Below are 576,716 nucleotides of genomic sequence, written 5' to 3'. Positions count from 1 at the left end.
TTAATTTCAAACTACAATGCTTAGTAACTAGTTACATGCAGTACTGTCAAGTCCGTTTCAGATCAGATTGAATGAATTAAGTGCTGAATTGAAATTTAAAGTTGGATTCAAAGTGATCGTGTTCTGTTTTTGCAGGGATGCTCACCATTACAGACTTTATCAACATTCTCCATCGTTACTACAGATCTCCCCTGGTAATCCTGAAAAATGCATCATGGTTTTCAAAATGTATCACGGTTTTTGCAACACAACTGTTTTATTACATTGAAATATTTCTTGAGCAGCAAATATTAGAATGATTTCTGAAGGATCATGTGACAGTGAAGACTAGAGAAAATTCAGCTTTGCCATCACAGGAATAAATGAAAATAGTTCAGAATAGAATACAGTGATTTTAAATTGTAATAGATTTTCACAATATTGCTGTTATACAGTGTATTTGATTAAATAATTCAGCCTTGGTGAGCATAAGAGACTTCTTTCAAAAGCATTTTAAAAAACCTTACCGTTTGAATGATAGTGTTTTCAGAATTATATGTCCGATATAAACAAAGATTATGTATATTCTCTGTTTTAGGTTCAGATCTATGAGCTGGAGGAACACAAGATCGAAACATGGAGAGGTGATTGTGCATAGTTTTGAGGATAAATATGTAATTCCACACACATGGTAATGTTTTAAAGTAGTAGCTGTATTTGTTCCCTCTTTCAGAGGTCTATCTACAGTATTCTCTCAACTCCCTGATCAGCATCGCACCTGATTCCAGGTAAAGCAGGACCTCTACAGCACTTTGTTTGTCCTTTCTTTTTCTTTTATCTTTCCAGTGACAGAGAGTTGTGTTTCCTGTTGGCAGCCTCTTCGAAGCCATTTATTCCTTGCTGAAGAACAAGATTCACCGGCTGCCCGTCATAGATCCAGAATCAGGGAACGTCCTCCACATACTCACCCATAAACGCATCCTCAAGTTCTTACACATCTTTGTAAGAGCTTTTATGTTGTACTTTTAATATTACTATTCATTGACTGTGCACGCAGTCATAGTAAATCATTAAAAAGTTAAACTACTGTCAGTGCTTATAACTTCTTAGGCAGAGAAGTAACATATAGCGCAGTTGCGTTACAGGTGTCCCAAGTTCGAATCCAAACTCGTGGACCTTTCTCGATCCCCCAACACCACCCACCCTCCACCCCACCCACTCACTTCCTGTCAGATCTCCACTTTCCTGTCAGATCTCCACTGTCCTATCCGGAAAAGTGCAAAAAAAAAAAAAAGGGTTAAAATACTGTTTAAAAGTATGAAAACTTCAGTGAGAACACAAAAAGCTGTCTTAAAATATAGTCACATTTACTATAATTCTGCAAGCTTTTATTGGCGAAAGTCCAGTCATTTTAATAGGAATCCACTTGCCTGGTAATTTTGCATGAGGGTGAATGATTTCTGATTGGTTTGACTTCGGAATCATTACTATTGACAATAGACCTTTTTCGCCATAAGATTTTGGTAATGTACAGTGTCTTCGCCTTTATTCTATATTGAGGGGGTTGCCTCATTTGAGCTGATATACACTGCTCAAAAAAATGTAAGGAACATTTTTAATCAGAGTGTAGCATCAAGTCAGTTAAACTTATTGATTGATATGGTAAGTTAAGTAACAGAGTTGGTTGTTAATAATCAGTTTCAGCTGCTTTAGTGTTAATGTGTTCACTGATGCCCTGGTCCAGATCTGAGAGGAAATAACCCAGGACACCATCCGTCGTCTCATTAGGAGCATGCTCCAACATTATCAGGCATGCATACAAGGTTAAAGGGGACATATGATGCGATTTCAAGTTCTACTTTCACTTTTGGAGTGTAACAAGATGATTGGTTATAGATAAGATCTCTGAAGTTGCAAAGACTAAAGTCTCAAATCCAAAGAGATATTCCTTATCAAAGTTAAGACTCTGCCATGCACCCCCCCCCCCCCCCCCAACGGCTAATTTAAACACTCCCCCACATATCTAGGTCACAATGTGGAAATATTTGCATGATGCCGCCTAGAAAAAAAGCAGTTGTGGTTTCAGTAACAGTAGTTAGTGTTGTAGCAGCCATGTCAGGCAGATGCTGTGTGTTTCTAGGTGAAAGCAAAATGCATTTAGGAATCTTTAAGGTTACTTACAACAGAACAGCAACGCATTTTATGGACGACTGTTTCGTGAACCTAGGAGAGGAGGTCATTCTGACCTTGCTGTGACAATCTGGCGCTTCTGAATCAGCTACTGTAAATATGTTGTGTTATTAGTTTAAGTATTTGCTATTGACTTTTCTAATTCAGAGTTTTGCGCATCGAGTGTGCGCATGTGTGTGAGAGAGAGAGAGTCAGAGAGACGGGATCACATCGCAGTGGAGTCAGCTGTTTTAACCGCCCACATACAAGCTTCATCACTGTGTCTGTCAGGCCACTCTGTTCCCCTTTCGGGTTTAAACTGATGGTAAAACTAAGGACATTATTATTGTCTTTACATTTATTTTGAAAGATGAAGCTTGCGATTATGGAAAGGGGCGTTACATTTCCCACGAGTGCTTGCGGTGTTCATCCAATCACAATGCACTGGGTCAGTTGGCCAATCAGAGCAGACTGTGCTTGTTGGAATGAGGGACTTTGTAGAAAACAATGAGTTTGAGAGAGTCGGGCATAGAGGACCTACAATAATGTAATTTTTTTTTATAATTATGTGTTTTTAAATATTAAAGCATGTCATCATATTCTGATACACCAAATACACAAAATATTGATCTTTAAAATAGCATCAGATGACCCCTTTAAGTTAATGGCTGTCTTCAATTTATGCAATGCTGCATATTCACCAATAGGTGCCAGTATACTTCTAAAACAAGTGTCATATTGGCTAGCAAATCATAACAACTGAGTGTACATTCAACTCCATCTAGTGAAAAACGAAGCTATTTCATAAAGTAGCGAGCCACGTCATTCGTACCACATTATTCATATGGAAAATGATTTTTGGAAAAAAAAAGCATGAGGATCAACCTGAACTAATTCTCAAACCAAAACACCAGTGGGGCCTAAACAGATAAATAATTAGACCTCTATTTGCCAAACACGTATGATTTGTCATGAGATTGTCACGAAATGCTTTTGTTGCCTGTCCCCATATTTCTTTAATGAATGATGAGAATTTGCTTTATGAATCTCAGGGCTCGATGGTCCCCAAGCCACGATTCTTACAGAAGCGGATTGAGGAAGTGAACATCGGAACATTCAAGAGCATTGCAACTATCAGGGAGACGGAAACTGTTTATGATGCTTTATCAGTATTTGTGGAGCGACGGGTCTCAGCCCTGCCCGTCGTCAACGAGCAAGGTACTGTGTACGGCTGTTTGCTTTTCTTTTTCTTCTTTCCTAACAAACATCTACAGCTTCTGAAGGACTTCCATGTGGTTTCTGACATTTTTCTTTCTCTTTAGGGAAAGTGGTAGCACTTTACTCCAGATTTGACGTCATTGTATGTAGACTCACATCCTCACCTCTTTATCGCATGATTGTTACAGCAAATTATTTCATCTGTACCAAGCAAAGTCTAAAGTTGGTATCATCTGCATTTACATGAACAGAATTTGGCTGCACAGAAAAGCTACAACAACCTGAACATGACGATGCAGGAGGTCATTCAGAGCCGCATGTGCTGCATTGAGGGGGTGCTGAAGTGTTACCCTCACGAGACCCTCGAAACAATCATTGATCGGATCGCTGAGGCTGAGGTAGTAAAACAAATAGTTAATTTCTATATTATAGCCTTCAAGAATTGAACCACTCTGACTATAGATCCTTCTGCTGTTTTTGCCAGGTTCACCGTCTCGTGCTGGTGGACACAGAGGATGTGGTGATGGGAATCGTCTCGCTCTCTGATTTGCTCCAGGCTCTGGTCTTGACTCCTGCAGGCGTTGAGGCACTTTTCTCTTAACACCAGTGGAGGGCTCCCTCTCCACAATCATCCACATTTCATATCACACCAGGTAGGCAGACTGCTGTTTTTCTCTTTCTTATCTCTCAAATAAACCATCCCTTCATTTCTGCAAACATCTCATGAAAAAATAAAGGTACAACCTTTTTTGTACCTTTTAAGGGTGCATATAAAATATTAGTACTTAGATATTAGTACCTTTTGAAGTGGCACCGCCCCAGAGACAGTTTTTTGTTTTTTTTCTGAGAGTCTTATCTGTAGTGTCATCAAACAGAAAGTACATTATAATATTTGCTCTGGAGTACATGGTCTAAAAGTCTTTGGAGTTGTCTTCCATACAAATATTTGTTTCTGAACAGAAAGATTGTTCATATAATTGTGACCAAAAATATAGATGGACATAAGTGCAGATCAAGTGTTACTGCACGTCCAGGAACATTTGTAAAGAATATTAAAAGAATTATGCTTTTTTTTTCTCACATAATCTTGTTTTCCAGAATTTTGTCCTAAAGCAAACCATGAGCCAACCATGAAGATGAATGTTTGAAGACAGAACGTGTACATATTTTTGGATGTTGCTGACACTTTTGGATTTTATGCATCACTTTAAACATGTCTAATCGTATTTTGCAAATTAACTTGTACATTTGTATGATTTAATAAATAATTAGCACATAATAATTTGAGTTGTTATAGTTCTATGTCAGATCATACTACAGATTTTTTTTCACATAGTATGTAATAATGCTAACCCTCCAGGCAAAAATCTAATTTTTTTTAAGAACATTTTTGTCCTCATCCTTTCATTGTAAATAATAAACCGATAATCATGTTATTTATTTAGTCATATAATTCAATGAAGTGTTCCTACAGATTTTTCATACTCGGTGTAGATTTAAAATATTATATTGCACAAATGTTCTTTTTTTCCTACTATACCACATGCAACATGTTTTATTCAATGATTGTACTGTTACTATTTTGGTAAAGACAAAGTCTGGGTGAAAAACTGCTTTACAGAATAAAATTTACAAAATTATGGTTCGGAGTCTTCTATAAATGTAACAACCATAATATATATATATATATATATATATATATATATATATATATATATATATATATATATATATATATATATATAATTTGTAAAATTAAATTTTTACAATGTTTCAATACAAGAAAATAAATAATTCGGCCCGGCGATGGCAAATACCGAGTCCAGTGTTTGAGTTGTTGGTGCATATATTTACCAGAGGTGTATCCTTGTACATCCTGCTTTTCACTGTTAACAAACACTGTCATGCTAAGTACTTCTGACTTTCTAAGTAGGAGTTTAACTGCCTAATTTGCATCATTTGCACTTCAGACCAGTTTGAACACTTAGATTAATTTCAGTATGTAGCTAGCACCTTTGACATTAAATATCTCAAACACTGACTAATGTCTGAAGCACTTAATCCACAAAACTACTGTAGATCAGTGACTAATGTCTTAAGACACTGCGAACAAGTTAATGCTGTTCAAATAAAACCAAACTAAACACTATAATAAGCCTGCACAAGTTAACATGAACTAACAGCAATTATTGGCAGTGTTGGGGAGTAACATGGTTACATGCAACAGAGTTACGTAATTTAATTAAAAAAAAATTGCACGGTTACTGAGGAAAAAACAAATTGTGTCATTAAATTACAGTTACTTTTGAAAATGTTATTGATTATAAAGGTGGATTACATCGAAATATTTTCAAAAACATACAGATTTGATTGATTTCTTTCCTAAATTGCACTGACTGCTTTAAAATATGTTTCAGGAGTTAAGGACACTGAATAGGACACATGCTTATTTGATAACCATTTTATTCCTTCTTGGGGGTTATGTATATGCTTTATTATTTAAGATTGACAGTTTTTTCCATGGCACTGTTAGATGCAAGTGTCTCCCATCATAGTTATGCAAAGATTTGATTTCAAATGTAAAATGAAACCATTTCTTGCTATGAATTTAAGTAAAACGTGGTGCTGAAGTCTGATTTTGTGGTGGCTGTGCTTTAAAATAAAATGATTATAATCTTAATTCAAGTGCTTTTGAAAGTCTTACCATAATCAGTGTTGAGTTCTACTGTAAAGTTAACCCTGCCTGCTTTAAATGTGTGAAAATGCTTGACAGTTATAAACGTCAGACATTTACAAAAGTACTCAAATGTAATTAGTTACATTACATTAATAGGGTAACTTGTAATCTGAAACTGCAGACAACTAATAAAACACTTTCACATTCATCTTTGTTCATTTGTAAGAATGTTTTACATTAATATATACAAAATACTATGTTTGTACATTAACCGGTCCGAGATGAATAAATGCTGCAAAGTTGTTTAAGTTTAGCTCATGATACACATTAATTCATGTGTAGAAGCTTTTGTAAGGTGGCACCACCAAAGTCCAGATGGAGAAGCTCGGATGCCATGTGTCAAATGTCATTTTATGGCCTCAGTCATACTTTTATTCTGATAAGGGAGAATGTTTGAGTGCACACTTAAAAACGACAGACTCCATTCTATCCAACTTAAAATGTATTATTTACGGCAGGACTATAAAGTTACAATATTAAAACGATACAACACAAGATTCCTATCTGTGTTTTTGGCAGTGGAGCGTTTGTTTTTATTGATAATCCCTTAATTTTGCAATGTTAAATGTTGTATACGGCCTCTATTGAGTTTCCCAGAAACGCACACATGCCACAGTCTTCCACCCTTGTTTGTAATGCAATCGTTCGGCAACAGAAAGTCAAACAGACGTCTGGGGAGGAAGTACAGTCACTGTCTCGCTTGATGGAGTGAGTTACAGTCACAGGATATTTTCTCTTGATTGAATTCCTCCTGCAAGAATGGACCGAGATAAAGACAGCACTGCGTCACATGGGTAAGCTCTCCTGGGAACAGTTTTTCTTCAGAAAGCCGTTTTACTTGTTTATTGGCTCTCTGTATAGCACAGCCTGCATAAATGGTTGATTAAATTACATTTATGCATTTAGCAGACACATTTATCCAAAGCGACTTACAGTGCATTCAGGCTATCAATTTTTACATATCATGTGTTTCCGGGGAATTGAACCCACAACCTTGCACTTAATAACGTGCTCTACTGATTGAGCTACAGGAACAGTGGTTGATATCTTATAAATAGTCAATAGTCATTTTATCTAAATAGAAAAGCCCAATGCTCAATATTAACATTGCTAACACTGGGTTTTGGGAGTTTCATACAGTACATAAACTTCTCTAGTCCTGATTTTTATATACTAGGGCTCCTCAATACAAGATAATTATGTGAAAAAGACAAAAACTAGGGGGGATGTAATGTAAATATACTGAGAGGAGTTTTTATTTATAATGGTCTGATATTCCAATGTGTTTCTGCAGCAAAAAGTTTGGACTAAAAGTGAAGAAGAAACACAGGAAAGGACACAAGGGTGTTGTAATCGCAAACAAAAATGCTCTAGGTAAGACCATGACTGCAAACACTAGGCCTGTGTTACATAAGATGTAAAGAATTTAATGAGGATTAACTGCATGGTTTTGTTGACGCCATAAATCCAGACATATGGCAGCTGATCCTTACAAAGGTTTAAAATGCCTGTAAATCAATTTTGACTGAGCTGGATTAATCTTTACGTTTTAGAGGCGGAGCCTGAAGCGAATCCTGATAATGCAGATGTGGTGGACGTACCCCAGCCTGGACCCTCTGACGCGTCCACCTCTGCATCCCTTTCCTTCAGACAGCCTGCTAATACTAAGAGGCACTTCTTTTTGTTTTTCTCTCCAGACTTTACACAGTGTAATGTATTAATTCTTTTAGATCATGTTCATGTTTTGACTTTTTCTGACTTGAAAGGTGTAAACCTGTGGCCAAGATCTTGGAAGGTGAAAGCAAACCACAACATTTTCAGGTAGGGTTCAATCAGTTTGGAGTGAAAATGGCAGTTGTTTCTTGTTTAGAGACGATAAAGCTGATATTCTTAATACTGAAAGTCAAAACCTTTTCCTCCTAAGATCTCCATCAATATAACCGAGGCTAGGCAGCTGATCGGGGACAATATAGACCCTAGTGTCGTGATTGAAATTGGAGATGAGAAAAAGCAGACGTCTGTGAAAGAAGGAACCAACGCTCCCTTTTACAATGAGGTGATCGTGCTGTCCTGGATGGACACTTTCTGATAATGGCTTTAATGGCAAAAATGTAATAACGGTGTTCTTCTCATCCCGACAGTATTTTGTGTTCGACTTCTTTTGCAATCAAGACATCTTTTTTGACAAAGTCATCAAACTATCCGTAAGTAGGCTAAACAAAATGCTTTTCTTGCTGTAACCTGCAATGCTTACTTTTGTGCACTTCTCTCCAAGGTCATGCACTCGAAGATCATGAAGAGCTACTGTGTGGGAACCTTCAAGATTGATGTTGGGACAGTTTACTCCCAGCCTGGTAAACACTTGCTTTGCAGTTGGTCACATCTTTTCTTTAACTAGAGAGATAAAAGTTCAGAATCTGCTCTGAGATTTGGATTATTGGTTTTTCTGCTCGTAAAACAACACTTAATCTTGTCTTGCTGTGCCAGGCCATCAGTTCATCAATAAGTGGGCCACGCTCACAGACCCCGCTGACATCCGCACAGGGGTGAAAGGTCACCTGAAGTGTGATATCAGCGTGTCAGGAAAGGGTGATGTTGCAGCACCGTCCCAGAAGTTCAGTGATGCCGAAGAACAGATAGAAAAGTAAGATCTCCGTATGTTTTATGGCATATAAAAGATCTTTTCTGATCTCTTACTATTTTTAGATTGTTATTCTGGACAGCTATGGTATCTGAGAAATCATTTATAGTTTAGTATACGCTTTGTTGCTTTAGTATTCAGACAATTAAGGTTAATACACTGATTTTCCTTTCTGGTAAACTGCCACTACTTCTCCTTTGTGTCTCGTGAGAATGATACTGAAAACCTTTGTCCTCCTCCAGACACCTCCTGCTTCCCGAGGGCTTAAACCCTGAACGGCCGTGGGCCCGGTTTTACGTGATAGTGTACCGCGCAGAAGGACTTCCCAGAATAAACTCCAGTATCATGGCCAACGTGACCAAAGCTTTTGTTGGAGACACGACAGCGCTCATAGATCCTTATGTAGAGGTGTCCTTCTTCGGTCAAGTCGTAAGCTCACAATTCAGTGCTTATTACAAAACAAACACACTTCAAGGGATAGTTAACCATAAAATGGAAACATCCTGTCATTGTTACTTAGCCTCAATGAATGTTATTTTAGTATTAGTTATATACTAATATAGTATTTACATTTGTATTTTCATTTTAATTAATACCTACATGCTGCTTTTTGGCAGTTTGTTTGTTTGTAGCATGTTATTTTAGTGTCTGGTCAGTATTAGGGTATACTGGTTAGTTACTGTGGTTGTATAGCAATGTATTCAGATCATCAAACTAATTTTAATATTACACTAAGATAACCCGATTAGATACAAAATGCAGTTTTTAAAATAATGATTTCATTTATTAAGGGAAAAGCTGTCCAAACCTGCCTGACACTACGTGAAAAATAATAGCCCCCTAAAATCTAATAACTGGTTGTGCCACTCTTTGCTGCTACAACTGCAATCAAGCATTTGTGATAACTGGCATTGAGTCTTTCACATCGCTTTGGTGGAATTTTAGCCCACTCTTGCAGAATTGTGTAATTCTGCCACATTGGAGGGTTTTCGAGCATGAATGGACTGTTTAAGGTCATGAAATCATGATCTCAATCAGATTGAAGTCTGGACTTTGACTTGGCCACTCCAAAACCTTAATTTAGTTTTTCTTGAGCCATTCAGAGGTGGACTTGCTTGTGTGTTTGGGATCATTGTCCTGCTGCATAACCCAAGTGCGCTTGAGCTTGAGGTCACAAACTGACGGCCAGATATTCTCCTTCAGGATTTTCTGCTAAAGTGCAGTATTCATGGTTCATCAATAATGGCAAGTCGTCCAGGTCCTGAAGCTGCAAAGCATCCCCAGACCATCACATTACCACCACCATGTCTGACTGTTGGCATGATGTTCTTTATGGAATTCTGTGTTGGTTTTATGCCAGATACACTCCTTCCAAAAAGCTCAACTTTTATCTCATCAGTGCACAGAATATTTGCCCAAAGGTCTTGGAGATAATCAAGATATTTTTTGGCAAATGTGAAATGGGCCTTTGTGTCTTTTTTGGTCAGCAGTGGCTTTGCCTTGGAACTCTTCCATGGATGCCGTTTTGCCCATTCTCTTTCTTATGGATGAATCATGAACACTGACCTTAGTTGAGGCAAGTGAGGCCTGCAGTTCTTTGGAAGTTGTTCTGGGTTCTTTTATGACTTCCTGGATGAGTTGTCGCTGCGCTCTAGGTGTAATTTTTTTGGTAGGCCAGCCACTCCCAACAAATCCTTCCTATTTTGTATTTAATTGCATTATAAAAATTTTATTAAATTAATGCATTTAGCAGACGCTTTTATCCAAAGCGACTTACAGTGCATTCAGGATATCAATTTTTACCTATCATGTGTTCCCAGGGAATCGAACCCACAACCTTGCACTTGATAACACAATGCTCTACCACTTGAGCTACAGGAACACTATAATATGTATTATTATTATTTATTTAATTTTTTTGTGATCAACCTTTTATTTTAATATTATATTAACATTTTTTTTTTTTACGATTTGAATATTTTAGGTGTGACATATGCAAAACAAAAAAAATCAAAAACAGAAATGGGGCAAAAACGATGTCACAGCACTGTATATGTGTATTTTTTCTGCTTGAAAGGGCAGGACGTCTACTCAGAAGAGCACAGCAGACCCAGTGTGGAACGAGCAGGTGGTGTTTAAGGAGATGTTTCCTCCACTGTGTCAAAGACTGAAGATTCGGGTTTTGGATGAGGGAAGCATGAATGATGTGGCCATTGGGACTCATTACGTTGATCTACACACCATCTCAAATGACACCGATGGAGACAATGGTTTACCATTTCATTACATTGTTCAAAAAAGATGATGTTTTGAATTATAGTGGCCACAAAAAGTATTTGGACACCATAGAAATGTCTGAAAATGATTCTAATACAAACAAATATCAAACCAAGTACCATCTTCAAAAAAATACTGGTAGTTATTTAGCATGCTATAATTTAACATTTCATTGCTCTTCTCAAGGTTTCCTGCCCACGTTCGGACCGGCATGGATCAACCTCTATGGTTCACTTCGTAATTCCACGTTGGTGGACGACAGCCAGGAGCTGAACGAGGGCGTTGGTGAAGGGGTGTCCTACAGAGGCAGGGTTTACATAGAGCTGAGTGTGGAGATCCTGTCTGGAGGTGCTCCTGACTCCAAATCCCTGCTCTCAAAAATCAGTCTGAAAGATGCCAAGGGAGGAAAAGCAGGGGCGAAAGATCCCAAACCTGGGACTGGAGAGGAAGACAAGTCCAAGACCATAGGGCCTGAGGTGATGCCAGTGGAGCCTCCACAGAAGGTAAAGGTTCTGCACCAGTCTTTCTTCTTTTTACACCCCCCCCCTTTTTTTTTGTTCTTTCCATTACACTAATATTTCCATTATATTGTAAAGCCTCCCAAGTCACTGTTTAACTTGAATTTAGATAAACGATGAAGACATGGAAACGTTCCTGCTCTTTGGCTGTGTGTTTGAGGCCTCCATGATTGACAGAAGAATCGGTGATAGGCCTGTCAGCCTCGAGTTCACCATCGGTAAACATTACAGTTTTTACATTTACCACACTTACCACACATAGGAATAAAACAGGATCTGAGGCCCTTTTCTAGTCATGGTGGAGTTCATGCACATAGTCAGCCTGTGAGAGGATACAATATATTTCATTTTGAGCCTATTTTTGTGAAGTTTGACATTTTTTCAAGTGTTGTACATGTCTAATATTCAGCATTTATTCTAGATGTTAACTTAATATGAAAAATATAGAATGGATCAAAAAAGCGAGGCATATTTATCCAGCTTTAGTTTGAGACCAAGTAAAGGTTTAATCACTCATAAATAAAAGAAAATCGTTTTTTTTAATTGTTCATGGCCATTTTTTTCCATAAAATATATTTAGTAACAGGGCTGAACAGTTTTTTGAGTTAAATGAATACATTCAGCACTCTTTTTGATTGTCACAATTGTTAGAAATATTCAGTTCTTTGTAATAGAAAAATACTGTGGTAACGATTTGTGGGGCACAGATATTTTTTGTAGTTAAAATGACTTAAAAGACTTGTCTTTGAACAGATAATGTCAATATTATAAAAATGACAAGAGTAAGATTATACAACTAATATGACCCCTTTAAATGTGTGCTTGTACTGTATATTTAGGTAACTTTGGGAACTTAATTGATGGTACTGCACCACCTCCTTCAAAGAAAAAGTTTGAAGATGTGTCAGTGACCACTCCTCTGTTGGACACGGCAGCAACAATGCCGTGCAAATCTACTACAACACCAGAAAGACCTCTTTTTGGAGATGCACAGAGGTGCTTACAACACAAACAACACAAGTTTATACCTTCATTCAATAATGGAAAACACCTTAGTCATGACTGGACCCATAATCTTGTTTGTGCAGGCATTACATGCACTTGCCCATTGGGACGCAGAAGCCCTGTGTGTATATTTATAGCAGCTGGGAGGATCGAGCGTACCGACTCCATCACGCCAACATGCTGGACACAATCGCCCTGATGTTTGTATGTGATGTGAACACTCAACCCATAGTGTTTTATTACATTACCATTACCATGAAGCTAGCAGTTCAAGTGATTCTTTCATTTAATGTTTATCAGGAGGAGGGAGTCACTAAGGTGGCAGAATTGGATAAAATGTTGTCTCCAGAAGCCGGGACTGTCATGCATCATGTTCTTCAGGAATTTAGAAGAGATGCCAGGTAAGTCTAATGATCATAGAGTGTTAACGGAGATATTCAGTGATACCAGAACAAATGCTCTTTACTGTTAATACCGTCATAACATCCATTTCTTTTAAATGTTAGGAAAGTTCATGTAGCTTACAATGTGACAGGATGAAACACATTTCTGAGCACCCAGTAGGTGTCACTGTTGTGTCAGTTTTCACCTTTGTGTCACATTTCTGCATTCTAAAAGATAGTGTTTTTATAAGTAACGCCCAAAATGTCACGAGATTAAAGAACATTTAGTATTCATGAACTGTATACAAGGCCTGTTTGCCCCAAAACTAAAATTCTGTCATAATTTACTCCCCTTTGTTGTTTCAACTTTCTTTTATCCGTGGACCTTTTATTTTTTTAGTGCATACAATGAAAGCCTTTAGGATCCAGTGTTGTTTCGGACCCCATTGACTTTCATTGTATGGCATTTTAATTTGTGGGTGACCCATCCCTTTAATGTGCCATGTTTAATGAAATATCTAAAACTGTGTCCTAATTATGTTTCTGCTGGATGTTATGGTATGTTTACCGCAGCGAGTTTATTGCTTTTGCTGAAAAGAAGGTGAAGGGAAGCAACTTGACCTTACTGGACAAGAAGAGGCTCACTCTGTGCAAACAGGAGCTGGTGGGTCTCTTCTACGCAAAACTTCAGACTAGCCCTCTGTCCTTTACTGTTCTTGTATGAATGTGAATTATTGCTCATTGCTGCTTTTCCTCCACTTTCTAGTCCAACTCATTCTTTTCACAACTGAAATATAAGATTAGTTAAGAAATGATTTTGTAGGTTCAATTTAAAGGATCATGAGATGATAAATTCTGTGAAATTTAACTTTTTTAAACTTGTGGTGTTTGTGTATCAGTCTTTGGTTTTCTTTGCTGCTCTTCAGGAGAGTATGACAGAAGTCGCAGGAGGACTCCTTGAGCCCAAGAGGAGATCTTTGACTGTAAAAGAGATGCTCCTGGAAGTCCAGAAAATTAAAAAGAAATTGAGATTCCTCGTGGAAGAGGTTGTTATTTAGTGTCATTGTTACATGCACATCCTTGAACTCTTACACATACAATGTAAGTCTCCATCATTACTAATATTTCTCTTCATCTCATGCCTTTCTCAGCCTCAGCACACTTTACCGGATGTGTTTGTGTGTCTGGTCAGTCATAACAAGCGCCAGGCGTATGCCAGGATCCCTGCTCGTCATCTGCTCTTCTCACAAAGCCCGGAGCAGAGAGGCCGAGACTGTGGGAAGATCAAGACGCTGTTCCTCAAGGTCTGAACTCTGCCATCAAATAGAAAACTGACAAATGCTGGCACTTCTCCTGTAACTTTGAAAAGGAAATGTGTCTTTCAGCCTCCAGGGAAGCGTGGACCAGGGTGGACAGTCCAGGCTAAACTTGATGTGTATTTATGGCTGGGAACTAGCAGAGATTCAGCACACATGTTGGACAATCTCCCATCAGGCTTCGAACTGGAAGGCATCTCATCTGAGCACAGGAGTGGCCCTCCTCCTGATTATTTACTTTACACAGGCAAGACTGCTCAGTGCTGTTGTTATTTTTCATCCGTATCCATTCTTTTAATCTGTAAGACACTGATTTGCATGTGTGACCCTGTTTGTTGTTGCCCTGCAGAGCAGCACTTGTTCCAGCTGAGGGCTCATATGTACCAGGCTCGTGGTCTCATTGCAGCAGACAACACTGGCCTCTCAGACCCCTTTGCCTGGGTGTCTTTTCTGTCCAGTAGCCAAAGCACTGGTGTAAGCATGAGTTTCTGTGATGATATTCTGGACAAAAATACCATAGATGATGCTGCACTAGTGTATCCTTTATTAGAATATTCTTGACTAGTTAAGTTTAAATTAGACTTAACTTTAAACAAGTACAGATCTAGAAGTGCAAATACTTCAGTATTATGTCTAAATATATACTGTATGTGTAATATAATAGTAGTTGAAATTAAAAAGTGCTAGGTTTTGATGTATAGGAAGTTTAATTGGTGAATCATTTGTCAAAATATATTTTAGAAAATGTATAGAGAAGACAGACATACTTGGGTTTGGATAATTAGCCACAAAGGTTATGATTACCACAAAGCAAATTATCTTATTATGTGAAAAGGTAATTGATATTTGTTCATACTGTAATTATTTTATTTTTTTTAGATCATAAAGCAAACACTGACTCCCACATGGAACCAGCTGATCCTGATAAATAATGTGTGTCTGTGTGGAGGGCTTTATGAAATAGTCCAGGAGCCACCGCTTGTTGTGATTGAAGTGTATGATGATGATGCAGTGGTGAGGAAAATACATTCACTTATACAGTGTACAGACGAGTGTGGATTGTCCTGTAATTTAATGAACCATTATATGCAGCTGAAAAACTCAAGTTTTATTGTTTCTCTTCATCTTTGCCATCTTTGCCTTTGTCTTACATTTTTTGAGCTGAAGTGATGGTTTGCTTTTTCCAGGGTACAGAGTACCTGGGGTCGACCGTGGCTGTTCCTGTAGTCAGACTGTCAGAGGAGCGATACTCCCCTCCCCAGCTGCAGTACAGCCCTCTGTTCTGTGGCGGTCTGTCAGGAGGAGACATACTGGGAGCGTTTGAACTCATTCAGGTCCAGTCTTACAACAGCACATGACATTCAATCACTTTGAATCAGCTATTTATTAACATTACTTTTACATCTACTACTACTGCTATAAATGATAATGAGTTATTTGTATGTTCTAATAACATTTATACTATAATTCAGAAAGTAATATCCTGTCTGTTGTTTGTCTTGTCCCATGTTCCTGTAGATCTCAAAGTCAGGAGAACACACACTTCCTGAATTAGATGAGCCGGATGGAGGGGTTATCCCAGTACCCTCATACATTCGACCTGTGCTCTGCAAGTACAGAATTGAGGTGAACAATCTGTGATTTATGGTCTATATGTTAAATACAAAAAATGGGTAACTGTTTCTTTACCATTCTGCAAACAAGGTGCATTGCATTGCTCTCTAGTTTCACTGACCGTTGTAAAAATCAAACGTAGCGTAAGTTCTGGCAGGTGACGTTAGTCAAGCTCATATCAGATGATCCACGTCTATTTAAAGGGATGCGACACTTTTCACAGCACTCATATATAAGGTCCTTCAGTATTATCACCAGCTTTCACATGGCTCAATAGCTTATTATCCTCCTCTCGTCAGTCACGATTCAGCCTACTGATTCTCCTTTGAATCACACTAATTTCTAAAATGCTACATTAAATTATTGAACCCAACATGCACAAAGTTATTATTTATTGATTTATTAATTTAAAAAAAATGTATAAGGATTAAAAAAAAACATACATACTGTACAGTGCCATTCAAAAGTTTGGGATTGGTAAGATTTTTTATGCTTTTTAAAGAAGTTTCTCATGCTTATCAAGGCTGCATTTCTTTGATCAAGAATACAGAAAAAAATCTATATTTTTTAGGGCCAATGCACTGCAGAATTTAGCTCTTTAGATTTTCTAATGATCCTGAAGACATTGATTAGCATGTTCAGGTGTGTTTGATTAGGGTTACAGCCAAGCTCTGCAGGAAAGTGGAACTCGTGGGCCAGATTTGAGGATCCCTGGTTTAAACCCTGATAATAATTCAGCATATTAGACTGATTTCTGAAGGATCAAGTGACACTGAAGACTGGAGTAATGACTGATGAATTACAGAAATACATTTTATTTAAATGTATATAAAAATAGAAAAGCAATATTACAAATTGCAGTAATGTTTTACAATATTAATGTTTTTTCTGTATTTTTAAATACAGCCTTAATGTGCATGAGAGACTCTTAAAATTGAAATCCTCAACCCATCTCTTAAAGTCATCTCAGGAACCACACTTCAATGGTTTGAGTCTTACCTATCAGATACTGTATGTGCTTTAAAGTATCTTGGAGAGGTGAGGTATCCAAGTCACAACATCTAACTACTGGGGTGCCTCAGGGCTCAGTTCTTGGACCACTTCTCTTCTCTATCTACATGGCATCATTAGGTTCTGTCATTCAGAAACATGGCTTTTCATACCACTGCTATGCTGATGACACTCAACTCTACCTCTCATTCCATCCTGATGATCCGACTGTAGCTATTCGCATCTCAGCTTGTCTAACAGACATTTCTTCCTGGATGATGGACCATCACCTTCAACTCAACCTTGCCAAGACAGATCTACTTGTGATTCCAGAAAACCCATCGTTTCATCACAATTTCACCATCAAGTTAGGCACATCAACCATAACTCCTTCAAAAACAGCTAGAAACCTTGGAGTTATGATTGATGATCAGCTGACTTTCCCAGACCACATTGCTAAAACTGTCGGATCCTGCAGATTTGCTTTATTCAACATCAAGAAGATCAAGCCCTTTCTTTCAGAACATGCTGTACAACTCCTTGTTCAAGCTCTTGTTCTGTCCAGGCTAGACTATTGCAATGCCCTCTTGGCAGGTCTTCCAGCCAATTCCAACAAACCTTTACAATTAATTCAGATGTTTGCCTACAAAACTACCACTGGTTCTGCACCCATTTATCTAAATTTGTTACTTCAGATTTATGTGCCCTCTAGAAGCTTGCGTTCTGCAAGTGAACTTCGCTTGATTGTGCCATCCCAAAGAAGCACAAAGTCACTTTTAGGGACTTTTAAATTAAATGTTCCCTCCTGGTGGAATGACCTGCCCAACTCAATCGGAGCAGCTGAGTCCTTCTTCAAGAATCAGCTTAAAACACATCTCTTCCATCTTTATTTGACTCTCTAACTTTAACACTCACTATTCTAATTATATACTTAAAAAAAATCTAACTACCTATCTAATCTTTTTGTATTATATTTTCTTTTCATTTATTATGCAATTGTGTGTGTGTGTGTGTGGGTGTGTAAAGACCTCTAACACTAGCTTGCTCTATTCTTTTTTTTAATCTGTTTTCTTTTTATTTATTATATTATTTCACACCATGCTACGGATACTGTTAAACTAACTGAGACTTGTTATAGCACTTACATATCATTGCTCTTTTTGGTTGCTTCCTCTGTCCTCATTTGTAAGTTGCTTTGGATAAAAGTGTCTGCTAAATGAATAAATGTAAATGAAAATGTAAAATCTTACTGATCTCAAACTTTTGAACAGCTATGTACATACATACAATACAGATTTAAATAATTCAGGTTCAGTTACATCATTGCATTCTAGAAACCCATTCAGGGCAATTCCTATAAATGGAACACACTTTTGAATATTGGCATTTTGATTTTGCTTTCCGCTAGATGTATTTACATCTTTCATGTGTCAACATGTGACATCTTGTTCTGAAACCTGTTACTCAGAGCTTTTTCGTTTAAACAATCAAAGATCTTTTCCCTAAAGTGTTTTGAATTCCCTCTCAAATGCCATTCATTATCTGATCAGTGTTACACATATAGACAAAGGATAATAGTAGTAGGAAATAGTTTTGTGTAAACCAGCTTTAATCACTATAATCATGTGTTATTACATTTGTGCTCAAAAATGTGTAACGTGTAATGAAGTGTTAGTTATGTCTATTAAAGAATTGTAATATGGATCTACCATTATGACTCTTCGACTCTTTTTAATTATCTTTTTTCACAGTGTACACTGTTAGTGTTCTGTCTATACTATGAATACAAGTATTGTTGAGTTTGTGTTTCTGTGCACTGCAGGTTTTGTTCTGGGGCCTCAGAGAACTGAAGAAGGTTCAGCTTTTATCTGTCGATCGGCCACAAGTTTTTATTAAGTGTGCAGGAGGCGGTGTCAACTCTTCGGTGATACAGAGTTACAAGAAAAACCCGAACTTCATGATACTTGTGGATGCCTTTGATGTGGTATGTCAACTGCTGCAATAACAGAGTATACGGTGTCATGTATAGACGCTCTGTTCTTGTGATTCGCTGCATGTTCAGCTGATATCAGCATGTCTGTGGCCGCTGTTATCTCTCTATAGGAGCTGCCTGAAGACGAACACCTCCTCCCTCCTCTCACTATCACTGTGGTGGACTGGAGGGCCTTTGGGCGGAGCACACTTGTGGGTAGTCATATGATCAACAACCTTGCCTTATTCAAACACATCCCCTTGCCCATCCAACAGCCCCAACCAGAACCCAGAAATATAGCAGGTAACGCATGTCGCAGTTACAATCCCAGTAACAAAATCTACTACACTGTCACACATTTTCAATGAAAACTCTATCTAAGCTATCTAAGCTATTCTTTTACCATAAGCATTGCTGGGGAGTTACTAGTTACATGTAACTAAATTATGTAATTTAATTACAAAATAAATGTCATTGTAATCAGTTACAGTTTCTGAGAAAAAATGTATTAAATTTAATTTAATTACATATGATTTTTTTTTCACACACACCCACATACATTTTTTTTAACTCCAGATGACAGGGATGCTTAATCTTGCATCAATCTAAAACTGAGTTCAAACCCTGCTCAAACACATCTGTCTGTTTTTTTAATAAATCCCTAAACCTACTGAGCAATTAATAAAAATGATTGCCAGAATCTAATTAAAAGTATGGTTTGTTTTTGGCCTGTAGTGGCTCAGTTGTCTCTGCAGCAGAGTGTTGTGCCACCGCCCAAAGAAGAGATCGCCATTGAAATAGAGCAGGAGGAAATAATCACCCCTGCCCCTAAAACTGAGCCAGACTTCCAGGACAAGGTCTGTTTTTTAATTTTTTTATTTTGGATATTAAGTAAAAAAATTGAGAAAACATCATATTAACACCAGTATTACCAACTATGTATCTATACTGAACATTACATCAATGGAAAGCTATTTTAGTTATAGTTATAGTTATTTATTCAGCTTTCAGATTATGTATAAATCTCAATTTCGAAAAATGTACCCTTTTTGATTGGTTTTGTGGTCCAAGGTCACATATTGTACACATAAGTAGTACCAATCGACTATGACTATTATACTCTTCATCAATGCCAGGTGTCAAAGAAGAGCAAACGAAGGTCTACCAAAAGGAAGAAACGCACCACAGCCGATGAGTCTGCTGATAATGTGATTGATTGGTGGTCGAAATACTATGCATCAATGGTGAAGATCCAAGTGGTAAGCTTCCAAACTAGTTTGTTAGCAGGAGTTTGTCTCATTTGTCTTGTGTTTTTGCCTAACTAGTTGTTTCGTACCACATCTTCTTTCTTAGGCAAAGCAAAAAGAAAACAATCCATTTCCACTGCTCTTTGAAAACAGTAAGTGATATCAAGTGATAACGTTTATTCCAGAATCAGTCTTGACCTCTAGATCATGTAGACAAACCATGCTCCAGCTTTAGTCAAACATGATCACATTATGATGTATTTCAGTAACTCCTCTGGAGAACATTATTTCCGAAGGATTGATCAGTCTGGGTAAGAATGACTGGGAGATTGTCCATTTTCTTTGCTGCGGTCAACAGGATTGCAGAATGTTTCGTTCACTTTGCAAACCCTGTGCATCTGAATGGAATTAAATTGCCTATATATTCATTTAAAATCTTTTATTATTTTTTATTTAAGTAAATGGCGCTTACACAAGAGATCATATGACATTTTGCAATCCCAGTGAACCCAGATCTGTTTTGTGCACATACACTACTTTTCAAAAGTTTAGGGTCTGTAAGATTTTTTGAAAGACGTTTCTTATGCTCACCAAAGCTGCATTCATTTGATCACCAACACAGTTAAACTGTGATAATGTCAAATATTAATATAATTTACATCAAAATGGTTACTTTTAATATAATTTAAAATGAGTTTCATAAAAAAGTTTCAGCAGTTTCCATTACTTCTTTGAAGTCACATAATCCTTTGAAATAATTTTAGTATGCATTTCAAAGTATGTTTATCAAAAGCATAGAGAAAAATATATTTATCAAATAAATTAAGCATTTGTTTCCTGATTGTAATTAAATTGTGACATTGAATAAAGAATATATTCCCAGGGTTTATTGATTAATCCTCATTATTATTTGCATGTCATGTGCTGGCTCTATAGAAAAGAGAGAGAAGAGCATTTAACATTATAAAAGTCTCTACTGTCAATATAATGTGTCTTTTCTAAATATAAGTGATAATTTCTTTCAAAAACAAATCTTACTGACCACAGATAATTGAGCATTTAGCAAATAACAGTTTACTCATTTACAGTGTATGAATGCATTAACTGTGTTGTGTCTGGTGAGGGTTAGCATGTCAAAAAAACTCAAATGTGGTTTCTTGTTAAGGGCAGTGTGTTGGGAAGTTGTCTGCTGGTTATTTTGTGTTGGCTGTGTAAGACACTGAAAACTGCTGGTGGAAGTGATGAAAGAATATTTATGTGATTCTTTAATCAAATGAATCTCTAATAATCAGTTTACCTTTAAAGTCATTTAGACTTTGTGCGAGTTATTTTGATATGCTGGCTTTTTGTTTTGTGGAATCTTTAGCTTCAAGCGTTAAGGACAAGAAAAAGGAAGTGAATTACAAGAGTGTGATAGAACAGCCCAGGATTTCAACACTACAGGTAAAATGTGTCATTACAATGGCTTGGTTTACCTGCAAATGTTTTCTGTACATTAATTGAGGATTTATCCATGAAATGGATGTGCAGTCTCACTTGTCAATCACTCTTAGGTGTATGACAAAGAGCTGGAGGCGGAGTTTGGGCCTTTTGACGACTGGGTTAAAACCTTTGAACTCTATCGAGGAAAGGCTAATGAGGAAGAAGGTTCTGCTGATGACAGATTTGTTGGAAAGTTTAAGGTAAAGTGGTTTCGCATGAAGCACCATTACGTACATGGAGACTTTTTGAGACCCAGGTAACAGAGTTCATATATTACTGATGGTGCCTTCAGGGCAGGTTCTGTCTGTACAAGCTGCCTGAAACGGATGAGGAGGAGGAGGATGGATATTTGGATTCAGGGCAGTTTAAAATAAACCAGGGCATACCTCCAAACACTGCAGTGAGCGTCCTTATCCGTGTGTACATAGTTGCAGTAAGTGCCTTTCGTATTTTTGATTCTGGAATATTGAAGCTAATTAAAGTACTTTATTGATTCATTTTTGAGCTGGTAAATTGATCAAAGGTGACAGATAAGATTCTTACAGGTTTATAATTTCAAACAAATGCTATTCTTTCCCGTGCTCAACTGGGATCACCACCACACGAAACAGTCAAGTCACTCTCTTGTGCTTTTTAGGCCTTCAACCTGCACCCTGCGGACCCAGATGGCAAGGCAGACCCTTACATAGTCCTGAAACTTGGGAAAACCGAGATCAAAGACAGAGAGAATTACATCCCGAAGCAGCTCAACCCAGTGTTTGGAAGGTGAACGAGCTCAATGATTGAGAAAATCACAACTCCATGTTTTTATTTTTTTGAGGTTCATTCTTTCTTCATCTTCCTCTGCTGTTCAGATCCTTTGAATTTCAAGCCACTTTTCCCAAGGAATCCCTGCTAACTATTCTCATCTATGACTATGACATGGTTGGCGGGGATGATTTGATTGGAGAAACGCAGATTGATTTGGAGAACCGTTTTTACAGCAGGCATCGAGCTACCTGCGGCCTGCCTACTGAATATGCCATGTGAGTATTTACTGTATATCAGAACATTTTCATCTTCTCAATTAATTTTATGCCCAACTTTAATGCCTCAATCACTGATGATGTTATGTGACTTAGTGAGGGTTATAATGCATGGAGGGATTGCGTCAAGCCAACAGAACTGTTGATTAAGCTTTGCAAAGAAAACCGACTGGACAACCCTCACTTTTCTCCAGGACGTATTACCATTGGCAACAAAGTTTTTACAGGGAAAACTGTATTTGCTGATGAAGGTAGGTCATTTTTTGGGTGTATATCGTGACATTGTTGATTAAGAATTAAAGAAGCAATGTACCACAAGTGTTTGCTGCTGTTTCACAGATCAGATGGTGGAGTCATATGAGCACCTGGCACTAAAGGTGCTGCACAGGTGGCCTGAGATGCCCAATGGGAGTTGTAAACTTGTGCCAGAGCATATTGAAACTCGCGCTCTCTACCTTAAGGACAAACCGGGAATAGACCAGGTACTGTGTGTTGTTTAGAGGTTAACATAACCTAAATGCGCTATATATATATATATATATATATATATATATATATATATATATATATATATATATATATACATATATAGACACATACAGTACAGTATGGATGAGGTTGTGAATGTAATTTTAATAAATGCACATTTGCATGTTTCTTAGGGTCATCTGCAGATGTGGGTGGACATTTTTCCAATGGATATGCCTCATCCTGGTCCTCCTGTGGACATTTCCCCTCGCAAACCCAAAGGGTAATGTGAAGATTCACAAAACCATCTTACTGGGTTGTTCTGGAAATGTAACACTTGTTTGCACCATCTTATGTTATGTTTTTTATAAAGATATGAGCTGAGGATCATTATCTGGAACACTGAAGATGTAATACTGGAGGACACCAACTTCATAACAGGACAGCAGTCAAGTGACATTTACATCAAAGGGTAAGTGGATCACAGTAAACACAGACAATCTTTAATCATTTTAATTATGCAGTCATTTTAATTATGTAAATATTTAGGGAAAAGTCTCCCAATATGTATTACTGTTCAAAAGTTTGGGTTAGTAAGATTTTTTTGTATTTTTATTTGCAAGAAATTAATACTTTTATTCAGCAAGAATGCATTGAATTGATCAAAGAATCCTGAAAAAATATTAAAGGGATGGTTCACCCCAAAATGTAAAATCTGTCATTAATTACCCTCGTGTCTTTCATCTTTGGAACACAAATTAAGATATTTTTGATGTAATTCGAGAGCCTCCTGTGTTCCAAAGATGAAAAAAACATAAAACAGTTTTTTAAAATTGTAATAATGGTTCACAGTATTACTGTTTAGTCTATTTTTGACCAAATAAATGCAGTCTTGGTGAACATAAGAGATTCTATTAAAACATTTTAAAAAATCTTACTGACCCCAAACTTTTGAATTGTGGAACAGACATTGCAAAAGGAGAAGTTTTCTAAAAAGAAAAAAAAGAATGCTGTTTAATATTCTTTACAGAGAACATCAAACTTAACAGTAAATTCTGTTAAATCACAAGGGGTTTTTTTTCAGGTGGTTAAAGGGGCTTGAAGAAGACAGCCAGGAAACTGATGTCCATTACAATTCTCTGACTGGAGAGGGTAACTTCAACTGGCGCTTTGTGTTCCCCTTTAACTACATGCCGGCTGAGAAAGTGGTGGTGGTACAAAAGCGAGAAAGCATTCTCTCTCTGGACAAAACTGAACAGAAGATCCCTGCAGTGCTTGTTATGCAGGTGTGGGACTTTGAGAGGCTTTCTTCTGATGACTTCCTGGGTAAGAATCTCTTTTGCTTAACATGCTCACATTTACAGCTGTTTAATAAACATCACATCCTCCCTAGATCTGCTCTGTTGTCACTCCTGATGGGATTTGTGCTATATATACTAAATATAGAGCCCACAGTCCCTCAGTAGCAGAATAATGAATTTATTCCTAAGAAACTTGGCTCAAAATATTTGATGTTAATACTTCATGAAGGTCATGTTTATGTGTCCATATAGGCTCAGTGGAGCTGGACCTGCATGGTTTTCCACGTGGAGCTAAATCAGCTAAAGTTTGTAAGATGGAAATGCTGACAGAATCCACAGAGAACATCTCGATCTTCCAGCAGAAACGCTCCAAAGGCTGGTGGCCCTTCATTAAAGCTGGAGAGCTCACAGTGAGTGAATCTAATCATTTCACAGAAAGAAAAAAATGTGAATTAATCACTCAATTGCACCATGTTTGCAAACATGGACAATCAAAAGCTAACCTTTTTCTCGTTTATTCAAAATGAAATGGTTATCCATTTCCATTTGATCTATAGAAACCAATAGTAGGTGTGGTATTCTTCAAGATTGCATTTACATAAACCTGACCTATTAAAAGTAGTATTTAAACTGTTTTCTTTTCATAGGGGAAGGTAGAAGCAGAGTTTCATCTGGTAACAGCTGAAGAGGCAGAGAAAAATCCAGTGGGACGTGCACGCAAGGAGCCAGAGCCTCTAGAGAAACCAAAGTAACGAGACTAATACATCCAATGTTTTTATTCATATTATTACTAGAGCTGTTTATCAAATTAAAACATAGGCCAGTATCATTTGAAAAAACGTAAGGCTGAATTGAATTGCAGTACATGATATGTGTTTAGGAGCTATGTTTTAGGTAGTTCTACTGTATGTGAATTATTTCTAATATCAAACTTATACTTTCCTGTAGTCGTCCAGACACTTCCTTCTCCTGGTTTATGAATCCTTTCAAGTGCTTCTTTCACCTGATCTGGGGGAACTACAAGAAATACATCATTGCCGGACTGGTGCTGCTGATTTTGACCTTGTTCCTGGTTCTTCTCTTCTATACCCTACCAGGGGCGATCAGTAGTAAGATAGTCAATGGGTAATCAAACACCCTGATTAAGTAACCGGACACAAATGAGGAGCACATATTTAACTTGTTATTGTTGTTGCTTTAATGATCTTTAATTTAATGTGCACCAACAAATGTAATACTCACACACAACATTACATGTTTATTCATCTTTAAACAGCATGAAACACTGAACATAAAACTGTAGAAAACACGTTTAGCAATCTCATCCCACCTGTTCTACTGTAGAGCTTTGAAACTAGATATACGATTATGATTGACTTTCAAAATGACAGCAAAAACTCAAAAATGAACATTTGTGTAAATATAGTGACATAAAAGAAGCAACCACAACCCCAATGTGGACCTGTAATGTAAATTTGTTGCAAAGGGTTAAGATAACATTTATTCATTCTTTGTGAAACTTATTGTGTATTGCCTTATATTGATACCAGAAATGATCTAAAAATTATAAAGTGATTTATTCTCAGCTGATTGAAATTTCAATGCATTTCTCAGAATACTGATTTAACTCATTTTAACTGTAGCGCTGGTAGTACTTCATAAAGTAACAAATGTAGCTTTATGAAGTTCTGATTGAAAGACAATAAGAAGTCTAAAATGTTAATGTAGTGTTTCAGTTATTGAGTGTGTCTTTTGAAGTTCCGGCTCCTGAATTATTGAAGAAACAGTCACAATACCATATGTGCTCTTTTTTTCCCTAAGTCACTGTGGTTTAAAAAAAAAAAAAAAAAAAAGGAAGAAGAAACTAATATCGGCTCTTGGTTTACAGTTTTTCCCATTGCTGAGACTGTAACTCTACTCATGAGCATTTTATCAGAAAATATTCCATACCCTTTCATACCAAAACATGCATCAGCCACCAAAACAGACTAATTTCCAGCAAATATAAAACAGCATTCACTGCTTTTTCTGTTAAACCACGTCACAATCAAACACACACATCAGCTTACACAGCAGTTTTGCAATGTGTGTTCTCATTCAGAAAGCACTGGCATACAATTTATTTTGGTCGACGAAAGTCAGCATGGTAATTGTCAACAATGACGTTTCCTGGAAAAATTTAGGCTACAATATATTTAAATGAATGAAGTATTTCAAACCACTGCAGATGGAAAAACCTTTCAAGCACGTCAGCTAACATAACCAGGGCAGTCATGCTAACACTGTCTTCTAGGACAGATATCAGTTTCCGCTGTGTGCAGAGCACAGCGTCTTCACCGATGAATACATTATCGCTGAAAATAATTTTTGTACCTTTTAGTTAGTTATTCAGCTCAGTTGACTTTAGAATACATTATAGTGCAATTTCAATTGTTTAATGTTACTAAATAACCAAACAGTTTAATTTTACTCAATTTGCATTCAGTTTGCAATGGTAAAAGTAGGGCTGGGCGATACACACACGCACACAAAATAAAATTAAATTTTTTCAGAACGTTTAGCCAATTTTTCGATTCAAGTAACCTTTTCTGTATTAAGGTATTAAACTTCTAGTTAAAGAAAATTCTATTCAAAGTGCACCACGCATGAAGCTTTCATCGCTTTTTAAATATCTTTACAGAAAGATAAATGATGCAAACATAAAAAATACCAGACATACAGTTGTAGTTCTTAACAGGTTTTTAAATTGATTGCGCTGCTTTTTCATTGTTTTTCATATTTTCTTTTTCTATTGTATCGGGTTTCTTTTCATTTATCATATTATTTAAAAGCCCTTGCTACGTGTACTGTGTTAACCTAACTGAGACTTGTTATAGCACTTATATATAATTGCTATTTTTGCTGTTTTTGATTGTTTCCACTGTCCTCATTTGTAAGTCGCTTTGGATAAAAGCATCTGCTAAATGAATAGATGTAAATGTTTTTCTAAGAAAACATGGACGCAGATGACTTGTGATCTTGACTGTTTTGGTGCGTTCAAGTCCTCCTGGAAAGTTCGTACGCACGAGGAGGGAAGTCGTGCTCACGACGGCATGTGCGTTCAAGTCACTTTGGTCGGAGCAAGATGGTGGAGTGCTTTCTCTTAATTAAAAACACAAAAATACAGCTATTTTCTTAAACTCTTGTTCTAGAAAATGAAAAACAAAGAAATGTGCATTAGGTATACTTCGTTTTTTAATGTTTTAAATTAATTTAAGAAGCCACTGCCAACTTTATTGTTACAAGTTGCATTGTTATATTATAATGCCATCATGTTATGCGTCGTCGATAATTTACTTACTGCGCTGTAAATAGAAAAGCCTGACAATCACAGCTAAATACCTTTAAGTATTGTATATTCTGCCATGTTAATCACTGACACGCCCCCAACTTAAAAGAAAATCCCGAGCTCCCCACTGGTATCTACGATATTGTGGTGGCGTTCATGTGCATTCAACTCATAAATACGATCTATACGAGATGACTTGAACGCACCATTTGACTCGAGATCGCGATTTATAAAAAAAAAAAAAAAAAAAAAAGAAAACAATCATGACAAACCATTAAATTCAAATTTATCAATAAATTTGAATAAATCGCCCAGCCCTATGTCAAAATAAACATTAATGAATAGTCCAATTTATGTTGTATATGAGGTTGGCACAGATCAGTCTAAGTTTATAGTAAAAGTGCCTCACTTCTGAAAATATAACTTGGTTAACCATTAGCATGACAACAACCTAGCGCGCTAATACGTAATAAACACTGCATCATTGATAAGTTGATCTCGATGCAGTGGTTCTGTGCTGTGATAGCGCTGAGGGTCCAGACGGCATCAGACCCTCATTCATGCCACGTATCGAAGCTGATTGTGTAGGACTGGGCCCCAGCTGCAGAAGCACGTTATAAGTGCCAGTCTCTGACAGTCCCCTTCTCAATCCAAGCCCACCGCGCTGTGCCATCGCTCCGCCTCGCCTGCGGGTGGAGATCAGGCCTCCACGCTGGGCAGGTGAACTCTGCACAGGAGCGCCACTGAACTGCGCAGCCTGCGACGCCATTAGACAGGCTTGTAGTTTGCGTTTGGCACGCCAGCGGGCCACTCGTAGACGAGTCTTTTCCCTTCGTTCCCTTACCAAGTCTGCAAGTAGAGCCTGCGGTAGAGTCTGATCCAGCTCACGCCGTCGGTTTGTACTACGGCCTCGGTTCGTGTTGCGGCCTCTCAGAGTCCGGCTGAGTTTGTATTCTTCATACAGATTCAGGTCCTTACGTCTCGGACGCATCTGCTTTTGGACCCCTGCCACTGACAGCTGAGAGTCGTCATCTAAACGTGGCCAGGGAAGAGAGAGATTACATAGATTAATAAATGTATTGAGCCATTTCACAGAAGTAGAAAGTAAATGGTTCATCTAAAACTATTACTAAGACCATAAAAAAAAAAATTAAACCATGAAATATTACAGAAGCCTTCATTCATTTGAACACATTAATAAACACGAAATGTTTACTCTGTCACAGGGTGGCACAAAAGATCACTATAAAGTAACTTTAAAGTCTTTTGCATGAAACTCACGAACTGGCAGATCGGTTGCGATTCCGTGCATGACACAGCTTCGACGTGCGGTGAAACATGGTTTCTAATGTTACACATGTCAGCTTTTTTCCTCTCTTCAAAACGGTTTTGGCTGCTCACTGCAAAATCACATCCTGTCAGTTTCCTGATAATCTTGAGTATCTTCTTATCAATGTTTGCTGAGCAAGTTTCATGTACATTGTAGCCAAGATATCTTGATTTTTAGAAAGCTTTTGGTTTTACACTTTAGCCTGACATGTAATTTATTTGCTAACTTTTTTTCATATTTTCTTACTTTTTATTCAAGGATTACATGTAATATTTGTGTTTTTTACACTGTAGAGGCAAAAGGGCACTTAAAAAAAAACTTAAAATCCTGATTCTGAATCCAAAAATGGAACTGGGGTTGCACTGAGAAACCAAAAAGTTGTCACTGTACAGTTTAGGTACTTATATTTACACTTTATTTATTTATGTGTACTTTTAAGGTACTATTAAGCACAAAAACAATAAAATCTAAAACTCTCAGGAATAGATGCCCTGTGTGCCTGAGCATTTAATGTGAAAAAAAAAAATGTTGTTGCATATACATTGGGAATTTTGTTGTTTATTAACATTTTTATTTTCCAGAGTACCAACAATGTTTTTACAGTTCAACAACACATGATTCTGTATTCTATAGAAATATTCAATAATGCCAAGAGGAAAAAAACTACTGGAATTTACTTGATTTATTCAGATACAAACCGTTTAACAACAGTTAAAGCAAAATAAATAATACACATTTTCAAGATTTTTGGTTGTTGTTTTTGAAACCAACATCTTTAAAATATTTGTTTTCTTAAAATCCTTATTTTGATAAAAAAATTATAATAATTGAAAAGTTAATAATTGAAAAGTTAATAAATCCCAGCTACTCAAATCATGTTGTTCTGAACAACAGGTCAAGTTATTATTAAATTATTTATTTAACAGTGTGGAATACAGTCATTCTTTGTACAAGCATAATATGTGTAAAACAAAAAGGACATTTTTACAACAGGTTAGGAGGATGTCCTCCCTGGAGACAAACACAGGTAATCTTTGATACACTTTTCTGCCTCTGCTTCTGTGGGACTCAGAAGGACACTGTTCCTCATCGCTGCAGCTGTGTGATTAAAAGATAAAATGACTAGGTTACCAAGAGAAAAAAACAACCTTTGACTTTCATTTATTACTGAACATAGCACTACTGAACTAGAACAGAAAGGACTGAATCTGCATGTGTGTGCAATTATAACATCGTAACATTGCAGCTGGACATACTGTACCTATTATTAGTGCTCAGATACTTGCTTTTCTTATGCCTTGCTTGTTTCCTCGTCCACACCAGTTGAAGCTCTTTTGCCACATTGGAAGAAAAAACTTTGGTGCAAATTCTCCATATGGTCTTTTTCATAGTTTGACCTCCACTAACAGACAATCATTTCACCTAAAATAGAAATTATATATAGATTATGCATAAAAGTTTCAGTCATTTTGTTCACTACTTTAGTTGCATGATTACAACGAATCTTATACATTTTTCCATTGTCCCTCTATCCATAAGTCTTTGCTCCAAGCAGGCAAGATCCTCCATAGACACAACCCTCTTCCTCATCCTCCATCTGCAGTAGAGACATAAAGTGACACTGAACGAGTGCAGTCAGGTGATTGATCTCCCAGTCCATTCCTCCCTGTGACTCAAGAATTGTCCTCACTACAGCTGCAACACAACAGGTGATTTAGTTGGAAACTGCCATTTGTAAAATGGTAATTATTAAAAATATTATGAATTTAATTGTCTATGATAAAATGATTAAACTTACCTGTGCAATGATTATTTTCAAAACTCCCTGGACTTGCATCCGACATAGCTGTAAAAAAAAGATGTATAAACATTAAAACTTCACGTTTGTTAACAGTAATATATTTTTAAAAAAGCATAAAACAAACATGTGGAAATATCACTTTCTGTACATTTGTAAAGATTGTACATTTGTACTATAGATTTCTGGCAAAAAGCTATTTCCAACTTAAACCAAATAAATAAATACTTTAACAAAGAACGCTTTCCCTATGCATTAATAAAGGCGTTTTTTGTAAACAAAGAAAACTAAAACTTTCAATGTGCTTTTTTCCTCCCAGCTTAGAAATTACACGCATTAATTTTAATCAAATATAGAGAAGTACAAGCTAGAAACATGCCCTTTTGCTTATAGTTATTTTCCCAGATATTTCAACCCTGTTGCTATCATAACTCTATTTTATTTAAATGTGCTTAGAATCATATAATTATGTCTATATTGCAACATTTCCCTGTTCATGAGTCAACTCTGCAAGGACATGTTTTTCTAGTGTTTCTCAGAAGGGACAATTTTTTTCAACCCTGTTAACATTTTGTACAGTAAACAACTGATGATTGAAAACTAAATATTTGTTTAATGTAAAGCTCAACATTTAATTCTTCTAATAAGGCTCTAGTGTTGTGATCATTAACTGTCTAACTAAACTGTTTAACTGTCAACCCTGTTACAGTTAATGTCAGTTTTCCCAAACCTATATCATTATACCTTGAAACAGTATATTAATGTGAAATTAAAACACTGTTCTCTCTAAAATAATGTTTTTGGAAATGAAACAATGCAAAGAAAGGAATCGTTTTAAAACCACGACTGTGAGCACAGTAATCAGAAGTCTTCAAATGTCAGAGTGGCCTTTAAAGTTTAAGTAAAGCAGCCAGACTCACCTGTTTTTGTTAATGCATTTCTTCTGTGATCCCCATCATGGAATGGCTTGCGATGTGTAAAAATCATGAACGGCCATGTAGGGGGGAAATTTATCACTTTCTTCAAATACGATCATTATTTTTTAATGTGAATTTTATGAAAATCAATCATGAACATTCATTAGAAAGCATCACAAAGTTCACTGTGTTCAAAAAGGTTTTCAGTTTCAATTTAATAATGCAACTTATTTTTTATGATTGTTTGAATGATTTCTAAAAATATTTTGCTGATCTAAGGACAATTTTCCCACCTCAGGCTAAAGTTACATTTGTTTTATGTTATATATTTTATTATTCTTTTTTAAAATGTTTCAGTTCAACTCGTGAATCAGTATCCTAAAGAAATATTCAGTACAGCCAGGCATAACATATAGCAAATTACTGATTACCTCAGATACAGTAAACTAAATACACAGAATATTACAAAAACACTGTGATGGGGTCAAGGGAGTAACAGGGTTGAATATGATAAGGGATGAAGGAGCAACAGTATATTGGTGAAATATACATTAATTGAATCATTCATCCATTAATTTATTTAAATATTAATGACTCATTTACATAGTTACTAAAGGTACAATACAAAAAATATAGAATAACATATTAAGAATGACCCATACATTTCTGTGTCAGCCAGCCCTCTCTATTTCAGTTACTACTGAAATATTGTTCAGCTCACTGACTTCACTGAAGTTACCAGGTGGAGCCTCAAGTTTGATGTATAAGTGTCTCTCACTTTTAAGGCTTATTCTGGCCTTGATAAAGGTCCTGATGAGTTTCCATCCACCTGGGATGTCCAGACCCTGACTTAACAGTGTGTTTAACAGTCTCTTCAGGGTTGCAGCAACACCATCAGACTGGGTTCGGGATTGTCCGGAGGGGTAGCAATTAATTTGAAAAAACTCCTCTTCTGTCGTTCTTTGGCATCTCTCCACTGCTTGCGCCTCCATCTCTGAGCCTTCTCACCCAGGTCACCAATTCTCTTCTTTTTCCCTGTCTCAACATCTCTTCTCCACCTCTCTCGCTCACTCCTGAGGTACTTTTCCCTGCGTGCCGGATCAGCGTCCCTTCTCGCCCTGTACTCTCTCTGTTTTTCAGCAGCTGTTTTAGCCATTACTGTGTCTGAAAAAGGAATCCAATATGAAGACTTGCTCAGCTTCTCCATATTCCAAAAGAACAGATGCTTTCAAAACTCAGCATCACTTGAACACATGTATGAATTCATCATATGTGCAAGTTAAGTTACATTTATTGGTCTTTCCATATGATTCTTTTGTAAGTAAAAACCCACCCTCTACATTGCGAGTATATGTGACTACATTTTACTCTGGGCGACTAAATTGTCTACTGTTAGCCATTGGCTAATAAACTCGATTTTACTCGCCAGTGTGTGTTCGAGGCTATTAGATCTATACAGGGTTTTGCTCTCCATCAAGTGATCTGTACTTTTTCAATTCATCTCAATTGACGCACAACGCACCTGTATTTGACGCTCTGTGAACTCTGTGTGAAGGAGCACGACTCGCTGTCGCTTTACTGGTGCGGTTTCTCACACATACACAGAGAGAGAGAGAGTGAATTACTGCACTACATGTAAACTATATTTGTTGTTGTATTTTCCTGTCAAAATAATGGAGTTCATTTAGAATTATTCAGCTTTTTAGAACAAGCAGAAGATATGCCGGTTTCTCTGCTAGTGGGCGGAGCTAATGCTCAAATGGCAATGTCATTGGCTGGCGCTGATCTATTAACATCCCTGTTTTGATTTCAGCAAATCAGTTCGACCGAACGCAGACAATGTGAAATTAATATTCATGAACCCAGCAGCTCATCAATCTGTAGTGCATTGTATATTGTTGGTAGATTTTGTATTATCTTTTAATAATAGTTAATATTATCTATTATTATCTATTACAATTTATTTTTTTATTTTTTTTACAGAAACCCTGAAGGACTAACAATATCTTAAGAGTCACTATCAGTTAAAATTACAAATATGCATTCATACATGGTTACCAAGTATTAGTTCTAATCATTAAAGTTGTATACCGTAATTAAATTTTACTTAATTTTCATAATACCACTATATAATGCTTGATTGACTAAGAAGCTAAGATTTCGGAAGCTGTGCCATTTTACAAAGATAAGCTGATTGTAATGTGTGTGTATGTGAAATAATATATCATTCTGGCGAGTAAACTAAAAAATGTACTAGCCAATGGTGATTATATTGCCACGGTGTCCGTTAAGGGTTGAGAAATGACAGTACTATTTTACAAAAATGTAATCCGGTGTTTTTCAACCCTGTAATGTCCATAATTCTGAATGAGATTTAGAAATGTTTCAGGATCAGTTGTAACAGGGTGGAAGTTCAGTGTAAAAACGACTTACTACAGCATCAGTGTCACTGCAATACTTTCGGACTCTAAACTGAGTAGTGACCTTTGAAATGAAGATCAAAAAAAAGATCATGAATTTCTTATTGATGCTTGTCTCTGTAGAAACTGCATATGTTTTTTTAACATGTCCATGTGTACCAGTGAAGATAACCGTGCTTTCCATTTCTGGTGCCATCAGTTCTATCTACAGTGGTTAAGAGCTGCTGTTAGTGGTCACGAATCTCAGTTCAGTCTCAAATACTATGTGAAAAGAGGTCTGTGTCAAAACAGAAATCTGCTTCTAACCACACTCTCAGTTTACCTCAATCTTACCTCTTGAATAAACAGAAGTGCCAAACACATCTTTCTCAGAAAACATCGTTGAACAGATCTCTGATATTATTTCAGATATTAGTGTCTCAAAGAAACATTCATACAGGTTTTCAACAACATGAGGGGAGTATTTTTTTTAATTAACTGCTTTTTGAGAACTGCAAGGCAAAAACTTTAAAATCTTATTTTTGAAAACATTAATACAAACAAAATATAAAACTAAATGAATTAATTTTGTCTAACCCTTCCTTTTCTGAGGTGGAAATCTTTTTTTCTAGGTGCTTTTGGTTTTCAATAGTGACCTAATTCCTGTAAGTTAGGTTTGCTTCATGTGCAGTGTACATTTTGATGCTTTGAACGTTTACACAAATTTATATATAGAAACAAACTGCTTTATTGCACAGTTACACCAGTTTTTAACTAAATTATAAAAGCTTTGTTTGCTTTTAAGTAAAGCACTCAATCATTTTTAGTCTTTTTTTTTTGTGCACGTCAACTTTTTTCTTTTTACTTATTTTCCTTTAATCTAAGGATTTTGAAAAGAAAGCTGTTTAACAAAGCAGCTGCTAAAACCGAATCATCTTGCTTTAACACAAGTTAAAATCACTTTTATAATACCTTCATATTGTTATTATTATTATCTTGTCCAAGTATTAAAATAAAGTATTTTAAATAAAAATACCTTTGTATTCTTTTTGAAGTGTGACGTTTTTATGCTTAAAAAAAAGTTTGTACACCATACAGCCATTGCACAACGTTTTGAGATTGACACAAATATACATTTTCACAAAGTTTGTTGCTTTAGTGTTTTTAGATATTTTTGTCAAATGTCATTATAGTATACTGAAGAAAAATTACTAGAATTTCATAAGTGTCAAAGACTTTTATTGAGAATTACAATAAGTTTATACAATTTGTAGGTTTTTGCTTGTCCACCGACTGATGATTGAAAAGTTCTCAATGGGAGTTTCCTGGCCATGGACCCAAAATTTTGATGTTTTGTTCCCCAAGCCACTTAAAGGGTTAGTTCGCCCAAAAATGAAAATTATGTCATTAATAACTCACCCTTATGCTGTTCCAAACATGAACAGACCTCCTTTTATCTTCGGAACACAATTTAAGATATTTTAGATTTAGTCCGAGAGCTTTCAGTCCTTCCATTGAAGCTGTGTGTACGGTATACTGTCCATGTCCAGAAAGGTAAGAAAAACATCATCAAAGTAGTCCATGTGACATCAGAGGGTCCGTTGGAATTTTTTGAAGCATCGAAAATACATTTTGGTCCAAAAATAGCAAAAACGACGACTTTATTCAGCATTGTCTTCTCTTCCGTGTCTGTGTGAGAGAGAGTTCAAATCAAAGCAGCTGGATTTCAGGTTCGCGAACGAATCATTCAGTTCACCAAATCGAACTGAATCGTTTTAAACGGTTCGCATCTCTAATACGCATTAATCCACAAGCTGTTAACTTTTTTAATGTGGCTGACACTCCCTCTGAGTTCAAAGAAACCAATATCCCGGAGTAATTCATTTACTCAAACAGTACATTGACTGAACTGCTGTGATGAACACCGAGCCGAGCCAGATAACGAACAATAGACTGACTCGTTCACGAGTGAAGAACCGTTTCTGTCAGACGTGTCCGATTCGTGAACCGAGGAGCTGATGATACATGTGTGATTCAGTGTGAAGCAGACCGACACACAGAGCGTCTGAACTGAACTGATTCTTTTGGTGATTGATTCTGAACTGATTCTGTGCTAGTGTTATGGGTGCGGGTAAACCGAAGGCTTGAATCAAGGGCAATCATCGCCAATGACGCCATTACGTCGAGCGCAAAAGAACTTGTAAACCGTTTTCTTCAACCGGTTTATTGAATCGAACTGTCCGAAAGAACTACTGGTGATCCGAACACCGATGCAACCGGTTCTTCACTCGTGAACGAGTCAGTCTATTGTTCGTTATCTGGCTCGGCTCGGTGTTCATCACAGCAGTTCAGTCAATGTACTGTTTGAGTACATGAATTACTCCGGGATATTGGTTTTTTTGAACTCAGAGGGAGTGTCAGCCACATTAAAAAAGTTAACAGCTTAAGTCATTTGTGGATTAATGCATATTAGAGATGCGAACCGTTTAAAAGGATTCAGTTTTAAGACCCTCTGATGTCACATGGACTACTTTGATGATGTTTTTCTTACCTTTCTGGACATGGACAGTAGACCGTACACACAGCTTCAATGGAGGGACTGAGAGCTCTCGGACTAAATCTAAAATAACTTAAACTGTGTTCCGAAGATAAAAGGAGGCCTTACGTGTTTGGAACAGCATAAGGGTGAGTTATTAATGACATAATTTTTGGGCGAACTAACCCTTTAACTATCACTTTTGCCTTATGGCAAGGTGCTCCATCATGCTGGAAAAGACACTGTTCCTTACCAAACTGTTCTTGGATGGTTGGGAGAAGTTGCTCTAGGAGGATATTTCTGTACCATTCTTTATTCATGGCTGTGTTCTTAGGTAAAATTGTGAGTGAGCCCACTCCCTTGGCTGAGAAGCAACCCCACACATGAATGATCTCAGGATGATTTACTGTTGGCATGACACGGGACTGATGGTGGCACTCTTGTTCTCCAGAAAAGCTTTATTCTGGATGCTCCAAACAATCAGAAAGGGCATTTATCTTAGAAAATGACTTCCCCAGTCCTCAGCAAACCAATCCCTGTACCTTTAGGAGAATTTCAGTCCGTCCCTGATGTTTTTACCAGGAGAGAAGTGGGTTCTTTGCTGCCCTTCTTTACACCAGGCCATCCTGCAAAAGTCTTGTCCTCACTGTGCGTACAGATGCACTCACACCTGCCTGCTGCCGTTCCGGAGCAAGCTCTGCAATGCTGGAGACACGATCCCGCAGCTGAATTAACTTTAGGAGATGGTCCTGGCGCTTGCTGGACTTTTTTTGGGCGCCCCGAAGCCTTCTTCACACCAATTGAACCTCTCCCCTGGAAGTTCTTGATGATCCGATAAATGATTGATTTAGGTGCAATCTTACCTGCAGCATCATCCTTGTCTGTACATCCCTTTTTGTGCAAAGCAATGATAACTGCACATGTTTCCTTGCAGGTAACCATAGTTAACAGAGGAAGAACAATGATTTCAAGCACCACCCCCCTTTAAAGCTTCAAGTCTGTTATTCTAACTTAATCAGCATGTAACATTCTGGAGTATATGCAAATTGTCATCATAAAAACTGAAGCAGCAAACTTTTTGAAAATTAATAATTGTGTCATTCTCAAAACTTCTGGCCATGGCTGAAGGTATGCTTTGGTGACATAATCGTAATATCAGGGATTTAATAGCCTGAGAAAAAAGACATTACTATCTACAGTACGTTCATAATATTTAAAAAATGAAGCCGTGCAGAAATGTTCAGTTATATACTTACAGGTAGTCGGGTCCACACCAATGAATGCTGGGATTGCAAGGTCTGCTGAAGTGCCTGGACTCTGAAGAGCTTGAAATGATGCGGGGAGATCTAGTGAGACCCCTAGCTCTGGTTCTCCCGCTGGCTGGTGAAGTTCAGCGGTGGAATATTCAAATCTAGGGATGCTGCCAGCTTCTGCGGGTTCATCTTTCACACAGACTATTTCAACCTCCGCCTCCTCCTGTTTGATTTTAAGTGATGGTGCTCCAAAGGTCAATGTGCTTGTTGTTTGGGATGACATGCATTCATCCGCCATCATGGGTGCAGAGAGGACGCTGCTGTCAGGCATGTCTGTGTGTCCGGTCTCTGCAGAGGCCAGAGGGTTCTGACCCCAGATGGGATCAATGGTCTCTGACAGAAGCGCCTGACTGTCCATCAGATGAGAGCTTGAGTTCACAACTACAGAAACAACAAAAGTCACTTTCTGTTGAGTTGAGGGAAAACATTAGGAAAGTGGCATTATTTTTGGTGCAGTACAAAGTTAAATAAGTATTAATTTATGCATGTAGCAGACGCTTTTATCCAAAGCGACTTACAGTTCATTCAGGCTAACATCTTTTACCTAACATGTATTTCCTGGGAATCGAACCCACAACCTTTAGCACTGCTTACACAATGCTCTACCACTGAGCCACAGGAACACTATTATTAAGTATTATTTAGTATTAGCAGAAAATCGGGGTAACACTTTATTTTAAGCTGTCCTTGTTACAATGTAATTATACATTTAAGTACTGAGTTATATAAATTAACTGCATTTGCTTACTAACTATATGGTTAGGGTTTGGCTTAGGGTTACTTGCATGTAATTATGCTTAATTTATGCATTATAGAAACAGGTTTTGAAGGAACAGTTTGTTTGTCTCCCTTAAAAACTAGCTACTATCCTTGAAAACATAAGACAACTCTGCGTTAGATATCATATTGGCCTATCACTAGTTCTAAGAATATCCTTAAAAATATTCTTAAAAATGTCTGTGATATATGTTTTTGGTATTTGTTTGTATAATTACTGACAATGGACTTGTTTGGTCAGTCCTGTTATTCAGCTCTTAAAACCTAGTATGCGTGTTATACTCCACAGTTTAGAAAAGTATAATATGATTATTTACACAACAGCAAGAAAATTAACAGGATGAAAAAAAAAAAAACCTAATAGCAACTAATACATTAAATCATAACTAAAGACATCTAATCAAATGTTAAGGCTAACACCTAGCTAGAGATGTTGGTACTGTTGTCTCCAACAAAAATGGTCACATCCTACTGAATGATAACGGGGTGGAAATGAAAACTGAGGAGAAAATTGGCTACTAAATAAAACTATATAAATACCATAACAAAATAAATATCAGGAATCTTTCTTAAGTAATATGTTTTTATCCTAGTGGCAAAAAGGACAACCTCAAAACAAATGAATGAAATGCTTTAAAAAGTCTTATGTTCACTTGGTTGAAAGGAAAGCCGCCTAATGTCATATTGATGATGGGACAATTTATGTCTATGAAGGAGGCGTTTCATACCTTTATGAATTGTTGACGCATGGGTCTCTTCAGTGTCTTGCTCAGGAATGTGACTGTCACTTCTTAATGTTTCTTTGGAAATGTGCATCTGTTGTCTCAGCCACGAGGGTCCAGCTACAGGGGTTGGCTCAGAGACTCTAGGTCTGGGACAGGGGTTTGGCCCTCTTCTGCAGTGCATCCCTGTGGATGTTGTAGCCATGTCTCCATCTCCCTGATACAGTCTATGTCTGGGCTCTTCGGCAGACAGGACGCTGATGTACTTGCGCATGGTTTTCATCTGACAGCGGGACGTCTCCAACATCCTCCTGATGTTCTCGTTCTCCTTCTCTTTAGCGGTCATCTCCCGTTTGATCTCCTCGAATTTGAGCCCGACCACCCGGATCATCTCTCCTAACACGGTCTCCACCGCGATGTTCACGGCTTTCTCAATAACAGCGCCCATCTGGCCCCGCATCAGAGAGATGGTCAGATTCACATCCATGCTGACGGGCCGAAACACACGTGCGATCTAAATGCTTTAAATGGCCGGGCGATATTCAAGTATATTTGTGCCAAGCCTACGTTTTTCAGATAAACGCTCAAGCACCGTCCGCCATTGACCGTGCAATGACAACAGTGCAACTGTGAAGGAATCACGTCCGGTTCAGCGGGAGCGTTAACCCACTGTAGGAAGCATACGTTTACATTTAGTAGTCATTTAGCAGACGCTTTTATCCAAAGCGACTTACAAACGAGGACAACGGAAGAAATCCAAAACAACAAATGAGCAAGGATATATAAGTGCTATAACAAGTCTCAGTTAGCTAAAAACATGTATGAATACAGTATGTTTGAATAAAAACATTACAGTGTGTTGCTGATTTTAGCATGGCGAGTTTGTGTGCATGTACATTTCTCCAGGGGAAGTTCTGCACATTTTGATACAGAAGAATAAGGAGAACACAAGTTTTCGATTATTTTTTTTGGTCAAAAAATTAATAATACAACCTAATGTCTCAAAAAACAAATCAAAAGATCACTATCGGATGAAAAACATACGTGTTTACATGAATGGAGTGGATGTGGTTTGATGCTAAATGATTGTAAAGCTTTGACAACGAACCTGCTTTGGTTTATGTCAGCTTCTGCATGATGTGGAAAAGATGCACATGTGAGAGATGCGAAAGCGTAGGCTTATGCTGTTGTCTTTGGGTTGAGTTTGTTCCACAGAGAGTGAAACCTTTCAAATTCAGTTGTACGTCATCAAAAGATTCTTAATTTTGAATAGCCTATGTCTAAGTCTTTTTCTAACTAAGTTGGTATAAAAGACTGTTAGTTTGTAAGTGTGATGTGACATTTGTTGACATTATACATTGAACAAATTTCAAAGGGATGTACATATCTCTCAAGATCAAGAATTATGACCAGACATGCTCAGATTATAAACATGTGGGTAGTTTTGGAAAGAGATATTTCTGTATATCTCTTTCTGTCTTTGTTTGAAACAAACTGTAGTAAAAGCCAATGATTTACAGTATGTGACCGTGTTTATGATAATGTGTGATTTATGATTATGATAGTGTTTATGATCATGTTACGACACTGGTGGTCAGACTGGTCACTGGTTGTTACTAATTTCCGTACTAAATCAATAATATAAGAGATTCACATACATATCACATATTGATATCTTACTGTGTTTTTCTTTATTTCACCATATAATCAGCAAATTTAAATAATCATTCAATATAGTCTCTGTTTTATCTATTTATTGTAAAAAAAATATTAATAATATTTGGGGGGAGGGCAGCACTGAACAAAACTCATATTATCATTGATTACTGGTCCATGGGAACAAAATGATTAATTTAAAATTAAAAAATGCCCAAGCAAGACCCTTATATACATTTAGCTTGGCATAGCTACAACTAAGCATTAGGTTATACAAGCCACCAGATGAAGCCATATGACACAGAGAACATCAAGACTGCATACTGCATGAGGTGCAGACACAATATGCAGATTCAGGCATTTAGGAAAGGCTGTTTTTTTGGTAGAGAGATAACAGTTTTATCCCGTGATCACTTATGCCACTAGAAATGAGCTCAGGCATTAGCAAAATGAGAGTTGTGGTTCATATCTCTGTGGGATCCTCCCCGTTTCTGCACTTCACGCATGTCCACATATTCGGTGTTGTCTAGATCACGCCGGTTTACCTTCCTCTGAAACAGTAAAATTGTTTGAATTTGAAGTACTGTTGTACCAGACAGACATATTGCATTACTGGCACAAATCATTTTTGGCACAACAGAGGAAAGAACGTACCTGCATTGGGACGTAGGTCAGTGTGTCAGAGGACTCAGGCTTTGTGGCCTGGAGAGGAAGATAAAAACAGCACAATATATAAATGCATATCAGCTATACTGCAGGATATCAATGTAATTGTATTACACTGTAAAAAATGACTCTGTTTTTTTTGTATGTTACATATAATGTTGTTAAACTAATGTTTACTGCATATTCCAGTTTAATGAGTCTCACCATGATGGTGTGTAGTGCTTGTGTGAATGAATCTGTGCACCTTCTGTATCTTATTATTTAACTTAGAATATCTTAATAAGTCATTGTAATAGAATGACTTAGAATAATCCAACATATCTGGTGCCTATATTACATTGTGATTCCATTCAGCTTTATCTACACTTAAAGAATAGAACCCTCAGGCCAGCTAAGTTGTAGATTAATTTGTTTTTTCACCAGAACAGATTTGGAGAAATTGTGCATTACATTGTTTGTTCGCCATTTGATCCTCTGCAGTGGATGGGTGCTGTCAGAATGAGAGTCCAAATAGATGATAGAAATGTCACAATAACACACAAGTAATCCACACGACTCCAGTCCATCAATTCATGTTTTATGAAGCTGTGTGTTTGTAAGAAACAAATCCATCATTGAGGTGTTTAACTTTAAACTCTTTCTACTGGCCAAAATAATCCATAATAACTTTGCAGTGTTTGATCTTTGCATATTTCTCTCCTGATTGAGAGAATTAGGGCAAGCAATACTATAGATAGAGGACAACTTTAGCTTAAAGGAACTGTTTGAAGTTAAAAATCATGGATTTTTTTTTTTTTTTTTTTTTTTTAACGGACCTTCTCACTTCATAAGACGTTTATAGAGAGACTAGAGTCTTGTTAATTACTTGTGATGTTTTTTAACCAGTTGTTTGGATTTTCTTTCTGACGGCACCCATTCACTGCAGAGGATCCATAAGTGAGCATGTAATATTATGCTAAATTTCACCAAATCTGATGAAGAAACAAACTCATTCACATCTTGAACAACCTGAGGGAAAATTTTTCACTTTTAGGTTAATTATTCCTTTAAAAAAATGATTTCAAAGATACTAACTAAAGCTGATAAAGATGCTAATGTTAAGAAGTAGTGCTTGCACATAAAAGACAGGAAAAAAACATCAGGGAAAGCGCAAAGTGGTGATTGTTTTTAAAAGCAGTAAGGTCCTTGAGGCAGTGCTGTAATGTGAATATAGTCAATCTGATGTGAAATAAAACAGCACTGTGACTGCAGTATACTCACAATATAGCACAGCCTCTCCATCTTGATTAAATAAACCAATGCAACAAGATACACAGACACAATACTGACAAAATACTAGATTGGTAAAAGAACACAAACATAAAATGATAAGTTAGTAAATAAGTTTTACCCTCAATCTGATGAAGACTGCTGTAAGAATAATGCTGTAGAGACACAGCATTACCACCACTATTATCAGACCACAGATTAATAGGGTATACATTTCTTCCGGTGTCTGACTTTCTACAAGTCTGTGATCCTGGTCATTTGTTTGATTAGCGATTGGACAGCTGTTCATCGGTGGAGCCGAATACTTATTACAACCTTAAAAAAAATGTATAAAGGTTATTGATTTTATTTTATTTTATTTTTTAAATGCAAGATTTAAACTAAATCTGAGATATTCCACATTCTTTGCATACATTTCTGGGCATATAAAACTGATGCACTGTGTGGTTTACGCTGGATGAACTTGCCTCGGAAAAGCTTAATTTTGGGTCCTTCTTCACGTAATATTGGAATTGGTTTTACTTTGGAAATCTCACAGGAAAATGTATTTTTGTGTAAGTCCTTAGGATTCATTAAGGTGAAGGTGAATTTCTTGTCCTTATACTGCCATGTACAGTCTTTATACTTGGCCGATTCTTCGTTTTTGTTGTAAATCTCACAAATATATTTATCATTCATTTTCAATTTAGCTTCCATATGAAAGTTTTCCTCTCCAATAAGCATGCATGTGACACTGACAGAGTCGTCGTCATTGAATGTGTGGTTGAGAGGTTCACTGACGTTCCAACAACAAACTGAGATGACAAAGAAGAAAATCAGTTTAGTTCATTTATAGATCAAATGTTTCAGATTTCAATTTTACAGTTTGACGTTGACGACGTTCATATGCACACAACTGTTTAAGTCTTTATTTTGAAAATACCATTAACATGCTCACCAGTTATATGAATCTTACTGAATATATATATGTTCCTGAAATGTATAATCAGCTTAATATTCTATGTTAATCTTAAACATAAGACATTATTTTCCTAATGTTCTGTTCTTTCTTAAAGTTTATTATGATGCATTTAGTACTTTTGAACAGTAACTGAATCAGCTTATTCTCATTCACGTCATTAAAACTGTACACAACAATGTAAATAAATGAGTATTCCGTTATATGCACAATACTTTACAGGACTCCAAGTGAATATAGGCATATGACAACTGTCTACGGAAACCAGAATATTTGTTTAATCTGGTTTTGGCAACTAGGACATTTGTATAGTTCTGATTAATGCTGTGTTTTATTTTAATACACTGATTTTTACTGCTGATTTAAACAAACATGTCGAGCTAAATTCACCATAAAAATGGCCAGATAAAAACAACTTGTTGCTGGTTACCAGTGTAATGTTCTGCACCAGTAAGAAATCATTATTGCTGAAGCGAAGACCAAACTGTAAGTGTAATCTGTTTTAATAAGCATTTTTGGTGTGAATGTACACAGACCAGTAACTGACAACAGTATTAAAAAGGTTAGCCTCTTACCATTGTGAAGTATGAAACAAAAGCTGAAAGTAAGCAGAGTGAACCTGTCAGGCATGTTAACATATCCTCGTCAGTTTGAGAGTGTGATGCTTGGCCGAAGCTCTACGGTTTGTTTTTGCTGGAGTGAGAAAACACAGGAAGTACTGTATGTGGGTTGGATGATTAATATCACCCACATACATCATATTTGTTGCTCTGTATGCTGTGAGCAATTGATTAAGAGAAGACAGCAACATTTAACACACTTAATAAACCATTCATTATTGTGAAGTGAATCATAATTTGTGATACATCTTGAGTTTTAGGCTCTTTTCTTTAGGTGTCCCAGCTGAGACAGGCGTCTGACGGTGAGGAATGAGTGGGCAGTTTCTTGTAACATGAAGTTGTTGAAAGGAAAATGTTTGATATGCTGCCATGTTAGGAAAAACCCATATCCTACTTAATGAGCAATAAAGTAATTCTGATCCACTTACTTTCATATGCAGTTTAGTTTCGTAAGAATAAAAAAGTCATATGCAGTATTCTAACTTTCTTCACAATAGTTGTGTCCAAATGTTCAGCTACTGTATGTAAAATTGTGGGTAATGGTGCTTTTACATTAGCCAGTATATATTCACATGATTTATCATCTAAGTTTTTATTGTCTTCACTGCCAATTAGGCAAATAAATGAAGGAGCGCTGATTAAAGTTGAAGTTAACCTAGTTGTGGCAACTGTTGTTTGTGATTCAGACGTATACTATGTAAACCAGGCTCTTTTCGGTTCCACATCCTGTTGAAGCATCACATCAAATATGAAAACACAGCAGGTTATCAGTATCATGTCCTGTTTTTGTGATGGATAGCCAAGGTTCACACAACAAAAACTTTTGTGATGACCTTGTCACTTTTTTTCTTCGTCATGTCTTGGTGATAGGAAAGATTGATACTGATGGATGACACAAGTTCGACTTGTTTTTACTGATAAAAAGCCATTATGATCTGTTGCATTATTTGACTCCATCATATGACTCACTTTGGTACGTGCGCAAGGTGGGTCATAGCGGGTTTTTGTGATGTAAAAAATAACCCAGTGTAAATAATCTCAGATCTTTTTATCCAATACAAATAGAAAAGTGGGGGCCCTAACAAGTCTAACCTAGTTGCATGATCATTCCCATTAACTAAAATTTGGTCGAAGCATCTTTTGCTTTTAAAACTGTATTTTTCTATAAGGGTCATATCATGTCGTAAAGTGACTTGAGGATTATACCTCAATTACCACGAAAAAAAAAAGAAAACATTATTTGTAGATAATTCTGGCAATGGTAACTCAAAAACTAAGATCAAGCCTGCGATCAGTCAGATCCAATAAGAAAACCTCCAAGAAAACCTGCGCTAATTGTATGAAAACATGTTAACAAAAAGACTGAATCCAGTATTTGGTGATAATAAGCATAATAGGAAATTTACAAGCAATTTTAAGGTATCACAATTATTTAGACATGATAATAGTTGCTTAGTGTGTTAATAACTGCTTTATTAACACATATTCCTGTAGTAATTCATGTTAAAGTCAGGTTTTTATAAAACATTTTGTAGTTGCCAACCATCTATTTTTGTGATAGGTTAGGTAGATAAAGTTCCAAATGTATGTTTGGAACATTCAATCCTGTCAATCATTCTTATGAATCCATATGAGCAGAAGTTTCTGCGTTTCCTTCTCTATGTAGTACCACAATCAGGACTGGATGGGCAGGCAAACACATGGCAGGATAGTCAGTAAAGCACAAGGGTTAAATGTAAATATGTTTATTTCATTTTAATAAAATATAAAGAAAATGGAATAACAAAGACAGTGGTCAAATGTTGTGTAAATACATGTGAATACATGCAAATGAGAATTCATGTGAGTACATGTAGTTGAAAATTACAGTGAGTGAGTACATGCCAATACATGCAGGTTAAAATTACATGAAAATACATGCAGGAGAAAATGACATGTGAGTACATGCAGGTTAGAATACATGTTAGTACATGTGAACGGAGATATTACCCCCTTAGAATTTCATATAGCTCTCTTTTTGTGAAAGCATAGGTGCCGTGGCTGTAGAGGCCCTCCATTTGCAAGCGATCATCTGTGTTACAGAGATAAATGACATGTGAGTGACATTTGATCACATTATTGTCAAATTCTAAACTTGAGTAAATCTATTCAGAAATTCAGTTCAGCTTGTCGACACAAATCTTTTCAGCAGGGTAGTCTGTTAAGGAAAATCATTAGAATAGACTTGTTTCTCACCTGTAGAATTAAACTGCAGAATGTGATGATTAGGATGGCATATAGCAGAGGAAGTGGGCCTACATCATATTTGACAGCTTCCCGCTCTGAAGTCTGGCTCTGGCTCTGAATCTGGCTCTGGGTGGATGCAGTGGGGCAGTTTGGAGTTTCTATGGAAGAAGATAGAAGATTTAGTTTTAAATGACCTCTGGATGGCAACCTAAGCCCATTTCAGTATTACTTTCACTGAAAACTTGAGCCATTCCTGCTGAAAAAAATCAGCATATGCTGGTTTGGTACGTTTAGATGGTGGGATGCTGGTTTATGCTGGTCCTTTGCCAGCATATGACCAGCATAAACCAGCAAAGGACCAGTTTAAACCAGCAAAGGACCATCTTAAACCAGAAAAGGACCAGTTTAAACCAGCAAAGGACCAGCATAAACCAGCAAAATGACCGGTTTAAACCAGCAAAGGACCAGCTTTAACCAGCAAAAGGACCAGTTTAAACCAGCAAAGGACCAGCATAAACCAGCAAAGGACCAGCTTTAACCAGCAAAAGGACCAGTTTAAACCAGCAAAGGACCAGCATTAACCAGCAAAGAACCAGTTTAAACCAGCAAAGGACCAGCATAAAACAGCAAAGGACCAGCATAAACCAGCAAAGGACCAGTTTAAACCAGCAAAGGACCAGCATAAACCAGCAAAGGACCAGTTTAAACCAGAAAAGGACCAGCATTAACCAGCAAAGGACCAGTTTAAACCAGCAAAGGACCAGCATAAAACAGCAAAGTACCAGCATAAACCAGCAAAGGACCAGTTTAAACCAGCAAAAGGACCAGTTTAAAACAGCAACGGACCATCTTAAACCAGCAAAAGACCAGCTTAATCCAGCCAGCAAAGGACCATCTTAAACCAGCAAAGGACCAGATTAAACCAGCAAATAACCATCTTAAACCAGTTTAAACCAGCAAAGTACCAGCTTAAACCAGCAATGGACCAGCATAAACCAGCAAAGGACCAGCATAAACCAGCAAAGGACCAGCTTAAACCAGCAAAGGACCAGCTTAAACCAGCAAAGGACCAGTTTAAACCAGCAAAGGACCAGTTTAAACCAGCAAAGGACCATTCTAAACCAGTTAAGGACTAGCATAAACCAGCAAAGGACCAGTTTAAACCAGCAAAGGACCATCTTAAACCAGCCTCCCAGCATCAAAACATACCAAACCAGCATATACTGTTTTTTTTTTTCAACAGAGATGTAGGCCAATGTGAATCATTTTGTCATTGAAATTTTTCACAGTGTTCCAAATTTAGTGGATGAGGCTTCCACCTGTTTGACAACAGGAAGCTGGCGGTATTTAACGGCTAACCTTCTCATCTCTGAATATTGTTTTTTCACAGTTCTTTTGTCTTTTCAGTTCTTTTGTCTTTTTAAGCGCTTACGTTAGCACACTTGCGTCATAAATCTACATTTTCAAAGAAAAACATCATTCTCGTGTAAAGTCAAAGTTTCCACCGGTAATATCAAAATGTAGAGCAGTAAGTGCTGCAGAGTTGAATGTGCCGGGGAGGCCCCATTTCCACCCACTTGACCTCAGGTGACAACAACATTTCCTTGTTCACTCTTTTATAATCTGGCTCCCTCTAGCGCTTCAACTATGAACCACGGCCAAGTGTAGTGAACGCTATATTTGAATTTGCTATTAAAATAATATTACCGGGATAAGATTTTTAAAAAAGTATGATGACATAGAGTATTTAATTTAAGTGATTACGTTATGGCTATCTTCCAAAATGCATTGTTTGTTTGTTATTTCAATAATAGTTATTAGTAATAGCAATTAATACAAAAACACACTATTGTTATAGATCATCTATACATTGACAACTGTACAAAAAAGGTGAAACTGTGGGGAAACCACATGCAAGAGACTGAAAACAAGACTAGGTTATCGCTTACCTTGAATGTAAACAATAGTGCCGTTCCCAAGCGTTCTGAGATACGGAGGAGGGAAGAGGATCTCGATCTCACAGCGATAGATGTCTGTGTCGTTCCCTCGCAGTCCAGCGATCATCATGTCCACTCTTCCAGAGCTAATACTCCCTCTGCAATTAACTGTGCCATCTGATGTGAAGTAGGGCTCGGAGAGGTTGACATAAGAGCTGCAGATCCTCTCACGGCCGTGCAAACCTTTGTAAAGAGACACCTGCATTTCCTCAGGCTTTAACTTTGAACTGAAGGAGCAGCGGAGAGGGACTTCTCCCTCTTTCCCCACCACACGATATGGCTGAGACACATGTAGAGCTGGAAACAAAACAAAAAAGGTCTTCAGACTTAACCTACAGACTCACTTCCTTCTATTTTAGTTTTTTTCGTTCTGTTTGGGTGATTGTTTAACTGCACCACAAATGTCAAGTACAGAAAGGTTTTTAAGTTTTAATCTGAATGAACAGTTATGACAAAATTACTATTCACATTAAACTAATATAATATGCATATATAGAATCATATTCCAAGAATTCTGTCTGAAAATAAGCATCTGGATCATGTTGGAAGTTTTACATTTAGGTCAAAGTTTGACCTACTTTACTTTTTTGCTGCATATTAAAATAATCAGTCATAGAACAAGATATAGGCTACTTAGATAAATGCTTCATAAAAAAAAGATTAGGCTAATAAACTATACTTTAGTATTCAAGAAGTCTTGGCACACAGGGTTAAAGCAGATACCATCTAGACTATCTGTGCCTGAAAAGCAACAACATTTGAGGCTCAGCTGGTACTTACCCAATCCTAGCGGGATATATATAAAGATTCTAATAAGTGTGATAATCATTGTGTCATGTAATAACTGTGGAGGTATCCCCCCTGGCTCTTTATACTTGACTGAGTTCTGGAAACATCTTTGTGACATCAGTAACGTAGCAGGAAACCTCAAGCTGACTGCAAATGCCCGTAAAACTAAAGTTAAGTAATGAAGCCAATTTGCACAATATGTGTAATCAAGGGGAAAAAATCAAACGAGCAGAATGAGACTCGAGCAAAAACAGTACAATAGCAGTGGAACTGGAAAATTTGGTTAAGGGTGTGGTTTGACTCTCAGCCTATCATAAAGCCCAGTGGTCAAGAGATTATTTGACTCTCAATTTGGGGAAAATACTGAAATCAGATACACTTGAAATCAGATTCAGCACTTTCGGAATTAGTTCGATAAATTATTTTTATTTTTTGTTCAGTTGGTCAACATATCTACTGATCCCTTGTTCATTATTGCATCATATCAGATTATATTGGAAACTGAAAATGTCTCTTGGGAGTAATGTTCATTAAAGACTATTCCATTCTATATTGTGATACTTTATATTATGTGCCTTTTCCTACTATTTACTTGTATTGCAATTCAAGCTTTTGAAAGCTATATGCTAATGCATTTATTGTGTACGTTTTTCTGTGAAACTAAAATTTGCATTCCTGCATGACATTTTGGAGAACAGTGGTTACCGTCTTGCCACCCACCACCCTCCTCTTTTTTCCTGTAATTTCCTGTCTCACTGTTGCTAACGAATTATACTGCTATAATAGCATATGTTATAGTTTACTGTGGGGTTCAGATTTGCATTTTGCAATGTATTGCATAATTAACGGCAATACTGTAATTACAGATGCAGTAGTTACAGACGCTAAAACTGAGGTGAGATAATGTTGATGTAGCCTACAACAGATCACGCATTCAACAAAAGATCTTGATTAGCTTGACTTTTTAATTAAATAAATTCCATTTGTCTCTAAATCATGATTTCAAATCCTACACAAGTTACACTGAAGAAATGCCAGAATGAAACACGTTTGCAACAAATGAAACACAGCGGGTTTCCTTTAAAGTCAGAGCGTCATAGTGTTTCAATGAAAATACACACCCACTGGGGGTCAAAACCTTTCTAATGTGGCAATTTGCTGCTCAAGCAACATTTCTTATTATAAATGTGAAAAAAAGGTGATGTATCCAGCAGTTAAAACTCCCTGCCAAAAAACAGCAATTTTGAACATGAACATGAGAAACATTAATTAAACATCTAACATGAAATCTTTTTACTGTTACTTTTGAGCAATTCACAATTTACATTTTTAAAATATATTCAAATGAAAAACAGTTATTTTGTAATATGTCACAATATCGCTGGTTCACATGACTTGTTGAGCATAAGAGACTTCATACAAAACATAAAAAATCCTATATATTCCACCCTTTGACCCCCAGAGTAAATACACTATACAATATCTATAATATATACTGAACAGCAGTGTTGGGGGTAACACATTACAAGTAACATGAGTTATGTAATCAGATTACTTTTTTTCAAGTAACCAGTAAGGTAACATATTAGTTTTTCATTTACAAGAGAATATCTGAGTCTTTTTTTACTTTTTCAAATAAGTTATACTAATTACTTTGTTTCCAATTCAACACATTTAGTATTCTTCAAAATGAATACAAAATAATGCAAACTTAGAATATGACGCAAACTTGCAATAATTAAACGTTAAACAACACAAATGCCTTTGCTTCTGACCTTTGATGATCCAGTTCAACCATACTAAGCAAAAATTACTTTAGACAAACATTTGTGTCTTTTTTTATTACTAAATTGTGTTGAAATTTCTTCTGCATTTTACTGTACGGACGTAAATTTACTTTCCTTTCAGCCTGAGGCGTAGTCATTTCACGTTTGGTGTGAAAAAACTTTTAAATTTGCCAAAAATAGAACTATAATTTAAAAAAAAAACAAACAAACAAACAAGCAAGCCCTGTCCAGATGTAAAAAGTAACACAAAAGTAACTAAACGCATTACTTTCCATAAAAAGTAACTAAGTAACCTAATTAGTTACTTTTTTATGGAGTAACGCAATATTGTAATGCATTACTTTAAAAAGTAACTTTCCCCAACACTGGTGAACAGCAATAGATACAAGAACAATTAGTTGATCATTTAATACACTCTCTGGGCATTACTGCTCAGCTGATAGGAGGTACAAATGTTGCTACGCTGCTGATATTTGCTGGATATTTGCTGCTGAGCTCATCGGCGTCGCTGGAATCCTCTCGGTCTTGTGTTTATGTAGGGATTCTCCGGTGGCTCTGTGTTGTTGAGTTTATACTGAAATATAAGCACCATATCAGCAATTTAGCACATGAAACAACATATAAACCTTGATTTTAAAACACTTTGAATTGGCAATGAATTTATTTAGGACATTTGGTGTGAGGTTGCAGATGTGGATACTCACTGTGAGGTAACAGACGAAGACAGTGATGAACAGATCAAATGCAGCGATGACCCCACAGCTAACAACAAACGCAAGTGGAAGTGTCTGATCAATGGGACAAGTGACAGTTGGGCTGTCTATGGGCTGCAGAGCATCTGAAATAATGTAAAAAAATACTAAATCAAAAATTCTACTATAAAAGTGTTTTTTTAATATAATATTTTAATATGTTTTTTATTCTGTATTGGTTCAACTCGTCAAGTGAAGAGGTTGCAAGGGTAAAGTGACCCTGTTGGTCTTTTTTGGTTGGTGTATGCTATTTAAACAAGGGATCAGACCAATACCTATTCACTAATCAAATTATAAACTGGGATTAAACACATTCAAATGTGAATTAAAATGAATTACTTGTTTTGTTTTGTTTTTTACCTTTAATGAGCAAGATAGTCTGGGAGGCACATGTCTTGATTTGTGTGTCGATTTTGCAACTGTAGAGTCCTGTGTCTCTGGCTTCAGCTCTTAGAATCATATATGAGACGGAGGAGTTTTGTACATACACCTGAAAGCCTTGCCGTGACTGATTTCTGTACACATCACTCAGGTTTGTTGAGTGCAGTTTGGTATCTCCCTTGTATAGAGAGATAGATGGTTTTTCATTCTTTGCAAGTGCTGGACAGGACACAAATGCTGTTGCATTTTCATCCACTCTTTTTATTTCGGCTGAAAGATAAAAGCACATATGCAGATTTAGTCTGGAAAGAGAAAGTTAGAGATTGAGGATGTGGTGCACTGCACATGGAGTTGGCTGTTTCCTTCGCTGCTTTTTCCCCCCATTTTTGTTGTTGTTGTTGTGTGTAGACTTGTTTCTTTAATGCAAAGTCTAATTTTGTAATATTAATTTCAGTTATACAACATCTCTCTTTGATCAGTATTCTGGAGACACTCAGTTATAAATATCCACAAGGATTCATGTGCTGCACACAACATACATCAACTGCGCTGCAACCGAATTAAGAAGCAACAGAAAATCTCAAACCTTTGAGGAGACAGCAGCTTGAGGAGGATTCAGTAAGTTCAGCACAGAAGAGGGTAAGGAGAACAGCCATTGCTATGATCATCTGCTCAAGCATTTCTGCACTGCTGCTCCGAGCACGTGAATACAGGGGAATATGACTTCAGAGCTTTTACAGACAGAGGCACGGGTGATACGGGGTGAGGGGGTGGGGGCTGTTTCCGACCAGCGTCACAGTTTAACACTATGGAGGACTGAGGAAAGCAGCCAAACATTTGACAGGGGACTCAAATGGTTGACCCTTGTATGCATTTTTCTCTGGAGAAAAATGAAGTGTTGCCTTAAGGTTATCTTCTCTTATACTTAACCTAATAAAAACAATGAGTAAAAGAAGACAACTGGTAAAACTACTATTATTCCAACACAATCAAACTTTGTATAAAAAGTAAGAAAATAAACACAGACTACATATTTTCCTCTGGTTTTTAAAAGCTGAAAGGTTATTTGGGGCATGAGTGATTTTCCCTTTTGCAGATTTTTACATAATGAGATAACATTTATTCATTTTTTTCTTCACTTCGTGCATTGAAACTTCTCGGCACTGGCACACACAAATACAGTGTCTTGCAGTGTAGCACTGCAGTGATAAGAGGAAATGAACGGAAACAAAAGGAAAGAAGAGGTGTTGCTGGCAGTGTTGTGGTTACATTTTACATTCAGAGTAACAAGTGGATTTTACCATCAGCATTCTGTAACATTCTGCAGCTGCTGACTGTTTTTACAAGCAAACAAAGGCTTCTCTACCTCTAAATGCAGTCTTGCATTCTCTACTAGTCTGTAAGTCATTAAAAAATAATGTACAACCTGTTCTAAAAAAAAAATAGAAATAAAAATTTAATAGAAAATGATGTCCAAGTGGGAAATTCTAACTAATTATTACAAATTCTTCTTTATAATATTGCTTTGATTATCAAGAATGCAGTTTTAATGTGTTTGCATAGTATTTTATTTATACTCTCTACAAAATGTCAAAATCACTGATTGGTGCTTTAACTGCTTAATACATTCATTACATATTTATATCGACTATACTTAAAATTGCATTAAACTAGTTTTGAAAATCACATGCAGTAACAGATATAACCACTAAATGGCAGAATAAACATGAAATCTCTCGCACCTGTTGTTTGGTTTAATGCTATAACACACAAGGCTGTGAAATTCACTTTGTATTGCATGTACATGTACACACACACACACACACACACACACACACATATATATATATATATATAGTTTGTTTAAATCTACTATTTTCTTATATGATTTCATACTTTTTTCCTCTTTTTTTGATTAATTAGTGACCCAGGAACACAAAAACTAATTTTGAGAGAGATATATATATATATATATATATATATATATATATATATATATATATATATATATAGATTGAATAAATAAGCTTTCCATTGATTTTTTTATTTTATTTATCCTTTATTTAACCAGGAGAAGCCCATTGAGATTAAAAATCTCTTTTGCTAGGGAGACCTGGCCAAGATAGGCAGCTGAATTACATTACATCATTACATACGTACAAAGACACACACTCAAAAAACCATGAAAATAAAATATTAATTAATAGAAACAGTTTGAAAGCCAATTATGCACTTACAATGAAATCTCAATTAAAAACATTGACATGTGAGGGAGTCCAACTCAAAACATCTCATTCTTAACTTAAAACACTCAAAGGAATCAATTTACTAAGTTTTAAGTTGTTCTGCAGCAAATTCCATGTAAAGGGAGCAGAATAAACAAAGGCCTTTTTACCCAGCTCAGTACTGATATGTGGGACAGAAAACAAGACAACAGCCTGAGAACGCAGAGAGTAATGACCAGCACTTTTTTTCATAAGAAGTGAACATAAATAGGATGGAAGCACACCAAGAATAGCCTTATATATAAATATGTACCAATGACAAAGCCTCCGTGTGGCCAGAGCAGACCACCCTACACGAGAGTACAGCTCACAGTGGTGGGTGCGAGCTTTACAATTAGTAATAAATCTCAGCGATGCATGATAGGCTGCGTCAATCATTTGAAAGCTTTGAGCAGATGAATGCATATATATCACCATAGTCCAGCACAGATAAAAAAGTGGATGCCACTAACCGTTTTTTAACATTAAAAGAAAAACACAGCTTATTTCGAAAGTAAAAACCCAATTTTAGCTTCAACTTTCTCACTAGACAGTGAACATGAGGCTTAAATGACAGGCAATCATCAATAACAATTCCAAGATACTTATAAGTTGTAACAGTCTGTATTTCATGTCCGTCAAGAGTAATCACTGAAGGAACATTCAGTGGTCTATTCCGAGTGCCCGTGAAGAGCATACATTTGGTTTGATTGATGCATGGTTTGTTAGGATATGAAAATATTTGGCTGAGATACAACTATTTGAATATTTGGAATCTGAGGGTGCAAACAAATCAAAAAATGTAGAAAATCCTAATTAAGTTCTTAGCCATGCTTATTACTAATAAAAAAATACGTTTTGATATAGCCTATCAACAATAGGACATTTACAAAATATCTTCATGGAACATTATCTTTACTTAATGTCCTAATGATTTTAGCATAAAAGAAAAATCAATAATTATGACCCATACAATGTATCTTCGGCGATTGCTACAAATATACCCCAGTGACTTAAGACTGGTTTTGTGCTCCAAGGTCACATATAGTTTCATCACTTAGAATAGAGACCACAGAAATATGGTCATGATGAGATTGCAGTGGTCTCAGTTTCATGAACCCCTAAACTACTAACATTGTCTGCACCTGTGGAATCACACAGAAACTTGTGTGTAGAAGCATTAAGCTAATTAAACTGATTGAAAAGGTGTTCCATAAATGAAGTCGATACAAGAGATGACATGTTCAACAAAAATAAGCCACTATTCAAACATTTATGGGTCAATAACATTATCTCCCTTGTAATAGTAAGAAATATTTTCGTAATTTACTGGTTCTCTTTTAATATATATATATATTCATGATTATAAACTTTTCAGCATAATCATGAACATTCAAAAATGATTCTGCTATGCTGTTCTGCTCAATAACATTTCTTATTATTTGCTAATAAATTTTCAACTGTTGTGCTACTTTACATTAATGTGGGGACCGTGATATATTATTTAGGAATATTTGATAAAGAGAGAAATCAAATTAATAGCATTTGAAATCGATTTTTTGGTAACATTATAAATAAATTAATTCAACATTTTAATAATAAAAGCACCTTAGCCTACTGCACCAATCTTGATTGGCCCAACTTTTGAACGCACACGTTCTGTTTTTCAAATGTACGTTCCATTTTTACACAGAACTTGTAGTAATTTCACGATAGAAGATTGAAAAAACTAATAGTTTTAAATATTTACCTCTGAACTACAGATTTAAATATACCAAATATGTAAAAAAAAAAAAAAAAAAAAAAAAAAACATTGTTTAGAGGACGCAAAGGCGAGATAAATATCAACACATTGCGCCCCGGGAAATGTCCCATATAGCTTATATAGTAAGTGCGGCCTAATGCATTTCAACGCATGGGCTACTTGGTACATATGCAGAAATTTTCACTGGTTGAGTGTCAAAACGAAGTGAGTCGTATTTCCATGCCTTGTGTGACGTCACCACGGGTAGGGCGCAATCACATGGATTTCGGGGCTGGACAGGAAACGGAGACGCAAGGAACGCGCATCGGTCCACAGCTCAGAACGGGAATGGAAACGGGAAAGGAACGGGAGGCTCGCTTGTCTCGTCATCATCATCATCATCAAATATAAGCAATCTGCACGGGAAGCGAAAACCAGATTAAGGTGGGAGAGGAGCGGGCATTCTGTCGCTGGATTTGCGCAACACATCAGTGGCTTTCCCCCCATTGTTACCGTTTCCTTCGGACAAGACAGAAGCCGCAGAAACCGTCGGCTGGTTTGCGACAGTAAGCGCTTACTCTTCATTTACACTCGCTGCTGCATGCGACCTCTTTCTGAAATGAAGATATTAATGAGCGGATCAGAAGCATGGCTTGTGTATTTAAAGCTGGCGGTGTATTATTAGCTCATTATCTAGAGATACACAGAGGAAAATCCAGGGAACAGCCCTGAAATACAGACAGCTGTGCAGTGCCTTCAATGACTGAATATGATGTGGGCTGCTCCCTTGAAAAATGTTATATTCGATAATAAAATACTGAAACGGTTAATGGAGGCATGTATAAGGAATCTGGAATAATGAGGTGCGATTAATCAGTCTGTCAAAGAGAGAGGAGGATATGCATCTCCATCTGAATGCATCTGCTGTTGTTCCAGCTCTTGAGGCTGGTTGAGATGTTTAACCTCTGATGTTTCAATTGGGTTTCCAGCATTTCTGTATCTAATGCAAGCCTCATTTTTGCTGTTATTGGTGTTTTTCCTCTTTGTACCTGGTGGAGTGTGTTCTGCAGTACCTCATACTGCAAACAGATGAGCTGTTGCCACATTGGACCTCCCCTCCCCTACACACACACACACACACACACACATTGATATGTTCAGGCTCCACCCTTTGCCATGACAGTTGTGGGTTAAGTGCCAGTCTTGGTGCCTGTAGAGTGGAGGCCTGTTTTCACACATTTTTTCCCAGCTTGTCTGAGTATGTGTAATATTTTACTTCAGTGAATATTTATTTTTCAGGCTTTGTTTCAGTAAGTCAGTCTTTGTACAGACGCACAGTATTGTCACATCACATTTGGTATATTGCCACAATGAAACCTGCCATTAAATATTTAGAGTTTTTCCAGCATGCAAACACTAAAACAGTTCAACAGAAAACATTTCAAATGATAAAAAAACATTTAGTCAATTATTAAACTCTAAAAATTAATAAATTTCCAACTAAAGTAACTAGTTTTTTTTTAAGCAATAATGCATTTCTTCAGCAAGAATGCATCAAATTCATAAAAAAGTGACCAAAAAGACTTTTACTAAGGACTTTTTCTATTCATCTAAGAATCCTGAAAAAAAAAATGTATTATGCCTTGAAGAATTGGACAAAACTATACATTAAGATTATTAATCAGCACAACTGCAGCATTGATTCTAATAATTAAATTATTGAGCACCAAATCAACATATTAGAAGGACTTCTGGAGAATCATTGTGACACTGAAGACTAAAGTAATGACTATCCATCCCATCATAAGAAAAATAACATTTTAAATTGCAATGATATTTCAGTATGTGTTTGTTTACTGTATTTTTTATTTAAATAAATTTTGGTGAGCAAAATAATCTTACTGACTCCTGAACATTTTTGGAGAATTCAATTTACAGAAGTCATTATACATTTTAAGCATGCACATAATGATTTTTTTCTTCTTCCTTTAAGTAGACTGTTCTAAAAGCCACTTTTTAAACCAGTTGTTTCAGCCAACCCCAAACAATGCTAGTGTATTGGTCAAAACAATCCAAAATCATGTCTTTATTGCTCCTATGCCATTTTAACAGTAGATTGCAGAAGGCTATCATATAAAATTATTCTTAAATGAGTCATCTTGCATATGCATTAATATACATCTTTGGTAAGGCCAGATGCAGATTGGAAAAGTGGATCTTAAATGTGTATCATTGGTATACAGGAAATATATTCCAGTGAGCTCTTTGCCTTAGATCTTGGCTGCTGGTAATGCATTAAACTTGAGATTTATTTTTCTGCTCTGAGTGCTGTTGCTTCAGTCTAATCCAGTGGGAGCAGCAGAATATGTGCTGAGAGGGATGTAAAACCATTATTTTTATATAGATATATATTTTTACAAATAAGAATTACAAAGGGATGTTTATTCTTTAGTGTCGCTATCTTTATAAGACCTTTCCCCTAAAATGCATTGTTAGTGTTATTTGCAGAATTCGCTTTCATTACCTCTCTCACCATATGTGCAGCAGTAAGCCAGTGTCCATCCCCACCGGATTCCTCTTTTTAGAGCTGGCCTCCTATACCAGAATGACGTCAGGTGATTGTGAAACTAGGGTGGGTGTTTTTCTGTGAGGACCCTGGAGTCCAGATGCAGCCTGGATCTTTTTCTGCTCGACAGATTCTTTGTTCTAAGTGATCATAAATGAGTCCTGATAAAGATCCAGTAGGTTCTCTGTGGTGTTGACCTTTGCAGCATGAGCAGCTATCTGACGGCTCACATTGTGCCCACTCTCCCTCGACTCAAGACTAAAACCAGAGGCGACGGCAAGGCTCTTCAGGATGGAGAAAAAGAGCAGACGAAGAGGAAACGGGCAGCTAGGATGAAAGGGAGTGAAATGATTTAAATTAATAACGTCCCATGAGTCTCGGACGAAAGGACGTCCTTTGTTGGGGCAGGTCAACCGTGTGCATCAATCTTCGAAGCAGCACGAGTGGAATATTGCTAATGTTTCGTGAGGGAGGCAGGACTTCGTGCCAACTTTAATCAGCTCATTTCGGTGACATCTGCTGTATAGCAGCTCAGATGTATTGTCAGGTGTGTGTGATCTGTCGTCAGCTTATAGTTTGGCTCATGAATGGCACTCAATGCAGATGTTTGCTCCCTTGGATAACAGACCTTAGACCAAAGCCTTATTTGTCATCAGAATGATTTGTCATAAACCCTTCTGTCTGCATCACACTACAAACATAAAGGTTGAACAGGGTGACTCATGACGAGTGTTTGAACACATGGTTTGTTGAGCTTTGCATTGTGATCTAATGTTTTATTTAGGCGTGTATGGTTTTGTAATAATGTTCATATCAATGTGAACTGTGTTACTACAATGGCAGATTTTGGCCCCTTGCATTGGCTTCCCTTCTGACAGTACTGCTTACAATGTAACCTGCCTATGTTGGTAAAAGATTAAAAGTGTTTACAGCCTCTCATCCAGTGTTGTTTTAGGAACATTGGCAGCTGCCACCAGGCAAGTGGCATGTTTTTTTTTTCTGTGTTTGTGAAAGGCAGACTGTTGGAGAGGAAGATTTTTTGAATTCATACACCAATCTGCTGTCACAATGCATGTTTTAGATTGACCCGAAACATTAAGATGCAATGAAACAGCAACAGTGAGAGATCTTTTCTTCTTTATTGTGATGTACATCCAGGTGAAATGGATTAATGGGGGAAAATGGGTGTGGGCTTGGTTCTGTCTGGTTGTTGATTGGATGGAAGTATATTGTATATGAATGCAAGTTTGCAGTCAATTAGCTAGGTGCTTAAGCAGATCAAATTAATGGAGAAGTCCAGCATATATCACCAAAGAGTAGTCTGTTTTGTCACTGTAAATCAAGTTAAAGGGATAGTTCACCTAAAAATGAAAATTCCCCTATGATTTACTCATCCTCAAGCAATCCTAGGTACTGTATTTATGACTTTCTTCTTTCAGACGAACACAAGTGAAGTGGAGTTATATTAAAGGGGACATGACATAAAAAAATGAAGTCTTGAGAGGTCTTTGTATGCTTAATACATAATGCAAGTTTTATAACTTTAAATGTCCTCATCTAATCAGTAAAAAAAAAAAACATTTAAGTAATTATCCTCAGAAAACAGCTTGTTTTGGATCCAAGGTGCTGTTTCTTGACAACATAATCAAAATAAAATGGTTATTTCCTGAAAAAACATTATGAAATCATTTTCAGTTCCAGTGCAAGACATCAATGAATAGCCATCATGATCTCACCATAGGCCCCGCCCACTGGCATTCAGCTGCTTAATGCCTTGACACTTGTTTACACTTAATCATTATCATTATTAATCATTAATAATGTGAGTGTTGCATTGCATTAAAAGTGAATAGACATTACGATCACTGCTGCTATCTTGTCTACACTGGATACCGTATACAGATTAGGGCTGGGCGATATATCAAAGTCACTCCAGTTTATCTTGCTCCAAATTAAAGGTCACTAATGCACAAAAAAACAACAACAACACCAACAACAAAAAACAATAGAAGGAGTCTGGCTTTGATGAAAATTACAGAGTCATTTTATGATTTATATAATTATTGTTATTCATAATATTTTTATTATTATATATCTTTTACACACAAGCAATTTTAGTTTAACAGTTATTATAAATCGTTTATTTTAAATAGATATTTGTATTACATGATCTGTATACATTAATAAGTTGTAGTATCAAAAGATTGCACTTTTTTTTCATGTTCGAGTCTCTATCACTAAATATTTTTAAATGTATAAACTAAGTTAACAAGTTTCACTTGTCACTGCAAGAGCAAGATTATTTATTTTATTTGTCATTTTTCAAATAATGTTTAGATTTGTCACAATCTTCAATCTCTTAACCTTTAGCGAAACTTTAACCTATAGTTTTGAATCTCGCTGGGTCTCTCACGATAAGTAAATCAAACTTGCTTTGTGTTGCATTGCTCGTGATTGGCTGTTCACCAGTGATGTCACACACTCAACTCAACTCTTTGTCAACTCAAAACTAATCCTGTAACTGTGAATTTGTTCAGCTGCAATCATGGTACAGTCCCCAGGTGATGAAGATTTAGCAGTAATCACAAACAAATGCAAGACAAATGGAGTGTCAAGGCAGAACCTGACACAAGGAACATAATTTATAAAAAATTATATATATATACATATATACTTATATGGAAGTATTGCGTCTCTATGGATTTTTTAAAATATTAATCCGTCACACTTTATATTAGGGGGCCTTAACTATGATGTACTTACATAGAAAAAATCTTTACAAATTTAATTGCTTAATTTTTTTAGCATGCGCCTGCCCGCTCTTCTCTTATGAACATAATTTTTTATACCTGGCTGATTGAACATGATCAATACCTCAGAGCTTTACTTGAGAGATGCACAGCACACTGACATTTCATTCAAAATTTGAATTTTGCGTTCACTTTTTTTCCCTCGCAGATTTCACAATGGGCTGGTAACACAAATCTGGTGTGTTAAACAACAGACAGCTGTTTGTTTTGAACGTGACATCTGTGTGAGCTGTGCTTCTTAACATTGCTTTACTATTGACACAAGACCCTTTTTGCCTGGGAATTTTTACCACAACTAAAACGATATCTCACCCAAAGTATGAAAATTCTTTCATATACTCACCCTCATGTTGTTGCAAACCCATAGGATTTGGCAAGAGAGCTGTACAAGTTTGGACAACATGAGGGTGAGTAAACGATGACAGATTTTTATTTTAAATCTGTTAAGACCACAGATAAGCAGAGTAGTTCTTTTGACAGGCTACAGCCTTCATTTGAGCTCCTTTAGCCACTGACTGTCAATGAGATTAAGTGTCACATTATACTGCTGCCAAGATTTTATGGACACAGTTGACCTTGGCAGCCTTCTTCCCCGCGTCCCTCTGAGAAAACTGACTGTTTCCCATAGGACTCGGGCTAATGCGAGAGAAGGAATGAATAACCAGAACTCTATCAGATCTGCTCAAGGACTACCACCAGACGAGTGTGAAGTGACACTCTCAACATGTGCTGTTTGTCCTCCTTCAGTGCATATCTGACAGGAGTTTCTCTGCTCTTGCATTCCTCAGGAGTGTTTCAGAAATGCAGTACATGTGATTCTTATTATGAGGCACCGTTTTAAGGGATAATGTACAGTCAGCAGCTCATTACAAAATAATCCAGATGGAGTAATCAGGACCACAATGCGAAGTATAGGTGTCTTGTAACACCCTGAAATGGGTTTATTTTGTGGTTTGACCTGCTGACTATATTATCCTGCTTATTGCATAGCCACTTACCAAATAAATACTTAATGTTGATTAGGTTATATTGTTTTATCTATCATATGAGAAAACGGGTGGTACAAGAGCTTCATAAGTGAAAGATGAAATATGACTTTGTGTCTGTATCATGTACAGAATCATACAGTGGCCATTGTGTTTATATAAATACTTGAAAGCGGAATAATTGACCAATCAGAACCATGTATTAAATGTAATCAGTCTTGTTTACGTTTGTTCCACAATATTGATTTTTACTGCTGATAGAGAGCACTTTTAACGTATTTGTGGTGGAGCAGGTTTGCCTGCGGCGCTTTGATATTGCTGTGAGTGCTGAGAGGGTTGGTTGTTGTGGATTGGTTGTTGTCTGTAGAAATGCTGTAGATCAAGCTTTCATCAGTTGCAATTTGGTGATGAAAGGTGGTATAATTTTTTAGATTTGTTAGTATCTAAGTAGTTTGTATATGTGGATATTTTGCTGATTCATCCTGTTGCTGCGTGAGCTGCTTTTGTTTTTGGTGGATAGGTGGAACAATGCCTCACCCTATGTAAATATACTACACGATTCTGCCAATCAGCTCTCCTTCTCCTCAGGCAGTGCGCAGATTTGGTTTCAGTAAAAGGTGAAGTTAGGTTTAGGAAGATGAAGTGTGTAATCTCTATGCCAGTGGCATCACATGGTGTAAACTGTTCATTTGAGAGGCCTAACATTGCAGCAGTGACGTGAGATTGGAATGGGACTACCTGTTTATCTGAACCAAGAAGGCTTATAAATACCAGGGGGAAAAGCTATCAATGCCAGTTGCTTGTTTGGTGCAGGAGCCCCCAGAAGTGTATGATTTAAAAAATGTGTTATCTTTGCTTACTGGCATTGGCACCCAGTTTTCTTGAGCTAGTCACCTGAGCTGTGTTATTGACTCTGAAGCTTCACATACACAGAATTACATTATCTTAATTTCACCAAGGCTGCATTTATTTGATCAAAACTAACTGTCCTTTATTTATACATTATATCAAATATTTTTTGATGGTAAAGCACAATTTTTAGCATCATTCCTCCCAGTCAAGACGATCCTTCAGAAATATGCTGATTTGCTACTCAAGAAACATTTCTTATTATTGTCAATGCAGTGTTAGCTTTTTTAAAGGATTATTTGGTGAATGGAAAGTTCATTAGAAAATAATTGATTTGAAATAGATGTTGTTGTTTTTTTGTCAAATGTTTTTATTGTAACTTTGGATCACTTCAATGTGTCCTTGTCAAATAAAATTATTAATTTATTTAAAAAAACAAACAAACTTTTGAATGGTAGAGTATAACCAACTGTAATCACCTATAACCTTTCCTAATAACTACTCTGAGCTTTATTTAAATTGTTCTTGGAAAATTGTAATAATAATAATAGTAATAATCACTAAATTAAATTCCTTATTAATTTGTGTAACAATGAAATTAACAAAAATATACATTCATAAATTAATTATCAAATAGTCTCATTCAGGGATAAATATAATTGAAATCCCTTTTCTTTCAAGCCTAGATTTGTTAATTAAATGTGGAAAAGGAGAAACCAAGGAGAGTGAGAAAAAGAAGGTCAGTAACATGAGAATGTGTTGGATTCTAGTGAGTTCTCCAACACAGTTAAAAGAGAGTGTGTCATTTTTAGGATGTTTTAGGTATTAGCAAGCGTTACTGTGATATTCTTTTGAGCATGACCAAAGAAGTGGCCTTCTAGAGACCTGCTGTTAAAGCCTCCATATCAGTCCTGACCTACTCTCGTAAGGCAGCCAAGTGTGTTCAGGGATGTGTGCATTAGATAGTGAAAATTCAGGTAGATTTCGCATGAAAGAGCATCAGCTATCACGGCCTGTGCTGTCTCTCTGTCAGCTCAAATAGTGGCAGACGTGTCTCTGACTGCACGTTTGCGCCGCCATAGTTATCTGTGTTCCCAAAGCTCGATCAAATCTCTGCGTGGCCTTGTCAGTGCAATCTGAGCGTCACAAGTTGTTCTGTCTTGCCCTGTATGTGGTTTATCAATCTTTGAGGTCTTACCTTAGATGTAGCCATGCAACCCAGTTCATTATTGGTTTTATAGATGATTCATAAAAGGTGGTAATCTCTCAGCAATAAAACCATACACTTACCAGAAACCCAGATCGTAAAATGAAAAGAGTATGAATAGAAAGAGTATGACTTTCTGGGGAGTTAATATAATGTCGAAATCCGTGCTTGGAAAATCTAACCTCATTTGCTTTTGGTTCACTCGTCCAATGTTGTTGCTTCCCTGCGTGCCAAGCGTTCTGCTCTGTTCCCTCTGCGGTGGACTGGGGGAGGAATGAGAGGATGGAGATCAGGATGCAGGTTTATGGTCTTCCTCCCAGCTCTCTGTTTATTGATTAATTACACGGTTTATTTTACTAGCTCAATATCTGGTTAAAATCAAGGTGACTGAGAATGTTGAGAGAGAATGAAGAGAGAAAAGTGTTTGGTGTGATCCATTTTAGTGAATTGGTTCGGACCGTCTGTGTGAATAAACATGCTCGATAAATTTTCGTTTTTAGTTGCTGCCGTTTGTTTAAAAGGATGTTTTCTAGTTTTATCAGATGTGTTTCATAAATGCAGCTGTTATAAAGTTTAATTTGATAGTTGACATTCTTATTGTTTTGCCTCTTTAAACTGATGCGATCTATTTAGCTATTTTCATTATTTTTAAAAAGAGTTGCTTGACTATAGTTTGAAACTTTATCTTCTTGAGCTGCAATCTTCTCTCATGATTGAAAAGTAAGTCTCACAGCACTGGGTGTAACATCATCCTCTATATATCCAGCTCTAAGAGTGAACTCCTTACTGTTCAGAAAGCACAGAAAATCATTTGATCGTGTTATGACATGCCTGGAACAGCTGTCATAATGCAAGGAGAGACATAATTGCATCTCAGCTGTTTTCCCTCTGGTAAACAAGAGGCAAATCTTTCTGGATCTCTATAAGATATATTTTGACGTTTGTATAGATTGACACCTTCATATAACTTGGGTTCATTGACATTTGCTTTTGTTTTTTCGGTCAGATGGGTCATTCTGTGGAAGCTCAGTTCAGAAGAAATTTCCAAACTGTCTGACTGCTGTAATGGAGAAATTTCATGTTGGGGCAGAGAAAGTCTTAATGTGTTTAGTAATGGAAGGTGTATCAGGCCCTAGAGGTGTGCAGTGTCACATTATAGTTGGATCAAGCATGCTTTGCCAGGTTTGCTATAATTTTAAACATAATAATGTGTAATACATTTTTTTCATGAAATAATGATAGTTAATATTGAATTTTGAAATGTGTTGTTTATATTTAAATACAGCATTTGTTAGAGTGGTTGACCATCTCTTAAACCCCATGTCTGTGTTTGCATGTGTTATGAGGATCCACCTCTCCAAGTGTCATCATGGCCTAGATCCTCCTAACACTGTCCCAGAGCCAGATTCACAGTGGGTGGCTAAAGAGGGGTGTTACAGAGTTTAAATGTCTAGATCTCTTCTTCAGGAGACAGCTATCTTATGGAAATGCACAAGGTTTCCAAATTTAATCAGACCACCATCGAGACAGTGTGCTACAATGTAACTTTCCTTTCACATTTTTCTTAGATACTTATTCCTTGTTGATTTTTAAAAACATTAAAGCCTTTTCTTTTTCTTCCTTTCTTTCCTTTTTTAAAAAAAAAAATCAGAGTCTGTATGTACAGAGTGGATATGCACTATTACATTTTTAGTTATTCTTTTGCTGCTCAAATCTATTAAGCATTTTTCTTTTAAAAAAAATATCTTGGGGGTCGACACCAAGTCATGTTACAACATTTGTGGCATTGGTTATTCCGTTGTAGGATGTATTACATGTAATAATGAGAGTTCAATGGATCAGCAAACCTAGTTAATTTACTGTATAGTCAAAACTTAACTGGAGTTTGAATGTTTCACAATGAAAAAGTTCTTCTTTTATGCTGAGCTTGTGTATGCAGCACTTTAGGGCTTCATAAGTGCGCATGTAGGGTAAATTGAGTGCATTTTACTTGTTTGTTATTGTGATGTTTTATCATCTGTTTCGACTCTCATTCTGACGCCACCCATTCACTGAAGAGGATCAGTTGTTGAAATAGTGAAGTAAAGTTTTCAAAACCTGTTCCAATGAAAGAACAGACTCATCTACATCCTGAAATGACTGAGTGTGATTAAACTTTCAGGAAATACATTTTTTGGGTGAACTATCCCTTTATTGTGCACACAATGTACTTATTCTCTTAAAGAGATCTTGACAAAAGTGGCATTGCTCCATCCTTTTCTGTTGTCATATTTGGCTCAGAGATGTCATTGTAACATTTCTACCATTGCGTGCTTCTTAATGCTCCTCATGTGTGTGTTCTGAAACAGATCGCTCTCACTCCAATGGCTCCTAATACTGTGCACAGAAACTAAACAGCTCCTCTGCGATTAAACCCAGACATGCACATACACACCATTGTGTGTCTAAATGAGATAAAGACAGCTACTGCGGTTTGAAAGTGGAGATGGCTAATGGATTTGTGCTCCCTCCTCCTGGATATGGGATAGAATTTCAAAGCGGGTCTGTTGGAGTTCATATGATGGCTCTTCATCAGATTCACGCCTAAGGCTTTCCTTAGTATGTATTAGCTTGTCATTGTGTTTTGCTTTCATTTTCATTGCTAAATCATTATGATGTTTGTGTGTGATGCTGTACAATAAAATGTACAATTTGTACAATAAACTGGTATTTATTTATATGTGACCCTGGGCCACTATGGGGTATATTTGTAGTAATAGCCAAAAATACATTGTATGGGTCAAAATTATTGATTTTTCTTTGATGCTAAAAATCTTTAGGACATTAAGTAAAGATCATGTTCCATGAAGATATTTTGTACCTTTATTACTGTAAATATACCAAAACTTAATTTTTGATTAGTAATTTACATTGCTAAGGCGAAAAAAAAGCTCATTCTGAATCTGATTTTCTCAATATTTAGATATTTTTGCACCCTGAGATTCCAGATTTTGAAATAGTTGTATCTCGGCCAAGTATTGTTCTATCCTAACAAACCACACCTCAATGGAAAGCCTATTTATTTAGCTTTCGTGTTATATATACACATCTCAATAAAAAAAATGTGACCCTTATGACTGGTTTTATGGTTCAGGGTCACATAATAAATATATATACAGTGGGAACAGAAAGTATTCAGACCCCCTTAAAATTTTCGCTATTTGTTATATTGCAGCCATTTGATAAAATCATTTAAGTTCTTAAATGAGTATTCAGACCCTTCGTGAGTATTCAGACCCTTTGCTCAGTATTTAGTAGAAGCACCCTTTTGATCTAATACAGTCATGAGTCTTTTTGGGAAAGATGCAACAAGTTTTTCACACCTACATTTGGAGATCCTCTGCCATTCCTCCTTGCAGATCCTCTCCAGTTCTGTCAGGTTGGATGGTAAACGTTGGTGGACAGTCATTTTCAGGTCTCTCCAGAGATGCTCAATTGGGTTTAAGTCAGGGCTCTGGCTGGGCCATTCAAGAACAGTCACGGAGTTGTTGTGAAGCCACTCCTTCATTATTTTAGCTGTGTGCTTAGGGTCATTGTCTTGTTGGAAGGTGAACCTTCGGCCCAGTCTGAGGTCCTGAGCACTCATCCAGGATATCCCTGTACTTGGCCGCATTCATCTTTCACTCGATTGCAACCAGTCGTCCTGTCCCTGCAGCTGAAAAACACCTCCACAGCATGATGCTTCACTGTTGGGACTGTATTGGACAGCAGTGCCTGGTTTTCTCCACACAATCCGCTTAGAATTAAGGCCAAAAAGATCTATCTTGGTCTCTTCAGACCAGAGAATCCTTCAGGTGTTTTTTTTAGCAAACTCCATGGTGGCTTTCATGTGTCTTGCACTGAGGAGAGGCTTCGGTCGATCCACTCTGCCATAAAGCCTCGACTGGTGGAGGGCTGCAGTGATGGTTGACTTTCTACAACTTTCTCCCACCTCCCGACTGCATCTCTGGAGCTCAGCCACCGTGATCTTTGGGTTCTTCTTTACCTCTCTCACCAAGGCTCTTCTCCCCCGATAGCTCAGTTTGGTCAGACGGCCAGCTGTAGGAAGGGTTCTGGTCATCCCAAACGTCTTCCATTTAAGGATTATGGAGGCCACTGTGCTCTTAGGAACCTTAAGTGCAGCAGAAACTTTTTTGTAACCTTGGCCAGATCTGTGCCTTACCACAATTCTATCTCTGAGCTCTTCAGGCAGTTTCTTTGACCTCATGATTCTCATTTGCTCTGACATGCACTGTGAGCTGTAAGGTATTAGATAGACAGGTGTCTATATAGATTTCCTAATCAAGTCCAGTCATTATAATCGAACACAGCTGGAGTCAGGTGTGGAGTCGAGGTGTAGAACCATCTCAAGGATGATCAGAAGAAATGGACAGCATCTGAGTTAAATATATGAGTGTCATAGCAAAGGGTCTGAACACTTAGGACCATGTGATATTTCAGTTTTTCTTTTTTAATAAATCTGCAAAATGTCAACAATTCTGTGTTTTTCTGTCAATATGGGGTGCTGTGTGTACATTGAGAAAAACATTAACTTAAATGATTTTAGCAAATGGCTGCAATATAAGAAAGAGTGAAAAATTTAAGGGGGTCTGAATACTTTCCGTACCTACTGTGTGTGTATATCCGCAATTGATAGAACTTGTGAATGACAGGCGTTCGTTATGTTTGAAACTGCAGATCTCTGTGTGTAGTTTCAATGGTTGCATATTTGTAGGTTACTTACTATTGTAACAGGATAAATCTGAGAGATGATGCGTAATAATGCCTCATATCGCCATTCAATGTCTACCAGTGTAGAGAGCTGGAGCATTTCTGGGAAAGGCCAACAGCCTGGATCGATATGGATGAGGTGTCTTCTCATGCTTACTCTCCCACCCAGAGGGAAAAACCAGGACCTGAGATTCCTGCTGGTTATAGTGTCTTTACATTTCTGCCATTTGCATTTGAATGGTTTCTCTAAAAACTGAAATGTTCTGCTGTTGTCCATTAGCAGTTCTTCCCGTCTGCACATGCAGCCTAGTTTCTTTAAAACATTACTTCAGCCTCCAGATACGGTTCTATTTTTGAATTGGAGGAAATGGCTGCAACCAATATTGTTCCTGCTTTGTCTTGTTTCTCCACCAGCTCCATTTTAACACCATTCTTTCTTTTTGCTTTGTTTTCCTGCAATGATCTAATGTAGAAGCGATTGTCTCTTGTATATCCTTTTGACCGATGCTATTTTCATCAGTGGCCACGCTAACACAAAGCACCACCAGGGTTTGTTAAAGCTCAGGGAAGGTGGGGCGACCGTCTTGCTGTCCATGTGGCCCAGTTTAGGATACTCTGTGTAGAAAAGACATGTGGTCATGGGAGTTGAGCCATTCAGAACATAACTCTCTCATAAAAGACAAGCACACAGAGAGGCTTTTGTGTGAGATTTGTTGGAGGTCGTAGTTGGTGGTGGTTAAGTCATATTTTTGAGTGTGTATGTTCATCTTTGTCACTGGCCGGTGCAATTTTGGAGTCTAAATGGACCCGGTTGTTAATTCATGTGGGTGTCATATGTGACTATTTCACACTTTTTACAAGAGTCACATATTGTGCTTTGTTGGTGAAAAGCAAGCAGGAAACCAGGAGTAGCCACATCTAAGGTGCGGTCACCATTTACTGTTGTTCTGCTATTTTTTTTGCCAAATACGCACGCTTATGTAAAAGTGTTGTTTTTAGTGTGTTGATGTAGTTTCTTGTGTGTTTGAGTGGTTACTTATATGCCCAAGTTAAAACCATCCACCCTGGATTCTCAAAGATATTCTGGTCTATATGGTACCTCCTTGTGTGAGTTTATGGGATATTTGTGCATGTTTTACCACCCACCAGACTAAAGCTATAAGTTTGATTGTTTGTGAAAAATATATAAAAGTACCATTCAGATATCTGTGGTCTGGAAGATTGAGTTTGTTTTGTCTTTGAAAAAATAATGTTATGGACAGACACCAAGGCGGTATTTATTTGATCATAAGATGGACAGTAATATTACAATTTAAAATCACTGTTTTCTATTTTAAAATATTTCAAATTCGAATTTATTTCTGTGATGAAATGTCTTATCAGTGTTGGAAACATTTGAAGCATCTAGTTCAGCAGTTTTTTTAAGCAATTATACATTTTCAGGACTATTTGATGAATAGATGGTTCAAACTAAATTTATTTGAAAATCTTTTTTAACATTATATACTATCATTTTTGCATCCGCGGTATAAAAAATATCCCTTTTTCAAAAATAAAAAACCTTTTTGAATAGTAGTTTAAGTCAGACATTGTGATTAATATATGTAGGGTTGGGAGTTTTCAAAGATAATTTCAAAGCAATTGTGATAGTTGCCTTAGAAAATGCTGCTAATGAGTTATTCTCCTCTCTGGTTTGTCTTGCAGTGTCTGATCTAAGAACATGCTTAGCTTTTTAGACCGAATTCCTCAAAGGTGCACCGCCTGAAGTTTTAAAGCACAGTTTATATTTAGTCTTATGTAAACTGTTTTGGGGATTCTGGCACTTGCTTCCTAAAATGTCATTGATTGCTACAGCAGTCTCACAGCAGATTGCCTCAAAATCTCTTTATTCGTTCTTTTAAGCCTACTGAGTCACACCAGACTTTGCAGAGAGGTGGTAGAAGTAGTCTCCCTCCAACCATTTGCATGACCCAGTTGTTGCAGTACTCTATTTTCTCTCTTTTGAGCTGCTTGAGTTCTAATTACTACCACTAGCTATGATGCTCGAGCGTTCTCATGAATGGGTGATGGTAATTCTTCTCTAGGGCTTCAGAGAGAGTGTGCAGTGGCTTTCACTGTTAAACACCCATCACATATCAAAGCCATAGTATGGCCTCTGGTCCATTCCTTCTGCGAGTCCTACTGACCTAATAATGACTCTCAGCCTCCGCTGTGTCTGTCCACACCACCAGCAGCTCACTAGCTCTGCCAGGTTAATTATTTCAAATCCAAATGCAGTCCTGGAGGGCGAAGAGACAGGTGAAACACTAAAGCCCTCGGCGGTGCAGTCATAGGCTGTCAGCAGCTCCCTCCTTTCCTCATTAAATCTGTGTCTGTCTGGAGGGCGAGCGGACCTCCTCCTTTACAGCTCTGACTTTGAAATGAGAGCTGTAGGGTAGAGACGTGCACACAGATGCACTTACATTAATAAACATATACACATAGCTGTCTGCTTCATCTTCAAAACAAATGGAAATATCTGGGAAATGTCCGAAACCCAACTGTCGGTGGGGCATAAGCAGCGAATGAGAATGTATGAATTTGTAAATTTGGGGGAAAACTAAATTGCTGTGAAAGTGTGTTGGGTATTACCCTTTAGTAAATAGATACTACGATTGAAAAAGATGCGTAATTACTTGAGATGAAGACCACAGTCATATCAATAGCCGACTGAAAATCATTGCGAAAAAGTGATCCTGCACCCACACTTCTAGTAGATGACGCATTTCAGTATTTAAGTAGTTAAATTACAGTCAAGTTATTATTACATTGCAGCTTTTTCAAGTCAATAGTCAATAGGTGTGGTCATGTCTACCAATGTTCAGCAAATTTTCAGTGTCAAAATTCATTTCAGAAATATCAGAACGTCATTTCAGTATATATATATATATAAAAAAAAGTGGGAGTTTTTGAATTAAGACTCATACAGAGACAATGGATTTGAACAGATAATGGATTTTTGAATCTAAATATGGAAAGAAAAACTGGTTAGAAGTCAAACAATGAACAGCAGATTTTAACAAAATATGCTGTCACCACTTTCAGTTCTAACATGAAACATCATTTTAGCATGATAGTGGGTATGACAAGGTTAATGCATTTGGTCTTTGCGGAACTGATCTGCTTCGTTTGCTGAATTGTTGCAGCTCTTGGTTATTGCTGCTGCTGCTGCAAAACAAGCACAGGAACTTACTACTGCCAATACATGCGCTGATACGATCTGCTGCACATATAGCATATAAAATAACCATAGCAGATCTATACAGGTGGAGCTGGGGAGGGTGGAGGGTTTCAAAGGAACTCTAAAGCATGCTGTGAAATGCGAACCAATCAGTAGATTAAATTAGATTAAAGCTGTGAATATCATTACTAGGGCTGTCACTTTTGTGAAAAAGTCATTTTCGATTTTTAAGACATAAGTGTTCATTGAGTCGGTAAAATTTATTTTCCATGTCAAAAAAAAAAAAAGACGTTTTCTTTTTATTACTGCCAATTTTCACCACAAAAGCCGGTTGCTGTCAGCTTGCAATGGTCCTTTTCATAACTCAGAATCTCCAGTAACTAGATGCGAGAATGAGGCGAATTTGTGTCTACCGTGCCGCGAGACCTCCAGACGTGCATAATTTACATTGTCTTTACACTGACATTGACTTTACATTGACTTAACATTGAAATCAACGCAGAGAGGTCGCTTTCGACGTCACTGGGTCTTAAAGGCGCGTAAAATTGCTGGTATTTTCTGTCTAGCTTTCGCAGGGCACACTGCACTTTCGGAATTTTTTTTTTCTTTTTCTGCTTGTTTGTGAGTTTTGTTACATCTATATTTTTTAATTGTCGAATTATTTTAAAATGAATAGTGTACATATTTGGTTAAAATCGATTCCCTATTTTCATTTTTGTAACTTTTTTTGGTTGGTCCAATCGATTGTGCAATCGATTTTCGAACTAAAAGTGACAGCCCTAGTGTTAACGACCCATCAGCATATGCCATCAGTTTCATAACAGAACTTGGCATTTGTTTAATCCTTTTTGTCACATCAAAAGCATTATGTGCAATACAACATTAAAGATTTGAGGTAGCGATTTAAAAAGTAGCTTGTTCTCTGAAAAACATGATTTTATCATTCTCTTTTTCTGAATGAAACTGGCCTAAATGGCACAAGCTCCTTGTGTTTTTTTCTAAACGGAGCTGCAGTATTAGGTCAGTGTGTGGTCACTGCTTGCTTTGATGCTGTGTGACAGCTCGGTTTCTCCTCTCTGACGTCATGCGCCGAAACACTGCAACTGTGTTCTTCAAATCTGCATTACATGCATGCTGCTCTGCCCTATACTCTCTCTCGCTCACATGTTCATCAAAGGGAAGTGTATCAGTTTTCGTCTATATGGACAGAGGGATGTGGAGGAAGTCACAGTGATAATCGTTCTTTTGTTTCTCCTTCCATCAGTATGAACGAGATGTAACTAGCTCATAACATTAGGCCTTATGTGGCTTCCTGCCGCAGAGAGCTGATCCTTGAATTTGAATTGCAAACGTTTGTGATTTTCCTCACTGGGTGTCTGTGTGGAAAGTGTGTTTGGTGCTCTTGCCCTGCTCATTAGTGAGGGTTCAGATTTCCTAAGCCTAAGATTTGGTTTGCTCATTTTGTTTTTTGGAAGACCAACCTTGAGGAGCTACAAAGAGGCAGCTAGTCTTTGTAAATACAACCTAGTGAACAGCTGTGTGTGAGAGTGGGGTGTGTGAGAGTGTATCAAAGCATTTTAACCCCACTCTCTGTATAAATAGCATAACCCACTGACCCACACACACACCACTACAGTGGACTGTTTATTTATAGTTCACTGGTGTTGATTTGACTCAACTTCATTTCTGGAGTATGTGAGGCACTAAAGCGTATCTAATGGTAACAATTCTATTTTAGGAAGATTCTTGCAGCATTTAATATGTTATTAGTATTTGATAATATTTAGTCTTGAATATAACACATCAGGATACCTTATAGGGGAATACGCAGGATTTGTTTTCAACAAAGCCTATTTGAGGAGTTGTATACAGTCTGCTTTAGCTCTTCAGCTCTTCCTACAGTAATTGTGTCACTGGCATGAAATGACAACCAGTGACAGCAGTGTCCTGTAGTGTGACATGCTATACTTCCTATACAACCTTTATTCCCCTCTATTAGAAGTGTCCAATAACAACGTCACTTTTTTAGGCCAAAAATCTAAGCATAAGTATACAACAATAAAACATTTATTTTGCTAATTTAATAATGCACGGCTATGTCAAGCTTAAAATGCTAGATGTTTCTCATTTGAGAATGAATATCTGTGTTACATAAATGCATTTTGCACATGAAACAACACATTAAATAAGTGTTAAACTTTAAATACTGTTGTTGACTTTTAAACACATGGTGAAATAGATTACAGTTGTTGTGTGCTACTCTTTAAAGATCGGATATTAAACAGCCAAAATAGAAAAATTAATTATTATACAAAAAGATCAAGCTTATTATAATCGGTGTCTATCTAAAATAGATAGACAGATAGTTTTAAAAATCATTTGACTAATTAGTTATAGTTAATTAGACTACAGTAAATATAATAAAATGCATTCTTTCGATGTTCAATGTTTTCGATGTTTCTAAATATAATCTTTCTCTATATAGCGGTATGCATATGTAATTTAATGTCCTGGTTGTGAAAAGAGTTAATGATATATTAGGCTTTCTCTGCTTTAAATCCGAAACCAGCCCCATGTCAACATCTGCTTCTTGTGATCTCATAAGATTTGTCATTAGACTTGATCAATCAGTTGCTTTCAGTTTAATTGAAATGTTATTCCATCAAAGCTTTCACATTGTTTAAAGAACTAATGTGCTTGCATTATGTGCATGCATTAAGCATTAATTGAATCTTGGGTTATAATGCTGAAACATTTGAACAGCTCAGGTTCAGTCATGACCACTAGAGCCGTGTTCTATTAAACAACCCTTTTCATGTTTTTATTGGTCATATCAACTTGTTTATGAATGGTGGCCACATTAATCATAGTTTTAAAGACAGTTTTAAATCAACGGCACAGCATTTTGACATCATGGAGCAACAGCTGCATAATCTCCTTTTGCTCTTTTCTGTTCCACAGATTGATTGAGGACCTTTTCCATTCAGAAATCAGCTTGGCACTGCCACAGAACCAAAGGTAAGCTTTCTTTAGCACTAAAACAGCTGACTGCTGTATTTATATATAAATATATATATATTTATTATTTATTTATTTTATTTTTTTATTTATTTATTTAGTTTTAGTGTCATACCACATGTTGAGTTCCCTGAAAAAAAACACCTCTGAATGCGTGATTGACTTTTTTCTCTAAACATTCCATAATATATTTTAATAACACTCTAAATATTTCCATAGACATGCGATGCGTGTTTTGAAAGGAACATAATGTCTGTGAACATACCCAGGCCATAAAGCCTCTGAGTAAGTTAGCGAAATCTCAAATAACGTTGCTTTAAGCCTCGGATCCTCCCGTTCGCTTGCCACAGAGTCTGTGTGCATTGCTAATTCCATTTGAAAAGTGAAAGCATGTGGGGACATATGGAAACAGTAGACCCAGTCTCTCCTCCAGGACTCTGATGTTCCTGAATTACATCCCTGTGTGTCGTGTGCCTTGTTATCAAGTCTGAAACCTGCCGCCTGCCGTACATTCCAGCGCATGTGTGCAAACAGACACACTATCATTACCCCCTCGAAACCTCAGTGCTGCTTCCCTCCATCCACCCTCTCACTTAGTGCCTCTTCATGTCTCGTCTCAGAAGGAATCGCAGAAGTGTGGTCCTTTCTTCAGAGAGCCTGCTTTAGCTCTGTGCTAATGAGAGGGGACAGTGGGAGAGGACGTCAGGCCCCACCACTGCGAGAGCAAAGACTTCACACTTCACAGTCTCAAGTTACCTTGAACAATAATTATACAAAGTGTCATTTTCCTCATCAGTGAGGTGCAGGACAAGAGTGTTGGTGTTTTCTCTCTGCATTAGGTGTCTAGACCAGTTGTCTGAGGAGCAAGATGTCATGTACCTACTGGAAATTTTGTAAAATTGTCAGACATGGTTAAACTTTCCATACTGTAAAGAGATACTTTAATATTGATGTTTATATATTTTTTGTAGTCACATGATTCACTGGTAAAGGGCGTCAGGGGAGAATGAAAACAATGTCAGTAGCCTTGAAGAAAAGCTGTTTTTAGTTCCCTAGATGCCAAAGAAGCAGCTTTCCACACAGCCTGTGCAAAGGTGCTGCGTTTCTAATTGTTTTGGTTTAGATGGAAATAGAATCTGAAAGTATGTGCTGCTCCCGGGCAGCCGCTCTGTCCCACTGTGAGCTGTTTTTGGAGTATCTAGTAACTCTCGACTTCAGCTGCTACCTAAAGCTAGCATTGATCACACTGCTTTTATTTGGTATTTTCCATAATACGGGATAGAGATTGCTTTTGTTTTTTAAAGCAGTAAATTCATGAATTCTTTAGGAATGCCAACCTAGATATTTCAGATAAAAATTTTAATATTGAAATCACATCTAATTGAAAATTGGTGTTGAAATTGGATGAATTGACGTTAAATTATTATTTTTTTCATTATTGCATAATTCAACTCTTTTGCCCAAGTTACTGTAAAAAAACAAAAACAATTGTTTTTCTTTATTTATAAAAAAATTAAGTATTATACATGCTCCAATAATATACCAAGATTTGTTTTCAAACTTAATTGTCTCTATTTAAGTAAATTTTGAATACGAAACTGTTTCTGTTTAATATTTGCTATAAATTTACAGAACTGTTCAAAATCATTGTTTCATGCCTTAGATTTGGTAACAGGGTTGCATACATCATATAAAATAAAAAGAGATAGACATTTTCTAAAATGTAATTACCTATCTCACAAACCAGCTGTTAAAAAATGTATTTCCATTTTGTATCCTTGTCGTGGATAGTGACATTTATGTGTCAGTAAAGCCTAACACAATAGAGGATCACTGGGCCAGATTGTGGTCAGACTATCCAAATGTCTAATTTTCAAGGGCCGGCTTATGTGTCTGCCTCATATGCAACCCTCTAGAAAGGGTGTGATAGTTTTGATTCTATTCATAACATATACAAACCAGGATCTTTGTTTTTGTTTGGAAGAATGGCCTTTGGCTGACTCATGAGCTCTTTCAAATGTAGATCCTGAAGTGGTGTTGACCTTAGCAGACTTACTTTACTGAATTCTGTTCCGACTTGACCTTTCAGCACCATGCAAACTGACTGCTCTGATTGCACTGGTTTCATGAAGATAAGAAAAGAGCAAGTGGGTACAGGAAGTGATGGAATGATGTCAGAGCACCCACAGGAAAGCAGATAATGGAGGAGTGCAATGTGCTTTTATCTACCCATTCTAATGTGTTACCGCATAACTTTATTTTATTTTATGACATTGTTATTGTTCAAAAGGTTGGTTGAAAGAAGTCTCTTATGCTCACTAAGGCTGCATTCATTTGATCAAAAAACTGTAGCCAGTAAAAATAATAATATTGTGAGATACTGTGAAATATAAGTAAAAAAATATTGGATATATTTAAAAAAGTATATATTTTTTTTTTCTGTGAAAAAAGAAGAATTTTCAGCAGCTATTTCTCCAGTCTTCACTGTCACGTTATCATTCAGAAATCATTCTAATATGGTGATTTGCTGCTCAAACACATTTCTTATTATAATCAATGTTGAAAACAGTTTTTTTTTTTTGCAGGATTCTTTAATAAAAAAGTTTAAAAGAACAGCGTTTTTGCACATTTGCATATAAATTATTTGTACCTACAAAACCATTGGAATATACCTGCACTTACAATTGTAAATTGGTATTGTTCCTTATTTACTTGCTTTATATGTTTTTTTCTGTGTTTTTGTTCTGTCACTGTCATGAAAACTAATTCCTCCTATGTGTAGACATTGCTTGCAATAAAGCTCATTCTGATTCAGATTTTTTTATTTATATAATATTTTATAAATGTCTTTACTGCTAAACAGATATAATGCATATTTTCCAAATAAAAGTATTAATTTCTTTTTTTTTTCAATTTTTGAGTGGTATGTTGTATTACAATACACTTTTTTTATCCTCTTAAATCTGTAGATTTACATCGTAGGCTCATTGATAATTGATTCTGGATGCTTTGTTGCTGCAACTCACAGCCCTCAACTTCCCTCAACATTACTTAATGGGTTTAGTGTAGCATGGCAAGTGATCTACATTTGAAAACAGTTCCAACCAGCTCTAGGCCATGTTTGCATGAACTCAGATTAGACTCATCTTTGAAATTGATGAACTGCAGGTCATTGGGATGTGTACACTGGCACTTCTGCCAGCCTGGCCCATGTTCAAAGCTTGTAGGTTTGTTTGAAAAGAGAATGGGCGACAGTATTGATTCATATATCTCTGTGGATGAACACAAACCCCCCTGCTGTGTGTAAATGTGGGGGCCTCAGCTGGACTGTCCTGTAGCAGAATAGTCAATTCTATTCACTGTCTAATGTAGACACCCCTCTTTCTCCTTACTCATTAAATTTAATGGTAGCATCAGCAAGGCTGCCTCTGATATGTCTTTGTACTGTTACTGAATAAGTGCCCCTAATTTCCCTAAGAGCCCCGAGGCAGACAGTGTTGCCCCCTTTTATCCCAGCTAGAGTTTATGCCTTGGCTATATATTTAAACTTTGAGATACGATTGTGACATTAGAGAGGCTTGGCTGATATGGCTTTGGTACACTCTTATATGGTACACTTAAAATATGTTTTTTATTGGCATCTATGAAGAACCTTTACATTAATGGAACCTTTCAAATACACATAAGGTTATTTAGTGGAAAAAGATTTGTTAGGTTATTTAAATGTTCTTCACGCTCCAAAGAAAAAACCTTTGTTTTTATTTTTAATATTTGGGACTTCTTAACTAGTAGACCTAGTGGACGACATGATATTTTGAAGCACTTGCTGTAAAACTGGAGCATCTGTACAACGTGTGGTGAATTGCCAATACGTGTCATTGGCAGACACCAGACCCTTCTGGGTTGGAGATGTGTAAAGGGGCATCTAGACCTGAGCCTAGGACTTTTATGTCTTGCATAATGCTCAAGAATTGAATTTACATTTAATATTTAAATGTGCATCCTTGCAAATATTGCTTTGAGCTTTTGTATATGATTTTTAGCAAGTAATGATCCATCAGGTGAGTTTTACTGAATTAAGCTCACTTGTGCATCTATTGGGGTTACAGAATGGCTAATTTGCTAATTTGGAGTTTGTTTTGGATCCTCTGCTCTGCATCTAATTGGCAGAGCCGCGTGTGAAGACTCTCACCCATTGTGTGTGTTGCCAAGCCCACGCAGGGAGTCTTCATGCACGTCTCTCGTTTACAGCACTCAGTTGTGCGTGAACGATGACATTAGTGATGCTTTGTCACTCTGTTGCAGGATGTTAGGACCTTCGAATACTACTTTTCTTTTCCCTCCTGCCCTAAACCCTCTGCTTTCTCGCTAATGTGAATTGACCACGTGATTGACGAGACAAATGGCTGGAATACTTGGCCTAGCTTTGGTTCCAGTGTTTAATTTGGTCATGGACAGGCAGCTGTTCTAGAGCCAGACACCATCAACTATCCCCAGTCCAGTGGGCTCCCATATTTAGTATCTTCACCATTTGTTTTCCATTATTTTTGGAAAAGCAGGATGGTTACCTTTTCTCTTAATAGGGTGGATGTAGCTGTGAGTTTTTGGCTATGGGTTTGTTGGTCCAAAGGTGAAAACAGGTCTCACATGGATAAGATCTTCATGCATAAAAAAGTGAACATAGGGTTGTGTATAAATATTAATTGAATGCAAATTAATCTATCTATCTAGATTACAATACACAATTATGTTTTTTTTTCCTTGTTACAAAAATCACTGCACAGTTGTTATTTAATTGATTATCTGGTGAGGTAAAATTGCTCTTGGTAAAGGCAAAACTAGGATATTCAGACAACCTACAAATCAACACTATTGCCCTCCTATATACACACATATATAAACAGCAGTGGTGAATGACATCCTGCTTATGGAGACATGGGAAACAATTCATTTTCATCTCTGTAGCTTCTGTTTGAGATGATCATTCTCCTTTTGTATTCATTTTCATCTTTCCTGGCAAGTGAACCAATTGTATTAGCTCCCTCCCACCCAAACAAACCAACTTGATGGACATTTATCATCTGTAAAATATTATGCATCTATTGTCTTTGAAACCAAATTTTAGCCTAATGTCAAATATAAGCCTAGTTTCTGTTGGTTGCGTGTAGAGATGTTGTTAAGTAATTTTCGTGTGTGTTTTTATGACTTCGTTAGGTTGGTCCGTCATCTCCCATGAGCCTCAGAGAGGCGTTTGACCATGGAGAGTGTTGGATGGCGCATTGTTTATCCTGGTCAGGGATGTGGAAATGACAGAAGCATGGCAGATCTGACTGAATAAAGACATCTCTTCTGTTAACTCACAAGGTTATTTTAGTACAGACTGGAAATCTGCAGTGTCATCAAGTTGGGAAACATTGACGATAGTTTTGCAATAATGAGAGCAATGAAAGGGAACTGCACGGAGGATTTAGTGTTCTTCACTTCAGCAAAGGAACACTGAAATTCTTGCTTTTATGTGTAGCAAATAGTGCCATCTATGCAAGTCTGTAGCAAATTTAAACCTGCAACTTGTTAAGAGTCCTGGACCAAATTAATTGACACATGGTTTTCTTTATGCTTTCCTCGTGAAAGCGGGGACATTCCAGATTTTTGCTTTGTACCGCAACTTTTGCACTTAGCGTGAAGACATTTTCACATGCATTGTGTGACAAATTGACTGATTGATTTGTGCATATTCTTCCACTATCTGTAGTGTCACTACACGGTTGTGTGTTGAGCTCTAGATGTGGCCTTGTGATTTCTGCAGGTTATAAACATGGAGACTGTGGTGCCACTGAGATATTCTTTGACTTTAATTTTATAAACAATTAATCCACTGCATTCCTTGGGGGGGGGGGGGGGGACTCTCCACATCATCAAAGAGGATATGTTTCTATACTTAATCCTGATTAACATACTGAGTGAATGTGTGATCAAAGAGTTTGGTTGATTTGCCACTTAAGTTTGATCACAAATATTGAGTTTATGTACACATTCATGAGAACCCAAGAAAGTGGCTTGTTAAGCGTTTTTTCTTCCTGTTCTGATGAATTTCCATTTGAAACAGGCTGTTTGGAAAGGGCATGTTGAATGCCCTTTCTTTATTTTTTTTATTTATTTAAGAAATTGATTAATAGCTTTGTCCGAAACAACTGATGTTAGTGGGAGGCATTTGATCTAAAAAAAATTTGGTTATGCATGTTAGTATGTCATAATTTTTTTCTGAAATATACAATGTTGCCACATTTTAGGTGAGTGTATACAAAGAGCTTATTTGATCAAATTTAATGTACAAACTAGCATATAGATGACCTCAAAGCAAGCACATGTAGACTTAAATCCACAAAACTTTGATTTCATGGGGTCTGTTAAAACATGCTCATATATAGTAGCCATGAAAAATCACACAACCCTTAGAACTGTTTTCTAGAATTTGCTTGAGAGTCCTCAGTGTACTTCTGCCAATTTTAATGAAATATTTAATGGAAAAGTGTGGTCCAGTGATGGATGTGTGATGGGTGTAGCTCAGGCGGGTGTGAGACAGTCTTCTTGTTCTGACTTTAGCTCTGAAAGGTCATGTAGACAGGCTGCTGTTTTTACACAGGGCTGGTACATTATACAGCAATTGAACAGGTCTGGTAGTACACAGCAATTAGACCGCATGGTTACGTAACAGCATGAGTGTGCCTTCGGTGCCGCCCAGAGCAGTGGCCAGTTTTATGTACCTCATCTGTCTTTGCACAGTGTTTTTACAGTGACATTTTTACTCTGGCTGTTATTTTAGTATTTTGATGAACAAATCATTTCCATTCCTCAATTCCTGTTAACTGCATACACTTCTGACTAATGGTTGGGAAACTTATAGAACTATTAATAGCACACAACAAAATCTTGAAATGGGCAAATAAGCAAACTGCAAATGGCATTAATGGAAGCCAGAGAGAGTGAGGATGAATGCAAAGAGGGGAAAATAACAGGCGGAGCAAGATCACTGAAATATAGGAAGAAATTCCAAATACTGAACTGGGGCTGAAGGGTTTATATAATGCATCTCTGACGGGAACTGTCCGTCTTCAGAAAAGTTAAGATGTTATTTTCTTTTCATCTTAACTCTGTATAATGCATATTAATGTATTATTTAAAAGCACACTGCTGGTTTGTTTACAGCAGTAACCAAGGAACCGCTGTATCGCTGCTGTTCCATAAGCACCACCTGCTGGCAGAGAGTGAATTTGCATCTAATTTACAGCAAACACTGCTCATGGTAGCATGTTTGTTTGGATTGTGATTAAAATAAAGTGGTTCTGTAACTAACTGTTTCACGCATTCTGATTAATATAAAGGCACAGTCAGAGAAAGACTGTAGTGAATGGTCAAACTGCCAGAATCCTAAAAAAAAAAACATAATGCAGATATTTGGTCAAACCGCCTAGCACTAGTCTTTGGTCATGAAATATAAATAGCCACAACTGAAGCCAGTAAAAATGTTTGTATGCTTGGTCCATGTCCAGATTTGAGCTTTATGCCCTTGATGAGAGCAATTAAAAACACTCTGCTGGACTAGCTTTCTCATTTGTTTCCTGAACCTCCATTTCCTTTCAAGACTCTTGATAACCACTCAGGAGTTAAGGGTTGATTGTCTTTTAGTGGGAACTTTCATTGGAATCTATTTTCCGTCCATAATAATCCATTTCAGAATGAAAAAAGAATATTAAATGTGAAAAAACTGAAGGACAGAGATTGTTTTATTCATCAGGAATTTATTGGATCATGAAAAGTGGATGTTCCAGATCTGAATGACAACTCCAAAAGTCTTCGAAGAGGCTTTTTCAGCAGGCCATGGAGACTGAAAGTCAAGTCTTTTAAATGTAAGTAATTAGATTTGGATGACAATTTGAAACCGTATTAGTTTGTTTTTTTTTTTGTATATAAAGATCTATGGGACTCTGTGGAAGAACATCATATGTTACTAAAGACTCGCTGCAGTTAGGTATCTAGCATGTCATTGGGACTTGGAGTTGATCTCATGGACGGGAATGTAGGGCTCACAAGAACGGGGCATAAAATGTAAACTTTTGCTTAAAGCGAAAAAAAGAAATTGTAGTGGAAATAACCATCCAGGCCCTGTGCAGTAAATGGAAAGGCAATCATGACTTTGTTTTTCAGACCTGTTCAGTAGGACATATTCCATCAGTCTTTGGCGAAATGCTCCCACTGGAGAAGTCTTAAACATTTCCAGCACACATCCTCAGCTGAATTCTTGCTATTTTTTTCTTTTCAGTCTCTTCTTTCATATTCTCAGTCTGTTTTTCCCAGAGCACGACGTGGCACTCAGTCACATGCATACTTTTGTGTTTTTCAGTCTCTCTTGGAGATAAATGGCTGCTTTTTAATAACGCTTAAGGATCTCAGTGCCATAGCAGTGCTGTGGGATCGGTGGGAATACGGCCTATGATCGTTCCCATATGTAGGGATCGTGCCAGAAACAGTGGCATTGGCTGAGCACCAGCATCCCTGCACCTGAGTCTGCCTGTTGTATGTGGTCTCTAACAGCCTGTGCTGACTCGAATGAGATGAATTATGTTAGACAGTACCATCTGTTGAGCAGGAGATTTACACACTGCCAGGACACCATGTGTCATGCACTTTATGCAACTTATCATTTGAGAGCTGTTATGTTTCATTTGTTATGTGATGTTTTTATTCACATAAATCCATTACTTATCAAAAAATTCTGTAAAAATCCAGTTCATACGTGCAGTAAGTTGAAAGTAAGTCTTCTGTGATGAGCATGTTTTAAGTGAATTGCATTCTGATATTTTCGGGGACATAAAGTAAAATATGTCAGGTTGATATAACTGGTAGAATAAAGGAGGAAATGCTTATTAGAAGAAAGGAAAACTTTTCATAGTAGTTTGGCATATACTTGAATTCTATTTTAGGGGAAAATGATTTTTCAAGTAAGCTGCGCCACTACTTATTAATAATTAAATAACCTTTATCCACTAAATCAAAGTCATGTGGTGCCACCAATGAAAGAAATTAAAACAGAAGCTTACTATATAGCAGACCCTCATGACTTTATATATTTCTAACTTTAATAATAACAATAATAAAAATAATTGTAATAATTATTCCAGCTTTGTTTTTTTAGTTTTTTTTTTTATAACTGCAGCACTTCAACTTTAAATGTATTTGTGTCAGATACCAAGTATTTTTTCATTTGTTTTATGTAATAGGTTTCATGATTTCATTTAATTCCAATTTTCGAAAGATCATTAATAGTTTCAGTTTCAGTCAACAATACAACACTGTTCAAGGTCAGTACGTTTCTGACAATGTCCTATAACTTTATATCAGAGACACGCATACACACACACTTTGAAAAATGTGTTTAAATGTATATATTTTTGGAAAATACACATTTTGTCCACTGTGATGTATACGAAACATTTTTTAGACATTGAATTTTTGAAGATTTTTCAGGACCATATGTGACTGAGAGTTTGACACGTGACTAATATCCTTTTCTTTGTTATGGACACTTCTATTTGTCATTGACCCTAGCTACAAATGTTCTTTTGGGAATTTGGGAATGTTATACAGTGTTTATATAGTCAACTTATCTTTGATCTCTGGCTATGACCTTTATAGTGCTGTCAGTTGGTTTTATTTATCCGTGAGAACCACAAACCTCTCTGAAGATCTGTTTTGATATTTTGGTCCCTGTCTAGATAGAGATGCGGGTGTGTGTGTGTGTGTGTGTGTGTGTGGTGTCCACACACAGTGGCTCGCCAAGGGACCGACCTCCCTTTGATACTGAAATGAGATAAAAGTCCCTTCTTTTCCGCTTATTATCTCTCCTCCTGCTTTTTCTTTCTCTATTTTGTTTTGAACATTTATAAAGAGCCTACTCGCAGACAGTTTAATCGCAAAGGCACTGTGTGCTGAACCTCAGTCTAAACATCGCCCTGGTACTGTTTATGTTGACTGTGTGGAAGGCTGTCTCCAGCTTTCTGTCTACGACACTCCTGTCTTTCTCTGGGGAGTAATCTCAATCAAATTGCGAAGAAGAACGGAGACAAACAGGGAGGAAAAGAGAGGTATGCAGGGAGGAAAATGTTAATAAAGCTTAATATTTTCAAACTTTGTGTACCCAATAATCTCACTCCTCGACCGTTTTGCCCCCCGTTTGGATGGTTTTCCGTCTATTTTGGCATGTGATTTCATACGCAAGCGAGAGAATGTGTTATGTTTGTGTGTTTCCATGCTCCCTCGCTCACATCTGGAATACTAAGCTGAGAGTTGGACTCTCTTGTTGATTCATTTTTCATTTTTTCCTACGATGACTGAGGCCAGCTCGTCCTCACCACGAGTACATTTGTTCTTCTCCTCGAGATGAAGGCAGAGGGAATGAAGGAAAATCTGGATCTTATTTGAAGCCATTTCTTTCTGCCCGGACGTTCTGCTTGTATCCTCACCACAGCTCAGCTGGAATCTGCCTCATGCGAGGAGCTTACTGCGGTCGTGTCCCGAGTCACCCATCCCTGAGGATGACAGCTGTACCGTAGTCGTGGGAAATGGCCACTCAGTGCTCCTCCGTGTTTTACTAAAAAAAGTGACTGGACTTGAGTTGGTGGTGTGGTTGGAGGAACATTTCCACTCATACTGTACAAAGAACGTGAATGCTGCTTTGTAATTATACCCAGTCTGCATAGGGTTATTGTATTTAAGCCCAACAACAAACCAAACCCCCCTCTGTATCTTTATTACTCCTGAAGTTGGGGTGAATAAATCTAAGATCTGCAAACTGAAGCAGCCCCCAAGGACACTTTTGGAATAAACCATGTCTGCATCAGATGAATGCTGGACTTGCGAATGGAAACTAATGTTTTTTCTACTTCCATAACGTGTCTGACAGGGTTTAAGAACAGAAAAGTGAGGGGATATTTGAGATAAGCCATCAGTTTGGCTCATTAATATTGATTAGGTGATGTAAAGTTAGCCCGCAAGTCCTAAACGATCTGCTGAAAGCCAGCCATTGTAGCATTTACTGCTTATTTCTGTTCACTCCAGAATCTTTTTCTATGTGTTTAATTCCATCAGTTCCAGTGTTTTATAAACTTAATATATATTAAATAAAGTTAATTTTTCAAAACATTTCTGAAGGACTATGCAATCAGATTTATACACACTTGATGGTTACTGTATATTTTTGCATGACCCTGCTCAGTCCATGGTATAGATTTGTTATTTTCAAAAGTCTTATTAGCTTTTGGCAGTTCCTGCACCTGTCCTTTAGTTGCCTCCCTCCAATGTTTTCTTTCTTTTTTCCATTGGCTCCTCATGTAAATCTCATCTGTACTTGCTTATTGTTTCAGTAGTTGGGGTTGGATAAGGTTTTGCATGGATGCAAGAGTCCAAGAACTGCTTAGATTGAGCCACGTGTCTACAGTTCCTTCCAAGACTGAGTTTTCATACATCAGATCATATTTCAGCTTCCAAATCGAGATTTCAGGAAATTTGCTTGGATGCGGGTGTATAATTGGATGCATCAATGCGCACTTGCTGTTTTGAAGCAGTGTGTTGCCACAAGATGTCACACAAGGTCATGTGATGATTTCAGAGGAATGCTCTTAGTTAAATAAGATTATGGGTAAATTCCACTTAAAAGTGAGTATTACTATTCCCCACTCTTTGAGAAAGACAGAACACTCTGAAGGGTGCAGGGTAGTAGACTAATTGCAGTAATGTAGTAAACTTATTTTAACATGGCAACAAATTTATGCTTCTGGCTCTTTTTTTTAAAAATAAATTAATGCTGATAATTTTATTTTGATTCAAATATTGATTCAAATAGTTTCATGTTTAGTACAAACAAGTTCCTTTTTTTGCTCTTTTATTGATCCATCATTGTGGGTACTGGTTGAAACAGGTCTGTATACACAGAAGTATGGGTTCAGGAAGATTTGTTTAAATTAAAACATTTTTGGGAGAATCTCTTATGTCCACCAAGGCTCCATTTATTTGATGACAAATACAGTAAATAGAGTAATATTTTAAAATATTATTACGATAACACTTTTATACAATAAATATATATCAATTTCTTATTTTTTAGTGTGATGGCAAAGCTGAATTTTCAGCAGTGATTACTTCAGTGTTACATGATCCATTAGAAATGATTTTATACACTGATTTTGACATTTATTTGGAACCCCAAATGTTTTAAATAGTGTAATTTACATGTTGAATCATGCCCATTTAATATAACCTGTTTTGTTGACTCATGTTGGAAATATGTAGAGTCACTTGATGCACTCACAGGTGATGATTGTGGTGATGCATCGCTTCTGTAAGGCCAGCTTGGGCCTGTTGTTTGCATTAGTCTCTCTGTGTTTTCCAGGCTTTACTATGCCCTCATTAATTACAAACACACTTTCATTATATGCAACCCTCCATGTGTTGTGTGAAGACTCTACAGGGGCCACGACCCCACTTCAAAGCCTCCTTGCATCCATTTTTAACCTTCTGCATGAGAGTAGACTAACTCTTAGACTAACTCTTAAAACGTAATGCCTCTGATAGGCCCACACAGCCCATCAATGCCCTTTAAATCACATTAATGATGCTGTGAATATTGGGCTTGGTAATGGCATAAATTAATTAATCTTTTATCATTCTCTTTTTAAGAGTTTTGCCAGATATTGGGCTTTCATTCGCAAATTTGTTCCACTTGTTCCATTACACTCTACTGACCTCTGGCCCGGAGTTGAAAGGTTATAAGGTCAGGCAGTGGGAAGCAGTTGTTGTCCATTTGCAAGCAGCATATGAAGTTGGGATCATGGGAAAGATCATGGGCACTGAGTCTAATGAGGAGAACATTCAGATGTAATTTTCAATAAATAAATAAATAAATAAATATGACTAGAATTAAATAACAAAATATATATATATATATATATATATATATTTAAAAAAATATATACTATATTAAATATTGTGTAGAACAGTGGGTGGCCTTTTGTGAACATCCGTGATGGTCCCATTGGTCTGTTGAGTGGTCATACGATTTCCTGCTCTCCACTGGTATCAGACTGCATCACTGAGTAAATACACTGCTATTTCTTGCACGTTGAATCACATCTTTTGGATCGGCCCAACAGTTATCACCATTAAATTCATTCTTTAGGTTTAGCTGCTCATTAACCAGGGTTCTTAGTAAATCCACTTCTCAGATAAATGTTGAATTCCTCTGACACTCCCCTGGTATGGTGGTTGATTATGAAATGGCATCTTTGGGTGGAGATGTGCCTTTTCTTGATTACGATGCTCTTTCTGACTTTGGGTCATTTAAGGATTTGATGGGCCTTTTGTTATATAATCTCAAATGTCACTGACGCAATGAGTCACATCTTCTGATGAACTGCTTTTGGGTGTGTGTGTTTGTTGTGACATGGTAGAGGTTTGGTATGGCCCTCATCTTTAGGGATGACTTACACAACAAGCCGCGAGGGGGATGAGGAATCCATTACATCCTGCACACTTCCTGTTCACATTAGACTGTCCTCCTACACACATACACAGCTACATGCCCTCAGATTTAATATTTCCATTGCTGCTTATGATTTCTTATCAGTAAAGATTTAAATGAGGTGTAACTTCAAAACTTCCATTCATTATAATTGCATATTTTCATTTTTGTTTCACTTACAGAAACATTCTAGATGAGCTAAATATGTCTGCAAGTTTTACAAATTTAGAAATGAATTCACATCAAGAATGCAAAACTTGCACAATATGCACGCACTTTTGGCTTTATGTGCCAAATATATTTTAAGTTTATTTATAAAGCATATTCCCATATGACAGTAGTTTCAGTTTAGCTTGAAATAATTTATTGTAGACGTCATGTATTTTGTTTATAATGTTCATATAATTTTTTTTTATTCCTGTTTCATTCTTTTAATCTTGTGTTCTTGTGGCTCAGTGGTAGAGCATTGCGTTAGCAGCACTGTAAGTCGCTTTGGATAAAAGTGTCTGCTAAATGCATACATTTTATTTATTTTTTAATTCTCATTCTGAATGCTAGGATTTTTTTCAGAGTGACAGGAACTAAAATACAATCGATTGTTTATTATATGCAAGTACTCACTAGTAAAACAGTAATATATTTAAAATACATTTATTTCATACAGAGTACAGTTCAAATCTATTCTGACATTTCACTTGAGTGACATAAAAATTATAATTAGACTATATTTGGAGTACTACTTCTTACTATTTCTTAATGTTAGAACTAAAATGTTTTTCTGCCACTACTGAAGAGAATGGCATGGCCTTTGAATAATATCGGTCTTTAAATGCAAGATATTTAAAATGTACCCAAAGTATTCTTGCAATAACCCAGTCTGAGGTCCTGAGCACTCGGGTGAAGGGTTTCATCCAGGATATCCCTGTACTTGGCCGCATTCATCTTTCCTTCGATTGCAACCAGTTGTCCTGTCCCTGCAGCTGAAAAACCACCATGCTTCACTGTTGGGACTCTATTGGACAGGTGATGAGCAGTGCCTGGTTTTCTCCACACAAACCGCTTAGAATTAAGGCCAAAAAGCTCTATCTTGGTCTCATCAGACCAGAGTCCTTCAGGTGTTTTTTAGTAAACTCCATGGTGGCTTTCATGTGTCTTTGCACTGAGTAGAGGCTTCGGTCGATCCACTCTGCCATAAAGCCTCGACTGGTGGAGGGCTGCAGTGATGGTTGACTTTCTTTAACTTTCTCCCATCTCCCGACTGCATCTCTGGAGCTCAGCCACCGTGATCTTTGGGTTCTTCTTTACCTCTCTCACTAAGGCTCTTCTCCTCCGATATCTCAGTTTGGCCAGACGGCCAGCTGTAGGAAGGGTTCTGGTCGTCCCAAACGTCTTCCATTTCAGGATTATGGAGGCCACTGTGCTCTTAGGAACCTTAAGTGCAGCAGAAATTTGAGTGTCACAGCAATACTTAGGACAGAATACTTAGGACCATGTGATATTTCAGTTTTTCTTTTTTAATAAATGTGCAAAAATGTCAACAATTCTGGGTTTTTCTGTCAATATTGGGTGCTGTATGTACATTATTTATTTTTTTTTTTAACTTGATTTTAGCAAATGGCTGCAATATAACAGAGTGAAAAATGTAAGGGGGTCTGAATACTTTAGTATATCCTTAGTTGGATTTCAGCAGTACTTCTGCACAAATGCATTAAGTGCTAAATTAGTTGTTCCAATTTAGCAGACTTTAATTAAACCAGTTTAGGGTGCTAAAAGTACAACTACAGATTATTTTTATTAAGTACATGTATATGTAAATGTATTTATAGTGTACTTAATATTAAATAAATGTATTTGTTTTTTCAGGGCACCAATGCAAGTGTCAACTTACCATTTTTTATTTTCTTTTTATAACTTTTGACCCACTGCGACTTCTTTTCCAGAAACAATTACAGCACCCAGAAATCATTGTTTCCAAGCTGACACATGATGGTTGACATACAGTAGCATGTTATGTCAATAGGGATCTGAAGTAGGATTCCGAACACTCACAGAATGTGGACACAGCAAGAGTGTGGCAGTGTTGGTAGGACACATGATGCTGTATTAATTAAGTATAGGTAAAGTATTAACACTTGCATGTAGGAGGCAACAGGAGTGCCTGCTTTACTCCATCAGAGCGAAGAGCTTGCTGTGAGTGGAATGTGTAAGGCAGTGATGTGAAACAGATGCCTCCTCTGCAGGCTTGATGCTGCACGTGGCTGCTGTCTCCAGATGGATTCTGCAGAAAACAGAGAAGGTGCGAGCCAAGCAGTCCGGTCCAGCATTTATTAGACTAGACTACCGTGGCATGACTTCGCAGCACGTGTGAACGCAGGCTTTCTGGTGATGATGATGATGTTGTCACATGCACACACACACATACTCGCACGCTCTTCTACACGGGCCAGTGTGTGTCAGCAGCAGGGCTCTTTCCGAGCACAGTTTGAGCGTCTGTAGTGGCCCACGCCCCAGGCCTGCCGATCCCGGCCCAAATCACAGGGCTGCTAACCGCAGGGAGCTAATTGTAGCACAGCTCCTCGAAACGCTTCCCTTTAATTCTCTCCCTGTTTTCACTCACTCTCTCTCCTCCGATCAAACATAAACAATTGCTGATAAAGCTCGGAAGATCTGGGTCGAGAAATCAAGACCAGGAGAACGTGTGAGAAGTGGAATCTGAATCTGAAAACTTTCCAGAAACTTGAGTCTGACCTGTTTAGAATCTAGAATTAACCAATTACTCTATAGTTGAGGCATTTGGGGGCTTTTTAGCCTGTATTTATGAAAAAGTTAATGACAGACAGGAAAGTGAGAGGGTCGGGATTTAAACCAAGCCGGATTCGAACCCCAATCCCCATGAGTCGATGAATAAGGTAATAATTCAGTACCATAGTATATGGCAAATAAAAAATTTGGGGTCATTTAAGCTTTTTTTTTTAATTTATCAAGGATACAATTGACAGTAAAGACCTTTATAATGGATTATTATTTCAAATAAATGCTGCTCTTTTAAACTTTAATTGATTTCTGAAGGATCGTGTGACACTGAAGAGTGGAGTAATGCTGAAAATTCAGCTTTGCATCACAGAAATAAATTACGTTTTAAAATATATTCCAATAGAAAACAGTCATTTTAGATTTGAATAATATTTACAAATATTTCAGTTTATTACTTTATTTTTTATAAAATAGATACAGTCTTGGGGAGCATAAGGGTCATATTTAAAAAAAACATAAATTAAAAGCTTTCCAACCAAAAACTATTGAATAGTAGTGTATATCAAAATACCATGGTATTATAATTTGTGGTACAATCACTGTACAGTGAAAGCATCAGGAAACGGTGGATTGTGTAAAAGTGGTAATTGGACATGTACTGTGATGTTGATCATTCTTCAGCTGTGCTGGTGTGTTTAAGATATTTGCGGTGGTCTCTGGTCTCCATCTCTAATGATCCTGCCGGCTGTTCTGATCAAGATCTAAACTCTGCAACATCTGGCTAGCACTTCATCATTCCACTGCCCAGTTTCCTTCTGCATGTTTGAGAAGGACTGACCCACAATTACAGGGTTGCCAGATTTCAAATGAACCCCCCCTGCGTATCGTACATAACCTACGGAATGTTGGCTTCAGAATAACTGGCTTGGAAACCGTTCCAACAACTGCTGTAAATAACCCATGTCTAGTTTTTCCATAACATGGTTGGTTATGGTGAAGATTTGTGTGGCCCGGTACAGTCTGTCCATGAGGTTTCCTCACCAGTGACAGGAGATTTTCAGACCAAAGTACCTGAGAAGAATTTTAATAACGTAAGAGGATTATTCCCATTCTGTTATGCACAGTGCTTATTTTGTTCATTGGCTAGTACATAAACTTCAAACTCCTTATGAGAGAGTTTGAGAGGGTTGATGTGTGGTACAGAAACAGACGCTGGAGAGCGGTAATGGCTCTGTGTTTTAACAGCGATTGAAATGTGTTGCTGCTAAGCTTGCCAAAACCATTTACAACTGGATAGGATGATTTCCAAGCCATCTGATATAAACACTGACGATAAGACACTGATATATACAGATGTGTGCATCACACACCGGGTCGCCATCTGTCCTGCGTAGTGTTAGATTCTACAGGATGGGGTTCTTGTTCTCTATAAATCTTTTATGCTTTGAGCGCATTGTACCAAGAAAAAATGTCTATGATGTTACATAAGCACTTCATAATCTACAATAGTGACAACATCAGTTTGTGCTGCCTCGGTCGTGCATTATCATGACAGAGTGTCTTTGTGGCCACCAGAGGGCAGTGTGTGATTTGAAGTGTCAGGTTAGTGGCTGGTTCTGAAATCTGAGGTCTTAGTAATGCATGTGCATCAGAGCTCAAAGAAAGCATGAGTGTGAATTTATGAGTGTCAATTGACATTTGTATTGATTGACAGTGTTTTTAGTTCCTTTTCTTCTGAAACACTGAATTAAAATAGTCTTGATTTACACTACCTTTCAGATATTTAAATGTGTTTAGAAGTCTCTTATGCTCACTAAAGCTGCATTTATATAATCAAAAATACAGTAAAAGCTGTAATATTGTGAAATATCATTATAGACATTACTCCAGTCTTCAGTGCCACATGATCCTTCAGAAATCATTCTAATAGGCTGATTTGATGCTTAAAGGTGCTGTAGGGAACTTTTGTAAATATATATTTTTTTACATATTTGTTAAACCTGTCATTATGTCCTGACAGTAGAATATGAGACAGATAATCTGTGAAAAAAAATCAAGCTCCTCTGGCTCCTCCCAGTGGTCCTATTGCCATTTGCAGAAACTCCATCGCTCCCGGTAAAAAATAACCAGTCAGAGCTGCGGTCCGTAACTTTGTTTGTGTTCAAAATGTAGAAAAATGTATATAATAAGCGAGTACACCATGAATCCATTTTCCAAACCGTGTTTTTGGCTTGTCCTGAATCACTAGGGTGCACCTATAATAAGTGTTTATATTCGGACTATTTTAGATTGCTTCGGGGATACCGCGGCGGAGTAACCCAGTACCTTTGTGATTCTTCATAGACATAAACAGAGAGAAGTAGTTCCGGCTACGATGTTCTTCCGCAAGATGCAAGCAGTTCTGTTTATTAACCGCTAGAGCGTCAAAAGTTCCCTACTGCAGCTTTAAGACATGTTTCCTATTATATACTATTATTGTCTTCGCTGAATATTTCACTTTTGAATGGTAGTGTAGTAGTTTTGCAGGAAACAAATGTAACTTATATTTGAGGTTAGGTTACTTAAACGTAAATGACAATAAAAAAAAAAAAAATAAGAAATTTTTATTTGTATTTTTTAAAACGTTTTTAAAGGTTGTTCCATTTAAAAAATGTAAAATCTGTAAAAACTCTAAAGTCCTTGACTTTTCATGTTTCAGATGGAGCAGTTTTCAGATGACGAGCTGGATCACGCTGCAGAGGAGGACAGCGATAAAGAGGACCAGGACCTGGACAAAATGTTTGGAGCATGGCTTGGAGAGCTGGACAAACTGACAAAGGTGATAACCAGTTAATTTGTGTAATAATCTCATGGTTGTCAGTGTAGATTAGGTTTGTGATGTCAATACCCATGAGACTTTAAGCAGCGTGATGAGTCTGTCAGTCATTCAATTAGTCATTCAATTCAGTTTTGTGCAGTGTCCTCATAGATGCATTTCAATTTCCTATTAAAGCTTATTTTATTAGTTCTTAATGTTATGCAACAAAAGGTTTTAAGTATGAATGCCTGATAATCTGTATTTTTCAAATTAATCCGATAGTCCTGAAATCCCTCTGCAGTGTTACTCTCAGTACTGACACAGCTGTATCTGCATTATACTGTATGTGTAGTCTCACCACTCTTTGTGTATCTGTTTTACTGTCTTTAGAGTCTACATGTAGATGATGGGAGACCGGAGAATGTGCAGAAAGCACCTCTCAGACAAGAGACAAACATGGCCAACATGGCCTACCGCTTCTCTGTTTATAACATCAACGGTGAGGCCACATTATACACTCTGCATTACAATATATTCGATTATTATCCACAATATTATATTATCATATTATAATATCATTATAACCTCAGATGGGCGCTGTAGATTGCAAAATGATTCATGCAATGAGAACTGTGCAGTCGAAAAACATTCATTATGATTACATAAGGATAATTACATATTGTTTTCAATAAAAGTGATTATGACTTCATGGAACACAAGGCTCTTGATATGTTCAGTAAATATTTGACATGCTTAAAGCTGATTTGTTTACATGTGCACATATGTTTCCTCACAGAGGCTCTGAACCAGGGTGACGCAGTGGATCTGGATGCTCTGATGGCGGACCTCTGCTCCATCGAGCAGGAGCTCAGCACCATCGGTAAGCCTAGCTCCGCTTCCTCCCGCCTTGGCCTGACAGGGGACGCTAAAGTCCGTCAGAAGCCCCCGGCCGGACGCAGTCAAAGCACCAAGCACACAGGCAGCAGCAGTGGAGGGGCGAGCAGCAGCGGCGGCAGCACTAGCAGTAGCACCCGCGCCTCTCCCGCCTCTACTGTCAGGGTGGGCAGCTCCAGCAGCAGACCCCCGCTGGCATCCAACTTCTCTCTGGATGATATCACAGCCCAGCTGGAAAAAGCCTCCCAAAGCATGGACGAAGCAGCCAGGCAGAGCTCCACATCCTTCGGCTCTACAGTCTCAGCACCATACTCTTCCTCCACCATGCGGCGGCCGACCTCCCATCATCATCATCGCAGGACGGGGTCGGTGGGTACGGTCACTGAGCATGAGGTGCGGTCCTTTGTCCAATCCTCTCGCTCTAGCATCAACTCGGCCTCTGCATCCAGCATGGACTCGCTAGACATTGAAAATACCAAGTCTGATCGGGACGGACAGGACCAGCCGAGTTCAGAGGTAAATGGTGCATTGTATTGTAGTTATATTATGTTGGAAGGATTTTATTGACTAACCTTGAAGTAATGCATTATCTTTGAAGGGCGCATGCAATGTGCATTAAAGTTTGTCTAAAAAAAGAGATTTTATAAGGGTCATGGATCTCAGCCTGCGATAGGGGCATTGAGCAGACTTCCAAGATGGCCTTTAGGTTAGCTAAAATAATTTGAAATAAGACAAAACAAGCATCAAAGGGTTAGTTCAACCCAAAATGAAAATTCTGCCATTAACTGCTCACCCTCATGTCGTTTCAAACCCATAAGACTTCCATTCATCTTTGGAAAACAAATTAAGATATTTTTGATTTAATCTGAGAGCTCTCTAACCCTTCTAAGACAGCAATGCAACTGAAATGTTCCCAGACCCAGAAATGTAGTAAGGACATTGGTAAAACACTCCATGTGACATCAGTGGCTCATCTTCAGTTTTGCAAAGCTAAAAGAATACTTTTTGTGAGCAAAGAAAACAAAAATAACAACTTTATTCAACAATCCTTCTCCCCCAAGGTACCATCTTTTGCCATTTTGGAGAGTAACACGATGCATGTGCGCGTTTTCTCCTGAACATAAACAACACTTTACATTGGTATGGTTCCGGAGAAAGTGCGCACATGTGTTTTCAGTTGTGTTGCTGTCTGTGCAGTTGTCGGATTTCATCAAACATATCTTAATTTGTGTTCTGAAAATGAGCGGAGGTTTGGAACGACGTAAGGATGACTAATTAATGACAGAAACTAACCCTTAAAAACAAAACCAAACAACTAAAAATCTAGATATTTCTTATTTTAATTCACCTTTTTAAAATAATAATAATAATAAAAATATATATAAATAAATAAATAAAATATATATATATATATATATATCACATAAAACTATTCACCAAATATTCACCAAACCTGGGGTTTGGAAAACTGTATATGTACTAATGTACCTTTTATGTGATTTATAGATCAGAAAAATATAAATATATTTTATTAGATTAAGATCCCACTTTAGATTAAGTGGCCTTGTGCTTACATCAAAAAATAAGTACAGTGTATTGTGTTCACACTGTATTGCAAAACACTATCCTGTTATTGAGGTGGGATACGGGTAAGGTTAGGGACAGGTTGGGTGGTATGGGTAGGTGTAATTATAAATCTAATTACAGAAATTAATTACATGTAATAGCCGGTATTTGTTTCAAAATATAAGCGCAATGTAAAAACATGTACGCAGTTTGTGCATTGTATCAACTTATTAATAGTGAAGGCCCCTTAATATAAAGTGGGACCGAAAGGGTGAGAGAAAAAGTTTTAAATAAATCCTTACAATTAATCCAGTAAATGATGAATATCTTGTCATGGGTCCTTTGAATATCGTTGTGTTCAGTGTTGTTGGAACAGCCTTCAGGTCTAAAGCACTTAAAATGCTGCTCATGTAGGCAGCTCCCTCAGTTTTGGAACAGATCCTATTCAGTTCATCAGACCTCAAGCAGAGCAGATTAAGCATTAAACTGAGCATTGCTTCAGTCCCTGACTGACAGGCCAAATAAAAGCAGCTTTTACCCTTACTTCAGACTTAATTACACAGACAAGAGATTTTGCTATAGTTTGGATTATATTTAGTTGTTGTATTGAGTTGGATCTAGGGCTGCACAATTAATACAATTTCTAATCATGATTACAATTATGGATGCCACAATTACTTAAACGTTCAAAGCTGCAATTAATAGTTCTAAGTCCACTTATCTTATGTGTTTTTTTTTCTTTCTACATGTTATCTTAAGGGTTTTTCCCATTAATTGAATTTAAGTATAACATTATAATACCATTCATATTTTTACTTTTTTATTATTTAAAGAAGAAACCAATACGATGTAAATTTGAGATTTAAGGTTTAATGCTATAGAAAAGCCCTAAAACTTTTTCAGTTAGTGTTTTCAGCTTGTTTATTTTCATATAAAAATACGGCATGCAGTTGCATCAAGCAATGGTATAAACATAATTCAGTGTAAATGGTAATAATCATAATTAATAATTGCAATTACAGTTTCAAGGGAATAGTCGACAATTATGATTTTTTTGTCATGATTGTGCAGCCCTAGCTGGATCTAACCCAAAGATTTAATGGTTAGACTTTCAACCCATTGTGGGCACAGTTAAACAAATGCAGATTTCTTAAATGCATTAGTTATTAGTTAAATTTTCTTTTTCAAATAAATTGAAGGCCATCATGAATCATGTGCGTGACAGTCACTGACTTTTACTCAAAGGTATACTCCCATTTTCATTTTGGGGTGGAGTTACCCTTTGCCCCCAACCTGGGTTGGGTTTTGTTATATTAGTATGTTAACCATGTTGGTTAATGTGAACCAGCCTGCTAAAGGAACGAGTTTGTGGTCACAGATGAAATGATTTAAGAAGGCACACAGAGCACCATTTCAGAGCTGTCTGCGTGCTTCCTTCCATTGTTCAGAGGAATAGTCTTAAAGACTCAGATTGTTGTGGTGGGATCTCACTAATCTATCCTATCCCATGACAGTGACCACACATGTGTGATTAAAGACAAAACATTATCGTTACTGATTATCCTTGGAAATCACAATAGTAAGGTCTTTAAGAGCTGCTTTTAAAAATGATTTGAGCCATTTGAAATGTGATATTGAATAGTTTTGGATAGAATTGTTTTGGTTTCAGTGATTATTGCTCACAATTTTCCCCTGTGCTTTCACACTATGGAAAATCATTAATGTTTATTAATCAAAGCACTAATGACTCTTGTCTCTCCTCTCTCTCTGCACAAAGCACTCGTATCTGGACAGGGAGACTTCTCTCATTCTGAAAAGCATTGCAGGAAAGCCCTCTCACTTGCTGACCAAGGTGACGCCCTCTTTCCACCTCTGGATGTGTTAAGTTTCTCCTAGTGGCTTCCTAACCCCTCTGTGCATGCCAGCATAATCCATTTTCATCCATTTTTCTTTCATTATGTGCCTTGGTATTAAGACATAATGAAGCTCTTCTAAGGAAATATAGCTGTGCATAATTCCTCTAACCTTGTTCCTTATACCTCAGTATTTTTTTGTTTTTTTTTCACACTTCCCACCTCCCGCTTCATGCTGATTCCTCATCTGTAGCCAGTCATTGCAATATATCAAAGGACATCAGAAGTATCAGAATATATGGTTGACGCCGAGCGATGTGCATGAATACTTCACATCACTTACAATGTTTGTGTTGTTCCATAACAAAACAGGAATGTACAGGCCTCTATTAACTCAAACTCTCAATTTATGTGTTGTTGATGTAGTTACAGTGCACTACATTTTATGTCCTGTTTACACCGAGTCTGACAGGTAACCAACACAATTGCTAAAATAATCACGAACCTTCAAAACAGAGTTCAGAGTTGGTGTAAAGAGGTTCATGGAGATGCATTGTTTTCACTTTAAAATCCTGTCCTGCATGCCCTTGGCTTGACAACCTCATTTTTCATCATTTATTTTGGTATGTACTTTTGCGTACACTCAAAATAATTAGTGGGGGAAATTACATGAGATGGGAATAAAAATTGTATTTTAATGCTTTTGCATTAAAAGAATTCCTTGATGAGAGTATGTTATAGTTTTGTAAGCGAAACACAAATATTCATGGAGGAATGCAAAAGCATTGCAATAAAATGTTTCTTCTCATCTTATATTGTTTTCTTCGCCATGTTCCCTCAGGGGCTCTTCAGCATCTGAGTCGTCCACTTAAAAATCAATTGTTTTGCACTGTGACTATTGACTTCATTAAAATATTTCTGAAGAGCATGTTCATGCATGTTTGATTTTGATCTAGGCAGCTCTTCAGGGGCGCATGTCCAAATCAAATCATTAAATATGTTCTGTATGAAGATGTTTAAAGGATTTCGGAGAGCTCATTCCATTTAGAGGTTAAACATTTGGACATTTGAGTTCAACAGAACAATAATAAATTTTCATATTAGAACACTGGGCATGGCGTATTTGTAATTGCCATTAGATGAGTTTCATTGCTTGTTTTTATGTAAGGAAACTTAGATTCGTCACTGCTTATGTAACACAACATCTGTGATAAAGACTGTAAGTGATGACCGTGTGCTCCCTCAGGGTTTGAATCTACCTGTTCATTAGAGAGGTGCAGTCCCAGATCAGTTAACTGTGGACAGGTGGCAGACGGACCCGCAAGGTACAGAGTGACATAATGATCAGCCCAACAGATGGATTCTAGGAAGCGATCGGGTTTCACCAGAAACAGCAGGCTGCAGTCCCACACAAAAGAGATTTGCTTCCTCACAGACAATCGTCCGCCACATTCAACCAGTGTTTGTTTTCTCTCTCTTTTTTTTTTTTTTTGAGGACTTACTTCCACAACAAAAACAAAATCAAATTCAAAAACAAACCTCGGTTAAACTGTGTAGGATTAGTTTTGAGATTTCTTGGCACAGATCATCTCATCTTGTTAAACTGTACTGTGGCCTGTAGACTGACAGTAGCAGGACCATTGTGTTGTGGCGGCGTTGAGGTGATCTGATTGGTTGGAGGAGTTGAGTGAACGTGCCAGTAATCCGCTTTACACTCGGGAGGTTTCATCACCTTGATTTTCATTCCTTATTCTGGTCTGTTCATCACTGCCCTTGTGCACTACACTTTAGCATACTTTTGAAAAAGTTCTTAATAGGGATATAATATACTCCAAATGTATATACTTAAATGTGAACTGAATGTAATGTTTTGGACACTTAATTGCATGTTAACTACAATTAAATGGAAAAGTATTCGATTTTACATTTTTATAAAATGTCAAATTTTATTATATTATTCCTACTAAACTGATACTCATAAGTACATGTTGTATAATAAGTGTTAATTACATAATATCTCCTATAATCTTTTAAATGAATAATTTATTTATAGTGTATTATTATTATTATTAAATATGAAATTCATGGTAAACTAAATTGTACTTTATTGTCATTTTTATTGAAACTTAATGAAGTTGCCAGTTCTCATTCAGTACAATACATTGTTTCTTTTTTTTTTATAATCAGTTCTGGTGCAGTTAATGGAATATTTTAAATGATCCTTCAGTAAACAAACATCACAGTCTTGTGAAAATGTGTTCAGATTATTTGTGACTCGTGTTCATAATGTCTGTGAGGTGATGACACCTACAGCTCCTGGGTTCATGTCTCTCGTCATACTCCCGCTCTCCAGGTTTATTTGAGTCACTGATAACCGTAACTCTGCCCTGAGAGCACACACCTGCTCACAGAGATGTCTTTCTCACTCCTCTCCCTACACAAGCTGCACTGGCTCTCCTAATTTCCCCCAAACCTTGGATGCTGTACAAGCCCTGATTTCTCAGCGATATAGATAATTGTAGTTTTTGCAGCCAGGTGGTTTGTGATGTACAATTACGGGTCAGGAGAACAGCTGCTGGGCAGTTTCTGCTGCTGCTTATCGGCTTATTTTTGGTTTCTCTGTTGTTTTTAGCCAAGCTTAAAAAAATTCTCTTTTTTTCTTTTCTTTTGACAGTGGGTCATTTAGTTTTAACATTGAGGCCTTGAAATAGTATCTGATCTTCAGCTATTCTTATTGAAGACATGTCTCTTTTTTATTTTTCTGTGTCAGCTATGTCCCGTTTCCACGTGCTGTCTATGAGTCGTGAGCTTAAACCACTTTCTTAACCATCACGTCTGTCAAAATAGACTTTCTGGAATTTTTATTAGTTGTATTTTTTGCAAATATTGTAAATGTTCATCCAATTACTTACAGTATGAAATGTAAGTTCACCCAAAAAGTGAAAAATGATCCCTGTCTTGGACTCAGCACCCCTTCAGGGCGTCCCTCGCCTATGGCCCAAAACTGTTGGGATAGGCTCCAGCCCACCACGACCCTATAGAGAATAATGCAGATTGGGAAAATTATGCATTTACTCACCAAAAAAGTTGCTCCAAACCCATAAAACTTGTTGATCATCAAATCAGATTTGTAATGAAACCTGAGAGACTTCTTGTAACAATATACACATCTCCATATTCATCGGGAAGGAGGAGGCGGGAACCGGCGCACAATCAAAACATAATTTTAATATTCAAAAATAAACAAAACAGCGCGTCAGCCCCTCACGGCGACTGACGCGCACAAATAAAAGCCAAAACATAAAATAATGTCCCAGGCCTGGTCCTCTCTCGTCCTTCACTATAGTCGCTTCAGTTTTATATCCTTCCATCTCCTACGTGGGACTCGATACTGGCAGTGGGGCGCAGGTGTAGCTCATCTCCAATCACTACACCTGGCCTCACTCCTCGTTCCCACGCCTCTCGGCCCCGCCCCACTCGCCACATACCCCCATCGCCCCTCGCAGGCCGGGGGGTACCCTCGAGACTGCGCTCTACATCCCCCCCCCCTTCCCTCCGGGGGTAGGACAGACGAGGCGAGAGAAAAGGAGATGGAAGGAGGAGCGACAGGGACGAGAGAGGGGAGAGAGGAAAAAAAAAAAAAAATCCGGTTCCCAGACGCACTGCTGCTTGGCCCTCCACCAGCTGGGTGATCTCCTCCGCGGTGCCTGGCGGTGGCACTGGACGGCCCTCGGCGGACGGCACGACACCCCTCCGCCGCCCAATGGACGGCGACGGCTCCTCCGATTTTGGGCAGCGGCAGGAGTCCCCCGTTCCCTGCCCCTCCGGATTCCATCACGGAGGAGGCAGGCTCCGGCCCCCTGGCGAACGGCGCCGACTCCTCCGCTCCCTCACGGACGGCAGCCGCCCCTCCATATCGTGGGCGGCCGGCAGCGAGCTCGCCCGTCCCCCGGCAACTCGCTCCAGCCCACCGCCTCGAGCGTCCCTGGCGGCACATACCTCGCCTGCTCGAGGGCACTGCGGATTCACCACAGCAGCGAGGGATCTTCAGCAGCACGTCCCTCCTTCTCCCGGGTTTCGGCACCACTGTAACAATATACACATCTCCATATTCATCGGGAAGAAGGAGGCGGGAACCGGCGCACAATCAAAACATAATTTTAATATTCAAAAATAAACAAAACAGCGCGTCAGCCCCTCACGGCGACTGACGCGCACAAATAAAAGCCAAAACATAAAATAATGTCCCAGACCTGGTCCTCTCTCGTCCTTCACTATAGTCGCTCCAGTTTTATATCCTTCCATCTCCTACGTGGGACTCGATACTGGCGGTGGGGCGCAGGTGCGGCTCATCTTCAATCACTACACCTGGCCTCACTCCTCGTTCCCACGCCTCTCGGCCCCGCCCCACTCGCCACACTTCTGTTTCTCTATTGAAAGTCTCTTCCACCAAATCTCTGAGATTCAACAAGCTCATAAATAAATTGTAAAACAATGAGGTTTGTTCTTTCTCATTAAGTGCAATTGAACTGACAATTACAGTATTCAATGTACTTTATATAAGTGCATTTGCCAATGTTTATATGCAAGTAAAGGCTTAAATTAAATCATAAATGCAATCATGTCAGAAGACTGTGATTAAAACGCTCCGTTCATATGGATTACTTTTGCTATTCAAGGTTTCAGTGAAATAGACTTTCAGTGGAGGGATAGAAATCGTTAAATCTGATAAATATAATCAAGAATAAATGCATGGCTCTGAATATAAATATTATTCCATTTGCATGTTACTGTTGCAATAGCTGGTGTGCTGGGCATTAGTCAGGAGAGGATGTGTACTGTTAAGAGGCTTGAGCTGTAATTCCTTCATTTGCCATTTTTATTAGTTAAAATGAGAAGGCATGTGTGTCCAGATTTTAGGATGATTCTGTAGCTGCAGTCAGTTTTTCTGTGGCCGTTTTCTGGTGTATTTGTGTGTTATTCACTGCAGTGTGAGAGGATAATACACTGTGATTCGGCAATATTCCACACAGAAACAGGCATGGGGAGGGCTTGACGGAAGTCTATCTGACAGTAAAAGGGGAGGGATCATCTCTTTGTTTAGAGAAAGATAGAGAGAGATTAGCCAGTAGACGAGAGGTAGTAGAGTGTGTGACCACTTCTGCCCATCCTCCACCTTCTAGTAGATGCATTTTATGCTCTTGGGCAGAGGAGCTTCTCTCTGGGAATCTATTTATGCTGTTGGAGTGGTATTCCAGTCATTTGTTTTTCAGTAATCTCGCCGCTTCCTGACCATTACAGATTTGCATGGACATTAAATTGCTCTAAACATGGACCTGCACACCTCAGCGATGGCCAGAACATTCAGGAATAGACCTGGACCAGCTTCAGACTTGCTACAATGGGATATTTTTCTGTTCGACTGGACCTATAATTCTAAATGTGACTATTGAAAAGCAGCTTTCTGTAATCTGTTGTGGCGAATCTGTATTAGGGATTGCAAAAAGGGCTACCAGAATCAAATGGGGCGAATGCCAGGAGAGGAGCGTTCAGATTGTGTTTACTGACAGATGTTATAGTACTGCTTGTTTTTAAGCCTTTTCCTTCCTCTTTATTTTTTTGCACCAAAGCTTTAATTGTTCTTCAAGGTCAAAATAATCTTTTTTTTTTTTTACTATGGCATCTTGCTGGAAAAGCCAGGTAAATATGAGGTTTGTGCACTCTGGGTTTTACTGATCAAATGTCCAAATGTTTTACCATAGACAATCGGTTACTCCAAGCAATAATTAACATGACAATAATTCAGAATGTATTTCCATGTGGTGACTGTTTTTGTATGTGTACTGTAAATTTAGGAGGAACAAGCTGCCAAACAAAAAGCTGAGAACATCCGGGTAGCTTTGGAAAAGATAAAGGAAGCACAGGTTAAAAAGGTGAGATGATCAGCAGTTTTTTTTTTTTGTTTAGATGTAAACATAACTGAACATGTGACGCAAACCTGGTCACATATGTTTACTGCTTATACATCTACGCTGTACAGTAGTTTTCAGATGACACCTTCAGTATGTGCAATGTGGTGTAGAAGTGGGTCATGGCAGCAAACTTACATGGCTGAATCAGGCCCCCATGGGACATGTAGCACATTTTATATATATATATATATATATATATATATATATATATATATATATATATATATATATATATATTACTTAGGGTATATTTTCACAGTAATTAAGAGATATTTCACAGAGATTGACCGATATTCAGCTGACCAATAAGTTAGCTGTTATTAACACATTCTACTTTAGTTAATGGTTCTTTAATAATAATAATAAGAATAATAATAATAATAACAAGAATAATTGTTAGTATATTATCATTGTTAAAATATTAATTATTAATAATAAAATTGGTTGGTGTTTTCTAATAATTATCTGAAAAGGTGCTATTTTCTTATATATATAAGAATATGAAAGAAAAGAAAAGGTAAGTGCTAGTATTAGTTAGTTAAGTGCTGGTGAAAAAGATGAGTCTTTAGATGTTTTTTGAAAATGAGTAAAGACTCAGCTGTTCGAATTGAGTATAATTACTTGTTTATATATATATATATATATATATATATATATATATATATGTATATATATATATATATATATATATATATATATATATATATATATATATATATATAGTATTAGTATTATTATGTTTTGTTGTTTTCTAATAAAACAATAAGCCCTGTAAATCCATGGTTTACTGTGATTATTGTTTGTAAGGCATGATGCCGAGTGTTAAACGTTCTAAAATCACTGTAAACCACAATTCATAATATGATATATGATAGAGTTCATAATATGAATTCACAGCAACAACAAAATAATAATACTGATACCACTACTACTACTTATTTATTAATGATTAATAGCAGTGCTTGTCCCAAGCAGTGTAATTCAGACGTGTGTTTATAGGTTATTTTACAATGGCTTATAATAATTATTGGTAACACTTTAGGGATCAATTCTCACTATTAACTATTTGTTTATTAGCATGCATATTGCTAGCATATTGGCTGTTAATTAGTACTTAAACACATATTAATTGTGTTTTCTGCATGAACCCCCCCAAAACCAAACAACTCCCTTACTAACTATTAATAAGCAGCAAACTATGAGTTTTAGGCAGAAGTTGTAGTCAATAGTTAATAGTGAGAATGATTCCCCAATCTAAAGTGTGACCTATTTATTTAGTTACTGTCCATAAAATAAATACAAATTAATATTATTAATAATTTTGTCATGTCATACTATATTAAATAATATGTATTGATTTGGTCTTTAAAAATAATATTCTCTAGAATATAAATGTATACAAGTAGATATATGTACAGTTCTAGATTGATGTCCTATATCAGGACTTCCTGAGGTTTCTGTGTTGTTTTCTGAGGAGGGTGAAACAGGGCTGTGTTGATACAAACAGCCAAAGACCGGATGATCAAGACAGCTTAAACACATTTAGGGGATTAGCTGTGTGTGTGTGTGTGTGTGTGTGTGTGCGCGCGCACGTGTGCCCGCGTGCCCGCGTGCCCTTACTCTCCCCCAGCATCTGTTCTCTGAATAAGTGTGTGTGGGGCAGCAGCCCTGATGGAATGTTTTCTGGGTCAGGTCAGTGTCACAGTACACAAACTGAGCTTGCGTCTCTTTAAATGCTGCTCAAAAATCTCTCTTGCAGTCAAATCGCTGTTAATGTGCTCTTAAAATCCACAGTTAATCTTGAATGAGCGCTTGTAGACAGTGACAAGCTGCTGGGTTTATGGCAGTGCTTAGGGAGGAAGAGTTAGAAAGACAGAAAGACAGTTAGAAAGAACTGATTGTTAGAAAGAAATCAAATTTTGCTTCTAATCTAAGTATCTACATACATATGTGGTTTGAGGAGATTAGAGTAGATGGTAGATTAATGTGTAATAATTCTAGTATTTTCACTGGCCTTTGACCATTCGTATGATAAAATGTAGGTCAGTGTGTGATGTCTAAGAGAGGAAGGGGATTCCTATTGGTTTATATGTTCACAGGATTTTTGATGTTGCTGGGAGATTTTTCTTATTAAATGTTTTATTTTATATGTTAGTGGAAGGCTTGTTTCATTTAATCTTGTTTGTGAGCAGTTGATTTTATTGCTGTTTTACTCAGAGCTGAGATGAATTTTAGCCTGGAGTGCTTTCAGAAGGCCTAACCCTCAATAAAATGAAACAAAACACAGGTCACCATGTAACCCACTGATGAGAAGGAAATCTTTGCAAGCACCAAGTGATGTAAAAACATATGTAACTGTTTGTTGTGTCGTGTCTCTCCCCTCAGCTGGTAATCCGAGTGCACCTATCAGATGAAAGCTCAAAGACTGTGATGGTGGATGAGAGACAGACGGTGCGTCAAGTGCTGGACAGCCTGCTGGACAAATCCCACTGCGGTTATAGCCTGGACTGGTCTCTGGTGGAAATCATCTCTGAACTCCAGATGGGTAAGACTGTAGCTTGTTAAGGCCAAAAACTGCACAGTTATTGACAAAAGAATGATCAACCACAGGATGTTTCTAGGTAAATCTGGATTCGGACCAACAGTAATAGTCCAACATACAACAAACTGGTGCAAATAGTGTCAAAACAATCTCTGTTAATGGTTTTACAGGGACCACCAAAGTAATTAGCAGAAAAAAAATGTATAACTTTATATAAAGGTGTATTAAATTGGTCAAAAGTGACAGCAGAGGCATTCATAATGTTACAAAATATTTCTGTTCAAAGTAAATACTGTTCTTTTGAACTTTTATATTCATTAAAAAATGTTGGAAAAAATACGCAAAAATATTTAGCATAACTTATAATTACAAATGCTTCTTGGACATCAAATCAGCATATTAGAATGATTTATGATGGAACATGTGACACTGAAGAAGAAAACTCAACTTTACCTTTTCAAAGAATAACTTACATTTAAAAGAATTCTTTAAAAAAGAAACAATTATTTTAAACTGTAATGTTTCACCATATTAGTGTTTTTACTGTTGATTAAATAAATGAGGCTTAAGACACTTTTCACTTTACACATTTTTGAATGGTAGTGTGATTCAAAGTTTCCATTCAAAAACAATAATAACTGATTATTTAACCAACACAATTCTTCAGGCAAAGCAGGATACACAGTTGTGCATGTAGATATCATGATTGCTTCTAATTTGGTGCTAATTGCTAACAAAACTGGTCGCACTTCATTTTAAGGTCTAGTTCTCACAAACCATTAACTATGACTTGCCTCAATATACTCTGCTTATTAATAATTAGTAAGGTAGTTGTTAAGTTTAGGTATTGGGTTGGATTAGAGATGTAGAATATGGTCGTGCAGAATATGTGCTTTATAAGCACTAATAAAAAGCCAATATGTTAATAATATGCATGCTAATAAGCATGGTTCCTGTACTAAAGTGTTACCTTTATATCATCTCTTTAAAAAAAAAATGTTAATATTGTAAACATAATTGTTTCCCGTTAGACTTATAAAAACCTGTGCGTCATTGAAGACGTGGTCTGGCGGCAAGTGCACATGCAGCGGCATGTTGTGTGGTTCCACTTGAGTACTTATGATAATAAACTATTCCTTCATGGACTAGTCTAAAGTATTCAAACAGAGACTGAAGTATCCAACGAGAGATTGAATCAATAAAGAAAAATGAAAAAAGGGATTCAAATAACGGGGTCAGGCTTTCCCCAGATGGAGCACAGCGGCAGCACATTTTTTTCATTTTCCAATGGTCTTCAAACCATAACAGAAGTCCTATTTGATTTATTTGTTCACTGCAGATTAGCAACGAGAATAGATTAGCAAAGTCTATGTCTGAAATCCCAATAGGATTATCCCATACAATCATGTGCAGTCTGAGCGAGGATAGACTAGACCTGAGAAATATTACTATAACCGCTTACGCCAGTTCCATTATAGTAAGACAGTAAGTCTACTGAGAATATATTTTAAAATATAATTTGAAAATATGTTATTACTTTATTTTGAAATGTAATTCATTCCTGTGATGGCAAAACTGAATTTGTAGCTTCATTCCTCCAGTCTTCAGTGTCACATGATCCTTCAGAAATCATTATGATATGCTGATTTGCTGCTCAAGGAACAATTCTTATTATTATCTATGCAGTGCTGCTTAATATTTCGGTGAAAACAAAGATAATTTTCTTTTTCTTTAATGAATAGAAAGTTCAATGAGAAGCATTTGAAATGGCAAATAAATTTGTTGGAAAATATCTTCGTAGATTTTAAACAATTTAGTACATCTTTGCTGAATAAAAGTATAAATTTCTTTGACAACTTAGACTAACCCCAAACTTTTGAACAGTAGTCTAATTTTGCATGATAACAGAATCTATTAGACTGTACTTTTATTATGTATTTTCAGCCGCATAAACTTCTGTTTTAAGTGTATTACTATAAGTTTTTTTTTTTTATGGTTTGAAAGACAAATCAAATGTATTATCTGAGGTATATTTTTGATGGAGTTGTACTGAACTTACATGTAAAACATTTCTTCAGCTGAACCCTTGGCGTGTCTAATATTTGAGTGTGTGAGTCAGAGGCCTCATGTGCTGGGCTGCTCTGTATGTAGGTCCTGAGCGATCATGCGTGTGGCCATAGCCTACATCTCCAGGGCTGCAGCTTTTCCACTCTCTGCTCCCACAGTGGAGGGAGAATAAGGCTGAGATCTAGTGGTAGGGTACAGAATATCCGCCAGATGGACTGTGCTAAAATCCCTTTAATAAAAAGAGCAGCAGAGGTCTTTTTTTGGAGGTATTTTGTGCAAGTTAATGGATTGTTTCAGTTTATAATGAGGAATGATGTGGTTTTGCCCCTCTGGCTGAATGAGATCAGAAATAGACGTACACACGTGTATATTCATGCATGCATGCAAGAAAAAAAAGTGTGTTTTCATGCATAAAACATTTTTCATTTTCATGTTGTTTTGAACGATTCTAGTCAAACTCTCAGATTTTTCTTTTTAGGCAGGTTTGTTTGTTGGCTCATTGAGGGTTAAGCATGTTGAGGTTAAAGGTCGCTGACTTATTGTCAAGGTGCGACAAAAAATGGTTTAAGCAAATGTGTTTTTCTTTTTCTTTACAAATATATATATATACAATTTATCATTCGTTTTAAGTTTTATTTAAATAATAGTTCTGGAACTAGCAGCTATCCTGTAGAATTTGTAGTTGATGCATCAATTTGATTTACCTCAGTGGGTTTTAAGGCTTGACCTATTTTAAATTTGTCTAGTGCATGCAGTTTGTTACATACTTTCTCATCCTAAATGTCTTCAGGGTACTTTCCCTCTATTAAGTAGTCCAAGGGATCTTTATAGTCTGTAAAGAGAGTAGGACTGAAGGGTTTATATTTGGATAAATGTCAATGTCTTACAGATCATTTGATCTCTTGTAGGCCTGTTTACTTCATGATTTAGACGTGGACTACTAAACCTACAAATCTTAAGTACACAACCACTGTATTATATGTGTTTTCAAGGAGAAATGAAAGTGCTCTGCAACTGTAAATGGACAAAGTGTCCAAAGATGTTCTCCTCATTGATTTTTAAATGGCAAACAATCTTCATACTAGTTATACTTTGTTTTTCCAGAGAGAATCTTTGAGGACCATGAGAACCTGGTTGAGAACTTGTTGAACTGGACCAGGGACAGCACCAACAGACTGATGTTCATCGAACGCATTGAGAAATATGCACTTTTCAAGAACCCTCAGGTAATACTACATGTAAGACTAAAGGTAATGCTAGTGTATATACAGGTTATACTAGTAATATAACATCTGTCAGCTGTGCTCAGGTCCGTTATAGCAGCAAAAAATGGTTCCATGTAACTTCTGCACTACATTTCACATACAAGTCTTCTGTAGCCCACAATAGCATTGTTAAATATTGTGTACACTATAAAGTTTGGAGTTGATCATTTTTTTAAATGTTTTTGAAAAATTGTATCTTATGCTCACCAAGGCTGCATTTATTTCAGCAAAAAAACCTATATGAATGTAACATTTAAAGGCAGGATTTTCATTGAATAATGCTTTCGTTTTCAGTATTACAGCATTTACGTATTTGAGTGAACAGTCCCTTATTGCCCATGCAATTACTAGATGTGATGTGCAGTTTTGTGACCAAAGATATGCAGGAGAAAGGTGACTGAGTTTCAGAGTGACAGTAATATAGGTTTGTTCTGCTTGTGCAGTGCTCTATGGATCAGTAGTTTTATTAGTGTATGTGACTAATGTAGGCCAGTGTCATGTAAATGCTCAGCTATAATGAATAATTGATCTCCGCAGAGGCTGGTTGAAGTGTGTACACTGTCCAGACGGAGTCTCTGGCTGCTGCTTTGGCCGTTTTTAAACACTCCTGACAGAAAACCCTAAAAACGAAAAGTCATTCCATGTGTTTAACCACTTTGTTTTCTTACATTTTGTCGAAAGTCTGTTAAAATGGCACATTCAGATATCTTAAGATAGTAAATCTATATAGTCATAGATTAATATCTCCCTGCATCATTTGTTTCCTCAGAACTATTTGCTGGGGCGGAAGGAGACGTGTGAGATGGCAGACAGAAATAAAGAGGCTCTGTTGGAGGTGAGACAGACTGTGAACCTACTTACACACACATAATTACTTATTTAGGTCATATCAGGCATGTTGTATTCACTGGAGGGACTGATGAAGGTGTTTGTGCATGTGTTTTTGAGCAGGAGTGTTTCTGTGGAAGCTCTATCAGTGTGCCTGAGATGGAAGGGGTGCTCTGGCTCAAAGATGACGGCAAGAAATCCTGGAAGAAGCGCTACTTCCTGTTACGAGCCTCTGGGATATATTATGTGCCAAAGGGTAAAGCCAAGGTCAGTTGCGAGTCTCAATCTTCTGTTGCCTCATTTTGTTGTTCAAAATGTCAGAACATCAAAAGGCATCTGGCCAGATCACATTTGTAAAATCACATTTCTTCAGGCTCTGCCGAAACATGAGGCAATCGTATATTTTTTTTTGACATTTTCTGTTGTTGTTGCATGTAATCATCAAAACATATTCATACACTGACTAGTTTACAGTCAAACTGGGCAGCACTAATCATAAATCTGTGCTGGATAGTGTTAGATTACTATTAAGGATTCAGTCCCAGAACAAGATGCTCCATAATCTAATCCACCCTCGAACTGAATGATCTCTAAAAGCTTGAAAAGAGATTCTGGGATTATGTGCGCATATGACTGAGATGATGATGTGCACAATCACATATGCTCGTATTATGCATGTGCTTAAGTGTTCACACATATATATGTGCAGATACACTATGAAGCCTGAGCAATGATAATACACAAGAGCAATGTAAATCGGCATTCATGGAAAATGTTCCCTTTCCATTTTACGTTACGCGCAATGACCAATGACGTTTGGCATCATTGGTGTTAAACCTGGCATAAGCACATCTTGTGAATGTGCAAATGTGATTGAGGTTTGAGGGCTGAAGGACGAGCACACTTGTTTGTCAGTAACATAATAATTCCTGTGTTTTTCAAGAGATAAAGGGCCTGCTGGCTCTGTGCTTAACACATCCATGTCTAGAGATCAGTTAATGAGTTCAAGTTCAGAGTAGATATGGGCTAGTGACTGCTCATTATCCACAGACCACAGGGAGGCAGAGGGTGATCGAGAGAGAGAGATAAAAGAGCAGCTGCTGTACATCCTCAGGTCACCACTCTGGATTTGACAGCTGCTGCCCATCTGCATCACTAACATACTCACATCCTGTTTCATACTTAATACTGATGCTTAACACATGACCCGTCTGATTCAACGTGCAACAAGTACAGAATCTCAGTTCTTAAAAAAACAAAAAACATTCAGTACTCCCTTTTGTGCATTCATTCTATGCACTTTTTTAACAATATAGTGCTCCCCCTAGTGGATTGAACAGTGAAGTAGCATTTAGGTTTATTGCTGCTTATTTAAAAGCTCGTTTTAAAAACTAATTTTCATTATCACAATGTAAGCAAACAAATGGATTAAACAGCAGATCAGGTGTGTGGCATGATGTTTTAAACATAATTATAAAATGAATGATCATAAAATAGTAAGAGATAAGATGCAAGCATATGCATGTAGACAATCTATTTATAATTTGCATTAGCGTTATTACCAACATTCCCTACAGGTGCATTCAAAAACAAAGTTTTCCCTTTGTTATGTACTAACGATGCAGTCTTTTTCCTTCCATCCTGTGTCATCTGTAGGCCTCTAGAGACCTGGTTTGCTTCCTGCAGCTGGATCATGTTAATGTGTACCTGGGTCAGGACTACCGCAGCAAGTATAAAGCCCCAACTGACTACTGCATGGTCTTGAAGGTGAGGGATGACAATAATTTTTGTACATTGTATCAGACATTGCAGTTTTATGCAAAAATCGTCTAAAAATGTCAAAGTTTTCATTCCTTGTTATCAGATGTCAGTCAAACTGCTTTGTTCTTGAAGAGGAAGATGAGTTGAAGCCATGTGTTCTTAAAATGCATTTACTTAAATGATTAAAAAGTCATTTGTAAGTAGTGGAAGCAGTAAAACAAGAATTTGCCTGTCCATATCTCTAGAGTTTATAATAATTTTCCAGATGTCTATATGGTTAAAGCGGACGGCAGTAAGAAGCTTTTGCCAGAGAACATTTTAAGTGCTGGGTTCTGTAAAAGCCAGATCTCAGTCTGCATTATAAATTATGATTCTGGAATGAGCAACATATTTCTTCAGTTTGTGCAGACACCCTCAGAAGGAAATCAAAGCCACAGAAGTGAGACAAACATAAATATAGCCTGTTTTTGGTCAGTGTTTGGCTTTCCATTGTCATAACTTATCTGCTTTTGACCTTATCTGGCGTTGTCTTTGCCCAGACAAAGTTTTGAATACAGCATAAAGGATAGACCACATTGCAATTTATTATTGTGAAGAACTGCCTACTTAGAAAGAAAGAGACCATCTGAAAAGTGACCGAGCACAGTATGTGTTTTACGCTCCATTTAGAGATGAGTTCATCTGAAACAGTTTATACCACAAATTATACCAGATAAATCTAATTCAAATTATACAACGTCAGCCAGCAACTAACAGCATAGAAATCATCTGATCCCACTTCGGCAAAGAAGCGTTTATTGAATCAGACTGATACTGAATTGAACTTTGTTTTCAAGGATTGGTCAGAAAGGGCATAAAAGTCATTTAATCAGTTTTACCTTTTTGGTAGTGCTTGCGAGTTTTGTGTTTAATACGCATCAGACATTTAGTGATAAAACTGTGTAATCAGTCGTAGCTGAATTTAGTCAAACCATAGTCTAATACAGTGGAAAAAGTACACACTATAAAATGCATCAGTATAGGTAACATCTCTGATTTTGCCACACAGCACCCACAGATTCAAAAGAAATCCCAGTACATCAAATACCTGTGCTGTGATGATATCAGAACGCTGCATCAGTGGGTCAATGGAATACGCATTGCCAAGGTAACATCTCGTCATGATGACATGTGTATAATGTATTTACAGTAGCTAGGTTTTGTGGCTGAATCTGTGTGATTTTGTAATGCAGTATGGGAAGCAGCTGTATTTGAACTACCAGGAGGCCATGAGACGCACAGAGGCCGCTCATGACTGGTCCTCCCTCTCCAGCTCCAGTATCAAGTCTGGCTCCAGCTCCTCCAGTCTACCAGGTGAGTTCAGCAGTGAGGCAGCAGAAATATAGAAATCTCAAATGAGACAGTGCTTGATATTTAACAGGCTTGCTCAATGTTTTATGCGTCCACCCGTTGACTCGACTTTGTGATTCTTTCATGCAAACAGAATCTCAGTCCAACCACTCCAGCCAATCAGACAGCGGCGTGTCCGAGATCACATCCTCTGGTCATGTGCGCTCTCAGAGTGTCGTCAGCTCCATCTTCTCTGAGGCATGGAGGAGAGGCAGTCAGGCAGATGAACCCAAGGTGACCCTTGGGTTAACTTTACTAGTCTCTTTACTTGCTCCGATTTGTTTCAACTCTGTTTCTTCATCATGGTGTCATTATCATCTCTTCTGTGTCTCAATCCATTTTGAAAGATCTATTGTTTGCAATATTGTATATAAACAAAATAGGGTTCACAATATGTTCAATACACCAGTCAGCATTCATCTGTTTTATATTAGCTGAAATGAAAACCTGAAAGAAAATGTACGCATGTACCAAGCAGAAAACAATGAGGTTTGTATTGTTTTTGATGGTGTCAGGGATAGAATCGTACTTTCGATTTTGTCCAGTTTAATTAAAACTGGAATTAGCTAAAGCTGGATATGGCATAATGTCAGCTACATCTTAGTAGTGTTAAGTTTAATTACTAAGAGAACAAGGGCAATTTAAGTTACAATTAAGAGACTCTTTGGGTAATTGTGGGACATTACTTGTATCGCACTGTCCCCAGATATATTACTTGTTAATTGGTCCCCTCTGTTTGTCTACCCAGGATGAGAAGTCTGGAAAAGCTATACACTGGTGGGGATTGAGGTTAGGAGTGTGATAAAACCTCACACTCTAGCTGTTTATATTTGATATAATTCTCACATGTGAACCTCTAAAGCAACTAACCACTTTAATGATGTGTGTGGTGGGCAGTTCAACTTTTTTTTTGAATGCTGGGTAATTTGGGACTGGTGTGAGACACCTACTGTAATAGTTTGTGTTAACTCTTAACAGAGCACTGGTGTTGTATTTTGAATAACCTGTTACATGAGGTTTGGTGTGTTTTGGTTTGGTGTGTTATAAATGACGGATATTGTCAGAGAAGGTAAGCACGACAAAAATACAGGATAATCTTTTTATGCACACTGAATTGCTGTTGTCTTAATTGGTGATTTTTAGTCTGAGCTCTACATCTCAATGATTTTTATGTTGTGAGAACAGTGGATGAGCAGATCTCAATTAATACTAACATTTCATAGCTTCTCCCTTAAAGGGTTAGTTCATCGAAAAATCATAATTATGTTATTAATAACTCACCCTCATGTTGTTCCAAACCCGTGAGACCTCTTTGTTTAAGATATTTTAGATTTAGTCCGAGAGCTCTCAGTCCCTCCATTGAAACTGTGTGTATGGTATACTGTCCATGTCCAGAAAGGTAAGAAAAACATCATCAAAGTAGTCCATGTGACATCAGAGGGTCAGTTAGAATATTTTGAAGCATGGACTGACTAAATCTAAAATATTTTAAACTGTGTTCCAAAGATAAACGGAGGTCGGAACGACATGAGGGTGATACAATTATGATTTTTCGATGGACTAACCCTTTAATACTTTAAAACATTTCATGTTATTTCACACTTTTAATTGCACTGTCTGCATAATATCTTGTGGCACACCACTAATATATATAGTTCAAAACAATATAAATCATTGTGAACTAGATCTGTTCTAATTGAGCCATTTTGGTCATTTCCACAGGTGAGAATGGATGGCCCACCAGCACAGCCTGCTAGAGCCTCTTACCCTCTACAACTTCCCCAATTGCCCCAATCTCTCCAATCTCGTAGCAGCTTCAGTGGTGTGTCCCCAGTGTCCCCCTCCTCGCCCCCATCTCCACCACCACCTCCCCCTCTCCCCAACCCCACGCACCACTCCACCCCAGTTATGTTCACTAAATACAGCACCCTCGCTAGGTTGCAAAACATCTCCCAGGCTCCAAATCATCACAAGCAGACCCCCTTATTGGCAGCACAGCAGCAACCTATGTCCCCAACACCGCCCCCACAGTGTCTCAAACCTGTAATGGATAATATGGCAGATACTGCCAGCAGTCCTCCACCGCCCCCACCACCTCCTCCTCCAGAGATGCCACTGCCAGGGTCAGCCATGGCTGTGTTGAAGCATGCCCCCCTCAGCCCCCAATACGCTGCCCTCCCACCTCCAGAGGATGACCAGCTGCCACCCCCACCCCACCTACACAGCAATGGCTACTTGCCTCCACCACCACCCCCAGAACAGCTAAAATACCCACCTCCCCTCAGCACCAACGGGCTCCAGCAGTTCTTAGCTCAAAAGTTCCCTAATATGACTTATGACTTCTCACCTGCCCAACAAGATGAAGAGCCTCCGCCACCTCCTCCAGTGTGTTTCTCTCCAACCCCTCAGCAGTCAGGTCCACCTGCCCCACCTAAAACATTCACTGGTGGCTTTCCTCCCCAAACAGCTCCGAAACCCGCCCACGGCATTTCCCCCATTTCCCCTATGTCAACTTCTTTGTCTCCAACCCCTTCGGCCACCATGAAGAAACAGCAAAGCCTCTCCAGTGGTCACAGCCCCAATCAACCTCCACCTACCCTTCCCAAGCAATATAGCCTTTCTTCCAAAGCTGCATCTGTATCTGCCCCCATCTCTCCCACCCAGTCGCTTGTAAAGCAGATTGTAAACCAGTTCCCTGATGCCCCTAATGAATCAAAAGGTCCCATATCTCCTCCTGTGGTAAAATCCAAACCGAAATGGCAGCCAGGAGGGCAGGCTCAACCACTATCTCCTGAATTTCCTCCACCCCCACCAGAAAGTACCCTTGAATTCCCTCCACCTCCTGCTCCAAGTCCCCCTCCTGCCCCACAGCCTTCTGGCAAGATGGGATCACCAATGAAGAAGTCCCCATCGACGTCATCAAACTCTTCTACTGGTTCAGCAGGGAAGAAGCCTCCTCCAACCCCACAGCGCAACTCCAGCATGAAGTCCACCTCTTCCGTTGAGTACCAGGAGTCCAAGAAAGTGGAGGATTTGGTTAGCATGTTTGCCCAACCCAGTCCAGCCCCACCCAGCTCCTTCTCAACTCCATCCTCTACAACAGGATCACCTTCCAAGGACTCTTACACAGGTCCCCGTGCACCACTAAAACCGGGCAAGATCAATTTAGCTAATCTGCCTCTGGCTCTCCAGGGGAATCCAGGTCAGTATCAGCAATCCAGCTCAGACTTCCCCTCTCCTCCTTCCGAATGTGACTTTCCTCCTCCGCCGCCGGACTCAGAACTCCTGCCTCCTCCACCTCTCCCCTCAGAACTGCACACCGGGGCTCCCAGAGTGGCCGTGGTGAACCCTCAACCCCAACACTCCTCCATCTCCACATCCTCACGGAAGCAAAGCTCCTTGAAGAAAATGCCCCATCCGACTATGCACCGCCGCAGCAGTGGCCCACCCGAGCCACTTGCCCTTTCTCCAGCTCCTCAACAGATGCCTCTGTCCTCTTTTAACTCTCAGATACCACCAACTTCCCCCAAGGCCAGTCTGTCAGTCCAACCCAACTTCTTGGAAGACCTCAACAGAACTCTCAAAAGGAAGTCCATGACTCGACATGGCTCCCTCTCGTCCTCGAGAATCTCGGCCAAGCTGGAGCCAGTAACCACCATGGACGATATGGCCCTTCCGCCCCCTCCTCCAGAGCTGCTGGGCCAGCAAAAAAAGGGCGGATACATGAGCGCCAACATCTCAGGCTATGCAACATTACGGCGGGGTCCTCCGCCGGCTCCACCCAAACGGGACCAAAACACTAAACTGACAAGCGAGTGGTAGTTGGGACATATACTGAGCACGGATATGCCACTCTCCTTTTCCACTCTGTTTATTTTCAACAGCTGAAACATCTGCATTAAAATACTACTCATTTTAACCCCTGATTATAACCACAATATGAAAAAGCCAAACCATCTATACATAAGGTTCTCTGCGTATTTGTGCCGCTTTGCTATTAAGTGTAGCATATATACAAAAAAAAAAAAAAAATGGAGAAAAAAAAAGAGGCGTTGTTATTATAGGTACTGCATGGACACTGCTGTGAGGAAAGTGGATAATGTATGATAAAATATATATGTGGAACAGTGGGGTGGGATGGAACTTGTACTTTTTATATGAAATTATTTAATACCTGAAATATATTCTTATTTTAAAGTTTAGTTTTGAAACCCTTGACTTTAAACGTTAAACGTGAATAGAAAATCAGGGTTGTTGAACTGATGCTTGTGTGTGTGCGTGCGCGCATTTCGTCTGAGTGATTTGGTTGATCCACTCTCAGAAAAACAGCGAGGGCGCCCTTGCTTGTCGTTAGATGTGCAAATCCCAATGAAGGGATAGCACTTGTGTAGCATACATTCTAAATGAAGTATTCTACCAAACTTTCTACATTTAATTTAAAAGGTTTAGAAACTTCCACTTAAAATATCAAGAAAGAAAAAAACAACTACCATTGTTATTGATAAATCTGTTATGTTGTGTCGCTGTGGACCCTTACTTTTCATGAAGATGTCCAAATGTTAGACAAAGATGAAAATGAGCCTGTTGCCACTTGAGTACTGCTCGGCGTGTGGCTGGCCTGTGAATGGGGTGTGATGTCTGTTTATGTTGGTTACATTGCTATCTATCTGTACATACAGCTGCAGTTCCTGACTTTATCAATGTGCGTTAGCTCTGCATGGGCCAAACACACACTAGGAAGTAATGTCGTTCTCCTTATTTTGACCTCTGTCTATACATAGTGCTGTATTAAAGTGTGTCACATATCTGGAACATTTTTTTCTCATGTCACGGCAATGCCACAATGTACTGACGTTAATCCAGCATGCATGCTTCCATCGTATGGTTGCCTAAGATTGAGCACTTTGTACGGTTTTAAGACCATAGCCACAAAATAAAAGGTGTCATGTCAAGTTTACTTGACTTACAATGCAAAAAATTCACTGTGTGCCTACTATCATTGTCATCCCTCTAACAAACTCGAATGCGTAGGTTGAGAAAACATGTACCTGTTGGTTTTGCATCTCCAAAAGACTTTCAGTTTTGAAAGGCTGAGTAATGAAATGTAGGAACAGATAGTTCTCTTTACAGGGAGGAGGACAGAGCTAATGCTGCTTCTTAAAGTCAGGAACCTTTAGTTAAATAAATGGGGACGTAAATGTCTGTTACATTTAAACTGAACAATATAAATATGTAAATCACACAGAATGTTGTCCACGTTCTTATTTTGATGGTTCATTATCATCATACAATTAAACGCTGCTTATGCTGAATCCTCTGATTTGCAATGAATAACAATGTTAGTCCATTATGGACAATACACTCTACATAACACATGGATAATGTTTAAAAAATCTATATGTCTGATCAAACTATGATGGAACTGTAAAAAAATGTGCCTTGGGTTGAATGTTGCTCAAGCGATTAAATCTATACCGCAGCAATTAACTACACACACTTTTAATTTTAATCATTTCATTTTATAAGACACACTTCTTGTTTGTTTACCACATTAGGAGATAATTATTTGATTATTTTCTTGGTTGAAAATGTATCTTTTTAAAGCAAAACAATTTCATGTAAAGTTACTGTTTTAATTGAAACATCACTTGGAGGTCTGTCTGTCTGTTTTAATCAGACTTTATTAAATCAGTAGTAATCTGGAAGAGTTAAACTCTCCTTGACACAGAATGACTCCTGAAGACAGAGCTCAGAGGAAGCCATACTCTCCGCTGAATAATGACCTCTTCACTGCTGGACTCTGAGCTGGAGCCAAAAGCAGCTGTATCAGCCAGACAACTGATGCCCAGAGGAGCTGCAGAAATGCTGCCAACACGCACAAGACTGGAGCACAATTTCTTTGACTTGAGAAAGAGAAGAAACGGTGAGAAATAGCTTAGTGTGATGTTGGTATGTGTGACCCACAACAATCAGAAGGGAGACAGTAAAAACATTAAATCTCCACTTACCACAAGCTGGCCCTGTTTGAAATGGCAACTGCTCCAGAATGGTCTCCTAGTATTTTTCAGACAGACCATCTCCTTTATTCCGAAATCAAGCAGGATATCATATGTATTATCACGTCCCCGTGTGATCTTCAATGACAAAGATCAAACGAGTCTGTCAATTAATCTGTATTAAAATTCTATACTTTCAAAATAGTATTAATGTTTTAAAAAAACAAAAACAAGAGAAACCATCACAGAACTTGTAATGGATTCACTGGTTATATAATGGGAACTGTGCCTGTTGGTCTTGACTGGGAATTTGCGCACCTTCTATTGTTGGCCTATTAAAACCCCTAAATCTTAAAGGAATGTGTCCCAAAACACACTTCATGAAACCATTTTGTAGTGAATTTCTTTTTTTTTTTTTTTTTTTTAAGGTTTCTATTGTTTTTTTCAGCAGGGAGGTCAACTTCCTTGATTTCTGAGTTTATTTAGGCTATTTAGTCATAGCTGAATTTAGGAAATGCATGACAAGCAAAATAAAAAAACTAATTGAAATTGTTTGTCAGAAGTTTATGACTGTAGGCTAACCTTAAATGAACCTAAATTTATGGTGCTTTTACTTTGAATTTTGACAGACGTCAAGAATGCTGTTTAATAACTTAACTTTTGTGTTTAATAAAAACAGCATATGGATTTAAAGTAATAATAATTGTGAATTATTATTATTATTTTTTAGGGAGGGTTAAGTGTAACCCAGTTCCTGGTTGACTTGAGTTCATACAGCCACTAGAGGAAGCTAGTGCACTCTGAGAAACTGCTCGACTTCTGCTGGGAGTATTCATGAGGCTGCTAGTATTTGTTGTTGGCAGATCAAATCGAAATCTTCCCCTTTATCTTCTTCTTAAAAACAAAAGCACATATTATTACCTGTCGGACCACACTGCTTGTTGGCTTGTGCAGGTTGAAATTGCTGGACTGCCTGTTGACTTCATCGACAGAAACCTTCAGTGCCAGGTTAGCCAGATGACTGAAGTCATATCCAAGCTGCCCTGTTTAATTAGAGTTAAATGACAACAGTATCATAACTTGAATAAAGTATCAGACAGCTGTTAATGTTACTCTAATATTCAGATGTTTGAGGTGGATTATATAATTTTTTAAGTCCCTTGCACTTACCTGCTGAAAAAAAACAACAACTAAAAAACCTAAGCTGGTTGGTCTTAGCTGGAAGTAGCTGGTTTTAGCTGGTCTCCCTACTTCTCTAAAACCAGTCTAGATGATGATAGCTTTTTATTTTTATTTTAATTTTCAGCAGGCATTTATTTTATATTTATTTGAGATTTTTTTTTTTCCAGAAAACCCAGTATTATTGTGAAATATTATTCTTGTATATACTGACTTTTTTGTATTTTAAAATACTTTATACTTTAATTTAATTTGTAATTTGTTCTTGTGATGGCGAAACAATTTTCAGCAGACATTACCCCATTCTTCATCGTCACTTGATCCTTCAGAAATGATACATGCTAAACTGCTGCTTAAAAACATTTCGTATTATCAGTAGTGCGGAAACCAGTTGAGATGCTTAATATTTTCCTGGAAACTATAGCCTAATGTTTCCATGAAACTTTGTAATAATGTTGTTTTCCAAAATGTTTGGATGAATAGAAAGTCCAAAAGAATATAATTTATTTAAAGCAATATTAGTCGAAATATCCCCAAATATTTTCTAAAATTTATTGTAAATGCATTTACTGTCACTTTTGAACAATTGAATGTGTCCTTGAAGAATAAAGAGATTAATTTAATTTTTTACTTAAAATAAAAAGAGAAAGACAAAAAGAACAAGAGCTGTCACTGGAACAGTAACTTCTCATGTAAGAGCCAATACTTCATGTATTAATATGTAGGCCTAATTCTAATGTACTAATATGCATCTTTTAGGGGTAAAAAAAAGAAAAAAAGAAACGAGTACCACTGACACAAACAACTTTTGTACCTCTTTTCTGAATGGTGAAAGGTGTACATCACACATTTTTAAATATTTATACATGATATTTTCAAGACATGCCGTAAAGATGTTAACCACTATATGATTGTTGATGACTTGAAACAAGTGTTACTAAAGAAATGAAGTCATTATTATGTCCATATATTTACAGATTAAATTATTTAGATTAAATCATGAATGTTTTCTTACCTGAGACACAGCAGCACTGAAAGAAGAACAGCAGAATGTAGGCTGGTGTCATCTTTTTTCCTTATTTCTTTTGTAACTCACTTTTGCTGTTCTCACTATGTGAATGTATTTGTCTCCACTGCAGTGCTAAGGAAACAATTTTCCAGAGATGCAATGTTTCAAGCCCTGCCTTGGCTTTGACCACAAAGTAAATGCTTTGCAGTTTTAATTGAGCTTTCATAAAAGACTTGAAGACATTGTGGTTTAGAGTCTGAAAATGCTGGATGATATTTCACAATGGCTGCATACATGTGGCTCTTGAAATGTCAACAGGGCTTGTGATAAAAAAAAAAAAAAAAAGTACATTCAAAGAAATGTGTGATTGTGTCATGTATTTCCATCACACTTTGTCCTGAATTTGTACATGCTTAACTTTCATCAGTAGTAAATTGATAATATATCTAATTCAGAGATACATGACGTGTTTGAGCAACAAGTCTTGAGAATAAGTCTTACCAGAGGTGGATGGACTGCCGTTGTGTGGATTATTGTTATTTTTTTTTTTTTTAAATCAACTCCCATTCTGACGGCACCCATTCACTGCAGATGATTCAATGGTGAGCAAGTGATTTAATGCCACTTCTCTTCAAATCTATTATGTTGAAGAAAATAAACTAATTTTCTTTTTTGGGTTAATTATTCCATTAAGCATTTAAAATGTATCATTTAAAAAAGAAGAAAATGGTAACGAAAACACGAAAAGGTAACAAAACAATTTTGGCTAACAGATTTCATTAATTGTATGAAATTATAGAAAACATGGCAGCCTGCCACAACCTGTTATTTGTGATCAATCCTTTTGTCCTGTAAACTTAAACTTAACTCCAGTCTTTCATGGATATCATCTACAGGGGCTGGTCATATAATTAGAATATCATCAAAAAGTTGATTTATTTCACTAATTCAATTCAAAATGTGAAACTTGTTTATTATATGCATTCATTACACACAGACTGATATATTTCAAATGTTTATTTCTTTTAATTTAGATATTTATAACTGACAACTACGGAAAATCCCAAATTCAGTATCTCAGAAAATTTGAATATTGTGAAAAGGTTCAATATTGAAGACACCTGGTGCCACACTCTAATTAGCTAATGAACTCAAAACACCTGCAAAGGCCTTTAAATGGTCTCTCAGTCTAGTTCTGTAGGCTACACAATCATGGGGAAGACTGCTGACATGAGCATTGACACCTTGCACAAGGAGGGCAAGACACAAAAGGTGAAGGGAAGGAAAAGATGTGGTAGAAAAAAAAGAAGTTTACAAGCAATAGGGATAACCGCACCCTGGAGAGGATTGTGAAACAAAACCCATTCAAAAATGTGGGGGAGGTTCACAAAGAGTGGACTGCAGCTGGAGTCAGTGCTTCAAGAACCACTACGCATAGACGTATGCAAGACATGGGTTTCAGCTGTCGCATTCCTTGTGTCAAGCCACTCTTGAACAACAGACAGCATCAGAAGCATCTCGCCTGGGCAAAAGACAAAAAGGACTGGACTGCTGCTGAGTGGTCCAAAGTTATGTTCTCTGATGAAAGTAAATTTTGCATTTCCTTTGGAAATCAGGGTCCCAGAATCTGGAGGAAGAGAGGAGAGGCACACACTCCAAGTTGCTTGATGTCCAGTGTAAAGTTTCCACAGTCAGTAATGGTTTGCGATTCCATGTCATCTGCTGGTGTTGGTCCACTGTGTTTTCTGAGGTCAACGCAGCAGTATACCAGGAAGTTTTAGAGCACTTCATGCTTCCTGCTGCTGACCAACTTTATGGAGATGCAGATTTCATTTTCCAACAGGACTTGGCACCTGCACACTGTGCCAAAGCTACCAGTACCTGGTTTAAGGACCATGGTATCCCTGTTCTTAATTGGCAAGCAAACTTGCATGACCTTAACCCCATAGAAAATCTATGGGCTATTGTGAAGAGGAAGAGGCGATATGCCAGACCCAAGAATGCAGAAGAGCTGAAGGCCACTATCAGAGCAACCTGGGCTCTCATAACACCTGAGCAGTGCCACAGACTGATCGACTCCATGCCATGCCGCATTGCTGCAGTAATTCAGGCAAAAGGAGCCCCAACTAAGTATTGAGTGCTGCACATGCTCATACTTTTCATTTATATTTTTCAGTTGGCCAAGATTTAAAAAAAATCCTTTCTTTGCATTGGTCATGTTATATTCAAGTTTTCTGAGATACTGAATTTTGGATTTTCCTTAGTTGTCAGTTATAATCAAAATTAAAAGAAATAAACATTTGAAATACATCAGTCTGTGTTTGAATTAAAATATACAAGTTTCACTTTTTGAACGGAATTAGTGAAATATATCAACTTTTTGATATTCTAATTATATGACTAGCACCTGTATATAACGACAGGAAACCGGAATGAAAAATATTCTGCCGACTTCTAACAGAGAACTGCTCACTTGATATCGTGTTTCACACCATATTTTACAGAGCTGAGGTTTGATTTTCACACTTCAACACAAAACATTCCCTTCCTCTTGGTTGCAATTTTTGCTATGTGGATACTGCAGCTCTATTTATTAGCCTACTTTAAAAATAAAATCACACTATCTAAAGATATAAAAATGTTGAGAATCTCATAGCTTCATCAAAGCAGAATAAGTGCTCTTCTCGTTCTCCGCAGCTAACAGTCTGTGGGTGTCTGAGTGTGCAAACCTCCAGCAATCTTACGTACGTCTCAAGCCATCTGGACCCCTGATTGCTGCCAAGTTACGTAATTCTGAAAAAGAACATGGGCGTGTATTACAAAAAGAGCTCTGCACTATAACAACACCATCTGAGGAGAAGACATTTCACTATAAACTCAACACAACCAAAACAGCAAGTCGTTGATTTTTTTTTTTTTTTTTTTTACCATAAATGCTCAAAGGTGAAACATTTCTGTTAAGAAATCTCTGAGTCACATGGAAAGTTCCTTTAACGAAAAAAAAAAGGCGGTTCACATTTAATGTTAGAGAATTTGCACATTCGTTTCATCGACTCACACATGGAAATCCTGATGTCCATACCTTTATTCAGTTATATATACACACACATATATTTGCACATAAGAATATAGACTTGATGGGTTTAATTGCTTACAAAAAATTACTCTTCAATAAAATATCTGTCAACACTGGTGTTTAGAGTGATGAGCTTTCAGACAGGTAAATTATGCCTCTATACATCACATTTTGCCAGGTATTGCTGGGTAGAGAGATACGCTCACCTGGCTCTACCCTGCTTTAAACAACTCCATCTGTTCTTTACATAAGATTCCAATTAAAGTTCACTATGGAGATGCTTGCTTATTTTAGGACCTGCAAAATGGAAAACTCTTTTAGTAGCTGGAGAAAAAGAGATAAGTGATTGTCAAATAGTAGCTTATACACATTTCAATAATACTACAAAATGGCACAATATATTTAGCATAAACACAAAGAGCAGCCAAATTAATACTGTAATATTTGGACTGACCGTCCATGTGACATGAATGTCTTAAACTGGGTATATGAAGTCATCAAGAACAAACGTGTAGAACGAATTGAATATACTTTTTCCCAATGTCCGGTACTAACATGAATGAATAGACAAACTATATTAATGTGTAAACCTCTCAAAATATCCCACAACCAGAAGGATGTTTCATGCAGGTATAATTGCAGTTTTAGTTGATGAAATATTTCAAAACAGCTGTAGAAAATGTTGAGAAGATTGGAAATCACTAGTTTAACATTTCCAGATTTTTCAGGTTTTCCATGATTGTGGGAACACTATAAAATGTGAAAGGAAAAAAAAAAGAAAAGAAAAATTAAAATGTCAATATGTTTATTTTCATTAAGCATGCAGTCTATGAATCACTACATACACTTATCGAATATTAACCAAATGTTTAGCATCATGACACAATATTTAAATGTAAAACAAACAAACAAAAAAAGCAAAACAGTTTTAAATACATGAGGTTATTGGATATGTCTAGTACTGCATGTGTGTTGGAGCTGACCGATTCTCATGAGGGAATAAAAGTGAATAAACTTATTAAATATATTTAATGATCAAGTTAAAAAGTAAAACCAAGGTGAGACCTTTGTGCAAATATTTCCTATATCATCTATCTGGCTCAAACTAATTTTAATTAGTTAAGTTTAACAATTACTAAAAACACTTTACAGAGACAAATTAAAAAACCTTTAGCGGTCACAACATTTAATAAATAGAAAGCTACTTCTCTATATTCACTCTTTCTGTTCAGTTCCACACTTTCCTTGTACCTTAAAACACAACATGAATGTAATGACCTCCGTTTTTGAGCGTGAAAAGCATACCCTGAACCCACCTCAGGCCGTTCAAAAAACAAATCCATTTCAGAGACATCAGTCAGCCCCCGTGCTGCCTTCCAAAACACTGCAATGCTGTGGAATGAGCAAAGGTCATGAAAAATGGAAAAATAAAAACAATGAACCCACACTAAATCTAGCTTATGCATATCATGAACTTCAAACTCTGTATCCTTCATTCAACAGTAAACATATTATTGGCTTTTATTAAATACAATGTTATTTCTCTAATAGTGTTTCCTCAGTCCTTGGTGCAAAAGTCTGGTCTGCAACATCTGGATGTTCAGCTTCACATCGCTTCGTCTTTTCAGTTGCACCTCTCATCTCAGAAGTCTCTCTGTTATTAGCATGGTTTGTATGCACACATGCACTCTTCTGCAGTGTAAGGTTAGCACTGGTGGGCCTCAAGGGTTGGGGGAGAGACTGAGGACACCCTCACTCCGTGTAGTGCATGATGGACTCCACGTAGTTTCCAGGGAAGAGTCCCGTAGTGCCGCTCATCACACCTTCAAACCAGCCATCATCATTCTTTTTAATGACATAGATGATGGCCCCCTCCTGGAAAGACAATTCATCTTCCTTGTCCTGCATGTAGTCGTAGATCGCCACCACTGAAAGCAGGAACAACAAAGAGACAGTCAAGTTACAAGGTAAGTTTCAAAGGATGAGGCCCATGTAGATTTATTTTTGGCATTTTTGCATTTATTATGATATGACAGATCAGAACTGACAGGAAGTGAAGTGGGAGAGAGATAAGGAGCAGGATCAGAAGTCCTATTTGGAGAGTAATTGTGCAAATACACAAATTTGCATTGTACCTCAGTGATACATTTTGTGCATTTGGAGTGTGATTTCTTCATGGTGGAGGATTGAGTACTGTGATTCTACTAACCCAGGAACACATGGTCAGTTTCATGATTGTCAGATGTAAACAGCTGTCTATTATTTCTTAATAATACTAAATAAACATGAATTCTTGTTTATCTACAATTTATCATAACAACCATAGAGTATACGTAAAATTCTCTTAAAAAGGAGAGCTGCCTAAAACATTCTTAATTTTGATACCTTTAAATATATCAAAACATAATTTTTGATTAGTAAAATGCTTTGCTAAGGTCTTCATTTGGATAAAAAACTTTGATACCATAGTAATAGCCTATTTTAAATGATCACTATTATTTTCCTTCTTAAAAGCTCCCAATCACTGCAGTGGAGCGATGATTAAAGGTGCAGTAGGAGATTTTGGAAAATGCTAACTTCAGCCTGATATCAATGAAAGTGTATGTCCCACCCTCCCTGCAAATCACTGTTCAAAGCCACGCCCCCTGAACACTCGAACGCAAACAGAGAAAACATTACTACAATACATCATATGTCATTCACCGGTGTTTTTCTGCCATTCTCACTCTGTCTGCCCACAACACAAATGATGCATCCTATCTGCCTGAACCAGGTGCGCAGAGGTATATGCAAATGCATATGTTGACAGGCAGGTAGGAAAGTCAATTAAAATGCTCAGAACTAGCGTTTTGATTGGACGAACAGTTCTTTAGCCCACAGAATATATAAATGTATATGAATACATTTAAACCACTTAATGATTGCTATAAAGATGTGAAGAGACGCAATAAGCATAAGAAAAAAAAATTCTGAAGTTAATCACCTATTGCACCTTTAACAATATTCTTGAAAACTGTTTCCTGAAATGTATTATTAACATTTTCTTTTTGTTACATGTGTGCACAGTAGTGATATGCGGGTTCCGCACAGAAAATCACTGCACACGTGCACCGTACCGAAAGGCCTGCACCGAAACGGTCCGGTACGAATACACATACCGTTACGCCCCTAATAGGTACTGTGCACATACGCTTGTTTTCATATTTAGAATACAGAACACAACTCCACATTTAATCCCCCGATTTATTAATGTGAATATATTATATATGAATTGTCTGACCAAACAATTAAAATGTTAATTATGCAAGAAAACCTTGTGCTTTGTTCATCTGAACATATTATTTAGACTATTTATTTAATGCGATTATGCACACATTTTAATAAAGCCAAATGAGTTATTATCACAAGTGAATATGTTCATCGACTTAAGACATATAACACATTAGACACACTTTTTTGGCACCTGCTGTGGCATATTTGTGTAATATTAAGAAATGGGTCAGTGAACAAATCATTTTGGTGAACGAACTGAAAATAAATGAATCTCTTGAATGAATCTAAATTTCCACCACTAAACTGCACGCAACATAAATGGATTTTTTAAATTTTCTTTTTAGTGACCCGCCCTGCAAATAAAGAGCCAATTTCTTTACCCGCCCCAACCCGTGGGTTATGAGACGACCCGCGCATCACTAGTGCACAGTACTGTGAAGTGTAGTAGTTGTTCTACAGTACTTGCTAGTGGTCAAATAGGATTTACAAAACAACATTTCATCAAAATATTTTCAGTGTACCTTTCTCCAAGTATGTTTGTGGAGCCCAGGGTGGGTCTTCTTCAGCGTAAGGGTCACTGTATTCCACCACAGAAGACTCTTCCTCAAAGCCTTCTGGAGGTGGAACTGGGTTTTGTGTCTCCTCAAACACCGGCTCTTCTGAAGGGGGAGGTGGGGGAGGCGCATCTGAAACTGAGAAATGAGAAATGAACAGGACACTCACGGACCAGGACTCATTTAGACGAGAAGGCCTTGCAAGCTCATGAATCCATGCAGAAAGAACAAGAGGTGAATTAGGATATGGATGTTTAACTGTGAGAGAAACAGTGATGCAAGTTTGACGACTAATATTCTCAGAGCGCATACACGCACAAATGCACCTGTGTAAAAAAAATAAAAAAATAAAAAGACAATGCAATCAGCCTGTCTTTAATAAATCATACAAAGGACTGTTTTGTATTACCTATGAAAATAATACAGTATGTAATGCTTGGGTGTAAACACTATATTAAAACTACTGACTTTTAAAACTGCTAAATTACATTTGACACATTAATTTGCACTGATTACATACATTTAAAACGTTTTAAATATAGAATTTTATTTTATTGGTTTAATTTCTTAATACTAAATAAACATGAATACTCATATATCTACAATATATTGTTACACCCATAGGGCATCTGTAACATTCTCTTTAAAAGGAGGGCTGCCTAAGACATTCTTAATTTTGATCACTTTATCAAAACTTAATTTGTGATTGGTAATATGGATTGCTAAAGACTTCTTTTGGACAACTTTAAATGTGATTCTCAATATATAGATTTCTCGCACCCTCAGGTTTCAGATTTTCAAATAGTTGTATCTCAGCCAAATACTGTCCTATCATAAACCATATGTCAATTGAAAACGTATTTATTCAGCTTTCAGATGATGTATAAATCTCGCTTTCAAAAAATGGCTCTTATAATTGGTGTTGTTGTCCAGAGTCACATTTAACATTAATATAATTAATAATAAAGACTTTTTAATGTATAAAAACAAGTCGATTTTAAATAAATTGACAGCCCTGAAACAAGGATATATTTCCATGCTTTCAACAGCATGTCTTGCAATGAGAAGCCACATTGAGCTGAATGTGTGTAAGAGTGTCTCTGAACGCAGAAGGGTCTCATCAGAGAAGTTCAAAGCCACTTACTGGTTTCCTGTACGCGAGCCACAAAACCCGTCAGTGGAAGCTGGGGTGTGATCTGCAGTACGGAGGGTGGAGGGGGGGCCACTGAGGCTAGTCCACAAGACCACAAAAAGCACAGAGAAACAGAGGAAGGGGGGAGTGTGTGAACATGATAAAGAAAGTGAAGGTGAAAGGGAAAACCAGAAGACAGTCAGCAGTTAGTTTAGTGTGCAAACACTGTCTGACAAACAGGAAGTGGTCACGTTGGAGCAGAAAGAATAAAGGGTGAATCTACACCAGCTAGAGAACATTATACATCAAAGCACCAATCTATGTTAACTGCACATTATCATTAAGAACCTGGTGAGAGAGATGTTACTAGAGAACAAAGATATGATGGTGTGTCAAATACAAATGTTAAAAGAAAGTAGACTGCAGGTAGGGGGTCCATGATGTCCTCCATCTCAGAGAACAACTGAAACTGTCTTTGACGAATTACCAGAACAAATGTTTTGAAAGATGTCAGGTCTGAATAGTGAGAGCAGTACCTTGGTTCTGATTGTAATAGGGCCCTCCGTTCGGCTGGTTGGGGGGCATGGAAGTCTGACCCGAGATCGAGGGCGGCCGGCGATAGGGCAGCGAACCTCCCACTGTGGGCGCGATCTGTTTGGGGACGGGCCTGTTCATGCTGTAGAACTGAGGACCACCTGCATGAACAATACAGTCATAAGATGGAGAAAACACTGACTGCAGACGGAACACAAACATAACACCTATATTCCCCATTAACAGTAAAAAATAAAAAAAAATAAAAATAGGTCTACAGTCAGACCATTCAAAAACACGCATTTTGACAATGACCGTGATTGTCCTGAAGATGACCGACATATCAAACAACAAATCATAGTTCCTTTCATTCAGCGTCATGTTTCAAGGCGTGGAAATGCCGCCACAATAACAGTGGTGTGAAAAACTCTCGGATGCATTTTAAAGATTATATGGCGCAAACTTTAAATATTTCACATACTTTTGAAACTCCAGTGTTTAGTTGATGCTGATAAGTGCTCATTGTCACAGTTGTAAACACTCCCGCTTCTTTCTTTCGTGAGGGGGTTTGATGCCACAGCATTTTTGTTTCTAGGCGGATCGTTAAAGAACGTGACACACACGTCTCCCGGAAATCCTGTAGAATTCAACCAATCCGATGACGATTTCTACACTCCTGAAGTGTTTCCACTTTTGTGTCCCTTATGCATCAGACATTTAGCCAACAGTCCGTGGGCATGACGTCTGAGGCTGAGACTCTCTGGATTGTAGTGTGACGGCGCTGTAGGCCTTCATTTTAATATGCAACATGCAATTTTTTTATGCTTTTACATGCTCTCGCAAATGGTTCTAACTCAATTTTTTAAGATAAGCATAATGATAATGGCGTTGAAGTCATGTGATCATGGTGTACTTTATTTAATTTATACTCTACATTTAGCTTTTTAATTTTTGGCAATTGAATTAGGGCTTCATTAATTGAAGCAAAAAAAAAAAAAAGTGTTTACTCGTGAAGAATATCATGATGAATAATTAAATAATACATGTCTGCTGGCCAGAGTTTGTTTTCTGCAATAATCCAAACATCAATGGAAAAATCTTACTGGGTTTAGATCAGGGGAACCAGGTTGATGCTAAACCTACAAAATTAAGTAATCACTGCAGGATTCTAGAGAAATATAAAAAGCGATTAATCAGCTTGTATTTAAGTAACATGACACTCAAAATAATGCAGCACGTAATCTTGTTTAAAAAAACGTCTGTATTCAAGCAAATAAATTGCATCTTTTTATTTATTTTTTTTATTTTTTTTACGACAATGTGAGTTGGAAAAAACAATGAAACAATAGTAAAACCAGCCTGAGAGACTCATGAGGAAGCAAAATGAGTAGGACACAAAGACCAAAAATTCACCACAGAATAACGTGATGCATCAGCAGGTGGGTAATGAAACAAGGGCAGAAGGTGTGACTGATGGGCTGGAAATGGGCCGGACAGAGGAAGACTCACCTGTCCCAGGGTTGGTGCTGGATGTAGCACTAGCTTCAGATGAAGCGAGGAGTGGTTGAGAGGGAGGAGAGCCATTATCTGGAGTCAGAGAGCTCTCAGTGGAGTCGGGTTGAGTGGGGAGAGATTCAGGGATTGAGGTGGGGTTGGCTGAGGGTTGTGTGGGGGTTAAATTAGAGGACGTAACAAAAGACTGAGTGGAGTTAGTTGTAGCTGAGGGTGTGCTGGCACCAGCAGCTTGAGGGTAAAAATAAAAAAAGGAGAGAGGGAGGGAGGAAACCAAATGAGAAATGCTTTTGCATTTCACTTAAAGGGAACTAATGTCGGGGGCATGCCAGAAAGTAATTTGCTTTAAGCACAAACTATACTTTGTACACGTACTATAGCATTTGCATGGTTATAAAAACTACTATTCTGGAGACAAACCTTTTGTCACGTGCACTGTATGTATACCCTCACATATGCATAAAAACTGAAGCATACTGTGGCCTCAAGTATCAGAGATCATGAAGGAAAAAAGACTGGGCTTAAAATCTGGTCACAATTCAGCTTTTGTGAAGACCAAGTATATCAGTGGCTGCTAATCTTGCTCCTGTATGGCAAGTTTTCAGCATTTTAGATCAAGCCCTAATTTAACACACCTGAACTAGTTAATAAAGGTCTTCAGGATGACTAGTATCATCCAGGAAGATGTGTTAAAAACTAAGCTCTGCAGGACAATGCCCTTGAGGATTGGATGTGTATGCAAATCTCATTCAAAAATTCCTTGTTTCAGTTCAGCAAAAAAATAAATAAACAAAAATAATAATAATAATTATATATGCAAATGCAAAATCCATTCTGTAAAAATTAAAAATGTACAAAAGTATTGTTATTGTGTATTGTTCCTGTAGCTCCAACAACTGTTTAGCTGGTTGTGTGATCAATTCCCCAGAGAATAATTGGGAAACACATGGGGAAAAAAGTGACTTTTTTATATAGGAATATAGGTTGATATGATATAAGAATATAGGTTGATTGCATATATAAATGGTATTTATGTATATATAAATGTGAATGTTATTCTAACAACCATTTTCTGGACATTTTCTGAAGCTATACAATAGTTTTGTGAAGACTAATATTTATAGCAGTTGTTCACTGGAAATCTTGACTGAAAACTACAGACTTTACAATACATTTGAAAACATCTTTTCTAGTTGCAACAGCATAAAAGGACAAAAACTACATGCATTTGAATTAGTTCTTGCTTGCATCATCAAATGTTTTTCTGTGGAAATATAACTGACTAACTCATTTTGCGTTCCGTGAAAACAAAAAACAAATGACCGCAGCCAGACTGGAAGTGGTATGTGTTTGATAAGTGTTCTTTCTGTGATGAAGGTGTCACCTGGGAAGGCGCTGGGTGGAGAGGGTGTAGGAACGGCGATTGGAACACCCACACTGCCGCTGCCGCTGTTTTCACGACTGCTGCTGCGACTGCTGGGATGACTGCCGCCGCTGCTCCCGCTGCTGAACACACGCTACAGATTACACACCTCACACACGTGTGTCTCATGTTGTACACATACTAACATCCAGAGACTACAAAACAGACCAATCATAAGGGCGCTCAAACACACATTCTCCATACAAAGACACACACAGATGAACCAACAGCTCACACACGACAGGAATACAGACAGCAGCATGGGTTGGTTCAGTGTCTATGATATGGCAGCATTTGTGAGTCACAGAAAGGAGCACACTCATCGCCTGCGCTCATCTTGAACGCACAAATGCTGAGCACATGGGGCACAGACTGCATGAGCTCATGTGCTTGAGATGCAGAGAAAGAGCAAGAAGAAATCCACAAATCAACCAGTAGTGAGATGAAGGTCCTTGAGACACTTTTTTGAGATGAAAAGAAAGACACAGCAATGCCAGGCAAAAATAGAGCTAAAGCAGCTGACGATACACTCATTAAATGGCTGAAGAGAAAAATAAACTGTCAGCAACTTTAGAGTTAGCAGCGATTATTATGTTCGTAGTCCCCTGAACTAGATATTCACCTATTTTTTTTAATGCTTATTACTGATCTGACTGAGCAACTGAAAAAAAAAAAAATATTTTAATTCATTAAAGATTTTCTCTAATTCAAACCTGCTCTTTTCTTGAGGCCCCAAACTAGTTACAGTAAAACTTAGTGAAATATGTAACAGCAGTTTACGAGTTAGCTTGCATCCCATCATCGATGGTTCAAAGTTTAAAAAGCTTCTGAAACTTTTCTGAAAAGTTAACCCTGGCAAGCTGATTTGAACTCCCAAAACAAACTCCTTCATTTTGGCCTAATTTTGTTCAAGATGATGTCACAGCGGTTCAATCTTTGATTTGACTTGAAGTATATCAGGGACTGAACTACGGCCAAGTCTTTTCTTGGCAGTTTTTCTAAAATTATGAGGGTAAAGGAGATTTGGAAACAACACAAAATCCCCGTCCTTAAAGTGCTACAAACCCAATGTGTCAGGATCACATCTGTTACCACACAGGATCACGTGTGTTAGCACAGTAACAAAGCTCCAGCAACTTCAACTTTCTGTAGCCTTTAGATGCAAGATCAAGGATGAACTCTGTTCGATGATATTTAAGTGTTCTCAAATATGAATTTGACTATATTCAAATCATCAGTCCTTCTGAACTTCAGGAGGGAACAAATATTGTTATTTCTGTTCAAGATGTTCAATAACATTTCCAACTGGCAAACAGATGGGAGATGGCTGGGGGGAAACAGCACAAAATGATTTTTCGGATCCTGAAATGACAATAGGCAGTCTTTGTTTCAGGGTGAAAACATTAGAACTGATTAGGATTGTTTTCAGTCAAGTTGGAGAGTGTATTGAACAGTGTTCTTGCTCAACAAGTAAAACATAGGACGCTAAAAACAACAAGGTCAGAGTTAGATTCCCAGGAAACACACATTATAAAATCGCTTTAGCTAAAAGTGTCAGCCAAATGCATAAATGAAGACGTTACAGGCATCCCTGCAGATGGCACAGAGATCAAAAGAGAACAAGTGAGAGTGGTTACATAATTTCAGACACAGCTGAAAAGGTCTGAGCTTCAAAGGAAAGACCCAGAGAGAACTATCTGCAAGAGTCTATCTGTGCTTGTTCTGCAATGTAGTGGACATGATCTTTAAAATCCTCAGAAAAAAATTAAACAAGGAAGGAAAAGTTTAAGATGGGAGAAGAGAAGAATGTCAGAGAAGGAAGGGCTCTGCATTCATCTGAGAGCATCTTCAGACTTCAGTCTTTATCCTCCATGACTGATGATGTGTTTATGTGAGCAGTGCTAACGTCACTCGCAACTGGTTGCCAGGGTTTCAGATTATGCAATTGTGCAGACAATCAGCGATGCTTGTTTTAGAAGTGCTGAGGAAAAGCGATGTCTGTGTGAAAGGGCTCTGCAGCAAAACAGACTAATCAATGCTAGCTAATAAATACATGTGCATTCAGTCACTAAAGGTGCCAAAAGGTCCCAAACTGCTTTAAGTCAGTAAATCTAGACATGCATGCACATTGAGAGCAGTGCGAGAGATTTTCTCCGACAGAGAGGGGGTTGAGGGTAATGGTACCTGTAAGTGCGGTTCCTCTGATTAACAGATGCCGTGCGCACAGGACTTTGCTGCAGAATGGGCACCATATTGCGTGTGGGGCTGGGGACATAGTCATTTGGCACCGTTGGAGGCCGCACTGGCTCAAGCGTTCTGTAGGGGGAGTGTCTCCTGTCGGGAGAGACAGCTGGTCAATAACTTTGGGAAAATTTAATCAGACAATTATCAGGTTAGAAAACTGCAATACATATGTTTTGCCACTTTGTCGCCATCTCAGTTTGAAAACCTGAGGTGTGCTGAATTATGTTCCTTGCATGGGTTGTGCTCCGACACGGCTCCAGCACGGATGAATCTAATATTTTGAGAAGTATGGTGTGGATATTTACTGTACTTCACAATCACAGATCCTGGCCTACATCTTGGAATATATGACCCACATAAAAATTTTCACCGTATTGTATATTTTCATCTGAACAAGTAAAATGTCTGTGATGTATGTTCTGACCAACTGAGGAAAAAAAAGCATTAGCAACCAGAATAAACTATTAGCATACATTATTAATTAAAACAATTTATTGCTATTTTAATTAACTAATTTGTCTCTTCATCACAGGAAAAACGGCATCTTGATGTTATTAATTTGCTTTAAAAGATGTGCTATTTTTACCAAAATACAGTGCTTCTGGACTATGGCAAACATGTAACAATTAACTTTTTTTTTAATGAAAGAAATAGTGAATTAGTGGAATAGTTAATACATTTCTGCCAAAAAACGAACAAGTAAATAAATAAATTTAGCTTGGTCTAAATGAAATCATGCTATTTTGCAGTGACATTTTCAAGACAAAGGACATTTAAACCCCAGATTCTCATAACCATGTGTGTAGGCACAATCATATTACTGTAATAAAAAAAATAAAAAAAATCACATGTATTCAAATGTAATAAATTACAGCATTAAAAAAAATCTGCATAGAGACAGTACAACAAATACTACTTTTTTCGACAGTACAATAATGGGAATTCACCCAAAAATGCACTTTATTGTCATGGAAATGAATGTCACAAATGATATGGATTTTATGAGGGAACGAGCTTTTGCTGTGTTGTGTTGCTGACCTGTCCATTCAGCAGCACACAATCTGGCCTGCAATGACCAGCAATCTGGGTGCGACACAGGAAACAAAAAGAGCGCCAATGTGCACAGCTGGTGCTCAGAAAACAGGGCAGGACACACCCTCTCTCTCCGCAATGCTCAAACATCAAGCTCACCCTTAATAATGAACACACTTTAAATATTGAGCATATCTGATCTTTCATAATCACCGTTTCTGACGCTTTCACAATTTTAGATGCCAAAGCATATTTAGCATGCCTCTTTTCTGACCCAAATATAAAATCAGGCTCTTCACTGGCATAAAGGGCAACAAGGGATGTGAAGGATAATGTGATCTGTGGGGCTGAGGCTGAATTCTCCCCGAGGACTAAAAATACATGACCCACACATGTGCTCCTGGACTCAACTAGAGCTGTGTGACCTGCACTGAAAAACAGGCTTTTACTAGGAAATAAAAACCTTATTGTTGTTGTAGAAATGTTATGATAAAAAACATTGTTTTAAATGATCTGATAAGTTGAAAGCATCATAAACGACCAGTCAAATGTTTGAACACACTTGATGTTCTACATACTGGAAATTACTACTGTAACAACAACGAATTAGTAGCTGTGCCGACTCGAATCAAGTAGGATTTGTCATTCACTTAATTTATCATAAAAACTTTACAGAATATATGTAAATCAAAACATTTGTGCTGTTCAAGGACCTCAGACATGTGAGTATTATGAGCAAACCACTGCCACAATCTCAGTGTCTGATTCTCACATTTCTGACCGCTAGATCTACAAAGTGCACATACATACCCTATGGTGCCTTTGCCTGGCATTGGGGGGCTTGGTGGTTTCTGTGTGGGAGGTGTGGTGCGAAGAAGGCTGCCCACCTTCATGTTCTGGGTGTTGACCTATGACAGCAACAAATCAACAACATCAAAAACAGCCTTCAGTTGTAAACAAAAAACATCTCAGTTTCACAGAAGAGGACGAAAAACAGTTTCCAAGTTAACAATAGCCTAGAACAGCCGCAAAAAATGTAGAGCCACAGAAAGAGCGCGTTTTATCACAATTAGTTTTAAGAGAAAACAAAGGAAAGCCCAAACAAACAGAACAAGCTCACACAAACACACACCTACTACTGAGCAACATGCAACAATGATTAAAATGCAAATGTGATATGGAAATGATGAAAGAAGAAACAGGAATGATTGCCAAATGGTTGTTCAATTATTATTCACTCCATTAATGTATATATAAGACATTTCTGAGCACCCAAATATTGTTTTTGTATTAACTGACAAGCCTTTAAACCTACAACGAATCAATCAAATACAGAATTTTAGTATTCTCAGTCCATATTAGGTCATATGAACTCAGGAATCAAACCTTATTCCTTCTCCATTCATGTCACCTGATCATAAGACGGCTGTAAAGGCCCTTACCTTGAACCTAAGCAACCACTTAAACCAAGAGCGAAGCAGAAAACAGAGGTGAGAGGAAGCACAGAGAGGTTAGTCACATATCTCAGACACAAAGAAAACCCACGTCTGATTCTGCCATTTGTTAGTTCAAAACAACCATGTTAGTCAGAAAAATCGTTCCTCTCAAGCTGAGCCCATGTCCTACCTTCACACCGTGACCGATATCGTCCAGCGTGCTGTAATCGATAGGTTTGCGAATGTACCGCACTGGCCTCTCGGGATTGGCTGGAGCAATGATTTTATGCGTGCGGGAGGTGTTCTTATTGGTTGTGAGGATGCCGATCTCCCGCCTCGCCACTTTTTCTTTGTGGATGTCCACCGTCTGGAGGAAAAATTTAAAGTTTGAAAAGTTTAAAGAACTTTGAACTTCCTAAAGCCAAACTGGGTCATTCAGAACTATAACCATATTTGTATTCATGATAGATAATGATATAATAATATAGGACATTTGCATACAAAAGTTTTAAAGCTACAGTGGTACTGCATTGGAGCAAGAAACAACTAGAGGAAAAATGGCCTCTTTAAACTTTACATTTGTGGAATCAAGTTACAAAACACAAGAGTATGTGAGGCATGTAGTTGTGAGAGGTCTGAAATCTCTGTCAGCAGAGTTCTGTTTCATTTCACACGGAAATTTGGGAGAGAATTCTGTCAAAAGCACTTCACGAGAAGAGCTGCATTAGTTGTGCCACTGTGTTTAATCGCTTTAGATCCCATGCTGTTGACAGCTGTTAAATAAAAGATAAAATAGGAAACATGGGGGGTTGGGGAATAAGCCGCCGCTGCTTGCATCTCAAACACAGCTAAATGATTTTCAGCATTAAGTGACAGTGATATGGTAAACAGGGATCGAGTCCAGAGCAACAGCTGAGTCCACAGATGAGGGCAGTCGTGAGAAGACAGATCAGAGAAAAAAAAAAAAGTAAGAAAAGTGGAAGAGAGAAATCATCCAGGATGTAGAAACAGGCAGCTGCTGTTGACCTGGGTTGCATTTCCCAGAAACGTCGCTAGCAAACTATGGTCGCAAGTTCTGTCATTAGCAACATAGTTCAACAATCCAGCATTTCCCAAAAACACAGTGCCAACAAACATTTGCAAATAGCAATGTAAAGCTGTGTGGTTGAAACTGCAGCTCTTGGCCTGTGGTTAGAAGCATAGTTTCTTTTTAGTGTGACTTGTGGACATACAGATTATGCTCTTGTGTAAGATTAATAAGATAGTGTCTTTCATTCCATATCCATTCATAGAGTACAGAGAAAACCGTAATATTGTGAAAAATGCAGGTGGACATTAAGTATTTTTACTTCATTACTGTAGTAAAATATAGTTTAAGTATGCATAATTTATTGGAGGAATGTTTATTTTGGGAAACTTTCACTATATTCCAAATTATAATAATGTACTTTTTACTTCACTACATTTCATTAAAACTTATCATTTCTTGTTCCATTTTGAACTGGAGATTTTCATTTATTATTGTAAATGAAATCATATTTGGAACACGGGTGTCCAATGTCTGTGAACTAAAGCTTTGTGTTGCAATCTGAATGGTGTAGGTTTTACTTAACTAAACATAAAAATAACGCAAATTAATGTCCATGCATCTACCCGACTGCTGTAGCACTTTCAGATCATGTGAAACCAGAATGTTTGGGTAGAATTCTTCTTAAAGGAGTCCTATTATGCTTTTTCACTTTTTCAACAGTCTTCAGTTAGTCTTTAATGTTGCTGTTTGAGCATAAAAAAAGATCTGTTACAAATTACAAAGATTACAAAAGATAAGTTACAAATCTCAAAGTCCAGTTCCAAAGGAGATATTTTATTTAACAGAAATCACTTTTTAAAAACTACAACAAATGACTTGCTTGAAGTAAAACTCCCGTGAGTCGCAAATCACAAATACTGACGAATGGGATGAGACCTGGTTGAGCTGCACTAGAGAAGGCCACGAGTGTTATCACTATGTCAGAGACATGCTAGCTTTCCCAAGGCAGATGTACTTAGAGTGGTTACAATCCTCCAGGTTTAAATTGCGCTCAAATTTATTAGATTTTGATGCAATATTTACACTTAAGCTCACAGTAGGCAGCTTTGGTAAGAGGCATGACATTCACAGCACACGCTGGCCCAGCTAACCAGTAACAACACATTTCGTATTTCAGAAGGCGGGCCTTCATTTAATACTGTTGTAATAGGTGTTGTAATAATCTAAAATATGTGAAAAATAATATGTTTTTCAAACAACCTAGTATGAGATCCTGTTCTTTGTTAAAGAGCATAATAGGTCCCCTTTAAAATGCAAACACATTTTGCACAATATGACGTCTTGTATGTTTGGTAACACACATTTTGTTTTTCCTTATTTCATTACACTACTTAGTACATTTTGTTATTTTCACTTATTTACACACATGAATTATCAGTAATTGTTATTGCATGCATTGTATTTTTAGCAGGAGTAAATAAAATGATAAAATAAAAAATAAAAGGAGTACTTCGTACTTTTACTATATTTGATTTATGTACGGTCCACCTCTGGAAAAAAAAAAAAAAAACTTTTGTAATATTATAGATTTCTTATAACATCCATAATCCTTTTAATCCATATTTGAGTTGCAAGTGTGTGGTCTCTGGTTCAGTTTACTGTGGTGCTGTGAATAGTTACAGCTCAGAGCTTTGTGTAATGTAACAGTCCAGATGTGACGCCACAGTAAGGAATTTGACACAAGTGGAAGTGGAGAGACAGAGAGAAAGAGAGAGAAGTGGTGACGGAAGAAGAGAGAGAAGGCAGGGGCATGAACACATAAATGAGTATGTGTGACTAACATTTGCTTGTATCTTTGGCTGGCACAAAACATTACAGCGGTCGCACCAGACCCCTGCAGTTACACTGCATCTGATTTACAGCTCCTTACAGTCTGTGACTCTGTGGGAAGATGTTGCATTACAGAATCAATGAGACTCGGAAAGAGGCTAGACAAGGATCCTGTCTGATCAGCCAACCAAAGATTAGAACAATTAAAACAAAAAAAGCAAGACAATCTTTGGTAACTGTAATTTTAATGTGTGGCCATTTTTTGAAGGCATAATTTCTGATTAGAGTAAAGTTTAGTCTAAAGTTTTTTACACTCATTTTAGCATCAGAAACTTCAAATTCAGCCTCTTATAAACTACTTTTTACCTAACCATGTCATAGTTATTTACCTGTCTACTCCTGGCAGACTCTTTGAGCCATCAGTCGTTCTTCAGTAAATATAGCCCAGAGTGTGAGATTGTGTGGGGAGGTGTGGTGTGTTGCTTGGTTACCTGAGAGATGTGGTTGATGGAGGACTCCATTCGGCGCAGCTGGGAGGCCTGGATGTCCAGCATTTGGAGCACATTGTTGGCGAGTGTGTTGATCAGGTAGGCCACACTGGCCAGTGACTGAGTAGTGTAGTTCTTGGTTTCCTCTAGAGCGTCGTGCTTGTTTGGAGACTGATGGAGAAATTAAAGAGCAATAGTCAGTGTGCCATTAAAACTGTTCAGCCATTTCAAAGTGTGATATTTGAGTACGCAGAGTTATTTTTGATGGTTAAAAAATATATTTACTGCAGCTTGTCTTCATTCATGTTCATCAACTGAGCTTTTGTTGAAGCATTTTGTTAATATAGCAACGAACAAACAGCAGGAGCTGTTTAAGCATTAGTTGTTCTTAAATCTGTCATGCAAAATTGACACTGCTACTAACTAAAATCATCTTTGCTGAATCATTGCTCAACGAAACCAAAACAAAATCAAACTGGGGTCTTGCGAGTCAGAATCGAGCCAAATCAAATGGATAAAAAGAGTTGTTTACAAGCTGCTCTCTTCACTGACAAGCGGTTTGCAAGTTTCATTTCTTACGATGGATTTAGGTAAATATCTCCTTGATCCAACACTTTCAGCTTTCTGTCTTTAAAAGTTTCCTGTTATAGTGAAAGACTGCTGGGATTGAGTGTGTGAGTAGAGTAAAGTGTCTGGATGAATCAAACCGAATCACAAACAATTTCAGGCCTTAAATGTAACCATTTGATCAATTAAAAAAAACAATAATTCATTAAAAAAAATTGGAATCACTAGTTCTGATTCTAAAGTGCAGAAAACAAAGGAGATTATTGCTGAAATATCACTGAAATTAATTCTCAGGCTAGTATACAGTAATCACCACCATCAGAAAAAAGAAATTGTCAGTAATATTTTACTGGGGCTTGTGCGACGCCCCTGGTGTGGAATGTCAGGATCTAAGCAGTTCTTCTGTGACATCAAGCTGCACAGTCACATGACCCGGGCTTTGATCCCTAGGCTGACAGAGAGAAAGTATACGTGTGTGTGTCTGTGTACACAATTCCTGTCTTTGTCCCAGGACGGTACCAGGATGAAACAGTCACCTCTCACATACTTTTGACTATTATAGATTGCAAACCGCTGTAACACAGATTCAACAGACCACCACACAACAACAGACCACCCTGGATCTCAAACCACCTTAAACCAGTACAAAAAATTTAATATGAACCAATAACGACTTCTTAGTGACAAACAAGAGATCTACTGTACAGACAGTGTTGCTGATGTTATACATTGATAGATATGCAAAATTAACCAATTATCTCATAATGCAATGTAACTTAACATCATGACATATGTGACCCTGGACCACAAAACCAGTCTTAAGTCACTGGGGTACAAGAGAAATTAACTAAGAGAAATGAACCAGGAGAAAACATTACCGTCTACAGCCGCGAGAGGGCGCTCTATGCTGCTCAGTGCTCCAGTAGTCTACACTGAAAACATAGAGCGCCCTCTCGCTTCTGTAGACGGTAATGTTTTCTGTTGGTGCTTGGTTCTAAATAAATGTGACTTATAGTCCAGTGCGACTTATATATGTTTTTTCCCTCATCATGACGTATTTTTGGACTGATGCGACTTATACTCCGGTGCGACTTATAGTCCGAAAAATACGGTAGTTGTATCTTGGCCAAATATAGTCCTATCCTAACAAACCATACATCAATGGAAAGCTTATTTATTCATTTTTCAGATGATGTATACATCTCACTTTCTGAAAAATTTACACTTAAGACTGGTTTGGTGGTCCATGGTCATATAATATCTAATAGCCAGTAGGGCTGGGGAAAAAAAAGTAATAATTTGGTTTCTTGATTTTAAGAAAAAAAATATTGATTCTTAAATCACAAGTATTAATTAGTCTAGCCTGGTTTCTGTTAATCAAGGAAACACTGTAGCACACCTGACATCAAATAAAATCACAAAACGCTTTGTGCTTTGTTACCTCTGATATGAAACAGTCCATTTTATTACAGTATTCAATAGGGATGGGCATTTTGGGAAATTTCACATTTTGATCATCGATAGGTTTCAAAAACGATTAATCGATTAATTGGGGTTGGGGCTTGTGCGGGGGGCAGGGAATGGACATAATGGATATAATGAAACAATCTGAAGATTGTTATGAAAATGAATGTTAAAAATAAAAATCTGACATGAAAACCTGTCTATGAAAACATGAACACATGATTGGAACATGTTAGATTATGATGAAGCAATGTTATTAATAAAGAAGCATCTAGAAAGAAATATCTGCCTGAGGTAGGGCTGTGCCAAAAATCGAATGCGATTTTCATGTGCATCACATCAGTAAAGATGCTCCTGTGATTAGAAGTATATCTCCAGCACGTGCGTTCAGATCAGGGTTGGTAGGTTTTCACAACAAATCCTGCCCAGTAACTTCTTAATACTAGTCCAAAACTAGTCCAATCGCGTTTCCACGAGGTTCCCCTATAAAAATTGCTTCCCAGGGTTAAAATATACATTTTTTGGAAGGGTTGCCTTGGTAAAATTCGTATTTTAGGGGCGAAATATCACGTTGTTTGTATTGGGGTTGCTTCAAACCGCGGACATGAAAAACAACCGCAGACTTGGCAACTGAAATCTGTATCCTGTCTCATGCAATCTCTCAATCAGTGTTTTAACTACGCAAAGATATCAATATAATAGTTTGTAAACAATGTTATGTAATATCACATTTAACTTACCTCAGATAAAAAAAATAAAAAAAAAACATTCTGTGACCATAAACCTGTAAGTAGATTTTTTTCCCCTTGAGAAAATCTGGCATATACTGAACCTATTATATATTCAAAATAACCCATATCGAATCAAACTGGAAGTCTAATCTTGTGAATCAGAGAATCAAATTGAATCGTGAGATGCGTGTTAAACCCAGTCCATTTTTTTTTTATAATTTCTTCCACAGTTATCAGATGATTGCATCCTCCTAACTAATAAATCGATTTATCAGTAAATAACACTTCACCTACCCATCTAAACTTACATGAATATCTCACTGCATGAAACAGAGCAGTTAATAAGTGACCAAACACATGTGTAAAAAAAGAAATCATTCAGTCGCATGGATGAACTAATTCTCAATTTGCACCACTGAATGCATTTAATGCACTGAAATGCTGCAGACCCAGAAGAAGCTGTGGGCTTGCAGTGGGCAGGCATTTAGGCCAGGGAGGCCCCGTCCTCCCCCAGGACACACAACGACACACTGACACTAATATGCAGATGCAGTGCACTGACCCACGCTGATGACATCACAGCTGCATCTGAGCAGAGAGAGTGGAGGAGAGACCGTCCAACACAGAGCTGACCCTTTAAACTATGAGAAGCAGCGGCTAGAGATAAAACAGGTCCCTCACAGCCGCTGCAATGCACCGCTCATGTGTCCCCATTTTTGTTGTGTCTCTTTTGATCCATGGGGCGTAACAATGTCAATAACTAGAATAATTTTTCATGTGCGTGATAATTGCTCTAATTGGCTATTATGTTGTATGTGAATCTGGATCATTGGTAGTGTTAATTTCTTAACATTAACGAAAACTATGATGAAAAATGTTCGTTGACTAGCTTTTTTCCCATGACTAAAATGAGACGAAGACGAGACGACAATAAGGTCAATAAAAGATAACTATGGCTATATCAACATGCAATTTTGTTGACAAAATAAGACGAGACTAAAATGTATTTAAAAAAAATAAATCTTTACCGAAAAACCTTTTTTTTTTCATCAAAAAAAAAACAAAAAAACTGCAGACTGCTGTAAGTGGTTCAGTGAGTCAAATGTTTATGAGTCAGCCTATGCTGGTCACTCTGTATGCTTGTTTTTTCAGTTCAATAAAAAGCTTTCTTTCGTGTGAGTAGGGAGGGAATTATTCCGATGTTATTAAAATTTATTTGTGTATTTAAAGAATAAATAAAGTGTGTCTGTGACCCCTGAACTGATGTGGGTTTGCAGGGCAGGTTTGGAAGAGGTGAATGTCTGCTCATTATTTCAGCTGCTTTTGTCTGATTTTGAAAAGAGAGCAGGTACAGGAGTCACTGGCCAGCCCACTGAAGCACACAGTACATCTCTTTGTTTCAGTCACACACAAATGGAAGCAGGGTCTGTGACTAATTACACGGTAGTGTGCCCATTAATGACCATTCAGCTGTGTGCTCACAGCACTGACCACAGCAAAAGGACACATTGATTTTTCAGTGATGACTCAAATTATTACACTCTGAAAATGAACAGGTGGGTAGAACCAGAGATGCTGATGACACTTTTGTTCCTCGAGCTCACAGCTCTATTCATCAGACACTTTTACAGAGCCCGCTTTCAACAGTAAGAGCTTTTCAAACAGGGTGTTAGACTGCTGGGAACGCTACTGACATGACTACACTTTTCTGAAGCGTGACTGTGGCACAGCTCAACTGAAAGCAATGAACCTTACAGATGAGCTGAAGCAATAATCACTGTCAAAGGATGTCTCAAGTAGTGCAGTAGAATTCAATTGAGCAACTCTGCACATTCAGAGGGTTCTTTTCAATAAAGCTTTCAAAAAGAGAATGAAAGAGAGAGTTTCCTTTTCATTTCATCAAGATTTTTGTCTTAGAATGGCCATTTATCCCGCTTTCTATATATTGCCACCATGCATCAAAACCGTATATTGGTTGACAATAAGACGTGACTCAATTGTGTACCCAGAAGCACTTTAAACCTGTTTTAAAAGGCATAGATAGCCCAAAAATGAAAATGTTGTCATTATTTACTCATTCGCAGGTTGTTACAAACCTGAAAAAGTTTCTTTCTTTTGTTAAACACAAAATAAGATATTGTGAAGAATTTAGGTAAACGAACAGTTGATGGCAGCCATTGACTTGGTAAAAAAAAAAAAAAAAACAATACTACAGAAGTCAATGGCTACTGTCAACTGTTTGGTTACCCACATTTAGCGTTGCAAAGGGGTGGAAAAATTCTGGTGAGTTTCCATAATGTTTAATAAATGTACTGGAAATTCTCCACATTTTTGCAACCCCAACCACATTCTTCAAAATACCTGACTTTTGCAATCGACAGGAAAAAGAAACTAAGCATCACTGTCATTACTGATCATAACAGATTTCTCTAATCAATCCCATTTTGATCCACAAAATATTGATTGGATTTTTATTGTGATTTAATTCAATATGCAGGTACAGGAAATGTTGATTTTGAAACTTTGAATCTCTAAATTAATAGCATAAATTATACAGGGAGTCTATTTATTGCCTAAATTAAGTGAAAAATATTATGCATTCCAAAAACATTTTCAAAAAAAGGTTCTAATTTTTTATTTATATTTATTCTAGTTAATTATAGCTTGTTATTACATTTTATTAAAAGCCTTCATAAATAACCTCCAACTGGTCTAAAATCTCAGAAGTGTACATATCCATTCCAGAGAGAGCACAAGAAAAAATAATTTGCAATTAAATGCAACAGACCACTCCATCTTGAATCAATCTCTTTAAATAACTATAGGCTTTCCTTGCAGGATCACATCTGGCTGCAGTGTGTGTTTATATGGCTATTGAGAATTGGGGTGGACTCTTGACTTGAGCCAGTAAGCATCTAGCATTCACCCAGTGACCGTTTATCAACCTTTACCGTATGTTTCGGACTATAAGTCGCACCTGAGTATAAGTCGCATCAGTCCAAAAATACGTCATGAGGAAAAAAACATATACAAGTCGCACTGGACTATAAGTCGCATCTATTTAGAACCAAGAGAAAACATTACCGTCTACAGCCACGAGAGGGCATTCTATGCAGCTTAGTGTAGGCTACATGAGCACTGAACAGCATCTCTGGCAGCATAGACGCCATCTCGCGGCTGTAGACGGTAATGTTTTCTATTAGTTCATTTCTCTCGGTTCATGTCAAATTAATTTTGATAAATAAGTCGCCCCTGACAATAAGTCGCAGGACCAGCCAAACTATGAAAAAAAGTGTGATTTATAGTCTGGAAAATACGGTAATTGCCATAACAATGCCCTGACAACCAGCCACAAAATTAGAAACATAGGTTTCAATATATAGAATGCTGTAAATGGATAGCTTGACTACTTATATAAGTTTGCCTAAAGTTTGTCATGTGAACATGCAGTCGAGGATGTATTGCAGATGTGGAAGATTAAACCGAGAATCAAAGCAGCCCACACTGTCTCTCCTCCTACACACATGCTGGTGAAGATGAAAGAGAGAGGAGTCTATCAATGCAGAACTGGCCAAGACGAGAAATATCAGCATCTGTCTCCCAGTACGATGTTCTCTCTGTACTGCACGAGAATGATGGCTCATGTCACTGTAACTGCTGCCTGTCAGTACGTCAAACAACAGCCGGTCTGATGACAAAGATTCACACAGAAAGAGAAAAAAAGGCAGATACCAAATGTGGAAAACAGTGTGTGGGTTCAACAGCTAGAGTTTATAGGTGATCTGTGATATTTTGGAAACCAGAAAATACATGAATTGCACAGGGATTTAAATAAGTACAGGACAGGTGCTGGTGGCCGTCTGTCTGAGTACATTTACAGCATCTGTTGTCGGGAAAACAGGGATTTAATTAAACCATCATTAAAGGGTTAGTTCACCCAGATAGCAAATGTAATTAATAACTTACCCTCATGTTGTTTCAAACCCGTAAGACCTCCGTTTATCTTTGGGACACAGTTTAAGATATTTTAGATTTAGTCCGAGAGCTCTCAGTCCCTCCATTGAAGCTGTGTGTACGGTACAGTCCATGTCCAGACAATGAATGCATCCAATATAATAAACATACGATTTTTTTCTCAATTGTTTACTTTCACTTAAGACATAACTGACAGTTTTTTCAAACATACTATCCAAGACGGGTATTTTCACATATTTTTAATGTATTTGTCGGTACAAGAGCAAGTGTTTTGAGTGTCCGAGTTTAGTCCCGAACGTCTTTTTAGACTGGCCTCCAGACGGTTGAGATCAACCATTAAAGGTGGGATATTTTTTCCTATTGAAAGAACGATCATAGCTCACTATCAGCAGTTATTTTATCTATGTTCATAATATTTCTTACATATTATTGCTCGGTTTAAGAGATAAATAAAGATTAAAGGTAAAGTGATTGCGTGTGTGAACTAGTCATACCGTCTCTATATTATTGTGAAGCTGGGGGGTTGTAAATAGCCTAAAAGTAGAAAAAAAGTAAAAAGTAGAAAAATATGCTATAATAAGTTTTGAGATTCTAAGATACTTTAGTGATAAATCACAGGACAGCGCTGACAACTGCGTTCCTCTGAGCGCGCGATCTTCACAGCTATGAGTTTTTGTGCCGCAATGCAGCTGCGCGAACATGGTAGCTCAATATAATAATACACATCCGATCGTCTAATCGCTTGACCGTCCAAACCATAAAACATATACAACTGACAAAGTGAAGACTCAAGGCTCACCGCTCACGCGTCATCACTATGTGTTGAACTGGCATTCACATCCATGTTTTGCTTTTATGCCACTTACTGGTAGAATCATGTGGCTACACACGCTTTTAAGGGGGAAGTATTAACAGGAAAAAACCGACATGGGAATATCACGTCGGTTAGAGGTTCTAAATTTCAGTTTTGATTACTTTTCGATTAATCATCCAGCCCTACCATGTCACTCCACATGGTCACACACAGAAATATTTAAACAACTAGGTTTTATTGTTGTTATTGCGGGAAGGCTAGTTCTTATTGTGGAAAGAAGTTTTACTGGTATATTGCATACGATAAGATATCTTCCATCCCTATTACTGACTAATACATTTGAAGGGCAGAGTATATGCCCTGAGATATTGAACTATTGAAATACTGATTTGGCATTTCCAATTAATGTAGGCTGGATTAGTGCGACCTTGTACTTGCATCACTCACACTATAAGATCAGGTGGCGATTAGGCCTGTCACGATAGAAACTTTTTGTTTTGCGATATATATTAACACAGAAATAATTGCGATGAGTGATATTTTTGTCATTTTACAGACCATATCAGCATAATCAGCATAATAATGCAAGAAGACCTAAACACTTACAAATGACAACAAACTTTTAATTTTTAAGAATATTAAGATCATGGAAATTAAATGGAAATGGAAACCTTTAAAAACTTAAATAGTAAATAAACACTTTCTAACAAAAAGTGCAAACAAGTACAAAAAAAATAACTTGTATGGAGATTTGTCCATCTACAGATTTTTTTTTTCTTGACCTTATTTTCTCTGTAAATTAAGGGTGCTCATTATTTCTGAAAAACACAATCACTACTCAGCAGCAGTCAGATGTCCATATGCACAAAGGCACAGAATCCTGAACAAGCACCTCATGACTACACCACATTGTGTATGAGAACCAGCAAAAGACATACTATCAAACAGGTTGGAAAATATTGTGGCGTCTGTGACTGCTTGAGACGGATCCTGTTGCTGACCTGCTCATACTTATACTTCAGCAACCGCAAGGAGCACTGATTTGGTCATGATCCGGGCGTTTTGTTGCAGACCTTGAAAAAGCTGTCTGCAACAACAAAATCCAGCCAAAAGTCCTGTAGTGTGAGACAGCGCTGCTCCAGACAAATTTGTAAAATGTAAGACACAACAGCTCCTATGAATGCAGTCATTTCAACTGAGTCAATATCACAGACGTCAGTTACAACAAAAGAGCACATTCTATATAACAGACAACGAATCAAACAGCTGTGGACTCTTACAAATACTAACAAAAGACAGTTTCACTTTCATTCTCTCCTTCTTACAATCTCTGTCACTTTCTTTCTCTGTGTGTGTGTTTGTGTCTCTTACTCTCTCTCTAGCCTGTGTTTTGTCTGCCTGTCCCTGACACACTGTCTATTAATCTGACCTAGTTGGTCGTCTGGTTTCTCTGGCCTGAGGAGAGGGCAGCACTGCACCATGAAGCTGGAAGACAATTCACAAAAGAAATGCCTGCTTGCCTCTTTTACATCTCAAGAAGAAGAACAGAGTGAGGAGCAGGGAGAGACAGAAAGACTTAACTGCTGAGTCTGGACACAGCTCCTCCATCTTCTGTGCTGCAATCACTCTCAGATGGTGAATTACTGCACACTAAATTTTGAAATATGGGCCTCGCTGTCCTTTTCCCAAATGGCAACAAACATCTGATTCACACTCTAAAAGCCTCGCTGCCAATAATGAGGCAATCAAGATGACTAACAAATGAAAAACATCCCTGAGAAGCGGTTTAAAAAAAAAAAAAAAGTATATGATGAACAAATTACTCCAGAGAGTAATAATTACCTACATTACTATAGCAAATATACAGCATGAAGACAACAAAAGTGTGTTTAGAAGCGCAAAATCAAGAGAAAGTTGTGTTTAACCCTCTGAGGTGATTTTGGGGCCTTTGAGATGTTTTGACATGCCCTGGCATTTGTCCTTATTTCAGCTACTTATACTATTGGTCAACGTTACATATTTTTGTATTCAGCACAAATTATGCTACAATAATATGTGAGCAAGACTGATCTGCATGTTTGCATTTTTTAGAGGAAAAAAAAAGTTAGTGGTTAGTAAGTTTTGGGGAAAATAATATTAACATCAAAATTACGTGAAAATCATTGTGCTTAATCATTCACAGAAAACGATATATTGATTTAAATTTTGTAATACATGCTTTGTGATAGAATTGCTGTATGCTAGGGAGTGACAATGGCCATGAATATTTAGTAAAACACACCTGAGAGACAAAGGGCCGTCCCCTAATGGCCCATCAGTGTGACTCTTATAGTGAGGCAGGTAAGAATGAATGTCATGAGACTGAGGCCGCGTCCACATGGAGACGCGTTTCTGTGAATACGCACAAATTTTTTATTGGATAGGCGTTTCGTCCACACGGATCCGGTGTTTTCACAAGGTGAAACCGCTATTTTTTGAAACAGGGTCCCAGAGTGGATAAATTTGAAAACGCCGTCTTTGCGTTTTCGTCTGGACGGCTAATCCGTATATTTTCTGAAACGATGACGTCATCAGCCCACGTCTCCCCCCTAGTCAGACACCTCTACATCACGTAACAGCAACAAAAACATGAACAAACACTGAACGATTGTCTTTTTATTAACTAACATTAACAAAGATTAATAGATGTATTGTTCCATGTTCGTTTGTGTACCACGCACAATGTTTATGAGCATAGTCCAAGTCTTCTTCTCTGTTTTTAGTGTATCTCTGTGTCAGAATTACAGCGCCACATACTGGTCTGGCATGTATTCTACATCATTTTGCGGTTTCGTGTGGACGCGGATATTTCTTGAGACGAGGAAAAAAAAGATCGGATTGGGGTAAGCTCCGTCTCCGTGTGGACGGGGCCTTATTTTTATTTTTTTTTACGTAAACATTATTGTGCACACTGATCTAACCACAGACTTCTGTTTAACAAGTGGAACAAGTAAAGCATACCTGATATTTAAGTGATTGCCGCTTTTTTCCATGGATTCAAGAAAAACAATAAAACAAACCAGTAGTCAAGGATCTTGTTTTACCATATAATATCAGGGTGATATATCCTATTTGGAACGCACCGTATAAATGGGCCTTTGAATTACTGATTCGTTCAAAATTAAGACTCATTCAAAAACTAAACACAGCTGTGTTGCTTGGAGGCGTACAGCAAGGTAATGGCTTTATAGGTAATATTTTATTTGGCAAAACTGGGCAAAAACAGACACTACTGTGTTTAAAATTTAACACAATATTAAAGTCTGAAGTTGTGACATTTTGCCAAGTATGGTAGATGGGGTGCTCTGCATTTAACCCGTCCAAGTGCACACACACAGCAGTGAGAAGTGAACACACCGTGAACACACACCCGGAGCAGTGGGCAGCTATAGATCCAGCACCTGGGGAGCAACTGGGGGTTCAGTACCTTGCTCAAGGGCACTTCAGCCATGGGTATTGAGGGAGATAGAGAGCTGTTCATTCACTCCCTCCAACCTCCAACTCCTGCCAGCACCGCGACTTGAACCTGCGACCTTCTGGTAACTAGTCTGGCTCTCTAACCATTAGGCCTCGTTATATTCAGGACAGTCAGCACTCGTGAAATATTGCTCTCTCTGCTCGTGTGACATCGCTTATCATGTGATATAAACATGAGACAAAAATTCAAGCATTCAATATCTTGAATATTAGGGCATAACTTCAGACATCCCAACCTGCAAAAAGTCATTTCAGGGAGGTATCCCAAAGACCCCCAACCAATTTTATATCTATAAGCTATAGGCCTATGTAATTATTTGTTAATTACGTTTAAATATGTAGATTACTTTTACTATTTATATAATCTGCTTATACAATTTATGTAAACTGCTTTTATTCATTTTCCATTGCAACTTTAAAAAGGTCTAAAGAGTTTGTTGTTTTCATGTAGCCTTGGCAACTAGCCTGAATAATATGCAGATGAAATGAAACTTGTCAACTCACCTCAACATGCCTTTTGCAATCATTTAACCCGCCATGGGCAATGCTTGAGCAAGACTGTCATTATGTTTTACATCTATAAGACAGGGGTACACTTTTTTTTGTGGCACTCTCCCTCTGCCATGGTGCTCCTGTTTCTAGATAGACATAACTGATTAATTTTGTTCGGGAGAAGAGATAAAAGCCCGCCCACACTGAAAATTGATTGGTTGATTTGCAGAAACAGGCCAATCAGGATGATCTCTGTCTGACATGCGCTTCTCACACACACGCACATTAGCATACACACGCAAGGTCTCTCGCTCCCTCTCTGGCTACACGGTTTGAAACACAGTATCTGTTTCGCATGCGTGCTTTTGCTCACTCGGTCTAGATTCCGGGAGATTTTAACTAATTTGCGGGTCTCAGGGAGCCGCTTGCAATATGCGGGAGACTCCCGGAACTTCCGGGAGACTTGGGATGTCTGTAACTGCAGTTATGTAGTAGTTCCCCAGCATTATTTTTGTCAACTGTATGAAATGTAAGATGACGTACTGGTCTAGGGTCAGGGTTAAAAAATGTAATCGCATTATTTTTTCATTACTAATTAACGCATTAAACTGACAGCCCTAATATATATATATATATATATATATACACTAGGGGTGTAACGATACGCGTATTCGTATTGAACCGTTCGGTACGACGCTTTCGGTTCGGTACGCGGTACGCATTATGCATACCGAACGGTTCGTTGGACTAATTAATTATATTTGGAAAAAAAAAAGAGAAATATAATGATATGCGTTCAACAAGGTAGCCCAATAACCCAAACGACGTAACAGGCAACGCCCCTGACACTCCCGAAGAAGAAAAAAACACCAACTTATGTTTATGTTATGTTATGACTCAGTCAGGCGCTCGCTCACTCAGTACGCGCTGAAGGCTCGTTGCAAAATGGCCAATGCGTTTAACAGACTAGAAAAAGAAGATGACTCTCAAACATATTGTTTGAGATGCATGATTCCATCTATGAGCTGCTCGATCAGAGTGACATGAGAGCCCCTCCTTAGAACATTATTTGTAAATCCATGTTATGGTAAGTGTGCACGTGAAGTCTTTGCACACTTTCTGAAATCCACACTGTGGTAAGTTTGCACACTACACTAGTGCTCTGCATTCTTTCTAAAATCCTATATAGTGAGGGCTTCGCGCGGTTGCTTCATTGCTTAAAAAAAAAAAAAAAACACCAGCGTGAATACTTGAAACATGTCAACTCATTTACGCCGACATCACCTTATTGTGTCAGTATCTGGGAAAAGACGAAAAAAAGGAGAAACATGCACGCAACAAACTATGCCTGCAGCATTTAGACACCAGTATTATAGCTTACAGGGAATCCAAAGTGCACCCAAACACCAGACCTGTTGGTTATTTTAGGATCTTATATTTCTGGTCTGTTAAATGCATTAGACATTTTGCAATGAGCCTTCAGCGCGTGCTGAGTGAGCGAGCGCCTTAGGGTCCGTTCACATATCGCTCCTAAAAACGCGTGGAAAACGCTAAGCGCGTCTTTCTCCTCCTTTCCAAAGCGCTCGGGCAGAAGCGCTCATGAGGCGTCTGTCTTTGCTAAGCAACAATGACGTGCTCTCTCCATGAGACGCGGAAATTTCAGCAAAGGATAAATGGATTTGCAGCTCTAAAAATCGCTTGCAGTAGCTCTGCTACTAAATTTATTTCAAAATTGCAATCCATATATAACTATGATCAGCTGATCCTTCATCTTGGCTGAGCTCTCAACGTTGTTACGGGAAAGGATGAAGCTGATTGGTTAGTTCTTGTCACATGACCCGCGGTGCGCTTGCGGCATTCTGAAAAGTTGAGATGTTTTTACATTTTGCTGTATCTAAAACGTACCGAACCGAACCGAACCGAACCGTGACATCAGTGTATCGTATCGAACCGAACCGTGAATTTTGTGAACCGTTACACCCCTAATATACACACACACTTTTTTTTTCTAGTAAAAGAAAAGTGGACTTTTTCTAGAAAAGTGTACTAGTGCCATGAGATGAAAGAAACCAACCGCCATCCAGTCCATAAAAGGAGAGGCATTCTTCTCCAAGGTTCAGTCTGGCATCAACTTCCAGACATCCAGAGCTGTTCAACACAACCAATTATGTAAATAATTCAATCACACACATTCTGAGAAGATCATTTCGAGGGTTTATCAAATACAGTTTCAACTTGTCCATCCACACTAAATCAAGAATGGGCAGAAAACCACTTTTAGCACACTTCATTTTGACATTCATGTTCAACTGTCATGCGGCACAGACACCATTTCTGCAGCCATCATGTTTACGGTCTAATCACGGCTCCTTCTGGAAATACTATCCTGCTGCTAGCAAACTCGGCATGATACGCTGTACAAAACGCTCTGAGAAAAATAGTACTGACAATTATCGGCTATTACGGATACATCAATGGCCAGTTTATCATCTACTGAAAAGAGCAGAGTACTAAGGCCGATGGTTAGAACTGTCATCATTATTGAGACTAACAGGGTATCTGCAGAGTTTTTAATTTTAAATGTAAGACTTTTTAATGACCTACACAAATAAAATGAATAATGTATGTTCATACAAAATAAAACCACAGAATCTCAAAATAAATAGTGTATCTTAGATACTTTATTAAACAGGGCTGTGCATCACCAGCAAAGTCCCGATATGATACGCATCACTGTACAGAGGCCACAATGTGATAGGTATCATGATACGGGACTGCACTAGGGCTTTCAAACTAATTTGAATTTCAAATATTCGTCGAATTTAAAATAAAAATCTACATTCGGATGCAAAAACTTTGCATTCAAATTTTAGGTGTGCATTAAGGAAGATGCACGCTGAACAGAGCGAGAAATTACAGACGCGGATTTGATTGCAGCTGACAGAAAATCCTGCCGCACCTCAGAGGGCAATTCACATCGTTTTCAGTTAAGTTACATTATATTCGCCCAAATCATTGTTAATGTACATAATGAATTGTATATTGAGCATTTTCATTGAAACGTGTGATTTGATAAAAATACTCTATCTGATAATAGAATACTGAAGGGGAGATCACTAAATCGGTGTTTTCAGAAAGCATGCGCATTTATCCACAGTAAAGAGAGACCGTGTGCACATGGTTGCCAGGTTGACAAACACATAACACTAGACTTGCTTGATTATGACAAAAATCATAGTCACAGTTATTTTGGTCAATATTCACGCATAATGACTTGCCTGTCAGGTGCTTTTACAGATACGTGTGTGCGTCCAGACAAAAAAAAAAAAAAAAAAAAAAAAATATGTAGTTAACGGTCATATCCTTATCTGTAAATGTCACAAATTCATGCAAGCCTTTCCATTTTTGCATAAAGGCCTGCCCTGACAGTCTGCGTTAAGTTGAAATCTTTACTGAAGAGCGCTAGCATAGCAATTTTGTAAGGTTTGTGCCATTGCTGCTCTTAACTAATTGAATTGGTAAATACCAAAAACAAATTTGCTTTCTATATTGGTTAGACCTCCAATATATGTAAGCTTTTTAATAACAGTAGTAAGATTTTTTTAATGCTATAATATAATTATTGCTGTTACCTGTGAAAGACAGAAAAAAAATGTCAAGTGCTTTATAGTGTTTTTTTTTATTCAGATACCTAATTAGTCAAGAAGTACATAATGCCAGCAAGCATTTGAGCAAAGGCAAAGGAGGCCATTTATGGTATTATGTGAATAGACTTGCGATATATGCGATATATTGCGGTGATTAATATGCACGATAGTGTTATCGTGGGCACTTCTAAATACCGTGAATAAATATACATTACAAATTATTCCGAATTTGGAATGCATTTTAAGAATAGTATTCCCATCAGCTGCTTAAAATGCACAAAATTGCTGTATCCTGCTTGAAAGGGGCATGCGCATGTAAACAAGCGTTCATGAGAAGCACATGGAGGAATACGCGAGAAACGCGCTGAATGAAAGGACATTCACTCTCTGACAGCAGATGAAGCTAAAATGCAGCCCTTACACTTTAAACACTCTAAAAAAAGCAACTGTTACTTTCTAAAACCATATTTAAATAATCTTAAATAACCATTCAGATTTGTTTTTTTCCTATGGTGTTTAATACAGAGCCAACTACTGAAATATTTAGACTTAATAGGCTATTTATCTTCAAACATTCATTTTTTTTTATCTGGACTACAAATGCCTTAGATGTTGTTTGAAAGTGTTTTGATCTTTTATTGTTCATTCACAATTTACATTATGGTTTCATTAGTTAACATAAATTGCCAATTAAAAAATTATTCTTAACATTCAATCTTAAGTATTCCAATATTTAATAACACATTGTTAAAATTGCAACTGTGTTATTTAATGAGCTAACATGAACTAAGACTTGTATTTTTTAACAAAGATTAATAACTTCTATAGTAAATGTAGCTATTGCTCATTGTTTAGCTATGCATTTATTAAATGAGCACCATGCAACGTCCGAACTGATTGCACTATATTTTATGTATTGCACTGTATTTTATGTAAAATCATTTTCTATTTTTAAACGGTCTTAAATTCATTTTAAGTCCATTTTTAAATTATTTTCATTTTCAAGTTCTTAAAATTGCTTGTTTTATTTTTGTGATTATTTTTCTTCATTACTTTTTTTTTTTACTTTCTTTTTGAATTACCATTGTGTACAAAATGTGCTATATAAATAAACTGGCCTTGCCTTGAATGTTAATGCATTAAGGTTAACTAATGAGGTCCTATTGTAAAGTGACACCTATTGGTCTTTATAGTTCTTTTGCACTTCAATGTGTAAAACATTTAACTTTTATATATTTTTCTGTATTGCTTTATTGTTTTAAATGTTTAGTTATTTTTGTTAAAAGAAAAAAGTTATTTAACCTATTATACTATATTATGACCACTTTTTTTAAACAAAATTGCAATACCGTGATAATACCGTATACCGTGATAAAAGCATTATCAATCAACCGCAACAGGAAAATTTGATACCGGCATATCCCTATATGTGAATAAATACTATTTGACTGTTTTAGTTTGTTATTTGTCTAAAAATTACAATAACATTTTTAGATTTTTTTTTATACATATTCCCAAAATATTTGTTTTTTGTCTTACTACAGGTGGTCTAATAAATTGTTAATCACTTTATGTTTTCATAGCATTCACATTTTTTTGGAGGAAATTGGGCAGAATGTGAAAATGTGTTTTTGTCAGTAAAATTAAAAGAAAAAGAAAATAGGGGTTTTAATCGGATTAATAAAAAAAATAATCAGCCAACTAACTGATTATCAAAATAATCATTAGTTCATTAGTTGCAGACCTAAATGAAAAAAAACTGTGGTTTAAGGTTTTGTTTTACTCAAGCAGTTAACAGTCTACTAAAGAAATTAATAATTATTTGAAACCTTGCACTCAATTTTAAACGTTCTTGTATTCAAATTAAGCACAGTCCACTGCTGCACACGTCACAATATCAATACAGAGACAGCTGTATCGATACTCATATCGTCAAATCTGAGACAATACATTATCGTATCGATGTATGGAACACAGCACTATTATTAAACAAGTTGGGGAAGACTTTCAACAAGTAATAACTATGGATTAAAGGTAATAATGTTGTAAATATTGCTCTGTTCTTTTGCACAGACCAATCGCTTCGCTTCAATTTAACATCAGCACCTGCTGATATGTATTCTATGAATCAAGGCCTACAGTTACAATCTATACTGTTTTACTCAAAAAGTTATCTGCATCTTGGATGAACTGAGGGTATATAAATTTACAGCAAATTATGTATTCTTCTGTGAAATATCCCTTTAAAACCTCTTCACAAAGACAGTTAAGACTTTTGTTTTACCATTAAAGAGATTTTAGACTTTTTTTATGACCTTTAAGACACTTTCTAAGGACCCCCGGAAACCCTGAAGGTTGTTTTCTCAAGGTCTAAATTCAATATTGCTGCAATGCACCGAATAGTGATTTACTTGAAAATATGGGCGAGTAACCCAGTCTGCTTCAGAACATCTTACAAGTTTTGGAGACAACAACAATACTGTTGAGTCACTGTGCTCTTTAGCCTAATAAATCAAGATCTAACATTAATTTGGAGTTTCTCCAAATAAATAAATTCTGTCTTTTCCTAACCATCTCCTCAGGGAAAAAGAGTAAAACTCTACGTCTTCTAAACTTGGAATCGAAGCCAGAAGAAAAGTGTGCATCACATTATCTCCATGGCTGCCATTAAAACAAACATTCTGGAAGGGCGTCCCCACCTTCCAAGATTCCATTAGTATTCAGAGCGGACCAATCTCTCCACGATTCACATCATCCAAACACGGATCCAATTACAACTGATAGTCCTCAGCAACAGATAGTCAAGACAAGCTGGAATGGATACAATAGCCCACCAAAAACACACACCTTAAACACGTATAAAAACTGCCCATAGTTTTGTCATCTCCACCTTTCTCTCTAAAATCCAAGAACTCACACTTCACATGTAAAGTCAGTCGCTGATGTTCACAGACTCAAATCTGACATGTAGGCCCAGATAGCTTGCTTGAGGCAATGAAAGCAAGCATATGATTTAGCTGATAAACATAAATAACTGATGTGATGAATCCAAACAGTCTGACATCTCTTTAATTAACAGATTTTTATAATCTATACAAGCACATAACTCTGACTCTTCCTTCCTTCCTTCATATCCTTCCTTTCAAGCTCTGGTCCTAAACCAGTGAGCTACCTCAGAACAGCATTCTTAGGCATCATAGGGACATGCTGGGATGGATGCTGAAATCATAAAAGCCTGCCGCTTGCATGCTCCTCTAATAACAAAACACATTTGACAAATATGAATCTATATTTAATTTATACAGAGGACACCATGCAGTTTAATTTTACATTTAATTATTACATTTCTGTACCTGAATACTACCTGTTGTATTTATCTATGCTTGTAATTTATGTATTTGTCATTTTACTGGCTGTTCACTTGTCCCTTTAGTCATGTTTGAACTTTCTTAGGCTAGTAGTTTTTGATGTGGTATCAAAGAAGTACTGAGCTTTAATTAATGAATGGAAAGCAGGGTTACAACCAAATATTTTTTTATTTTCTTGCTGATCTGAAAAATAGTCCGTTCACTGGCTCAAAAACCATCATTTGATCTGAACTGTGATATTTGTGATCTGTTGAACCCCTAGGACAAACTGTTCCAAAATGTAACTTTTGAAGGGTTTCATCAGTGTTAAGAAACCTGCACATTACAGACAAATGTAATGCATTCCCTCAATCCCATTTCATTGTGCTCTTTATGTGCTGAACCCAACCCTGAAGCAGTTACATCCTACGATAGCCAAAAGCAGTTTTATGATTCTCAGCATTGATCAATGCATTCTCTCACTTGGCAGTTCATGGCAATGTTTTTTTTTTTTTAGCACCAAGGCAACATTTTAAATATTTAAATTACTTGCTTTTGGAACAGAGACGTGAATGAAATGAGACTGCCTACAGGGGTAACTGAATGGAGGGGTTTCCCAAGAGCATCAGTTGCCAACTGTGTTTTGTAAGTTTCATTGAACTATATTGTTTACGACAGAACGTGTGACCATTGCATTGCATTATAGGATCTTATAGGTGTCTTAAATTTGAATTAACAATTTTATTTCATTCTATTGGTTTAGCCTGCAGGCCTAATTCAAAATATTCCTGTTCCAAAACCTGATAGACCGCAAGTCAGCTGTAGTCATTAATCGAAAAATGAACCCAAAAGTTTGGTTCCCCATCGACTCCCATTGTTTGGTCAAAACTACAGCAGTTTGGATACCAACATTCATCAAAATTGTAAAGGTTCAATAATGAACATGTGCATTGCATGTGTTACACACAATTAATTACACACAATACACATTATGTAAACAAACTTTTATTATGGATGTCTTAAAAAGGTGTAATCGTATGCTATTTATATTTAAATTATGTGCTTTATATTAGCCATTAGTTACCCTGCTAAAATATTGGCATCATATTATACACACACACATATATATATATATATACACACACACATATATATATATATATATATAAAATGGTAGACCTCTCAAACTGACCCTAGTGTGCATCACTGGACTAAAACATTAATTTTAGTACATAAACATTACCATTTAATTCACCAATACAGATATCACTGGAGTGTGTCGATATTTTTGAAGAATTCCTGATCATGTTGAAGCAAAAGTGATTTACTCGGAGTTAAATCAAACCTGTAATGACACATGACATCAGTGTGTGGAGGACTTCCAATAAGCCTCTCGCAGACTGTCAGTTTTCTCCTGCACTTACTTGTTCGCTATGATCATTTTCTATACATTTGTAAAAACAAACGATGGGTTGACTTTGAGTGCAATATCAGATGTTTTACTCGCGTGGAGAAACAGAGCAAAGTTTCCAAGTGCGAGATTATCCTGTAACGTTAATCACTAATATCGACACGCTACAATCACTGCAAATCTGAGCTCATCTCGCGCAAAGTTTACTGCCTCACCTAAGAGTGCTATAAACTTTCATGGCTTCTCTCAACAAGGGAACGCCGCAGTTGCGTGCGTGCATGCATTTAGTAGTTGGTGCTCAGCTTCAACAGATGATCAACAGCCTCCACAGACACTCACAGCTCCTTGCCCACACATCAAGTCCAAAAACACCGCGTATGTGGATCGTTTCGCAACGCTTCGCCCGCTCACCTGTACATAGTTACTTTCGCAGTAATCGGCGACTCTTTCGAGGTTGGTGAAGCTGTCCAGTAACGCTCTGCGACCCGCTGGGATTTCCTCCTCCAGCAGCATCTGCAGCTCCGCCATCTTTACATCCCTCCACGCGCCCGCCTCTCAACCAGCGACAGGAAGTACAGCGGCTTCACCTCCCGCGGAGCTTCGGGAACAGTTTGCGGAGTTTAAAATTAATGAGGTTGCGTATAATATAATATAATATAATATAATATAATATAATATAATATAATATAATATAATATAATCCATATAACCATGTTCTACATTTAAATATGAAAAAATATACACTACTGGTTAAAAGGGTGTAATAATTTTTTTTCTTTCTTTCTTTTTTATTTATTTATTTATTTTTTAAGAATTGTCTTTTCCTTCCCAAAACTCTTTTAAAAAAAAATAGGTTCCAAATTGTTGTTTTTGTAACGATGCATTAAGAACCATTTTTGGTTACCCAAATAACCTTTCGGTGATCAGTTCTTAAAATAACTTTTTTTTTCTTAGTGTGAATTTAAATAGTATAAACTTTCTATCACTTATTATGAGTTATTATTAGTGCTCTGTTTTTAATAGCCTAGTTCGTATATTAAATGTTGAGATTGAAAAGTTTTTGATGCTTAATATTTTCGTAGAAACTGTGATGAAAGTCCAGAAGAACAGAATCTAACTGAAATAAAAATTGTATTGTCATTTTTAAGTAATAAAATAAATATATAAAACCTTACTTTTGAAACTTTTGAAATTATGACAAGATTGTCATAATCATATATAATACTTCATAGAATACTGAAATATAATTTATTTTCCTATTCATTTGTTATGCCTCCCAAAATGCGGTACAAACATGCTTTTAGTGCCTGTGTCCTCATATGAGGACATGTATGAATACAACGTCCTGTTTCGCAACAGAAAGTCATATTTTGATTCGAAACCTCATAACATTTTCCTGAGATGTTGATTTATGGCACACAATTTTAAAATCAGACTGATTTAATCTTATTAGATTAAATATTATCATATTTCCATAAGAGTGTCACTTAATTAATTTCAGACATTTTTGAAGACCAAGGAGAGGAAGTGGTCACAGTGAAACCTCCAAACATTTAGTATCTCTGCAAAGCCCTGAATGTGCTCTGTACAGGACATCCAGACTGAAACTGTGGCATGTATAGTCTCAGAGAATTTCACTAAAATATAATGCCCTCATTTGAGGCCGCCAGAACTCAAGAGGATAATGTATCTTTAATCAAAGCGAATGATCACACATGATATGCGTTGAAAGAATGCATTTCTCTTCATCTACTGAAAAGATGCACTTTTCTGTCTCACATTCCTTTGGAAATTGCGCCCCCTGTGTTGTCGTAACGTTACAGTTATCGTCAGGATTTATTTCACTCCTTTAATCTTTAGTTAGAAACAACAGTATTAAAATTCGTTTTGTGATATGACTTGTGTTTGTGTGTGCATGCTCTTTAATGATGCATTCAGTGGTGAAATACTGATCAAGTGACCCACAAGTTTTCATTTAGCACATGCTTTTAGTAGCTATACAATCTGTTGTATTTTTTTTTTTTTTTAAGAATTAAACACAACCCCAAGACTATTTAAATCACACTTCTAAAATACAGACTTAGAAGATCAACAAAAAAGGAAGACAGGAAATTTGACCAAAGAAACTTTATTTATATGTTTACAGAGTTATTATCTACAGTATATAACAAGCCCAACAACAAAGTGATATTTAAAATGTTTACTTCAAAACATTTAGAACAAAACAATGTTAATTTCTGATCATTGATAAATGTAAATCACGTATCAGTGTTTTAGGCTGCCAGCTCATTTTTCTCATCGTGACGTGGATACTCCTCCACCTCCATAGCCATTAAAAACTCTGACAGTAAAGACAGTACTTATGTTAGGATGTGGACTATAGAGGAATAAGATAAGTGACAATAGACACATGAAGAAGAAAAGACACACACACACACACACACACACACACACACACACACACACACACACACACACACACACTCACACACACACACACACACACACACACACATACTCACACACACACTCACACACACACATTCTGTGAAGGTCTGCTTACCTTCGGTGTAGTCCATGTCCGGTCGTGTAGCAACAAACACCCAGGCCAGACCAACCAGAAGAGCTACGACCAGGTTTACCACGATCCAGGGCTGTAGGATCTGATGTTCTGAACCCGGGGGCCTAAACAACAATCACTGCATGTGATTCAGTGAAGAATTCAACCTTGCGCTACAGATCAATTTCACTTACAGAATGATATGGTGATTGTTGCAATAATGTCTATTATGTTGGATTACAATATGCCTAGCTTGACAAACTCACCAAAGCGTTTCATTGGCTGTGGGGTAGAGATGTATACGATCACTGGTCATCTGCTGGCTCAGAGACAGGATGAGAGCAGCAAAGTATACTAGGACCAAAAAACACAGAAGGTTTATAACAAAAAATATCTTTGTGTTGTCAGAGGAAGAGTTATTGTATTCTTGAGTTTTTGTGGTTTTATTCATATTTTGAATTAGGGTTTACTTAAAAAAAAATGTTTACTCTTTTTTTTTACTCTTAAATTAAAAATTGTTAATTACTTAAGTAATTTTGTTGTGTGTGCTTTTGTCATTATTAATCATTTAAATGTCTATATAGTTAATTATAATAAGCCTGGTCAGAGGTAAGTGTTGTGCTGATAAAGTTGATTGATTTTCACTCACAGAAGGAAGCAAGAGCCGCTGGATCAAGAGTGAGAAATCCTCGAAGAGCAATGGACGCTTTGGCCAGGTTCACCCTGATGTAAAGAGGGCACAGATAATTTAACTTCAAAGATTTCTTCAGTTTGTCATTCAAATGACATGAGCCACATTTTCAAACACTCAAATCCAAAACAAGAGATAGTTCTGCAAAAGTATCTTATCAGTTGTCTTGTAAGTCAGGGATTCAATCTTTTCCAAAACTGGGTTTTGCAAACACACAGTGGTTCGTGAGATGAAGAGAAATAAATAAATTAAATAATGAAATTTAAAATGAAAACAAACGACTTTAAAATAAAGCTGATCAAAATAAAACACTTGCTAAAAAATTAAAAAAATAAATGATTTAACTGCATGTCATGTGACCATTAACAGACGTGCAAGAACCAGGTTAAGGCTAGAAGAGATATAGCTGCAGCTACTGGGCTTGTGCACAACAATATAGCTTAATTATTTTTCACACTGTACAATAATAACTACTATGCGTCCTCACACCTGTCGAAGGCAGACACAGTGCTGATGGCTAGCAGCAGGTAGAGCAGAGACTGTGCTGGGTAAGCCAGACTGTGGTACTGCTGGAGAAGGTTATGTAGAGTGGTCATCTGCTCTCCAGCTAACACATACACTACTATGATGTTCCACACTGCATATCCTGCCAGAAACCCATGAGAGAACAGTCCAATGATCCTACACAGAAAACAACAGCAATTGTAGCAGTTGAGTTCAACACATAACAAGTCAACAAGCTCTAAAAAGAAAACCACATGAAAAGTTCACAGTTAGGATAAGAACTAGACAAACTCATGAAGCCCGTTGATAAAAGCTGTAGACTGTCTCTCAACCAAACCCACCTGAAGCCACTGTGGACCCTCATGGCGACATCTCGTGTGTTCCACATGGGCCTGACTTCCATGTACTCCTCCATGTGGTCATGGGATAAATCCAGATGATCCGTCACCTGGAAGCGGCCTGGGTCAGAGGTCATAGTTTAACCTTTTTTAGTGGCTACATTTATATATTATAAACTTGTCATAATACTGGATGTATACACAAACACACACACACACACACACACACACACACATACTGTATAGATGTCTTTGACATAAATCAGATCTATAAATATGGGATCTGCAATAAAACAAAATATGAGATTTTTCTTTTTTAAACATTAAGGGTTTAATAACTAATACATTGGCAACAATTATAGGGACTGTTAAATAATTGCATGTTAACATGCCTTTTACTAACAAACTTAATAAAAAAAATAAAAAAAACCTAATATGCTTATTAGTACTTATAAAGAACTTATTCTGCATGACCATATTCTACATTACTAATCGTATCCAATACCTAAACTTAAGTGAGAACTGGACCGTAAAATAAAGTGTGACCAATGTATCATTGTTAGCATACAGTATATTTCTGTATAATGATAGTATCATTACATGTATGAATCTAAAACGAAACTCACGGTTCTTTTCTACAAACACTTTTCCGATGGGATGACTGTGACCCAGAGGCGCTGAGAACAGAGAGCGCTGGGATATGGGTGCGTGCACATCGGTGATGATGTCATCCTCCTCCACGCCGAGCTCATTATGAGACTGGTTTTCCATCATCTTACCCTTCCTTCAAAAAGAAGCGGACATGATTCTCAGTAGAACAAGTGATGCAATAACCACTTCTATGAAACTACTGTATTTAGAAGTATTCACTTTCTTTTCTTTTCAAAGTATTTGCTTCTCACCTTTTTCTCTTGCTTTTTCTGGTGACTTCTTCATCGTCTGTGTGAGGCTCTTGAACATCTCCATTTGGAAAGTCTTGTTGTTCACTCGCATCTTTTAAAACATTCAAGTCAATAACAATCAGTCTAAAAAAGAAAATAACATCCATCAATGAAATGTGAATATCATTAACATGAATTATTTACCGGTAGTATGTGCCTTCTTTTTCTTCTTCTTCTTCAGCGGTGGATTGTCCTGAGGCTCAGGGGTCAGCGTTTCTCTGTGGCTCTCCAGACCCTCCATTTCTATAGCTGGCTCGGGCCCTGCTGTTGTTCATTGGGGATCATACAAATATAAAGGAGACAAATGCTGCAAGATTCTACCATTTTTATACTTGAAAGAAAAGAAGCCACTACAAAATATGTGCAGTAAGCCACTTTTGTGTTGGCATTTGAGCTATTCCACTGGCTACCTGTAGAGGTAGCTGTTACACCCATGGACTACACAGGAATGTATTTGTCCAGCAGCAAACACATACAAATGTGCAAATACAATATCTCTCATGATAGTTGATCTAGATAAAAAAAAAAAAAAGTGATCTTGTTAGGATCAAATAAGCATGTATAAGTGTAATTACCTTGTGGTTCCTCAACTTCATTAATGTCCTTCTTGATTTTCTTTTTCTTGGGTTTGACACTTGGCATTTTTGTCTATGTCAAAGGTAGAAATAGCACAGTCAGCATTGTGTAAAGTTTACACTAGTCCTTTATAGTAATGAAGAAATCCAAGTGCGATAGGAACTATTACTGGCTCTGGGGTTACTAAGGCTAAGAAAAATGATTTTATTATAACTTCCTGTTCACGTGTTCAGATGTTCTACAAGGATAACTGACCGCTTGTGTCTTGAAGTCACACACCGGAAAATCAGGACTGAATGGAAACAAAACAAAGAAAATGAGACCCACTTCTTACAACTGACGTCAATATGTAGAGTGTTTGTGTGAGCATGTAGCTTTAAATTAGCCCCATGCTGGATATAGCACTTCACTGAGAGAAGATTATGACGCCACTTACTGTAGGTAAACAACACTGATTGAACTGCTTCCTTGTGCTTGACTTAAATGCTCACTTTCAAACACTAAGCAAATCAATGACAGTAGGCAATAACATCCAAATATTGTAAATAGAAATTCATAATTAAGATTAATTAATAATACATAAAATGATAGAAAAAAAGAACAGATCTACTTCTCAAATATCTATCTATCTGGTTAGATCTAGACAGATATTTGAATTGAGAGGTTTTTTTTTTTTTTTCATCAAAATGTTTTTAAGCACCTACAGTGTCCAGACCATGCAAGTTTAAGAGCTGATTTAAATCAGTTGTGATACATGTCTGGTTATACCAGATTATAAACTGGTCACATGGTCACTCAGTAATTTATGTAAACACATATGACACTACATACACAAGACAAGAGCCCAGCTAATAAAAAGACATTATGTTAAGGAGGTGAATAGTAAGTGTGACTCTACTAGTGTGAACTTCAGTGAACGTCTATCACATCACATGTACATGTCAACAGACCAGTCAACTAACTCTGACAGCTTATACTTCCATCCAGATCATATAGAAATATAGCTTACAACTAAATCCTATACAGCTCGCTCTAATACTTGAAACAAAAATACATGGATTTTACACATTATGGGCTAAGGCTCAGTACGCACACGAAATCCAGTGCTCTTTGTCTTTATCTTGACCAATTATCAGTCAAAGCGCACACTGCTTATCTTAAATGACTGATGCTAAGGATCTGCTGTAATACTTACCGTTTGTTTTCTTCTCATTCTTGTCTGGCTGGAGTCGTGGCGCAGGAGCTGCTGGAGTGAGATGGATGAGTCTTGGCTGTGTCGTCAGGCTGTCTATAATCCTGGATTTAATCCTCACAGTCTCACAGACGTGCATCTGCCAAGGAGGGAATTAGTGTGGCATAGATCGGTGAGTGACAGCCTGAGAGAACCGCACATACACACACCATGAAAAACCCCTTATCTACACACCATTAACTACAGCTGTTACATCAGACGCATTTATCCTGTACGTTTAATTCAATTTTTTTTCAATAAAAAGCACATACACAAACAAGGTGAAAAGAATAAGTACACTCAGTTCAAAACATGTTTAGATTTATTTTGAAAAGGGATTCATTTTCTATCTCTCTCTGGATAGACAGACACTGGTAGGATATGCCAACATAATATGTTAACTAATACGATGTGATGCAATGCTTAATGAATGATAGAAAGGGCAGATAAAAACTGTCTCTAAGATGTGTTGGGTGTTTTTTAATGCAATAATAATAATAATTTATTTATTTATTTGCCTCCATCCTATAGTTTTGAAGATTAAAAACAGATTTAAACTCAAGCCTTCCAAACAAGTTTAGAACCATTAGCACTTTGCCAAAATTATTCAACCCTGCAAGACATTCTGCTGCCTATTCTGCAAACAATATAAGAAAACAATTCAACCAAAGCAGCTGTAATTATAGAACATTTGCACATATGGCTCTAAAAATGTATGTACAATGTTATTCAACCCCCCAAAAGACAAATTTTGCAGAGAATCGTTTCTTCCTTATTACATGTTGCCTCTAGTGCTCACAAGCCTCTGAAACTCCAGAAGTTTTAGATGTATACTATTGGATAATTGCCCTGCAGTCCAATGATAGTCACTTTCAGTCACTGTATTGAAGCCATCACAATCTTTGCCAAAATAGCCTGATACTTCAAAGAATCCATCACCAAACCACCATGTTTGACTATTGAAATTGTCTTATGCTGCTCAGAAGCTTTGCCTTTTTTGCATCAGACATGGGTCCATGGGTCCATAAAGTTCAGTTTGGTCACATTACTCTATAAAACATTTTTTCCAGATCTCCACAAATTAATTTGAGCATATTCAAGTCAGCCTTTTATGTTACTTGTGAAGAGTGGCATTCGGTAAGTTGTCCTGACATGAAGGCCATGTTTGTATAGTGTTCTTCTCATACGCTCCATTGAAATGTTTCTTCATCATTTCATCAGGTCATCTGGCAAAACTTACATTTTTCCTAAACCCCAAACAAAGGCATTTGTTTTTTTCAAAATTCTGTTCTTTTACATTAAAGGGGTCATCTGATGCGATATGGAGAGTTACAAGCTGATTGGTTATAGGTAAGATCCCTGAAGTTGCAAGGACTAAAGTCTCAAATACAAAGAGATGTTCTTTAAAGTAAAGACTCCCAAGCCCCCCAAAACGGCTCATTCAAACACGCCCCATATCTATGAGTGGTTTCAGTAATGGTAATTAGTGTTGTAGCAGCCATGTCAGGCAGATGTGTTCCTAGGTGAAAGCAAAAGCACTTTATTTGGTCTTCAGAAAGTAGGTGCATTTTTGGAATCTTTAAGATTACTTACAACAGAACAGCAACGCATTTTATGGACAACCATTTCATGAACCTAGGAGAGGAGGTCATTCTGACCTTGCTATGACAATCTGGCGCTTCTGAATCAGCTACTTTAAGTATGTTGTGTTATGAGTATTTGCTATTGAAACTTCATCACTGGGCTTGAACTGAAGGTAAAACTAAGGACATTGTTAACTGTCTTTACATTTATTTTGTAAATGGATTATGGAAAGGGGCGTTACATCTCTGACGAGTGCTTGTGGTGTTCGGCCAATCACAATGCACTGGGTCAGTTGGCCAATCAGAGCAGATTGTGTTTTTTGGAAGGAGGGACTATGTAGAAAACAATGCGTTTGAGAGAGGCGGGGCATAGAGGACCTACAATAATGTACAGTATCTAAAAAAACATTAAAGCATGTCAACAAATTCAGTTACACCAAATAGACAAAATTATCTTTTAAAAAAGCATCACATGACCCCTTTAATTACAACCATTGAAAAATTCCCCTTGTTTGTTCATATGCATGTCTGCGCATCATGGATGATCAGGAGCAAACCAGCTGGCAGGAATCCACTGTGGTTCTTCTTGAGCATGTTGTATAGCCGTGAACAGATCCATGCATGAATCTTGCAGATCATCGTTCACAATCACACAGTCAAAGTACTGACGATACTTGGCCTCCATAGTCCTGCTTGCTTCCTCAATCTCCTCAAAGTCTTTGTCCTGAGAACACCAGTGGGACAGTATTACATGTCATAACCAGAATTCATGAACAAACTCTTTACTTACGTTCATAGCATCTAATCAACCTGTTATCAGAAACAAATGTATTACAAGAAACATCAAATGCATATCTTACATAAAAGTATCTCTTGATGTATCTATTGGAAAGAAAATGTGGGTCTTTTCTTGTTTGCTTCATGCGGGCAGGAGACGGAGGCCGTACATATATGATGTAGGGCTTCAGCTTCTTGGTTCTGACTGAATTAATGCACTGGAATAAACAGATATGTGCATGGGCATCACTGTTTGCAGCCAAACTAATGATAAAAACATAAGAAGTGTGCTTTTGATAATCATAAATTACACCTACATGAGGTTCAAGGTCAATAACACATATTTTCCCATTGTCCAAAACATCTTGGACCGAGTCTAAGCTGGTGCCGTACATGTGTCCATTATGCTCTCCATACTCGAGAAATCTGGACATTGTTAAAAACACACACACACAAAAAAAACACAGAGTAAGCTGAATCACAAGAACAGATTGTCAACTATATATATATTTTTTAACATATTTAAACATAAGCAATAAGATTACTTGTGATTAACCACCATGCACGCGAAGACTTCCTTTGTCACAAAGTGATATTCACGCCCATTCTTCTCACCCATTTTCTGGGACCGTGTTGTGTCTTGAGCAAAACAAGACAATTTATAACATCAGACTGTTTTGTTAAATAACGTAAGATGCTGTAAGATGCTGTTTTTTACTTCAAACAAACAGCTTTTTTAAATCCAGCCTTCCAGGATCTGAGGGTAGACAGGATATGTTTTCCTGATATTTAAAAAAAACTAGCTTACAGGACCTTTAAGTCAGAGGTTAAAGGGATCAAAATGGACCACATACGAGATACTGGTCCCTGGTACGTATTAGGGTTGATTTTGATTAGCTTCCTGCGCAGTTCATTTACACCAACTCCTGATGGACCTGTGAAAAACATGAAAAAGCATTTATTAGGACAAATTTAAAACAGCCAGTTGTCTTTTTATGTATGGATGAGATAACCCTGCACAAAGAGGACCATACCAATGAGCACAATGAGACGGGGGGGATCGTCTATGTGGCGCTGGTAGTGGACCACCTCTTCATAAAGGGTGGCTGAGGTGTTATGGCAGCTGCTGACTCCACAGGAATAACATGATGGCTTTCTCTTACTGTACGATTTCCTCCTCCATACACGCAGACTGTGTCGGAACCCGGCTGATTCAAACAATTCAACTACTTACTTTTCATTTAATTGTTCATATGAGCAAAAATGTACATGTGTAATAAAGATTTCATACCTATATATAATCCCTGCATATGTTCACCATTCTCACCCTCCTCTGATACTGGGGGCAAAACAAAGATTTGAAATAGATCAGCGAATCTACATAAAATATATACAATCTAAATGATTCTCTCATTCCATAAAATGCTTTTTCCTCAGAAAAGACTTACCTACCGAACTCAAAATCTTCTTCATCTGTGAGAACAAAAATAAATAAATTAAACAGTGTTCAATTTTTAGACAACCTCTACTATTACTATGGAAGCTTTCTTCCTTTCTTTCCTTTCTTGTTTTCTCTTGCAAATAAGAGTTTCATTATTAGAATCGAAATGTAAATACAAAGTACAAAAATTACATTTCTGAGAATAAAATTCAGAATTGTGAGATGTCGATTCAAAATTGCTAATTATAAACTCAGAGAAGTCAGAATTGTGCGATGAGAAGTTGCTATTTTTCATTCCATGCAGAAACAGGCTTTCATAATTGCCACAAAGAAGTGAAATGAATGAAATATGGAAATATGGTATGGATTCAGTGGGATAATCACCTGTTTCGATGCATTTGTTTTCATCTGTTATCTCCTCTTCTCCTTCAGAACAAAGAGAGTTACACTCAACACACTACACAACTAATACAAATGTTTTGTACATGTTCTAAATGAATGAAATTTACATGCAATCAAAATTGTCCCATTGTCCCACAAACCCATTTCTTACAATTCAATTCAAACCAATTCCTTATAAATAAGTTTCATATATTTTTTTCTTGTTGAAAATTCTGTTTAGCAGAAATAAATCACATGAAACACTAAACAGATCTCAATAGTGATGATTTTAAGAAAGCAATACCTGAGATGTGCCATATTTCAAAGAGTAGAACATTTATTAAATGTACAGTTTAAATAATAATAAAAACATGTTAGTCTTAAATTTAAACATAAGCTAATATAAAATATGGGGAAAGACAGAGCAGATACATACCAACATCTGTTGCACTCACTTTGCATACAAAAGCAAAGAAAACGACAAAGAATTAGACTAGCAATAAATAAAGATAGTATATATTAATATATATTAATGCAACTTTGTGGGTTATCAATTGAACGGACTGCAATTAGTAAATCATAAGCAGCATTCTTTGTACAACTTAATACATCTGTAAAGATGAATTTTTCAACATAAATAACTCTCTCTGACCTTGACATAATATACAGTAAATTAGCTGTTTCTGCTACTGTGATTTAAAAAAAAACTGTTTAAAACATTATTTGAGCTACAGGATTGTGGTTAAAAAAAGTATTATATAGTTTTAACTTCTCCATCCTTCAATAACCTCCTGAAATGAGCTTGAAATGTTCAGGGACCTTGCAAACTTCAGATGCTCCTAATTCCTCAGAAGGATATGCAGAGGAATCATCTGGTGTTTAGAAATAACAACTTTAACCTTAAAGGTTGAGCGCAAAGTGGATAGGACTGGTCAATCAGTCATGAAGGAAGGATCATGCCAAGAACAGCTCACTTTCAAGCTTCTTTAAAGTAATTAGATCAGGGTTGAGAGAGGACAGGGTTAAGAGGCTTATGATGCCAACAAACATCTTAAAGAGTGCACAGAAGTTCAAACATCTGTGTGTGTGTGTATGTGTCTGTGTGTGTTATTAACGTACAGGGTCTGATGCAGGTGTGAGCCTGATAAGGTTGGGACCACCACAACTCCCTTTGCTTACTGCAAAACATAAAAATAAATAACAATCTTGCTCACACATATATTATAGACATATTTTTTAAAGAACGTAGTTAAGCATAATTCAAAACTGACTATCTGAACTGGTTAGTGGAGGGGATGAGGCCACAACACAATGAGGCACTGTGGAGTTTCCTGGCCTGCCACCATCGGATGTCCCTCTGGTCGACGATCTTCAGCAAGTCTCCTTTACTGAACGCCATGCCTGCATCTGGGCAGGGGATCGCAGGGTCCTGCAGAGGACTGTAATCCACCATGGCTCTCACATACAGCTAATGGGAGACAAGAGACAAACAATTAAAGGGATAGTTCACCAAAAAATAAAAAATTCTGTGATTAATTTCTCATCTGCATGCCGTTCTAAACAGAATTAAAACATTTTTTTTTAATGAAATCTGAGAGCTTTCTGACCCTGCATTGATAGCAATGCAACTTAAAAATTCAAGGCCCAGAAAGGTAGTAATGACATTGTTAAAATAGTTTATGTAACATTGCGTCGAAGAACGACACGGAAGAGAAAAAATTGCATTGCTCTCTATGCAGGGTCAGAAAGCTCTCAGATTTCATCAAAAACATCTTAATTGGTGTTCAGAAGATGAATAAAGGTCTTACAGGTTTCAAACGGCATGCAGGTGAATAATTAATGACAGAAGTTTTCTTTTTGGAAGAGTTATCCCTTCAACAATAACTTTTTTAACCTTTTTAATCTAAGTCAGGGATCTTCAAATCTGGCCCACGAGATCCACTGTCCTATAGAGTTTAGCGCTTTCCCTAATCAAACACACTTGAGCATGCTAATCAGTGTATTCAGGATCAATAGAAAATCACAGGTTTGATCAAGGTTGGAGCTAAACTCTAGTCCCTCCAGGACAAGATTTGAATAACCCTGACCATTGAAGAACCCTAAGTCTTTATTTTAACACAGAAAGGGACTATATATAGTGAGAATTCATTAAATGTAATAATTTATTAAATATATTTGTAGAATATTCAAAATATATTTATTAAATATAATACTCGCATGCTGCAGGGTTCATATTTTATTAAGATATTTACAGTGCACTTACGGCTGGTTGGCTGTTGGTGGGTTGTGGTGTATTAGGGATCACTTTAAAAAGAATATTTCCTTGAGATTGTACCTATAAAATGAGGGACACTGCATGAATGGATACAGTCATTATCTGTAAAATAATCCCCCCCAAAATAAGCGACAGAGTAGGGAATGGCTTGAAAGTCTTAGATATTATGTAATGGGAAGGGAGTGGGGAAGGATATAAGAAACACAAAAGAGGTTTTTATCTTGACTTTACCAGCATCTGAATGACATGCTCGGGCTGCAGTCCCCGCACTTTCTGCCCATTCACTTCCACCAGCTTGTCACCAGGATAAAGAAGTCCTAGAAGACATGCACGCACACACACACACATACACACACATTAGAGACTTTTACTGTCAGTCCAGTCCAAATGAAAATGATCACTCTATTATTTGATGTTAATGGCTCAGAAATACACCTAACCTGCAAAATCTGCATTTTATTGATCTTATTTTGAATGAATCGTCCATGCATGTTTTATTTAAATAGTTTTTTATTTGACCTCATGGTTTTTAATCAGTATGTCATTAATTCTTTCAGTGTAAGGACAGAGGTCTCTCTGGTGACATATGTTTGACTTCCCCAATCATTTAGTCTGCTTAAACCCCATCTTTTCTTACAATCGACATCCACAACTGATGTTCCTATCTATGTTCTATGTTCAACTGTTCTATCACCAATCGATGGATCGAACCAGTTGCCCACTGCACATTTTTTCTTTTTTGATAACCTATTTCATGGGTGTACACATCACAATTCAGAAGAAACGATCGGGTGCTACTTCTGTTTCAGCTTGTAACCTTTTGCATCAGTTTATTTACATGATTGAACCAATCAGAATCTTTGATAAGTATGAGCACAAAGAACAAAAACAAGTTACTCACCACTGCGATCTGCCAGTCCTCCATGTATCACCCTCGCAATAAAGAAATTCCCTGTTTTTTCATTTTTCCTAATGGTTGCCCCCTAAACATATGAAAACAGACAAAAATGGTCAACTAGTTGGTTGTCCATTACAACAGGCATCACATGGTGAGTCCCACAGACAATCTTACTGCTGCACATGAGCAATGGAGATCACGTTATGATGAAATGTTAGGAGGACGGACACTGTGGTAATGCGATTGTGGAATCCAGTCAACATGCCTGACCTAAACTAAAAGTGTGACAAAGTTCAAAGAGGAACTTATGGGAAAGACACATACAGTAGGGTTGATGAAAGAGCTTCAGATGAAGAATGTAGAATGAAGTGTTTTTATTTAAAGGCAAGGAAACATTTTACTTCTGAACAATGTTAACAAGCACAAATCAAATGGAATGTTTCATGATTCTTGAGTGTGGATGGGATGAACAAGAGATACAATTAAGAAAAAGATCAAGTAATTGCCTGCTTGTAGGGTAGTTCCATTTTAGAGAACAATTTCATCGCAGCATTTGGTAAAATCAAAACCAGCTATTTCAGCAAAGAGTAAGGTGAAGAGAGAGAAGTGGGAACACAGTCACTCTTATTTCCTCATCTTTGACTTTCTCCTCTTGCTAGAAAGGCACATTATTGTATTACAGTCATCGTTAGGAGTGGAGGCCGTCAAACCATTTGATAGGGAAGTCTGTCCAGTTTTACTTCCTGGTGTTTCAGATCTGTTTCCTGTCTGGCATGATGTAGACTTGCAGGGGTTGCATTGTGGTGCTACATAAGGAACATCCATGTTACAGTTTAGAGAAGAGGAGGAAAACGACGATGTAGCTGAGGATGAAGATGATGAAACACAAGGAGCATTGGCTGGTGCAATTGACTGGCCAGGCAAGTTGGGCCCGCTTGCCGTTCTCGAGACCTGTTGGGGTCTGGAAGTCACTTCTGGAGACTTGCTGGCAATGATAAGACCCTGCAGTTTGTCCACCACTTCCACCAACAGACTCAATGCCTTGGCGTTTTCCTCCACACTGTCCGTCATTCTCTCTGTTACATCTACCATCTTCTGCCTGAGATCTTGAGCTTCGCTGATGCTCTGGTCCATACTGCTGGCAACGGTATGGACAGCTGACCTCAGCTCATCCAGGCTGTGTTGCTTCGTGAACACCAGAGATGGTTGAGAAGAGCAGGTGGCACCTATAGTGTGGTGCCGTTGAAGAAGAGGGCTGGAGGGGGCTGTCTGGAAATGGGGGCCACATCCAGGTGGGCAGTATGAGCCTGGGTAGGCTAGAGATGAAGTGCTGCAAGCCGTGCATTTAGGGTGTTGATCTTTGACTATGGTTTTTACACCATCTGCACAGTTATCTTTAAGTTATGAAGGACAAAACAGGATATATTAGTTTGGTTTCACAATTAAACATAGTAAGACAGTGTTTGGCCTTGTCAGGCCAACAGAAGATGTCTTTGGGACAGGATGAGCCTTACCCATAACCACAGAGTCATAAACATTTGAAGCTGAGACATTCAGACCTCCTCCTGAGAGATGGGCAGTTTGGCAGCACAGGTTGCAGCTCACAGTGGACTGATAGCTGGGCAGTGATTGCGGCTGTCCTGAGGACAGCAGACCAGTGGAAGATGACAGACCGCCTGCAGACCCCAGAAGACTCTGTTCCCCTGAGCCAAAACGTCTGGCTAAAGCCAGTTTCTCCACTGTGAGTCGCCTAAGGCTGTTCCAGTAACTGGGCTTCCCCTCTTTGACACACTTATAAGTAGAAAACAGGATGAGCATGCTAACCAACAAACATTAAACCAAGACAAATCTTGGGGATCTTACAATATGGCAAAATAATAGACAAGTAAAAGGGAGCACATTCTGTCGCAATGACAAAATGATCTGTCTTTACTGGGATGGAACTGGATATGGGCTAAAACAGGAAGTTCTCTCTCTGAAGCGGATTATTTTGTGACAACAACCTTCAGGATTTACATTATTCTGCTTATTATGTTTCTATCTGCCACAAAGGTAAACAACTGGACAAAAGTATTAATTTGAGTAAAAGCTTCAGTGAAGAAAAGACGAACAAATAAGATGTTACTCTTGATATGTTCTTCATTATGGTTAGATTTTTTTTTTTTTTTGCATATAATAATTTATACATCATGTAACGTATAATACGGAGACTGTAAAATAAAGTGTTAACCTTTTTCAATTCACTGTAACATCCATCTAGTAATAAACAGCATTGTAGATTATAATACAGCACCGTGATCATAAGAATGAACACTGAAGTTCAAAACCAGCGGTAGGATCAGTGGGATTTGTATTTATAAAATAAGACTCAAACATCTGATTTCAGTAGGTTTTAAAACCTGTTATTACGTAACCAGACAGATCCCACCATAGATGAGAAAAAATATTTGATGCCATATACGCCTTACGTGATATTGCACTGTAGTGCAACGAGAGACATTTAAGTGGGATTACAGCTAAGCTCTTCAGTAACATATCTGAAATTGCGGTGCTATTTATGATTTCATGCTTACCAGAGGCTGTTTATTCTTGACAAGGCAAACAATCCTCATGGCCTCCTCACTGTCAGGCAGTTTGTCAGGAAGAGGCGGCAGTACTGGACCGTAGTTCCTCTGAGCCACAGAATCATGAGCAGAGAGCAAAGCCTGCATGGGGAGGAATACATAATAAAAGGTCAAAATGACAGACCTAAATTTAATTTACATTAATGCACCATAATCAAATTGTTATAATAGCAATAAATGCAAACCAAATTAGACTCTAACCTGCATATGAGGGCATTTCAGCAGAATATAAAGTTCTTGTGCCTCAGAGGAGGGAGCAGCCAGTCCTCGCACACTGGCCATAATCTGTGGGACAGCAGAAGACCGATGATGAAAAGAAAACAGAGAATGACAGGATTACTTCACCTGGAAAATTAAAATATTTTAATCATGTACTCACCCTTACTCTATGTATGACTTTAGAAGACGTATAATATTCTATAGCACTCAAATCATAGTTTACTCACCCTCAGGTGTAGTTTTAGCAGACTTGGAATATATGGTTTCACAATTAATTATACACTGTAAAACCAGATGAGTTAAGGTAATTCAAACCATTTGAGAAAAAATGCAATTGCTTTTAAAGTTCATTATACTTGTAACAACAGTTTTAAACATTTTAAATGGTTTGTGAATGGTTTAATAACTGTTAACCTGTGGCTAGCCATAAACTAGAATAAACTAAAAAATTAAATAAACTTTCTTAAATGTGCAAAAACACAAAATAACACTTCATTTGAACATTTATTCTCCTTTAACAGTCTGAAGCAAGGCATGATGGGAAAATGGAATCTGCTGAAACTCAATCAGTCCTAGGTCTGCTTAATATAATCAGTGAGTTCACATAACTGTTCACTATTAAATACATTGAACTTCCTGGAGTCTTTGACTGTTTTGTGGCATTATATATAACATGAGAGTTTCATATGATTGATGATTGAAGAAAGAATCATAAAGTTTGACATCTTTGTAAATTGGCCCTTCAAAGCAAAGTCAGTAATCAAATGCACTGACTGACCTCCTGAGAAAGTCTGGAGGAATAAGGCAGGTATGGGCTTGGGGCATCCCGACTGTGCTGCACCAGACACTCATATACCTATAGGAAATATCAAATCAAAAGACATGTGCAAGACAGCTGCAAAGTCTTCACACACAGAATCCAATGACCTGCCCTGGGATAATGTCAAAACTGGATAGTCATATGTGTAAGTATTGAATGAGCATGTCATACCCTGAGAAGAGAATAAAGCCAAGGAGCACTGAGGAGACTGTACAGAAGATCAGCACCGTTAATGTCTCTGTCTATGGACAGTCTCACTTCCTCTACCACTTCTGTCAAGATCTGAGCCAAACCTACATCTGTGAAAGAGAACAAGACTCAGTTTTCTGTAGCATTTGATTTGCTGGTTTCCCTTTGTGCATGTCAAGGTACAACATCACTGCTCTGTGTATTTGCAAAGACGCACCATTCTCATCATGTTCAGGTTGCATCACTGGATCCTCTTCCATTGAATGGCGCAGGACAAATTTGTCTGTTCATCAGATCACTGCAGTCCTATAAAACAAATCAATGTTATGAGTACAAAGGGTGCAACCTACATTTCTGCTGTAGGATTAAAAATTATAAGGGCAAAACTGGCAGAACTATTGCACGTTTGGTTGACTGCAATGTAATAAAGAAACAAGAATGTTTGCTCAAAAAAAAAAAAAAAACTTATGAAAATAACCTAATGAAAAGGAAGGATTATTTAGAGAGAAAAAATACTAAATGGTTCACTTGCTATAAAACAAAGCAATGTCAAGAACATAATTTGCATTTCTACTGCAGAATCATAAATTATGAATTATGAGTGCAAAACTGGCAGGAATGTTACAGAGTTAGCAGATTACAGTGTTTTAAAGTACAAACTATAATAGCTTTTACTTGTCATTTTAATAAATGATTTCTCTAACATTAAAGCGTCTCAAACTGAAAAAAGTACCCATTATAAAGATATTGAAATAAATAAATTAGAATAAAAAAATTTCTAATGAAAATACACCTGCTCAAAAAGAAACCCAATTACTTTATAGCCTTTATTCTGGAGATATGTTGGATATAATATAATGGTCAGTCAGTTTCTTTTGTTAGAAAGATTGTCTACAATACAATTAAAACATCTTGAATGGAAGTCATCTGCAAACGTAGGTGCTTTTAAGAATGAAATTACACATCGATTGTGATCTCTGACCTCTGTTACGAAAGCAGGTCAAGAGTCTCTCATGTGAAATGATGCTACACTTACCTTTTTACACTCTTGCCACTGTTTTCCTCCAAGCCAAACCAAACCGAGGCTTCTTCATCCTACGTTAAGACCAGGTAGCTGTGGAGCATCTTGTTAGTTTAGCTGTATATTAAGGCGATCTACTGCTTCTGGCAGGACAACATACATGTTAGTTTACTATAAAATGTCTCTGGAAACTCAGATTGTAATCCTTTTCTATCCCATTTAATCCTGCGAGGGGCCGGCCTCTCTCTGTGAGCACTTCCATAGGACCGCCTGCCACTCAAAGCTTCTTACCTCCTCCTGCTTTTAGAGCTCCATACACACACTTGCACTTACACAACACGGCCCTGCCTACTTTTCAGATAGAATGGAAATTAAGAATCATAAAAAACATCACATAAATCCAAAAGACTCAGCTGGTGCCACAGACAGTCTCCTGAGATTATCGTTACACAATATACAAAAATAAAAACACAATGCCAGTCGACTTAACAACTGCAATCAAATGGTTAGACCCTAAATAGACAGAAAAACTTAACTTTAATGAGGCAATGAGCATTATTTTAAAGGACCAGTTCATCCAGAAATTCTAATTTGCAATCATCCAAAAGGATTTGAAGAAATGTAGCATTACATCACTTGCTCACCATTTGATTCTGTGAATGGGTGCCATCAGAATGAGAGCATAAACAGCCGATTAATCACAATACAAAGTGACAAAAGTCTAAACAAATCAATCATTAAGGTGTTAACTTCAAACTGTTGCTTCTGGCTAAAACATAAGTATAGTAACCATAGTATTGCTTTCTTCTGAAAACGTTTTCACATCTGAATTAGGAAGCAGCTTTTCACTGCACAAGATGTTAATTTTTAACTGTAATGTATTAGTTTTTGTCATTTGTTTGGACTCTCATTCTGACGGCACCCATTTACTGCAGATGATCCATTGGTGAGCAAGTGTTGTTATACTAATTTTCTCCAAATCTGTTCCGATGAAGAAGAAGAAAAAAATCATCATCTTAATTTTGGATGACCTGAAGATGGGTACATTTTCAGCAATTTTTATTTTTTTTACTGTAAAAAAAGTCAGAGCTAAAATCCAGGACATCACATTGCTGATAGTCACAGATGTTACTTTACCAGCACTTATGGTCTTAAATTGAACCTCATTAACTTAATCTATTATCTATATTATTATCTGAGCATAACAATCACAAGCAAGGTGACAAATGAAAATAACAACATAAGGGTTTTCTCCCCATTTTTATTAAAATAATGAAAGTAGTCTGCCAGAAAATTGTTTACAAAACAGTTCAATCATTGCTTTTTCATATGATTTCAATTACAAACTGTGTTGTCAAACTGTGTTCATTTGTCTGTCATTTTCAAGATGACAGTGCCTTTAGATCAACAATGACCGTAATTTATCAAAAAACAAAAACAAAAACAGTAACCTTCTGAAAAAATAACGAAATAAAATCAGCCTTTATATTTAACAGTAAAGGTGCAGTTAAAGAAGGTCTTTTTGATCTTCATAAGCAATCCTTAGACAATGACCTAACTAGTGACAAAATGAAACACTGGGACGATGATTAATCAGACAATAATATAATTAGACAATAATGGCACTAGAAAATAATTGGCTTGATTTTAAAAATGTATAAAATTATTCTGTGAAGTTAATGTTTAATTTCTTATTAGGAAGTAATATACTGTATATATACTCAGAGCCGTCCTCTACGTTTTGGTTTTACAATCAGTCATTAAAAATGCACATCCTCCAAACAGATCTTACAACAAGGCTGTGAGACATCAGCAAAACTCTTTCAGTGCATGTTAAAAAGTACAAAAGATGCATTTAGAGGGAAACACACACATACACAGACACAAAGAGATTCATGAATAAAGGCATTCGTGAAACAAGCGAAATGTGAAGGTCACTGCTACTTTTTCCAGTGCAAAGTACTAAATGCTGAGGTCTTTTAGGGGCTCTGCCATTTACATTTTATTCCCTTATTGCATAGTGTTAAATGCCACATTTTCAGTCAACGACAAATAGGCATAAAAAAAATAATAATATTACTTTAGTTCTAAAAAATATCTTAAATTCACTCTGGTACAGCTCGATAAGAATAGATAATATAATTACAACAATCAAATTTCATACAGTAAAAAGTTTTGTGTCAGCATGCGGTCATGCTGAAATAGAAACCACTTCTCAAAATATCCATGGTGTTTAGAAGTTACACGGATGGATTATACAGGTAATTTTTAAAATACAATCCACAATGTTTTTTGACTTTACATTTAGGGGCTTCAGTAACACTATTGAGTAAAAAAATCTCTACTTGCAGTTTATAATACCTACATCGCATTAGCAAGACTTCAAATTTATTTAAAGACACCGCAGACCTGTGTAAAGTGCAAAATGGCAACAAAATCAGTAACCCAATAATATATATATATATATATATATATATATATATATATATATATATATATATATATATATATATATATATATATATATATATATATATATATATATTTAAAAAATACACTTATTACTAGGGATGCAGCTTTAGGATTTTGTTTAGTATTGATTACAAGTTAAAAGTAGTGATACTATGAACTTGTTTAGATTTTTCAGCAAGGTGACAGTAACTATTTTCAAAAATGTTGCAGTAACAAGCTACCTTTTTTAAAAACTGATGCCAGTGCTTTACAACAGTGCAAATTATCAAAATAGAACATGCTGTCCTTGAATCTCTCTCTTAGAAATCATGGGTAAGCCGGACTGATTTTAGTGAATTTCCTAAAGCCAGAGATAATGAACCAAGTTCCTCAAGAAGGATCATTTTTGTACACTACTGCTCAAAAGTTTGGGATCAGTGAGACATTTTGAAAGAAATTAAACAATTTTTCAGCAATTATTCAATGCAAAAAAATTGATTAAAAGTGACTGAAATTTTCAACAGTATGCACAAAATATTAAACAGCATTACTGTTTTCAGCACTCATAATAATAAATATTTTGTAAGCAGCAAACCAGCATATTAGAATGATTTCTGAAGGATCATGTGACACTGAAGACTGGAGTAATAAAAATTCAGCTTTGTATAGCAGAAATGTTTTTTAAATGGAAATAATATTACTTTTTTGCTGTATGTTGATCAACATACATGGTGCACTGTTAAGCGTAAAATACTTTTTTCTTTTTGTCAAAAAACATCACAAAAAATAAAAAATACTTACGGATCCCAAATGTTTAAACAGTAGTATATGTATGGGTTTTCCATAGCAAAATATTTTTAATGTATTACTGTTGCTTATACAAATAAGGGTGGTTTTAGTTTATTACTTTATTTCTATAAAGGGTAAATGTAATTCGTATAGTCACTGTCAATCCGTGAGAATTCTGATATTTGAGTATCAGTACAAAAGCCTATAAAAATATATAGTAACAAGTGTCAGTTATTACTGAAATTGCATGTAATAACCTTTGCAGAGTGCTTGCTCTGCTATCATGTATAAAATAGAAAAAGTATCTTTTCTGCCCAGGTAGGTGTTGAAATGTACATGTTTCTACTAGGGGTAACTTTACTGTCAGTCAGATGGTCAATGTTAGTTTTAACAGTTACAACAATTGAAGTAATGTCTGTAGAACAGTGCTTAAGAGAGACAAGTGAGCTTATTTCTTATTTTTGAGACTTGAAATAAATAAGCATATATTGACTTGACCTGTAATCTGTCTATTTAAATGGCAACTACTCCGTAAAACTGCGCAAGTTGGCAAGCTGTGGCTGCACCGCTCACAAACCAAGCCCTCCTATGTCGTCTTCTCAAGCTGAATCTGGTTGTAGCAAGCCTAAGGGCAGAGATAAACAGCCAGAAAGAGATTAAAGTTAAACATGGAAGAGAATGAAAGAGGACCAGTGATTGATTCTGTGTAATGAGATTATCCTTAAAATTCATCAAATCCTTAAAGGGGTCACAGGATGCGACATGCTCTTTTACAAGTTGTTTGAACTGAAATGCATTTTGGCAGAGTTTATAAACAGCCACACTATAATGATAAAAATCTATTTTTTTTATAATCTCCTAAAATTATTTTCCCTTTATCAAATCAAGCCGATCTGAGACGCCTGTCAGTGTGACCACTCCCACAATAGTTTGATTGACAGTACTGTTTCAGCACAGACTGGACTGGTGTTTTACTTTAGACCTGCCGAGTGATCAGTAGACAGCAGATGTAGACAAAAATGACTCCTAAGCGATTGAGGTGTTGTTGTTGGATGTAATAATAAAATTAGTAGTCATAATTTATTCCGGACATCTGAGACACTTAAGAGACACAGTGGATTACGTTTCTTTTTGAATGGAATGCACCCCTGATCTACCTAAATGTATTTATGATCATGCAAATCATTCGTGTGTAAGGTTTTTTAATGAATCTTTGGAAAATCACCTTTCCTAATACTGTGCTAGTTGGCAAGTCTTTCAGAGAGCTTCTCGGAAGGAAGGGGCGGGGTCAGTAGAGCTCATTAACATTTAAAGCAACATGCATCAAAATGGCTTGCTCTGAAAAAAGCTGTTTTTGACAGGGTAAAAAAGATGTTGTTTTACACTACCATTGAGAAATTTAACCAAACTATGTTACAGACTTTTCATTAAGACCCTAAAGAATCCCTAAAGGACTAAGGACCTAAAGGACCCTAAAGATGTCATGTCATACATTTATCATTCAGATTCAAGCTCAGAAATTTACATTAAACTTTCAAACTAAGAATTTAACAAGCCCAATCTTAAATAATTAAAGTAAAAACTGATACTCTAATGACACAACCTTAGGATTTTAAAAGTAATAATTTTACTCGTCTCTTAAGTTGTGTGGACAAAAAAATATGTAATTTCATTCTCACTTTGAGAGTTGTCAACATGAATCCAAGCTGTCCCAGCTGAAGAGTGGGGTCTGTAAGGTCCTCTATCAGATTCACTTCAGAGCCCAGGTTTCTGATCCTATACATTCACAAGCGACAGGTTCTTTATGTGGGAAGACAAACTGCACATACAGTACAACTGATAACTTTAAAGGGGGGGTGAAATGCTATTTCATGCATACTGAGTTTTTTACACTGTTAAAGAGTTGGATTCCCATGCTAAACATGGACAAAGTTAAAAAAATTAATTTGTACGTTTGAAGGAGTATTTTTGTTCCAAAAATACTCCTTCCGGTTTGTCACAAGTTTCGGAAAGTTTTTTTCGAGTATGGCTCTGTGTGACGTTAGATGGAGTGGAATTTCCTTATATGGGTCCTGAGGCACTTCTGCCGGAAGAGCGCACGCCCCCCTATAGCAGAGCAGAGAGAGGCTGAGCACAGACAATCACTGATCAGAGCGAGAGTGTCGCGAAATGTCACAAAAGAAGTGTGTTTTTGGTTGCCAGGGCAAGACAACCCTGCACAGATTACCAAAAAAAAACAGCATTAAGGGACCAGTGGATGGAGTTTATTTTTACAGAGCATTAACGGAGTTGTGCAAGTGTTTGTGTTTGTTCCCTGCATTTCGAAGATGCTTGTTTTACAAACAAGGCCCAGTTTGACGACGGATTTGCACATCGTTTATTTCTTAAGGATAATGCAGTCCCAACGAAAAAGGGTCATGATCGTGTGTTGGAACCGCAGGTGGTGAGTAAAACTGCTTCAAATATCTCTGTGTTGTTAACTTAGCAATCGGCGCGTAAGCATATCAAGTAAACAAGATGCGATGTTGTCATCAAACTGCACTTTCCACATGTACAGCTTAAAAATAAAAATAAAAAAGAAAAGAAAAAAAGAAAAAAAAAAGACTACAAAGTGGAACTTTATGCAAAACCACTAAGCAAATATATACAGTTTCAATACATACCACATAGAGACGTTGTTGCTGAGGCTGCTCTTGTTAAATTTCAGCCTCTGGATCTGATTCTGGATCATAAATATACACTGAATCTGACTGTTAGCCATGGTTTGTTTGGATGTTTTTATCCTCACTGTTAATGTCACAGCTTCCACATGCTCTCAACGCAAAAGCCTACTGGGGCTCTTGATTCTTTAGCTCCGCCCACACGTCACCACTCCAGCCGCTCGTGTTTTTCCGGGAAAAATCGGTACAGACTATCTTTCTCTTATGAATATAATAAAAATAAAGACTTTTTGGAGTTATGAAGGATGCAGTACTACTCTATAGGTACTCAAGATTAACAGGATATTGAGTGAAAACGAGCATTTCACCCCCCCTTTAAGTCAATATGCAGTGAAATGTAAAAAAACAACAACAAAGTACCGTGCACGTAGCACCACATAGAGGAAGATTGGAAAGAGGTCATCCATGCACCACAGAAAATCTAGCCCAAGCAGAGCCTGCATGTCCTGTGTGATCTCCTCAAAGGTGAGCTGTATCACCTGCAACTTGTCTGAAGGAGTAAATGCTGTGCTGTAGAAGCAAAAATAAAAATAAAAAGGAGATTGCTAATGAAGTGTTCCTGTTGTTGTTTTCTGCCTTTGTTACACACGACTCTCTTTACCTGATCTGTTGTAGGGTTTCAACAGCAGTTGCAAAGCAGGCGTCTTTAGTACTAGGCAAGACCTGTCCATTGAAATTGATTGAACCAATAAAGTTATATTTTACCAACAGTGTCATTACGGAGTATTTTCTTAGGAATGATAAAGTTTTACCTGCTTTGTCTCTCCCAATACAGAGATAGAAACTGGGCAGAACTTTCTGGAAAACAAAATGACATTCAACTCAACATTGTAAAAACCACCGTCCTTCCTGGCCTGGGGCTTTGATTGGTCATTACTGTATATCCAGGGGCCACAAAAAGTATTTCCACACTTATGAAATTAAATATTGATCTGCTTAAAATTAGCAACAAAAAAACAACAACATTTTATTAGGTATGAAATATTAAACAGCAAATATATTGCTATTGCATGCATAATGCGGATAATGTACAATCTCATGAATAATCGTAACACAAGTTATAATACATTTTTAAGTGAATGATTACTTTTAACACATGGTTATAATGTATTGTGTGTCTCAAATCTTGACATTTTTCAAGTTTAATGTCTTATGACCACCTCATAGTATCTTATGACTGTTAAAGAATAGACAAACCCTTGGTTACTTTACTAAAATCAGACAATGAACACTTTGAAATGATTATGACATCATTATAAAGCCTTTTAGATTACAAGAAGACTTTGACAAGATAAGGGACTTATAATCCATTACAAATATGGGAGCTATACTCCACTATACTATTTTTCATGAGATCATACATGCATGTTTTTATTTTTTATTTTCATAAGGCACTATGCTTGCATTATAATGAAATAAGAATACTCTTATAAATGCCCGTATGAATGCACTGCGTTATAAATGCATTCTTTCATAAACGCTGTAGAAGAAGAATATTTCATATGGCACTGTTCCTATTGTCACCTACTGTTGTACTCCAAGGAAAGCTAGAAGAGCAAGATCAGGCTGCTTGTTGAGTCTTAACACACAGCTCCAGTACACCTCCTCCTCTCTCTCTTTCTCTAGTGTGTAGAGGGTGAAGAGAGGAGGGTAAAGCCTCGGCAGCAACACCGGCAGGAGAAGACTTGAGCTGCTCACTAACCAACTGCAGTAACACAACACAAGACTATCAGTCTTTCAGAAACTAACTATCACTTTGTATATATTAGGGATGCATGATAAATCTCGGCTGATATTTAATGTGCATCTTGTCGGTAAAACCGGTGTTGTAATATTTAATAATACCACTTTTACTTTTTTTCTGTTAGATCTATCTATATACATACAAGCAGATGATAGGTAAATAGATCAATCTGAGTACATTTTACTTAATGTAATGCAACTAAAAAGTGCATAAATCTGAAACAACACAACAGTAGCTGAGTTACCCCTGCTGTGGAGTCTCTGAATGTGGACTGCTGTTAAGAGACTCTGTGCCCTCTTCTGAGGAACTGGAAGAATCCAAAATAAAACCTCCATCCTCAGGGAGACTAGGGAACAGAAACCTGCAGCACATATTTGTAACACAAATATTTGAAAAACAACAAAATACTTCATATTCCTTGTAAGGTTATAAGGAATATCAAGTATGCAGTGGTCTCTGAGGCTGTAAAGAAATGAACAGTATACTTCATTATTACATTTAGCAGAGTTCATTAAGTAATGAAGTAGTAAAATTAAAAGGACAGAAACTTCACAGCAAGTCAAATGTTTCCTATGAGCTTTGCAAAATGCTCCGCTGGTTTTTAAAGCCCTAAAGGTTTCTGGTTACTCATATTGTATCATGAGAAGTGTTACCTGACTATTTGAAATATGCGTGTTAGGTACGACTGGATCTCCTCCACTGCCTGCTGAAGAAGGCGTCTATTTGAGCCCACACCAACATAGGTCATCCTGTACACAGTCACAAGGGTCTCCAGCAGCCAGCCCAGAGGGTGATGCCGGGTATCACAGGCCTAAAGGGATTTAGTACAGTAGAATAGTTGCATTATGTAAGAAATGATTCAACCAAATAGCATTTATTTGAAATAAAAATCATATACATCTTACAACATCAAAACCAAATTGAAGACTATTTTACAGAAACTTTGTGGCCACTGTGCTACATCTGTGATCTATATATATAGCACAAAAAAATCCCCTTCACACCAGTTGGTGTTATTGCAAACATGGCTTAGAAAAGTAAATTAGTTCTGAAAAAGCTCTAGCATAATCTGTTTGCAGATACCAACTGGATTGACATTTTGTATCTCATTCAATGCTCCAGATTGCAATGCTTTTTGATGCATCTGTACAGCTGTGCAGCCTTTAAACATCTCACCTTCAAGAGATACCGACGGATGTTGTTGTAGGAGTCAGCAGTAACAGGGTCCACATGTTGAGGAATCACCTCAAGACTCTCCAGCATCTTAGTTTGAGATCGGCTCAGCTCCTCTGGACTATAGACAAACATACATCATTTCTTCATGCTCTGTTCACTTACATTCATGTGCATGCAAACAAAGAAGTTTTGTCTTTTGTGCACCAAAGCTCCAGTTTGGTGAACTACTGAATTAGTATTTGTAATTTAATTTAAAAAAAGAAGCACTGGAGTGTAAGATTAAACCCTTACCTATATGTTGCAGAGTATAAAACTGTATGTTACAAGCCTAGTGTGATCACACCTTTACTTGCAAATTTTTCTGTGTGCATGTGTGTGTGTGTGTGTGTGTGTGTACATACCGATATCTCTGTTGTCTGCGTCTGGCAGTGAGGGCAACGGCGATGTTCTCCCAGGCTTTTTCAGGCACTCCTTCACCAGGAGCTTCACAGCCTAATCGACTCCAGCACTCATCAAACACTGCCTTCCACTTGTCTTCTGCAGGCACTGCGTGTTGACCAGCCACACTACACACACACAAACACAGATTAAAAAGAAATATATACAAAAAAAATATAAAGTAGGCCAAAAAGCATTATTCATGACACACTTACGGTATCTTTCTTTCTGTCCTCAAAGCTTCAAAAGGTTTTGTAAAAGTTCCTGCCACTCTTAGACCGTCTCCCCAGTGACCGTCAAAGACCCCATCCAAGGAGTCACCATTAGGCATGAACAGAACACCCTTCACATCCATAAAACCACAGCAGATTCAGGAACACAGAAGCATTCACATGCACAAATCACAAATAGTTTCTATAGATTTACTGTGACCTAAAACTGTCAAATTATTTCAGACACCTTTCCGCACAGAGTCCAGTCCTCTGAAAACTCGCCCTCAAAGACCGTGTCATCATCACAGAGAAGAGTCCCATTGCCCTACATCAGACAAAAGACATAGTAAGTTGCTCAAATAATAGTAGACAATGCATCTAGGTGCACAAACAGCTAAAAGAAGTGTATATTTAATATAAGCAAAATACAGGTACTTGAATTCAGGCATATGATAACATCTCAACTGACCATCATCTTGTTATTACAGAAGTATCCTTCATAATACAATCCAAACTGAGTTATAACGACTCCGACTCCATGACGCTGGTCATCCAGCCACATTCCCATGTATTTCTCACCTCTGGGAGATATAAAAACAACTTAATTTAATTGTTCAGGAGGATGTTTAAAATCTCAAACTTGGTAACTACAATGAACATACCTGCTGAAATCATCATACACCCCATAGCCTGTTCTCTTGCCTTGAACCCACTGGCCCACAAACACACTACTGGAGGAAGGAGAGGCTAACTTTCCACTACGTAACATGCCGTGACCATGACACACGTTGTCCCTGAATGAGCCCTCGTACACTTCACCTGAAGCATACCTGCAAAGACCACAATCAGACCATGAGCAGGATACTAGAGGGTAACTATATTAATTTAAGATGTTCAGGGTTCCCCATTAACTGATAAAGGTTTTAAAGACCTTTATAATATAGATATTTACATAATTACCAAAATGTGCCAAAGCCATGTATTTTCCCCTCCTTCCAGTGACCTTGGTAACGCTCAAACTTGTTTAAGGTTGTGTTGGGCGTCATAAAATCTCCAAATCTACAAAGAAAACAGAAATGGTTATTCTCACCAAGGCTGCATTTATTTTATCAAGAAACAGTGACCAGTCATTTAGTGAAATATTATTACAATTTAAAATAATCGTTTTGTTATTAGAATCTTTAAAAAAGTCATTTATTCCTGTGATATCAAGGCTGAATTTTCAGCTGTCCTTACTCCAGTCTTCAGTGTCATATGATCATTATAATGAGTTGATTTGGTGCTCAGGAGGCTTTTTTATTATTATTACAAGTGTTGAAAACAGTTGTGCTGCTTAATATTTTTGTGGAAACTGTCATGTGCTTTTATTATATCCGGATAATTGATGAACAGAAAGATCGAAAGAACACCATTTATTCATAACATAAGTCTCTGCAAACAATATAAATGTCTTTATCATTCATCTTTGCAAAACATATACATTTTTTTGAAAAAAAAAAAAAAAGTTCTAGTGTATAACAAAGAATCTGCAAACCCGGGTATGCACGTTATTCTTAAACTGTGCATACTGACCCATCTTCCAAGCCGTTCTTGAATGTGCCACAGTAAACCGTCCCATCTGGCCATTTCAGAGTCCCTCTATTAAAGAAAGAACAGAAGGTACAGGTACATGTGATCCAGAGTTAATTAAACAGGCTCCACAGTGGATTCAAAGAGAAAAGAAAAAAAAAAGAGAAGAGGAAAAAACGTTTTTTTTTTGCACATTAGGCAGGACTACCACCGGCGTTGCTCCCTGAGTGAAATAAAAATGCATACCAGCCCCACTTAAGTGATTGAGAGCAATTTTGAAAGAATGTTTTTTTTTATTGTATAGAGTGTGAATACAAACAGTCATTATGGGCATGCACTCACTTGCCGTAAGGTTTGCCTGACAGCCAGCGGCCTTCATACGTGGCATCTTTGAGTCTGCCCTCTTTGCTGAAGGTGTAGGTAGACGTGCGTGACACAGGTGGTTCACCATTCTGGCTGTCTCTAGACACACGTGTCCTTCCGTTCAGGCCTAAAGCAAGCACGTCCTCAATGGCCTGGTTAATGGCTCTCAGCCAATTCCCCTTCCAGAAAACAAGTGGATGGCAGAATTTACTCAAAACAGAACAGCTTCTCAACCAAATTTCTACCGCATCAAGGGCATTACCTTTTCCAAGGGAGATGCTGCCAGAACAACAAAGTTATCTTCAGGTGTGGTCAGCTTAAGGCCATGTCTGCAAATGACAGTCATAGTTTAAACTGGGGCAGAAATATTTTTCATTGGTAGATGGGCTGACCATTCCAGACAATATAATATTTAATGAAATTTCATGTGCTAAACTAAACTATGTTAAAATGAAATAAAACTGAAAATGAAAGATAAAAAAGTTAAGTTGGATAACTTACTGGCCCACACTTTCATCTGAGATAGGCTCCACCCAGAGTGTAGCAAGTGGATAGACATAAAGAGATGAGAACTGTAGAAACAGAAATAAAGAATGTAATCAGTTACAGTAGAAGTAAACCACTCCCTCATCTACTGTATATTAAGAAGGGAATAAAAACTAAAGCTTCTGCTCTGCTGCTGCAGATTCCTGAAAATATTACTTAAACAGGAAATACATCTAAAAACACCAAGGAGCTTTATCCACCCTTTTACACAAACACACACCCATGTAACTACATCAGATATATGAAATGCTCTCTTGCACAAGGGAAACCACACCCAACACCCAAAACACATTACTACAACTACAGGCAGAAATCAACAGTTAAGATCCATTTCATTTTAAGGAAATAATCAATATGATGTGCTATTGCATGATATGATAGTACAGTATATGGGTAAAGTGCCCCTCTGAAGTGTGTGGCCAGTTAGACATTGTGAAAACAGTTATTAAAAGCGTGTGCAGACAAGGGAGGAATTGAAACATTTAAATGCTATTGCCATTTTAAAACCACTGGCAAATTAGACCAAGAAAACACTGACCATCCAAGCATGCAGAGAAAACATCACAGCAAAACATACACAGTTCAAGTTTCAAAAACCACAAAGCAATACAAGGCAATATGCCAGCATACCTGACAAACAAATACACACACACACAATGGGTGTTTTGGTTTTATGATGACTGTACATAGACATTTATACTGTACAAACATTATATTCTATATACTAACCCTACCCCTAAACCTACCACTTACAAAAAAAAGGTCATTTTTCTAAATAATAATTAAAAAAAAAAATAATAAAAAAAAAACATTATTTAGTCGTTTTTTTAACAACTAATTCTGCATGTAAATCTACATTTGGTAACCACATCATCAAAAATTGCAAGTTTTACTGTCCTTGTGGGGACATGCTATACCTGGACCACACACACACGATAAAAAACAACAATTGATATATTAAGTTTAAATTCATGGAGCTTCATTGTTTGAAACTAGGACCAAAATTATTTCTTATAAACTGCCCTAACTATTATTTTTTAATGTAATTTCTGTTTTTCTGTCATTTGACAGTTGTAGTACTCCTATTTATATACTATTATATCATGTATTAATATTTTTAACTAGCATTTTTCTTAAAATTTCCATATTTTTATATTAGTTTTACCAATTTTATTTAAATGCTTTGCCAATGCAACATTTCATTTTTTTTTTCATCTAACATACATATTTTACTTAAATTAAAATTAAATTTATGCATTTAGCAGATGCTTTTATCCAAAGCGACTTACAGTGCATTCAGGCTATCAATTTTTACCTATCATGTGTTCCCGGGGAATCGAACCCCCAACCTTGCTCTTGATAACGCAATGCTCTACCAATTGAGCTACAGGAACACTAAAGCTTAATACTTAAGCTTTATTTAACAGCACAGTAGTTTTAGTTAGCAATGCAAAAAAAAGCAACAGCAATATTTTGCAAAATAAATAAATAAATAAATAAACAAAACAAGTTTAACCTTGAGCACCATATAGTTAGTACATAAAGATTCAATGTTAAAGCAAAGTTTGACATTCACATTTTAATCTCTGTTGGCCACTCTTTCCATTAATTTGATTACAATATAGCATGATTCTACAAGCATCTTTCATTGGCAGAATAATGCACTTCAATTAGAAGCAAAAAAAAGGGGGGAAAGATGCCACCTTATGATTCAGAAGGGAGAAACGAAGGAGCATTAGCATGGGAAACTTTCATCAAACAACAATTTCCACGTGGACATTTCAGGCTTTATGTTTTTTTTTAGGCTCAAGTCAAGCCCTAAAGTATACACTGTTTCTGCGTGGGCAAGAATTTAAACACACAATACTCACAAGCTTCTTTGATGGAATAGTTCCCTGAATGAATAAAGACAATAGAAAAAAGAAAAAAAAAAACATGAATAAAATGAACAATTTGTGTAATGAAAATTACAGGGTGGTAAATTTTGTGTTCAAATGAATTAACCTGTGCATGAACCAGCACATCACTGAAGAGGATGAACCAGCTGGCAGAGAATCTTCCAGCGTTCTGTAACGTCAGAGCTTTATTACTGCTCTCACAAACCAGACGACGAGACGGCTTACGCAGGGATTCCTGAGAAAGAGAAGGTCAGGTAAAGAGAACGGGACACATGCAGACACATGATGTGCATGAATCCAGCCGGCCACACACAAGTTTCCACTTAAACTAAGCAGAAACGTATCTGAAACTTATGTGGTCAAATTTGACACTATTTAGTCTTGCAGCACCCTGAGCAAGCAGGCAATTCAACTTCATTAAAGGAAATAGTAACTAGGGCAACTCAACCACATTATACAGTGGAAGTAATATACAGTACTGTAAAGTCACAAGAGCTGCGGCCAGGGAGGGAAATGAACACCACCTAAATACTGGTTCATTTTCACAGTGGCAGATTATACTGCATTATGTGTGAACCACTACAGGAGCAGGCCAACATTTCTTATTTCTAAAAGTTGTTTAATTTAAACAATTCTCAGATTGATCAAAAAATATGTTGCTTAGTAAAGCCAACATGTGTGGTAAGAATGAAAAATTCAGTTAATTTGCTACTTGCCTGGATCTTAGTAGATTGTTACTGCTCAAATGCATACTGCAAGAACTCATTTATGAGGGTTTCTAACTAACATTTTTTTTTATATATGTGAATGTTTAAATTGAAAATTTTCAGTGAATGCTGAAAGTATCTGCTACCAATGCTTCATATGCTTTTTGTTTTCATGCAACTTCAATTACAAATTAATTCTTTTTTTTACATTTGAATGGAAACATTTAAAATGTCTGTTGGGCAAACAAGTGAATTTTCCAATCTTAGTGCACAGAAAGATTTGTAATACATTAACATGTTAGACAGCACACCTAACTATTGTGAATTTAATTAAAGAGCAAGACATGCAACAAGACAGAATTAAACTGACGTTATTGTGACACAAAAATACAATTGAGTTGGAGGATATACTGTATAAAAGTTTGGTCTCAGTAAGTTTTTATAAAGGAATTAATACTTTTATTCAGCAGGGATGCATTAATCAAAACCGATGTTTCAAAGGATTTCGGTTTTAAATATTCTTTCGAAATTTCTATTCAACAAAGAATCCTGAAAACTGTAAAACAGTTTCCAAAAAATATTAAGCAGCACAACTGCTTTTCAAAATGGATAATTAATAAGAAATATTATGCATCAAATGATCATGTGACACTTAGGACTACAGTATTGGCTGCAAATTCAGCTTTGCCAATACAGGAATAAATTATATATATATATATATATATATATATATATATATATATATATATATATATATATATATATATATATATATATATATATATATATATATATATATATATATATATATATATATTAGGGGTGTAACGATACGCGTATTCGTATTGAACCGTTCGGTACGACGCTTTCGGTTCGGTACGCGGTACGCATTATGTATACCGAACGGTTCGTTGGAGTAATTAATTATATTTGAAAAAAAAAAAAAAAGAGAGAGAAAGAAATATAATGATATGCGTTCAACAAGGTAGCCCAATAACCCAAACAACGTAACAGGCAACGCCCCTGACACTCCCGAAGAAGAAAAAAAACACCATCTTATATGTTTATGTTAGGCTACTCAGCAGGCGCTCGCTCACTCAGTACGCGCTGAAGGCTCGTTGCAAAATAGCCAATGCGTTTAACAGACTAGAAATGAGAAGATCCTCCAATAACCAACAGGTCTGGTGTTTGGGTGCACTTTGGATTCCCTTTAAGCTATAATGGTGATGGCAAGAGAGTGGTGGATAAAAAAACAACGGTATGTCGCATCTGCAACATGACAGGGTACACCAGCGGGATTACAAAAAAAAAAAAAAAAACCAGCGGAAATATTTGGGATATATGCGTCAGTACTATCTGGGAAAAGACGAAAAAAAGGAGAAACATGCACGCAGCAAACTATCCCTGCAGCATTTAGACACTATAGCTTACAGGGAATCCAACCCAAACACCAGACCTGTTGGTTATTTTAGGATCTTATATTTCTGGTCTGTTAAATGCATTAGACATTTTGCAACGAGCCTTCAGCGCGTGCTGAGTGAGCGAGCGCCTTAGGGGCCGTTCACATATCGTGCCTAAAAACGCATGGAAAACGCTAAGCGCGTCTTTCTCCTCCTTTCCAAAGCGCTCGGGCAGAAGCGCTCATGAGGCGTCTGTCTTTGCTAAGCAACAATGACGTGCTCTCTCCATGAGACGCGGAAATTTCAGCGAAGGATAAATGGATTTGCAGCTCTAAAAATCGCTTGCAGTAGCTCTGCTACTGAATTTATTTCAAAATTGCAATCCATATACAACTATGATCAGCTGTTCCTTCATCTTGGCTGAGCTCTCAACGTTGTTACGGGAAAGGATGAAGCTGATTGTTTGGTTCTTGTCACATGACCCGCGGTGCGCTTGCGGCATTCTGAAAAGTTGAGATGTTTTTACATTTTGCTGTATCTAAAACGTATCGAACCGAACCGAACCGAACCGTGACATCAGTGTATCGTATCGAACCGAACCGTGAATTTTGTGAACCGTTACACCCCTAATATATATATATATATATATATATATATATATATATATATATATATATATATATATATATATATATATATATATAATATATATATATATAATATATAATAATATTTTACAATATTTCTATTTTAAATAGCAATAATATAACACAAATTTTCTGTTTTATTGTACTTTAATTGATACCAAAACATTAAAAAAATATATGTCCTATCAAACGAAAACAACAGCTATGGGAGCTGGACAGTGTCCTAACTATTCACATTCTGCACCATACCGAATTCTTCCCTTTGAAGTTCTTCCAGAAATTGAAAGTGGCCTCAGCATCTCTCCTCTGCTTGCTGACAAGGCGAGCTAAAGCTTCATATTTGGAGCAGCCATTTTGAATCCAATCATACTCCTCGGTGTTCTAAAAAAAGAAAAGATTATGGCATGTGTTTTTATGCCACTATCATTCCTTTAAAAGAGCATAATGAAAAACATTTTCTTACCACTTCAAAGCAGTGGGCTAGTTTTAGAAGCAATCTGTTATACCCATGCAGGTGCTGCAAGGGCATATAAAACAAGTTGACTAACAGATCATAGGGTGAGGCATTCTTCTCCTTGGACTCTAGCAGAGACTGTATCAATTCCAGTTTCTTCCCAAAGGATTCTCTGAAAAAATAAAAACAGATCATGCATGACCAAACACATTATTTGCATATGTTATAATGATGCACATAGATGACACATTATGGAGTATAACAACGCACTGTAAGGGCTTCAGCAATGACTGGAATCCTCCCATAACAAGAAAGTTTCCTACTGGGTCGCTGTACCTGAGGATAAACATCACCACTGACGTTATTATAGAGATTTGAAGATATGAAAGATGTTAACGTCTCTGGAGTTTGAATACTTACTCTTTATATGTGTCCATGAAAATGCCTGTGTTCTTGATCAAGACCAGTGTTTTGATCACTTTGCCTCGTTGCAGGAAGTTGGTGAGGGATACGGTGTGCTGTCCTGTCAGATGGCAAAGCTTGCTGAAACTACCAGCCATCTCTTGAAACAGCAACATGGAGGACTGACCCAGAGACAAGGCCAAACTTGCTACATTACAACAGAGTGGGAACAAACAATATAAAAAAATACAGTAACAATCCACAAATTCAAAACAAAATGTGCGATGAGTAAAACACTCTGTTACATACCACGGGCTAGAAGGGGGCTCAGGATTTCACTCTTCACCTTACTGAGGGTGCAGAAGAATTTCCTCTCTGCTGAAGCCAGTTCGTGGATTGTAGCTATGAAACCCATCGCGTTTTGATCGGCCAAAGCCAAACAATTCAGCCCTCCCCCAAACACTTTACTCACATAGCCAATCTAAACAAAGGACACACACAAATTAGAGTAAGTTACTGAATGTGATTACCTTCCAGTATATTACACATTAACAAATCACAGATACCTGCTGGAAAAATTATGTATTCAAGTGTATCTAAATCAGTTTAAATTCATTGTTTATATACTATAAATTATTATGTTTTCAATTTTATTTTAATTTGTAGTTGCAATTTTGCTATGCATTTTTGCATTTTGTTTTAAATTGCTTTAAAAAAAAATTACAAACACTTATTTTGTTTTTATTTCGGTGAACGCATTAGTTTATTTAGTGCTGTCAAATGATATTGCATCCAAAATAAAAGTTTTTGTTTACATAATATGTAATATATTTTATTAACAATATAATATAATATATTTTTGTGTGTACTGTGTACATTATGTATATATAAATACTAGTGCTGTCAATCGATTAAAAAAAATTAACTAATTAATCGCACAATTTTTTAAAATTAATCGCGATTAATCGCGATTAATCGCAATTAAAAGACTGAAACTTTTTGGATATGTAAATGTAAAATGTAAATAATTAATGTAAACTCAAGACAAAGAAACTATTTAAATTCAAAATATGATTGTTTATTGGAATTTTTGTTTAACTTGTAACACAGATTTTCTCATGTACCTACAACATACCTGCAATAAACCATCAATATCCTCCAAATTAACTGTTGGCTTGAAAGCCATATTTATTACAGAAATAAAAACACAGGCATGTAAGTATCATTTGAATTTCAAAACAATCAATGCCAATAAAAAACAAAAATGATTTCCATGTTGAATTCTAAGTGGACTGCAAAAAAATTCCCAAGTATAGTCATTGCCAGTGCTTTAAGTGGGCCTGTATGCACCAGTACTCAGTACCGCCACTTCCAAATATAGCTCTTGAGCGTACCGCCACCTCTCCGTGCGCCCAGAACGTGCTTGTAGCGTACCGGTACGCTCATTTGGACATCTGTTTTAATAGAGGTTTTAATCTTTTACCTGCACTGCCGATTTTCAGAGCGCCCTTCACAATGCAAGCTTCCTAATTCATCCCACCCAGAGCAGAAACTACATTACCCATTCACCCTTAAATTATACAAGTGAATAGCGCATGTGTCGCTTTTCCCACTGTTAAGTGTCAACAACTCAACGTGGCCGGAGAAGGTGTGTGAAACTCGTTGTGAGTTATACTAAAGCAAAATCTTGAGTATTTATTGTCTGATAAACATTACAAACTGTCTGCGGAGGTTGAGTCGTCCTGCAGCCCCCGCTGGCTGCTCATTGGCTGCAGCATCTTTTTTTCTAAGTTCTAAAAAAATACCGTAGACGGAAAGGCACAAATTTAGATATTCATTTATCTAATTAATCTATAGCCTATGCACAAAGATAATATGATCTTTTTGCCCCCTTTTTGTTTTAAAGCTTGATGAAGAGAGAGAGCGCAAGTTGCTGCAGCTGCGAGGAGGACAGTGATGCACGCGCACAGGAGTGATTGACAGTTCGCGGCACTGTGTACAAAAAATACTCCGCTACACAATTATTTTGTTATTTTCGCTTAAGCTTATTAACGTTAGCGTTACAGAAAGGTCTGATTCACGCACTGTTACAGTCATTGTTTTTTTGTTTTTTTTTTAAACAATGATATTTGAGTTCATGATTTTAATGTTGCTGTTTCTTGTGGCAGACTGAATGAAGAGTAATGTTTCTTGTGGCAGAAACTTTCCGTCTAAAAGTCCTTCCTTGGTCTTATCCATATTTCTTTGCACGTTGAACACACATAGGCCACAACTGGAAATAAAAAAAACTGCAACCGCGTTAATTGCGTTATTTTTTTTTTAACGCGTTAAATATTTCAAATTAATCGAATGCGTTAACGCGCTAATTTTGACAGCACTAATAAATACACACACACAGATGCATGTATATATTTATGAAAAATATTTTGTTTATATATTACATATATTTATATATAACAAATTGAACATAACTTTATAAATAGGAATATAAATGTTTTACATGTAAATACATGTGAATATTTTAAATATATATATATATATATATATATATATATATATATATATATATATATATATATATATGTATACTTAATAAATATACACAGTTCACATACATATATTAAGTAAACAAAAACTTTTAATTTGGATGTGATTAATCGCAATTACATTTAATTATAATTAGTAGTTTATTTAATTTCACTTGACACAGCAACATTTCCAATCTTTATTTAGTTTAATTTAATTTAGTTTTTCATCTAAGAATGCAATTTTCTTTGGGATTTATTAACAATAATAAAACAAATAGTAACTAAAAAGTATTTTTATTTTTAGATGTATTTTGGAAGGTCAGTTTTATATTGGCCATTTGTTATTTTAATGATTACAAAACTATTTAATGATTTATATAATTTTTTCCCCCTTTTCTTTGTGACTGATTTTGTGCTATGCATTGTAATGGTATGGCCTATGTACAAGAATCTACAGTGAAACAGGATGGCTTCAGATCATTTATAAGTTTAATTGTGTAACCCTAATAAATGTGGATATTATTTTGCTAACACCATACACACAGTAAAAATAAATAACTGTATAAACAGAATAAACTGCCATAAGGGTCTGTACGAACATTCATGCAGAAGGGCAGAAGGGTGGGCGTCTGGGTGCAGGTCCCGGAGAGGGGATGAGTGCTGTCAGAGTTCTCCAGCACCTGCTCTCCGCTGTAGTACAGTATGGGCTGATAACGCTCCCCATCAGCCAGCAGCAGAGTGTGCGTTTGCCCTGCTGCCACGTCCCACACACGGATACCCTCAGAAAACTATCGTCACACAAAAGCACATTCATTTTATACAGGGAATTGAATGCCTTAAAAGGAAAGGTCTGCAGAAAAAGTTATTGAATATCATCAAAAAATTACCATGGTGAGATTGGGAACTGTGCTAGGAGCATTTATACGACCAAGCTGTCCAAACTTGTCACTTCCCCAGGAATAAACCTGTGAGAGAGAAGAAATACACACTTGATATGAGGAAGAGGTGACAGAAGAGAATAGAAAAAACAGTTATACTATAACTATATACTAATACTTGCTAATCGTAATAAGGTTGAAATATAACTACTTAAAAAACTTAAATGGATATTAGACATGTTTCTTTGGTATGTTACAGAAATAACTATGTTTAAGTTGAAGCGCAACAATCTTTTTAATTAAACAGAAATATATTGAATGCTATAGTAAAATTTAAAAAATGACAACAAAAATCACTAACATAAACTAAAGTTGTAATTTTAAAAAAATTAAAAAATGTAAATTATAATTATATATATTTATATATGTTTGTGTATGTGTGTGTGTGTGTGTGTATAACTAAAAGAACAGACCTAACATCTGTGATTCAATCAACTGTGAAAAAAAGTGTTAAATCATATGAACCGTTTCAGTCTATAACCGAAAGGAGAAATATTCTGAAGCCCCTCTCTACCTGGCATTGAGCTGTCAGTGCCAATGAGTGATTTGCTCCAGCAGTGATCTTGATAACTTCCTTTTTACTTAAGCTCTTGATGCAGAGAGGCTGTAACCTGTAAGAGGAAAATCAAAATATGTTTTCACTGTGGTCAAGGACATGAACAGTTAAACGTAAAACACTTCTGTGGTTATTGTACCTGGGCAAATGGTCTCCATGACCTAGCTGACCTTCCTGGCCCCTCCCCCAGCTCCACACCTCAGTGTAGAGGGAAGGAAGGAGATTTCTGGACTCAGAGGTACCTACTACAGCTCTTAAATGGTTGGTTTGATGACTGCCAGAAGGCAACGCTGAAATTAAACAGTGTATTAAAAATAATCATCATGCAAATAACCAACTAAATAAACTGAATTTCTACAACCTTAAGCTTTTAAAGGGAGAGTTCACCCCAAAATAATAATTATGTAATCCTCTACTCACCCTCATGTCGTTTCCAAACCTAAATCCTAAACAGTTTGGATGACCTTTAACTACGCCTGCAGACACAAAAACACTTCTCAAAATATCTTAATTTATGTTCTAGAGAATAAATTAGGCAGTAACAATTTTTTTAAGTTGTCCTTGTTACACGTTACATGTACTTACTATTATAATAACAATAAATTAAACATAATTACATGCAATTAACACTAAACCAAACCCTAATCTTAACCCTACCTATATGGTAAGTACATGTACTTAATTAATATCACTCAGTAAATGCATATTTATACTGTAATAAGGGCATCTTAAAATAAGTGTAACCAAGTAAGCCATACAGGTTTGAAACAACATGAGGGTGAGTAAATGATGACACAACGCTCACTTTTGGGTGAACGATCAATTAAAAGTGCACTTGGTAACTTTGTGTCTCGCTGGCAAATATGACAGTGCTCTTGGAACTATGTTCGATGTGGATGCAGCATCATGCAAAAGTAAGGCTTTCAGTAACCGGTGCACTGTAAAAATACCCTGTGTGCAGTCTTCCATGATTCATTTCTTCTGCAAGTGAAAGTGTTTTGCATAAAAGGGGGGTTACCAAGATTTAAACTGTAGCAAGTACCAAGAAAAAGTACATAGTATTTGGCAGGTCATATGTGACCCTGGACCACAAAACAAGTCATATTAATAGCACAGATATAGTTGTGGAAATAGCCAACAATACACTGTATGTGTCAAAATTATATCTTTTTTCTTTTATGCCAAAAATCATTAAGATATTAGGTAAAGGTCATGTTACATGGGGATATTTTGTATATTTCCTATTGTAAATGTATAAAAACCTAAATTTTCATTAGTAATATGCATTGCTAAGTATTCATTTGGACAACTTTCAAGGTAATTTTCTCAATATTTAGATTTTTTTGCACCCTCATATTCCAGATTTTCAAATAGTTGTATCTTGGCCAAATATTGTCCAATCCTAACAAACCATACATCTATGATCTCTATCAATCTCGATAAAAAAAAAATGCACCTTTATGACTGGTTTTGTGCTCCAACGTCACATATGTTCTTACAATTGCTGAACGGCAAGCTGAAGCCAGTTGATGAAGAATTCACTAAAAAATGTACATGCGTTTATTTAGCAAATTTAATTTTTTCTTGCATTTCTGCATTGGTTTTTGCAAATTCTGCTCATTTCTCACCAGTATAATAATATCCAGTTGGCTAAATTTGCCCAACTAAAAACAAAAGTCATATTTTGTTACGACTAGCATGTGAAAATGCTGGATGGGTCACTAAAATCTAAACTTTAGAAGAAAACAACTTTTTGTTAAGCCCTGATTGGTTGATTAAGACAACACACTCATGTAGAAAGAATAAAATGTTGTAGCCCATGATTTATTTTATGAACACATTTTTCAAATAAACTTTGAGGTACACAATACCTGGAGAGAAGTTAGGTAAAGACCCTCCGCGATTACGTGCTTCAGTGTCCTCTAACGTGATGTCCATCAGACTGGTGCTTTTCTTGCCTTGAAGAGGATCTGCTGGACAGAAGTCCAATCCAGCGGCCTCTCCTCCCTCCTCACAGGCCTCAAATAAACATCCATTGCTAATCACTTGGTCACTGATGCAAACGTCTCCATCCACACCGGAGTGCTGTGAAGAATCATCAGAAGTAGAATCCAGTGTTGGTATTAAATGGAGAGAGTGCGTCTGGTCGGTGACAGTATCTGATGCACAGAGTTCTGTGTATCTGATATCAGCTCTACTCAGTGCTGGTGAAGAGGGAGGTAGTGGAAGCTCATCACTTTGGTCGGATCGGAAAGGACATGTAAGTGATGTCTGACGGCTCGGTGGATGGGAGCCTCCCAAAGAGGCGGCCTCGGCCTGCTCAGCGAGGGTCTGGTCTGAAATTCTTTTGAGGTACTCTGTCAGAGCTTGCTCATCCGGGTAGGGATTGCTTTTGGTTCGGCGTAGACATGGATGTCCGGTTTCAGATAAAACAGGGACTGGTGTAGACTCCTGGCTCGTTGTATTTTGCTGAGATCTGACTGAAAGACCTGGGTCTTCGCAGATGTTCTTCAAGGTCAACGGGGATACTTCGAAGTGGGGCGAGGAGGTTTTGCTTTGTGGTGTCTGGGCTGGAGAACTCTGCCCTGACCTTCGACCTTCTTTAGAATCAGTCAGTTCCACTCCAAGTGGGCAGTAATGATCATCAGATATGATAACATGGTCATCCTTGTCAGTCATAGTGTAAACGCTCTTCTTACACTGCCCACATCTATCCTGAGCCTGCTGACTGTCCTCTGGGGGAGAAAGAATCTGAACCAGAGCCAGGCTGTGAAACCCACCACAAGCGATCTGAACCACATATCTTCCCACAAGATGCTCCACCTTCTGGGGTTTCCATACCGGGAATACGCTGGTGACTAGTCCCAGCTGGCAGCCGCTACCCCAGGCCCACACCTCATGCTTCCTTGACAGGGCCAGAGTGTGCTGCGCTCCACAGGCTACATTCAGGATTCGGACCAGTTGCGGAGGATGGATCTCGCCATCCACCACACTAACGGCAGTGGGACTGGATACCTGGTCCATTCCAGAGACGCCACACTGGCCATGAGAGTTCTCCCCCCACATGTGGATGAGTCCATCCTCCGTTACAGCAGAACAGTGAAAGCTGCCCGCTGACACAGAGATCACACGCTGACCGCTCAGGACGCTTTCTATAACAGGGCCAGCAGGCTGAGAGTCGACTCCTTTCCAAGGCTGCTCGCCAAAATTATACACATGCCCATCTGAGAGAGAAACATGTATGACAATTATACAACACTGTCCAAGAGAGCAAGAGAGCAGTCTTCAGCCAGGAAGAAGGATTGCTACTATTACTAAATAAATATATTAAATTCAATTAAACAGAAAATTAATGAGAAAATACAATTTCCTAAAGATTAAGACAACATATTTAAGGGGTCAGAGAGAGGGTGAAACACAGCCATGAAAATGTAAAATTTTACTGATTTGTTGCAAAACAAAAACTCTACAAATATATTTTAGACTAAAATTAAATGACAAAATATTTAAAAGATCAATTTAATCCCATGAATTACATACACCTTGCATATTCTGTAAACTTTCTTATTCTGCTTAAAGCTCATATTTTTTATACCTTCTTATAGAAGCTAAATAAGATACTCACGTTTCCCAAAAGGCAAAAAAAAAAAAAAAAACATAATTATCTTGCCTCATGCTACTTTCTTGAGCATCAATGAATGTCCAAAACTTGATGATGAGTGCCTCAATTGTCCTCATGGTGAAAAGATGGATCTCAAAACCATACAGTACTAACAGAAACATGCACATTTTTTTTTTTTTTTTTTTGATTCCCAGATTTCTCAGATTCTGCTAGGTGCAAATAAACTACTGACTACAACAGTATGCAACTAAATTATGTACTCATGTCATCTTCATTTACGGCTTGCTTCTGACCTTCTGTCAGCAGAAGTCCATGTGAAGTGCCCAGTGCAGCATGTAGCACTGGCCTGGACAGCAGGAGTCTCTCCGGGGTCACCCTGCAGAAATAGCCCTGCCATCTGTAGAGCACACCTTTCTCCCTAGAGCCCTCCTCTTCTCCAGAGCTGGAACAAACACACTCATTTTTGAATGTGCACGAATAACTGATGCAAAGAGCTGGGTGAACATTCTTCAAAATTCATTTTGCGTTCAAATGGCCAGGAAAATAACAGCAGGCCGGTTTGTAAAAAGTCAAGAGGGAACATAAAGTACTTTAAAATAGTAACACAAACACATTATAACTGAAATGAGTACACACCAGCTCTGTTCCTCCATCAGCATGATTTAATCCATTTCAGACGCTGTGACAGCCACTCATCTAAATGACATAAAATAGCGATTTTAAAACTTCACAGACTTCACAAGCGAAAGTAACGCCCTTGCTCACACTTACAAGAACACACGAGATGTGTATCGGAATTTAGCTTCTGACACATTAAAACCGCCCAAGAGAGTAAACAGAAAGTAGTTAAGCTCGTTTAAGTTCAATATCAGTAACGGATTTACAAAACTCCGCTCAATGTTTTTAGTGAAACGTAACATCCTGCGGTAGCTTACGGGAGAAAGGCTGTCCGCTTTTGACATCGGTGAAAGCTCGAGTCGCGACTCAACTTGGAAGTTTGTTTTGGGAACGACGGAAAGCGCGGAGGGTCATAATAGTCTCATTGTACAGATTTAAGTAACGCGAATGTTGTCTGAAAACTATGTAAAACTTTATTATTTAGATTTCTATAATTTAGAAATGCGTGTATAATCAGGGAACTGTGAAAATAGTTGATTACATTTAAATAAAGGTCAAATGCAGCAGTACTGGAAATAAATTCCTGCAACGCTCATTTGAGCAGCACGCTGTTTAGATCACAGTTTTAATTGTATTTTTTTGTGTTTGTTTTTAATTTGTGTGTGTCGGTATTTTGGCAATAAAATGTATTATTTCAAGCAATCCAACCAATAAAATTGCTTTCAAATTGAAAGCCTACTGGTATAATTAAAAATGCCATTTAGATGTATGATAGTGTGTATTTTCATTAAATTAAAGAAAATGATTAAAACTGTATAAAAAAAATAAACAAATGCGATGAGTGCATGTAATCGTAAATGTCCTTCAGAAACTCACTTCACAACAAATCATTTGCGTTTGTTTGAGACATCTGAAACAAAAATATGGAACATACTTTAATATTCAACATTCTAACAGCATTGACCGTTTAATCATCCAGCATTTGCAACGTTTTTCATGTAAGCCTTTACGCCTGTAAAGACTGACATATTCCGAAAAAAAATATTTGTATTGTTTGTTAAACGTTAGGAAAAAAATATTAGATATTTGTTGTGCATCACATCAGGCTATTAATATAGTGTGAATATAAAAAAAAAATCTAGCAATATAAAATGTATTCTTACATTTACTTTAGAAACAAACAGTAAAGATTTCACAGCAAAAGGCTATGTACAATAACCTGAAAGGAGCACTGTCAATCAGATGACAAAGGGGATATAGCTGTTTGTGTGGAACAAGTTTAACAGCAAAGTTTTGATCCAGTTGATAATTTTGAGGCCTTAGAAATGTGCATAGCATATATGCTACAGTAGGCTTCCTGCATGCATAACATTCTCCGAATTCTAACCATTTCTGAGGCCCTATTGTCCATCAAAGAGACCCCATGCTTAAAAGCTATTAATTACGACTCAGCAACAGTGCAGACTCACATGTCACTCTGAATCATACAAATACTAAGAGGATCAAGAGCATGATATTAAGAAAATGAGAAAACTGTGAAACATCTTGTCATCATGGTGACTGTTCAGGTTTTTTTTTTTTTTTTCAGGAAAATGCAATGTGCTTCACCAGCAGGGGGCACAACACTACTAGTACATATTAGCTGGAATCTCTTTCACGTTGATGTTAACCATGAACTATCCTGTAATGGTTTCATGGCTAATAAAGTTAGTCCTCTGAGATTTGGCAAGTCAAAGGCATAGCACCTCACTTGAAATGGTGAGATGGTATTCCTCACATAACGCTAATGTCATAACTTCCAAATTACCTCAGTTTTTGCCTAACAAACCAAAACAACAGCAACAAAAACTGAAACGATCTGTCTGACAGAACAAGACTCAGACAACCGCACTCTAAAAAACCATAATGTCACATAAAAGTTGGCGTGGAGGAGGAAAAAAAGGTCAACAGCAAGCAACATAAAATAGAAAACAGTGAAACGACTTGGGTTTGGGGAGGAGAAACCACGAGCAGTAAAAAAAAAGCCAGCGAAGGATTGGCAGGTATAAGATATCTCTGCAGGACACACGCAGGAGCCCAGAGTCTCACACGCACACCCTCCACACCTCCTCCTCGAAGCTCTCGTTCGTGATCTCAGCTTGTTTTCGCTTTTAGTGTTTTCTATATAAAACACACAACTTTGCCCTGTGGAAGTTGGCCCTACATTTTAGTATGTGTGGTCATAAACACTAACACGGAATGGTGGGAGAGGAAAGGGGTGTGTGCGTGTGTGTGTGTGTGTGTGTGTGTGTGAGAGAGAGAGAGAGGGCATGCAGGTTGAACTTCACAACACATCTGTCCTTACTTCTGTAAGTGGACCCATCAGGCCGTGCAGACTCAAGCATGTTTAATGGTCACCTCGTCTGTTTAGACCAATTAGTTAAGTCCGTCTGTCACTCTCAGCATGTGTCAGGCCTCGCTCGACCTCTGCATCTGTTCTCTTTCACGCTGTGGAGATATGGGGGGAATTAGTTAATTCAGCACTGATTTAACTAGACAAGTATCGGATGGGAATTTTAGGAATGTTTCACACCCGTTGCCAAGTCTTTTATAAAAGCCCTTAACATATGATTAATTAGAACCTTCCTGCGTAAGTTCACCGTTGTGATGATGAAAACAATAATGATAAGGATAAACAACATAGTGTAAAAAAAGATTTGGATTCATGCTCTCCAAAAATTGAGAAACAAAACGAACTAAAACATATTTTTTAGAGAATATACTACCGGTGAAAGGTTTGGAATAATTTATATTTTTCAATGTTTTTGACAATTTTAATGTTCACCAAGGCATCATTTATTAGATAAAAATAAAGTAATATTATTGAAATTTAAAATAACTGTTAGAAGATATTAGAATGATTTCTGAAGGATCCTGTGACACTGAAGACTGGAGTAACGGCTGCTGAAAATACAGTTATACCATCACAGGAACAAACTACATTTTAAGTATATTCAAATAGAAAACCATTATTTTGACTTGTAACAATATTTCAGAATATTGCTGTTTATATAACTGATTTAGTACTGTTTGTATTTTTGAAGAAAGGCAGCCCTGATGAGCAGAAGAATCTTTTTCAAAAACATATAAAAAAGTAAATCATTCCAAGACTTTCACCTGATCTCTAAAAGTTTGTTTAATTGAGAATATAATTTTTAATTAGTGTATTTTGACAACCACAACATATTTGCTCTTCAATAAAGGATGTGTTTTCACATGTTGCTTTGTCTTATGAATTGGGGGATAGTAGCTCCCTCCTGTAATTTCCAGTGTTTGACTGTTGTTTCACGCTGTGGGTGTGGCGACTCTTCTGCCACCATTCATTGGTCATTATGTCACTTAGTGTCTGTGGTCATGCTCTCCCACAGCTCTCTGCTGTTCTTTATTCCATCAGCATGTGCTTCTAATACAGCCCCTGTATCAGGGCTTATCTGCAGCTGGTCTCCTGCGCTGTGTGTTCGTTCATCTGTGTGGGAACAGAATATGAGTTCAATGTGTTTCTGCATTAATGCAGTACTCATGCACTGACTGTGGTCCAACCTAACAAAGACCTGAGCCAATGATCTCGAAAGAGCCAAAATAAAGCAAGCTCACCAGTGCAGCAGCCCACCTGCGCTGTTTCTTGTGTATTTACTGATACTCTTTTGAACTGAAAAGAAACTTCAGTTTTGCTGCATTCCCAGTTTCAGACAGCTGGATGAAATGATCCACTGAGGAATCAAATGATCTGAGAGCAACAGTAGAGAAACGTCTCATTGTCTATAACAGGAAGCAGCTTTGCTTTACCAAGGAGGTTTTTAACAGCGGAGCCGCAAACATGAGAACAGTGACTAAGAGACTTGCTCTCTTGTAACCCGTCCTGCTGGAAAGACCATCTCAAATGATATGATTCTCCATGCTTGCTGTTGCTAGTGGTAAACAAAAACATAACAGAGCTGGTATTATCTGAAACAGCTGATTTTCTTGTTTAATTAGATGTGTTACGCTTGAAACTTTTTGAGCAGATGGGGTGAGCTGTATTAGCACTCTCATCATTTACTTCATTTACTGTAAAAATGTCATAAAATACATACTGCAAAAAGTGTTAACCTGTAACTGAATTAAAGAGCTATATCTGCCAGCTTTAACCAATATAAAGTAGCTTTGTGGTATAAATGAATATATTTGGGTTTATTAAGCAACATTTTTTACAGGGTTTTTTTATGTTACCATTTTTCAGTGCATGAAAACACACACACACACACACACACACAGTTTTTTTCTTCTTTTTTTCAATTTGTATTTTTTATATATTTGTTCAATAATTTCTCCAACTTCTTCAGTGTTACAGTATTACAGTATTACATTAAAGAGCTATTTAACCCATATAAAGTAGCTTTGGTGGTATAAATTACTGTAATATATTTGGGTTTATTCAGTGACATTTTGGACATTTAAATGTTACCATTTTTCACACACATTGTGTTTTTTCTTTTATATTTGTTCAATAATTAACTTATTTAGTGTTCTAGAAATATATAGATAATTTTATTTTTTACTTTTTAAAATTTAAAATGCATAAATCCTAGTGTGGTATTTTGTAACAACAGCACTTTATAACACTTCATAATAATGTATACAGCTTAGGTATACTTTTTTAAAATGTCAACTATATATATATATATATATATATATATATATTTTTTTTTTTTTTATTTTTTTTTTTTTTTGTCAAAAAAACACACACATCAGACTCATAAATTACACATACTGTGCATTTGGCCTTTACATGACTAGGTCACAGAGAAGCAATTTCACTTTACACAATGGACCAAAATAATTTGAAAAATGACTAAAACACAGTCTTATTTACAACAATCACTTTTCTTGATTCCAGCGCACATTCTCTAGTGTGCAGAGCATTTAGCGGCTGCATGATGCAATAACCACGGGATACATCATTTCAAAAAATGCTGCTCTAAGCAAATTGGTGAGTGATGCACTGAATGCTCTGATCCTGCTCGTTTCCATCATTCTGCAGGCAGAGGAAGCAGCTGGGCTCAGAAGAGTGCTGAGGTCTCTTTGGGGAACCAGGGGGAGAGATCCAGGCCTCTACACCCATCACAGTCCCATAGCGGCGGATCAGTGATCAAAGCCAGACATGTGGCGGGTGTGATGGGCAGAGGGAAATGAGGTGGGTTGCGCGGTGTGGATGGGGGCCTTGGATGGAGAGGGGGATAGAGGGGGTGTAGGAGAGCTGGCTGAGGAATGAGAGCATAGCAGTGGAGGGTGACACGGAGGCCTCAGTGCAACATCATAGAGACAAATGTGAGGAGACGGCTGTACTATTAATTACTTTAACATGTGTTAAGACAAAGGGCAGTGTGTGTTTGTGTGTGTGTGTGTTTAAGGATTTTATGTTATGAGCTATGCTTCGGACACCTCCAACTTAATAATTTCTAATACATTTTAAAAAAAAAATGTATTTAAAACTCAAATTGTTATCATTATTTAAAGGAATAGTTTACCCAAAAATGAAAATTTTGCCATCATTTACTCACCCTCATGTCGTTCCAAACCTGTATAAGTTTCTTTCTTATGTTGAACACAAAATATAATATTTTGAAGAATTTTGAAGAACCAAACAGTTGTTGGTCCCCATTGACTTCCAAAGTAGGGAAAGAAATTATGGAAGTCAATGGGGACCATAAACTGCTTGATTACCAGCATTCTTCTTCTTCTTCTACTTCAAAAATAAAATTAAAAAAATAAAAATAAAAATAATATATATATGTAGACACACAACATTTTCTACTGCATTTCCTGTGTTTATGTTATACTATTATTCATTGTTAATTGATTTTCATTCAGACATTAATTAACCACATTATTTAACAAGAACAATGGAAAATAATATTTTATAAACAATTTATTCATTTTAATTTCAATCTTTACTAATACTATACATTATTAAAATCAAAAGTTGTATCTGTTCATATTATTTGATGGACCTGAGATATCATGAACTATCAATGAACCATTAAAAAATACATTGTGCATTGTTAGTTAATCCATTAAGGTTAATTAATGGGACTTTATAGTAAAATGTTACTGTAAAACTTTATATTTATATAAAAAAAAAAAAACAATTATATTAACTTAGACATAGAAATGTTCTAAAAGTATTGTTCATTATTCATTATTATTATTGAATTGTCCATTATTATAATTATTACTATCATTATTTTTCTTAATAACAAAACGTTATTGGCATAAGTATGCATATTCTAATATGGGCGTTTTCAAAGTATTTCAATTGATAGTTTTACTAAAGTGGCCATATCAGAATATGCCTACTATAACAATATAGGGGATGGAGTATGTTCTCGTTTTATTTAATAATAATTATAATGTGTACTGCACACATAGAATGCAATTGATTAACGGGCAAGAAGTAAGTTCTTTATCAGGGATAAAATATTGTTATAATAAAACATTTCATATTTCACCTTTAAGCAGCCCTGCAGGCATTGAATGTAATTTGTTTTTTTGAGCAGTCAAAATAACATCGACTCAACTAGGGTGTGTGTGTGTGTCCAAATAATGGAAGACTGATTGTTTCAGAAGTGTTGTTAGAAGTGTTTTTTGGTGTTGTTAGTGGCGTGGAAACTGCACACTTTACCTTTAAGAGTATATGGGGCACGCTTTTGGAGGACGGCAGAGGAATGGTCTTCTGACGAATTCTGACAGCCGTGCTGGAGGACCAGGAAATGAGAAACAGGTGCACAGATGAAAGAAGAGTATCTACAGAGGGGCCCTGAAAAGTGAAGGCCTCAGCCCTACTTCTCCTCTGCTCTATCCCCCACATCACCTGTCATACACTATGTTTCTCTTGCTGAGATGACATGAAACCCAAGGACACTAAATGAAGCGCCATATATTGGTCTTTTTTTATTAGAAGTTACTGGACTCCTCACACAGGGGGAACTTCCTGTCTCCTGTTGCCATCTTCTCTAACTGCTTTTGGGTATCTGTCTTAAATCTCCGCTTCTTGTAAAGGCAGAATATCCTTACATTCAGTGGTTAGGAGTTCTGTCAGGCTTTAGTCTTACCTTATTGGCCAGATTCATAAATCGCTCTTGAGAGCTTTTTTAGTTCTGGTTGTGATGTTACATAAGTTGACTGTCAATATGTTTCTATTAACAGTGGGTGAACCTTACAAAACCAATTAAATAATATTTTACTTGAAAAGGTAATCATCATTATTAAATATATATATATATATATATATATATATATATATATATATATATATATATACACTGTTAGAAATGTCTGTAAATTTAACAGTATTTAACTGTAAAATGAACTGTATTTTACTGTAATACAGTTATACAGCATATTACTGTATTTTAAAGTTACATTTTGGGGAATACCCTCTTGGCGACACTAAAATACAGTATTTTTAATTTACTGTAAATCTAAATAGAGTAAAGAAAAAATGAGCGCGAAAGCTGACCAATCACAGATCAAGTTTTATTTCCCACTTGGAGAAAGAAGAAAACAAGACACACAGATGCGAAAAGAACCAGTTAGATGCAAAGGTGGGTACAAATATTACTTCTTTTACTTTAAATATATTATATCTTTGGTTTAACTAAAACAAAAAAAATAAAAAATAAAAACGCTGCCACTGATCGGCGCGCAGTCACCTCACATTTATGCTGTGAAGAGAGCTAGAGAGAGTTGTGGTGACACTGTTCAAACATTGATATTTCTTTCCTTTCTTTCCCTTTTCTGAACGTTTCACCGTCAAAATATGGACATTAACGGGTCTCTGCCTTGGGTTTGACCACTCCAGGAGCTGGTGAGTGTTCATGTGAACTGTTAGCCGAACAACAAAGCTTTCGTGGATTTAGCTTAAAGTCAGTCGGATTTTTTCCCGCTATTATCGCTTGCTGTTAACTGATTACCCCATATAAATGCACGTCATGCTTGTAGTGCTAGAGTAAAACCCGCAATGTTCGTGTCGTGTGCAAACACTGGTGTCTCTGTGGAGACATTATACGCCTTTATTTAATCATGCCAAAGGGCATAAAAACACGGCGAATTTAAGGTTTTCGTGTGCAGTTCCTGAATGCTCATACACTTTCCAAAGCCTCTCCGCCCCTCAGTCTCACATTTAACGTTACCGCAAACACATAAAGTTAAGGAAACTAAACAACCAAGAGAAAAATATGTCTACTTCAAATGTAACATTTGTTCTGTACATCAGCATCGGGAGAATAACATAATCTCGTTCGCGAAAATGCGGCGCAAATGGCACAGAACACAATGGAAATGTTTTCAGGGGACCCCAGTAAGTGACGAACCCGACTGTGTACATCCAATGCGCGATCAACGGCTGTCCGAATTCACTCACTCGTTTTCATTCACAGCTTCAAGTGAACCGTATTAGTGGACTAATGTAGAAATGAGTGAATGAGTGTTAAGGGGGCGATTTCGGATTTAGCCAACGTAATTTCCTCATTATTTTAACCTGGGATGTTCTCGTGACAAAGCAGCACGGTGTCTAGCAGTTTAATAGCTGTACTTAGGACATAAATGTCTTATTATTGCTGTTAACATAACTGTTGAAAATAAATACATTTTATACAAAAAAGTTTTCTTAATATGCTTTATTTATCTGTGTGTGTCTCAACTTTAAAATTAGCTGTTTCATCTTTGGACCCTACATTACCTTACATTTCTTACCTATGAAACTTATTTAAACATAACATTACAATTTTTACAATGTTACTAATGTATAGATTTATATCTTACCCTCATGTTCTTTTTACATTTTTTATATTGTATATAAAGTTGTATGTCATAAATATGTAATCTCTGTATTTTTTGCAAGAAAACAAAAGTAGACGTTGAGTACTAAACATGCTCCATCCGGGTTCGTCACATATTGGGTCCCCTGGAAATATTTCCGTTGTGTTCTGTGCCATTTGCAGTGCATTTCTGTATTTGGTTGTGTTGTGAGTATTTGGTTGTTTTGTTAGACATTTTTCACATCAAATGATCTAACTTTTTTTTCTGTTATGTAAAGGTTAAATGTTAACCCTGACAACAGCAAGTGCTCCTCAAAGTTCCACGTCATCAAAAGAAGTGGGAAGATGGTGCAAAGGAAGAACTCTGGTCTGAACCCTCATGTATCCTCCTTCATTAAAGGGATAGTTCACCCAAAAAATTAATTCACCCATTAATAACTCACCCTCATGTCGTTCCAAACCCGTGAGACCTCCATTTATCTCCTCTGTCCCTCCATTGAAGCTGTGTGTTCGGTCTGCTGTCCATGTCCAGAAAGGTAAGAAAAACATCATCAAAGTAGTCCATGTGACATCAGAGGGTCAGTTAGAATTTTTTGAAGCATCGAAAATACGTTTTGGTCCAAAAATAGCAAAAACTACGACTTTATTCAGCATTGTCTTCTCTTCCGTGTCTGTTGTGAGAGAGAGTTCAAAACAAAATAGTTTGTGATATCTGGTTCGCGAACGAATCACTCCATGTAATTGGATCCTTTTGAACCAGTTCACCAAATCGAACTGAATCATTTTAAACAGTTCGCATCTCCAATACGCATTAATCCACAAATTACTTAAACTGTTAACTTTTTTTAATGTGGCTGACACTTCTGAGTTCAAACAAACCAATATCCCGGAGTAATTCATTTACTCAAACAGTACACTGACTGAACTGCTGTGAGGAGAGAACTGAAGATGAACACCGAGCTGAGCCAGATAACGAACAAAAGACTGACTCGTTCTTGAGTCAGCCACATTAAAAAAGTTAACAGCTTAAGTAATTTGTGAATTAATGCGTATTGGAGACGCGGACAGTATAAAACGATTCAGTATGATTTGGTGAACTGGTTCAAAAAGATCCTGTTACATCGAATGATTCATGAACTGGATATCACAAACTGCTTTGTTTTGAACTGTCTAATAACAGACCCGGAAGAGAAGACAATGCTGAATAAAGTCGTAGTTTTTGCCAAAATGTATTTTCGATGCTTCAAAAAATTCTAACCGACCCTCTGATGTCACACGGACTACTTTGATGATGTTTTTCTTACCTTTCTGGACATGGACAGTATACCGTACACACAGCTTCAGTGGAGGGACTGAGAGCTCTCGGACTAAATCTAAAATATCTTAAACTGTGTTCTGAAGATAAACGGAAGTCTCACGGGTTTGGAACGACATGAGGGTAAGTTATTAATGACCTAATTCTGATTTTTGGCTGAACTATCCCTTTAAGGAGTTTCTGGATTTCAGCTGGCAAAACTATTAAGCTACTAAGAGCAAATACATTCTACACAGGAGTTTTCTGAATTTGTAAATTTTCAAGATTGTTCTTATGACTGAATCTGTTCATGTCTGTTGTTTTAAAATGCTCTCAATATGAAACTTTTATGTATAAATGAAATGTATTCAAGTTTTTGGAAAACTGAAAGTACAATCTGCAAGAATATTAAAATGTTATTTCAAGTATTACAATTTAACTATTAAACCAATAAAAGAAGTTAAACAGTCTTTTGTTTCTTTTTATAGTTTTTACTACTGAGACATGAGACCTGTTGAAATACAATAATTTGTAAAGTTTTACAATACATAATAAAAGTGAACCAATTACAGTAAATTTCACAGTGTAAAGTAATATTTTATTGTATTAAAATATATAAAAGGAGAAAAAAAACAATTGTGTTTTACAGTAAAAAATATATTACTGTAAATACATTTACAGCAAGTTAAATGGTATACTGTAAATATGAATACAGTATTTTTACTGTAAGTTTAATTTACAGTAAGTTACTGGCAAACTGCTGCCAGTAAGTTACTGTAATTTCTACAGGAAATTTTTTACAGTGTATATATATATATATACACCGGCGGCGCCAGGGGGGGTCTTGGGGGGTCTCAAGACCCTGCCAAAAAATGCCTTGACCCCCCATTTGACCCCCCAGCCTCTCTTCCTGATTAAAAAATATATATATATATTCGGGATAAAGATCCAAAAATGTTTCTCTTCAAACTACGCAGAACAATGATAAATAATAATTATTTCGACATTTATTCATACTCTGAACCGAGAACCGTTTCTGTCGGACGTGTCCGATTCGAGAACCGATGAGCTGATGATAACTGCGCATGCGTGATTCAGCGCGAAGCAGACTGACACAGAGCGCATCTGAATCGAACTGATTCTTTTGGTGATTGATTCTGAACTGATTCTTTGCTAATGTTATAAGCGCGGGTAAACCAAAGGCTTGAATGAAGGGCAATCATCGCCAATGACGGCATTACATCGAGCGCAAGAGAACCGGTGAACCATTTTTTTTCAGCTGGTTTATTTGATCGAATTGTCCGAAAGAACCGGTTCACTTGAGCACCTGCTCCTTTGCCCCTTAAGTGCCCTTTTGTCAAAGCAAAATTTCCTCAAATTTTTTTTGTAATAACATAAACTTTTGTGAATGCCTGCCCACGCCCAATCATAATATTAGTACAATTTATTAATAATAATTTAGCCGTAAATAAAATGACCAACATGATGACAGTTCACCTGACTACGACCTCATCCAACCGGGAAGATTCCTCATGCTGCACGCGCATTTTTTAATTGCTAGAGGATATTTTCAACATCGTGGCAGCTGGTAAGTGGTGTTTCATTCTCAGCGAAGTGATTTTGGTGTTTATTTACTTATTATTATTTTACAAGAACGATGTGATGTGAGAACATGCAGATACGTTGTTTATATTGCTGTGTGTAGCCTGTAGTGTAGAAGTAACACTAGCGTGCTGTTTGAGGGAGAAAAGTTTCACAGGCATCGAGGGGTCTGGTCTTTTTTATGTTATTTGAATAAACTTTTATTATATTACAGTACTTATTTATTTTTAACACGTAAAAATAATTATCACAACACTGTTAAGGCTTATTCAGATTTTCTCATTCTCTGAATTATCATTATAAAAATAAAAACAATTCAGAAATGAATTAAAATATAATTATATTTTAAATGTGATGCAAATATTTTTTCTACAAAAGCAACAGTGTTTACAACAGCAAGACCACTTTAACCTGTAAACTCAATAATATCTATCTGGAAATAAATGTAAAAATATCAATGTCAATAAAAATGCATAATATACCTGACATGAAAGTGCAGTGTGAAGGATATGAATAACAAATGTAGCCTGTCATTTGTTTACATTGCAAAGGTGTTTTTGTTGTTTAGTAGCAGAAATATGCAGTTATTAGCCATGTCCACTGTATTTTTTGTTGGTTTTCATGAGACCCCCCTTGAAAAGACCAGGACCCCCCCATTGCCCCCCCAATCAAAATTGTCTGGAGCCGCCACTGTATATATATATAAGATTATATATTTATGTGTGTGTGTGTGTGTGTGGGTGTGTAATTGTTATATTCTATAATTAATATAAATGGATAAATAAAAATAAATTATAATAATAATTACTATTATTATTAATGATTTAAATAAGCAAAATACTGTCAAATTGAAATACTGTATTACAGTTACAAGAATTTTATGTAAAATATACAAAAAAGTGAAATGTCTGGAGAAGTTTAAAAAACTTTTCATTTAGTATTTATAAAAAAAAATATTTTTTTGGTAAAAATGTGATTAGGACATTTTTTAGGACATAGTTTTTGTGAGATTCCACCCTCTGTGCTGTAAAAAATTGTTATGAGGAGATGTAAAGGATTTTGAGCAATGTAAGGTCGGCATGGTCTAAGTCCAAACTAGTAAAACATACCAAGGTTCCCTCTGAGAGGTTAAAAAATGTTTTTCAGTTCTGTCCACCTCATTATTTTCACATTTGGAATGCACATCTGTGGTTGATGTGACATTTAGACCTGATTAAAGCTGAGGTGGTATGAGCACTACTTCCCTTATGCTCCAGTGACCCGCAATGCTTGAGAATTCCATCCAAACTTGTAAACCTCCAGTCCAAACCCTCTTTTGCCTGAGTGCCGGGGCTTTACGAGGTTGTCAGGTGGTATGTGTGCTGTGTGAGCGCAGTAACGCGCCAGCAGGGATTGAACCCAGCCCAGTGAGGAACGGTCTTCCCAAGGGCAGGCGTTGAGTCACGCAGAGGGAAGCAAACTCAGCAAGGCTGACGGTGTCCTGTGAAGAAATATATTTACAGAAATGAATATCTCGAATCATATTATTGATCCTTAAATGCCAAGCATTCAGTCATTGGACAACTTTGTAGAATATATTGATATTTCAAAGCATAAAAACGGCATAAACACAATGATTCAAAGAATACTGTCACGGGAACAAAAACCAATCAGTTTATCAGTTTAACAAAGGCCTTTCCGTGTCTGAGGAGATGTGAACTGTAGGTAAAAGTAGCTCTTTTGTTTCAGACAGTCTTGCTGCTCAAATAAAAAGGCGGCTTTTGGCATGAGTACACTTGTACTCTTGCTTTCAAGTACATTGAAAACACATGTGTGGAAGCTGATAAAAGGCACACTTTTCCTCCATAAATTGGCAGAGACTGTACATTCGCACACATATATAAATTTATGGACTAAGCATTGCAGTAATGTCATCAAGCACATTACTCTTATTTGGATAGCTGTATCATGACCTCTCCAGCGACTACGTATTTATGAGCCCTTCAAAATCCCTGGCCGTTGCGAGAACAAATGATGAAGATAAGCAATGCATGGCCTGTGTTCAATTCATTCCTCCATCGCTCCTATGCTGTGTTTATGAGTGTCCAGCCTAATGACAGCTACGCTGTTAACCAAGTGCATCTCAGTTACACACCATAAATCATCAAGACTTTTGTTGCTCAGGAAAAATACAGTACCTCCAGTCAAATTCTAAAGGGCAAAGTATATTGCTTTCAAAACCTACATTAGGGACTGTATACTTTTCCTGTAGAATTTGCAGCAGAGCTGAACTTTGTTCCTGTCATTCATTTACATATTAGACTAAAAACAGCAGTACAGAATAAAGACGACCACTTTTTTACCCTAAAACTAAGTGCGGTTGTTAACTGGTTAGTGCCTGAAATGGCACCTTTAGGGTGTTCATGAAAGTTAAATGTTTGTTTAGAAACCTTTACAGTTGTATAGACCTGATATTACAATAGCATGGAAAAGTTCATTTATTTCAGTAATTCAACTCACACTGTGAAACTTGTGTATTGAATAAATTAAATGCCCACTGACTGAAATAGTTTAAGTCTTTGGTTCTTTTAATCATGATGATTTTGGCTCACATTTAACAAAAACCTAATTAGAATCAACCAATTAGAATATGGTGACATGCCAATCAGCTAATCAACTCAAGACACCTGAAAGGTTTCCTGAGCCTTCAAAATGGTCTCTCAGTTTGGTTCACTAGGCTACACAATCATGGGCAAGACTGCTAATATTTTTGTCAGCAAAAGGTATTATAATTATAAATTATAACAGAAACAAAAGACCAATAATATGCAAGTGCTATGACAAGTTTACACACACACAAAAGGAAAAAAAAATAGATAAACTAGAAAGAGAACTCAGAAAGCTAGTGTTAGATGCCTTTTTTTAAAGAAAACAAGGAGTTAGAAAATGAATAGAGTGCAGGGGTTAGAGGGTCAAGTCAACAAATAGATGTTAGAATAGAGAATTAGAATAGAGATTTACATTGTCAAATAAAGATGGGAGTGATGGGTTTTTAGTAATTTCTTGAAGATGACTAAGGACTTAGTGTCACAGCTATGGTGAGATAAACGCACAAAGATGAAGATTAATGTAAACAGCCTTTAAAGCCACACAAGAGTAAATCCAGGACAGAACAGGCAGGAGCACACATAGGGACATATTAGACCAGATGAAAAACACAACTAATATAGAAGGGTTGATGAGGGTAATTAATGACACATACCTGAAACCAATGACAATAATCAGACAGAGACAGAAACTACAGAGCACATGAGGGATGAAAACAACAAAAACAGTCCAGGGGTGTGACACTCAGCTGCTCGCATTTAATACTTTGTAGGAAATACTGTCTTTATTTCATCATAAAATCTGCCTCTTTGCACTCTATACAACCTTTGAATTGTGATATTAATTAATACTGCTACAGTGAAAACCTTCACAGACATCATGTGTAACTGTGCAGCTCAACAGCAGAGGGCAGAGTACATGTCCAGCTGCAGACATCTGTTTCAGAAGAGGGCTGTGATTGAGCCCCCTGCTGTGCGCTGGTGGAAACAGAGCCTCCACAGCACCAGCACACCATACTTTTGATGATACAGTGTAACACAACAGACAATTCCACATTACACCACAACTGGCCCAGCTGCTTTTGAAGGCGACGCTTCGGAGGTCTTTGGCAGTTTTTATTTATGAGCACTCAGCAGCAGCATGAGCAGCTGTATTTCCATGATGACAGAAGACATACACATCCCTAAGCTCTCTCCAGTTCTGCATTTATTTAGTTGTGATCATGCCCTCAGAGGCTGTTAACACAAAAACCACGGCCAAGCACAGTTACTTATGTGCGTCTGGATTGTTAGTCAGTTTTTTGCACGATGGGCAAAACAAAAACGAGATTAAATTACCGTTCAACACAAGCTCAGCAGTCAGCTCAGTACGCTAATGCAAATATCCATTTAACCAGTGTTTTCTTTACGGTTTTAAGTTCAGAAAACTGGTGTTATCCTGTTCTCTCTCCTTCTCTGTGCCTTTCTGTCGTTCTTCCTCCCTCTCACTAAGAATCAGTCATTTGAGTTGCTGTGTGAGAGCACAACACATTAATCATACAGTATGCACTTCTGCTGTTTATGATTCTAGGTGATGACAAGCAGAAACCTCAACAAAACAGAGACAGCTTAAAGGAGGATGTTTCTGTCCTATGCCTTCTCGCACTGTATACTTATATTTGTTTTAATGGTAGAGAAAAACCAAAGATTGATTTCATTGTATTCCCTCACCAGATCTCCGACACACATTCTGCTGTTTGCTGCAACCACAGTAGATTGGTGTAAGCTGACTATACGTCCATATATAATTAAACACCTACAGAAGTACAAAAAGAAAAAGAAGGGGGAAAAAACAGCGTGAGCACTGAGAAAATGCAGCTTTCTCTATAATTGATGACAAGAATCAAATGTTAAGTCATGAATACGACAGATCTTGCGTCATTCAAAATACACACCGTAGAAATTATGAAAACAAGCATATGCTTTTTTAGTAGACTGTGAGTGTGTGTTTGCAGGCAACGGGACAGAAGCAATACATTTGTCCAGTACAGACATGTTTAGCTTTCTGTATGTTTTTTATTCAGCATTTTTTTTTCTGAGTTTATATAATATAATAATTGCTATATTGGCATTCACACAAGTGTCAGACTGCTTCTATATAACATATATATTCTATATAGCTTCTATATCATATTACAATCTACCTGCACTCTTTCATTTAATCCTGGATAGATCTCAAAAACACCATAATCTTACAGTGAACCATCATCAATATAACCATTACAGTATATAAAGTATGATATTTTCTATCCCCCTAATCATAAACATAACTCACACAAACCTTTCTACATTATGATTTTTGGCCCCTTTACATTAAGTGGCCTTGACTACTACAGTATGTACTTACATTTAAATTAATCATTTTATACAAGGCACTTATTCTATACATGCATGTTTAAATTTTACTTATTAAAAAACATCTATAATTAATTTCTGTAAATGCATTCATAATTGCATAATAGCAGCAAAAGTGTTTTACAATACAATATAAACACAATAAGTGCATTGTTCTCATTTCTGATGTGAGCATATAGTAGTTAAGGCCACTTAATATAAAGTGGGACCTGATTTTCATTTAAAGCAGCGTGTTTCTCATTGTGTACACACTGTAGGTGATTTCAGGTTTTATTGTAAGTGTCAAGACATTTGGTCCTCTCTATAGGTAAAACCTGAACTAGACACACAAACACAGACCCAGACTAGCCTCTCTGTGCCCTCTGTCTTTAAGGGCGTCTGGTAGGGCTGTGGAAGAGCTTGGCATGGCCACAAGCATGTGTGTAATTTTATACAGGCGTTCCGTTCTCATTGCATGCCAGTTCACACATCCGCCATTTCAAACTGCTTGCCCTGTAAAAATGCATACGGACTCCGCATACCACAAAACATGAAGCGTTCACTTGGCACGCAATGCTCCGAGTGCGCGCGCACACACACACACACATATGCATGTCCGTATCTTGCCCCTGCGTTGTCTCACTTACTGTAGGTTTAATCCGGGCCACACATGCTTTCCATTTTATTCAGCATGACATCACAATTGCCAAATGAGCAGATGATGTTTGGGGAGGAGAAGTGAATGAAGAGCAACTGGATTTGACATATAATGATATCCTGTTGAAATGAAATTCATCAAATGGTAATTACACTCCTTCAAAAACAAACCAAATTTTGAACAGTTCAATGTTCGTCACTGGAAATTGGTGGACTGAAATTAAAACTGATCGAAAATACAGAAGCTTTGGAAAGAAAAACACTACACTTTCATTTAGTCATGCAGATCTGGCCACAAACTATATAGCTAGCAGCGTGCTGAAAGTTTGTCTGCTCTATTTAGTTCAATATCAAAACTACGTTCCCTCAAGAATCTTCAGTCTTCAGGGAGAAGATATCAGAGGAGGATTTTTATAGCTCAGGTATGAGTGAACAAATAGTGAAGCACAATGCACCTCTCATCCGTTCAGGTGCTCACTAAAGAGCTTTGACTTTCACAAATGTTATTTCTTAAATGCAAACTAACAGCATTTGTGTTTTGGGTTGTGAGGAGTGTGTCTGTAATCATACAGCGTTAACAGCAGGTCACAAAAATGTTGAAGTATGTGGCGAGGAGCCATGGACGACAGGAACTGCTCACCACACAAGACAGGAAGTTGTTTTAGACACAGCTGATCCTGGGAATGTGAAGAGCGTGGGATGAATACATGACATGCTGGACAGAAATAAATGTGAACCAACATGCAGTATACAAATACATTCATAGATTCAGTAATGTGGTGACACGTTACAAAAAGTCCTATTAGTTAATGTTTGTTAATGCATTAATATTAACGGTGAGCAATACATTTGTCACAATATTAATAACTTTGGTAATGTAAGATAAATACGACTTTTCATTATTAGTTCATGTCAGCTCAGATCCATTAAATAATATTAACAGATACAACTTTTGAATTTAATAATGTATACGTAAAGCTATAACTTGAACATTAACTATGAAATGCTTTAGATTTGTTTTAGATTGTTAATTAGTTCATGTTAACTAATGCACTTTAGCAAATGGAACTTCACTGTTAAGTGTTGCTTGTAATGCATTATGCTTCTAGACATATAATACATTTTATATCAACTTTGCCCCTTTTTTAATGTTTCCATTCTTGCACATGATTAATCATCTTATGTGCGATGTATTACTGCATTTGATCTTCCATTAAAATGTAAATAAAAATAATGAAGAGGAAAGTAAAGTAAATACTGTCTGTACCTCCAACATTATTTTTAGTTTCTGCTAATGTAATTAAGGCAGCTTGGACAGAGAATGAATAATATTAAAGCTGCACTACTTTTTTCTAAAGTAATTTCATTATTGAGTGGGAGACCAGTTTATATTTTGGGTGCTCGGTTCTTATTTGGCAGGAATTTTCAGGTTTACAGCACTCATTCTTATGTGTTTGCATTTGTAGTATGGCGCTAGATAAGGAACTTACTTGCTCAGACAACAGCATGATGGAAAACGTCCTTAAACCGTTTGATGAGCCACATCACTGGTAAAAAAGAAAAGTATTCATTAGTAACTTGCAGTTTTATGTTTTCAGCACAGATGGCGATAGAGACGGCAAAGCTCTTCAGAAGTTCTTCAAGGTTTAGTGCAGGTTTGAGGAATAACATCATAGCCTAACATGTTTCAGCCCTTCCCATTTGATTAAATCTTAAAATCACACCCAACATTATTTCTCACTGAATGTTTGGATTCATATTGTTACATTACAGATGTTGAAGTAATAGTTATATAATTTATTAATCATCACGCCATTCTGACTCTGTCTTATTAAGTTCTTCTGTGCATCACAAATATTTAACGTTATCAGAAAGTCCAAACTACACTTTTACATACTGTATAATGAAAGTGGCTGTTGATTTATACAGCAAAGCTCTAAAACTGATTTAAAAATACATGATATTTGTGACCCTGGACCACAAAACCATAAGGGTACATTTTTCGAAATAAGATTTATACATCATCTGAAAGCTGAATAAATAAGCTTTCCATTGATGAATGTTTATTAGGTCGGACAATATTTGGCCGAGATACAACTATTTGAAAATCTGGAATCCGAGGGTACAAAAAAAAAAAATAATCTAAATATTGAGAAAATCGCCTTTAAAGTTGTCCAAATTAAGTTCTTAGCAATGCATATAACTAATCAAAAATTACGTTTTAATATATTTACAGTAGGCAATTTACAAAATATCTTTATGGAACATGATCTTTACTTAATATCCTAATGCTTTTTGAAGAAAGATCTATAATTCTGACCCATGCAATGTATTTTTGGCTATTGCTACAAATACCCAAGTGACTTAAGACTGGTTTTGTGCTCCAGGGTCACATACTGTATATGGCTTATTTGTTATAACCGAAAAAGCAACTGCAAAAGATTTGTATAGTTTGGTCCTTTCTAATTCATCATCCATTTTCACTGTACCACAAACACAAGTTCAGGTTCGTTTTTTGGATGAACTTATCATCTGAATGTGTCACGAAAGCCAGTCCATGTTTTTTTTTTTAGCTACAGAGATTTTGACATGTGCGAAGTGTTGCCAAAGGATTTTTAGCAGAAAAATCAATGAATACAAAGGTCAAACATTCTCTGATGCTCAGGCACATGTACACAACACAATGCTCATGGCTTATGTCCAGAGGGTTAGTAATCAAACATTTGATGGGCGGCATTGGCTTAGTGGTTCATGTAGGTTGTCTACAAACCGGAAGGTTGGTGGTTCAATCCCCGGCTCCACCTGACCAAGTGTCGAGGTGTCCTTGAGCAAGACACCTAACCCCAGCTGCTCCCGATGAGCTGGATGGCGCCTTGAATGGCTGACACCGCAGTCGGTGTGTGAATGAGTGAGTGAATGGGTGAATGTGAGGCAAATTGTAAAGCGCTTTGGATGGCCATGTGGTCTGTTGAAAGCGCTATATAAATGCAGTCCATTTACCATTTAACAATAAAGATTCAGTAAATAACATCTGGTCTGTGTTTATCCTCAACATAAGATACCCGGCCTGTATGTGTTCTATACAGATTTGTGATGATAAAATGGAATGTGTGTGTGTGTGTGCGTGCGTGTGTGTGTGATGCGAGGGCGTTTGGGCCAAACAGCTGGAGACCTGGTGTAGACGCCTCAGAGTTCCTGTCCAGCTGAGCAGAGGGTGGAGAAGACTTTACACCTCTCTGACACACACAAACAAACCAGCTCTCTTACACTCTCAGACAAACAAACAGAGGGCTCAAAATATCATCCAAGAAGTGCAAGTGAAGAATGATCTGATGCTTTTCCAGGTTTAGGCTTGAGCCCTTTTTTCTTTCACTGTCTTTCATGTCTTTCACTGCCGGTCTCTGTATATATCACTCACTCCATCTGCCCACATGATTTGAATTTAGTTCGGACTGACTACCTCTCATCAAATAAGACCGACTGGCCGTTCGATGGAAAAGCTGACACACTGAGTGACTGTGTAAATAAAAGACTGTTTAAGCATTTAGATGTGTGTGTGTGTGTGTGTGTGTGTGTGTGTGTGTGTGTGTGTGTGTGTGTGTGTGTGTTTGTGAGTTTGGCTGGATGGAATGTGTGAACAAGTGTGTGAATATTAATAAGACAATATTTGGGTTTTGGAAACGGTGGAAAATGTGCAGGAAAAATGTTAGCACACTGAAAACGAGATGGTCGGCTAGAACATTCATCTAGACACCATTCAATTAAAACTGTTCTGATAAAAATTGAATTTTGATTAAAAGATTTGATGTGCTTGTTTGTTGGGCTAATGATAAATTCTTCTTATTAAATACAAATATTAAATAAAATAATTAATTTGTTTCTTTATAAGGTTTTATTTTGATATGCAGTATTCGCGTATACCACAGATAATAAAAACTTAATTTGAATATGGATATTTTTCTTACACCCAAACACACCACTTCCCTCAGAAGAGCCATGTGGAGTACTTTTATGATGGATGGATGTGTTTTTGGGGGGCCTCAAATTCTAGACCCCATTCACTGCCATTATAAAGCTTGGAAGAGCCAGGACATTTTTTTTTTTTTATTACTGTATATATATATGCTGTATATATAACTCTGACTGTATTCACCTGAAAGAACAAAGTCATATACAGCTAGGATTACTTGAGCTGAGGGGTAATTTTCATTTTTGGGGTAAACTATTCCTTTAGTACTCAAACTGTACACAGTTATTTTAGGTGCAGATTCATGCCTTAATCATTCTGGTATGTAATAGCCATTGTAATGAATCAACCCATTCCTGATTACAAAAGTTATTCCCACTCTTTGTCCCAGTTCATGCTGAAATACATTATATGATTTAAGTTAAACCATTCCTCCTCTGGGTCAACCAGTGGTTTCAAATCCTGATCCACAGTAACAGAAGGACTGTGTGAACTCTTCTTTGGTGTATATAGTGGTATATAAGTGACTCCCCAACACTGGCCTGTGTACACATTTCAAAGCGCTCAGCAGACAGACAAATACTGAGTAAGTTCAAGTGAAGGATAACCACAGAGACATTACAGAAAACCAACTTCTTGTCTCCCGCTGTCTCACTGATAGGGCAGCATAGCAAAGACATTACCCATCAAACAGAGGGTGTTTTTGCTCTCTTGTTCGGTGTCTGGTGGTTTACCACAGTTTGGTTGGATTAACTTGATTAATGGCACAAATATTCTCTGCACAGATCTGCAATGCAGTATTTCTCACCATTATCTTGACCTGATTATTTTGAAATGATTTAAATGCCTCCATTACTGCCAAACAAATATGAATCTGTCTTCTCAAAAATATTTTGGTTTTATTCAAGGGCTACATTATGTTTTATTCCAGAGCTATCTGCATGTATAGGAATAAAAAATGTAACCAACAAAAGGAGAACAATTTTTTTTAAGGAATAGTTTACGTTAAAAATTAACGTTTTGTCATCATTTACTTGCCGATGTTGTTCCAAACCTGCACGACTTCTTTAGCAAACTTGATGTTTTAAGAGTGTTGGTAACCAAACAATGAGACTTTTCTCAAAACATCTTATTTTATGTTTCACCTAAGAAACAAAGTAATACATGTTTGGAATGACATGAGTAAATTATGACAGATTTTTCATTTTTAAATCAACTGTCCCTTGAAGCAATTTGAGCGAAAACATCTAAAAGATTGATATGTATCTGAAACACAGTCATAAACTCCATTAGGCCTCCACTAAGTTATGAACCAGGAAACTCTGAGCGACAAAAATGTCCTTTAGGCATGCATACGATCTTGGTGTATGTGTGGATGTATAAGAACTTCCTCTCTCCCAAGTTCTCTTTGTCTTTGGGAATGCGCTGTTCTGCTGGAATCAGAGGGGATGGAGTGTGCTGTGGATCATGTAACAGAGCACATCTATCACTTAGCCTCCATTTGTGCAGGCCTCGCCTCTGAGCAAATGGAGAGGGAAGGGGAGAGCGAGGGAAGGTGGGAGAGAGGAAAAGAGGGGGGTTGGCATGAACAGGAGTGTCTTTGTAAAGCACCCGGGCATTCCGTGCTCCGAGTGCTGTGACATCCAACCCCTCACAATGGGGCTCCTTTAAGACTCCAGGAGCGGAGCTTGGGGAACACGGAGGGGAAATGAGTTAGTACAACTCTACAATCCCACATCAAATTCACTGTCATGGCCTCAGCAGGGAGCCACGCAGCCTGAGCTTGGGCCCGTACGTCACCTCAAATTCACCCAAATCCTCTATTTTAACATACCATTAAAGGCAGTGGCCTGTGACTCTACAAACTCATCTGATGTAAACCCACGTCCAGATCTCAGATGGTGGTAATGGAAACTTTATTACAAAGTTCACGACATGAAATTTCCGACCATTTACTTCATCTTGACCCTCCTGCGACTATGAATTACCACATGTATTTTTTGGCAGATGGAGATTTCAAAGTGTCTAAATTTGACCTTGTAGAATGACCTCGCATTCAGAGCTCATGTTAACCCTCTGAATGATCCAAGACTAATAAATGCAATACCCATCTCATAAAGAAACAATAGTTGAACTCTGTCCCGACCACCAGTTACGTGCTGATCGTGTTGGTCTGTGTCCTAACCTGAACCAAATCTTGTTATTCCTCGCTCATCTTTCTATGAAAATGACTTAAAGGGATTGAAGTGAATATGAATAGTTCTATATAATATAATACATTTGAAATGCACATGCTAATATTTTTGTGAAACATAAAATAAGAAAAAAAATAAGAAAAATAAAAAAAGGTAAATAACATCAGTCCTGTTTTTTTTCTATCATTAGTTAATGGTTAATAATGTTTGGTTTGGATAACTCAAGTTCAATGTTCAAGTCAACATGGAAGAACTGACTATAAAATGTCAAGCTTAAAGTTCACATAAAGTGGAAAATGCATCCATCTTTTGCCCCCTATTTTGATATAAAACCATGTGAAACAGTATCTTGATCATGAAAAAGGGGATAAACTTGATTCTGACTGAATCCTTGAATTGTTTTTGTTTTCTAGAAAGGTCTGCAGTAGTCATCTCTTGCCTTTTTGAACAATCCAGTGTGTTAATGATGTTGCTTATTAGTTATGACTATAAGCTGTTAGAACTATTAAAACACTATATTCTTTTTTTTACAGACATGATGTTACCATGCAAAGATATAGCTGACTAGAACATTTTCACAAAATCCAACCTAATACCTCAAACTATAAACTATAAATTATTACAAATGATGAATAATGGAGCTCATGTTAACCTCTGAATGATCCAAGACTAATAAATGCAATACCCATCTCATAAAGAAACATTAGTTGTACTCTGTCCCGAACACCAGTGACATGCTGATCGAGCTGGTCTCGGTGTCCTAACCTGAACCAAATCTTGTTATTCCTCGCTCATCTTTCTATGAAAATGACTTAAAGAGATTAAAATGAATATGAATATTTCTATATGATTATTTTGTCATATTTACTCACCTTCATATCATTTCAAACCTCATTGTTTTTGTACATACCATGAAAGTTAATGGGGGTTAATGTAATTTTCCACCCCAATGATTCCCACTGTATGTACAAAAACACTAGAAACATTTCATAAAATATCTTATTTTGTGGTCAGATATAATATAATATAATATAATATAATATAATATAATATAATATAATATAATATAATATAATACATTTAAAATGCACATGCTAATATTTTTGTGAAATATAAAATAATATTTTTTTAAAAATAGAAAGATAAGGTGAATGTCATCAGCCCTAGTGGAAAATGCATCCATCTTTTGCCCCCTATTTTGATATAAGACCATGTGAAACAGTATCTCAATCATGACAAAGGGGGGTAAACTTGATTGAATCCTTGAATTGTTTTTGTTTGCTAGAAAAAGAGAAAAAGTCTACAGTTGCCATCCCTTGCCTTTTTGAACAATCCAGTGTGTTAATGATGTTGCTTATTTGTTATGACTATGAGCTGTTAGAACTATTAAAACAATATGTACTCTTTTTTTGTACAGACATGATGTAACCATACAAAGATGGCTGACTAGAAATTTTTCACACAATCGAACCTAATACCTCAAACTACAAACTATCAATAATTACAAACTTACAATTTTTAAAACTGTTTTACCATTTTAGGGGCTTGCTTAAAAATGGATTTCTGTTCTGGATTTCTAGTGCACCCTCAAAAAAATACAACCTCAAACCCAGCAATTTCTCTTGGCTGGTTGAATGAGTTGAATGTCCAGAGGGCAGAGGCACTCTCAAACATGCAACTGGTGTTTCAAATGTTGTGTTAACATTCAAAACTCCATAGTGACTTTCCTTTAGGGCAGAGAAATTCAAATCACTTTGATTTTAGTTTCTCTCCAGTGGCAGCTGGAGCCCAGAGTCAAATCCGTACACTACCAGATGGCATGGTGTTAGACAGTACGTCGATGTGTGTTTGTATTTGTATGTGTGTGCAGCATAATGTGTGGCCTTCAAAGCTCTTCTGACTGCTCAGAGGCAGCGAGAGATGGAGGGCAAAAAGAAGAAATGAAGGAATAAATAGGATGGAGGACAAGAGGAGGGAGAGGGATAGTTTTGGATTTTGAACATAGGTCTGTTTGAGTTTGATTAATAGGACTCTTTCTTCCTGTTTTTGTATCCACAGTTTTAATTAAAGGGACCCCCTGGAGAGAGGAAACACTGCATACCCTGACAGATATGACTGCTGAGCAAAGAAAGGCAGTCAGTTACAGAAATGTAAATATAACTGAGCACACAAAGGAATTTGCAAAGACATTTAGCCTGCCCAATTAATGAGCTCTAACTATGATTTCAAGCTTCTTTGTTTGTTTCTATTTCTCTATCCTTGGGTTACTCCTGTGTCAACATTAACAGCAGGTTAACATATGTGTGTGAGTGTGAGTGTGTGTGTGTGTGTGTGTGCGTGTGTGTGTGTGTGTGTGTGTGCTCTTGTTTTTGTGACATATCAGGACACAACTCTGTATAATGACATGGGTATGACTAGGGAAATTACAAGGAGAGGGTGACTTATGAGGACACAACCCATGTCCCCATTTTTCAAAACGCTTCTAAATATACATAATATACAGTTTTTACAGTATAAAAAACATTACGCCTATGGGATGTCCCCACTTTTCACAAAAACAAACGTGTGTGTGTGTTTGTGTGTGTGTAACAACACCAATGTTACAAAATATGACATTGAAAAGTGTATAAATTAACAATATTTACCGAGCTTTGATGACTTGAGGTCCGAAAAATTCAGTTCAGTTCAGTCAATAGTTAAAAGTTAACTATTAAAAAAGATAGCTGATCATAAGTGTACAAATAAAATATATTGTTTAAATTGTAGCTGGCAGTACTGCAAGGCATGCATTGAGTTATTATTTTGGAATAAATGTAAAATGCTTAAAAACACTAACCACTAACACAATTTTTTATTTTTTATTTTTATTTTATTTTCTGACAGTGTAAGTAATGTTTATTTAACAAAGAAAATGTGACCGGGACATGAATTTACATTTATATATGTATTTCAGAACACTTCATCTGCATATATACAGATAAGAGCTTATCCAAATAATGATTAGGAGCAGCAATTAAGGATCAGTATACTGAAAAAAACAGGAGGTTTTTTTGGGAGGAACAAAAATGCATATTCAGTAATTAGCTTCTTGGCTCACAATTATGACCAAGTATGAACTTCTTTGTTTTATTACACTACTAGCAAGACCATTAGTGGAGAAGGATCAGTAGTTGGGGTTTTGGCCGTGTTAACATCAGAAGCGCCTTGCCTTGTACTCTCTGATACCAAGGCCCTCCTCACACCAATTAAAGCTCATTTAGATGCATCTTTGTCCTTTTTCCTTCTGGTTTTCTTTCCTGGATGCCTTATTTTTCTATTTAGCAGCTTATTATGATCTTTCTCCCGCTCTAACGAGATGAGAAAATACTTGCTCCGTACGTGCTCCTTTGGGAGAGCAGAGCAGAAAAGAAAGAGCAGAATAGAAGAAGGAGTGATGGATAAGTGTAGGTGAAATGAGATAAAAACAGCAGAGGTGAAAGCTCAGATTCACGGTGAATACAGAAGCTGTGAACTGTGCTCTATAAAATATATTTTTTATTCTGGAGACGAGATGTAAGAAAGTGAGAAACAGACTGCACTGCTCATACATCAGTCATATCTCACAGGACTGATTATTTGGTTAGTACACTGTCTGTGGCTTTATTCTTTGTGGAATATTTCTCAAGCAGCAAAATCATATTTCAAAAACTTGCAGAGATGTAAATTCCATCATAAGCGATTCACATGTCATAGGTTCTTTCCCTTTACGACCGCAACATTAATCATTGGTGGCCTGGCCGAGGGTCAAGACCACAAAATTGTAAGATCAAGCGAGCAGACGAGGAAATTCCGATTCAGATTTTCATAATCCATGTTTCTAAACTGTATGAGTTTACATACAAGCCTGTTTCCACCACAGAAATAAAAAAAAAGAAGCCACACTCCACTTAAGTCCACGAGACCGTAGTGTGTCTCATTTTAGTCTTCAAAAGGGTACTCGAGAGCGCCTCCTTTGTGGCCACTATGCATCCTCAATGCACATTTCCGCAGCAGACTTCTACCCAACAGTCAAAGAGGCATTACGTCACGAAAGTGCGGTCTCAGAGGAAGACCTTGAGGGGTTTAGAGTGCCATTTGGGATTGGGCATATGAGCGAAGTGATCAAGTATACATGTAGAAATCAGAATTATCGGTATTACTGCCAAGATCATTAGTGCTGTGGAGAAGGATCAGTAGCCTACCTGGAGTTATGGTCATTAGAAGCCCCTCCTCACACCAATTAAAGGACATTTAGATGCAACTTTGTCCTGTCTCATCTTGCTTTTCTTTCCTTGATGCCTTATTTTTCTATTTAGCTTCTTACTATTATCTTCCTCCTGCTCTAATGAGATGAGAAAACACTCATCATGAGTATCTGCTCCTATAGGAGAGCGGAGCAGAAAAGAAAGAGCAGAATGGAAGGAGTAATGGATAACCAGTCCATTTTAAGGAATATTCTGTTGAGTAAAATAGAATTGTGTTCTTATGCACCACTGACAACAACGATCTCATGTTTTTCTCTGAGCAGTCAGGTGGTGTCCGTGACCAGCTGATGAAGTTAACATTAACCCAATGATGACAGTGCAACTTGCTACAAACCTGGCACCCTGCTTTAAAGTGCATCTGTCTGACACACACTCACACACTTGCTACAGCTGGGTATACACGCTTACTCTACTTTGATGTTCAGGGCCTGTGCATCAGTGCTCCAAAAATAAATGCAAGAGCAGTTTGCCACTCCAGAGACACATATTCCAATGAGTCACCCTGTCAGTCCCTAAAGAACACGGCACACAAGAGAGACAAGGCAAAGAACGAGGAGAACCTAAGCGACAACTGACTGAGTCATGTATATATATATATATATATATATATATATATATATGCAAAATTCTTGCAGTATGTGTTTATGGCCATGGTTTGATCCCATAAATTTAATTTGCTGACTTAAAAGAACTTTCAAGGGTAAATGTAAGTATATAGAACTGACTTATAGAAACTAATTTAAATATGCAATCAAAAAATATACACTACTGTTCACAAGTCAGATTTTTTTTTTCATGTGTTTGAAAGAAGTTTTTATGTTCACCAAGGCTGCATTTATGTGATTAATTATATATTATAAAGTTCAGAATTTTCAGCAGCCATTACTTCAGTCTTCAGTGTCACATGATCCTTCAGAAATCATTCCAATATTCTGATCAATGCTGAAAACTGATCAATATTTTGTGATAGCTGACATATTTTATTATGAATTCTTTGATGAATAAAAAAGTTTAAAATAACCACATTTATTTCAAATAGAAATTCTTTGTAACAAATGTCTTTTTTTTCTCTTTTCCTTTACAAATTTTGCACAGACAGTACTATATACATACACATAAACATACATACAAACACCAACAGTTTTTCTCCCAACATTTCTGCTTTTAAATCATCCAGAAAAGATGTTCTATTATAAGTGAATTTCTGTTTTTCAAATGTAGAGCATACTGTCATTTGTTTTTAACCTGGAGCATCATGGGTGTTTACTGTTTCTTTATTATAACAGTGTTTCTGACCTTTAAAGAAGTGTAGTTGGACTGTGTTCTGGATCCAGAGAGGAAATTTCAATTTTTCAGAGTTTCTGCAAACACGGACATCGTTTCTCTGCAAAAACACAGTGAACTGAATTACAAAAACAGTACATGGCAAAAATGTATAATTGGCTGTTCCAACACATGCACTCCTCTGCAAGAAATAGGATAACATTGAGCACACCCTGTTCAAGCTCAGAATGAGAATAACTGCACTGAAAGTTAAGGATAATAGTGATGGTGAAATGGTTGGCTAGATGCCTTTCTTGAATATTAATCACTTATTATTTAAGTTTAATTTGAAACATCTGAATAGTCTGACTATAATTCCAACCCTGATAGCAAGCAGTTTCGGTCCAGATTCGGCCCAGATCTGGCCCGCATGGATTTCATGCGGGCCAGATGTGGGCCGGATCTGGGCCAACACTATGTTGCTGTCTGGGAAGTGATTTTACTTTTATTCACTGGAATTTTCAAATGGAACAGCAAATCAGAATCTTTACTGAATTGGGAATAAAACTAGTTCCACTGCAATCAGCACTGCTGTCATTTTGTCATCTGCTTTGCTCTCATGTGGTTTTTAGCAGCGTGCTGGTGTCCTTGTTGTTGCGCTATCCTCGTGATAACACTCCCAGCGGTATCAGTTGCCCCAAAATGTTCGAGTGTGCGTGGTTTGTGTGGACGTCCTCTAAACAGAGTCTCACACACACACACACTCAGATGTGGATAAATGACAGCAGCTTGTTTCATGCACCGGGCCTCATCAGACACTACAGACTCCCAGGAAAATGAACCATCATTAAACACTCACAGAGAGAGAGAGAGAGAGAGAGAAAATCATTGGTACTGGGATGCCGGTAGATGGGAGAAATAAGTACAAGCATAATTATGATAATGAGAGAAGGACAGCAGGGAGAAGGTAGATATTAATGACAGCTCATTATCACAGTCAGAGACATCAAGCACATCTCTCTCTCCCTCCTCATCTGTATGTCAGAATCAGACCGCTTTTTTTCTTTTTTTTTTTGCAGTGCATCCAAAAGCAGTCACATGCCTCTATTTCTGATTTTGTCATTCTCTTCATCTTTATTTTCTCTCCATCCTTTTCTCAAGCAGCCTTAAATTGACAGTTCATCTAAAAATGAAAATTCTTTCATCATTTATTCACCCTCATGTCATTCCAAACCTGTATTACTTACTTTCTTCTGCTGAACATGGTACATTGATGGTACCCACTGACTTTCATAGTATCTTTTTATACTCTCAAGGAAATGGCTACCATGAACTGTTTGGTTACTAACTTTAGGGAGAGTAAATAAGACAGAATTTTCATTTTTCAGTGAACTATCCCTTTATCACAGTTCTCTCTCTCTCTCTCTCTCTCTATATATATATATATATATATATATATATATATTTATTTATATATATATATAATTATTATTATTATTAGCGTAAATTTCAGTAAAACGTCAAATTGAAAATGTAAATGAATTGCGGAAATTCACTTGTTAAATTTTATGTATTTGTATATGTTATGTATATGTTTTTTTTTTTTTTTACCCTACAGCTTCAAATTAGATTTTGAATGTGGTCTCAGACATTAGGACCTCACTGTATATATTAAAGAAGTGTGATTGCAGCACAGAGGGGAAGGATGTGGAAGTGGATGCTTTTTTTCTCTCTCTCTTAACAAGCATTTCATTCATTAGAACATGGGAACAGGAGGGATGCAATTTATCCCATGTGCCTTTGTTCTGTGAAAATGAAACACTCTGTGAAACGTAACTGGTAACAGCCTCGGAGGAAAACACACACACAGCAGAAATATCAATTCAGGTTGGGGGGCAGAACTGGTCTAGTATTGCTTTTTTTTTCAGGTATACTGTGTGGTTATATCTGTGTAATGTCAGATCAGAGACCCAAAACATTTCTGAGGATGAGAGAGCGAGAGGAAGAGGAGATCCGGCTCATAAGCACCTCAGTAGTTCTGGAGAACATCCAGGGGCAGAGAGACTCAGAGGGTACATGGTCTCCTCACCGTCTTGGAATGCTCGAAACCCAAAAGGGGAGGAGGGTCACGCCTGTGTTAAATTCAGACCCAAGGCCTCATTTTGGAAATAAGCCATCCCACCATGTGTAATCATCCAAACTGCACGCGCCCCAGTGGTCTGCACGGGCTCTTACTTTTGCTAATTAGCAAGCCCCCTGCTTTTTATCATGCCTGCTTTTCCAGCACTCTCCCTATCCCATGACTTTTTCCAGCCTAAAGGGCTTTCAGGGAGGACACTAACAGACAGAACCTTGGCTAATGAGGAAAAGAGCAAGACCTTGATGATCATGGGGGGCCCATGAATTATATTATAACCAGTAAATCCTTTGTTTGAGCTCATTTCGTTTGGCTTTGTTACTATCCTGTGATATTCACTGGTGTTTTCCCTGAGCCTGGAATTTCGTAACTGAGCCTTTGTGGACATGATGAATCATAGTCTTAGGAAAAGGACCAAAGCAGATACTGTCTACACAATCACAGCAGGAGCTCACTGTAAAAAAAGTGCTCAGAACGGAATATTAACCTACTGTTAACTATTTAAGGTGCAGTATAATAGCATTTGGAAACAATTCACCTTATGTTACCATAAACATTTTAAATATTACTATGTTATTTGGTTTCGGATCTTGTTTACATTACTCATTTTACAGAGTGATTAAGTTATCAAATAAAAATAAAAAAAAATTACCAGTCAGAGCAAAAAAATAGCTAGGAACAAAATATTAAGACTGTGGCAGATGTTACTTTCAGTGCAATCGTTTGGAGGGAAAGTCAAGTCAAATGCATTACATTGTACTGGGATGTTTTCCCCCCTGTTAAATACATTTATAACCATTCAGTAAACACTAAGTAAATATTTCATTGAATTACCATTGCAGCTCATACATATTTCACAAGGTTGCTAATACGTACGAGTGAATTTTGCTTAATCGTACATATTTGACAAGTTCCCCAATCCGTATGAATTCATACAAATGACCTAACCCTAACCTCGCTTCCGGGTCACATTTCATACAAACTTGAACAAGTGAGGTCATACGAATTAGTCCCCTGGTAAAATACGAATTGGTCGTGAGATAGCATTGGAGTTACTTACATTTTGGACACAATGTTTCAGTTACTTTTGTTCCACCAGAGGAAACAGTTGGGCGTCTCCGAGCAATGCACAGTATACTACTAGTATTGTTTTGTTTGTGATTAAATCTGAAAAAAATAAATAATAATAATAATCTATTTGGTTGAGTAAGTGATTCAATGACTTTCTCAAAAAGACAGTCACTTGTTTTGTTAATCAATCAATCAATCACCTTTATTTATATAGTGCTTTAAACAAAATACATTGCGTCAAAGCACTGAACAACATTCATTTGGAAAACAGTGTGTAAAAAATGCAAAATGATAGTTAAAGGCAGTTCATCATTGAATTCAGTTATATCATCTCTGTTCAGTTTAAATAGTGTCTGTGCATTTATTTGCAATCAAGTCAATGATATCGCTGTAGATGAAGTGACCCCAACTAAGCAAGCCAGAGGCGACAGCGGCAAGGAACCAAAACTCCAACGGTGACAGAATGGAGAAAAAAACCTTGGGAGAAACCAGGCTCAGTTGGGGGGGCCAGTTCTCCTCTGACCAGACGAAACCAGTAGTTCAATTCCAGGCTGCAGCAAAGTCAGATTGTGCAGAAGAATCATCTGTTTCCTGTGGTCTCGCCCTGGTGGTCCTCTGGGACAAGGTATTTACAGGGGATCTGTATCTGGGGCTCTAGTTGTCCTGGTCTCTGCTGTCTTTCAGGGCAATAGAGGTCCTTTCTAGGTGCTGATCGACCATCATGTCTGGATACGTACTGGATCCGGGTGACTGCAGTGACCCTCTGGTCTGGATACAGACTGGATCTGGTGGCCCCGGTGACCTCGGAACAAGAGAGAAACAGACAAATATTAGCGTAGATGCCATTCTTCTAATGATGTAGAAGGTACATAGGGTGTTATGTGAAGTGTTTCCGGTTCCAGTTTACCTAATTAATGCAGCCTAAGAAACCTTTAACAGATTTGGATATAGAGGAGTATAATGTAAAAGGAGCTCATTCAAATACTGAGGTGCTAAACCATTCAGGGCTCTATAAGTTATAAGCAATATTTTAAAATCTATACGATGTTTGATAGAGAGCCAGTGCAGCGATGACAGGACCGGGCTAATATGGTCATACTTCCTGGTTCTAGTAAGAACTCTTCCTACTGCATTTTGGACTAGCTGTAGTTTGTTTACTAAGCGTGCAGAACAACCACCCAATAAAGCATTACAATAATCTAACACTGAAGTCATAAATGCATGGATTAACATTTTTGCATTTGACATTGAGAGCACAGGCTGTAATTTAGATATATTTTTGAGATGGAAAAATGCAGTTTTACAAATGCTAGAAACGTGGCTTTCTAAGGAAAGATTGCGATCAAATAGCACACCTAGGTTCCAAACTGATGACGAAGAATTGACAGAGCAACCATCAAGTCTTAGACAGTGTTCTAGGTTATTACAAGCAGAGTTTTTAGGTCCTACAATTAACACCTCTGTTTTTTAGCAGTAAGAAATTACTCGTCATCCAATTTTTTATATCGACTATGCATTCCATTAGTTTTTCAAATTGTTGTGTTTCACCGGGCCGCGAAGAAATATAGAGCTGAGTATCATCAGCATAACACTGAAAGCTAACACCATGTTTCCTGATGATATCTCCCAAGGGTAACATATAAAGCTTGAAGAGTAGCGGCCCTAGTACTGAGCCTTGAGGTACTCCATACTGCACTTGTGATCGATATGATACATCTTCATTCACTGCTACGAACTGATGGCGGTCATATAAGTACGATTTAAACCATGCTAATGCACTTCCACTGATGCCAACAAAGTGTTCAAGTCTATGCAAGAGAATGCTGTGGTCAATTGTGTCAAACGCAGCACTAAGATCCAATAAAACTAATAGAGAGATACACCCACGATCAGATGATAAGAGCAGATCATTTGTAACTCAGGAGAGCAGTCTCAGTACTATGATACGGTCTAAATCCTGACTGGAAATCCTCACATATACCATTTTTTCTCTAAGAAGGAATATAATTGTGAGGATACCACCTTTTCTAGTATCTTGGCCAGAAAAGGGAGATTCGAGATTGGTCTATAATTAACTAGTTCTTTGGGGTCAAGTTGTGGTTTTTTTATGAGAGGCTTAATAACAGCGAGTTTGAAAGTTCTGGGGACATATCCTAATGACAATGAGGAATTAATTATTTATTAACTCTCAATCCTAGAACATTCCTGCATCTCACTCAATCCTATTCCATTATCATTTATAGCACAATTGTTTATACACTTATTTATTTGCCAATTTGTAAATCTCTTTTTTTTTTTTTTTCTGTGTGTTGTTGTCTCTGTGTACTGGAAGCTTATGTCACTAAAACAAATTCCTTGTATGCGTAAGCATACTTGGCAATAAAGCTCTTTCTGATTTCTGATTCTGATTCTGATTAATAATAGTCAAAAGAGGACCTATGACTTCTGGAAGCAACTCTTTTAGGAGCTTAGATGGTATAGGGTCTAACATACATGTTGTTGGTTTAGATGATTTAACAAGTTTATACAATTCTTCCTCTCCTATAGTAGAGAATGAGTGGAACTGTTCCTCAGGGGGTCTATAGAGTCTGGGAACATGACGTCAGCAACGCAATGCATTCTGGGACTTTGGGACATGGACGCTGCTGTGTGGATTGATAATAGACTGTTTTGTTTGCTCTCTACAGCTAAAAAATAAGTTACAATGGTAAAAGCTTGTTGTGTAATTAACTGCCATACTCGTACTCATGACCGGCATGGAAAAATAATTTGAATGGAGTGCGATTTTTCAGCTTTCCCGCTGGAAAACCGCACCTTGATCTCAGGTCTCCGAGTTAACAAAGCTGAGTCACATGGCTTGGTTAGCAGCAGTAAGAAGGAAAAGAAGGATTGTCCCTTTGGTCTGATATATACACACGCATGTATGTGCATTTATATATATATATATATATATATATATATATATATATATATATATATATATATATATATATATATATATATATATATATATACAGAAATGTACGTTATATAAACAACTTTTTTTTTGGATTTGATTAATCGATTTGACAGACTTACATTAAATGTTACCTATGCATGAACCACATCTCCTGCATTATCAGTGTTATGCATATTGCATACCACCTGTTACAGTAATAAACGGCAAAATTGATCAATTCTGTATCTCTTTATTTGTGCATCATAACACACTGAGGTTATTTTGTACAGTTTACATATTAACACATATTAAAAAGTAAAGGGGCAGTGTAACACATAAAAGGTAATCAGGTAAACAAGTATCAAGACCACAGGTAGGGCAGTGAAAATTGAAAAAAAAAGGAAGATTATTTAATTTATACGTTCAGTGCACTTCAAGTATCCTAACATGTTCCCTAATGGTCTACTACTAAAGATGTTTCACCGATCAACGAGCACTTGACGTATAGTACAGTAACCTTCAAGTATCAAGAACATAGATAATGTAATAAGTGAAAAAGGTACATAGAAAGACAATTGTTAAAATTGATTAATTCAAGACCTTTGTGCAGACAACAGTTTTCCGCTCGTTGATCCGGAAAATTTGAAGGTTCTGCACCCATCCATTTGTAAATTGCAGGTGAGACTCGAGAGATTTATAATTTTTAAACTGATCAGAGGTGTACGCTCTGACACTACAAACAAGGTAAGAAAACACATTGGGGAAGGTTACGAGCGGCAGCTCTTTAAGATCATCCGACCACTCTTTGTGTTCGTGCAGACTGAGTTCGTTGATTGTCTTGATTTTTTCTAAATACCGCATCTTTGCTTCCTTGTTGAGTTTTTCTTTATATGTAATCTTACACTTGATCTGTATGTCATGTCACTTTCACTTTTACTGATAAGCGTGTCCCAAACATGGCCGCGACTACCCAGAATGCAATGCGCAGTGACGTAGTTTCCCAAGCTCTATAGTGCACTGTCTGATGTGATACTGTAGCTGACGGCTGAATGGTTGCAATTTTATCTCTAATAGTATCGATTTTAGAAGTAAAGTAGTTCATAAAGTCATTACTGCTGTGGTGTTGGGAAATGTCAATACTTGTTGAGGCTTTATTTTTCATTAATTTTGCCACTGTATTGAATAAATACCTGGGTTTATGTTTGTTTTCTTCTAAAAGAGAAGAAAAGTAATCAGATCTAGCAGTTTTTAATGCTTTTCTGTAGGATATGTTACTTTCCCGCCAAGCAATACGAAATACCTCTAGTTTTGTTTTCCTCCAGCTGCGCTCCATTTTTCGGGCTGCTCTCTTTAGGGTGCGAGTATGCTCATTATACCATGGTGTCAAACTGTTTTCCTTAACCTTCCTTAAGCGTAAAGGAGCAACTGTATTTAAAGTGCTAGAAAAGAATGACAGTATGTCTGGAAGAGACACACACAAATAAGTGGAGTAAAATCTGATTGGCCATCATTTATTTTCTTCTTTTTTAACATGACATTTAGGGAGAAGGTACATCTGAAATCAGTAAAACTTAGACGGCATAGACGGTAATGCAGCAAAATATTAGCTTAAGTAATGGCAAAGCCGTCCAACAGTTGTACAAATAATACCAATGAATGTATTGCAAAATGCGTATTGGCTCTTTAGTAAGAATTTCCTTCTGTATCAAAATAATAAACACTGATTATTTTAATAAGTTCCAATTATTTATTTGAAGCCAGCCAACCAGATTGGAGCTTGAAACTAGTTTGATCTTCATTCAAGTCTCACTTTAGATTACCATAAATTTATTCAGCTTAATTTGAGTTTACTCAACATCAAGATATCTTGGCAGCACTTCACAGAAACAGTTTATATCAAGCCATATCACTCTGTCATTCTTACATTCCCTTTCTCTCTCTTCACTGGTTGAGAATAGAAGGGTATCATACTGTAGCAAAGAGGAGAAGTACCATGTTAAAACCACAAGTGCTCCTTTGTTGTGGAAACTGTAGACAGAGCTACGAAAGTCAGCATCAGGGAGAAACATCTCACCTTCTGCACACTGATCTGAAGAGCCGTGCTGAAATACTTAAGCTGCATTCTCTATATTTTGACTGCAATGACAGATAAATACACATATCCACACATATATTCCTGCAAAAATAAGTTGACAGACTTACTGCAACACCATCCCTGGTGTCATAAGCTCCGTGCAATGAATTGCTTTTTTTCTACTGCATTTTTACCTTGTTTGTATGAAATAGTTGATGTCCCATGACTTCAAAGGATGTGGCATTTTTGGAAAATTGTGCTTTGAGGATAAGATCTTGCCAATCGACATCCGGCGCCTGCCTTCATTTGCCACCCGTGACTACAGGCTGGCCTGTATTTCCCTGCTTTCTGACTATTCTTCTTCATTAGATCAGTGTGTGGGTGGCCTGGTGGTCAAATAGCTAGTCTGCTCTGTTGTCTGAAAAATCGCAAGAGCAATTCCTTTCACACATACAATTTTTGGCCCAAGGGAACGCTGCTGGTTCTTTAAGACCAACTTTGCTATACAGACTCTCCCAGATGGTTCCCAGTACAGTGGTTTGATGTTCTGTTACTAAAAAAAAATCTTCATTTTGCTATATTCTGAATTCGGCTATAAGCATTGTGCAAAATACTAAGTACAAATAAAATAAAAATGGTTAATTACTTGCACAGGGTTTTTTTTGTCGTCACTGCTCTGGGCAACTAAATCATTCTGCATTCTCTCCTAAAGTCCCAGTGCTGACCTTATATAAGCTCAAAGGTCAGGGGATATGGACAAGGGTGTTTTATTCCAATAAAACCAGTGTCTTGGGACCTCTGTTTGCCCGGGAGTATAAAATCAGTAGACACACAAAATGTACAATTTATATAAAGAGAAAACATCATTGGAATGTGTGTAGAAATATTATTTGAACAGTGTCTTCTCAGCACAGTTTCATAAGAACATAATATTACTGCTTTAAAGTTTTATAGTAGTTTACGTAAATACCTTTTCTCCAAAAAGCCAGGTTACAGAAGTAAAAGTCCCATTCATTTTCTCAATATAGGGGAATTTTATGAAAATTTATGAACCTTTTAAAAACAGACCTACTGTGAGCTACAATGATGTGAATTTATGGTATATGCTTTCGTTGAGTCATATTTAACAGCAGAATTTAGTATTACACCTCCAACTCCCTTGAAGCTTAAACTACTTAAATATTTGTGTATTTGGTTTGTTTTTGGATCTATAGTCAACATATTTTAAACAATAGCTGTTAATTTTTTTTATCGTTTTCAATTGGATTGTATCATTAGCAATGTTTTTCATACTTTTTTATACACAAACATACAGTATAGCTTCAAATCAATGATCGTAATGTTGTGATTCACCTCATAGCTGGTTGGTTTGGTGCATGGCATTCAACAATAACTTTTTAACAATTTCTGATTTCTATGGGAAAAACATTTTGGAAAGAAAAATGCTTACGGAACCAATGCTGCTGAGCAAGAGGGTTGGTGCTGTTGTTGCTCAATTTGAGCATTATAGCTAGCATCTGTATGAAGCTGAAAACTTTTTGCTTTTTTTCCCCATAATTAATACATCATCCAATAGACACTGACATTAAACATAAATATTTCAACAAATGATAAACATAGACAGTAACAAATGTATGATGTAAATAAAGACCTTGAGTGCAGTGACAGGAAAATACCTCCAAAGATGGAGTTTAGCAGGACTGTAATCCATTCTTGCTTCGAAAAACTGTTTTTCATTCCCTCCTGACTATACAAAAATCACCTGCAGCATTAACAGTTTTGAGGATTTCTCATTTTCATTTTTACCAACAAAATTGGACAAATCTGGATGTAACCCAGCAACAGACTGAGCATCTGGAGCACTGGGAGAATTTCACCTGTGGAGGAGATAGAAATAAATACATTTATTAAACCCTGGACCAGGTTGTTTGAGTTTGCTGGCCAAATGATTCACAACATCTATAACATCTATAAATCTGACTGATGTGGGCCAGATAAATGATCCAACTTTGATCCAAGAATCCAGTCTCATCCATTCCTCATTTCAGCTCGTGCTGCTGCCTCACACCAAAGCCCCTTTCACACTGCACGTCAGACCCGCAATATTTCCGGAACATTGCCGGGTCGCCTTCTGTGTGAAAGCAACCACGTCCCGGGATTGATTACTGAATTGAACCCGGGTCGGGGACCTAGTAACATGTCTGGGGTTCGACCCGGGACGAGCGCTGTATGAACAAAAGCCAGATCTAATTCCGTGTCGAAGTGATGACGTGCGTTGTCGCGCGACTCTTTTACCGGCTGTTTTGAAGGAAGATCAACGTTCGTGACGAAAACATATGTGCAAACTGTAATGAAGCAGAGATCAGTTAGTTCCTCACTTTCCGTGCTGTCGCCGAGATCGTTTGCTTGCTTCAGTGAAAGTATAACGTGCCTAGCGTTTTCGACTCGTACATTACACGTCACGCCCTGATGTCACGTGTCGTTTCGGGATCTTCAAGGGTTGTGTGTGAAAGCACCCACATATACCGGGTCATCACTGGCAGTGTGAAAGTGTAAAATCTAGCGACCCTGGAACAATTTAGAGAAACACTTTACCCGCGTATTTGCCGGAATGTCAGTGTGAAAGGGGCTCAACTGTAACACCTACTTTCCATTGTCCAATGTTTGAAAATTAACCCCTGCAGTTGGTTGAACAAACGTTCTGTGACCACAATGAAGCAACCACTCTGGTGTTCTTCTGCTTATGAGCTTTGCCTGTTTTGCAGCAGACATACCACTGATCCATGGGTCCAAAAAGTTGCAGTTTGGTCACGTCAAGTTGTCTTTTGTTCTTCTTGATCAAGAGTGGTATTTATCAAGATGTCTCAACATAAGGGCAATACTTGTCTAGTGATCTTCTTACACACAGCTTTGAAATGGTTTTCCTCCATTCATCGGGTCATATTGCAAGTCTTTGGCTGTACATTGCAGGTTTTTCTCAGTTGCTCTGATTAAACATTTTATGATATTGTGCTTTTTCTTCCACAACCTGAAAGGTTTTCTGCTAAAACACACTTTAAGCTAAGGAATAAGGCTGAGAGCTGTGTCTCTAGGAACTTTCAATGTCTTGGAAATCTTCATATAGCCTTAGCCTTTCTAAAGTACTACGATATTTATTCTCTTTAGCTTTTGTGAGATCTCTGTTGACATTTTTGCTACTCAACTTCAACACATGCATGGGCTAACTGTATGTGTAACAGCTCAAGCTAATTCTGTTTTTAATAGAGTTTCTAAAATCTTAAAATTAGGGCCCGAGCACTGCAGTGCGAGGACCCTGTTGGAATTGCTCTGTTTATTATTGTGTTTTGAGACTGTTTTATTTCCCAACATGCAAATAAGTGATTTAAAAACAGCAATGTTGAATAGGGGTTGAATAATTACTCATATCACTTATTACTTATATTCCCAGTAGAGCTTCCATACATTGTCTTCTTAATCAAGACCTTATATGAAGACCTCACCATGCACCCCTGCAGAGGAGATTGAGGTCCCAGTCAAGAGTAAGTGTGTGTATGTGTGTGTTTGCCCGCTCCTCTAACAGGATTATTAGCCAAATTGGTTCCAGTTGAAAGAGATTAGGAACGCAATTATTTAGGAGCAGGGGACATGCCTGTCTCTCTCTATCTGGCTCTCTCTTTATCTCCTTCACCGTTATCTTCACCACAACCACTGGGAACCATATGGATGTTTGTGTATGTATCTAATACTTCAACCTTTCAGTGATGTCAGGGAGAAAATAATGAGATTTTAAGGCTGAGGCAAATCCAATCAGATTTCTCTGTGTATATTTTTCCTTCAGAGAACCGCCTGCCGCTTTTGATGTTGTAATTAGTGTATATATATCGACACTGACTTATGTGGGACTTATTACTTTTTCGTTTTTGATTAATGAACATTTGAACAGCGCTGGACAAATCAGAATGTCATCAGAATATCTCAAATTAAATAAGCCTTTAAAAATACACCGTTAACTTTGGTGTAGTGGCAAAAAAACAGCAACACTTTGACAATTTATGAAGAACGGTTGAGTCTCAGACTAGAGGTTCAAAAGAAAAACATTATGTACAAGCAGGGACAGGCAAACATGGACAAACACACACACACACACACACACACCATACCATGTGTTTCTCCGTCTCTGTTTACACAGTACCTTATGAGGACCAGTGTTGGGGAAGCTAATTTCAAACCACATGCTAATTGATAATCTAAGGTATAATCTAGTGTTCTTGTAGGGTTTTCAAAATGTATATTTCTTTAACAAAAAAAAAAAACTGTACTTGAAGACTGTAATACAAATGAAATAAAAAACTACTTCAGTGTACTTAAAGTGCACATTTTTATAATGCTTAATACACGTAAGTATACTTTAAAAAAATTTGCTTGTCAAATCAAGTTTTATTTTACATTACAATAAATCATTGTTTTAATAAACTTTTGTAAAGCTTTAAAGTTGTACACTTACTTGTTGACAGACCGCAAGAACATAAATGATTATACTTTTAACTGAAGTGATATTTTAAAATATCTAAAGTTAATATTATTAATTGTACTAAATGGCAACGTCAAATGTGGAACAATCCTATGTATATATGCAAATAAATGACACAAGTTTAAAAAGAAATTGTTTAAAAAAACATTCAGTTTTAATGCATTTAATACATTATTTCAGTAGCCTAATAAATTTTCTTTTTGAGTACTTTCCTGCAAGGGACCCCTTTTAGAAAAAATTAGGAACTCAATTGGAGTAACAGCATTAAAATAAACACATTTATTTCCACAACATACAATGAATAAAATTAGAAACAAACTCATTTACTTAAATTTAAATGATTTGGATACATATTGTGTACAAATCAATTAGCAAATAAATTTTGGTACAAAAAAGCATACAATTATATACCTCGGTTGAACCAGTAAATTTTTTCCTTTGAATGTATTCATTAACATTCAAGTCTTCAGAAATGATTCACTATAATAATGTGGACATCCCAAATATGATAGGGAAAACTTTCTAGAAAAGCTGATAACTTGGTTTGATAATTCGGCTGAACATCTGCTTGTGCAAAACAATGTGACTGAACACAGTTTTCTTAGTGTGGAAAAATGCTTATTAGTGCAAAAATTACACTATTAAGAAACGCAGCTGAGTTAGAAGCAACGCTACTTGCAGTAAGTTTTCTATTTTTTGCTTTTATTGGAATAGTAGAGAGTGCTGGGATTCAACCTCGGCTCACAGAGTGTCAGAGCGCTGCCCACAAGTCTACTGCCTCCGACCAGCAGTGCATTTCTGCTTAAAATGAAATCTGAAATGAATGATGGCTCACAGCAGACGGCGGTTGAGAAGGAGGCTGAGGAGAGATGTGAGCAAGTGTGAGAGAAAGAGGCAGAGATCCAGGGACCCAGACATTCATAAGTCAGTCATAACTCACAGTGTGTCCAGAGCCCTCTTAACATGTCTTCACCCCTTCACTCATTATCACGTGGAGCTGAGCTCAGTAATCCTGGATCTGTGCTGTGTTCCTGTCCAACTCTGGCACATTCATCACCTTTCATCACTTTAAGCTTTACATCCCTCTCTGGACCACATCTCCCAAGCATGTGTGTGTGTGTGTGTGTGTGTGTGCTCTGCTGGTGGATTTGGGGTGTTAAGAAATAAAGGCAGCTGCTCTGGCACAAGTAGGGCGAAGAGATTTGCCAAGAACAAAGATAGAAGCAGAAATAAAAATGCACTTTGATAAGATTGCCTTTTAATGGCTCAAGGAAATAGAGATATCCAACCTGTTAACTGTAGAGAACCAATCGATGAGTTATTTTTTCACTGTTTTGATTAATAAAATGTGAATTTAATGGGTTAGTTCACCCGAAAGTGAAAATAAGCCTGTTTCATTCAGCCTCGAGGCATCCTAGAGTTATATTAAAAATTGTCCTGGCTCTTCTGAGCTCTATCATTGCAGTCAGCAGGTGTTTCTGTTTAACAGTCCACAAGACGTCAAATAAAGTGTGCACATCCATAATAAAATGTGCCTCACATGGCTCCGGGGGGTGAATTTTCATAAGAAAAACATCCATATTTCAAACGTAATAAACACTCCTCTCCCACTTAATTTATCTGTCATACACGGAAGGCTTTCCAGCGGATGATGTAGGATGTTGGCGAAGTGATGTAGGATTAGTGACGAACACAGAGAGAGAACAAAACAAAGTGCCGGATTTGTAAAAAAAAACAAAAAATAAAAAAAAAACAGGATTTGTAAAGAAAAATGTTGAAAGATTTAGATATAATGGAGACTGTTTTTCCTTTGCTAAAGTAAGAAAACTTTGCTTCCTTTGCCCCTATAAACAAACTCACGAGACTATCTCAGAGGTGTGTGCAGCGCATACATCCTACATCGTCTGCCGGAACGGCTTCCACGTATGACAGATACCAGAAGTGAGAGAAAAATGTTTACAATGTTTAAAATATGAAAATCTTTCTTATGAAAATGCATGGATTCAATACAGGAGACCTTTATTCACCCCCAGCAACCCCATTTTGCACTTTATTTGACAACTTGTGGACAGTTGAACTGCAACTCCTACTTACTGCAATGACAGAGTTTTGAATAGCCTGGACAATTTTTTATATAACTCCAATATGATTCATCTGAAAGAAGAAATTCATATACACCTAGGATGCTTCAAAGGATAGTAAAACACAGGCTAACTTTCATTTTTCGGTGAATCAACCCTTTAAAGAAATATGTCAACGGAAAATTTGTCATTATTTTTTGAAAATATTCCTTTCCATGAACTACAGCTGATTAACAGCGTTTTATTTGAGAGGTCCAATGAAAAGGAACATTTTCAACAAGTAAATAATGGGAATAAACACCAATTTCGATAGATAACTGAACTGCCTTTTTTGTTCTCTTTACATATTGAACTGTGGATGCAATAACATTTTTCAGTCAATTCAAGTACTCAGATGAACACAATAAAAAAAAAGGAAAATGTAAACCTGGAATTCAATCTATAAGTGGCTTTAGATAAGTGTGTGCTAAATACAAAAATATACACTGGTTTGCCTTTTATGCTGTGATATGACTGTAACAGAGAGTAAAGAAAATATCGTATGGTAAAGAACATTGCCGCTCTATAACAGGATCTTCCACTGGTGACAACCGCAGCAAACACAGCACAACATTAAACACTTCACATTCCAGTGCTGACATCGACAATCATCAGACTAACACACACTAACATAATGAAATTCCTGCTACTATTCCTCTGTATTAGATGCATCCCTGCCATGAGCTAGTTTTTATTCGTAAACAGAAAAAAGATGGAAAAAGTGTAAGGGACAAAAATCGGTCATGGAAAAGAGAAATGAGGACGTACCATAAACAACGCCTACAACAATAATAATATCCAGATGTGCATTCTGTTCAAGGCTGTAAAATTTACCTTTTTATAATGTCTTGTCATAAAATAATGACTTACTTCACTTTTGTGCAATATACTATGCTGAACAATACATGTATGTGGGACATTTGGTTTTATGCATTGGGTGGATGATTTTATCCAAAGCACTAAAGGCATACTTTTTATCATTTGATAAATTACCTTGATGTTGCTAGTGCCACACTCAATCGATTCCTATAGTCTATCAAGATGAGGACATGGGTTTCATGGTTTGAAACCCGGATAATGTGTGAAATGTATGAACAAAAAACCTTCCATTGCTCCATTACTAAAACATCATTCATGCAAACAATGAAAAGTTATCAGATAATGCTGGGATATGCACTATTGTTCAAAAGTTGAGTTTAGCGATGTAGAGAAAGTGAGAAAAACAGAGTGACTAAATAATGGATAAAGGAAACAAGAGAGGCATGATGTCATTGATATTTTGCAAAGACTGGGATTTTTTTGGCCCTTAGGAGAATCAGATGCTGTTGTGGACTCAATAGTGCAATAACCAAATGCTCAGTTTTATTTCATTATATACTGTAATAATTAAATGGGTTTCAATCAGTTTTGTCTGTCTTTGGGAACATTTTGTTCCACAACTCAGACTGAATCTACTGAGGAGAAATCTTTTATTTTCTGATTTCCTGAGATTATGTTTGGGTCTGTTTGGCAGTCTGACAGAAAGAGAGGAAGATGAACTGGAAGTGTATGGGATATTCGTTCAGTCTGACATGTCTTTGAACTGGGTGTCGTGACTCAGGCAGGCCCTGTCACAGCTACATTACAGTCTGGCAAAAGTTCCAGCCTAATTAATTTTCAGAAAATCACTCATATACAATCATTCTCAAAGCACTCACATACATTCTAGTCGCTCACTGGTACGTGCTCACTTCCTCTCTGTGCACATATCTAATGCATGTACATCTTCCACATCTGCTTTCAACGTACAGTAGGCAAGATAAGCACTTTTTTTCAATTAAGACTGAAACATTAATTATTATTATTTTTTTTTTTTAGTTTGCCGGCACTTGAGGTGGAAGAAGAGCCTTCACATTTCACATTTGATTTATTTTATTACTATTTTACATGTCTCTAAAGCTATTAATATGTTTAGCACCTTTAGAGTGTATAAACTGTCCAAACAGCTTCTTCACGCTCTCTTAGTGATCAGAGAGTAGAGGTCGTTATGATTTCATTAACCTCTCAAGCACAGAGTTAACTTTCAACAAGCACATCAAGCCTAAAGAGCTTTCAAATAGCCATCAGAGATTGTGACAAGAGAAGAACAACACTTTTTCTCTCGTCTTGCATTTTCTTTTTTAACTTTACATTATCAAAAGTTCTCTATCTAAAACTCTGAAATCAAGAAAGAAATTGCATTTCACTAGAAATGATGATACAGATGATGTTGCGAGCAATGTTGTAAATTGTAGTAATGTCACAATATCAGACTACATGGACAAAAGAACATTGATAATATTAGTACAATGTATACATTTATTTAAAAAAAATGCTACCAGTCAAATTAAACTTCAACTTTATTTTGTGTTTTCTCTTTTTTGGGATAGTGAGTCACACTCAATAATAAAAAATGTAGGGAGGTGGAGAGAGAGTTTGTGTCCATAAAATAAAAAAAGTGTACAAAAATCATGTCCTGTCGAAAGGGGCGTCTGACACCCCAACTTTTTTCATATAATCCAAAAAACTCCTGACTGGCATGCAAACCTTTTTTTTTTTTTTTTTGGTGTGTAGAATGTAGAGTGTCTTGCCTTCCCCCTGTCATCTACTCCGACCTGATTTTGTTTGGCAGTATTATCTATATACCCAACACTATCTCACGACCAATTAGTACGTATTTTACGAGGTGGCTTATTCTGCGAAATTTGTACGACCTCACTCCTATGATTTTATACGATTTGTCTAAACCCCAGTGACGGTTAGGTTTAGGGGCGGGGTAAGGTGTAGGTCATTCGCACAAATTCATACGAATTGTGCAACTCGTAAAATACGTACGATTTGGCAATTATCGTATGAATTTTTTACGAGTGTGCTCGTACGAATTCGTACGAATAAGCCACCTTGTGAAAAATGTACGAATTGCCGTGAGATCGGGTTGATATACCACATCTTCTTATTTCTTCTTCATTGATTGGTGGCAACCATCTTTAATGTGCACCATAAACACCTACTACTTTTGATTCTGGGGTTCAAATTGCATGCCATAGTGCATAGTGCATTTTGCCATAGTGGTGACTAGGAAAAAAATCCTTAATTATTCTTTATTTTATTTTATTATTTTACAAAATGTCAATATAAACAACAGATAAAAGTGCAGTACGAATAATGCAGTCAACATCTAAAAAAAAAAACTAAAAAAAAACAACAACTGCTATGCTGTTTGTTAGCTGCTTAATAAATAAGATTTGTTTTACATAAATTAAATGTAACTATTTTGGGACAGTAGTGGGTGGCTCCAAAAGCTTCAATTAGATAAAACTCAAGTTTCTGGTTTCCCCATGGTGCTGAGATTCCCACTAATTTGGAGGCCCACACTGAATGCTAACATTCTCTATTAGCAATTACAAAGTCTGAAAACACATCAAACAACTGCGGAACAATGCAATTCAGTTGGCGATGTTCAATTAGTTTGAAGCTCCATTGTTTGCTTTTGGTAGTTACCATGCAGAAAAGCATGCTATCAGTCATAAAACATTGTATGGCTATTTATTTACAAATGACTTTTGAATGCAGCTTCAAGTAAATCTCAGTATCTTGACAGCTGATCTTCATTTGCTTAATTTAATTGAACAGCCTCATTTGCATACTAATTTGACGAGGAGCTTCACAGGTGCCCTCCCAGCAAAGCAGTTTGAGAGGGGGTGTGAAACGGCTTTGCTCGGCATGTTTTGCCTTCGCAATCACCACGGGTGTGACGGAACCAATCAAAAGCTGAATATGACAAGATGGTGTGAGGGTGGGAGTGCGTTTGTGTGTGTTGGGGGTTTATAATGGGCACCGCTGGGGATGAAAGTGGCCCACCAGTTGGTCACATGATAACTGCGCTTGATGATTCTCTCCCCAGGGGCTCCATCTATTCCTGGTTTCTAGTCCAGAGTAACTCCCTTGATGGGTAAATAACAATACATTTGCATTTTTCTACTTAATTTAGGCTAGCCGTAATTTTCATCTGTATGCAAATGCGAGTGTGAAAATAGCTTTACAGGTTTCAGATGGGTGTGTGTTTGGCGTATGTGTGCAAGTACGAGATAGCGAGAAGAAGAGGCAGAGAGAGCAAACGAGGAGATCTTCTCCCTCTATAAGTATTCCGTGCTGTGCTCAGATGCAGATTGCTGTGGGATTCTGGTTTGACAGGCTGGCTCACATCAAATGCTGCCAGATAATGTTGTTTAAAGAGAGAATCAGCCGACACTCATCGCCAGCAGCCCCAGAGGAGAGAAGCACCTCATTAAACTGAGCTGCACGTCTGCGTGTCCTCACACAGCTAGAGAAGAGCGTTACGTGAGAGCGCCGATCTCACTCTGTGATTAAAAGGAAGGGAGCAGAGATCTGTGCTTCCGCTTGGCAGGGCCATAGTACAGAACAAGTGCGAGCAATGTGGAAATGTGTTCACTAGACTGCAGCGTAACACATGATGAGTCCTATTGTTTTGCCTACACAATTACAAATCACTGTTTCATCTGTGTGCAAAAGAGTGATGATATACGTTTAACAGGGCATGTTTCCACTAGGCTTGTGTTCAGGCCTATAGCTACTGATCCTGCTTTAGCTTCATTTAGAAGAAGGGGTGGGGGTATTATCATTTAAAACATGATATTTTAAAATTAAATATGGAAATTCTGGTTGACACTCTAGTAGGTGGTGCTTATTAACATACACATTAACATCTGTCAATAAAACAGAAAAAAGGGGATGACGCTGGCTATACTACTGTCATACAAATCATATCAGACAACAGCAAGACACTGTACACACACCAGAAGTTTTTTGGATTTGGTTAAAAAAAAAAAAAGTGTGTCAAGTGCCCATCGATAGCAATTAAATAATAATAATAAAAAACATTATGTAATCTTTTGGTTATGGTTACAATCTCCACTTCCCTATACTTGTATTTTTGCACTAGATTCATTGGCCAAAAAGAGTAAAAAACTAAATAAACAATGTTAACAAAGAATTTGATGGACACCATTATTAATTAATTTATTCAAGATTTCTGTAGATATCCCTTAGTGAAATATAAATATACTACAGTGTATTTGAAATACATTTATTTCATGCCAAGTATACTACAAATACATTTAGGTACACATTTATGTATTTAATAAAAATACTCTGCAATTACTATACTAAATAGATATACTTGAAGTCTGCTAATTTAGTACTTAATGTACTTTAATTGAAGTGTGATGCACTTTTAATACAGAACTAGTGCTGAAGTCCAACTAGTTATGAGGAACTATTGCAAGTATACTTTAGATACACTCTAAATATCTTACATTTAAAGACCGATAATATTCAAATATCATACAGTCCTCATCAATACAGACATTAAAACACATTTTAATATTAAGAAAATGCATTGTACAGCAGTAGTACTCCAAATAAAGTTGAATTATTATTTTTATATCAGTAAGTCTTGAGCGATATGTAAGTAAATATATTAATAGATAAATGTCTTTAAATAATTTTAAGTAAATACATGTATTTTAAATATACTACTTTTTACTAGGTTGCCACAATGTCATTATTGTGTGTGTGTGTGTGTGTGTGTGTAATTATATAGTAAGAGTAACATGCTTTTACGCTATTCCAAAGCAGCCAATCACTTCCTGAATGAATCAGTGTTGTTAAGTGAACACTATTGTTAAGTGAATGATGACAAGCCCATAAAGATATTCACTTGTATTGTTCCTGTGTTGTTGTTGTTGATTTTAAAGAAACTGGTTGAATGAATCAATCAATGACTCACTCACTGTCACTTTTCATCACAGACGATCTACCTAACCTGCAGAAATAGTCTGTGAAAAATCCCCAACAGTAATAAAGAGACAGACGCTATGTTTAGAACAAAACTGACACGCGGAGTGATACAAACGGTGATGTTAGCCGCTCGACCGATCGAATTCGAGGACCGTGACTAACTACTGCATAAACTGTTTAAACATTAGATTAAAAACCCTAGGAAGAGGCACAAAACAAAGCAGATTATACAAAGTTGTTTTCTGTCTGGGCTGAAAGAAAACTGTCTGAAGTGAATTTACATCTCTGTCACATGGCTGCTCTTTGCAGACGTCTGCATGGTAAATTAATCAAAACTGTTTACCTCCAATTAAATCAGTTAGTTTATCATGTGTATTGTGAGTATAATTGGTGGGTCGCAGTACTCAGTGCTTCCTGCTTTCATCAGACCAAATTAAAAGACAAACACATATCAGTGTAGTGCTAACTCCATCTGTTGAACGGCGTAAATCTAACGGTCCTGGCCACCTGATCCATTTTCTCACCTCTTCTGTTGCCCATTTGGAGAGATACCCATGCAGGTGGCAACACACACACCTTTATCTGAGCCAAGTCCCATTCACATTTTGGGAGTTTGGTTTCACCAGAGGTCATGCATTACAAAACATGACTGCATTTCTCCTGCTGGCCTACAGAGGGCTCTCCGTTTCCTAAAACTGGCTCTCAATCTCTGTAAGTGACTGTGCCATTTTAGCTTTTAATTATTTACAGCTCAGGCCAGTAATGAGGTAACACTAATTAGGTTTGCATTCCTGTGCATTGTGTGGAGATCCACTGAATCTGTTTTGAGTGAGACACAAAGCCAGGAGATATCTAATCACGGGAATGATTATCTGCTGTCTCTTGCAAAGGGCTGTCATGAGAGATGTGTATTGAGCTCGCTTTGATGAGAGAGCAAAGTTTTAACAGCGGTGCAGGCCTGGGCCTCTCTAGAATTAATTTACGCGCCAAAGGTGCAAATAGCATTTGGGGGTGAAACGGGTGATCAGATTTCACCGATATAGAAAACAAAGAGAGATCCCATCCGAGGAGTCAGAGCATTGTTAGTGCATTTTGAAGAAGTTAAAACATTAACATCAAAATCTGCAGCTATGATTGAACGTTCCCTTGGGGAGGAAGATGCTTTTGGCATATCAAAACCACCGATCTCTCATTGTTATGAAATTGGGTAACTCTTGAAGCCAAGATATATTATGTTTTAGAAAAGGTATTTAGAATGGTTTATACTTCAGATCCAGCAATCTAAACAAATGTGAAACATGCAAAAACTATTTCTTATGTCTTTTTCAGATCTTGTGGCAGCATTTCCAAACCAAACAAAAACGTTTTATCAAAAGTTTACTCATTCAGCAAGATGCTTAGCAAGTCATAATTTTTAGTAATAATGTTTTCTATTTTCATCTATTTTAAAACATAATTCGGTAACACTTTAGAATAAGGTTCCATTAGTTAATGTTAGTTAACTACTTTCGTTAACATGAACTAAGCAAGAACAGTCTTAGTTCATGTTAATTTCAACATTTACTAATGCATTATTTAAATCAAAAGTTGTGCTTGTTAACATTAGTTAATGCACTGTGAATTACCATGAACTAATAATGAATAACTGTATTTTCATTAACTAACATTAACGAAGATGAATAAATACAGTAATAAATGTATTATTCATTGTTTGTTCATGTTAATTAATACATTAACTAACATTAACTAATGGAACCTTATTCTAAAGTGTTACCCATAATTCTATTATTGAACCCATACTTTTGAATGACGGTGTAAATTATAATGTGAAATATAGCTTTATAATGCATAATATACAAGAGCCTGTGAAACGGCAGCAGCTTTTTTTCGAGCTCGGGTTCATGCGTCATGTTTTAAGCCTGATCACTGGAGCCCCGTGTAGACTTGACCCACTGGAGCGGATCCCTGAGATGCTGGTTGAGTGTAACCGGATGATAAATCATAAAGGGATACTCTGATGGCCATATGGCCCCAGGCTGCTCTCTGCCCTCTCTCCCTGCAGGACCCACCACCACACAGCATGGACACACTGACCCTCTCACTAGAGGCCTGGTCCCTGCCTCGGCCTCCATTAACTCACACAGACAAATGGCCACATTCCCTCCCCCTGACACGCACAGTCCCTGTTTGTCTCTTGCTTTTTGTCAGCGCTCTGCCTCTTCTTATTCTCTCGTTGATACAATGTATTTTGCTCAAATGCGGCACAGCAAGCTCCATCAGTTGATGACAGGTTTTGAAGTTCCTCGGCTCATTTTGTATAGATGCTGTGTCGTTTTATTCTGTCATGCTGCGGAAAACGGTGTGACAAATAAAACTTCTCAGAGGTTAAAGGAAAAAGCATGTCTTATTTTTTTTTTCCTGGTCTTATTTTGTCAGTACATTCAGCTTTTAGAGTCAAAGCTGCTTAAAATGGAAAACAAATTTTTTTATAGCATTTTGTTTTTTAAATATTACACTTATAATGGAAAAAAAAAAGTTTGTACCAGTACATTTATGGCAGGCGCATTGTAAACATTATCTTGGGGGAAATTACTGAAGAAGTCACTCATTGTGATGCATTACTTTAAATAACTTTTTCCTGCAATTAGCATGTCAACTACAAGGCCTCCTTCAGATGAAGATAGCAAAGCCCAGTGAACTAAAGTGAGTAAAAAAAAAAACCCTTTGTTGTCAGAATGACTCAGATTGGAGTTGGTGGGGGAAGAAAGACCCCTAAAAGCACCTGTTTCCTCATCAGAAAACACACTCCAAACACACCAACACGGTTTTTCCCCTGTCAGCATTCGGTTGCAGGTGAGAAGAAAATACAGGAATGAGCAGCGAGGTGGAGAGAGAACAGAGGAAGCAGGTTTGAGTCGTGTTGTGTTTGGTGGTGTTTGTCTTTCACACTGAGTGCTGGCTCACAGCAGATGGGCTCCTCTGTGGGTGGAGCAGAGTCAAAGAGACTGAAGGATCCCCCCCTAGTGAGACCCTCCACCCTCCCTCGTGCATTACCATACTCATCCCGAGGAGGGGTCGAATTCAGTCCTGTGAGCCTTCAGGGCCTGAGTGGGTTCCCACCCCCCAAACACTAATCTGTGAGGAGAAAAAGATGCCAACCTCATCTGTTTACAGGACTGTAAGTAAACATAGCAAGATAAACAGGGATGCGGAGGAATAACGCTTGATTAGGGAAGACTCTAAAAGGACTGTAAAGTCATTTTTTCATTTTCAAAAGCCACTCAGTGCCACTGGTGCAGATGTTTTTGGGAATGTCCTTCACTCTTTTGTGCTTGGTTATTAAATCATGTGGTTAGTTTGACAATGCCTGCAGCTATAAATAAAAGTGAAATACTCTCAGCTCAGTTTAACGTCTTTTAGGATTTTTAATCCATTCCACAAAATTCAGTCATATTCCACCTGGACATACACATGAAGAAATCCAATGGACTGGATTGTTTACACATAATAAATTGAAGAGATAATCAAAAGCTAATGCCAAACAGAGCAATAGGTTAGATGACATCCATGCAGATCTTAAAGGGACAGTTCACTCAAAAATAATTTTCGTCATTATCCTCATAACAAACAAATGATTAAAAAAAAAAATTCCAAAACTTGTATAAATTTCTTCTGTGGGAAAACAAAGTGAGATATTCTGAAAAATCTCTGTTTTTTGGGAGGTCCGTATAATGAAAGTCTATTATCAATCAAAATTATCAATCATTGTGTCACAATATACAGATCTAAATAAAATTCAAACCCTATATATATATATATATATATATATATATATATATATAGGGTATATTTGCTGAAATTAAGATTAAAAAAGGTATACCACAGGAAGCAGTTTTTTTTTATACAGATAATTGTCTGTCATATTAAGTTTGGAGCCAATATGCAGCACAAACAACAAATTAGACAGATTGAGCTGTTGATTCGAGATAGGTGGCCCAAGTGAACAGAGAAAGAGTTTAGTGAACTGGTTTCGGCGGTTGAGGGAAGACTAGGAAGACAGTAATCAAGATTAGATTCCGATCTGCAGTGGAATCTCAAACTAGACACGTAGCAATTCATCCCTTAGTCATGGTTAAAAAATAAACACATTTAGAGCTGCAAAAAATAAACAGCAAAGATAGATGGGCTGAGTGTGTGTGTGCACTGCAGAGTCAGCAGCTTTACATGGAAGAACATTGTCCACACACACTGCTCATATAGACAAGCAGGGTAAGTATTTACGGCCAGGTCATAAAGCACTTTGTCACATTTCAGCAGGAGGCTTTCAGAGCAGGAAGGAGCTCTCATTCACCTGAGAGAGAACAATACAGCACATAAATATTTTTAGGAGTAAAATCACAAAAGTATAGTAGCACATGCATAATGTAATACATGTGTTTTATGAGGCAAAACCATCACACTCTCAAACCACATCAAAGAGAGGAAAGTACGCAGTATTTAATAACTCGATCTTCCAGTGAAACAACAGATTACTTCCCTTTGGTGATGTATACTGGAATTCTCCAATTATTTTATCATTTTAAACTCCGTCCCATTATTGAAAATAACTGCTGGCTCACATTTAGATGCGCTTCCATCCAATAAACAACAAATGTATTTTTTTTGTCATTCGATTTCACTCAGATATTGTCACAGGACACAAGAAACTATATGTTTCATGGAAACTTCAAGTATTTTTAAATGTACTGTAAAAGTAATTTACAGGCATCAAACAGAATTGAAGTAATTTAGTGGCATCAAACAGAATTGAAAATTGTCTTCAAACATGATTTTTTTTTTTTTACACCCCCCATCTTCCATTCAAACAAACAACTTCCCAAGTAGTTTTCCTGAAAATCACTTAAGGCCATGGAAAAAAGGTGGTTCTGTTATGGCAGACCTATGAGAATAGTCTGGATATACTTTGTGCATATAGGACTTTCTATCATCAAATGGCTTTTATACTTCTGTATCTTTTAGAAAACATAAAAGCAGATTGGGAAACACTGAAATAGAGAGTGAGTGCAATGGGAACAGGAAGATGGGTTGCAAGAAAGAAAAATATAAACGTAATCTGAAACTGGTTAACATATTGCCTCTTCTAAGTCCCTAAGCAGATTTTGCCAAGTAGGACATGTTCCTGGATCAACATCTTCTGATGATCCTGGACCAACATTATTGTCCAAAAATATAGACTTAACCCAATCCCAAATCATAAACTTAACCCTAACCATAATTTATTCCTAAAATCAGTGGGAAATGATATCTGATTAACAAGTTTGTAGAAGCACCTAACCCTGTTTCTAAGCCTAAAACAGATATTTACAGAAAAGTTATATCTCTATTCTGATTGGCTGATTGAAATGTTGTTCCAGGTTCAACAAAGATGTTGATCCAGGAACATGTTGTACTTGGTGAAATCACACTCACCGTCCCTAACCACAATCAATAAATCAATATCAAACCAACACAATTAGCAACCCATACTTCATTGATTACATAACCTCATTCACAGCCCATAATCTCCGCTGTGTGCTGGTATGAGCAGCTCTAACTGTTTGATTAAGATGGCTTTATCACACTCAGGCTGGGATCATCCACACATCTGACCTCTGACCTTTCATCCCACAGATCAGATTTGGCTTTCATGTCACTACTGAACTGTTCTGTGATCAATAATCAGATTATACAGGAGCAGAGGATAATCTGGAGGTTTTTTTTTTATAAATTATTTTCAGGAGGGATTAAACAACTTTGAAAGTAATGAAACTTGTAAAGTAACTTGATTTTTTTTATTTTATTGTTGGGTACAAGGGCATGTGTGCTATCAAAATCTGGCTAAATATTCAGTGCCATTGTTTGAGACGTACTACCACCTCCCTTTCACTATATGTTGACAGGATTGTTTTTTTTAATCTGAAAAATATGTAGTAGAAAGCAGAAGCTGTTGTGGTTGGAGAGATAACTTTTTTCTGTTATTTGATGTCAGGGTTTAAAAAGCAGCTCCTATTTTGTAATCAAAACAACAGAGACACTTCTCCTGGTTAGCCAAAAGCTAGCCACATGACTGGTCACATGTGTCATGTGGCTAGCTGGTTTTTGTTTATGAAGTGAAATCCAGGGTCAGGTACAGTGAGCTTGAGAGATTCTGGCCAAACAGGTTGAGATAAAGCAGGATTACTGGAACACAAGGCTCTGCCGCAGTGACTCTGGAGTGGCATTCCTCCAGCTTCACACACAATGCTCTGGCTTTACACAAACCTCCGAGGAATGTCTTTTAAGTGCCCTGCTCCGGTCCTGAGCTCAGTCTGTGAAGAGCTCTTCTACTCAGTCTCATAGCTCACCTTATGTAGACCTATGAGGTCTCATCAATCAAATGAGGTAGGGGCGTGCAATATCACAATTAAATATATATATATATATATATATATATATATATATATATATATATATATATACTATGGAACTCACTGGGGACCAGCAACTTTTTGGAATAACATGAGAGTGAGCAATTAATGACAGAATATTTTTTTTTTTATGAATCCCTATCCCTTTAATGTTAATAAAACAGTAAAACACAAAGAGATCATCACTCACTGCTCTTGACTAAAGAAATGTAAGTTTACAGTTGCATTAATAAGATGAGATAAAATAATGACAAATAATAACGTTTTTTTTTTTTATCTTTACCCACTTTGGCCTAAATGTCTGCCATTTTTTTCAATTAAAAATGTTGTTACCCTATAAGGGTTTGATTTTTAAAATAGAGCAATTAGTAAAAATGAAAGTGACGTGACATTCATATATATATTATTGCAATATTTCCCACCCCTAATATCAGGTCTAATATGAATAATAGATCTAATCTGGCTGCAGTGTGTGCAGTTACGTCTTTAGTTATTGTCATAAAGTACTGTTACCCAAATTGTAACCAAAAGCCATTTGGCAGTATCTTTTAAAACATTTAATTATCAAAAAATGTCCCACTTTACCTGTGGTCACCCTGTTTGTTTGTCAATTGCGGTGCACATCCTGTCAGTGATTTATCTATCCACCTGCATGTCAAGCATATAAATTGTTTGACCTATAAATAGTGCTGCTGTGAGATTTACGAAAGCAACACCACGCAATGATTTGAATTGAAGCCAGAAAAAAACTCTTAAAACCCTTATCACTGCATTAAGAACAAGCACCACAGAAAAACATAATAATTCTGTTTTGAAGTAAATCAGGTTTCATGATATTCTACATCCAGCAAACAGCAGGATTGGAATAATGAAAAGCATAAGGTAACGTTATAGCCGCTTTTATTGTGACGTGTGTGAAAATTGCCGTGCTCAGATAAAGGTCTTGTTTATTCTCATTCTCAGCTCATGTGAGGACAGATTTCAAGGGTGCTCTTCACACAAACAGGATTTAACACCATCCCCCTTGTTTCTTACACTTTTCTGATCCCTCTTTTTGCCTCTTTCACTCTCTCTCACTATTTACCTCCACTCTCTCATATGAATATCAGACTGGCAAAAAAAAAAAATGTTCCAATATGGGTTTTCTTGGTAAACTCTGCTAAAGGTTAAGAATCTGTGTGGGCTATATACAGTGTCTGGAGACAGGAAGGAAAAAATGCTGAATTGGGATGTGGTTATATGTATTTTAAGGGTGCGAAGATATATAAGATTATTATAAAGTGTATATACTTTATTAATAAGATATTTCACAGAAATGAAGCAAAAACTAGAAAGATTAAAAAAAAACATGGGACTGGATAGATTATTTAGATGGATTAAACTCAAACATATAAGAATTGTGGACTATCGGATGATTTGAAAAAAAAAAATACTATCCATAATTATACAGAAAACTAAAATTGCATGATTTTTGTTAAAAGAAATAGATTTTTAACATGCCACCAAACCCATACATTTCAAACACCAATTAGGCAGTCTACTTCTCATTAAAATACATTCATTCGCTAATACATTCATTCGTCTTATTATGAGTAATTTTTCACCACCGTTCAAAAGTTTGGGGTTTGAGATATATTAAGAATATTTTAATATTCTTAAAATAACTTTAATGTCCTTAATTTTTAATAATAACGTTTGGCATCCTAGATAAACTTCTGATGGTAAATTTCAAAGTCTTGTTTCTTTATGAGCAGGCAGATGCTCTGCATCTGGAAAGATCAGAGCACATATGGAAACATATGGAAAAACTCCCAGCATAATTACACGGCAACTTTATGTATTTGATTTTATTCACTCACATTATTTATGTCAGATAACAACAGAAAGGGTTAGACTATCATTCTTTCCATGCATTATGTTGCATTTCTTAATGAAGTTAGCAGACAAATAGCCAATAACTTCATTTTTATTTACTCAACAAAACATTTAGGACTATTTTGGATACTAACACCATATCAGCAGTAGTCAAAACATATTGAGGCTTCTCTCTTCTCCTCACAGCTAATGGAGTGTGAGGGATTTTTCATCAGAAAGCATGGGCCGGGGAGGGTGTGGGGCCAGCATTTCTTCAGAGGCCCGGCTCAGGGAGAGCAGGCTCTCTTTGAGATGCAGACGGGGTTAATTCAAAGCACAATGAATTGAGCTGGCAGGACTGGGGACTTGTTCCAAACAGCGGAGTCCGATGCCCACTGAGGCACTGAAGGGCCAGCGAGGTCGTGTTCAGCCTGTTGTGCCATTGAGCCAGGCTGAAGGGGGCTGCCAGGGGAGCGGGGAGGGGTTGGTGGAGGCCCACGCTGTGAGGCTATGGGGGGCATTTTAATCCCCTATTACTTGGACAAGAGATTAAAAGATTCCTGCTTTATTTCTCCACATGTCCTGCTGCTTCTAGCAGTGCCTGGATGACGGCAGTTTGAGCACAGGTTTTATTTTTAGCTTAAACACACAAAATGAAGCGAGAGCCTAAGGCACTCTTGATTTGGGCCACTTAGCTGAAAAATTGATGTCATTGTTCTGAAAGCTTTTTGAGGATTGTTCACAAATCAAGCTTAGGACTGAGGTGTTGATTTGACAAGCCACTAAAACTGGGAGAACAGGGACAAAAGGTGCACGGCGACAGCGAGATGACTCTACGTGTGACTGTGAAGAGAGCTGTGTGGTGTGAGGGAATCAGAGGAAACATACAAGCGAGAGAGGTGGGGGTGGGCGCTAAACGCTCATGAAAAAAAAAAAATGGGGGAAATTTGTGAGGAATTTGGCAATGATGAATGAACTCTGCTCAGTCCCCACAAAAATCACTCAACGGCAAACAAACATTCCCATAGTCGCTGCTGTGTCCCCTGGTGGCGGCCCACATAACCCGAATGTCTTGGTCCCATTTCGAGCCTTATTTCGAATAACAGCCTGTCAGATAGTATCTCCCCTTCGGCTCAACCTACACACAGCCATCCCGCTCTCAGCCACACAGGAGCCAGCGTGGGGTCAAGAGCTGCTAGTCAGGATCTTGTTTCTCTGTTGATCCAGGAGGGCACCTCGATGAGAGCTCTACAGCAATGCAAACAGTCTTGTGTTCCTTGTCTTGTAGATACCAACAGTCTGCGTCTATTGTCAAAGGGCTGAGCTTCAGAATTTACCTGCTGACCCTGAATCTGTCAGCGAGGTGAGTGATAAGGGGCACAGACTTGCTAAATTCAAACACTGCAGTCGACGCTGAGAGCCAAGTGGTGAGCTCGTTCAAGACTCTCATCATTGAATCTCATTTAAATTACAGGATGTAAGGATTAAAACATTTTATGTTAATCTATGTTGCTACATTAACCCTATAGAATGCATGATACAAAATCTTACATGAATGCATGGAAATACCATGGATTCAGTGGTTTTAGTCAAAAGCAAAACAAGACCAGACAATGCAAAATACATAAAAAAAACAACACACAAAAAAACTAAACATAAATAAAAAAAAGAACAAAATAAAGAGAAAAAAACAAAACAAAAACAATCACATACCAAAACGTAGCAGAACAAAAAAGCAAAACAATCACAAATCAAAACAGAACAGAACAAACAAAACACAAACAAAAACATTTGACATCACAACAAAAAGGCATATTTTATCTGAAGTTTCATTGTAATTAAATTATTTTAAAACACAGTGGTTGTTGTTGTTTATAATTTGTTTTTGTTTTTTAGAAATATGAAAACTGACTTTGGCACAAATTATGATTTGTAAAAAAATAAATAATAATCCATTAAGTGTTAAGAAATGAACTATTATTGACAAACCATGAAAAAAAAAAAAAACAGTAAAAACTGTGAGTGGCAATTTGACCCCTGGAGAAAAAAACACTTTAATAATTATGTTTGTAAACTTATAAACTGTATATCTGGTTGCTGTCTCTTACACAATACTAGTCTCATGCCTCTTATGAAGTAATTCAACAAATCAATAGTTCAATTAATATGTGGAATGTGGAATGTGTAGGATGAATGTCCACCAGCTACTCTATTGCAAAAATGAACCTCTTTTCAAGATCTGATCTATTGATTCCATCTATTTATTTTGTGATAACGGCCAGCTGACTGTACATGATCCCTAACATACGTTTTTGAGGTTACATTCAGGTCAGCCATTTGACATAGATGCTTTTAAAAGTTTTTTGTTTTGTACCCTTCGTTTTTAAGAGTGTTGGAACCTGTTTTATCTCCCCACATTCCAACAGCAGCAACTGCTTAAGAAACTGATGTCTGATCAGCTCTTAAAGGTTGCTCTTCACCTCATGCTGTCTGTCTGAACGATGGCTGATACAGCATAAGTGCACGGGGGGTTCCCTGGGTCTGTCTTACTCACATGATGTGGTCAGGCATCTCTGCATTCCTGCAATAACAATCATTCCCCTTCACCATGTGCTGCTGTCAGGGCCTGCAACTCCCCTCACACCAACCCCAGACCGCCACTCAAACCTGGATCAAAATAACCCCAGCGGGAGCAGATATCACTCATCTTAGTCAGCACAGAGTCATGATCCAAATGAAGACTTCACTGACCAGACAGCTTGAAATCCTATACAACCATGAAGATTTACTCAAAAACTAGTGACTTAGAGCAAGGCTAATAACCACCCTGATAGAGAGACTGTATGTTGAAGGGAAAATCTCATTGGTACACACTACTTCACTATCGACAATACACAACACACCTCTTTAACCCACAAAACTTCGCTAACGTGACCAGACCTTAAAGGGATATAATTTACCCCAAAATGAAAAATTCTTTCATTAATTACTCACCCTTGTGTCGTTCCAAACCCATAAGACCTTTGTTCATGTACAGAAGACAAATTAAGATAATTTGATGAAATCTGAGAGCTTTTAGACCCTGCATAAACAGCAATGCAACTACCACATTTAAGGCCCAGAAACTTACCAAGAACATCAACAAAATAGTCCATGTGAAAACAAAAATAACTTTATTTAACAATTCTTCACCACTGAGTGACCATCTACCACCATTATCGTTCGTACCATGACATATGCATTGTTTTTTTTTTTTTTTTTTTTTTTTTCACACAAACAGTGTTCTCACAGCTTCAGAAAATTACAATTAAACAACAGATGTCACATGAACTATTTTGTCAATGTTCTTGGTGCCTTTCTGGGCCTTAAACATGGTAGGACCCTTGGTTTCTATAGGGTCAGAAAGCTTTTGGATTTCATCAAACATATCTTAATTTGTGTTCTGATGATGAACAATGGTCTTACGGGTTGGGAATGACATGAGGGTGAGTAATTAACAACAGAATTTTCATTTTTGGGTGAACTATCCCTTTAAGTCACCATCCTGACCTTCCTGGATCCTTGATCAACCTGAAAAGTTGTACATGGAAAGCATGTACATTTGTTGCAACTTGCTGCTGCTTTCAGCAGCGTTTGATCAAAGTCAGTTCACTCAGCAGCCATGTTTGCAATGCCTCTTGGAGGGCAAGACCAAAATCTTCTTGTTTGGGGATATACTGATAAATACTCTGTATAACATAATTCAAATCAATGACAATCTCACATGAACTGCCTAATCCTCATATACAGTATATACAGTGGTTTGCGTTAGCAATAACAGAAAGCATACTGAACTCTTTTATCTTTTAGTATTGCTCTGATTTCTCAGTATTGCAGAGCATGGATTTATAATTATCATTAAAATGCTAATCTAGAGAAGTTGTCCACTAGGTTTCAAAACACAGCGATTGTCTGATACCATTTCTGTGAGTGGATGTTTCCCCCATTTAACAAATTCTTTGCCTCATCTGGAATTTAGTAAAGCTGCTTGTAAAAAGTAAGGAACAGGAAGCGTTTCCAAGGACGGTTTATTGTTCTTAGTATGTGAATGATAAAACACATTTGATCACTCATAGATTTGTTCTCTGTAAGAGCTTTAGGGATTTGTCCTGCCAGAATTAGATAATTTCCAAATCTGACATGCAAAATGTGTGCGTGTATGTATGGGTATGTGTTAGATCCAGCCAGAGAGAGAGAGAGAGAGAGAGGGAGGAAGAGGCAAGGAAAAAGACAGAGGAGTGGAGGAAGGGAAAGGAAGAGACAAACCTTGCCACGACCCCCAGCAGAGCGGAGAGGCTGACCAGGATTTAGTGTTGTTTATGCAGCTGCTGAAAGCAGATCACAGCAGTGGAACAGACGTATACACTCAAATTCCACACCTTCACAAGTCACAAAAACACATCTAAAAGAGCTCAATGATGAAACAACCTTCTGCATTTGGAAAGATTCCTTCACCTTGTTCGTTTCCCACCGTAGGACTGAGGAGGTGTATTCAGATCCTCATCATATCATCTTGAATATCAAAACCTCCACCGCTGCCACTCAAACTCACAGGCCGTTACCTTTCACTGACATCTGAATTTCTCAATCATTATCTTGGTCTGCCTGAATAGTGGTAGACAGAATTCAGATGCTTTGTATAGCACTTGACGTCTTTCTGCTACACATCGGCTCTAAAGAGTAACAGCAAGTCTGCAGTGGAGCAGAGGAAACCAAGGGTCTAAAGCAAACACCATTTGTCTAAGTATTATAAATCTTAGAAAATGTGTCCCACATACTGAGCAGCCTCCTTCCTCCCCGCTCACTTCAAAAACAACAGGTCACCGGTAATCAATAAGAATTTGGCGATAGTCATGTACTGTTTTTCTGAAGTATATCATCACAAAATGAAACAAAATAGTGACAGACAAAATTGCTTCTTCGATATTCAAACTTAAAACCACTTCTACTGTATGGTGACCAGACGTACCACTTCACGGAGACACATTCTGCCCAGGATTTCTAAATTGAATGATGATCAAACTCTGATCCAAGAATGATCGATCTGTGCATAGCAAACAGCCTAAACCGGGTTATTTTAGGCAATTTAGAAATCCTGTGCAGAGCATGTCCCCGGAAAGTAACTTCATTATATTTCTTATTTATAATCAGTTTTCTTTTTCCTTGTCAATTACACTCTATCTTATGTTATAGTGTATATTACACTGAAGTGTCTCTCAGCATTTTGGAAAGTGCTGGATGGACTGAGAGCCAATCCAGAAGTCAACAGCTTTAAATAGAGGATACTCATTGCAGCTTAACGAATGCTGAAAATGTTTGACATAGTGTCTGGCAAATGACGTCAGTGTGAAATGTTTAGCTAAGTTATCTGAGGCATTTATTTTTAGTCTACTGAATATAATGGCTATCAATCCTGTGCATTTATGACCTTCATAACAATAATAAAAGTTCTGAGCAAATAACAGAAATGTTCAAGTCAGGGGCATTTCTGACACTGTGCTGGGATTTGCAGCGGGTCTGATTTATTTGTGGGAAAATATAGTCATATTTCTGGTGCTGCAGGAGGGTTATGAGTGGGGGTGTGGAGATGAGACATCCCTGTTAGCTGAGCACTATTTTCAGGATCAGGCTGTCATGTGCCCAGGGGCTCAGAGTATCTCCATACAGTTTAGCTGTTTGAACAGTCTGAGAGAGAGAGGGAGGCATGTCAGACATGGGCCCTGTCAGTTAACCTCAAAAAGACTAAAATAATAATATTCCAAAAAAAAAAAAAAAGTCCCAGATGCCAAGACCACAAATATAGCTTTAAATTAGACAACATGCCCTTAGAGCGTACTCAAAACTACCTCTGCTGAAACAACAGCAGCAGGAAGCTTCAGCAAACCTGTGAACAACCTCAGAAACGAGACACATACCAAAAAAAAAAAAAAAACATACAGAATAAGTAGCATTAAAATTGGCATCCCAACCGGAATGTGAATTTGAATGGAAACAAAACAAAAAAAAAACAAAAAAAAACATACTTAATAAAAATAAAAAAAAAAAAAAAAAAAAAAAAAGAAATTGAGAGTTTGGGGTGTGAACAAAGGCGTTTGGAAAACCTGCTTGAAAACTAAAAACGTAAAAAAAAAAAATCATCAAAAAAAATTGAAATGACATATTTCGTCTTTCAATTCTCTACCCACCTAACAAAAACGACATGCAAAACAACAGATGAACTTCTCGTTCCTCTTACCAAGACATGTTCCTTCAGCTTCTTCCTTCAGGCCATCTGCTGCACTACAACTGCTGCACAAATGTAACACTGATATAACAATACAACACACATATCCACATTATATATACTTTGTACTGTATATGCCTACCGTAATTCAATTTCCTGGTAATGTATGTATATTATGTGTACCTATTGTACTGTCGATGCTAATGTCAGTATTGTCTGTGCATATATGTATACCTTTTTATCTGTTTATACTGTATATACAACAACACTGTGCATATTTGTACATGTGTAATGCCTGGAACACCCACCAAAGCTTTTCACACATCATTTATTTGTAAATGCTGTAGTGACAATAAAAGGGAGCGAGTTGACCTGAGTTAGATATACTAGAAGGACAGACAGGCAAACATGACAGACTTACCGAAAGAAGACAGGCTAGTGATTTACTGCACATACACCGCAGTAGTAATGCAAATACACTTTTTAACCCCATGCAGTAACAATGAAGAAAATTCTTAACACTTCGCTCGCCATTTTACAAACCACAAGGTTTATTCAGTGATGGCTAACAGATACAAACTGTTAGATGAAACCACAACTGAGCTAGTGTTTCCATAACAGGATGAACCCCATGAAACCTCAAGAACATGTCTGGTATATATTTCACCCTCAAGAAATGCTAAGTTATATTTTGCTTAAACAAAATTAATTTGTTATCTTTTTTCCCTTTCTTAGGGCTGGTACACACAGAAAAGAGAAAATTCAGTACAGTAGAATGGAAAAACAATCACCTTTGGACAAGTTTTTAAAACTTATTTAAAGTTGAGCATCATGTTTTTAGAACGGTGTGTCATGCGCGAGAGCATCGAACACATCAATCAAGCGCAGATTTGCATAGAAAACAATGGAACATTAGTGCAGTGAAATAAAATAAAAAACAAGTTCTGTATGAATGTTCTGTTTCAATAACTTTCATGAAAATACAACTTAAAGCCAAGCAAAAATACAAGTATCTATGCATAATTCTATTTGTGTTTTTGCTATAAAAATAATTGCCTTACAACATTACAGTAACAAGGAAATAGGGGTACCTATTTTTACTTACTTTTTTCTTTTAATTTACTGGATGAAATGTGATCTGGACATGTTTTTGTGAGATTCCTCAATGCTTAAAATGAGATTTTAGCCTGAAAATACCATTGTGTGTACTGTATATGCTTTCAAATGAAACACACCAATAAGTCATCTTCTTCTGAAATCGGATTCATTAGAGGGGAGACATTGTGTCCATAAAGGTTTCATGAAACCAAGAGTCTGTTGCGACATTGTGCAAGATGAGAGGACAGCGAGGAGCCGAGGGAGTAGAGCTGAAAAACATATAATGTTGAAAAGATGAAAAGTACTGAGGGAATGTGAGGAATGAGCTGGGTTTTGTCAGTCACTCACTCCAAGCTCAAGTGAGAGCGGTTCCCATTCCTCTTTTTCTCTCCGTCCAACAGTCCCTCGGCCATTGACTCTCTTCTTTCACTCCTTCCTCAGCTCCTCTTCTAAAGAGCTAAAGCTCTCTCTTTTCTGCTTTTGGGATCTTGCTCAGAAACACACACACATACTCACTGATTCATTTGACTTCAAAGCAGCACCACATCGACCTTTCTCTCCCCACAAATCACTTTTCTTTCTATCCGTACTCTCCACCCTTTTATTCTCTCTCCCCTCATTCTCTGGAGTCCCACAGCCCAGCAGCTGTAGAGTTACAAAGTGAGACGGTGAAGGAGGGAGCCATTTAAAGAGATTGCTGAAAGACAGCGCCGCTTCGAAATAAAAGACTTCACGGGTAAACAAATCTCCATACCGTCGACTGTTTTCAGCCTCTAAGCTTAATTAGTCTTTTCTCTCCATCTCATCACCCGTCTATCTTTCCGTCACCCTCACCTTCAGACATTCCTGCGCTGTTAGTCGCTCTCTTTCTCTCTAAGAGAGCAAAAAGCCCAACACAGCTCTGCTTTAGTGTCCTGCTGGGAAAGATCAGGTGGGGATGATGGGAAGACTTCCCCTGCATAGCGTCTCATGCACGGAGTGTTTAACCTCCTCATGCTGGCACAGTGGAGGATAAAACAGACGTTTGCACACCAGCAGAGAGCCGCCTGGTCGGCAGCACACCAGAGATAAGCACTAGATGAGAGATTGAAATGTTAGGTTGAGTTTCCCTTTGAGATTGGCCTTTTTTAAGTCAAATCTGGTCAAACACATAAACAAATAAATTCACTGATTCTAGCTCCAGGTAACGATGGCCTCACGTTTCTCTTGCTTGTGCTAAAGAAAAAAAAAAAAAAAAAAGAAAAAAAAAAGAAACTGGCAAAATGAATGGTCAGGAAAAAAAAAATATTGGCACAATATATTTATGTAAATATAATGTATAGTATTTATATATAATAAATATAATTAATATTCATGTAAATATACACTACTGTTCAAATTTTAGGGTCATTAAGATTTTTGTTTTTTAAATAAATTAATACTTTTATTCAGGTAAGATGGATTGAATTGATCAAAAGTGAGGGTAAAGACATTTATAGTGTAACAATTATTTTCTATTTTAAATAAAGGTTTTTCATTTAAACTCACTATGCATCATCACATTGCAAGAGTGATTTAAGCAGCACAACTGTTTTCAACACTAATAACAATAAGAAATGTTTCAGCATATTCAAATCATTTCATTGACAATGAAGACTGGAGTAATGGCTGTTGGAAATTAAACTTTGCCATCACAGGAATAAATCTAATTTAAAAAATATTAAAACAGAAAATAGTTATTTTAAATTGCAATAAATGCAGTCTTGGTGAGCACAAGAGCATAAAATATCTTTCCAGTCCTGTATTTATTTATTTTTTGTAGTGGTATATATTCAATCCCCTACAGATGACATGGAAATCTAATAAACACGTTCAAGAGGAAATCAACACTGAAGATCTCTTTACAGATGCACTTAAGTGAAGCCAAGTGAACAACAAGCCCCTTTTATGCCTTCTAATTCCTGTAGATAAAACTTGTAAGTACAGACATCACCATGAAACTGATTTCCAGGATATGCGCATAATGAAATAATGAGTAGTGCGAAAACCGTAAAAACAAAGTAAAAGTGTCTACTCAATGCATAAACCTAATATTACATTGCTGTTCCAGCTCCAAAGAAATACTGTCTCTGTTTCTAGCAGAGTTGAAAAACCTGTATTATCACCACAAAACTTTCAAAAGAGCCTGTCGGAAGAAACCTGTTTTCTACTTTGTAAGAAAAGATAAAACAACAGCATTGGTCTACCTATTAAACACCAACAATTACCTTTGTTAAAAGAGCAGGGTAATTAAGTATGATGATAGAAGCAGTCCTGAGTGGAGCCATGAGAAAAGCACAGCTATCATCAGGTATATAACTGACACCACTTTCCTTCCACTGATCCAGCAGGCTCCTCCATATCAGAGTTCACACACACAGTTTCTCAAGCTCAGAATGAATGAATGTGTCTACACCGGATGCATTAAAGCGTGCACAGCCACACTGAGTACAGCACTGGAATTTCTGTCTCCTAGACGGACGGTCACCACAGCAGGGTGGGCTTCAGATAAGAGCAGTATAGAGAAAACAGGTATCCACTGCCACGGGGGCCTCTGTGATAACCTGATGGGACCTTAGATGGAGCAGAGGTCCTGAAAGAAAAGAGTTTGGCTTTCAGCAATGGCTTAAGTTTCATCTTTGTCAATGGCTGATCTAACAATGGATAAAAAGTGGGCCAATACTACTGATAAGATGTGTATCTTAAAGAGACAGTACTACAAATAAACACAAGAAATACTGTTCACCTTTACTTAAGCCACATATTACAATATCTTTGCATTATATAATAAATTATCAGACCAACATTAATTTTTAATGAACTAAAAATGGCAAACATGCCATAAAAGTCAAATCATAAATTATGTTCAAACTGAAGAAAAATTTGGTTATTCTGCTTGTGAACTTGAATAAAACTGACTTCATGCATCCACTTTTATACTACTTTGTCATTAAATAAAATGGCTTAGAAAAGTGAAGGTAGATAAAAAAAACAACAACAACATGCCACAAGTTTTGATATTTTGTATCGTATGCAACGGCATTCCTATGTTTTCAAGGGTGACTTAAAGGGACAGTTCACCAAAAAAATTTAATTTGCCATATTTTCAACCAGTCATCATCATGTCATTCCAAATATTCCAAGACTTTAGAATATTTGTAAACTATTCATATATAAACCTGAGAAGTTTCTCAATTGAAAGTCCAAGTAACCAAAACTTAAAAGATCCAAAACGAAAAAAGTTTTGTGAAGAGTTATGATCACTATATATGATAAACAGATTTACTGTAGATTTACTGTAGGCTTCACTCAGGACCGTTTATGTCACAGTTACCTGGACTTTCAATGAATAAAAACAAACTGCTCCGATTTGCAAATTAAATAAATAAATAATCTTAATTTGTGTTTTGAGGATTAACCAAGATTAAGTTTGGAATTACATAAAATAGAGGAAATGAGGACAAATTATTACATTTTCGTTTTTGTGTAGACTACCCATTAAGTGTCCAAAAGCATCCAAATACTTTTAGCGCCAAGATTTACACTCAAGAGAAAAATGTAATTGATGGAGCAGCAGCATCTTAAAACTTTCCAAAGTAAGGTTTGCAAAAAGAGAGAGAAGGGAAGAGAGAAACTGTTCTCTTCAAAGAAACATTACACAATCGAGTCAAAGTCTTTGCACTGCAACCTGTGACCTTACAACCCCCCAGGGTCACGACACAGAGAGGAGACGGCAATCACTCACTAGCCAGTTCCCAGAGAGAGAGAGAGAGAGAGAGGGGAAGGGGAAAAATAGGGGTGAAAGAGGGGGGATGGCTGCCACTTACCAGTTTAGTAGCAGTCTCTGAGTTTAATAGAAAGGGGTGTTGACTGATTAATATTTATGAATTTGGGAACAGTTGTGTTTTTGTGTGGGACTCTGCTTTTCTCACGCAAGGTGGGACGGCCAGGGGGAGGAATGCATTACCGCTCTGAAGACCAGGAGAAGAAAGAGGAAGACAGAGCGCTGAAAGAGAGATGCTGGACAAAAGAGCGAGAGGGAGAGAGGGTCTCCTCTGCCTTTCCGTCAAATGAAATAAAGAAGGGGGCGACAAAAGAAAAGAAGTTGGTCCCTGAGAGGGGGTGATATCAGATTTCTCAGACGTTTGAGTGTTGAGAGGGCTGAACATGATCCAAACTCTCGCCCTACTGACATTAAAAGTCAGCACTGGCTGCAATCATTCAGACCATTAGTCACCTCCTTTAAGTGGTGACAGATATTAAACATAGGCAAACATGCCATACTGGATAGTCATCTTGATTTGCCGGCCATTAATTATAAGAAAACAAAGGCTAACAATCAGATGAGTATGGAAACTAATTTATTTGACAACTCACTCCTGTCCAGGTAAATGGCTTTTGTGAGGCATACACACACACACACACAAAGCATTTTTCCACATTTGAACAGTCAGTAGCAAATACTTAATCAAAACATACTTACAGTCGCTGATTCAGAAGTGCCAGATTGTCACAGTAAAGTCGGAATTGACCAAATTTTGTGCACAGCCAGCCTTGAACTATCTCCTAGGTCTTCTTTCGGAAGGCCAAATAAAGTGCTTTTACTTTTGCATAGAAACACACATCTGCTGCGGTTCCTGAAAACACGAAATCTTCCTTTGCATGAACTTTTGGGTGGCATCATGCAAATATTACCACATTGTGAAGTAGACACTGAAATAAAATATGAATGTTAGATTAATTATTTTTAAAATATGTTTATTAAAAATACAATTACTAAAAGTATTACAATTACTGAAAAAAACGTACAGTACATAAAAAAGCTTAAAATAAAAACTTAACTTATAAAAATACAATGAAAAATAAAAATGCTAATAAAATTATAAATTATTATTAATTGTATATAAATAATAAAATACTGACTACAACTTAACCAATATTTAACCATATTAATTATGATATTATCATCATTACATTATAGCCATAAGACTGCATAAATTATCTTATTAGAAGCTATAACTAACTTTAGTTTTAGTATTTAAAAGTTAGTTTTTGTAGGTTTCTGTGGATTAGAGCAGTCACACTTTATATTAATGTTCATTAATCATAAACATTATTAAATAATAAATAGCTAAACAGATCCTTACTGCATTAAACTTTTACTGAATATTAATATTTGAATAAACATGTATTTAATAATTATATATGTGATGCAAATTACTTATTAATACAAGCTTTAAAAAAAGTATTCTCATGATTGTGTGTGTGTGTGTGTGTGTGCGTGCGTGTGTGTGTGTGTGTGTGTGTGTGTGTGTGTGTGTGTGTGTGTGTGTGTGCGTGTGTGTGTGTGTGTGTGTGTGTGTGTGTGTGTGTGTGCTCTTGTTTTTGTGACATATCAGGACACAACTCTGTATAATGACATGGGTATGACACAGGTATTACAAGGAGAGGGTGACTTATAAGGACATAACCCATGTCCCCATTTCTCAAAAAGCTTATAAATCATACAGAATTAGTTTTTTGGAGAAAGTAAAGATGCACAAAGTTTCCTTTGAGGCTTAGGGTTAGGTGTAGGCTTGGTGTAGGGCCACAGAATATACAGTTTGTACAGTACAAAAAACATTACGTTTATGGGATGTCCCCACTTTTCAGAAAAACAAACGTGTGTGTGTGTGTGTGTGCGTGTGTGTATGTGTGTGTGTGTGTGTGTGTGTGTGTGTGTGTGTGTGTGTGTGAGTGAGGGGAACAGGGTCTCATCACAGCAGAGTGTACAGCCTGTCAGAAATCATAGCATGTCAGCTGTCTTAATCACAGCTTGTGTACTAAAAAAACATACAAGCCTCATCACTGTGTTTGTAACCCGACTCTGTTCCCCTTTTGGGCTTAAACTAATGGTAAAACTAACAACATTATTAACTGTCTTTATATTTACCATTACTGCAATTATGGAAAGCGATTACGCTTGCGGTGTTTGGCCAATCACAATGCAATGGGTCAGTTGGCCAATCAGAGCAGACTGCGCTTGTCAGAACGAGGGACTTTGTAGAAAACAACGTGTTTGAGAGAGGCGGGGCATAGAGGACCTACAACAATGTGTAGTACTTGAAAAATTATGTGTTTTTTTAACATTAAAGCATGTATTCATAATCTGTTACACCAACTACACCAAATAATGATCTTTAAAATAGCATCAGATGACCCCTTTAAACTTCACAGCCCTGTGCATCGTTTTGAAGAAAGCAGACAGGACATTCTTCAGTTAACCTTTTGTGTTCACCAGAAGCCAAAATGTCTTACGGTTTTGGAACATGAGTAAATTATGACAAAAATGTCACTCGTTGGTTATAAGTTAAAACAGAAACTCCTAATTTTTCTCTTCCTTTGTTCTTTCTCTCTCTCGGTGCAGCCTGGGGCCATGTGGCCTGGCTTGTCTTGTTAATGGCCCTGAATGACGCAGTAATGGGATGTAAATACCATTGTACTTTTTAACATACCACCAAAGCACACTCATTTAAAAGTAGCCTCTCCCTATCTATTCAGTATTTCTGTCCCCTCCCCATAGGCACTCAAGGAGGAGAGTGAAAGAGTGAAACTTTTCCATAGGAGATGGTGGCACAGCTGAAGAATGACTTGGAGGTCTGAGGAGGGTCACTGGTTTCTGTGACGTAAGAGGACTGAGATGAGGATCTCTTGTTTAGGAATGCTGGATTTGGAGCGGTAATGAGGGCTGAAGGGTTTTAGGCCATTCGGTGACACCACAGACAGCAGCTATTTCAGACGCAGTTATATACCCATAAAGCCATTACCCACAACTCCACTGTCATTAGGAGATTAGAGACTCTGCCATAACCCTGACAGGCATTTAACAGAAAATTACACACATTAGAAGGAAATAGAGAAAACGCTAAGAATACAGTGACACAATTAAGATGTAGCTAAATGGGTCATGTTTGGACCAAAATAAGCAGCCATACCAGTCTTGCATGTTCTCTGAGCATCTTTAGCACACTTGAGGACACCAGTCTGTATTCCAGCCAATTAGTGCAGTCTCTGCTCATCTAATCCTTTGGAAAGCCGCCCATTGACATGCTTTTCAAATCCTCTAAAATTCTAGAAAGTAACAGAGCCAAGACAGCATCAAAATAGAAATGCTTCAAGTAAAATACAGACGACACAGACGAGATGTTCAGTGGAAGCTATGCACAAATGTTTTGGGAAATTTTAAAGCAAAGAGATATAAAATAACCTTATGACAAGTTAAATGCAACTATAACACATACAGTCATACAGTCAAATGTTATTACAAATTTAAATAACAATTTTTTCTTTGAATATATTTAACATTTTCATTTATTCCTGTGACGGCAAAGCTGAACAAGTCTGCATTTATTTGGTCAAAAAATACAGTAAAATAGAATTATTTTATTATAATATACTTTAAATATTTAGCTGCTTAATATTTATGTAGAAATAATTTAGTCTTGTGCAAAATAAAAGAGAGACAAACCCAATGCTAAGACATTAATTTTTGCTACAATTTTTCAACTTTTCACTTTCACTGCTATGTTCAATAACTTTTTTTTATGAACAATAATATAACCATTTAGAAAAGATGACCTCCGCGGTGATTTGAAAAAATTTGACTTATCTTCATCTGACTTTCTGCACTATTTAGATGGGCATGATGAGCATAATTGCTACTCTTGGGGACAGGAAGTGTCTGGCCATGCACGTGAGGCGGATGCCACACCGACAGTTCTCAGGGAATGAAGGAAGGATGCCATCAACAAGGGGCAGAAGAAGAGAATTTGAGGATGGAGTGACATGACAGAGGAAGGACATCCAAGATGGAGTGATGGGGAGGAGTAATAGAGATATGGATGGATATGGGCAATGAAAGGAAGAAAGGAAGGGGGTCAGTCTCCTGCTGGGGGCATCCTAGCTGATGGTGTCCACCATGGTTTTATCTGTCCTTTCTTCCTTTGTTTCAGCCTCTTCCTCCCTTAATTCCCTTTATCTCTTCGTCTTTCTCTCTCTCTGATGACTCCTTCTCCCTCCCCCGTTCTCCTAAAGCAGAGAGCCCTGTTCTATCCAGGAGAGAAAGATAAACTCCTGGAGACTTCATCAGATGCTCTTTGAGGTGTTTGCTAAAGCATACACATGTGGCTTTAGCAACGTGAATAATTCTTCTGCATTGATTGAGATGTGATTATATCTTAAAAGGACAGAGAAGAAGAGCTCAGTTTCATACGGTTGCATCAGGCAGCTAGGTTGGCTAATGCACCTTCCTAGCGCTGTCACAAAGTCATGACAGTAAAACTGATGAACAAGAAGAGTGGTAAAAACACACACATACAAACTTAGACGTGGTGTACTGTTTCAAAACAGACACACAGTAGCTGTAACAGTTTTGATATACATTAGTTTGAGTGATTTAAGAGATGCAACACTTGAGAAGAGGGTAGATAAAGAAAAAACATCAATAAAGGCAGAAAAATTTTTTTATATTGCTATGCAGTTGCTAGAGTGTTCTAGCTGACTGCAAATCAACAGCACATCCACTATTCTCTGTTATTTTCAACCGATTTATCATTTAGTATTTTATCTCTACTGCTTCCAGATGCACCTACTCTGGTGGACACTGAGGACATCTTTCCAGTGAACTGGAGAGTGAAGACAATGTGAAGTGATGTGCTCATTCAGCCAGCTGCTTAAAACATACAGTCAGCTAATCCTGACAGATTCACCTGAACTAAGGAGCAGGCCAAGAACAAAGAGAGAGGGAAAAGAGAAAGGACTACAAATGATCTTCCTCACAAATAACACGGTTAAAGACTCCAAAAGTGCATTTAGCAACAAAGATTGGAACAGAAGGAAATTTGAAGTTGCGTCTGATCATCTGACTTAAACTTTTCTATACATGTCAGTGACTCTCTAAAGCAGTCTGCTGTTTCCCTTCCTCTCTCTCTGTCTTTAGCCCAAAATCTTCTCTCATGCAACAGATCATTCGGCCTCAGAGCCTGAGATGATAATATATTCCAGCCACAAAGCCATCTGAACAATGCTGCCTAAAGAAAAGTCTCTTGCTGCCTTCCTGAGCAGTGCCCAGCCTCAGCCCCGTGTTTTGAGTTTCCCCCCTTCTTTAAATGACAAAGTAAATCCTCCTGGCAACCCCCTCCGAGGGCCCCCACCCCCCGAGCTCCTAAGCAGACCAACAAAAGGGCCCATTTGCACGGTGTGAAGGTATAATGCAGTTATTAGTGTGGAGAACTCTAGAGGGTCAGAGGAGGGGAACCACCCTCCTGCCCCAGGACAATGCAGGATAGTGGACAGAGCCAGGGGGCTTGGGTGCTGGTCATCTCAACTTTCTTCTGACTTTCATGGAATCGCTGTCTGAATTACGGCTTTATAAGTGTATCAGCTCAAAATGAAAACTCGTTGGTTTTTGGAAAGTACATTTGCAAATAAAAACTGTAATAAAACTGACCGTCTCTGGAATTACGAGAATGTTGTCTAGTAAAAAAATACTTTGAAGCGAGATTAATAAAAAACAAACAAATAAAAAACATTATCTAAAGAGACAGATGTGTTCTAGATTATTCTGAATATTTGCAAAAATATTCCTAAGTAGGTCTACAATACATTCTGAATATTGACTTTCTTTAAAAGGAGGTTTGACCTGTCTTTTAGCTCATAGTGGCTCAAGACATGCACAGTATTCTGCCATTTTAAGAAATTATTACTTTTATTTTGCAGGAAACAAAATGAGTTGATTAAAAAACAGTCTCAGTAAAGAAATTTACAATGTTACAAAAGATTTCTATTTCAAATAATTACTGTTCTTCTGAACTTTCTATTCATCAAAGAATCCCAAAGAAATTGTCATAGCTTCCACAAACATATTATGCTGATGCTGAAAATTCAGCTTTGCATTACAGAAATAAATTACATTAAAATAAATATTACAATAGAAAAACAGTTATATAAATTATAATACTTTTTCACAATATTACACAATATTAAATGCAGTCTCGATGAACATAAGGGGTTTTACATATATTTTTTTTTTAAACTTACCAAGCCCAAATTATTAAATGGTTGCGTGGCCATGCATGCTAAAATATTGAAATGTTTATATTTATTTCACTATTTATATATGCTCAAGATACACTGCAAATGCAATGTTGTTATACTCATTTTTTGACCGTGTCTGTATGTGGTTCAAGTAATCTGATCTCAAATGTTCTGGACTCCTTTTAAACATGTATCAGTGTTGTACTCTTGTGATTAGTTCATCCAAGGGAGATGCTTATACCAGTTCTAAACAGGGTCAACATGACAGCAACTATCTCTTTTGGGTATAGTCAATTTCCCATGGCTCTGGTAAAATTGAAGATACTGTGCATGTCTTGAGACATCATCAGTCTTCATAACTATGGGCTAAAAGACAGGTCAAACCTCCATCCTCTGCCCTGAAGCCCATCCTGTCATTAACCCCCTCTTTATCCTTCTTTCTGAGGGCTGAGACATCACTTGTGCTTTGATCCAAGCCTCTGATCTATTTCTATTTCACATTCGGTTAAGGTTCTTGCGACCTGAGAGGAGGTGCCAGGCGATAAAGACTAAAGGCCGATCACGCAGCACCTCATCAGTCTGACGCAGGGTCAGGTAACATGAAATAAACCTCAAATGCACATGGAGAACTCATCACCTGCTGCTCTCTGCTCACAACATGGCAAACAAATGTACAACTCAAGATCCACCACCTTTTCAATACAACAGTAACTCTGAAAGGTGGTCTGGCACAAAGAAGTGTGGGGGACTTTTTGGCGGTAGTATCTAGAATATTGTGAATTCCAAAGAAAGATACAGCTTACGTCATCCATAAGGTATGCGAATAACAAAGTGAGCACCCGTAAAACATTTAGTGTGTGGAATAAATCCACTGCACTCATCAACTCAACTGAGTTATGCTTTTCAGCATTTACAGAAAAAAAAAAAACTGTGGTGGTATTGCCTCTCCAATATGGATTTACAGAAAAAGCAATTATAAAAGCAAGCATGTTCCAGTTTTCAAAGTTATTGAAGAAACAATCTCTTTTTTTTTTAACCTTGTGACAGAATATCAGAATATAAATTTAGTTTTTCTGACTGCTTTGCAATAGGAATCTCACTGCTAGGCTCAAACATGGTGATAGAAAGGCCTCGTGAGCCCTTGACGAGATTCACACATGCCAAATGGAGCATCTACAGGTCTGAGGCGTTCTACTAGGGCCAGGTCATATGAAGAGAGGCCTGGCCAGTGTCTGTTTACTGCAACAGAGCAGATGTACAATCTCCAGTCTCCTATCTATACTGGAATCCTTGGAATGCACTATGCCTCAGGCATAGCACTATCAGGACAGGGGTTAAAACTCTGTTTGTTGATAAAACAGACTCTCTTTCTATCTCTTTCCTCCTCCACCATTCTTTTCTCTTTCTGCTTTCATCTAAGATATACTCAAGAACGGGCTGGCCATTGGGACTTTTCCTAATGGGTCACATGAGCTGTGGGCTGACTCTCAATTTAAAGGGATAGTTGATCCCAAAACTGAAAACATTTACTCATGTTATTCCAAATCTGTATGGGTATGTAGTTTCTGTGGAACATAGAAGATATTTTGAGAAATGTTCAATCGCGAGACAACTGAGGTGATGGATTCATATGAATTTGTGCAAAGTGATTCTATGACTTCATGGAAAGAAATCTAAACATGAAGGTACAGCCATAAATGTAATGGATGTAAACAGATTGTACAAAATAGTGCATATGAGATTGTATACATTCATACGAATTCTGTAAAAATGGAAACCAACTATGTATTGCCTTTTTGTTGTTTTTGTTAAATTTAATTTAATAGTTATCAAAAACTTGTTGGATTATATATACTAGATGACAGCAATTCATATTTTGTACTGCATGCATGTGTATTACATAAGCCCCTTTCACACTGCACGTCGGACCCGCAATATTTCCGGAACATTGCCGGGTCGCCTTCTGTGTGAAAGCAACCACGTCCCGGGATTGATTACCGAATTGAACCCGGGTCGGGGACCTAGTAACATTGCGGGGTTCGACCCGGGATGAGCGCTGTGTGAAAAAAAGCCAGATCTAATTCCGTGTCGAAGTGATAAGCCGAGATCGTTCGCTTGCTTCAGTGAAAGTATAACGTGCCTGGCGATGTCGACTCATACATTACACGTCACGCGCTGATGTCACGTGTCGTTACGGGATCTTCACAGGTTGTGTGTGAAAGCACGCACATAAACCGGGTCATCACTGGCAGTGTGAAAGTGCAAAATCTTGCGACCAGGGAACAATTGCAGGAACACTTTACCCCTGTATTTGCCGGAATGGGGCTATACAGTGGAGGATAATCTGCTTTGGGTTGTGATGGGCTGGAATTGGTACTTGGCTGCTTTTTACTCATCCCTGAGGTACAGAAGCTGTCAGAAGTGTGGAGTAGAAACAGGGCAAGAGACTGAAGTGCTAAGAATAAGAATGAATTTTAAAACTTCTAGTCATGGCAGTCAAACTTTCTTTCCCAAAAAGGCCGAAAGTGAGGCAAACACCTCCTGGAGCAGCACTAAGAGCAGTAATCTTCTAATCTGGTTTGCAGAGTTCATCTTAATTTTAAGTGTCAAAAGAATACAAAAAGGATGACAAAAATGTAAAATAAGCCCTGATTGCTGTTGGTATTTAGGGGTAGATTAGTCGTCATGGATATTTAGTTTGCTGCTCTGTGCTTACAGTTTAATCTGGAAGAAGCAGCAAATGAGAGGGGTTAAAACTGGAGCATCAGCCAACTGAAAGAGACAGTGGCAGGCGAGAATCCTTCCATTAGAGAACAACAACAAATCTTCGATGGTCGTCATGGAAACTGGAGACCTGTCGTACGTGTTTTGGAGTTGAGAACATGGAAAAAAATTATAAGGAGACCACATGTGATCACACACACACATGTAGAAACACAGCAAAAAAACAAAAGTTGTACAAGCCACAGGAACCAATCAAAGCAGTGTCACACTTCTCGACTGGGTTATGCATGACTTCTTAAAATAAAGGTTCTTTGCAAAGAAAAAGAAAAGTTCAGTTAAAGGATTCTCTTGTTATTGGCTGTACAGGCTTTTCTGAGATGACTTCATGGATCTTTGAAGATGGAAAATTCAATTCAAGTTTATTTGTTTAGCACTTTTTACGATACAAATCATTGCAAAGCAACTTTACAGAAAATGATGTTTCTACATTGTTTAGTAGTAGCTTATCAGTGGTGACTTTTGGTTTATGTGCATATGACAAAAATAAACGGAAAAATCAATTAAAGACATAATCAAACAGATGAACACTATTAACAGCAATTATTATATGATGCAATCAAACTTATAGCAATATTTGTTAGTTCTGTATGTTGTTTCAGGGTTGGCATCATTTGAGGTCCTCTGAGGGGGTGACATCATCTCTTCTCAAGTGTTCTGGATCCAGACTGGAGCTTGTGTAAATCCTAGCCATAATTAGCGTAGCTGTTGTACCAACCAAGTAAAATTAATTTGTTTAACCCAAGCTCAAGAATAATAATGCGCATTTGATCAGATATAACTGCAGTCCAAAATTATGAGATGCTTTATTTGAATGCTTGACCAAAGAGATGTGTTTTTAATCCAGAGAGATTGTGTCTGAACCCCAAACATTATCAGGAAGGCCATTCCAGAGTTTGGGAGCCAAATGCAAAAACAGCTCTACCTCCTTTATTGAACTTTGCTATCCTAGGTCCTACCAAAAGTACAGCATTTTGTGACCTTAGGGAGCGTGATGAGTTGTAGCCTGGTAGAAGACTAGGTATTCGGGAGTAACTGATATGGACTTTAATAGGTAGCCAGTGCAGAGACTGTAAAGTTTGGATAATAAGATCATATTTTCTTGACCTAGTAAGGACTCTGGCCACTGCATTTTGGACTACCTGTAGCTTGTTTATTAAAGATTCAGGACAACCACCTAGCAGTGCATTACAATAGTCCAGTCTAGAGGTCATGAATGCATGAACTAGCTTTTCTGCATCAGAAACAGGTAACATGTTTCATAGATTGGCAACATTTCTAAGAGGGAAGAATGCTGTTTTTGTAACTTGGGGAATATGGTATGCAAAAGTTGCTGTCTAATTTAACACCCAGGTTTTTGATTGTAGAGAAGGAAAAATTACATCCATCTAGTGGCAAATTATAATCTACTAGATTCTGTGTACTGTTTTTGGTCCAATAAGTAATATCTCTGTCTTATCCTAATTTAATAGAAGAAAATTATTGGTCATCCAATCTTTTAAATTTGTAATATACTCTGTTAGCTTAAATAATTTAGCAGTTTCATCTGGTCTCGTTGATATATATAGTTGAGTATCATCAGCATAACAGTGGAAACTAACCCCTTATTTTTGAATAATATTACTACCAAAGGGCAACATGTATATTGAAAATAGCAGTGGACCTAGGACAGATCCTTGTGGCACTCCATATTTTACTGGTGATAAATAAGATGACTCCCCATTTAAATAAACAAAGTGGTAGCGATCAGACAGGTAGGATCTAAACCATCTTAAAGCCTGCCCCTGAATACCTGTATAGTTTTGTAATTGATCTATGAGTATGTTGTGAACTATGGCGATGGATAAAACTGAAGTATTAGATGCTGTAGAATCTTTAGTTTTGCAGAACACAACACTGGAGACAACGGCAGTAAATGTAGTTATCAATGTTTTCCATGTTCATGGAGTAAGTATTTTTACTTTTTAAAAATGCTTGGTAGCTGGTGTTTTGTATGTGTTTTGCCAATCAGCATCAACTTACGTCCACTGGTAGTTCCTAACTGTTTTAGACCCTACTCTGAAGAAGGAGCTAATTTAGTTCCCCCAAACAGAGTTCCTGTGGTGCAAACAAGCCAAAAAGTGGGTACTTCCACCAATAGTTCTAGGAACTATGAAAAGTGCTGCATACCTTTTAATAAAAATCACTAAAAAATGGCATCCTACTGTAAAACATTTTGGAACTAACTGGTAACTTTATTTTATTTGTACATAGGCATGAAATGAGCATTCTATTTTTTTTAATTCATGTAATCCTATTGTGAAATTATTTTTATTTAAGCATTTTTATTTAATTTTGACCTTTCAATCGTATGGTCCATGAACAACATTTTTGTGTACAATGCTCACTTCTCAAAATCCAGTCAAAAACATATAGCCAAGTCTCCATCCTGCATTTTCCCTTTTTTTTTTTAATAATCTGTTACACTAAGGCCTCGTCCACACGGAGACGGAGCTTACCCCAATCCGATCTTTTTTTTTCCTCGTCTCAAGAAATATCCGCGTCCACACGAAACCACAAAATGATGTAGTATACATGCCAGACCAGTATGTGGCGCTGTAATTCTGCCACAGAGATACAATAAAAACAAAGGAGAAGACTTGGACTATGCTCATTAACATTGCGCGTGGTACACAAACGAACATGGAACAATACATTTATTAATCAGTGTTAATGTTAGTTAATAAAAAGACAATCGTTCAGTGTTTGTCATGTTTTTGTTGCTGTTACGTGACGTAGAGGTGTCTGACTAGGGGGGAGACGTGGGCTGATGACGTCATCGTTTCAGAAAATATACGGATTAGCCGTCCAGACGAAAACGCAAAGACTGCGTTTTCAAATTTATCCACTTTGGGACCCAGTTTCAAAAAATAGCGGTTTCACCTTGCGAAAACGCCGGATCCGTGTGGACGAAACGCCTATCCAATAAAAAATTTGTGCGTATTCACAGAAACGCGTCTCCGTGTGGACGGGGCCTAAGATGTATGCCACAATACATAAGATATGTTGCTTTAGATTCATCACAACTTTAAACATTTTCTCTGGTACATTATAGTTATACAGTTCATCATATTTGCATGTAATGGACAGTAGCCTTACATCCACTTCCTATGGATGCTTAGAGCAATACAATCCCCCCATGATAGCCATAGAGAAAAGTGTGGAGTGCTCAGAGATGATGGTTTAGAACAGAAGAAAGAGTAAAACAGAGAAAATCAGAAAATAAATAAAACATGGACATGAACAGAGAGGGTACCTGTCCAGAATATAGATGTCTTCCCCTGCCTTTTACCTGTCAGAAGGACTAAAAAGCCTATTGAGGTTATAAGCCCCTTGTCCTCTGGGGTCTGGCCCTCCCTGATCCACTGTCCTGTGATACAAACCATTCGCTCATCCATCCACATCACTCAGCCTATCTTCTACCTTTCCTATGACAACCCTTCTTCTTCATTCATCTGAAAGGTCAGCTGTCTGACCAGCGTGCACCAGGACCAAGAGGCTTTTAAATTACAATCTAATTCCATGAATTGAAACTGAGCAGGAAGCACAACTGAACTACAATGTGAATTTGAATGTAGGAGGTCACATGAAAATGACAGACAGACAGACAGATAGATAGATAGATTTTAAAAGTTTGAAAGTGTGGTAGTATTTGACCCCATTTCTGTGCAGCTTGTTACTTGGATCTGTCACAATCAGCAAAGAGGACCCACACATACAGAGCAGAACACAGCCAGAGGGTCGTAGCAGCAATCTGGCTCTCCCGGGGTTAATTACTATAAGCATGACTTCAGCCTCAGGGGAATATTTAGCTCAAAGAATGCTCTATATAAACACACAAAATGATCTATCACTCTCACACACACATATTTGCATGCAGTATTCGAACTCTACAGTTCTTTAAAATCCACATAAACTCAGCAGCCATCACAACAGCATCGCCCAAGTTGCATAAGCTGTATGAAACCGCATCCATGTGAACGGTAATGAATGCAGCAGAGAATGAATCAACCCTCATGCTCACCAGCTCACCCCACAGGCCTCATCCCTTTATCCTGCTTGTAGCTGCTGTCTTTGGTCTGGAAGTGTTAATATCCCTGACTGTGTAGCGCTAACCTCAGTAGTCCAGCTGTGAGGGGATCAATACCGTACCCTAGTTCTGCTGTAGGTTATGTAAACGCCTCTTGACTTTACAGTAAAAACACCAGGCTCCATCCCTGAGCTCCACTAAATGTTTTTCTTTTTTCTTAAAAGCCAACTGTCTGACAAGGTGAGGCGGCATCCAAAAGTCTGGGTCGACTCTGGTGTGATCAGCTGGGAGCATTGATTTTATGTCAAGCTAAGAGCCAAACCTGCCAGGCACAGTTGGACTGGCTGCCTCCTTCAAGTTGAACTCTCCTAGCTGCCTGCTTGGCTGTTTGTTTAATGAAGCTGATTGATAGAGACACCGCTTAGCATCACCATAGCACAACCTTTGCCAGATAACCAGATAACTCTTTCACAACAGTTCCACATCTCCTCAGAGCGAGTTACAGGGGGATCTCATTAGTATTCACATACTGCAGATATATGTAATGTAATGTTTACACATACATTTGTGTACGTTTGGATAGAGAAACTTTCAAGATCAGATAACTTTAAAATTTTCTAAAATATATTGAAACAGCTTCAATTTCACCAACAAATCCTGTCTTGAAATATGACCAGGTGTTAAGAAGTCAAGTCCAATTGCACTTCACAACAGACATAGTTTCTAAGCAGGTCTACATAAAGTAGTAATGTTATGTCTATAACCGTTTTAACAAGATTTAGGGCTTGGCAATATGATTATATACAACAATGATATAAGTAATTATCTACCTAGATTGTATTAATAGTTTTCCAGCAGATAAAGCATTCACAGGATTTTTTTTTTTATGTATTTTCCTGGTGTTGAAATGAAGTACTTGTAAATATTATGAATACAATTCTTAGCCAAATGTCCGTTCTTAGGTGGTAAGGATCACACTGCCATTTTTATTTTACTTAAGTGTAAAATAGTGTAACTTTTAATGAGTTGGCCACAGTCCAACTGCAAAGCATACAAATATTGGAACTTGGTTATATTATATTAAAATATAATAATCAAATGAAACGCAGATGGGTTAGTAAAAAAGTAATTTACTCTTTTTATTTTTAGGTAAATGAATATTATATTTTATGAAATATATTTACATTTATTCTTTATGCGGCTGAATTTAGTCTTTATAATTATAAAAAAAATTAAAAAAAAGCTAAGTTAAGTGTAGTAAATGAATGTGATGGCGTTAAAATATTTTATTTTACATAATTATAGTAAATTATAGTTTAAAAGCATGCAATGGATTTAAAATGCCATACAGCTAAAATACTCCTAAATATTTAATTAATTTCAAGGTGGTTATTCAAATGATATATGCTTCAGATTTTGTGAAGATGTTAACTTTGTATGTTTCAGTTTCTGTGCAAAGGTTGTTATCTTAAAGCCACACAATAAAAAATTATTTAATTAAGTTTGAAACATTTGAAAATGTTTAATGTGAGATGATGACAACCTCACTATTATACAAAAATAAAATACAAGTTTGTTTAGAAGTTTACATTTGAATACTAAAGAGATTACATTTTCTATGCGCATAAAAGCATGGAGAAATACAGCAGCAGACACAAAGTGTTTTGAGATATAATTGAGATACGTTCTTCTCTACAACCCCCATCCACAGTTGAACATTTTTGGAGCAGCTGTTTCCTTCAGACCTTTGATTCAACTATTGGCTTCTGCAGCTGTCAGGGTTCAAGGGATGATATTTACCCTTATAGTAGCACAAGCACTTCATTGTTTCATCACATGTTCTTCTGCAATGAAAAAGACTCGCCAGAAACCCGATCGAGTGAAATGAATTTAAAAGTCCAGGTGCTTCAATAAGACAGCATCAAGCAGTAACACAGCACATTTAGGCCACACTTGTCTTCCCGAAGAAGTCACAAAAAGAGGAAAGTCCCCTCTTGCTAAAGTGCAGCACATATTGAGAGCCTGTGCTCCCAGCCGTCCAGTGGGTCGCTCTGTTTATTAATCCTGTGTTAGAATGCCACTTTCAAACAGCACAGAGCTCCCAGAGGTTGCTTTTTTTCTGACATGTGATAAACACAAGATGGCTGCCTCCACCCCAGTTGGTTTACATAAGACTGTTAAAACATCCCTCCGCCTATTGCCCTCTACACCCTTCCCAGCACAACTGCACCAGCCAGAAACAGCCTGCCCGCTCATTTGCCAGCAGACCATACGCATGGCGTATTTGTGCTGCATAAATCATCCTTTCATCGCTCAGTTTCTCCTGGCGGCCATGTTTTTTTCCAGGTTTGTGGAGGTAGCATACCTCTGCCCTGCACTGTAGCAGCTCTGTAAACCATTGACGGATCCAGTCCAGCTGGCTGGGTGAGCAGCCCTCTCTGACGGGCCCTACAGCCCTCCCCTACCACTTCCACTGACCAAAAACAACCTCTTTTTTTAATTCATCTCCTTGTTCACTCAGAGTCAGTGAAATTAAAACCTCTGTGGAAGAAGAAATCAGGACATGTAGCAAATGAAAGTAGCAACACGGCTTATGATGAAGACTACGCTTGTGAAAAAAGAAGTGTGCTTAAGTGTATTGAATATCGCTGGTAGTGTACTTTTTAATTGTTAGTAATATGTAAAAAGCATACAAAAAAATCCAAAAGCATATACAGTGTGTATATATAACATATTACATATATATATTACATATAATTTCTGTAACAAGTACTATTTAGGGTCAGTATTTTTAAATATAAAGCAGTTATTGAAAAAAATATTTCACTATATTACTACTTTTGCTGTATTTTGGATCAAATTAATGCAGGCTTGGTTTGAAGAATAGACTTCTTTAAAAAACATCAAAAATGTTTTTTTTTTTTTTTTTGGCATATCATTTTGACAAAACTTCCCCCAGAAAGCTTCTAATAAAAAAAAATCATTATAAGCATCTTTATTTTTTATTTATGAAAACAAAAAGTGAATAATAATAAAAATAATAATAATAATTAAATAGAAAATACAAAAAGCTTTCTTTAGGGGTAGGGTTTGGGTTAGTCTATAGTTTAAGTATCATTAGCTTCACATAATACTATGCATATAGCAATCTTATGGTATGTCCTCATTCAGATAGCTAAGCAACATTTATGTATGTTTTCAGCCTGCAAACCTCTCCATTCAGTCTAGCCTTTGATGAGCCTATGATTCTGTAAATTGTTTTCCCTAAAATGTATATTGCCAGACGACTGTGTTTAGATTAACGGTATAGCGTGTTTATACGCTGAGTACATCTTCCACTGTAGGAAAAAAGAGAAAATCTTGCTCTGAATCAAAGGATTATAGGACAGACGCCTGCACTCTGACAGCTGGCCACTTGAGTTTTACAAATGACAGACAGACTCCATCAGTGGAAGCTTGCTGAAGTATGTCGACCAGAACAGGAGGGGGGGAACTATGCATGGGGTCAGAAGGAACACACTCAGAAAAAGCAGAAGGAACGAGTGAAAGATAAGATGAAGCTAACTTGTCAACTCACAAAACATATATAAACATGTCAAAAAGGGGGTTTACGAGTAAATGGTGTTTATACCACTAAACTGTTTGGCAATAAAACATCTGAAGCATCACATTCTGGTACAGTTAGGATGTAGATATCTGTCATGAAGTCCTGTGGAGAAAGCCTGCAGCTCTGTTTCCGTAACACAGTGTGATGTTCAGTAAGCTGGATGATCAGAGGGCTAAACCAAAGCTTTCCTCCCTTCTCCCGTCCCCTGTGACAGCGGTACATGGAAAGCTGGAGAGGGACTGAGCTCTTGGCACAAAGAAATAAATGAGGGAGTTTTAACTGCTAATTAATTGCAGGTCCAGCTCACACACACACACACACACACACACACAAACACCCTAAAAATTCTCTCACATGCAACTACACAAGCTTTTTTCTCTCAAACACAAAAATCTCACACACAGAAATAGACAAGCTCTTAGCATATATGTGACACATTTTAAAAGGAATTACAAATATTATGAGCTGGTTTTCCTCATATTATGTCCCAGTTATGCCTTTACACATTATGTTTCTGACAACAGAGAGAATGGACATGGTGCTGTTTATTGATTCCTTTCGGCTTTTGATTGCATAAAGAGACCTTTTTCTTGTCCAATTCAGTTCTTGGCCAGTCCCAGGTTAAAAAAAGTATACTTTAATAATGTACTTAAAGTGCTTTATTTCCGCACACTAATTTTGTACTTAATTTACTAAATATGATTCTTACATCTTAAGATAAACTTAAGATCAACTAAGTGTACTTAACCAATATACTCAAGTGTACTACAAGTGGTGACTAAATAAATTTTTTAATTCAGAGATAGTATGCAATAAGCACATTTTGGTTCATATTAATGGTGTCCCAAAACAGCACAGTTCAGTACACTTAGTTGATTTTAAGAAGTACTAAATTTAATAAAATTAAGTACAAAATTAGTGTGTGAAAATATAGCACTTAAAGTACATGATCAGTGCATTTTTTTTTTTTTTACCTGGGATTATTTATGCTTTAATTTGCATAGTATGGTCTTCTAAAGTGATTTTGTCAAGTAAGGCATCTTTTGACGATCCTGGATCAACATTATTGTCCAAAAATATAGACTTAACACAATCCTTGCCCCTAAACCTAACCCTAGCCATAATTTGTTCCTAAAATCAGAGGGAAATGATAGCTGATTAGCAAGTGTGTAGAAGCACCTAACCCTGATTATAAGCCTAAAACAGATATTTACAGAAACATGATTTCTCATTTCTGATTGGTTTATTGAAATGTTGTTCCAGGATCAACAAGGATGTTGATCCAGGAACATGTTTTAACTGGTGAAATCACACTCACCTTGTAATGCTAAAGTGTGCTTCTTTTATTCACAAGGGTAATTCTACAGCAGGGATACAGTAAAAATATCTCCTATAAGACTCAACTTGTTCACTAAGAAATAACTGGATAAACTGGAAAAATAACTGGAGTACTTAATCTAGTAACAGATGCATTGTTTGAAATAAATTGGGGTCAATCTACATAAATATGTATGCACAGATATTTAACTGTAATTTGTAAAAAATGGTGCCCTGAAGTTGTGCCCATTTTGCACCATGGACCTCATGTTTCTCTGGAGAGGCCGCGTTAACCCCCTTCCACATTACACTGGGCCGCATTAGCTGAAATGAATAAGCCTCCTGTCATTTATGATTCAGCGCCTGCAGCCTATCCCCAGGCAATGCTCAAGAGTCCAGCGTAACCTGCATTTCCTGTGGCTCTCACTCTCTTTCTGCCCGTCTCTGCCTCACTCTCTCTCTCTTGTGACTGTCTTCATTCATTCCTTCGGCAGACACCATCCCTTCATCTGCTGCCTGCACCTCTCCCAGTGCATGAGAGCCACTGTCATAGGCAGACTTGCCTGGGGCTTTTTAAATATGTCTGTGAATCATGATACTCTCTCTTGCCATTAGCTATGGAAATATAACGCAAACAAAGGCCATTTATATGGAGCTGAATGCTGATGAATGCTGTGGCATCCTGCAGGTCCAGACCGACATAATCAGGGTATAAAACAGGGTTGTATTTTCTCTCTTACATGCACGCTATTAATTTAGACAAGAGCTAACATTTCTTCAAACATGAAAGTGTTGAGTAGTGGGTTAATATACAGGCACCACCCAGTGCAGATATATGACTATACTCCATCTGGGTATATGTCTCTCCACTGAAGACTTCCAGAGAGTCTTAGCTAAATGACCACAGTGATATACACTTGGCCCGGGACGATGCGGCTCAAAGCGCTCACTGACCATCCTTAAGCGTTTTATTTACCTTGCATGTGTATGCAGTGTTGAGTTATGTGCCACAGTACTCAGTAAGTTAACGTAGGTGCCAGACTACGGGAAACCGAGGGCTTGACCAAATCAAAACAGACTCACCCGCAAATTTACGGACCTGCTACTGGAAGAACTGAATGGCCGGGGAAGAATTTTCTGCTTGTGCCAGTCAATTTTGCTTTTTTCTTATTTCTCTTGGTTTTGCTGTAATAAATATTAATTGAGAAAAAAGGGAGGGATATGAATGACTAAAACTATGGCATAGGTGCAGAAAAGTGATATTGTTTAGTAGTAATATTTAGGAAAAAAAATGCATGAAGAAGGTGTATGATAAAAACATCTCTGGGACAGCAAATCCAGCATGGTGTAATGAGATTTCCTCATGCATGGAACGTCTTAAATCACGAGGCTTTGATGGGATGAGCATCAATAGATCCATGGAACAAACTCTAAAAGAAACTGCACATAATCTGGAAAACATGTTCTCCAAAATATAAGTGATTAAAACATAGCACCAATGGGAGGACATGTTCTTGGAAAATTAACAATACATTTCCAGAATTTCCTGGAAACATATAGTTCATTTTCAGCAGGGTCGTGTCAGAGACGTTTCACATTTAATCACGTAGTTTGTAGTTTTTGTCTCAAGGGTCTGGTGAATATTGGTGGGAGTGTCTGTCTGAGCGACTCCTTTGGGAAATCAGCTTCTCTGAAACCATCACTGATGATTAGTAAAACATATAATTCAGTTTGTTTCACTGACCTAGTTGAAAGAAACAACATAATACTTTTGTAAGATATTATGATTTCGCAAGATTTTTGCTTCAAATGTCAAGTCATCATTATTTTATAGTGCTTCATACAATAGCGATTGTTTCAAAGTAGTAAAAGTAGTACTAAACTGAAAAGTAACAGAACAAAAGATGCAAACTTCAAAACTGAGGCAAATCCAGATTCTGCTGTAAAGCAGCTGTCGCAAGATTATGAATAATCCTTATTCAGATCAAATCAGTTCAGTATTGGTTCAAATCAGTTCAAAAAAATGTGACGTTAATTATGAAACAAATTTGAGTTCAGTTTATCATATTATATTTATATGTGGAGATATAGGTATGTTTATAGAGCATTTGTGGTAATAAGGAGTATATACATTTTTATTTTTCTTAGAAAATGTCTTATCCTTTCGCTATTTAAGACACTTATTCCTCAACTGGGATTGTGTAGAGCCCTTTGAAGCTGCACAGAAACTGCTAGTTGGACCTTCAACCCACTGGCTTCCATTAAAGTCCACTATATTGAGAAGAATCCTGGAATGTTTTCCTCAAAAAAACTTAATTTCTTTTCAACTAAAGAAAGACATTAACATCTTGGATGACATGGGGGGAGGGGGGAGTAAATTATCAGGATTTTTTTTTTATTCTGGAAGTAAACTAATCCTTTTAACACACACACACAGAGAAGCTTTATTATAAACACTGTATTTTTATGCTCACCTCCGATGTCACTCAAAATGTAGAAACATGCAGAGCTCTGACTGGGCCTATAAAACACAGAAAGAACAATAAATATTGACACACTAAAAGCAGTGGATTGATTTTGTTTTTGTCAGGATTAAAGGTCAAATTCCATTAGCCCCCAAAATAAGTATGATCCACAGGTTAATAAAGACACTACTCAAAGCACAGCCAAATAGAATTGGAAAGTTTAGAGTTTCAGTGAAGTTCACATCATGTCAAAGAATTTTCCTAACAGACAGTAGTTTATTTCACTACATGGCACCCATTTTCCCTTCATTATCCCCCTTTACTTTCTTTCTTCAATAGCTGAAGTGTAAAATTAGGAGCTGAGCAGTGCGAGAGCTAATAAAGTCCAATGGGAAACCATAAACATTAATGAAGCCTACTAAAAACTCATATGAACTTCTTGAACTGGTCTAATCATTTCTACTAAATCATTTATTTTTGACACCTCTCAATCCGCCCATACCAACATATCATACCATCTATTAAAATATACATAGTCTACATTAATGTTGTTCCTAATTTTATTGGTCCTACTAAGGTACATTAAAAAAAACTAAAGTACTGTATGTAGATAATAAAACAGAGTAGCATTACATTTCCAAATATTCTGTTCTCAAATTCAAACAGGAACAAGAATCATGAATTATAAAGTCATGCTGTATTTTTATCACTTAAGCAACATCAGAACAACTTACTGGATGTATTTTTCAACCCTAGCAACTATAATCTAAGAAGCCAGAGAAGTATCCTCTTAAGAAAATGTCAGTCAAAGCTTTTTAAGTTGCATGTCTCTCGAAAGATATGTATATGCCCAACGATCAAACATGGGCTGCTGTAGAGCTACGGTGAGCACCAGAATAAGCGTGCCATAGTGCTCATTTCTGAGGCAGCAGCTTTGGGCTCTGTGTGATTGATGTTGAGGTCCATAGAGCAGATCATCTCCCTCAACCCTCACATTTACATACCGAGTAACCAGGCATGCAGCTATAAAGCTCAGATCTATTTTTAAAACACACTCCAGCAGAGAGAAGATTATTTTTTATTTATGATTAAGAAAAAGTTATTTAATAAGTCAATAGCTCTGGCTATCGCTGGTCTGTGGTCTCTGACAGTTAGTAATTAATTAGTTTATAATTGTAACAAGTTGTGAATATTCCCCATTTTTGGCACCACTGAAACAAAATCAATTATTTATTTTTATCTTTAAATCTGGACCGTAATAAATTTCACAGAATTTTCCAGACAGTTTGCATGTAGTTTCTCCATTAATCTCTTCCTTACATGGACACACTCTTCATGTGCGTTTAATTCTCTGCATTCTTCAATCTCAAGTAGCCCAAATTGTTTAGCTGATGCTCCGCACCTGCAATGCGTGAGAATAATTCAAATGAAAATGACCAAATATTTACCCACTTTCTAATAGGTTAACTATCCATACAGGGCTAAAAAGTAGCTGTAAGCCATTTTCAGTAGATTAACATTTAAATAGTAAATGTTACCTTTTCAAAACATCTTAAAAATAAAACTGCAACAAAAACATGCATATATTAAGAAAACAGATCTGGAAAATGTTATGTAGGCTACTCACAGGAATTATTATTATTTTTTTATTTATTTTTTTTGGTTTAGTTTAACTATTCACTTATTTAGTTATGTGATTGCCAAACTTTGAAATATAAATTAATATACATATATAAGAATTTTACATTGCGACAATATACATAATTTACCATTTGAAAGTTTTTATTTAGCAAAAGCTGTATTTGAATCGATAAACAGCAGTATTAGTCACGTGCATGCCCAGTGAATTACAGAAACCAGCCTATGGATTTTTTTTCTCCGCCCTAGAAGGAAAGTTTCTGATAGCAGAAACCCTCCGCAATTATATCCAATGACCAATCAAAATCAAGACCCAAAGGAAAACAAATCCTGTGATTGGTCTAAACCGCTACTGGTTTCAAGGCGCCCCGCATAGAGGGGCAGTGAATCTGAATGAGGGGTGTGTAGAAACCGACGGCACATTATTGTATTTGCGCCTCACTTGCGCTCAAACCTTCAGTCAGAGAGAAGCGCGTCTGCAGAGCGCACGCGAGACCAGCGAGGAAAGCGCACTCTGCTCAAAATATCCAACTCAAGTTTTCCAGCAGCGACACGACTCCTAAATGCAGCTCTAAAGTCACTGGATACACAGACTTGATTTGGAGAGCCAGGTGGAAAACTTTAAAGAACAGTTGAAACAAACCTTGAAGAAGATTAAAAAAACCGATGCGCTCACTGTGGATTTAGTTTGGATTTATTCTCGGACTTGGTTTTCTTACCAGATCCACTCATTTTCCTAACATGCTTGCTTTTAGACCACGAGTGTCGTGACAGGAGCTCAATCGAGGAGTTTTTGATCGTTTTAAACGCATACGATCTGGTCACACAGAAACTTTTTCTCGGAGCAGCCGCAGCATAATTTCTTTCGCACCGAATCACCCCAATAACAGCTCTCTTCAAAATGCAACACTGTTGCGGGATTACTCGATACTTTCTTCTATTCCTCACCATGGCCCTGCAGCCATCCAGCGGCCAGTACGGAGAAAAGGGCATCTCCGTTCCCGAGCACGGGTTCTGCCAGCCCATTTCGATACCTCTCTGCACGGACATCGCCTACAATCAGACCATCATGCCCAACCTTTTGGGTCACACCAATCAGGAGGACGCCGGGCTGGAGGTGCACCAGTTCTACCCCCTGGTGAAAGTGCAGTGCTCCATGGACCTGAAGTTCTTCCTCTGTTCCATGTACGCGCCGGTTTGCACGGTGCTGGAGCAAGCCATCCCGCCGTGTCGCTCCCTGTGCGAGCGCGCGAGACAGGGCTGCGAGGCCCTCATGAACAAGTTCGGCTTCCAGTGGCCCGAGCGACTGCGCTGCGAGAATTTCCCGGTGCACGGCGCGGGGGAGATCTGCGTGGGTCAGAACACCTCGGACGCGGGCAGCCCGACCTCAAACCCGACGCCCTACGTCCCAGAACTGATCACATTACAGCCGAGCGTGGTCAGACCCAGCCAGCAGTTCACATGTCCGCTGCAACTCAAAGTGCCCACTTATCTCAAGTACCACTTCATGGGCGAAAAAGACTGCGGGGCCCCGTGTGAGCCCACTAGACCCAACGGGCTGATGTATTTTAGAGAGGAAGAGGTCAAATTTGGCCGGCTCTGGGTTGGGATTTGGTCTATTTTGTGCTGTGTTAGTACACTGTTCACCGTTCTCACGTACTTAGTGGACATGAGGCGGTTTCGTTACCCGGAGAGGCCCATCATCTTCCTCTCCGGGTGTTACTTCATGGTGGCTGTTGCGTACGCAGCTGGCTTTTTCCTTGAAGACAAAGTCGTTTGCGTTGACAAATTCAACGATGATGGTTATAAGACCGTCGCGCAAGGCACGAAAAAAGAGGGCTGCACTATCCTCTTCATGATCCTCTATTTCTTCGGCATGGCAAGTTCAATCTGGTGGGTCATTCTGTCCCTCACATGGTTCCTCTCAGCGGGAATGAAGTGGGGTCATGAAGCCATTGAGGCCAACTCTCAGTATTTCCACCTGGCCGCGTGGGCTGTCCCAGCGGTCAAGACCATCACCATCCTCGCCATGGGCCAAGTGGATGGAGACATTCTCACAGGGGTGTGCTACGTTGGCATCTACAACGTGGACTCTCTGCGTGGCTTCGTCCTGGCGCCCCTCTTCGTCTACCTCTTCATCGGCACCTCGTTCCTCCTGGCCGGCTTCGTGTCGCTTTTCCGCATCAGAACCATCATGAAGCACGACGGCACCAAGACGGAGAAGCTGGAGAAGCTGATGGTGCGCATCGGCGTGTTCAGCGTGCTCTACACGGTCCCCGCTACCATCGTGATCGCGTGCTACTTCTACGAGCAGGCTTTCCGCGAGCAGTGGGAGAAGACCTGGCACATGCAAACGTGTAAGCGGTTCGCCGTCCCTTGCCCGGTCAATAACTTCGCCCCCATGTCTCCAGACTTCACCGTGTTCATGATAAAGTATCTGATGACCATGATCGTGGGAATCACCTCTGGGTTCTGGATATGGTCTGGGAAAACGTTGCAGTCTTGGCGCAGGTTTTATAAAAGGCTCAGCAATAGCAACCAAGGCGAGACGACGGTATGAAAAAAGAGCGAGTCGTCCTGATAGCTTTGGTCAAGTTTTGACCATGCAACTTTTCTCTGAGATAAACGTCTCAAGCGGAAAACTTTTACGCAACTTGTTGAGTGAGTTTTGAGGACACTACTAGACGTCTCCACGGTGGAGACGGACCTTCATGAACAGTGTTATCAGCACGAGACTGTTTGACCATCGGTTTTTATCATATATTTGTATGTGAAAGAGACTATGTTTCTGTGCAACACGATATAATTTGCCGATGTGATCTCTGTAGACAATAATGAATGATTTGCGACATATTCACGGTTCTGTACCTGAAAATATTGGACGTAATTTGCCTTATACACATGTACCATCCCTTGTTTTAACTGGGGACTTGTATGACTTTCGCAGCGCTCCGTCGACAATCGTGCATACATTGGCGCACATGGACCGTCAAGTACGCGTTAGGATTGGGATACTTATATGCATGTGTACAGCTGTGAATTTATGCAAGCTCCCTTTAAATGATGTAACGTGTAAATAATCACCCTTTTTTGAAAGAATATATGTATTTATGAAAATAATCTTGCAGTTTTTTACTTGATTTTTAAAATTTGGTAAGAGACATTTGTATCTGTACAGTTTCGCTGAATAAAATGATTAGATTTTTAACCGACTCATTTCACTTTAAAGATAGCCTTACACAGTTTAGTTTGCTATCAAATATTTTTAACATCATAAAAAAAGACATAAAGATGTGTAGGCCTACACCACAAGTGCTCATTGATTATTTAAAATGTTGCTCCAAATGCGGTAGCCTTATTACTCCAGACGAAAAACATGAGGCCAAATTATTTTTAATTAAAGTAATTGTAAAACAAGACAATGTCAGCCTCAGTAAATGAGACCAAATAAAATTGTGCGTCCAAGTGTGTGCTGTGGTGATATAAATTGTATTTATAGTAAACGACTAAAGAGTATTTGTGTTTATTAGAGACACTCCTGCAGCTTTACTGAGATGAAGGGTAAGAGCGGGACTCTGGCGCCACCCGCAGGTGACTGTTATGTTGAGGACACTAGAACTTTCATATATTTAAAAGCATTGCTTTTTAACAACCTTAAAAGAAGCCTACACTGTAAATGTGCGTGCTGCAAAGCAATCATCAAATTTTTATATTGCATTACATTATTATATCATATTGTAAAAATAATACATATTTTATTTAATGAATCATATTCTGTTACAATAATTATGTCACAAACTTGAATGTCTATGGAACAAGCTGTGAACATTTAGTAAATAAACACAAGGAAAAACATTAAGATGTATAATAAAAAAACAGCAGATGAGTACAGAAGTTGATATGAAATACATGGCATTTTGCATTATGCCAAAAGTGACTGAAATAAAGTGTAAAGAGGATACTCATTGCTGAGGTAGTATCCTTAAGTTATTTTAATTTGTACAGAAATTGTTGCTGCATTAATACTAATAATACTCATAATCATAATACATTTTGAGAGCAGAAAATTAACCATTTTCATTTAATATAATCATTATCTTTTAATTATTTCAATTTGGGCCAAAAATGACTTAAGGATCACATTGGATTGCTTTTTTTTTTTTTTTTTAATGACAATAGGAGGTTTAATCATCATTACAATATTCTACACAGGCAAGGTTGAGAAAAAGCAAGAGCTAAGCTCAGGTTGTGTAGGCAGGTTACCATTAAGTATCCTATCATTTTGTCCTATTAAGCCCTGCAGGTGGCCAGACTAGGGTTCTGTTCAACATCAAAAAGTATGATCTCACAGAGCAATAAAAAGATTCACCACATAACACAAGACACATGAAGATGTGGTTGAAGAGGCTAGTGTTGTGGTTTAGGCTGAATAAGTCTTCCCTCTACAGTAAACTGTGAAGCTTAGTTTAAAATTACAACCTCATGGATAATAGAGTATAGTAGAACACTGGAGCTGATCAAACGATAACGACCAATGTCCTGTTTTACTAAAATATATTCATTAGCCAGACATAGCACCTGCTCACTCCATGCATCTTTCTTTGTTTTTCTTGTGGCTAAACTGTCACGGTATCCTCTCACATTATTTAAGGAAATCCTGCAGGTCTTTAGCTTGAACATTTTCTCCTGTCTATTTGATTGATGGAGGGGTTTTATGTAAAGGAAGGAAAAGTCTGTTTCTTGTGGCACAGTCAATAACACTAATTGGGGATGTGCTATCCTGGGCATATGCGAAGAGGTCATGCAGGAGACCCAGTTCTGGTTATTCACAATGGCTGTGTGCTGTCATCTTCCTTTTGTTTGTATATTAGGATGGCTTTCATTTGTCAGAGTTGCTGGCCTGACCAGGGGTGGGTGATTGCTTGGTTGCAACCAAAGCAACAAGAAAACAGTAGTGAGCTGAAGTGCGGTGGAGAGCCTGGCATCTGCAAAGCTCAGTAAACACATTCAACATGATTCAGTAGTATGAAAAATCAGTGGGCGGGCATGCTGAACAAACACACAAATGCATTCTGAATGAAAAAGAAATGGTCGTTGAGGAGAGGAGAGCACAGCCACAAACTGAGGTACGAGAGCAAAAGCAAATAATAAATAGCTGACTCAATATGCTGAATAAGCTATTGTTTAAAAAAATATCATTTTTAATTCTTAAAATAAACTTTCTTTATAAAATCGAAGGTACTTTTTCAATTCTAAAGAACCTTTCAGTTCCTCCTAAGACCTACAGTATGAGGAAAGGGCCTCTTATTCGGTATTCAGTGGATCTCGCACTGGCATACGAGACTGGCCAGGTTAACAGGAAGAGAAAGGCTCCAAGCTGCCCAAAACAGGAAGTTGAGAAGCAGCTGCACACCCCGCGAGACCTGACTGGAACTATTTTGGCTTTTGGAAAAAAGATGGTAAATCTGAGAAGTAGAAGAATAAAGTAATAAAGTTCTCCTACTAATTCTACACGATTACCCTTGCAAATGGAAGTACATATAGCATATTTTTAATATTTATTATGGACAGAATACACTTTAAAACAATAACCTTAGGCCTAACTGAATTTAATGTTTTCATGTTAGCTTCAATTAAATGATAATGTATTATAGTCTGAAATTTATATTAAATGCAACTGGCTGAACTCTAAAGTGTTTTAGCGACCAACTTAAATAGGAATTGAAGTACATCTTTATGTTATAATTATACATTTCGGTTACAATTTATTTTAAGGTGTCCTTGTTGTGTAAGTAACATTAGGACTATTATTAATTAATTATATGTCCTTATTACATGTTTAGGGTTAGGATTAGGTTTATAGTTACTTGCATGTAATTATGCATAATACATTTTTATTATAATAGTAACTGGATGTAACATATGTAACAAGGACATCTTAAAATAAAGTTACCTACACGTCTTTGAAATATAAATAAGCAAACCTGTGTCATGTTTTTAAATATATTTGTAATTACACATTTGTAATTAAGCTGCAGTCCGGTACATTTAAAATAACTGAAATGTAATATTGTATTACATGCTAGAGTTTACATTATAATCAAGTAATTGACATTTACATATTTTAATCAGTGCAAATGAAGTGTATTTGTAAAAAAAAGTCATAAAATATAATGTTATTTAAATTTAAACTTATTAAAACTTAGAAATTAGCAATTTTCACTTTTTTTAAGTGTAGAAGTTACTTATATATATTTAAATGGCCTTTAATTTTATTTGAAAGTACAGTCGTTGTTGTTTTTTAAAATGTGTTTAGTGAGCATTCCACAAAACAATGTTGTTACTGTTGTTTTTTATGCCGAGATTGTGAAATTCTGGAGACATCACTCATGTTTTAATTATTTGACTTAATAGAAAAAAGAAAAAAAACACTGGATACTGAAAAGACCTCTGAACAGAACAGTCCTCTGATTAATGTATCAGTTAACGTACATGTACTTGACCGAGTACTGCATGAAACAGTTCCTTATCTGTCAAATTTCTTCAGTTAAGAGCCCCAGATCTACTACAAATGAACCATTGTACAGATCTGCCTGAAGTTTCCTCCTGATTGCCGCAGAGCAAGAGAGGTGGGATGTAAACCTGAGGGACAGGCCAGTCCACAATAAATCTTCCAGAATTTTACTGCCCAGAAAAGTTGAAACTCAGGTTCAGGTCAGGGTGACAGACTCGGCGGCGGTATTAGTTTACCGTCTCTGATTGCCGTACATCTGCTCTACTGGCCGGAGAGGTAACCCCATCCTAAAGGCAAGTAGGTGAAATGTGGTATGTTCATTTTACATTTCACTCCATAACCTTTCACTGAGCGCTTCAGCTGCACCTGGGCCAGGCAGATAACGCTGCCGTCAGTACACACACACACACACACATGCCGTCAGTCCTCAAGGTGTCTTCAATTTCCTCACATTCCAGGTCAATCAAACTGGTGATTTACCCATAATGTGCCGTTTGACCTCTGAGAGATGTGAGCTGCAAATCTTAATAAAGGTGTCCTGGGGGATTTTACATAACCACATGGTCCACAATCTATCCAATACCTGTCCACCACAATCTGCTAATGCTCCACAGCCCTTGACTGTTCCCTCATTATATGCATATTAATCCATCCTCTCTCCACGCCGCCGAAAATCATCAGTCGATGTGGAAAGAGATCAAAAAGATCACTGAATCAGGTGTGCGTCTTGAATGAGAAAAGTAAACTCTACGGTGGCTTCGTTTTCACAATGTCAAGCTTCTATCATTCGAACATAAACCCGCAGGAACCATCAAAAGAGATACTGCCCGAATACTCCGTGATTAGCATGTAAAGAGCAACTTCAATGACACCGAAAAAATTGCTGTGGTATTTGACCGAAATGGCACCCTCTCGGGGCAAAAGGGGAATGATCCAGGTGATGAGAGCTGAATGCAGTAATCAGTGTGTTTACCTCATAGACATGAGGGTTTGGACAGGGATTTGGAGGGGTTCCAGAGAGAAGGGCCTTCGGATGTGGGTGGCCTGTGTGAAGTCTCGATCCGTCACGTTCAACTATGGCAGAATATAAACAACACAGGTGTGCTCCCGGGACTCAAACATGCTGAATTCAGACAAATAATGCTCAGACATAATATCAGTATTATTGATAGGAAAAATAAACTAAAATAATTCCAAAATTAACTAAAATAAAATAAAACTGAACAAAAAAAATTATTTTAATTTTGCTTAAAAACTTTATAACCCACCTGCTTTCAACATTTTAAAAAAGCACCACTTCGGCAGCCTTAAAATACCCTTCAAAACCTAAAATAAAAACAAAATTGAAAAGTTAAACGGAAAACAAATAAATAAATAAAAATGTAATACTATAATAACCTTCCATAACACACATAAACAAAATAATACTTTCAATTATAATATTTAATCATTTAAACATTTAATAATTTAGAAACAAATACTGATCAAATAAAAGTTAATCGTTTTATGTGAATAAATAATAATGACAGAAAAGTTTCTTTCAACCATAAAACACAACACATAATTTAAAATGTAACACATAATTCAGATTCCTTCACATTAACAAAGTATACCGTGCTGCATTTTTATGGACAATTTTTTAATAGGAACTGATTTCAAAGCATTGATGTCTGGCACCTGGTTCTCTTTATTATTGTTAAATGCTCAACCCAGGAGATCAAAACATCTCGGTTCTCTTATATTCTTTTGAATCTATTGCAAGGTATTGCATCCAAAAGAATTCCATTGTGACTTCCAGCTCGGCATTCACTTTTTCATTTTCCACTGACGTTTAGTACAAAGAGGAGGCCGCGTGCAGAGAAATCCATCATGCTAATACAGACAAATGACCTTGAAGATAATTGAACATTGTGTTTGAGTGCTTTCAAAAGGGATAGTTAGAGATATTGGAACATGTTTGGAGAGGACTGGAAAATCAAACACATGTGCTCTTTATATATATATATATATATATATATATATATATATATATATATATATATATATATATATATACGATTCTTTGTTTCCTTTAGTCAACGGTTGGATCTCTTGCTGGTGTAACTAAACATGCTATTCAGAAGATCAACACTTATCACAGACCTGGAGAGAAGAACTATAATTTAAGCCGGGTTAATGGTGAGACTCTATAAACAAGTTAATGTTTTATATATATTATAGAATAAAGGGCAAAATGCTTTAAAATCATCTTTCATGTCTCATTGTTTTTCAGGAGAAAAGAACGAATCAGATCAGATATCAGCCACGTTTCCTCTGTTCCCCTCGGCTCAACAGGGCAGACCTGGGTCCTCTATCACCAATAACACATGGTTCAGTGCAAATCCAGGAGAAAACTCAAGCGGCTCCAGGTAGAGTTTATGAAACACAAATGACACTAACCATCAGATAAACGCTTACTATTCAAAAGCAGTTCTTGATTAGAGCAACAACATCCTGTGCGGCACAGCAATGTCTGCGAACACAATGAACAAAATCAAAATATGTTTAGTTCAAATCCATTCATAGGGTGAATGTTTACATCTTTAAGAAACGCATATCAGATACCTGCCTCTGAATGCACTCTATTCATGTCGGGACTGAAAGCATTAAGTTAGGAAAATCCCACTCTGCATTGCCAAGAGGAAGTAAAAACTGATTCCTAAAATGTAAACCATCACAACCACAAGCGGCTTCTTCAGCTTCTGCTCGTTGTAATATAACTGGACACAGAATAATGCTTGTTATTCTGTATACCTCTACAGTATGTTCATCTGGCTCTTTTCGTCTCTTTTCCAACACTGACCTGAAATTTCCTCTTCACTATTTAATTTACACTGTGCTTTTGGCATCATAAGACCAGACACTTGGAAAGGTCTGCTCATAAGTAAACATCTGACCTTTAACAGCATCTGATTTCATTTTCTTGGATAATCTCTGTCGCTGATGTAATATACTGCTGTTTATGTGAAGAATTTGGCTTTTCAAAATTTACAATGAAAAATGTGGACCAGAAATGCTAAGATGAAGTAGACTTTTGATATGAATAATAAGATCTGAATCTGTATAAAGTGTCCATTTAAAGTCTATAAATGACATTCAGATACATGATTTTCTACATTAACTTAATTCTGTGACGATAATGCATTGTCAAGTCGTGTCAAACATTGTCAAATATTACTGAAATATGTATTGTAAGAACACCTGGGGCTCTTATTCATGTGCAAACCTCAAAATGACTATTAAATATAAATAAATCTACAAAACTGAATTTTTGTTCTCTCTGTTCTCTACCTTTCTGCATTTTAACATCTGCTCAAGCTTCTGTACTACTCTGTACTAATCTTCCACAATGTGATTCTGTGGAAATGATAGATCAGTAAAGGATTAAATGTTCATATTGTCAAATACTGTATAAAAAAACTATTAGAAATCTTTATTATTTTTATATAATTTTATTCCTGACTTCAGTGTCACATGATCCTTCAGAAATCATTCTAATATGGTGATTTGATGCTCAAGAAACATCTTTTATTATCAATGTTGCAAACAGTTGTGCTGCTTGATACTTTTGTGAAAATTATGATACATTTTTCAGGATTCTTTGATTAATAGAAAGTTAAAAAGAGCAGCATTTATTTTAAGGAGAAACCTTTTGAAATCATAAATGTTACTTTTAATCAATTTAATGCATTTTTGCTGAATTAAGTTATCAATAGTTTTAAATAATTCATTATTTAAAAATGTAATCATACCCATTAAATATTATTAACTCTAAAAATATGAAAGATACAGTGTAAATGTTAAAACGACAAAAATAACATGTAATGCATGCAATTCTTTTGGGATTTGTCTTGAAGAATCAAAAAAGCAGCTGTGAAAATTGAAAATAAACAGGGAACTGCACATGAAAACCCCTCAGAGAGACGCATGCACAGCAAAGTGCTGCTGCTTTTCCTTGCACAAACAGAACAGACACCCATCAGCCAGATGGTATGCAACATCTCACTGCACAATATTATCAATAAACACAGCATAATGGGTTAGTTCATTATGTCGCATTTTACTAACCATTCATTCTTAACTGTGCCTCAGATGACCTCAGCAGGACACCTGTGAAGGAGATGGAGCCATGTGGTGATTTGGAGCATGCAGTGGGGCTAGACCGAAGAGAACAGGACCCTCATCTGACAGCAAGTGCAGGATTATAGAGATGGATCTTGGAAATGTCATGTGGTCTGATGATTTAGAAAAAGGAGGTAATGATAGATTTATTTATTGTTCAGGTTTAACACAGTACTTCTGCTGATTCACATGACTTACAACATGCTGGTGCTAGAATTCAATGCAAACTTTTTCAAAAGACAAAAACAGATCTAATATTGTCGAAATACATATTGTAAGAACACCTGGGGCTCTTATTCAAGTGCAGAACGCAAAATGACTCACCCTGAAAGTCAACGGCAGTGCGGTATTGAAAACTGGTGAAGTGATAAAAAAATACAAGAACACTGCCAAAACTCTGACTTGTACATGTAAACGCATTACTATTGAGTCTCGTATCAAGTGATCCCGCTAGAAATTTATAATAAAATTCAACAATACAACAGTTTAAAACAATACCGTTTAAATGAACTTCACTGTAAAGTAACTTCACTTTAAACTTTCAATTTAAAAACTAACATCAATATTGAGTTTTCTATTTTAATATATTTTTAAAAAATATTTTCAAAAAATATTTCCAAAAATTTCAAATATTTCAATATTTTCAAAAATATTTTCAAATATATGCTGATTTGGTTAAATGTCTTTTCCTTGAGTGACTGCTTAATTATTTTTGACCTTTCGTTGGTCATCGCACAATCCAACCAAATAATGTTTAAGTATAATTTATGATTTATAATTATTTATTTGGGTAACATTTAACAAAGAGGTTAAATTGATTGAAATAGATCATCCACTTAGTGTCATGAACCAACAACGAACAATATTTTTAAGCTAATTTAAAGGTTAAGTTTAATTTATACTAATTCTATAATACTATTATCCTAATTGTCTGTAAAATTATTGTGATACCTAATGCATTGACTAATATTAATATATTAAACCTAAACCTTGTCATGTTTTGTTTGTGTTTTTGATATTTTTCTTATTTCTTCTTTTTTAAAGTTTGTTTATCACCATGGTTACTGATTATGCTCTTCACCTGTGTCTTATTAAAGCACTAATGTGAAGCAGTGGTTTACAGTGAATTTATAACAGCTAAGGGGTGCTGTAATAAATTCACTGTAAACCATGGCTTCACAGGGCTTATCGCTTTAATAAAATGGTTATTCCATATACGTAGTAAGGTTTCACAGAATAAAACAGAGCAAATAAAGTGTAATGATATAAAATAAAAACAGTATTCTTCCACAGAACAATGTAGTTCCTCAAAAACAGTTGTGGTTCCAACAAAGTGGTTGCAGAGTAACACACAGAAATAAACAAATGTGTATGTTTATATAGTGTAATTTACAACAGCTTCAGATGAGACTCAACCAATCAGAATCAAGGACCGGAACTATCCATTTTATAATAAGTTGCTCATTATCTAATCCTTGTGTATTTATAACCTTTTGTTTCCTGATGATTTGCACTGTTCCTGTGTTTCTCCTTTGCTCCCATTTAATAGTGTGCTTTCTGATTGGCCTAATAAACATACCTCTTGCAAATAGATCCTTGGTTCAACTCTGTTTGCCTGAACCATACTGTGACAAATTTAAAGCCCTACCAATTTCTCATTTTCATTCTTTTTTTCCCCTTATTTTTAACCATATCATTTTTCATGCTGCTGAGCGCCTTTCCTCTTCTCATTAGTTCACACATACTGTACTATCCTCAAACGAGGCTTAAATAAGCTGTAGGCTCCAGGGCTGCAGAGGCTCGGTGAGGAGGTAGAGCGCAGCCCCCCTCTGAGGGCCGAGCACCTCTTCATGTGTGGCTCAGCTTGTGCTTGGCTGCAGCTAAATGGAGTCTTTAGACAGGCAGAGCAGTGGGGAGTGAGGACAGGGTGGCGGGAGATCTCAGGGGCCGATATGGTAAATAATAACACACAGGCTAAGGTTCGGTTGTCCATTAGCATTCAGGGACCCAGACAAAACAAGCCTCTCTGAGAAAGCTGCGACGCTGTAGAGCATTTCTGCATGTGAACTTGTTCAAATTAAGATTGTTTAACTATTGCAAGTGAAGAACTGAAGTGAAGAAGTGAATTCTTTACCCTTTATTCCCTCAGATCAACATCCCCCTCTTGGTGCATTGCCCCCGGGCCGGAGGGGTTCAGGTACACAGAGCTCCATGACTGTGTACAGAGAAAACCTTGACCCTGCAAACAGATCAGAAGCACAAACAGGAAACACTAGAGGTTGCATCCCTCTGGGGCTCAGAGGTAACAGCATGCTTCATAAACATCCACTTAAATGACATTTTACAGATATTTTCAATCTACACAACTATTGTGTAATGTTAAAGTCTAAATATGCAAAATTAGTAAAATTTCTGTAATTATTTATATAATTAAATAATGTTACAGTATATAATATTTTATGAATTACATTAATATTATATAAATATTTGTGTTGTTATATTTTACCATAATTTTACCATTTTATAGTCTATAGCTGTGCATATATGTAAACTATTTTTTGATGCTGCTGAATCTTCCATATGGTGTATTTCAGCATACATTTTAACATAAAAAATTTATGAATAAACATGCCTATTAATACTAGTGAGATCAGACTGACAGTTCATAATACTGACTATAAAAAAAATGTTTGACAACACATTTGAAAAGAGTGTGCCTGTGCCATCTATGCAATGACATTCATATGTTTTTACATGTGAATGACGTGTCTAATTATATCTTGGAGCAACTGAATGAAGAGCATTGTCTTCTTTTTCCTCTTTTAGGTTTGTTAAGTCTCACTGTTTGAATCTCTGTGTTTGTCAGAATGGCAGGGAGGCAAAGCAGTGGTCACCCTAATAATGGGTCCTGATGGTGAAATCATACGCTTGTCTCTCTGGGATCCCGCAGTTGACACTGAGGACCACCCAATAATGGGCGATGTCACACAAGATCACGGTAATCGAGGCTTTACTTGGTTTAATATTGTGCTAACCAAATAAACGCAGAACACAAAAATGTCTATACTAGCCTTTGCTCGCAGTGCTCTTAAGGAAAAGAGAGAAAAAAACATTGAAACGTTCACAAGACGTTATTCTCAACGACGTGTGTTATTAGAGTTATTATGTTGTAAACGTAACTTGTTGTCAGGGGAGACTGTATTAGTGTATTTCAAAGACAGATGAGGTGATGGGTGAGAGTTCAGGTCAAATAAAGGGAAACACAGCAGACAAAACAAAAATAGAGAGCACAGGAGGTCTGTAAAAGACAGAGATGATGTTAACATGAAGAATGTACATCGTTGTTTCCAGTTCTTCTGAGGGAGATTTGAAACAGCCTTGGATGATCCTCATACAGGACAATGATACAGATGAAGGTTAGCATCCTACCCAAAGTACAAGAACAATTTTATTTAGGAGTGTACAGATTTATCATTAAACATGGTTCGTACATATCTCACACACACACACACACACACACATACATTCAACCAAAATGAGCATTTTTATCAGGATCCTATGTTTGGTTTCAGGCCTTTTACTCTAATGGCAATATATGGCAAATTAAAGTGAAATAACTTAACAAGTATGTTATTAAGGTATTAAGGTTTTTCTTTATTTACCATTTAAGAGTTTTAGGGTTAGTAAGATTTTTGCTGGTGTATATAATAATAATAATTATTATTATTATCATTAAATATTGTTAATTATTACTATTGCTAGTATTAAAACATGGATAATATAATATAATATAAAGTGAGTTGGAGAATTCTATTATTTGGCTACTCTTTTATGAGATTCGATCCCCTGGGCTCACTGTCTGATGTATCCGTAGATGTTCCAGGCTTCATATGGGTTCACTTAAGAACCTTTCATCAAATTAGCATTTTTACATAACCAACCTTTTTTAGAAATTCATCCCATCCTCAAACTCATATCATATGGGCTCTAACGAGTAAAATACAAGTAAAAACCATACAGTACAATGAAACACAATCACACAAACATGCATATAAAGCACACGCCACCCCTCCCTCCCGCTCCTATGCTGGCTGCTCCACATCTGGTAGTGGTTTGCAGCAGTGAGGTATCCCGGACAGAGAAACCCGATCCCCCCCCAGGCTGAGGCCTAATCCCAGCCCAGGAGTCTGTGTGACTGACAGAGGCTGTGTTTTCTCAAGGCGACCTCTGGAGCTGCTCTGTTTCCTTTATCCTGTCACTGGTCAGAAACTCAACCCCCACCGACCCGCCTTAACCCACCGAACCCCCTCCTCCATCGGCTCGCTATGCAAGCGCTCTCTCCATTCGCCCCTTTCCTCCTACCCATGTCCCTTCTGAAACAGACCCTTTCTAAACAAAGACTCCTTGAGCAAATTGCTATCATCCTAGGGGCTAAATCTACATACCATGATATATATCAAAGCACCACAGCAAAACCTTCTGATACTATCACTGTACTGCGGTACCGTGAGAGTACTAGTTTTGTTTTTGTTTTTTTAATTCATATCAAGTTCCCCTATTAATTTATGTGAGTATTAGAAACAGCCAGATGTGTGTTACAGCCGATCATTCATCCATTAACAGACGTTAGTGCTGCAGACAGCAATTTAACCTAAAACCAAATGCCAATACGTGTGTCCTAGGGCTTATTCTGGGATATTTAATGCTTGTCTGTCTGGACACTGACAACTTGCTAACAAGTTGGTCGCTGAAAATAGCAAGGAGTGTTCAGAGGTGCCACATAGCATTCTGGGGTGTCTGGAATGCTGGAGACGGGTGGCGTTCATTACATACAGCCCCTCCACCAGCAGAAGAGAAGGGGGAAATGAAGAGGCAGGAATATTTCCCCTTCTTTGTGAAGCTCAAAATTAAGTGGATTTTTTTCATTCCTGTTTGTCGAAATATTGATTTATTTTGAATTGAGGTTGATCTCAAAGGAAAAACATGCAGTTCCTTCAAGAAAGAGCTTCTATAAAATCAGAATCGTGCAACATTTACTGCAATAACAGTCCGAAAATACCATTCATTAAATATGTACTACACTTTAAATGTACTATATATCACTGCCCTCTAATGGACATTCACACTGCAGGATTTTTAAAAACATCAGAATCACTAGCCTGACAACTTGGATCATAATATTATAACATAAATATTTTATAGTTTATTTACTATTACATTATGTATATACATTATGATTCGTTTTAAATTTGCACAGATAAATTATAGGATGTTAAGATATTTTTACTTAAAAATATATTCTTGTTTTTCAGTGTAAATAAAATTGTCTAATATCAGTGCAGCACTCTCTTATTCTATATATATATATGCATATTATATATATACAGTACAGACCAAAAGTTTGGACACACCTCATTCAAAGAGTTTTTTTTATTTTCATGACTATGAAAATTGTAGATTCACACTGAAGGCATCATTTGATTACTGCTTTGCACACTCTTGGCATTCTCTTGATGAGCTTCAAGAGGTAGTCACCTGAAATGGTCTTCCAACAGTCTTGAAGGAGTTCCCCAAGAGATGCTTAGCACTTGTTGGCCCTTTTGCCTTCTGTCTGCGGTCCAGCTCACCCCTAAACCATCTCGATTGGGTTCAGGTCCGGTGACTGTGGAGGCCAGGTCATCTGGCGCAGCACCCCATTCATTTTATATATATAGAATAAGAGAGTGTTGCACTGATATTAGACAATTTTATTTACACTGGAAAAACAAGAATATATTTTTAAGTAAAAATATCTTAACATCCTATAATTTATGTTTACTTAATTGCCAAAACTGTATACAATTGGATTGTTTAAAACATTTAAACATATTTTGCCAAATAAAATGGTTGAGAATAATTCTTGCCTAAAAACATTTTTCAGGAAAGCCTTTTATATAGGATTACATGATTTTTATCAATGCAATGTACAAGCATAAATGGCAATAACACTCCATATCTAATATTTTCTAGTACCTTGTGAAACAAGGTAGTTAAGAGATATATGCATATGTAAATGATATACAAATGGGTTTATTGATAGTAAAACGAGGCATTGTAAACCTTGTATGCGCCAAAGATTTCCAAATAGTGAACCTTCTGCAGGTTCTGGCATGCGTACAGATTTACACATCTGCCTTTTGCGCATCCATGCAATTTAAGGATGAAATATTATACACAAAGTTTGATACTTGTGAAGCCCCAGTTCTTTTGTGCTAAGAAATGAGAGATCAAAATAATGAGATGCATTAATCCAGACAATCTCTAAACTGTTATTTAACAAGGAAGAGGTGTGGTCAGTCTAACCACTATTAATAATAAGGTAACAAGATGTTTTATATTATATTTTATTTATGAATATAGGCACAAGTTCAGTTAATAACAATGTAGTGACTTACATTCCATTTTCACTGCCTGTTTAGACAGAAGTTCAGCAGGGGCTCAGATATAAACAGAGAAAGTCGGGAGACAGAGACAGAAATCAAGAAAAGACAGAAGGAGAAAGCAAGCGGAAGAGCAGTCCTGTTGCTTTTCGGCAGGATTTGTTGTCACGCAGAATGAATAACTGCAGTGGATGTGTGCGTGAGATCAGAGGGTGTGGAAGGTGAGCGGGGTGTAGAGAGACAGAGCAGAGGTCTCACTCACAGCACACAGCAAGAATGTGGAACAAAATGCAGCCCCTCTCTCTTGAGGATGAGGTCGTCGCTGCGTTCACACCGCTTTACAGACAAATGTGTGAGGCTCTTTCCATCCCCCCTCGGTTACACTTGCTCCCCCATACTGTCTATCTCCTCCACACACCCGTTTCTTTGCCTCATTGACATCAAAGCAGCGCTGGAACCCATTAAAGCAGACAGACTTGCTGAAAAATAAACCATCACTGGCTGGTGCAAAATAACTGGCCGCTCTGTGTCCAGACTATAGGCCGGGCGCGCAGGCTGTGAGAGGGACAAAGAAAAACACTGCCGATCCTACAGCAGGACACTAAACATGCTCGCTGTCTCATGGTTTAATGCAAAAGACAGAAATCTGGCATGCAAAAGTGTGTGCGAGAATATCTGTGTCAGTAAAATACACTGTACAAGTGGCAAACTGAGAAGCTGCGGTTGCTATTCTACAACCTAAATCAAACCGCACCGTAACTTCAGAACTATTTTCTCAGACAAAAACATATACTGGATTTGACTGAGAAATGACTAGACATATAAACATACTATTATGAATAAATTTAGCATGGCAAGCTGAACTGCTGTCATGTGCTGTTGAGGTTTTGTGAGCGATCATGCTTGGGACAGGCCTACGTTTCTTGTGCCCTCTGGTGGAATGCAGCACTTTTCCACGAGGTGCGTCCACCTGATTAGAGGCGACGCTTGAATACTACACTTCAGCCTTGCTTCCGACAACCCAGTGCTTTTATGTCATGTCAGAAAGAGTGTAATTAAAAGCTGAGCACCACCATGAAGTCGTAGTTAAAAGTGGAAGATTTACCAGCACTGACTTGGCAAATTGTGTGCTAAAATAAAGATTAATGGCAGAAGCAAATTGGTATTGATCATAATAAGCTGGGATTGTTAATGTTGATAGTACAACTTACTTTGTAAGCATTTTGTGTACACTTGATGAAAAATGGGATGTAACTGTTTTATTTGGACCAAACTAACACAGGACAAAATACAGATAAAGGGTCAATTAACCCCTTACAATTTGAATGGTATTGTATGAATGATGCAGTTTTCTGTAGACATTTAAGGTGAGATCCCATGCAAAGCAGACTAACACCAAGATGAAGGAGGACTGTTTCGGCTCTGAAGTGAAATAATTCAGGATGAACAGGTAATTCCTTCACTGGTATAACATGTAGCATGCCATTATGAGTTACCCATTAACACCTAGCTTAATTTTACTGAGTCTTATCCCGTCTCTCTCAAGGTCTATTTACCTGAGGAGAGATTAGAGGAAATGAGCAGCTCCACGGCTCACCAGCTCAACAAAACCGGTAACCTGAGTTACAGCTCTACACAGCAACATAAAGACTAATGCTGCTGATCTGGTATTTTTCATTTAACTCAAAGATGGTGTTGAATGTCCTCAATAACTGAAAATTCAGAGAAGATTCAAAAAGTTTTTAGGATCAAAAAGTTTCAAAAGTTTTACCTAAACTATAAATAGTCATGATTCACAGGAGAGGAGGCAACTAGGGTGCAAAGAAACCGAAAAGTAAAGACAACAACGTTGTGGCCGGAAGCTAAGGTGACACCGGGGTCAGGAAGTCCGAAGGTGCTACACCTGCCATCAGCCCTAAATCAACACATTTCACTCCCTGAACACATTCACCGGAGTCTTTGTCTCCTGAAGGACAGGCAGAAATCCAGACAGGATTACCAACGGAGGCTCAGTCACATGTAATACTGAGCTCTTGTGTTTGTGTTTATAAAATCAGTTCAGATGCACAGGGCTGTTAAGTATGATTGACACGCTTGTGTATTTGAATTCGAAAAGCCAAATGACAATAAATGTTCCCAGTGTGCATATGTAAGCCCTCTATCCAAATAAATGATGAATAAGGGATTGCGTTATGTTGCAAATGTTTATATTATTGTGTTAAATTGTGACCCGGTCAGAGTGAAGCTGGTAACAACATACTGCTAGAGTTAACTATCAGTTATAGTTTATAATTATAGTTTATCAGAAAGGGTTGGAGGGTTTTTAATAATAAATATGTCCCAGTGCTCTTTGTAATTTCTCCCTCTGGCTTTTGGCCACTTCATCCGTTCTTACCTCTTCAATCATCAGCCTGCTTGCGTTCCCGTTGTGTTTTGGTGTACACAAAGCAGGTTGTGACTTCAGGTTACAGGTCAGGCTGAGGTCAAACAGCTTGGCTCCAAGGTTTTTGGGACTCATTAATATCCCGTCTAATCACTGTTTGCATTCCTCTCTTGTCACTCCATCCGTCCCAGTCTCCGGCGCTCTTTGATTGTAGCTCAGATTTCAGCCCGAACCCTTCTCAGGCCCTGTGAGCGGTGAGAAAGCCGAGAGGAGATTAGGGTATCGCTTCACATCTGAGCTCTTATCAGTGAATCTCTCTCACTCCTTCTGGGCTATATCTTAACTTCTGAACTTCCAACACTCCTCTAAATGATTCCCATTAATATATATGATATCCCTTGTTGTTAGTTTTGACAGATAAGGTCATTCGGAAAATGCAGGTGGAAGAGAAGACACAGAAAACATGCTGGTGGAGAAAGTGAAGAAACATAAAAAGTCTAGTAAACAAACAGGCAAAACAAAAAGACATTGAGACCCTCAATACCAGTGTCCCTGAGGATCCCACTTCTATTTCAAAGAAAGTGAGTTACATACTAGTTAATGTGCTCTTATTGATTAAATATGCCTTATATTCGTCATAATAGGCCCTCAACCTGCAGAAGAAAGGAAAACTGGAAAACAGAAAACATAAAGGGCTCAAGAAGAAAAGTAAAAGCCTATAAAAGCTCAGAATTCAATAGTTAAGGTTGAAAAGAAAACGATTCAACCAGCATTTGTTGTAGGTAAGTTTATGTTAAGATTCAAAGGCATAGTGAATAGTTTACATTTCTATCATTAAACATTATTATGATTCAACACTTGAAAGTGTCAAAAGAATTGTTTAAAATAAATTAAAACCTTTTTAAAACTCATTTAAAAATTCTAAGTCACCTACTGTTCAAACAGTAGGGTGAGTTTGATGGTACACGAATAGGCTGTTCCCAGAGTGCTGTATCAAGGCACCTCAGTGGGAAGTCTGTGGGAAGGTAAAAGTGTGGCAAAAAACGCTGCACAACGAGAGGAGGTGTCCCGACCCTAAGTGGAGAAGGACCGATTCCAGACCTTGGGGGACCAGCAGAAGCAGTGGACTGAGTCTGGAGTAGAAACATCCAGAGCCACCGTGCACAGGCGTGTGCAGGAAATGGGCTACAGAGAAGCAGCACTGGACTGTTGCTCAGTGGTCCAAAGTACTTTTTTTCGATGAAAGCAAATTTTGCATGTCATTCGGAAATCAAGGTGCCAGAGTCTGGAGGAAGACTGGGGAGAAGGAAATGCCAAAATGCCTGAAGTCCAGTGTCAAGTACCCACAGTCAGTGATGGTCTGGGGTGCCATGTCAGCTGCTGGTGTTGGTCCACTGTGTTTTATCAAGGGCAGGGTCAACTATACTCTCATTCCGGCGTAATAATCAAGTAGCTTTGCTGTCGTACCACGGGAGCAGCAGGCGCAATGATATTACACAGCACCTTAAAATAGTCCCCAGCTGTGTTTGTGTTGTTGGAGCAATAGCAGAGTTGATTCAATGATCTATGCTAAGCTAAGCTAAAAGTGCTACCATCAGACCTGGAGATCAGCTGAATCGGATTCGAAAACCTTAAAACTCAACTGTTTAACTCTAGGGGAGTTGGAAAAGGAGTCTATTTTCAAAAAAAGTGGAACGTTCCTTTAAGTAATCATAAAGATTGGTAAAACAATCACCTGTCATGTTACTGTCATATTCATATGTTACCATACCAACAATGAGGTTCCAATCAACCAAACAGACAAAAACTGACCTAAAGGGCAGACCGCCCTCATCTGGAGGTGAAGAAGAGGGGAGAAAGAAGAAACAGCAAGAAAAAGAGACGAAAGAAGAGAGGATGAGGCTGGAACTGGAAGAAGAACAGAGGAGGAGAGCAGAGGAAGTGAGGTGCAACATGTCACTGCTCTTTGGAAACAAATACTGTAATGAAATACACGATATCCCGCAGACATTGGCAAGAAACTATCACTGCCAAATATGCAGGTTACGGAAGATTAGAGAAGAAGATGAGAGACAAAGAAGACAGCAGGAGGAGATGGAGAGAGAGGAGAAAGCGGAAAGAGAAAGACAGAGAAAGAAGAGGAGAAGAGAAGGCTGCTGGAATGGCTCCAGAGACAAAGACAGGAAGATGAGAAATGGCAGGCTGATAAAAACCTGTGCATGCCTGGTTTCTGATTGGTCGAGGTCCTTATGACATCACAGTGTTGATATCTCTTGGACTGAATTCAGCTTTGGTATGACTACTGTGAGAACATACTACAGGATCTGAAGCAAGATAATGACTCCAATGTTCCAAACCTTTGCAAACTGCCTACTCCCTACATAGACATCTGCCTTCGAAGATTTGAGTATGTGCCTGCCTCACTAGGTTTCAGAAACAGAGAAGATATCTTACTATCTTACATACTTGCACAAGTTAACCCATTTAAACCCATTTAATACAGAGCAACTGCTTTAAACTTTTTGTACTTTAATGTGGCGATGGCCAAGGCCTTTATTTTAGCCTTGATAATAGCCATACTGACCACAGTACAGTCCCAAATGGCACACTTTACAGACTTGTGTCCTTCACTTGCACTTGTCCATGAAATCAGTAAAACCAAAGACTGGTCATTTTATGATTTAAGAGGGTGCTCACAAGGGCTTTACAGACAGTGTGAGGCTTTGATGCCAAGCCTGCAGATTATTACCCAACAGTCTATGCAGCATTGCATCACCATCCAAAGAGGACCACACAAACAGTATACATCCTGCAACATTAACATGTAAATATCCTGCTTTATGAATAAGTGATCAAATGAATGAATGACTGTCCTCATTTTCAGCCCAACTGGAACATCAGCATTTGGAAGAGGAAGCTCGGAAGGAGGAGGAAGCTGTCAGAGATGGAGGAGACTGAGAGAATACAGTACTTGAACAGAAAGCAGGAGCAGGAGAGGAGGAAAGCTGCTGAGGAGAAGAGGAGGAGTGAAGAGGAAGCAGCAATGCACACTGAAGAAAAGGCCAGACTGTAGCACACATATCACCTCTCATTCATAGGGTTTCTACATGAGAGAACATTATATTTACACTAGGTAACTTTTGGCTATCTAGCGGCTGTAGCATAAAACCAAAGAGTTGAAAGTGAAAGTGAAAGTGAAGTGACATTCAGCCAAGTATGGTGACCCATACTCAGAATTTGTGCTCTGCATTTAACCCATCCGAAATGCACACACACAGAGCAGTGAACACACACACTGTGAGCACACACCCGGAGCAGTGGGCAGCCATTTATGCTGCGGCGCCCGGGGAGCAGTTGGGGGTTCGATGCCTTGCTCAAGGGCACCTAAGTCGTGGTATTGAAGGTGGAGAGAGAGCTGTACATGCACTATCCCCACCCACAATTCCGTCCGGCCCGAGACTAGAACTCACAACCCTTCGATTGGGAGGCCAACCCTCTAACCATTAGGCCACGACTTCCCCAGAAGTCGTTGTGGAAGTTGTGGAAGAATGATAAAAGTATGTAATGATGGAAGTAAGTAATCTAGGATTACCAAAGTGATTTAGGGTAAAGGTGATTTAGGCTAAGACAGAAACACAGTTTGGAAGAGGAATGTGCCTACAATTTTAAGACTGAAATTGGACAGGAATTTTTTACTGTGCATGTGCCCTTTTGTGTAGTCTAGTGGTTTTCTCTCTATGACAGGCTGAGGGCAGCACTGCAAGAGCCCCTAAAGGGGTCATCGGATGGAAATTTTCCACAAGTTGATATGATTTTTTAGGGCCTTAATGAAAAGTCTGTAACACAGTTTGGTTAAAAATCTCAATGTCAGTGTAAAAATCACATTTTTTTTACCCTGTGAAAAACAGCTCTTTTCAGAGCAATCCGTTTTGTAGCATTTTCCTTTAAATGTTAATGAGCTTTGCTTAGGGACTGTTTACTTTAGCCGCTTTCATTGTGAAATTTGCTAATTAGCACATTATGAGGAAAAGAGATTTGCAAAGATTCATTAAAAAAACCTTATACTCACTTTTCCTGTAGGTGAAGCTGGACCATGATTGATTCGCGCGAAGGGAAATCATTCCCATTCCCTTCGAAAACAAACAAAATCCACTGCATCGCTTAGGAGTCATTAATTAAGTCATTAAGTCATCTGCCAAGGTTGCTGCAGTTTTAAATAAACAAATGGAAAGGATATCTATATGGCTTCAGGAAAATCATCTTACTCTAAATGTTTAGAAAACTGTCTTTATGTGCTTTTCTAATGGAAAGCAAAAAGAAAAAGTAATAATTCGAGTAAATGATAAAGAAATAGAGGCAGTAGATGAGCTTATTTTTTTAGGTATACTGTTTTAGACTCACTACTTAAATTTGATAAACATATAAAAAAGCTATCAAAAATGGTAAGGAGAAATCTAAACTGTTTTAGACTTATTAGAAAACATATCTTAAATGAGGCAGCTCATCTTTATATGCATGCAATGATTTTGTCCCGCATCTCATACTGTATAACAGTTTGGACTCAAACAAGAGACTCCTTAATCAAAAAAATTGAAATGTTGTATAATCGTGCTCTAAAAATAATGGATAAAAAGCCAAATCGATGTCATCATTGCAACATCTTAAACAAATTTAATATGTTAAGTTTCACAAATTTTAAAAAGCTGTCATATATAAAATACATTTTTAAATGTTTACATATAAGGCACCATCTGTTCTATGTAAATTGATAAAGAGACAGGATGATACAAGTAGAATCACTAGGAGTTCGGCAGGTGGGAATTGTAGGAAACATTTTTGTAGAACTACACAAGGGCAAAGAGCCTTTTCTATTGAGGGCTCCAAACTCTGGAACCTGTTGCCAAATGAGTTTAAGACAATACTTGAAATAAAGTCCTTTACATTGAAGGTAAAGCGGTGGTTTAAAATAAACCAGAATTGCATGCATATTTAAATGTAAGAATTTTTTTATGTATAAGTGTAATGTAATGTAATGTAAAGGGCTTTTTTTCTTATATGTATAATTCAGGGATAAATAAAAAAACACTATGTGGATTTTTATCATTAAAGGGTCATGTTTATACACTCTGCCAACATAAATTTCAGTTCAAACAACTTGTTAAAGTGCATGTAGATCTGATGACCCCTTTAAAGTTTGACAGGGGTCTTTTTGTGGAGGCTGAAGGGACAGAATATCTCTCGGCCGTGGATTTTCTCCTGTTTCACCCTGTTGAAGCTGCTTGGTTTGGCTGAGTCTGTACAAGGACACACTCAAAGATGTGCTGTTATTCTTGTTCATGCAGTAATTCTCACAACTAGTGTTTTAGTTATGTGCCATTTTCCTCGGTTGGTGATCAATCTGTGTCACATGTGAATCAGTGTGAGTTACACTGCTGGACTGCTCCTATATTCTCAGATGTCTAACTTGAAGTCATCTGAACATATAATCACTTCTTCTGAATTCTAGACCTGAAAAGATTAATTAATAAAATATTAAAACATTGGGGGATTTTTTATTAAGAGTATATATGCCAAGCACTAAAATTAAATCATGTCGTGGACAATGATGGGGAGTGAAATGAGGGTCAAAGAGGTTGAGAACCATTGGCAGAGTGAGCAGCGCCCTCTACTGTAGCTTTCGTCACATAAACAAGACAAGGCAGGTTTATTCAGGTACAGTATGAGTTAATTGTGTAGTCTAATTAATAATCAATAGTAGAATATGAACGATCACAACATGCACAGCATCTAGATGGTAAAAAGACAAGCAGGTACCAGTGAATTCCTCTTTTTACTGAAGGGAATGATTATGTCTTCATGCAGATTCGGACTGCATTTTCGTTACATTTACACGAGTTTGACCAGCAGGTGTCGCCAGTGTATGTGTTCCGAGTTTATTACGACTAGGCCTCGATTCACCCATCAGTGCCTCGGTAAAGGAAAGCGTGAGGGGAAAAAAATCACAAATATTTAAAGGGAAAAAAATCATTTGTTTTGTGCTTTTGAGAGTGCTTGAATTTACCTTCCAGTTTCTTTTTTGCTGCAACATCTAATTTTCATCTTTTTATGCATGCAATGATTTTTTTAGCTGCATTTTCGACTTGGACCAAGGGGACACCTGTAGGTTATGTATGTTAGCAGCAATGAGCAACATAGTGCATTTAAATAATACTACATAAAAAATACTACATTCCATTAAAAATGATACATTAGGCTTCTATTAAAAAAGAGAAGAAATACCTGCAGGGGAAAAAAATGTGGAAAAAAGTGCCATAGTTTGTGTGAATAAACGTTTTCTGAAACAAAAAATATTTAATTTTGGTCTCATTTATTCAGTTAGACTTTTAATGAGAAATTGATTTTTATCTTGCTGTCACCATAATAAATAAAAATGTCAATAATGGGAAATGTAAAAAATAATACTACTACATTATCAATATTGCATAAAAGTCCATGTTCACATAATACTGTATAATATGATACAATGAATGAATCCTCCAGTGATCAAAGAGCTCAGAATGTTGTTTTCTTTTTCTACTGTTGTATTTCCAGCCTCCGACTCTGCCGACACATCCACCAACACATCCACCCTCCTATTTAACTGGAGTTTGGTCCGCTGAGGCAGTCAAAGCTAAAAAAAATAAGAAACAACAATATATTTACCTGTTGTTTTCCTGATTAGAATCAGATAAACATGGAATCCAATACAAATTAAAACAAGATCATTATGATTTCTATGCTCCCTTGAACTCACTTATGCTTGCAGGCTGCACAACCTGGACAGGAATGGCCTGTCCGTCCTCCAACAGGATCTGTGTGAAGTCACCTTCAGCGGCCGAGGCCACGCTCACCAGCTGACTCATGCCGTCACACACAGCTGTGCTTTCACCAGCACTGGGACTCGACTGCAGGAAGTGGGACGGACTCAGCAGGACAGGCTGTGGGGGCGCAGGGCTGGACAGCTCTTGGGCTTCTGCTGGTGCTGTTGTAGGTTGAACAGTTTCTTCCACGGGACACAAGGCAGGCTGGAGCTGGATTGCCTGTCAGACAAGAGAGAAGAGTCTAATGATCTGATAGTTTTGGGGAGTTTTACCACATGACATGTGACAATCTGAACTAGCCCTGCCCTTGTCATTACAATAAGACAAATTATCTGAGATTTTTGGAAACCTATTGACCTTGATGTACAGCCATGGGGGGTTCAGGCATCCTCTTTAAGAAATAATTTCCTGTTTTATGTTGTTTATTTGTATGTTGGTTTTTAATTTGGCAGACATACGTTTGTCAGATATTAATAAGTAGTGAGAGGTTTTGGTTTATAATATATATTTCAAGACACAAGAACAAAAACGTCTGCAGAAACACACTCATGCTTGATAGTAGAAAAAAGTGGCCATCATTGTTTATTTGAAATCTCATTCATCCAGTCCTACTCTAACTAATAAGCAATTGCCTTTTTCCCCTGGTTGTCACCATAATAAATTAAAATACAAAAATATATTTATATATATTTTTTTAAGTCAAAATTAATAAGCAGTGAAGCAGCTTTGGTTAAATATTTTTCAAAGAAATAGTAATAAAAAAGGGGCCAAATTGCATGTAAAAAAAAAAGTCTTAGGTATTAAATTATTTTAATGGATTTTTTCTTCATTTCGTTATCAGCTAAGTTAATCATCATGAAACATGAATTTCAGCTCCCCAAATGAATTTAACATTTTTAATTCAACACTAAAAATCATGCTCATCATTAAAGAGATATAAACACTGTATTAAATGTTTGAATAGCATTTTTGTATGTATTTTAAAAATAATATTAGTATAGATTAAAACGTGCAATTCTTATGTCAGTTCAGCATATGGTCACCTGGAGATGTGCAAAGATCTTGGGCTGCAGTGATGAGAGAGAGCTGAAGAGCTGCACAGCTTCTGGAGAAAGAGTGTCACTTCCTTCCAGGAGCCCTTCCTTCTGAGAGGATACTGTCAAGATAAGAGCAGTGCACTAGATAGTGTAGCAGGGTAAACAATGGTTATACTTTGACAGTTTGGTGCTTTCTTTTTTAAGCAAGACTTTCCTCCGCTCTCTCATACTGTATTGAATGAATCTAAAGTGTCTAAGGCTGGAATACAGTACACTAATGTACTCTAGGCATCACACTCTTGCTGACTTTGTTAATGGTTACTAGGCATCATACACTAAACGACAGTCCTCCAGACTGAAAATTGGGGCAAAATTCTGTAAATGTTCTGTAATGCATTCCAGCCATAACACATTAAGCATTTTTTGTTTTAATAAAATAGCTCAAATTTTAAACAACAGTATTTTACCGCCCACAGTAGCAGGAGTCAGGGCCAAGGTCAAAGTCTCCGGAAGCAAGTTATTAGCCTCTGCTTTCCACTGCAACAACACACACACACACACAGAAATGAAGGCTTAATACAGAAGATAGGATGCATATCTGTGCTTATCAAGCATTTTTTCCAATAAAAATCCTCACTTCTGTGTCTGAGGTAGCCAGTGGTCCCGTAGTCATCTGAAGAGCTTTCTGAGCCTCGTGGATGTGGTTCTTGATGTCAATGACAGTGGGAAAGAAACACAGATTGTGTCTCTCAGGCACTTCCTCCGATCTGAACATCTCACGTTCCACAAACCTCCTGTCAGGGTGTTCACGACGCAACAGTAAATAGTTGTTCAGCAAATGAAAGCCAGGAGATTTGAAAGCATACCTGAGCTGCTTGCGGACAGTGTAAACCTCGTTATGACCTTGTGCCACCAGCTCACAGATCTTCTCTGCTACGAGCGGGTGTAGTCGAGAGGGTAGGGGTGTCCCATCTTCCATCAGGACATCCAGCTCCTCTGTGTCTTCCTCTTCATTTTGTTCCTCTGTGAAGCAGATCTGCTCTGGAAGTGGAGGCAGGTCTGCAGTGTCCATGTCGTGGTACAGGTGGGCGTTCTCTGTGGGCAGCTGGATGTAATACCTGTCACCAGTGTAAACGGGTGAAGTGAATCCTGCAGTAAGGTCATGTCATGGATATTTTTTTTTTTTAACTGTGCTGGCAAGATGTTTATACCTTACAACGCCTCCAGCATCCCATAAAGTCTTCTTGAGGTTGAAGAAGGCTTTCTCCTGCTCTTGCCGCACTACCTTCTTGTCCACTTTGGGATCGGTTGGAACCTTGTACTCCAAGAATTTTCGTACTTTTTTTATATATATTCTGAAAACGGTCAAATATTATTGTCATAATGTACACAGAAAATAATCAGTTGTGCTTGGCTTGACTGAAGCTTGTGTACCTGGCAGGGCAGGTGGCTTTATAGAGGATGTTTTGATTTGTTTCTTGCTCCAACCCTTTTTTAGGCTGAACGCCCTTCCTCCGTGGACCAAACTGGCATTCCATCACAATTGCTCTGCTTCCTTAAAACCATGTTAAAAATCAAGATAAACTGACTTTGTAAACATAATGTAAAACTACAACATTATCTTTAACGACATTATTCAATCAAGGTTTAACAAAAATGTAATGTCTTAAAAAAGAAAAAAAAAAAGAATGCTAATTCTACTCTTTTGTGCAAGATATATAACTAATCTGATTAGTTTACCCTTAGTTTATATACACTACTTTTCAGATGTTTGTTAAAAACACAGTAAAAATAGTACGATTGTGTAATATTATTGTAATTTAAAGTAAATGTTTTTAATCATACATTTTAAAATATAATTTTTCCTGTGTTGCCAAAGCTGATTTGTCAGCAGACATTATTCCAGTCTTAAGTGTCTTTCAGAAGTAACGCTTCTTATTATTATCATCAATGTTTAAAAAAGCAGTTGTGCTGCTTAATTTTTCTGTGAAAATATGATGAGATATTTCTTTAGGATTTTTTGATAAATAGAAAGTTCAAAAGAACAGCATTTATTTGAAATATAAAATGTCTTTACTGTCCCTTTTGATCTATTTAATGCATCCTTGCTTATGTTTTTATTTTACCCCAAACAGTAGTGTATCTGCTAAGTTTGAATCTGCTACAATTGTCAACCAACACCACAAGCCTACAGATGATCCCAAAATTAACAAACATCAACTAAAAGCCCAAAATGTAGAATTTCTCAATTATGGCATCAAAAAAACATTTACACTATATTACTAAACACCTTTCAGACATAAAGTCATAACATAAACCCCACAAGCAAAAAGGGCCAGACTACCTGCATTAACAAAGGGAATGCCATCATATGGCACATACTGTGATTTCCACATGAGTCTGGTGGCAGGTTTAGCTGGTGAGGGAGACTGACGGGTGCCAAACACGGTGTGGGTCTGCTGCTTGTGTAGAAGCAGAATGGCTTCCAGCTCTGCCTCTGTGTTACAGTAACCACGGTACGAGTCACCGATCTTCTGTTCATCATGAAACAATCATAAAAAAAGCCATATTATTGTGTTTTGTTGCTGGAAATAAGTCTGTTTGACAGAGGGCAGTTATTGACTCTACACATTTCATCAATTTCCATGCATTTACACTTAACTTTTAAATGTTTACACTATCATAAGTTAATGTTTTGTCAAAGAATTTAATTTAGGCATCTTGTACAGGACAAACCTCACACCGGCGCAGTCTCAGAGCCCAGTTTGGTGCCCCTGGTGGAAGTGGCTTCACTGGAGGCTCAAATACATCAGGAGGACTGAAATACAGGAGTAGACAGTTTAAAGAACGATCAATAATTGCAGGTACGCTTGAACTCCACTGTCTGAAGCAGAGCAGTTTCCTTTTTGTACAACCAAGGATTAAATTGAGCCAGAACATGGTTTAAAATGTTGCAGAATCATGTGCGTACTGACCTTTTACTCTGAATTTTAATATCAGTGACATTCTGAGCTGCCACTGACGCTACACTATGAGTGCCATCACTGTCTTTTATTGATGTTATTATTGTCTGCTGTCTTTTCTCCACAAAGACACCTGTTTAACAAAACGGAAAGAAATGGCAGAACTGGCAAGAATCCTCTCACTCTATTATATATATATATATATATACAGTACATAATTAAAGAAGTAATATTCTGTATATTTAAATATAATCAAAATAATGACCTGATGACTTTGCGACATTCAACAGCTGACCATGAGGTAGTAACATCTGAGCGGCCCCCATAGACACAGATGGGACACCATATAATGGTCCATTCCCCCCTGTCACAATCACCTGGGGGGGGTAAAAATGTTTGGTGTGGGGAAAATGTTCATATATAGTTCAATATACAGCGCTAAATGACTTCATGGGTGAAACACAAGCTCAAAACCAAAGTTTTACATTTTGACATACTGTATCCATACATGTATGTATTGACATGACTGTTATCTAGTGTGAGTAATACAGGTTATGGTGATGGGTCACGGTGTAGTGTCCTTACCAACCGATCATACTGAATAGGTTGTCCATTTTGGTCAACTATAATTAAGTTGTCCATTTGCGTGGGGACAGTGGGAGGCTTCTGATTGGCTGCTACAGTTTCTGAGGCTGGAATGTCTGGTGCGAGCTCTTGTACAGTTGCATTTTCTTCAGCTTTTGAGTTTTTGTCACATTGCTAAAGCATCAGAGCGCAACAATAAATAGTCTGAACACAAAACATTGACACCTGATAATTCACAATCACCATTATTGAATATTTAACTATATATCTTGGTAAGTCATAAATCGGCTAAGAAATTATACTTTGTATGGAGTAATGCATGAGATTCTCATTCTCATTGAACGTAAAAAAAAAAAAAGTGTGATTAATGTGATTTTCATGAGAATTATCACTGGAGGAAAAAAATGGAAAATTAAAAATAAGTAAAAAGTTGGGGAGAAAAGTGCTTAATTGTCCTACAAAAATTGTGACAATTTTTGATTGTGTAAGTGTTCATTTAACAATATCTTTCAGTGATTATTGAGTGCTAGTCTACACATGTCCTTACCAGTCCATCCTCTCTCTCTTCTGACTGAAAAACACCCTCCACATCTCTCTCTTCCTCCTCCATTGGTTCTCAATCTGACAGACATACACAGCACTCCAAATCAAGTCTGCATGGATTTAGGTTATTAATATGGTGCAATATTTTTTAGAAGAAATGATTTTGACTCGTGTCAAACTGAACGTTTTAGATATCTACAAAGCTAGCCACATTTAATTCAAGTATATGTTAAGCTTTATTTCTTTTTAACAGTGGCCATCTCTGCAGATTTCAAGTTTAAGTGCAATGTTTTGATTACATGAATAGCAGCAACAAAGGAATCTGCCATTGATTATTTTGAAATCACTCATTGACCTTAATAATATTTCATTTTAGGCAGTAATTTGTAGAGTATTTATGCTTTGCGAGTAATATAATATATCGATACTGTAATTCTGCTTTATGGAATAAAGACCGTCAACGTTATACAAACGGGACAAATTAGCATCATTTTAATACAAACGCCATATTGGATCAGTGCTCGCGAGCGCAGCAGTTTCATGAAAACACAGCGTATAAAAGACAGAAAACAGACAGGGCTCTGGCGTTTGACTGAACAGAAATCATCTTCTCGAGTCACCGCGCTGTGACAGCGCTTCCCGATGAACGGGACATGGTCGAGCCCAGGCTTTATATACAGGAAGGACGCAAAATTGAAAACGAGTCTACTCAACCTCGTCTTCGTCCAGGATTCCTCGCGTCGAAAAACGCGTCAGCTGCGCATCAGATTGAATCCTCACGGCTTCCGTAGGACACACGCTTTCTTTCACTTTGAGCTCTAAAAGGTTCTTGGAAACAACAAACGATGCATTTATTCATAAAATTATATTGTTCATTTATATATGACAAGTACATGTTTATATATGCGGAAAATAACTCTTTAATCCTTTTGCTAATAAAATCGGACATTAAGTTATTTCTAATTGTACAAATAAATTGTATAATAATTAAATGTTTTTGTATGTTTTGTACATTTATAATGAAATCGTCAAATTGTATTTGATTGTAAGAATATTTTACTGCAACTAAAAAAAAAAACTAAGAATATTATTTACAAATATGGGAATAGTAAAAGTAAAATGTCTGAACACTCATAAAAATCTTATTTTGTGGATTAATGGGGGGGGGGGTCATTTATTGACTTCGACTTTGTAACAGGAAGTAATTTATTCTTTAAGAAAAAATGTATATTTGACCATGGACCACAAAACCAGACACATGTAGCACGGGTATATTTGTAGCAGTAGTAGCCTATGTATGGGTCAAAATGATCGATTTTTGTTTTATGATAAAAATCATTAGGATATTAGGAAAGGATCATGTTCCATGCTTTAAAAAAAAATCCTACAATAAATATATCAAAACTTTAAACATTTTTGATTAGTAATATGCATTGCTAAGAACATAATCTGGCCAACATTAAAAGCGATTTTCTCAATATTTCACTCAGAATTCAGATTTTCAAATATGGTCAGATTTCCTAATTTCATATTCTCCTATCCTTACAAACCATAGACTACATCTATTTATTCAACATTAAAAAAAAAGACCCTTATGACTGGTTTTGTGGTCCAGGGTCACATATATTTTATTTAAATATGACAGGTACAGGTTTATAAGTTCAGAAATGACTGTAATTTTAACACTAATGTTATATCACTGTATTATTTGTATTAAATATATATAAATTCCCTTATATAAATGTTTTCTGTATGTTTTTACATTAATAATGAACAACTACATTTTAAATAATAATAACACACAAAGCCCAGACTTATTAGAAATATTATTCTTCCATCCATGATGTCGTTCATGAGAACATATTGTTTGTTAAACATACTGTACGTGTCACCCGTAAGAGGTGCTACACCTTAATAAAATAAAATGAATTCCCCCTTCAAACACCCCTCAAAGTTCACTAATCTTGCATTTTATTGAACATGTGGAAAACTTAAATAACAGTTCTCAAATGTTACGCAGAGTCTCTGTGTATTCCTATGGAAAAACCAAACAGGAGCAGATCCATGGCTGTCACAGACCTGGAGGATTCTGTGTGACTGTTGAAGCAGCTGATCCTTTGTCAGGTTTAAACTAACAGGACGGTGTTTGAGCTGAGCCTGTAACAATGAGGAAACATGAGGAATCTGGGCCTGTGATCCCAGGCTGGGAGTGAGATTAGAGGCCGAGCGGCCCCGGGGCCTCAGAGGGGAGTCCCACCGGCTCTCTCTCACTCAGCCCCGCAGTCTCACACTGAGGTTTTGATGGAACATGTCAGCAGACTCATTTTGAGCTCAAGAAAAGAGAAACAGACTCACCGGGAGAACAATTTGCTGTTTGTTCAGAAAAGATCCGGCACGGAGATGCATTCACAAACTTATATACAATGCACACTGAAAATATGTCATATTTCTCTGTGCATTCAGTCAGAAACTCCCTGCGAGGCTGTAACACACACCACATCCAATAATGTGGCCTCCCCTCGGACAAGTTTCTTTCAGCCCTCTCTCCTATTTTAGTTTCAAATAAATAAAATGTAAAATGACAAAAGACTGCCAGACGTATGCCTATAAGACCATTAACAGCTTATGCATTAATAAAAACAGGTAATACGTAACGATAAAAGACCATATACTTACAAAAATTAACCATGTTTTTTTTTTTTTTTTGTAGTAGTAAAAGTGTAGTAACTGTTTGTTTTGGTATATTGATTACCATTTGTATAACCACAGTTTTACTACAAATACCATGATTTAACTTTAGCTACTTTAGCAAAACCATGGTTAAATTGTGGTTATCATGATTTAACTACAGTAACCATGTTTTGTTGTTTTTTGTTTTTGTTTGTAGTAAAACCATGTTTATTTTTCATAAGGGTTAAAAATTCTATTAAATTAATTGATTAGTAGTAAGTTTTCATTTAACTGAAAATTTCCTGTAGTTTTCCCTGTAGTTTTGAAAGTGAAAAATGTGGTATTTTATAGTACACAGTGGAAAATCTGTTAATTGATATTCCCGCATATCTTTGCTACTGCAGTTTTTATGGTAAAGTTCTGGCAACCACATCCTTTTGTATTTATTTATTTATTTTACAGTGTACTACGCAATTTCTCTTGGTTCATTATGTGTCTGTGGGGCAATGAGGTGCTGATGCATTGTGGGATTGATGTCTGTGTGTGACCTGAAATAGTGCTGTGTAATGGCCCTGTGTCCTGCGGGGGATGAGGTGGCCAGGGAGTCACTGGGGAAAAAGCCCCTGTTTGGACTGCCCTCCGTGTGAACATTTTTGCCCCTACATTCACAAAAGACTTTACATAAAAAGAGAGGGAGGGAGGGAGGGGGGTGTCAGTGGACGACGGCTGAAGAGTTTGCATGACTGAACCATTTCAAACACCTTTCAGCTACACTTACTGCACACACAAGAGGACGCCTGAACCACAGCACCCACAGCTCCATATCACTCTCACACTGATGCGTTCACTCACAAACTCCACAGATCTGTTCATCAGCCGCTTATCAGTGGGTGTTGTGACTCTAACTACTGATTACAATCCACACATGAAAGTGGCCCAGATTTTAATAAAAAATGTCTAGAGGGATTCTATTTGTGATTTAAATTAAAAAATGTGAACACTTTTGAGATTGTATGTAAATATACTTATATTTGTTCTTATAATATGGTCAATAATCATCTACTGGCTTCATCTTTTTTATTTTTTATCTTTCTCTAGCAGTTTGGTTGGAATAGTGCTGTGTTTACAGATTTAACACACCTATACTAAGTTGGAGTTAGTACAATCTATTATTATATTATATTATATTATATTATATTGAATATAATATTATTATAGTTTTAGATTTTTTTTATGTCTCTTTTGCTCACCAAGGCTATTTGATAAATTTAGATTTAATGTGTCCTTGCTGAAAAATATTCATTACTCTCTCCAAAAACTTACCTATTTCAAACTTTTAAAGAGTAGTGTAATCAGACGAAAAAAATGTGATAGAGTGAGTATGATTCATTATAATGCTTAATAACCTTCACATGAATTTCAGCGTTATATTATCAGTCATTTGATCAAATAAAACGCCAGCCTGAGGACTGAAAAAAAAATGTAGTTGTGTATGTAAAGTGCCACTCTTGATTTGTGTCCATGTGAGGACACACATGATTACCACTAGGTGGTGTGTGTGAGAGCATCCAAAAACACATGTCAGGACTCTAGTGCCAAAATACAAATATTTTGTTCTCAGCAAGTCATGAAACACATTTCCAATGACACTTGGAAGACTTTTTTTTTTGTTTAATATTCCTGGGTTCGCTTTGATTCCGGCACCAACTAATAATCGTACTTCACATCATCCAACAAAGACATCTTATTATTGAAAAACTGGTTAACCCCAAACTCAACTCACACATCAAATAACACCCTCAGACGTTTGGAGCGAGTGCAACTTTATTCTGTTGATTTCCATACACACTTAACAACACAAGAGATGGTGTACATGGATAAACATCCACCGAGACAGACAGCATCCCAACACAGTATCCCATCATACATCACTGTTCCCGCGTTAAGAAGCTGTACATTAATAATATCTGATATTCCGCTCTAATTACAAAGAGTAGACCACTACCCATATAAAAGTATAGCAATGTTGGCCCTACAGCGAGAGAGTTCTCTACTTCAATACATATCCTAAGGAGATATACAAAGCGCTTGATAAAACGTTATCAGTTTGTTTTTGAGCAAGAAATGTTTGGATTCTTGTGCCGTTGCCAGAAGCGCTTGCTGCTTTACATTCCCGAGTACTGATCTACGATAGCAATCACAGGCTGTGAGATTCTTTCAGTTCAAACACAGAGGTCCCGTACTGATTCACCAGTGCTGGTGTAAAAAGCACTAAAGTATTCCAGGTTCACGTTGTGTGTTGTTTAAAGCTCAAGACAATACCTTAATTACAAGAGTGAACAAGAAAAAACTAACTCTGCTAAAATGTCTCCCAACAAAACAACTGTGAGGAACCTCACCCTGCACACAAGCGGACCATCCGTGACAACCTTCCCCCAGCACTTCTGCTTTAAACTGAACATCCTAAATTACTCCTAGAAGTGAATGACGCATCGTTTCATTAATACTATTGTTGCCCATTAAAGGGATAGTTCAGTAAAAATGAACGTTCTGTCATCATCGTTACTAACCTGTGTGGCGTTCTTGTGTGGAACACAAAATAATATGTTTTGAAGAATGTTGGGAACTAAACAGTTTTGATGCCCATTTACTTTTTTTTTTTTTTTTTTTTACTTTTTTTTAAGACATTTCTCAAAACATCTTATATGTTTAACAGAAGATGGGAAAATCATACAATTTTGAGTGAACTGTTCCTCTAAGTCGCCTTATAATTCCATTTTTCTCCATCTACAATGACAGTCACTGAGTCACAGGAAGTGTTCTCTTTGGCCAAATCTACAGAAGCACTTGCGTGAGCTGCATATAATGACAATCTTTCTTCAGACTCTACTTGATTTCGTACAAAATAACAATAAAAACAACTACAGCATAGGAAATCAGCCTAGATGCTCAATAAGGAAGATTTGGAAAAGTCTGCTCCATGATGAAAATGAGATTTAGACACTTAAAACGGAGAGAAAATCTGTGCTGTTTTTAATAGCTTGAAACTAGTGATTTACACACACACGCACACACACACACACACAGACTGAAATTTCCCAGAATGCATGCATTAAATCAATCAAATGACAATATTGTGCTCTTTCATTGGATATCACAGGAAACATTCCGTGAATGTTTTGATAGACATCTGAATTGTGAACTGCCTGGACATTTATGCATTACATTTTCGCAGTTGATTTTGTATTTATGTCCTTCTTTCAAATATTCCTCGAGCTAAATCAGCTTGATCACTGCGAGAGTTGAGAAAACATCTCGTCTGTCATTCAGATCCTATCTTGCCCTCCTCTCGCTCTCTGACTTTGTTCCCTGCTGGGTTTGAAGTTCAGAGTTTGGACCCATATGCATTTGAAACGCATTTTACAACTATGCAAACAAAAGAATGGGGTTTACAGGCCACTCGTCCTGTAGCGTTCTCTCTCACACTCGCTAGTCTTATCTTTAGCACCTTTTGGTCTCCTCGCCACCAGACAGAAAGGAAAAGGAGAAAAAGCCAACCGTTCCCTCCGGTTCCCCTGCTGCTTCTGTCAGGACTGAACAGAGAAGAGAAGGCCTGCTGCTGTGAAAACAATTCAGTCCCGGAGACCTTCATCAACCCAGAATTCACTCTACCAGGTCTCTTGGTCTCATCTGAAATGGCATCATTTGTATTCAATAATGCGATCCACTGCAAACTATTATAAAATATACACTGTGTCTCACAAAAACAGATCCATGCAGCCACCTCAGTACTGAGAAAGATCATTTAGATTCATTTTCATAGCGATCTGAGACATGTTCTCAGGTTCACTCATTATCTATGAACAGTAGGGGAATAATAAAAAACTAAATAGGTTTATAACAAACCCAAACCCCCCAAAATTGGCTTTTGTTCTTTGAGAACAAGCACAAAGCTAAAAATGTGCATAGCAAAGGAAACCGCTTCATCTTTGCACCCAACGTAAGCTATTATTAATAACCGCTTTGTTCTTTAAGAGTCTCTTTTTATTTTTTGAATCATGTTCGATTATTTAAAATGTGCAGGGTATGCGGACGCAGTTTCTGGGACGCTGGTTGAGGGGCGTGTCTAACTCTCTGACAGACAGGAGGAGGGGGAGGAGCCTGAGGGCTGCTGGGAAAGCATGCAGGTTCTTCGCGAGACTCTCGGCTCGGGTTCGGGCGTGAGATGGGCGGCGCTCTGGTTCTTCAGGTTGTTGAGCTCCTGTGTGGGCATCAGCGGTTTGGGAATGCTGACCAGGCAGAACGCAGAGCCGCTCTTGGGGATGAAATTGACCTTGTTCCTGTCTGGGCACAGGAACTGTGGGATCTCCCGTGGAGGCCTGGCCCTGAGGAGATGAAAAAGGAGGAGGAGGAGAGCGATAAGGCGGTGAAAAGCCCTGACTCAGCTTTGAAGTCAGTGTAAATGTTATGCTATCATGGTTTCAAGGCTCAGGGTGCAACACAATAGTGAGTGTGGAGAGAGCAGATAAAGCAGCGGAGCAGGACACACTGCATCACTCACTGTGTTTCCTCTGTGAAGACCTTGACTCGCTCACAGCCCTCGGGCGGCTCGCGTTTGAACATGTAGCTGTTGTTCGGCTTCGGGGATGTGGCGTATTTGGGAAGGGGTGAGCTGGGGGCCAGATCTGTGAACATGGGACAAAAAATGAGAAGGATGTCAATACAGCTCAGACAGGGTTATTAGTGGAGATGATACGTGTCCAATATTTAACAAAGAGCTAAACAATTAGTTGACTGTGATTCTTAAGAAAGCCCTGTGTAATTACGGTCCACCAGATCACTGTTGTTATTGTTAACTAAAACGATTTTAAAATATCTTTCATTGAAATGAAATATAAATATTAGCCGCAGAAATAAAATTCGGAAAGTGGCATTGGTAACTATCAAAGTAAGTGGAATTTAAAGTACTTAAATTATTAAAACAAAAAGAGGAATAAAGCAATTAAATAAAGCTAAATAGGAAAAAAAACACATAACAAACCGAACAAAACTTAAAAAAATACTATAATAAAATCTTAATAATACTAAAACAATAGAATCATATCCTCAATTTCTAGGGATGAAAAAACAGCTAGATAAACTGCAGCGAATTGGCATTTTCAAAAGCTGTATTATTGTTAAATTGATGTAGCATCTTAAAAATGCAATGTTCATATTGTGACTAAGCAGCCATGTGTAATGCCAAGCCAGCAGAGGGAGCCCTCACCCGATTACTGACTGTGTTCCGCTCCCTCTACAGTCATTTCCTGTTTGGTTGCTTTATAGCCAGTGCAGCTGCTCATGCTCATTGTGAAGTATTGCCAGTTTACCTGCCTTACCAAGTGTTTCTCTCTGATATTCTGACTTCCTGTTCCATGTATGATTCTGCCCGTTCATCGATTACCTGGATTCTTCCCCTGTTTAGTTTGCCTGATCGCTCTGATACATGTGTTTGGACCTTTTCCCTGCCTGCTCACTTTAGCCATTTTTTTTATTGTAAGTGTTGACATATTGGGACTTTTATTCTGGTTTTGACCCTCTGCCTGCCTTCACGTTACTGTCTACTGAAACTGCCCTAAGTAAACTCCCACACATGGATTCAGTCCTCATGACGTCCATCTGCGCGTCAACACAGACCAAAATTAAGCAGTCTGCATAGCTCATTGTACAAAACTATCATAATCCTCACAAAAAGTGGAGATGCATGGATGACAGTCAATGTGCAAATTGCGAAAATATTATTATTACATCGAAACCAAGGTAAACCTACTTGGTTTGTGTATGATCAATCAGTTATTACAGCTACTAATGAAAGTACAGCACCGTCAGCCCAGCCCTTCATGTTTAAATCCGTCCAGCACATTTTCACACCATCAGTGCAGAAGATGCATGTGCAGTTTCTGTGTGGGCCGCAGGACATGTGAACAGCCCTGAGTGTGTATGTGGGTGTGAAAATACGTGAGCTGTACCTTTCTCATGGCCATCAGCCAGAGTCTCGTCCTCGTGGGGAGATGGACTATCGCTGCAGGGCTCACTTGGCATGTTCAGGAACGTGGGTGAGATGGACTGAGAGCGGCTGCTGCAGTTGCTGTGGTTACTGCCCGCTGCGGTGCCCAGGGGCGTCTGTGTGTCAATGCTGCGGGAGCTGGCACTGCGTTGGCAGAGAGGAGGAGGAGCCCGATGCCCATCCGGAGCTTCCTGAGGCTGCCAGAGGAAAAAGTGTAACGATCATACACAAAGAACACAGAAACTAAACTTCAATTATACACTCACTCAGTGGATTCTGTGAGGACCCATAATTATGTAGAGGAGTGTTTTTGCAGCATCATGTCAGGCACACTCACAATAAGCTGCTCCTCTCGGTCTCCTGTGTCTCGGATAATGATGCGCTCGATCTCCTGATTCAGCCCCTCCACGCTGTTCCGGAAGCGAGAGACGGAGGACTTGGAGATGGGAATAGAGATCAGGACATTCTTTGGGATAGGAGCCTGGAACAGGAGAGAGTGAAGAGTGTGATTATTTGCTATAATGTGATGTTTTAATGCAGATCATGTTGGAGACTTGATCCAGTGGTTTGTGCATCTGCTTAGACTCAATGGTGCTCATGTGGGAAATATGAGCTTGAACATTTTTGCTCCTACAGTAATTTCTGGTTATATTTACCTCATAATTTATGCAACTAATAAGGAATACATTATAGAATTTCATTTCTAATATACTTTTTATTTAATATTATATTAATATAACATATTTTTAAATAAAACCTATTATATTATTAAATACAGAGTAATGTTAATTTAAATAAATAAAAAAAACTAAAAGAGGAAGTCACTATTTGCTCCTACATTCATTTCTGGTTATATTAACCTAAGGTTATATATTTTTGTTACTAATAAAACCTTTTTTTTCTAGACTGAATTTTTTAATATAATTATATTATTCTATGTTTAATATAATGTATGTTATACAATTGTAACAATTTTATCTTTATCTTATGTAACTTATCAAAAAAATACATTACAGAAATTAATTTCTAACATATAATTTATTTAATATTATATTTATAATACATATTTTTTATATTATATTATATTATATTATATTACTTTTTGTTTCCCAATAAAGTTCTGATTATATTTACCTATGGTTATATATTTTGTTATTTAAAAAAAAAAAAAGCATTTTTTAATACTTAAAAATTATATATTATTTTATGTTTAATTATATATATTATTCAAAATAAAAACACATATAAGAGGAAGTAAGTTTTTGTTCTCCCAGTTTAGCACTAACAGGCACATGTGCGTTTTTCCCCCAAGTTTGTAACTGAGTGGTCAACTGAAAGCATCAGAACAGCAGTGAAGATAAAAGTGTGCATGTGGTTAGTGTGTGTGGGTGCATTGTGCGTAACAGAGACACGACTTCAAAATGAGAACAGATATGTCACTGAAAGGAAGCACTGCCTGTGTGAAAACGTACAGCAACAGCAGCGGAATATCCACACACTTCAGTTTCCATATGATGATAAACACTAACAGAGTTTCTTCTCATCACAGCGCAGCACACAGACACATTGCAAGGGAGCGTGTTGGTCTCCTCTGCAGATCAGTGAGTTATGTAACTCCGTCTGACTGGCCGACTTCTTATCCTCACTTGCATGTCTTCGACGCAACCTCACAACTAAACCAGGACACATAGCGAGATACAGTGACGCATGCAAACAACATGCTTACCGAGTTAAATCAGCATGCACATCTACAGTATGCTAACAGCTGCCGTTTATGACGTCTTCTGTGAGAGAGCGAACGAAAACTTCACCTTTCCTGAAAGTCCACTTCCTGTCATCCTGTCAGAGAGGGGGTCCGGTCTTCCTCCTGGTACACCGGTCTCTCTCCCTCTCTACTGTGCTCTCCGTCTTGGCTCATGCTCTGGATTTTAGTTCTCTCGGACCCCCTCCTTCCTGTCTCTTCATCATATCTGCCCCGTCTCTCTCTCTCTCTCTCTTGCTTTTCTTTTCTTGTTTTGTCTTTCTTCTCCAAGTATGTTTCTCCATCCCACCCCTTTCTAAAAACAGAGTGCTGTGCACACCATCTGCCCTCCCCCTCTTCTTTCTCAGGGTACGATGGAACAATGTGAGGGCATTAACAGGACGTTGCTGAGAGCTGTGTGGCCCTGCGGTGGCCCTCGCTTAAAGCACGCCAGATCTGCTTCATTAACATCTCAATAGAGCGAGGCAGGCTTTAAACTCACATGCGCCATCACTACTGCTCCAGCATGCATGTGTGCGTTTGATCGGACATCATATTGTTTCAACATAAAAGTTCTCCGGAGCCTTTTCTTCTGGGTGCTTTGGTTGTTTATCTGCTCCTCAGGATAGGAAACTGCTGAGAGACACCCTGACCCTCGAGGTGACCTCGAAACAATAAGTTAACAAAAAGGTTAAGTGAATTCTCTGATTTCCTAGCAACTTTCTAGAGAGCGGTTGCTAGGTGGCAAATATTTGTTTACATATCAGATTTCCAGTGGCGTGCTATAACATTAACAGAAATAATGTACAACCTGACCCGAATTGAAGGAGGACACATCACTCGTGGACCCTGGGTCATTCCCTCACTGTCAGCGTCACTGATCTGACTGGTGTCATCTTCAGACAGAAGAAACCTGCCTCAGCAGTTTAGTCAAGTCAAGTCACCTTTATTTATTCATATAGTGCGTTAAACAACAAAAAAACTGATTGTGTCAAAGCAACTGAACAACATTAAATCAGAAAAAAAGTGATGCCTATTGAGGCCGCACAGGACTGCTAATAAATCCATAATAATAATTATGGGTTTATTAGCAGTAATAAGCTAATAAACTTCTTGACCACAGATACAAGCCTCTTACATAAGATGTTTCAATTATGGTGCAGTAACCGCAGCAGTAGAAAAGAGTAGAAAATGACAGCCAGAGGTGTGAAGAGTGTGAAAAATGTTGCAGGGTAAAAAATAATAATGTTTAAAAAATATATATATAATATAAAAATATATAATAAAAAAAATTAATTCTTGAATGCTCCTGCTAAATACAACTATTGTACCTAAAATTAATGCAGATTGTTTTATTTGTATTATGTATAGTTGTAATCTGTATCTTTGTCATTCTTTTATCTCTGTTATAAAAAAAAATAAAAGTGTAAAAGTGAATTTTGCATCTGATATACCTTTTAGAAATCTATTTCAATATGGATAAAATTAATGGGATTTTACCTAGAGAACCTGATTGCTGCACTCTATTTAAGCACTGCAACATTAGCTTAGCAACATGTGCTTATGCTAAACTCTACTGGAATTAACCAGGAGTTGCACTGCTCATAAGATTCATGTGAGCAGCTACATAGCTTCAGTTTCTACGTAGCACGTTCTAAATTATTCATCTTATGAGGCTTCAATACAGTTGAGGGGTGAATGTGGACTGAAATAAAACAGAACATATAAACAACTTAAGTTTCTCTGTTGGTTTTAATTGCACCAAAATTACAAGGATTAAACAAACTCAGTGTCCATGGACATGCACTGAAGCCTCAGTAAAAGAGTTGTCTTCCCGACAGCATGTAAAGGGCCTTTCTTCACTGGTATGGAGGCCTGTATTGGTTACCACAGTCTGCCTTTAAAACAAGAGACAGAAGAATGCCTTTGAAAGGTCTCCAGGCCTCGATAGCTATACTGGGCCTGTCTTTGACCTCAGTGGTCTTTATAAAAACAAGAGATTCATGGGGTTGAAGTTGTTGACCAGTGCTAAACTAAAGGTTTGCGGAGAGACATAAAAGCACGACCCCCTCCAAAGCCCCACGCAAGTTCAAATGACTCACAAAGCATCTCTTCTGTCTCCCTGGATTCACAACACAAAAAAATTAAAGTTCAGAACCACTCAAAAAAACTCAGATCAAACAAAACCCGAGAGGCTTTTATTGTTGTGGTCACTGTGTGAATAGAAGGTTAGAAAAATACAAGTCACAAGTGATCAAAAAACATAATCCATCAGAAGTACTGCCAACTAATTCATCAACCCCATCAAAAACAATCCGTTTTTTGTTGTTGCTGAAAAAGTAGGTTTTATACAAAATGGTTAAAGAAAATCGACAGAGAACAAAAACGCATGCTTCAGATTCTGTTGATCGATTTGTATTTAAACTGAAATGTCGCTTTAATGGAGTCCAAATCTAAGACTTCGGAATGTGATCAAACTAAAGCTAAGCTGAGAAGCGTGCTTCATCATTTCCTCCAAATGCACCAGGGACAGCACACAGACTGCCTCTGCACTCCTCATTTCTGACACTAGCAGGCACTGCGGACTCCACACAGAGAATGGCAAGAATGCAGGAAAAGATGTGCTCAATCCTTCAGGCACAAAAACACCAGTCAAGCCCAGAAAGCAGCCAAAAACTGTTAATTATTGATCATCGAGCACAGCACATGACAGACAGATGAGCAGAGGAGATCGAGAACAAAGCTAGTAGGTGTGTGTTTGTGTTTGGATCCTGTATCGTTGGCCTTTACCCTGCAATCCATCACATATGGACACTCAAACTCTGAATGTCATGAAGATCTGGGTCTGCCAATATCCCTGACAGCACTAACAACCTGACCGCACACTGTTATGCATACAGTGCAGCTGCTATTGCTCACTTCAGGCCATGATAATGCAGAACTAACTTAACACATTTTACTGTTATTAATCAGAGTAGATATCTTTTTTTTGTTGATGTGAACCAAAACAACGGACAGAAGTAGAGGTTGTGTAATGTGTCATGCTACAGTATTTTAAACGGGTCATGAAATGCATTTTCAGATCTTTTTCTTGTGTTGTAAAAGGTTAGCTTATACAATTAATATGTTTTGCACAAAAAAGTTTGAATATTATATTATATTATATTAACTTTATATTAAATGTATTAAGAAAATGATGATACGATGATACACTCAGTCTCCTAACAGTGTTAAACATTGGCTTGAAATTTATTCCAAACACTCTTGAAGGTTATAAATAATTGTACTTACTGGAATCTGAGGACAAACTACTTGGGAATAACTTGGCTTTGAAGACATTAAAAAAAAAAAAATACAGCAGCATGTTGAAGACAAATTGTAGAGAAAAATTGTGACAATGACTGGGGCGATTTCAAATGTGTTTTGTAAAGGTGGAAAACTTTGAAATCTTTGAGCTATGAGACTTGCAGTTGCATATTTGTATTGTTGAGCAACCACTTATGTGTAAACATCAAGGATATTTTGACTGTCCATTTCATGACCCCTTTCCACATGCACCACTCATGCACTCCAGAGCTGTTTGTCCACTGGACATTTGTGTGAAAAGACACATTCTCACAGTCACTGACATATTGCTTATACACCTAGCATGGCTAAGGGGTACAAATCGAGAACGTAATTGTTCTGAAATTGAGTCAGAATGCCAAAATGAGGCTGTGAGGGAAGGAAGTAGAGTCTGCTTAACATTTCATAACTTCAGGTCCAAGGTCAGGCTTCATTTTCACAAACTTTGTTATTTATTGTCCACTGGAGATTTGTGGAAAGATTAAGTTCAATGTGACAATTTACACAAGAACGGATTTATGAACGATATACACAGCTATTCATTTAGCTGATGTTTCATGAATGAGGCCTATTAAACTGATGCTAGAACTAACACTAAAGCTAATACATCTAGGGAGTAACAGAGGACTTATATGATGGATGTATTGTTATTAAGTCACAGTGGACACCACATTTAATTTAACATGAATGAAATGACATTTTTTTATGCATTTATAGATGAACTGTTGACACACGGGTATACGACAGTATAACACCGACTGGACAGACACTACCAACTTGTATTAGTTTGTGACAAATATGGCATCTACTCTAAAGTTATTGATAAAGTTGGTTGATTCTGTTACACAGCATATCCCAAGCCTGTAGAAGATGTGTACATCTCCACAGCTGTTCGTCCCGTGTTTCTGTGTCTCCTCTGATGCTCTTCCTTTTTCTTTTCTTCTCATGGAGCTGCTGACCTTATGGCCGGATCTCTCAGAAAGGTCTTCAAATGCAACTTTCATTCCTACTCTTTTCTTATTCCCCCTCTTCAGGGCTTTTATTTCTGGAAAGAATGCCATTTTCATGACTGCCACTTCATCTTTAGCTGCTTTCCATGCACATAATGGGAAGAACACCCCCATGTATACCCGACGCAGCCCTTGAGACGACACACACCCACACACACATCCCTCCCCCTCGACACAGAGGTCACGCTGTGTGTGTTCTTTAGGAAAGTGCTTTTACATCAGAGTGCCAAGACAAAAAGGAAGAAGAAGACAGAAAAAAAATGGAGGTTTACAATAAAATTTGGGGGTTGAACTTGGTCAGACTAAAGTGCCTACGGTCATCAAGCAATTACAGACAGTTCATGTGATGGAAGTGAGAGAGTTTACAGTCTACATCACCCACTGGGCGGCACCCGACCCCAATGGCCCAGCTGAGAAACCTCACAGCCACTCAGCCTGAGGCCCAGAAACATGCCCTCTCACCCCACGTCCAAATAAATCCATGCTTGTTATAATTACCAGGCCTGGGCATCTCTCCGGCTCTAAACTCAACCTCAGCTGCTTCAAATTACGGCTAATACACAGCAGAGAAACTCTCTGAATAAATAAACCTTCAAAAGACAAATCCAGCTCCACTTCGGCTGCTATGAAGAGAACTACGGGAATCTGGAGGCAGAATGAAAAGGCATTGACTAATGATACACCGTTCAATCAACCCCGCGTACATCTGCTGGAGGGGACGGCGCTTACAGATGCGAGTGTGTGTTTGTGTATAGTTAAATGATCACATGGTAGTCTGGGTTCCTGGAATAGCAGATTAGCACTTCCATATGTTTTCTCACACTGAGGCAATGCTGTGAGAAAACAAGAAAGGTCGAGTGAGGGGAGAGAAAAGTTTTGGTCTTGAGGGGCCGAAACCATGAACCTCTCACAGATCGCCTCAAGCAAACCAAAAATCGTTCCTTCTTCAGCAAAACCACAAGTTGCAGAACAAGAGTATGGTTGTGCATAACAGTGAACTAATACACTACCTTAACTAGTTCTGTGGTATAGTTATGGGATGTGTGACTGGTCAAACGGTTAATAAACGTTAATAATAAATCTATCTATCTATCTATCTATCTATCTATCTATCTATCTATCTATCTATCTATAACTGATATCGATTGACACAAACTACCATTCAAATGTTTGGGGTCAGTAAGTTTTTTTTTTTTACTGTGTTTTTGAAATAAGTCTCTTATGTTCACCAAGAGTGCATTTATTTGATCATTACTCCAGTCTTCACTGTCACATGACCCTTCAGAAATCATTCTAATATGCTGATTTGGTGCTCAAGAAACATTTCTTATTATTATCAGTGTTGTCAAAGGGCTGCCATATACCATAATGCAATGCAAACAACCTTGTTCTGATTCCTTATTTGACCCAGAAAGCCAAATATTAAGGCCTTTTTTTCACCAAATTGAATAAAGTTAATAACTGGATGCCACTAATTATACATAGGATATAATGGGGTCATGTGACAATGATTCATTGTACTACAAAATATATAAGTTATTTTTTAAAGTAGGCAACACGATGTATACAGAATACTACACATTCAATGAATAGTAAGCTATTATTCCATTCTGAACATGGACTTTGAGTTGGGACTCTGTAAGGTGTTTGACTTGGGGATATGCCGGTCTCAAATTTTCATGTTGCGGTTAATTGCAAAGGTTTTTATCACATTATATGGTATTATCATGATATTGACATTTAGTTGCAAAAAAGTATTGTCATAATAAAGAATAACAGGTTTAATAAAAATAAAAAAATACATTAGTTAAATACACTGAACATTTAAGTGCAGTATAATTAATTTATAAAGACCAATGTCACTTTACAATAAGATCTCATTAGTTAACTGTAGTTAATCCATTATTGTTCACGAGCAATAGCTACATTTACTACAAGGTAGGGCTGAACGATATGGACAAAATTTCATACCTCGATCTTCATGCCAGATATCTCGATATCGATACGATATGACTACGTTTTCTTTTGCTAAGCACGACCTGCACAACACGTCACTCTGGTTTACATCGTCTTTTCTGAATCCAAATTTCTTCCAAACTATGGAAGATGATTTATGTTTTGGCACCAAGTCAGATTCTGCACTGCTACCGGCCGCATTATCTCACGCACTCATTTCTTTCTTTCTAATTTATCCGCTGTCTCTGTACAGTGTACATAGACGTTGGAACAGGGGGGGCTGGGGGGTGGCCAGAGACAGGCGCACTCAGAGCTAGTGCTGTCACTTTTGTGAAAAAATCATTTTCGATTTTTAAGACATAAGTGTTCATTGAATCGATTGTAAAATCGATTTTCCATGTCAAAAAAAAAAAATTTCCTTTTTCAACATCAAATAACGGACGAACATAAAGAGAGCGCTGGAAACACACAAGTCAGCAATATTTCTTATTTGTTGGCATGAAGTTTCGTGAAAAATAACAAACGGCAACAGCAGGAGTGCAACATTCTCGAAAAAATTTATATGAAGAAGGGACGGCTGCCATAACAATAGAAAAAACATCACTGCAGGCTTCAACCCGGCTGCATTTATGATTTAGGCAATTCAAAAATCTCTAAGATTATTTTTAATAATGATTCAATCCATTTTAAAAAACTGTTCAAAAAGGAAAACAAGTCGATCAACATTTTCGGGGTCCAGAGCAGAGCGTTTTTTATTCACTATATGTCCAGCTGTTGAGAAGACGCGCTCCGACCGCACTGATGTCCCAGGGACACTCAGGTACAGCTGCGCAAGGTGGGGCTTGCAATGGTCCTTTTCATAACTCATAACTCGTCTACTGCGCCGCGAGACCTCCAGACCTTACATATTCTATTCCCAGTTCACCAGCCACTTACTTTTAAGTATTTCGGGAGAAGTGGATGAATTCACGTGTTGTAAACATAGAGGTTGTAAATTTTGTAAATGTTGTATCGGATCGGGACTCGGTATCGGCAGATACCATATTTTTCAGACTATAAGTCGCACTGGACTATAAGTCGCATTTATTTAGAACCAAGAACCAAGAGATATAGCGTTCTCTCGTGGCTGGAGAAGGTAATGTTTTACTCTTGTTTCATTTCTCTCGGTTCATGTCAAATTAATTTTGATAAATAAGTCGCACCTAACTATAAGTCGCAGGACCAGTCAAACTATGAAAAAAAGTGCGACTTATAGTCGGAAAATACGGAACTCAAAATCAAATGATTCAGACTCGAGGGCAAAAAAAACCTGATCGGGACATCCATAAAGATAACAATATTGTACATATCACATTCCCGACTACCGGCACATTTCTAGTTCGACTGCACCGGTCAAATCAGTATTCTTGTCCAATTCAGGGTGAGCTGTGAATAGTCTGGTGTTTTGTGCAACATAGGGGTAGAGTCTGAGTACAGTTTAGAGGATTAAATACAAAAGATGAATACAGTGAGACGACAGATGGTGCTTGAGCCCGCCACATGCAGTTAAACAAAAAAAAGAGCCCCAGCCGCACAACGGGCCCCAAAAACACACATCCAGCAGGCCGGACAGAGTGTGGCCTTTAATTGACTGGCTGGCAGCTATAGTACAGTAAAGACCAGGCGTGCGGCACATTCACCACATGCTGGACTAATTCATGGACAAACACAAAACAGAGTGAGAGCGAGAAAAGGATGGAGGCAGGGAGGGAGGGAGACATGGCCAAGCAGCAGGCCGCAGTAATTTATTCACTGTTCCTGTCTTCGTGAAGAGAGGTCTTTCACTCTGAAACAGCCTTCAAGCTTGCACCTGGCTTTGCCAATTAAGACCAAAGTGCAAGCGCGCACACACACAGACACACACACTATGACACGCTTTTACACAGTGGTATGCACACTTACCCACTCACATGCTATGAGAATGAGTGAAAGAGAGAACGTGGCAAAACTATGCAGAAATTCAATGTCTTATAGTGTGGGGAATTATTATAAAAGGGAAAAAGGAGATGACTTCTTGTTACCAAATAATTTTGTCAAATTCAAAACTGCTGTGTTGATGATACACAACATTTGTGTTTGGTTTCTTCTTCTGCTTATATGGCGTTAAGTCCACTCACTGCACTGTGCTACACTTATGTCAATATATAGTCTTCGGCTCTCTCATGCATCATTAATACGGCAGACATGACTGGCGGAGGATTTTTAGTGAGCTACAGTATGATTTCAGAAGACTTGAAAAGAGCACATGAGTTGCATAGACGCTTTTAGAATGCGTAAGCAATCTAGGATAACTGGAAAGTTAAGTTGATTTTCAGATGAAAAGAAAAAAGGATCTGCTAAATTAATAAATGTAAATAATGTACTCAACTACACATACATCTGGGGTTAGTAAGGTTTTTTTAAATTATTATTATTAATAAATTTATCAGCAATGGCACATTAAATTGATTAAAAGTGAAAAAAACATGTTCAACGTTACACAATATTTCTAATGAATGCAGTTCCTTTCAGTTTTTTTAGTTATTAATAATAAGAAATGAATTTTGAGCAGCAAATCAGCATATTAAAATGATTTCTGAAGGCTCATATGACACTAAAGAATAATGATGCTGAAAATTCGGTTACAGGAATAAATTACTTTTAAAAATATGTAAATAAATATAAAACAATTTAATTTATAATAATATTTCACGGTATTTCAGTTTTACTGTAATTTTGATCCAATAAATAAAGTCTTAAGAGCATAAGACTTCAAAAACTTAAAATCTTACCATTTAAAAAGTATATACAATATACACTATTAAATTTGGCCAAACAAACAAAAAAACCTGATGGTTTGTGATTCACTGCTATAGAGGTTAAAAACTAAAGCAAGAAACTCAAAAACAACAGTGTTCCTGTTACCATCACTACACCACCCCAGGTAACCTTCTCCACTGGGTCTTCTGGGTTCAGAGCGAATGAGAAAGAGCTCACCTGTGATTGGCTGAAAACAGCAAGGTTGCCATTGAAGGGAGATTTGCGTTCCTTGTCACGATGGTGACGGCTGCTGTGTTTACTGCGCTGGAGCTGCTGTCTCAGCTTCACAATCTGGATCATGGAGAGAGAGAGAGAGAGAGAGAGAGAGAGACTGTCAGGACAGAATCATTTTAAAATCTCTTGATTAAATATAAGACAGGATATAATTAAACTACACTGAGGGTGATAACATCAGGGTTTATTGTTAATTGTACTGTATGTTGTGACTTATTGAACTGGTCAGATGGTATTGTTGATTGTCTCATGGCAATTGACTACATTCCTCACCACATTCAAGTAATTTGTTACATACATAAATAAACAACCAAACCCTCTCTCCACCCCAAACACATGCTTTCAAAATCACTTATGATAAATTACATAAGTACTCGTTCCTTTCTAAACATCCGTCTGTTAAACAAAAAACAGATACACCCTCCCGCTCACTCTCTCTTTACCCCAGCCTATGGAAAAGAAAGGCAATACATGTACAGATGGGATCAGAAGTCAAGTTTAAGTCCAGCCTCAAGTCAGTAAAACTGGCTCTACAATTTCTCAATTTCAGTTCCTCTCATTCAATTTCTCTCATCCATCCATCTATCCATATATATATATATATATATATATATATATATATATATATATATATATATATATATATATATATATATATATATATATATATATATATATATATATCTACATGTGTCCCTCTATCCATCCATCTACTTATCCATCCATTCTCCTACCTACCTGCAAACCCATCTATCCATCCATCTATCCATACTTCCATCCATCCATCTACTGATCCATCCACCTACCTATCCATCCATGCATCCATCCACCTACTCACCTACCTAAACTTCCATCTATATATTTACTGATCCATCAATCCACCCATCTGGCTATCCATCCTTCTATCCATTCATCCATATATCCATTCATCTATCCATCCATCCATCCACCCATCCATACTTCCATCCATCCACAAGCCTAGCTATACATTATTTCACACATCCACCCACCTACATATATATATATATATATATATATATATATATATATATATATATATATATATATATATATATATATATATATGTCCATCATTTACCTATCCAATCATCTATCCATTCCTCCATCCAATCCATCCACCCATCTAGCTATCTATCCATCTGTGCATCCACCCACCCATTTATTTATGCACGTACTTATCCATCCATCCATCCATCCCTGAATGGCTCCAAGTAGAGACTGTTAGTTGTCATTTTTTAAATCCTACAAGACATTTACATTTGCAGATCTATGTTCTTGGAATACCATTTAGTAATGAATAAACAAATAACATTTTCTTCACTCAGTCCTATATCTTACATGTTTTTTCCCTAATGCACAGCAAAGAATAGTGCAATGCAGTGCATTCTAGGGTAAGCTTCTGTCTACTGCCTTACAATTCAGATCAAACAAGATATGCCATTACAGATCTTCTATGATATATCTAAACGTTGTCAAGGTAAGGCAGCTCACTTGGTCTCCATCAGATTTGCCAACAGCGTTTGTGATTACACACATGACCTGCTGACTGTTTAAAGAATGATTAACTATGAAGTAGAACACTAGAACACTAGAATACACACACACACACACACACACACGTTAAGAGTCGACTGAGCGGGTGAGAGATGGCAGTTGAGATAACGAGTGGCAAAAGATAATGCATGTACAGACGTCTGTGAAAGCCTGGCACTCAAGGGGCACAGCAGAGACACATGAAGGGAGGAGACCCTTAAAGTGGTGGAGGAGAGGAAGAAGACAAGCTGAATAGAGAGAACAGTGTATGAAGCCACTGGAGGATGTGACAGGGGAAGGAAGGGTGCACACACAAACAGGAGGAAGGGAGGGTGTAATGAGAGGTGACACCAGGCTGTTTCTGGTTCACTAGAGCCTGCCAATAATATGATAATGACACAGCCTCCATCTTCCCCTCCACACCAACCTCGACAGCCTGTTGCTGAACCCTCTCCTCATCTACAGTCTCACACAAGGGAGATAAAAACAACGAGGGGGTCCAGCCCCAGCCCTGCCTCTGCTGAATGGAACAAAGCACGGGGGAGGACAGGAGATCAGACCCTAAATGCGTCCTGACCTCTTTTAGTTGGTCAGAGCTGCCGCAGGAGGCTGAGCGCTTGTGACAGCCCCTCTTCTTCTCTTCGCATTCATCGGCCCAGGCGCTGGGGGTCTGTGGGAGACACACATGAGACTGTCATGAAACAACAATACGTTTTGATCATGACAGCATTGCATTGTTTCTTGACTCGTGAGTATGCTGATACAGTCTTTTGACTCTTGTCCAAAATAAACACTCGCCAAAGCCAACTGAGAATACAAATTTGGGCTGCTTGCCATTTAGTTTATAACTTTGGGAATTACAATGTTAACAGGTTTAAATGAATTTGTGTGTCACGTAAATCAGTGGAAAAGTTATCAGAAGTTTATCAAGAACGTTGAACTCCAGAACTCCTTGTGATGATATATTTTTTTTTTTGCTCTTATTTTTTCTCATCAAGCCAAAAAACAAACAAAAAACAAGACAATGAAACCATGATGTTTCGACTACAAATATTATATACATACTGTATAGTACAAATAAAACTTTGCCAGTTAATTTTGGGCTCTGTACACCTTTATAAAGAGTGTTTTACTGTAAAAAAAAACAAACAGGAAAAAAAAAAAAAAAACATATCGCCATGCTCCATGACCATATCAATGGGCTGTCTGGCCTGCCCTTTAAATTCATTCATGCACAATGTCACAAAAAGACCCCTGAGAGGAGAGATCTCCCTCACCCACGCATGCACACCAGAGAAGGCATGAAGCCGGGGGATGGTGAATCTAATTTAGGACACCATCCTGTATACAAACTGCTTAATGCTCATCTTTACACAGAAAAAGGCTGGTGTAACTTCTTTGCAAACTTCCTTCCTAAATGTAAAAATACAGCTCGTGTTGCCAAAGACAAGTATGGAGAGGCAAACAAGGGCGTAGGGCGGCTGGCTCGAGCTTCCTTTGAGTGAAGTCTCTGCATCTCAAGTGTGATACAGCTCTTAAAAAGATAACCGCAAACACTGCAGCCATAGCAGGTATGGGTGATGTCTTCAGGGCTGTATACACACCCACAAACACTGTTTATATTTTCGAAAAGCATGCTTCAAGGAAAACAGGCATTAAGCCATTATATTGTCTGATTTATCAACCTCCCAATCTAACCAATGCTGAAGATAAGCTAATACTCATGTGGTCACAGATGCATCACAAATCTACTGCATTTTCAAAAAAAAAAAAAAAAAATTATGTGAACTGGACATATTATGCAACTATAAATGTTTCAAACGTTTTGATTGATTAATTCAACAAGTGGCATCCAGCTCTCATCTTGGAAAAACAATCAATATAAAAAAATTTGAATGCAAGTTTAAAGTAATCCTTAATCATTTAAATTAAAATAATTAACTTTTGGCAAATAATAAGCCAAGAAAGAGACATTTACAATCATGGTATATTTATTTTGGCGTTTTGTCACACTGGAATATAAGGTTAAGTTGTTCGCATTGCACTTTGAGATTCTATATTCTTTGCATATTTTACCAATTGCAGTAAATCATTCTAGTATTCCATGGGTAGGGTTAAGAAAATGTGTACTGTAAACTATGAAAATACATATCACATAATGAAGAAACAGTAAGTTTTTTGCATGTAGCATGGGTTTTAATTCCAACTTGCCCTCAGAGAACTGAAAAAAAATAAGTAATCAGAAACACTAATAAGAGCAGTTGCTAACTGGGAAACACACAACTGGCAAACACTTCAGTTTCCTACAGCTTTAATAATCAGAAGTCGACGTCAGCCTAGAGAGTCATGAGAATCACTCAGCTGTGAGTAGGCCTATGTGCACACCATGGCCTTACTTATGCACTCTGATCACTTATTGGTACATATTACCTCACTATGAGCACAAACACAAACACACACACTCAAAGATTTGTTTGGAAACTTCTCGTCTCTGTCCCTCCCCTCTGGGTAAGTGCAGCCAGGGATTCAGCCTGTGGATTTACACCATCAACAACTCTAGATCATTCTACAGCCAATGCACCCAACGTGTCTGTACTAGCAAGTTCACAAACTTCCACTCAGAACGCCGTATGGAAATTTATTACCGGACAGCTATGGCCTTATTTAGCTATCTGGCCGAGACGAGGCGTGATCTTATGTTGAGGAGGTATGGAAAAGTAATCTGGTTGCCTCAGCCTCTCTCAATCACTTAAAGGTGTGAGCCAAAACTGTAAAACACTACAGAAAAAAATAAAAACTATGGCACTGGAAACAGCCCAAGGCATTAGCTGTCAAAACTCAACCAAACAAATGCACTTTAACAAGCAAACATGCTCTTTTTCTCTGTGACGTGCATCATGACATTAAAACCGCAATCCTGTTTTGTTCCTTACTGGTGTCAAAATTCATCCATGTTTACCAGATTGTTTTCATGCAAGCATCCTCGCACACCATTAATTAGCAGGTCCATTTATCAGGGAGACACACACATTGACACACTTTCTTAGTCCTTGGCACAAATGGTGATAAACATGTGCAGGGAAACCAGTCTTCTCCGTACAGCCTGAGGCTCTGTCTCTCAACACTTAAAAGACATTCGTTCCAATTCACACTCCCTTCAAACAAACACTTAACGTCAGCGGACATCACACCACACACAAGTGTATATGATCAAAAGCTAAACCTCTGACATGGTTTAAAGAAAATATTACAGCAAAATTACTTTCTTAACTGTTCCTTAACTGTACATTCTTAATCCTGTCTTTCATTATATATTTACAGTTGAACATTCACTTTTCGCTTAGAAATGCATCTGAATTAAAACTAATAGGTATTTGTATTTTTTTTTTTTTTTTAAAGGAAAACACCACACTTTAGATGAAGTGTCTTATGAATTTCAGAGCAAAAGAAGGGAAAAAAGTAGGACAGGATTTCATTTTATACAAATAGAATGGATTGTGAAAAGTTGACATAACATACCAGGGTTTATAGGGAGATTAAGACGAACAAATCTTCCCCCAAAACTCTCCTGACACCTGTTGATTACAACATTAGTGGCCTTGATGAAGCCAGTCAAAAAGGAAAGGTGTTGCAGAGGTGGAGCAAGTTATAGCACAATAAAATCATGACTGAATATCAGTCAATTTGATTTCATGCTGACTTTATATATGAATAGGAAGCATTCACAGAAACATGTCAGACATGTAAAAATTCTGACAAGTTAAAAGGACATGAGAGAACAAAAACAAAGCTAAAGACACAACGAGAGAGAAAGCAAGATGTGGCTGAATGAGCCAGTGGGATACATTTTTTCTTCTTAATTAACTTCATGCCCTGTGTGTGAACCTCCACGAGTCGAGCCGGAGGAGCGGTGGCTCCTGTGCCCGGGTGTACCTCTCCTACCCCTCCCCAACATTTATTATTCCTCTAAATTCCTTTCTTTCTTTGTTTAATTAATCCGTGCATGTGCTTCTTTGTTCCATAGCTCTTTTCCGCTTCTCTCGCTGTTGTTCGGCTGGTTTCCTCACACTCATCTCGGTCTGATCCCTCTTTTCTTCATCTCTTTTTTTCTCCTCTTCATCGCTGCTTACTCCCTTTATACACTTCTGCTTTTTCTACCTCTTCCTCTGATTTCATACTCCCTGCAGGCTTCCTCTTTTCCCATGTGTGTGTTAAAGTAGATGGTGACCAAGCGCTTTGTAATGGTGTGGCATTCAGTTCTAGTTTACATCACATGGGCTTATTGGCAAACAAAAAAAAATTTATATGAAAAAGAAATTAAAATAAGTTCAATAAATCCATTAAAAAAATAAAAGAACTACATTAAATAATGAAAATATGATATGATCATACTACCCCAGTTCTACAGTCTCTGCACGGGCTACCTATTGAGTTCTGTATCAGTTACAAAATGTTATTACTCACATACAAAGCCCTTAATCGTTTAGCTCCTGCAAACACCTTACTAGTCTTCTGCCACGCTACAATCCATCACGCTCCCTAAGGTCAAAAAACCTTGTGTACTAAGATCGATGGAAAACTGTAACTTTTCATTTTCCATCGGTCTTAGTACACGATGTAACTACAGAAGAGTCAAGTTTTAAATAGGAAAAATATAGAAACTCTTTGTTCATTTTTGAGCGAGATGCTAAAGGTCTAATCAGAATCAATGATCTATGCTAAGCTAAGCTAAAAGTGCTACCTAGAGTGCAAGTGCAAGGCCTAGAGATCGTCTGAATTGATTCAAAAACGGACAAACTCAACTGTTTAACTCTAGGGGAGTTGGAAAATGAGCCTATTTTCAAATATAGTGGAGTGTTCATTTAACAGTGTTCATCGTCTGTTTGATTACATCATTAACTGTATTTTACCATACATTTCATCCATATGTAACATCAATTTGACAGTCACCACTGACAAGCTTCTACTAAATATTTATTTTCAAACTAAATTTTCTGTAAAGCTGCTTTGCAATGATTTGTATTGTGAAAGTAGTATTTAGTGCTGTCCAATTGTGATCGGACAAAACAATATTCCAATCTTGATTCATGCCCTCTCCACAGTCCCAGAATATTTTACGACTATGACTTTAGTCAGGCCTGTGTTAGCTCAATATGACTACTTAGTTGATTGCTTTAAGATAGACAACAAACAGCCCATCTCTTTCTGAATGCTGCTGCAAGTGTGTGTGTGTGTCGTCTTTCAGCTGTGCTGCTCTACAGCAGTTCAGCTCCATGACTGATTCTGTTGTGTTTGAGTGCAGGACTGGGCCGCCCAGCTCCTGACTCACTCTCAGAGCTGCAGCCAACTGCCAGGATCACTTCCTCCTTCCCAGCAGTTTAAGATTTCCAGCGGAGCAGGCTGGTTAGACACAAACACAGCTCTGTTCAGCAGCTGTGGGGTCGCTGCACAGAGGGATCCTCTGCCCAGGAGGAGGAGCATCTGTCTGCTCAGGCCTGCCAGGACATTCAAGGTCCGTGTGATACTCGCTTTCACACGTGTTTACAGATACACAAGCAGTTTGTCAGTCCAATTTAGAAGTTTGTGCCACGGATTTGGCATGCAAACACGATGTGGTTTGTCTCGTCTTTTCTACAAATCTCAACCAGATATTATTTATGCACCCAGATGGGCGACACATCAGTACAGCCCTTACTTGCTGCAAAAATGTACCATAGAAAGCACTTGCATTGAAATACTGGACAATACGCTAATAAATATTCATGTTATGGCCAATAACTGAAATTAAAATGTTATACTTTGTCTAAATTAAAACTCATTTCAATTTAAATGCTACATGTCTAGGCACCACAACTTTATATTGTACAGTATGGACTTTTAGATTCAATATAGCTCACATTTAACAGCGTAATTCAATTATTAGTGGTTAGTTTTTTTTTGTTTTTTTTTTATAATTAGAAGTTTGATTTGATCTCAACTGAAACTTATAAACAAAAAATAAAAAATCCAATACTGGTCAATAACCAATAAGGTACCAATTATTTTGGTCAAAAAGTCATAGTTAGTTACACATAGAATTTGTTTTATATGTATTACCATGGTTGTGGTATCATGGTGATGCAACCTTTAAAATAGGACGCACTGAAGTGTGGTATTTTGACAGAAAAAAAAAAAAGTTACATTTTTGTAAAGGAACCACGAGTGTGGTTTTCTAGGGTTGAAGTTACAGTAGGGCCCACGCTCAGAGTAGATTAACACAGAAACAAAGGGCTCTTTATAAACAGAGGGGTCCTGTGTTTGGACTCGCTTTGAAGCACAGGTCATGAGTGGAGGCCCTAGGTGTGTGATGTAACCCCAGTCAGCCAATGAAAACTCATGAGCAAAGTCACTGGAGTATAGTACAGAAAAATATGCTAAACGATGGTGGGAATCAAAAGGACAAAATGTCAAAAAAATACACACCACCTTTACAGCAGATCAACTCTCCTATGAACTCCTCACAAAAAAGAAAGAGAGAGAAAGAAGGGAAATTCCCAATTCACTATGTAAATCATAGTATTTGCATGTCCTGCCTGACACTTAGGTCTGAGGATCGTATTTACGTTGTCGTATATCACACACAGAAAGGTATTTGTATTCGAACAATTCTGACATACGGTACTTAAATAAGACAAGATAATTATCAACCATTTTGCATTAAAAAAGAAAGACATTAAAACATTAAGACTGGAGTAGTGACTGCTGAAAAATCAGCTTTGCATCACAGGAATGAATTAGATTTTAAAACATTGTACATTACAATAATATTCCACAATATTTAAATTTTTACTGTATCTTTGATCAAATAAATGCAGCCTTGGAGAACATAACATTTATTGTCAAAAACACCCACTTTTTGTTTAAAAAGTGTAAGTTTATGAATAAATGTTATTTGCATTCGACACAAGCCAAAATGGCTCTGAAAAGTGTTAGTTGTTATTGACACAAAAAAAAAAAGTCCCGATAACTTATGTTCTGAAAATTCGATAGCGAATGCTGTGACATTCAGACATTTTTAAGTGTAGCTTTAGCTTTAGTCTCCAAACAACATTTGGGGCCACTGTACATTAAAACCCTGATAGAAGGCAGTTTCAGGTCCTCACTGGAGAGCAGAGCACTGTCTGGATAATCTGCCAGCTAAGCTTTTCTGTAACCCTATGAGCTCCATAGAGTGGTGAATTCCCCTCGGACAGGCTCTTACTCAGTATTCACCTGTCTCTCTTTCTGCTGGACTTGAACACAAGGCCTGTTGCCGAGAGAGTGCCAAATTTACCACAGGCTTTCTGAACACTGAACACCAGTGTTGGAAAATACTTCAGATTTTTAGCCTGTCAGTGCAGAAGGGGATTATCATGACAAAAAGAACTTTCTTGTTAAAAAGTAACAAAGCTGGCAGGGCCACTGACGTTTGTGAGCCAAGTGTGAGCACGGCTACGAATAGACCGCAGTAACGTGGACACTTGTTAAAGGTTAATGCTTTTCTTCCACAGGTACATGGTGTTGTAAACCTTACAAATGGAAATCCCCCTGGCAACAGCACAGATGCATCGCGCACAGTATTTTCTGACCTAAAAACATTCCTCACATCAGAAAATCCATGTGGTTGTTAAATGTAGGTAGGAATCCACATGCACATATCTGTCTTCATAAATGGATAGCTCTCTGATAGTTCACACATTCCACATATATCAAAACCAAGTCTAAAAATGGGTGGTCTTTAGTACACATGAAAGGATGCTCATGTAGACATGGCATGGAAATGCAAGTGGCGTTTTCCTGTGCAAACATGACTCTACAATGTTCTTCGGGTGGGGGGTTGATAAGATATTGTTGGCATGTTGCTAGGGGTGTTTTGGGTGGTTGCTTAGTCAAAGGAGCCCACCCACAAGTCGCTATGGCATTCTGAACCCTGTAAATGAGTAAAAGTATTTTACTTGGCGGTAGCCCTTTGGTCACTCACTATATATGGAAGACATCCATGATTGCAGGATGTGTAAGTATTACAGTGATAGCTCTATACAAGCAAAACTTAAGGTAAAACTAAGAAAACTACAAAAACGTCCTTCTTTATCCTTATCTGTGTCCTCCTTGCCCGCCTGTGATTCCTCAGCATGTCAGCTTACTGTGTATGTGAATGTGTAAACACTGATTTCAGTGTCCGTTCCCCATGGCAAGGAGCTGCTCGGTGTCTTTGTTCTTGTACTTTTGCACATGTGGATCAGTTCGGGACCATAACCACGGCACACTCAAATCGGATATCGAACACATTTAAAAATTAAATAATAAAATAAAAAAGATCTGAACAATAAATCAGACTTCAGCACTAAAGCTTGCAGTGTGGACATTTGCAGAGAGGCCATTCACACAGAATGTGTTCTTGAGTTTAAAGATGTGAGGCACAGTGCAGCAGAATGGAAAAAACGCAAGGTTATGAGGCATGTTTTCAAAACTGAACTACTTTTAACTTGACGTGGCATCTTAAAATTGTGGAAAAAGCTGAAAAAAATGTAATTAGATCTAGGGCATTTTTACATAGGAAAAATACTTAAAAAGCAGCATAGGTGAGCAAGAAGTCACAGCCAAGTAGAAAAGGTACTAGTAATATGGACATTCATTTCCATAAATGGTCGGTTCCTTTTCACATTATTTCTTTGTTTACTATAGATATTTAACATAGTAAGGCTAAACAATGTATTGAATTTATACTTCCTTTGAAAAGACTTTAAAAAGTATTGAACTTATTAACTGATATTACCTCACCATATGGAATTGTTTTAATTGTCATTTATTTTTTTAAATAAAAAGTAAAGAAAAAAAAATCACTACTCTTAAAAGTTAGGAATCGGCACCAATATATTCTTCAGGTTTCCTATCCCTAAGTCACACTATTTGAGATATCAATCTTGTTAGCAGCTCAAAAAGTGACGTACCAGCGGGTTTGTCCAACTCTACCTATGAGCAACAGTAATAGTGATTCTGAAGCTTGCCATAACAAGCACTACTAAAAGTAGTATGACATTGTATTTCCTCACAATTCCCTCTTTAGAGTCACATTCCTCATTGTAAGCTTCAAAAATGAGTAGTAACCTATCACCATCGGACACCCGGAGGGCCAGTCCATAACCATGAGGAATGTTGCTACGTAGTAAAAAACCATTCCCAATAAAAGAGATTCAGAGATTTCATTCCAAGGATCCAGGCTCTTCCCCAAGGGTGTGAGCTGATGTAATATCAGAACTCATTTATCTTAAATGAGGAAGTTTTCAGATCTGGTTCTTGAGAATGCTCTTGAGAACAGCTTAGCGTGCGTGTCTGATCAGGTTTCTTTATTATTGTAATTATGATGCACCGTGGCAGAAGGCTCATGGAGAACTTGTCTCTTTTTCCCCTCCCATGACTTTCTCAGGGCGTCTGACAAAGCATGAAACATAACCTACAGCACTGAATCTAGCAGCTTCAACACATGTGTTGTGAAGTCCATAGAAGTACAAAACCTCTAAGTTACAGAACGCACACTCTGCTGATCCAGTGTTGGCTATAAATCTGTTACAGCTGGTGTATACAGATTCACACAGAGCGCATTCATGTGTGTGTGTGGCTGCATATTTCTCAGGGAGAGCAGCAAAGGCCTTCATTCTTTGTTGTTGTTTGGTCACTAGGTGTGAGCTCAGCTCCCTGGCAACTGACACCGTTGTACAGATCCAAGATCTGGTTATTTTGGCCTGATGGTCAAGGGAGATAGAGAGAGCTCTGCAAATGTCGGCCAAATTCCACACTCGCCTCCAACTCACCAAGTTCCCCTTTTTACTCATTGTAAGATAGGCACACTGCTGACAAAAAGAGCTGGGTGGAGGTCTGGGATCTCCAGAGGAAACACACACACACACACACACACATAAGCTCAGGCTTTGATGAGAGAGGGTTAGTGAAGATCTTAGAGAACCAGGGCGTATAATCTGTGATGCTGTTTTGTATGGGTTTGAGTGATCTTAATCAACACCATGCCTCTGACATCACTTCTTTTTTAATATATCCCTCTTCAATCATAAAATCAGAAACATCAATAACTCATTTGTCGAAATGACAGCAATAAATAATTAAGAAAATTATTTTTTTCTGTGGTTGATTGTTTTGTTAATGTTCAGATATGTACTGGCCATGTGATGCTTCTGGAAGAAAAAACAAGCTGGAAAAAACAGGCAGCTTCAGGAAAGAATGCAGCTTGATGGTGGACGCTCTGCCTTCACCAGAAATATGCCGCAGTTTCCTCTCATCTCTCAACAAACCAGGGACAGGCTTCCTCCTTTTCACTCTCTCTCTCCACTCTCGATTTTATTTCATGCATAATAACTTTCACATTATACTTCTCTTTATTTGTAGTTAAATTCAGCTCTTTTGTAAAATGCTAAATTAACGTCATTGTTTGGACCTGTGGAAAAACAACATTTAAAATCCCAGAGTAGATGTTAATAGCTAGTCAGAAATAAAGGCAAGAGCGTGCATGTGACAACACATCTGTGTGGCCTACGCACTCTAGACGTAGGCCACACTAGAGGTAAAAGATTGATGGTTTGTTTTGAGAGGTGTTTATTTTGCATTTATCCATTAATAAAGTTTGTATTTGATTTGGTGCAATTACAGCATTATTCTACTGGCAAACAATGACTCAAGCTTAATACAGACTGATTGACTGTAATATTTGTTTATTTGACCAAGACTAAATTCATCTTGCCTTAAAGGGATAGTTCACCCCAAACTGTTAATCATTTCCTCACCCTCATGTTGTTCCAAGCTAGAATGACTATTTATTCTATAGAGAATACAAAAAGATCATTTGAAGAACTGTTTTTGTCTATACAATCCAAAGAAAGTAGGACCCCTAATGATTTTCATTGTAGTGAACAAAAACACATCTTCTTTTGGTGTTTCAGAAACAAGAAAGTCACACAGGTTTAGAACGACATGAGGGTGAGTAAATATGACAGATCAGTTGAGCGTTCAGTTTAAGACTCAGTGTTGCACTACAGACCCACAATAGTCAAAGACTGCTGATGCATATTGCATAGTTTGACTTTGAAACATTTAGTGATGTACTTTTTTTATATATATTCTAACAATTTGAACTAACTGGTTTCTATTAGATTTTTTTTTTTAATGTAATTTATTCATGTGATGGTAAATCTGAATTTTCAGCATCATTACCCTAGTCTTCAGTGTCTTCAGAAATCATTCTAATATGATGATTTTCTGCTCAAGGAACATTTCTTATTATTATAAATGATAACAACATTTTTTTTTTTTTTTTTTTTTTGTGGAAACAGTGATGGATTTTTTTTTTTCAAGATTCCTTGATGAATAGAAAGGTCAGAAGAACAGCATTTATTTTAAACAGAAATATTTTAACATCACAAGTGTCTTTACTGTCACTTTTGATCATTTTAATGCATACTTGCTGAATAAAAGTAACATTAAATAAATAAATAAAAAATACTGACTAACTAAAAACTATTACTAACCCCAAACCTTTGAACCGTAATGCATGATTAAAGATGGTCAATCCAATTTAAGCCAACAGAAGCTGCAAAATGAATATGTTGACACTCAAAACGTCTGGCTAAATGAGACTCAAGTCGACTGTGCCTCACGGGTGCCGAGTGCACACAAAAGACATGTCTGTGGTGGTTTCATGGGTTTGTGTTTGCACAAAGCAACTGTTTCTCAGGTGAGTCACGCTCGTGGTTTGCAAAACACGCGTCTCTGCAAGTAGGTATTTGATGTCGGAGAGCATTGAGTGGAAAGTTTTCGGAGAAAAAACTAATGGCTGATTAACGGGAGGTGTAAGATGTTGGATAATGTACAACGTGTTTCTGAACTGGGTAATAACATCTTGTGTACAACTGGTGCAACTCACCTGGGTGGATTTGTCCCTCATGCAAGGGACACAAGGGGCGTGGTTGGCGTCCCGGGGCCAGTGTCCAGACAGGTAAGGGGCTGTGAGCGTGTCCAAAGAGGAGGTGCGACGAATGCAACCGTTATTGCTGGTGGTACACCAAGACCCTGCCACAGGAAGTCTATGCTTGTCTGCAAGACAGCCAGAAAGCACAGAAGAGATAAAGAGAGGAAGGAAGGATGGGGAGGAGAGACAGGGGTCGAATGAAAGTATATGAATGAGACGTGTGGGGTAGAATAAAACAGATGGGAGGGAAACAGAAGAACAACATACGTTAGAGGCATGTTATGAACACAATGCGTCATCACAGTAAATGCTCAAGTGTGTGGCTGTGTGTGTGTGAGATTACACCAGTTTGAGTGTAAATGTCCGCTGGACTGGTGGTGATGAATACTAAAACCCAGCAGATTGAGACAGAATTAGTCTGGTGTCCAGTAGCTCTTTTAATAAAGCTAAAGCTGATTAACTGCTCGATTGGCGTGGAGGAAGAGGCCCGCGTGTCTTGACCTACATTTAGTGCGTCTCCACAAGTAATTGCCCCCTTCACTATTCTCTCGGCTCTCTTTTTCTCTCATTTGTTCTTTCTAGCACACAATCGATGGCTTTCTCTCCCTCTCTTGTCATTCTGAGTCTTTGAAAGACTACTCTTTTATGTAAATTCACACTATTGAATACACAGCGCAGATGTACAGTAAAAAAAGTGCAGCTTGCTGTTTTGTACCACTCTAAAGAGACGACGTCTGTGAGGGATTTTACACAGGAAGTACAGCATATGTGCTTTTCAGAACAGTTTTTTAAGAAAGTCCCATTCTCTTTTGCGCATAGGTGACATCAGTCTTTCTGTGTGTGTGTGTGTGTCAGGGAAGCAAATCAGAAGGCAACAATTTCATTTGTTTGCCTCCAACAGTCCAATGGGAATTTGAAAACTCACCTCAGTAATAAAACAACTACTACTCTTCACCGCTGGGTGGATCTGCTGACATTTTAAGACAAAACTACAGAAAGCTCCAGTCTTACAAAAAGCAGAACGGGGATCTGGCATTAGGTTTTTCAGTATAGTGCTGGCTTGACTTTTTTGTGTGTTGTACACATTGAGGAAAGTGAGAGAGGATCTAAAGAGGGGGAACCTGTGAGGAATTCTGGGGGAAGTCATGCGAGTAAGACAGAGGAATTGGCTACACAGCTCAAGTTGCAATCTCCACATGGTATGCTTACACTCACTATGAAAATAAGGGCATGTGCAAGGCCCGAAACAACCCTCATCTCAATGTGAATGGAAAACCTTTTAGATAACTCAAGCTCAATTTAGAAGATTAATGAATGTCAAAATGAAAATCTGTTTCTGAACACAATTCATAAATAAACGCTGCATTCTCAGTGTTGCCACATGGGGCGCTATAGTGAGCATTAGCATACAGAGATGTGTTTGTGTTTTCTGTCAAAGTATAGTTTGAAAATAATCCTAGTTTTTTCTTGATATGTATCTAGCTACCTGAATAAAATTTAACAATAGATATCGATACTGATCTTTTACAACTAATAGTAATGGTTTTACTGATGCTTTTGAAAATTGGTAACAATAAAAATAAAACGCTTTAAATATGGTATGAAAATACTAATATTAATCAGATGAATTATAATGATGTTGATGATTTGAAGTTGAAATCAGATGTGCCGCTTAACGTTTCTGTGGAAGCAGTGATACATTTTTAAGGATTCAAAAGTTCAAAAGAACAGCATTTATTAGAATTAGAAATCTTCTGTAACATTACAAATGTCTTTAACTGTCACTTTTATTCAATTTAATCCATCCTTGCTGAATAAAATCCATAATTTCTTAAAAAATAGAAAAATAAAAACTTACCTAAAAAAATTGAACTGAATATATCTAGGAAATGCTACATATTGGGCAAAAATATCAATACATCGGTCAGTCTCTATTAATAACATTTTAAGTTAACTGACACAGACATCAAGTCTCTTTGAATATCGAGGTTTCACAGTAACGCAGGAATGCATGGCAAGTATGTAGAACAGGACCACATGCTTGCAATACATTTGCCAAACACTCACATCTGTGTTTGTGTTCTTGCATAGTGTTTGTTTCTGACCTAACAGTGCACTGATCTAAACCTAAATGACTGAAAAAGCTGTGTGTGTGTGTGTGTGTGTGTGTATATATATATATATATATATATATATATATATATATATATATATATATATATAATATGCAAATATTATATAATACATAATTGCATACACATAAATGCATGCACATAAACAAGCAAGGCACACAAGAGATCATACTCTCTGATAGACTCATATGAGAGATGCTATGATGCACTACTGAGATTCTATGATCCACTACTGAGCAGTGAATTCTCTTATCATCCCTGTCTATGTACAGTAGGTTCTTGTGTTGTGTCTATTCTGCATCTCACTCAGCAGATCCAGCACACAGTGGCCCATGAGCCGCGTCCTTGGGTAGTCTGTGCTCTTGACTTTTGTCTATTAAAATGAGTGAATTTGACCAGACTTAATAATAACGTCACCGCAATTCATAAACAGTACCATGAATACGCCTACAGTTCAGTCAACACAGATACAGATAACCATCTTCTCAGAAATGTCTCGACCCGCAGGATTATTATATACTTACTGTTGCTCTAAATGGACAAACCCAAGCAGAAGGAGAGGCCTGCAGCTGAAGTAAAAGGGTGTAATAGTGACCTGACTCCTAATAGTGTTCTTTGTGAGGACACAGAGATCAGCCTGGTCTCGTCCTGGCCTGCCTATACCACCCCCTCTCTGAAAAGACTGGGGGTGTGCCCTGTTAAACCCCCAGCCAAGAGTAAAAGAAAAACATCCTCACGGAAATCTTCAAAAGCGTGAGACACACACCAGTACTGCACTGCTATGAGCAATGGTGTTGTTTAATCCAGAGAACAATGAACTGAAACATTAAGAAATGCATTCAAAGAAAAACACCTGGATACTGTGAAAAAGACACTGACTAGTTTGTCAGAGAAGTCAACAATAGTTGCAAGACAAATCTCTCTGTGAGAAGTTCCTCTAAAACAGTCATACACATGCAGACGGATGTCTTTGGCTATTGCTTCATGACTCACATTGTTTTTTGAAACATCCTGCACCATCCATGAGCATTACGTTTGTGTCATAATTCTTCTTAATAATCATGAGATGTTGTAATTCTACAATACATTTAAATGTGCAGGGTTTTTTTACCCTTTAATTAGCATTTGTACTATTTCCATAATTGTCCTACAATTAAAGGAGTAGTTCACACAAAAAATACAAAAAATTGTGTCATCAATTATACACCCTCATGTCGTTTTCAAGCCCACGAGACTTTCATTCTTCTTCAAAACACAATTTAAGCTATTTTAAAGGGATAGTTCACCCTAAAATGAAAATTTGTCATTAATTACCCACCATTTTTGTTTTCTATGCAAAAACAAAAAGTATTCTCATAGCTTCATAAAAATTATGATTGAACCACTGTCTAATATCCAGGGTCAGAAAGCTCTGGATTTCATCAAAATAATTGGGGTCCTGAAGAAGAACAAAGTTCTTATTGGTTTGGAAAGACATGAGGGTGAGAAATTAATGAGAGAATTTTCATATTTGGGTGAACTATCCTACCTGTGAGATTTCTATCCCTCCCTGGAAAGTCCAAAACAATGTACACTTGAAAGAAATTCAGAAAAACATTGTAAAGCAGTGTAATCCACTTCTTCTTAAGAGTCAAGCGCAGTGTGTCAAGGTCTTTTTACAATGTCTTTATAAAGGTTAGGTAGAATGGTAGAACATGAGGGTTGGTAGATGATGACAGAATTAGCATTTTGTGGGTAAAGTTACCCTTTAAAAACATTATACAAGAAACTGTTAAATGTCATATTTAGCATATTTTATAAATATAATTATTTCATACAGTACATTATAATTTTGTAATGTTTTTTTTTTTAAATAAGTTGTTTTAAACTTGAATAAATTTCTTTCTTCTGCTGAACATAAAAGTTATTTTTAAAAACATGGAAAACCTAACATTTGCTGGTCCACACATTTTTTTTCCTACTATCAAATTCAATGTGGACCAGCAACTCTTTGGTTACCCACATTCCTCAAAATAACTTATTTTGTGTTCAGCACAAGAAAACAAAAATGAATACAGCATGTGAGTAAATAATGACAGAAATTACATTTTAGGTTGAACTCTCCCTTTAATGACAGTCGGCAGCATGTTTAGTACTGTCACTTTAAGAGCTGCAGGAATCTAATTTTCAGACATACATCCGTTTTCTCTCAAAAGTTTACTTTCATTTTAGACATTTCCAACTGAGCCTATATGTAAACCTTGTGTGTTACGACAGTATTAGCGCAAAAGATAACTTAGTTCAGTAATCAGGTGCTGTTTGAAAGGCTTTTTATGCTCTCAGAAAAAGCGCACGTCAGAACAGCACATGAATGAAATGTTTTACCGGCAAGACTTTAAAGCAAATATGCAAATAATGTATTTTTATGATTGCTAATAAGTCCAGTGTCCCATGAGAGTAACTCTTACTGCTAATTAACACTGATGTGAATCTATGTCATGTTGTACATATATTGAGACTGAGTTATAAAATTATATAAAATTTTAATATCAGCCATTTATCTTGGCCATTACATGAAAATCATTATTGCTTTACTGGTATCAGCCAGAATTTTAATGTCCCTTGACCTAAGTGAAAATTCCCTAAAATGCATCCGATAAGGGTCAAGTCAACCGCAGCATATCAAAGTCTGATTAATTTGACATGTTGTTATATCAAACTTGACTAGTTCCTAGTAGTGAGATGTGAAAATATGTAGTTTTGCACAGGGCTAGACAATTCCCCAATTTCCTCCATCTCTTTTCTGTCCCTTTCGTGTGCTCTGGCTTTCATGGGATCTTAGGCAAGTCTGGTGATCTGGAAAATTACTGGACATACCAGAGCGGAGTGTTTTCAGTAGGATATGGTGAAAAAAGGAGGCATGGCTCAGGAGACTAAAAACAGTAATCACAAGGGCATTCCAACAGCCATATGAGTCTCTGACCCAATGTGAAAAGTGGACCCAAGACCAGTTATCCTCTTATTCAGACAGATCATTTCATTATTGAACTAACACAGAATCATAACTAAGACAAACACACGACTTCAGAGTCTGTTTGAGGAGGTTCCAAGAGAATCATGGGTAATTTACTAAAACAATGAGAGCTGGGTCTTGGCCAAGACACAAAGAATGACACTCCCAACCCAACAACAACTATCTTTCACTCTTTGTGTCTTTTTTGGGGCAGATAACCTCATGATCAGTGGCTGCTTACATTTCAACCATCAATTACTTTACAATATATAGGGCTGGTTGTCAAAAAATCCTTGTGTTTCAGACATATTCTGGGACCGACGGCTGAATCTATGCAAGTAAAAGTGGAAAATGTGTGTAAATGTATTCCCCTTAAACCTCCTTTGTGCGGAAATGACATTTTTTTCTGAAAATATGTGGTACCGTAATGCCAATTCAAACAGTTACAGTAACCAAAACGCAGTGCAACACTTGCTGGCAAACTGATCACAAAATAAACCTTTGAAAGTCAAAGGGTCAAACTAGTGACTGACCACCAAACATTTGCATTCTTACCAGTCTGCAACAAAGCCTCTGAAGCGGCCACCTCAAACCACAGCGGCCAGACCGGCCTTCTCTCAGCACGGCTCCCCACAAGCTATGTTATGAATGAGACATTTGAAATACTCAGTAGGGATGCACGATATTGGATTTTGGCCGATATTCGATATGCCGATATTTTCAAAATAATTTTGGCCGATGTCGATACCGATATATATACAAATATATACTGATATATTTAAACTTTAATTTTACTGAAGAGAAATCCATGTATCTCTTCTGTACTGATTCTACCATAAATGTATTATTTTACAAATGTAGACAGACATTCACATCTGAAAAACAGGTCAATTATTTCACTTGGAGAATATCGGTTTGGCTCATCGGCAGAAATATTCATATCGGCCGATACCGATAATGGTCATTTTAAGCTTTTATCGGCCGATACCGATATTGTGCCGATATTATCGTGCATCCCTAATACTCAGCAATACACACCAAAGTCACCTGGTATAATTCCTGTTACCTGATATAATCACTAGTTAGCTATACAGTACATTAGTGAGAATTCAATGAGCCTGGTTCATCATGAAGCTTCAAGTACAAGCTATTCAGTCAAGCATTTCGAAACACCCATCCAATATTACTTCTTCCACAGTTTTGAATAATATAGTCATCAAATACATGGGAATTAAATAAAACCAAAACTCTATTGTTTCCAACTTATTCAATGAAGCCACCATTTACCTGCATTCTACCAGCTTCATGAGTTGTCTCATGGGATGCTTTGTGAAGTTTCTATATATGCTGGACACGTACCGCCTTCATTATCTGATCTAACTCATCCATTTAATGGTGTGTCATTGACACCATCTATTTTTGTCAACAAATTAACCTTTACCTCATAAGAAACATATTTAGTTGACTGGGCTATACATGTGCCCATAAGGTTTGTTAATGGAAACTTAATGTTAATATACAGTATAACGTTCACCAGTTATCATCTGCTTCCAGCAACCAATATGTGCATTCTGTATCTATATTGTCCAGGACTCCCTGGAAGAAGAGAGATTTTGCATCTCAATGGGACTATCCTGGTAAAATAAGGGATACATAAAATAAAAATATGAAGGGGTTCTCAAACAGGGAGTAACTAAGGGCCTTAGAAAACTCCAAAGGGTACTAAAATAAAATCAAACAATATTATTTAGTATTTGTATTTAATTATGTAAATGTATTCATTTTTTTACATATAAAAATAAAGTTTATTTTAATACATAAAGATTGAATTATAAAGGATTCATTAAATGCTTTTTTATATTTATTCAGTAGTTATTGTATTAAATATTTATGAATTTTAATGAGATTATGTAAGACATTAGACAGACTGATTAAATTAAATTATTTAATTTTCATGGATTAAATAACAGTTATTTTAATATATAAAAATTAAATGACAATAAAATTACTGTCTACCTTTGTCTGTATAAAACAGTGTAATCGAATTAAACTGTTCAAAAACGTTGGCTTTCAGAAAATTAATTGTGGTTGATTAATCTCCCAGTTTGTGTTGAAAATGAGCAGGTTTGTCATAATTACTGTTCTAAATCATTTGACATAAGACATGTTTTAATGCAGTTAGTTGTAATAGAGTGAGCCTCCCTACTGCATCTCAAATGACAGTAGGGACATTATTTGGCTTATAACCCTGTCAAGGGTTGAACTGTGAAACTTTCAGAAAGTTTAATAAAGCGGATGTAACCCCCGCAAACCACAGGCACTATGTGTGTTTACCAGTTACCACAGTGATTTCAAATAAACACCAGGCCTCATATAAAATCGACTGCTTTAGACCGTAGATTTACCTGAGCAGACAGGTGAGCTGGGACTGAGCCTCTCCGGAGACAGTCTGTCATGTTCAGGGGTCTGGAGGGGTCTGGCCCTGTGAGCGCACGAGCACGGAGACGACGACTGAGACGGAGAGGCTGACAGATGAGAAGTAAGGGCTGAAGTATCCGAGCTGCAGCACTGGGGGCTCAGGAGCGCACCTGTGTAGGGTGATGATGATGATGACGAGGATGGCACAGGTACTTGCGCGTGGGACCCTTTGGGGTTTGACGCGTGCACAGCAAAAATGGGACTAGTTCTTGATGAGGATGAAGATGGTGAAGAAGAAGAAGATGAGGAGGGACCGGAGGAAACAGCGACGAACTGTGAGCACGTCGCAGAGGAAGTGGCTGCAGAAGAGGAGGAGAGGGATCGCGTGGGGCTCCGGCTGCTGTGGCATTTACCGTTACCGGTGGAGGAGAGGACTGTCCGTGACTGTAGAGGGTGCTGTGTCTGCGTTTTCAGCTGGAAGGGAACCGTGGCTTTCATGGGCAGCAGGCGACCCAGTAAACCCCCTCCAGCGGCGCTGATCCCCGGGGGTCCGCTCGGGCTCCCTGCGCTCGCGCCGCTGCAGCTCGGCGTCGGAGATCCGTTTCTGCGAACTCTTTGAGACATTTCGTTCGCCGGGAAATGACACAAAACTCGACATAAACACCTTAAAAGTTCGTTTAAGGCTGTCTGAGGTGGGTAATGTTTTTTGGTGACCCTGTCACTCCATGTAAAGTCTGTTTTCTGCTCTCTGACCGGCGCAGCTGAGACGTCTCGCGAGCTCAAGTAAACTGACAGAGATCAGAGCCACGCTCCGTCAACTCGATCCGGAGCTCTGCCTCGTCCACTCTGATTGGCTGTTCACTCATCCCTCTCAACTTCTGATTGGATGGAACGTGGATTCTTTGATTCCGTGAACTTGATTATAATGCACGCAGGAATACGAGGAAAAGTTTCGCAAACAAGATAATTATGATTTATACAGAATGTTTCATTGTCTTGTGTGTGACCATATTTAAACCTACTATATTTGATACAGTCAGTGTTTAAAAAAATACACTAAGGTCTATAATTCATGCATTTTCGGTCAGTTGTTACATTTGTGTAAAAAGTATAATAAATAGATATTCAATTATCATTCACTTTCCCACAACTGGTTCATAAATAAGTTGTTCGTTTGCGAGTTTTCATTCAGTTTTCACTAAGCTTTTGCTCACTGTTCTGAAACTTTTTTTCTCCGTCTTTCTTTCTTTTCGAAAAGGCTACATTCATTTTTTTTAAGAGGAGTAAATCTCATGTGCTCACTAATGCCATGTTATTTATGTATCTGTGCCCACATCAAAGTTAAACTTTTATCTAAATGATGTGCTCTGTTTCGTGAATGGAAACTGTTGTGTGGGGACACATGATTTTATTCATATTGTGGATGCCTTTACCACCCTCATGTGGCCAGTTAATCAAATTAAACTTCAGCGTAAGTAGTTTATAAACGATCCCATTAGTTATACATTTGACCGGTTAAGAGGAAACAAATGACAAGTGAACATCATATAAAGGTTTTCATTAATATAATCTTTAATCAACGGAGTAATGCAGGGTTGTACAGCAAGCTTCATTTTCTAAATGACATTTTAAAACATTTTCTGAATAGACTAAAAGCATGAGTTATCATTTGTTCTTTTTCTCAAAGTGCTTACTTTACAAGCTGTAATAGAAAACATGTCAGTGGCTTTTTTTGAACATCCATCTACGCAGGGGGCCAAATGAAGACTTTCAGCTTCAAAATGAACTCAAAAGTAAAAAAGAAAACCAGCAGCTCGTCAACACAGACCCTTCATTTATTCACTCATACGCACCCCCAAAATATAGCCGATACTCAAAAGTTTGTGTTTAGGGAGCACTTTGTTAGCCATTTGTTGGTTTTGCGAGTTTAATGAGTTCCAATCAATGTAGGTTTCAATAAACTGATTCATTTTAAATGCAAGAGTACAACTTGGTTTAGTTAAAACATTCCTGCAACTTGACTGAATTAAAAAAAAGACCTGCTTCAAGAAAAAAACAAGGCATGTAATATCTGTAAATGATTCAGCATCCAACAGTGTGCTGTAAACCTGGACAAAGGCTCTGGTGTAAACATCTTGCATTATTAACATGAAGCAGATGGACAGTCCTCCTGAACAAACTACACGGCTTCATCAACGTTTTATCTTTAGTCTAAATCATAAACGTTTGTTTATTCCAGTCAAATTAGCACTGGAGGTTTGTTTAGTCTTTGATTAGGCTATTATTCCTCATTTCAGTTCACAATCTTCTCCAGCATTCACACTGACGTATCTAGCTGAGAACAGTCTGGCGTTACTGTGTTTATCTCACAGTGATTTAGCGTTGTTCTTGGTCCCAAAGCAACAGATGAAGAGTCTGTATATGTGCATACAAATGCACCATATATATTTACAGCACAGAGGTTAGCCTATATTACAAACATGTACAAAAAAAAGTCAGACTAAAGCACTGATTGGTTAAGAAAAGAGGGCGTGAGAAACTAAACTGCACTGCATCGTCTTGTTTTCCGACAGAAAAAGCCAGTGGAAGGGAAAAATCAGATGACTTTTTGAAAGTTCCCCGCTCTGGAATGGACAAAGTCCAAAGATAATGCTGGCTTGTGGCAAATCATGGTTAATCCCCGCACGCGTTATGGAAAACGCATACAAGCACAATAAGGGCTCTCTGATCAAACATGTGCTATCTTCGTTTTTCCTGGTATTTCAAGCTAAGCAGGGCCTTGCTATATAAAGGGAATTTTCCTCATCACTATGTTATTATTTGAATGGATCGTGTCCACAGTTTTCCACAAAAGGCAGCAGTAGTAGGATAAAAAACACGGCTAAAACTACATGCATTTCTGATGTATTTGTTTGAAAGTAGAATAGAAATAAGATAAATTTACATGATTATAAACAACTTACCAATTAGATTTCATGAGAACAATAAACCCAGAGAATGAAGATGGCCCTGGGTACTACATAAATTAAAAAAAAGAGAAAAATCACTTCAGAAACAGCTAAAATGGATAAAATCATGATTTGTTATTGTACACTATCATGTCAGCTTATTTTAACAAAGGCTAAAACAGAAGTAAAGTAGCCGTGAGCTTCAGTCTGTACATACTGTATATATTTTGTTCAAAGCGTATGTACGTATACATGTGTGTTTTTTCTTTCTGAAGCACATTCACTGTCCTGGCAGAGATGGGAAGTGGATAGTAATGTCTGACTGACGCCTTTTCAGCGGTGATCCGAGGAGCTCAGTAAAGCAGAAGTAGACCCATACACGCACATTTACATACACTTTCACAAGAGGTAAAACTGCACTGAGCATGTGCAGAGACGGACTTGATTATTCAGTGTCTTCAGAAAGCAGGATTGCCAGCAAACAGTCCAGGTTGATGCCTGACTTGTAGTGTAACAGGAAAAAAAAAACTAGTACTTGTTGAAGCTTGTGAGAAGTCCAGTAGTCAAAGCAAACACCCCAAGATTTTCTGTTTACTTCCCTTTTCGAGAGTGGTGGGATTGGTGAAAAGGTGCGGGATTGTCATTTGTGGGACGTTTCGATGTTTGCAGTTGGGGTGGCCGAAAGGACACAGGATTGCCACTGCTAAGTGCAGTGCTTCAAGATATTAAAATAAAAGAAACAAAAGCGGCAAAAAACACATAGCAAAATGAAATTGTCTTATGGAGCACCTCAAAGCTAAAGTCTATTGCACATTTCAAAATATATATATATATATATATATAAAAAAAACTGAGTACACAGAGACATACATCAAATATAAAACATATGAATGTACTGTAGGTTAAACGGTATTAGAGTTGAAGTCAACCCTGTCTTAAAGACCACTGCCTTTTTTGTTTTCTTTAGATGGACATGATTTGAATAATAATTAACTATGATTGTTAAATCAACACATTGTCATTTACGTTTTTCAGTTTTAAGACCAGTCACGGTCGGAGGATTTGTGTTTAAGATTGCTTAGAAGAAAAAAAAAAAGTGCAACAAATGAAAGAACAACCGTAAAAACTATCGAAAAAGAAACAACAAAAACAACTGGAAGCATTTTATGCCAATGTTGCTGCATAGCTGGGTTCGGTTTAAAGCGATTTCTTCAAAACAAGTCGGATTTAGGTTCGACAAAAGTTAAGTGCTTGCCAAATTACGTCCCTTCAGGAGTCGGCTTTCCAAAAACGTTTTTGCGAATTTCTTTTCGGTCATTAGCTGGATCAGTTCTTTGAGCACGGTAGCATAGACGAACCCCTCCTGCGTTCGAGTTCACAGGCAGGTCATATCTGGCGGGTCGGAGGTTAGAGCGGCAGTCGCAGTTCCACCGCTGACCAGCAACACAGCGATGCTGGATTTCGATTGGCCAGAACTTGGGTGAGCACCTCCAGTCGCTGCCGTCCCCGTCTGCTGGCTGTGCCCATTGTTATTCACCTCTCCGTCCAGCGTTTCTGAAGAGACGACCCATGTAGAAGGACGCCACCTTTTCAAAGAATAAGGTGTCTTCACACGCTTCTTAATCTTTTCGGCCGATCCGGCTTTTCCCTCTTGAGACACGACCTCATCTAAAACAGAAAAGGAGGTCATGTTTTAACAGACATCCTTGATACTTCAATGAAAAACAGTTGTGTGTTGCAATGTGTCTATTGGGAATACTAAGAGAGCTGCTCCAAACATCCCGCCCAGTGAAGCACAAGAGAGCAGTATTTCAGCACACTCAAATTTGTGGTTGACCTTTCCCACACTAACTCTCTCTGTGTGCGCTCCAGTCTGAATCACCGGGTTCGAGCGGTTCATGTCTCCGCTCCGTCATCACGCTCGCATCTGTCTGTTAGCATCACTCTTTATCGCCGCTGCCAACTGAGGGCAAATGTTTTCTGGATTCTTATCAATCCAGTGGAATTTCCTTCCTTTTCAACATCTAAACACTCCACCACAAAGAGCTGGAGAGTGGGAGAGAAAGTATGATTAGTCACTCATCCTTTTTTTCTACGAAATGTTTAGCTTCTGTGGAGGTGTGCTCTGAGCAAAGCATGATATAGTGAGCTCAGATGGGAAACCAGCCTGGCGTCCTGTTTTGGGTGGTTATTGTTTACAGCCAGGCTGACACGCACGCCAGCTCCTGGGGACGCTGTTCATCAGGGATGGTCTGAGACTGTCTCCAAACTCATCACAACACAGCTCGGCTGGTACAAGCATACCAATGGTGGTTGATTTATCTAGGACTTCAGTGGAAATACAGCTTTGTTTAAAATAACACTCTATGCTCCAAAAATCTCTATTATGTGTAATTCATGTTGGATAACAATAATGTAGCATCTAAAAAAGCAAACTCGCGCAATATCACTAATTGTTTAAATTGAAAGTTCTGATTTAATCTACATGAACATCAGGATTACATGAACACAATGTTCACACAAGGTTGGGCTCAGTAAGAATATGATTTTTATTTAGAAAAGATGCATTAAATTGATTCAAAATAAACAATAAAAAGTTAAAAACATTTAAAAAGCATCAAAATTAAACTGTTTTTCAACATTAATAAAAACAGTTATTTTTCTGCATTTTCACATCCATAACAAGCATTTTGATAGGAGATGATGACGAATACGAAAAAAAAAAAAAAAACTGAAAAAAAAGTTCAAACTATGTGTGCAAGGACCGTTAGTCTCACAAAGGCTGCACTGCCTGTTTTCTTTTGAATATTAATTTAAAAGTAATTGATTCCTGCTTCCTGTCAATGCTGAATTTTCAGCGTTATTACTCCAGGCTGTCACATGAGCCTTCAAAAATCATTATAATATGCTGATTTGCTGCGAAAGATTTATTATCAATGTCGAAAACAGTTGTGCTGCATAATATTTTTGTAAATATTTTTTTTTTCTCAAAATTGTTTGTAGAACAGAAAGCTCTAAAGAACAGCATTTACTTGAAACAAAAACATTTTGTGAAATTCTAAATGTCTTTACTGTACTTTAAACCAATTTAATGCATCCTTGCTGAATAAAAAATTGTTGCTACCAAAATTCTGGAACAGCATTTTCGTTGGAGAGCACCTATGACAGCATTGACACCTATTCCAGGCATTTCAAAACCTAGTGACTTCAGGTCCAAACTAAAACTGATCTTACCCAATAGAGAAGAATCCTGGGAAGCTGCTGACAGGTCCAGTGAGTTTGGCCGCTCGGGTCTCCTGGGCTTATGGCGTCTCAGAGGAACCCCATCATCCCTTCCATCTGGTGCCCCCGGAGGGCAGGTTAATGTCTCCATCGGGGTGTCTACAGGTGCTAAGGTACGAATCATGGCGGTTGTGTGGATGTTGCTGTTGTTGTTATTGGAGTTGGTGCGACCGGAGAGATCACGTGCTGCTGGCTGCTCTCTCCTCAACAGGGGCTCGTGTTCATCGGGACTGGAGTTGATGTTGAGGCGGCTGTCTTCTCCACTCAGCTGGCTCTGGAGCAGAGGTGCACCACCGTCACCTTGTGGCCCAGCTGGGTTGGTGTTCCCAAATGGATCAGATGAGCCAGTGCCACTGCCCCCACCATATCCATTAACAACGACCACTCCAACGCCGCTGCGGACACTGGGCCCATTGTTAGTGACGGTGGCCAAGTGTGGCTCGACTGTCACTACAGTGTTCATCTTGGCTACGCCCGTCTCCACCTGCTTCAGGTTGGACTTGTGCTTGCCGAACTTCAACCGTGACGACGAGGACTCCCTGCCAGAGTTTTTGGTGTTGAGAGGTAAGCTGGTGGGCCGCTTGGGGAGATTCTGCTGTTTGGGAAGAGGGAACATGGCTGTAGGAGTGTCGCCCATTCCACTGCCGCCCACCCCAAAATCAGCCTGGCTGCCAGTTCCTGATCCTCCAGTCACTTCTGCGGCGAGTTTGATCAGCGGGTACAAGAGGCTGGAGCTGCCCGAGCTGAGCGGGTCAGGAGCACTGAACTGCTTCTGCGAATGCTCCATCAGGTTCTCATCCGAGCTTTCTTTCAGGTTCTTGTCCACCTCCTTGGGGTCCAGTTTGGTGGTCTCCAGGTCCTCTTCTGTGAGCTGAAGGCACACTGGTACACTTCCCCGGGCTCCGGCCTCCTCGGAGTGACCTGACTCAGAGATGGTGGTCATGATGGTGCTGGGCGTGAGGCCTGTGGTAGTAGTTGTGGTGGACAGACTCGTGCCGCTGGTCTCTGGACTGGGCAGCCGAGCTTGGGCCTGTGCCTGCTGTCTCTCATAGTTGATAGAGTTTCTGTTCTTCTCTCCTGTCACCGCCACGCTGCCACTGATGCCGCTAACGCCCACACCACCCACAGAGGACGTGCCAGACGTGGAGACGTCACCTGGGAGGTTCTTCACCATGCCCTCATGATCCTCGATGTAAGAGGATGAAGAGTAATCTGGATAAGAGCCCACCTTGGGAGCCCTGCGACTGTGGGTAAGATTCCTACAAGAACAGAGAGAGAGAACAGGGGTCAAACCGGAGAACAGATGGTCCATTTAATTAAATGTGCTGTAAATATCAGATAACGTACAGGTCATTATCACAAAATAAACCCTGACAGGGTGATCAGGAGCCCATCAAGAATGACCCTGAAGTGGTTTATGTTATATTTGCTGGCATACAGTACATAATCCCACTTTGTACATGGATATTAACCAAATATTTTTTTTTATTTTAAATATAACATTATTATAATATTATATAATATTTTACAAATTATGTTTATATCTTACATATATTCCCTACATAATAAATTACCCTTATTATGTCATATTTTGCATATCATTATTCATTATATTATTTGTAAAAAAAAAAAAAAGAAGAAAAAGGTCTGGCTGACAGTAAATTATCCCCTTATAATATCCAGCTACATTATCTATGAATTATAATGCATATTTATGATTTTTTATATATATTTGCTGGTTGACAGTACATTATCCCACTAATTACACGACTATTAACTTAAAAAAAATAAGCCTTTATTTTTAATATAACAATAACATTATTAAAACATTGTAATACATTTTAAGAATTATGTTCATACCTTACATACCCTAAAGAATAAAATTATTTTTAATGACTTATTTTGTAATATTTTGCAAATTATTATTTATGATACTATTTTGTAAAAATGAAAAGTTAATTATTTCACTTATTATACCTAGCAACATTATCTATGAATAATAATGTAGATTTAAGAATAATAAAATACATAAACAAATTTTTCTACTTTTTTTTTGTACTTCACATTTATTAGTTGAAAGGCAGAGAGCAAGGCAAAAAAAATCTAATTACATGAAGCCCAGTCAAGAACAATTAAGTGTGTAATAAGCATTTATTGACGAGCTGGTCAGGAGTGACTGTGAGAGTGTGTGAGGTGTGCTCAGACCTCTCGTTCTGCAGCGCTGTGCTCATGGGATTGATGGTGGGGCTGACGGGTTTGTTTCTTTCCCAGATCAGCAGCAGTTCTGCCATACGCTCTTCTGCACACTGCGCTGTCAGACGAGCCTCTGCGTCCTGATCCCAGCAATCCTCCATAGTCTCCTTGAGAGAGCGCACGGCCTGGGAGAGAGGAGAGTCAATGTGTCGAAAGCACAGCGATAATAAAACTACAGCGGTGGTTGCCACAACATTGTTATGTGCTCATCATGTTCGATTTCATCATGCTTGAATCACTTGAGATTCTGTTGTAAACACATTGTGCTGCAAAGACCAGCGTATAATGTGTGCTGATATCTGCGGGTGCATCCAACAGGATGGTTAACTAGCCTAACCATGACCAGGTTCACCAAATGAAACTAATTCAGCTTGGTTGGCCAGGAGCAACTGGTTCCCACTTCATGGTCTTTTCAGCAGAGAGGGAAAATGCACAGAACATAAATCGTCTTCTATGTTGTTGTATGAAGAGCTTCAGCTGAACTTGCAGCAATAATCTGACCACTTCCTGTCACAAGAACAGAATGAGATTGCCTCAGTGACTCACCAAGCTGTTCTCCTTCCAAGCTTCGGGGAACTTGGGTCTCTGTTTCTCTCTGGACACCATCACCTGCATGTCCTCAAAGGAGGGGTGGTTCCCTGCCTCGGCCTGGAAGGCCATCTGGTAATCTGGCACTGCCTCCCCTTCAAAAAAAACAAAGTAAAATCAGTCAGTAGAGACCTCCATAAGCCTGCACTCACTAGAATTAACTGAAAAATACTCAATGAAACGAGGCACACTCATATTTCATGAACATAATGAGCAGGATACAACACAGTGTTTGTTGTAACCCAACGGTGTAGCCTAGTGGTTATGGATATAAGAGGTTAAACTTAGGGACGCGTCAAGATGCTCAACAAGATACCCACCAACCAGATGGACAATTTTCTTTTGACAGGGATTAGTTAAGAAACAACTTCTCTGAGAGGATGCTGATCGCGTACCGTTACACTCCCTACACAAGTTTCACCTCTAAATTCAGCCCAAACCCCAAATTATCTATGAGCTACCATCACCAAAGCACTGCTTAAAATAAAAAATAAAAAATCCTCTTTTAATGAAAAATATCAAGACAAATACGGTCGGACATCCTGCTGTCAGCAATGTTCCTAGTATGCATAATCCATAAGTCTGTATGAGGAGAACAATCATTCTGTGCTATAAAATATTAAATTTTACATGTAATATAAACACTTTCATATAATAAAAAGATGAAGGCGTTTTGTTTTGGGAGGTTTTTGCCTCCTTGTTGTGCATTAAACCTTACTTATACCATGGAAGCATGTTAGCATTGACAGCTGTCATTTATAAAAGTGGATAAAATAAATAAAAATGTACTTTTGTGACGATACATGTTACAGCCAGTTCTGCTTAGCAAGCAATATATCCACATCCTGTTGTTTGTGCAGAGCTGTGGTCCTCCTCACCTGGAAAAAGGTCAGTGCATCTCATGAAGGTCTCCCAGTAGATGAGGCCGATGGCGTACATGTCCACCTGTTTCAAAGCCGACTCGCAGTCCCTGAGGTTCACCGCTCCCTCCAGCACTTCTGGCGCCATGTAGCGGATTGTGCCCACCTAGACAACAGAGCAGTACAGGTGTGAGGGGAGACGTGCTCTTATGGCGGGTCTGGATCAGCAATTCTGGACACTTCCGACTACCAACAAGACCATAACTGGGTCATGTGCACTAACAATAATACTGTTATAATATTCCAGTCAAGCGAGTGCTTATGGGCGGACCTCACTGATAGCAGCGTTCTCTTCTTCACCGGGCCGTACGAGACGATTTCCCGTCAGTTTCATGGACAGGCCAAAGTCACTGATCACACATGTGCCATCGTTCTTCACCAGAACATTACGGCTGTTTAGATCCCGGTGTGAAATGGCGGGTTTATATAAATCTGTAACAGAGAGATGATGTTGAAAGAGTTTTAATAACTGTGGGGTCACAGACAGTGCATCTAAAGACTGTCTGATAACATTTTAAAACAGATTCAAATAGAAATTAATTGTAATAATATTTCACTGTTTTTACTGTATTTTTGATCAAACGCAACCTTAGAATAAGGTCATAAAGTTTTTTGTTTTTTTTAAACATTTACATTTTTTTTTATGAATGTACGTTTATACAAATTAAATAAATTAGTGAATGTTAAAAGGGATTTTCACTGACCATAAGAGACCCTGGACCACAAAATCAGTCATAAGGGTCAATATTCTGAACTGAAAATCATCTGAAACTGAATAAATAATCTTTCCATTGATGTATGGTCTGCTAGGATAGAACAATATTTACAACTATGAGATTCTGGAATCTGAATATGAGAAAAAAAATTATAAAAAAATTATATTATATATATACACACACACACATATACACACACACACACACACACATATATATATATATATATATATATATATATATATATATATATACACACACACACATATATATATATATATATATATATATATATATATATATACATACATATAAGCCTTTAAAGTTGTACAAAATTAAGTCCTTAGCAATGCATATTACCAATTGAAAATTAAGTTTTGATATATTTATAGTAGAAAATATCTTCATGGAACATGATCTTTACTTAAAATCCTAATGATTTTTAGCATAAAAGAAAAATGGATAATTCCGACCCATACAAAGTATTGTTGGTTATTGCTGTGGGACTTCAGACTGGTTTTGTGGTCCAGGGTCACATTGTTTTTGAGATGTCTTTACAAACCACTTGCACAACACAGCCAGCAGATGGCGCTGAGAGAAGCACATGATGTGAGTAATAGTTTCAGGATGAATGCCCTCTCTCCCAGTTCTTCCCCCATCCTCCACACGCATGCTGCCTGTCTGGCTCTAAAGTTCAGCCAGTAACGAGGGCAGCCGCTGAGTAATCTGAAGCACGACTGTACGGAGATCAGCTCGTAATGACGACATACGCAGGAAGCTGGTGAACTGCTGCTCTGAGATCAGTTCGTAATGAAGGTAGGGTCAGAGACAGCCGAGTGGGAAATGAACTTGAGGTCTGATGAGAGCAGACTGTCTGCAGACCTTTGGCGATGCTACAGGAGCACCCAGAGAAACACGAGGAGCACCACGCACAAATAAGCAGAGTGTTTTCTCTTTTGCACCCCACACTGGCCCTTTAAGACCAAAAAAACCCCAGCAACAACGTTGATCATCATGCTGAACTGAAAACCAGTTTCCATGGAAAACGCCTTGGGTAACCGTCATATTTCAAACTGTCCATCTTAATCTAATTTTATACATTTAAGAAGCTTTTTGCGGCCAAGAATCTCCAGCGACTGCATTCTTAACTACACGCCGTCGTTCTGTTAAACACAAAGACACATCGTAAATACAATAATGAATAGTGTCTCATTCATCTTCCAGAAAACGTTCTGTCTGACCCAGATGTGCAGATTGGAGAAGGAAGCTTCTATGTGACGCAGCAGAGCAGTCAACTGGCTCTTTGGGTGGATTCGCACAGCTTTTTTTAACCCATGTGGTTAGAGACACATTCCTGCTAAGCTAAGGCTAAGAGTGTTGTCTCTACAGCACTCAAGACCCATTCACTGAAGAAACAAGTGCAAGAAAGCACACACAGAAAACCAGAACATTCACCTTGCTCAATACTGTATTCAGCCTCTATTTTTCTTCTACATGAATTTATTAAAATGCGTGTCATGTATCTTATAACCACATCTGCGACTCCAGGGTATGTTATGATTTATATCTCCCACCAGACTTCTGCTAAATTATATGCCAATCAAACAGCAAAGTCTGTTGACATCGAAATGGAAAGATAAGTACTTGCTTCTTATTTGAAGATTTGAAGTCAGACATCAAACGGCTTTTAAGGGAATTCTGAATCTGTGATCATCTTTAAAGTCTCCTAGTGGTCAGATGACGCACGTTCATATGTTCAAACTGCAAGCTGGTGCCAAACTTAAAAGGCTTGTGTTATCTCCCATGAGACTTTGCTAATTTCTATGCCCATCACACCTGTGGTGAATCAGCCACCACTAGCAGAAACAAACTGAACTGCAATGTTCTTGGATTGAAATCTTAAATAGATAATTTACTGTTGAAAAATTTAGGGCAAGAGTTTTTTTTTTTTTTTTTTGAGAGAAGTCTCTTATATGCACTACAGCTAAATTTATTTGATCAAAAATACAATCAAATTGTAATATTGTTCAATTTGATTACTATTTAATTGTCAGCATCATTACTCCAGTCTTAAGTGTCACATGATCCTTCAGAAGTCCTTCTAATATGCTGATTTTATATTTTCGGAAAGCATATTTCAGGATTCTTGATAAACAAAGTTAAAAACATTAATATTTATTAATTTAGCAGATTATTTTATCCAAAGCAACTCACAAAAGGAACGACTTACAAAACTGCATTTATTCTAAATAAATTTTTGTAACATTATAAATATATTCATTGTCACGCTTGATCAATTTAATGCACCCCTGCTTGATGGTTAATATGGTTACGTTTTAATATTCATTTTATATATAGTCATTATGAATTTATTAATTCATACCGTAACTCGAGTATTATTCATTTATTTTGTTTAATTCCAGTCATACTCATATTCCATTGAAATAGTATTTTTCTTCCTTGTATTTGATATTTAAAAGGTTTGACAAAATATATTCTCTTTTCTTTCATTTGACACATAAAATGTACAAGATATCAATTTGTTTACAGAAACTAGGGTTCATTCCTTCGAATGGGCAGCCAAATATACCTGAAGCTGCAGAAAAAGAAAGAAAGGGCTAGAATGAAGTCTGTGTGTGACCCTCACCTCCTCTCAGCAGCTCGGTGTGCAGGTAGGCCAGACCTCTCGTCACCGAATGTGCCAGACGACAGCAGCTCACCCAGTCCATCGTGTGCAGACTCAGGTACCGACACAGAGAGCCCTGCAAACACACAATACAGTTAAACTAGTACACACACACACACACACACACACACAAGTCTGTAACTGCTGAAACACACCACTTAAAGGGTCATGAAAGTACATGCGGTAGTTATTGCAGTAGCAGTAACATCTCGCTTGTAGAAAATAAGAACTGTGCTTTAAACACTGTTCTACAATAACAATCTATCCACATCAATATCGCTGCTTTTTCCCTGCACATCTCATCATTGCTTTAACATCAGCATTTCAAAACTCTGCAGAGCAGATATGAAGCTTATGAAGCTCTTGAATAATGAATTGGTGCTTCAACAAAGTTGAATGTAAAGCCGCCTGCAACTAATTACTGCCTCTGGGGTATTTAGGCAACGCAATTAAAACTACCAGCAACAACAAACAGTGCTGTACACGTAACAGAGAATGTTTCCCCGAACGAAACTACAGAAGTAATACTGTAGATTAGATTTAATGGGTTCAACAGGAAGCTACTGTACATACAGTACATGCAGTGCTGTAGAGAGGCGGATGTAATTATGCATGTTGTAGAAATATCAATAACTGTCATACTGTGAGCCAATTTAAAAAGTGGGTCAAATAGTTGCTTATTAGTTGACAGTCACTGTGGGATGCTGCGTTTAACTTTGAACTGTAATCTCACTAAGGTCACTGTCCTGATGGCAAGCTTTTGAAATACTGCGACATAGAAAGCGACAAATGTGAATCAAGTGATGATTACAGAATTTAATTTTGTATATTTAAAATATTTTATTTGCAACATTTTTCTGCACTTGGCTGAGCATAGTAATCAATCATAGATGTGTTTGTTATTGAATCCAGTGGTCAATCAAATTAGGATAGAATACAGGCGTTGTTGCATTTTTCAATAAATTAAAGAACCTGGCACGCAGTTGTCCTACACAAAACAAATAGTTAAATCTAAATAAGATAATTAAACATAAATAAGATGTGTTATGATATGGTTACAATATAAGTAAAACAGACAACAAAACATTTTCAAATTAACAAAATATAAGGTAATATATTATGGTTAAAACTTTACTTAACATACATATACTGTATATATATTTTTTTCTTTTGCAAAAAAAAAATACATATATGGTAATATTATGACATGGTTGCAATATAAGTAAAACACCAAATCTTTTTTTTTATAAAATTAACAAAATAAAATAAGGTAGCCTAATATAATATGGTTACAAATAAACTAAAATCAACAATTAATATATTATATATATATTATATTTAAATTGTATTGTAAAACATTTTAGAAATTTATTAATCATGCCGTCTTGCAGTGCATGTTAAAAACAGCAAATTGCCTCTGCACTGATAACAAGGACATAGATCAAGAGATTTTTGACCTGTCGTCTAGGATGGACGGGTGTGTGATTAAACTAACAGACTACAGGGCGCTCTGGGTAGAGGAATGATTATCTACCTGTAAGTGTACATCAGAGCCATAAAAGCCAATCGCTTTCCCTCAAGCCCTGCCTGAGTCTCCATGTCACCATAGCGACAGGGAAAATGATGTTATCCCCGGCCACTGGTCCAGGCATTCTGTGTGTTTCTAACGACGTGCGACACACTGACTGATACACACACAGACTTTGCTCCAAAACCTAGTGTGCTGCTTTGCTGTCTACTGCCCACATAGGCAGCTGTCTTTTAAGGCAGCATCCTAACTGACATGGAACCCTATAAGGGATGTTTCAGAGGATGTTTGTGCCACACAAAACATCAAAAAAGGCTCCTCACGTGAAGAGCACGGTAGACTTGACTCATAATTGCTTTCACCGAAGTCTGACTTTAGCATGTTGCTATGCAAATAACAGAATAACAATAGATAGCACACACACATTTATCTAACTTTTCTATTCATGTTTTTCAACCTTGAGCAGCTTCAAATGACATTTCTGTCTTTCTATAGTATGATTTTTTTCCCCCACAGACTTTGGGATGGTGTTTTGCATGAAATGCTGTCTAGGAATTTAAAAGTTTGTAATATAAGTCTCTGGCGTCCCCAGAATGTGTCTGTGAAGTTTCAGCTCAAAATACACAACATATCATTTAGAATATCATTTTGAAAATGCCTATTTTAAACCATTTTAGTTTAAACTTCTGATATATGATTTTCTGAGCAAACATTAAGCTTGTTATTTCCATCCAGTTAATTTGAGACTATGTACTGTATATAATCATGTTTTTATTAGAAAAAGAAAAGAAAATCTGACATACCCTTTTATAGCAATTGAATTCCTTCAATTATATCAGATATAATAATTTAAAGTTGCAGAGTTCAAAAGGTAGAGCATATAAGGAAAAATCCAGAAAGTTCTTCGATTCAGCCTAAAGCAAACCATCAATTCATGTCTACATAGGAAACAAACTTTCACCTACAAGGGTTCTTCTTGTACTTTGTCTTTAGGCTAGTTCATTCATTATATAATTCATTCATCAGAAGTGAAAGAGGGCAAGAGCAAACACAGCGATGTCTCAACAGAGCGCTGTCTGTCTGCAGTCAGACACAATAAAGGTGTGTCTCATTCCTCACTGCCATTCAAAAGACCAGGCGGCTAGAACGGGCGCACTTGCAGACAAACCTCTGAGTTATAACATGTCAAACAGGAATGTACAGGAAAACATGCTGCAAAGAATGCTGGGCTATTGTTAAGGCCACGTTCACACTAAGGACGATACCTATAAAGATAATAATAAAGATGTAGTAATAAAAATCATTCTCAATAATAAAGAATAGCAGAGTCGACACCACAACTATGACGATAAAGACAAAGAGAAACGATATAGTTGGAATCACTTGGAATGATTTTTCTCCAGCTGATGAACGATAAAAACTTGACAGCCAATCAGAATCCATCCTGCTGTAACGAGTTTGAGAATTAATATGGTTATCTTTACCGTTATCTATATAGTTATAATTTTCGGTGTAAACGGCACTTTATCATGCGTGTTTTCTGAAAGCTGTGGGGGGGAATGATTAAGAATGAATTGTGCCCATTGATAGGTCGGTTTATTTGCATGTTGTGTTTGCAATTACGCAAATTAGCACTTTTGAACTTCCAGTTCCATCGTCCTGAAGTCAATGTTAATTTTTTTTGGTTAACAAAAGCATAATATGTTTTCATGTTTAGTTGTATGACATAAAATACATTAGTAATATCTCACTTGTGATTTTTTTAATAGCTTTTACATGCTGAAAACGGAGGTTGCTAACAAGAAACTATTTTAACTCAAACTATGCAATATATGACTAATTTAAGCTTTTTACTTTTTATTGTATTTTGCAATGGTATTTAGGCTTCAAAATTCATAGTCGAGCTCATTTGCGAAGATTATCCCATTGAACAAAATGTGTAAATATCATAAACTTTTGTCAGTCACACAGCTTATTTTCTGCAATAAACCAAAAGCCAATGGAAAAGTCCTATTGCTTTTTTGTCGAGGGATGCTAACTTCCAGATTAGCCTCCAAAATACATCATCCCTGCAGCAAATAATTTCAGCACATTTAGCGCTGCACTTGATTGCATGTGGTTAGTGAATACACAGAGAAATTTGTGCTGAAATGCAAAAGTGGCACATCTGTTTTGCGAATTCACCTCTGTATTTAAAACGGCCAGAAAAACACCTTCTCTGACTGCAATGCCAAATGGATAAGTGAATGAAAACAATAGGAGCCAGTCAGACAGAGAGAGAAAGATGAACAGGCACAACTAAAAAGCAAAGCTGACATCCAAGTCAACCTTCCAGCTGCCTGCTGGAAATCCATCTGAATCATGGATAAAAATACCTGACCGGAGAGCGGCAGGACATTCGATTCCGCTCCAGACTTTGATAGAAATAGTGAGTAGAAACCAATAAAACAAAGAGACGAGGAATAAAGGACAGATGAAGATAAAATGTGGAAAACTACACAAAGCAGGCACCAGAGCTGTGTCATATACGACTTTTAAGGATGAGAGAAAAGAAGGCTTGTACCAGATCCATACTTACATGAGGGTAGTACTCCATTACCAGCAGGTACTCCATCCGCCCATCCGCCGTGAGACGCTCATCGCCAACGATAAAATGAGCAATGTTCTCATGCTCCAGAAGAGGGATTCGGTAGATGGAGCGCTCATTCACAAAGTTCTGCCGGTTGGCGTAGGTAAAAACCTTTACGGCGACTGGGCGTTCATCCAGCGATCCTTTATAGACAGAACCGTAGCGTCCTCGACCAATCAACTGCATGATAAACAAATAAAGGTGGTTCAAGTTCATTACAATACAAATTGAAATCAAAATACGATCATGTGCACATATTTGGTGGCAGCTAGAAAAGTTGAACTCACTTCCAGAAGCTTTAAACTGTCTAAATCCAGAGACGGTTCGGACGGTGCGGCCTCTATCATGTCCATATTGTTCAGACCCTGTTTACACTCTCCTGTAATAAACACCGTGTGCACACAATGCATCACAACACTGTAACAATATGACACATGACCTTCCTTTACCAAAGAGTACTGCATCTCACCCATCATCATGCGATAGCCGAAGAACAGCGCCACGATCAAGACCGCTGCAATAGAGACAGACGCCAGGGCGATGAAGATGGCCTCATCCCTGTGTAAAGGCTGCTGCTCTTCTGAAGAAAGAGAAAAGAGAGAAGAAAGAGAGACATTCAATCATTATTTGCATTTAAGTTCATTTTAGCTTTTGAATTTACGTGTTGAATAAAGAATCAGAATGCTGTTAATTGCCACAAAATAAACAAATTCAACCCAAAATAATGCTGTAAAGAAATGCAGTTTTAATTAAAGTTAAGGAAGCAAGATATTCGAGAGGGTTTAAAGGCATAAATGTGAATGGAAAAGCTGAATCTACAAAATTAAAAAAGATCTAAAAACACAAAGTCAAAAAACAACATTCCTTTGATATATTTTGTAACATAATAAATGTCTTTACTGTCACTTTTGATCAATTTAGTGAGTAATCATACTGAATAAAAGTATTAATTTCTTTAAAAATAAATAAATAAAAATACCAATCCCAAAACTTTTGATCAGTACTGTATAGTTTGTATAAGATGGGTCCACACCTATTATGGTGGTTTGAGGAACAGAAGTCCCGCCTTCCAGTTAAAAGAGCCAATCATTTCTTAAAAAAAAAAACAGATGTCTTGTTTTGTCTTTTCCAATAATTCGACCCTTTTTTGACTAGGTGTCACTTGTAAAAGAGGTTTCAACCTCAATGTGACTTTCTGTTTAAATAAAGGTTTAGAAGAATTCACGAATATCTGCCCTTACAATGCGATTTCTGTCCATACAAGACTGTCCACCAGTTTCTTTTCAAATCTAACAGTCCACTCAACAAAAGAAATCCTACCAACTTCTGTTCAAGGAAAAAGAAAAAACAACATCACAGGTGGAAGTGAATTCAGCATCATCTATCAGAATGATTGAAATTGTTCTGGTCTATCAAGTGTGTGAGCCATACAGCCTCCAAACTCCACTTTAACTCAGAACTGGCTTTATTCAGCTTTTTATTCTTTTCACTTTCTCACTCTGCTTCAGACACAGACATGTCCTTGCATACAAGAGTGAGAGCTTTGAGGCAAGAAAGCCGCTCTCACACAAAAAGAGCTAAAGAGACAGAAAGATGAGTGGGAATGATAAAACCACAGCTATGGACTTCGGTTTCAAGCCGAGAGAAAGAGAACAAACACTTGAAACTGTAGGACAGTGCTTCAAAATCAAAGCCACTCACACAACTGCCATAAGATTATGATTAAATAAGAAATCGAGCTTAAAATATTGTGCATGCTTACATATTTAAATGAATTTGTGATCTGATGCACACAGGAAATGTGGAAGTTATTTGTGTTTATCTTCAAGGCAATGAATGCGGATGCATGGAAAAACACAGCAAAGATGCAAATCTACACTTCTGCCTGTATTTCTGAGCTGATCGACCCTCCCTGGTCCACTGCAGCAGCTTGAACGGCACCAGACCTGCAGTGTTACACTATCACACAGCTCAAAAAGGTTTGAGTTTCTCAAGACAGATCAATAAATATGAGATTTAATCCACAGCAGTGCGTCAGACTGCATGCCGGTGTTCGCTTCTGGAAACTAATCTCTCACACACACTCGTATATAGCCACGCTCATAAATTAATGCTCAGAGGATAAAACACAGGCATTTATAGATATCGACAGAAAAAAAAAAAACACTCTCATTCTCACATATGCATAGACACTGTTTACATGTCTTGGAGCCGGCGGCATTTAGTTCGGAGGCAGAATGTCTGAGCGTCCCTCCCTCTTCCAGACTCTACGAACAATCCTGTTATACTTCCTGTATGTCTCCCTCCAGCTCCCTGTCCATTACGAGAGCTCTCCTTCCTTTCTCACGTCTCCAGGTTTCATATTCTGTATGTATGAAATATTACAGAATCATGGAAACGTACAAGGGTTCTACTATTGCATTCTTTAAAATTACCATAAAATACCATGGTATACGCCAATAATTAAGTATCACAATATATGCCAAAAAGTATTTCTATGTTGCATAACCAAGCATGGCTATGATCCACTTATCATAAAATAACTGTATAATAAAGAACAAATAGATTCTGATATCTTCACTGTACTGTTTGTGGTACTGCCATGAGAGTTTTATAATGGTTTTAACACACTGATTAACTCTCTCCCATGATTCCATAGGAGTTAGATGTCGAGTTAATTTTTTCTCTAGTCACGTTATGTCCTTCATGGAGAAACTTGGAATAATGCACTTCATTTCTCCTGTCCTTCACATTTTTTCAGGCCGAGCACCAGAACAGATACAGTTTCCCTGGGTAACCAAAACTCTTCTGCAAAATCACCATCTCCCACTCATAATGCCTGGCAACCGTGCACAGTCAAAACCTTCCTGAAATAAATAGGTCCTGCCTAAATTTGTATCTATTGTCTATTTGTCGCAGTGCTGTATACGAGTAAATACACTGCGCTGAGATGCTTTTAAAGTTAAAAGGTTAAAAACACACACAGGAAAAAAGCAGCAAAAACGTATTACTAAGCCCCATCAAATAATTTTTTTTGTTTTGGTTTTTAGTCAATGTGTATTAGCTTTGAAGTCATCTAGCTATATGCTAGCATATTCCCTAACACCGACAATATAAGGATTTGCCGGAGACATTAAAGTTAACATCACAACAGAACAGAACAAAAATACTGATGGCTCATCCTGCACTACACTGATTTTTGTCCAATCAAATGCTCTGTAGAGTGAGAAAGTCCCTCCCCCCTACTCTGATGTAATTAGAAACTTCAGGATATATATTTTTTTTATGTTGACAAACTTTAAATGGATAATTAACCTTAAAGTTTCCATTTACTTGTGTCATCAAGTTGTTAAAAACGGTTTAATTTTCTTTCTTCTGCTGCACACACACACACACACACGAACGCACGCACGCACACACACACACACACAAAAAAACTATATTTTGATTAACTTTTTTTTATTCATACAATAATGGAAAAAAAATAGGGTCCAGCTCTATTTCACAGTCAATTTTTGTTCATAAAGACCAAAGTTATTGGTTCCCACAGATCAAGCATGGTTGAGCTTCTATTGACCATATTTGATGTGGTCTATGCATGTGTGTTGTTGATACATTTTTTATAATAATAAATAAAAGTTAAATCTGTTCATTATATAATGTGATCATATAACTTCAGAAGACTTGTTTAAAACTGCTCATTTAATTACGCAGTGTTTTTTTATGAAGTTTTTGAAAAAACGTTTTGATTGTGTGGACTTTCAAATAATGGTGTTACAAATACTTAACAATGATATTAAAAATCTAATTTCAAAAATGGATGAAAATTATATAGGTTTGGAAGGTTAGTAAATTATGACAATTATCATTTTTGGATGACCTATTTCTTTAATGGTTTTCTAATACAGAACGACAGATAGTCCATACGGATCGGTTTGTGCAAAGAGCAAAACAAAACTCTAACATTAAAATTCATAAGGAAGAGGGACATAGGCTATACTTTAAATCAAGACTAATCTGTATGAGACACCTGAAAAACTGATTTTAGAAGCACTGAATGATCTGTTATGTCTCATGTTATGATTATGGGTACCACACAGGGTCTTTCCAACAGACATCAAAGATATGCAGCCCATCCATAATACACAGCCTGTGTGGGAGAATTTCAAAGACTGCCGGCTCAGAGACACCAGCGAGACTCTAATGGGAGTCATTCATGAGCGGGCAGACTTTCATGCTGCCATTACCACAACAGGACTTAACATCACTACCTGAATTCCCCCACCAGCGAGGACAACAAAAGCCACTCAATGGCAATTCTCTGTCCTACATTCAGCTTTCAGAGTTGGATGGTGGGGAAGAGAGTGATGGAGCCTGACAAAATACATCAGCATGTGCCAGACAAATACAACATGACTGCAATCTGCATTAAACCACTATTAACTTCCGATCTAAGGCATAGCTATAGGCCAGAATATAATTGCGGCATTAATGGAGATGGGCTTTTCTGAATTGAGCCACACACCCCAAAAACCACCTAGCGACAACCCAGAAAGCCATAGAAACTGCATAGTAACACACTAAAAAACAGGTTTTTCAGAGACCGACAAAAATTCACACTGCATACGGATGTCACAATATACTGATATAGACTGATATTTAAAGGGGTCATGACTCATGAACTGAGCAACAAAAAAATCCCTTGATCTTTTGACATATAAGAGGTTATTTTGCGATAATATCCTGTAAGTTTCAGAACTCTAAGCCATTCTGACAAAACTAGAGCATACGTATTTTTTTACTCTATGATGTAATAGTGTGGCTAAACATGTTGTTTACAAACAAAGCACGATTTGACAACAGATTTTCAGAAAGATTGAAACTAAAAGACAATGTTGTGTCAACTATATTGTTTTTGCCAGTAACGTTGCAACAAACGTGAGCAACTGGTTTTGTTGCGTTGACTATTGCTTTGTCTTTTAAAAAGATCGTTTGATATGAGTATTTATGCATTTTAAACCTAAATAACTGCAGCGTCCATATGTGAAGGTAGGGGTGCGCAATAAATATCGTCCGATAATTAATGCGCATCTCGTCAGTAAAGCAGGTTCTATAATCAGCGATAAATTCCATCAGGTGTGTGATTTCACATAGACCGGCTGTTACTACACATTGTTAACTGACAAGCTTCGCAAATCAACGCTGATGATGAACGTGGATTTGTGCAGCTTGTCAGTTAACAATGACTCCGTGTAGTAACAGCTGGTCTATGTGAAATCACACACCTGATGGAATTTACCGCTGATTATAGAACCTGCTTTACTGACGAGATGCGCATTAATTATCGGACGATATTTATCGTGCACCCCTATGTGAAGGGCATAGGCTGTCAAACATACACAGCACAACTGTTAGCCAATCATAACAGTGGTTGTTCACTTCCAAGTCTACAATCCGCCACGCCAATTAAAACAGAGCGTTCAGATGAGGGGGTGGGGGGGGGGTGTAAAAACAGGACAGAAAATAGCCTATTACTTCAAAATGATGATGTTTTTTGACGCAAAAATCATCAACATTATAAGTGGACCTAAGAGAACAGTACAAAATAAAAAAAAAGGCAGTTCATGCTCCCTTTAAAAATGAAATATTGTTAAGGGCTGCACAATTGATCAAAATAAAACATGCAATTATCAAATCATAAAGGCTGTGATTTAAATAAATTCAATACCACAGGCTGGTGAAATGCTTGATTCTGATTGGTTGATGAATGATCTAAAATGTGCAGTTATTTTCCAGGAAACGCTCAGCTATGACGTAGTTCCTGGTCTGTCGAATGCATTATAGTTCCATATCACTTCACCAAATGATTTCAGTTATTTCCATCAGTGATAGAGCACACAAATATGACAAACAATACAGTAAAAATGGCATATTTTGTACATTCCTGTACAGTTACGGTAACAAAAACTCTCTCTGCTTCCCAACACTTGTATTCTGAGTGTCATTCATTAACCAAAAAAGAAGAAACACAAAATAAAGTCAAAGATGACTGACTGATTCTTCTTCTTATCTTTTTTAGATATTGCAATATTCTTAGCATTCTTTTGGCCATGTTAATCAAGTATGAATACCTGACATTTTTACAGTCCTAATTTCACTACATATTATTAGCCTTTATCAGACTCTATTACCTGCAATATTATTTGACTAGAGTTTCACCAAGCAAACTCGATCTCCACCAACCCCCCCTCCAACTCCTGCCATTCACTGTGTAAAGGTTAAGGTTAAAAGAGGCAAAGCTAATGAATAAATTAATTAAGGGAAATGAGCAGATGCCTGTTTGCTCACAGCTCCGCTGGCAGACAGCTCATCAGCACAATAAAATGAAGGACTCAATCTGGCGAGCGCAAGCACAACTACAGCGTTTTTGGCACATGCTGTTGTGGAATTTAATTCTTACAGACACACACGTACACACAAACCGCTGGCTATCAGTTTGACGGCACAACTCTATCTGCATTACAGCAGAACAATGGCCGCCCAGTTTTTCAGCAGTCCGGAAGATTTTGCCCAATTCATTTTCTCCTAATGGACTTCAACTCAAAGATTTCTAAGCTATGAATCCATGCCCACAGATTTGGAACGCCATTCACAAAAGTTCAACACATCCTTTGCCTATTAAGTAATTATTTATTAAACATTATGGCTAATAGAATTGTGCTTTCACATATCAATAAATGCATAGCGCTCTAGTATATAGTGTCTATAGGCCGTGGCACTCGCATTTTAGTTCAGTTTAACACATTATACCTAATCCACTTCACAGATTTTTCCCCAAAATTGATGCAGAAAATATGAGTGATTGGGCCTGGTGATTTGTCTTAGCAATAAAGCACAAAAATTGATAGCGGGAGAGAAAAGACAGAGAGAGAGAGAGAGAGATGACAAAAGAGACAGACAAAATATCAGCAGGAGCTCTAGTACAGCAAAAAAACTAAGCAGATTTCACAGAGCAATATGAAGACAACAGATGACAGATACACTGCCGAGAGTCTGCATGTCTGTTTTGCAGAGATTTCCACCTGAAAGAGTAAAAGCATTGACCACAGTTCACAAAAGATGATTCATATGAGAAAGCCAGACAATAGATTATCTGTGAGAAAACCTCCAAATACAAACAAACACCCCATAATCAAACTGGAAAGTGCTCCACCTGCAATCAGTATGGGGTTTCACAAAGATCATCCTTAAATTTTTCTTATTTCCTATTAGTCACAAACAATAACTTTTTTAAAGCTGATACATTTCGCATAAAAATCACAGGAAGCAGAAATCAACCGGTGGTCCGTTCTACTCATAAGAAAAATAAATGTAAATCTAAGTCCTGCATCACTAAATGACACAACACGGCAAATCAGTAGTTCTAGGGGTGTAACAATTCACTCAACTCTTGATTCAATTCGATTCATGGTTTTGAAGTCATGATTCGATTCAATTCATGATTTAAAAAAAAAACAAATCATAAAATTAAATGTGTCCTTTTATTATTGCTTGGACAAAACTTCGCACATTTCTTTGTGAAATTGAAATATAACACAACAGTAATTTACTAATGTAGGACTTGCATATTATTGCTCTTTTGTTGGTTTTGATTGATTCTATTGTACTCATTTGTAAGTCGTTTTGGATAAAAATAGCTAAATGTAAATATAAATAACAAAACTAAATTGAAATTAAAACAAGGCCTAAATCAAATAAATAACACATATAAATCTCTTCATATAAACAAAATAAGGCTTTGTGTGTGCTCTTTCCATTTAAATTTGAGGCAACCACTGCATTTTAATCATTATCCAAACAAAGATGCTGCATACATGCAACACGAGCAGTTTTTAATCTAAATTAGATTGTATTAAAAAATATATCTTTTTTTATTTTTATTATTAGCATTATTTTTTTATTTTGAAGAAATGGGGTTTAGGAAAACCTAAATTTTAGATTCATTTCAATGTGATTTCTAGAGCTGGAAATTTCATGTTAATTAAAATAAAATAAAAAGTGCGCATTTATAACATTAATATACATTTTTCTAAGCTTTAAAATATTTTATAATATAGAGATTTTTATTTTCGTGGACAATAGGTAGACTTGGAATGGAAAAGGTTGAAAACCACGGATGTTATACATTATATAGTATGGAAGTTCACAGTTTTTCTCAACTTTGAGTCTAATGCAAAATTCACATCATTATCAGAACAAACGTTTGAATATCCAAATAATAATTCAGGATCTAAACGTTTACTCCAAGACATTTACTCTGACCTGCCAACAGTGTGGGCTGGGAATATTACGGTATATGGTGATACAATTACATTTTGACTGGCAAACAACTATCGGGAATGTGTGCCGACCATCAAAATGAATGGGATGAAGGATTCCAAACATAACAGGGATATCTGGTCCCACTGTGACATGGAGTTTTTTCTGTTAGATTTTTGGCTTTTATTGTCTTTGTAACAGCAGCTGTATAGAGGCTCTCTGATGCTATTTTCCGCCTATCAGGAAGGCGCTTTCCGTCAGTTAGCAGTTTGGCAGTGACTGAGTCAAAAAGGCATTTCCTCAGTGGATAACCTACTCCTTTCTCCCACTTTCACTTCCTATGATTCTTTTTTCCTTTCTTTCTTTTTTCTTTCTCATTCCATACGGATGGCTTTAATCCTCTCACCGCTGATTCAGTGTTCCTCTTTATTCACTTTTTATTCATGGCGACTGCTGTATAATTCCTGGCCGTCTGAGCCCGCTGCAATTCATACCACTCTGACAAATAAGCTCATGGAGAGTGACTGGATTTTCAATAAAAAAAGAGAAATGGTGACAAAAACAGACTCGTTTGCATAAGTGAGTTACAGCACTGGCCACAGATTTTGCATCGGTGGAGTCGGAGGCATCTCAAGATGATCCGAGAACGGTCCTTTTGTTGGTCATTATGATTCAAGTTAAGCTAGCATAACACAGCAACCACAATCCTGGGTTTGAGGAAGAGAGAGAGGAGCCCAGTTTATCTGACTATGCTGCAGGAGGATCTGCTTTTACCTGCTACACTTGGACTAAACACACATGAGACACAGACGATGAATGGAGCAGAGCTCACACACATTTTGACCACTACATTTAAATGATCTTTGAAGTCATTCATAGGTTAGGGACGACATGGGGGTAAGTGATTCATGACAAAAATTTCATTTCGTGGTGGAGTATCCCTTTAAGTCCCTTTTAACAATGCTCCTAAAGGCCCCATAAGCCATATTTTTCAGAACAATTTTATGGGTAAATAGAAAATACGCCAACACAGGACAAAAAAACTGCAATTGTCAGGTCATGGGGTCTCAAATTAAAACCTGTTCCTGATTTCGATCAGAAGGCGGGTCTGTTGAGTGTCTAGACATCTGTAGACTGATGTGCAGGGTGAGCTCAGGTTTCTCACAGCAGATTGCACGTCTGTGACCGTGAACCCTGTGACCCCAGATCTGTTGACCTCTGTGACCCCTGTCCCAGCTGGGGAGAGTGCTGACACGGCCATGAATCAGACAGTCGGCCTGCGTCTAGCCCAGAGCCACGACAACGGCCTCCATAACAGTCCCATCATTTACACCACCGCCACGTTCCTCCAGCCGAATCAGTGTGACATTAAGAGAACACCTCCTTCTGTTTAGCTGACACATCTCCTCTTTATGAGTGCTTTCCACATTCTCCAAGGCCAGAAATGTGATCAAAACCACTTCTAGCTACACAAACTCAATTCACATGTTCCTGCGCACCGAAACGTTTCTGAACGCCAAAAAGTGCGTGCTGCATTCTCAGTGTGGCTATAGCCTGCTTCTCTCTCAGGACAAATACTGTCATAGCAGAGGAACAATTTCAACAGAAACTTGCTGGACAAAAGCTAAACAGTCAACATGTTTATACTGTAGCTACATTATACCGGAATAAAAAACAGAAACATTATAATAGGGAGGAAACAGAAAGAGAAAAATATATACTTCAGTATAAGTCAATGCAGACCATCAACTGTTTGATTACCAGCATTCTTAAAAATATCTTCTTTTATGTTTAACAGAAGAAAGAAACTCATACATGTTTAAAACGACATTAAGATGAGTAAATGATGACAGAATTTTTGCCTTTAAAAGGATTTCAATAAATACTCCAATGCCACAGAAATGTGTGTTATGACTACAATGTTTTTTTAATCATTACAGTAATACAAGAATGCAGGTTAAGTATGTAGGAATGGACACTTGGTTAAGCATTTACATTTACTACGTTTCCAATCTTCACAACCATCTTAGTGATCGAAATCCAGAACACTTTATCTCCTTAATTTTCCATCACGTAGAGTAGTTCAATACTAATTCCCGTCATTTGTTAGTCCCAGGGGCAGATATTCAATACATGATCTTCTACACAAAAAACAACTGCTCAAAGTCACACGGCATGAATCCAGCAGCAGCGGCGGCCTGATGTGATGGCTGGCAGATCTTCTGCCCTGTCACTAGGCTCTTGGCCATCTAGTCTCACCTCCGCACCGTCTGTGTGCCGCCCACGTGTCCATACATGCCACAAACACACTCAAACAAACAATGATGGAGCTATCTGCCTCAGCATACACTCACATGCACCTCTAATGAACACAAACATGCGCTAATGACCCATATGAAGCAGAAAAGCTCGGAAATAGGATTTCTAATCGGATGAGCCATGAAAGGCTCTGATTTCATCTTAAAGGGATTGTTCACCCCAAAATGAAACGTCTGCCATCATTTACTCACCCTCATGTCATTCCAAAACTGTATGATTTTCATATCTTATTTTATGCTCCACAGAAGAAAGAAAATCATACAGGTTTGGAACGACATGAGGGTAAGTCAATGATGACACAATTTCCATTTTTGGATAAATAAGAAATAATCTGTCTGTTCACACCAGTGTTAGTATTATTTATATATTCATATTTTCAATTATCTTTTTTCAATTCATAAAATACATTTTTATAAAATGTTTTATAAGTGTGCTTTTGTCAATTATGTTTTCATTTTAAATGTCAATTTAAGCTTAATATAGTTTTCATGTGTTTTTGTCAGTTTGATTAGTTTATGGCTTATTTTAGTTTAAATTTCATTTAATTTCGAGGTTTTGTTTAACTGACATTATATATATATATATATATATATATATATATATATATATATATATATATATATTTATTTAGCTTTCACTTATTTTTAGTTACAGTTTTAGTCATTTTAGTACTTGAAATCATTTAAAATTAATTACATTAATTTTAAGTTAATTTATCTAATATTTATATTTAAATATTAATAAAAAAAAGTTTTAGCTTTGGTTATAAATAACACAACTGGTTCACATCATAGTAAAGGACAGTTTTACTTGTTGTTCTGGCTGGTTAGGACAAAAAGATTTTAAAATCACATTTTATCATTTGTCTTTTCATTGTGCCTGGTTAGGACAAATTGTAACAGACTGACATTTTAATGACCGTTAAATTCTCATTACTGCGACGTCCCGCCAGTGTAGCCGCACCCGCCATTAAATCCCATTCTGATATCCTGCCTGTATTTGTGCCTTTTGTGTATTGCAGCATTTTTGCATTTAGAGTGAACAAAATAATTACGCGTTTCTGGGAACTTGCCACACAATTTCTGGGAAGGACGTGGTAAGGCTAACAACATGCCTCAAACTGAGGCAAAAATCATTTCAGAACACAGTCTCTTGTGGAGTAGTGCTACAAAATAATATACAACAGAGGGTGGCTGCTTTTTTATCAAGAACAATGAGAGGGGAAAAGGAAAATATAAACTACAGCGGCCGAGAAAGCTTGTGTGAAAGGACCAGATTTAAGCAGCCAATATACATGTCACCATGAAGAACAGCGGAGAGGAGGATAAAGTGTAAAACGGGGGAAGGGAGAGGAGGTGTGAAAGGAGGGAGAGAGGAGAGGTAGAGGAGGTGTGAGTGTGTGTGTGTCTGGGAGATCATTCCCCCTCTGCAATTAAAACAGCTGCCAAGGTTAATCTATGCCTGATCGATCAGAGGCTTCTCACACTCCGTTCACAGTCTTCAGCTGGGAGATCACACCGTCCATCTAAATGAAGCTTGCAGTGAATGTGTGTGTGAGACGCTGAAAGCAGACGAGTGTTTCACATTTTCTGAGCAGGTGTACGGCTTACAAAATCAGTGAAGTACAATGCCAGAGACTAGCAGATGTGTGTTGCTACTACTTCTGCAGATAACAACAGCCCTGCACCAATCCAAGCCAAAAGTCTGAATAAATGCAGTGGAAGTTTGCTAACTTTTTCTGCATTGAATCAAACTTATGATGTGAATGCAAAGTATTTTCAAGATACAATCAACAAGAATATATGAGGAATTTATTTGCAAAAACAGATAACTATGTTTTTTTTTTGTATCTTTTAAAAAACATTGTATTATGTTATCATGTTTTTTATTGTATTAGTTAGCTGTATTTTTAGTTGTTGTTTTTTTTACCTAATCAAAATAACCCAACTGCAGATTGATTGAGATTAATTGGAATGCACAATATAAAAACATGGTTATTGGAAATTGTTAAAATCTTTTTTTGCAAATCAACTCTTTAGATCTAAAACATATATAATATATATCTGATGGCTAAATTTTTTGGTATAAAAAATAAAATAAAAATCTAATGGCTCTTTCAGATTTGCATTTGAGGAATTTTGTAAAAAAAAAAAAAAAAGTATCCTTAACTCAGCAAAGAAAAGGCAGGGTTCAAATATTAATTTTAATATTAATGACATGACTCGTATGATGCTATAATTCAGCAATACCTTTAGCAATGTTGTTATAATAAAGATTTTGTACATTTTGTCATTGTACTGATGTTCATTAACATAAACAGAATGATAGAATAATAGAAAGAACAATAGAAAATTGAACAGTAGACAGAACGACTGAATGACAGATATAATAGAGGGATAGACAGACAGATAGATGCAGATGAAAATGCTTTACAGGTCAGAGTAGAAAACATTTTTTTAAAAGATAAATAAATAAAATAAAATAAAATAAATAAATACTTGGCCCAGCAAACAGAAGCTTGGGAAGCTACTAATTAAAAAACAACAACATGCAAATCTTAAAAAAACAACATGCAAAAACCAACAGATAAAAAAACAAAAACTACAAAAATACTGGATGTTCTCAGTGCAAGCTTTTAAACTAATAGGAATGCATTTAATCTTTGTAAAATCTTCCAGCATGAAAGTCTATGCTGTAAATCTCATACTGCATGTCAAACATAAAAACTAAAAGAGTTCAGCAGTGTGACCCACAGAGATGGTTGGAGTGGATTGTGTTGATGTCAGAATAGCTGGGCTCCACCACAGCCTCACTGCTCATCACAGTCAGCAGGTGTGCACACGCACGGACACAAACGCTAACAATGTGCCTGTGATGCAGCAGAACTGCACGTTTGATAGTGTTAACTGTGAGCATCATTTAAATCTGTGTGTTTGTAGAATGAGTGTGTTTTTCCACCTTCTGCTCCCATTAGAGAAGTAAAAGAAACCGTGCCACCCTAATCTTCCTAAACTGTCGCTCACTCTGCAGATTACACAGGTTGGAAAGCAGGTGTCATTCAAAAGAGATTCCCTTCTTGGAATGACACTCGTGCAAACAATTACCCATCATTCCTGGGAATATGTTTGAATGGAGGACACCTACACGTCTGCTACACTACAGGATTAAATGTGAAATAATTCCCCCTGTCACAGCCTTTGGTTCTGGTACGACATCCTCCCTCTATTGAAATCCTGCTTTTAAAAGCGAGTTTTTTTCTTGTGCTGCCCATTTTCAAAGAGCTTAAAAGCTGCCATAAATTAAAAAAAAAAATGAGTCACCACAGCAGCTCTCCAACGTAAGAGAGTGGGGTGAGGGAACATTTCCAAATCTGCACTTCACTTATCTATAAAAAAAAAACATGTGTTTACCGAATAACACATCGGGTGCCGGGAACTGTGTGGTGGAGGGGTGAAAATATTGGTAAATGGACTGTATAAAAAGTGAGGATGGCAGCTGCCTCACACTCAACGAGGAACACATCAGCGTGCGTGTGTGGACATCGTTCATCAATGCAAGTGTCCGTGCAAGTGCTACATTTTGCACAAGACTGCAGACTTCATTCACATGTGCTGCAGACTGCTGATAATGTCAGTCTGGGGTCTCTCGTTCTGTGCAGACAGCGGCGAGAGACAGCTGCGGTTGGGAGGGGTTTGGATGTAGAGCATGGCCTCGCTTTGCACCCTGCTGCTATACACTGTACAGTGTTTGACCAGCTCTGAGGTGGAGGTGAAAGGACAAATGGTCCAGTGCTGTCTAAGGATACAGAAGACACGTGTGCACAGGCATTCTGCCCGGTAACACTCGAAATCAGACAGAAGATTGGCCGACATTGAGTCTTTAGTTCTCAAACTCTGTGGCCTCTTCATGCAGACATGGCGCCAAACATGGGGCTCCCTCCCCTGCATTATTACATTCAACCTCTCATCTTGACTTCAGAGACAGATTAATTTGAATGTTGTTGTGCAAAGTTGATTTCCAGGGTCAAGCCTTCAAAGTTTAAACATGCATTCATTAGCGATGGCTTTGAGAAACTTAAAACCTTTTATTTTTCCATTATTCCCCGAATCAAAACGCGCTTCTCAAGGCTCTTTACTTGAGAAGTCGTGCTAGGGGAGAAAGAGAAAAAAAAGAGACTAACAGTAAAAAAAAAAAAAAAAAAAAAGTGCAGTGAAAAGAGGTGTGAGAAGCAAAGCTGCATGCAAATAACTCACTCTTACAAAGTCTGACAGCCATTGATTTTTTTTTTCCGTATTTCACTCTATTTTTCGCTGTATTGTTTGATTGCGTTTGTGGTGACTCATTTCTATCCTTTTAGCAGGGCCATCCGGCACTTTCTTTAGATACACTCTCAAAAGCAACACAAAAGGAGAAAAAGAACTGAGAGGGTGAGCAAGAGAATGAGAGGGCACAAAGAAAGAGGTAAAGCTGGGGTTTTGTCCTGCGGTAAGGCATTAGACAGCTCTAGGAGAGCGAGGATGGGAAATGAAAGGTTGCATGGGTTAGTTGAAAGCGGGAGTTCATCTGAGCCGGACTCGAGCAAAACACAGAGTATTTATTAACCAGGAACACTATCAGGAGGACCAGACACTCTACTTATAGTTCACAGACTGGTGGAATTGCAGTGTTCAACGTGATGAACTCAAATGATAAAGTATAGATTTCTAATTTCAAATAGCCAGTTGGATTTTTGGGAGATTCAATTCCTGGTGTTTCAATGTAGATCCCTAAACAACTCGTATAAGAATGATAGCTGGCAACCTACAGAGTTCACCTATGACTTAGGAATCATGGGATATGTTTTAAAAGGGCCAACAGTCAAATCTTACTGTGATGTTGAAAACTGATCAGGTGTTAATTCTAAAAACTAAACACAGAGACACTTACAGATATACTTGTATTTCAAAAATCCTTGGGAATACAATAGAGAGCTGCTTTCCAAAAATGTGTGGGCATTCATTTTTAAAAGCCGTGACCTCATGGACGAGAGGATGCTGACCTTCAATCGACTACAGAGAAGTCAATACGACTACTAAACTACCGAGTTTTCTTATCCAGCATTCCAGAGCACAGTCGATACAGTAGTTAGAAGACAACAAAACAGAGTCCAATCCACACAATGTGATTTATACAATCAGTTAAACCAGAATAGCACTCGATCCCATAATGCACCACCTTCTTTATTTGCAGACACAGTTGCATTAAACACAGTTAGCGTTAATGTATTTCTCAACAGTAAAAATCACAGTCACCCACACATAGGAAATCTACTGTTAGTAACTGAGTATGTTACTCTCGGTCAAGTTAATTTTAGCAAGCTTTTCCCTTTTCAGTGCTTATACTACAATAATTAAACTGGCACTGACAGTGAAGCTGTAGAAATGAGCTAATATGACAATTATCATCTTAAAGAGTCCTTCAGTATATTATAAATGTGGAATCAAATACTGTAATCTGATGATTTGACAAAAACATATTCAAACAAGAATGTTACAGAGATCAGCATGAGACTGCTGACAATGGATCCTGCAAGACCAGTTCTACTCCGTCACAGAAATCTAATATGGGCGTTGACTCAGATGTGACCTAGAGATGATTAAGTGCTCTGTTAAGTGATTGTAGGACTTACGGGTGGTGCTGGTGGGGCTGGGCACCCAGTTCTCGGTGAAGTTGACATTGCACATGTTGGTGCTGCAGCAGCAGAATCTGTAGGTCCCATTCTGGATCTGTGACGGCGTGGTGGTAACCACGCAACGGTCGTCATGGCAGTCCTGCTGGTCGCCAATGTAAGTCCAACAGCCTGCAAAGAAGGGATGCAGATGGTTGAGTGTATGAGATACAAAGTCTGTAAGAACGTGTGGGGATGAAAACATTTCTGTTTGTATGGGTGTTCCCATTTTAAAGTATGCATTTTGTGGAAAAATGAATTATACCGTATCGTTTTCCTATATATAAATATATATATATATAATGTATGAATCTTAACATGATAATGAATTAATGTGTATTATACACACTCAATGGCAACTTTATTAGGTACACCTTGCAAGTACCGGGTTGGACCCCCTTTTGCCTTCAGAACTGCCTTAATTCTTCGTGGCACAGACTTAACATGGTGTTGGAAACATTCCTCAGAGATTTTGGTCCATATTGACATGATAAAATCACGCAATTGCTGCAGATTTGTCGGCTGCACATCCATGATGCGAATCTCCCCTTCCACCATATCCCAAAGCTGCTCTATTGGATTGAGATCTGGTGACTCTAGAGGCCATTTGAGTAATGTGAACTCATTGTCATGTTCAAGAAACCAGTCTGAGATGATCTGAGCTTTGTGGCATGGTGCATTATCCTGCTGGAAGTAGCCATCAGAAGATGTGTACACTGTAGCCATAAAGGGATGGACATGGTCAGCAACAATCCTCAGGAAGGCTGTGGTGTTTAAATGATGCTCAGTTGGTACGAAGGGGCCCAAAGTGTACCAAGAAAATATCCCCCACACCATTACACCACCACCAGCCTGAACCACTGAGACAAGGCAGGATGGATCCATGCTTTCATGTTCTTTACGCCAAATTCTGACCCTACCATCTGAATGTCACAGCAGAAAGACAGACCAGGCAACATTTTTCCAATCTTCTATAGTTTTTAGCTGACTGGAGCAGCACCCAGTGTGCTCTTCTGCTGCAGTAGCCCATCTGCTTCAGGGTTCAACGTGTTGTGCATTCAGAGATGGTATTCTGCATACCTTGGTTAAACAAGTGGTTATTTGAGTTACTGTTGCCTTTCTATCATCTATCATCGTCTGCCCATTCTCCTCTGACCTCTTACATCAACAAGGCATTTTCCTCCACACCACTGCCACTTCCTGGATATTTTATATTTTTCAGACCATTCTCTGTAAACCATTGTGTGTGATGGTTGTGCATGAAAATCCCAGTAGATCAGCAGTTTTTGAAATACTCAGACCAGTCCATCTGCCACCAACAACCATTCCACAATCAAAGTCACACAATCAAAGTCACTTTAATCCCCTTTCTTCCCCATTCTGATGCTCAGTTTGAACTTCAGCAAGTCATCCTCAACCACATCTAGATGCCTAAACGCATTGAGTTGCTGTCATGTGATTGGCTGATTAGCAATTTGTGTTACCACAAATTAAACAGGTGTACCAAATAAAGTGGCCGGTGAGTGTATATTATATTTAACATGACACTGAATGAAATCATGAATATTAATAAAGCTTTTATTAATTAAGATTTCTGAATTATAAGATATTTTTGTTTAATTTACTGAATGTTATAAAACAAAGTCATTCAACCTATTCATTAGTTTACGATTAGTTTAGTCAAAATGTTCTCATGTTCTTATAAACTAGTATACTGTCATTTTTCAGTGGTTAAAAAGCTTAGCATATAATAGTAGCACACTTTTAAACAACATGGAGATAATGCTTGCACTATATTATAGTTGCACTGTCTCTTTAAGAAAAACTGTCCACAGACAGTCCTCATAAGTCTATATGCAGAAGTTTTTGTGTTTTGAGTTCATCCTGACCTTGTTTGACCAGGCGGATCTCTCCGTCATGTGTTTTCTCCCACAGGCCGTAGCAGCGGCTGCTCTTGCTGCACAGGATGGTGTTATTTTCTCTGGTGATGTGCCAGTCAGCAGCCACGCTCTGCTCATCCACCTGCTGGTGCTGGTCATTAAAAGCACACTCCCGCTCTCTCTCCTCACTCTGAGCAGCTGCCGAGACACAAAATAAGAAAAAAAAGAAATGAGATTATTAACAGAACACACAACATCCACCAGGAACACTTCCTGTAGGCCTACATACACACTACGGAAAAGCAAAGTGATCATTACTTATAACAGTCCCTTTCAAACATGTCAGGCCACATGGCAGCCATCTTGGTGTCTATTATATATGTAGACAGATATTTAAGGTCACCATGAAATGTATTTTCTAAACACATATTACATGTTATTTTATTGTAAACAATTCACCCATGTAGGTTTTATTTTTATAGCATTTTTGGAGCTCACAATTTTTAACACATTATTCATAATTGGACATATGTGACCCTGGTCCACAACATCAGTTATAAAGATCAATTTTTTTAAATAAAGATTTATACATCATCTGAAAGCTGAATAAACAATATCTGGCCGATACTTGGTGATGCAAAAAATAAATAAATAAATAAATTATATATATATATATATATATATATATATATATATATATATATACACATACACATACACACACACACACACACACACACACACACACACACACACATACACACATATACAAACACACACACACGCACACATTTTGAGAAAATCACCTTTAAAGCTGTCCAAATTAAGTTTTATCAAAATTATCATGTTACTTATCAAAAATTACGTTTTGATATAATTATGGTAGGAAATGCACAACATATCTTCATGGGACATGATCTTAATATCCTAATGGTTTTTGGCATTAAAGAAATTTAAATTTTTTACTCATACAGTGTAGTTTTAGTTATTGTTACAAATACTGGTTTTGTGCTCCAGTGTCACATATATAGGACTTCTCCAATCATTTTGCCCCTTCAATCGTGATCATTTGCCACCATTTTTCTTTTTTGATAATCACTAATGGTAAAAGATCAAAATCTCCAAACCTATTGGCTAATATTACAAGTGAATAACATTTTAACATCACCATATATAATATATTCTAAATGGCTTCTTCAGAAAATTGTACTGCATTAAATGCTTTTTATATTTATACTTTCAGCAAAAAACTGACAATTAAAATGTCTACTATTCAATGTTCTACAATTCTTTTTACAAATTCCGAAAATAAAGAACTTAAAAAAAAACTCCACATATTTCAAAGCCACATCACTAAACAATGTTTTACACGATGTTCACTTATTAAATGTTCTGGTAAATTTAATAAACTTTCAGCTCAGTAAATTCATCTTTAACACAGATTTCCACCAAAATCGATGCAGAAATCGGTGCGCCTACTTGACTTTTCTCAGTCCTACAAAATGATTTTCTGCCTGGAGGAAGTTGAAGAGTTCATTCTGTGCGGAGGATAATCAGGATGAATGTGGATGCTTAAATCTGATCGATAGCTAAACCTTGATTAATCAGACGCAATAGGAGGGACGGGGGGATTTGAAACGGTCCGATGGCTTTATGCTTGGAGCCAAACAACAGAACACCTGGGGCCTCCACGGCACCTGCTGCTCCTCCATCCAACCACGTACACATTCGCTTACGTGTACACAATGCGCACCACCCAAAAAACTCCATTACAAAGCTTCCCGTAAGTCACTGTCATGACAACAAGGCAAGGGGGGGGGAACAACAGCGCACTGAGCGTACGTGCAGAAAACTAACCCCTTGAGCACTCCCGTGTATTTAGAGAACACACAAGCGTGATGACAGATAAGGGCCCAAGCCAACGGGACTGCCCTCATTTCTCAATCTCCGCTGCAGCTGGCCCGTGCTCACCCCAACTGTATCCAATGAATTAATCCTCTCTCTCGAACCAGCACTGTCATGCAAATCATCAGGCCAGTGTCTGAGTTACCGAGAGGGAAAAATCATAATGCCACTCGTTTAACAGGCTTGGTGAAGTCACGGATCTGGGCTATTGTATTCTCAGCGTTCAAACAAGTGAGCTGGGATGGGAAAAAAGCCCCCTGGTAGCATCATCGCCGGTATCCGCGTCCCCTTCGAGTCCAGAGAGAGTGAATTACCGCTGTATATCCCTGGGGGAGGCCTTTGTCTGCTCCTCTACAAGAGTGAAGCCTGAAATGGCTGCACCGGTTTGTATCCCGGCTGCACACACACACCAGCAAGTGGCAGCGCGAGCACGGATGAATGTGTCCTCAGCGTAGCCGCGGATGCCTGACGCTGCAGGACACCTCATTATACTGACCAACCCTTAATCTAAAACAGGGCTGCTCGACCCGAGACTGAGGCGCAAAACGGTCCCTCAGCGGCTTGGACAGAAGCAAATAGTTTCAGTTTGTGAGCCCCTCTTCAAAGACAAAACACAGAGCTCCACTGGGGGCCATAAAGGGCCACTGATGGTTTGGAGATGCCTCCCAATTACAGGGTAAAGATGGAGGATCCCGTCTCAACTGACGGTAATGAGGGCTGAGCCAAAAGGATGACGCTCACATCCTCTTCCTCTTTGAGCGCTTTTGTTAACGCTGTTATGAGAGAGAACCGGGGTGTAATATCACATTCATGATTGATTGTGTATTTTAGGCTGCGTCTTTGTTTTTTAGTCAGTGAGACCGGTCATTAGTCGCGACAGTTTCCTGTAATTTGGCTGCGAAGCCGCGCGCCTACCCCAAAACACAGGGGTGCAGAGGAACAAGAGCGGCCTACAACAGGGCCTTCAGATCCAATCACAAAGCAACACACGCTGAAGGAAAACACTGGAGTGTTTTGGCTGGCTCCAAAGCAACGCTTCAGGCCGTAAGTGGCTTAGAGTTCAAGTGCTGGAGAAAAACAGCAGGACACTAAACCTTAGAGCAGGTCACTCAGACACAATCTCTGTTTATTAGCATTTGGCGAAGGAGATTTCTCAACTGTCTTCTGAAAAATCGAAAGACTTTACCTTTGTCAAAACTGCCCCATGTTTCCAGTCACTTAAAAGCTGAATGGTGAAATAGCAGACCTGACAGTGCATAACAGGGCAACATACAATTTGTCTTTATTTACAGCTCTTTTGCCTAGTTTAAGAGGTATATTACAGAATTATGGGTTCTGAATAAAAAAAAAAAACAACAATAAAAAAAAAAAAAAATCAACAACAACATCTAGTTACTTGAAAAGTACTATTTTTACATTGGTTGTGTTTCGGCTTTTTTCTTCTACACTAATGAATTTGATACAGGCAGAGGTGGGCGCGCTGTCGCGGCTGTAGACGGTAATGTTTTCTCTTGGTGCCTGGTTCTAAATAAATGCAACTTATAGTCCAGTGCGACTTATACACGTTTTTTTCCTCGTCATGACGTATTTTGGACTGATGCGACTTATACTCAGGTGCGACTTGTAGTCCGAAAAATAGGGTGGTTTATCCCACTTTTGCCTGCAAGAGATGTATGCAGATTTTTCAGTCTTGGTCTGGCTAGATTCTGTCCTGTGTTAGGCAAATTTTTCAAATTAATGGACTTTCCATCACATACAACTGAAAAACATTGAGAATATCCAACCCTGTACCCATGTAAAATTATGTGCTATACATAAAATATGTGTAGTAGATAAAAACAAAATTTCATCGCAAACGTTGATCTGCCTTGAAAACACCCGGCATAAGAGTTGCGCGATAACGTGCGGCACCACTACGACACTCCCTTTACACATTGGTTCTGGCTTTTATTGACACAGAGCTTATTCTGGGACTGAACGCAACAATGTTACTAGGTCCCCAACCCGGGACATGTTTGCATTCACACAGAAAGGCACTCCGGCAATTTTCCGGGACCAACATGCAGTGTGAAAGGGGCTAGGGTGTATCTAGGCTCTGACTCATTCCCAGGGACAGCACATACTCTGTTCCCTAAACGTGCATCTGGAACACTAAACAAGAAACACTTTCACAAAGGCAAATATGATAGGCTGACTTCCAAAAGTTTTCCAGGAAAGCTAAAATTAAATATATCAATAATATATAACACACACACAGCAAGATAGATAGATAGATAGATAGATAGGGTTTTATTTTAGATGGGGAGGTTGTGTAGCTTGACAAAAATAGTTAAGAGGTGTCTGCCAACTGAAGGCACGTCATATCATGCCACACTGGCTATGTGTATTACAACACTGTTGATTATTATGGGAACAATTTGGTTTTGTTTCATCAGTGAAGACACTTTGTTGAAGTACTAGAGCTCATGTCTCTGTCATCAGCTCTGAAAGTGTCTGATGTAAAATGATATAAAGTGTGACCAATAGTCATCCAGACACATTGGGGGACTGGAAAATGAAAAACACAATATATATTTATTTTAATTTTTCCTTGAAATCTCAAGTGCCGTTTTACCTCCTAAATAGGTCTGACGGCGTTATCTGAACCTTTCATTCCTGCACAGTACATCTGGGATGAGACCATTCTGGTTAAGTGTTTTCCTCATACCATGATTAATTCAGCTTTCACCAACTGGCTCCGTTCCATCCGGACATGCAAGACAGGCATCGTCGAATCTTCCAAATGACTGGGCTCTTTATTTTTGTCTGGTCGGGACAGTGAATAAAGAAAATTCATCCACCTCTAGGTGGCAGGGTGCTCTGCTTTCTGCCAGGAAGAGGGTGGGTGCAGAGGAGGGGAGAAGGGAATTGTGGGATTGTTTTTGGGGGCAGTGGAGGCAGTCTGTACCAGCCTGACTCTTCCCTGCTACTGTTTGTGCACCAGCTCAAGGTTAGAGCTGCCGCTTGGAGGCCTGCCAGAATTTTCCCCAGATAACACTCAACTCTGACTTACTAGGGACCTTCAGTCTGTGTTAGTCCCACCTCCCAATCTTCATTTTAAAGGGAAAGTGCAGTCAAAAAAGCTGGTGCACTCCACAACAGCTGTAACTCACTTGTCAACTGCCGCCAGAAAAAAAGAGAAAACGAAACTGTGCTTTCTATAAAGAATACATCAGAGTAAAGGACTACACGAATCTAAGCCGAGTACAAATCGTGATTAATTTATCACGTCTCCACTGAGGCCAAAAGCTGAAGCTGCGTCTGCCAAAGAGCCGGAGGGCTTGTGTCCGTTTCCTTTCGAGTAGATTATCTGAGAGGTTGGCACAGGCCCCATCTCCTGCCAATGTCTCTATGGACAGGGAAGCTGTCAGGCTGGCTCTCAGATACAGAAAGGCACTGGAGGGGGCACCAGCAGAAACCTCACTCCAGCTTGGCCTAGGAGAACTCAGGGGCCAAATGAAAGGAAGGAGGATGGTTCAGCAATTCCAGGGCCATCTGGCAGAGCAGAATCATGCAAGACCATCAGGCAGTTAGATTAAGTGGCATATTGGTGTAATATAAAATGTCTGTGTACTATAGTAAGTGAAGGTAGGCTGCCTGATTTTTTTCTTTACAAAGCGATACCGTAGATCTTGTGTAGAAGTTAAAGTGTGGTGTGTGTAGTAAGACCACAGTGACTCAAAGGTAATACCATACATTGCATCTCAATACCACGGTTAGATCAATGTAAGTACTGCATGCTTAATTTAAAACAAAATGCATATTCCACAAATATATAATACATTATGAAAACTGATAGCTTGGATGTAAAGTGCAACTAGCTCCATCAAACAGAAACACAAAAATAATGACTGATTTCCATCTGCAATTGGTCATTCAAACAGATAGTCCCGCCTCCAGTCTCATATTACTGGCTGATTCAATGTTGGGTGTGCAAGTATGGTTAGGATGCAGAAAGCAAATCATAGAAAATTTTAAGAAAATCAAATGGACAGAGGGATGCACAAGATCAGTAACTTAGCGGTTTTAAAGCTCTTAATTAGCCATATTGGATATTTAAATGAACATGCTCATTTTCTTTATTTTTACATTTAGATTAAGTTTGTCATCATTTAATGCTCACCTTAAGTTATTCAAAAACACATGATTTAATATACATGCAACACTGTTAAATGTTCACATTTCAATATTTATTTCCATATATCCTGTTGTGATGCCTGAATTCACTGATTTTACTGTTTTATTTGAAATTGTAGACAAAACAGTATAAACTTTTAATCAGTTATCTATCAGCTCGTTATTATTGGCTATTAAAAAAAACAATTATATTAATATTATAAGAACATTGTCTAAGCACATTTAGCCAAGACAGGAGAAGCTATTTTACAGATATAAACACAATAAACAGACGTCATAGACGCAATAAAAATGGAGATTCCCTCACTCCCATAACTCTCATTATTGGTATACATTGAAGTTGGAGTACTTGATCCTAGTTTGATCCCTAAACCGAGCAGTTGCTCACACAAGCAATCAAAAAAGTAATTTGGCTGCAACAGCAATTACACAGCCATGTATTCATCAGGATGAGCTCAAGGCAGTGATCAAACACAGGAGAGAAAATTGACAAATCTGTTTAACAGGTAGGAATTTATGTGGACCTGTGGTTTCATAAAGTAACATTTACTGAGCCTCTGGGATAAGGCCATCGACTCGCTGCAAGGAACAGCAAATCGGAAAAAATAATACAATTACTGCTTTACAGCTTTTGTCCCTTTAGCTCAGGACAATTACTGTTCATTGTATCTCTGTGTTCACATTTAATCAAAGCTGAAGTAGAACACGGCTGCTCACCAAACACATGAGATATTCAGCTGTAGGGTCATAACATGTAAAATACATGAAAAGTTATCTTAAAAAGCTTTTAATGTCAATGCTATCTGGCTTTATATGCTTTCCGAAACAAAAACAGGCCTTTTAGATAGGCCTAATTAGCAAAACACCAGGCAGAGAGCATTTTATTGAGCTGAGCAGAGACTGTGGAGCTTGCAGTGCTGCTCAGTTTATTAACAATAATCAGAATCTCATCCACCCCATCCAGGACATTTAGCTTCTCTATCTACGCCTGCAGGACACCAGCTCCCCATCCCTGGACGCTACCAGTAATGTCTGCTTTATATCACGGTCATCTCAATAAGATTAGCCGAATTAATCTGAAAGCAGAATGGATGTAGATGGATGCAAGACAACAATGTGGTTGCGGAGTTGGTTTCAAAACAGGGTTCTGATAATCCAATAATCTGCTGATTATTTCTTGGATACAAATCTTACATCTTACTCAATGCTTTCCTTCAAGCATACATGCAAACTGAAGACTACGTAAAGCATGATATACACTGTTAGAAAAAATAAATAAATAAAAAATAAAAAGTCTTGTTGCGGCAACCTAGTCCATTTAAAACTTTATGCTAATGACCTTCTCTGAAGTGTTTAGTACGAAGCACTTGGGACAATTTGGCTTGTACACTTTTTTCCCCAACTCCAGCTTACTCAGCACCCTTTGGCATTTTTTCCAAATGCATTTTTGCAGGTTTTTACTGCAATGTGACATCAGAGAATTTTTGAGACTGTGATCAAATTTAAATGAAATAGAAAAAAATATATTAATTGTTAAAATGAATGGATAATGTCCCAGTCTGCTATTTTTACAGATTTTGTTTTTACAGTGTAAAATAATTACAAATAACTGCTTCAAACCACAAAACAGACTCAATGCAAAATTGCAATCCAATTTGTATCTAGCTTCTGCAGGCATTTGATGATGCTTTCATAAAAGCATATTAGTGTGCAGTGGCTGTTTGGGGCCCTTTGGGAGTCTTGTTGCCATTCCTCAGGAGTTTGCAGAGACAGTCTCCTTTCAAGACTTTGACTTCCAGGAATGAGAGTGCTAGTGCTGTGCATTACACTACAGCTCTTCCGCCTGTGGCTCTATCACTACAAACAGACAGAGAGAGAGAGAGGAAGGTTTTCCCTGCAATCCCACTTCCTAAGGACAAATCTGACCCGCATAAGTGAAGTCACTGGAGTCTCATGTTTGCCCCGCAGAGAGTCGCTTGCAGAGGAACACAGAGATGTTTAAACAAGAGCGACCAGCAAGTCAGTCATTAATCATCCGAACAACACAAAATTCCTCCTTCCGAATGGCCCTTGCAATACAGCGAAGCAATCCCAAGAATACAAAACCAACCCTAAAGGAACTATAACACTGCAAATAAAAAAAAATCTGCAACAAAATGGACATGATTCCAAAATGAAGTTTGTTTCCTGTAAACTGCCATTACCATGATTAAGTGTTTCCTATATGGACAGATGTCACTTTAAGGGAGACATTCAGTCTATTGGCATTGTCTAATGCAGGGGTAGGCAACATCGCTCCTGGAGTGCCACTGTCCTACAGAATTTAGCTCTAACCCTAATAAAAACACACTTGAACAAGCTAATCAAGGTCTTCAGGATTACTAAGGCTACTGATAAGTGAGTATTTTTTCAGGGTTGGAGTTAAACTCTGCAGGACATTGGCACTCCAGGACCGGCGTTGCCCACCCATGGTCTAACGGGAGCCATTAGTGTATTTCACATGCGAGAAGGGATTACACGCCATGCAACAGGGCACTCTGACCTAAAACTCACAAAAAAACAACCTCAACCTAATAAACAATCATGACCTCTGACCAGATCCTACTGTCTAGTGTCCAGACAGCTGGTGTGAGATGTGTACAATGCTGTGTGTGTGCGCGTGTATCTATGTCCAGACTTTGGGGGGGGGGGGGCTAAGTGGAGGAACAGCTAAGTCTGTCTGGACCCCTCCCCCCTCCCTTTTTCTGACGCACCCGGCTCTCCCTTAACACCAGGGGGTCCTAAAGCTGCTTTGGCCAATGTAACCCCAGTGTCTGTCTGTCTGTTGGGGGACTTTAAATTTTATATTTTATATTTTATAAAAATTTTATATATATATATATATATATATATATATATAAATATTGACATACAGCCCAAAAATACAAAATAAATACATTTAAAAATGTAAATACAAATCTGCTTCCAATCACATACTCTGGTCTATAAGAACCACAAAAACAGACAGAGTGATACAAACAGTAAAATATCCCAGTGTTTTATTAGATATCATACCACTCTCCAAACTAATATGATGTAGCCTAATTTTTTACACTCTAAACATTTAATTTTATTTATGTTTCAACAGCATATCAGTAGCAATGGCTAAATTCATGGCAACATTAACGTTATTTTTTTCATACATTTACAATACAATTTTCTAAAGCAGCAATTACTATAAAAACAGATACAAATTAACAGTAGTACTGATAAAAATTATGTCAAATCTTTCAATTTAATCAATGACAAAAATTCTTTAAAAAAATTTCTGGAGACATCTTTTAAAAAAATGTCTTTTAATGTATTTTTTGTGTAAAAATGCTGTGTAATATCATTCAAAATGGGACAGTCTATAAAAAAAAAAAAATAATTCATACCCAAGTCACAAACTGGTTCCTACTGCTCTTTCAATAAATATGAATGAGCGAGTCTTGAATGCCTAAATTTTTTATTTTGACCTTTATTTAACAATGCAAAACTCTTGAGCTCAAAAATCTCTTTTACAAAAGTGACCTGGCCAAGGTGCAGCACCAAAACAATCTGCCGACAACAATTAAAAACATTTACAAATTAATTCTTGCTTTAACAGCTCATTAAATCAAGGATTTAAATTTGTTAATTGACACTAAGGTCTGCAAGTTGTCTTCAAGACAAGTAGTGTTGTAAAAAGTTCCAATCATTGGGTGCTGCAAACTGAAAAGCTTGTTTTCTAATTTCAGTTCGTGCAAATATAACTGAAAGAATGTACGAATGTACAGAGAATAAGCTAAAGGAGCTTTAAGCTAAGCTATATGATTTATAAATAAATGTACCAGTGATTACGTCTGCGTGTTGATAATGACATCCAACCAACTCTATTAATCTACCAATTCAACATCTTATATAAATAACCGGTCATATCTATTTTCAAAACAGTAATTACTTCTTTAATTTACAACTGGATTCTTTTCGACATTAAATCAAATGGAATAATTAAATACTAAAATAAGATACGGTTTAAAACAAATTAAATGCTGTTAAATTAAAAACATTTAATTAAAACATTAAACGAATGCAACTGAATTAAAACAATAAATTAAACACATTTAATTAAAACATTATATAAATGCAACTGAATTAAAAAATGTAATGTAATTAAATTCAAGCATGAAATAAATGTAACTGATTTAATTAAATTAAAACATTTAATTAAAATGAAAGTAAAAAAATACAATTAAAAATATAAAAGTGTAAAAATTGTCAAATTAAAAAGAAATTAATTACATTTGATTAAATTATAAAAGGCAAAGATAGGCGAACTACATTGGACATTTGAACTATGAAATCTTTGATACATTATCACAATACGGTTGTTTGTCAGTAACAAACAACATTATTTTTTGTTTAAAATGGTTGAAGAATAAATGCACTTGTCTAGAGCATGCCGTCCCATCATCCAGCACATCACCCAGGCAACAGACATCACACAGCCAAGTCTGGGTCTAACTGAGTCGAGTCTTGTTAGCAGCAGACAAAACACACACACCATAAACATACACAATCTCACGTATGTAAAACCTGTGAGTGACGCTAATGAAGATGCTATCTTACAGCAAAGCAGACCGAGAACTGGGAAACAAAGTAAAGTCAACTTTGGTATAGGTCTGCAGCCGTTTACACCTTTCCCTCTTGGTTTGCATAGGAACCAGACATGTTCCTGCTTTCTTTTTGAACAGTGCACTTGCCCTTGAGTCATCTCGTCAAACTAGACGCCTTTAATTAGTGCGACAACTGTAAAACATTCACATGAACCTTCTCTTGTGGCTGTTTTTCTCAGTTGGGTGACTGAATGGAGTTGGCAGCGGTCCAAGAAGAGCGTTTAACGAGTATGAATCAACAGAAGCAGACGCAATTAAATCGATTACATCTCTCAGAGAACGAGGAAACACTTCCTCTATCGGCCCACCTGTGGGAAGCCACCAGAGGCACACACACACCCTGTTATGTCGCAGTCACGCTCTTAGCACTACAAACAAATCTCTCTAACAGTCAGACTCCTACTAGGACATGTCCTCACACGCTCCACCCGCAGCAAGTATTTTACAATACGCGCCTTTTTTCATTGGCTAAACGGCAGTAGTAGTCATGCATACAAGAAATGTCTAAATGGGGCAGGTAATGACAGTAAGTTCAATCAAACATTTTTGTCAAGTTCTTCGAAATCTACACTGTTCAAAAGTCCGGGGTTTATAATTTTTTTTATGTTTATGAATGAAGTATCTCTACGGCAGTTATGTAATCAAAAACGCATTAAAAACAGTAATATTGTGAAATAGTCACATGATCCTTCAGAAATCCTTCTAACATGCTGATTTGCTGTACAAAAATATTCTTATCATCGAAGATCAAAACAGTTGCTTGTATCATGGTTTCCATAAAAATATTACAAAAAAATGTTCTTGATGGCTTAATAAATAGAAAGTTTAAATTAATAATAATTATTTGAATCAGAAACATTTTGCGACATTATAAATGTATTTTACTGTCACCTCGATCACTTTATTTCTTTAAATAAAGAAAACACATAGCCTATACATTTACCCAAATCTTGGTAGTGCAACCTAATGTTAATGCTTTATATTATTTTATTAAAGTAAAAAGTGCCATACAAATAAAATTGAATTGATTACATTCACTTTAAAACTCTTTATTAGAGCTGCAACTAATGACTGTTTTTTCTGTCGACTAATCTAACGATTATTTTTTTGATTAGTCGACTAATCTAACGATTATTTTTATTACAATAAATAATCAATCTAATGTTCTTTTTTTTATTAGCTAATGAATCCTTTGGATAACTTTACCAAAAAATATATAAGTACAACTTCTAATATAATATTTCACCCTTTATTCATTTTCCACTTAAGTTTTTACAGTATAAAATAAATAAGAGGCAAATAAAATTATTTTACTATGGTAAATATGAGCTTATGATAGCATTTATAATTAAACCACAGTAGCCATTAATTTACAGTTGTCTGAGACGTCATGAAATGTTCTTTAGCATCAAAAACCATAAAATGTAGTCAGGGTTCTGCTATGGTTTAGCATGGTGTCCAGAGATCTGGAGCTGATTCGGGGTGGCTCGGTGGTTTGTGACTGTTGTCTCGCGGCGCGCTGTCTTTTAAGGGGCCGTTCACATATCACGTCTATTGCGCGCTCAAGTTCGTTATTTCCAATGTAGGCGCGCGACAATCGCGCTCATAATGGAAGCGACGTAATGGAAGGACGCTCGTTTTTTTCCAGGCGCGTCCGCACCGCATTGAGTTAAAAACATCTCACCTTTTCAGAATGCCGCAAGCGCAAGAATATCAGACCTGAACCAGGAAGTTGGTCACCAGATCACACAGTAACCAGTTAAACCGTAACACCGGAGAGCGCCAAGATGTTTTCCTCTGAGGTGCTCGCGCATCGCAGTTGTGCTGCCGTGGTACACCATATCGGTTTTACAAAGGGAACAAAGGGCCATTTTATTTGTCCTGTGTTTAAAGTATTCACGTTCTTTTGATAACAGTTGTCTCTGTTTTTGTGATAGAATGCAACTTTCTCCATTCCCAGTATGCCATTACGCGAGATGTAAACAAACAGTGTGACGCGTCGACGCATTTTACGCACGTCGACGTATTTTTGTAGTCGACGTAATCGATGACGTCGACGCGTTGTTGCAGCACTACTCTTTATTTTCAATAAAAGATTCAATTAAACATAATATCTTCTTTACACATTAAGTACATCCAAATCCTTATGTTCTCAATTTTTTTTCTCACAAATATAATGGATTATTTCATAAATTTCATATTACATTTAACACCATATGAACTACCCTTTCGCTTCTCATTCAAGTTATCTGATACTTTAAAACTTTCTAAAAATTAAAAAAATCAATCATGCAAAATTCTTGCAACTTACTTTTGAAGGATTTATTTTTTTAACTTGCTTTGTTTTTCTTAATTATGATATGAGGACAGTTGATCTTTATGACTTTATGCATCCCAAAAAAATTCTAAATTAACTTTAGTTCAAAAATTAAACATGCTTATCATAGATCAGGTCACTGCATGCATTAGATACATTTTCAATGTTTGCTTTAAGAAATTAATTGACAGAACAAAAAAGACTATCGCGTCTTTGACCCAGTAAATAGCTTTAACTACCATCTACATTCTACCTTGGTGTTTTTTTTTTTTCCAACACGGAGAGAGATTAATAAACATATTTATATATATATAAAAAAATATATAACCCTAGATATGAGGCTTCGTTCAGCTTCATTAAGGAAGGAAGTTCTTAATAAGGAAGCTTCATCACTGGGGAGGAAGTAAATGAATGCTTATTATAACACATACTGACGGTGATGAGCAGAAAGAGCAGTCTGAAACTTAATTTAGTTTCACCCTGCCTCATAAACCCCATGGTCTAATTAAAAATGATGATCTGAGAATAAAAGTCATGTTCGGACATGAGCTTGTACATGCTCAACTGTCTCTATGTGAGCCACGGTCAGTTAGGCTGGATATCGACAGGGTTCGAGACTGATGGTAAGAGTAGAGATGGAGGACAGCTCCTGCTCTCCATGTCGGTCACACTCCAGTACCTGGACACGGCTCACTTTCCCTCCATTCATCCATCTGCTCAACAGAACCTGGACCTCACAGCTGATTGCATTATTGGAAGGAGCACACTGGAGCAACCATAAGTCAAAGCAATGAATCCTAATTGTCAGCTGCTTCATTTAGGCCTACAACAACCAGGATTGTAGACGCACAGAAGTTTTCAATGAGAAACATTTCAACATACCAAGACTTAACACTAGTTTCCAACTAAGGAGTTAAATAAGCAATGATACCATAAATTAGATTTCAAATGTTACATGTTTTATTTGTTCATAATGCATAAATACTGTAATATGTCAAATCCACAAATAAAAGTTAACCAATTATTCATCTCTAATACCACAAATCTGAGCTTAGAAAAGTTTGGTCTGCCATTTACAGAAGCAGTAACGTCTTGCGCTTTCATGACAGCAAATCGTTGTCTCAAGGCCACCAGCTTGGCTCAATAAAACAATGCTCGGTTGGAAAGTAGAAGGTCAGCTAAGCTCTTGTGGGACAGCAACTATTTATAGTCCAATCCTACATCTGAATGACGCCAAGCCAAAACCCGAGTAGAGCCTCCAAAATCACGTCCGCTAGAATAAAGCAACTCTCTCAGCCTGCTATTTACACATCTGAGACCGAGGTGCACATTCACATGCAAAGCATCACCTTTTTCCTTCCTTTGAGGGGCTTGGAGAGGGAAAAAAAGGGTCCCAGCAGGGGCAATAGCCCTAGATTCGGACCCATCCCAAAGCTCTTAGCTCTTCAATAAATGCTGAATGGGCGCACAGCAGCATTTTGTGTTCAAGACGATGAAAGCCAGGAAAACTGCTGATCATGCGCTGAACTGGTGGACAGTCAAGACATTCATCGACTCCAATCTGTTGGGACGGTTTCCTTTGCATATTTACGAGACAGAATCATGATGACACATGACATTAGGTTGCAATGAAATCAGATGAGCTTTACTACAAAATAAAATTATGACGTGATTATTATTGTGATTTATTGGCAGGCAGTAATGTACACAGGAGCATACTTTTATCACATATTATAGAAGAGACGATGAGCCTCTGTGCTTTTCTTTGAATAGGAAGTATGTATGATAACAGCACAGGGAATGCGATGCATTAAGGCAGTAAAAGTAAAGATCCAGACGCCAGTCCCTCAATGACTCATGCTCAGGGGTTTACTAATCTAACCCAAATCCACATAATAAATGGGTGACCAGTCAATTAGTGAGCTTCCATTGTAATTTATATGCTTTTTTTTCTTACCAAATATATAAAGAAGCTATATTATACATAATAATAATTCACATATTCACCAAAATCATCACACATCATCTGTAATATTGCCTGAGTCAAAGCCTATTATCAAAATGATTGGCTACTATTCTCTCCAATAATTGTCTGACAAGCAATCGCTCTTAGACATAAGGCCTACCAAGCATTAGTCTACTGATTCACAAGTAAACATCCTGTGCCAAAAATGAACACACACACACACACACACACAAAAAAAGGTCTGAAGAGAGATGAGACTCTACAGAGAGAGCAAGTTTAATATGCAGCTGTGTCAGGCCCAGTAGCACAAGCCCACCTTTTCAGTGTGAAACGTGATCTCAAGGCAAGCGACTGCTCCTCCTGATTGACGACGCTGAATCTGATTACATGCCAGTGCCTTAACCACAAACACACCGGGCTCCTTTTTTACACCCTGCCCACCTTCAATATTCACATAAACACACTCTCAGACACCCGTCGTTTGTCAAACTTTCAATGGACAAGACGCAGGCTTAATCCTGCCGATTCATATTTCATGTGTGCCAATGAGATGAGGAAGTAGAAAAAGTCAAAGGGGAAAAGTCAAGACCAAAAGAAGTTCAGTCGTGTGTCATTTAAAGCACAACGGCACCATACAGCTCCTTATCTTGATCATAATTACAGCCAATAGCGCCTGCAGATTTACAAAACTCAACAATAAAACAAGAAAAAAAAACATAATTCTTCTCTCTTGGTCCTCCTTTGCGCTAATTCCCCACCTCTTTCCCTTCCTCCCTGTAAGTTCCCGAGGAATACTGCACTGACTCGCGTCTGAGTGGCTGGCAGACTTCCAGACTTCAGTAATGCACTAATGAGTATTTGGAGACTCCCCTCAGCATTGCAGATGCCATTTGGGACATGAAAAAAATGACAAAAAAGAGGGGGAGAGGATGGAAAAAAAGAGAAGAAAACATTGGCTGGCCTGCTGGCCCCACAGACAGAAACTACAGTGACTTACTGTCAAGCAGTCTACTGACACTTATTTACAACACTGACAGACACGTACATTCAGCGTTTGTGACGTTACATTAGCAGCTCAGCATATGCCACTGCTAAAACACACTGAACAAACACACGCCACACAAAAGAACAAAAGACGTGGTGATCGGCGCCAGTGCAGCAAACATAAATCGCTAGTGGGATGACGTACATAGACCGTGACACACTCCACCGCGAGCTGGAGAAATAAACAAAAACCTCATAAACACACTTGAATAGCACAAAAGCAGCGAAGCGGCCCAATGCAATGAGGGCTCAGCTTATCAACAGAGCTGGAGAAGAGGATCAAAACACAGGGAATAAACAAGTAATGAAGGAAAACAGAATGAATCACACAGCGCGTGAGTCACAAGTTACATTTCTTCCTCACTTCCAACACCTTGTCTCATTTCAAGCCCAGTTTTCTCTTTCCTCTAACTTTTATGATCTCCAGCTTGAGCAAAAGGAGCTCTGACCATTTTTTCACCACAGAAGCACAGACCAACCTTCCTAAAAAATAATTCAGACTTTCTTTGACAGTGGTAATTCATACAAATAAGTGACACAATAACGTTGACTCGTATCCAATTCAAACTTCTGTTATCTGCACGCAAAGAACAAGTCGGTGTGTTTGTGTACACGTGCTAACCAGTAGGCTACAGCTCTTACAATTTAGCATGTTTTTATTTCTCTCAGAGCTAAATCTTCTGGTTTTAGGTAATAATAAAAAAAATATATATATATATATATTCCAAAAACAAACTACTAGATTATAGTGAACAACTTAGCCTATCTTACAGAGTAAATCATAATAGGTTTAAAAGGAAATTCAGTACCTAGTTGTTTAGCTAGCATTAGCATCACTGTTTTTTTGCATACTTTAAGCTCTGATGATACCACAATGTTATACACTGAACTCCCATCTGCTGTAGGATTGGATATCGATTGGGTTTTTAATGATAACGGTGCCATATCCATACTTTTAAAACGCTACCAGTGCCTAAACGGTGCCTGAACCGATGCTTAAAAAAAAAAAAAGAGCCACAAAAAAAATGTGGATAGCATTAACGAACATTAAAAATATTTCAAATAAATCCACAGCTTTCACACACTCCTTGCATGCTCTCATTTCCAAAGCTTCCCTTAGTCTTAGGCTAATAAATGTCCCGGTACTTCACGATCTGGGTCATTGTTTAATACAAAACCACACATAATGTTTCTACTGTATCACTGTCAATCAGAGATGAGTGCTGTCTGTGACTGTCTTTACTCAGTTCTGTGAACGACTCTATGGTCATTCTTTATAAAGTAGCAACAATGTTGTTTGTAAAGTACAGTACTGTGCAAAAGTCTTAGGCACATTAGTATTTTCACCCCAAAAAAGGGTTTTAAGCCAGTTATTTCTGTCTTTTGCTGTAGTGTGTCAATAGGAAATTTCAGTTTACATTAACATTCATTTTGTGATTCATTTTAATAATAACCTAGTGAGATTTTTGAATGCACAAGCAGTCTGACAACAGCCAGCGCTCCACATGGAGATCTGATCTCACCATCATAGAATCCGTCTGTGATTACTAGGCCTGTCACGATAACAAATTTTGCTGGACGATAAATTGTCCAAGAAATTATCGCGATAAACGATAATATTGTCGTTCTAAGACCAGTTTCAACTAATATAATGATAATGGCATAATAACGCAGGTACACCTTTTCAAAGAACAATAAAGTTTCATTTTATTTTATGGGAGATTCAGAGCAAGAAATACCAACATGTTGACTTTGTGTGGCTTAAAATTAATTAATTTTGATTGTTATATTATGTTTATATGCCAGATAGGGATGCTCATATTGACCATTTAATCGTTAATCGAAAGTAAACATTTTGACCGATGAAGGCGCCGTTCACATATCATGTCTTTTTTGTGCTCAAGTTTATTATTTCAAATGGGGTATGGGCAACTGGGATGGTGCACCCCTGGGAGTTGGTTTTCATACGCAAACTGTATACTCTTCGTATAGGGAGCGGCCGTACTGTAAATTATATTACAGTGAGTTTTACAGAGTGTCCACAATAATTAATTTCCTTAACTGTCCAACAAAAAGAAGCAACTTGAGCATCACTACTCTCAGAGGATTTTCTCTGTCATCAAATCATCCCACCTTGTGTAATGGTTACACTTTTCTGCTTCTTCAGCTCTTTTCTGCTTCATCAGCTATACGGGCGCTGATTCTCCCATTGATTCTGCTGGTAAACCATTTTTCATTGTTTAATTTTCACTCTTTACTTCAGCAAACAAACACTACGTTATTAGCGTCAATGAGCGTGAGGATTCTCTGTGACATTTAGTGAAGGTCATGTCATTTTAACATGGCAAAATACTACAATGACTTTTCACAAAAAGACACTTCGGTTTCTAATAGGTAAACCTTTTCCCAGTAGTGCCAAAATGCATCTTTAAAATAGAACGGGCAATAAAGGAATGGCATTACAGCAAACCCAACATCTGAATATTAACCAACTACAATGAGATCTGCAATTTGCCGCTGATTGTTGAATACAGGAACTACAAAACTATAACGCTGGGATGATCCAGTGGTTGAGGAAGGTGGTCTGGCGAGGGGGAGGGGTGAGACGCACAGTCTTAAGCCCCTCAGACGCCTCTCTGTTCTGTTCTGGAGGAGGTGTTTGGGTAGTGAAGCTTTCGGCTCAGCAGGAACCGCTGACACATCAGCAGACTCACAGCTACTGCAGTCTTCAACACACTCCACCATTACAATGACCTAAAACAGCAGTGGATCCCTCTCCCCGTGTGGATCACATGTGAGGGAAGAGTCTGTGCTGGCTCTCTGTAGACAATGGCAATCATTATGTCAAAGTGAAGACACATATTTAAGACATGAGAGTGAGGCTCTGTTCACACTCGGCAAGCAGCAAATACATATTGGCTTTGGCAAGAATATGGTGAGTTCCTCACTAGTTGGGAGATATTTGTAGTAGTAACCACAACAAAATACATGATTGGAACTAAATTAAAACTAAAATGACCCTAAGTGATTGATATTGTTTTACATTTTTTCTCCAGAATTCCAGGTATCGACACACACCTCTACAGACCATTCCTCGCATTAAAGGTGCCATCACATTTTGACAAAATATTACAGATAAAAAAGCCTATTGTCAACAGAATAATCACCATTCACAAAAATGTGACTTTCAAACCAAGCAGCTTTATGTTGGGTAACAATGCAAATCAGTTTGACATAAACTGAACCCATTGCAAATTCTTCCCAATCATGTGGACTAGATTCTGTCTGCGAAAATTTGACAAACAATGTGACTGCACATTAAGCCATTATGTGTGTATGTGACTAAGAAATCTGCAACGTTTCTATATAGATGGATACAACCTCAAAATCATACACAGTACGTTTAGTTTTAATTAAATTTAAAATATATATATATATATTTTAATACTTAGAATGTATTTTTTAGATTTCAAAAATGACATTTTCAAAAGCAAAAATATATTTTCATTTTCAGTAACTACTTTTTAAATGCATTTCTCACTACTGCAAAGTGGCATTGCCTTTCCATGTGACACAGGCCTATTCATCTGATCAATAATGAAACCTGTTTTTTATTACTTCATCATCCACCTTTTATAGATTTTATGTATTCGTTGTTGCGTCCATAATTCCTTCATTTGCATTGTCCTGTACGTTTGGTCGAGAAGAGATGCTTGTGTCTTTTTGCCAATGTCACCCAAATCTCCATCATGAGAGAAACATTGAAACAGATCTCAGATCGGCTGCTTGCAGTAACGCAAATCCCAAAGAGATTCTGCACTTTCTAATCCTATTTCCTGAATAGTCGATGGACTAAGACAATGCAGATCAGACCACAACTCAACCAGATGGCGACTCGGTCTCCATCTCCATCCATCACACACCATCGCAAGGCCCAGATTAGCAATCTTCAGACTTGTTTACCTACCACCAGCAATGAGTAAATCCAAGATAATCCGTACAAAGGATCAGGAGGTTTGTGAATGTGGTAGAGTGAATTAAAACTCGCTGAACGTCCAGTAACCACAGGCCTTCGCTGTCACTATGGGAACCTGCTGCGAGAAGATCCTACTTCATAAAAAAAAAGAAAGCCACGGCTAGCACAGATGACCACAGTTACTGTCACTAAGCGACTGGCTCTTTCCTCAACAATTACAGAGATAGACAGTAATTAAAGACACTCCTGCACACCCTCAAGCTAATTAACAAGGTGAAGGACCTTGAAACATGAGTGCCGCCACATTCCTTACAAGCCACATGGCTGGACGTGGAGATACGAGGAGAGGACCATCCTACATGAATGGACAGAAGACAAAGCAGGCAAGGCCCTGTAAAACAATACGGCTTCAAGATAATGCCAACAAAAGAGACCACAACTCTGCTGCAAGTCATATGCTGCATAGGTCAATGACGTGATGTTTATTTCCAATCTATTATTTCAAACAAAATTGCATACATATAATGACTTGAAGTTGATATAGAAAATCATTTTTACTAACAGCTGTTAGATTGTATAATCAATGTCATATTAGATGACTGATGTTGAATTTTAAGTGTATATAGTAACTGTTAATTATGGTAGTGTGTATTTTGATGCTTGAAACAAAGGGGTGCTGTATGGAATGCGGTATTTTATTTATTTTATTCGTTAAGTCATTCAAATTTAATCCACATCTTTAATAATTAAAATTCATTTTTGACTTTTCGGGAGGAAAAAATATATCAATACAGATGAATAATGAATAATCGTATTGGGCCAATTTCATAGAGCAACAAAAACTGCTTGACTGGTCATTATTATTTGAAAAACACACCAAATGAAGGCTGATAAAACAAAACAGGAAATTACATCATAGAAAGGACTCCCACAGCCCGTCATTACTGTTTGTCAAGGTCCATAATTCTTCTAAAATATAATCTTTTGAACTCTACATGACAATGCAAGAAAAATAAATGTACCGGTACTTCACGATCTGGGTACTTCACAAATTTTCACAGATTCTACAAGGGGTTTCCAAACTTTTGCATGCCACTGTATATTACTACTTTTTACAGGATGGTTACACCACATGACATTTTTTGCCAGCCAATGAAAACCTTTGTTGAAAATGCTATTAAATTTGTTTAAAACAATATAAAATCAACATGAATACAAAAAAAATTACATTTCTAGTCATCTGACTAGTGTTTAAACTAGATTTTTAAATATGTGTCCTCCTGACATCAATGACTTCCCTGACATTTTAGTTTCACTTTTGTTTTTGGCCATTGGTTTGACTAAGACATAACTTGTGGAGAGAGGACACATACCATCAGGGCTACTCATGTCTACAAACTCCTAGTTTCTAAAGTAGCTGCACGTCTGTGTCCAGACAACATTAATCCCACGAGGGCCTGACAGCGGCAACCTATTTTTTTCACCGGCTGAACTTGTATCTCATTAAAACTTAAATACTACACAAATTATCTTGAATCCAGCTTGCTGGGATTCATAAATCGTTGATGGCTTTGGCTCGAGGTCAAGCCCCTGACGAGAGCTAATGTTGATGTTGAATGGGTGAACAGTCATCTTCCACAGGGAAGAATCATGTTTGCTCACAGACCTCACAAGAACGTGAGAGAACTACATGAAGTGTGCTCATAATTCAGTAGAAACTCACAAAAAAAAAAAAAGTTATACAAAATTTACCTCAAAATGAAGCCACATTAACATGCAGCCCAGTCCTTTCATGCACCGACAACTACACGACAACCAGATCAGGGGTGTTTAACGGCCGACAGGTTTGTCTGCTCCTCACTTTTTCCACTGGCTTTGCTCGTCAGGTTTGCCGTGTGACTGTGGCGGAGGGCAGCTCGAAAAGCTTCGGAATTGAGCCTCTGACCACAGAGAGAGCCGTGCCAGGGTTTTGAAATACCCCTCCACAAATACACCTCCCATCCAAAGAGCTCTGCTTTGCACTTGCCTCTCACAACCCAGACATGTAGGCGCTGTTGGCAAGAGAACGTGTCCCCCTCCCTGCACTGGAGTGGCTATGACACTCGCCAAGCTTTCCTAATGCAATGCGGCTCAACTTTGTGAGGTAAATTCTGCTTAATGCCCAGCTTCGTCTAACTCAAAGGTATTTACAAATCAAGTTCATCACAGGAGCTCAGTGCAGGAGAGGAACTGCGATCAATGTAAGTCCAAAGGAGATTTCTTTCGTCTCTGCTTGATTTGTGCAAAACAAATGGCAGTGCTTGACATAATAAAAGCACTCACTTAGAAATATTATGCCATTTTGTACAACCCACACATTTTAAATGCAATTTTAAGCACTTTTCGACGTAACAAATCAATTCATCAAAGCTGCATCTGTTATTTCACGACAGAGTAAAACTGCTGCGTGCTTCTGAAAGCTGGTGCAACGGTGCTCAAAGACAGCTGGGGTGAAGAGGAACGGAGCGATGGACTGAATGTGGCAGACAGCCAGAGGAGAGACAATGCACTTTAATGTGAGCTAGCTTGAGTGTTTGCATCTCAGTGCTCAAAGGGGAAAAAAATAGGTGCTGGTACTTGCTTTGATATTAAATTGCTGCCAAATTTAGCTTATTAGATTAACTAAATGTTTACTGGTGTTGAATATAGGCTAATTGGAATTTTACTCTATCCTGTGTGAATTCTAAAGTCGATCAGAATGACAGCAGAAGCACAGTGAACATCACAGTGTTGATAAACACTAGACAATTAATGTACACCTGTATGTTAGAGAACGGGCCATTATATATTTATATATATACAGTGGGTACGGAAAGTATTCAGACCCCCTTAAATTTACCACTCTTTGTTATATTGCAGCCATTTGCTCAAATCATTTAAGTAAAAAAAATTTCCTCATTAATGTACACACAGCTCCCCATATTGACAGAAAAACACAGAATTTTTGCACATTTATTAATAAAGAAAAACTGAAATATCACACGGTCCTAAGTATTCAGACCCTTTGCTCAGTATTTAGTAGAAGCACCCTTTTGATTTAATTCAGTCATGAGTCTTTTTGGGAAAGATGCAACAAGTTTTTCACACCTGGATTTGGGGATCCTCTGCCATTCTTCAGTGCAGATCCTCTCCAGTTCTGTCAGGTTGGATGGTAAACGTTGGTGGACAGTCATTTTCAGGTCTCTCCAGAGATGCTCAATTGGGTTTAAGTCAGGGCTCTGGCTGGGCCATTCAAGAACAGTCACAGAGTTGTTGTGAAGCCACTCCTTCATTATTTTAGCTGTGTGTTTAGGGTCATTGTCTTGTTGGAAGGTGAACCTTTGGCCCAGTCTGAGGTCCTGAGCACTCTGGTGAAGGGGTTTCGTCCAGGATATCCCTGTACTTGGCCGCATTCATCTTTCACTCGATTGCAATCAGTCGTCCTGACCCTGAGGCTGAAAAACACCCCCACAGCATGATGCTTCACTGTTGGGACTGTATTGGACAGCAGTGCCTGGTTTTCTGCACACATACCGCTTAGAATTAAGGCCAAAAATTTCTATCTTGGTCTCATCAGACCAGAGAATCTTATTTCTCACCATCTTGGAGTCCTTCAGGTGTTTTTTAGCAAACTCCATGGTGGCTTTCATGTGTCTTGCACTGAGGAGAGGCTTCGGTCGATCCACTCTGCCATAAAGCCTCGACTGGTGGAGGGCTGCAGTGATGGTTGACTTTCTACAACTTTCTCCCATCTCCCGACTGCATCTCTGGAGCTCAGCCACCGTGATCTTTGGGTTCTTCTTTTCCTCTCTCACCAAGGCTCTTCTCCCCCGATAGCTCAGTTTGGTCAGACGGCCAGCTCTAGGAAGGGTTCTGGTCGTCCCAAACGTCTTCCATTTAAGGATTATGGAGGCCACTGTGCTCTTAGGAACCTTAAGTGCAGCAGAAACTTTTTTGTAACCTTGCCCAGATCTGTGCCACAATTCTATCTCTGAGCTCTTCAGGCAGTTCCTTTGACCCCATGATTCTCATTTGCTCTGACATGCACTGTGAGCTGGGGGAACACCCTGGACCCCCTGGCCAGTCCATTTCAGGACTCACATGCACACACACAATGCATGTCTTTGGATTGTTAAATAAAATAAAAAAAAATAAAAAAATAAAAATGCAGAAAAAACCCACACCAACACAAATGGAAAACATCCACACAGCCATGCACTACCATTCAAAAGTTTGGGGCAGGTACGATTTTTTTTATGTTTTCAAAAGAAGTCTTTTATGCTCACCAAGGCTGCAAATATAGTGAAAACGGTGTTATTGTGTAAGATATTACAATTTTAAATAACCATCTTCTATTTGAATAGAAATGTCATTTATTCTTGTGATGGCAAAGCTGAATTTTCAGCATCATTACTCCAGTCATCATCAGTGGAACAGGCTCCTACAGAAATCATGCTAATATGCCAAATACCATCATGAGATGCAGGACGGACGGTAATGAGCAACTAAGTTTCATAATAATCTACACCATGTACCAATTTTAATAACAACAGTCAACACTTGGCAAGACTAAACAGTCTGCACCCCTGTTGTTCTCACTACACAAAGACTATATATATCTTGTCAAGCATGGTAGATGTAAAAACAATTACAGTTACTGTAAAAAGCATGGTGCAGGATTGCCAGAACCATGTAGCGGTGTTTATCAGCTCACATCAAGCCACTGGTGTGTGTTTAACCCACCACAGTGTGCGCCATCCAACTCTGAGGGACTGTAAACCCCACAAAGATGCCATAAAACGGAGTTGTAGTTTTATGACGGGAGTAAGCAAGGAAAATAATAACACAGAAATAAGCAGCGCTTAGAAACCAAGCGATTAGAGGCGCATAAAAAGAACAAGATCGAAATGAGATCTGGAACAGGGTGTTTTGCCCCCCGAAGCAATGTGGAGAACTGCAAAGGGGCCACATTACATTCCTCAAGTGAAATGATTTTTCAATTAGTGTGATCTGCGTTTGGAAGAGGGGGAGACTATCAGAGGAGGGGTCTCAGATTCAATCAGTTCAGCTGTGTAAATGTGTGAGGGGGGTTCAGTGTCTACGCAAGGGAATGTCTCTCTCTCTTTCTCTCTCTCTCTCTCTCTTTCCTCCCCCTACTCAGCCGCCTGGCCCTGGAGCCAACGAGAGACACATTGTTTAGACTAAATCCTGCTAGTACAGGGCTACACACTCTAGACCCCCATCTCACAAACGGCAAAACACACAAATAAGCGGAAATGCATTAAAAAAAAAAAAGATTTTCAATAACAGAAAATATATAGGTTTGCTGCTTTATTTTTTAAGTGTCACACTACAGACAGCTGTATATATGTGATACTCGCAGCTTGAAACGCAAACGCCGAGCTGACATGACATGCAATACTGTGCTGAGCAGTGCCGCACACACGCGATGCACACAGTGCACCCATACTGAAGCGGTATCAGAGTACAAATCAAAAAACGTGGAAATGCTTGACAGAGTCAGACAGCCAACTCCCACTTCCTGCCCTCCCCCACAGACAGACGGGCAAATTCCTTAAGGCCGACTGAGCTCGCAGACGCAGACGGGGAGGGGGGTAACACGTAAGACACAGGGCAACAAACACACCGCTGCGGTTGGACCACGGTGTGTTTCAAAGAAAATGAGGAAATATCAAACACAGTCACGTCTGTGCTAATTTATGCTCGTTTTATTTTTCCGCTGAGATAATTATCTTTGCTCATCAAACGCTCAAATTAGAGTGACGAAAAACCTCAAAGGAGACGATATTAAAACCAGACGTTTGAAATCATATATTTGGGTAATTACAGAACGGGATCCAACGTCACACGTCCCTGTGTGCAATTTTATGTTAACCCCTTCTGCGTGATGAAAAGAAAGAAATGTGTAAACCAGAGCACCACCTTCAAGTAGCAAACAGCGCATCAAATGGTAAAGATGTCTGACATATACTGGAGGGGGAGTACAACTTTTTTTAAAGACTGAGATGAAGCAAGGAACTCCTGTTATATTTGAATAGAAATGATCTGAAATTAATTTGAATAAAATTATCATTAAGCCTGGCCTAAAATAATGTTTGTATAGTAGAGTCAAATATTAATGACCTTTTCTCTTCTGAGGAACACAAAAAAGAAATTTTGAAGAATGTGGGTAACAGTGTCTGTTACTCATTGACTTCCATTGTATTTTTTTTTCTATACTATGGAAGCCAATGGGGACCATCAACTGTTTGGTTACACACATTCTTCAAAATATCTTCCTTTACATTCAACAGAAGGAAGAAAAAGTATACAAGTTTGGAACAGCTTGGGAATGATAAAGATACATTTTTAGTTTTGGGAGAACCACCTAACTTTAGTGGAATATTAACTTAATTTCAAATGTTAATGCTTTTAAAAATGTAGTTAAAGGCTAACTCAATAATAGCCTATTCAAATTAGATTACGAATAAAGATATATTAGCCACTGCAGACCCCCTGTTGAAGACCCATGATATGATGAATGTCATCATATTCTTGTACAACTATTTGTATATGGTTTTTCCAAGGTATCTTTAAGAACAAATGGACATACAAAGTTTCCTGCCAAAAAAACATGGCATTGTCATCATTGTACACATCCAAAAAAACATGGTCATGGTAAATGTCCAAAAAAACATGGTAATGTCATGGTACACGTACAGAAAATGTCATGATTCATGTTCAAAAAGCACAGTGTTAGCATGTACAGCACTATACCAAGTTAAAAACATTAGCACAATTGCTAATACTGTTGGTTTGTGTATAATAAATGTATTACAAACGTGTATTATAATCCTATCATAAACTTCAAAGTCAGTTTGGATAAAGTCGTGTAAAAATGGAATGTAATTGAAACCAAAAACATTGTGAACTTTTTTTAAGTTACAATAAACATGGCAAAGCCTGAGGACTTCAGCAAGTGTAAATGAAACAACCTGTTAGTTTAGCAGCGAGGTCTGACATTGAGTCCAAGATAAGACGTAAGGTCAAGATTTGTTTCTAACTTCATGCACAGCCCATTATCCAGCAACTGATGCACAGTACTGGATGCTCCACAGAACGTCCTTGATCTAGAACACAAAATCTCATGGCCCAGCTAGAATCTCATAAATTGTCTCTAAAAAGTGCCAATACTGCATATGAACTGTTGCCAGGGACTTAATGGTCATGTTACACATATGTGAGCGTGTGTGAGTAATGAGTGCTGATGGGCTTAGCAGAGTGGCAAAAGATCCATAGCTTTATGCTCTCACAGCGGTCACAGACGGGGTAATGACTCTCATACACAGCACAGCCTCCCCTTCATCTTAATCTTTTCCATGCTCGACACAACATCCTCTCGCTGGTTGGGCCCAAGCCTAAAGGCAGCACATTAAGGCGCTAAACTCCTTCAAGTGAAACTAACTACCCGTCCAGAGTCTAACTCCGATCTAAATCACTGTGGCAGCTCCTAACGGCTTTAAAATGAGCTTGTGGTGAGCCCTCGAACCGGCTCACCTGCATGGTTGGACAAGACCACATTTTTAATTAGTGTTTGTCTCCATTGTAGCCTCCTTGTGTGGTCTTACCTCTGTAGTCACAACCGCAAAGCTGAAATTGCATTCCTCACGGGACATGTGGGTTTGCTGGACATATGATGGTGGAATATGTAACCCCAGAAGGATTACTTTAGCTAAGGAGATTCAGTATGGCGATGACGCAGAAAGGAATTTGTTAAGAAGCTTTTATTCTAGAGATGCACAGTATAGGTATAGGCGATGTGAATGTGCCATTGATATCAGTGTGCCCACCCTGGGGGTTTATCAGACCGGAGATGATACTGAAAATCATAGCTTGAAGTGGTGACTCATAATAAGCCTCTGAATTGAGCTTTTCCATTTTTTTCAAAAATAATACTGGGGTTATTTACATTGCCGGAAACTGTCTGGAATAATATAATGGGTGATATTTTGTGGACACACTTGTTGCATTCAAAGACAAAAACATTTAAAATACTGACAAAACAAATAGCCCTACCAACATCATTGCAATACCACTGGACTGTCGTTCTTTGAAGTACCATATACATGGATCATGGTATTGCCATCTTACACTTAACCTGATCACTGTATCTTAGTTACTTTCCAGTATTGTAATGTAAAAGTGACACAATCCAATAAAAAATGTGGTGCTTTTTGCCATTACAAATCCTGAGTTTTGAAATGCATATGCTGTATATAAATCCTGCATATTCCCAATAGGATTATTCTTTCTCACAATCATGCTCTCCATTCAACTTCAAGATGCACTCATCAGTGTTTGGGTTATGTTTTGCTGGCTCTTATTTGTCCCAGTTGTCCTGGACTTTGTACAGACAAATCAACATTGACAAGCTTTTCTGTTTCTCATCAGAGCTGCTTGGTTGACTTTTGTTTTGTTCCTTACATTCATCTACACTACTGATCAAAGGTTCAGGTTTGGGAGATTTGATTATGCTTTTAAAAGAAGTCATTTTTGCTCAACAAGGCTGCATGTATTTACTAAGAAATGCAGTAAAATCAGTAATATTATAAAATATTATTACAATTAAAAATATCCATTTTCTATTTGAATATACAGTAAAATATAATTATGATTTGGGCTAAAGAAACATTTCAGATTATTATCCAAGTTGAAAACAGTCGTGCTGCTTAATATTTGTTTAGACACTGAAACACTTTTATGGCTTAATATGACTGGAATGTTTTCCAATGCAAGGGTACAACATTTAAAAAAAATTTGTCAAATGATCTAGATTCCTTAGGATGACTGGGTGCACCTTTAAGGGGTAGAACACAACTGACATTTGTATTCTTCTTCTCCCTTCCTCTCTCTAATCTACTGTACCAGTGAAGAGAGAGACCATTATCTCATCGAGGTCAAGGCTGAACCCAAAATACATTCCCAGCCATCAGCAGTGAAGTTAGCACACATTAAACCCTAACTAACCCACAAACTCTGTACTGTATGTCTTGTGTTCGATGCTTAATTAGGGAAAGGGCTGGGATGAATTCTTGCACACAACATGGGAAAATAATATCCATCTACCACATTCCTGCAATGTTTTAGAGGCTTTTCAAGGGTCTCAAAACAATCGATGGTACAATATCACATGCTTCTGATCTGATGACTAACTGCATATCCATAACAACATGGTAAACAGGCTCTAATGGCCAACACACAGCATGGTCGATCTGATCCATATGAAAGCAAGAAACAAGAAACGGACATCAAAATGCACTCTCTGATAATGTCTGTGATTTACTATATACACGGTCAATCATTTTCAATTTGATATTGCACTACACCACTGCCAGTATTTTCATACAAAATAAAATTGTCCAGTCGGTGTATAAAACAGGCATTCAACAGCCTGAAAAACATCTGATTATGAAACCAACCATCCATTTTTTTCTTATTATGCCCAAAAGCATCTGCTTGTGTAACTACTGACCAGTGCAGAGTTATTGAGTTAAAATAGAGTGAAACAGACAAAATAAAAAAAAACACCAGTAAAAAGTCATTATCCTGACATCAAACTATCAAAACAAGAATCACCATTTTCTCTTCAAATGAACCTACAAGTGTAGATTATTATACCAGGAGACTTTTTTTTCCTGATATATTAATTGCATAAAAAAATTAAAACTCAAAATGCAGACAAAATAAGAGTCCAGTGATTTTATGCCATGTGCTAGGATAGTAACATGGCAAAATTGTGTGTAAACACCATAATACAGGTAATAATTCATAAAAATGGACCATTACAATAACCATCTGATACCATCGCTGTATTTTGATACCACAGGTCAACGATCTACTTACTCTTACAATGATTTGGGGAAATGCATCTCACCACAGTACTGAGGTAAAGACTACGCTAACTAATTAACCTATTACAAAACCTGCTCTACAATATGTGTGAACGTAAATACTGTACACTCATAAAAATAAAGGTTCCAAGAGGGTGCTTTTGCAGTGATGGCATAGAAGAACCATTTCTGGTTACCCAAAGAACCTTTCAGTGAAGAACATTTTAAAAATCGAAAGAATATTTTTTGTCTATAAAGAGCCTTTTCTGCATTTGGAAGGTTCCTTGGATGTTCAAGGTTTTCTATAGAACCACTGATGCCAATAAAGAACCTTTATTTTTAAGAGTGTGAAAATAACCGCTGTAAGTTATGCATATACAGTATGCAGAAATAATCTTTGGTTTATTAGCTCTAACTTTTCTTTCTAAGTAGCACCTGCAGTGTAACTTTTGACCAATTCAAAGTAAATCCACTTTAGTTTAACTAGATTAGAATAACTCACGAAAGACACTCTTCAAGCCATAATACTTACACTGAAACCAGATTCAACACAACACGTCTCTAGATAATAATGAACCAGCGAAGGAAGCAAGATACTTCTGACAGTTCACATTTGTACAGTGAACCGATTCAGATTCAGTTCACTTCTCATTACAGCGTCCATGCTACAACGCGTGATTCTAATGAGCAACGTGCACAAATAATGTAACATGGCTTATGTAATATGGACACATATTATCTAAGTTAAATGTAAATCTGAACTATATTTACCAGCCACAGCACTGAGCAGAAGCAATGTGCACAGCCCCAGTGACAGCACTGATGTTCGGTTGAGGATCCGCACTCTCATCCTGATGATGGTCCTGGTGCTTCTGGATGTGTTTGGCTCCAAAAAAAAAAAAAAAAAAAAAGTTCCAGAAGATTTTAGTTTTTCCCCTTCTTCTTTATCGACCGAAGTTGAAGCTCATGTGCTCGGAAGGAACAGTCCGAAATGAGCCGTGCAAATGAAGGTTTGGAGGCAGTGCATGATTTTAGACGCCTTTGGGTTAGTGTGTGCTTTGATAAACAGATTACAAACGCATTTTCTCCATGCTGGCTTGGAGTTTGAGATTATACTTCATGCAGTGTATTTGATCCACTTCCTCGCAGTTCTTCAGCCCTTTTTAGAGAGGACTCAAAACCTGCAGCGATCGCGTCTCGGTTGTTATCGGCGTTTATAAACGAGATTTAGTTTCGGTGTATTTGGTTCTGGTCCAGATGCTCGAGCAGTAACGTTATCTTAATATGGGTCAGGTTTCTTCGTGACAGTCCGCTTCAGTCGTTGTTTAGCTTCACAAGCTGATGGCATGTCCGACATTTCCCGGCTTTATTCATGGATTGACGCCAAAATCATTTCTCTAAAATGAAACAAATCTACGGCAGACGGCGTCGAGCCCATCGGTCGGTTCAAGCGGCCGAAGAGGAGCAACATTGAGTCCGATCCAAAGCGACAGAGGCCTTTAATAAACAGAGCAGTCGGTGAACTGATCGCCGGTCAGATTCTGCTCGGGTAAATTAGCGCATTTCCCCCGGTGTGGATGATTATCGCCCCGCGGATCACGTCGAGCTCCCGCGCCCGCTCTCGGTAACTTCAGCTCCGCCTTGAGCAGACAGATGAAGGGCAGCCAGTCCTCCTCCTCCACCCCCACCTCCCTCTCTCTCTCTCTCTCTCTCTCTCTGACAAACCAATTCAATTATAAGTTGTCTGGCTTTCTTTCTCCCCTCTCACCCAAACATATTTTCCTATGGTTACAATAGTTTCCGCCAAAAACACCTCACTTGCTGCACTTATGAATACTACAGATGAGGTCATTTGGTTGTACACTAACAAAAATGGTTCAAACCAGGTAAACAACCATGGATATAGTTTTATACATGGCATATATAACTATTATATGTAATCGTTGAGCTATCACGGTCATTTTTACTTTGTGAAAATAAAATATAAACTGAAATAATATTACTTTTTCCCTCTCGATGACTACCATTTTTTTTCTTTTGAAGAACATATGTAGAATGAGAATCTCGGATCTTCAGCAATTAAGATCGTGGTTAATTCATATAAACATTTCCAGTTTGTTAACAAAAAAAGCAAAAGCTTGAAAACAAGCAACGTTGTCATTATTTATGTGAAATGCCAGAGGAAATATCTTTTTTTGATTGAAAATGTAGTTTCTTGAGAATTGTCTTCGAGATTTAGAACTCCGTTTTACACTTTCCCATAATTATCTATGATTAATTTCCTGTAGTAACCCGTAATTATGTCGTCTATATTAACTACGATATTTTGGCAAAAACTGTTTTATAAATTATAAATTACGCAGTGATTACAATGCAATAGTTATTATGCAATAAAAGTAGGAGTTAAGTTTATTTTTTTCTTTCCTAATATTTTTATATATAAAAATTTTTCTACTTTGAAAATGAAGTATGACCTAGTCATGTCGTCATCAGTTTCACCCACATAGGCGACAATGTCCATCTCAGTCAGATGACGTGCCAGTACATTTTATAAGAAAAGGTTACTAGTCACTTGTTTATTTGGTATTCTGAAGATGAATTGAGTACTCTGATTGCGGTTGAAACTGCCAAAGTTGAGCAAGATTAGACTATGACAAGGATGGGGAAGGTTTAGCTATGTGGGTGACTTGAAACCACACAATGTTTCCATACAAACAGCGCCCCCTGGTGACTAACACTCTGTAATAGTTCATATGGGGTAAGGCAACAAGGCCTCACAAGAGCTAGAGTCTTTAAATTACATAATCCGGTCATTAAATTCAAGTGCTTTGTAATTGATTTGAAGACGCTGACTTTCAAAAGAAGCCGTCACACATTCCACACAGATCTGATGGTATGCATGATGTAACAAATATCGTAAAAGTATTTACATTATGCAGTTCGCTTTTACTCAAAGCAACTTTTCAGTGTATAGCATTAATAGTTTATACACTCCCTGGGAATCAAGTTCAGTACCCTGGGTTTTCTCGATATCCAAGTTTATTAAAAAAAATGAAGATAAAAAAAGAACCCACAGTATTACATTACATTAAACAGATTGCTTATATTGCACACATAATACTGACAGAACAGCTTTGAAAAGTATTGTAAACACAACTGCAAAGCTTTTTTTTTAATCTGTAAATTATCTGACAGATGTAAACCTGACCTTTGCCAATAGTTAAAATAGTTGCCTTAAGATGATATTTTGTAGCTGATTAGCATTTTAAGAACGATTTACAGCATACTTAAATGCTTTTTTTTTAAATGCAAAGTAATAGTAAAACAGACCCTGAGTGTGAAATAAATCGTAGGTTCACAGCCAGAATTACTTAATATTAAGTGCAAAAATATAGTGTTAAATGAACTATATAATAGTCATTAGACATAAAGCAGTGTTTGATATCTTTAGCTTTGGCTGAGAGATAAGCGCAGCTCTTCCTCTCTGATGCTCCTGTCCAGTCTCTGTGTCTCTGACTCCAGCACTGAGGGGACGGGCCGCTGGGACACCGCAGCTAGAGACTCGTTCAGATCTTGTCTCAGGGACATCAGACTCTGGCTGTTCTTCAGAGAGCGGTCTATGAACTCTGCCCTCTGCTGATGGTCCACGGCCAACATGAGACGAAGACGATGAACCTAGAAAAGTTCAAAAGTTAACGTTTTGAGGCTATGTTACATGTCAAAATACAAATCGTCCCCTTGGAATTATAAGGTTCCATCTGACATTTTTGTCAAAATTGAGTTATTCACATATTCTTATTCTGTGACAATTTATTTACATTATGTGATGTTTTATTTTAAGTTGTGTACATTTTGGGATTTTTTATTGAAAAAACAAAAAGGCTCTATCTACAGAAGTCTATGGAACACAAAAATTTAAAGCTCAATATCTCAAAACTACTGAGAACACAGATAGAACCTTATAATTCCAAGGGGACGAAATGAACTGTTGTGTTAAGTGTTTAGAACGAACCTGTTCTTCCAGCTCATTGCCTCGGACTCTGAGACGCACAAGCTCTTCCTTTTCAGTACCATCTGACAGGGCCTATACAGCACAAGCTTGAATTATTTTTGCTTTTCACTAGCAATTAACACTTAAAGGACACATAATATGACTGATTGCAATTAAAAAGTTTGGAATTAACATGTTACTAACAGCATTATTATTGTTAACTACAACTATTATATATGTTCTCGGTAAACGAAATCCATCTAAAATAAAAATAAAACAAATATTAGATAACTATTAGATAATAAAAAAAAAATTTAAATTATAAATGTTACCCTGGCAACTACATGAAATATATGTAAAGCTGCATAAAAATATTAACATAGAAAACAGAAGAAAAACAAACAAATAAAACAACTCAAGCAATGTTACATAAAAATTACAAATATTAAAAACTAAAAGGATAACTGAAAATATAAATATATGAAACTTCAAAGCTAATCAAAATATTAATAAATATTATAAAAGTATAAAAAACACTGGCTATTAAAGCTAACAAAAATGTATTGTACTAAAAATGAATATAAATTCTACTAACAAATATTGGGTACTTCTGATTCAATCCATCACGGAAAGACAACCAGAACAAAACACAAATGTATTGCAAATGTATTCTCTCCATCTTACCAGAACTCCAGCTTCTGTCTGTGACAGCTGATGCCTCAGTTTCCCCCTTTCCAGCTCAACCTGGTGATGGCCAAATATACACAGTAATCGTGATGCTTATGAATCATTCTGACTTTATAATATATGGTCTCTTTGTGAGTCGTGCACATACCTGTGTCAGCGTCTCTCTAAGATGCTGTCGCTCAGTTCGTAGTCTCTCAATCTTCCTCTCCAGATGATTGTTTTTCTTCTGCAGAAGGCTCTGTTCCACCTCCAGTTGTGCCACGGCCCGCTGCATCGCTGACAGACGGCCCTGTACAGCAGACTCGGTCTCCACTTCATTTACGGACTGGGCCTTTGGTTCAAGCTCTTTCTCCTATCAATATTGCCCAAAATGAAAAATTCAATGCATAGTGTTTAAAGGGGACATGTCATGAGAAACAGATTGACATAACTTTTTTGAACTAAAAGAGTAAATATTCTATGGATCAAAACAAGCTCCCTCATCAGTCCACTCACTCCATTTATGGAAACTAAGCCCAAAACAGCTCAAAATCGAAATTGACACACGGCTGATATCACAACCATGAGTAGTCATGTTTACATTTTATCAACAGCTTACTCAAAATTCAGTCAGCTCAAATACACAAATATGTACTTTTATCAGTGTACCATAACGACAAATGTTATGCTTAGTATTTTAAACTAAAGATGTCTCTGCCTTACAGACCTGTGATGTCTCAGCTCCTGCCCGCTTTCTCTTATGCTCCTGCTGTTCTAGCCTCTCCTTGTAGTAAATCAACGTGGATTCAGTTTTCTCTAGAGCCGTCCTGACACGGTCCCTGTCTTTACTCAGCTCTTCCACTCGCTCTTTCAGAGCATATACTTCCATATCCTTTTCTCTGAGGAGTCTGTCCCTCTCCTCCTTTTCCTTTTCTAAAAGGACAGTGGATATTTGTTCCCCAGTCCCTGGTGGTCCAGCTTTTACGTTCTCATTTCTTATTGTGGATTGCAGTCTGTTGACCTCAGTCTGTAGGGTCTGAGCCTTTGTCTTCAATCTCTCGATTTCCTGTTCCTTTTTTGTAAGGTCCTTTCGAAGTGTGTCTGTCTCTAACAATCGGTCACGAGACTGATATTCAGCATTTATCTCTAGGAAGTCTGATAGAGTACCATGGCCACTATCCATCTTTATTCCATTGTTTTTCTTTTCAGATTCTCTAAGATCACTTTTCAGATTCTCTAAATCCTCTTCCATTTTGGTCTCAAGCTCTTGTTTCTCTCTCTCTAAGGTTTCTATTTTCCCCCTCAATATCTCAGTATTTCTTTTCTCATCTTCAAATAGATCCTGCAATCTAAGTTTTGCTGATTGTTCTTCGTATGCCATTTCTCTAATACTCTCCAGCTCAGTTTCTTTGTCCTTGAGTCTCTCTGATAATAATTCTAGTTGTCTTATGTTTTGATCCTCCGCTTGCTGAAATTTCTCTCTTTTTCGTTTCTCATTTTCATATTTCTCTTTCGTCAATTCAATCTCCTTTTCCTTTTCATTTATTGTTTTTCGGAGGAGCTCCAATCCCTCTAACACCCCTTGTTTCGCTTTATTTTCTAGTCTGAGTTCATCCCAGTCTTTACTCTCTCTTCTTCTGTCCACTTCCTGTCTCAGCTCTCTGAATCTGTAGCTCAGTTCCTCTGCTTCTCTGGTCCTTTCTGCTGCCAAAGAGCTGAGTTCAGTCCTCTGATCTTCCAGGATGTCCGTTCTAGCCCTTGCTCTGGTCAGCTCAGCCTCTCTCTGATCTGATATGGTCTTCATGGTCTCCAGTTCTTCTTCTAGCTTCTCATGTCTTAGCTGCATTTGTTTTTTCTCGCGCAAACCTTCCTCGTTTTTCATCCTAAGTTGTTCCTCTTGGAGTTGAAAGGCAGTCTTAAGCTCCTGTTTTTGCTTCTCTAACATCTGGACTTTAAGTAGAAGATCTTTGGCTTCAATCTGTGCTGCTCGAACACTTTCCTGTCTGCTTCGGACCAACTCGTCCTTCTTTTCCTGCATCATGGACCGAAGTCTCTCTCCCTCACGATGACTCTCTTCTAGCAGTTCCTTCAGATTCGCCATCTCCTGAAGACCTGCAGTCAGGCCCTCTCGCATCTTCTGGTTCTGCTCTTCTCGTTCCTGGTTTTTTGACCTTGTTTCTTCTTTGGCTCTTGAAAGACTAACCAACTGTTCTTGTAAAGTATCCACCTGGGCAGCAAGAGCTTCTTTCCTTTCCTTTGCATCATTCAGCAAAGAGCTTATTCTGTCCTTGTCTCGCCTCTCTCGAAGCGTTTCATCTCTCAGAGCCTCAATCTCTCGCTCTTTCCTGCGAAGCTCAGCTGAGAGATGGTCTCTCTCCTCCTCCAGCTCTCGTACTCGAGCCCCAAGCTTTTCCATCCGTCCCGTCTTCTCCTCCATTAGGATGTGCTGACCTTTTTGCAGATCCTCAAGCCTGGCTCTCAGCCTTTCTCCTAGCGTCTTTTCATCTCTCAGTTGGGTCTCCAGACGCCTCCTCTCATCTTCAGTCTGACTCAAAGACCTCTTCAATCTTTGCTTCTCCTCTTCACTGTTCTCTGCCCTGGATTCAAGCACTTGTGCTTCCCCTCGGCTCTCCTGCAGCAGTTGTGACAACCTTCCCAACTCTCCTAACCGTTCATCCAGTTTTTCCTTTAGCGTCTTCACCTCTTTGCCCTGTTCGCCTATAAGTTCCTTCATATCTTCAACAGTTTCCCTCTCTTTATCTCGCTCACGTCTGACCAGTTGTAGCTCTTGATTATAGTCTGTAAGTCTCTCCTCTTTATCTCGATGTTGATGCTTTTCCTTCTCCAGTGCAGTTTCAGTCTCCCGTAGACTGCTTGAAACTTCAAGATTCCTCTGCTCGGCCTTGTGAAGCTTTTCTCTCAGCCTTTTCAATGCTTCTTCCTCACGGTGGTCTCTATCCCTTTCCTCTTTTTCTTTTTGTTGTAAACTCTTCTTTAGTGCTTGTGCCTCCTCCTCAGTGTCTTGCAGAAGGCCAGTTTGGCGTTCGAGGGCTTCTTGTTGCTCCAATCTTATCTTCCTGCCCTCCTCATTCTCCTGGTTCAGTTCATCAATCTTCAGTCTCAACTGCCTCAATTCGGTCTCTTTCTGAAGGAGCTCTCCTCTCAGTATCTGCTGCCTATCTCTTTCCTCAATCTCCTCTCTTTTCCTTCTCTCTTCTTCCCTTTCTTCTGAGTTCATACGGTCTCGTTCCATCTCATTTAACTTGGCTTTGCACCTGTTCACCTCTTCGTGTTCTGCTTTAAGCTTCTGTTCGAACATCTTCTGTTCTTGTGTAAGTTTTGCTTGTAATTCTTTTATCTCACTATCTCTCTCATCCACCCTTTGTAGTGTGTCTTCTTTTTCTCGAATGACTGCCTCCATTTTGGTACTGAGATCTTCTAATTCTCTATTCAGTTGTTTCTCCTGTTCCTTAAGCTCCAGTTGCTTCCTGTCCACCTCTTTTTGTTTCTCCATCTCTTTCTCTTTGATCTTTGAGTTTTGCTCCTTTAGAAGTTTAAGTTGTTCATCCTTCTGCTCAACATCGGTCTCTAGTTTCTCTATGATGACCTCTAATGACTGAATTCTACCTCTGAGATCACCAATGACCTCTTCTCTCTTTTGTACCTCTTCCTCTCTTTCTCCAAGAAGCTCTCTTAGTTCAGTCTTCTCTCTTTCAGCAACCCGGTTTACACTCTCCTTTACTTTTTCTATGTTGTCAGCTCGTCTCTTCCACCACTCCACATTTTCTTTTACCTCTTTCAGTCGCAGTTCAAGAGTTCTCTTTTCTGTGGACAACATAGTTTGCAGTTGCTCAACATCTTTATCTCTTTCTTCCACAAGTAATGAGATATGTTCCTTCTCTCTCATCAGTTCATCATTTCTGCTTTTGAGCTCTATCAAGTCCACATCTTTCTGTTCTAACTGTCTTCTCCACCGCATATCTTTCTCCCTCTCTTGCTCATCTCTTTTCTTTTGTTTGGTTTCATTTTCTCTTATTTTCTCCAGTTCTCTCTCTGTCAGTTGAGTGTTGTGTTTCTCCAGGGCTTCTAATCTACTCTCCAAGGTCTCTTTCTCTTGTAACTCCATTTCTAGACTCTCAATTGTTCTCTCATGTGATTGGACTTTCGATTTTAACTCTTCTATACCCTCTCCTCTCTTTCGTATTTCATCCTCATTTTTTTTCAGCAGATCAGACATCTTTGCCTTCTCTCTCTCTGCGATCTTGAGGTTCTGACTTTCTCTTTCCATACTTTCTATAAACTTCTGATTTAACTCTTCTTTCTCTTTTTGAACCTCATTTTCTCTCTCCTTCCAGCCCTCAATCTCTTCAAATGCTTCTCTCAGTTTTAGTTCGGCTGTTTTCTGCTCCGCTGCTGATTTCGTTTGTAGTTTCTCAAGTTCTGTGTTTCTTTTATCTAAGATGTCTGAAAGCTCTTCTTTTTCTTTTAACAAACCATCAATCTTGTTCCTCAGTATCTCCACTTCTCCATCTTTCTGGCCGAGCTCTGCATTCAGAGCTTCTCTCTCTTTCTGCCATCTTTCTCTCTCTATTTTGCTCTCTTCTGCTTGTATTTTGTTTTTCTGGGATTCTTGTTCAACATCTTTCTGAATCCTTTTGCATTCCGACTGCCAGTTGTCTATCTCTCTTTCACTCTTCCTTCTTTGCTCCATTGATTCTTTTCTTTCCCTTTCTCTTTGTGCTGTCTCTCTCTCCAAGTCTGTCTGTAGACACTGAATCTCTCCTACACAATTTGGATAGAAAAATTTAACATTTTTATTACACACAATAATACACCAACATATTAAACCACTAAAGTGAATAGTCAATGAGAAGTTTATTATAATATAACAGTCCAACCTTGCAAGACATCTTTGGTCTGTGTCAGCGTCTCCACCTGTGTTTGAAGATGACTGCACTGCATCTCCAGACCTGAGGCCTGTTCCTGAACCTGAGAAATCTGCTTTTGGAGACATGCTACCACACCTCTGAAGAGAGACAGCGGCAGGTTAGAAACTAATTGGGAGATTGGTACAAATATGGTTAAAAACATTGATTCTGATCTAGTTATACAGATCTAACATTAAATAGTTGATGCTGGTTTTAAAGGTATCAACCTAGCAACCTGACAAAAAGGATGCCGCTTTGATGAAAAAAAAAAAGGTTTAAATATGTTTAACAAAAAATATCCTCAGGGATTCTTATTATGAAAATGATTCTTATTATGAAAGAATACTGAGCTGTTAGCATGTTGTTTTATGGGAAACATAGACTCAGTTTCAGTATACCTGAGTTCCTCTTTGACCTGTGTGAGTTCCTCCTTCTCTCTCTCCAGTGAACATACTGTATCCTCAAGTCTTTGGCTCTCTCTAATTAGGTCATCTCTCTCTCGTTCAGCTCTTCTCTGCTGCTCTGCTGCTTTGAGCAGTTCTGCCTGGACACTCTGCAACTCCTTCAACATTGTGCTGCACTGCTCAGTTAACTGAAACAAACACATCATCACTCTCCATGAGTAGACCCAAAACACAAGTAGTATGGAGAACATGGGTACAGAATAGTATTCACTAAACACCATCATTATGAAAAACCTAGGGTGATCAGGACTCAATCAATAGTCTTTGAGTGTTTGTGTGGGTTGGTCTGTTTGGTGTTACAGATCTAACTGGACAACAGCTTCTCACTCTTCATGGAAGATAAGACTCTGGTACATACTGCCAATCACTGTTTAAATATCTGTATTTCCTCCAAAACGTCTGATTTTTGGTCAGTTTGATGCCTTTTTGTTGCTTTGTTGCACACTCCTTGTTAATGCAAATCTGTGTTTTTGAAATTACATGCTGTTACGAGACCATACTATATGTGTGTACAATACGTTCTGATATTAGATTTTTGTTGTTGTTGTTCTGTCTTCTCAAGTCTTTATGTTGTGTGTTTTTATGCCATTTCACCTTACATTGCACAGCTACTCAGCAAACAAAAAAACTGTACAATTATTTTACAGTTTTTTTATATTAATTTCACAATATTTCATTATTTGTATTGTTCTACTTGATTATTACATTATTGCACATGTTTTTCAAACTGAATATTTAGTAAATAATAAGTAAAATACATTCTTTTGATGAATACACACACATACAAAGACAGAGAATTACTCGGAAACTTGCACTAAGTTAGAGCACAATGTTTACTTTTCAAAAATGTACTCTTTTGTGAGCTGAATCTAGTCTGCAAGCAGTCAGTATTGTCAGAGTTTCTCACCTCTGCAATCCTTTCTTCATTACCCTTCTTCTCTTCTGTGAGAGCAGTCACCTCCCTCTCTCTGTCCTCCATCTCAGTCTCCAGCTCATTCTCCAGCTCTCTCTCCCGGTCTCGGAGCTGCTGAAGAGTTTTCAGATCTGTCTCTCTTCGTTCCCTGGAACGCAGGGGGATCATCAACACAACTGCAGTGAAGAATCACTGGCTGTGAAAATATAGGGCCAGCATACTACAGCCAAATATAACAGCTGCTGAGATAAACTCGAACATTTATAGTGTCATCTAAAGCCCCATGTATTCATTCGTATTCCTACCAAACTCATACCAGCTCATTAGGGACCTGATTATCTGCAATTTAGAGTCACAGACACACTTCATCTACAGACTTTAAACTGCCTATTACACAAACATATTTTACTCCGCCTTGTGCATAACAAAGAGGCAATATAAACAATATCAGGATATTCTTAGTTTAGCAGTGTTATAATATATGAAATGCATTCTTTTTTTAATTTTGCATTTCCATCATTATAATAATGAAGCTTCCAAGATGACATGCTCAGCACTTCGTAATACTGTATATCTACAGCCTTTTAATCAGCTGACTTTTAAATGTGAACCACTGTTTCACAATGCCACACCTTATTTCACTGGCCTCTAGTGACGAGGTCTTGACTTCTCTGCGCAGACCTGCCATCTCTGCGTCACATGCCTGGATCTGGGCCTGGGCTTCTGCCACCTCCGTCTCCAGCTGAGGGGTCAGGAAAACAAAAATCACACCTCTCATCACTCCATCCCCAAACCTGGCCCTACCAGCAACTCTATCTGGCTCTGGATCAAGTAATTAAAGGCAAGAGGCCTGTGACAGCTTGCAGGGATTTGGTCACGTCCCTAGGCAGTGTGCGTGATCTATGCTAAAGATGGGCTAAACCTGCATGCCAGACCTGCAGAGCACGAACACTGAGTTCTCTCTTGTCCTTGGCCAGAGCTTCATTTAAAGCAGCCATCTTCTCCAGGGCATCCCGACCTTCTGCCAGCTCCCTCTTGAGCTGGGTTTGACTGGAGGACAGGGCCAGTAATGACTCCCGTGCCTGGAAGGGAGGAGAGAGGGAAAATGGAGGACAACGTAAAGGAATGATTGAGATGTTTGAATGGGTGGAGAGAAAAAAACAGAATGGGAAACTACACAACTCGGACAAAATTTCATCCGTCCATTTTAACAGGCAGAATTTCCTGATGTCCCAGAGCCAGTGTGTGAGAGTTTTGGGCGAATTGACACAGCTGTTTTGCTTATGTATATGGTATACACTCACCAGCCATGTAGACATGATCAAGATAATCTGCTGAAGTTCAAACAAAGCATCAGAATGGGGAAGAAAGGTGACTGCAGACTGTAGGCAAATCAGATTTTCCTTTTCAGGCAGACAATCCACACTCGCAAGCGTGGTTGCATCCAGCCTTCGATCAATGGTTCAGGCTGTTCATGGTGTAAGGGATATATTCTTGGCACACTTTGGGCCCTTTAGTATCAACTGGGCATCGTTTACACGCCACAGCTTTGAGAAAAAATCTCAAATTGGTTTATTGAATGAGTTCACTATATTCAAATGGCCTCCAAAACCACCAGATCTTACCATTCAAAAGATTGGGGTCAGTAAGAATTATTATTTTTTTATTTATTTAATACTTTCATTCAACAATGACGCATTGATGTGATCAAAAGTGACAGTAAAACATTTATAAAGATACAAAATATTTCTCTGTCAAATAAATGCTGTTCTTTTGAACTTTCTATTCATCAAAGAGTTATAGATAAAGTATTACAGTTTCTACTAAAATATTAAGCTGCACAACTCTTTTCAGCAATGATAATAAGAAATGTTTTAGACAATAAGTATGAAATACTGTAGTAATATTTCACACTATGACTCTTTTTACCATACCAACCCCAAACCTTTGAACAGTAGTGTATATAAGAGGCAAGGTTTTGCTGATTTATTGCACTCTATCAGTTTACCTTGAGTAAGGAATCTTTAGTGTCAGAGGCCTCTTGCTCAGCTCGTGCTCTGTCCAGCTTCTCCCTCTCTAGCGCCCCCTGCAGGCTGTGCATCTCCAGACGTGTACGAGTCTCTCTCTCACACAGCTGAGCGGTCTCTAGCATCTCTGCCTCCATGCTGATTTACAAACAAACCTTATCAGAGTTATTTACCAGCAGAATAAACATGATGAGCATGACTGAACAGGGCTCTAATGACACGCTCATCCTAAATAAATTCTGCATCATGTTAAATGGTGATTGATGGACAATCATACCGTTTCTGTCTCTCTCGCTCCAGCTGGATTCTCTCCTCCTCCTCCTTCTCTCTCTGTCGTCTCAAGTGTTCGTTCTCCTGTCTCAGCTCCTCGGCGAGTCTCTCAGCCCCCTCTATCTGACTGCGCAAACTACTCACCATCTCCCTCTCACTGTCACACACACACACACAATGTCAGTTGTACAATTATGGGCAATAGCAATTATCCAATAATTATTTTTAATGGCCACTAGCAAAATTCTATACTTGTTAAAAATACATTAACGTTCAAAAGTCTTGTGGAAGATTTACTTAAAAACGTTTTATTTCTATTTTATCATAACAAATATATATTTCAGCATGAATTTTATATTTTATCTATCTATTTGCTTTGTTTTTTTTCAGGATTCTGTGACGAACAGAAAGTAATAAAGAACAGAATTTAGTTTAAACAGAATTGTTTCTATTATAAACATAATATTATACATGCATTTACTGTCACTTTCGATTCATTTAATGTGACTTTGCTGAATAAAACTAGCAATTACTTTCAAAAAAATATCTTACCCCAAACCTTTAAACAGTACTGCAAATTAAAAATAATCCACTACATTCACAGTGAATTTGAGTATTGCAATATTATAACATACAATATGAAAAATATTTATCATTTTATTTGTTACATTCCACAGTGTTATTAAATTACAGGCATTTTTAAATACTAAGTGAGAGTTAGATTAAAAAATAAATGTAAAGATAAAGAAAGGAGATAAACTAAAATTAAATATCCAATAGCGATCAGTACCACTGAATAAAAAATAAACAAAAAAATATGTTAGCTGATAACCAATATGGTTCAAATATTTTGTAAATAACCTAAAATTATATATTACAACATATATAATATTTTTTTTATTTAATGCAGTTAATCACTTAGATTAACTGCTTGACGAATATTGAAAGATAAAAGTGTATTGCTATGAATTTGTATGAGATAATCAAGCATTCTTCACCTGTTCAGGAGTTCTTGTGTGTGTTTTATCTGCAGTGCTCCCTGATCTGTCTGTTCCTGAAACTCTGCTGCCTCACTCTCCAACCGCATGATTCTCTGCTCCAGTGATTCTTTCTCTGTTCCAAGTCTGCGCAGGCTCATCTGAGCATCCTGACAAAAAGATTTGCCGTACTAAGAGGTTACATCAGCCAAAAAGAAAAGTATTTTTAAAGAATGTGTTATTTTATTTAGATAAAAGATGATACAGCTATTGATTTTTTTTTGGGGGGGGACCATGCACTGATGAATTGTTCACAATAAGACCAGAAAGGGTCCATTCTGATTTCACAGTGACCAACCTGTACTTCCTGTTGTCTCAACTGCAGGGCAGTCTCAGCTTGAGCGATGACAGAGAGGACAGAGGACAGTCCTTCACTGGACACATCGTCTGAAAACAGAGAGCTTGACTGTCTGCTCATCTGCTGAGAGCTGAGAACCCTTGACTGGACAAAAAGACAGAGAACACATTTATTCATTCATGCTTCACTTAAATAAGGACAATTTATTTCCTGTTTTCAATCAGACTCACCAGTGTCGTGACAGCATGTCTGACAGACTCGAAGTTTCTCTCCAGTTCTATCTGTCTCTCCCACTTCCTTTCTTGATCTTTTTCTCTCTCCATCTCCTGCCTGTGTCTCCTCTCCATCTCTGCCTCCTGCTTCCCCCGTTCAGATTGCAGAGCTTGTATTGTCATATTCAGCTCTGTGATTCTGTTAAAAATCAAAGTATAACACCATTATACTCAAACACTCTAATGAACACAAAACTATATGTAAATATTTCCTGAATGATGTGTAAATGTGTAAACAAAACAATGAATAAGAATTCTAAATCCATTTATCAACAGAAAATCACTGAAAATATATTGTGAATACTTGAAATAATGCAGTGGAATTAATGTTGCATGAATTCTGTGATGACCTGTTCCTGAGTTCCAGGGTCTCTGACTCCATGTCAGCTTTTAATTCAGTTGACTTCCTCTTGCCAATTTGTTCATGACTGAGATCGTCAAGAGACAGTGGCCCCTGGGAGGAGGAGAGCAGCTGGGCCGTAGTGGAGTGGCCTACAGAGTAGTCATGGGGCATCGTGGGAACTGATCGAGGAGAAGCCCATACAGAGAGGAGAGATGAGGAGAGACGAGAGAACTCAGCTCTCAGCTCCCACAAGTCTCTGTAGCACAAAACACAACACAGGCACACTTAACAGAAGGTTTAGAGAATGCATATGCTACTGTTGGGGTGTTATTTTAGAAATAAAGGCAACACTTTAATATAGGGACCAATTCTCACTTTTAACTAGGCCTAGTTGCTTATTAGCATGTCTATTATTAACATATTGGCTGTTCATTGGTGCTTATAAAGCACATATTCTGCATGACCATATTCTATCTTTAATTCTACACAATGCCTGAACTTAACAACCACCTTAGTAACATTCAATGAGCAGCAAATTAGGAGTTTATTGAGGCAAAAGTCTTAATTAATGGTTTGTTAATGGCGAGAATCAGACCTTAAAATAATGACTAAAAAAAAATTAATTTACTCAACAAGGACACTTTGAATTGATCAAAAGTGACGGCAGAGACATTAATCAATTAATATTAAGCATTAAATATGAAAAAATATTAACTTTAAGTTTTTAAACTGTTAACATAATAAGAAATGCTTCTTCAGCAGCAAACCAGTATATTAAAATGCGTTATTAATCATGTAACAAAGCATAAATGAGTTTTTTGTTGTGTCCTCACTTGTCAGTAGCCGTCTTCAGAGAGTGACACTGGCGTTTGAGAGTGACTACACGTCCCCACAGAGTCATCAACCTGGTCTGCTCCTTCCCTATGTACCCTGTTAAAGCCTGTATTCAAAATAAATATACAACACTTTTAATAAAACTGAATAAAAAAAATTACTTGTTTCATAAGTAAAATATTGTATCAATGAAACCAGAACATGCTGTTTTTGCACTGTGGATCATCTTAAGTGTACAGTTTGTACGAAACATGTGGTAGCACAGTCAGTGTATGCCACAAACACTCATCCATCTGTGTCTGTCAGTCGAAGAATGACAAAACCTGAAGGAAGTGCAGCAACATCTCCCTGCTACATTTACAGAGCCTTTCTCTGTTAATTCAGCCTAAGCAAGAGAAATCATTGGGCCAATGATGATGTTTACAACTGCAGAGTCATGAGAAAATTATGAATGTGGACACAGGCGCCTGAATGATGCCATCTTTACTGCATGATTACACCACTGAGAGTCAAATAAAGTGCATTCTAAAACATTTGTGCCTTAAAATGTAATGTGAAATATGGTTGCAATCTTGAGGTTATTTTAACAAGGACTGAATTAAAAAAGTACTGAATAAAACTCACTTCTGTAATGTCTTTTCTCTCACATGTACATAACGAAAGACACATACTCAACTTTGTGTGTCACTGGGCAGTTGTTTGGTGACAATATATTGCAGCACATGCCCTAATGCACTGATAAAATCCTCAGAGAAACTGAGGCATTGCTAAGCAACTACCAAAAGCTCATGAACCTGTTGTAAGACCATGCACACAGCATATTTCAGGACCGACAATTGTATTTAATGCTGCACATTGAAAACGATTGTGATTACAGGATGATAAACTGTTTCTGTGGAAACACTTATCATGCCATTTACACATTTATACATTTACACGTATCACTGCTGCAACTTCCTCTAGACCAGTGGTTTTCAACCTGTGGTCCGCGGCCCCCTAGTGGGCCGCGGTGGTATTGCAGGTGGGCCGCCAATTATTTTCTGTTCATTTCCAGTCCATTCTAGGGCTGTGCGATTAAAAGAAAACGTCCTAAAATCACGATTTGAGCGTGGGCGATTTCTAAATCGCTTTATACCACAATTTTCCGCGGCCCTGACCTCCCGTATCCGATCCCATCAGAATGCATTTCGCCTAGCGCGAGACTGGGCATATCCCTAACTCCAGGTTCACACACTGTCTGTGATGCGCCTTTTTTCTGAGCCAATGTTGACGGATCAGAGCGTTCTCACTGCGGTAAAAGGCTAGAAATAAAAAACGTGCAATAATTCATGTCTAACACATGAGCATAGAGTGAATTTGTTAGTGAACAGGATGCAGATTAAGTGAGAGGAGACACGTTTAAAGTGTGCATACTCTCTCCTCGCAAAGCAGTGTGTATCTGAGCAAGCACGACTGGTTTTGTGACAGAGCAAAGGAAATCTGCTGCGAACAGATAGATTTGCACTCGTGCTTTATTTTAATGTGCTTTCGCGTTATATTTATGCGCTCTCACTGCTGACCGCATACACATACTATATACACACTGCAAACACCTGAGGCACCGCTACAATTAATGAGCTCTATGAACAATGCATGGCAAAAAAGAAAAAAAAGTCCCTGTATACAGGATTTTTTTTTTTTTTTTTTTTTGCCACAAGTCTATACATTTTTTTACATCTTCACTATAGTGATAATTTTGACTTATGTCTGTTCTAGAGATGACTTTTTGATAAAGCTCTGATTGGTTTTCTTTTGGAAATATGTTTCAAATTAATCCTGAATGCATTTATGACTGTAAAAGCATATCGATGTGTGTCACAATTGCAAAATTGATTAAAAAAAATCGCGATAGTTTTTTTTTTTTTTTTTTTGTCCATATCGCGCAGCCCTAGTTTATTCAATAAATATAGTTTAAAATCTAGCTTCGGAGTACTAAGTTATTAACCCAACAATAGCGGGGTCAGTTAATTTTTTTGAAGTGGGCCGCGCAAACATATGTGTTTGGATGTGTGGGCCGCGAGTTGAAAAAGGTTGGGAACCACTGCTCTAGACCCTTCCTATTAAATATACAATTATATTATTTATTTTATTATTTATAATATTTATTCCTCACCTCTTTCTCTTTTTGCCAATCGATTTCCTTCTGCACCACCTCCTCCACCGCTTTGGACCAATCAGCTGTTAGCTTTTGTAGGTCGTCCCGCAGTGCTTCATTAGCCTCTGTTGATTGGCTTAGCTGACTCCGCAGAAGAGTGCTGACCTCTGAGAGCCCTAAACATCTGCTCCGGTGAACAAACACAACTCAGTCACAGGAATTCAAGCTCTGAAGACATAATAATAGTATTTAGACCGCTCCCACACCTCTGCTGTTCCTCCTCCAGCCTGATGAGGGTGCTCTCCAGTGTGTCACTGCGTTCATCCCGCAGCATCCTCTGTGAAATGCACAGCGTTAATGTGGCGCTCACAGATCTCCAGGAAAACACGGAGGACTGTTGCTCGTCTCACCTCTCTGATCCTCAGCTCTCGCTCCTCACTAGTCGCCTGCTGCTCCAGAGTCTGACAGCGAGCCCTGTACTCCAACAACTGACATGCATAAGCACATACCAGTGAGAGACTGTCTGTATGAACTGAAATATGATTGGTCCTCTTAAATGGCTAGGTTAATGAGGCATTCACATAAACAGTGTTTTTATTGCAGGCTGATTGTAGAGGCTGTTCTAGATGCCCGTTCAACTTGCCATAAAAAAAAATGTACAAAAAAATGTTTTGTTTAAAAATGTTTTCTTGATGTTAAAGTACATGAGGACAGTTTTGCATAACAATGCATGATATCATGAAAAGGAAAGACAAGTGATTATCAATTAAAACATGCTTAATGTGTCCAACTATATTCCTGTACGTAGGCAGTGGTAAATCAAACAGAGCAGCACTTTCAGACTAATCAATTTCCAAGAATTTTCCACAACCTTTCCAGTTTTTTTTTTGTTTTTTTTTCTAAAACTTGAATACAATTTTTACAGAAATCATACTCAGAAATAGTATTTCTGACATTACTGTATATGGTATATTTACTATGAAAATTTAAATGGGTTTTCCATAACTTTTTAAGACCTTATTCATTTCTGGCCTGAACATCACACTTTGGAAATGTCTTCACTATTTCCAGGTTTCCAGAAGCTGTGGGAACCCTAATATTACCATCTTCTTCAACTTGCCTTTCCTTGACTATGTGCGCTCCCAGTGTCTTCACTTCTACTGGTAGTCACCCAATCATATGACTGTTCATTTGGAAAAAAATGTGGTTTCCAACCAAGGGAATGTAATGTTTTATAATTAATTAATTAATGCATTTAACAGACGCTTAAATCCAAAGCGACTTACAGTGCATTCAGGCTAACACTTTTTACCTAACATCTAGTTCTAGTTTTAGATCTAAAACTAGAACAATTCAAGATCAATGAATACAGAAAGATTAAATCTCACAGGGACCTTCGCCAGCACTGTTAAAGGAGTTACAGTATATTAAGTATTATCAAAGTTGCTGTGAGTTCAGACCTTGTTCTGAAGTTTATGAATGAGCAGAGCCTGTCTGGCTTCTCTCTCTCTGCCCTCTCTGAGCTTCCTCCGCCATTCTCGCTGCTCATCGTCCAGATGCACTGATAATGACAGAGAAGGGTCCAGCGTCTGAGACAGCTAAACAGCATGGGTACAAACAGACAGACAGATCATAAGTTTGCCGTGTGTTCACTCTGTTATTGATGGACCAGACACGTCACTGGCTTCTTCCTCACCCTGTGAGTCAAAGCTTGAGCTCGCGACTCAAGCTCCTCCCTCTCCGCTCTGCTCTCAGCCAACTCATCCTGCAGACGTGATAACTCCGCCCTCAGCTCCGCCCTCTCCTCCTGCCAGCCAATCAACAGTTCTGATTCCATAGCCAGCCATCAGCTGTGAGAAATAAAAACATTTATTCAGATGAAGTGATTCAAGTTAACATCATCATACAATCTGAAACAAAATAAACGTTACACACAAAAAATGTAGGACAAGACCCATCAGTAATCGTTCTGATTGTGAAAAAAATAGTCACTGTGGTCATTGGTTAAAGGAATTTTTTAATAATTCATCACAATTTTGTTATGAGATATTAAAGGGAAAAGTGTTTTCTGTATTTAGAATAGCATACACTGATAATTTCGCTCACAATAAGGTCAGGAACATATTTTAAGAAAGTAATTATTGTACATTTTCATCTCATCAGTGATTAAAATAAAGAACTAAAGCATTGTGGAAACTCAAACATCTGCTGTGAAGATTGCAGGTGACCTGTATCTCTTTCCAGCATTAAATGACTGCTTTTGCACACTGAAATGACCAGTTATGGGACTCTACTGACTGTATGATGTAAAATTAGATAACTAACAGCATTGGCAGTTTGGAGTGCCTCAGACTTTAGTTATTTCATTCAGGTGCAATCTTAAAAGTATGTAAGTAACGTTACTTGAATGACTGACTAAGATATCCGCAACATATTTATATAACATATATGTAACGGAAAGTTTCGAATCACTGTGTAGCAGAGAGCTTTATTTGCTTTTTGTGTATAAAGTCCAAATTAAAGTAGTACCTTACTTTTGAAAACACGGATTACTTGACTGTGTCCATTCTCGTGTTGCGGTCTAAAAAAACACGCAAAAACTCGGATATGCGTGTTTTTGATGTTATTTTTCTGCCTTCCTGCAGCAGCATCCGGATTTGAAGCGGTTAAGTCGAGTGTTTTGAATGAGAAGCCGCGTACGTCAATGCGCGTGCTGTGAACAGCGCCACCACGTGACGCGGAGGCACGCGTTCTATTTACTGCTGCATTCTGAACACTTGGCGTGATATTACGCTAAAAAACCTTTTTATACAGTCTATGTAAAAAACATCTAGTCAAGGTTCTTCAGATTTGCTAATGTATAATCAGTAGCTAAAAGATCTGCTATTAAGCAACAGGTTTGATTTTTGATATTAGATAGAATGATTATACTCAATAATTATATCAATATTATACAATAACAATACAGAAACTCATTAGTTCTCAGATGAATAACATTATAAAATAATGTAATTTTTTTAAAATAGCATATAATCATTATTTTAGTTTAATAATCATTTTAATTATTTAATTGAGTTATACAGATGTTTTTGTTTTCTTTTTATTAAATCATTTCTGTTGTTTGTTTGTTTGTTGGATGAACTATATAGAGTATTGTGTGTCATGACACTGGTTAGAACAATCTAATCTAGTCTAAGCTGATTAGCACAGAGACAGGACTTGACTTAAAAAGCACGCTTGTTGCAGCACATTCCAAGTTGTCAGTTTAATTTTATTTGTCATCTGTAGAAGATAATTTTCAAGTGGTTTGAAAACAGAACTGAGTGAAATATGACATTCTCTCCTTTGTCCTTCTGAAGACAATAGATTTTAAAAATGGGTCCATGTGATATTCTGTCAACTACATTATATTTCTGATGCTACATCTCATTTGACTGAGTGGTGTCTTTTTTGGACGCCATGTTGATTCTCTGGTCCTGTTATCTTTTTCTTACATATCTGTCTCTCTACCTCTCCTTCAACTTCCTGGAAAGTTTACTCACCCTGGACAATGAAAAGCAAAAGGTGACTGCAAGAATTAGCAGAAAGAGACGGCGGAGGGGAAGGTCAAGGCTTTTCCAATTCAAGACTGTACACTAGAAGCTGAGAAAGACACGATGGAGCTTGTGTAAATATCATCTGACCACTGGCCAAGGTAGTTACAGATTTGTGTTTGCATTTATGATGTGCTTTAAATTCTGTATTCTGATATTACACATAATAAAAACACAACTATATACATAATAACATAACTATACCTTGAAACAAAAGCGTGACTTTTTGTTATCAAGTTCAATGTATGATTAAAATAACAATAGCATGACACTTATTTTGAATTGATCTATTAATTTATTAAAAAACACATGAAAAATACAATTCATACATACAATGTTTATACACTATAAACGTGTTATGATGAACATGTTTTTAATTTCTGAATTAAAACTCAGGGTGGTGTTTTATGATTCCTGCACACCCTCATACACTGATAAAAAATGTATGTTTTACAAGAAAATGCAATTTTAGTTTTTCCACTTGAAATTTTCACATTCAGTTCAGTGTAGTGCTTGCCATTTCTTGGTCATTATTTGTGAAATGTAGTAATGTGTGAAAATTATTTCAGAGTAAACCCTACACCAATATTTATTTTTTATCATTGTAAATGGCAAGATTAGTTCAGGTTGAAAATGTTATTTCAAAATATCAAAAACCTATAAAATCTATGAATAAACAACTACTTTACCATAAAACATCCTAAATATAATTTTGTTTTTAAATAATGATTAATGTACACACACATATGTAGTCAAGGTGTAAGAAAAAAATCATTTTTTTAAATTCATGGTAACAACATATGGCATTTAAATGCTCATAACATTTAAATTTTCGATGAAAATTGTAAACCAATTTCATATAAAACAACATGAACACAAAGACTGCATTTCTAAAACATGTTTTCACATAGATTCTTCCTTTGATTTATTTTGGATTCTGTTAGATTTCATTTGCAAAAAATAATTTATGATATTGTCTCATAAAATAATTTGCTGTATTTTTACATGATCTGTTATGTACTGTAATATAAATAATCTCAAAATACATCACACTGCCAAACGCATCATAAAATGAGAAGGAAAGGTGAATACAGGAGTCATGTGTCTCTCATCCAGGGAATTATCTTGGGTCACTTGCATTTCACAAGTTTATTGTTTCACACACGGCCACCTAGTGGACACATGAAAGAAAAATTCAAATAAATAAACAGGAAGCATAGTTTAGTAAACCTTAGTAAGATGAATACCTACCACAGTTATACAAAATGTTTATTTTGTGAATATCCGTCAGACTTGGTCCATCTCGCTGGCCAATGGGAATGTATGGGTCTGGTTTAGGGATGATGGTGGGTCCACCATCCTCTGAGAAGGCATACCTATGTGTGCATCAGTATTCATTTAACTTCAAATTGTTTTTTATTGCTTCATTTATAAGAAACAAAATTCTTGGGTTAAAGGGACTGTTTAAACAGCTACAGACTATGTGCATTTCAGATTGTCCACTAATAGTTTAGCAGAAGTATGCATACTGTACAGTAGATTCCCAATACTCACCTCCCATAGTGCATGACAGAACTATAGTCGTATGCAGTATTGAGGTTGTTTGTCTCATACTTTTTAAAGTTGTGCCTTTGATCTGGGAAAAGAACCATGCGTTACTGTCGTACTGAATTCACTGACTCAAAATAAGTGCTGGTTTCAAATACTTACTATCTATGATGTTTTCCCACAGGATGGAGACGTGGTGGTCACGATCAGAGCGGGACTGTTCATGTACAAATCCCAGAGCGTGCATTAGCTCATGAGCTGCCACTCCTGACCACATACAGCCTGGAGACTGCAAAGACACGGTCTGACTGCCTCCTATCATTCCTAGATATGACCAGCAGCTAATGGGGCGACAGTGGACAACAACAATAATAACAAAATTATATATATATATATATATATATATATATATAGAATTGCATACAGGTCAAAGTTTTTTTTTTTTTTTTTTTTGCTCACTAAAGATTCATTTATTTGATCAAAAACACAACAACTATTGTGAATTATTATTGTTATTTAAAATAGCTGTTTTCTATTTTAATATATTTTAATGTTGGTTATTCTTGTGATTGTAAAGCAGAATTTTCAGATATATTACTCCAGTCTTCAGTGTCACATGATCCTTCAGAAATCATTCTAATATGCTGGTTTGAAATGTGCTCAATAAATATTTCTTAATATTTTCAATGTTAAAAACAGTTATGTTGCTTAATATTTTTTATATATATATATTTTTTTTCAGAATTCTTTGATAAATACAAAGAACAGCAATTTTATACATGTAAAAAATGTCTTTACTTTCACTTTTAATCCATTTATTGCATACTTGCATAATAAAAGTATTAATTTATTTAAACAAAGAAAGAAAGTTTACTGCTCCCATGCTTTTGTATGGTATACACGTGTGTGTGTGTGTGTGTTATATATTATATATAATATTATTATATTTTATATAATGACACATAAAAAATAACAGATACAATCAGTTTTTCAAAATTATGATTAGACTTTATGTATTGTCCTGTAAACACTAATAGAATATGGCTGTATATGAATGCAAAGGGCTCACCCAGTTCTAGACTGGATGTTAAGGAAGTTTGCTTGATGTGTGCGAGGCACAAACTTCACACATGTTGCAGAGGAAATGTCCAACATTCCTGTTTCTATGGTGATTCTGTCCATATCATCTGTTGAGACATATTTTATTCAATATAAAAAAAGACCTTGACATATCTTTCACTTATAACATCTATCATGCAGTTTCATAGATCTTACTCACCATATACTGGAGAGATGATGTACGGTACATACACAAAACCATCAACAGATCTGGGCCAGCGGCAAGAATCTCCCAAACATATGATGGCACTGCGGGATCCTGAACTCAGGATGTCACCCTCTCTTAAAGGAAAACCTCTGGACACTGGCGGAGGAAGATAACCACGTTTCACACTCAAAGCTTAATTCCCTGTAAATATATGTCTGTATCTATACCGTACATACATTGATTTACTCTGAGGATCTTGTCCATGGCATTCATGTCCTCAGGTTTCACATAATGCTCTGTTAAAGAGATTAAGAATGGTATATTTACACCAGTTCATTGTAACAGCCTACACTGCTCACCATGAAATACCAGTTTACCTGGATATGCTCTTTTTGACCTCAGCCTTGTCTGATGAACCAGTGAAGAGTTCTAATACAAAATAAATACATTTATGGGGCATCCATCGGATATGAATCCTATCATCATAACTGCAGTAGTATTCAGTCGTTCTTACCTGCACTGGTAAAGACCAGGACTCTAACACCAGTCCCACAAAAATACCCACATAAAGCATCTTGATGGTCACGTATGTGTAAGTCCTGGTGTTCTGGAAAGAATCAAGTATTGCATGTAAACTAAAGTTAGGGCCCTTGGAGCTAGACTATATATACTCCGAGAACCACCCATCTTTACTCTAGGCTGCAGATGGAGGGTTAGCGTGACTTCCTGTGTCATTATTTGATATTCGTGTATTTTTCTAATGAAAGGTTTGGAAAGCATTCATTGGAAAGACACTTCAGCATTTTTTAAGACTGATCACAACAATGGCAATTTGAAGTCTTGCTGATTCTTGTCTTATTCGCCCTGACCATGCAAAATTGGTACGTGTAGATTTCAAACTCATTTTAATCTGTAAACAAAATTCTCAATAGTCATTTATGCTGTGTTCATAATATGCTGTAGCAACACGTGATGCAAATAAATAACACCACGCCCTTTCTTTAACTTATCATTTTTGCATTACACCAAATAACCAGTTGTTTTAAATTCAGCTTGTGTAATTCATAGTGTTGACAGACACCTCAGTACATATTCATTAGCTCTGAGATCAGCTGATTCTGAACCTTTACTTAATATGATTATCAACCAGCAGTTTGACTTATTTGATTGCAACTGGCTCGTGCAGAATTCTTTTGCAATGAAATGAAAGCTTAAATAAAATATAAGAGAAAATGTATTTATGGACCATGTTTATTGATGTAATGTTTACATGAGGCATCAAGATTTCAAAATCAGCATAGGAAAGAATATAGAAATATCTGAAACAGCAGGTTACAAAAGAATATTCTTAAGAGTTGATTAGCAATTTTTATATCAGCAATCTTCACAATCAGCCATTTTCCTTTAAATAAATATGATGTTCAAATGTTAAAAGAAGTAAAAGCATTAATGCATTAATAATAAGACTTTTAGCCATGCAATGGACCATTCATTACTGTAAATGGGTTTTATTATGCATTGCATTTATACATTCTATTAATCTTCATTATATCCAGGTCGCTGGGTCCAAATCTCTGTCCAATCTTCACGTTCCAGTTTCTTTTTGGTACAACAGTAGGTTCCCCATCCTCAGAGAAGGCATACCTGAAATGACAAAGAATATCATTATATAGCTGTAGTTCATTATATCCCTCATTTACCATTTCAAATGTATTTCGACATACTTTCCAAAGTGCATGATAGAGCCGTAGTCGTAGGGGGTGTCCAGGTTGTCTGTTTTAAACTTTTCAAAATTCCTCAGCCGGTCTATTTCAATGAACAGAAGAATAAGTGAGGGATAAAATGACTTTTAAGTATAAGGCTATGAGTATAAAGGAATGGTACTTTACCTTGCCATATATTGGACCACATGATGGTGACATACTTGTCCCGGTCAGCTCGGGATTGTTCGTGAACAAAGCCCAGGGCGTGCATTAGCTCATGGACGGTGACCCCTGACCCGGTGCACTCAGGTGTCTGAAGAGAAATGGTTTGTCTACCACCACGTGCTCCCAGATATGACCAGCACCTACAGTATCAGTGATCAAAAATGAGGAGATACTGTACACTCAGAATGCTCAAGTAATGAAGCCGTTGAAGAGTAATCTCATGTCAATACCCTGTTTTGGGCTGAATATCCAGGTAGTCCCTCTGGTGAGTTCTGGGCACGAATCGCACACAAGTGTCATGTTCAATGAGCTTCATGCCTTTCTTAATGTTCTCCAGTTCTTCCTCGCCTGTGCAGAAGAACAATCAAAACCAAATAAAAAGATTTAGTTACTGTGGCACTGTTTATGAAAAATCAATGTGTTTGCAATGTCCTGCTTACTATATGCATGAGACACTGAGTATGCAATGTACACTTTTCCATCTATAGATTTGGTCCACAGGCAGCTTCTGGCGAAACAGTTCTTGTGACTCCTACTAGACACGGCTATATCTCCTTCTCTGAGGTTTGTGCCATCCACAGAAATGACACCTGCAAGAGAATGATGGTTCTTAACTGGCATCTGTGGTCCCATGAAAACTTTTTAACATCCATGGAAACTTTCCATTGCACAAAATGTTCTTTAAAAAGAGTTCTTAATTGATACTAATAAGATTTTTGTTCTACGGAAACACTGTGAAAACTCCTTTTTAGAAGCTTTAGACTTTATGGATATTACAATAAGATATAGAGGTTAAAACATTTACATCTTTACAGGCTTGTGCAAAGCTTTACCTTGATAGTCATTTACGTCTATGATCCTTTCCATTGCAATCGGAGTGTTTTCTTCTATATCATCTGGAGAAAGTTATAAAACTGTTAAATATAATTAAATTTCGATGAATAATGTCAATTAATACAACACACTTTACCAGAGTAGGTTCTCCTTTGTCGTCTTGCTCCAAAATTTGACCGAGAGGAAATCTGCAAGAAAATGCAATCAAAATAGGTGGTTTTGATTGATTAAAAAAAAAACAAAAAAAAAAACTATATATATATTTATTGATATGCAGTTACCTGTCCAGGCAGAGACAAACATGGTCCTGCTAAGAAGAAGAGCAGTATGACAGCAAGTGTGTACTCCATGAGTGCACTGAGATATGCTGTCTAAATTCATGCTGCCTGCCTTTTAAGGGCTCTTCACCCGCTTCCTGTTACATAATGTGTATTATCAGTGGCCAACCAAATGTTTTTCTTCTTTACGCTGTTTTTAATTGCCACATGCACGTGCACACTTTTAACTACTATTTTCATTGTGCAAAGTCGGTGTTCTTATTTAGTTCATAAAACTTTTTCGCCCGAACAGGGACTTGAACCCTGGACCCTCAGATTAAAAGTCTGATGCTCTACCGACTGAGCTATCCGGGCTCTTAAATTAACTGTTTCAGGCGGAAATCATAAAAGACCAGTGTGCATTCTATGCAGTTAGAAGTGGATTTAGAAATTATTGCTCATGTTTGCATGTTTTCCTCATTGCTATCATTCTTATCGTTATTGACTTGTAACAGTCTGGTAAATTAAATCATGTTTAGTTTTAATTCAACAGAAAATATGTAGAATCCAATATAAAATAAAACTATGTGGAGTCATTTTGTGTTTATAGTAACGTTAATTCCAAGCCGCTTAGTTTGAACGTCATCCAATTAGACTGATCGGGCATTTAATGAGTTGCAGTTTGTGCGACGTAATTTAGATGTGTCTTTTGGTAATCAAACAGATAAGTCCGTCTGGTTACGAGAAATCGTTTTGCTTTGCCGTAATGGAGACCCCACAAAACTCTTTAAACATCACCTTCCAGGACGATAAAGAAATCCAGGTGAGACTCGCGGCCACGTGTGCGAGCTTATAAACACATATAACAAACCAAATATACGAATGTTAAACTTCATATGAGTTCGACTGATGCACGCGTTGTATTTTCACCGTCAGGATTTGTTAAAACAACTCAAGGATGCCAAAACTGAACTACAGCTTACTAAAGACGAGGTGGAGCAAGTAAACCAAGACGTTAACAAATGGTAATTAATACTATACCATTATTATCTGTCTGAATTGAAGATTCAGCATGTTTGAGTTACTTATGACGCAAACGCAGTAGGGAAATCATTGGATGCCATGATTTTACCTCAGGAATTAAAATAAACGCACACACACACACACACACACACACACACACACATATATATATATATATATATATATATATATATATATATAATACTGTAGTCTACAAAACAACTTATAATAATGTAATTTATTAAGAATTGTTATTATTTAGCTACATCAGGGTTGTAGGTGGCCTTTCTATTGCAGATGGCAGCTTCTAATAATATCATTGTAGCAGAGAGGAGATGGACCGGAGGATGATGATGATGGTCCAGATGGATGAAGGCCTGTGGAATGCATTGCTTGAGCTGGACACTCAGATGCAGGAGAAGAAAAGCCTTGCCAATCAGCTGGAAGAATTAACTCGATCTAGGTATGACTATCCAGATAACTTGGATTTAGATTTTTAGATATTAAACTGGGAGTTTGTTATAATTATTTTTGTTTCATAATTACAGCAAGAAATTTTCAACGTTATTTTGTTACAGTACCATAGAGTCGAAGCAAGCTCTTCTGAGAAGTTTGCAGGAGGAGGAAAGCAGCCTGCTGGAGCAGGAGTGTCATCTGAAGCTCAAACGTGAGCAGCTGAGGAAAGCACTGCTGGATGCTTCTGCGAACTCAGAGGAAGGTACAGCTACAGCAGTAACCTCTAGCTAGAGTTTAAAGTCTACTGATGCAGAATGTTTGATATTCAACTGGTCTCAATCTGCAGTTTTACAGGGTGAGAATCCAGTTCAACCAGACTCTTCCAGCCAGAGTAAGTCTACAGAAAAGCCAGTGAGAAAAAGAGGAACACGGAAGTGATCACAACATCAAAAAAGTGCTACTTTAATTTTTTTTTTGTCTAGTACAACCAAGCTGCAATAAACATGGAAAATATGGTGAATTATTTATTTATTTATTTTGATCGAACAATTGAAATGTTCATTGGTAGTCACTATACCGAATAAAGTAAAGATTCAAAAGATTGACCCCTGGCGATAATAAACTCAAACAGATGTGTTTAAGTTTTCAAACTTTAACCTGAAGGCACTCCTGCGGGTGAAATTTGAAGATAATGTAAAAAAAAAAAAGTATATATATATTAAAGGCATTATGAAAATAAATAAATTGCCTAAATGTGTCATCATTTACTCACACTCATGGTGTTATGTATTTTCTTCTTTCTTCTGTAAAACTTTGGGAAGGTATTTTTGGGAGCGTGAAGAACCATATTCATGGCTTTAGTACAACTGAAAATGAATTCTGTCTTTAAAATAAACACAGTTTATCTCTTAGTTATTTACATAAAAAAATATTTTAAGAAAAAGGGATACAATTACAAGGATACGTCATCATATTTGGAAGTCTTTGGGATCAAGAGTCTCGGGTACAAAATCGCGCTGCAGTAATCTGACACTCGTCGGCCACCGTAGAGCACAAGCACGTGTTTAGTATAATACGATTCGTTTCAGTTTACGCGGACTGAACGTATAAATTCAAACTATAAGAGACCGATGATTTTGCCAAGAAGGTAAATATATACAGTAACGGTGATCACTAATAGTTAAGTGAGCTGAATTATAGCGTCAGCACAGCATTTTATATGTGAAATGCAAGTGCTGAATCAGGCGTTACTCTAGAAGGGAAGCAGCTGTCAGATTGAGAAGAATGTGGACATCGCTCCGGGTTTATCGGAAGTCCCAACACTGATTTGTTTTGTGTTTATTCGTGTAAAGTTCAAATTTTTGTTCTTCGGTGTGTACAACTCCCCACGTGCCGCTCTTCTCTCGCTGTATTTAGGTGATAGCGCTGCTTTATCGACGGAGTCATCATGGCATGTCCGGAGCAGCGCTGTGTGTTCTCGCTGTGTGCGGATGAGACGGTGACCGCTGGGCTCAGAGAGGTGTCTGGACTGATGGGTCATCCTGAACCTCCCCAGCCCTCTGCTATCGCGTCCAGTGAGGGTAAGAGAGCCAGACTGACTACTGTCATGAGATCGCACACGGCTGCTGATCAGTGTTTAAAACACACTCTCTAACCCTGACAGATGTTGGCTCGATGAAGACCTCGTCCGCCGGTGAGGTGTCGGATAGGATGTTCTGCTTGACCTGTCAGTGTCCTTTTGACAGTCGAGAGGAGCAGGTATGAGTAAATGATTACAGTGCTGATAAGATCAATTGTAGTAAAACCTTTAACCCCATGTGTTAAATGTCTGCAGTTCAGTTAGTTTCTTGTATAAACCTGCTTACAAGTGTGCTAATGTCTGAACACTTCTTCCACAGCTTTGCCCAGTACGCATTTTTCTCCATTAATTAATCTAATAATAATACAAAGTAAAGATTTAAAGTAAGAATGTATTTGAAAGTAAACAAAATGACTGAAAGAAAAAAGGGTATAATACGCTGATCTATAATCTGATCTATAACATTAGAATATTATGGAAAAGTTATTTTATTTTTTGTCATTTAATTTAAAAAAGCAAACTTATATTCTAGATTCATTGCACACAAACTGAAATATTTCAAGTGTTTTGTTTTAATTCTGATGGTTATGAATTACAGTTTAGGAAAATAAAAAAAAATTCTATATCACAAAAAATTTGAACATTTTCTCAGAGATCAATCAAAAAAGATTTACAAAACAGAAATGTTCAAGATGTCCACAAAGCTGTTTTAATTATGCACTCAGCACTTGAATGGGGCTCATTTTCCACAAATTAATTCTTCAGTGTGGCGTGGCATGGAGGAGATCAGCCTGTGACACTGCTGAGGTGTTATTGAAGCCCAGGTTGCTTTAATAGCGGCCTTCAGCTCCTCTGTATTGTTTGTCAGCTGTTACTTATCTTCCTCTTCACAATACCCCATAGATTCTCTGTGAGGTTCAGGTCAGGTGAGTTGGCTGGCCAATCAAGCACGGTAACATCATGGTCAGCAAACCACCTGGAAAGCTCTGTTGGCAGGTGCTAAAGTCCTGCTGCAAAATGAAATCAGCATCTCCATAAAGATTGTCAGCAGATGGAAGCATATAGTGCTCCAAAATCTCCTGGTAGATGGCTGCATTGACTTTGAACTTGATAAAACACAATGGAGCAACACCAGCAGACATCACAACACCAAAATCATTACTGACTGTAGAAACGTCGCACTGGAGTGTGGATTAGGTGTCTCTCCAGTCTTCCTCCAGACTCCAGACCTTGATTTCCAGATGAAATGCTATATTTACTTTCATCTGAAAAGAGGACTGTGGACTACTGAGCAACAGTTCAGTTCTTTTTCTCCTTACCCCAGGCGAAATGCTTCGGATGTTCTTTTTTTTTTTTTTTTCTGGTTCAGGAGTGGCTTGGTTCTAGTAAGGTGACAGCTGTATCCCTTCTCTTGCAGACGTCTGACTCCAGCTTCAGTCCACTCCTTGTGAAGCTCTCCCAAGTTCTTGAATCAGCTTTTCCTAACAATCTTCCCAAGGCAGTTGTTATCACTACTGCTTCTGCACTTTTCCTACCACACTTTTCCCTTCCAGTCAACTTTCTATGAATATGTTTTGATACAGCACTCTGTGAATAGCCAGCCCTTTCAGCAATGACCTTCTGTGTCTTATCTTCCCTTTGCGGAGGGTGTTGATGATTGTCTTCTGGACAACTGTCAAGTCAGTAGTCTTTCACATAATTGTGGTTGCATGTTATAAACTAGCCCAAGAGGTACCTAGTTTTTATACTCAAAATTAAACTAATAAAGCTCAAAATGAATTTTTTTTTTAGATGCTGAATTACATTTTTTCTTAAGCTGTAAGTCGCAATGATCAGAATTAAAACAAAAAAACTCTCTAAATATTTTACAGTTTGTGTCCTATGAATCTAGAATATAAGAAAGTTTGCGTTTTTGAATTAAATTACAAAAAATAAAGACCTTTTTCCATGATATTCTAATCTGAGATGCACCTTTAATCACAATGATCATCATATTTGTTTTCTTTTACAAGTTTGGAATGACCTGGGAAATGCCGAACTACTACTACTGTGCTAGTTTTCTGAAGTCATGTTAGAGCTTTGTGTGAGGGATAAAAGAAATTGAATATGTATGTTAATGCTGTCCCATTCTTTTATCAGATGGAGCATTACAAACTTGACTGGCACCGCTTCAACCTAAAGCAGCGGCTGGAAGGAATATCAGTGGTCACAGTGGAGGAGTTTGAGAAGAAGACTGGCACAGGTAGAGTCCTGTATGCACATATGAACTGTTTTATGCCATCCAGTTTGCATAAGTGTAATTTTGCAAAATGCGTAATCTTCCTGTCTGCCTTCCTGTTAACAGGTGATATTTCAAGCATTTCGGGTTCCGACTCAGACAGTGAGGATGATGAAGTGGGCCCTGAAGAGACAGACAGTGCTCTGGACACAGATCAGTCCACACGTCGACTTTCTACCAAAGTAGTCTTTCAAAACATGCAGGGACAGTACCTGTCATTGTATCGCTGTGTTCTGCAAAAAAAGAAAGTGAGTAAATCGATCCATCATCTCTAAGATTTGTTAGTCGGTGCCTAAATGAGAAGAGTTCTGGCTAAGAAGAATCCCCACTCAACAGATTATTTTCAGAGATGGTTTACTGTTTCCAAAACGGTTTCGTACAGGACCAGAATAGGACTTTAAGCTGGGTTTTCCTGTTTGGTGTGATATTTAATGCCTCTTTAGTCCTATTTAGCTACTTGTTAGCAACCACCTTTTTCAAGACACAAAAAAGCTTCACAACCACAATTGAGCATCATAGAAAAAGATGGGAAAACATCTTGAGCCTGTGTTAAGCATACAGACCTCATCTAAGGCAGTTAAACAAAAACACTGACTTTAGGTCCCATTAAATTTAGGACGATAGAACTAGAAGTTCAAAAGTTATAAGTCATTTCCAGGTTTTAGGAGTCATGCCTGCAGCACTTTCTTCTTTCAGTCTCATCTGAATCTATTCTCATATTAAGACTCAGGAAAATGAAGACGACTTGGTTTCCTCTTTACTGAAAATATCAAACAACACTATTTGGGTCATTCTGATGACTGGCGGTGGACACTTTGCTGGAGCGGTTTTTAAGGGGTCAGTGAAAACTTCAGAAGGTTTTCTATTACCACAAACATTTGAATTAATGGCTTAATTATTAGTTAAGTAAATGCTATTCCCTAATTGATTGATCTAACAAATAGAAAAGAGATTGTGCAGCATAAGACGTTTCATCGGTACACGGTGAGAGCGAAGCGAGGGACCGCACAGGGACTGAGGGACTCTCAGAACCGCAGCCACACTCCTAAATCAGCAGGGGCGGCCCTCAGACGTTACAACGAGGCAGCGCTGCACAAGGTCAATTTCAACTCTTTGTTTTATACATAAACTTGAATAATACTAACTTGCATAGAATTTATATGTCTGGAATTGTTATTGATGTTAACGCCCTTTTTTTAACCAGGATGTTCACGAAATCCTAGAAAGCTGGGCTGAGTATTTGAAGGAGGCAAGTGCCATCTTCCTGCGAGCACCGAGTTACAATAAGACCATATTTCTTGGTCGTGGAGCACCACTGGACAAAAAAGATCAGAGAGTCCGGGAACTTCCATTTGCCACCCGTAGAGCAACATTTAGAGAAATACAGCGAGTTTTTGATCTCCTTTCAACTCTACACATTTATCGTAAGTTGAGATTTGCTACCATGTCATATATGTGTTTTATATGTTCATTTCTTTCCTTTTAATATGGTTGTCTGTTACATTTCAGAAAAGGACACTGAAATCTCCAGTATTTTCAGTCCTTCGAAGAGAGTGTGGAAGAAGAAAACTCCTAAACCTGTTAGTCATCCAGTCCCAAACATCAATGGTGCGTCTGAACCCTGACTGTTTCTTACATATGGTGTTTCTGAAAATATACTAAGTAAAGGGCTGTTTTGTGGTCAGTGCCTACAGAGGGAGAAGAGGGAAAAGAGGAAAGTTCAGGGGAGGAAGACTCGGGAATGTTAGAGACCGTCGAGGAGACACTTAGCACTCTGGAGCTCAGAGAACATGAGGTCCAGCTGAATAAGAAGAAACGGAGGAAACGGAAAGAGAAGAGAGAAGGTAAAGACCTATACAGAAGAAAAGTCAAATGCTTTTAGTAAAGATAGAGGAGATTATTCAATTAACATCTTGATTTTCAGACTCTAGCAACAGAGAAATAACTGAAGAAAAGGCGGATGATAAAATACTGGAAGAAGGTGAACTGGAAGGTGAAGATGAATCTAAAGAGACGCAGAGAAAGTCAAAATGCAGGAGGAAACCGAAAGGCAGAAAACATCAGCCAGAAGAAGGTAAAACACTAATGCTGAGCCAACAGTCAACTCACAGTTTGCTGGAAAGCCTGCAACAGCAACACGGTCCAAATATTTTTTTTTTTCTTTTAAGAAAGGAATTCTTATTTTTATTCAGAAAGGATGCATTAAATCAATCAAATGACGTGGGAAAATGTGTTGTATTTCTCAGTGTTAATAATATTCTAACATGTTTCATTTGCACCAAATCTGTATATTAAAATAATTTCTGAAAAGTCATGTGATACTGAAGATACTTTGACCCCTAAGTAACAAGTTACACTTTAAAATATATTCAAATACCAGTTATTAAAAAAAAAACTACCTATTTTTAGAAGTGGATGACTCTTGGGAATATAGTTTGAGGGACGCTCTCTACACTGCTTGTAAAATGGGGGATATCCAATCATTACGCACCCTCCTGCAACTACCAGAGGACCAGGAAGAGGAAAAGGATGGAGAAGAGAGGAACGCCAAAGAGAATCCTACCTCAAGGGTTTCATGTCTTCTCAACAAGCCCATAGACTCGGCAGGCTTTACTTTACTGCACGTGGCATCGGCAGCTGGACAGAAATCAGTCATCAGACTGTTAATGGATGAAGGAAGTGATCCAGCTAGCAAGTATGCACATACAGAATCATTCTAATGATCAATTAGCAGTAGCAGGTTTTCATGGGTTGATCGGTTCTAAATAGCGCTCAATGTCTTTTTTAGGGATAAGAAAGGACAGACTCCATATGGCGTGGCTGCTGAAAAAGATACCCGCAACTCATTTCGAAAATACATGGCTGAACACCCTCAGAAGTATGACTACACTAAAGCACAGGTAGACAAATCTATGTTATGATGACTAGCAACACCACAAATAGAAACAATATCTTCATTTACTTGGAGACCACAAATAAAAATGATATTAATTTTCCATCTAAAAACAAATGAGATTTTAATAAATTAAGACATTTTTAAAACGTTTTTACTTGGAGATAATAATTAGATAATGAAGATAAAACTAATGGTCTGTGAGCTGCACTTGATACAAAGCTTTATTAATTTATGTATGGCATGTTATTATTGTATATATTTTTCAGAAAATTTAAACTACTACTGTAACTTAACATTTACCTTTTTTTAATTTTTGTATGGACAGGTGCCTTGTCTTTGCAAACCAAAGTATTAAATCTGTCACATATTCCTGTATTTTCTTTGCTTTAATACGTTTAAGGTGCCTGGACCGCTGACTGAAGAAATTGAGTCCAAAAAGGCAGAGAAGAAGAAAGCCCAAAAAGCAGCACGGAAACAGAGAGAGAAAGAGCAAAAAGAAGAGCAACTCAAGAAGCAGCAAGAAGAGGAGGAAAAGAGGAGGTTCACAGCTCTTAGTGACAGAGAGAAGGTGACTACCTAATTTCTTCCTCTTACTGTACTTCTTATGTGGATGGCTGATTATGTCATACTTCTGATGTCACACAGCGAGCTCTGGCTGCGGAGAGGAGATTGGCTGAACATATGGCCACGACTGGAGTAACACTCACCACCATCAGGTATTACCTTTTATTATCTAATAATATATCTATGGAGAAAAATCTGTCTTTTATGCAATTCATCATTAAAATAATCCCAAAATAAGTTTTGTAATAACTAGTATAAAAATGTTTTTAAAGGAGATGCTTTCAGTGTGGAGAGTCATTACTGGGGAAGATTCCTTTTGAATATCTGGACTACTCTTTCTGTTCTCCTCGCTGTGTCCAAGCCCACCGCAAAGCCAATGCAGCCGCCCGGCCCTGACCTCTCACCTCTCACCACACAGCATTAGAGGACGTGAAGGTGTGGTGCCATATTTCATTTGACATGATCTGGGACTTGACTGGATTTGACAAGAAACATATCAAGGATTTCACAGTTATCTTTGGAAATAACAAGACCATGATAAATTACCTGACATCAGAGAAAAGAAGGATTTATAAGATTGATTCACAGAAATCTCTTTCAGAAATATTGTATTACTTTTCAACTCCATCAGGAGACAGGCCAACCACTGGGATAAAAAAAAACTTTATATCTTCATGAGATAATAGCTCACTGAAAGTCATAGTTAATTCAGAACTGTAAAGTAAAATCATGACACGTTTTATTTTTTACAGTGTAAGGTAAAAATGTTGTTGAAGTTTATTCTTTCACATTGTTTGGCGGCTGTTTCAGGTTTAGGCTGAACAAGTACAGTTGAAATCATCACTGATATGATTCTTTTGGTGTAATACTGTTTCTAAACTAGCATGATTTGTGATAAAGAAAAAAAGTTTTATGATTGACAGCAAAGAATGCTATAGTTACTGAAATTAAGAAAAGGATCACTGTTTTTTTTTAAATCTATTATTCATTACTTATTGCTTAATTTATTTCCAAGTGACTAGATGCATTTATATTATACCCATTGAATATGGAGTTATGACACTGAGATTTAAATAATCTTCTTTTAAAGCAGATAAACTTTAATGCACATCAAGGTCTTGGTTTATTAGATTTGTCAGAGCACTAAAATTAACCTCATCACTTTGGTCTGGAAAAACATGAGCATTTTTACCAGTTCTAAAGAAATAAACTGACCAATAACTTGGGCAAATGTGGCAAAATATTACAGTGTTATGAATTATAATGGCTGTATTTCTCTGTTATACTTGATAGATTTGAGAAGAGATGATGGAGCTATTCTGAAACTGGTTCTCACTGTTTTGAGTCTATGATCATGTCTTCTGTCCAGTCTTGTTCAGCTGAGGCCGGTCCATAAACAGGATTCTTCTGTGCGAAGGAGCTCTTTCTAGCTCCAGCACTGTGATGTTGTTTGGCTGAGTGGCACTAAGAAAAGGTCCGGGGACATACAGCGTCTGTTGGGGGCCTTTCTGGGGCCAATACCTTCCCAGGTTCACCCCATTTACCCACACCTGACCCTAAAAGAGAAAAACAGAATTACACAAAAATGACACATTGTTGCTCAAGATAACAAATACTAGATATTCTTCATGATACAAAAAAATACGCCTTACCTTAGTCCATCCATTAAGTTTTACAAAAGTGTCCCATGCGAGGCCGGTAGACTTCAAGGTTCCTGAGTAGATCATTGGTCCGTCTCCTGCTTCCATCGCTGACCCTGTGTGAGCCGCCTGCAGCCAGCCATTGGCCACAGCAGTGTCAATGTCCAGTGGATAGATTGACCAATCAGTGAGCACATCATTGCCCAAAATTAGGTTACCCAAGAGACCCTGAAAAAGGGATTTTATATACTTTATCAATTACATTTTCTCCGTTGGTTTAAGGAATATTAGCAAATATCGAACAATGCCGTATTTTAAACTTGCCTTATTATCATTGATATAACTGCCAAAATTAACCCTGCCCATGTTCTCCACGAGTATGTCCAACTGATCCCCTTGTTGTCCTGTAACATTCATCACCAGTGCAGTGTCCCTCTCCATAAGCCCCTGGTACACCTGCTCACAGACAAGTTTCAATCTAAACCATCTTTTCTGGCAAACATCTGCCTTTCAAACAAAACCATGGTTAGGATGAGTTTTAAGTGTAGGCCCTAAATAAATATTTAAACATGAATATAACTTGAGTCAGCATATTGGTTAATCTTTCTCCATTCAATTATGTAAACTGAAGTGATCAGCAATTTGGTTTTGTAAAGATCATTTTTAATTTGGTCTTGAGGATGCCCTCAAAAGCTGTGTTCCAATCGTTAGGGTCCCAATGTAGTGTTCACTGCTCCCCGAGCATAGGATGTCAGTTGAATTGCACTTGATAATGCACTCATTCGGAACATTAGCATCAACAATCATAAAATGTCAGTTGTGCACATTATAAGAGTATGAGATGTGAAGACATGATATATTTTATAAATAAACAGAATAGAAATAACTATACTTTTATTTAATATACTGTACCTGTGTATCAAACAGCGTTGTTATAGTTAAAGGTGCTGTATGTAGGATTTACACTGAGTGGCTGAACTAGGTATTGATGGAGATTGAACGAATGATGAAACCGATGTTCTGTTATTCGCTTTGCTGTTTGCAGTGCCTTTTGAACTGAACATATGTTTCCTTCAGACTGCAATGGCACTTAATATGGCAGAGATCCCTATGAATTCCCCGTGAAGTCCACTTTTCAGAGCACTTTTGTTTAACTGGAATGCACCTAGTATATATATCATTTTGTTTTTACTCACTTCCTCATCTTCATCACATTATGTACGTCTTTACGGACACGTCTTTATGTATTTTATACTCTACAATTCCTTTTCCTGATAAGTCTTCATCACATCCTCATTTTAAACATATTTTCAAAATGATTGTTTGAACAAAAATAACTGAGCAGTGGGACACTGTAGTACTACGCACTGTTATAATGTCTGACTAACCATGGTGAGAACAAAACATTGTGTTAGCGTGACCCAAACAAGTGGTCTGCTCACCCCATTCACAGAGACGTATGCACGGTCATGGATGCCATTGAGGGGCGAGATGAGAGGGGTCGGCTCGGGAACATTCTGTGGCAGTGTCGTTCGGTAAAGCATGAAGCCATAGTACTGCACACAGTTGACATAACACAAGCTCAGACCAGCTTTTACACTTAACCAAGACCAGCCTCCAAAGCCCAAACCATATATACACATCCACAGCCATTTATGTGGAAATACAACACTGGCCTTTATTGGTTGGCTAAACACAAATTATGAATTTGCTATAATAGTGTTTATGGACCGTATTAGGTTCTTTTAAATATCATACCTGTTTAATCTCTTCAAACGTCATAGGATATTGAGATCGTACTGGACCTTGGGGTGACAGCGTATCCAACAAGCTGCTAATGTTGCCAACCTATGAAAGAAAATGGGAACAGAGCAAGCAGGGTGGTATGGCCATGAAATCTTGGAAATAAAGAAGTGAAATATCCCCACCTTCTCAAGTGTAACAAAGCCATAAGCGAACTTTGGGGTGGCTGGTGGCATGGGACCAACTGGAATGTCTCGGAACTGGAAACAAACACATATTATTAATACAATAGAATGGATGTCTGTTTTAGTATTCAGTAGATGCTGGTTACAAATACTAGCTGGTCACCCAGTGGTTGAGCATTATGAACAAAACTGTATATAACAATAACACTTTCTTTTTTTGGAGTCCACTACCTAGAAGCAACTTTGCAGCTACATGTCAACTACCGGGCTTTAGAGTATTAGTATACACTTCATTTTGATGGTCCCTCAACAGACATACTACTCACTAAAAGTATCTGTGGAAGGACATTTACTGTTGTTGGAAATTAAAGTTAGTTGACATGTAGTTCAATAGTTACTTCTAGTTAGTAGAATGTCTAAAGTGGATTATCGATATCAAGAGTAAATAGTAATGTTATTTTTAATGTCCATCAAAAACTGCATCATCCTTTTCTCCTGCTTCAGTCTTACATCTGAATAACATACAAGAGTCCTTTCTATCACAAAGTAATACACCACCGTTCAGAGATTTAAATATCACTTGTTTTAGAAGAAATTAATACTTTTATTCGGAAAGGGTTTATTAAATTGATCAAAAGTGAACATTATACATTTATAAAATATTTATATTTAAAAAAGGCTGTTCTTTGAACTTTCTATTAATCAAAAAAATCTGAAAAAGGTTTCCACAACATTATCAAGTAGCACAACTGTTTTCAACATTGATAATATGAAATGTTTCTCGAGCACCAAAGCAGAATATTACTATAATTTCTGAATGATTAAATGATACTGCATCACAGAAAAAACAATAACTACATTTTAAAATATATTTAAATAGACAGCAGGTATTTTAAATGATAATATTACACAAAATTACTGTTTTCACTGATTAAAAAACAATTCTTAGTATAAGAAACACATAAGAAAACACAAACTTCTGATTAGTAATTCAGTCATGCATCCAGCAATGCCAAGTGTAAATTGGATACTGTCATACATGTGCATTCAGTGTTAATAAATGTATGTTCTTACTTTCCTAATGACATCTCTGATGGCAAGCAGTTTGTCAGTGGGGTCTCCTGCTTCTGATAAAGGTGCATCGTAATCATAACTTGTCACCACAGACCGAAACCTGGTATCATGATCCGCTCCTTTGAATGATAACATTCACACATTAAGATGACTGCATTACCACATATTGTCAAGGGAACAGTATACTGAGATAGTAGATTTACCATTCCAGTAACCAAAGTTTGTTCCTCCCTCAAACATGTACCTGTGATTAGAAGAAAACTCTTTATCTGAGTTGGATTATCAGAGGTACAGCCAAGTTTTAATATGAAAACGAGTTATTTTTAATTGATAACATCTAAAGAATCAAATTGCTTTAAACTCATTATCCTATATAAAGCATTACTTACATGTTCACACTGGCACCCATGGACAAAATCTCTCCCAGCATTTTGCTCACTTTGACGGTGTCCACAGAAGCATGTTTATCACCCCAGTGATCCAACCAGCCTGTATAGAACTCCGAATTCACCTGAAATCATGACACATCAATTACTGGAAATCCAACAGCTTGATAAATAGAGAGACAAACAATCACAACATGAATGCTCTCTCAAACATCTTACTTACCAGTGGGCCTTTAGGCTCAAACCTTCTTTGTCGAATGAAGGCAGCACTAATGTTGGTGTCTGAAGGGGAAAATAATGAAATTTTGAACACTGGATATGCATACATGGACTAAAAATGTAGTTAAAATTTCTTAAAAAGACTGCACAGGTCAGACACAAGTGACCTCAGTTGACCTTACCTGTGCCAAAGTCTATAGTGGCGTACAAGCCCTCAAGTGTGCCACAGATCATCTCTTTATCCGTATTCCCATCCGTAGTAAAGAGGATGACGTCCTCCCCCAGGAACAAACGGAACAGAGTGTGAAGATGCCGCATGTAGTTGTAATCACAGGCGAAGTAGCTTCCATATTCATTCTCCACCTGATAAAAAGCATAAAATATTCACACCCGAAGAGCCATACTTGTCTATATACTGTAAAGCACTGTTTACATAATAACGCCAAACATAATTACTATGTATGGGCTCTCGGTCCTACAAAACATGAGCATCAGTCACTGTAATAAGTTCTTTGTTATTATTGCATACTCAGTAAATATTATTTTACATTTTTCTCTGGGTGGAGCAGCATAGTGGTTAAATATCTCGGCTGGTAACAAACCAATTGTAGGTTCTAACCCAGCTGTCAACATTGTGTCCTTGAGAACGTTGTATCGGGTTCAACTAGGGGGACTGACCCGCTCATCTGAGGACGCTGCATTGGACAGATGTGTCTGGTAATGCTTGTATACTTACTATATGTTAACTTAGCACTATATTGTACCTGCACACTGATAATATTTCCTCCATTCTGATAAAGCCAGGGCTTCATCTTAGTGAGCAGCACAGCCAACCAGTCACTTGCTGGCTTCAAGTACTCTGAAACAGACAAACACTACTATTAAAGACAGATCTGGCCTATGTGAAGTCATGTCTCCTGCAGACGTTACCTGTGTCAGCAGAACGAAGGATAATGTTCGGCTTTTGTAGCAACCAGGCAGGCAAACCACCCTATCGGACAGGAAAGAACCCACAATTTATTCACGAAATAACAATCACAAGGCTGTCTTTTGTGCTGTAACCAGAACTAATTCTTAATAGCATCATGAATCAAATTCTCATTCAAAAATATAAAACATTTTCAATAAATAAAATGTACTCATGCATGCGTTTTCAAAACCAGTGGGGTTTTTTTTCTTTCTTTTTTTGTATTTATTTAAGAGAATGTATGCACTGTCAATTTTGACAAGAATTTTGGATTTCATCTTAGTCTTTATCTTGGGATGAAAATGCTTATTCTCAGTCACATTTTAGTCATTTGAGTCTTTCAAAGTTTTAGTCGACGAAAAGTCAATGTATTTTTGTCAACTTTTAGTCAATCTGCAGTTAACAACATTTATTTTGGTAGCAATTTTATATGTAGTCTTCAAACAAAAATAGTAATTAAAGGTACAGGTTGTAGGACCTGCCACAAGAAGGCGCACTACCAAAACAATAACAATCGCGTGGTTTGATGACACCAAGAAGGAGCGTGGGATGATGGGATTTGTTGTCTTCTACCCAACCGCTGACGGCCATCAATCAGACAGAAAGATAAATCATGGATTTAACAGATGAGGTAAAGTTTTATAAATGTTGTGCTCGATGTCATAATTTTCAAACGCGAACGTTCAACGATTTGCGCAAGTAGATTACATACAAAGTCAATGCAAAGACGTGATCAGACTATGGATCAGACGTGTCTTCGCGCTAGTCTAGAGACGCGATGCCCCGGGTTTGGCCTGTATGCCCCATAATACTAATCTTGTTGGTCGTTATAATAGCATACGTTTTCTGTAAAGATATGAATAAAAACAACTCACCTGTCGAGTAAAACACAAGTTTACGGGAGCTGTCCTTGTTGACAGAACCAGCCGCAGATGGTAAACAGTAATTATGTTCCATAAATAAGTAACACAATCCAGCACAAAATGTGCAAGAAAAAGTAAATAAGGAACTGCTTGAAGCAAGCTAGTGGTTTGCATGACACTAGACACTACTTCCACATGTGTCCCCAACTCTGTTGTCATGTGGTTTCTACGTAAGTAAAGGCGGTAACAAAGAGTAACTAACGCCATTGACAGGCGACTGCACTGCCCCGTGTCACTGTTTAGAATGGGAATTTTCTCATAATTTACAAGTAGTTGAAACATTAGAGATATTGTTATTAATCAGCTGGACAAAATATATAACACTTGCCTAGCTGTTTGTGGATATTTTACTGCAAATATCTTACAATTTGCACCTTTAATTCTTCTCTCTTTTGTACACGCTGCTCTTTTCCATATAATAAAAAGTGAATGGTGACCGGGGTCTGTCAAGGTCCAAAAATGACCAATAACCATATTATTTATGCACTATTGTCTTAAGGCTAGAATACACTACACAACTTTTGCACCGATCTTTGCCCTAATTTACAGTCACACTAGTTGCCAAAATAGAATTTTGGCAGTCAGAGTTGACATATTTCGCATTAAACTGAGGAACACAGCTTTATTCATCCATTCAGGTGACATTAAACACTGGAGATTTTAATGATTTTCAGAGCACATATTGGTTTCATATTTCATGTTTTGGCATGAGTGTGTGTGTTCAGAATGATATGAAAGTCTAGTGAGTGATCCTCAGTTATTAAGTGTATGATGCACAGTTTTTCCCTGTGTAACCATAGTCAACAAGTATATGATGTCTATAGTGTTTTTGAAATCTGTTCAGATTTTAAAATGTATTTAAGTGTGTGTATTACAGCCTTTAAGCAATAAGATATTTTCTATATCTCTAATTCTTTTCTAATCAAACTTTTTCCTGATTTATTCACTTAATTTTAGGTATTTCCTAACACAACCCTACTGTAGACGCGTCATATAAACTATGCTACTTTTGGAGTCACCGCTGATTTACATTGTTTGGAAAAGAGCAGCATGAACATTCTACTAAAGAGCTTATTTGGTGTTCTATGGAAGAAAGAAGGTCAAATAGGTTTAGAATGCTATAAGGGTGATCACAAGACAATGAAACATTTTGGGTGAACTATTCCTTTAAAAATACCACATTGCAAAGACATTCAAATTTAGCAACATTAGTAAGTAACAGTCACCATTTCCCATTCTGCACAGATGTACGGCCCTGGACGCAGGATGACTAACAGGCCTGTCTGATTGGCCAGGTTCAAGAAGTACTCAAGATCTCGGTCTCCTGCAAAGTTGAACACCCCCTGCACAGTCTCATGGAAGTTCCATGGCACATACCTGCATGAAAACAGACAAAATATTTTTGGCAAGATGTATAACATAAGTGTGTACACAGGGTTGCACTGTTTCTCGGTTCCACGTACACCTGAATAGCATTCAGTCCAGTCATGTACATCTTGAGCAGCCTGTCTTTCCAATATTCCCGAGGAATGCGGGAGTAATGGATGCTTCCTGAGATGTACTGAAATGGTTTTCCATCCTTCTGGAAGCAGTTGTTCTTGTAGTCGATGGAAAATGAGCGTGAATCTGCCTTAAAACAGAAATGGCACGTAGTCAAAAATGTGCAAACGAATACACAAACTATTCCATTAAACTATTCTCATTCTGATAGAGACTGTATTTACAATGAGCATGATACAAAATAATAATAATAATAAAAAAAATCCAAATTCACTATATAATTATTTTACCAGGCTTAAAGTCACAATTTTAAAATTTCACTGATATTTCAGATTTTCTATGACCATGGGAACCCAAGTATATAAATACAGTGTTGGGTTGGTAAAGCTAATTAAACACAATGTGTAGAGGTGAAAGTCGTGAATCAGGTACTTACCAACACAAAAACTATTGGCAACAAGCAGAGACTTAATAAAACGAAAGTAATTTGTGACTTCATCTCTAAATCAAACGGATAAGACGCAGTAACGCTCTTCCGTTTGACATTATGATAGCAGCGCGTGATTGTAACGTTTCAGGAAATAATATTACAACTGCTCAAACTTTTCGGTTATGTCAATTTGCATAAAGCGGTCCACTTTCTCTGTTCAATAGATCTGCAGCGTTTCTTCTCTTTGAACATGACGGTCATGTGATTGTATTCTGTTTAGCCATAGTCTGGGTCCTAAAGTCCGCCTGAACAGATCGGCGATACAGTGACCACTCTTCATCAGTAATAATAAACCAGATTGTTTACTTGTTTTACTTTTACTGTTTTGCACTGCTAGTGAAATGTATTAAAAATAAATAAATAATTATATGGCCAAACAGATGGACGAACCTATGCAATAGCCACAAATGCAAACTTGTAACAAAACAGTAGCTCAGTGGGCAAAACTTGGTGGAAGATTTAAATAAATGTAAAATCATATTGCTTTTGCTGGCTTTTCCTAAAAGTCATACAGTTTTTCTGTTGTGCCAAAAACAGACCAGCCTGACTAGACTTGGTCTGACACAAGCTCAGACCAGCAGTTCATTCTGGTTTAGTCTGTTTTTCTTCTTCTTCTTCTTCTTCTTCTTCTTCTTCTTCTTCTTCTTCTTCTTCTTCTTCTTCTTCTTCTTCTTCTTCTTCTTCTTTTTTCAGCTGGGATAGCTTTAAGTTTTGTTGTATCATGTATGTAAGTTTGCCCGGATGAAAGGTCTAATTAAAAGTTAAAACTATTACAATTTAAAGTCGGTTTAGTTTGGTTCTCACCCACCAGGATGGGCCCACTGGGGTCCTCAGCAAACTAAGGGGACCAAAAAACTAAAAAGTTTTTTTCTGTTTCTCCTCAAGATCTTTCTTGTTTATTAAGGAACATCCATAATTAGAGTCTTGAAACTCCTGAAATCACAAAATTAATTAATTATTAAATGTTTTATTATGTAAACAGTGTCTTCTTCTGTTAATAAAAAAGTTTGGAATCAAGTATAATTGTCATAGTACGCCAGAAAAAAACAGGCCTTCATAAATGTGCTTCACAAAAGAGGGCATATCCTATAAAAAAGGTTGACAACCAGATTAGTGTGTTTTTTTGTGTGTGTTTTTTTTTTTTTTTTTTTTTTTTACAAATAATAAATGCAACTCAGGAATAAGCTTCTTAGATATTAAATTACCTTGGATGTACACTTTTGATTGTGTATAGTTAAATGTCTTATGAGCAGAGCTTCAATGGTTGGCCTCAGACACTAAGAGGCGCTACACTACACGATAGAAGACTAATGTTGCATTCATTCATGTGCTCTTTAGCGCCCTCTAATGAGAGCCTGCTGTAAGTGAGTCTGAACTAACTATAGTCAGCAATCCCACATTTATGTTCTGTGAAATCTATCTCAAATGAAATACTAATGTTAATTTATGCTGGTGTTAGCACGTTATCAATGTAACTATCACTAGAGTGACTTATCTAGTGAATGGAAAAATGGCTTCCATAGATTATATACATACAAATGCAGCATAAATAAGATTTAGCCTACTCATTTCAATATAAAGAGAATTTTATAATTGATACCAATATTTGTCAACACCACATAAATGTGTATTTCCTTCTGCCGCTTTAATGGGAGCAGGTGGGCTGGTGAAGTGACTTGTCACCAATTTTCACTTGTGCTGCATGATTGTGAATGTTTACTGCTGGCCCAGACACCCAAATAAACAGTGGCTGATCTAATGGTGTTGACACATACACCACACCACAGCCATTGTTTGACACCATCTGCTGAACACCATAAAGAGACACGCTGCACAGAATGTGGGAGAATTCAAAGACAATGCATAGAGTTTGTACTTAAAGCGGAAGGCAGATGCTGTCATTTAAAATAGCTTTACGGATTGCTCCCATGTTCCCATAAAGTGTGTACTGGAGACTAAACGACCCCATGTGTGAGAAGAGCAAGTCGTTTTGGCTTTTAAAGGCATTCTTTTGAAAACCAAGCATAATGCTGTTAGGCAGTAATGCAGTCATTATCCTGATGAGCTGAGTAAGCAAACACACATACCTCCTGTGTTATCTTAACGCACACAAACACACACACACTCAGTCTGAACGGGGAACATTTATGTTTTCAAGTGTTAAGATGTTCGTCACTTAGTTTAAATAGTTACTGATTGATTGTATACATAGGCCTAATCTAAACTGAGTAGATGTACATGCATGAATTGTACTCACTACATAGGAATATTCCAATATTAACCAGAATACAGTCATGTTCCAATTACATAAATGTAAATGCACAGTAAATACATACCTGACTGCCATTATCAGATTAAACAAATATTCCAGATTCTTAAACTCTGAAGACAGCTGTCATTATGTCTATTAATCAGAATTTGGGTTTGTGTAAAGACATTATTCTGGATATCTACTTTAACCAAACATGTATTTATAACTGCAAATGAAGGTAATTCTGTGTGACATAAAATAATCGGCATGTCTTCGCTTATTCAGATTATTCTGCCTTGTGAAAAAGAAGTACACTTTAGCACACTTTTAGTACTTATTACAGAAAACGTAAAAAAGTGTGAACTGAATGCATTGCTTTCAGGCACTTATTTGCATGTTAACTGTAATTAAATGAACATTTATTGTAGTTTAAATTTATATTAAAATACATGAGATGATGTTTGGAGTGCATTTTGACCCACTTAAGTTTCATGATTACTTCTATTGTTTTTTAAATAATACTAAAATTAATGTATTTTTTATTGAAACTTGTATGTAATGTATTTAAATATGTGTTATTGCACATTTGTAATTATGAATTTGCATTAATGTAATATCAAATAACAAACAGCGATTGCATTAGCAGCATAATAATGACACTTATTACACACATTTTCTAAATTAACAATAATCTATTTCTTAACTTTGTTGTTGCCACATTTGCAGCATTTAGTTTGGTAAAATGAATCTCAGTTTTGAAGTTCTCTCTTCAGGGGACTACTGGCTCTCTGTAGGGAAAGCATCCCTCAGGCACTAATTAAACAAACCCGCACTCACCTCCTTTCACTTGCATCTAAATAAACCTATTATTTATTAATACTATTAGTACAAATGACAGATTGGGACAGACTGAGATCACATTCTCTGTGTGTCATTATGGCTCTTTTTTGACTAAGCAGTGTTTGTTTAATAAGTAAAGCATAAATGAGTCAGCCTTTTGAGATGATTTGGCTGTGAGTCAGGTCCTCTCTCTGTCAGGATACAGAAATACATATCGTCTAAAGGGGTACATGGTAATCCTAATTAGAATGGCTTTGGATTAATACAATTAATGCTGGGTTTGAAATTTTATTATTGTGTAAATAACTGAACTATGGTCTTTTGTATTTTTTAAACCTCACTTTTGTCTATTTTTGAAACAAATCAATACAATGCGTGAACCTGTCACTGAAGGCCCATAGTATTTTAAATTCATGTTTTTTCTTTGTTGATTCTTGTTTATTTTGTTTAGTTTGTTTCCATACATGAACACGAAGCACTCCTTTAATTGCTCACTATTTATAATGTGTGTCACAGCTGCATTTCCAGGGCTTTTCCGGGAAAAGGCCTCTTTTTATATGAGGATTTGCTTGAGTCAGAGCTTGTGAAATGACAGCTCTGATGAATTATTCTATTCTGATTATGTTCTTTACAAAAATATTTTTGTCATCCTCCTGACTCCCTGAGAGAATCATGTCAGTGACCCCCAGCAGTCTTGGGAATCTCAAAATCATCAACCGCCTGACCAGATAAACTCCTCCAGATTTCTCAACAGTGAACATTTTTGCCATTTTAGTGACCAAAGTTAATAGGGCCTGATGAATCACAGCACATATATCTTCTCCATGTGGCATCAGTTTTACACACCGCATGTGCCATGGATCATGTTGCACGGTATTACCACATTGAAGAATGTCTCTAAATTCCTCCCATTGACTATTTAAGGTCATCTTTCCTGTGTCTACTCATAAACATTGGGGGGATTCATGTTTAACCCTGATATCTTGCTCAGTAGATTCCCATAATGAGTCATAAGTTGTGCATGTTGAAAATGTTTGTGTCTCACTGTTTGCTTGTTTTGAAGAATGGGGAATGGTATGTTACTATATTTCACAATGAGTCCCCCCAGAGGCTTCTGGAGAAGAGTTTTTTTCTTCTTCAATCATTCTGTAACTGTAGAAACAAACTATTATAGAGCGGAACAAAACTTTATCCCAAATAACAGGAAAATCTGGCACGGTTCTCTCAAAATTAGATTTTTATTTTTTTTGCCTTTAATAATGTTCTCAAAACAATAGCACAAAAACTTAATTAATACACTCTATGGAATGTTTTTATTTTTATTCTGGAATGTTTTGGTTCGAAACTCATTTAATGTGTGTTTTTTTAATGTTACTATTAGTTTCAGAATGTTCTGAGAACATTCAAAAGTAATGTTCCCATAATGTTTGTAAAATAATGAAGTGGAAATTCCCATTAACGTTAGAATAACCAAGAAACTTAAAACTTAATGTTTTGAACGTTCAGAGAATATTCAGACATAATGTTATTATAACTTAATGGGAACATTAGCAAAACGATCTTAGAACATATTTCTGTTCGGTGCTATCTTGAGCGAACAGTAATAGTATACTCTTCCAAACTGTCAAAAGGTCGATAACTTTTAGATTTAGGATATAGAAAGTAAGATCAGCTTGCTTTGTAATACTATTATGATGGGCTTTAAAATGAAAATAAATGAGATTTTTGTCTGTGTGCATTTATGGAACATTGAAGTGCTTTGTGTGGTCGATGTGCCTCTTTTTATAGTGTATGTTGATGTGAGATGGCTGCAGTGAGCATCATGTTACAGCAAACATTAGTGATGGCTTTGCAAGACTACTGAACCCAAGTTCCCTCACATTCATAAATGAGCAGAACTCAAAATATGTTGAACTTTTCAGGCCTGTTCTGGAACTGCTTGGTCCACAGCAGGATTTCTCCTTATCTTCCAGCACAGTTAACTGTGAGGTCATTTAAAGCCCCCCTCTGTTGCCCCCCACGATCTTCTGCATTCCACGCCTTTGTAAGTTTCTCATGCACTGCAGGATGATGGTTAAACCAACACAAACCTGCCCCCTTCCAAACTCCTCTTTGGCCTTCCACCCTGATTATATTATTAAGTATATAGCAGCTCTGTCCCAAAACCTTGTGAGTGGTCTTGTTTCCTACCACACACATACAGTATAGGGCAGTTGTCTTCTAAGGCAGCATCCTAATCATCAGGCAACCTCACAAGTGACTGATTTGGACACTGTACATTGACAACAGTCCAACAAATGTCAAAAAAAAAGAAAAGAAAAAAAAAGAAAAGAAAAAAAATAGTCTGACATTGTAGTGTTTTTGAACCATTTTCAACTTTTTAATTCATTTACAGCAAAACTTTAGTACTGTGAAATACTTAAAACGTATAACTGACATTTCTAACAATTCAACCACCTTCATGGAGTTTGTTGCAATGCATTCTGGGTTGCCTGCTACACCATGAATTAATGCAGTTCTGTATCATAATTAGTCTAAAATGAAGTAAGTAGTGCTTACTTGGCTCACTATTTTTTTAGTAAGCACAAATATTAACTGAAATTCATAACTTTTATGTCACCTATTAGGTAGCACAACACAAAATGCAATGTTCTTCTAACATGTTGTAACGCTGAAGATCTACACAATTTAGATCCATCAATTTAGAGGGCTCAATTAAATGAGTTCATGCACTTAGCATTAGTGTCCTGTAAGTGTCTTGCCCAGTAAATAGATGATGACTTAGAGCAGAAAGTATGAGTGAGATCATTTAGATTACTGTTTTTGAATTGTGATGTCTAGTGCATTGTGAAAATCTGCCATTCAGACTTTCTTCTTTTGTGGTGCACAGAAATTTGGTGTTTTAATGAATATTTGGTTGAGGGTAGATGGCGAAAACCTGCTTTCATAAGAAAGGACATAAAAGGAAGGAAGGAAAGGAAGTAAGGACATAAAATTTGAAAGAGCAAGTCCTTACATTGGTTTGTGAAATGCAACTAAAACACCAGAAGAAGAATAGCACATTTCCACCACCTACTGGACTGGAGTGTGAGGCACTGCAGGACACACAGGAGAGCTATAGCTGCCAAGGTTGTATTGTTAAAATGGCTTAAATATATTTTTTTTCTACCAAAACTGATGGGAAAACATGTAAAATGAGTTTTAAGGAATTCAAATTTTTTGAGACATCAAGTGTGTAATTTATGTCAGTAGTAGACACAAGTCAAAATAATAAAATAGTACACAAGCATGGTGTTCAGAATAATCGCCCCAAGACAGTCATTACAGTACTGTTGATCGAAAAAGGGGTTGTGTGTCCTCTCTAATATGATTTTATGTTCGAGGCGACAGTGCATGCACTTATCTGACGTTTCATTTGTTGTGACATTAGCTCAATACATGTGCTGCTGCATCAAGGCATTAGTGCCATTCTGTTTTTATATAATCACCACAAGCCTGATCATGTGATAATGCAGTGATTGCACTACAACTGAGAGTCATTAGAAAGACTCTTTATCTAACTTGCTCTCCATCATATATGACCCTTTTTCGCCCCATTAACTGAGATCTGATGCTTTCAGCCAAGGGTTAATTGATCTTGCCTCGGGCCTGATTGAGTGTTAGATTGTTACAAAGACTGCCATTAATCCACAAGAGATCACTGTCAAAAGCAGAGCATAATACATGTCTGTGTTTGCAGATGCTATGTCTACAATTTTGGCAGCAAGTAAACTGACTCAGGGTCAGGGGACTGAAACAAACTCTCAGACAGACAGACTGTGTGCCAAACAAGCTCTCAGACAGACAGAATTGACTGCAGAACTGGTATTTGTATGCATGGTATGCCAGAGCAGAACAGCTGATGTAAAATCAGAGCGCAAACTGTGAATGTGGCAAAAGCCCTACAAGAGACTATAAGCATTTTACTATTTTGATGGCTGACATTTACTCTGCACTAATTATGCTGACTTTGAATACGGTGTGTGTGTGTGTGTGTGTGTGTGTGTGTGTGTCAGAGAGAAGACACACTGTTGTCTACTGACACAGAAGGGCTATTCAGGCCCTGTAGGGGATCTTCTGACAGCTCCACTGGTAGTGGCTTTGTTCTGTTTTTCTCACAGAGATGGTATGTTAGATCAGGAGCGTCATGCACCATACTCTTTTTTTTCTTCTTTTTGAGGGCATCTCAGTTGCAATCCTTGCTTATTTTGTGTCCTAGGCCAGGGTTTTCAAACATTTGCCCAGAGCCCTAAATATGATGACCTTACTAAAATATATATATATTTTTTATTTATAAAGAGTCAAGACCAACTGACCAACCATGTTATAAAAATATAAAGTGTGATATTATAAAGGCAACATTCAAAAATAAATAAATAAATAACTGATATTTATATTGTCATTGTGCTAAAGAAAATTATTAAAATATTATCTGGAACATATTTATTAAAAGTTTATATTTTCTACTGATTATTATAATAAAGTTAGATGCATGAAACTGTTAGAAACAAATTCTGTGTCACTTCTTTAATGTGCTGAATCTGAAACCTGACAATCGTAATAATAAAGAATGAAACAGTAATAATACCAAATATGTATTAAAAATGTGTTGGTTTTTATTTATTTAGAAAAAAATAGTTTTTTTAATCAATATGCAAGTATTACTTATATATAATATATACATATATATTATAATTAAATAATTGTGTGTTAATAAAAATGTTGTTTGTATAAAACACTTTGGCTAAATTTTCCAAAAGTGTTTTAAACAGAAAATTGTCATCAATGTCACTTTCAGTTGGATTGAAAGAAAAAAAATCATTACTGTCTCATCCAGCATTTTTTATGTTTTAATTTCAAATTCAAAAATCAGAGGTGGGTCCAAAGTATCATTTTCACAAGAGCAATACAACATGATGCAAAAAATTTATGTACACATTTTATTGACACACTCTCACTTTAACATGCTTTTCTGAAATCTGTATATGAAATGATAAAATGACTGCATGTATCACATAGAATTGGTGCTGGCTAATGAAGATATTCTCCAGAGGGCTATGGGGGGCGGGGCTACAGAAACACTGCCAGGTTGTCTCTGTCTGTTCCCCTCCCCCATTTCCTCATGGGCCGCTCTGATTAGCCAGTAGCAGCCACCCCACTGCCTGCCTTTGTCTGAGCTCTTTGTCTGACCTCAGGTATTGCACAAGACTTTATCTTTGGTGACCTGAAATTTTCTATAATGCATCTCAGCATGCGCACCACACAGCTGAACCAGGTTAAATTATGAAATGGAGTGAGACTAATTACAAATCTACTTTCTTTTGTGTTTGCTGAAATAGATGGGGGCTGGTGCACCACTTTAACACAACACCAACCCATCCAATCAAACAATGTACAGCATCCTTGAATACTGACAGTGTCATAATAACCCACTTGAGTTGAAACTGATCATTCAGATTTTCTTTTTATTTGTAATATGAAATACTACATAAAGAAACAGCACTTTTTTTAATATATATATAATTTATATAGAAATTATTTCCAGGGGTAAATTAGCATAAGCAATACAACAGAATCGCACTAATCAGCAGCTTAGCATGAAACTGTCATTTAACAGATCTCCTTCTTCTGGGATCTGTCACCGGCACCTGATGCCGTTCTCATACCAGTCACATGCCTCAGTCTAAAGCAAACACAAAGTCGAAGGCTGTTTATAGCAGCGTTTGCACTGATGTTAGAGAGATCTGAAATCTGCATAGAATAAAGTCTGATTGTCTGAACAGAGCTAGATATAAACCTAGGTAATGAGCTTCACTGCATACTCAAGTAATCAGTTTGACTGGGATTAAAGCATAAGAGCATGTTTGGTTAAACCTGGATCAGAAATACAACAGAATGCAATGAAAAACAGCTCAAGACTTGAAACAGATCATGTTCTCTGTAGTTTACACATGACTGTGACTGAGCTCTTATTAAATGAGTAATTCACCCAACATTTTATTCACCCTCAGGGCATCCAAGATATAAATGAGTTTATTTCTTCACCAGATTTGGGGAAATGTAGCATTACTTCACTTGCTTGCCAGTGGATCCTCTGCAGTGAATGGGTGCCATCAGAATGAAAGTCCAAACAGCTGATAAAAACATAATAACAATAGTCCACAACAAGGCTCCAGTTCATCAGTTAACATCTTGTGAAGAAAAAGCTGCATGTTTGTAATAAACAAATCCATCAAGATATTTTAACTTTAAAATGGCAAAAATACAAACCAATGGTCTATAATAACTAATCTTCCAGCTGAAAAAGTCTAACTGATAAATGCACAATTTACTAGACAGGCACCTATTTTGAGAGTCAACTCTTGTATTTAGCTCTTTTTAATATAAAGCATCTCTTTATTTGCTTATGCAGGCAAGTCTGTCACAGACAGAGCTAAATATTCTGAATTGACTTTGATCAGAAGCAGTAACTACTTCCTGTCTGGCAAGTTATTAAACAAGAAACATCAATTAAATGTCTACAATTTTCACTCTTTCGTTTTATAAGTACATAAAGACGTTGGATGTCACCGTTGTTTACAAAAAAAATCTTATTAAGCCTGCTATATAAATTGTATTCACTTTAAAACTCACGACTGAACTGAATCTTTTAGGCTTCTACATCTTTCGCAGACCACTCAACCAGAGATTAATGTCCTCCCCAGTCCTACGGAGTGCTTTTATGACAGAGCACTTTGAATATAAAGCCATGGATCAGATAGAATGGAGTTTGGGAGAGGACATTATTTTATCCCCAGAAGAACCACTTGACTCCATTTCTATTGATTCTTATCTTACCAAATCTAATTTTATGTCTTAAAAAGTTTATAGGACATACATTTTCAAGTAGAGCTGCAGTTAAATTTGGGCCTATCAAAGTACTTCTGAATTCAGACTTCTAGTTTGGGGATCCAAGTCATTTTAAAACATTAATGCCATGTCCAAAACTCCCAGAGTAAAGAGCACAGCAAATGACTGATGAAAAACTGATGATTGCTCTGGCCTTTCTCTGTCCTTGCAGCCCCAGCTGATAGAAAGCTAACCTAAATGAGAGAGGTCACATAGCACAGTGCCTACAGCAAGAGCAGCTGTAACACATTCATACAGACAGACCTCCCTCAGTCTGTGACTTGAGAGGAGCTCCTAATAGAGATTCAGAGGAGCTCACTTGAATATAATTAACCCCGCTGTAAGGGTCAAACAAGCTGAGATAGTGGCTCTCATTACCGATACTGATAGAATGTCAGGGTGTGGACCCTGAATATATTCATTGTAACATATTATTCATAACCATTCCCAAATATTGATTTGATATTATTATTATTTTACACATAAATACCTTTTTGCATATGTTATAGCTATTTGTTAATTGGCATATGTTAATATTTATATTTAAATGTTTTAAAATGATGGCCGATATGTATCTTTAAATTTGTAGGAAGTTTAAATTTGGGTGACTTTCCAAAGAGGACAGTGGTAATCCAGGCACTAAGTGGGTCAAAGCCATTCCAGGTTTTTCCCAAAATAGAATTCCCTGGATATTTTTTCTTCTTCTCTCTATTGGAATGCTCAGAAAATCCACAATTTGTTGTGTCCCGAGCAATGCTGAATTCTCACCCTAAAAGTATTGATATTATTATATATGTCTAAATAAGTTAGGACAATTTCTGAGGACAATTGCAAAATCTCTATTCTGCCTTAAAATTAAAAAAAGAAACAAATGTATATATTTTAGTGTTATTGTTATAGTGTTCTCTGCTGTTTGCAAATTGAATAGCCTATAATCTTGATATGCTATTTTTATATGAATGCATGCATAATATAATATAACATCTAACTATCTATCTATCTATCTATCTATCTATCTATCTATCTATCTATCTATCTATCTATCTATCTATCTATCTATCTATCTATCTGTTTCTCTATCTATCTATCTGTCTCTCTATCTATCTACGTATCTATATATAATCGCCTTTTTGTTTCTACAATTAGTCTATACAAAGCATTTCAGTACTGATCAAATAATAAAGAAGATCTTGGTGCCAGACCACTTTATTTTATATGTTAGGAACTCTGTACAAGCTCGGAGTCTCATGCTGTTATATGCAGCTCTAGCGCTCTCACACGGGTGTGTCTAGTGGGCGGGGTGTCGCTGCCAAGCCCCGCCTCCAGCAGTCATACCCAAATGAGCCGGTGGCCTCTTGTGTTTTCTCTTCACAAAGATACAGAAGCGCACGCTGCGCGAGACGAGCCGGACCGCCGCTGGGATAAACGCGAGCTTCTTCTAATACACACAAGAGACACAATCCAGCCCTCGTAGCGGCTTCCCAGGCAGTTTGTCAAGAGTGTCTTAAGAGAGCTTTAAGCTTATTCAGAGGAATTACTGTATGGAAGGTGCGATGGGAACTTCAGCTGTTTGTTAACCGCGTGAATGAAGAGCATCTCTACAGTCAGTGGTACCCTGAGCACCAAACACCGGACAGGACCTTAATACAGATGGATACCTTCTTTGTTGAGGTGGGTGGAAAACTTGAACACTTCACTGGAACCCTCTCTCCCTGTTTCCTTTGTGATGGTTCTGCCTTTCAAAGGATGCTGCTGAGCTTACATCAAGTTTTGATCACTTTGCCAAATTATACTGTCTTGAATCAAAACATTATATATATATATATGTGTGTGTGTATGTATGTATATATATAATGAAAAATATATAAATTGTGTCAATTGTTGTTGCTGTACAGTCCTTTTTTTTGCTGAGTTAGGTGACTATAAAAACATGGTTTATGAAATGTAAACAGTACTTGCTGTGTTTCATTATTATGTGTTAAATCTGTTAGGACCCTCTGTCACTTCAGGTGAGAAAAAAATGGGGAGTCCCACTCACATTAATTACCAGTTCAAAGGTTATTTAACACCAAATCACTGCCTTTGAAGATCACTAGCGCTTGCTGAGAAGCAGTGAACAAAATACCATCTTGATCCAGAGTAAAATGATCATAAATGGCCTAGTAGAGACCCCCAGGATGTGTTTCATGCCTCCCTCTGTCTGCTTTGCTCTTCAGTCTCTGTGTCAGCATGAGAACAAACCTGCTGGCAATGAAAGCTCAGACCTCACACACACCGCACTGACCCATGGCAGCAGTATTAAATAGATACTTATATAGCATTTGGATAGCCGTATAAACCCCCTTCCAATATTTCAGACCACCATAGAGTAGGCATAGAGTTGGTAGACAAAATAAATAAATTTAAAGCCCCCACACCCTGGTTGAAGTCAGGTTTAACCAGTTAATTTTTGCACTACATGTGTTATTCTCTCTTAACTTTGGTGGTCTAATTAAAGAACAGTTCTTTTTACCTCAGCTGTACATAGGCAGCTGTTTTCCACACAACCCTTTTACTTTATCACACAGAGTAACATACTCTGTATGTTGTATTGTGAGATATGAAGTCACAAAGTCGGGCTTTCATAGCAGAGCATTGGAGGACAACAGCAGGCCTTAATGGGAAGAGTAATTAAACATCTGTCTGGGATGGAGGACAGAAAGGGTCTGAGACACATCTAAGATTAAAAGCTTGGATCCACATGCATGGATGCAGCCGGAATGATGAGGCTTAGAAGTAGCAACGCAAACATTCCATGATTATTTATAGACGTGGTCTGCTGTCAGGAGGAAGTTCCCATTCATTGGCCAATGCAACGGCCAGTGTGGCTTTAATTAATCTGAAACATTGAAAGCATTTTTACTCAGATCTACATCAGAATTATTAAGGCATGAGTTGGTTTGGAATTATTTAAACAATGTGTCTGATAATCAGGATGGATTTTTTTCTGAGCTCTGGCCTTAAGATTCTTCACCTTACTTGTATGATTTGTAATTCAGGGTTAAGCTATATTTCCGCTGTTATGTTTCACTGATATGTCAAAGCATTGCCTTCCTTTCCATCTGAATCCACGTTTGGGACCAGGCATAATGATATTGCCAAATCCCTAGCTTCCCCTCCAAGCGGTGTCCTCCTTCAGACAAGCCCTCATCCTTCCTCTGCCAGCTGCTGAGTCACTAGACTATTAAACACTCAGAGTGCGTCATTTAGATCATTCTGCTTGAGCGTACCTGTCCATGCCTACTGATCCTTATGACTAAGTTTGGTTGTTCCCAGACAGACTAGTGGGTTCGTCCACATGGAGAGATTTATGAAGCATGGGCTTCCCGTTCCACTCAGCACTCCCACCCACGATAGTCTCGTCAAGGCTTTAAAGTGAAAGTTAATCCTGTGTTCCCCTGGAACAGTGTATATATATGGTGTTTTAGAAACATAAATTAGAAACATTAGAAATGTAACTTTTATGTTTAAAGTGTTATGGATATTTCAGCTGAACTACCCCAGCTACTCTTGCATTTTTTTTTTTTTTCATTTTTTGGCAGTGAACTGCTGTCATGTTTACCTGTTGGAGCATAACCATGTTATGAGCATGAAATAAATGGTGGCACAGTCAAAATGTGTAACTGGAGAAGTGCTAAATGTTTCAGTCAATGATTTCAGCCCTTGAAAACTATTTGATTAAAAACCATTTCAGCTGGATATTTTCAAGTTTGAATTCTGCTATGTGTGTAAAAATACACTGCCTTGTACTTGAATAATTCAGAGGTGTATTGGATTGAAAAATTAAAACCTATACAATGAAAATGAAAAATGATACATCCTGGACATTAATCAAACTTGCCTCATTATGAAATTTTGGAAGCAATGTTTTGGTCAATTAAATGGTTAGTTCACCCAAAAATGAAAATTAGGCCATAAATTACTAACCTTGAAGTCATCCTAGGTGTATATGACTTTCTTCTTTCATATGAATCCAGTCAGAGTTATTTTAAAAACTGTCTTTGATCTTTCAGGCTGTTTAATGCCACTCAGCGGGTGTTGCACTCTATCAGTCCAAGATAATTTTATTAAAAAGCTTTTTCTTAATGGATAAACTTTTTATTAAACATCAATTGGACTGATGGAGTGCAACACCTGCTGAGAGACATCAGTTAGCTTGAAACTCCAACTGGATTCGTCTGAAAGAAGAAAGTCATATACACCTACAGTAGGATGACTTCAGAGTAATTCATGTTTGAACTTTTTGGTTGAACTAACCCTTTAACCAACATTCAGGGTTACCTTAAATTGATCAAAACATTGCTATTTTTTTGTTTTTAAATAATGGAGGTTTGCATAGACTATGTTTTAGAAATCCTGTATGAACACCCTCTTCACTGGAGTGAGATAAAGTGGATAATGGTGAAGGAAACTGGGCAAACTGGATCCTAAGATACAGCTGGAAATGATGCCATAACTAAACACAAAATAAAAAACGAGGCCCCTTTTTGACATGTTTTTGCATATAGAAATGAAATTGTTCGTGGAGTCAGAAAATTATTAAGCAGTTACATGGGCACTCATGCCCATCCATAGTGTGCAGGAATGTTTATATTTCTCATTCGCATACTGATTTGAGGAATGTAGTTCATTCCTCAAACAGCACATGTGTCCATTCATTAACATAACCACAAATACATTTCCAGCTCAGTGTCAGCTACGTTAAAAATACCCACAAAGTCCACTTCAGAGGAGCAACCTAAAAAAGGGATCGATGCAGTGATGATGTCGCCTGGAACAACAGCTGACCTGCTTCAAAAAAGGAATTCCTACTTTTAAAGTGTCTCTCAAAAGAGTGTCTCACATCCAACACCGGATTCCTTTTCCAGATACATTCCTGTCCTGAGGATCTCAGTCTCTTTAACCCTGACCCGAGATTCCTAGCCATGCCTCCTAGTCGCCCCATAGCTCTTAGATTTAAAGTACCTCTGGTTTAGATTTCACACTATTCTTCTCACTGTGACTTTGACTTCCTCAGGCAATATCTTGGTGCTGAGATGTTGATGGCAGCTGAAATCATAGCTTTTCCTTTTTGCTCTGTTGGGTGTACTAGACAGGAAGAACAAAACAATAAAATTGATTTTTGTCTTCCTGTTCTCTGCCACACCTATTTTGTTCATCAGACCTTTCATGGGTACATCTCTTCTTAAGGAGGATCCATATATCAATATGTTTGCTTGTTTATTATCAATAATAATCTGTTCTAAGGCACCCACTTGCACCGTTGTAATCTCTTATTATGACTAATCAGTCACAGGATTGACCGTATGTGCTCAGGAAGTGCTTTCGTCATGCTACAGGTTGATGTGATGAATTATGTATCGTCCTCTCACACGTGCAGGAGTTATTTCAGTTCAAACCGGATTGCTAGTTGATCCAAACTTGAGCAGGAGTGGGGCTATATGAGTACACCAGCAATCCCACAAGGCCATATTAATCCCTTTCACTGTGGCCTGGACTTTAGGAAGGCTTGCTTATTCTCGGGACCGCCTTATTTATTAAAGCGTGTCTGTTATACAGTTTTTGTACATGGATACAGACAGGATTTATTCTTTGTAACCAGTTTTTTTACATGATTATTAGGTTGTAGTGTGCATCTGGACACAAACCCAGATGGATTCACCCCAATCCAACTCTTTGTTCAGTTTGTGGGCTTAATTGGTCTTGTGAGGCCAATCTGTTGTTTTATTTTTGTTCATTGTGGAGTTTAAGCACCATAGCTGTCTAAATTTGCAAATGCCATTCTTGTTTTTTTTTATCCAAAAATCACAGCATGGCGGTTTTGGAGCCCTTTTGGAAACATTGTGCAGTAAACCAAAATATCCATGGCTCAAGAAGTCTTAAGCATGACTCAGTAAGAATAAATCCCTTTTGGTGAGCTGTATAAAGTTTATTTGTTTAAGACATAGCAGCAATTTTAAGCTACTGAATATAGTAGGTGTAGACTTGCACTAGACTTGTCTGTGATGCATTCAGTGTACGTACATAGCACTTTGTATAAAAAAAAAAAAAATGTTGACTCTAATTTGCTGTTTCAAAAACACTATTAAAGCTAAGGCTTTGTACAGGACTGATTCTTTTTAGACACAATTTGCAGTGCCTTCTAAAGAGCGTGTGCATGTAAATAGCACTTCCTCTGTCATCTCCTTTGAGGCCTGGCCGGGTGTGCACTGCACCCCTTCCCCCTTTATTTCTTAATACTATACCTCTGCAGTTGTATCTCCATCTGCCACCACTCCTGCCCCCTGCTGCGGTACAGTGGCCCTGGATCCTCGCCATCAACACCAAATTGAGCTTATTGAAAAGGCTTTTGTTGTGCCTAAGGGGCAAATTATGTGGAAGTAGTTGCCAGTTTGTGCCAATATACCATTCAAGCCTTGAGGACTATTGAAGATTGTCGTGTTAAGAGAATTTTTGGTGGAAAGTGTTGGTCGATCATCTTTTTTTGTAGTCACTGTATGTGTGGCACCAGAAGAATGGCTTCATATGAAAATAGTCATTATGATTATATAGGCTTAATTTAATTTTGGTCATCTGATTGTAGACTGTCATTTGTTTTCTTCTTTTCTGTTTTTTGGACTTGTCATGCTTAAAAAAAAAAAAAAAAAACGGGTTAGCAGAGATCACTTTCTGCTTTTTAGACCTGCAAGAGTGCATGAAAAAAACAAACCCTTAGAGGAATCTTGAAACGTTTTGGCATAATAGAGCATCTGTACAATTATGACCCACTCGGGACCAATAAATTAGTCAGGTGGACCCACCTTTTCGTAATAGCTGTACCATCCCATCCTTCCTGTCCTTCTGGTGACGGTGCAGCATAATTTATGTGCCCCTGTCAGCGGCTGTAGCTCGGGGCACAGAGAGCAGACAGGTTTAGCAGACAGGCTTTAAAGGCTCTGATTAACACAATCAGTTCTTGTGCTGTAATCTGTCCACAAGAGACGGTCCCCTGACCAGACCCAAGAAAGATTCACAGGTGGCCGTGTCTATACACACAGGTTACCAAAAGACAGACAAGATGCTGGGTATGGTGAATTGGTCAGGAAATTTATTTGACATTTTTTATTGATATTTATCTATTATTTTACCATGTTTGCTTAGATATTGTACTCATCTCTTCTTTTAAAAAATAAATAAATATATATTTGTAAAATGTTTTAGGGGTTTATCTCTAAGGAGATTAAGCCGTTGCACAGCTGACATGTAAAATCATCCTTCAATTTAAGCTTGTTTAATGTCAAACCTGCTATGACCTCACAATGATTTGTTTCATAATAGTTGGAATATTACTCTATGTTAATGCTAGCACACCACCTGGGACTTGACCTGGACTCAAAGGCGGATATGTTTTAAGCTAGTTATAAAAAATGAATGTTGCTTGAATATAAAGCATATATATAATAGAGGATTTAGCTATTTTCTGTGGTAGTTTTGCAGTTAAAGAAATGTGTACACAATGAATGCTATACAAAAACAATCGTCATTGGTTTTCATGCATCAAAAGCAAGCACTTCTGAGCTTTGGTTGACCATATTTGATGTGTTTTATGTATGTGCATTTTAGTGTTATATAGCCTTAAATGATTATGTTCGAGTTAAGTGATTGTGTTAAACTTGGATTACTCGATTCATGTGGATTACTTTTACAATGTTTTATAAACATTTTAAAGAAGTCTAAATGTTTTTGAGGAAAGAAATTGCTACATTTTTATTTGGATGATGAACAAAGTGTGAATTTTTATTTGTTAGGTATATGTCAATTTAATAGAAAGAAATATCAATAATCCTTGCTTACTTGGGAGACCATCTTGAGTAAAAAAAAAAAAAAAAAAAACTCAACATGTAATTGTTTATCCAGCCCAGATGGTGAGTTTCCTATTTTAGCACGAGTTTTGCCCTGTGATTAAGACATCACGGAGAGACATCTGTGAATACAGTCACAGGTTTAAAAAAACGAGTTTGAGCATCCTGCCGTCCAATTAAACTGCAGCCGTATTATATTACCCTAATTGAGTCCTTCTGCATTGTTGTGTAACCTAAATTGAAATAACTTTAATTAATTTATTTTTATGTGACTTTAAATGTGTCTGTAAATGGTGTTTAAATTGGTTATAGTCATCATTAGATGATCAGCAAGCTAGCTGTTTGCATTACTGGATGTGGCAAAGCAGATTTAGCTTGAGGCTTTGGAGCTCCAACCATCTCCTCCATCAGAGAAATACACTTCTCATTATGTTCTCAGTGGGTAGCACGACCTGGGTGGCACCATCGCTGTTATTTGCTGATGTATAAAGGATGTTGGAATAGTTTTAGATTTTGTTTTTTAGTTCTAAGCGATACAAGTGGAAAAATTAATTGTACAGTCAAACACTTATGACACTGTTTAGTGCTTTATAACTTTAAAACACTTTTTTTTCTAAATGCTGAAAATTTGATAATCTACTGCGAAATACGATTTTTCTACGGTACATCACCAGTGGTATCTCCATTGTAAAAACCTCTCACTCTTGTCAGCGTAGGCCATAGTTAGAGTAGAAATTTATCTTGATTTTATCTTGTTTCTATTTTGGGAAAAACTGTTGGGGAGCATTTTACCCCGTGGGGTATTTTCCCTGACTCCACCCTATGCGTTCCCTACAGTGTACACATAAAATCTGAATTAGATTTTTGTGGTATTAACAGGGAAAAAAACCTGGAAACTGCCCAGTCTATTTTTCATTGGTTGATAGATTCTGATAGATGTGTTCTCAGCACTGCTTACTCTATTGCACACACCCGACGAGACTCTGAATTTATGAAGTTCTCCCTGGTATTGGTCCAGCTCTTGAAGTTACATTTCAACCAGTCTTTTCTAAAGTCTTTATTGCTTGCTTAGTTGTGGTACCTGCAGCACCGAACTTTACATATTCCCTTTCATTTCTTTTGTAATGTTGTCTCCCTGTGTTCAGATTTAAATACTGGCCTCATTAAAAACATAATCAATGACCAAGCTTACACTGAACCCGCAGCTGCAGTCTGAAGAGAAAAATACATTTGGACATATATAACTTGTAGTTTGAATAGTTGATAAAAAAAAAAAAATAGATCCAATTTAACATATCTGTACTGTAAACAACACTGTCTACTGTGTAGGAGTATTCATCCACAAGTTTCATTTACAATACATTTTTTTTTATTTAATTAAATTTTTTAATTTAAAACCTGTCATGACTGTTAATCACTGTCTGTTTGCTTTATGCAAATCAGTCAAACATCTCAGTTGTAAGGTTAATACCATTAAGTGTCACAATCTCTTAATGCTAATAGCACTCTTTCTGTTTCTCGTCTGGTCTGGGGGAAGTCTGGGAAGTGTCCTTCCCCTGGGGCCAGGATCTCTCCATTAGCTGATTTCTGATCAGCTGCACCTTCCATCATTTATTCAAACTGCTGTCAGCCCGGTGATGTTTATCTGATCCTTTACAAAACACTTCTCCTTCTCTGACTCTCTCTCTACTGTCAATTCATCTGTGAATTTACATGTTCTAAATTCTTAATGTTGTAAATGTATCGCTCGAGCATGACGTAAGGGTGCTTGTTGCAAATCATTCCTGAAATTTGTCCCAGAGTTTACCAATGTTTGAGTTCACCATCAGGAATTTTATTCAACAGGATGCTAAACGTCCATCCTGACTGGGACCCTGATTTGAGGTGAGGCAAAGCTCTCATTGGCTTGCATGATGTCATGCAGGTCTGGGGAGGTTGAGGTTGACACGGGGTAGGGAGCGCTGTCTTGATTTCACTTGGCAGTAACATGTGACATACAGTAGGCATCCTAAGGTACAGTTTCCCCTCTTGCACTAGATTGGGCTTTTGTTAGTCTTGTGTGTGGTCCAGTTGCTCTTGTCATGTATTTTAATGGAATCCAGAGTTGGACTAGGTGCAAAAGTAGTTTTGAATATTACATTAACTGAATGAATTTTTTCTTCAGGAAGCCAGTAAAACAGAAGATACTTTTATGTTGTTTATGTTTATAAATATACATACAGTATGTATTATTTTTGTTTATGTTACAATAGATTTCCATTTCAAATAAGTGTGTTCTTTTAAAGTTTCTCTTCACCAAATAATTCTGAAAAAGTAGTAGTAGTATTAATCAGAACAACTGTTTTCAACAATGATAATAAGAAATACTGAGCAGCAAATCTGCATATCAGCATGATTTCTGAAGGATCATGTGACACTGAAGCCTGGAGTTGTAGTGGCTACTTAAAAATAGTGGAGACCATAAGATAATTATTTTAAAAACTTTCAAAAATCTTACTCGTTCCAGACCTTTTAATGGTAGAGTATACTTAACTATGTATTTCGTCATTTAAACAAGTGAATCTGTTACATAAATAAGTGCTTTGATAGCTAGTTACAGCTTTAAATTCACACACATTTTCAAACCCTTACAATCTGAAAGCTAAAAAATCTTAAAGGGGTCATGAACTGAGAAATCAAAATTCCCTTGATCTATTGATATATAAGACGTCATTGTGCTATAAAAAATATTCTGTATTTCAGAACTCAAAACTTTCTCCTTAGTTTAAAAACAGCTTATATTGAAGTTATTCTGCCAAAATGACAGGTTGTGGAATGTGCCACTTTATGATGTAATAGTGTGGCTAAACACCGCCTCCACAGTAGAAGATCAACGCCTGCTTCTACATCACTGCCTGAGTGTCCCCGCCCACCAATTTGCGTATGTAGTAGGTAAATGACTAGAGTGGCAAATGCAGGTCTACGGAGAAACCAAACAATAAACTTTATTTGAAGAACTTTATTTTTAAGTGCCAGACCACGTCAGTAAGAACTCAGTCCTTTATTCACTTCATTTTACTGCAGATTTGTTTACAAACAAGGTGCAATTTGATGCAGGATTTTCAGAAAGATTGAAACTAAAAGATGATGTTAAGCCAACTATATCTTGGATCTGACAGTATGTCGCAACACGAAAGTGTGGGTAACTGTTTTTATTACATTGTCACATTTGTTTTGTCTGTTATTACAGATTGTTTGATATGTACTGAGTATGTATGTGTCCATCTGTGAGGGATGTAGGGTGTCAAACATAATGCGCACAACACAACTGTTCGCCAATCATAACAATGGTTGTTTACTTCCTAGTCTTCAATCCGCCACGCCTATTCAGTCAGAGCGTTCTGATGAGGGGGTTTAAAAACAAGACAAAAAATAGCATTTTACCTCGAAATGAAGATTTTTTTATGTAAAAATATTGATAACATAAGTGGAACTCAGAGAACATTACAAAATAATAAAAAAAGGCAGTTCATGACCTCTTTAATAAACACACTAGTTGACCTCAGCAATCCGCTGGGCAGTTGTTGACTGTCCTAACCCAACCCTACAGGGTATGTCAACACTCTTCAAATCACATATGTAGATCTGGAAGACTTTAAACTTGAGCCTGTAAGGTCAGTAGTAATTTCAGTCCATCTAATCAGATACCAACCCTTAATCTCACTCATTTCTTGGCCAATTTCTCTTCATTTCTGTCACTCAGTACTCCTCAGATAAAATCCCTGATCCTGTACACGTTTCTGCAGCCTAACTTATCTTTCCAGTGACTAGTGAATGATTTTAAATACAAAAGAGCAGTTTTCTTTTAGCTTTGAACTGTCATCTGCCATGTTGCAAAGTAAATTAACAGTTGGACCAGTGGTAGTCCTAATGATGGAGAAAAGTTTTGCTGGAATGAATTCAAAGAAATGTTTTGTATGATTGTTTAAACAATAAATATAGCACAGTGTTATGCAATTTACAGATTAAACCAAGACTCATTGAGAGGTCTGTAGCAGTATCATTCAGTATTGAGTTTCCTCAAACAGATCATTCTTCAGTATAGCTGAGGCCCTCAGGAACGTGAAGAGCTCTTCACATCTGCACAGCTGCACTGAAGGAGAGCCAGAGGTCAGCGGAGGTGTCAGTATTTGTTATGATAATCTGAATAAGTGTCACTGTTTGAGATCTAAACAGTGTGCAGAAATCTCTTTGTAATGTTGCGTGACCAGCTGCTTTCTAAAAGACTCTTTATGATATTTGTGAAGTCCACAGGAGTCCACTCAAACAAGTTTTCTCAAACAAAATGTCATTCTGGTAAGTTCTCTGTCCTTCTGTCTCATGCATAATCGGTCATCCCAGGCTAAGTAATACTGTGAGTGGAAAAAAATTAATTAGCTTCGGACTAATTGCCAAATAACATCTAATTTTGTGGATGTTGATTAGTTTTCTTTTGTTGGGCTGATTGGATCACTCGATACTCTTGGTCTTGGGCTTCCTGCCACAAGGAGAAACAGACACGCCACCTTGCACTGTGTAGTCTCATTAATGATTGAGGCTCATTAATTAGCAAATCTCCTCCAAATTTGGCACCGTTAAACACAGAGGTAATAGTAGCCTTTTGTGACGGTTCAGAGTGACGGAGTGTTTTAAACTGTGTTTTCTGTTTTAAAGGGCAAGGGACTATTTTAGCAGTTAACAGTTACTGTTAAGTATTAAGATCCTTTGAATTTAATTCATCAACTTCATCAGCTTCGACTAAATGGTTGGAGAATCCAAAGAGTAGTCTGTCGTTTCACTGGAAGATTCAGTTATGACATTCTGATTAAGATGACAAGATCAAAATAGTAAAAAAAAAGAAAAACCCATGCACAGATGCATCGGTCATGAAATTATTAAGATATGTTATGTACTGCAGAGCAGTATGTTAGTCAACTATCTAATCGATTCACTGGTGTTCCAGTTGAAAGGAGCTGATTCATGTCTCTAACTATAATGCAATATGATATGAAGGAGTTATTTTGTTTGCATGTGCGCTGCAGTTTGACAGACAAAACCCTGCCTTGCAGTTGCCCAGCTGGCCTTTGTTGCGGGATTTCCGCTCAGCTGCCCTCTGGGACCCGAGCATGACCATTCTGCTTTGAGATGGGCGAGGTGATGGAAAGGTGGGGGAAGGAGGGGATGAAATGATGGAAGTGGAGGAGGTTTGTGTTTCTGTGACCATCTGTTGCCTATACAATACTCCCCGTGCACAAAGCAGGTTTACACTGCTGTGCTTTCAGAGGCATGCATCATGGAGCTCGCTTCTGGAAAATCTGTTAACCTCACCGCATAATCGATGACATCACGCGGTTTGCAGCAGTGCCAGTGGAAACATGTCTGGTCTTAAACGCTGTCATTATAGTGGGGATATTATAAGACTTTCAGAGTTCTTCTTCTCCTTTGAGTTCTCTCAAAATAAATATAAAATACAGGACCTCAAGGAAGAACCCGTTGTTTGCTGTTTCAGCATGAAAAAAAAAATAATTACGTGGTAATGCAGTAAAAAATTGTAATGTTTTTGGAAAAAGATGTTTGTTGAGCACAATAGCTGTACTTGGCCAGATGCTGTAACTGTAATTTATCTCTGTCCATTCTGCCTTTAAATGGGGTCATGGGGGAAAAGTCAGATGTTTTGGTGCTGCTTGACATTGTGTGTCCTTGAGTAAGAGCATCTGTTATTTGGCCGTGTTTCTCTCTGTAGACTTGAAAGATCAATTGCTAGGGTGGTTGTTTACTAGACCAAGTCAAAGAGTTTCTATGATAATCTCCTCCCTATAGATACAACTTGAGATATGTAATATTTTTCACCAGTTTTATCATCCACCAGGCAACATCCTCAGTCTGACTGCTTTGAAAAGTAGTTGCATTGAGCTATTAATTTTGATTATATGGACAAGTTCACATGGTCATGTTTTAAAAAAAAAAAATTGTCAGTTTTTTCATAATGTCTAACATTAATTATTAGAGCATTCCTTTAGGGAAACACTACAATTAATCTCAAATATTCCATGAAAGCTAATCCTTATTCTTCCACCACATAAAAATAGAGTTTAGCAGTCGGGACCACAGTTATCTGAATCATGAAGAAGTTAATACATTAGTTATTCCCATCCCAGTTTTCAACCCACAATACCCATTTATTTATGGTAAATACAGCTGGATTATTACCGGTATATATTATGTGATTTATCTTTATTTGCAACTGTCATATTTTTGTATGTTAGTTTTTGAGTTGCTCTTATGCACTAATGGTCTTATGCACTCTCATGTATATTTTATTATTTTGTCAATTAAACACAAAAAAAGATTGTATAATCCAACCACTTTTAATGCACTTAATCAACTATTGCAAAGGCTCTTATGTTTACTTCCTTTAATCTATGAGATTAAACACAAGTAATTCAATGACACCATGTGCCATAAAGTGCAAATGCTGTAAATGAGAATTATATAACAATGGCATCTGATCTCCTTAAATCCGTAGACCCTGCTTCAAATGTAATTCAGTTTGGTCAGGTCACGTGAAGCAGCTTTTCCGAGTCCTGTGCTTAAGTAATTTTCCTCTCGTGCCAGTCGCAGACCTGGCTGATCTCTCTCATCTGATCCATGATTCCAGCTCAATAAAATGATGCCCTTTAGCTGTTTTAATTGTATTACTGTAAAGTAAAGCTAGTTTGTTGTGAATGAACGCCTATGGCACACATTAACCAATGAAGGTAGTCATATTTAGTCTCACGCATATGTGATGATTGGACATGTCAGAGAATTTGAATGTTGGCTTTCTTCCTCTGCTCGTCAAACAATAGGAACACATTAGCATGCACTTTTAACCTCCCCACCTCTTCTTTTCTTCAAGCCCTTTTAACTCGGTCCCATAGCCCCAAAGCATAAGTGCTACATTTAGCAAGGCTTTGAGGCTTTTTTTGAAACCTGAAAAAGATCCTGTTGATACAGGACATGATGCTGTGTGGCACATACGGAAAAGAGATGATGGATCAAAGGTAAACTCCTATAGTAGTAAACAAGAAGATTTTTTTGTGTGTGTTCCAATTTCATCCAAAAGCAAAACAGATGTTTTTATGACTTTCCAAAAGAGGAAAGAAGTATTGAGAGATTGATTATGGTGGTCAGAAGAGAGAAAGATACATCATTTTGCATCACTATCTCACTATCTTTGTAGAAATGCATACACAGCAGTGTAAACTTATTTTCTGCAATTTAATGCAAGTCAAAGTATATAAAATAAAAAAAATGTAACTGTAGACTGTGGAGATGCATCATCACAGTCTATGAAAAAGGTCCATAGAATTGAATGGTGACCAGGTGGTTTCAAGCTCCAAAAATGACAAAAAGCACCAAAAAATGTCAGGGAAGTCAATTATTTGAAAAAAAAAAAGGCAGCATGAACATTCTTAATTACACCATTTGATTCCAACAGAAGGCAAGTAAATAAAATGGGTTTAAATAGCTATTGAAACATCATGATTGTGAGTAAATGATGATAGAATTTTAATTTATGGGTCAACTATACCTTCAGTGAATGCCTCCTCTTGAAGCCTAGAATATGTCTGGCCTCATTATAATCTACATCTCTTTTCCAGTGTATCATATGTCTATGATCACCTTCATACCGTGTGTTTTGGAAAGAGTGGATGTATATTGTGCGTGTGCCTGCACATGCTGCCTACGGGACCCAGTGCTGTTGCACATGTCAGGTCATTATTAATAGTTAATGAGGATTGATATCTCTGAGCTCTGACCTTGGGGCTTGGGTTTCCTGGTGGAATCCGCTCCCATTGATCCTTTGGTTCTCATGTGCTGTTGGACAAACTACTCTCTCAACACTCCATTGGCCATCTGAATGGCCGCGCTGTGGAGATTTATGCCTGTCAGAGTAAACGTGAGGGCCATCAGAACCTGGCACACCATACAAACATTTACACCAAGAGCGATCCCTATAAAGATAACTCAAACTATATTTGTGTTATTCTGTTTATTATAAGTAGTTCTGTCATCTGTCGCTTTAAATGTTTAAGCTATTTAAAGTCAGGTGGATGCTGATTAGCAATCCATTTTTTTTAATCGATCATCAGCTGAAATTTTTTTTTTCCGAAATTGATTCCAACAACATGAATCCTTTGCATTGTTATTATTATAGTTGTGGTAGTAATGTCCCTATTCCTTTTGAATTAAAACTCTTTTTAAACTTTATAGTTATAGTTGTTATCGTCCTCGGTGCAAGTAGCTCTTAGGACAGTGTTCGGGTTCACAACAGAAGGAAATGACTAGTGGTCTTAGCAGCCAGACTTGTGTCTTCCTGTTTTTACATGATCTCCATTTCTGCATTCTTGGCCTTCCGATTGAAAACATGGAAGCTGGCGGCATTGTTTAAACCATGCCACACAATTAGACAAAAGCATAGCTAGACCGCCCTTTTATTGCAGCTGTTTTCATAATCAGAGATTTTGAAAAAAAAATCTACATTTTGTCAGCAGTTACTTGCCTTAATTTCATTCCAAACATATGTTGTTGCAATATTTTTCTGGACCCCACTGACTGTAATAGTAAGAACAAACTTGGGTTGTCCACAGAAAAAAGTTTTTTGTCAAGTTTGCTATTACATTTCAGAGTGATCAGACTTGGGATTTGATTTTATTGCCTTGGAGCCAGTAAGCAATCATCCAGAGCACCCTAGAAACTACTTAAGCCCCTTTCACACTGCACGTCGGACCCGGCATATTGCCGGAACATTGCCGGGTCGCCTTCTGTGTGAAAGCAACCATGTCCCGGGATTGATTCCGGCATTGAACCCAGGTCGGGGACCTAGTAACATTGCCGGGTTCAACCAGGGACGAGCGCTGTGTGAACAAAAGCCAGATCTAATGCCGTGTCGAAGTGATGACGCGCATTATCGCACGACTATTTTACCGGCTGTTTTGAAGGAAGATCAACGTTCGCGACGAAAAGATATGTGCAAACTGTAATGAAGCAGAGATCAGTTAGTTCCTCACTTTCCGTGCTGACGCCGAGATCGTTCGCTTGCTTCAGTGAAAGTATAACGAGCCTAACGTTTTTGACTCGTACATTACACGTCACGCCCTGATGTCACGTGTCGTTACGGGATCTTTACGGGTTGTGTGTGAAAGCACCCACACATCCCGGGTAATCACTGGCAGTGTTAAAGTTCAAAATCTAGCAACCCATTAACAATTGCCGGAACACTTTACCTGTGTATTTGCCGGAATGGCAGTGTAAAAGGGGCATTAGCAATGTGCTGGTATCCACTCAAAACTCCCTGTTATGGTGGCGAGTGCACAAGCAAAGGCTCCATGAGAAACAACTTTCTCTTTTTGCTGCCAAAGGGCTTTACTTTGGTTTGCAGCATGTGCTGTTGGCATGAATAGAGTTCTGTAATGCCCATGTACCCACAAAGTGCGTTTAAACCCTTTGGGAGGGAGCTTTTCCCAGTCAAATTCACCACTGTATGTCTATGAAATTAAAGCGTAGCGAGATAGAATGGCTGTGGTGCTTTAAAGACCATGATGGCCTGTGGTTGAGATCACTGCTCTCTATTGGATCAATTGAAATTGCTCAGTGTTATTCTCTCTGTATCATCTTGTTCGGTCCTCAGCTCTTTTTAGAAGCACATAATGTTGCCTGCATGCTCCATAAACATACATATTTAATTTCTGTACCAGCCGCAATAGGAAGGAAATGTCTGCCATCTTCGGTCGTATCTTTAATGCTTGTGCCTTTTTATGGCTGCTCTTGATTGGTTTGCTGTGTTTAGTGTTTCATACAGTCTGTCTGTCTTTTAGGGAGCTTGTGTGTGGGTGCGGGATAAGGAGCAGCTCCTGCCCTCCACCGTCAGCTGCTGCGATGACCAGACCCTCATCCTCACCACAGACTATGGAGAGGTAAGAAAGACCATCTGCTGAAAACACAATTAGGAAACCTTAATTTTAAGATCTTTAATATCCAAATCCCATCTTTACTCATGACTAGACAGTTGTTTTTGCCATTATATTCTTGATGAATTGGACTGCCCATCTGTCTAAGAGAGATAAACATAAAGGTCTTAGTTGTGTGAGATTTTGTAGGTAGGTTATAGTATGCTTTGTCGGATCTGCAGTTTCTCACCGCTACTGAAGGACCTTTGATATGAATAGCAGGAATGTACATAAACGAGCCAATTTTAGCCAGTGTGTTTAATCAGTATGGCCCTCTGTTAAAGCTTTGTGTCTGGAGGAAATCCTGTTCTCATAGCACAATGAGAATGCAGGTCAGAATATATTTATCAGATGTGTCAACATGTAGCCTGTATGCTTTTGTTCTGGTTCTTCAGAATGTATGAATGTGATATACTGTTCAGCTCATGTTTAAATATTCTTTGCATACTTCATGTGATCCATCTTTAATCTCTATCTCCATCAGTCTGCGTCTATCTATGTCTGTTTCTCTCTCTATACATCTGTCTCTATATGCACTGAAAAAGTCATGGGACCATCTATCTAAAATAAATTAGTACAAAAGTAATGTAAACAATTTATAGTGTTATAAAAGATTAAAATTTCAAATAAATGCATTTTTTTTGTAAGAATCATGAGAAAAATATTTCACTGTTTCCAAAAAATATTAAGCAGCACGGCTGTCTTCAACATTGATAACTATAAGAATTTTGTTTTGAGGGATCATTTGAAACTGAAGCATGAAGTAACTACCATCATAGTAATCAATTTTCAAAATACATAAAAAAAACATTTAATTAAAATGTTTGTAATATTTCACAATATTACTTTTTTACTGTATTTTTGCTCTAATTAATGCAGTCTTTGTGTGCATAAGATATTTCTTTCAGATCTCTTTCATTATTTATTGTGCTCTGTATTCTGTCTTGAGTCCAGTTTATCTGCCAAATGTAAAGGGAAATTTGGTTCTTTGTAACATATTGACAGAATATATGGACCTTCTGGATTTATTGCACTTACTGAAATTCTTCTATATGCATTAACATAAATGACTTCCACTCTGTGAGATCTGTCTATCTGTTCAGTCCAAATTCAGCCTAGTATACATTATGTGACCATATAGACCATAGAGAGGGTATCGAAGACCACACCGACTACAACTGATCATGAAAAAAGTTATCTCTCAAGTCATTTCCAAGTGTTCACACCCGAAACTGCAAGTTAGACTCTTACAGGGCTCCCAACATGCAGTTTAGCACCTGACTCATAAAATTGCATGGTGAAGCAGGGGTCAGCAGAGATCAGGAGGGTGTGTGTGTGTGTGTGTGTGTGTGTGTGTGTGTGTGTGTGAGTAGAGTTCGGTGAGGTGTGGAGAGACTGACACACCAACTTCCTCTGGCCAGAGCCATACAATCTATCTATTCATCTATTGTGTTATCTATCGTCCTGTCAAACATTCATTCTATAGTTATAAATACTGTTCATTAATATCTATCTATCTATCTATCTGTCTGTCTGTCTGTCTGTCTGTCTGTCTGTCGCTCTGTCATTGTTCTGCTATTGTTCTGTTGTTTGTTCCGGCATTTTATCTATCGCTGTCTATCATTCTGTTACTGTATCTATCTGTTTTGGTCTTTATCTTTGTTTTTATCTAAAGCTGAATAATGACTCATGTATTAATACTGTACAATAAAGCAATTTTTTGTAATAATTTTAGACTTAAAATGGTTTTAACACAGTTGGCAACATATTATAGACTCCTGGCTTTCACTAAGTCTGTAGTTAGTGTTTTGTAAAGCAAACCCTGTGTTTTTCTGGGATTGCTTTGGGCAGGGTGCGACTCAGCAATGGTACAGCGGATGGGATGAGAGAAGACTGCTTCCTGTGAAGAGTACAGCCATTTCAGCTGTTCATTACTGGGCCGTCTCTGTCCTCCAGGCCCCACCCACATCATGCATATTCATATAGGCCATGCTCAATAATACAGCAGGGTGTGGTCTTTCAAACACAAAGCCTCATGCAGCACACTTGCAAGGAAGAGCAGAGAATCAAATATCCCAGTTACTCTTTTAATTACAGACCTTCACCTAAAACCTAACAATTTTATTTATATACACATTTTTTTTTTTATTATTAACTAGTATATTAACTATTAGTATATTTTAATTACATCATAAAATGATATGTGCTTGGTTTTTAACACAGTCCATCCCGTATGCACTGTAGAGATTATATTTATTTATTCTCTCAGATAGTAATTTTTTATGTGCTTTCTTTTAGTCACAATGGTGCATAAGTCAACGGTGCTGCCTTCGGTGAAAAGGCCACATTAGGAAAACATTGATTGTGTGCTTAATAACTCTAGATCAATGGATTTAGCAGATGGCTTCACATGCACAGGCACATTTAGGGGAGGGTGTTGTTGCTCACGCAAGTGGATTGATGTTGCATCTGTACTTAGTGTTTGGAAGACCATGAAAGCATTTATTGAATACTAGGACTTGAAGTGTACAATACTTACAGGAAGGAATATGTCATTTCTCATGCAAGTCATGCAAAATGAAATGAAGATTCACTATAATTCCTAATGCCTAATCACTGAGGAAGTCTTGCTGCTGAGGAAAAGAGATAAACCCGCACGGACAATGGAAGCAGTTCCGCTAAACCACTGGAAATGTAGTGTCTTTCCAGTGGTTGCATACTGGAACACAAATAAAAACTCCAGGAAATTCCATTTATTTATCTAGTACGGTGCATCATTTTTCAAACTGACTGCAGTGGTTGTTTTTTCCTCATGTTTTATTGATGACCCCATCATCAGGATTCCCAATACTCCCAGGGCTGGTCCATTGCTTAGCAACCAGAGGTGATGTTCCTGTTTCCTGGCACACTGTCAACACTGACACCCATTGTCCCGTCTGAATGCCTGTAATGTGCTAATGGCTTTATGGCAAGCTGACTCCCTGCCATGTGTCAATTTGTTGAGCACAGCAGGCCACTATAACCTGGAGCGAATAGATGATCATAGACGTTAAGTACACTCTACTGCGGTCTTGAAATATTCTCACAAATATAATGACAATTGGGTTGTGTTCTGTAACATTTGGTCTGTTGTTGTTGCTTTAGATTAAGCTCAGAACAAACGACAGCATTGGTATTTTCTTTTATGATAGCTTCCATTATCTTTTAAATGTTCATCTGCGTTGTAGGCCATTTTTCCTGTTCACTGTACTTTGTAGGGGTTACAGTTAGGGGTTGGTTAGATTTTTGGAAAATGTTTTTGAAAAAAGTCTCTTATCCTCACCAAGTCTACATTTATTTGATTAAAAAAAACAGTAATTGTCACACTACAGTGGAATGAAACGCACAAGGAAGATGATGAGCAATGCAAACATTCTTTAATAAATCCATGCAAAGGTAAAGCCAGGACAGACCAGGAGCACACGTAGGGACATAGTAGACCGGATGACAAACAGTGACCTGAACACAACTAATATAGAAGGGCTGATGAGAGTAATTAATGACACACACCTGAAACCAATGACAATAATCAGACATGAGGGAAAACTAGGTCACACAGAACACATTAGGAATGAAAACACAACAAAAGTCCAATGGGGTGTGACAGTAATATTGTGAAATTATGACATTTTTTAAATGGTTAATTCATTAATAATTCTTTTCTATTTCAGTATATTTAAAAATGTATTTTAGTGGCAAACTGAATTTTCTGCATCATTACTCCAGTCTTCAGTGTCAAATGATCCTTCTGAAATCATTCGAAATTGTGAATTTGGTTTGAAAAAAATTGTGCTGTTTAATTTGTATTTTTTCAAGATTCTTTGATCAATAGAAAGAACAGCATATATTTGAAATAGAAATCATCTTTGACATTATTAGTGTATTTGCTGTAACTTTTGATTAGTTTAATGCATCCTTGCTTAATGAAAGTATTTATTAATTGTTATTTCAGTTTTCAAGTTATGGGCCCCAAATGTTTGAATGGCTGTTTATATATTAGACTATAAAATAAATTACATTTAAAAGAATAGTAAATAAATACTTTTAAATAAAATTTAAAAACAGAGTTGTTATAGTGTTACTAGCAGCAGGTATCTAGTTATCTAGTTTATGACCACTATAGTGTTATGTTTTATTTTATATGTTTTTTTTCTGTAATTTTTCATTTTCTCTACAAATTTTTTTTAGTTTATTTTGTAGTTAATTTTCCTTTATTTATTTTTGATGTAAATGGATTCATTTAGTTTTGCCGTTTTTTTTTTTTTGTGAAAATGTTTTATTTAGGTGGACTATGTTTTTATGAGACCCTATAATTAGGGCTGTTGATTGAATTAATTTTAAACCATTATTATGGATGATCACCCATACTCTTGAGTCAACCACAAGGCCATTTTACTGCAGCCTCTCTCTCTCTCACCTCCTCCTGTGAATGTTTGGTCGAGACACATTTATTGTCATGTTACCGAGTGTTGTTCCAGCGTCCAGGCTGTTTGTTTGGCCTTAGCGGTGGGAGCAAGCATCTCATGAACAGGAATTTGGGGAATTCGTCTCTAGCGGGAATGTTTTTTTGCTTAAACTTCCTTGACCTCTGTGCTGGATGCTTGCTAGTGGATCACATGGCTTGAATCTTGTATTTTGTGTGTGAACTTTGACCCGGAGTGCGTCTGGTGGCCTGCTGTGTTGAGAAATTACCCATAGACAGCAGATTCCTGGTCTGGTTTTAAAGTCGAGGCGTCACACAGCGATAACATAAACTTTGAGACACATTCACACAACTATGAGCTGCTCTGCTTTTGCAGCAATGACTTCATTATACTTAAATGAAGCATTATAATAGTGCTTTCTAGAGTGAATTAGTGAAGAAACTTGTTCACAGATTCACACCCACAACTCCTGGTAAACAGAGCCTCAGGTGTTACGACACATTGATTTTGCGTATCTTTGTCGTATCTCCATACAGATCACATTAGCTTTAGATGGGGGCGGGTGTTCTGTCAAAGTGCTGTTTCCTTCCTGTCTTGTCTGATTAATTAAGCTCATCTTTCTGGAGACAGACCTGACGAGCCACAATGATAAGATCATTATTGTATGACATCATTCAATTTTAGTGCCACTCTTTGCTAATGGATTTATCATCCATCTCAGTTACCAGAAAAACACATCCAACACATTTCACACAAATTTAAGGAACATAGATATTTTTTAAATATATTTTCAATATTTAAAAATAATATTATTTTATTTTTAGATTTCCAGTTTTTTATTTAATTTAGTTTTAGTATTTTATGTTTTTTTATGTTTATCTGTATTTCTAATTAACTTTTCTATTATTTTATTATATTATATATTTCTACTTTTTAGCTATTTATTTAGCTAATAGTTTTAGTAAAATAGTTAATAGTTTTGCCACGGTTAAATAAAACATTTTCCCCTAAGTTTAAATGTGACTTCGGACCACAAAACCAGTCATAAGGGTCTTAACATTTTTTTTTTTCAAAAACTGAGATTTATACATCACATGAAAGCTGAATAAATAAGCTTTCTTATATTTGGCCGAGATACAACTATTTGAAAATCTGGAATCCGAGGGTGTTGCCAGTGTATATTACTAATAAAAAAATTGTTTTGATATATTTTATATATATTTACTTAATATCTTCATGGAACATGATCTTTACTTAATATCCTAATGATTTTTGGCATAAAAGAAAAATCGATCATTTTGACCCATACAATGTTTTTTTTGGCTATTGCTACAAATATACCCAGCGACTTAAGACTGTTTTTTGTGCTCCAGGTTCACAAAAATTAACCTTATATTCGACCAACAATTTAGCAAACTCCAATAATTACACTTTTCCACCCTAAATACCTGACTTTTGCTGTCTGGAAGACAGGTATCATAAATTTTGATTCTGATATAATATGAACAATTATTTAGACATCTACTTGAAGATTTATCTAGCCCAAATACTTGCATATATAACCTTAAGGCAAACCTCAGTGTGGGTTGCTTATAAATCAGTGTAAAATGACAGATACACTAGATAATGTCTGTATGATTCAGCAAAAAAAAAAAGAAATCCTCAATGTCAGTTAGGTAGATAAAAGAGAAGCATTTCAAATGTGATGTGTAAAGGAGATGTCAGCCTTGTGATCTCAAATAATGTTTCGAGTCCAAGGAAGATGTGTTCAGGACAGTGAAAGTGAGAGGAGCGCTGTGAGGATGACATGGGGGTATGGTTTCAGGAATGTGAAACAACTTGGCTGAAAGATGGAGCAGGTCCGGACGCATTAGTAAAACAAGCTACAGGCTCACACATACACTGCGGTAAATGAGCCCTGCCTGAGCGCTCTGTTGATTCATAGCAGCATAAATCACAGCTTATTTCTTCACACTTCGGATTCCTATTGTGTCATTTGGGAATTAATATTTAGTCATGTCAATCATGTGTTCACTGAACTGTACGCTTTCTGATTAATCTGAAAACACTTAAAAGTAATGTTCACAGTTGTTCCCATGTGGACAGTGTGTGTTGTTAGTCACAATGAATGTGTGATTTTATGTGTTGAAGGTGATAACTCTGGATCAGGGTGAGGTGAACAGGCTCAAGGTTTTCCCCATGCATCCCACCAGCATCAGTGGAGTGGAGGACATGTCCAATCTGGCCGAGTTACACGAGGCCGCCATCATGCACAACCTCTTCCTGCGATACCAGAAGGACCTCATTTATGTAAGCTTCTTTTTAAAAAATAGACTTCTCTTGTTTGTATGTATAGCTGGTTATAAACACTGTAACTTAATCCACACCCTAACCCTAAGAGAAAACATTCTGCATTTTACAATTCAAAGCGAAAAAACTAAACTTTAATTACAATAATTTATATATATATATATATATATATATATATATATATATATATATATATATATATATATATATATATATAATTTTTTTTTTTTTTTTTTTTTTTTATACAAATGAGTACTGTCCCCAAAATGAGGGTTTATTAGAATTAGGTCACTTCTGGGTACAAATGTGTCTCCAAAATTTGGTTAAGCAAGTCCACAGACAAACACACACTAATTCTCTTCATTACATTCAAATTGGAGTTTGGACTTTGCAGTGTTTTCACGTAAACAATGGAACAGTCTGTGCTTTGAGAAGTCTTGTGCCTCAAAAGAACTTTGTTCCATGAACCTTAATGGTGTTTAATCTGTGCAGAATTTTCTGTGTATCAATAACTGTAAGCATAAATTAAGCAATTATTGATGGCTATCCATTTCGTTTTTTCCTTCACAAAAAAACTGCTAGTGGTTTTTTGTTCTTACCAAATTGTTTAGAAATAAAATTTAAATTTAAAATTTAAAATTTACGTGGTCTTCTAATCTGTATGTCATCTGATGATAATTGTATCTGACTGAAACTAATTAGAATTCATACTTTATGGAAATCATTTTTGATAATGTCTTATTATTATTCATATGAATTAATAATTTTTATTATTATTTTACTATTTCCTGAATTGTCAAAACAAATTTCAACACATTTTGGAATTATCATGGCATTATATGTAAAAAAAAAATATATATATATATATATATATATATATATATTCAGATCATGCAGTTGTTGGTGGATTTGTAGAACTTTGGAAATAACAGGCATTTGAATTCTATAGAAATCTTTTGTGTGTAGAATCCATTTGATGCTAAATATATCTATGAGAAAACATTTTTGAACCAATAATAAAATAAAACAAAATAATTCCTGAACTTTCCATGTTAAACTTCAGTGTAAGATCAAGCTTGTATGTTCTTCTCATTGTCATTCATTCACTCTACCTTGCAGACCAACATAGGCTCCATCCTGGCAGCTGTGAACCCTTATAAGCAGATATCAGGTCTGTATGACACCAAGGCAGTGGATGTGTACAGCAGACATCACCTGGGTGAACTACCTCCACACATCTTTGCTGTGGCCAATGAGTGTTACCGCTGTCTGTGGAAGAGACATGACAGTCAGTGTGTGCTCATCAGGTAATGTCCTGCTCGTTTTAAGTTGCTTAATTTGAAGGCATTATTATCAGATTGGAATGGAATTAATTAGTAATTTTAATAGACAGCTAATAAGATAATCTACATATAAAGCTCACTAGACTGCTGCTGATGATTTGTGCATTTCAAAAAGCACACAAGATGACTGAGGTGCATTGGTGTTTTGGTCATCTGCTATTCCATAGGACTGCAATCCAATCAGTGTGACTGCTGAATCTAGAAATGGATTATGTTTGATTTATACTGCAAGGTTTATTGCATAACTCATCTTGGCATGGAGGTCAGAGGTCACTTTGTTTGCTTAGTGGCAGCTTGGAATCAGAAGACCTCTGAAGTGAGCACTTGGAATGAATGTGGGCTTGGTCTAATAGTGCTGTGTGAAGTGTTCTTCACATTGTATTTGGCCATATTAATCAAAAGCTTAAATCGTAGAGAGTTAATAGTATTGTGAGGGATTGCATAGGTGTAATTGAACTGCACATAGAACAAGTATATATAAATATATAATTTCACAGGAATTGGAGAGGAATATTTGACCCACCATCCACTGTGCACTTCCTCAGTAATGAACAAAGTTTGGCTAAAATAAATAGTGAAAGAATTCACCGTCATTCACCATTCAGGAGCAGATATTACTAAATAGAAGGTTTTGGGCTGTAATGAGTGATGCAATTTGAATTCATTTATTAATACCATTTAAAAGTTTGGCATCAGTAAGATTTTGTTTTGAAAGAAATTATTAATTTTTCTTAGAAGGGATATGTTAAATTGATTCAAAGATATATATTATTATAAAATATTCATATTTGAAAGAAAGACTTTTGAACGTTCCATTTTTCAAAGTATCTTGACGAAATGAAAAAAATCAGTCAGCTCAACTGATTTCAACAATGATAATGATAAATGTTTCTTGAGCAGAAAATCAGCATATTAGAATGATTTCTGAGGATCATGTGACAGTGAAGACTGGAGTAAAGATGCTGAAAAATCTTCTTTACCATCACAGAAATAAATTCAAATTCAACAGCACTTATTATTTTAATTACAGTTTTTTCTGTATTTTTTAACAAATAAATGTAGCCTTGGTGAGCATAAGAAACTTTTCTCGAAAACAAATAACCACAGACAAAATGTGTTCATACTTTATGCATCTGTATTCTCAGTGTTTTATGTTCATGCTTCATGTATCTGTATTCTCAGTGTTTTATGTTCATGCTTCGTGCATCTGTATTCTCAGTGTTTTTTATGTTTATGCTTCATGCATCTGTATTCTCAGTGTTTTATGTTCATGCTTCGTGCATCTGTATTCTCAGTGTTTTATGTTCATGCTTCGTGCATCTGTATTCTCAGTGTTTTTAATGTTTATGCTTCATGCATCTGTATTCTCAGTGTTTTATGTTCATGCTTCGTGCATCTGTATTCTCAGTGTTTTTTATGTTTATGCTTCGTGCATCTGTATTCTCAGTGTTTTATGTTTATGCTTCATGCATCAGTGGAGAGAGTGGTGCTGGGAAGACAGAGAGCACCAAACTGCTGCTGAAGTTCCTGTCCGTCATGAGTCAGAACTCCACAGGTTCTCCGCTCTCAGAGAGGACCACCAGAGTAGAGCAGGCCATCGTACAGAGCAGGTCATACATGCTCTATCACACTTGCTCTGTTCTTACAGATGTTGTCATATCTCTTTCCATTTTAACACCCATTTTTTTCTCTTTCACTCCAGTCCAATAATGGAAGCATTTGGAAATGCAAAAACCGTTTACAACAACAACTCCAGTCGCTTTGGCAAGTTCATTCAGCTCCACTTTTCTCAGAGTGGAAATATCCAGGGTGGCTGTATTATTGATTATTTACTTGAAAAGGTATCTTCTATATGTATATTTATATTTATTTTAAAAAAAGAACTGTTTATAGCCATGCATTTAAGCAGTTATATTAAATGCATTGTGTTTTAAAAGTGTCATTACATTCCAGAATCGAGTTGTGCGGCAGAATCCGGGAGAGAGGAACTACCATATTTTCTATGCATTGTTGTCAGGTGCTAAGTATGAGCACAGAGGTGAGATTTTAGCATTATTTCGTTATGTTTTGGAGGCACAGGCATTGCACACTTCACCTTTACACAAGCTGAACCTTTGTTTTTTTCTCTTTGGCCATTGAAGATTAACCCTGTGTTCTTTCCATCAGAAATGTACATGCTGGCTGATTCCCCCGAGGCGTATCATTACCTCAACCAGTCCGGCTGTGTGAAAGACAGAAGCCTGGATGACAAGCACCTCTATGATAGTGTGATGGTGAGTCAATACTGTATGTCTGACAGCATTCTCGACTCTTAAACAGTTGCTTTTCATTAAAAAAAACAAAACACAAGGAACAACATGAAAGAGTAAATGACAAAAATGACAAATTTGGTCTCCTTGATGCCATGAAATTGGGCTTTAATAAATGTCCACTAGAGGGCACCACATCATCTCTTATCTGTAACTTGTTTGAAAGGCATTAGGTTGAAATAATTCAACTCCAGTTATTCTGAGGTTTTTTTATTTATTGATTTCTGTTGGTCGAGTAAGAATGACCTTTGTGATCATAGTAAGTATAATGTGTCCAGATCCCATTTCTGATACATATTCTTCTGTTTACTACAGGAAGCATTGAAGGTGATGGAATTCACTGAGGAAGAGATCCGTGATGTCTTCAAGCTTCTCTCTGGGGTCTTACAGATCGGCAACATCGAGTTCATGACTGCAGGGGGTGCTCAGATCACCACTAAAGGAGGTTTGAGGCAAATCTGCATTTGTCAGAAGCATTACTTTTGTGGAAGGATATCTTAGTGCATAGCATAGGGGAAGGATCTATTAAATACTGCTTGTAGACCTGACACACAATATCAGCTTATATTTTATCTGTCAGGAATTAAAGAGTAAAGACCTTCACTGAGTAGAGTGTGTGGAGGCATGCTACAACATGTCAGAATTCACTTTGATAACCGCACGTCATATGGGTGAAAACTCAGTAACCCGTCTTAAAGCTAGAGCAGTTCCAAAAGACTGTTGATTCATTAAAAAATAAAAAATAAAATAAAATCACTTCTGTCATTAATGACTCAAATCTACTGGTTGCATATTTCCATGCAGTCACAATGAATGCAGACCAAAGGTTATTATTGCAATTTAAATTAGCCATTAAATTACTATTTCAATATATTTTATTCTTGTGATTGGAAACCTGAATTTTACTGAATTTGTTTCACGATCCTTCAGAAATAATTCTAAAACAGTAGTGGATTTGGACCTCAATTTTTTTGTTTGTTTTTTTTTGTATTGTTATCGTTGATGTTTAAATGTTTAGTATTTTTGTGGAAACCATGAAGCATTTCGTTTAGGAGGAATAGTTATTTTGATAGAAATCTCTTGTAATTTTATAAATGTCTTTACTGTTACTTTTGATCAGTTTAATGGGTCATTGCTTAACAAAGGTTTTATTTTTTTCTGACCACAAATTTTTGAATCATGGTTTGATTTCAGTTCTTTATCTTATGAATGCCATGTATACTGAAATGTGTAATTGTGTCATGTTGACTGTTGAATCTGTGTTACATAAACAAAAAAGTTTGCATGTCATATGATGGAATATTTACGTGAAACTATAATATCCACTGAAGATCATCATTAACTGTGTGTGCACAAACACTTTACACATGAAGGCTTATACGTGGTGTGTATTTGAATGACAGTGGTCAGCATCGTCAGTGATCTGCTGGGACTCGACTCCTTTCAGCTGTCTGAGGTTCTGACTCAGCGGTCCATGATCCTGAGAGGAGAAGAGATCTGCTCACCTCTCACTGTAGAACAGGTGAGGAACCAGGACATCTGTCCTTTTTTGTGATGTTGTATAGTATATATAGCACGGGTCTGTCTAGAAATAAGATATAGCTATGCATTTGCCTATTTAAATCTGGTTTATTTACATTTTGGCAAAGGCTTGCTTTTTTTTTTTGGTTTGTTTGCTTTAGCCGTCATGTTGTATCATGTCCTGGCATGTCAGTGCTGTGCCCTCAGTGTGTCCAGACACATGTTTCCCTGCATCCCCAGGCTCACCCCAGATTTACTGACAGACTGTCATTAAAAACATGCTCACACCCATACGCCTGTGTAGAAAGCGTCTTTGCGTGACTTGGTACCATTTCCTGTTTTTTTGTCCCCTCGGATTCCTGCTATAATAACTCGGTGATAAAGATCTCATGAGAAGCAACACAATAGAGGCCGAGTGTGGAGACAGCGGTTAGCAGCCGCCTAATGGGGGCAGTCTATTACACAAATATGCACGCTAAACACAAGAAACAGTCGATGTAGCACCAGTGCTTAAGAATTCCTCTTTTCCGCAAAGGAACCAAAATCAAAGGCTTGATTTTTTAAATTTAAAACCGGTTTATGGGATGACTGATGAGGGGAAAGTGTATGCATGTGAAGAATAAAGAGACCCCAACCTACGTAGCATGTAGAACGGACCGACTCGGTAGAAACACACAAGCAATCTTTTCATGAACAAAGACAATGGCCACTAACTCCAGCCTGTGTCAGCGGTCATAAAGCAGTGCCACGTCTTAATGGAGGCCCTTATTCCTCCTCCTCCTTTCCCCATAATGCATTAACACAGTGGTCAGGACCTCAACAGCTGCCATTGGCCGTATCCTGCACAAACAGCCATTCTTTCAGGTCTTTCTGATGGAGCCAGCACACTGTTCAGAATCAGGCAGAAGTGTCTCTGACTGATGAATTATAGTGTTGCTCATACAATAGACGGGAGTTTGGCGTTCTTAGGAATAGCAGAGTCTAATTTGTGGGTATTAACTTTCTCTCCATCTGTAATCCAGTAATAGCAGCTCAGGGTTATTGCTGGGTTTATGAGCTGAACTGAAACTCCAGAAGCAAAGAGCTTCCACACTTTTCATCACTTTTGCGAAATGAATTGGTAGGCCGGTTTTAGTGCATTGACTGTGTGAAGTCATTTCTCACAGTCTGTATGTGTAGTCTTGCACCAGTGTAGTTTATCAGATTTAATATGAACAAGTTACACTACTATTTTTTATTTCTTAATTCTGAGCATAGCTAAAAACAGAGCGTGATTAAAATGATGCTACTTTTTTTGGGAATGGGTGGTTTAAATGTGACTTAAGTGTCCAAATACTCATTGGGGTCACTGTATTGTATCCAATCTCAGCTATAAATCAGGAAAGACATCCATTGTTTTCAAACTTCGCACTTAAGGCACGTTTAAAGACATGCACAACTACAGAGAATAACAACCCTGCAGATTCAGCCCATAATGTGAAATTAACTTGGGGGGGGGGGGGCGATGTTGAAATTCAAACAGACATATTGGTGTTTTGTAATAATCTCTCGAGGCATCGCTTGTTGACATTGTGGTTTTAAATTGCGCTGTTGGAGGCTAACTAAAGGAAACTATCTCTAAATTAATATTTGTCTCTGCCCTGCTTTCCAAAGGCAATTGATTCCCGGGACTCTGTGGCCATGGCATTGTATTCCCAGTGTTTTTCTTGGATCATCGCCAGAATTAACCAGAAAATCAAAGGAAAGGACAACTTCAAGTCCATTGGCATTTTGGATATCTTTGGCTTTGAAAACTTCGAGGTGAGAGTTGGTGGAGCACAAAGAGGTGAAATGTTCCAGCCAGACTGTCTGTCGATGGCATGTTGTCATGTTTTTATGACTTTTCCCCCCCTCTAGGTGAACCGGTTCGAGCAGTTCAACATTAACTATGCCAACGAGAAGCTCCAGGAGTACTTCAACAAGCACATCTTCTCCCTTGAGCAGCTTGAATATAACAGGTGAGTCCTGTCAGTGACCCTGCTCCTTGAAGAGATCTGTCAACAAAAAGAGCTTTATTTCTCTGATTTTGGCCTAAATAATGAGTGCTGAATAATGAGTCTTTAATACCCCATGTTGCCATATTAGGTTTATGCGTGATCATAAGACCAAAACATTTACTTAAAAGTAGACTGGTCTAATGGCATAGTAAAAGGTTTATCACATGCACACTTTGATGCTTTTCACTGTCTCAAAAACTATTTTTCGCATACTATGGGCCTACAGTTTGGAAGTTGGGCACAGTGTGTTTCCTGTCATAGCTATGCAAAGATTTGATCTAAAAACAGTATCATTACTATTAAACTAAATCTTATGATTTTAAATCTGGACTTGTCCTTAAAACAATCTTAATGTTAAAAGAGGTGCTAAAGTGTTTTTTTTTTTTTTTTTTGTGGTTGCACATTAAAATAAAATGATTGTAATCTTAATTCAAGTGAAGAAGGATTTTGCTGTCTTACAGTAATCGATGTTAGGTGCTACCGTAAGGTTAATCCTGCCTGATTTAAGTGTTTGAAAATGCTTAACGTTTGAACACTTTGGTAAGAATTTAGAAAAGTACCAAAAAGTAATCAGTTACATTACTTTGATAGAATAATTGAAATAGTTACACTACTTCTAACATTTTAAATAGGGTAACTGTGTAATGTAATCAGTGACATTTCCAAAGTAACTTTCCCAACACTGGTTATAGCTGCTAATAACCAGGGGCGGACCCCAAAACAATAACTGCTCTTTAAACCTAATCCTTATTTTGCCCTCACTCTATTTTTAAGTTTATTTATCCCTAATTAGTCAACCTGATGTTCTAAAGCCATATTAGGCTACCTTATTTTTTTCAGATCACAAACAAAAGACATTATAAAAATGTTTTTACTAAGTTAAAAACTTTTTCAATCTTTTTACCATCATAAATTATATCCCATGCAACTCACTCGATCGCATTAGTGCATTTATACAAGTGTGCAGCAGTTTGCACTGGCGTGCCTAAGAAAACCATTCAAGAGAGTCATTTTGAAACAACAAGACAAATAAAATTATTACTTGAAACACAATACTTTCTTCTCTAAGGTTAATATATCTGGTTTTAGACAGTATTATAGAGCCTAGAATGCACGCAAAGGGCACCCCCTCATATAATCAAAAGCTGTCACTCACTTGAGTTCATTGTGATCTCATTGTGATCCATTAATAAGCCCTCTACACTTCAACAATGAATCTCTTATCTACATCGTATCTACTGTACACTTCGTCATAATGAGAGGATTCCCAAGCTTGTAGAACTCAGCACTTCAGCAACTTCACTGCGTTCAAGAAATCAACAGATATGTTTGTGATGAATTGATAAAGTGATGGCTGAACTGCTCAGTGCTGCAAATATGCTTTACCAATATCAGATTGGGCTCCTTGATTCCCTGAGGCCCTAAGCGGCCATTTACCTCGCTTAAATGTTAAGTCCACTCCTGAGAATAACACATTTTGAATACTGAGGGCTGTTGCTGACCCACAGTAATGCAAGGGTAAGTGTATACAACTGGACTGCACAACTGCAACGTTTTGTCCGAGCATTTGTGTGCGTGCGCCTCCCTGCGTACGTTACGTCCTCACTGTTACATCATCATCAGGAGATGAAATCGCTGCGTGAAACCCAAAGCGTACCATACAGGCTCGTCTGTAGACACATAGCTTCACACTATCAGGTGTCCCAGAGAGCTCAGGACACAACGGGGTGAAATAGCATAGAAGGGTGGAGGTGCGACCTGATCATGATATCCTGTGATCTCTTTAAGGGTAAAGTGATGGAGAGATAGCAGATGAAGTGAGGGCGGGTTTCTCAGCCTGTTTTTGCTGTAGTGGCTATGGAGGCACTCTGCCAGATGTGTGAATGGGTCTCCTCTTTCCCACACAGTTGTGTTCTTGTGTTGAAATGTGATGGCTGAGGGGGGTCAGCAGAGCCCGGTCACAGCTCATTTCATCACATGAACCCTGAGGATAATACCACCTTTGTGTACTTGTAGTGTTGTGATGTTGCTCAAGAGGTTCTCTTGTGTCTCCGCACAGGGAGGGGATACACTGGGAAGCCATCGACTGGATGGACAACGCAGAGTGTTTGGATCTGATCGAAAAGGTGACCTTTTGACCTTTAATCAGCTCTCATTGTGACCACGCAGTGCTCATTAGAAACCATTCCACTTTTGATAACTATTAGCACATGAGCAATTTTAGAATTTCAAACTATCATTTACAGGAATCATTCCTTTTTTTTTGTTGCAGGCTTTGTCAATCATAAAAAAAAACTATAAATAATTAGGGTCCATGTCTAGTTTAGCCGTGATGCTCATACAGGTGATGATGCTTTCTCTTCTCTGCATCATTTACACTACTTACTACTTTAATTTTTTTATATTCATTCACTTAGTGATTTAATGCAAATAATTATTTTTTTATTGCAAAATATTTTTGTTTCAAATAAATTTGTTGAATTTTCTGTTCATAGAAGAATCCTAGAAAAAAAATCACAGTTTCGACCAAAATATCAAACAGCACAACTGCTTCCAACATTGATAATAATAAGAAATGATTTCTTAAATATGAAATTTCTGAAAGATTATATGACAGTGAAGACTAGAGTAATGACTGCTAAAAATTCTGATTTACCATTACAGATTTAAATTATAATATAAATTACAATTTAAAATATATTAAAATAGGAGCATTTTAAATTGTAATAATTTCCCCCCTTGTTTTTTTTTTTTTTTTTTTTTTTGTTATTGCAATTATTTTATGTTTGGTGAGGATAAAAATAAATAAATAAATAAATCTTGCTGACCCAATCATTTGAACAATGGTTTAAATCTCTAAGAGGTCTGGACAGTGTATCATCATAATTAGTATAGATATCTCCTAAACATTCTAAAACAGTGAATTTGCATGAACAAAAAAGTAGAGAAATGTTAAACACTGAACTTTTTAGAGATTGCTAATTATTGCATATTATGTTTCAGAAAGAATTGCATGTTCCAGCTGCAATCGAAAAGATGTATGACCCATATGCTCTCAGGGCTTCCATATCAAGTGGCTAAAAAGGGCAATATGTAAAAAAAAAAATGCAGCTAAGTTGTCACTTAGAATAATCCACAAATTGAAGTTGACTTGAAGCTACATGACATTACAAGTAAATATTAGTGTAATTTGAGAGATATCTCTCACAAACTAGACCCCTGTGGTTAATGTGGAGAGCCATAGAGAGCGTGTGCTTAGATCAGTGTGCTCTTTCCTCAGAAACTGGGCATGTTGGCTCTTATCAATGAAGAGAGCAGATTCCCTAAAGGCACGGACTACACCCTGCTGGAGAAACTCCACAGCCGGCATGCCGTAAGTCCTTCTTTTGAAAACACTCACAGACATACAGTATGCGTTTCTTTCCCCCATCTCATTTCAGATCACAGAGAGTTAATTCTTCTTTAAACTCACTGATAAAGGCCAGCGCTGAGCCAATAGGCAACACCCAGTCACACCCCCACAGCCTCTCACATGCACATGCACAATACAGTAACGTGAGCAGGCTTTCCTCAGGGCACAGGAACAATGAGTGTGTCCTCAGAGAACACACATACAGTATGCCCTGACTGAAGTACCTCTGTGTGTGCTCACTGCAAATATAATCAGTATGAAATATAATGTGCTGTGTGTTTCTATCTCTGCAGACAAACCCTTACTATGTGAAACCAAGAGTGGCAGATCACCAGTTTGGTATTAAACATTATGCAGGAGAGGTAATTACATCAACAAGAAGTGTTATTTTAGCACGTTTATATTATTCAATCAGCTTTTCTTTTTTCTTTTCAGTTTTAATGTTAATTTAATTTAAATTTAATTTAAAAAAAATATATATTTAGCTTATTTTTATTTAACTTTTTTTTTGTTTGATTTTAGTGTCCAGCAATATTTTTTTTATTTTATTTCTATTTTATTTTTTTAAGTTAACATTTGCATTTACAATTTGTACTATTAATTAATTTACTATTAAAATTTTTACTATTAGTATACTGTAACCAAACTGTCAACAAGTGTTTGACAAATGTGAGAGAAACAAACATTTTTTTAAGATGCAACTTAGAATTTATAGTGTGTCTTGCCAGGTATGTAGAAGAAAATTACAGTGTATAGCAAAAGTATTTTACAGTATTGGTTTTGTGGTGCATTATTTGTGAGGTTGGAAAGATTTTATAAGGTCTGCCAAAATGTATAGAACAGTTTAAATGCATTTAATTGACAACTGAGTTGGCAGGCTCCAAACACACACACACACACACACACACACACACACACATACATATACACTTATGCATGTACATGTGGAAGTGTAACACTATTCTGTGTTTTACAGTAACATTGCAGTAGATAGGCTGAAATAGTATAACCTATTAATACAAAATATGATACACAAAATTGCTGAATATAAATTAACACTAATTTTATGCAATATTTACTGACTATAAAGATATTTAAATAATGTCATATGAGCAAGATTGCTGTTGTTCTGAGGATTCAATCCAGTTGTAGACACAAGGCTATGTAATGCTAATAAATCAAATACTCAAACTAAATATAAAACATAAAATGTGCATTATTCATAGACAAGGTTGTTAGTTCATTTTGGAAACAACAGCAGGTGGCATGACCATTTCTGCTGAGACCTATAATCTCAAATATTGGCTGATATCCCTGTCTATCACTATTGCACAGGTGTGACACTGGACTTCCCCAGTCTTCTCCTTCTCTCATCATCTACACTACCAGTTTCAGACTTTAAAGGGATCATTTATAATTAACACCCAAAAATGAATATTCTGTCATCATTTACTCACCCTCATGTCGTTCCAAACCTGTATAAGTTGCTGTCTTATGTTGAACATAAAAGAAGATATTTTGAAGATTGCTTGTAATCAGACAGCTGGTGGTTCCCATTGAGGGTGAGTAAATGATGACCGAATTTTCATTTTTGGGCGAACTATCCCTTTAAGAGAGGAATTAGTCTTTTCAGGAGAGTGAGAGAAAACAGTCAGAACAGTCTGCTGAAAAAAGCACAGAGAGAGATGGAAAGTGAAAAGCTGGTTTGCCCTTTCACCATGGGCACCACACGAATCCTCCACAGTTTAATGTGCAGGAAACCACACGCCTAACATGCACTCCCACGAGAAGCATTTGGCATGCTGTCCAGCTCCTTCTCTAGTTGCCTTTTCTTTTTTCCTGACAGTTTCAATTCACGCTTGTACTTGCATTTTACTCTTTACTTTCTCTCTCTCCTCCAAAAAAAGTCATTTTAATCAGTCATGCTTTCCAGTAAAACATCTAAAATTGCATAGGGTATTAAGACTTGTATCTCATGGAGTTTTGCTCTCAATCTGCTTTTAAGGATTTTTATATATTGTTTATGTATAAAAATCTAATTTTGCCTGATATCTTCACCACAGTCTTGTGTGCAAACTGTCTGATGTGATGCATGTTTCACACAATATGTATCCAGTCTTCCAAATGCTTTCAGGTGGAGAATATCTTTAGCATCTGCTCTCTAGGCCAACACAAATGAAAGATCGGACTATAAGCTTTAGATGAATTCTCTGTTTAAATGAGAGATTGTAATGATCAAGATGGCGTTATAAATACCACCAGCATGTGTTGTGGATGATGCATACTTTACAGCTCAGGACTTTATTTCATAGTGTTAAGATCAGTGGAGGAATCTGTCGCCACGGAGGTCATGATTGAGTAATACTAAACAGGTGACTGCATTAAAATGCGGCAGCTCGATCAACCTCTCTCTTCAGCTGAAATGTTAGGAAAGAGACACTCGAAACAATCTATAATTTAAAAATATATTTTCCATCCATAAAATAAATGTATGCATGATCATTAGGTCGTTGAACATGTATTTAGTAACTGTATTTGTGTGTGTCAGGTACTGTATGATGTGCGTGGCATTCTAGAGAAGAACAGAGACACATTCAGAGATGATATTCTCAATATGCTGAAGGACAGCAGGTAACAAATCATTCACTTTGTTTCTGTTATTCTAAGCAGTGCTCCTTAGCTTGTCATGAGATCAATAATGTATATATGTACTGTAAATGGTGCTTCTCATACTACGAAAACTATTGCTAAGAAATATTTTGGGCATTCTGACATGGGTTTGTGATACTATAATGCATCTCAAATCATTCATTAATAAAGTTTTTATGAATAAATTTGAATTAACAGACTACATGGAATATTATTAATGCCACTGTCAGCATTTTTGATAATTTTCACTAAAAGTTCATAGCCCCTGAATATTTTGCTGTACGAATATCTGAACATGCAATACATCAAAATAAAAAAGAAAGCCTCTACTTTCAAACAATTTTTTTTTTATTCTTAATTTATTCTTTATTCTTTATGCTTCATTCTAGCTTCAAAAATTCTTTTTTATCAACATGTTTTTGATTGGCACATTCTATACTCATTCAGGAGATATAGATAATACAGTAGTGGCCAAAAATATCTGCCCCCTTGGTAAATATGAACGAAGAAGGCTGTGAAAATTCATCTGCATTCTTAATCATTTTGATCTTTTATTTAAAACATTCATTAAAATAATTTCATTGGATAATAAGAATTTAAAATGGGGGGGGGGGAGTATAATTATGAAATAAAGTTTTTTCTCAAATACTCTTTGGACACAATTATTGGCACCCCTAGAAATTATTATGAGTAAAATATCTCTGAAGTATATTCCCATTCATATTCACAATTTTGAGCACTCCAGCGTGATTATAAACATGAAATTAACCAGCCATGGCTTCCTGTTTCACAGAAATATAAAGAGGAGGGAAAACAAAGCCCAAATTCCCTTAATCATTCATCAAAACGAGAAAACCCAAAGAACATATTTCTGATTCTCATATTTCACAAATTAGTGAAGTGGCTTTAAAAAAAGAACTAGAGCAGTGATTTCCAATCAACACAAAATGTTATGAAACTGCCTGGAAGAGGACATGTGTCTATATCATCCTAATGTGTGGTGAGAAGGAGAGTTTGAGTGGCTAAAGACTCTCCAAGGACCACAGCAGGAGAATTGCAGAAAATAGTTGAGTCTCGGGTTCAGAAATCTCGTCAAACAGCACCTACATCACCACATGTTTTTTGGGGGTTTCAAGAAAAATTCTGCTAGCTCATCCAAAAAGAAACTCCAGCATATTCAGTTATCAGACATGACTGGAAATTCAAATGGGACTTGCTTCTAGGGTAAGATGAAACTAAAAAATTAGCTTTTTTTAGCAGCAAACACTTAAGATGGGTTTGGTGAACACAGTGATAAAAAATACCCCATGTGTACAATGAAACATACTTTTTATGTTGTGGGCCTATATTTCTGCTGGAGGTCCTGGACATCTTGTTTAGACACATGGCATCTTTGATTCTATCAAATACTAACAGATAAAAAATCAGTAAGTGACTGACTCTGTTAAAAATCTTAAAATGGGCAATGTTTAGATCTTCCAACCATACAGTTATCCAAACACAGTCCTCAAAAACAACACAGAAATGGGTCACTGAGCACAAAACCAAGCTTCTGCTATAGCCATTCCAGTCCTCTGACCTGAACCCTACAGAAAATGAGAGGAGTGAACTGGAGAGGAGAAGAACCAACATGGAGCTGGGAATCTAAAGGGTCTGGAGTGATTCTGAATGAAGGGATAGTCTCTGATCTCTTGTCAGGTGTTCTCTAACCTCATCAGGCATTATAGGAGAAAATTTAGACCTGTTAAACTGGCAAATGGAGGTTTCAAAAAGTATTGAATAAAAGGTGCCAATGATTGTGTCCAACGTGTATTAGAGAAAAACCTTTATTTCATAGTGATATTTCCCCCCATTTTCAAATTCTTATTATCCAATGAAAGGTTAGATTTTTGTGAATTTCTTAAATAAAAGATCAAAAGGACTATCAATGCAGATTAATTTTCAAAGCCTTCTTTGATCATATTTACCATGGGTGTCAATATTTTTGGCCATGACTGTATATACCCAAGCATTTGATTGGAAAACAGTTAAAAATAAATTTGACACACTGAAGGACCATTTAAAATCATGTAATGAAGGCAAAAAGCTGTAAGTTGATGGGTCCAAGATATACACTTTCCTAAATACATTCATCTAAATTCGAACTTAAAAATCCAGCTACCCTGAAGCAGTTGTTGCTGATCTTTATTTCTTCTGATATGAATGATGTTTGTGAGAGATGTTGTCTCTGTTGTGTGTGTCTCTCAGGCTTGACTTCATCTATGACCTGTATGAGCGTGTTGGTAGCAGGAATGGAGACGAGACTCTGAAGATGGGCACTGCCCGCCGCAAACCCACCGTCAGCTCTCAGTTCAGGGTGAGACAATCGATGATCTACTGTAAATGTGCCATCTGATGTTTTTATACAACCGTATAAAGAATCAGAACAAGAAGGCTGTGAGACATGTGTTCTTCCCTAAAGCCTAGCATTTTAAGGCATTATAGACATAATAAAATATCTAGTTTTCACTAAGTTAAAAGGCGTGGTTCACATAAACAGTTACTCCCAGAATACACTGCTCAATGAAAAAATAGATCCATGATGATGGATGAAGAAAAACATATTTCAGTTAATACTGTAAGAAATCTGCAAAACAGTTCAGTGTAATTAAAAATAAATTATTTGATTCAGCATTTATGTGTTATGTACTTCTATCTGAGTATTGTGTTATTAGCTTAGCAACTTGCTAACATCAAACTCTGGTTGACCTGGACTGTTGACCCTTAACCTTTAAAGACAGACCTACTCATTGCTGATTGGTTTAGCTCATGGCTAATAACTCTTTAACAAAGACCTTTTAAAAATGTCAATGGGAAAAAAAACCTGAACCAAGGCTGCTGAAAAAGTGGTTGATCACTGTTGCACTCTATTGAAATCAGTTGTTAAATCACATGTGTGAAGTCCTTTTTGTGTGGCACGAGGAATTGCAGCCTATGTTGAACGTTTCAAGTCAGTCACTTATTGGGTTAAGGATGCTCCCTTAAAAGACAGCTGCTTTAGTAGGCAGTAGTAAGTAAGGCAGCTCAGTAAGTTTTGAAACAGAGCTAAAATGTGTGTTTTCGTGTTTAGGCTTAATATTTTGGGTGGACATTCCAGATTATGAATGCAAACCTAGCAGAATTTTTTTGTTTATTTTCCTGCACATGTGTGATTCTGTGTGCACCTTGCATGAGAGTTTGTGTGTGTGTGTGTGTTTTGTCCTCTTGTCTATGTCCCTGTATATCTACCCGTTTGCGGGGTTACGGGGCTTTGCATGTCATAACTGCCTTGCAGGGGATTTGACAGCTGCCCTTGTAGTGCGGCTCTTAAAGCCTGGGGATTACCCACAAACCGGGCACAAGGGTTTGACAGGGTCCGTGCATGTTCCCCTGTTCCGCTGCCATTAAAGCCGACCTGGAGCCTCTCAGTCTGAGACTGTGGGACAGAGTGCCAGGTTGAAGGGTCCTTGATGTGACTGGGTAAATACTAGCCCTGTCACTGTCTGTGTTTGCCAGGGGGACAGACAAGCAAATAGCAGCTGTGGTTGCTGAACGGCAGTTTTGGTGCTGTTACTTTCCTGTGCAGGGCTGTAATTTAGTGTTATTGTGTCTGTGTGTTTCAGGACTCTCTTCATGCACTGATGGCCACTTTAAGTGCCTCCAACCCTTTCTTTGTGCGCTGCATCAAACCTAACATGGAGAAGGTAGGATTGACACTTTTTGTACTAACCATGTCACACTCAAAGCATATTACTTTCGTTACTGAATCAAACAGAAAATAAAATAATTCTTATAAAACATCCTTTTCAAATGAATAGCTCAACCCAGAATGAAAGTCCATCATTGTTTATTCACCATCAGGTTGTTTCAAACATGTTTCACTGTCTTTCTTCTGTCAAACACGAAAGAAGAAAATTTGAATGAATGTTCATGCTGCTCTTTCCATATATTTCAACAATCAAAGAGCAACTTATAGTTCACCCCAAAATAAAAATTTGCTGAACATTTCCTCACCCTCAGGCCATCCAAGATCTATGAGTTTGTTTCTCTATTGGAACAGATTTGAAGAAATTTAACATCACATCACTTGCTCATTAATGGATTCCCTGCAGTGAATGGGTGCCATCAGAATGACAGTCCAAACAGCTGATAAAAACATGACAATATTCCACAAGTGACGTTAAAACAGCTTGTTCATTATAAACAAACTGATCAACAGAAAGCTGCTTCACTTGAAAGTTATAATATATAATCATACCGGCACATCAAGAAGTGTTCCGCAATGTTTGGCGTCAGTAGCATTAAGCAGCAGTGTTTTTGCTTGTCTCGTAACCAAATATTGATGCACCTAATTTGAATTTGCAGAAATAAATGCAAATGAGATTTGAGAGCTATGTGAGAGATTGTCAGTGACTTTTTTTAACTCGGCTTTCTCTGGTCACTATATGCTTTCATTGTCTGGCAAATAACACCTTGAACATAATTAGCAATTTCTTCGTTTTTTGTTGTTGTTTTTTTGTTAAATGAATTTTAAAAATCCACATGGGTTTGGTATGAGGGTGAATAAATGGGAGTTTAGATTTTTAAGTGAACTATTTAGCTATTTAACCTTTTAACCCCTGCAAACAAACAAACATGATTCAATAGTTTTATTAGTTACATGCACAGCTACTGTATACTTAGAATACAATTTCCAGGGAAATCTTAATCTGGTTCAACAACTTAAACTGTGAATTAAATATCTAAATGATGGATAACAATGGTGAAATCAGACAAACATAAGAAATTATAATGGATAAACTTTAAGTTTTCAAATGAAATACTTTTTTTTCTGATGGTAAACATGTCCAAAATGTCTGATTAAGAAATCAGTCCAGTGGCCTCTGCTTATGTTAAAGTGAAACTTCACAGGACAATCTAGCATCTTCACATTGTGAGGAGCTGTACAGCCAGCAGCACTCTGCACATAGAGTCACTGTGCTGATCTGCTCAGATTGGAGCAGCCCATCCCCACCGCCAGCACATTCCTGCAGCCCAAACCTGTCTGTGCTGGGGTCAGAGGTCACGGCTGTCCGCTTCAGCGGCACGGAGAGGGGTAGCACACTCCTGACCTGCAGCAGAGGAATGTAGAGATAACAGCCAGAAAATTACACAGAGCCTCTACCCTTTATTATGTGACACAATCAAGCTGTAATAATGCTCATTTACTGGAATCATTATGATTGCATTGATTCATAGATGACTCTCGTTTCAGTGGGCAGAGGATCAGGTTGGCTCTTCTGATGGGGTTGTTGTATCGTGATAACTGTCCTCAGGGAGGGGAATCACGGCTGTGGCTTTGTCTGGCGCCTGGCCTCCTCCGTCATTCCACACCTATTCTTCTATCATTTATGCCACACAACACATCCCACCTCACTTCGGGGCCCCTTTAAAGACAACTGTGATACTGCATACTTCATGCCTGACCCAGGTTAACTGCCCGAATTACAAAGGCAGACCAGAAATACACCTCAGTCTCTTGTCACATTAGCCTGACATTATCATTTCAGTTCAGATTGTGCTGACTGAAATGAAGGACATGGCAAATGGCAATAGTAGAACATGCTGTTAAGACGCACCAGATGTCCAGGCCACCAAGAATGAATCCCGCTCTCTAACATAGCGATCAAACAGCCTGATGAGACAGGACAGTGTGGGAGCAGCTGAACACCAGGCACTGACGTTCCTGATCCAGCTACAGATCGCCACTAAACATGACGCAACACCTCACACAATAGACATAATCAATCCCAGTTTAAAGCTCCCATGGCTTACGTTGGTGTTTGACCCCTTTTTCTGCCCACAGACGTCTTTTGTTCTTTGTGTGACAAATCAAAACAAGCATATCTCTGTTATCTCATGCTTAAGTCATGGTTAAAGTCAGAATCAAACCAAAATAGATCCTATAAAAATTCCTGGTCAGATTGAAAAAGAATGTTTGAAAATAAAATGTTTGTCTTTGTAATCTTTCATCAGCAACTGTGAAACATCGCCAAGCCCTCTTACTTTCCAGATCCTTCCCTTTAGCATAAACTTCAAAAAAAAGTATTTTCTACTTTATAGCAGTATTTTTGCCTTTTTTAAAATTTATATATTTGACTAAATTAAGATGTTACTAAGATTTATTATCAGAGAATGCATTTTGGTGTATGTATCATATACCACTGGCTTTTTTGTCCTTTTTTATTAACAATGAGCCTTTATGTATTTTTAATGCATTAATTATGCCTTGTAATGCACCTTAATGCATTGTACTGTCTTGTGAATAATTGTAACCACAGTAAATACATTATGACACTTATGAATTAATTGTTACACTATCTATTGTAAATTCTGTTAAAATTATTTACAACAAGATATAATGTATTACAAAGCATATTATGAATAATTTTAATACCCTTTAATAACCCTTTATAATGCATTATACATAAAGGCATTAAGTAAAGTGTTACCCAGTTTTCTCTTAAGCATAAACCTCACAAAATCCATCATCTTCATCTTAAAAAAACTGCTAATGAGAAAAGAGCAATACATAGAACCAATAGAAAATCTAGCATCAGCTTACAAAAATCAGATGTGTTATAATGAACACTATTTCATGTTAACTTGTAGAAGTGGAATAGGACCACTGTTCAATACTGAGTTTTGGTCCATTCAGTTTCAAGTAATATTGGGCTTAGTCGGTTGATGCCAGTGCTGATGGACATCTCCTTCGATCTGCTTCCAGAACGCAAATAAATTTGATGCAGATGTGGTTCTGAATCAGCTCCGTTACTCCGGAATGCTGGAGACAGTGAAGATCCGTAGAGCAGGCTTTCCTGTACGGAGAACCTTCCAAGACTTCCTCAGCAGGTGAGCTACATCGCCAACAAACCACTGACAGTCCATCAAAATAAAGTTAGAAGCACAAAATCTGCTCCAGATGCGCATATTTGGTCTCTGACAGTTTTTGGAAAGGTAATGTGAAGTTAAAGTTCTTGAAATCATAATGAACAATACCGGGGAAGTTCTTCTGAATCTATCAGTACATTGTTCTCTTGCAGTGAATTGAGTGAGGTGGAATGTATGTATGTGTGTTCAAGCTGTGCCCACTTCCTGTGCAGATACACAATGATCCTGAGGGACAAAAACCACACGGCGGACGAAAGGAGGAAATGTACAGATCTGCTTACGAAGTATGACGTCACAAAGAAAGAGTGGCAGCTGGGAAAGACTAAGGTGCGGTTGCGTGACCAACACATGTTCACACACACAGTTTAAAGTTCCAGGATAAATAATCAGTGCTAGACCTCAGTGCAAGAGTGCAAAGACTTTCTTTGAAATTCGTTTGAATTTATATCTGAATGCAAAAAGGAAAAACCATACAGTGTTCAGTGTTTACATTACAGTGTTTAATAACCATGGCATTTTACAGCAAGGAGAATCTGTGAACCCTTTGAAAACGTCCAGATTTCTGCATTGCTAACTCATAATATGTGGTCTGATCTTAATTATATCACAGTTATAGCCAACCCAGCCTTAGCGAGAGTGGCAACAGTCCAGAATGTTCAGCATTTGTAGAATCCTACCATGGATGGATGAACATCCAAGTTGTTGCTTTTTTCAGCGTTGTGCATCTCTGTTATGCTTCGTTATGGTCCTGTGAAAGCCTTTGTGATCGAGGTATGGTTCACACTAACCCGTCATTCTTGAGAAGAATATATTTAGTCGAAGTCATGTTTTTTGTGCCTCTTTTTTAATGTGCAACACACTTTACCAATCCCACTTCCTTAATTGACTACAATTAGTCATTTGCTTATATTTTCCACACTGCCCTGCCCTGTAAACAATCACACAGTGTTTGTGTTACTAGTGTTTGTCTGTAATTGTGCACATTTAATAAGTAATTAATGCTGAAGTCCAGATATATTCAAAGGATTCACAAATGTATTTTTGCCAGTATGGTACTCTGAGGGACTTCTTTATAGCGAGCGCACAGATGATACACTTTTGGACTTTTCATAGGGGATTTTTTCAGTCTTATGGTGTTTTTTCTGTCTTTCCTTTTTACATTCTTTCCTTTTTCTTCCTCATACTTCCTCTGTTCTAACCCCTCTCAAAAAACCCCTCTCCACATCTTGGTAAGGAGTTTTGCGCTCCCTCACTTTACTGAAATGACTCATCCCGATCTAGCCGGACTGAAACAAGAGTGCAGCACTTCAAGGGCGTTTGGCAACAGGAGCACAGCAGCTCTGAAAAGAATACTTTCTGTTCTCTGTTCAACACTGTCTATTCATTCTTATCTTGTAATCAGTCAGTTATTCACTCTCCTTAGTCAGTCTCTGCCACACATTAAGCATGGCCGTTCATTTGGTCTGTTTTTACAGTAAGCGGAGCTCTGAGGTTTCTAAGGAACAGGAAGGCACTGTAAATAAAAGGCATTCTTGCGTGCTTTGATTCAGACCACTTTTCTTTAAATTAATTGAATCCAGCATGCTCTGTGTTATTTCCTTTGCGGTCTTGTGGTTTCTGGCTTTCCTGAGAGCTCGTTTGGGTATCTCTTTATCAGGGGTCACATTGTAAGTTTGACGGGGCCTTAATGTGGTGTTGCTGTGATTACTTGTGTTTAGGTTTGGTTTTATTTGGGGCAGAGAAATGATCTCCTGAATCAAATAACTTGAGATGGAAACAGTGATGACCTGTCAATGCTCCTTTCGGTCATGAGATGCCATGTGGGTTATTATGAACGAAAAACCAATTCAAACCAAACAATTAGATGACTTCTGTACACAGTTAGGCTCTACTACTTAAGGAGCATTAAGGCAAAATATCTGTCAGAGTCCTCAAAAACATGATAATAATGATGATAAATAATGATAATAAGAAAGATCATGTGACTCTGAAAACTGGAGTAATGATGCTGAAAATTCAGCTTTGCCATCACGGAAATAAATTACAGTTTGAGAGATAGTAATTTCACAATATAACTGTTTTTACTGTATTTTTTGTAAAATAAATGTGGCTTTGGTGAGACTTTTTATTTATTTATTTTTATTATCAATTTTACTGATCCAAAACATTTTAATGCTTGTGTATATTCAGGTGAAGAGTATTTTGCGTTGCATGGCACATACCATCTGAGATTACTTTTAAGGCATAGCAGTGTCTATGATAAATTCAATGATATGGCATATATACGTATATAGTAGCGTAATTGTAATTGATTATATTTAATAGTCATACATCTTCGTGAACTGGTGCTGCTAAAGCAAATGTACCATAAAATCAAATATCACAGAAAATGTTATGCTTTTAAAAACAATTTCAGATGGTATGTGCCATGAAATGCACAATTTATCTGAATTCATCATGGCCTCAATAGACGATTGAACGTAATGCACTATTTCTCCTTTTCCTAGAATTGATCTTTCTGTCTCCCACACACACATGCATTAAGACAGTGAAACAAATTAATTCAGATACACACACTGGACACGCAGTCTCGCTCCCTGCTGAATAGAGTCATGCTTTACAAATTGTTTAGCTGTAAAATAGCTTCATTGTTCTGAGCACTGGGGTCAGAGCTGGATGGCTCCAAACTGTTCTCAGCACGTCATGTACTCAAGGTCAGCTACTTTAACCTACAGCTCTCACTGCTCCACCAGGCTCCATGATCATACTTGTTAAACAGCCTGTTGCCCTTAATGGACCCATAGAAAGCTGGTGTCTTCATGACAGAAGCTGGTCTAATGGACCATGCATATATCTACCAAAATGCACAGTTCAAAGTCTCTCACAGATCACCCAACACAATACTTCACTAAAACATTACCCCCCGGTTTCAGTCCCAGTCTAAAATGTAAGTCTGAGCTGTGTCAGCTGAAAGAAACTTGCACTAACTGATCTTAAAATATATCAGTGCCTTTTTTTTGTGGCTCAGGATGCACACCAGTAATGTGTTTTCTAAAGCACGTTTATGAAATATTACATAAATGTCCTAATTAAACTATGGGCTAATTCTGGCTTAGTCTAAGCCCTGTCTGTGAAACAGGCCTACATGCATTTGTTCCCCACAGTTACCAGTTGATTATGTTTATCCCATTCTGAAAATACCAGTGTAATTGGCTCCCAGCATACAGTATGTTGTGTTTTGGATATTCACACAGGATATCATACCTAGTTTAGTGTCAACATGAATCAGCGTTCCTGACTCGCTTTGCTTTCATGGAAACAAACGATTCAGCAAGAAAAAAAAAATGTAGGTCATGAACTGGTTTGTATCTATTGGGAATTAACTTGATATTGAAATGTAGATATTTACAAAATATAGCTTAATCTATGGGAGTTTGCCTAAATATCTATTTGGCGATTGGTTAACATCAGTAGAGATGCAGAGCGAGTTATTACATTTTGAACAAAGAATATGGAAACAAACATTCTCTCTTAGGAATAATGTGTGCCAATTAATTGTTTGCAGTAAGAGCAGAACATGAGCAGAACATGTCTGGCAATGCTTCTCAAATCTTTGGACTCCACAGCCCCCCTTTGTTCAAGTCATTCGAAGGTCCTGCTATCTAAGCGGATATGTACTTCCATTATAATAAAAATAAACTTCAAATAACTTCCATCAACATTTACTCAACCACAAATCGCCCAAAACCTGTATGTGATTTTTTCTTTTGTTGAGCACAAAACTATTTATTATGTATTTGGCAAATACTATAGATGTCAATGGCCATCAACTGTTTGGTTTCCAACATTCTTTTAAATATTATCCCTGTAAGTTTTGCGGAAGAAAGTCCTGTAATAAACCAGCTTAAACCAGCATGGGCCAAGATTGGTAGATACTTAAAAGATATGGCACTTATCTAGTTTTTAAATAAAAACACCCATCTTTAATATCCAGCTTGTGTTCTGTTGGGAACAGGTGGTTGTGTGCTTCTTGTCTTTTTCAGTCAGGGATCTATTGAAGTCAGGATTCTGGCCTTATGTCGTAATAGGGCCACATGAAGCGTTATTAGAAGTAGACATCAGGCAGTGCTGTACGGCGTTCGTTTGATCAGTGTTTACACATATGTTCCTCACATGTGTTTCATGTGTCTATATAAATACAGTCTCTTGTGTAAAACAGTTTAATGTATTCCAGCAAATCTAGGCTGGGAGTCAAAGCTCCAGCCTGTGGCCTATGACTGCGTCCGTCGCTGCTGTACGTGTTCGGCGGGTCGTTATAGTTGTTATCATGGCTTGAGGTCTGTTTTCTTTTATGATTTCATTCAGGAGTGTGTGATTGTGATCAGCAGGGAATGTGGGTTCACTACAGGTCCTGTTAAGCGGTGGCGCTGGCTTTTGTTCGTGGTGTTTTCGTGAGTGTCAAATTTGAGGTGGAGGTTAGGGGAGGGGCTTCAGATCAAGAAAGGGGTCTGAGATTGTGTTTCCTTGCTCAAAACAAACCAACCTGTGTGTAATTATATCCACGCTGATTGTGTGTTGAGGAAGTGTGATCCCTAGATCGGGGCTCAGGGTTTTTGGGGATGGGATGGGGGAAGGATGTGGACGAGGAAACTTCCTCCTGTGTGTGTGTGTGTGTGTGTGTGTCTGCAGCTGTGCGACGTTGATTACAGGAACATCTGGGTCGTCGGTTTCAGGAAATCTCACAATGAGCTTAAAAGATCTGTGGGAGGCCAGACATGACGCGGTGTTCATGATTCTGGTAATGCCACCATATACTGTATAGACTGTACAGAAAGTACATTATAGTACATATGTATATGTATATTGGATGCTGCTTTGCTGGTGTTCCCATCAATCTTTTTCTTTTTAGCTTAACCAGTATAAACCAGCTCAAGCATGAAGACCATGCTAGGTGACCAGCAACAACTCAGCTCAGGTTTTGATGGACATTTCATGTTGGTATAATCACAGTTTCCACAAAATTACTAAACATGACCATTTTTATTTTTACATTGATAAATAATAACTGTTTCTTAAGAGGCAAATTAGCATAGAATGATTTCTGAGGGATCATGTGACACTGAAGAATGGAGTAGCCTAATGATGCTAATTCAGCTTTGCATCGTATAATTAAATTACATTTTGAAATGTATTCCAATAGGAAACTGTAAGAAGATTTCACAATATTAATGTTTTACTGTATTTAAAATATTTAAAGCATTTAAAGCAAACAAACAAAAAAATAGTACCAACCCTAAACTTTTGAACACTATTGTGTATGAAGTCATGGGAAAGAAGTCATCACATTCATAAAGGCGTTAAACAGAGACTGTAGGTCATATGAGAGTGCCAACATGGAGGATATATTTTGTTATAAAAGTTATAATATATCATAATACAAAACATGCACACTAATTGAGAAGATTTCCTGAAATACAGTGCATACTATGACAGTGCATACATTTAGAAGTAGTTGTTGTAGTCTTGTATCTAACCATCCAGCTTATTTTTGTGGAAAGGTGTGTGAAAATCAATTTGGGCATCACTACTCAGGATTTATTAAAAAAAAATTGTTTTTACCTTTGTTGCTCTTTCTTACTGAGTTCTCCTATTGTCTCTGTTGGATAAGGATAATAAAAAGTGTGTTTTTATTGTCTAATTTCTCTTCAAATAACCTGATACACAATTCTGCTAGCATATCTATAGAGGCGGCAGCCAATGAATGTGAGGATACTCCTCGACCATCAGTGAAAAACAGCGAGTCACGCCATTTCAACTTAGTGAAATACACTGAGAGGGGTGAACTGCACAATATAACATTTGAACTATGTTGAGTACACTTTTTATTTCTTGTGAAACCATTGTAGTAAAAGTAATTTTATGCCTTAAAGGGACAGTTCACCCTATAAATGAAAGTTCTGTCATCATTTACTCACCCTCATGATGTTTCAAACCTGTATAAGTTTCTTTCTTCCGTGGCTACCATCAACTGTTTTGGTCAATCTTTAAAATCATCTTTTGTGTTTAGCATAAGAAAGAAATGCATACAGGTTTGGAACAACATCAGGGTGAGTAAATGCTGACAGAGATTTGATTGATCTATCCCTTAATGTATAAAACTTATTTCAACTTGAGTCACAATGTCCAGTACTGTTTAGTATAAATGTTCATTTATATTTAGAGTTCATTACAAAGCAATTAATGCAGATCATCCCTTTAATTCACCAGTGTTTCAGAGGTTTCTCTTCTATGAGTCAGCGTCAGTGAGTAAAGAGTTAAACCTACATGTCTTCTGTCTCTGAGACAGAGAGAGAGTGAGGGTGTGGCCTGCTCTTTGGCCGAGAGCCACTCTTTCCCCCTCCTCCTCTCTCTCTCTCTCTCTCTCTCTCTCTCTCTCTCTCTGTGTGTGTCTGTGCACGTCAGTCTGTCTGGAATAGCCCGAGCAGCAGCAGTAACAGGAAATCAGAGCGCTGTGGTTTCAGCACAATGGCAGAGCTCCACAGCTCAGCTCCCTGTAGCCTGTAGCCTGCTGAGCACACTGGAGACGTGCTCTTCACACCGCCTGGAGAGAGTGACCCATCAGTTGACCTAAACCTACTCTCTTCCCTCTCCTTGTCTTTCCTCTTTGGTGCCTTGCAGGTGTTCCTGAAGGAAGCTTTGGAGCAGAGGCTGGAGAAGGAAAGAGAGGAGGTGCGCACAGCGGCTGGTATGGTGATCCGGGCCCACATACTAAGTTATGTGGCAAGGTTAGTGCAGCTTTGTGTGTGTTTGTGTATAAACACGCTCTGTTGAATGGGGTCGGGGGAGTTACCAAAGACTGTGGTTGTGACTTGAGTGACTTGATTGCTATAATCGAATATGTGAATGAGATGGAAGTTTGCATAGCAAAATCATTTAGCAGGGCTGCCTGAAGCAGTGAATTGAGAGCAATGCAAAGTGGATTAGAATCATTATGAAAGTGCAGGGAAACAAATGATGGAAGACTCTTTTCACTGCAAATACTGGCTGAATTTATTTACATGCTTTTTTTTTTATCTTTTTTTTTTTTTTTTGCCAGTCTTGACATAATCAGGGGATTTATGTTGGTTTACATGCAACTTTGTGTTTCAGAAGTGATGCTTAAACCATGGTGGTTTAGTTTTAGTTTTGCTGTTTTTTTTTTTTTAAGGGATTTTGGGAACTTGTCAACTGATTAATCTGTAAAAACATCTGGCTGACAAACTAAGACCATCTGGGAAAGGCTTGGAGACCAGTTTGAACTATAGCTAAGACCAGAAAACCAGTTTAAGATGTTTTCAACAGGTTGCTTTTACTGCTGTCGTTTATGGGATTGCTGAAGTGTCTGTTTTGCCTTTGTTTATTATAAATCCAGCATTAAAGGTCAGATCTGAGATTTTCTGATTTAGGTGGCCTGGTGTAAATGTATGAGAACTGTGGCACAGCTGCTCACACAGATCAAATGTCTTTTATTATCACAGACACCAACTAGCCCGAGTGTTTTATATTAATGACCCTCTTTCATATTTGTCATGCTGATTGCTTCTTAAATGCGTTACTGATGTGTTAATGACAGAGTTGTTAATTATGTTGAGTAATAGCTGTAATACACTCATAATTACGGTTATATCCTGTCAACTAATCACTGGTGAAGCCTCAAAGGCTTGCTCTCTAATGTTGCAACTCTCGTCCTCGCAGAAAAAACTATAAAAAAGTCCGGACCAGCACCATCACTATCCAAAAGAACTACCGCGCTCACTTCTGGAGACAAGCTTTCCAGCGTTTCCGCTCCGCTGCCGTGGTCCTCCAGAAACACATCCGCGGACAGATCGCTCGACGGCTCTACCGGCAGCTCTTAGAGGAAAAACAGAGGAGAGAAGAGGAGGAGAGAATCAGAAGAGAGGAAGAAGAGAAGAGACGACTAGAAGAGCTGAGGAGACTTGAAGAAGAGAGACTAAGACAAGAGGAAGAGAGAAAGAGGGAGGAGGAGGAGAGACAGAGGCTTCAAGAAGAGGAACAGAGAAGGAAAGAGGAGGAACAGGAGGCTTTACGGATACAGCAGGAAGAGGAAGAGTCGAACAGGAGGCAGGAAGAGCTGAAGAGCAAACAGATACTGGAGGATAGAGAGGCAGGGCACAGCAGGTAACACGCAATCCGGGCAAATGTTTGAGTTTTAATTTAGGTCATCTTAAATCTGTGTGGGCTGCCGGACTGTGCTTAATCCCTGTCTAAAAGGATTCTCTCCTGTTTTGCCTCATATTAGGAGTCTAGTGGAGAAAAATCATCACAACCACAAGGTATTATTTCTACTGGACATTTGATTTTATATTCTTATGAGAGTGATTTAAAACCTGGAAAGATATAACCTTGCATTATCCTAAATCTCTATCTTCACTTACAAAAAATCTGTAGTAAAATCACTGTACAATTGTAAATTCAGGGGTAATTTTAAAAAAGAGCCTCTTGAGAAGCTTAACTAGTTTGGAATAGTTTTATTTTTTTTTAAACTGTTTCAATGCCTGTTAATATGTATTTAATTTAATTTAATTTAATTTAATTTAATTTAATTTAATTTTATTTTATTTTATTTTATTTCATTTTCATTTTCATTTTCATTTTCATTTTCATTTTCATTTTCATTTTCATTTTCATTTATCAAGTTAAATGATCTGACCAACATGCAGAAATAAAAATAAATAAATAAGAATTTTTGTTTTATTTTTATATCATACAGATAGCTGCCTCTCAAAAATCAGATAAAGTGACCCTTTTAGAAAATGGTCAGGGGAGCGTTTCCCAAAACCTTAATAGTATTTTTTATAAATTAATTAAATTAACTTTTTAACTTGAAAAATATATTTAAAAAAAAAATTTAAACTTGAAAAATATATTAAATTTTTTTTTTGAGTTTTTAAACTTTTCTTATAATGGTATACATTATATATATATTTAAAAAAAATCTTCTAGTTTACATGAATACACAAAATATCATATATTAAATGCGTGAATGATTACCATATTCATGTATGCATGATGTTTACATAATACCAAAACTGAAAAAAAATACCATGGAATAACCATAGTGCATGTTAAAGCATTGGGCTTTTTCATTAAATCTGACATTTTTGGGGATTGACTGAAAGAACTGTATATATTTGGCCCTCCCCTATATTCCAGAAGGACGTGTCCCAAAGCCTGTGCCAGTACTCGTCTGAAGAGGAGAGTCGTCAGATGGAGGCGATCCTGCGGCTGGAGCGAGAGATTGAACGGCTGCAGAGACAGAGAGACGAAGGGGTGTCCTTGCTAAACGACAGCTCCAGAGACGACCTGCGGCAGAAGAGGGACGCCGAGATCTACCGCTTGGAGAAAGAGGCTTCACGCGTGGCCACTGAGTTCCTAGAGATGCTAGACTTCGGAGGTTTGGAGCAGTCGCTCTCCAGCGAGGAGAACCTTCACGACCCGTCAGAGACCACCGCACCTCTGGCCGAGGAAGAGGTGGATGAAGGCTTCCACGCAGAGGACGAGTGTATTCCACTCCCTGACTTCCCTCTCCCAGCTGCCGTGCCCATGGACAAAGAGATTCTCTCCAGTCTTCCACCTCCACCACCAGCCTTTGCTGAAGGTCTGGTGGCCACATCCTCACCTGCACGGATGGAGCGACCAAAATCCAATACCTCCATCAAACAAAACAGACTCTCAGACATTCCCCCTCCTCCAACTACAGCTCCACCCCCTCCTCCAGCTGCACTGCCGTCAACCACGGGAGATTATGGAGTGGTGTATAAAAACACCAGGAAGACGATAACAGAGATTGTACTGCCAGTGGAGGAAACCAGCTTCAGTATTCTGCCCGACACTGAGTCGGACTATGACCAAGAGGAGTTTGAGGAGGCGCTGGGGAGCTGTGGGGATGCAGGAAGTACTAATGACGGACACCTCACTGACGAGGAAGTGCTACATAGATCTTCCTATACCTACAACAGCACAGACTCCTTTAGAGGAAGTTCAGACTCAGTGAGTTCACTCTTTTCACACTTTATTTCACTGTACATCAGTATATCTCAGAGCTTTTTTGAACAAATGCATCATTTCAGGTAAATGCACTAGTTTTGCAATTTTTTTTAGGATGCAAATGTTTGCAAGAAAAAGCATTGCATTTCCCCCTCCCATCTCATTCTTCCCCCTCCATCACATGGAAACGAACACTGTAAGAAAATATGTCTATATTTATGGTAAAGAAAAATGGCAGGCTTGGTTGCCAGAAGTGTAATATGTTGGCAGTGTTTCAGGTATTATGGGATGGCATTGTATCTTTTATATAAAATAGACAAAACACACTTGCATATATATATATATATATATATATATATATACATACATACACACTCACACACACACACACACACACACACACAGAACAGGAGTTGTAACAAACATCAGAATTTACATATCCTATAATTTTATATTTCAAGTGATTCTACTTGAACTACCAAAATCTACTTTATACCTTACACCAATAACCGCCATAATATTGCAAGTGGAAACAGAAAGCCAAATGATGAGTCAGAGTTCAAAGTAAGTGGCCTGTCTATAAAACATGACTAATAATTGTAGAGAGAGTGCACAGGGTCACACGCACAAAGACAAAACAACATCAAGGTAACTCACAAAACTAAAGCAATGCAAAAAACATTAACTAAACGAATGAAAATGTGACAAAATAAGACACTATACTAATAACTATAATATAAATATAAAATATAATCTTATGTGAGTTCACACAGGGACATCTGGGAATGTCCTTTTACTGTTTCTCACCAGAAGTATTTATATGGTATGGTGTATTTACTTGGGGAAAATAAAACTAATTTGACAGTATTTTCACAGTATTTCACAGTTCACATGTTAAACCTTTTTATGGTTCCCCATATATGGCAAGGCAACTTACAGTATGGAACCCCGCACATCGCAGGCAAGAAAAAATAAATCAATTGTGCTCATTGAAATAATTCCCTTGATGTACTAAAACGTGCATATGATTACTATTTTGTTACCTCAGTATACTAATTAGTTCCCTTGATTTGCCAAATCATGCGCAAAATTTACTAATTCGTTCTCTCGATTTATAAATTGTATGCAAATCGAGGGAACAAATTAGTAAATAATGGGCATAATTTCTAAATCGAGGCAACAAAATGGTAAATACTGCATGCAATTTAGCATGCCATGTGCTGGGATCCATGTTATAGTTACTTAATTAGACATTTATTTTTCAGTGTATGTATTTAGCGTAACAACTGAATCATTGAATTTTCTTGTGTTTGACCACGGCTTGGATTGTCTTAGGAGCAGTGCTTTAAAGGGCATGATTTTAAACACAACATGTCAGCATGTTTTTTTTTTTTTTTTTTTTTTTTTTACGATTTATTTTGCCATTTTAGTTTTTAGTATGATATGACAGTGTAGAGGAGACAGGAAGCGAACTGGGAGAGAGAGAGAGAGAGAGAGAGAGAAAGAGGGGGGACGGGGTATCGGGAAAGATCCTCGATTCAAACTCGGGATGCCCATAGTGCAATGGTGCGATATGTCAGCACGCTGTCCAGAAGGCTATTGGTGCCAACTCAGCATGTTAACAGTCAGTGCATCACAACCCACGTGAATAAGTTAATCTCCTTTACAGCACTGCTGCTCTTAAATTTTGACATTCACCAGTATGAGCAGCTAGTTGATCTACAAATCTGTCTGTTGTTGTTTGTTGTGTTTCTACACAATTTTTGTTGGACCATGTTAGTTTCACTGTCTGTAAATCCATTAGTAGTCACTAAAGATTAGAGATTTTGCGAAAGTTGTGATCTGCTAATCTTTGTGGCATCTTTAACATCTTTGTGGCCTTTCACTTAAAATGAGCGACTTCCAACTGCTTTGTCACTGCAAAGTGTGAACGCCTCGTAAGGCATTTGGAATGAAAGGAATATGCATTTCATCACATTTATACAGTTTAGTGTCAGGGTAGTGAGATCCGGTATTGCCTGGAGCAAAACAAAAACACTCAACACTTTTGTCCTAATTCTTTTAAGACCTTTAAACTTGGCATAATACCATAATGAATGCATTATTGCTTTGGATTCCTTGTAGCTATTCATGTTTTATTTGCTAAAGCAGCATGAGGGGATCAGGTGAATATGATTTGATATATATTGAGTCTTTGTCCTTCGGGGTATTTCCAGAATGTGCAACGATTAGCCAATGCATGTCACACCTGCTCCAAACACAGTCCTGCAGCAGCTTGATTGTTGACTCTCGGAGAATATTTGAACTCAGAAACCTGATTCGGGTTCTGTTTGGGTGTAATGTGAAACTTGACATGACAGTTAACAATGGGAGGATATTTACTGATGTCATGCTCTTTTTGTTTGCATTAACTAGTAGGATTAGACAGTGAAATACAGATGTCATACTGCAGCAAGCGCAAAATTCTCCAGGGTGTACGGTTACAGTGTAAAGAAGCATTTTTAGCCAAAACTTTTATTGGCTTTCAAAATTTTGGGGTCTGAATTAATAATAATTCTAAAGGTTTTTGAAAGACGTCTTTTATGCTCACCAAGGCTGCATTTATTTGAGCAGAAATACAGTAAAAACAGTAGTATTGTGAAATACTATTGTAATCATTACATCATTACTCCAGTCTTCAGTGTCACATGATCCTTTAGAAATCATTCGAATATGCCAATTTGGTGCTCAAGAAACATTTCTTATTATTATTAAGATTAAAACAGGTTTAATATTTTGTGGAAACCATGATACCTTTTTTGGATGCTTTAATAAATATAACGTACTAAAGAACAGCATTGGAAATATAAATATTTTGTAACAATGTAAAGTCTTTACTTTTTTTTTTTTTTTAACAGAGGTATACTGTAGTACAAGCTTTTTACTGACATTCACAATCCTTTTCCCCCCACAGTTCATTGACAGCAATGACGAGAATGACGGATATGTGGACACGGACGAGGAGGTGTCCAATGGTAGAGTGCATCTGCTAAACGGAAGTGGACCTCCTTATTTCCACAGCTACCTGTACATGAAGAGTGAGTGTTTCCTACCGTTTACTTGCTTACTGTTTAGCTAATGGCTGTATCACTGGATGATATTGCTCAAACTGAACGTATCAATGGATAGAGTAGATTAATGTTTCTTATTGTTCTTTTTTAAGGTGGGCTGATGATCCCGTGGCGCAGGCGCTGGTGTGTTTTGAAAGACGAGACTTTCATGTGGTTCAGGGCGAAGCAGGATTCTCTCAAGTCAGGCTGGCTGTACAAGAAAGGTGGAGGGATGTCCACTCTGTCCCGCAGGAACTGGAAGATGCGCTGGTTCGTCCTTCGAGACTCTAAGCTCATGTATTTCGAGAACGACAGTGAGGAGAAACTGAAGGGAACCATTGACATCAGAGCTGCCAAGTAAGACCTCAGTGCCCAGATGTTTGGTTCAAACGGCAATGCATAGCTTCTGCAACTGGCAAAAGACCAACTGATGGCTTACTGTTTTAATGTTCATCGACTGATAAACTGTGGTGTTTCCCATAGGGAGATTGTGGACAACCATGAGAAGGAGAATGCACTGAATATTGTGACCGAGGACAGGACTTACCAAATCTATGCAGAATCTCCTGAGGATGCAAGGTACATTAAAAATGTATATTTATTTTATTCCAATGTTCCTGATCAATAGACTTTATTCAATGTGTGCAACTTTCCTATTCATCTGTTGCGCCCCCTTGTGGAGTATTCAAACTTATTAAGTATTGTTGCCTAAAGCCTGTCATACTTGTGTTGCAGTGGCTGGTTCAATGTGCTGAGCCGTGTCCACAGTGCCACTCCAGAACAGCTTCTGCAGATGCAGCACGAACAAGCTAACCCCAAGAACGCAGTCGTGAGTGTTCACGCTAATCTTAACTTCCAGCACCTGTAAGTGATGTAAAGGTGGCATGTACCTTATATTTTCATATGACGTTTCATCCTCAGGGAACACTGGATGTTGGGCTTATTGACTCTGTATGTGCCTCTGACAATCCAGACAGGTAATCAAGCTTAAAATTATTCCAGAAACATAACATTTTCTGTGTCATCCGTACTGTATATATTTAACCTATTAATTTTGAATTATTTTAGAACATTTCCTTTTAAATGGTAGTTTTAAAATAGTATTCCTGATATAATGGTCTGTGCTGTACTCACAAGATTTCTTTTCTTTAGGCCAAACTCGTTTGTTATAATCACTGCTAACCGTGTGATCCATTGCAACACTGACACACCTGAGGAAATGCACCACTGGATCGGCCTTCTGCAGAAGCCTAAAGGAGACTCGAGAATAGACGGCCAGGAGTTCATAGTGAGAGGTGAGTAAGACCGGTCTGTACAGGATACAGAGATTTACCAGCATTATGCTTGCTACATCGAGATCATAACGAATCCTGGTAAAAGAAAAACTAAAACAATGGGTGTCATTCATGTCCTCAATACACAAGCACTGTTTTATTTCAATTTTATTTTATTTTTCAGGTTGGCTGCATAAAGAGATGAAGTCCAGTGGGAAGAGCACATCTCTCAAGCTAAAGAAACGCTGGTTTGTTCTGACCAATAACTCACTGGATTATTATAAATCATCAGAGCGCAGCGCCTCTAAACTGGGAACACTGGTGCTCAACAGCCTTTGCTCGGTTGTTCAGCCTGATGAGAAGGTTTATAAGGAGACAGGTGAGTTTGCACATTTTTAATGCAAAACAAGATTTCTTCAAATATTCTATGGACCTTTTTAAATTTCTCTGTTCACCACAGGTTACTGGAACATAATAGTCCATGGGAGAAAGCATTCTTACCGTCTTTACACCAAACTACTGAACGAGGCCATGAGATGGGCTTCAGCCATTCAGGTGGCCATTGACAGCAAGGTTCCCATTGAAACACCTACCCAGCAACTCATCCGAGATATCAAGGTACATTCACCTTAAAAAATCAAATTGAATTCAGGATTCCACATGGAGTAAGGTTTTTCATCTTCTTAACAATCATGTTTCAGTTGGGGAAGCCGATACCTCTTGAACCCCGACAGTCCCTCAGGGGGAAAAACTGTAGTGTTAAGTGAGGTACACGGATGGGTGCTCTGTGTGCTGTTCACTCAGACTGTTTTCTCTCATTTTATTCTAATTTCTCGATTTATTTGATTATTTCTGCGTGCTTCTGTTCTACATTTATGCAACAGATTTGAGTCATTTTCAGTCATGTAAATGTAGCTCAGAATTCCTTTGTGTGCTGTGTTTCCATCTTCAGTAATCAGTGGATGTACATTGTGTTACATGAATAAACAAACCCTAATGCCTTTGTTCTTTTTATGGTTGTGCAGGAGAGCAGTCTTAATGTGGAGGCTGTGGAGCAGATGTACTGGAGGAACCCCATCCTGAGATACACGCAGCACCCTCTGCACTCGCCCCTGCTGCCGCTACCGTACGGAGAGGTCAATGTCAGCTGTGAGTCTCTCCTTCACACTGATCTACCTCTGTGTTTCAGCTGAGCATAACCATGGGTTTGATTCCCAGAGAATGAACTGTACTGTAATGAACTAACAAAATGTGTACCCTAAATGCAGTCTCTGAAAATGAAGTCACTGTGGATAAAAGCCTCTTTTAAATACATAAATGTAAATAATTTTTAAATAAGCTGAAGTGCTAAAATTATAAATGTTTTTTAAATATAAATAAAAGTCATTAAACTAAAATCAAAATGAAAACTAAGAACGTAAATATAAATCATATTTTAAAATTGTAATAAATACTACTAAGTGCACATGTTCCTCAATACTTAACTGGAAGTCATAAAATCTGCATATATAATAATTTAGATTTTATTTTTTTTATTTTAAACGCATGTCATTGCATGTCAACTACCCTTTTACAAACTAAAAGACAAAATTATGTGGTAATTGAGAGCAGGCCACTTATTCCATTCATAGAACTTACTGTTTATTTACTAGCATTCCTTTCTTAATCGTTCACACACATTCATACAGTTGACATATTTTGGCCCTATTGTTGGATTGTTCACTGGTGATTTATTTGCTCAGTGACGCACAGTTTTATCTTTTGAACTCTGGGTTTGATCCTTTGTGTCTGTGTCCCTTTCTCCATCGGTCTCCTCTTTCTGTCCTACTTCCTGCAGTGCAAAAGGAGAAAGGCTACACCAGCCTGCAAGATGAGGCGGTCAAAATCTTTAACTCATTACAGGAGATGGAAGCTGTGTCAGACCCAATGCCCATCATTCAAGGCATCTTACAGACATGTCAAGATCTGCGGCAGCTCAGAGATGAAGTGTACTGTCAGCTGATCAAACAAACCAATCACGTGCCTCAGCCCAACAGCCCTGCCAACCGCGCACACTGGCATCTGCTCACCTGCATGAGCTGCACCTTCCTGCCCAGCCGCGGCATCCTCAGATACCTCCGCTTCCACCTGAAAAGGTGTCGTAGATGCACTTTGAATATGACATTTACTGTCTTTTTTTTCTATAGATCATAGATTTTCATAATCTTTTAATAAAGAATTTAGTGGTTTTTAACATATATATGAAGGATTGTGGTGCACTTTGTGAAGAAAATACAGCAAGATGTTGGGAAAAGCATCCGGGCCCAAGCCCTTGTACATCAGCCAAAATAATCAAATTCATTGCATCCTTTGAAAATTATAACAGTGACATAGACCATCCTGGATCTGTGTTGGGTGGCAACACAACAATTTTTATAAATGTAAACTCATTTGATCTGCATGAATTATGTTAATGACCTGTTTTGACAAAAAATGAAGAATTTTTCCATAAGTCAATCAGTTTACAGCATTGTAAGAAACTTAAAAATTGTGGGGTATTTTACCTAAAGACTTTTATTTTAGTGTTATATTATTAATATATTATAATTATATTTATACATATTTCAAATGGGCTTTTATGTTTATTTGTTCAGTTCAGTTTAATTTTAGTTTGACATTTCTATTAACTTAATAACAATTTTTATAAATGTAAGCTTAATAATTTTACTAAAACTTATTAATTTCAATTAGTTTCCAAGGAAACTTGTCTAATTTTACATCTACAATTTTAATCTTTATTTTAATTAAATAATCTTTATTTATGTTTTATTTATGTTTTTACGTTTTTACTTTTAGCGCCATGAATATTTTCTGATTTCAATGACTTTTTAGGATAAAGGAGTTGTTCCCTGGGACAGAAATAGAGATGTTCGCTGTGTTCATTGGCGAGTCGCTGAAGAAGACAAAAGCGCGGGAGTTTGTGCCTTCACAAGAGGAGATCGTCGCTCTTTTGCACAGACGTGAGATGACGACCACCGTTTACTGCCATGGTGGAGGCTCCTGCAAGATTTCAATCAACTCTCACACTACAGCAGGAGAGGTGAGGGATGCTAACAGACAGAAATATCATAAAGCAGTTCATAATAGAACAACCCAGAGTTCTAAGGGAAAAATCTGATATATATTTAGAACTGCACTCTTGCATCTACAAATGTAATCATGCTTTTTTTCATGCAGAATGACATAACAGATAATGATTTCGGCTCAGGTTATTGAGGGGATGAAAGTCTACCTGAGCTTTAACAGAGAACAGAAAACTGCAGATGAACAAATCTTGCCTAGATATATATTATGTTGCTCTTATTCAGGAATGTGTGGTGTAATACGCTGATGGAGAGTGTTTTGGTTTGTATCTGTTCTTTGTGTAGGTGGTAGAGAAACTGATCCGAGGCTTGGCTATGGAGGACAGCAGGAACATGTTTGCTTTGTTCGAGCATAACAACTCGATCGACCGGGCCGTGGAGAGCAGGGTGATCGTGGCCGATGTGCTTGCCAAGTTCGAGAGGTAAAATCACACCACAAAGCTGCGCCTATTCACTCTCAGAAATTAAACTCTGTTCCTACAAAACGCTGCCAAATGCATGTGTCATCACTTGGTTATTAAAGCTGTAATATTCTAATATAATCTCCAAAGTCTCTAAAACCAATCTGAAATAACACAAAAACGATTGTTTGTGGTGGTGGTTGTTTCTCAGGTTGGCAGGAAGTGAAGTGGAGGAAGACGGCCCATGGAAGCTGTACTTCAAACTGTATTGTTTCTTGGATGTGGAGAGCATGCCCAGGGAAGGAGTGGAGTTTGTCTTCATGTTTGAGCAGGTCAGTCATTTATAGTTTCATTTCTTGCCTCTATTCTGTTCAAGTCAGTCATGGAGGTGTGTAATACCTGGAGAAACTATCCATACCATTCCCATGCAGCTGACAGTCGGTTTCTTTGACTGATTTAGCTTTTATATTTTTAATTTTAGTATATATGCTATTTAAGTTGTATTAATTTTAGCAACTTAAACTTACTTATTTCAGTTAGTTTCCAAAATATTTCTAATTTATACGGTTTATAAGACTAATAATTCTATTACATCTTTTTTTTATTTTCATCTTATTTCAGATTTGTTTTCATTATTGAACATTTTTATTAGTTTAAGCATCAACAGTATTGATTCTGAGCATAGAATATTTTGCATTTTATGACATTTTCTGATATCAGTCACATCTTAGGATAAGGATTAGAAAAATATGTTCATAGGCAAGTTGCTGAAGAAGTGAAATTCATTTTTTCACTTCTTCTCTTTATTCTGTTCAAATCACTTTATATAGAGTTTCAATTTAAAAAATCATATTCTGAATGGTCATCATTGGAGAAAGATACTTGAAGTGTTTGGTTACGGCATCTACCAGCAACAGTGCTAACTAGCTAACAGTGCTAACTAGCTAAATATTAGCCCCTGTAATTCAGTTCTGTTCTATGTATTGCACCTTTGCACTTGATTTTACTCTATTTAGCATTGATATGTTTTCAAAATTTGGTATCTGCAAGCATGAAAAAAACACGGAAGTCGTCAGATGTGAGTCTCCATCTTATTCATCTCTCCAGGCTCATGAAAGTTTAATAAGCGGTCACTTTCCTGCCCACGAGGACACCCTCCAGCACCTGGCTGCTTTACGTCTGCAGTACCTGTATGGGGATGTGTCTCGTGTGAACTGGAGCTTGGACAGCGTCTACCCCACCGGCCGTCTGCGCAACCGCATACTTCAGTTCACCAAAGTAGGAGGCGCAGCCGGATCAGGACAAACCCTGGAAAGGAGGAGGACGAGCTTCCTGGACGGCACGCTGAGGCGAGGGCTGAAGACAGGCACCATGAAGAAGCAGCGCAGCATGCAGGAGGAACAAATGATGGAAATGTGGATCAAGGAAGAGACTTCAGCCACCAGGGCCAACATTATGGAAAAATGGAGTCGGCTGCATGGTCTGGATCAGCATCAAGCCATGCTCAAATACATGAACATCATTAAAGAGTGGCCTGGGTATGGATCAACACTGTTTGATGTGGAGGTAAGAACTGAGGATTTGAGATGATTACATTCATTGAAATGATCAAAAAATTTTGAATCGTTTTTGAATCGAGGAACAATCGTTTTGAATCCAGGATTGATTGATCTGACGCTTGTTGTGATTCTGTGTGCAGTGTAAAGAAGGAGGTTTCCCTCATGATCTCTGGCTGAGCGTGAGTGCCGAGAACGTGTCTGTGTATAAGCGAGGAGAGGCCAAACCTCTGGAGACTTTCCCCTATGAACACATCGTCTTCTTTGGAGCTCCCCACGCCAGCACATACAAGATCACCGTGGACGGGAGGGACATGTTCTTTGAGACACCTCAGGTAATCAAATGTCATTTTAAATGGATTGTTCACCCCCCAAAATTCTGTTATTCTGTTATCACTGACTTTTCTCACCCTGATGTCGTTCCAAACCCATTAATCTTCAACATTTCTGTCGCCTCATTGAAAGCTCATGACACACAAACAGACATTGAAGACATAATCAGTATGAAGCAAGCAGTTTATTCCATGTCTTCTGAGCAGACAAGATTCCTTAAAATGAGATTTAATTTAGGCCTTTATTCACATTAAAACACTGATCAATGCAAATACGTAGAGCACACCAAATATAGTAAACGGAAACTCAAATGTACTACAGAAAGATTTGTTCTCACACGTCAAACAAGCACGCTTGAGCTTCCTCAAGAACCAGTGTGGTTTGTTCTCAAGTATCACACAGTGCGGTTGAGCTTCCATTCACCACATTTAATGTGCTGTAGGATTTTGTTTGTACTTGGATTAAACCTTTGATTCATAAGAACTATTTCACAATTTTGAAGCTTCAAGGTTTTGTTTTCACTAAGATTTGGAATGACACGAGGGCGAGTAAATGATGACATAGTTTTCATTTTTGAGGTGAACTTCTATAATAATCAACATGTAATTGAATAGAAGTGTTTCTTGGTTGGCTTTCTTCAGTTTTGTTCACTGTGAATAAACCGTGGCTTTTTTCAGGTTGGAGAGATCACCAAAATAATGAAAGCCTACATCAACATGATAGTGAAGAAACGATGCAGTGTCAGATCAGTGGCCAGCTTTGGCAGCAACTGGATCAGGTGATGAGTGCTGACCAATCAAGACGAGAGAGACTTCCTTCGCACTGATGAATAAATTAATTCAACAGCAGGGATGTGGATTGATGAATATAAGATGATGATACAGGAACAAGTTACAAGACAAAAAGTTTTTCTTTTCTTTTCTTTTTATCTGCATGTGTGTAGACAACCACCCCTATTACAACATATCATGATTGATCTTTAATATACAGTAACATTTTGGACCAATGAAATTCCACTTTGGGCGGGGCTACACACAGACTGTCCTGTCAATCATCCAAGCTAAATTAAGCACTCGTTCCTTTATCCCATCACGTCTGGTTAGTACGTGGTGCAGTGCTAGTTGACCAGCAAATGTTCATCACCAGTACCTCAAAGTCCTGAATGCTTCAACGTGCTCCTTTCTGCTTTTGGCCAGCTTCAGTTTCGAACACTCTTTGGAGAGGAAAGATCAAAACACAGTTTTAACTGTTACACACATAACAATGTTTTGTTGAGAGCTTTGGTTTCAAAGACTAATGGGCTTAGATGATTGCACACACTGAAGGCCTCAACAGCCATGTCAAAACTTGTCCATTTGCCTTACTCCACACAAGGGCTGGTCTGTGCCGATTTGTGTCATTTAGATGGCTTTCTGTGTTACTGTTACTTGGGTTGAGAGAATGAGAAAAAGTTGTTGTTTTTTTACCCGTCTTGCTATTTTTATCCATGCATTCTCTTGTGTATTGTTCATGAGGGGCTATTCACACAGAAAGTGTTTTTTTGCATTCCACTGCACTGCTTTTTCACTGATGTATTTCTATACTGTATGTAAACATACGCTAGATGTGGCGCGTGTTTTGCAGTGTCTCATACATGGCACAGCGTTCTAAAAAATTTGTAAAACATGCCTCTAGACTTTACTTCTTGCTCTTTTTTTAGAATGCTGTATCATGCGAGATGCCTCAAAAGATGGAAGGTAAAACACATCAGTCAAACATGTCTGTCTAGTGCATGTTTACATAAAAAAATCAAATGTGAACGGCCCCATCTGGGTTAAGCTCAGGTACAGTATAAAGACATAAGCAATAACTCAACATTTCAGTGCAGTGTTTTGGTTGTTATAGCAAAAAGATCTGAAAGGAAATTGGTGGAATACTGCTGTACTGATATTTGCAGAAAAGCTATGACACAGTAGGTCAGTTTTAAATCCTTACTTTCAAGATAAATTGATCCATTTCAGTTTAAATGTCAAACCTTTTTCAGACTGATGTTTGGAATATGCTTGTCTTTTTTCTTAAGAATGTTTTTTTAAGGAAGCCTGCATACTTGTAACTGAAGGATGATTTTGTGTGCCTAAAAGAGAGTGAATAATTATGGGTGGGCTGGGTATTTATTCAGTGTTCGTGTCATTGTGTGGATGGTGATGTTGATGGCATGTCGTGTACAGACTCCCTACATCAGTGATGTAACACACAGTGATAATATGAATGGAGGATGTCACTGTGGTATCAGAGACTCATTTACGTGTTACCACAACCTCATTCAAAGTCCTGTTCATGATTGCTCCATTAATAAATCTGGTGAGCTGCTGGTCAGTTCACTGCCAGAGTGCATCTCATCATCTTTAGTTTAGAGTCACAATATTCCAGTTTGTGTAGAGGATGAAAATCAAAGATTCTTTTTTTTTTTTTTTTGTAACTGGATTTACAAAATGCTTAATAAATTATTTCAATTCCAATTGGTTTGGATTATTTAAAAGTGTCATAAAATTACCTGTTTTCTTTTCTTCCTAGCTTTCCCACAGTCTCATTCACATGATATAAAAAAGTCTCTTATAATAAAAATATTATTATAAAAATATTTGGTTTCTTAGTTGGTTTCTGTTCATCTTTGTTACAAACAAAGTGCATTGCTACAAGGCTGCCAAAATTCCTAACACACTTCCTAATTTCATGTTTAAGTAAATCCCAACTGAGGCCATATTTACTTTCCTTTTGTGCTTTGATCCAGTGATATTCAATCAAAATGTTTTTCCTTAATTGATCATGCTTAAGCAAAGAAGAGTTAAACTTCCAATAAGAGACTCTAGGTTTTGAAGAAGAGATAACTGAAGATAGAGGGGAATGAATAAGAGTTGCTTTATGATCAGTCATGGGTGAAGGGAGAATGCTAACAGAAACATTAAAGTCCCTAACAGATTGTGAAACGAGCCAGTAGTCTATTCAGGACTGTCTAGAACCATTTTTGTTACTCCAAGTATAGGATTTAGTATTCAGAAATGTTTCTCACCAAATATCTAAAAAATCAAATTTATCCATTAATATCTTTAATTTAGAATTAGCAGAGGCAGTCTGTTTAGGTGGCAGTCTATCAAGATTATTATCAGGTACAATATTAACCCTTTCACGCATAGTGGTCACTATAGTGGATAGCTATTAAAAAAGCATTTTCTTGAATTTGCAAGGGTTTTTATGGCAAATTTGCACATCAGCCTCTTCATTGGACCCTGGTGCATCATACTATAAATTGCGACCAAGTGGTAAGCTGTTGTGTTTCGATTTTTTCCCCCTCCAAACCAAGATGGCCAAGGGTCACTCAGACATGCCAAGTTGTCCCATAATATCCACCCATTCCTTCTATCCTAGGAGACTCTTGTAGGTAAAAAACATATTGCAGCATCAAGCCTTATCTAATGAGTCATATCACAGTAAAATTTTCCAAGTTTAGATTTTAGATTGAGAGAAAACTCTGATTAATCACGTCCACTTTAGTGGACGTCATGCATCAATTGCTATATTTCAGCTACAATTCATAATTATGATGTGAATTTTGTTTTTGAAACTTAAAACTTAAAAACTTAAGCGCAGTGACTTTTTTTTACTGTAATTAAGTGTATTTGTATTATTAGAATGTAATTTTCATTGACATTGAAAAAGTCATGTGATTACATAATGTATGACAATTGTAATGCATGACTTTCCTTCTTAGATCAAAAAGTTATCTGATTTCGTAATGCACGTTATTGTTATGCATTTTTTACTCATAACATCAAAAAGTAATCTGATTACGTAATGCATGTTACTTGTAATGCATTTCTTTACACAACATCAAAAAGTAATCTGATTACGTAATGCATGTTACTTGTAATGCGTTTCTTTACTCATAACATCAAAAAGTAATCTGATTATGTAATGCATGTTACTTGTAATGCGTTCCCTTACTCATAACATCAATAAGTAATCTGATTATAATGTGCTTTATTGTAATGCGTTTTTTACTCATAACATAAAAAATTAATCTGATTATGTAATGCATGTTACTTGTAATGCGTTTTTTTACTCAAAACATCAAAAAGTAATCTGACTATGTAATGCATGTTACTTGTAATGCGTTTCCTTACTCATAACATCAAAAAGTAATCTCATTATGTAATGCATGTTACTTGTAATGTGTTTCTTGACTCATTACATCAAAAAGTAATCTGATTAGGTAATGCACATTACTTGTAGTTAATTACATGTTAGATCAAAAAGTAATCTGATTAGGTAATGCATGTTACTTGTAACACATTACTTTACTTGTAACATCAAAAAGTAATCTGAATGCGTTATGCAGGTTACTTGTAATGCATTACCCCCAACACTAATCATTTCAGATGAGATTCAAAAAACGTATTGCTAGGTTTTCTCAGAGGAGGGCTATGATAGAAATGTGCATGTCCATCTTGAACATAATCAGAATTATCAGCTAATAAGGGTAAATATCCATACTCTGGTGCACTGGAGGGAGCATCTGAGTGGTTTCCACAGTTGTACATTGACAGGCTGTAGAAAATTCTGATGAAATCATGTCCTTATGTTCTAATATCAAAGATACGCAAAGTGCAACTTGTATGAAGTTGTATGAAGCCTTTGCAATATTTTGCATTTATATTTTTTTGTATATATTTTATAGTTTTCACATGATTTGATATAATTGTATTGATTAGTTTGTTAAATTCACATACTTTATCTGTTTGATTATTGTCTTATATTTAATATAGTATATCTTCAGTTTAAACCATAACCGCATGCTGTCCACACAAGTGGACATCTGAAGATCTCTTTGAAAAAATTGTACAAAAATAAAATAAAAATCAATTCTTGTTTTTTATGCCCTAAGAGCAATAAAAACACATAGGAAAAAATAAAATCCTGAGGTTATCATAATTCATGCATGAAAGGGTTAAAGTCCCTACCAATGAAAACTAAGGCATTTGGGTATGGATTGAGCCACAGCAAAATTTTCTCTTCTATCGCATCAATGTAGATCATTCTCATGAGAACTATTATACACATAGATATTAATTAGTATTACCAAAGTGTTGATTAAACAAATGACCATAAGCAGAAAATGTCCATTCGGGTCGCTAAAGTAGTGCAAAACGTCCCCAGCAAAAAGGTTTTCCAAAGTCAGAACTTCTTTTCTTACTTTTCATGATGTTTTAGCAGCCAAAATGACGTCATGTTTTATTTTAATGTAGCCTACTTTTGCCAGCAATTTACTTTTATTTAACCCACATTAGTGTTTGTCAGGAAAACAACGACTAAATCAGCAAATCAAATCAAATCCTGCTTAACCATAAAGCACTATTTCGAAACTGGGAGGATCTTGTAAAAGTCGTCGTTCAGTGCTTGAGTGCTTCCAGCAACACATGACCAGCAGCCAGGCCTGAAATCAACACCGCTGCGTTTGCAATCATGATCCAAACTCGGACTTTTTTACTTTTTACTTTTGTTTTCTTTGTCTTCTGCTTTGTGGTAGTTTTTGGTCAGACGACAAGTCCAGAAACAAGTAAGTTTCATCCATACTACTGTATGCTTACAAGCTTTTTAACCGTAGATATTGTCAAACATTGGGTGGCTTTACAATCTACTTGGATACAGTTTTGGGCATCAACTAATTTCACGCAATCGGTTCAGAACGCGTTCATCATGACTAAATGCTCTCTGTGTATGCAGCTCGCGAGGAAACGCAGCCAATGTTTTTGCAGTTCGTTTGTCTGGCATAATGGCATTGAATTAATCGTCCAGCATATCGTCTGTTTCTTGGAAATTGTTACGTTTTAATAATAAGTCATGTATAACCAAACTGTTTAACGACAGTGTAACTTGGAAGTGACTTCAAGCAGTGATCATATGACTCGGCTCAGTAAAACAAATCTGGACCCCAAGCAGTGTTTTACTAGTTTAAATACTTAAAAAAATGTGTGAAAAGTTGTTTTGGTTTTCAATCAACTGTAAACCGTAACCATGGTAAACTGAGATTTTATTTGCTGGTTTGAATACCTTTTTTTACTAGTTTCCTGTGGTTTATTAGGCAGAGAGACTTTTAAATCACATGATCGGCTAGAAAACAAAGGAATATTGTGTTCAGTATAAGAGTTTTATAAGAGAGGTCATCTCACCAAGGCTGATTTCTGAGTTCATATGGTTTAGATTTCAAATATTGAAATCAATTTTGAGAAAATGATTGAGATTTATAATAGTGATATGGTTAAAATCAGTTGTCACTGATATCAAACTGTTATGAAACTGAACATTGTGTGTTAGATAAATAAAGTGTATGTGTATATATTTATATACACATATTTATCTAACACACATACTTAGTATACACTTAAATCTTGCACATAATTTACATGTACATACATAACTGCATTTTGTAATATACCTGCCTACAATTGTCATTTGTATATTGTCATTCACTATCTACTTATTTGTATTTTTTATTCTTTTATTATGTGTTTTATGTTCTGTCTCTGTCATTCTGTTGTACTGCGGAGCTTCTGTCACGAAAACAAATTCCTCGTATGTGTAAACAAACCTAGCAATAAAGCTCATTCTGATTCTGATTATTTTCACAGACTGCACTATAAAAAGCAACACAACTTGTGAAGAATGTCTGAAGATTGTTTCGGTAAGATATCATTTATTTATTCACTGTCAGCAATTGTCATCTGACTTCTAAACTCTTGTTTGTTCCACAGACACCAATAATTAGTGAAACATAAAATGTGTGTAATGTGTTTCTTTTTAAATCCTCTTTTTCAGTGTTTGTGGTGCATCTCAAGCCAGAAATGCATTGACTATCCAGTGAAGAGCATCCTGCCCTCTCACAGTGTTTGTGCGCTCTCAGAAGCACGATGGGGAGTATGCTGGAGTAAGACTGCCTCTTACATACAAGATACATCATGTCATCTCTTTACCTTCTTAATGGATGTATTGTATGCATTTGTTAAGAAATGAACTGTAAAAACAAGAAGAGCTTCACATTCACAGTTCATGGCAGCTTTATCTTGATTGTCACTTTATTACCCTTACACTCTTGTAAAATGTCAAGGCCAGTTTAACCTTTACATTTATTGCCTGTGACTAAGAACAAGCAGTGAGATTTTGCAAGAGTGTTCATCTGTTCTGTGTTGTTTGAATCTCAGTGAATTTCCAGACTCTCATCATTACCATCTCTGTGATCGCGGGGGTGATCATCATCGCCCTATTTGTCTGCTGCTTCTGCTGCTGTAAATGTGAAAACATTGGGTAAGATAAAAAGCTTGTTAGAGTTTGTGACATCACCATCAGCCATTAATTGGTACAAATTTATCTTCATAATGTATTCTTGTCATTGAAAATGATATATAGTGATTTACTGCTATTAATTATTAATAACAAAGCACTTTAACTTTGGAACGTGTAAGAAATTGTTACATTTAATTTCTGCTGAAAATTCAAAAGGTCTAAAAGGAGTGACGAGCGAATGGAGAGACAAACTCATCTGAGAAAGTTCCGTCAAGAGGAGAGGTACGATATGTTTTGAGAAAATAAATTTATTAAAATTGCATACATTTTGATTATTTTAAGAACTGTGGAGATGTTTTGATGAAATAGGGCTCAGTAAGAAAAAAAGTTCTTATTTGAATGCAGGAAAGCAGAGATGAGGCAGAGACATGAAGAAATGAGATTGAAATACGGTAAGATTTCCCTTTCATCATATATGATATAAAATAAATTGTATTCGCTTTATAGTTCACTGATAAATAGTAATTACACTATGTTTCAGAGTTTTATCGTTGCTTACTCTGTTTTAGGTTTGAAAAAGGATAACCAGTACTCCAGATTTGAGAACAGCTAAGAAACTAGTGATGATGCTCCACTGTTATCTTTTCTTTTACCTCACACCTATTTCAGAAATGAACACGGTTTCCTGCATAGCCAGCACTCCTTTTTTTTTTTGAAAGACACTGAATTTATCAGTTAGCTGCTGACCACACAAACATACCTTTTCTCTGGCTTGAAATTGAATTAACTAACACCTGTATTTTTCAATGAATCTTTAAGCAAACAATATGAAGCCTTGTAAATATAGTTAATGGATGACATTTGCAAATCCAAATAAGCATCAACCAAATTAAGCAAGACATGTTGATTTTTGAGTCTGCATTGGACTTTTAGTCGGCAGTACAATTCATTTTTATTTAGTCTTAGCTAATTTTAGCTGTGTAGCTTTTTACTCTGATTAAACTAGGACATATAGAAAATGTGCTATAATAAAGTGCGCTTTATAGATTAATGTCCCACACATTTCAAATTGATGAATCGATTTGTCCCTGCCTTTGCTAGTTTGTTGGCATTTCAGTGTAATTTGTCTATGTGCTGCATTTTTGAATGTTTTGATCACTAACTCATAATGTATTTACCAAAGGGTTGATTTGTCAGTGCAATTTGCAAAAGTCCAATAAACTGTGAGAAAGCTATCAATAAAAGTGAATATTTTACCGTAAACGGGAAGCAAATATACATCATTAAAATGTTAAATTGCTTTTAAATAGATTTGACTTAAATCATATTGTTAGTAATTTTGACACATTAAACATGAAAAGTACAACACAATTTTTTTTTAGCAATGTCAGTTAATTTATTATATATTTTAATATTTTAGTTATAATAAACTAAAGGTAGTTTATATATATTTACATTTTTAAATGTATATCATGTTTAATCATGTTTTAGTTTTTTTTTATGCATGAGACCCCAAAGAAGCACAATAAGTTTACATTGTAAGAGCAATAATATGCAAATGCTTTGACAAGCCTGTTAGCCTAAGGCAGTACATGTAGAAATGTTTAATACACATGATACGTATGTGTGTGTGTGTGTATGTATGTTACAGGCATAAACAATAAAACAAGCAGTTATGAAACGAACAGACTGCAAGTGTTGCAGGATCAAGTCAACAAATAGTTAAAACAAAATTAGAATAGACATTGCTAAAGGGCCTATTAAAGAAGGAAGAGATGTGTTTTTAGTCGTTGCTTCATTAACCAAAATGAACACATTATCATTTTGAAATCATATTCATAATTAAAAGTAATTTTTAACCTCAAACGTTAACCAGAACATGAGGATTGGTCACGTGGTTTCATACTGTCCAATAAAATGGACGAGTTGATTTTGCGCGTTCTTGGTCTACAGCGCCCTGCTGGGCGTCACGTGGTTTTGCCCGGGCCAATCAAACGTGGGAATCCAGTATGCGCTTTCTTGCAGAGCGCGGGGAGGACAGGACTCGTGGTACCGTCACATCCACATCTACCGGGAGAATCCTACATTTCTACAAAAATGTCAGACGAGAAGCCAAAGGTACATATATGTCTCTGTGCTCCGAGCTCTTGTAGCGTGTAGGGGTGTATTTTGATGTGATTATAATGTGTGATTATACATTGCCGGGATCGTGCACTTAATATGCGCGGAAACAAAGAGGTTTTCAACAAAGATTTTGCGCATTTTCTGCATATGGCCATGTATCTGAGCCATCCTTCCAACTAGATGGAGAATCAATACATTTATTGTCGCTAACAATATAATCGGCAGTATGTTGCTTCGTTTCAGCATCAACGAGGTGCTCAGATTGGCTTTCTTTCGTTAACGTTAGTTGCTTCAACTTTGCGCCAAACGCAGTTGCACCGAAAGCGTCGCACAGTTCTTTACGCAGTTCTTTTTCCAATAACTCTAACGTTAGTGTTTTAACACATGCTGATGATATAGATGAAAGTCTGGCTGTTTTAGCGCGTTGTTCATCTCTGTACTCGGTATCACAGGAACCTCTAACGTTAATGATTAATACAGGGACTGCATATAAAGCACAAGGTGGTTTTAACTAAAATGATCTGTTAAGTTACCTGGTGTGTGACTAAGACCCTTCACAACAGTGCATGTTTATGATTCATCTTTGTTTAACACCACCCACTGCATATTTCATTTCAGGAGGGTGTGAAGACTGAAAACGACCACATCAACTTGAAAGTGGCGGGTCAGGATGGATCTGTGGTCCAGTTCAAAATTAAAAGGCACACCCCCCTCAGCAAACTGATGAAGGCCTACTGCGAAAGACAGGTGAGGATGCTAGACTGCAGCTTGAGCTCCAGTGACCCTGACATCTGTACACGCCAAACTTTGCACATTTGACGTTATGTTGATATGCAGCAGATCTATAACTTTTTGTTTTCTTTCAGGGTTTATCCATAAGGCAAATTAGGTTCAGGTTTGATGGTCAGCCGATCAATGAGACGGATACGCCTGCACAGGTTTGCACTCTTATTTTTGAACTTGTTGATACAGATGTTAGCAGCTTCTAATATGTTAACCGATTAAAGGAAGAGTTCATGTTTCCTGAATAGTTGGCAGAAAATGCACTTGCCCTCAGGCCTTTTCCAAGATATAGACTTCTTCCTTTATTGGAACAGATTTGGATCAATTTAGCGCTGCCTCGCTTGCTCACTAGTGGCTGCTTTGCAGTGAATGGGTGCCGTCATAATGAGAGCCCAAACAGCTAGAGTCAAACATCACAACTCACACTATTTTTAGTAATATTTTTTTAAATAAACATGTTTGGTGTCTTGCTATGTGGACTGTATTTTCCTAGTTGCTTTCAGTAATATTTAATCACCTCAATTTCTCATCGAGGATGCAGACTTTGTCCAAAAAAATTAAGCAATCCATAAAAACTGCTTTAAAAAACAACAACAAAAACTGCATTTGTCATAGTGTATTTGCGTACCTGGAGCTTGGCGCACACAAACGGTTATAAGGCCTCAGTTGTAAATGTACTCCGTGTATGTTTTTGTGAATTTTCAGCTGGAAATGGAAGATGAGGACACTATCGATGTATTCCAGCAGCAGACGGGAGGAACCTGCTAAAGATGAAGCTGGTTTATTTGTGCTCCTCTTCACTTCCACTGCAGTTCAGGGCTGAAATGGAAAAGGTTTTGGAAATCAAATCTGTTTAAGTTAATAGCGCTCTCTCTCTCTCTCTCTCTCTCTCTCTCTCTCTCTCTCTTTTTAACATTTTCTTTTTTTTAATCATCTAAAGACCTCGTTTCCATTTTTGCAATGTTGTCCCTGAACTAAGTTGAGTTGACAGTTAATGTTTTCTATTTTTTACCCCTTTTGGAGATTGTATGCCTGTTGTATATGTTTTTGTATTATGTATGTTTGCACCTCCCCCATCAATTTTTACATACAAGGAGGGAAGCTTTGTGAAAGAGGATGTTTGTGACCTTAGTATAGTCCCAGAATTTCTTTAATTGTGGTAAACAACTTAACTTTAAGACAACCTTTTTATGAACCTTTTCGAACAGTGACATTGTGTTTTTCTGAAACCTCAGGTTTAATAAATCTAGATTGTGGTTGCGGTACATTTTTTTTATTTTAAAAGGTTTTATGCATATGTCTTTAAAATTTGCTATGAATTTCATGATATAAACGAAGTGTTCCCCTTAATTTTATCATCTCATAGTTTGCCCTCTACAAATACGTCATATAGACACATTTCTCTCATTTAGCCCTTCTGGCAAATCAACAGTATTAAACTCTATCCTGGTGTAATTGCAACTCCACAGTGAATTCAAGCCAAATCAATATGTGGGTGTTGTAATAGGAATGGCAGGGCTGTTTGAGTGAGGAGAGGATCCTATGTTGGGCCATTTACTACTGTAAATAATAAATATACTTTGATACTGATGTGGATTTGTCTTGTTCTTCAGGCTGTATAAAGGTCAGTTCAAGACTGCAATGGTTTGCCACTAGATGGAGTAACTAGTGCAGGGTTTTTTTCCTTCGTTTTTTGAGAGAGATTGCATGCAGTTCTGAAATATTTTCTACCAACTAATCCTAAAATTTCTGCCACTGCATTTAATGGAATAGTATTAGTAAGAGGCTATTGTTTGAATGAGTTCAGCACACAGATTCTCACAATGTTTCGTTTATACGGAAACAAATTGCCATATGTAGAATTATTTTTATTTTTTTAAGTTAAGATTTTCTTACAACACTCTTTGAATCCAGGAATCCTTGTCTTATTTTTTTTCTTTAAAGTAATATCCAGTGCTACAATACAACAACAAAATATATTGTAGCTACATTCATGGCTAACATTCATAAAGACTAAACATAACATTAATATAGTATCGTCTTGCTTTACTGTAAAATTGTTTTACTGTGATGTGAATGTTTGACAATGCCACAGAATAGATCAATCTAGAGAAAGAGCTCTTTATTGTGGATCTGTAAAAGTCTGAGCCCCAGAATCATTATAAAACAAGTGTGACATGTTTTAGTTACGGATTAATTTTCATACCTCGGGCTAATACGTGTTCCATATATTACATATGAATTTAAGCATTGATACCTGACTGTTAAATGAGATAAATTGGTAACATTATTAAGATATTGAGATGAGAAGGATTGTTTGCATCGGCATGCTTTATGAAGAACAATATATATTTGCATAACCTGATTTTGTAATTCATCTAATTAATAACAATGGAATCCCCACACAATTTGCATGGTTTAGCTGTGAGCTAAATAAAGCAGTCTTTACATTTCAATTTGCATTTATATCAAAGCTGTTGATTTGTACTCAATGTGTCTACATTCAGTCTGCGTAGGGATTCAAGCAGAGAAGTCCCACTGTGCTAATGAGTGAGTTCACAGTATGCTGGAAAACACCTCCCCCTTACACTGGAACACATTTTGCAACAGAGAGATCAGAGAGGAGCAGCAGAGAAGTGTGTTTATCTCAAGCATTTAACTTGAAGCACTCAGTAATCCCCTCTAAAGGCGGATGAATTACCTCCTGACCTGCCCGTACATGTGGAGAGTCAATGAGGGTACAAAGGGACATTTACCATCCCAAAGATTCAGTGGGAATGTCGTGGTTTGGAAACATTATTCATCTCTCTTTTTTGAAAGATTTCATAAACATTGTACGGCAAGGTTGTTTGATTATACTCCCTACACAAAAATCGACTTCATTGTCTTCTCACAATCCCATGTTGACATGTTTTGCCTACATGATTGCTTCTCATTCCCACTCTTGAGCCACAACATGACGGCTAATGCTAATGGTGATGGATAAAAAAAATTGTCACTGGAAGGTTCTTTGGGGCACCAGAAATGGTTCTTCTATGGTATCACTGTGATACTGTGATGTTAAAGGGTCTTCATGGAACCGTATGCCAATAAACAACCTTTATTTTTGAGAGTGAACCAAAGATGAAGTTGCAAGTTTTCCATCTATGCACCTTAAAGGTCAGTCGCTATTGTCTATATTTCCTTAGATTTGAAATCACAGTTCAATTCTGTTCACATATTCTCATCCTAGTCCTGTGGTCTTTCAGTTTTCATGCTGTTTGGAGGCTTCTGACAAAGGCCATGTGATGAACTGCGTTAGATAAAAGTTGTCTTCAATGGCAGCAGGTGAAGGGCTGCAAACCTCTTACAGCCCACATCAAGGCCTAATAGGATATTGACTCACATTAAAGCGCAGAAGAGCATGTTGGAAAATGCCACGGCATTCTTTATCCCTTCATCTGAATGATGGTGTTATTTGATATGTGCAGGTGTTTGTTACACTTATAAAGATTAAAACTTTAATGATACATGCTGGTCTTGTGGAAAGCATCAGTTAGCGTAAACAGAATGATTATGCTGGATTCACACTCGAAAGTCCAAGTGTGTTGCTTATATATTTTCACTATTTGCACATAATTGACTCATAGATATGATTACAGGACTGTCACTGTCCATGTGTGTGTGTGTGTGTGTGTGTCTGTTTCGGTCTCTGAAATGTTTGTCCCCAGAGTCTCTGGTGCTGCTGTGGTAAATTGGAGAGCAAGGTCTGATCTCACATGAGGAATGCTGTTCTGTGTGAGCTGATGAGCGGTTCGCTGGTCTGATTAAAGGCTCCCGCCGCTCTGATGTATCTCACGTGTCAGACAACCATCAGTCTGGACACAGACATAAACACGCTGACCTTATTTCAGCTATTGTGTCATGCATTCAGCAAGCCATTTAAGACAAGTGTGAAAAAACAGCAGTGTATGTGGGTGTGGGAGTTTTGTGTGAGACTGAATACAACAACCTGAATACAATTTTTACTGCATTTAAAACCAATTCTGTTTTGTATGTTTGTTTTTAATACATTTTCTGGTAAAAAATATTGATGCAATTACTGATCCAAGAAATGGTTCAGTGGGAATTTCTTGTAATGGAATAAACTTTTAGGGTAAGTTTAAGAGAAAAAAGTAACTAAAGTTACTACACTACTAGTATAACTACATGTTCAGTTGCGTGACGGTATAAACATTATACACACACACACACACACACACACAAAATTGTTTCTTCAGCGGTTCTTTGAGTTGGTTAATGTGCCATATGCCATACAAAGAACCTGTTAAGCCACTGTATAGTTCTTTAACTCTATCTTAATTATTTAGTTTAGCTGTGGAAAGAATTAAAAACGACATTAAAATACATTGTATTTCCTGAAAATAACAACATTTTTGCCCCCAAGGCCTGGAAATATTCCAGGGCCCCCAAATGAGACTTTTTGACTTCAGAAAAGCTTAAAAGTGATTAAAAACAGCTTTTGCCTTTGTAGTAAATTCCCATTCATAGCAAGAGTGGAGCAACATATCCAAAATGTGGGGAGTAGAATGGGGTTCCACTTATGGTTCTACTGTACATACCATTTGAAAAAGGTTCTAGATAGCAGTTAAAGTGGTTCCTCTATGATTACGGGCCAATTAATCACTAATAGTGCTATTTAGCACAATTTTTTGAGTGTTAATGTAGCTTTCAGAATTCCAGTTACTTCTAGTGAGTCAGTTTGTTCAATTTGCAAAAATGGTTCACCTTGCCCGCTTGGACAAAAACCTCTTCTGTGTCCATGTAGTATCAGGCCTCATTCAGAGTTATGTAACACGTCATTACACACATTTATCACCCCAGTGATTATATCAGCCAATCATTTCCCCCTTGCCCCTCATATTCTCCCCAAAACACCTCAGGGTAGAGCATCACAGAGCTGCCGGTGGTTATCTGCTACTGTAACTCTTTGGCTGCTCACCATGGGCTGAGGGGCCCTTGAGATGTGAAGAGCCGTTGGATCAGGCAAACACTGAGCCTGATAAAGTGTTTCCTGTGTGGAGGAGCGCATTATCTGCCCTGCTGGAGGAGTTATCAGATGGTTATCAGTCTGTGTCTCAGCCTCTAGATCAGGCAGGGTGGCAGAGCTTGGGTACTGGGGCGGCAGATAGCATCTATGGTATAGCTGCAGTACATGCTATGAATACATGTAGGATTTGATTTGTCCTGACGTAGGGTGGGATCTTTTGATCTTTGACTTGTGTCTCAGTAAGTAGCCTACATCAGATGGTATTGATGGAGTCGATATTTCAGTTTTAGCGAATTGTGTTTATAGTAAATTTCTTTACCATGCATTTCAGTCCTAATGTGTGTAACAAAAGGAATAGTTACCCAGAAATGGCTAATACCCAAAAAACAAAATCCTATTTTCTCCTGTAGCTCTCAGATCTCATTCACGCTTGTGCATATTCAAATTGGCATTTTGAGTTTGGTTGAGACACATGAGAACCAAAATTGTGTATCACCTTTTTAAAACTGTATAGGATTCTTGAATGTCCATCCCTTGTCAACTAATATAAAGGTTCCCAGCTGAATACATAAATGAAGAAGAAAGCAATGGATGAACTGACCACTTAAAATGTGTACAAGTTACCAGTTTACTCATGGAGCCACACTGAGATCCCAATATGTCTACAACTGAACCTAATAGGCCTTTAAAAATGAAGATACCAAAAGAAATGTTAAGAACCAAAAACTGAAAGAATATAAAGACATCTTAAACACTTCTGGAGATACAGGCATGCAAACTTAAAAAATAAAACTTCAAAAGTTAGATACAATTGTGAATTACTTTTATTCTTCCATTACTTTTAATATTTTGGCTCTCAGCACAATTTATGTTTGCCTTTCTTCAGACAAAAATTTTAACACAATAAAAAAAAAAAATTGCGAGGGAAGTGTTTGAACTGGAACACTGAAAGCCTCGCACATTGAAAGTAAAATAGCAAGGCCTGTTATGTTAAAACTGAGGTGAATAGGTTCTTCAGGTCAGTGTAGTTTCTGGGTTGTTTAAAGCACCAGTCAATAAAAGGTTCACAAAAGACGTTCTTTGTGGAACTTATAAAGGTTCTGTAAAACCCCATTTGAAACTTTTTAAAGAGTGATTCTTAGTTACCCACCTTTATCGCTCTGGGCCATAGTGCTGATAGTTTTTGATTGTTTGTGGCTCTTTGGATCAGATGACACTTTAAGCTCAGAATACAAAAGAATTGATCACACAATGAAGCCACTGACAGAGATGCTGCTTATCTGATACATTTCCCCTCTGTCTGTACACTGGATACTACACCAGAATACATGTGATAGACACAGGACACAACTTGTGCCAAAACATGGATGTTATTTAGTCTTAAAAAAAAAAAAAAAAAAAAAAAAAAAAGAGTTAAACCAGAGTTATACTTGAAGTGTCCAAACTTTTGTAAAATCTAATGTCCTTTACAGCTTCCTTTTTGTCACACAAACTCTCTGTTAAAGGTTGAATGAATTATCAAATGTAGAAAAAGAAAATAAATATAACAAATATTGAAATTCAGAAAAACAATGTTTTAACTCTATGCAGTGTTTTATATATAAACGTTTCATCTATCTATCTTAAGAATGCCAAACATTACTGTAGTACAATCATGCATATCAATAGAAGTGAAATGCGAATGTTTCTCTGAAGTCATTAGATACGCTGTGCCTCATATAATAAGAGTATGACATCCTCATGCATGCAGTCATGGGGTCAGGCTCAGGTATTTGGGTGTTTTCTGAGGTCAGGTGGTCAGTTGGAGGGTTAATGAGTAGGTGAGATGGACTGGTTGAGGCAGAGAGCAACAGTAATGACTGGGGCTGCTTCCCTTCCTGATTACAGCCTTACCGCGAGTGTCGATGTAGCCGCCCAACTATTAGCTGCCCTTTTACAATGCATTAGAGTGAAATATCACAGCCAGCTGACCTCACAGCCCTCAGGCTGAACAATAAATCCACTGTTTGCTTTTAATAGTTTTTGTCACTATGTAAAGAAAATAAATAATAGAAAATGATAGGAGTGTTCTTGAAGTTTGGTTGTTTTTTTATTTTATTTTATTTTTTATTCACTGTCCAGCCTGTAAAATAAGAACACAATGGTGTTTGTATTTAGATTGTGGATGTCACAGTTGTATGGTGTTCCTCTCCAGAAGGCAGAAGATGTTCAAATGCAAACAGTAGCTGTCATTTCTCACATGCACTGATCGGTTATTCACCTGCCCAAACACGCCAGGATTCTTCCTCACACTGATAATGAAACGAAAACAGAAATGTAAGAGCTCCTACTTCCATAGAAAAGAAGAATGGAGCTTCACTGCTGCTGCTTTTTGTATAAATTTCCTAATTGTTTAGGGGTGAACTGCTGGGACTTAACACTATTTGACGTATGTTTACATGGCAGAGTTGTATCCATTATGCTGTATTACACACAATTTATCTTTGGCATCGCTGCGCAGAACCTGTGAGGAGTTTTGTAGCCAGCATCAACAAAAGAGAGCAGATTAATGTTGACCCTGAAAGATAATTTTCTCTTGTGTTGTGCTTTCTGTTTTATTCTCCTTTGAACATTTTCTATCAAGTCAATCTCTAACACAATAACATGGAAGACTGGATTACTGTTTGACCCTGTGTGCAATATCTTGCATTAGATTTACTGCAATGTATTTAGTTTTTTTGTGTAATTGTTTGTTATTTTAATCAGACTTTTCTCTTGTTTCCTTTTAGTGTAATCTATGTCTTTTTCACACCTTCAGAATGCATGACAGATTTTCAGATAAGACTGAGCAGCTTTGAGGAAGGAAATTGAAGACAAAATACGGCACACACTGTAAAAAATTGTCCTGTAAATTAACGGTAGTATACTGGCAGCAGGGTTTCCAGCAGTGTACCGTAATTTTACAGTTTTATTACCGTTTTCTGAATTACGGCTTTTTTGTAAATTAACGGTAATATACTGGCAGCAGGGTTTCCAGCAGTGTACTGTAATTTTACAGTTTCCAGAATTACAGCTTTTCTGTAAATTAACGGTAATATACTGGCAGCAGGGTTTCCAGCTGTGTACCGTTATTTTACAGTTTTCTGAATTACAGCTTTTTTTGTAAATTAACAGTAATATACTGGCAGCAGAGTTTCCAGCGGTGTACCATAATTTTTCAGGAATCATTACTGTATTATAGTTTGTTTTTGTTTTTTTCTAAACCGTAGAACTGGCAATTTTGCCAATCATTAACTTTATTAAAAATATCTGTATTTTAACAAATTCACAAACTGGCATTTCATTTATACTAAAAAGTGGCAGCAAATAGACAGAAAAGAGAAGACCAAGGGGGTATTTCTTATAGAAAGCTATTTATTTAAGTGCCCAACCAATAATTCAAATGCTTTCTCAAAAAAAAAAATAAGCAATCAAAATGGAAGAATCAGTCTTTGTATGTGTTAGAGAAAGATGAGATGAAGAGAGAAGAAAATTAACCAATTTACAAAACAGACAATGTGCAAAATGAACCCTGCAGAAGTCTGTGGACATATTTAAACTAATTTAAGTTGACCATATAAAACACAAAACAAGCAGCCGTTTTAGGTCTAGCTTTGTGCTATGAGTATGACAATGCATGGGCATGGGTTTGTAGTGTACGTTCCCCTAAAAACAGCCTTTAAGAAATGGCAAACAACTTTTGAACAAGAATCTTATTTTGGTGTAATAAGTCAAAACCTGGCAAGGATTTGTAGAATAGTCCAAGAACGTTTCAGAAGCATAAAACTGTCACCAACTCTGATGAAAGTGTAGCCAGGGAGGGGTATAGTCTGAAACATAAACATTGAGAAAAATCCTTTTAAAGTTA

General features: G+C 37.5%; 23 protein-coding genes and 1 non-coding gene across 54 annotated transcripts in view; 8 read left to right on the top strand and 16 right to left on the bottom strand.

The window, feature by feature from the left end:
• The window catches only part of prkag3b (protein kinase, AMP-activated, gamma 3b non-catalytic subunit), an 8,825-nt gene extending 4,806 nt beyond the window's left edge, over positions 1-4,019 (top strand). For all 4 annotated transcript variants that reach the window (XM_026272226.1, XM_026272229.1, XM_026272228.1 and 1 more), the window contains exons 5-12: positions 136-194; positions 578-623; positions 713-767; positions 855-981; positions 3,201-3,366; positions 3,471-3,508; positions 3,618-3,764; positions 3,851-4,019. In XM_026272226.1, the coding sequence (XP_026128011.1) occupies positions 136-194; positions 578-623; positions 713-767; positions 855-981; positions 3,201-3,366; positions 3,471-3,508; positions 3,618-3,764; positions 3,851-3,967 (755 nt within the window). In that variant the 3' untranslated portion in view covers positions 3,968-4,019. The remainder of the gene's footprint in view (positions 1-135; positions 195-577; positions 624-712; positions 768-854; positions 982-3,200; positions 3,367-3,470; positions 3,509-3,617; positions 3,765-3,850) is intronic.
• A 1,152-nt stretch (positions 4,020-5,171) lies between these two features.
• Positions 5,172-26,195, top strand: fer1l6 (fer-1 like family member 6). 2 transcript variants are annotated; one of them, XM_026272222.1, is made up of 42 exons: positions 5,172-6,897; positions 7,398-7,477; positions 7,657-7,774; positions 7,870-7,924; positions 8,028-8,159; positions 8,245-8,307; positions 8,379-8,457; positions 8,591-8,747; positions 8,987-9,173; positions 10,822-11,014; positions 11,208-11,524; positions 11,649-11,757; positions 12,379-12,535; positions 12,628-12,748; positions 12,845-12,945; positions 13,501-13,591; positions 13,854-13,973; positions 14,079-14,231; positions 14,313-14,490; positions 14,593-14,717; positions 15,123-15,257; positions 15,431-15,577; positions 15,762-15,869; positions 18,670-18,831; positions 18,951-19,122; positions 19,555-19,676; positions 19,956-20,078; positions 20,173-20,218; positions 20,333-20,377; positions 21,433-21,509; positions 21,620-21,748; positions 21,841-21,981; positions 22,186-22,313; positions 22,403-22,573; positions 22,670-22,824; positions 22,913-23,055; positions 23,236-23,324; positions 23,415-23,513; positions 24,126-24,367; positions 24,595-24,752; positions 24,990-25,090; positions 25,291-26,195. In XM_026272222.1, the coding sequence occupies exons 1-42, from the start codon at positions 6,863-6,865 to the stop codon at positions 25,469-25,471; spliced, it is 5,445 nt and encodes a 1,814-aa protein (XP_026128007.1). In that variant the 5' UTR covers positions 5,172-6,862; the 3' UTR covers positions 25,472-26,195. The 2 variants fall into 2 exon arrangements, with proteins under 2 accessions (XP_026128007.1, XP_026128008.1); XM_026272223.1 differs by lacking the exon at positions 20,333-20,377.
• A 140-nt stretch (positions 26,196-26,335) lies between these two features.
• On the bottom strand, positions 26,336-40,226 carry LOC113108865 (uncharacterized). 4 transcript variants are annotated; one of them, XR_003292817.1, is made up of 5 exons: positions 39,469-40,226; positions 37,907-38,344; positions 30,799-30,846; positions 30,262-30,695; positions 29,869-30,098 (listed from the first exon to the last, which is right to left on the bottom strand). XR_003292817.1 is itself a non-coding variant. In XM_026272224.1 (3 exons), exons 1-3 carry the CDS (start codon positions 39,947-39,949, stop codon positions 28,152-28,154), a joined length of 1,470 nt encoding a protein of 489 aa, XP_026128009.1. In that variant the 5' UTR covers positions 39,950-40,223; the 3' UTR covers positions 26,336-28,151. The 4 variants fall into 4 exon arrangements, 2 of the variants coding, with proteins under 2 accessions (XP_026128009.1, XP_026128010.1); XR_003292818.1 differs by having other exon boundaries at positions 29,871-30,098; positions 30,262-30,597; positions 39,469-40,220; XM_026272224.1 differs by lacking the exons at positions 29,869-30,098; positions 30,262-30,695; positions 30,799-30,846 and adding an exon at positions 26,336-28,702 and having other exon boundaries at positions 39,469-40,223.
• Positions 40,227-41,181: 955 nt separating this feature from the next.
• On the bottom strand, positions 41,182-44,698 carry LOC113108863 (uncharacterized). Its single transcript, XM_026272221.1, has 5 exons — positions 44,587-44,698; positions 43,521-43,847; positions 43,175-43,368; positions 41,773-41,820; positions 41,182-41,669 (listed from the first exon to the last, which is right to left on the bottom strand). The coding sequence occupies exons 1-5, from the start codon at positions 44,639-44,641 to the stop codon at positions 41,553-41,555; spliced, it is 741 nt and encodes a 246-aa protein (XP_026128006.1). The 5' UTR covers positions 44,642-44,698; the 3' UTR covers positions 41,182-41,552.
• A 1,640-nt stretch (positions 44,699-46,338) lies between these two features.
• Positions 46,339-49,708, bottom strand: cd28 (CD28 molecule). Its single transcript, XM_026272987.1, has 4 exons — positions 49,635-49,708; positions 48,807-49,151; positions 46,867-47,015; positions 46,339-46,702 (listed from the first exon to the last, which is right to left on the bottom strand). The coding sequence occupies exons 1-4, from the start codon at positions 49,681-49,683 to the stop codon at positions 46,625-46,627; spliced, it is 621 nt and encodes a 206-aa protein (XP_026128772.1). The 5' UTR covers positions 49,684-49,708; the 3' UTR covers positions 46,339-46,624.
• A 7,136-nt stretch (positions 49,709-56,844) lies between these two features.
• On the top strand, positions 56,845-120,209 carry LOC113108861 (ras-associated and pleckstrin homology domains-containing protein 1-like). 3 transcript variants are annotated; one of them, XM_026272216.1, is made up of 16 exons: positions 56,845-57,137; positions 75,920-75,976; positions 95,002-95,121; positions 95,491-95,599; positions 95,897-96,510; positions 99,338-99,412; positions 105,269-105,346; positions 107,771-107,930; positions 111,099-111,220; positions 112,029-112,094; positions 112,211-112,354; positions 113,744-113,854; positions 114,897-114,995; positions 115,081-115,201; positions 115,332-115,471; positions 116,960-120,209. In XM_026272216.1, the coding sequence occupies exons 3-16, from the start codon at positions 95,002-95,004 to the stop codon at positions 119,057-119,059; spliced, it is 4,059 nt and encodes a 1,352-aa protein (XP_026128001.1). In that variant the 5' UTR covers positions 56,845-57,137; positions 75,920-75,976; the 3' UTR covers positions 119,060-120,209. The 3 variants fall into 3 exon arrangements, with proteins under 3 accessions (XP_026128001.1, XP_026128003.1, XP_026128002.1); XM_026272217.1 differs by lacking the exon at positions 56,845-57,137 and adding an exon at positions 59,213-59,684; XM_026272218.1 differs by lacking the exon at positions 99,338-99,412.
• Positions 120,210-120,621: 412 nt separating this feature from the next.
• LOC113108862 (secreted phosphoprotein 24) lies at positions 120,622-124,339 on the bottom strand. Of its 2 annotated transcripts, XM_026272220.1 has the most exons (5): positions 123,923-124,339; positions 123,428-123,741; positions 122,155-122,276; positions 121,246-121,371; positions 120,622-121,140 (listed from the first exon to the last, which is right to left on the bottom strand). In XM_026272220.1, exons 2-5 carry the CDS (start codon positions 123,477-123,479, stop codon positions 120,946-120,948), a joined length of 495 nt encoding a protein of 164 aa, XP_026128005.1. In that variant the 5' UTR covers positions 123,480-123,741; positions 123,923-124,339; the 3' UTR covers positions 120,622-120,945. The 2 variants fall into 2 exon arrangements, with proteins under 2 accessions (XP_026128005.1, XP_026128004.1); XM_026272219.1 differs by having other exon boundaries at positions 123,428-124,339.
• Positions 124,340-126,488: 2,149 nt separating this feature from the next.
• abi2a (abl-interactor 2a) lies at positions 126,489-163,536 on the bottom strand. Of its 12 annotated transcripts, none has more exons than XM_026272204.1 (12): positions 163,361-163,536; positions 142,989-143,156; positions 139,828-140,004; positions 139,644-139,661; positions 139,012-139,109; positions 137,110-137,259; positions 134,887-135,008; positions 133,500-133,733; positions 131,993-132,151; positions 131,469-131,555; positions 130,292-130,462; positions 126,489-128,425 (listed from the first exon to the last, which is right to left on the bottom strand). In XM_026272204.1, the coding sequence occupies exons 1-12, from the start codon at positions 163,475-163,477 to the stop codon at positions 128,250-128,252; spliced, it is 1,677 nt and encodes a 558-aa protein (XP_026127989.1). In that variant the 5' UTR covers positions 163,478-163,536; the 3' UTR covers positions 126,489-128,249. The 12 variants fall into 12 exon arrangements, with proteins under 12 accessions (XP_026127989.1, XP_026127990.1, XP_026127993.1 ...); XM_026272205.1 differs by having other exon boundaries at positions 134,887-135,005; XM_026272208.1 differs by lacking the exon at positions 131,469-131,555.
• A 1,528-nt stretch (positions 163,537-165,064) lies between these two features.
• tmem237a (transmembrane protein 237a) lies at positions 165,065-169,989 on the bottom strand. Of its 2 annotated transcripts, XM_026272986.1 has the most exons (12): positions 169,755-169,989; positions 168,815-168,851; positions 168,559-168,631; positions 168,128-168,247; positions 167,945-168,035; positions 167,669-167,826; positions 167,046-167,163; positions 166,690-166,881; positions 166,159-166,232; positions 165,776-165,863; positions 165,513-165,634; positions 165,065-165,290 (listed from the first exon to the last, which is right to left on the bottom strand). In XM_026272986.1, the coding sequence occupies exons 3-12, from the start codon at positions 168,623-168,625 to the stop codon at positions 165,223-165,225; spliced, it is 1,098 nt and encodes a 365-aa protein (XP_026128771.1). In that variant the 5' UTR covers positions 168,626-168,631; positions 168,815-168,851; positions 169,755-169,989; the 3' UTR covers positions 165,065-165,222. The 2 variants fall into 2 exon arrangements, with proteins under 2 accessions (XP_026128771.1, XP_026128770.1); XM_026272985.1 differs by lacking the exon at positions 168,815-168,851.
• A 163-nt stretch (positions 169,990-170,152) lies between these two features.
• mpp4a (MAGUK p55 scaffold protein 4a) lies at positions 170,153-182,341 on the bottom strand. Its single transcript, XM_026272203.1, has 21 exons — positions 182,034-182,341; positions 181,215-181,303; positions 180,980-181,107; positions 180,767-180,844; positions 179,971-180,054; positions 179,719-179,850; positions 177,149-177,230; positions 176,479-176,564; positions 176,236-176,307; positions 175,244-175,440; positions 175,092-175,150; positions 174,409-174,426; positions 173,976-174,017; positions 173,603-173,623; positions 173,442-173,489; positions 173,185-173,358; positions 173,005-173,085; positions 172,696-172,789; positions 172,468-172,576; positions 172,234-172,368; positions 170,153-172,097 (listed from the first exon to the last, which is right to left on the bottom strand). The coding sequence occupies exons 2-21, from the start codon at positions 181,255-181,257 to the stop codon at positions 171,909-171,911; spliced, it is 1,872 nt and encodes a 623-aa protein (XP_026127988.1). The 5' UTR covers positions 181,258-181,303; positions 182,034-182,341; the 3' UTR covers positions 170,153-171,908.
• Positions 182,342-185,036: 2,695 nt separating this feature from the next.
• Positions 185,037-208,202, bottom strand: als2a (alsin Rho guanine nucleotide exchange factor ALS2 a). Of its 2 annotated transcripts, none has more exons than XM_026272201.1 (34): positions 208,114-208,202; positions 207,815-207,874; positions 207,472-207,620; positions 205,428-206,780; positions 203,696-203,846; positions 203,515-203,611; positions 202,950-203,027; positions 202,662-202,850; positions 199,844-200,015; positions 199,553-199,742; positions 199,403-199,468; positions 199,142-199,304; positions 198,928-199,059; positions 196,031-196,159; positions 195,898-195,921; positions 193,982-194,052; positions 193,743-193,809; positions 193,460-193,659; positions 193,121-193,186; positions 192,509-192,607; positions 192,211-192,378; positions 192,018-192,129; positions 191,796-191,873; positions 191,552-191,679; positions 191,300-191,464; positions 190,899-191,016; positions 190,376-190,533; positions 189,967-190,083; positions 189,507-189,683; positions 188,731-188,776; positions 188,580-188,641; positions 188,339-188,488; positions 186,938-187,034; positions 185,037-185,883 (listed from the first exon to the last, which is right to left on the bottom strand). In XM_026272201.1, exons 2-34 carry the CDS (start codon positions 207,835-207,837, stop codon positions 185,845-185,847), a joined length of 5,034 nt encoding a protein of 1,677 aa, XP_026127986.1. In that variant the 5' UTR covers positions 207,838-207,874; positions 208,114-208,202; the 3' UTR covers positions 185,037-185,844. The 2 variants fall into 2 exon arrangements, with proteins under 2 accessions (XP_026127986.1, XP_026127987.1); XM_026272202.1 differs by lacking the exon at positions 208,114-208,202 and adding an exon at positions 207,950-208,093.
• A 91,420-nt stretch (positions 208,203-299,622) lies between these two features.
• On the top strand, positions 299,623-302,496 carry LOC113108855 (frizzled-7-A). Its single transcript, XM_026272200.1, has one exon. The coding sequence runs from the start codon at positions 300,092-300,094 to the stop codon at positions 301,748-301,750; it is 1,659 nt and encodes a 552-aa protein (XP_026127985.1). The 5' UTR covers positions 299,623-300,091; the 3' UTR covers positions 301,751-302,496.
• A 22,517-nt stretch (positions 302,497-325,013) lies between these two features.
• On the bottom strand, positions 325,014-331,437 carry carf (calcium responsive transcription factor). Of its 3 annotated transcripts, none has more exons than XM_026272198.1 (14): positions 331,370-331,437; positions 330,660-330,765; positions 330,113-330,286; positions 329,793-329,904; positions 329,540-329,660; positions 329,301-329,382; positions 328,909-329,098; positions 327,999-328,119; positions 327,776-327,919; positions 327,202-327,682; positions 327,032-327,101; positions 326,571-326,683; positions 325,461-325,746; positions 325,014-325,337 (listed from the first exon to the last, which is right to left on the bottom strand). In XM_026272198.1, the coding sequence occupies exons 2-14, from the start codon at positions 330,720-330,722 to the stop codon at positions 325,300-325,302; spliced, it is 1,995 nt and encodes a 664-aa protein (XP_026127983.1). In that variant the 5' UTR covers positions 330,723-330,765; positions 331,370-331,437; the 3' UTR covers positions 325,014-325,299. The 3 variants fall into 3 exon arrangements, with proteins under 3 accessions (XP_026127983.1, XP_026127984.1, XP_026127982.1); XM_026272199.1 differs by having other exon boundaries at positions 327,202-327,358; positions 327,431-327,682; positions 330,660-331,417; XM_026272197.1 differs by having other exon boundaries at positions 330,660-331,418.
• A 3,694-nt stretch (positions 331,438-335,131) lies between these two features.
• fam117bb (family with sequence similarity 117 member Bb) lies at positions 335,132-372,899 on the bottom strand. Its single transcript, XM_026272196.1, has 8 exons — positions 371,574-372,899; positions 364,000-364,169; positions 352,627-352,719; positions 350,439-350,552; positions 339,709-339,852; positions 339,334-339,568; positions 337,887-338,010; positions 335,132-337,710 (listed from the first exon to the last, which is right to left on the bottom strand). The coding sequence occupies exons 1-8, from the start codon at positions 372,208-372,210 to the stop codon at positions 337,452-337,454; spliced, it is 1,776 nt and encodes a 591-aa protein (XP_026127981.1). The 5' UTR covers positions 372,211-372,899; the 3' UTR covers positions 335,132-337,451.
• Positions 372,900-373,134: 235 nt separating this feature from the next.
• bmpr2b (bone morphogenetic protein receptor, type II b (serine/threonine kinase)) lies at positions 373,135-439,016 on the bottom strand. 3 transcript variants are annotated; one of them, XR_003292816.1, is made up of 14 exons: positions 438,101-439,016; positions 407,371-407,559; positions 405,443-405,613; positions 389,606-389,716; positions 389,424-389,515; positions 389,086-389,316; positions 384,941-385,055; positions 381,849-382,009; positions 381,536-381,683; positions 380,616-380,752; positions 380,022-380,194; positions 377,769-379,075; positions 376,417-376,862; positions 376,113-376,202 (listed from the first exon to the last, which is right to left on the bottom strand). XR_003292816.1 is itself a non-coding variant. In XM_026272194.1 (13 exons), exons 1-13 carry the CDS (start codon positions 438,177-438,179, stop codon positions 375,910-375,912), a joined length of 3,207 nt encoding a protein of 1,068 aa, XP_026127979.1. In that variant the 5' UTR covers positions 438,180-439,016; the 3' UTR covers positions 373,135-375,909. The 3 variants fall into 3 exon arrangements, 2 of the variants coding, with proteins under 2 accessions (XP_026127979.1, XP_026127980.1); XM_026272194.1 differs by lacking the exon at positions 376,417-376,862 and having other exon boundaries at positions 373,135-376,202; XM_026272195.1 differs by having other exon boundaries at positions 376,061-376,862.
• Positions 439,017-440,350: 1,334 nt separating this feature from the next.
• On the bottom strand, positions 440,351-458,176 carry LOC113108851 (centrosome-associated protein CEP250). 2 transcript variants are annotated; one of them, XM_026272193.1, is made up of 23 exons: positions 458,036-458,176; positions 457,203-457,356; positions 456,967-457,104; positions 455,917-455,994; positions 455,773-455,843; positions 455,525-455,690; positions 453,372-453,478; positions 452,546-452,794; positions 452,154-452,334; positions 451,924-452,067; positions 451,587-451,735; positions 450,596-450,745; positions 450,300-450,456; positions 449,227-449,373; positions 448,924-449,033; positions 448,286-448,439; positions 447,313-447,506; positions 446,885-447,012; positions 442,714-446,768; positions 442,156-442,359; positions 442,005-442,064; positions 441,342-441,413; positions 440,351-441,004 (listed from the first exon to the last, which is right to left on the bottom strand). In XM_026272193.1, the coding sequence occupies exons 2-23, from the start codon at positions 457,341-457,343 to the stop codon at positions 440,777-440,779; spliced, it is 7,083 nt and encodes a 2,360-aa protein (XP_026127978.1). In that variant the 5' UTR covers positions 457,344-457,356; positions 458,036-458,176; the 3' UTR covers positions 440,351-440,776. The 2 variants fall into 2 exon arrangements, with proteins under 2 accessions (XP_026127978.1, XP_026127976.1); XM_026272191.1 differs by having other exon boundaries at positions 458,041-458,176.
• A 2,080-nt stretch (positions 458,177-460,256) lies between these two features.
• Positions 460,257-462,649, bottom strand: hce2l1 (high choriolytic enzyme 2-like 1). Its single transcript, XM_026270895.1, has 10 exons — positions 462,608-462,649; positions 462,429-462,521; positions 462,292-462,343; positions 462,142-462,210; positions 461,927-462,070; positions 461,717-461,834; positions 460,810-460,988; positions 460,654-460,735; positions 460,351-460,475; positions 460,257-460,270 (listed from the first exon to the last, which is right to left on the bottom strand). The coding sequence occupies exons 1-10, from the start codon at positions 462,647-462,649 to the stop codon at positions 460,257-460,259; spliced, it is 918 nt and encodes a 305-aa protein (XP_026126680.1).
• A 498-nt stretch (positions 462,650-463,147) lies between these two features.
• On the bottom strand, positions 463,148-465,292 carry hce2l2 (high choriolytic enzyme 2-like 2). The gene is made up of 8 exons (XM_026272984.1): positions 464,958-465,292; positions 464,813-464,864; positions 464,676-464,738; positions 464,283-464,432; positions 464,073-464,190; positions 463,804-463,982; positions 463,639-463,720; positions 463,148-463,558 (listed from the first exon to the last, which is right to left on the bottom strand). The coding sequence occupies exons 1-8, from the start codon at positions 465,024-465,026 to the stop codon at positions 463,426-463,428; spliced, it is 846 nt and encodes a 281-aa protein (XP_026128769.1). The 5' UTR covers positions 465,027-465,292; the 3' UTR covers positions 463,148-463,425.
• trnak-uuu (transfer RNA lysine (anticodon UUU)) lies at positions 465,236-465,308 on the bottom strand. The gene has a single exon. It is a non-coding gene; the product is annotated as a tRNA-Lys (tRNA).
• Positions 465,309-467,431: 2,123 nt separating this feature from the next.
• ankzf1 (ankyrin repeat and zinc finger peptidyl tRNA hydrolase 1) lies at positions 467,432-474,505 on the top strand. Of its 3 annotated transcripts, none has more exons than XM_026272189.1 (16): positions 467,432-467,559; positions 467,829-467,992; positions 468,076-468,170; positions 470,131-470,233; positions 470,336-470,517; positions 470,994-471,106; positions 471,214-471,367; positions 471,474-471,693; positions 471,779-471,877; positions 471,964-472,113; positions 472,194-472,343; positions 472,679-472,964; positions 473,058-473,169; positions 473,566-473,733; positions 473,811-473,881; positions 474,002-474,505. In XM_026272189.1, exons 2-16 carry the CDS (start codon positions 467,860-467,862, stop codon positions 474,123-474,125), a joined length of 2,160 nt encoding a protein of 719 aa, XP_026127974.1. In that variant the 5' UTR covers positions 467,432-467,559; positions 467,829-467,859; the 3' UTR covers positions 474,126-474,505. The 3 variants fall into 3 exon arrangements, with proteins under 3 accessions (XP_026127974.1, XP_026127972.1, XP_026127973.1); XM_026272187.1 differs by having other exon boundaries at positions 471,955-472,113; XM_026272188.1 differs by lacking the exon at positions 467,432-467,559 and having other exon boundaries at positions 467,613-467,992; positions 471,955-472,113.
• A 303-nt stretch (positions 474,506-474,808) lies between these two features.
• On the bottom strand, positions 474,809-483,062 carry glb1l (galactosidase, beta 1-like). Its single transcript, XM_026272190.1, has 16 exons — positions 482,803-483,062; positions 482,330-482,496; positions 482,093-482,243; positions 479,907-479,967; positions 479,741-479,835; positions 479,159-479,339; positions 478,981-479,039; positions 478,761-478,882; positions 478,575-478,615; positions 478,372-478,490; positions 477,298-477,372; positions 477,128-477,217; positions 476,812-476,925; positions 475,694-475,825; positions 475,382-475,597; positions 474,809-475,285 (listed from the first exon to the last, which is right to left on the bottom strand). Exons 1-16 carry the CDS (start codon positions 482,863-482,865, stop codon positions 475,082-475,084), a joined length of 1,890 nt encoding a protein of 629 aa, XP_026127975.1. The 5' UTR covers positions 482,866-483,062; the 3' UTR covers positions 474,809-475,081.
• Positions 483,063-494,252: 11,190 nt separating this feature from the next.
• Positions 494,253-560,075, top strand: myo10l3 (myosin X, like 3). Its single transcript, XM_026272186.1, has 40 exons — positions 494,253-494,545; positions 510,633-510,731; positions 517,379-517,537; positions 518,657-518,844; positions 520,356-520,490; positions 520,583-520,721; positions 520,834-520,918; positions 521,047-521,153; positions 521,505-521,634; positions 522,593-522,711; positions 524,364-524,510; positions 524,607-524,707; positions 526,806-526,872; positions 528,027-528,119; positions 528,452-528,520; positions 530,707-530,789; positions 533,055-533,163; positions 534,449-534,529; positions 537,592-537,716; positions 537,968-538,082; positions 544,434-544,540; positions 545,490-545,933; positions 546,055-546,088; positions 546,969-547,805; positions 550,756-550,879; positions 551,005-551,248; positions 551,375-551,470; positions 551,627-551,720; positions 551,813-551,868; positions 552,044-552,186; positions 552,350-552,544; positions 552,626-552,783; positions 553,191-553,314; positions 554,003-554,300; positions 555,037-555,244; positions 555,573-555,709; positions 555,900-556,020; positions 556,796-557,254; positions 557,388-557,579; positions 558,255-560,075. The coding sequence occupies exons 1-40, from the start codon at positions 494,525-494,527 to the stop codon at positions 558,357-558,359; spliced, it is 6,348 nt and encodes a 2,115-aa protein (XP_026127971.1). The 5' UTR covers positions 494,253-494,524; the 3' UTR covers positions 558,360-560,075.
• A 2,783-nt stretch (positions 560,076-562,858) lies between these two features.
• Positions 562,859-566,157, top strand: pttg1ipb (PTTG1 interacting protein b). Its single transcript, XM_026272184.1, has 7 exons — positions 562,859-563,170; positions 564,243-564,295; positions 564,430-564,538; positions 564,813-564,915; positions 565,111-565,176; positions 565,300-565,346; positions 565,464-566,157. Exons 1-7 carry the CDS (start codon positions 563,077-563,079, stop codon positions 565,505-565,507), a joined length of 516 nt encoding a protein of 171 aa, XP_026127969.1. The 5' UTR covers positions 562,859-563,076; the 3' UTR covers positions 565,508-566,157.
• Positions 566,158-566,855: 698 nt separating this feature from the next.
• On the top strand, positions 566,856-569,392 carry sumo3b (small ubiquitin like modifier 3b). The gene is made up of 4 exons (XM_026272185.1): positions 566,856-567,012; positions 567,637-567,765; positions 567,885-567,956; positions 568,507-569,392. Exons 1-4 carry the CDS (start codon positions 566,992-566,994, stop codon positions 568,567-568,569), a joined length of 285 nt encoding a protein of 94 aa, XP_026127970.1. The 5' UTR covers positions 566,856-566,991; the 3' UTR covers positions 568,570-569,392.
• Positions 569,393-576,716: the final 7,324 nt, after the last annotated feature.

Source organism: Carassius auratus, chromosome 9, assembly GCF_003368295.1.
Source record: "Carassius auratus strain Wakin chromosome 9, ASM336829v1, whole genome shotgun sequence".
NCBI classification, from domain to species: Eukaryota; Metazoa; Chordata; class Actinopteri; order Cypriniformes; family Cyprinidae; genus Carassius; species Carassius auratus.
The sequence above is the reverse complement of the archived record's forward strand: the minus strand, read 5'-3'. Positions and strand labels throughout refer to the sequence as shown.

Excerpts from the sequence above, each read along its gene's own strand:
- fer1l6 (XM_026272222.1), top strand. The coding sequence starts at position 6,863 with ATGGACCGAGATAAAGACAGCACTGCGTCACATGG. Across the intron at positions 12,749-12,844 it reads ACACAATCGCCCTGATGTTT|GAGGAGGGAGTCACTAAGGT; the intron begins GTATGTGATGTG and ends AATGTTTATCAG. Across the intron at positions 13,974-14,078 it reads TGAGATTCCTCGTGGAAGAG|CCTCAGCACACTTTACCGGA; the intron begins GTTGTTATTTAG and ends TGCCTTTCTCAG.
- LOC113108865 (XM_026272224.1), bottom strand. The coding sequence starts at position 39,949 with ATGGATGTGAATCTGACCATCTCTCTGATGCGGGGCCAGATGGGCGCT. Across the intron at positions 38,345-39,468 it reads TGCGTCAACAATTCATAAAG|TTGTGAACTCAAGCTCTCAT; the intron begins GTATGAAACGCC and ends TTGTTTCTGTAG. Across the intron at positions 28,703-37,906 it reads TGGTGTGGACCCGACTACCT|ATGACGACTCTCAGCTGTCA; the intron begins GTAAGTATATAA and ends GGCCACGTTTAG.
- LOC113108863 (XM_026272221.1), bottom strand. The coding sequence starts at position 44,641 with ATGCCTGACAGGTTCACTCTGCTTACTTTCAGCTTTTGTTTCATACTT. Across the intron at positions 43,848-44,586 it reads TTGTTTCATACTTCACAATG|TTTGTTGTTGGAACGTCAGT; the intron begins GTAAGAGGCTAA and ends TTGTCATCTCAG. Across the intron at positions 41,670-41,772 it reads TGACCTACGTCCCAATGCAG|AGGAAGGTAAACCGGCGTGA; the intron begins GTACGTTCTTTC and ends TTACTGTTTCAG.
- cd28 (XM_026272987.1), bottom strand. The coding sequence starts at position 49,683 with ATGATTATCACACTTATTAGAATCTTTATATATATCCCGCTAGGATTG. Across the intron at positions 49,152-49,634 it reads ATATATCCCGCTAGGATTGG|CTCTACATGTGTCTCAGCCA; the intron begins GTAAGTACCAGC and ends TTTTGTTTCCAG. Across the intron at positions 47,016-48,806 it reads CACTATTGTTTACATTCAAG|AAACTCCAAACTGCCCCACT; the intron begins GTAAGCGATAAC and ends CTTCTTCCATAG.
- LOC113108861 (XM_026272216.1), top strand. The coding sequence starts at position 95,002 with ATGGAGCAGTTTTCAGATGACGAGCTGGATCACGCTGCAGAGGAGGAC. Across the intron at positions 107,931-111,098 it reads CATCTCTGAACTCCAGATGG|AGAGAATCTTTGAGGACCAT; the intron begins GTAAGACTGTAG and ends TTGTTTTTCCAG. Across the intron at positions 115,472-116,959 it reads GTCAGGCAGATGAACCCAAG|GTGAGAATGGATGGCCCACC; the intron begins GTGACCCTTGGG and ends TCATTTCCACAG.
- LOC113108862 (XM_026272219.1), bottom strand. The coding sequence starts at position 123,479 with ATGACACCAGCCTACATTCTGCTGTTCTTCTTTCAGTGCTGCTGTGTC. Across the intron at positions 122,277-123,427 it reads TCAGTGCTGCTGTGTCTCAG|GGCAGCTTGGATATGACTTC; the intron begins GTAAGAAAACAT and ends CTAATTAAACAG. Across the intron at positions 121,372-122,154 it reads CAAGCAGTGTGGTCCGACAG|ATCACACGGGGACGTGATAA; the intron begins GTAATAATATGT and ends TTGTCATTGAAG.
- abi2a (XM_026272204.1), bottom strand. The coding sequence starts at position 163,477 with ATGGCGGAGCTGCAGATGCTGCTGGAGGAGGAAATCCCAGCGGGTCGC. Across the intron at positions 140,005-142,988 it reads CCATCAACCACATCTCTCAG|ACGGTGGACATCCACAAAGA; the intron begins GTAACCAAGCAA and ends TTTTTCCTCCAG. Across the intron at positions 131,556-131,992 it reads CTATTACAATCAGAACCAAG|CCTCAGTGGCCCCCCCTCCA; the intron begins GTACTGCTCTCA and ends CTTGTGGACTAG.
- tmem237a (XM_026272985.1), bottom strand. Across the intron at positions 167,827-167,944 it reads AGAAAAAGCAAGAGAAAAAG|GAAGGGTAAGATGATGGAAA; the intron begins GTGAGAAGCAAA and ends TTCTTTTTGAAG. Across the intron at positions 165,635-165,775 it reads ACAGCCAATGAAACGCTTTG|GCCCCCGGGTTCAGAACATC; the intron begins GTGAGTTTGTCA and ends ATTGTTGTTTAG.
- mpp4a (XM_026272203.1), bottom strand. The coding sequence starts at position 181,257 with ATGGAAGAGGATCCAGTGATGCAACCTGAACATGATGAGAATG. Across the intron at positions 180,845-180,979 it reads GGCTTTATTCTCTTCTCAGG|GTATATGAGTGTCTGGTGCA; the intron begins GTATGACATGCT and ends TATTTCCTATAG. Across the intron at positions 172,369-172,467 it reads TTATTGACCTTGAACCTCAT|TGCATTAATTCAGTCAGAAC; the intron begins GTAGGTGTAATT and ends TGTTTATTCCAG.
- als2a (XM_026272201.1), bottom strand. The coding sequence starts at position 207,837 with ATGCTGATGGAGGAACAGAGCTG. Across the intron at positions 192,130-192,210 it reads GTGTATGATGATTTCAGCAG|AGGTGAGAAATACATGGGAA; the intron begins GTATGTTCATTG and ends TATATCTCCCAG. Across the intron at positions 188,777-189,506 it reads GCTTTCCTTGGAGTACAACA|AAAGTTCTGCCCAGTTTCTA; the intron begins GTAGGTGACAAT and ends TTTGTTTTCCAG.
- LOC113108855 (XM_026272200.1), top strand. The coding sequence starts at position 300,092 with ATGCAACACTGTTGCGGGATTACTCGATACTTTCTTCTATTCCTCACC.
- carf (XM_026272198.1), bottom strand. The coding sequence starts at position 330,722 with ATGGAGGAGGAAGAGAGAGATGTGGAGGGTGTTTTTCAGTCAGAAGAG. Across the intron at positions 328,120-328,908 it reads CATTCCCTTTGTTAATGCAG|GAAGCAGAGCAATTGTGATG; the intron begins GTAGTCTGGCCC and ends CATGGTTTTAAG. Across the intron at positions 327,683-327,775 it reads GATGCTGGAGGCGTTGTAAG|GTATTACATCCAGCTGCCCA; the intron begins GTATAAACATCT and ends CACTGGTGACAG.
- fam117bb (XM_026272196.1), bottom strand. The coding sequence starts at position 372,210 with ATGTCTCAAAGAGTTCGCAGAAACGGATCTCCGACGCCGAGCTGCAGC. Across the intron at positions 350,553-352,626 it reads GCTCTGACCAACTAAAAGAG|ATTGTGAAGCTGAGACAGCA; the intron begins GTCAGGACGCAT and ends TCCATGATCCAG. Across the intron at positions 339,569-339,708 it reads ACCGAGAGGAGCAGCTTATT|CCTCAGGAAGCTCCGGATGG; the intron begins GTGAGTGTGCCT and ends TTCCTCTGGCAG.
- bmpr2b (XM_026272194.1), bottom strand. The coding sequence starts at position 438,179 with ATGAGAGTGCGGATCCTCAACCGAACATCAGTGCTGTCACTGGGGCTG. Across the intron at positions 405,614-407,370 it reads GATCCGCCTGGTCAAACAAG|GCTGTTGGACTTACATTGGC; the intron begins GTCAGGATGAAC and ends CCTTCTTTGCAG. Across the intron at positions 389,717-405,442 it reads CAGCCCCACCAGCACCACCC|AAGAGCAGCAGCCTTTACAC; the intron begins GTAAGTCCTACA and ends CTCTTTCTTCAG.
- LOC113108851 (XM_026272193.1), bottom strand. The coding sequence starts at position 457,343 with ATGGAATCAGAACTGTTGATTGGCTGGCAGGAGGAGAGGGCGGAGCTG. Across the intron at positions 452,795-453,371 it reads CTGAAGACGGCTACTGACAA|AGACTTGTGGGAGCTGAGAG; the intron begins GTGAGGACACAA and ends TTTGTGCTACAG. Across the intron at positions 447,013-447,312 it reads CAGGTCAAAGAGGAACTCAG|AGGTGTGGTAGCATGTCTCC; the intron begins GTATACTGAAAC and ends GTCTCTCTTCAG.
- hce2l1 (XM_026270895.1), bottom strand. The coding sequence starts at position 462,649 with ATGACACAGGAAGTCACGCTAACCCTCCATCTGCAGCCTAGA. Across the intron at positions 462,071-462,141 it reads AGTAAATCAATGTATGTACG|TGTCCAGAGGTTTTCCTTTA; the intron begins GTATAGATACAG and ends TTCCTCCGCCAG. Across the intron at positions 460,736-460,809 it reads GTGGGAAAACATCATAGATA|ATCAAAGGCACAACTTTAAA; the intron begins GTAAGTATTTGA and ends TTCTTTTCCCAG.
- hce2l2 (XM_026272984.1), bottom strand. The coding sequence starts at position 465,026 with ATGGAGTACACACTTGCTGTCATACTGCTCTTCTTCTTAGCAGGACCA. Across the intron at positions 464,865-464,957 it reads GTTTGTCTCTGCCTGGACAG|ATTTCCTCTCGGTCAAATTT; the intron begins GTAACTGCATAT and ends ATTTTCTTGCAG. Across the intron at positions 463,559-463,638 it reads TCTATCATGCACTTTGGAAA|GTATGCCTTCTCTGAGGATG; the intron begins GTATGTCGAAAT and ends TTGTCATTTCAG.
- ankzf1 (XM_026272187.1), top strand. The coding sequence starts at position 467,860 with ATGGCATGTCCGGAGCAGCGCTGTGTGTTCTCGCTGTGTGCGGATGAG. Across the intron at positions 467,993-468,075 it reads TGCTATCGCGTCCAGTGAGG|ATGTTGGCTCGATGAAGACC; the intron begins GTAAGAGAGCCA and ends TAACCCTGACAG. Across the intron at positions 473,882-474,001 it reads GTAACACTCACCACCATCAG|GAGATGCTTTCAGTGTGGAG; the intron begins GTATTACCTTTT and ends ATGTTTTTAAAG.
- glb1l (XM_026272190.1), bottom strand. The coding sequence starts at position 482,865 with ATGAAGTCACAAATTACTTTCGTTTTATTAAGTCTCTGCTTGTTGCCA. Across the intron at positions 482,244-482,329 it reads GGACTGAATGCTATTCAGGT|GTATGTGCCATGGAACTTCC; the intron begins GTACGTGGAACC and ends GTTTTCATGCAG. Across the intron at positions 477,218-477,297 it reads GCTTTGTTACACTTGAGAAG|GTTGGCAACATTAGCAGCTT; the intron begins GTGGGGATATTT and ends TTTCTTTCATAG.
- myo10l3 (XM_026272186.1), top strand. The coding sequence starts at position 494,525 with ATGGATACCTTCTTTGTTGAG. Across the intron at positions 546,089-546,968 it reads AAAATCATCACAACCACAAG|AAGGACGTGTCCCAAAGCCT; the intron begins GTATTATTTCTA and ends CCTATATTCCAG. Across the intron at positions 552,784-553,190 it reads AACTCATCCGAGATATCAAG|GAGAGCAGTCTTAATGTGGA; the intron begins GTACATTCACCT and ends ATGGTTGTGCAG.
- pttg1ipb (XM_026272184.1), top strand. The coding sequence starts at position 563,077 with ATGATCCAAACTCGGACTTTTTTACTTTTTACTTTTGTTTTCTTTGTC. Across the intron at positions 563,171-564,242 it reads GACGACAAGTCCAGAAACAA|ACTGCACTATAAAAAGCAAC; the intron begins GTAAGTTTCATC and ends TTATTTTCACAG. Across the intron at positions 565,177-565,299 it reads AAGTTCCGTCAAGAGGAGAG|GAAAGCAGAGATGAGGCAGA; the intron begins GTACGATATGTT and ends ATTTGAATGCAG.
- sumo3b (XM_026272185.1), top strand. The coding sequence starts at position 566,992 with ATGTCAGACGAGAAGCCAAAG. Across the intron at positions 567,013-567,636 it reads TGTCAGACGAGAAGCCAAAG|GAGGGTGTGAAGACTGAAAA; the intron begins GTACATATATGT and ends ATTTCATTTCAG. Across the intron at positions 567,957-568,506 it reads AGACGGATACGCCTGCACAG|CTGGAAATGGAAGATGAGGA; the intron begins GTTTGCACTCTT and ends GTGAATTTTCAG.